The sequence below is a fragment of the Amblyomma mixtum genome, chromosome 1 (assembly GCF_055824585.1).
Source record: "Amblyomma mixtum isolate Tamu chromosome 1, ASM5582458v1, whole genome shotgun sequence".
Lineage (NCBI taxonomy): Eukaryota > Metazoa > Arthropoda > Arachnida > Ixodida > Ixodidae > Amblyomma > Amblyomma mixtum.
In genome coordinates, this window is record NC_143012.1 from 299896283 (window position 1) to 300472998 (window position 576716).

Sequence of the window (576716 nt, forward strand, 5' to 3'; positions counted from 1 at the left end):
TGCTTCTTTCCCGCCGCACTCCGTGTAGTCGTAATCAGGAGAGCGCATCACTTTCTTCTTATCGAACTAGTCTTTTAAGAACTGCACGCGCGAACAAGTGGGACAAAGCCATCGACACAGATCTCATGGTGTCTAATAATTTATTCATGCTTTAAGGTGATGTTAGACGTTTTAATGCTCGGCCTCATAAAAGAGCGAATACGGCAAAATGAAGTCGCAGCCGTCTGCGTTGTGAAGAGCTCAATGTTAATAAGACCGGTTTGCCTTGAGTTCATGGACAAAGAAATAGACTCCCTGCTGCAGGTGTACACATGCAGTGGTGATAATATATGCTCTCTTAAAGCAACCTTACCATGTGCTCTTACTGTGATGTCCGGGAACTTGGGAAGCAGCTAATTTCTGGAATGCTATGTTGGTCCTATTTTAAAGAAATCTTGCTTCGGATTACAGTAAGCTAACGATTTTTTGCATGGGTCCAAAATAGAAACGTCATAAAACTGAAGTTAAATGGTGTTTTTTCCTTTGACTTTTGGCACAACAAAACAATGTTTCTTACTAACGAAGACAAAAATAATTGATCTAGTAGTAAAGAAGGTGTCTATTGACGGAGTATACTTGGTGAACGACAAAAAGTCGGCCCGACAACCGTCGTGGTTGGCTCTCAATCCTCTTTATTTTATTTTTTCTTAGTTTTTATGACACCTCTATTAAAAGGGCAGACACGCCAAAATTTTCGTACTGTATTTTTTTGTTATAATGATTCTTATGACGGTGAACATCAACCATTACGTGAAATCCGCCTATGCTCATTACCTGACTTATAACTGAAATTACTCGTCCATGCTCTTTCGATTTTGGTTTCACCAATCTAAACACGGTTTCGGCATCACTAATGAGGACCAAGTCACGTGAGGCACAAAAAAACGGCCCTATAATAGCTCTTTGTTAACTTACTGTCACTTCGGCTTCCGAAGCAGTTTAGCGTATGAGTGTAAATGAATTAAAGCGACAAAGTAGCGGTTATATTTCATTTTTTTTTATGCCTCACGGGATCTCATAACCACTTTTGACGTCGCAACCATAGTCTGGCAACTGAAGTCGAAAGAAACTACGAAGGAAGGAAAAATTCAATCACAAATTATTTGGTGAGTGCTGGCGAATTACACGTCACGATCCAAATTTACTGATATCTTTCGCATCTTTCCGCAGCAAATACGCACTCCAGAAAATTTGGTGCCTCCACTTCTTTAAGCTAACGGCATTTCCTAGTTGCTTTCTCATGTTGTTGAAAGAGAAGCACGGAATAAAATGCACGTGAAATAGAATCACTCCCTGCATTTGTGCGTTGCATTGTGTTCCTGTATTCGAGTTGCTGTTGCGTTTGTTGATTTATTTTCTTCTTTAGTATTGACATCACTTCGCAAGTTGTTCTAAATGATTGCGCCGTTGAAGAGAGAGAGATAGTGAAACAGAAGTGATGATGATCCACACAGAAGGGCAGACAGGTCGCTACGAGCCACAGTTATCTGACCTGCAACTGCGCATCGCATGAAGGGAAAGAGGAAAAGAAAGAAGACAGTCATATTAAAATTTTCTTCGACCCTATGCACCATACCACAGACCAATTTCGTGCAACCACACAGGTTATGTTTTTTGATGGGCTACGTTGTTGTAAATCTATTATGATTTGTTTCCATTCAACATGCAGCAGGTGAAACTTCATTCGAGGGCACCTGCGAAAGCATGGAAAAAGCACTGCTAATTGAGCATGCTGATGGACGCGCAGGATTGGGTTAGCAGCCTTGTATTTTCCTCCTGGAAATAAATTCAGGCTCAGTCGTCCTAAGAAAATTAAATTTAGAATTGCAGGCGTCTGTCAACATTCAGTGCCGCAAAAAAGAAGTGGCGCAAGAATATCATGGATTGGATACGACTATAGGACGATGAAGAATCAAAGAATTTTAGATTGTACAACTAATACATGTTTATGTACCGCACTCGTCCGCATTAGTCTATACTTTATTTCGAGCACTGATTCAATAAAAATAAATTCAATGTACCTTTCAGATTTTACTGTAAATTTTTGCTGATCTCGAAACCATACACGAATAAATGACTAATTCCTGTTCAATATTCCTAATATTATTTTTTTTTACTTTGTTTAAGCGTCGGTTCATTGCAGAATGCTCGCAAGAAGCCCGGCAGCCGGACTTTTCTAAAAACGAAACATTTTACCTTTTTTTATCTACAGCAAAGTGTAAACCCTAATGTGAATTTAAAGGGATTAATACATAATTCCTGCATGCTGTTTGCAGCCAGTCGGGTACTCTTATTCCACCAGATTAAGTGCGAAAAGCGAACGACAACGTTAATTTGCAGCCACTTTGCGGTTGCGTAATACTAGCGCACCAAGCTTGCAAGAAACTCTGAACAAACACAGAATTTACTCTCGGCGCTTTCCCAATCACCCTTAATCACCGTTCAGATGAAGATAAAGCTCCAACTTCTAAGTCTTCGGTAACGCAAATTGCCGGCTACTTCCCTGCGTTTTTAAAATAACAGTCTTGCGCAGTCGCTTCAAAAAATCGCCGTGGTTCTTCTAAAAAGCGCACGCATGCACGCACACACTTATAAGGATGAAATTTTTTCCCACGTGCGTTGCTCTTGACCGAACCGCCTTATCTCCAAGAGCACGCTATTTGATTGAGAAATGTACGCACTCAAGGCTGGCGATTTGAAAAAAAAAAAAAAAAGCAGAGCAAGTACCGCGTAGGTGCGGCGAGCCGAGAATTTCGTGGATTCGAAAATATGAGGCAATACATGAACACCCTTTTCCACATCCGTAATTTTAAACTTACAAGCCCTTTAAGCTGCCTCCGCAAGGGCTGGTGAATAAAGGACGCAGTTGCTAGGTCATCACTGTTAACGTGGGCAGGGACTGCACCATGGAAAGGGCGAGAAGTCCGACTGAGAGCAGTGAAGTGCGCTTTGCTGCCGTGTACTTCTTTTACACCACTCACTGTTCCTTCTCTCTGTGAACACACTGCTATTCTTGCCACCCCTTTTAAACTTGACCCGCCTTTGTTACTCATCTTGCCCTGTCTCCCCGTGTAGTTCCTCATGTTAGCAGGTTACCAGCAAGCCGCTTTCGGCTCGGCGCACCAATCTTCATATTCAGTACACGCCATTGCAAAAAAATCTTGACATGGTGGCATACATGCAGTAAATAACTAACACCTGAGGATTCATTACGGCATGTCTAATGCCGCAGGAGCGCCTGAGCGGGGCAACAGGCTAAAGGCAGTCAGAGCCACGACAAGCGCGCTCGTCTCCACGCTCCGACAGAGTCAGCAAATTTTATCTGGCCAGAACTTTGTCACGTCTCCGAGACGTTTTTCTTTCTTTTTTTTTTTGCCGCTAAAGAAGGATGAACAATATGGGGTCAGTACGAAGGCAACGCACGTGCTGACATCGAGTATACGTCTCGTAGCAAGCCCCTAGAATTTTGACCGAGCCGAGAAGAATGTTGAAATGCAGTTTATTTGCCTCGGCATGCTACCTAACTTCAGTTTCGGTATTTAACTTCAGTAACCCCCCCAACCTTTTACTCTTTATGCAACGTTACTGAAGGAACCGTTAAGGATTAACAGAAGGTGATGATGGTGATGTATTGAAAATAAGCACGAACGCGGGTTGACACACACGCCTTTCCCGTGTGACATAGGTTCCCGTCTTCCATTTTCTTGTCAAATATTGCAGCCTTGGAAACGAAAAGACTCTGGGATGTGAGACCCAGATGTATACAGCGTACATATGACATTCCCTGCCTTTAAGCTGTGCTACTTAGTCGCCTCCATGTCACCTTGACTGCCATTTTTCATGCGCTATAATACCACCACCTCGAACTTTCACTGCGGTTCAGTAATCTCAATTACAGAATGAAGTTTCAAAGCAAAAGGCACAACCCTGCATATCTCTTTTTTATGGCAATCCCGAATTAGGGGCCCTATAGACAAAGCCGCGCCACCAAATTGCGAAAGTCACAACGGCTGCTAAGGCTTTTCGGGTTACGTATACTCGAGACAATTCCTTTATGAGTTACCGGCTCGCAATATGCACTGCACGATAACGACGGTGCGAATGATTTTCGTGTCGAGAGCATGTTAGAGGCTTCATAAAACCTCTGGCAGTGCTTTTAAACACGGCTGTAACCGCCACACTTCAGTACTTCTCTGTCTTTCTTTCTTCTAATTCCCCTGTCGAAACGTATTCCTATGGCTGGGGCATAGCGAAGGGAAAGAATAATCATTTCTCTTTTATGCATTATTGTAGTTTTACTCGAGAATCGCGCTAATAGCTATGCTTCGCTACGCGGCTCAGTTTGATCTCGATAAAACGTACATTGCGCCACACCACGCGAAAAATGGCGGCCAGCCTTTTCATCACATCTTTTCAATTACGTGACATGCTCATGCTTGCCGGCACTGGCTCCAAATCGTAGACTGGTGCAGGACAGCCGTTGTATCGAGATTCTCATTCAACTATGTTTGCTTTTGGGCGTTTCCGTGAAGTATTCTTTGCGCACTAATCTGATAGACACTCTAAACCACGGTATTTTGCTTCAGTGTAGTCAGCCTAACTTTCATCAGCTAACCAGCTTTGTCCGTGCTCAGCCGTCTGATGACAGGAGCAAAATGTAGGCTGGCGGGTTCACACACGTTTGTTGCGCACCGCCGGCTGCTTTGCACCTGACGCCACAGTCGACGGCACAGCCATTGTTGTCAAAGGGGTGGCGCTGTATTTGGCGCCAACATACCTTTGGTAAGAGAAACTTGATTAAACAATTACCACCTTACGAAATATTTATCTTTAGTCGCTGGCGAAGCAAAAACTTCCGGAAGCCCGCTTGTCCTAACTTCATGCGTATCGCAACGCACTTTGAGAGTGAGTGAGTGAGTGAGTGAGTGAGTGAGTGAGTGAGTGAGTGAGTGAGTGAGTGAGTGAGTGAGTGAGTGAGTGAGTGAGTGAGTGAGTGAGTGAGTGAGTGAGTGAGTGAGTGAGTGAGTGAGTGAGTGAGTGAGTGAGTGAGTGAGTGAGTGAGTGAGTGAGTGAGTGAGTGAGTGAGTGAGTGAGTGAGTGAGTGAGTGAGTGAGTGAGTGAGTGAGTGAGTGAGTGAGTGAGTGAGTGAGTGAGTGAGTGAGTGAGTGAGTGAGTGAGTGAGTGAGTGAGTGAGTGAGTGAGTGAGTGAGTGAGTGAGTGAGTGAGTGAGTGAGTGAGTGAGTGAGTGAGTGAGTGAGTGAGTGAGTGAGTGAGTGAGTGAGTGAGTGAGTGAGTGAGTGAGTGAGTGAGTGAGTGAGTGAGTGAGTGAGTGAGTGAGTGAGTGAGTGAGTGAGTGAGTGAGTGAGTGAGTGAGTGAGTGAGTGAGTGAGTGAGTGAGTGAGTGAGTGAGTGAGTGAGTGAGTGAGTGAGTGAGTGAGTGAGTGAGTGAGTGAGTGAGTGAGTGAGTGAGTGAGTGAGTGAGTGAGTGAGTGAGTGAGTGAGTGAGTGAGTGAGTGAGTGAGTGAGTGAGTGAGTGAGTGAGTGAGTGAGTGAGTGCACATAGGCGCACACACGCGCACCTATGTGGCGTTAGGAAAAATAAGATGGAAGAAACATGCGTATAAATTCAGGTTTTCCTTCAATGTGCGGAACAAAAGCTCTGCGCGTCCGAACAAGTTGATAAGAGCACTCCTGTACCGTTTTGTGCTACTCTTTCTTTCCGTTCAGATGACTGCACAACACAATGATATTTTGAATACTTGTCTGGTGTTAACTAGATGAAAGCATGGCTGGAAGCTCAATTCCTCTGCAAAGTTAATACCTTACACAGAAGGAAATGACGCATGCGAGAGCTCTCCTCGAACTATTCAAAAACAAGACAACGCTTGCCTTTCTTTCAACAGCAGTGCCGCACGGACATGGGCACCTTCTAACCAGGTTGTCACACAAAGTAGCAGAGAGAGCTACGTGGTGCGCCTTCAACACGCGAGGGATGCATTTCAGATGCGCCGATGCTTATTAGATTCCACTGACACTCCCTCGGAAAGAAATACTCCGTGCCTCTCCATGAATGCTCTCGAAGCTCCCGTTTCCTCCTGTGCATTGCGCAGTGTGCTTACTGTGCCTTTGTTGTCCTCTCCCCCCCCCCCTCTTCACTTGTTCGGAAGGGCGCCCCTCATTAGGTTTTCGATTCTGATCACGTCCTCTCCATCGATCATCCCCGGTTTCCTCAGTGACGCGCACCGTGCGTGACTGCTCATTCGCCGAAGACTGAGTGGCACGTGCTTGTCTGGAGCGGTCCCCACGACCGCGGTGTGGAACCGCTGCTTGTTCTCTGGAAGAAGCTCGTAAGCATAGGTTCTCTTCATTTGCATCTTAGTAACCAACCCTGTCAAGCCCCACGGTTCACGTGCAAACCGTATGCGCGTGATTATAGACGTCAGTATATTATACTGGCCAAAGGCTCGGCTACAGACCTCTACATATCCACTCCATCAGTTCAGAGCGAGGAAGCCTTCTGGCTAGGGCTACATTGTTGTAGGCATTGCTGTAGGCTTTAACAGGGAGAGAGAGAGACTTTAATGAATACAGGAGAGGTCTGCCTGGTTGTTAGCCTAGCATGCTACTCCAGGCCAAGAGTTGCCTATGTAAACTTATAGCTCTAAAAGGACTGTAATCATACCTCGTCATTCTCATATTGACTCATCAGAGCACGTCTAGAAGTTATGAGACTCTTCATAAGGTAATACCGCAAACGTCAGCTTAAACGGATCTTCTAACCTTCATGTCCCTCTAGCTGTTCATGTATCTTGCTCATTTACCGGGGTGCGTGGTTCGGTCGGACACCATAGCAGCAATGCCCGCTAAAGCTGTGATGGCCGACGTGGCAGTGAATAGAAAATTTTATTGTGCGTGCCCATAAATTTGCATGGACCTGGCGTATGTGAGGTTGTTATTCATTTTGGTCAGTGGAGGAAAGTACGTGAGGAAAATTGGCCAGCTACACATTTTACATTTTCTGCATTAAGAACCCACATCCGGTTTGAGCATAGTGTAATGACGGTCTATATACTCATGGTTGAAAAACAGCGCACAAAAGACTAGAGACAAGAGTAAAGGCGACGACAGGACAAGCGCTGACAGCGCACAAAAGACTAGAGACAAGAGTAAAGGCGACGACAGGACAAGCGCTGACAGCGCACAAAAGACTAGAGACAAGAGTAAAGGCGACGACAGGACAAGCGCTGTCAGCGCTTGTCCTGTCGTCGCCTTTACTTTTGTCTGTAGTCTTTTGTGCGCTGTTTTTCAACCATGAACCTATACCAACTCGCCCAACTTAACGTTCTACTAGGTCTATATACTACTGTAAATTTGCTTTTCAAGAGTAACAGTTTGAGCCAACAGTGTGTTGTGTCATCCTGTTTAAAACTACATCCATACCTGGATGGGAAGGAGAAAGGGGATGGAAAAATATTCTCACCTTCTCGAGCTGCGAGCCATTGAGGTTAGACGAGTATGTTCATGAAGTTTTTAAACATGAAGTGCTTGCGTGTAAACATTTCTCCTGTTTCGCCGCGACGAAAATGCCTGCAACCATAGAGGAGGGCCTCAGCATTTCTAGGACACCAACTCGATGCTTTGGCACGCAAAAAAAGAAAGAAAAATGAAGCAATGTGCACATTACCTGTCAGCAAGAAAAGAGAAAGAGAACAATCGATATTCTTATTGCGGTTTGCACAACGTATTACAGTGTGGTGTACGCATTTTGTCCGCTACAATTATTAAGCGCGAGGAGCTTTTATTTCCTACCATAAGAGCTTCAACGACATCATATTCTAACATGTCGTGATGCTGTCGCATTTGCCTCTACCTGAGGTCTTGCCTTGTATACGATCATTCTTTTGCAATTTTACGGTAAAAGAGAGCGGCCGCCTGTGACATCAAGGCTGATATCCAGCGAGCCGCGTCCTTCGCTTGCTCTGGTATCGAAGGCTGACCAATGGAAAAGAAGCGAAATGATGAGAGGGGAAGAAAAAAACGGTTAGAAACGGCGCCTAGTTTTGCAACAGCGGGTTCTACATACAACCTTTCATTAAATATGCGCATTATACTAGCTTGTCAGTCCTTTAAAAAACTGGCGCTTTAATCGCACAGTGACTGTATTACAGCACAAATAATTAAAGCAAAACACCATCCACACCCCATTTCTGATGTTCACGATAGTTAGCAGTTGTGTCAAAACTTCCATTTATTTCGTGCGCCAGAGCTCCGTCTGTTGGTGAGCTCAACGTTGGGACACTCTTTTCAAAGAAAGAGCTCCGTAAGCAAAATATATATTTAATTCGCTCAGAAAAAAAAAAAATAACACACTTGCACACTCTACAGAGTTTCTTCGTCGCAAGCGGACGTATTCTTAGCAGCGTCTCTGCGACAATCTCACCGCTAGAATTCATCCTACGGTTGAGCCTCACAGCTCGACCTCTCGGTTTCAAGACCGACGTCAAGCACAGAGTATAGATGAATCATGAGCATATCAGCGTTCGCATTGTACGCGTTCAAACCAGTTACTAGAGCCAAAGTGCATGCTTCTTGCAGGACGACAGAGGTAGTGCTTGCACTTCACAGTGTGACTGGCAGTAGCAAGGTACCCGTGACCACGGTATGTTTCTGGTCGAGTAGGCTGGCAATCATCCTCAGGCAGCGCTGGCGGGCGAAGACCATTACAAGAAATGGATACAACTGCACTAATGGTAAACATGCAGCATGTCGGTAAACATGCGAGACCCTAGCATAATACACTCCTGTTTCGGCTCTCTTTCTAACTGCTTGGTTGTTATTATTCTTCCCTGCTGAAGAACTGGCTTTATTTTTTTCCTGCATCACCTCCAGTCGGCACAGTCCTCTTGTCTATAATGATCATCTGAAATATCTTCTGCACACGCGAAAGGGCGCAATCACGAATCATTACATCGCATGACGGTATCGCATTTCCGGAGTATGCAGCATTATTTTACTGCTCTTAGCAGAACCTCCTTGTTTTCCCCCAGCATTTGAATATTATGAACTGTTTTTTGGCCGTCTCAAGATGGCATAGGAGCTGAAGCGGAAGAGAACAATACCTCGCCATTGCGGACTGGCCCGTTCGTCGTGATTGCGGCGGAGGTATCTGCGGGGGAGATGAAACGGAGATACGCTCAGTTAAACTTGTTCTCTCATCTCAGAAACTGCCGTACTCTATCTTTTTCCCTCCGTCCGGTTGTTTCGTAGATCATGAGCTCCGTGTTTGCGCCGTAAACCTCAGCAAAGATCTAGTTTCGTTTTTCGCGCATAACATAATTCAGGCGCAATGAATCTAGTTTCATCACTGTAGTGGCTAGGCGTACGGTTCGTTTGTTTCGTATGCCTCTATTGGATCTATAAATGAGCGGCCATTGCGCCTTGCTGAAATCCTCCATAGGAAACTACATATGGCGTAACGGTACTCGTTTCCAGACTAGTTGGTTCAGAGCGGACAGCAAATAAACTGCCGCAAAGGTAGCAGGACGCTGAAAGGAAGCCCACATGTCAAAAATGACCACATATTTGGTTTGGATGTTTTTCTTCTTTCGTCGTAGTGCCCTTAGCTGCGTTTATTTCACTGTATTTAAAAAGAGGAGCAAATAAACTCTCGCAGCTAATATTACCTACAGCGTGGATTTCTGTAGTGCGCGCGGCCGGCGAGCACAGAGAAATGAAGCCTAAAAAATCATCCATGACACATTGTAGAAGAAGGGAGCGCCATAAAACTAGAAAACAGATGGCATTCAGCACACACGCCTTCCTTCAGTGGTTTCTCCCACACTTGTTGTCTGACATTGGACATATGTATTACGCCCGGCCTGTATTGAAGCGCAGTGCTGGCGGACGTTACCGGGTAACGTCAGGCTATCATCTCGGTTCTGAAAATTTGTTCGTGCCAGCACTCGCGGTGAAGAACTAATGCTGCTGAAGCTGCGATATTTTTCCGTCGCAGCATGAAGTAAGAGCACAGCTTCTCTCCACTTAATTTTTGTTTTAGTGACAAACGTTAAAGGCAAGAGCAACGGCGTGTTATGCGAACCTTTCAACACAGGCCTGAGACCGTGCCTCAGATAAAGCACACAGTAAGCTGTTCCAGCTCCACTCCTTCCATCCGCTTCACTCCTTCCCTCAAAGCTCGGTTCAGGTGTCCACCCAGTATCAGTCAGGTGCTACGCCTTTCTTCATAACTTTCCCCTCCTCAAGTTGGTGCACTGGGCTGCGAAAGCCGGCGTAAGGTGGAGAGACGTTAGCGGAGCGCCCGGAAACAAACAGTCCAGGGCTCGAGAGAAGCAAGGGTCAAAGTTAGCAGTACCGGCGGGATGGGAATTAGGTGGGCAGAGCCGTCGGTCGCCCCCTGTGTGTGGCTCCCGGAGATAACACCGAGGGGAAACAGGGTGTGAAAGAGAAGCCAAAAGAAAACGTGAGAGATCAGCTTCCTATTAAGTCCCTAGGAAGAGGGGGAAAGAGCTAATGAAAGGAAAGGGGTGCGGGGAAGATGCGGTGCGAAAGAGAGATAAGAGAAGTCTAAGATAAGGAAAGGGCCATGAAGTGTACGTGGGGCCATGAAGGGAAACAAGCAGAGGAAGCGGGACCAGCGACAGAACCCGGAAGAGAGGCAATAGAAAGAAGTGCGGCGGTGGCACTAATGATTGCGCCGGCAAAAACCCCAAGGTAAACGGGTTGAGCGTCGCAACGGGTCGACTGGATTGAGGTCCGCACCGCCCGACACGCTCCAAAGAAAGCAGCCTTCGTTGGTTGCCGGTGCCTTCGGTTCCTTCAATCTGCAATGCAGTGTCCGGATGGCATCGGTGCGCGTCAAGACGCACAAAGACATCGGCTAGAACTTGGAGCCAAAGCAGCCTCGCTCAGAAACTCTCCCCTTCCCGCCGCTGGACCTTAGTTGGACCCCGTCAGGAGTAACAGAAGCACTGAAAGCAGCAGACAAAAAGACAAGCCCTGCCTTTTCGTCTCGTCGCCATCGTTGCCCGGTTTTGTCGTGATTATAGCTGCCAGATTTTTTTTTTATGTTGCGACAGTCGTCATGAACTTGATGCAAGTTGACCCTGTGCTGCTTTGGCAAAATGGTCATTTCAATAAAGGCGCCTGTAAAATGAGAGTTAATGGTTGCCTTTCCGACAAAATAAGGTAGACGGATTTCTGTGGCCGCAAAAAGGAGAAGGCTTATGTCTCGATGTTCTCAACCCTTGGCGTCACACTGTATAGAAAGAGGAGGCAGGTTGAGCAGCAGTCGCACGCCGCCAAGTGTGTGTACCAGTCATGCTGCCTTCCTGTAAACATTCCCTCATATCATGGGGAAAGCGAGGAATTAGAGAAATTTCTGTATAACTAGTCACACACGCACCGATATTGAAAAAGCCTAATAAGTATAGAGTCCCTCCCCCCAGGAGTGTGGTAAAGTTCACATAAAAGGGTCCGGTTTCTTTCATAACCTAAACAGCTCGTAAACAAGCCAGCAACAGCTCAGACCTCGTATCCCAACTCCGATTTTATTTTCATACTGTTTATTAACATTACGTCACAACAACTGTTATATCCCAGTGACACCTCTTTCCAACCTCCAACCAAGCCGCCAGGATTGCTGTGTAGTCGATAAGGCTCACGCTTTCTTGCAGCGGATTGCGAAAATAAAATTAGTCTTACAAAGTGGAATTCATCTACGGAATACAAAAAGGACCGGCAATGACCGAAGATATGGACCACGAATGTAAAATAGCTAGAACAAAAATACGGTGGAGTGCATTTGGCAGACACACGCAGGTCGTGAAAGTAGCTTACCAATACTCCTCCGGAAGAAAATATGCAATATTTGTGTCTTTCCAGTACTCATCCTATGAACGTGAAACTTGAAAGCTAAAGAAAAGGTTTTAAAAAAAATTGAGGACGGCACACTGAGCTACGAAAAAGAAAATGATAGATGCAACGTTAAGACATGGGAAGGGAGCAGAGTGAGTCAGAGAGCAAACGCGAGTTTATGACATCCTAACTGAAATCAAAAAGAGGAAATAAACAGAGCAGGGCATATACCGCGAAGAGGAGACAAATGATGGTCTCTTACGGTAACAGAATGGATTCCAAGAAAAGGCAAATGTGGCAGGGAGCTGCAGAGAAGTCACGTGAGCGGACGTGATTAGGAAGTTTGCGGGGATAAGGTGGCCCCAGCTAGGACAGGACTGGATTAATTGGAGGTCACTGTGCGAAGCCTTTGTTCTGCAGTGGACGTAGTTAGGATGTTGATGATGTTGACGAAGCTTAGCCAAGGCACGAGTAAGATCTACTGAAGTCGCTTCGAATTTCTAAATTCTTTTTGGCGCCATGGAACAACACTACGGGGAATACAAGAGCGCACAGGGACACGGGGAAAAGGGAAAGCAAGGCTAACAAACTAAAATGTTCTCGGAATGGCTGAGCAGACTATGGCAGCGCATCACAATTTGGCGCAAACCCAGAGATATAAACCGAGCGGAAGAGGAGACAGGTGTTGCAGTGAAAGCGCTGCCCTCCGAATGAAACCGCTGCCAGACGTAATGATCTCAACACAATAAAACGCAGTCGGTCATCCTGTGGCTGTGGCACATCGTCTAAGAATTAGGCGAACGCTTAACTTCGAGTTAGTAGCTTGCTGCAACGCCACACAGCGACTCGAGTGTTGAAGGCGGCGAGGAGTAAGGAATTCATTGGCAGCTCCCGCTTGGATGTGGAGAAAGCTTTCGCTCGAAATCCTGAGAGGCTAGATGTCTGCAGTTTCAGGAAAGAAGAAGCAATAAGAGGAAGTACACATCCAGACCGCACCAGTCAATTTGCGGTTTTCGCAGGATCGTCCATAGCAGCGCCTATGTCGATTTGCCTGTTATGTCCGAAATTGTTGCCCGAAATGTTTTCACTTTAGAGCGCCAGACCTCGTTCGAGGTGTCTCATGTGCACAATATTCGCGAAGAGCCGTTGAGTGATCTGTGTGAAAATGTATTTCAACACCTGCCAGGGCAGGGATGCCTTTTGTTGGCTGTCGTTTGTGACATGGCAAAGGGTTTACGTTATTAGATTTTCCTCAATGTATGCGTGTATTTGTCTTTCTTTTCCACGTGAAAGCCATTCATAATAGATTATCAGCAAAAAGTGGATATATTTAACGTGTGGTCCGCTAAAACTAAGGGCTTGGTGCTTTTTATCGACTGTCTTTAGTACTCAATTTTTAAATCAAATTCACCAAAAAGAAAAACCTGAACTGCAATATCATGCCCCTCGCCTAACAGGACTCTTGTATGAACTGGCTTTATTTTTTTGCTTCCAATTTCATCCCTTCTTCTTTGGCGTTCTAGAAGACAACGGCACCATCCAGAAGATTCTGTCTGGGCCTTTGGGGGGCTGTTAACACCGTCAATATAAATTACGGCCCCTTCGCGATCTAGTTCTGCAAGTAATTAATCATGCTTGTGATAACCGCCTCCTTTCCGCCTACGGCGATTCTTTTTATATTCATTTTTATTATCGTTTCGGCGCTTCCCTCGTTACCATCGCAACCGCAAGCTCCTTTTTCAGCGAATCAGGCCTGTGACCCATTTTTCGCCTACAAATGGTTTCTTTGCGACACTACCACTTTTTCGGTCGTTAGACAACAGGCCACCAAAGAGAACATTAACATGAGAGCTTCGTAACAATTTTTCGCATTGCTTTCACTGTCGGCATGTGCAGCTTTCTTTTTTTGCTCATAATTTTGTTGTCCTCTCTCTGTTTGCTCCAGTGACACCCAAGAGCGCTCTAGCTGTGACAAAGTATTACATTAATCTCGATCCCGGAAGCCTGCGGAGCAAGCTGATGGCCGGTGGTGTTTCCGCACCCTAAGACGGACTGTAGATTCAAGGCAGCGGTGTTGGTGTTTTTCTTTTCTTACACTACTCTGCAACTATTGGGCATAAATTTTCACCGATTAGGACCAACTGTACATGATAATAAAAAAGTAGAACATCCATGAATCACAGGCAGAATACAAAAAAAAACTAGCGCGTGATCCTGCCTTAAACAATGTAATCAGTAACTTTAAGAGCATTTGGTTTGTTTTTTCTTCCCTAAATTTCAAAGTTTCCTGAAAGAGAGAACACGTACTCTACTTCCCTTAAAAAAAGAAAAGAAGAACCAAAATCATGTTTGCTCCGGCCAAGCTACTGCAGGCTAGTTCCAGTCCGACATAAATATCGTGGCCGCAAAGGCAGAAAACATATTTTCTCTCTGTAGAAGGTTAGCGGCTGCGACGCTCCACTGCTAACCACTTGGTGCGGTCTTGTATGAAGCTCTCATTCCGATAGAAGCAGTACAAAAATGATTGCTTACTGAGATTTGGATGCCTGACACCTCGGGGTCGAAACTTTATAATCAAAATGACAGAAAACTGTCGCTCACAGGACTTCACAATTTCTGGCACTCCTAGCTTTCCACAGCTTGATATTTTTGAAGTCTTCCTGCAGTAAACCTGCACATGAAGACAGTTTAGGTGCACTTCCCACTAACAGCTCCTGTTCTTGGTGCTTAAATCTACTCATGGAATGTTTCACAGTCGTTGTAAACTTTGCTTATAGCCAGCGCTATATTTCTGCCGCTTTTGTTCATAGGAAAGCAATCATACATGGACTAACATCGTCAAGAATGCATCCCTAGCTGATAAAAACTTCACGACAAGCTTAAAGGTTTCCTTTTAGTGCGCTCACACAAAGTTCCTCAATAGCAAATAAGCCGTCTTTCCTGGAGATGAAGCATCAGAACACAAAAAAAAACTATAAAAGAACGCACTACGGCCGCGAGTGGGTTGCGAACCCGGAACGGCGCGAACAGATACCTCTTTCTTGGCAACTGCGTTAGACCGCTGCACAAGCGCCTTTTTTTTTTCTTTACTGACCACTGCGCCATCACCGCCTTTTTTTTTTTTATGCCCTGTTCATGGTTAAAAAAAAAAACATATTACAGCAGCAGCAGAGCAGAACAGTAATAGCAGTACAATACTATTCAAAATGGCAGCAGCAGTTGAGACTGCGCTGCGATTTAAAAGCGTTTCAAGTTTACCAGATCACTCAGCACTGGCATCTGTTCAGGTTGCTCGCTCTGAGCATTGCACAGTTCTTTTTGGTAAGCCACACTTTCGAGGCATCATCGCCGCGATGCGAGTCGGGCGCGGTACCTGTCGCCGCAGCCGAACAGCCCGCGTGCTAAATAGAAAGTCTCTCGCGCTGCGCTTTGCACGTAGCCGCCTCCATCAACTTCCATCCGTGCGCAATGCATCCAAAACCGAAACCGAAGTGAAAAACGAAGTGCTTGCGCACAGAATTCGCATTTAGACAAAGTGCATCGCTGGCGAATACGTCGTCTTATCCGGGAGTTAATTAACGGAAGAGCCTCCCGCCACAGTTGACAGGTGAGAAAATATAAAGAGGGAAGTGTCCCATTTCATCTTGTAGGGGATAGGTGGAAAATACAAAAGACTCGTATATAACGAAAAACTCGGATATAACGAAACACTAGGATATAACGAAAGTATTTGGCGTGCTTCGCATTGCTGCTTAAGCAGACTCGAATGGGCGTGTGCTTTCACATTTCCTCTGCATCAGTAAAATCGATTGCCCTAAATTTAACTCCCGATTTAACCCCGGCAGCACAATCATCGAGATTAACGAAGATGCACAGACTTCTGCAAAGTGACTGTGCTAGCGTACCTGCGTCGCATTTTGGCTAACGAAATAAATCGCTGGTTAATTTTTGTCTTCTTACACAAGACGAAAATATTTACTTGCATCCTTATGTGAAAATGAGAACTGTCGCTTCCGTTCTTTAACGACCACGGTAATGTATTTTCTTCTTCTCTGCACCTCTCACACAAACGGCTCTGTCTTTTACAAAAACGCCGTCGCTTCGCTGCGAGCACCGGCGACTAAAACATAATTAGCTTTCAATTGCTGCTGTATGAATCCCGCCTTAGCAGCCTTCCAAGGATGGTTACCGACACGGCAACTTAATTACGACTCCGAGGCTCGAAGTCAGCGTGTGCTTCAATAGTACACTTACTTTTGCGCTCTGCCCCTTAGTTTTGCCTGTTCCATTTTTTTTTTCTTCTTCATTAAAATGCAAGCTCAGAGGTTGGCACTCTTTGTCAAAGCCGGCGGCTAATACACTTTGAGTAATAAATGTTCAGCACAATGAAACCTTGGTAACAACTCCGGAGTCTTTCTGCTCAGTTTTCATGGTCTTTAACTTTGCCTTTACTGAGTTAAAAGCAGACAAGAACTTCCAACCTTCGACAGAGCGCAGCACAAGGTTCCCGCTTCTAGAAATGGCTTTTTCCGTTTCAATACATGAGCTTTCAAGATAAACTTAGAGCGCGGGCGCAGCGCGGCTGAAACGAGACCGGCGCCACGTCCGCAGCTCTCAGCCCGTCTAAGTGACGTGTGCAAAACGAAAAAGAAGCTCTAATAAAGAAAGAAAAAGTAGAACAATGGACACGATGTGAAGTCGGCACTTCGCTTTTTGAGTTTGCAGGTCAGCGATGCGAAGATAAAAGCCCGTTGTGTCGTGAAACCCGAAATTGGCGGCCATGCCCGAGAAATAAAAGCTGTCCGACTAGAGCCAACGAAATCCTTTTTTCTCGTGCTGGTCTTTCGTCGCGTTCTGCGGCCGTGCTGTTCGCGTTTCCTTCTAATTTTTTACTTCCCTATATCGCTCCACTTTTTTGGGCCCCAGTTTTTTGTGGTCAGAAATGAACTTTTGTCACTATAGCTACCTGCGAGAGTGCGCAATTTATTGTGTCGAAACCCCCCCCCCCCCCCCCCCCCTCCCCTCCTCTTCATAAATACAACTGCGTGTCGGGCAGTGAAATGCAACAGAACCAGTGAGTTCCTTGTAAAACAGCAGCGAAGTCGGACAGAATGACCCTCCTCTTTCGCAAGAGGGTGGACCAAACATGTAGAGCCCCGCTCCTACGCAACGTCAAAACTAACACTGACGTCTGCAAGAAGAGATATATTCGAGAATAAATATAAAGAACGGTGTCTCCACGGTCGGTCTTTCTCAGTATATAACATTAGCTTTCAAGAATAAAGTAATTAAAAACTAAAGCACATTGATTGAATATACGATCGTTTACAAAAGAACGTTGCTTCAGGTGTAAAAGAAAGTTTTATCTGGGCCCTGTATATCAAACTGTAAAATAAGACGGTAATTTCAAGAATGTGTAAACTTAAACATATGGACTTTACCCCGCCGCCGCTGTTGGAAGGCTGTGCGCCATTGACGTTAAAATAGCGTGTTCAACACTTGGCACCAGACAGCGCACTTTTATGAAGGGGAGGCGCAAAAACCCTCGTACAGTGAAAGTTTCCTGCGCATTTAAAGCACAAGAACTGGGCAAAATGAATCCGGACCCCTTCACTTCGTCGTTTCCGCGTGGCCGCTCCTTTAGTTTTCAGACGTAGAAACCTAACAGTGGCGCTATAATTTCAAAAATCTGTCTTCGCGGGTAACTGCTGTAATTAGGCTTAAACAAGCCAATCTCGTAATTCCAGTGCATCGCAGTGGCACTGCTGTTTTTAGTGCGAAAGCACAATTCTAAGGGATAAACGCCGAGCAAGATCTTGGAATGTTTGCGGATTTTCGATGTTTGTGGGTTTGCGCCAAGTGAAAGCAGCAAATAAAATTAAATCAACTAAACATCTGAGGCTGTAATTTGAACCCACGACTACGCAAACAGATCTTCTTCGCTAGCCACTGCACGAGAGCACTGTGCTATAGCCGCAGCCGATCACGCCTCGTGTTAAACTGCGACACATAGTCGAGCAGTGCATTGCACATCGTCGTCTACATCGATTTCCACCTGCGACGCGAAGACAGAAAATTCTCCGTCGTCGCCATCGCTATCGTTGATGCAATTCTGTTTTCGAATGCTTACAAAATTTAGGCACAAATTCTCTGTTTGTTTTTTTCTTCTCTGTATCTCTAGTTTTATCCAGTACTACTTTAATTAACCAACTCATTTCCGTTCGTCTAAGCTGCTATGCGCTCCTCTTCTTAGCCGATCCCCCTGTGTGGGGAATGCGCAATTCTAAGAGGCGAACAAAAACAACTTTTTTCCTGCGGTTCGTGATTTCCAGCCTCCTGATCCACAAATTTTTATTCTCACTAACGAATATTAAATTTAATCCAACTAGTATCACGATCTTGACTCGGACAAAGAAGGACGTCAGGAACCAACAAAATAAGCTGCCGTCTTTAGCTCACAAACTGCCGCAGTACTCTGTTGTAAATCGTATCTGCGCCCGTGCCATGGTTAACTCTTCAAAGGAAACCTAGCAGCGCAGCCTCATTCATATCAGAACTAAAGCAACCGAGTTTACGTGCACTTCCAGTAATAGTCGACATAGCAGAAAAGAGCCGCATCTTTCGGAGCAATGCCTCCATTCGTATCGGGGAGGGCATTGATATTTGTTCCGCAGCTTTCAAGCAAGTTATAAAGAAGGCAATAGGGCTTCAAGCTCGGGATGCCCTGTTCAACCTACTTCACTTTCGTGTGCATAAACACGATTTGACGGCGAGTCGTTCCCCTTTGCAGTCACTGTCGGCGAAGATAAAACGGCTGGCATGCACTTCAACTCAGTCACAGAAGGCCTTTTTTTATGTAACTAATATGGAGAATCAGGATTGGAAACATGCCTCAAAGCTGCGCCCAACTTATATGTCTATCTCAGTAACTTAGGTAAATAAAAAATTGTTATACGATTAAAATATGGAAGGCGCATTGTTTGTTTTAATATGAAGATCGTAAAATCTGAAGAGTCTCAGAGAGAGAATACAGCTGAGGAACTAAATGGAGGTGAATGGCGACCGAATGTATGTTCTATACTTTCAGCAGAGGAACTCCTTCCTATTTTCGTCTATCATGTATGTCACTAGAAAACACTGCTTCCATTCAGTGTTTAAACTACGCTGCCTTCTCAAAAAACTTCAACGGCAGTGCCCGAATGAAAAGCTGGCGGACCATGCTTTCCTGGTGACCCTTCAAGTATCTCTCTAATGTTTACTACGCAGCCACGGCTATAGCGGCTAAAGGTTAATTTCTTTCACTTAATAATTATTGCTTGATATATCCTGTGATAATTAGCTGGGGCTCGCTGATACTGTTATTTTTCTGAACATTTTGTTTTTAATTTTTCTTTCTTGAAGTCCCTGATTGTGTTCTCTCGCGTGACGAGAAAAAATGAAGAGAGTACCACGCTTTGTGCACAAGTGGCCACTCTATCTACCCATTACTTCGCTTATCCTTGTGAAAGTAGAGAGAGCGTTAAAGTATTATACGGCGCACTTTAGGCAGCCTGATGGGCAGAGAAGTTTGACGATCAATCAGCATCAGTCTGCCCCGTCTGTCGTTGTAATGCTCCTTTAACGAAGGACTAGGCTGAGAACTTCAGCTCACTGTTTTAGGAGCGATTTTTTTTTGTCATTTCCTTCTACTTTCTTCTTCACGTCTCATATCAAGCTTCAAACTACAGTAAGTTTTGAGCACGCGAACTCTTCTTGTTAAGTTCACCAACCAAGCCTTCACTTCTGCTTCACAACCATCTGAGAACTCATGCCAGAACGCTGTCTCGTCGACATATATATAGTAGATCGAGGCATAATAAATGAATAAGAAAATAGGCCTCTCCCGCCCCAATACTGTATCGCGGGTTGTCTCGTCGACAGTAAATTTTTCCCAAATGCCTAGAAAAATACTCAGAGGCTTCTTGAAGGCTGCATGAACACCGCAGATCCTAAGGAATCTGTAGCATCGTTCATGGCTACGTTGCAATGTAGTAACGGAATATCCTCCGAATGCTGAAAGCAGGTCCACCACACAATAGGTCCTTCATTTGGAGTTGGCGTGGAGCCCAGTTAAAGAAAGAACCCGATCACCACAGCTCGTATCTCAGAAGTCAGCGATTATTGGCAGATTATCTAATGCCATGCCACCACCGCTTGGTTCCTTTTGCGAAGGCTAACGACATAATGATGAGTTTTCTGTGTCCACCACTGCGAACTGCTAACTAGTACGTTCCCATGGCACAAGTAGAGTGTCAAATGTCTCGCTTTTGTGTCCTGTACGATTCCAAAAAGCAAAAACTTGCCGTTTTGCATATTTGACTGATATTTTTATTTTTTTGTAACAGTACGGCTGTCAACTGCGTGAAGTCAGAAGCCTCGTAAGGCATGAGCGTCGTTTAGCTTCTGTCCCTGCATCAGGCTCTACGTATTCTCCGCTCATGAAACAAAATAAGATAAATAAATACTTCCGGTTGAGCAATGTTTCAAAATTTCAGGGATATAGAAGAAAACACAAAAATTTACAATGCATGTTGGGAATGTAAAGATTAGGCGATGTATTCGGGAGAGAAAAAGATAGTCACTTTTATTAAACAGGGCAGGTCAAGGGCTCTGTATGCTGCAGTTTGACGCTAGCGCAGACAAGTCGTAATTTAGTCACAACGGTCACAAAATTAATCGCTACGAGGTGTCCTCATGAAAATTCACGCAAATACGATGGTATCTCATTTAACATCAGCAACCATCAGATACTTTTCGACTGGTGTTGCAGAGGGCGACTTGATCCTCTTACTGCATTGCTTAGTTCATAAAATTCTAGTTTACAAAAATGCAAACCTCCGTTCCTAGCCCTCGAATTTTTCTTTATTTCTTTTTCTTAGCGTTCCTCTTCTTTTTTCTATCAGCGCTGATACAACCTGAGACGAATTTCGTAACAATGCTTCCTTTCTCAAATCATTTTATTGCCTTTCTATTATTGACGGTACCCATTTCTAACACACTTGCCTGCAACAGAACCAGCAATGCTGGTCGCTGGTTCTGGTATAAAACGCAGAACTGACCAATGAATTCCGAAAAGTACGATCCCAGACCTCATTTCCAAAATCTTTGTAAGTCTAGCTTCCTCGCATCAACACTCTTATTGCTGCAAAGCACTCTTCACAGTGAACATGCTAGTGTTTGAAACTACCAAGTTCTGCGTTCGGTGAGTTTTAGAATTGAGGAAAGATTGCGCTTATGCTTATTGTTTGTAATTTCATTCTTCGTTTTTGCTGTGTTGGGCATTCTGTGTGCGTTAAACTCACTCAGCTCAAACACGCTCCACTCTAATCGAATCACTGGCCCCGCCGCGGTGGCTTAGTGGTTACGGCGCTCGGCTGCTGGCCCGAAAGACGCGGGTTCGATCCCGGCCATGGCGGCCGAATTTCGATGGAGGCGAAATTCTAGAGGACCGTGTACTGCGCGATGTCAATGCATGTTAAAGAACCCCAGTTTGTCGAAATTTCCGGAGCCCTTCATTACGGCGTCCCTCATAGCCTGAGTCGCTTTGGGACGTTAAACCCCAACACACCATAACCAATCTAATCGAATCCTAGTCACGGAAGAAGCGTCACGGTGTTCTCAAAGGCGGCTAGTCAAGTATTTCGTATCGACATATTCTCATGACGCACAGTCAACCGCTTCGCACCAGTAACTACCGCTAGCAGGCAGACTGCTTGCGTCTACATATCGCTTCAGCCCTCCTCTTTCCGCCTTACCAAAGTACAAAGTTCCAAACCCTAGGGACATTGGATACATTCTGCCAACGCACTTCGAGGAGTAAACAGCGACTTACAGTGCGAAAGCCACCCTGACTCGGCTAATTGTTACCAAACGAAACCGTCGATTAGGCTTGGCATCTAGGACAGGACGTCTGATTTAGAATCGGGAGGAAGAGGTCACCGACCCAACGACAGATAGTCTGCGGTTTCGCCATCGATTCTGCCTCTTCCATCTTCATTCGCGCGTCTGAAGTTCTTCGGCTCAGGCTTAACTTTTTGAGAGGCCGTAGCAAAGTCGTGTTCTTGGAGACGTGACAGTCTTTTAGAGCAAAGTGAGTTGAGGAAAGAGTGTTTTCTAGATGTAGACAGCACTGCCTGCGAATAAATCTAGTAATAAAGATTCGGCGCCGTTAATGAGGAGCATTCAGAATGCCTGCTTCTTTCATTTCTCATTTTGCCTGAAGTGTAAAGTATTGAAAGATATTACCGCCATATTTTAATTTACAAGCGCTCTAAATTTTCTACATTCTGAATTCTTTTCAATACGAAGAGGCTCTTTGCTTTATATCCACACTGAACAGCTCATATGCTTTCTGCTTTTCACCTCTACCTAAACCTTGCAAGCATCAGATCAAATCTTTATTCACAGATCCCGGAGGCTCAGGCCTGTGGATGAAAGGGCTATGGAATGAGATTCAAACTTTCTTAAGCCCCAAAATCTTCGCGAACAGCAGCGTCAGGGTGCAGGGGATTACGCTTTGTGTGCACTGTTTTTCCACTGGATTGCTTGCAGGCCACATTGAAGAACTAAATTGAAGTAATGATTTTTTTTATTGAAGTACTGAATGAGAGTATCAGATCCTAAGCCTATTATTATTTACTCACATGATGAGCGCTTCCTGTCTTGTGCTGTCGAAATGTCCATTTTTTTTTATCTCGCTTAATAAACACATCTCATTCTTACCGCACGCAGTATAGTGTTCATGATAGTGAATGTTAGCAAGCGCCCTTTTTGAACCCCAAAACAATTATGCTATACTGCGCAATACTATACAGGGGCATCTGTACAATGTCTAGACTACTAAATGTCACATTAGAGGACAAACGGCTATTAATAACGTTCCGCAAGGAATCAGGCACCCATTAGAAACCACGTCTGGTCGCAAGGGCCTTTCTTTTTGCTCTCCTATAATAAACATCGCAGAAACAGCAACTTGCAGTGGTTGGGCTTCTCGATGGAAGATGTGGGTTGGGGACTCTATAGTGACGTCTAGTTCGGCTCTTTTTACGCATACTCATGGGCGCTGCGCGCTTTGCGCGTGCGGATTTAGGAGAAAAAAATTCTGACTATTCTCTCAAAGCAAAAAACTGTGCTCGAGGGAGCGTTCTTTTTTAATTTCAGCCGTGTCGGATAAAGCAAAACTTTTGGTCCGTTTTTAGTGCTTAATTTTTTTTCTAATATTTTATCTCGCTTAGTGAACCCCCTCCCCTCACGCCTCCAATTTGTAAGATAACTTGGTTAAAAAAAGTGTCTTCATCACGCAAGTAACACGATAAATATGACAATTTCAATAGAGTGATGTATGTCCGGACGCTTCGTATCCTATGCTTCCCTGACAGACCGCCGTACTGGATGTACGGCTTATCATTTTGGAGCTTTTACTGTGTGTATCCACGCACATAAGGATAGCAAAGCACCGAAGGCAGCCTCTGCCCCACACCTCCGCGTTGCTCACACTTTTTTCGCATTTTATCATCCACTGTTTTTCCAGTCTCTCACACCATTTCAAGCTTCCCGGTCACGTAGCATTTCATCCCAAGACCGTTGTCTCACGGGAACCTCGCGAGGAGAGAGAAGGGGGGGGGGGGGGGGGGGGGGGGGGGCATAGCAGCGGCAGAAATAAAAGGAGAGAAACGCCGACGCTGAGGTCAGAGACAAAGACGGATATCAGGCCCGCGGTGAAGACGGAAGTGGTGGGCACGGCGTCAAGCTGGCAACGGCGTTGAGCTCCAAGAGCCGCAAGAGACCTCGTCTTAAATTAAGTTTGATGCGAAGAAGCGGCGACGGGATGAAAAGGTTCGCACAAAACACGAAAACAATGTGACGCTCGCGCTAATCACGTTTAAACTTTGAACCTTCTACTCGGAAATTCGCTTCGTTGCTACAGGCCTCACAACGCGGCAAACTTTTAAAGCTGCACCGCAAGTTCTTTGTTTTTATGCCAAGCGTGTCTGCGTGGTGTGTGCTTGTGTTTGTTGTGCGTGTGTTAATCTCCGTCTACGCGTGTGCCCTTTTTGTCCTTGTTTCCACGGCATATTTAGGTTGCGAAAATGTCAACGTCGTCTTCAAGGTGGGGAACACAGTCTTCTTGGTGCGTTCTTTCTTTCCCTGTTATTCTAAAATGGCCATTACCTCTTATACCCGAAAGAATAACGTTCATATTGCGCTGAAAAAGTTTCAGAACCTAGCCTAGGATTCTTTTTTTTTTTTTTTTGTCTGTTTAGCAAACACTGCCGACAGCACGTTGCTAAGCAAACGGCTTAAAACGAGTTTGGAAGGAAATCAACGTTACTTTCGTTCCTGCTTAATTTCTTTGTTATTTGCTATGACACGTACAAGAAATCCTGGTGCCGCCGAAGCCCATTTCTGTTGTTTTTTTTTTTTATTTTTTCTTTTTTTTTTACAACTCAGCCAGGAATACTTCGTCCGCTTCTTGCGATATAACCACACGCCATTATTTTTTTTTAGAACGACGGCTGTTGCTGCATCTGGGAGGACAAATTTTGAGCTTAAATAGTCCTTTGTTCTGTATCTCGAAGGCTTTAATTTGACTGATATTCCCACTACGACATTTAATAAATTCCCAGGTTTGCATAGTGCAAACAACTTATTTCAAGCGTATTAGGAAAGCGCTTCATGGGGCCCTGGAAGACCAGATTGTGTGCACAGATATGAAAGCTGAAATAAAATGTCGCATATAAAGCAATGAACGGTGCACATCATTATCAACGTCACCTTGACTACGCCCACTGCAGGACAAAAGCCTGATAGTAATATATAGTTGTCTTATTAATAACTATCTTTTTTTTGTGACACGCCTTCCTAATTATTCCCGCGTAGAGCCGCCGCAAGAAGTGAACGGACTGTTATTACGGTTTAAATCTATTAAGAAACTGAGATCTCCCTGGCTTCCCATCGCCCCCTGGGAAGAGGGCTCAGTGACAGGATTACTGAACCTCATCCCCCTTCCCCTCCCACCGCACGCACGCACGCACACACGCGCACACACACTGGTTCCTAATGGATAAATTGAAATGCGCATTAATCGCAACACTAAGAACGATAATAATAATTAATAAGAACACGCTCCCAGTCTCATATTCTCCATGTGGCCCTCACCGACCTGAATATCGTGCTGCCGGCGTGCACGTAAGCACATACTTCTTTCGTTACGACAAGCGACAACGGCAACACGGTACTGCTTATCTCAGGGAAGGTTCACAACGCAGTTATCGCGCAAGAGTGCTATGCGCGACGTGTTTCAACATGGGTATGCCATATAAGTTCTCTAACATCCATTTTCGTTAAAGGTCACCACAACGTTGCGGTCACTGAAGTGTCTAACATCTACAGATGCATATATAGAGACTGTAGTGTGCCAACTGTGACAGGTTCCGCTACCGCCATGCGCCGACACTGCGCTGCGCCTGACGACGACGAAGTTATGCGCCGACACTACGCTGCGCCTGACGACGACGAAGTTGCCCCGCTCTCTTGGTGCTGGCTACGCCCGTCTACGCTGCCAGATCCTGCACGGCGGTTCGGTCTCTTGAGGACGCCTAATAAACGCACCCCTACAATTGGTGGAGGTGCTGAGTTCGTCCCCTACCAACCTGGAACTCCGGAGCCGTACGCTGCCGCCTGTGTCAACCATGCCAGATGAGACTGCCCCAACACCGGCGGCCAGTTCAACCACCGTCATCTGTTCTGGCACCATCCGGCAGCGTGACCCTGCCCTCTTCAGTGGCACTGCCGACCAAGATGTTGACGACTGGTTGTCATCGTATGAGCGAGTGAGCAGCTATAACAAGTGGGATGACACTATCAAGCTGAGTAACGTCATCTTTTACCTCACGGACGTGGCGAACCTCTGGTTTCGAAACCATGAGGCGGACCTACCCACTTGGCCCGTATTTAAGAAGAGCTTTGCGGAAGTGTTCGGCCGCCCTGCGGTGCGCAAGCTCCGTGCCGAACAGCGCTTACGGGACCGCGCTCAACACACCGACGAGACCTTCACAAGTTACATTGAGGACATCGTTGACCTCTGCAAACGTGTCAACGCCGCCATGCCAGAAGCGGACAAGATCCACCATATCCTCAAAGGCATCGCTGACGACGCATTTCAGATGCTCCTCGCGAAAAATCCCACCACCGTCAGTGAGGTCATTAAGCTTTGCCAGAGCTACGACGAGCTCCGCAAGCAGCGCGCTTCTACACGGCGTGCCGGTGTCTGCGACGAAGCCCTCTCCACTCTGGCCCTGGGCGGTACTACTCCTGAGGACTCCCCTCTTCTCAACCAAATCAAAGCCTTCGTTCGTGAAGAGGTCGCTCGCCAGCTGTCCCTCATATCCCATTTTCAAGACCCCGCCCGCCAAGTTCCTGACTCGACCCCGTCTTTGGCTCCTACCATTCGCCGTATCGTGCAAGACCAAGTCGCTGATCTGCTACCGTCCAGCCCTGTGCCCGCGCCTGTGACAGCACCCCTGACGTACGCCCAAGCGGTGGCCAGGCCACGACATACGCCGGCAACCGATTCCTACCAGGCCGCCCCTTCTTTCCGTCCTCCGCCGCCGTCTGAGCCCCCGTCTCAAGCTCCGTTTTCAAGGGTTCGCCCACATCCTACCAATCCCTGGCGTACTGCGGACAACCGACCCATCTGTTACGCCTGTGGTCGGCCCGGCCATGTCGCGCGGCTTTGCCGCCAGCGCCTTCCGCCTTCTCGACCTGACCTGCGCTCCTACCCATACGATGCCGAACTATCCTCGCCGCGAGGGCCACCTGGTCCCCCCTTTGTTTCCCCTGATCGCCAAATTTACACCACTCGCCGATCGCCTTCCCCTCGACGCCGTTCCCCTTCTCCGATGCTGCGACGTTCTAGCTCCGCGCTTGAGGGAAACTAACAGCCGCAGTTCCGGGGGCAAGAACTGCGCTTGTTTCGAACTCCTCAAGTCCTCCGTGTCGTCCCGCTAATGTAATCGTAGTGTTCGTGGAAGGTGCCAAGGTTCTCGCCCTCGTCGACACGGGCGCTGCAGTATCTGTCATAAGTGAAGCTCTCTGCCGCTGACTCCGCAAAGTGACTACCCCAATTTCTGACTTTTCGCTTCGCACCGCCTCATCACAGCGCATTCATCCTTCAGCCGCATGTACGGCCCGTGTCCTCATTCAAGATGTTTTGTACACCATCGAGTTTATTGTGCTCTCTCACTGCTCACACGACATCATCCTGGGATGTGACTTCCTTTCGACTCATCGTGCCGTTATTGACTGCGCTCGAGCTGAAATCGCCTTTTCTCCGCTGTGTGACGCTCCCTTTTGCGACGTACCTACGCAGTCTGCCAAACTTGTGGTCGCGACTGATACCGACATTCCTCCGTTTTCTGCTGCCCTCGTGCCGCTCTCCTGTGTCGGCGTCCCTCATTCAACTGTTTTCTTCACGCCTTCCGAAACCGCTTCCCGCCATCCCTGCCTCCTGCTTCCCTTTGCTGTTCTGACGATCGACCATGGACAAAGTGCAATTTACGTCTCGAACCCATCTTCGTGCCCGTCAGCAGTGCTCCGAGGTGAATGCCTCGGGCGTATTGAAGAACTTGATTCCTGCCTTACCTACCCTATTCTCGATACCACCGCTTCCTTCGATGTCGATGTGCTCAGCTCTTGTGATGTTCAGAATGATCCACCGCCCTCCGACGTCTTCCACCGTGCCATTGACGCCGACCTTCCACCCGCGCTACGTGATCAACTCGTCGCCCTCCTCCAGCGCTTCAGTTCTTCTTTCGATCTTCCTCAGACTGCCTTGGGCCGTACGTCTGTCGTTGCGCACACCATCGACACCGGTACACACGCCCCTCTTCGCCAGCGCCCCTATCGTGTCTCGGCTTCTGAGCGCCGCGTCATTTCTGATCACGTGGACGACATGCTCCGTCGGGGTGTCATACAGCCCTCCCACAGTCCGGGGGCGTCTCCTGTTGTGTTGGTAAAAAAGAAAGATGGTTCCATCAGGTTCTGTGTTGATTACCGCCGGCTCAACAACATCACACGCAAGGACGTCTATCCCCTGCCACGAATCGATGACGCCCTGGACTGCTTGCAGGGAGCTGAGTATTTCTCCTCGCTGGATTTGAGGTCAGGCTACTGGCAGGTGCCCATGGCTGACGCTGATCGCTCAAAAACTGCCTTCATAACACCTGACGGCTTATATGAGTTCAACGTCATGCCGTTTGGCCTTTGCAACGCCCCGGCAACTTTCGAACGCCTGATGGACACTATCCTTAGTGGACTCAAGTGGGAGAGTTGTCTTTGCTATCTCGATGACATCGTCGTCTTTTCTGCGGACTTTTCTTCTCATCTCATCCGCCTCGAGCGCGTTCTGACTTGTCTTACTGACGCTGGGCTCCAGATGAATTTGAAAAAGTGCCGCTTTGCTGCCCGACAACTCACCATTTTAGGACATGTAGTCTCTAAAGACGGCATTCTTCCGGACCCCGCCAAACTTCGTGCAGTTGCCGAATTTCCGAAGCCCACCTCACTGAAGCAGCTCCGTAGCTTCGTTGGCCTTTGCTCTTACTTCCGTCGCTTCATCTTGAATTTCGCCACGATCATCGCTCCTCCGACCCAGCTACTCGCAGGCAGCTCCAACCTCTCCGCTTGGACGCCTGCTTGCGACGACGCCTTCGACACCTTGCGCCGCCTTTTGGTTTCGCCTCCCATCCTGCGCCACTTTGACCCGACTGCGCCTACTGAGATCCACACTGACGCCAGCGGTATTGGACTGGGTGCCGTTCTCACTCAACGCAAACCTGGCTTCCGTGAATATGTGGTCGCCTACGCCAGTCGAACCTTGAGCAAAGCGGAGGTCAACTATTCTGTTACCGAACGAGAATGTTTGGCCATCATTTGGGCTATTGGAAAATTTCGTCCCTATGTCTACGGTCGCCCGTTCTGTATAGTCACCGACCACCATGCCCTGTGCTGGCTCGCCTCTCTCAAAGACCCGTCAGGCCGCCTAGCTCGCTGGGCTCTGCGATTGCAGGAGTATGACATTCATGTCATTTACCGCTCTGGCATCAAGCATAATGACGCGGACGCTCTTTCCCGCTCGCCGCTACCTAGTGCTTCATCGCCTGCTCCTGTGTCTGCTTACGACTTGTCCTCGCTTGCCACTGCCGACATGTCCACCGAGCAGCGGAAAGACCCTTGAATCGCCACTCTTATTAACTTCCTTTCGAGTCCTACGACTGATAATTCGTCCCGTTCCCTCTTACGTCAAGCCCGTCACTTTTCTATTCGGGACGGTCTCCTCTATCGTCGCAATTACCTGTTCGACGGACGCAAATGGCTCCTAGTGATCCCCCGCCATCTACGCACCGACATTTGCGCCGCTTTCCATGCGGACCCCCAGTGTGCACATGGCGGCGTGTTGAAAACCTATACGCGTCTGCGTCTCCGATTCTACTGGCGTGGCATGTACCGCTTTGTTCGCCACTTTGTGCGATCTTGCCCATCCTGTCAACGGCGTAAATGTCCGCCTCACACCTCGCCTGCTCCACTGCAGCCGTTACCCTGTCCTGCCCGCCCGTTTGACCGCGTTGGCATAGACCTCTACGGCCCCCTCCCTCCCACTCCCGCTGGTCACCGCTGGATTATCGTGGCCGTGGATCATCTCACACGTTATGCTGAAACGTCTCCATTACCTTCTGCCTCCGCCCGCGACGTGGCTTCCTTTCTTCTAAAGAACCTGATTCTTCGCCATGGTGCTCCTCAAGAACTGCTCAGCGACCGTGGACGCGTATTCCTGTCTGACGCTCTTGAGGCCCTCCTCAAGGAATGCCGCATTATCCATCGAACCGCTTCGTCTTACCACCCTCAGACCAACGGCCTGACCGAGCGTTTCAACCGAACCCTCAGTGACATGCTGTCCATGTACGTCGACGCCAACCACTCCAACTGGGACCAAGTTCTTCCCTTCGTCACCTACGCATATAACACTGCGACACAAACCACCACTGGATTCTCTCCCTTCTTTCTTCTGTACGGCCGAGAGCCCCCCTGCACGATGGATACTCTTCTTCGCTACCAACCCGACATTTCCGAGTCCACGCCACTGTCCGACGCTGCCAGGTACGCCGAAGAATGCCGCCAGCTTGCTCGCTCGTTTACCACGCAGACCCAGTGGCAGCAAAAACATGACCGCGACACTTCCGCGGCCTCTACCTCCTACCCTGCCGACTCCGTTGTGTGGCTCTGGGTGCCTCCCACAACTCCCGGCCTTTCGCGGAAACTGCTGCATCGGTGTCATGGTCCCTACCGGGTTCTCAAGCAAACATCTCCGGTCAATTATATTGTTGAGCCTGTTGCACCCGCTGCGGACTTGCGTCGCCGTGGCCGCGAAACCGTCCACGTCGACCGACTGAAGCCGTACTACGACCCCTCTGTTCTTCCTTCCCCTTAAGACGCCAGGATGGCTCCTTTTCACCGGGGGGAAACTGTAGTGTGCCAACTGTGACAGGTTCCGCTACCGCCATGCGCCGACACTGCGCTGCGCCTGACGACGACGAAGTTATGCGCCGACACTACGCTGCGCCTGACGACGACGAAGTTGCCCCGCTCTCTTGGTGCTGGCTACGCCCGTCTACGCTGCCAGATCCTGCACGGCGGTTCGGTCTCTTGAGGACGCCTAATAAACGCACCCCTACAAGACTTTATTTTACCAGATATTTGAGTACTTTTGCAGGTCATGAAGTCATGAATCAAGCCGCAGCATGGCGACTGGTGTCGTCTAAGGGCACCGAGGAGGCGGCATGAAAGGCGTCCGCTTGCAGTTGCCGCGTACTTTTGCCGTTCCTTCTGCGTGCTGCGACTGGAAAATTCTGTTTGAGTTTTCCGAAGGATGCCGTACACTTTGTGTGTATCTTATTGTCATTGCGTCTAGAGGAGAGCGCAGAAAAATGTGAAGTTTTTGTGTGCAGTGACACCGAACGACGGAAAAGAGGAAGGTAAGGAAGGTTAGGCTTAAATTCTTGTTTTACAACTTGTATATGTCCGAAAAAAATAGTCCGGTTCACTGAAAATAATAGCAAGTTATTGAAAGGTACACACGGCTTTGGTTTCTAGCTTACCCATCTGCTGCCGACACCCGTACAAGGCGAAAGTCAGTTGCTTTAAGCAGGTACTGAATAGCAATAATTAATAGTACTTGATACTATTAGTACTCAATAGTACTTAATACTTAGTACTTAATAGTACTTAATACTTAAATAGCAAGTACTTAATAGGTAGTCACTTATACGGTCGTATGAATGACTACCTATATGTCCAAACAAGCAACGTAAGCCCTTGCATAAAAGCTCAGGCGTTTAAAATCACTTGCAGGCATTCCTTTCAAAGGCCCGTGCAATACCGCAAGTACCATTGCCGACGCGATGGGAAGAACGCAATGTGTAGCCACAGAGCGTAGGGTTACACTGGACTGATCACAGAGATTCTAGCTAGCATATTCCTTCAAAAATGCCCGTGTTTAAACACGTAAAGTGTGACATGCCCGTTGACAAGTGGTCACCACGGCACTTTCCTGAAAATATTTTGCCAGACGTTTTCGCACTCACTGAGCGCTAGGTACCCATATCGGCAAGATGGAAGAGATTTTCACCCCCGGCTTTTTCACAGCTACTTCAGTTTTGCACTATTTTACCACAACTCTTTCAGTCTCATTCTGCAAAGGGCGCGCACGTGAAAGAGCCGTGAAGAAGCTGGCCGATGCATATCCATCATCATCAACAACCTGACTGCGCCCACTGCAGGGCAAAGGCCTCTCCCATGTCTCTTCAATTAACCCTGTCCTTTGCCAGCTGCAGCTACTGTATCCCCGTAAAATTCTTGATCTCATCCAGCCACCTAACTTTCGGGCGCACTCTGCAGCGCTTGCCTTCTCTTGGAATCCACTCCGTTACCCTTAAGAACCAGCGGTTATCTTACCCTCGCACATGCCCTGCCCAAGCCCATTTCTTCCTCTTGATTTCGACAAGGATGTCATTAATCCGTGTTTTTTTCCCTCCCCCACTCTGCCCGCTATCCGAAGGTGACCTTTGCAGCTTTGAGTTGAACTCGAGTGTATAATATTCAGCTGAACAAATCATGACAACGCTCTAATGAAAGCCGCAAGGAACATTTTTTCACGCCGTCACTGACTACACCACCAAAATAGCCATTTTTCTGTTGCTTGAAGTTTCTCACCAAATTTTAATTTTGTCACTAGTTATTGCTGAAATATTTGTTCCATGTAAATTATTTGCATGTAATATCACTCTAAAATGCCATAAACAGCCGCATGTATATGCGAGCATGTTCCTCGGCTGCTACGTGTGCCGTAAAGCGCCAAACGGTCCTTGGACAGTGAGTAGAACCCCTAGCGGAAGTTTCGTCCCCCTATCAAAGCTCTGTCCGAGCTTCATGACGAGTAGAAGTACTGAAGGACTCAGCCTGTACTAAACTTCGGCACAGGTGCCCTAAAGTAGCTTTCACGGTGCTGCCGTCATTGGTAGAAACGAAGATGAAAATAGCGAAGCTAAATGACACAGAAGTTTTGATGGCTTTGCCACACTATTTTTATTCTGCAGAAAAACCCGCTTTACAAGACAACTTCTGACATTGGGCTTTACAAACCAACTTCAAACACTGGAAAAGCGTATTGAATGATGAGAAAAATAAAAAGGAGAGTACATAAGGGGGGCGGGGGGTAAAAAGCTATACGGGCAAAGATAGCCTTCATAGAATTTTCTGCTCGTTGAGAGGAAAAAACTTTGCGTACGATGTTGTCTGCAGTAAGTTTTGTGGACCTACAGCACTCCAGTATTCTTAACGTAATGCACCCTCTTTCAGTAATTTCCTGTTCGATTCATTCAGCATTCTTGCATTAATATTACATTCAGAGCAATTATTTACAATAAATCACAGTAATTGGAGGTATTGTGCTTTTGAACAGTTCTCTGTAAGCAGAAAGAGGACGCCCTCCACAAATATGCGTCCGCTTATAGAGAAGTGTCGATTCGCACGGTCTCATGAAAGCGGCATTTTAGTTTATTTCTCACAGCGCCTTTGTGCAAATAGGGGGGGGGGAGGAGCGGCGGGGGGGGGGGGGGGGGGGCAAGTATAACAGATTCAACTCTGAACAAGTTACAGATACATTGCATATGAAGAAAAAAAAGAAGAAAAAGCATCAACAGGCGTGACAGGAAAACAAGAACGCAAGCACTCAAGTCAATAAAAAAAAAGATGCAGAAGGTCATACCGAATTACACCAACGTAATATTTTGCAGAGCAAGAACACAAGTAGATTAATACACATTTGACGAAAAAACTGCAAGTCACAGCAATCTGCACATCGATTACCATCGAGAACAGCCGAACACAGCAAGCAATGTCAAACAGGTTTCATCATATTTGAAAAAGAATAAGTCGCGTTGCTGGATGAAATCCGCACAACAATGGCAGGCAAGCGATTCGATGCCGAATAGTTTTTGGAAAAAACGCACCTTTGTATGGTACTGTTTTCCATTTGTACTGCTGAATTTTATGTTCGTGGTCCCGTTATGTAATCACGGGGAAAGAGATAGGTGTTGCGGGAAGTACTATAAAGTGAATAATATAATACCGTTAAGTGAATAATATAATATCGTTAAGTGAATAATATATTGCATGAAGTACACTTCAGCGAAACGTGTTTCTGCAATGCCCCGGAGCTTCCGATTTCAATTTTTTTTTTCTTGGCCTGGGTTGAACTAAACCACCTTTCTCGTACTGATCTGCCAAGTACATATCAGGCTGCTTATGTCACTACTTTTCTCCAGTTTTATTTTGTCTTTTAAAGTAGAAGTAGGAGGGTCATATATGGAAAACGTACTCTATTATTGAGCTGACATGCGATTTGTGTGACATTCTAATGTTTTGAGGAATCTCACGTGTTAAGTTTTAGGAAGCTGAGACGCTGACAAGCTTTAGTGGCAATAAAAGCAGGGGGACGACTCCAACTTAAAGAAGGAACGAAAAATACACCCAGGTACACGCATTCTATGGCATGTCATATAAACATGTTGTCTGTTTTGTACAGACACTTCCTTGGAATTTTTTTTAGAAAACCTCATTCATATCGTCTTGTTAAGGTGTAGGTTCATGCCCGGTTTTTTTCCTCCAGTCACGTATTTTTCAAGGTCACTGTGAGTTGCAGAGCAAACCGTCTCTGAACTTTTTTCTGCGCAGTATACAGTCATTGGAAAATATTCTTATATCCACGACTAGGTATCAACATTATTATCATTGATATAAATTAAGAAGATTGGGGCCCCAACACCTACCGCTGGTGAAGTGATGTAATAACAAAGCTTCCGTAAAGCATTGGCTAAGCAGTCTGGTCCAGAAGCTTTCCTTGGATCTCGTTCTTTAAGGAGATTTCCCATGCCATTTTGGTCAATCACAATGTCGCTGTTAAAGCTCGTGTAGCAGCACCCCACCGCTGCCACCAGTTATCATAAGTCGGGTAGCGTGACCATTTGTTGCGTCTCCCTGGGGGCTCGTCCGGGATGAGGGAAGTCTGAAGCTTCGAAGGTTAGGGATACGAAAACAAGCAGGTTTAATGGCACTAATTAAGACACTTATTTACATACTGTACAAAAGAGCAAAGAGTCAAAAATTCAAGAGTTCATGACGCCGAGCGACTGGATGAGCCTCTTACCGAAGGCCCAGAGCGTTCGTTCTCACTTGCGGCGCTGGTTATTACCCTAAGGCTCCGCCCCTTCACCAGGTAGCAATTCAACACGACGCACAGATCAGCACAACACAACACGGAGGCACCTGGTGCAGAGTCCACGCGTGGGAACTGGCGAGGAGGAAACGTAAGCCTGCACCTCTTTCGCACTGCGGTGCTACATTGCTGCAAGCAGCACGTGTCCATCGAACACAGGTGTGGCGAAGACATGCTGGCGCCACGGCCGCATCTGCGCCGGCTTCCTCCGATTCGTTCCGGTTCCTCTCAGACGTGGTGAATCCCTTCTTCCCCTGTCTTCTATCCATCGTCGGTCGCTTCTTGCGGGGACCAAAGGGAAGGTCGTTCACGCCGAGCCGAGTGTGGGAAGAGCTTCATCGGCCACTTCCCAGCCAGTCATCCTTTTCGGTGAGGTCATCGTGGGGTCAAACGACCTTTCGAAATTTCCGCTGTTGAATCCGCCACCGCGATCATCGTGGGTCTCAAGCTGAGTCGTGACATCGTCCAAAGGCGGCGCATTATGCCTAGGCAGACTATGCTCCTCAAAGCTGTCCACTGGCTCAGAATAGACGGAGCTAAAATACGAGTTCAAGAGCTCGGCTTTTTCTGCAGCGTCATTAATAATTGAGCATCGTAGACGCTTTGATCAACTAATGCACAACGCTCACGCTTTCCGAACTGTACTCCGCCTCGACGCCGCCATGTTTAGGGTCACACTCCAAGATGGAATTTCATGGTGCGGCTGCTTTCTTCAGTCGCACGCTTTGCGCCTCGTTTCGGGTCAGAGCGTCGGCGATTGCCGGTGACTGGAAAACATCGGGGGGCGACAATTTGCCCCGCGATATAAAAGCGCGTGTCCGGATCAGCTTACTGGTCCCACGAGACGCACATCGCGATGCCGAGGACGTTGCCTTGACTCGTGTTCGGTCACTTCGCCCCGAATGACACGAAGCGACAACTGCGACTGGCGCCGTCTCTAGCGCCGGGGAGAAGCGTGTAATTGCGATATCGAAATGGTTTCTGCTTGAGGGCGTCGCTTAGCGCACGGAGAGAACTGTCGTGGGACTTCTTAGCTGTCACGTTTTCTTCCCGGTGTTGTTGATCACTTTTTGTGCGATCTTCTTGCCTTCGACGCAGTCTGCTCCAAGAGGGTACTATATTACAATCCGCCTTGTTCCAATAGTCAATTTATTTTTATTTTCCCTTTTTTATCGAGAGCAATGCCGATTGAGATGTCGTCGCTCCCTTATCTCTTACACCACGCTCGGCTCGGAAGATCGGCGAAGGTCTTAGCGAGATGATTGAAGCGATGCCATAGTGTACCCTTGATCTCGGACTGTAATAACTGCGGCATCTTTTCTTCCCATTCAGTAACTCCGTTCATGTGCTTTTCTCTGTGTGTAAATGCTTCCTGCAGGGGATGATTATAATGATGGTGATGTGGAGGTGGTTTTGATGACAATACGTTCAGCGAGCAAGGTTGGCTGTATTGAGGGTAGCGTTTATCCACATGGCATTTATCTCCCTATACCACTTGCGTATAACAGGCTTCTGAGCACAAGACATAGAGCAGGAATGGGCAAGAAAAGAGGAATAAAATGAAATTTCCCAGCCCGCACCACAGGACTGAGTACAAGGCATAAGTAGTGTGGGCAGATGATGAAATAAGAAAAATCATATTACCCAGCCCACACCGCCTAAATATTTGAACAAGTGAGAGTTGCGAGTCAAAAGAAATAATTGCTAGCATTTTTCGTCCATGTTCAAAACGAAGTAAGGGCAACAGTTGCTGCACTCATGCCAACTTTCCGACAATGTTTTTTGTTGTTTTATGCCCATCTAAGGACGGAATAGAACTGTTTTTTGAAAGGCCGGAATACTGTGTCCTCTTGCCTTCATAAGCCATGCTCCAGCCTGTCATTTTTAGGGGCTGCTTTGGAAAAAAATTAGAAAGAACTGTGATCGCGGAACGTCTCCTAAGTCTGTTCTTGTTATCAGACTCTTTCGCACTTACAGAACTACGAACTTTCGACAAGTGTACGGCACTGTCCTTGCGAACCCTTTAAGTTCTGTAGCGCTGAAGTGACCACCGAGAGACCTACTATACCACCCGGAGCCAACTTCTGGAATAAATACAAAGAATAAAAGAAAGGCATGGAAGTTAGCCACGCACAATTCCCGTTTGGCTATATTACAGTGGCAAGAAGAATAGATGGAATCACAGAAAGCACAGAGAAACGTAAATTCGACTCTATCGTCTTCTTGAGACGTGACCATGCTCATGAGTCCTTCATGACTAATAGAAGCACGCACACAGTACGTCACAGTTTGTCTACAGGAGGCTGCTAAAGTCTGCTGCCTTTAATCCTTCGAATAGTGGTTTTGTTAGCATCTGTGTTGGTGAAACTTTGCGGTCATTGTGTTAAAATTTTAGCCTCAGTGTTGACTCCTGAGTCTAATCGGCGTACTGCTGCCTCAAGTGACACTTTGTAGATGTCGAAGCCGGACGAGAGATATAGTAAAGTGTTTAACTCTTTTTCTGGCACCTGCGGCGGTCACACTCTGGAGAGTCAGCCACCGCAATCAAAGAGCAAGCGTTCATGGAGACCACTACCAACCACAAGTGGAAAACGGTGTTGCGCTTCTCAGTTCGAAGCAAGAAAAACCGGGTGGAAGCAGTTTTTTTTTAATACTGGTGCTGTCTTGGGCTGTTTACTATAAAAGGTACACATCTGCAGTGACAAGGCTTGTAAAGCAGATAGTGTGCTTTTGACTGCGTTAACATTTCGCTGCTAACTACTATCAGTGCGAGGTTTATCGTAGTTGAAGACCGGAGGAAAGCCCACAGCCCCTAGCTACACGTCGAAACAAAGATAAATTCTAATAATATACTCCATCAGTCTGCGCAAGGATTGCGAGTGGCTGCACTCCAGCGCCAGAAATTCGACGGTTCACGAGAAAACGCGAGACCGGGCGTTATCTCGCTCGCTGGGACGGCGCGCTGCTCGACAACGACCGTCTTCCACGCGTGAACATCGCATTGTCCCCCTCGAAAACTAAACCCGAACCACTCCCCATACTCCTCCTGGGAAAGCGGCTCGAAACGACAAAGAGGACAACCGAGGCTGGTGCTACGAAGCGCCGGACAAATAGGCCCGCTGGACTGAAAGACGAGATGATGACGTTTACACGAGGGCGTCCGAGCAAGAAAGAGAGAGAGAAAGAAAACTTTCAAGCCTAAGAAAAAAACGTACTTGTGTATAAAAACTGTATATATAGGGAAACAAGATAGATTAAAGTAAAAGGGAGGCGGGAGGAAATGGGTCCGCAGATAGGAAAACAGCGCGTGGGTGCTGCAGTGAAGCCGACTTGGATCAGGGAAGAAAGGAAGAGGAGCTATAGGGATAGTGGAGCGGCTGAGGTTCCCCTGCGTGTGTTAGGGATTAGCCGCGTGATGTCATCGCATCACGGCTGTGGGCCAAGGCTGTGCGCGCGGCACGATAGTGTAAGGGGGGTGGGTCCACTGTGTTTACAGAGATCCTCGGGAGAAAAAAAGCCCCCACCCTGCCCGAGTGTGCGCGTGCGTCGCAGGTGGCGGGGACCTGCTGGGCGAGGATTATCTCGCCCTCTCGGGCAAACACTAAGCCCGCCAGCGCGCGGACTCACCATGAGGACGATGAGCGAAGCGAAAAGAATAAAATATACAAATAGCCCCAACGCAGCGCTCACAGCTCGCATGAGAGTGTTCTGGTTAAGATTAAGGCAAATAACGGTCCCTCACCGCCGAGATTTGTCTCTTCCTTTCGCGGCGTATCGTGAAAGAAGAAAGAAGCAGAGTGAAAAGGTAGAAAAGCGAAGAAAAAGTTTCCATAAAATGCGATCTAGCTGAGACTTTTCTCTTTACTTCCTGGAGGACCCCGAGACATAGTGTGGGCACACATTGCTTCCGCTCTCGCGACTGCAAATGAGTAACGGCGCATGGGGGGCTTCCTGATGGCGTTGCTTGTGTTTTCGTTATTCTTCGCATTCTTAGGTTGCTTTTCTTTTTTTTTAGCTAACCTTCTCCAACGCTCTCGTGCGCTTCAGTGCTCGTGGAGTTCGTGCTCTGCAGTCCTTTTTCCTTTTTTTTCTTTCTAGCAGCAAGGGGGCTCCTACAAAAGTTTCACCCCTCTATCGTGTCTCCTGTACGTGATCCCTTATATGAAACGCTCGAGTGGTCTTTTTCTTCTGATCATGACCCTCTCGTGGAGGTATAACTGCCAATGGATCCAATAAGCTCCCGTTTAACGTATCCTTGAGCGAGCTGGAGGCAGTTGTATGGCTTGTGTTGCTTAACCTTTCCTTATACCGGAAGTCGCCCTGCCGGAGATAGATTAACGGTGCTGTATACAGCCCAATGCCAAGGTTAACACAAGGCTTCACATAACCCAAAGGAAGCTCCTTCTAGTTTTCTCACATTTAGCCTTACAAAAACCTTGCGCTGATGTCTTCACAAATTATGCGTTCACAAATGAACAGCATTGGGAAACCACATGCGGTGCGGCATGAATCAATGCCTGGGAGCTTGGATAGCAGATACCGAGCTTCAAGCATCCCTTCGTTGTAATTCATTTATTTTGCTTTCCAACGTGCAGTAAGAATATAAGCGAAGAAGCATAAAATTTCACGGCTCTTTTCCACAGCGCTATTTTTTTTTTTAATGAATGCATTATGCATAACCCCAACCAGAAACCCGTGGCAGCTTATGTTACAGAAGCCAGAGGTTGCCACCATTAAAATTGTTGCCATCACGATGTTATTTTTTGAGTATCTTGAATTGTTTTTCAGCCTGTCTTCTTCAACAGCTTTGATTCGCTTAAGGCCTCGAGATTTGTCTAATAATATCAACGAACCTGGCGAGCTTTTGTTTGCCGAGTAAGAAAACTACGGTTTCCACGTTGTGCATGATTGCTTCTAAACCTATATTATATATATTTATTTTTGCCATTCGTGAACATCACACTTCATAGCAAGAAAACTATGTTTGCTTCATACCAGCTACTTTGATTTTGCCAATTATTGAGTCCTCTGAAGCACTAGTGCGTTCGTGTTCGGGAGAGCAGGTACATCACGTTCTGAAGAACAGCAAAGGGAAAAAATAAAGGGAGAAACCAATAGCAAGCAAAAAGGTTTTCAGTTTTCGCTCGCTTTCTCTCGCTCTACCGTCCCCTATGCTTGAGATTTTCTTTTTTGTTGCTTGTTTCACTGACAAATTGGTGGAGACAAGGAACCGAGGCCAACACCCATTAAATCTCCCGCTCTTTGTTCACAGCATGTTTCCCTTAATCTGAGAAAATCCGAGGGAAAACCAGTGGATTCAGTAACCATGCATCGCTCCCGCGTCTTACGTCCGCAGCGGCTGGGGAAGAACAACCCTTGCAAAAAAACACACATTCAGACAATGCGTCGATATGCACATATGAGCACGTGGTGGCAAACACGGCTTTACCATAACACTTCGGACGCGACGTGTAGACACGTGAACTTACAATGCGCCGAGGTTCGAGGGGTCCGCGGTAGAATTGCCACCGTCCACTCCTCCCCAGGCCGACGACACGATCTACACGTGCTTCCCAGATATTTTTGCTATGACCACCGCACCAAATTACGAAAAGAAGAGACTGGGAGAGTGCCGGGGGGAATTCGAGGGAAAGCGGGAGATGTGGGGAGCGTTCGCCTAACCGCATCCTCCACGCCCTCTTCCCGGTGACAAAGCAAAGATGCAAGAAACGGATCGAAGGCAAGCTGGCTAGTATTGCAGCTCAGGCACGTGCCACGAGCTAACACTCCCCCCCGCCTCACCGTGTCCTTCCGTCCTAGGCCGCCCGGGGTTCCCCACGCCCCCAACCGCGCAGCAACAAATAAGGATTTATGCGCCTGCATAGCGGCTAGCCGTAGGGCCCAGAGGACGCGGACCCTTTTCCGAGCTCCTCGCCCGCCAGCCCACTTTTCATGCGTTCAGATTTCTCTCTTTTTTCCTCTTGGACTTCGTCGGAGACGCCAACCGCCTCTCGTGCAAGAACGATCTCCTTATCTCTCCTCTCTTCCTATCTGTACACGAAGCAACGCACTGCCAGCTTCGAGCTGAAATGAAAGCAACGAAACACCGTCAGCGCGAAACTCGGTCCCAGCGCCATGAAGAGAGCAGGAAGGCTGGCTCCTGCCCTCTTCCTCTTCCCTTCCCGAAGCGTCGGTGCCCACGGCGCCATCCGTCACACTAGTGCCGGATTATCCGTTTACGGAGAGGAATTGGGTCGCCTTCGCTTCGGCGGCAGCCGGCTAGAAATCAGAGCCGTGTGTGCGTGCGTGCGTTCTCCTCGTCCCCCGAGCGTGGACGAGGCAGACTTGCGATTCGGGGCCGAATGTGACTGGCGCGTGTTGTTGCCCCTTTGAGTCGGGTGAGCGCTTCTGATTCGGAGGAGCGGCGGCGCAAATTGGATCATTACAGAGGGCTGGGCGGCCGCCTATGGAGCGGAGAACGGGCCCCGGCGTGTAATGCGTCTCGCCACGCGCCTCCTGAGCCGTCCTTGGGGAGCGCGGTAACAACACGAACCCGTTTTAGGCGCGTAGCAAACAGCGTTGACCAAAGTGTTTGTTTGGGAGAGTCCAGGACAAGAACAGCGCGACGCATAAGACGGCAAAAAAATAAAAAGCGGGCGGGAGTACAAAAAAAACTACTTAAAAACTTAGCAAACTATGGCAGCTTTCCTTCGCACATGAGTATGGCGAGTTACAAAGAGAAAGTTTATCCAAAAAAAAAAATACCGATAAGTTCGGGGGCCCGGCATGGTGGCAGATTACAGAAATAAACGATAACATCTTCGGCGGACGTCTGCCTGTTGTGTTTTGAAATAGAAGTTGAGAAATACTGACACCAACCACTAATTTATTGTCAACTTAACGTTGATCACGCTTTGCAGTACATCCCCTGATTTACTTAGTAAGACAATGTCATCAGTGAATCGCAGATTACTTAGGTATTCTCTATTAACTTTTATATCCAACTGTTCCCCATCCAGGCCTCAGAATACCTCCTGTAAACAGCCGGTGAGTAGTACTGTCGAGATCGTGTCTCCCTGCCTGACACTCTTCCTTATTGGAATTTTATTGATTACTCTAGGTGAACTGTGGCGGCAGTGCAGCGGTTATAAATATATTCCCGTATTTTTATATAACGCTCATCCACACCCCGATTCTGTCATGACTGCATGACTGCGATCGTTTCGGCTGAGTGAAACGCTTTATCGTAATCTACGAAGATTATGTATAGGGGCTGGTAATATTCTGCGCATTTCTCTATCACCTGATTGATAGTACGAATATCGTCTATTGTCGAGAATCCTTTACGAATGTCTACCTGATCATTTGGCTGATTGAAGTCTAAGGTTGTCCTGACTCTATTAGCGATTAACTTAGTAAATGCCGTGTAGGCAATGGACCGTAAGCTAACCGATCTGTAATTTTTAAGGTCCTTGCCTACCCCTTTCTTATTGATTAAGATAATGTTACCAAGCCTCCGGTACTTCCGAGGTCATAAGGCATGGCATATACAGGGTGAATAGTTTTTCTAGCACAATCGCCCCACCATATTTCATCACATCTGCAGTCACCTGATCCTAACCAGCTGCTTTCCCCCCATTGCATCGCTCCTAAGGCTTTCTTTACTTCCTCTCTCGTCCTTCTACCTTTCTTTCATTAACGCCCTGATTACATTTACTACTGTCTCAATTTGTGTACCACTCTTCGATTGCTTTAACTGTCTTATCCATGTTGCTGATCGCACTGGCCTCTTTGTCTCTTAACGCATACATCTGAGTTTTCCTCATGCCAAATTCCCCCTAATTTATGAGGAACAAACTCCATGAAACAGACTATCCGGAAGTAGTGCGCATTTAAAGACAAACATCACGACACATCCTTGAAACGCACCTTGTAGCGCAACTATATTATGGCTCCATATTCATAAAGGCGCGACGGGATGTTGGCAAAACTCGCGGTGAACATCGCACCCAACACGTGTTTTCTCTCTTTTCGAGCTGCTCTCCGCTTTCAGCGAGTTGCTGAATGAATACAAAAATTGCTAGCGCTAAAATATAGCTTTAAGGGACGTATTGTCTGGCAGCAGGATGAAAATGCATATCCAGACAGTGCTATGTATCAGTGTCTCATACAACAATAGAACGTCACAGAACGCAATCTGGAAAGACTGCATTTTCGAATAACTCCGAAAATTCACGCGGAAAGCGGTGTTTTCATGCATGAGGGCATGTTTTCCGGCCCTCGGTGCAGGAAGGATGGCTCACGTACGTCCCTCGCTGTGACATTTTAATTAGTTATGACAGACGCGCTGTATATCTTGTCTAGGCTTCTTCCGTTAGTCGACGACGGGAATCAATAGAGATGAAAAGATGAAAGCAAATATATAAAGCCAAACCTGTGAGCCTTTTATCCTTCTCTATCTCGCCGTTAGAACCCGAATTATCCGAATACCGCGTGCAGAAGCTGACCTATTTAATGCTTTCTTCTGCAGCAAATATGACCGAAACTCTGTGCGAATCAGTAACTGCAAGCAATTTTTCTCTTGCAGCTAGCCAGAAGACACAGGTTCTTGCGCTGTTTTTTTTTTTTTTTGGCATAAGATTTCGAGTGCCGAGTCAACGAGATGAGTGGTCTGCTCCTTTCATTTCCGCGTATAAAAATGCAATCGAAACGATTTCACTGATACCGACTGGTAGCGTATTTACTTACGCAACTCTACGAGCGTCTATAAGCCATGTTTTTGTTTCGTTTACACACTTTCACTACGCTCATTCGCGTGAACACCGTATAAAGTTGCGCGATATACAGGGTGCAACACTTAAGACTTTAAACAATTTTAAAAATAAGATTTTTTTAATAAGGGGAGCGCTTTTCTCGACATAGCATCGTCAGTGGTGCAGTCCATCAGAATGCAGATAAGACGTGCTAACTAGCAGGCTGGCTAACTAATATTGAATAACTAACTTTTTACCTATTACTGTCAGGCTCCAAATTATTGAGAGGCGTGTAGCTCACTGTAAGTAATATCGATACCAGTTTCTAGAATTTCGAAACGCGGCTACCCTTGGCGCTGTGGCCCAACAAATTTTGGCTATTTCTGAGAGTTACGTGCGCTCGAGGAGTGGCTTTACCTGCAGGCTGTTGCCACTTTGTTGGGCCACAGCGCCGAGGGTAACTGCGTTTTCTAAATTCCAAAAACTGATATGAATATTACTTTCGTTGGGCTACACACCTTTCAGTAATTAAGGAGCCTAACAGTAACAGTATGCATTACACCGCTTACAATGCTATGGCGATAAAAGCGTTCTTTTAACTCAAAAATATAAAAATTGTGTAAAGTCTTAGATGAAGCAAACTGTATATCTTCTCCCCTCCTATCGCACCACGTTGATGTCTCCGGTTTACGGGTGTATGGTTGCTCGAGTCAATTGGATCCGCTGGGGCTCCTTGCTTACGTGGTAAGATTATGGAACATTTTCAGCATCTAATCAATCAATTCCCTTCTTGAACACTTATTTGCTAAGACAGATCTCTTCGGCAAGTAAAGTTGAGCTTTCTCGAACATGGCTGGATGCCACACGAGTTAGAATTTTTTTAAGCAACCTCGGCGTAAAAAAATACACTTTTGCCTGTTATTTAAATTTTTCTATTCGCTCTACGCCCACTCATACAGCTGCAGTTTCCTCATCTGTGCAGTTATTTGTAGCGCTACATTAATTATACCTCCCCCCCGCCCCCCCTTTGTATTGATCGAAGGATTCGCTAAATACTACGCCGAAGTGAAGATAATTTTTCCCCGGGAGCTGGCAGCGGCCAGCCCTAAAGAAGTCATCAATCACCGACGTGACGCCCACATATAAAGTCGATACACCACTCACGTCATTCCTTAGTGCCGTACAGCTTTTTCGAAGAAGCAAACATTGAATCCACGAACATGGCGAATTACTATTATTACACGTCAATCTTCCCAAAAAGTAGCTAGATATGCATTTCGGTCTCAAATAATGTTTATGCTGAAGCTGAACCTTGTGCAGTCTTTAAAAACAGATAGGCTAGCAAGTTATATAAACACTAGAACCTTTCCTTCCGTTATGGCTCCTTTACTTTATCTGGCATCATAATGAGCTGACAATTAGGACTGCTTGGAGTTGAAGTGCATTATTGACGTCTCATCACAGCTGTCCACAACATGTGTTACAGAAGGAAGTAGAGCGAAGGAGTGTGGGTGGGGAGAAGGGTAGAGAGACTTTCGAAACGTATCTTCGCATATTTAAACCACCACGGGGCGCCATGGTCGGTAGTTACTGCCTTCCGCTTCTTCCTGCAAGATGGCTGCTCGCGAACGATTATGTGGCATTTAAAAAAGAAATTAAGAAAGTTGTCAAAGTTTCGATTTCCAGCAAAACTCTTTCGAGGCCGGCAGGCAACAGCCGTGACTCACGGAGGTGGAGGGAGGAAAAGCAGCGCGGCTGAGTGTACAGGAAGAGGAGAAGGTGAGGAAAATCGATTTGTTTGCCTGCTCTGTTGCAAGAAAGGGGAAGATTTGGCCAAGTAGGAAGCTCTGAAGAAAAAAGATCGATGTCGACTCCACGTCGGTTTGAAGGCCCAGTCCCCAGCGCACTTTAGAACAGGCTCGAGGTTAAATTTTTCAGTACCATCTCACGCAGTACATACGAGGAAGTAAAAAGTATCTCCTTCTTTCATCTAGAAATCAAGCTACGCTTTAACTGTTTTTATTATTCTCTTTTTTTTTTCTGCGCTCTGCAATGCTGCCGATATTTGAAGTGTTGTCGAGCACTGCTCGTACCCAGTAATTCTGGACAAAGGCATTTTTGAACGGAAAAGAGTTTATGAATGAATTTTTTATATATTGTAAAATTTCACTATAACAATCAATATATCCGCAAATCTCACGTCGGCAGGCTTGCATTTTGTCGCTGTTAACGTCCTTGCTACCGTCAAAAGCATTCCCCATTGGTTTTCTATGGCAGTCTTAACTGCTCGATGCAAGCGATGGAAAAATTTTAATAGAATGATTCGGCTACACATCGGAAGAATGGACCATTGCCTTCAATATTTGCATAACAGTACCTTACAATTTTCAAATTATCAAAATTTTTGTTCGAGAATGTTGGCATGCCTGTGTGCGGCATATTCGTTTCTTTGGGAGCTCTTCTTTTAATCTCTCTTTCTTTCTCTGTCCCTCTCTTTCTCTTTCTCTCTCTATGTCACTCTAAGCGTGCTTCTCGTTTCTATCCTACTGTCGGTAGGCGATCGTGAGCTCATCTGGCCTGTTTTCACCAGGCAACGTTCGCACTTCAAGCTACGAATTATTTTTTTATTGCTAGGAATCTTGACAACAGCTGCCGTTTACGAGAATTTATTCAAACTGGAAATAACGGTTGCGTGTACAAGCTGCTGTCCGCCAGTAGAGCTTGAGATTATATCTCAATCGCTTACTGTTCCATACTCAGCTAAAGGCCCGCATACCGTACAGAGAGCACGTTTTAAGGCTTTACGCCAATTTAACCATACGTGCATACTGTGTTTATTTTTATTTTTTGCTGCATGCGTGCACATGGTGCCTTTTGGTGTAAGCGAAAGTAGTACTACTTCGCGCAATCACCACGCGGAGCGTAGTGATTCTCGAAACGCCGAGCAGACCCAAAATAAAATGTCGCGACACTGCGTTTCTTTGTCAGTAGGCTTCATTGGAGCGAAGACATGCCGTCTTATTTTAGCTGGCTCTTCACTCTGGCTCCCTCTCGGCATTTTCGCCGCTGTTGATTATTTATTTTTTTAACCTCGCTCAGGCGCCGTTGTATGGCGTTGAACAAAAAGACATGGCATGAAAACCCGGATCTGAAGTCCAATCACATTCGCAAGGCGAAAGCTTTCAATCATTGCGCTATAGAAATTCGTTGCTCCGAGAAGCTCCGCGGAATCTGTGGGCATTCTTCTAGTTCATTTGTTAGAACTCGGTCCCAAAGTAGGGCTTTGTAGCCCCCCACAGAAAAGAATGCGGTTTCCGTTAAACTCAGTTTCGCATAATTAAACCTGTTGGATGTTTCCCGCGTTGTCATACAGTTGTTCTCAGTTTCAAGGAAATAAACAAACGGAGGTGCATTAAAGGCCATCGCCCCGTCTTAAGAAAGACCTGAGAAATAAAACTGGGGGTCACTAGATGTCTTCTTTTTTCACCATCCTCTTGCAATGAAACGCTCCTCGTCCCTCTAAAGCTCTACACAGACGCAGCTCAAAAGCCGGATCCCGTCAACTTAAGAATCAGCCGCGAAAATACTGCCTTTTATACAGCTCACAAAGTCGTAGAGAAAACGGAATGACGGTCCAATGGTTTCCTTCTCGCTCCAGTGATTTTCAATTATGTTCCTCGGTCGACGCTTGCTGGAAAGAAAGCCAGGACGCATTTATAGCAGCTTTAAAGGTCACTGGCTTTTGTGTTTCCACAATGTAGAAAAGAGCGTAACATTGAACAAACGAAAGAGAACCGACTACACCCGAGTGGACAGTATGTATTGTTGCCGGCCGTTCTTCATCCTATTGTTTCGCGCTGCTTTCAAGCTGCTGCTATTATTGGCAAATCTTCACTGTTCCCAGCATTCCGTTTTCTTTTACGGGGCGACCTGACTAAGGGCATGGCACGGTATTCGAAAACATGTGCGACTTTAAACACACGCACAACGCACTCGGATAGGCTGGATTGTTATCACGGTATGAATCTCTTACTATATGTCATGTGCAATTCAGTCTGATAAATAAATGTGGGAAGGTCGGAGTGTGCACTAAATAAAGATAAAATAGCTCAAAATCTTTAAGCTTGATGAAAGCTGATCTTCATTTTTATAGTAAACAATGAAACGCTAAGCCGCTACAGTGTATAGCGCGTCAACAGAAAAGAAAGCTCGGAGACTTCTTTATTCGTTTTCGTGAAGCTTCCGCCCACAAAACGTCATGAATAGCGGCGCGGCAACTTTCGATTTCGGGCTTATAATTGGATGGATGTTTGTGATTGGGGGATGTTTATGACTGGTTCACCTATCCGCTAGTTAAGTATGAAAGCAGCTTCATAACGACTAATAAAATCACATCAGACTGAAAACATTTTTACAAGAGTTTGTTTCTCTGATTTTTATGCTAAAACAAAGGTAGTTGCAATTTTTTTTTTTTAGTTGACCGAACGCGTTAAACCGGCTGAAAGCTATGTTCGCCTTTTATTCTGCAACATCACATCAGTGCTACTTAGGAACGAAAATATTTTTCGTGATAGTAACAGCCTCACATGCTATAACACTTCGGTCGGAAACCGCGGCAAAGCCAATTTTTTTGGTATGTTGAATCAGTCACATTTCATGTTATGGCTTATATCTGCGTGTCATGTTGCACTCTATCTTAACTACAAATACAAAGCGGTCCAATACAGACTATGTACTGCTAACTGGATGCATCGCCGAAGGTTACAAAACAACGCTTAAGTAAGAGTGAACTCTGAGCTGTTGTTTTGGCGGCGTATCCTAGCTAAACCTGGCGAACCATTCTAACAGCTTTTCAAATTATTTGGTAGAAATATCCCCCAACATAGTGAAGTTCACGGTGCTGTACATTGTTTGCCGCATCCGGTTCACGTTAGTGGAATGCCCATTACGTTCTTTCTCTTGTGCCCTCCGCACAACTGCAGAGAAGGGGGTGAGTCACACTCGCTACCCAGCGGGATAAGGGAGCGCCGGATAGCGGAGGAATACGGGAAAGGTTAAACTCCCTCCAGGGACGGATTCATTAGGTCGCATCCTGTTGTGCACGTGCTTGCGGCGAGGCGAGGCAGATCCGCGTCACAGACCGTGGCTTTTGTCCCATGTCTGCAGCGCGTGCGTTGACACAGTGCGTGGCGCAGGATGAAATAGCAAGGCGCTCAATGATAGTTAATAATTTTTGTTCCCCTATTCACGCAGATCAGAGGCATGATCAGTCCGTGCAGGTGCATTTCCTGGTGAAAAAAAAAAGTTGAAACAATCAGTAAGCTCAAAATTTATATCAGTCCGCAGATTTAAAAAGAAACTGAATGCAAACTTAGAATATTTTCAACTTCCCACACCAAGAAGCAATATGTATTGTTATGTGAACATTGACAGCGCTATAAACACACGCAGACGAAGAAGCGAATGAGACAGTAGACAAGACAGCAATGTTTTAGTAATGCGGTAGCACTAGACTTCACAAGGTCACGTGAACGTGTGACGTCATCACAATCTGCCCACTATGGCAGGCGAAAATTTAATTAATTCAATTCAGTTCAATTCGACTGCCGCCTGCCCACCCTGGCACTTCACATCACGCGAGTTTGCGTCGTGCATTAGCAACAGAAGTCGCTGATTGGTCGTGAGGGCGATGAGGCCACAAGGTCACGTGACCACGGCGCTGGTCTCGCAACTGGGCAAAGGGCGAGACAAGCAGGTTGGAAACAGTTAGGTGGAAGGTGCAAACGGCGCAGAACAGGCGTGTGAATAGGGACTGTATGGAGATCCACTCCGTGCATGATTATGTGCGTGCCATTAAAGACGTGATGACATTGACCACATTGCGTATATGGCAAAAGTACTGACACAGTCACGAAAACAAGTAGCAGCAACAATGCTTCTATGCTGCCGCATTCCACTCTTAATGTCATTTAAGCATCCTCGCAATTTCCTCTTCGTCTGCGTGCGTTTGTAGCGTTCTGAACGTTCAGATGGACTGCCCACTAGCGCGAATCAACATATTGCTATTTTTTGTTATTTCCCTTTTCATTTGCTTCGGTCCAGTCATTAGAATTAATGCGGTATGTGGTATGCGGCGCTTAACGTCCAGAAGCGACGCACGGGCTGCAAGGGACGCCGTAGTTAAATTAATTAAAAACAAACTCGTCTCTGCGTATTCCTTTTTCATATAGGCATCACCAAGAGCATCGTTTAAATTTCACCTTTCTTAACGCGAGTGGTTTAGGCGGTTGATTATAACATTCCGCGCAACACGTCTCCTACGATTAGTCTGATTAGTCTACTGTGTACCGGTGCCACGCTTCATGCTACATGATTTGGTCCTATTAGGTTGTTCTAACTGCATTGTTTTCCTGCGTTCGTCTCGTCGGGAGCTTCATCAAGCAGCATCTTACCTTTCTCTCCGTCATTCATGCTACATCCTTTCTCCTCCTCCCTTTCCTAGAGCAGGCGAGCGTTGTGCCTCTTCTAGTGTTAGTTGCCAGCATCTTCGTCTTTCCAATTCCTGTGTCTGTTTTATACTGTCATCTCAGACAATAACAATAGCAGTTGTAATCCCCTTTAAAAATGATTGCAGGCCACCATGGCACCTGAGCAAGTCGGATGCCTGACAATCGACGCAACGCAGGTAGAGAGGGGCGTCAGTTAGCAAAAGATGGATGAAGCCTCGGCGCCTCCGCATCGATTTCCTCCGCATGCGATATTCATGGGGGCACTTTGCCGCTCAGACGTTCGCGGATGGCGCCCGATCATTGCAGCTTCCTTGTCGCGTCGCCAGCTGAGGGCTCATTCATGTGTGGGCGTGGCCAAGACGTTACAGGTGCGCGCTGAAGCAATTCCGGTGAACAGCGTTGCGAACGTTGCACGGAATGCGTGAGGTGGCTTCTTTTGCAGCGTCCTCGCGCAAGAGTAGAACACGTTGAAGCATGGAAAGAAAGCTTACAGCTAACAAAGAGTGCAGAATATAAGTCGTGTGAAAAAAAAAAATTTTTAATGCAAACGCTTGCCTACCTTTATCATTCGTGCGCGCCAAGTTTTAGTCAACAATTTTAAATTTTAAACAGTTACTGATATGTCACACAGCACAATTTTAAGAGAGAGAAAACAACAGATTTTTAAAAACGCACACAAAGAATCAATTTAGAATCTGACGGGCCCAGATAGGGGGGGGGGGGGGGAGGAGACAGTAGATGGTAAGGCGGGGAGATATAGTAGGCATAAAATATGTGCAATGTATTTGACATGCCTATATGAAACGCAAGAGGCGCCCGTGTGCTCTGTTGTTGTTGTTGTGACTGAGAGAAGGATGAAAAGGAAATTGCACGGGCCTGCTACTGGCTCGAGCCAAGCCACCACCGCTGCCACGTGCAGATAGAGGAGAGTTAAAAGATCAGAGAAAGGAGAGAGAGGAAAGGAAAGACGCGCGTCGCAGCAACAACTGCGTCCGCCGGTGCGGACGCTGCTCAAAAAACAGATAAACGGCCGAAGCCGCGCTCGCCGAAGCGAGAACAGCTACACTTGTAATGTCAGTACACGTTAAATATCCCCACGTGGTCGAGATTATTCCGGAAACCTCCACTATGGCACCTTTTTCTCTCTTTCTTCTTTCACTTCTACCTTCCTCCCTTCCCTTACGGCGCGATTCAGGTGCCCGCCGATATATATGAGACAGATACTGTGCCATTTCCTTTCCTCAAAAACCAATTTACCAATTTATTTAAAATGGAATGAAAATAGTTTTAAAGAAACGATGCTCTCTCACATCTCGTGGACACCCGAACCACGCCGTAATGGAAGGAAAATGAAAAGAAAATTGGTTTTAAGGAAAGGAAACGACGCTTGTATTTCTCTCTCTCTCTCTTTCTCTCTCTCTCATATATCGTTTTATACCCGAACCGCGCCGTGAGGGCCTTAAGGAAAATGAAATGAAATGAAAATTGGTTTTAAGGAAACGAAATGCCTGCCTCTCATCTCTTGGTGTACACCCGAAAGGAATGGACACCACAGTAAGGCAGCACCGTATTCACTAGACGCGCCTTTGTTCATTCCTGAAGCCGCGTGCTTCCTACGGTTACTACGCATGTGCGAGGACGGCAGTATAATGCGCTTGCCAGAGAACAGGCGTGCGGGAGGTGGAGCGAGCGCGGCTTCGGCCGCTTATCTGGTTTTTCAGCCAGCGTCCACTTCGGCGGACGCGGTTGTTGCTGCGACGCGCGTATTTTCTCTTCTTTTTCTCTTTCCTCTGATCTTTTAACTCTCCTCTATCTGCACGTGGCAATGGTGGTGGCTCTGCTCGAGCCAGTAGGCAGGCCCGTGCAATTTATCTTTCATCTTTCTCTCAGTCGCAACAACAACAACAGTAGGCGTGCGCATTCACCATGGAAGGAGCAGAGAGTGAGGCTGCTGCTAGACGACGCAGAAAAGCTGGGAGTTCGACCGCGCCGATTTCCGTCTCCTCCACCGCCTCCGTACAGGCAGTGTGTGGACGGCCGAACGCCTTCACCGCTATCGTGGTGCTCCCAGTGCATTGTGTGCGAACTGCGACAGCCACGACGTCAAACCAAGTGTAACTTATGCTTTTCGCTTGTATATCCAAGCTTAACCAGAGCTAAGCCATTTCCTAGTTTTTTACATTTCGCCTCCATCGAAACGCGGCCGCCACAGTCTGGTTCGAACCCGGGTACTATGGCTCAGTAGACGAGCGCCTTGACCATACCGCGGCGGGCAGGTACTTTTGTAGCTATTAAGGCGAAAGCCTGTAATGCCTCATACTGTCGTTAGTAGACGCGCCGGTAGCCGTGTCGACATACGCGTCGGCAGATTTGTCCGCCTTTCGGCGTCACTGCTTAAAAAGAAACTGCGCCGAGGGTGAGAATCGAACCAGGGCCTTTGGCATTTGAAGCGGAGACGCTACCACTCCGCCACGAAGGCTCGAGGTTCGAGCATGAATAAAGGCGCATCTAGTGAATGCATGGGTTTCATAAATAAAATAAAAGAAATAAAGTCAAGAAAAGGTAATATAAAAATAAGAAAATAAACAAAAATAAAAACAAGATAAAAATAATATGAAAATAAAAATAAAAACAATAAAATTAAGAACAGGAGCAAAAATACAAAATATGAAAGAAAATATGAAAAATAAAAATCAATAGAAAGAAACAGTGCGCCAGGAAACGCTTTCGCCTTGCAGCACTTTATAGAGCCAAAGTGCCCCCTGAATCTTTTGTAGTGGCTATTGAGCTCCTAGTAGGCATATAATTGTAACCGTATAAGACATCAATTTATTTATTTGCCTTGTTCACTGTGATCCGAGGGACGCCATAATGAAGGATTCGGGCCTGATTTCAACCACTCGATATTGTTAAAAATGCTCTATAATTTGAAACAATGGGTGTTTTGGCCAGTCTAAGTTCTGGACACCGTTGTCTTGTCTGAAACTATGAACTAGAGATGTCTTGATTAAATTAATTTCGTTCACTCATTCGTGCTCCACAGCATAATGCCACAGCCACTGAAGCCCCATGACAAGCCGCTCAGCGATAAGAACCGGTTTTGGAGTCGACAGGGGTGTTAAAAGTGTGCTAGACAAGGGCACAATATTGACCGTTATGATCGGGCATTAGCAATGTGTGGCGTTGCTTTACATTCTCCTACTTAGTAACAATTTTTGCTTGATCAGAACGAAGTACTAATTAACAATTAGCGGTGTAGTTCATACTACGTCTAGGTTACCCCACTGCAAGAATACGGGCGTACTGCACGGTGTTCTGATGTCGTGCATGCACAAAAAGAGCAAAACGTTGAGGCAGCGTATGAGTATCGAGCGTTAGCAATATCGCACGAATACTGAGTCATTAGCCATCTTCGCTATGTCCGGTACAAATTTTTCGTTATGTCCGGATATCTACTTTTTGATGCCAACGCATACACCGCAATAAGACAGATCGTTTGACACCACTTCGAATGGACGTATGAAGTTTCAAAAAGTCACGGTTTGGGGAACCAATGGTCATCGGCACGAATCCATATGCTGCGCTACACTTTGATTCGACAAGTAATGTTATGCTCCGTCACGAGCGAAATCGTTTGATACCGCTCCGAACATTCTTCACCAATTAGGTGGTCACAGTCTGTGTACCAATGCTACCACCCACTGGTCCCACTTGGAAGTCCTTGTTTTTCATACTAACGCGACCTTAAGAAACGGGGAGCAGCAACGCTCAAAATCAAGGTAAAGGTTTAAGCTCGGCATGTGTATGTAAATAGGGTTTTTTTTTTTCTAAACAATGTTCTCTTGAAATCCTTCACGAACTTGTTTCGCTACGTAACTTATACGCGCCCAGCGATCAGGTGGCGTGTACATAGACCACAGCTCTTTGGCGCCCGTTTCTCCGTCGCCGTTGTGCGTTCTAACTAGCACCGGACACCTTAGTCGCGCTTTAAGTTGCAAAAGCTCTGGAGCGGGAGCTTGGAAAGCAAAGGCGCATAACTGCCCTCTTGGATCAGTGGACACCTTAATAGTGCTTTAGAGGGGTGGAGACACCAAATTTTGAAGCTATAAAAAGCCTGCTACGGGATTCCTATGTATGCAAGGGCACTCAAGCCAGGTATTGGACACAACAAACGTTTAACAAATATTTTAATTCAATTCCAAACATTTCCTAAATGCTCACTCTCACGATCTAGACCCATCGCTAGCGCCATCAACGCTGACGTCACAAGGAGATAGAAAAATATACTGCACTAGAGTATTCTAGTACACTATATAGAAAAATTAAAGTTTTAGTGACGTCATACCAAAATACAGTGACGTACGATGAGTGGGGCACAGCCGCGTGAGCGCAGTCGACGCACCAGCGAGCCGCATTTGCTGCTAACCGCCACTTGCTCGGTTAGTTTTTGTCAACGTATTGCCGAACTATGCTTAAAGGCGGGGACACGTGCGAAAAGTGAGCGCGATCAACGGCTCGCCGTTGCGAACAGCGTCGCAACGTCCGATTGCAGCTCGTCGCCTGCGTACGGCCTGCTAGATGTCAACGGCGGGCCGCTCGCGGCAAACGCAACGACGGGAAGCGGCAGCCAATTCGAGCGCGGAGAGCGGCAGCGTCAGGATGACATAAGGCGTACGGCGTACTCCTTGGAGCCGGGCGGCTTGCGCCAGTCTTCGTGCCGACCGCCGGCACCTGAAGAACGCGATAGTATTGTTTGTTCACGTTCATAGCAAACCCTGGGATATATGAATATCAAAAATGCGTCGTTTCTGACGATCGTTGGCGAATACCTAGTTCCTGGTAGAAGTGATGACTGTGATGCAAGCAAATTTCGTCCCATAGCCGGTTTTATGCTGCTGCTACCTGGTGCGGTTCGCCTGCCGTCTGCTAGCTCCGTTGCTGAAAACGTCGTGGAAATCGAACATATCTTTTATTATGGGTCGAGTTCACAGTTGCCGAGCGGAGTGCGTTTCTGAGCGCTGGCCAGTCCCGAAGCGCCCTCGGCTGCGGAGTCGATGCGAAACCAGCTAGGCCAAGCGCGCAGGTCGTCGTCCGGCGTTGCCGCAGGCAGTGTCGTTGCCGAAAGATCCACTTTTAGCGCAGTCGTGCTGTCGTATCTCGAATCTAGGAAGCATCCTTTCTGGTAGCATGGCTGCTTTGTATTTTTTTGTGCGGACGTGAAGTACGCCGAGCCTGCCGGCCGGTCGGCCAGCCTGGATCCCGTCTGCCGACGCCATAAAAGCGAGCTAAAGAGTGTTCTTGACGTAAATGATAAACCATGGGACAAGAAATGTGAAAAAAGTGTCATTTTTGAGAATCGCTGACCAATACTGAGCTGCTGGTAGAGGTAACAACTGTGATATAAGCAAATTTCTTACCACAACCGCCTCGCAGCTGCCGCTGGCCCGACGTTCGGGTCCGGCTCTCCTGGCGCCCGCTAGCTCCGCTGCCGAAGGCGTCGAAGAGATTGACCATACTATTATTTTATTGTGAGATGATGCTGTTGACACTAATGCAATTTCCGCCACCTGGGTTCTTTAACGTGCACTGACATCGCACAGTACACGGGCCTCGAATTTCTCCTCCAAAGAAATTCAACCGCCGCGGCCGGGATCGAACCCGCTGCTGACCCGAAAAACGCGGGTTCGATCCCGGCCGCGGCGGTTGAATTTCTTTGGAGAAATTCGAGGCCCGTGTACTGTGCGATGTCAGTGCACGTTAAAGAACCCCAGGTGGTCGAAATTTCCGGAGCCCTCGACTACGGCGTCTCTCATAGCCTTAGTCGCTTTGGCGCGTTAAACCCCATAACCTAACCTAACCTATTTGTAAGTTGTTGTTGCGACTGAGAGAAGAATGAAAAGGAAAGTGCACGGGCTTGCCAACTGGCTCCAGCCGAGCCACCACCGATGCCACGTGCAGATAGAGGAGAGTTAAAATATCAGAGGAAAGAGAAAAAAGGAAACAAGACGTGCGTCGCAGCAACAACCGCGTCCGCCGAAGCGGACGCTGGCTGAACATACAGATAAGCGGCCGTAGCCGCGCTTCGTCACCCTGCTATTTGTAAAAAGTAGGCCTTTTATTATAGCCAAGGTACGTGGGGTGATGAGAGAGAGAGAGATGCGGGCTGCAGACATTGACAACGCTGTGCCAGAAACGCGGCGCTGAAGCCATAGGCGGTCGGCGTTCCTTGGTGTTGGCGTTGACAACGTTTTACACTCCGATCATTTCAAGGAAAGGAAGTGCGCATAACTGGCTCCCTGGGTCAGCGGTCACCTGAATCGCGCTTATAGATACATGGGGTGATGAGAGAGAGATGTGGGCTGCATGTGTCAGTGCTGACAACGGTGAGCGAACTCTCGCTATGAACCATTAACTGCCACCTGCCAGGGTGGCAGGGTGCCGTGGCTGTGACAGCCTCGCGGAATACTGGCATGGACCTCGTCTTTGAGAACCAGGTATTGGTGCAGCAAGTCGAGCATATATCCATTTCTCCAACCACAAAGCTTCTTTCATCACAATCAAGAACTGTTAGTGGAGTGTTTCTTGAAGAAGGAAAATGCATGAAAAATAAGTTGTCTGTAATTGTACATACATGCCTTGCTTGAATTCTTTGTCTCAATCAATCGAAAAGCTGAAACAGCTGATGAGCTGCGCTCAAATTTCTCATTAGAGGTGGCGTAATCGTCGGCAATTTTTTATTACATTTACTTTCCAACTGCGTCATCCGTTCCAGGTAATGTCTGTCTGGCAGATGCAAGGAACGGACACTAGCGTTCGCGGAAGCGTATTAAGGCGAAAGCCTTTAAGCGCTCATACTTGCGGCCATGGCTCTGTCCGTCCGTCCGTTACATTTGAAGTGAAAGTCGTAACTAGTCATTACCAGTCTCAAGTCATGACTAACTAGTCATTAACCTGTCATGACTAGTTAGTCATTAATGGTCAGTCATGATTAGTTAGTCATTAATCAGTCATGAGTGATTAGTCTTCACTAGTCATGACTGGTTAGTCATTAATCAGTCATGACTAGTTAGTCATTGACCAAGCATGTCTAGTTACTCATCAACTAATACGTCATGACTAACTAGTCATTAACCACTCATAAACTAATTAGACATGACTAGTTAGTCGTTAATCAATCATTAATAGCTAGTCATTAACTAATCATGAGTAGTTAGTCATTAACCAATCATGACTAGTTAGTCATTGGTCATGACTAGCCATGACAAGCTAATCCAAGTCACCCCATAGCCGCCTCATGTGTGCCTACGGCCGTGCAGCCAAAGTTGAGTGGAAAGGCTTTCGCTTCGCGCACTTTAGGTCGTGAAAGTGACCCCTGAATTTTTTACAGACATTTTATGCATGCAGGGAGCCAACCAGACATACAAAAATTATCACACTGCTAGAAAGAAACGCGGACGCTACAAGTACGTGGTAGCTCGACAAGACCGCGCGCGAGTGTGGCTACGAACTTGTCCTCGAACGCAACAGTGAATCCATGACAAAGAAACACACTCCGCGCAGTCCAAAAGCTTAAAAAGCTGAAACGTTTTCAAGAAGTCTCTCTTCGACCATGTGGTAAGGATATTATACATCCCTAAGCGGATAAAATTTATCTCTCGTGCAGTGCCCTTTATATAAACATCCGCTTTCCTCCTTGTGTCCTTGTGGTTCATGCAAATGACAGGTTGTTTGAACATCAATTTTCATTGTGAGGCAACTGTGGAATATTGGATGATACTATTATGGGAATATTGAAGGTAGTCGCCCATTCTTCCGATGCGTAGTGAAATCTTTCTTTTAAAGTTCGTCCATCGCTCGCGTCGAGTAAATACAGCTATGAAGAAGGAATAGAGAACATTTTTTTTACCACTGAAAACACGTTATTACCTAAAAAAATGCAAGCCTGCCGAGGGCAGATCTGCGGATATATTGAGTCTTATAGTGAAATCTTAGACGATATATGAAAATATTGCGTTCATAAGCAACCTTCCGTTGAAAAATGCGTCTGTCTAGAATTTCTTAGCATGGTGCGAACTTAGAGCCAGTTTTTAGTATGACGATTGTTCTTATTGTAGCACTTATTGCAAGCTAACTAGTGCTAAGCAAGTGCCCTTTTGCATGAGCTTCGGTGAACTGCATTGTAGATGGTACCGCCGCGGTGGCTCAGTGGCTATGGTGCTCGGCTGCTGTCCTGAAAGACGTGGGTTCGATCCCGGCCATGGCGGTTGAATTGCTTTGGAGGAGAAATTCGAGGCCCGTGTACTGTGCGATGTCAGACCACGTTAAAGAACCCCAGGGGGTCGAAATTTCCGGAGCCCTCCACTGCGGCGTCTCATAGCCTTAGTCGCTTTGGGACGTTAAACCCCATAAACTAAACTAACTAAGCTAGCATTGTAGATGATAGTGACCTATTGAAGGTACCTATTGCAGCAGAACATGGCTGCTGCGACGCGCCTATTCTTTCCTTTCTTTCGGCATTCATTTCTTTCGGCTTCCTTCTGTCTGCACACGTCAGTCATTTTCTCTCGGCATCAGCGGATTCTTCTGACCTTCTCAATGGACTGACGGACGGAAGGTCAGAAATCTGTGAACAAATAGAGTTGAAAATGTAACCGTTAAATCTATTAAAACATCAAGCACGCATTGTGGCATCATTGTTAGATAGTATATCTACAAACAAGCACAAAAAAAAAGTCTCGTGTAAAAAAAAAACACGATATTAACTGCAGATCTCCCGTCGGCAGGCTTGCATTTTTTTTCTATTAACGTTGTTTCTATTGTCAAATACGCTCCCTATTGATTTTCTACAGCAGTACTAACTGATTGATGCGAGAGGTGGAAAAAACTTAAAAGTAAGGCTTTGCTACGCATCGGAACAATGAACCATTACCTTCAATGTCTACCTTACAATATTCCAGTACATTACAATACCTTACAATATTCCAGTACCTTACACAACAGTACTTTACAATATTCCAATATTCAATATTTATTTCCCAAGCCCGCCGCGGTGGCTCAGTGCTTACGGCGCTTGGCTGCTGGCTCGAAAGACGCTGGTTCGATCCCGGCCGCGGCGGCTGAATTTCGATGGAGGCGAAATTCTAGTGGTCCGTGTGCTTTGCGATGTCAGTGCACGTTAAAAAACCTCAGGTGGTCGAAATTTACGGAGCCCTTGACTACGGCGTCCCTCATAGCTTGAGTCGCTTTGGGCCGTTAAACCCCAACAAATCAAATCAAATCAAATGGTAGACATGTCCAAGCGGAGATATTGTTGAGTTGTTTCAAATTATAACGCACAAATTCGTGCATTGAAAATTATTTAGAGCTGCACCTCCTTAACTGAAAGCAATGGAGGCAATTTTTTTAATTTACGTCGCTTTCCCTGCATGCTGCCTGGGTTGTGTTTAAGAGCTTAATTTTGCACTTTAAGGCCAAAAAAATATGCCGATGCGTTAGCTTCAAATCTAAAAAAGTAACGAGTTATAGGCGCGACCCCCTTCTTGCTTCTAACGGTGCCTTGGTACTGCAACCCACCATGTACAGTGTTTTTCATTTTTGATAGTTTACGCTCGGCGAAAGTTAATGAAGATGCTCACGGGCAGAATAGAGCGCCTGCGGCACACTCGGCGTCCTTGAGGAATGAAAAAACAAGCAACGCTGATGAAGGATAACGCCGCTTTTATCGAAAAGTAGGTCAAGGTCGATCAGTTGTCAATTTGGCTATCCCAAGGGACACATCTCTCATTCATGACGAGTGACGGAGTGCCCTCTCACGAAGTGGCTGCGTGTTCTACGAGTCCTTGAGGGCATCCTTAGAGCGGGTTCTGTTTGAAGCCTGAAAGTCCTGGCGCACGGTACCAAAAGCTATGTTGGTAATCATTTCATTCGCCTGCTATAGTTTAATGCAGGCAAGGTAGACGCATCATCAGCGAAATCCATGTACATATATTTGCTCCGCCTGGTGACGACAGCGTTTTTGTGGCCGCTTTGAACGGAACCAGTTCACACTTAGATGGGCAGAAAGTTGGACAAGTTGGTTATAATGAAGGGTTGAAAAACGGTGTAAAAGGACAAACGGACAAAGAAAGAACACAAGAACAAGCGCTAACTTCCAGCTGAAACTTTATTCGGGACTGGAACGCATATAAATACAAAACAAACCTAACGAAATTTCTGATCACAAAGCTGTTGTACTGACATTGATAAATGCAAACTTTGATCGCCGAAATACTGTCGGTTTCTTTCCTAATTTTTCTCGTGCACATGATGAATCTATTCTTGATATGCTCGACTTTCATTATGACCGCTTTATGAATTTTAATGGAAATGTGAATGACTTATGGCTATTTTTCAAAAGTGTTGTCTTTCAGTGTATTGAACGCTTCGTTCCAAAAATTGCAAAAAAGTCCCCAAAATGTAACCCTTGGATAACACGAGAGACATTACGCTCACAACGAAAGCTAAAAAGAAAGAAAAAAAGGTTAAAAGCAGGAAACTATTCCCAAACGATCATTGATGAACAAACAGAAAAGCTAAAACAGCTGATTGCCCATGACAAGGAAAAGTACTTTTCTACTCAGCTACCTACCTTCATTAAAACATGCCCTGAGAAATTCTGGAGGCAGATAACTCCAGCTTCACGATCTCATGATACTTTCAAAGTAAATGGAATATGTGAGCGTGATGATGCTTTGGTGTCCACGGCTTTCAATGACTACTTCAAATCGGTGTTTACGCAGGATGACAGCTCTCTTCCCTGCTATTCCGTGAATTTGCCTTCAATTCCTGATGTTGTGATTTCCGAGGCAGGTGTTCTCAATTTATTATTGAAGCTTGATGTAAAAAAATCTCCCGGACCAGATGACATTCCCAACGCATTCCTGAAGCGTTATGCAGAATGGTGTGCCAAGTACTTATGCATCTTATTTAACAAATCACTAAATGAAGGATCATTACCGGATGACTGGAGAACGGCAAGAATCAAACCAATTCACAAAACTGGAGACAAAGCATCTATTCAGAATTACCGTCCGATATCGTTAACATCTACAGCATGCAAGGTCTTGGAACACATCATTCATAAACATATAGCAGATTTTCTTGAACAAAACAATTTTCTAACTAATGCACAGCATGGCTTCAGACGAGGATTTTCCCCTGCCACTCAGCTAGTACAAACTATACATGATTTTGCGCAGGCAATAAATGAAGGAAAGCAGACTGACGCTATATTTATGGACTTTAAAAAAGCATTTGATAAAGTTTCGCATAACAAGCTTCTTCACAAATTAGGTAATGTACTAAAAAATGACAAATTACTTGCATGGATTACAGCCTACTTAAGAAATCGTCGTCAGTTTGTAGTAGTAAATAATTCCCCTTCCCCTCCAGTTCCTGTTGATTCCGGCGTTCCCCAAGGATCTGTTCTTGGGCCACTCCTCTTCTTGATTTTTATTAATGACATTGTCGATAACATCTCAGTTTCTGTTGATTGTATGCTGACGATTGTGTGTTATATGAAAAGATTACTACTACTGAGGACCAAGTACGGTTAAATAACGATTTCACTAAGATAATAACATGGTGTGACCAATGGCAAATGTGCGTTAATTATGATAAAACAGTGTTCATGCGTATAACCCAGAAAAAGAAGCCTCTTTTGTTTAACTATACTGCTAAAAACAAAGTTCTCTCTGAAGTGAATACTTACAAATACCTAGGTCTGCGGATCTGCAATAACCTCTCATGGACAGAGCACGTTGACAACGTTACAGCTAATGCCCTACGCAAACTATTTTTCCTCCGACGTGCTCTGAAGCTCGGCCCCCCCAGTGTACGTTCACTTTCGTATAACACTATTATTCGCCCTATGTTAGAATATGTCGTCATAATCTGGGATCCTTTCACTAAATCTAACATTGCTAAATTAGACAGAGTCCGAAAGAAAGCAGCACGGTTTATTTACAATTCATATAACCGCACATCTATCACTGCACTTCTTAATCAAAGTGGTTTGCTTCCAGTCTCTCACAGAAATCGCATCTGTCGTCTAAAATTTTTATTTCAGTTAATCAAAGGTCAGTACAATATTGACACATCCAATATTATATCGTTCTCCTCAGGGTACAACACAAGACAACGCCATGATTTTACAGTAACACCATTAAACGCACGAATTAACACCTTTAAGTACTCCTTTTTCCCCAGAACGATTACAGACTGGAATAATCTAACTAATGATGCAGTAACCCAAACTTCACTAAAAAGGTTTGAAAGCCACCTTTAACTTTTTTATAATGTCGTACCGCTACATTTCTTTGTTTCGTTTTTACTTTTTGAAATTGTTTCTTGATCTTAAATTGTTGATCAATTGTTCTTGATTGTTTTGCTTGTTCCTGAGGTCGTTTTTGTTGTTTCCAGAATTTATGTATTGTGTGCCCACCCTGCGAAGGTCTTGTAAAAGATCGCAGTATCAATAAATAAATAAATAAAAAAATCCCGAAACAGTAGTCGTCACGCGTATTAACCATCACTCAACAGTTGTCAGAAAAAGACCTGAAGCACTGAAACAAATTATTGTTGAAACCCGAGTGAGGCGGCTAAAAATTAAAATTCTCTGTCCGTCAACCCTACCAAAATTTCACTGATTCAATTCGCCCTATTCATGCGAACGTGGAAGGCTTCCATCGGTTATCAGACTAGCTGGCCTCGATGCCCGAAAGCAGTCGTAGCTGTGGCAGACAACAGTGTGCACATCATCTTTTTCTTTTAACGTTGCAAACGCACTTGCGGCAATGCTTCGGCAGGTCATTAAGCAAGCCTCCACCTAGCACTCTCTTGTGCTCATATAACCTCTCATTAATTTATCTCCCAGTTTGGTCGGTGTAGAAAGCATCACATGACAACGGCCAACCTGTACAACTTGGCGACGGCCCCGTTCATTTCTGGTGGTGTCGGGTTAGTGTGCAAGTTTCAATTGTCCTATGGCGCCTCATACGTCGCCAGACTGAGCGATGTATTAATGAGAGATTAGGGCAGCACTAAAGGCTGCTGGGCGAGGGCTTGCTTAATAGCCTACCAAACCCCTGCGGCAAGTGCGGTTGCAAGGATAAGAAGAAAAATATCGTATGCATACCGTTGTTTGCCACAGCGATGATTCTTTTAGGGAGGGCATCGTGATCAGCTAAGGTTGAGAGGTTGAGGTTGTTGCAGGATACTGGTGGGGTCAGCCTTGCGGATTCTGCCGGAAATTGCTCCACCATAGCGACACTTATATGCTAAATAAGGTCGCTATAGTGGAGCAGCAAGTCCGTGAACTGATGGAAGCCTCCCACATACGCAAGAAAAGGTCAAATTGTATCAAACTTCGGTAGGGTTGACAGATAGGAGATTTGCATTTTCAGCCTCACTCGAGTTTCAACGCTAGTTTGTTTTAGTGTTTCAGATCTTTTCCAACTCCCGATGAGTGACAATTCATTCGTGTGACGTTTGCTGCTTTTGGTTTTTTTGGGGGGCTTTGTTTCCTATTTATACGTGTTCTTGCCTATAAAAAAATTTCACCTACAAATTTATACAGGTTCTTGCCTAGAAAAAAGTTTCAGCTGCAAGTTAGAGCTTGTCTTTGTGTTTTTTTTTTTGTTCGTTTCTCTTTTGACACGCTTTTTCAACCCTGGAAGAAACTGAGATGCTTCTGCCGATTGTTGATACTGGTGAGCGTTGAGGGAATTGAAGTGAAAGTATAAGCACCGCGTCGCTGAGAATTCCGTGAAATTAAGAATATTTCGCTATCTTATTAAACTTCCTTCAGTGAAGATTCTTATAGAGCGGCAGTTATGAATTTTTCGCAAAGCAGAACCTCTTTTCAAACTTTTTAGCAGGCTAGTAACATGAAAGGAAGCCGTTCCAGTTTTTATAAGAGAATGCCAGTACGCAGCAGACTGTTGTACAACTCAGACGGATCATTGGGTTACTATGAGCGCCGATGGAGGCTGATATTCATATTTTTCTTGGCTGTGCCGCTGACTCTTGGGATAGGCTGCCAGGACAGTGCGGGCATACAGTGCTGAGCCTGAAAAAAGGTCGCGTTCTACAAGCCACGCAAGTGCGCATATTTAACTAGACGAAGCATCCAAAATAGCACGTGCTGTCCTCTCAAAGCAGGAGCAGGCACACTCGAACCAATGCATAACGGATGGACGTGAAGTTTCCCACTCACTCCTTTTCAATTTGTCTAGCGGTAACTGAAGATAAAACAAGTGGTTTTTTTTTTTCTCGTTCCTTGCGCAATCGGCGAGGTCCCCTCGAGGGGGCCCCCTTGTCTCAGCGAAGCGCAGATCCTGCACGCATATCCACTTGCTCGCTGTTTGCATAAGTATACGCTCATGCATGCATACGCGGGACAGGCAGAAGAGCGGGCGGTCTTTCCTGCGCTCACCCCGGGAATATGCAGCGGATCTCGGCGAGTGACAGACTCGTAACCCTAGAGGACTCAAGTAAAACATGTTTTCCAAGTGTCTTCCTTGTCGGTGCGAGTGAGATTTGTTATTTACTGAGCGCATCAGTGTAGCATTTATATTCTTCTGTGCGATCATCCATATCGGGGACACGTCATCCTCTCTCTGTATGCAGTGCACTCGTGTCTTTTGGGGCGAGTTTGTTTTCTTCGCTTACTTTATCCTCTACTCCAAATGGATCAATCAGATTTCTGAGTAATGCCACGAGATTTTATTTCGATCCAAGAGAATACGAATGTATTGGCTGGGCCGCAGCATAACTAGAAGCTGGGCTTTCTACCACGCCGTGAATGGGCGCAACGATGCATTCCTTTGGTTCCCAAGAATGTGTCTCCATGTCGGGCTCCAAAATAATTTAGACCATCAGGGGTGCATCTCGACGCTCTAGTTTTTTTTTTTTTTTTTCATTTCACCTTTATAGAAACACCATTGCCATGGCCGGATATAGACCGCCCCAACGCATCTCATGTGGCGTTCAGCCACTGCCTTGCTTCTCAAACAAAATGTTCTGTCTTTGCGGAGGCTTGCTAATTAGTGCTGAGAATGACATCTCCTCCTTTTTCCCACTGCCCTTTTTAATCTCGTCTCTAAAAATGCGGCTGCCATTGCAGAGTATGGAATGCACGAACACATTAGTGTGATGTCATAACGCCATAATCAGTTTTAAGGAGTATCGTCATAATGACAGCATCATTGTTTTGAGGTTAGCTTCGTCATCATCATTACCGTTGTTGTTACGACGTCGTGTTTGTTACATCATCCTGGGCGTTTACAACACGAGAGACACCAAATTTTTAGTGATGGGTTCTGGCTTTGGCATGCTGCTTAAGAGATAAGTAAACATTTTCTCTGACGAGAAACTCGACTGCAGTGCTTAGAAAATACTTTATCCTCGAATATCTTCTCTCATGTCGTTTCTGTTCTGAAAGTCGGAAAGCGGTTCTCACGTCACAAGTAGGTACAGCATCATGCGAGGCATGCTAAAACTCCGATATATTAACTGCTTGTTATCTCACTGTCGTTCCGGGTTCTAGAGGCAGCTAGCCTAAGAGCTGTAGAGATTTAGAACGAAAACGCAGCGATCATGGTGCAGCACTTTTATTCCTCATGTGATGATATCATATATCAAATTCGCATACTGAGACGTATACTCTGTATCCACGGTTGACATTTGTTGTTATTGCCTTTTACCCTGGATATAGCTGCGGCAGCAGCCGATCGAAGACGCTTTCTAGCTACTGCACGTCTCCTGGTGGGAAATGCCTGTTTCGCGGGCTTGGAAAACTAGGATAGACGGCGAAAACTTACAGAACGTAGGCTGGGGACGTAGTTCGTGCAGGTAAACTTCAAGCACGTATTGTCCTTTCTCATTCCCGTTCGGAAACTATGGTCCCGTGACCAGGTATCAAAGAGGAAACAGAGTACAAAACCATCAGCTTTTACCTCAATGCCAGAGGGAGCGTACGAAACGCGAGGCTCAAGAAATCAGGCTGTCAGGAAGGAGGCGACAGCCGCAGACGCATAGGAAAAAGAGGTTTGAACTTGAAGCCGACGAGCGAAGACTGGTGAAGGGAGACAGAGAATAGAGGACAGAGTGGTGGACGGTGGCCGAAGCGTGCAAGTATTTGGCCAGAGCGCAAAGTGAAAGTGCGCAAAAAGCAAAGCTCTCCGACCATGAAAAAAATGAATGGGGGAGGTAGGGGAGGGTAGGGGGTGCGAAATTGAAGTGAATGTCCGGGAAAAACCGTGCACAAGCCGGAAAGGAGAGGGTAAGAAGGACAAAGGAAATAAGGGAAGGAAAGGGGAAGACGAAATGCAGCCAAGCAAGGGCTCCCATTCCGCCGGCGCAAACGAAATCCTATCCGGCCTCCCTCCATCACGGTGCTTCCTTTCTTCCACTGAAAAGAGGGCAGCCCTGCTTACATCCACAATGTAACGGATTGGCCCAGGGGGTGAAGGCGTCGAGGAGTGGAGAGGGCGAATGAATTGAGTGCGCCGTGAGGAGATAAAAGGAGCGCGCGGGAGGAAATGCGAAAGACGAGAAGACAAAGCTCGCGACGAGCCGAGCCGGGATGGAAGTGAAAGCGCACGCGAAAGGCGTCGGAAAAGTCGGGCTGCAGCCGAGAAGCAGGAAGAAGAAGCCGGCAGGCAGGCGAGCGCGGTGGAGAATGATAGGATGGGGCGGGGACATCTGGGGGTTTCTCTGCGAGACGAAATAGAGGAGACAGCGGCAGGGAAGTGAAAGGTTTTCGCAAGAGCGGTGAGCTGTTGCGGAAAAGACGACGAGACGCGGTCGTCCGCCGGGGAGCGGGTCTGTCGCGTGCCGTTTCTGTTTGCATGTGGGGGCTTTGAAAACACTCGCAGCTCTGGTATGCATTTCGTTTGGCGAGCGATGCCGAGCACTCCCGATGGCTTCTTGAAGGCGGAGGCTGCAGTCTTAAGAAGTTACTTGTTTCGAAATTTGCCTAACGCTGCCATTATTCAGCTTCGTCGTACTCTGTCACAATGTTTAAAAGCGAGTGCGAAAGAACAAAACTACGACAGAAAAGTACTCTTGTTGAAGTTTGTTCAGGTGAATAGGAATAACAAATCTAAGGCATGGTCCTTCTTCTTCTTCTTCTTTTTCTTCTTCTTCTTCTTCTTCTTCTTCTTCTTCTTCTTCTTCTTCTTCTTCTTCTTCTTCTTCTTCTTCTTCTCCTTCTTCTTCTTCTTCTTCTTCTTCTTCTCCTTCTTCTACTTCTTTATTATCACATTGGATACACAAAACATTTGCAAAAACTTCTGGGCGAATAGCCGAAGCTAGTATAGGCCCAATGTACACATTTGTTATAGCAGCAACGGAAGATACGAACATGAAACTTGGTTATAAATGATCAGTGAACAAAGTAATAGCGAGCAACACTCAACAGGTCCGGTCCTGTGCAGAAGGTTCTGTCAGCCATTAGAGGTTTGAACTGTAGCAATGACTATCTGCCAGCTGTTCAGCATCGGGAACGTCTCTTGCAGATATTACATTTACCACTTTGACACAAAGCAAAGGAGCCGAGAATTTGTTCCTTGCTTACCATATATTCTACGCTGTGTTGAGCATGATTTTTACTTATGCGCAATTTTTAAACCATGAATTTGTCTCCTGAAGAAATTCTTAGTGCCTGCTTTTATTTTTCGATTCAAAAGAAGTGGTTACTATCGGTAGCCTAACATATTTGCTAAAATTTTATGTAGGCGCAGCGCGCAGTGAAGGGGTGTGCGGTAGAGAGAACCACACCGGTGTGCAGTGTGGTGTAATGGAGTGCACTAGAGTGTAGTCCAGAGGCATGGAGTTGAGTTTTGAGCATGTGAAGCACTACCCTGGGGTAAATAGTGGCCGGGATGTCCAGTTTCATCTCGACTAAATGACTTTAGGTGATAAGCCTTCAGAGTTTTGCAAAGGTGCTGCAAACAGAAGAAGAAATGACCGGCCATAGAATGTAGCAGCAGAGTAAGGGTAGGATCGAGCTATCACCCTTCCCCACTTCTACTTCGTGCGCCGCTGATCAAATAAAAGGGCCGGCGAGGTCAAGAAGCGCCGACCTCTCAGGCGCTTCTAAAGCAAAGCGCCGTAAGCGGCGCCGGTTTCGCAACCATTATTTGATCGCCAGCGCTGCTGACAGCTTGAAGGCCGCCAAGCAACGGATGACTTACGCTGAAGCTTGCCGCTTGCGCATCTGCCAGCGAGGCGCCGCCGTCGAGAAAAAAAAAAAACAGAGAAAAAGCATTTATCTTACTTTGAGCCTGGCATGTGAGCTCTCGGTCATCTATTTTTTTGCTTGGTGCCAAGAAAATGACACATTTGGCTACGCGCGCGGTGTGGAGCGCACAAAACTCATTTCCTGTTTGTTGGCTCGCAGCATACAAGGGCGCCAAGCTCGAAAGACTAGCGCGGCTACCTGAAAACCTGCGTGGTGTCGGCAATTTCCGAAGGAGCACGCCAACACGCGCAGGCACCGTGAAAGAAGAAAGGAGTGACAGCCGCATGGTGTTCCTCCGCAGAAGCTTTGCTACACTCTGGCTGAACAAAATCATGCAGCGTTGTTAGAACCAGATGTTGTGTAGTGATCATAATATCAGCCGGATTAACGAAGTTCTCCCAGGTGACCACGCTTAGTGAGTGGTCACCGTTATGGCTGTCGTAATCGCGTCGCGACTGGTCTGCGGCAGCGGTCCGGAGAATGACGATACGTCCTCGAGCGTATTTGCTAGTACGGCGAATGTGGCTTTGGTAGTGCTGCACGGATTTAGTGAGAGAGGGTGTTGGAGAAGGAAGGAAGGCGTACGCACCGCAGATAGCGCCGCCTGGTTTCCAGCGGTCATTCGCGCGGCATGCGACCCCGGTTGCGACACGAAGCCGCAAGAGTGCGGCCGAGGGGAGAAAGAATTACGCGCTTGCGCGCACAGACACGCATGAGCGGCAGACGCGCACTTTCGCATACACGCACGCACAGTGCACACAGAAAGAAATAAAAAGAACAAAAAAAGATCCTGGAAGAGGTTGGTGGCCGAAAATGCGAGCGAGTTTCCAGGCCTTGAGTGCACAAGGTGTCGAACAGAAAGAATGCCGCAGTGGGGACGCCAGGGGACACGTTGCGAAGGCGCGGGTGAATAACGGTGTGGAAATGTTGCGGATCGCGCAAAAACTGATCGTGCGTGTTGTGTGAAAAGCAAGTGTCTCTTTGTGACGCATTATTCAGTGTTTTTTTAGTTTCCGTGTGGAGCCGCTACCCGTGCAAGCGTGTAGACGAAGACGAAGTGGATAGCCTGAACATGCAAGGTGCCATGTCTTGAATAGGATCAAGAAGAAAAAGAAGAACATTCAAGACCTGCATGGTTGCCAGACACAGCTCCCTTCTCCGTCAGCTGAGCGCTCTTCTGCCTTTGCGCAGCCTTCAATAAATGCGTAGGCTTCCTAAGGCCGGGTCGATGTTTCGCGGTAAAGGATTCTTGATATTACTTGTGATAGTGGTTGTAGGTTGGTCAAAATCTCCACGCATCGTTGCGGCGTGATGCTGTACTGCGCATTAAGACTACATTATCAAAATTTGGACCGCGCAGTTTTTTACCCTATTTCAAGCGTTGTTCAATGGATATAGTTTAGTACGGCAAAACTCTGCACAATTTTACAGGTGCTGCCACCGGTGGGGCTTGTGAGACTCTTCCCGAGCAACCTCTCGCTACCAATCGTTAATTTACCTCCCACCTGTCATGGCGGTCAGTTTGCTCACAACCCGGTGGACAAGTTGTGATGACGCCACGAGGTCACGTGACCTAGGTATCCCGCCTAGATTGCTTCTGCGGGGATTTTTCGCAGACTACGCCGACGCCGGACTTTCTGCACAACGGGAGCCTTAACACTATCGCATTATTATTAACCGGCTAGCTGAGGGGAACGAAGTAGAATTTTTTCAAGAAATTTATAACTTCAGAAACATCAAAATGTCGCATTTTGCCCCACAGGCTGGGGCAAAACGTGACAGTGTATGGTGGCAAAAAGGCGCCCTTTCCTAATTAAGATGTTTTGTTGTTTTGCGGTCATTGCACACAAACTGGCTCCATGGGCAGGAACGAAATCTTTCTAAGCCTATCGCCATGATAAACACCGGATCCTGACAGAACCTAGAACTTCATTTCTTTGACCCGGCACAGAATAGGCTCTTCTACAGCCAGGCTTTCCGGGCAGCCTGTCTGCGCAATTCTTTTTTTTTTTCAATTCCTGCCTTCTTCTCAGCCTTTAAGTGCGCAAGCCCCCCCCCCCCCCCCCCCCTTCCCCTCCCAATTTCGCCAATGCTTGCCTGAAGCTGCTTGACTCTAGCAGGTGACCCGGGTGACAACCATCCTACCGGGTTGTGCCCACTTTTTCGGAAGTTTGATCTTTGTCTAAATCCTGCTTGGCCTGAAAAACCGAGCCTCGAACCTAAACTGTAACCGAGGAGCTAAGGCAGCTAATTTGCATTTTGCCTAACCAGGTTGAATCGCCCGTTATTTTATTTCTATTCTGGAGTCCCGGTTTGTTTCCTCTTCCGCCTCCTTACTCTCGAATCAACCTCAGATTTGGTTCAACTCGTAACATGTGAACACGAGCTTTTGGACGTCATTGTGCAGGGTTTGATCCAATCTCAGTATTCTATGCTAGGAGTCATCCTTGCTACCAAGAAAAAGTGCTGCATTTATGGTGTCACGAAAGTTTTTTCAGTTTCTTCCCCTCATTATTTCACGTAGACCAAAACGCTTGGTGCCAGCGGCGCACTTTAATGCTGTCCAGATCTTTCTTTCTGTTTTATGGTTTCATGTGCCATTAGGCAATAACTGCTTTCCTTTTGAATGTTCAGACGATCCCAGATAGAGATAAAACTAAAGCAGGGCTTTGTAGCCAGCCATGAAACTATTAACCTTACTTTAGGCCCTGCAGAACAGCACAACGACGCGTTTTGCTGAAGTGTATCTTGCTGCTAAAATAATTCCCTTGCAAAAACATGAGGCGCAAACGTGGTTAAACTTTGCATTAGATAAGATGAACAACCAAATGTAATATATAAATGACTATTTTGAGCCAAGACTCTTGGTTTGTTGCACTGCACAGTATTGAACAATAAGCCATTCAGAACCGATAGAACGTTTTCAACAACTTTCTATTTCACCAAGGTAATTTTTTTTTCACTAATTAGAAGAGGCCAACTCATAAGCTTTGAGTTGAGTCTTAGCACTGTTTTTTTTTGTTCTTTTTCCTTGACATCATTGTTTGAAATGGCTTCACGAAATTAATCATCCTTGATGCTTGATATGAACTGCGAGACAAATAGTAGAGCTGCCTTAATTATTCTGATAACTCCAGAACTGGTTGGTTTTTGTTTTTAAACATATTCAATGGTCAAATTTCGTTTTCATCGCCATTCTAGTCTCCGCGTTGCGGTCCTTTTTTAGGGCTGACTGTTCGTCGTTCGTTGAGATCTTTGGAATCTCTATGCAGACATCAAATGATATTTCAACGAAAAGCTTTTATAAAGCTGATTAGTGGATATAGTCCTGCTCGCGAAGACCGAGTAATTGATGGGACTCTGGATGACTCTCTCTTCGTCCTCTGCACAGCCTGCTGCTCTTCAGTTTCCTCTCGTTTACATAGCTTTCTAGCCAAACGAGTGTAAGAAATTATTATTCTCTATTAATTTACATTCTGCCCCGTTTTCGAGCAAATATCAGGCACGAATGGTTTCAGAATTCGCTGTGTCATGTCGGGCTTTGATCAAACTGACATTTGAGAAAAAACATCTGCTTTTTTCCCTGTTTAAACTAAAAAAAACACGTTGAGGAAAAAACAAACAAACGTGCAATCGATGACATCTCCCTTTTATTGTTTATCTGGACAAAACCGCGACATATACTAATAAGTGCACCGTCTCAGTGAGTCCGTCTCGGTATAATTTGTTAGCTTAAGGTACCCGCATACCTCTCCGTTCATACTTGATACGCTGCTTTTCTTAACAGCATAGCTAATGCTGAAAATTCCTTTTTTATTTACCGCCAGTTTCGCGCTTGTTAAAAAATCCCACAGTACAGTACAGTGACGACGAATCAACGTCACATGTCAACATTGAAGTTAACTATAAAAGCGGTTGCCAAGAAAACTAAAACTGCCTCAATTTCATCCAGCCTAGTCAGCTATTTCGGATCAGTTCAAATGACTATGCGGCTACACTACAGGAATATAATCCACATTTTCTACAAAATGCCGACTGATTGAGGAAGCATCGACGTCACACGTGTTATCGCAGACTCGTGCTCCCCGTGCACTCTTAAGATGTTAAGCTAGTAATTTGTTGCTTAGCTCTCAGCCCCATTGTCGACATACATGGTCTGTTCTGAAAGTAGTAGGACTCATTTTTTTAAACAAAATTTATTCAAGAGAATAGTACAAACGATTACAATTTTTCAAGGTAGCACCCTTCCGCACCTACACGCTGCTGCTAACGAGTTTTACAGTTTTCGTACGCCTCCAGGAACGCCTGGACCGGAATGCTGTTTAACTCCCTCGTCACGGCCTGTTGAACCACCTCTACCGATCCGTGATGCTTTCCCTCGAGCGTCGATTTTATTCTCGGGAATAGAAAAAAGTCTGGCAGGGCCAAATCGAGGCTGTAGGGGGGCTGAGGCAGCGTTGCCGCCTTGTGCTGGACAAAAAATCGGGGTCCTCATTCAGATGACGAAGAAGATCCTACCGGTTGGCCTTTTCCTCCTCTGACAACACTCCCGGCACCAACTTCGCGCACGCTTTCCTCATGGATAAGTTTTCTGTCATAATCCCAAAAACTTAAGTTTGAGGAATGCTCAAGTCATCAGCAATCATTCTGATACTCATTCTACGATCACTGTTAAGTAAATGTTTCCCTCGCTACACATTTTCGTTGGTCTTGCTGGTCGAAGGGCGTCTGAAGCGCTCGTCTTCCTCCACTCTTTCCTTACCTTCTCGGAAAAGCTTGTGCCTATCAAAAACACCTGATCTACCCATGGAAGCGCCACCGTAGGCCTCCTTAATCATGTTGTGAGTCTCTTTGCCCGTTTTACCAAGATTTACTCAAAATTTGATCGCGTATCGCTGATCCAGTAAACGCTCGACGATTCTGCGTGACGAGACGTTTCGACAGGGGTTCACAGTAAAAGCGACCTGCTCTCTTTGACGGCCGAGAGCCGACTGCCGATTTTCCCCAGCATTCCCAATATCCCCCTTCAACGATCCTGCACGCGCAGACCACCTCTCGTCCGCCCGTTCGCCCAGGAAAAAACCAGTCCTACTACTTTCAGAACAGACCATGTATATAGAAAAAGCAAACGATCTCTGTCATCCTCCTTTAATGTTTTCCTCTTTTTCTCTCTCTCTCTCTCAATGGACACTGGCCAAACAGAAACAATGTATGTCCCATACTTTCAGGCTGTCGGCGCGACATAATAATTGGCCACCAGTACAAAGCGGTCCCATGCAAAATGGCAGGTTCTTTCAGGTTATGAATTTCAGTTTACCAATATCCCTCAAGAGAAAAGTCTATAGGGCATGTATGTTATCGATGCTCACCTGGGCGGCAGAAACGTGGAGGCTAACGCCGAGGTTTCAACTTTTTTTTCAAGAACCGTACAAGTGTCCAAATATGAAATTAATAGCTGCCGATTGTCAATTGCATCCATTTCGCCCCTTAGACATTTCACGGCCGTTAAAGTTTTGAATGCGCTGAGTTAGCGCCTTAGCTCCCTGGCGATGAGTGAACATGACTACACCTCATTTCTCTATGTGCCTGAGGCAGCGGAGTACCAACGGCGCATCAGATCTGCACAGAGAGTGAAAGGTGATTTAAAGTGCCGGCTGTATTTTGCAGTCGTTTACAAAACCCACGCATTTCGCTGCAGTGGGTTCGTGCGCATTCTCTTTCGTTGAATTAAATTCTCACGCTTGCGATAGGGAACCTTTTCTTAACAAAAAATTAGCATAGCAGGCGATTCATAGGTATGCTGGTTTACAAAGGTGGATTGGCATCTAAAGCATCTGCCAAATGTTCATTACCAACATTTTGTTTTATAATCCTTCTTAGAATAATTATTGCCCGCTATCATGACTTTTTTCAGTTGATTTCATCAGCCACAATGATAGCGCGGACATAAAAATGGCTGAGGCTTAACTTGGTTAAGCCTGGAGAATGCGAAGCATCATCGTGTCGCGTAATTTGGAGGCGCACAACCACAGCGACGGCGCGAGGTGGGCCCCGTTTCTCCACTGTCGTGACGTCATCGTGTCACGTGGGGTGACGTCATGTATCACGTGATTTGGAGGCGCACAACCACAGCGACGGCGCGAGGTGGGCCCCCGTTTCTCCACTGTTGTGACGTCATCATGTCACGTGGTGTGACGTCATGTATCACGTGACTTGGAGGCGCACAACCACAGCGACGGCGCGAGGTGGGCCCCCGTTTCTCAACTGTCGTGACGTCATCGTGTCACGTGGTGTGACGTCATGTATCACGTGATTTGGAGGCGCACAACCACAGCCACGGCGCGAGGTGGGCCCCCGTTTCTCTACTGTCGTGACGTCATCGTGTCACGTGGTGTGACGTCATGTATCACGTGATTTGGAGGCGCATAACCACGGTGAAGGGCTGAAGTGGTAGCTAAAGTAGTATGCTTCGCATAAAAAATAGCGCTGTAAGCAAATCAAGCAGAGCAGAGTTTTGCTAGGAGGCTGCTCGTGTTTCACTTGCAGTATAGGGCCAACAGCGGTCCGTAGACCAAACGGTTGGCATTGACAAAAAGGATGCCGCTGTGGCGACCTGCTTTTTATCATCTAGGTCACAGCCGCTTGACTCGGCATGGTGGTGCGGTCTCTTCTCTCCTCCTTTCCAGGTCCCGCATCCCTATAATCCTAAAGCGCTGCTCGGGTGCCCACCTAGAGGGCGGCAGTTACCTATCTTATCCTTTCCTCATAACCCTATCCCCTCCTCCGTGCTGAGGAGTAGTGCGAGTGAGCGGGAAACGCGGCGGCGCCCGCTGCGGTGGCTCAGTGGTTAAGGCGCTCGTCTACTGAGCCGGAGTACCCGGGTTCGAACCCGACCGCGGCAGCCATGTTTCGGTGGAGGCTAAACGCAAAAGGCTTCTGTGTGTTGTGCCATGTCAGTGCACATTACATATCCCCGGGTGGCCGAAATTATTCCATTTCCATCCACCACGGCACATATTTATCTCCTTTCACTCCCACCTTGTTCGCTTCCCTCACGGCGTGATTGAGGTGTGCACTAAGAAGTGAGACAGTTACTGCGCCATTTCCATCCCTGAAAGGAAAAAAACACCACTAACGTGGCACTAAGCATCGCAAAGCGCCGCCAATCATCGCTCTCGCACGAGCTATCTGCCGGCGCGAAAATGGTGGGAACAGATTTATGCGCATTCATTCGCCATGCGGCGCTGACGAGTACAGATCGGGGGGAGTTCCCGACAGCGCAGAACGCTTGCTTTTTCCCTCCCAAACACTGCGCTCTCTGGCACGTATATATTTCCGGAAACGCGGAAACCGTTTCCTTTTTTCTTTAGGATTTCAGGAAAGCGCACCAGTGTTCATGTCCTGCAAACTGCGCTCTGTGTAAAGCAGGCTGCTCGAGCGAACACGAAATGTAATTTCCGCAGTGGCAGGAGAAAAAAGAATAAGCGCTTGCTCAAGGAGGTCATGAGGAAAGAAAGAGGTAAAAACCGCTTGCTTTGAGAAAACAAGCAAAAAGAAAGCATAGAAGCATGCATTCGCGGACAGGTTCTAGCAGCCATGTACACAACAGAAATAGCGAAACCAGCCCTCCCCTCCCACCCCCTTCCTTCCACCCCAACTTATCTCGTGTCTACGACGTCTGGAGAGGAGTTTCTATTTACACATTCGTTCGCGCCAGATTGGTGGAATTTTAATTCCTTTTCCCCGACGTCGCAGTCGACGACGGTTCGTGGCGAATGCACACGGCGCTTCTCTTTGGTTGACTCTTGTGACAGCCGAGCGCATTTAGGTTGAGCTTGTGCGTGTGCGTTCACGGGTATTCGTTCCAAGCATCTTGTTCTTTTTTTCGTTCTTTTCATAGTTCCGTATTCGCCCGCAAGGGAGCTGCGGCACTTCAGCTGTGTTTGCCGTCATGCAAATGTGCGGCGACGGAAGAGAGCGTGTAGTGCACTCACGTGAATTCGCAACGTTCTTTGATTTGCTCACTTCGCTGCGAGTCCCGCATTCGTGCTGAAGGATAGAGTGAAAGCGAAAGTAGAGAAGAAAAACGGAAGACTGGCTTCGTGACGGCTTGATTACCAGTTTCCTTTCCCGCTGATGCGGTGTAACACTGCGCAGATGAATGTGTAGGAAAATACCGCAGGCACAGTGCAAGAAAGAAAGTAAAAAAGGATAGACATAGAGGTAGACAGGAAAGTAAATGAAAACGTAACGTTGTTCGTTGTATGTCGAGCTTTCGCAATAGAATTGTAGCCTTAGCACAATGAAAACGGAGTGGTTAAAGAAGCGAAACACTTTTTTTACCCTTTCTTGAAAGTGTGCATGGTCAAACAACGGCGCTGCTTCTTCTCCACTGACAGCCTGACAACTCAGAACGTTATGATTGAAGACAAAGAAAAATAAAATGTAGGTAAATATCTTTTCTTTAGATTGCAGAACAGAAAGAAAGCGTGTAAGAAGGGTTGGATGATGACCACGACATAAGAGATATATATAAAAAAAAAAACTTGAGAAGCTGCCTCGTCCATTACGACTTTGTATGGCAACTTTTTGAGCAAAAAAAAAGTGGTAGGGTTCTAACGTGGCTAAACCGAGTAGACGTGCGAATGCATGTGTTTACCTAGGTTGGCTCACTGCTGGGTTCGTCAGGACGTGTACGACAATTTTCGACTTTGGTTAAGCTCTGATCGAAGTTAAGCTGTTCTGATCTGTTTGTGCCGCAGATGGAAGTTAATGAAGATGACGCTGTGCAATGAAAAGCGCGAGAGTCTGTTGTAGATTAACACGAGGCGTGATCGCGTGCGGCGATATCATAGTGCTCTTAAGCAGTGGCCAGCGAAGCTGATGTGTTCGCGCCGCCGCGGGTTCGAAACCCGGTCACGGCAATATTTATTTTATTTCTGCATGGGCTGTTGCTATGCTAGGTTTTTCCAAGGTCACCTTCAAGGTCAAGCTTCACACAAACTCACACAAACACAAACTCGGTGAGCCGGTTAAGCCAAGTAGGGCTTTGTAGTAAAAGAAAAAGAAACACAACTTTGGCAAGACTGCACAACAGGCTCTTCGATAAAATTAATAGATGCCGCGACATTCGGCTGGGCAAATAAGTCACGTAATGCGAAGGACATAGGAACCAAAAAAAAAGCTAAAAATTAGCTGAGTAGAAAAGATCTGAGGGCTTCAGTAGCGTAGCTAAAAGCATTACCTCAATTTTAGGAACGGCGGGGAGAAAACACGCTCTTACTTTAAAACATGCACGCACTGACACTTCACCTTAATGTTGAACTCTTGTTCTACATAGTAATAGTTTACTTCACTTCACTTCACTTCACTTTATTCACCTTAAAGACCCCCTTCAGGGGGTATTACATAAGGGGTGGGCTAATATATTCAACAATAATAAATACATGTCATTGCACTATGATACAAGTGGTTACAGCGGATAAGAATGAAGATGGGCACGTGATGGCGGCAACATCGGCGGGGAGGGCATTCCAGTCCACAATGGTGCGGGGAAAAAAGGAACCTGAAAAAGTTGCAGTGCGCGATAGAGGCCGGGCGATCTGAAACGGGTGTGCAGTGCGGTGAGATATGCGGGTCGGATGAGAAATGTAAGGTGTTTGATTCAGAGTGCTATGGAAAAATTTGTGGAGCAAACACATGCAGGCGACGCGACGGCGAGTTTCAAGGCTTTCGAGACCGGAATTATTCTTTAGAGATGAAACGCTGATTGTATATGAATATGCAGAATGAACGAAGCGAATGGCGCGGTTTTGAATAGATTCGAGGGCATTTGTTAGGTATATTTGGTGTGGATTCCAGATGGGACTGGCGTACTCGAGTTTAGGTCTAATAAGGGTTTTGTAAGCTAGAAGTTTCACGTGTTGTGGTGCATGACGAAGATGACGTTTTAGGAATCCTAGAGATCTGTTAGCAGATGATATGATTGTAGTAATGTGTGTTCGCCAAGAAAGATCGCTACAGAGTGTTACACCGAGGTACTTGAACGATTGGACGCTTTCTATAGATGAGTTGGCAGCTGTATAGGGGAAAATAAGGGGGTTGCGTTGACGGTGAAATGAGACGAGTTTGCATTTTTTAGCGTTTAGTGTCATTAGCCAGAGGTCACACCATTCATGGACGCGGTTGAGGTCATTTTGAAGAACCACTTGATCAGAAATGTTAGTAACGGTACGATAAATTACACAGTCGTCGGCGAATATGCGGATGTTACACGATACTTGTGGCGCCAGATCGTTAATATATATTAAGAATAAAAGCGGGCCGAGCACAGATCCCTGCGGAACGCCGGATGTTATAGGGAGAGTGCTTGAGTTGTGATTGTTAATAGAAACAAACTGAGAACGGTTAGCTAGGAATTCTTTAATCCAGTCTAGAATATTAGGGTGCAAATTTAAAGAGGATAGTTTAAGTAATAGGCGTTGGTGTGGTACCTTGTCAAAAGCCTTCGCGAAATCTAAAAATAATGCATCGGTCTGTAGGTTACGGTCAAGATTAGCATGCAGATCGAAAGTGAAGATTGCCAATTGGGTCTCGCAGGAGAGTCCCCTACGAAACCCGTGCTGAGCTGGATGAAAAAAGTTGTTAGAATCGAGGAAGTTTATGACATGGGAATAGATGACATGTTCCATGTCATCTATTCCCATTTGTTATTCATTGCGCTCACCTCGAAAGGCCCCGTTGTCAAAGGTAAGTGACTATATAATATTCACTAACTGTTATTTATTACTTACTTGGAGAGGTCCCCGGCGTCTAGGGTAAGTGACTACATCGCATTCACTCTACAAGACAGTACTTCAATGATGTCAAGATTCTGAGACGTCTTTCTTTTATCTTCTTTTACTCACAGCTATATGAAAAAGTATGTGTCGGCGCCTCAACAAGACACTGACAGGTATGTGGCACAAGCACTGAAAAAATAAAAATGTCGTATACATCTCGGCACAAATTCTTTCAGCAAGTAAATCTTTCATGGCAAATTTGTGCTCGGCAGGTATTAAATTTCTGCGATATACCCAGTTTGACGCTACGTTTTATTGCTTCTGTCATATTTTTTATTACACTCAAAATTTTACAGGCGTAGCATGCTAATTGCATCACCACGCTGTCTCTTTGGTGCAGTCATTACGAATCTCAATTACTTGATCCTCACGCGCGACACTGTCTGAAAAAAAAAAAGCTTTATTATAACGTTACTAGCACATCACTGAAAGAAATTTGAACGTCCTCTTTAGATAAATGTACGCGAATAAGGAGCCCTGTGTGTTCTCAAGCAACGCCTAAGTCTTACTGGCATCTTTATTCGCACCTGGTCATTTACTTTCCATTTCTTTTATTTAACCACTTTTTTTCCTGTCATATTTCTACCTGAAACTGTGCCAGAGCGCGCTTATGACAAACTGAAACCCATGTTCAAAACAGTCGATACACACTCGTGCTGCTCGCTTACGTCGTAGAAACGCAAAACCACATCCAACATTTTCAGGAAAAAATTTTGAAAATTGGAAAAGATGCTGTCATGGAAATGTTGGAGATAATGGTCCATTCTTCTGACAGGTAGCAAAACTTTTCTTTTAAACTTTTTCCATCGATCGCACCGAACATTTAAGACTGCCATAAAAACCGACGTGGAACGCTTTTGACGATAGAAAAAACGCTTATAGGAAAAATAAGGGCAAGACTGCCATCTGGTTATCTGCGGATATATTGATTGTTATAGCGCAATGCTACATTATATGAAAAAAAATGCGTTAATAAACGGTTTCCCACTCAAAAATGCTTTTCTCCAGAATTGTAGGGTATCCTGAGCACGTTTCTCGCAGCAGTCTGCCGTAAATTGCATGAAGTGACCTAATAAAACCTTAAGGTTCTCCCATGCGAACCTAAACAAATAAAATAGTTAATTTAATTCAAAAGACCGTATTCAGCACTCCATAAAGTGAAACGCTATTCCCAAATGCGACGCTTTATATCCCCTTAAAGATCTTTGTTTGCTTTCTTAACCACGACTATGCAATACTGATAACCTCATGCCGCGAATACTTGAGAGAAAGTAAGCTGCCGAGGGACTCATGTTCCTTGCCTCCGTGCGAATAAATTTTGCATCGTTTTGCTCCGCCAAGCCTCGTCTTCTCCCGCATGGCAACTCGCGGGTCTTTTCATGAGAGATTAGCTGCGCTGCTTCGTAACATGACCACCAGGGGACGAGGGGCTTACGGGTGCTTAACGATGAGGAAGTTTCAAGAGAAAGTTTCCGGATAAATTTTGCAGGGGATTCTGTGGAATTTGTGACAGCGTATGACGAGCAGGTGCGGCACATTACAGCACTGGGATCACGTTCTTTTTTCACTGAGACTGTCGTTTCTGCCATACCGTAAGAGCTGTAGCTTTTTTTATTTTCTCTGTTGCTAGGCGCGTACGGCTTGACGACAGCGTCGACCAAAGTGGAACTAAGATCTTTGCATACAGTCTCTCACAGTCACGCTTAAGAGAGCCCTTAAAAACACCATCAGCTAATAAGGCAAGGAAAACCGCGCACCGCTGAGCAAGGTGTCGAATCTTCGAACTGAATCGATCTCTGAACCCAGCTGTCGCAGTGCCGACTCAGTGCAATATTTTTTTGTCTGTAATATTATCCATCGCAGCCTGAAAGTGCTGCATGCATTTTCTGCATTCTCTTCAGGACCTATGCTGGCACAGTTTCTCAGCAAGAGTTTTTCGAGCTCTGCTACAACAAGGATAACGAAAATAAACGCGCTGTTTACTTTGACGAGAACGAATGAATTTGTGGTCATTTCAGGCTTTGTTTATACTTCCAACTTTGGCATAGGCAACCAGTGACGCAGAAGCGCGATGGAAAATGAAGGAAGCGGAATGCGCCCAGATGTTCTGAAAACGTGCCGCCTCTGGTATTAAAATTAGGTAAACTGAACATCAAGCCGTTGACTTTTGTTGAAAGAGAAGCTTTGCATACGACGTAGTCATAATTATGATATAGAACGAGTACAAGGCTCGAAACCCCTGGAAGAATCGTTTTTACTCAAGTCGTTTTCTTTCTTCGTCGCACTGCATCGAGTTTCAGCAACCCCAGGTGACAGTTAGGCTTTGAAGGCTGCCTTTAATCACGGAAAGGCAAAATGATTAGGGGATGTCTGCCGGCTTCCAGCTTTCTAGATGTCTGCCCAAGTTCTCAACTCATTATACCTCGTCCATTTTCGGCTCGATTTTCTTCTGAGCCGAGCGGCACTAACTCAGAAACACCGTTTTTGCAAGTTTCTGTTAGGCGCATCGTGGTTGGGTGCCACTAACCCACAACTCTTACTATCATAGCCTTCTGGGAAATGAGGCAATCTTCTTTCTTTTTTTGTGTGTGTTTCTAAATGACATTTCTCTCAAACTGTTCCACGCTCACGCCATCATCTGTCAGTGTGCTCTCACTTAGCGATGCATGCGAAGCGCGTTTGGCATGCGAAAAACCAACGCTTCGCCGTATACATATCTGGCGGACACCGCACGTCTTCTAGCATGCTGTCATTTACGCAACGCCATGCGCTGTATAAATGGTCTAAGATATGCTGGAAGGCAAGGGGTTCAGCAGAAAAAAGAAGAGGGGGGGGGGGGAGCACAGACGTAGCCGCGCATCGTGGCAGAAGTGACGTTCCTTCGTAAAGAAGAGAACGGGGAAAGATTCTGTGGTGGTCACGTCTTGTTCGTACTGCTCCACTTAGCGCGTCCTTTCAAGAAGCGCAATTCTTACGTAACTGCTGCCACTGTGCTCGGCCTTTTCACTGATGTGAAGAACAGCAGTGAGTTCAAAAGAGCCTAAACTATCCGTCACGCCGAGCAGGGTATGTGAGCTAAGGAGAATCGCCTCGAGCAAACATATTTCTTCGGCAAGGAAACTGGCACAGAGAAGGGAACCCGAAGGAAAAGCAGCGTATGCGGACCCTAAGTTATCGCGTATGGTGAATGACGTCGGATGATGGACCGCCTTGTCGGCCGTTTTCGTTTCGTTCGTTCAGGAGTTAGGTTAAGTTTTAACTCTGGCGGTTAGCGTGTAGGGAACGGTTTGTAAGGCTCGATGGCAAAACGGCTTGTTTCTAAAGTAACTTGCCAAAAGAAAGAAAATGTATGAAGATATGTTGACTGCCATCATCTAAAGACAGTTGCCCTCGTATATGTTTCATCCTTTTTCTATGCTCTTGTAATACGAGCACTAAACTCACTGCTGCTTTCCATCTCGCAAGCCATCATCTGAAAAATTTCAATATCTGCCTCCAACCGCTATGAACAGTTAACCAAAACAAGCTACCAAACTGGCGTGCAGTCACGCAAATCAATTCTCGCAGCTCCTTTAATGTCGCGTAGGTGCCAACGGTTATTGCGTGTTACATGGCTACTTTTGATCACCAGTGCATTGGTCCTTCTATGCAAGACATCCCAAAGGAAAATGAACTAATTGTTCAACCCACGCAGTGTGAAAGGACAAGAAAACGCGTGAACTGATAAGCGCATGCGGCGCGTCTACCAGTAATTTCCTGTCACACCATAATTTGACCATTTATCAAAGGCAGCCACGCAGCTCTCCTCCCTACGCATACGCGTGATACATTACCAGTATCGTGCTCCTGACCGATCGCCGGCTAACGCCCCACGAGTAAACGCTTTCCGCAGTGGGAAGTCGGGCATAGCGGCCGCTTGCTCCCGCCTCTCGACGCACCGCTGACCTTCCATTTGTGGCGCGCAGTCGAGCGCGAACGCTGCGCACCGGTGAGCGACGATCCCGGTGGAGACGCAGGGACCGCGAGCCGAAGACGAACACACCGTCGGCACGGGGCTCGTGTGACTCGTGCCGTTCTAAGCGCGCGAGGAGACTGGGGCGGTACTTACCCCGTCGGTAACGTGCCGATACGGCTCTCAAGAAGACGAAGGACCAAGCACACGCCCGAAATGTTACACAGGCCAACCGTCGATGAGGATATCCGCCACCTACTGTTGACATGGGCACAGACAGAAGTCTCGAGAAGAAAAATGTTAAAGGAATTTGGATTTACGGCCACAAAGGAGGAAGACCTCTCCATATGGCTGACGGACAATAATACGCGCTTCTTTAAGGTCTTCCATGAGAAAAGCCTTTACAAGTGTCTCTATAGTCTAAATGCAACCACAACATATGGCATATGGGAAGTCCTCGTATGAATTTAAAAAATTTGAGGGACATCTAATTACCTAATGTGTTGACAATGCAATGCTATTAGAGGCTAGTGACGCATTTATCGCAAGAGACGCCCATTGTGGTCCAATGACTTCATTTCCATCAGCCAATGTGAATCATTCTCTCTGGTGACCTCACTTCCTTCCGGCCAGCGGAAGTTATTCGGTCTGGAGACGACACTTTTTTCCAGCCAATGGGCTGATTTCTTGGCCGACGGCAAATTTTTTCGCTACGGTGCTTTTAACAGTGTCGCATTAAAACTCCATGATTTCTTGACAGCCGCTGACCCCAGAGCACCTGGGTATGTAGCCATTGGCGTCCCGGCCTGCGTTGCGGATTATAGACAACGCCATGACACCCCGGCGCATAACTAGAAGCCGAAGTTGTCTCTGTTCTTAGATCCCAAAAAGACGCTGCGGAGCTTCAATCCTATCTGCGGGGTCCACCTTTGCGTCTCAAAACAAGCGCGCGAATTTGTCTACTATCGGCAGCCTTGCTAAAGCTGATCGAAAAGCTACCCGCCGTCTTTTACGGCCAGGATTCGTTTGCGTCTTAGCTAGCTGGACGGCGATTTCAAGTTCGTCGAGCACATACAGCACTGTAAGACTTATCCGTCCTGTTACGTTCTCTGGGGAAAAGGGTACTCGTTTTCGTCATCAATGTGTTGAAAGCATAATAAACTGGAATAGCTGCCTCCTGATCAGTCATGCCAGTGAAAATTCTGAACTAGCTACTGAGCATTCAAGGAGCGCCTTGTAAACTTTATGCTGCACGACTAAATATCTCAACGACCTTGGTATTCAAGTCCGTCATGGGGACAAATTCAGCGACATCAGGACCATTTTGAAGATTTCTCAAGGCACGGCAATCCTGTTGTCGAAGCTGACCAGTGTGATGAAGGTCAAATGTCCGCGGCTCGTGGCTGGTGATTTCAAGGGGTGTGAACATCGACACGGGAACAAATTGTTTAAAGGATTCACCGGGAAGGGTATTGCGATGAATATGTGCACAGCTGTGGCGCTAACGCAAACAAAGAACAGAACCAACATCGACCTGTTTTTGGTTAGCAGCTTACAATATGCGCTTACAATAGAGTTTACAATATGCGGAGACAGCTAAATATTCTGCATAAACGAAGACCCGTACGAACTGATGTGTGCCTCGTAGTTCGTAGTTCCAGTGGAAACATGGAACCTGGAGTAGTGCGAAAGCGGGAACCACCATGGTTATCATTTGCATGAAAGGTGAAGGTTTCCGAAAATTTTTAAGAACTTTATATCACACCATTCTTGTTGTGTTCGATCCCGGCCGCGGTGGCTGAATTTCGATGGAGGCGAAATTCTAGAGGCCCGAGTGCTGTGCAATGTCAGTGCACGTTAAAGAACCCAAGGTGGTCGAAATTTCCGGAGCTCTTCACTACGGCGTCCCTCTGTCGCTTTGGGATGTTAAACCCAAATAAACCAAACCAAACTATTCTTGTTGTTTTCATTTATTGCTGCAACGAATAACGATGCGTTATTCCAGCCAAGAAACCAGTCCTAAAACTTCGTAAATTCAGACCAGCCGCACCGTCAATTTTAATGTTCCTATTTCCGCGTTCCCATCTATTGCCTACTTCGCGCCTGTTGTATTCGGTCGAAAGTTCCTCAGCTGTGCCATTCGCCGACATTAGCGCAGGTTTAAATAACAGAGCCAAGTGTTAGCAGCGAAGCGTTTGCTTAACGTGCTCCCATACTCATCGGTTTTCGTTCCTATTTATTCCCAGAAAAGTCCCAGGCGGGCCGCATTCGAGGTCACACTAGGAGACACTAGATTTGAACATGTGAGGTAATGGTCCGGAACTCAGTGCACCGCGGTCGTCAAAACAGCCGCCGCAGAGCAAAGTTCGAGTTCTCTCGCTACAGAAATAAAAATGACGTTCCGGGATATGGTTTACCGAAGAAGGCCGAGAAATTCTGCTGGTTTCGCATGGCACATACGCACGTGTAGGCAGGCCTGTGCAGAGATTACACTGCCGCTGACTAAAGCCGTTCTGCGCAAGGTCATGTCTTCAGCGCAGTTAATGGTCCGTGCACTTTGCAACCGAAGCGGCGACACGGCGACCCTAATGAGGAAAGCGATCTCAGGAGCGGTCGTTCTTTGAGGGAAGGTATTTATGGCAGAGTACGACTTCCAATAATAATGGTTAAACGGCACAATTCAGTACTAATACGTCAGGTCAGTCGAAAAATAAGTAAGTACGTAATGTTTAGAGATTGCACAGTTTGCTGCATGCGTCTCTAACATTTCAGCAAAGAACAAGACTTGATTCTTGCATGAAGAAGAGCCACTATGACTATTCTTGTACCATGCAGCCAACCTCGCATCCATTTATGCCTTTATTTTCAACTACTGGAGCCGATCGTTGAAGCGTTACACATCTACCCAAAGGAAATGTCACCGCCTAAACATCTGCTCTTCCATTGGCCAGCAACGCAGAAAAGCATTCAGCACAGTGGAGTGAGACTAAGGGCTGCCCGCTGTCCCAGTATGGGTTACAAGGTACAGTGATAAGAGATTGGTTCGAGGATCTGCGGTCAACGAAAAGTGCTTATGGCCGTGCCGATCTTTTCTAAACCCCTTGGCACATCTTTCTTTTTATTGCGTCAGTGTGCCTGCTAGTATAAAGTATTATATAGAAATCCTGATACACACATTGGACCCTCGAAGGAAGTCCAGTAAACTTGGTGCTTCTGGTTGAGCTTACCCAGATGAAAATACTGGAAATTTTCGGTCGTCACAACCAATTTTTAGTAATGTATTCGACCATCAACTTGTAGTAACAACTGAAATCTTTGCAGCAACAACAGAAGTTTGTGTAGTTACTACAGAAAAGTACTCCAGAACTACACACTACACAGAGATGTGCTACAGTATAAGCTGCAGTAGTATAAAGAAAAATACTACAAAACAACAGGAAATTATGTTGCAACAAAGCGAGAAAATATTTTGTCGTGTTTTTGGCAGCGTTCTGTCATTTATTTCGACTGGGATACACACAATATAGATTCTTTACAGGCGTATTTTTGTTTCTATCATCAAAATAATTGTATTCTTCAAAACTGTATTACCCCTTATGGAGCAAAAGGCCTCAGAAGAAGAGTTTTTCAAGCAAAATACCACAGAGACTTTTTAAACCATAGACAAATTTTAGGAGCAACGCGAGGTGTCATAGCAGATACCTCCTTGAGCATGGCCGTATGCACGGATACAGTATAGTGCGATGCAGCTTTCTCAGTGTTTTTTTTCTCATCCTTCTTCCTCGATTCTTCTTTTCCCTACTAACCAACCTCCCGAAGTCCTGAACTGTTGGGAAGCTGTGGCGTATAACTTATAAGCTTACATAAAGGCGCCCGCTGAGACAAGCCAGAGAAATGGCAGCAGTTTTGCAGCTCATTTAGCATTGCTTGCAAATCACTCACGTGTGCAGTGGCGTACTGAATACAAGAAAATGCCTAAAGAAAAAAAGACTTTTTTGGGGGTGTCATTCCACTTTGGGATAAGTTCTCTTGACACTGATGACCTTATAACCAAGAGGGGAAAATAGATTGTACACGTTAGGGAAAAACGTACTTGCGCGCATGTTTAATTATCAAGTGCACCAGCAATTAGTGCACCTTTCAGGATTCGAAAAACATGTATTTCTATTTCAATATCCTGTATTTGTACATAGTGTATATTGCCGCACTACCCTTACCCTTTCTTACTATCGCTCCCTCTTTTTTTTTTCCCCTCCCTGCCCTCTCCCTGTCCTTTTATTCCCGTTAGCCGCAGCTCAGGTGCTTCAGGTTTCGATGGCAGAAGCCGCGGCTAGCAACATCTGTTCCTTCCAAATTTAATTTTATTTTTATTTTTCGTAATAATCTCTGGTCACTAACAAAATAACAACCACAACACTAAAAATACTTAACCCAAAGCTCGGATGTCACACCACTTATGTCATATCTTGCCTCTTCACTTAAGAAGGTAAGTAAAGATAGTTACTTAGGTCGGTGAAAGTACCAACGCGTCAAGGGCACGTACACGTTCCTACATATTTTGAGCGCTTAATTTTTGTGCCTATACCACATAACCAGATTCCAACGATATTGCTCCCTCTAACCAAGCCAATCGTTATACCTGCGCACCTAATGATGTGTAGTTGGTGTGCGAAGCGTAAACATATGCTCCCGAAAAACAAAATAAGATCTTACTCCAGCTTCCGCGCATACGAGAATCTGCTTTTCACAACGTCTTCGAAAGGCTTTACAAGAGTAATTTTGCCCCTAGAGACGCAAGCCCACCCCCGTGGGAGCGTTACACGGCTTACGGTAGAGCGGCGTTGACTTTCACCGCGACGCACAAATTGGTCAGCATAAAATGAGGTCATGCATGACATCCTTGCAAAGCTCCAAATCAACGGGTCACGCTGAGTGACCCGAACGCAGTGACATCACAAGTGACAACATAGTGACGTCATGCGCACTAAAGCGGAGAAGAACCCGCCAGAAACAGCTGTCTCTGAATGTCGCGTTACACAGGGTTAACCGTCATTGTGCGTTTTAATTTCGTAAAAATATACTTAGCAAATACTGAGTCAGATTTGAGCACTTACAATGGAGAATGAAGAGAAAAACCCAAGAGAACCAAGCTAATGGAGTGTCCTTTTGGAAGAAAGCTCCCAAACCGAAATGCAAGTTTGCCAGAGCTTGAAATGCGATTTTGCCGAGGTCGCTTTCGAGGGACCTTTAATAGCACCTTTCCTGCGGGGTGTCGACTCGCGAAGGCGCTTGAGACCCATTTTAAACATGGCTCTGACGACTGCTGTCTACACATAACCTTAGGTGGCCGACGCCGGTGCGCTTTACAACAAGAGCCGCCGTTATAGTAGTAGCCTCATTTTTATTTCACTTCGAAGTATGGGCGCACGACGAGCGTGGTCCGAATATAGCTTGATGTACGACTCCGGTGTGTTTTACCGCAACAGCCATCGTTCTGGTAGCCGCGTCTCTTCTTCGCAAACGAAAGCGTACACGTGCTTCCCGCGAGGCAGCAAGCCCGAGGCTGTACGGTGCGAGAGACCCCTACATACGAGCCGGAGGGGCACAAGACAAGGAGACGGCTGGCTTCTGTTAAGCGACCGCAAGCAAGCCTCACGAGTGAGGGAGCGACGACGATGACCTCCTCCGAGCCGAGCCAGCTGGAGGAGTAGTGGAGGGGCACAATGCGGCCACGTTGTGTGGCCTGTTCTCGCGAGAAGACGCGCGGCGGATCCTATATTTAGCCGGGTGTCACGGAGGACGGATGCACAACGAGGAAGGTGCGGAGAAATATATATGTGTCCGTGTGCCGCGCGCGAGAGCCGATAACGACGCCTCCTGTGTTTTGAGCCGCGCCCTGCGTGGAGGGTTTTATGCCCGGCTTCGCGAGAACGGCAGTCGCTGCTTCCGAGCCACGGGGGCGAACCGGAGAAAGAGCAAAGGGAGGGTCTTTAGCTTTCTGGACTGCCTAAGGTGGAAGCATAGGGACGAGTTCCTTCTCTTTTCTCTCACTCCCTATCTTTTTTCTCATATGCGAGAACATGTTTTATGTTATTTAGCGAACAAAGTAATTTGTACTTTGACAGACGTACTGCGTTTGTTGAACCGTGTAGGCCTGATCAGCCATCTGATTCAGCGATCAAATTTTGAATTACGCTTATCCAAGGGTGTCATGTCCAGCTATGTGGCACAGACCGAAATCTTTTTAAAAGGAATGGGACGGCTGGATTGTTTCCGGCTCTATATAACTAAGGGCAGGCAAGGAGGAAACCTTGGAGCGTGTATCCACGTTTCGTACAACGTATAGATTGGGTGGGACCGGTAAACGTTACCACCCATCTGTGTGAACTCGGGCTTACGTCTCGTTCCCTGAAGTTGGTCCCCTTTTTGACACCAGCCAATGCTTAGAAAAGCTCGCATCGGCCTGCTTCCAGTTACAAGCAGTGCTTTACTTTCAGTTTATATAGTTCTCCCTTGCCTGTGCGCTTGTTTTACATCGCAACTATCATTCACTCAAATTTCTTGCGCTGCGTTTATGGCCGTATGAGTTGGACGACTTAGCGAGTGTTTGCGTCAGTACAGCCGACAAGCTTATTAATAAGCAATTAGTCAGAAGCATAGCTGAAGAAAACAGCATGCGTATAAAGGTTCACCAACAGCACCTAGACATAGAGTCTGCACTGAAACGCTGATAACTAGTTAATGAGTTCGAACACATCGACGTCCAGAGGAGCTTATAATTATTTTTTAGAACAAGGACAAAGGAAACAGGGCAGAACGCACATTGCGAAACAGTAGCCATCGTTATAGTCGCAAGCTTTTGAGTTCATTGCAGAAGCACTCATTAGTTCAAAAATCGTGTACTTTCATTTACTCTATCCTGGCCTGAAGAAGAACAGTTCTGCTGCATGTTTTGCGCAGTGTTCGGGGCTGGGACGCCGTCGACGGGGGGCGCTTTAATGTTCCTTTGTTCAGCGAAGTAATAGAATTTCCTTTTGGCATTTCTGCCTGCCTCCAGCATATTATGTGAGCTTATACAATGACTTTTGAGAAATGGCAATAATCGCGTGGTTCGCCTTGGCGCCATCATAAAAGAGCTAACCATTGTCGCATATCGTATTGCTGATCGATATTTACGTTATCCATACGTTATTAGAAAGAACGCTTGAGTCTTCAATAGTCAAGGGATCGGGCTGCCAAATAACGCGGCGTGTACCGCGTGCTTGTTTTCGCTAATACGCGCCGTGAAGGACGTGGCGGCAGTCTGCGTTCTCTATCGACAAGGGTTGGTACAACGTCAACTCGGTGATTAAGAATTCAAATCAAATCCACTCCCTTCTGTAACGCCCCACTGGGGCCCTGAAGGTATTGTAATAAATAAATAAATAAATAACAAGCCAGCACCAGAATCATCCTCATGGCAGAAAAGAAGGAGAGAAGACTGGTGAGTGAGAGAGCTTCGTTGCTGTACCCATACCCTTCCTTTGTGAACCATTCGAACGTCGTAAGTGAAGAGCGAAACCAAGATAAGCACACTTGTACTAGTATCGTCCTGGCTGACTGCCATCAAGAAACCAAGGAGGCGCTGGAAACACATGCTGTTCCCTCGCTGTCGCAACGACCTAGGCGCAGATTCTCTATACACTGGAGTACAAGCCTGTAATATTAAGGACGATCATTTCATGTTCCTTTTAAGTTTACTGAAATCTCGCTGCCCTATTGCATACGATATCACCGCCTGATCGTGAGACGAAGTCAACGAAGCCACGACCGATGTATGCAAGGTCACCCGTGGCCCCGCAAACTTCGTTCTCCTTCCCCAGAGACCTGCCTCTTTGCCTCGTCGTCCCAAGTATCAACTCCGCTCAAGCAACGCGAGTCGGGTCCTTACACTCACCACGCAGTCTTCCGCAACGCGATCCGTCGGGACGCGCGCACTGACAAAGCGTTGCCGCGCGTGCGGCCGGGTCAGCCAACGTGCGGGAGGCTGAACGTGTCAGCTCCATAACGCATCGCCAGTTGGCGCCGCCGGCACGCAGGCAGAGCCGTAGCACAGAAAACGAAGTAGAAAGAACCAACGCGGAACAAAGGCCCTACAGCAAAGAGAAGAAGGCCTCCGCCTCGGGTCGAGAAGAGCATAATTTACGATCGTGCACCGGGCTGGGCCTCGCCGGGTCGTAAATTGCAGCGCATCGATCGATCGGACGATTCTGTCGAGCAGCGCGCGCGCGCGTGTGTATGCAGAAAGGATCGCGCCGCCAGCGTGCGATGCAGCAGTGCAGCAAGCAGAGCGAGATGCAGCAAGCAGCGATATCGGCATTGCAGCGACTGCCGGGACGCTGCGGAAGCAGTGGTTGTTATGGGAGCCCGGCGGTGTTCCCTGATACTACGCCGGCCTATGTCACGCCACCTTACGCGTCGAGAAAGTGTGAGGGTAGTGATTGAAGCCCCTGCTTCTAAGCTACATCATCCAGAGAGCGCTGGCACAAGTTGTAGCCGAGGGTTTATAGGTTTAAAGTTCGGTATACACGCGCGTGCCCCTGCCACATTAAACTTGATTACATCGCGGACGAGGTTACTAATTAGGCACGCTTATACGTCAACCAAGCTGCTTCCGTCCTTTGATAAGGTTGTTTAACTTGACGTCCAGAGTAGGTATATTGTCTACGAGTGTTTTCATATCCTGCCTCGACAGACGCACGCCTGCCGAGGCAGTCCGAAGCAACCGTGATCTCGCGGCCCGTGCCATCAATTTAAAACTTATTACTAACTCCTCCTGGCACGCAGAACAGGGCCACACGGCACTTATTACGCCGTCAGTCAAACACGGCCTGGCATCCCGTCATGAAAATGCTGTCATGCGAGGCGGGTTTAAAGGCCAGGGCACTCTATCACGCTGTCAAGTTTATTTGTTGCAGGCTTGTGTCTAAAACACAGCCGGCAGCATTCAAATTAACTTCCGGCTTTGTCGGCGAGCGCCAGCACGCGAAGATATTGGTTTCACCGCTGGTGGTCGCGCCTCCTCTCGGCCGACGCGATCGCCGCGGCGGTAATTGTGCCGAGGCCGCAGCTGCGTGAGTGAATGTGACTGCGTGACACGAAAGCGAAATTGCAGGGCGCAGCGGGCGATGAAGACAAGTCGCACAGACGGCGCGAAAGGAGGATACGAAGACGCGTGGCACGGCTAAAGAACAGCTTAGCACGAAAAGGGGCAAGCCCTCTCACTGCTTGGGGGTGAACACAGGGATTCACAGCCTTCAGGCTCTGAAGACAGGAATTCGTGTGAAGCTAGCGAAAACGAAGACCGGAGAAGGTCCTTGCTGTATTTCGTCCCTCAAAGGGCAAATCTGAATACAAAAAGCCACCTATGAAAGCCGCTGCTGGACACGCTGCGTATAACCATGTAGTTGATAGACTTTTTTAACAAACCGGAGACGAATTAGCGTATATGTACACAGGTTTACCGGACGCCCACCGCGCACTCGCAGTGACATGGGCGGGGTCAGGCGGAGCTACTGCGCGAGCATAGTAAACATCTGGTAAACTGATATACGTCTACTCTAATACGTCTCCGGTATGCTGAAAAAGTGTAATGTCGCGCATTACTCGCATTTAGGACGTACACAAACCGCTTTACTAACAGGAAGTACATCAGATAAGATCCAACTTTTTCCTGTGACCTGAAAAACAAAAGTAATTCGTTTTGTCCACAAGACTGACAGAAAGGCATAAATGCCCAACAGAGCATCATGAAACTGTCCCGAATGCAAGACATTCCAGAAATAAAACAAAAAGTGGCAATAGTGATAAGCACATTCCAGTGCGGACTGCCAACAACAACTAGCGAAAAAAGCAAAGGGTACAAAATAGCTGTACAGTCATGCCTCCTCTCCCTTCGTTCTCCCTGGAATGTGGTGGATTAAAAGCAAATGGCAGACCCCAATTCTTCAGCTTCATTGACTTACCTCAAGCCCTTTTTGGTTTTCTTCTTTTGTACTATCTGGCACAAAAGTGGAATACTCTACCTGGTGGGAGTCGGAACAACGCAAAAATGCGGCATTTTGGAGAGCTAAAGCACGAAACATTGAAAAGAGCCGAGCGACATGCCTGCTGATAATAAAGGTCATGCATTGGCTGTCTCGATCCCAGATGCCGCCTGTAGATGGCATTGCAACGCAGTTTTTCGTTGTTCCGGCTCCCGCCGCTTGGAGTATACCACTTTTGTCCCCCGATAGTACATCTGTGGCTTCATTAAAATTTCTTCGAATTCAAATGTTTCCTTCCAATTTCATTACTTTCCACAAAACATGGGCACTAAAAAACGTTCCTTGGCTGAGGAATACCTCTACTCGAAGAGTTCCGACCTCTAGCCGCCGTTAGTGACACCAAACGTAAATTATCTTTGTGCAGGTGCTTTTTGCGCCGCTGATTCGGGACCTGACTTTGTGGACAAAAGTTGAAAGAAAAAATTACTAACATTTACGCTAACAGCTTAACCCCGGTTATTCAAGCGAAAGGCCCCACAGATTCTTTCCAAGGTGTAGTGGTCAACGGGGATGCTGTATTACCATTACAAGGTGCTGTCACACAGGGCGTCCAACGAAGGTTTAAAATCACACTTGCGGACGGCGCCAGTAATGTAGGCGTTCTTTGCGATCACTCGGCGCCTGTTGTTGAAGTTAAGCGCGTGGTCCAGTTCACACTTCGCGGCAGGGATTTCAACCCGCTGTCCTCGTCAAGTTCAACGTTCACGACCGACCCGCTCATCCCATACTGACCGCCTCCGCGAACAAGTCTACGAAGCTGCATAACCGGAAGGGGGTGGAGCGGCAGCAAGTGTGGCGGTTTCGGCAGTCATAACATGGTGTCAGAGTGATCGAAAATCACGCAAATAGGCCAGTGCGTTTCTATAACCCTTCGCCTAACACTTCAAGCCAGGGGACACCGTGCGCCAAACATGGGAGGACTGGAAAGACGCCTACACCTGCAAACTGGCACATGAATACACCACAAAGCTATCCACCAAGACCCCCCTCGCAAGGCCCTACTTCCCCATGTTAACCGCCATCGCTAAAACCGGCGTCCCCGCCACACAGTAACAGTCCTTCGTAAGTGGCGTCTTCGCGATGATAGTTAACGTTCACTAAAAAAAAAAAAACGCAAGAACTGCTGAGCCCAGTTCAACGACGTTTTACACACTTCACGAAATATGCACGTCTCACAAATGTGCTATATATGATATGAGTGAAAACAGCGCGAAAGAAGAAGCCCTAAGGCGAAACGAAGAAGGGACAGGAAAGAGCGCTCTTTCCTGTCCCTTCTTCGTTTCGCCTTCGGGCTTCTTTCGCGCTGTTTTCACTCTTATCACAATCAACCAACTAGCCCAGCAAAAAGTTCTGCTTGTGCTATATATGCATGTACTTTCTCAATTAGACGGGAAACTTGAGACCCTAACATGCGTCATTTTTTGTCATTTTTGATCTCTCTTAGAGCACCGGTTCTAAATAACTATCCACTGGAACCAAAAACCGCTCTGAAGGCACCGAGATTAATTTCATTTAAATGGCGCACAACCACACCCTGCAAGGAGGCAAGTCGAAGAGTATTGTTTTATGCACAACACTTTTTGCTCACTCCTCTCGTACCAGCAATTATTGCTGCTAACAGCCCCTACCTTTCAAACGTACATTTACCTTTCTAAGTTTTAGTTCAGTGAACTAAAACTTGCTTTCTATCATATACTGTAGGACTGCAGCAACCGAGCAACATTGTGAATTACGGCCAGTGGCCGCGCAAGCGTAGGACCACCGCTTGCGAACAACAACGACGCCGCCGCGGTGGCTCAGCGGTTATGGTGCTCGGCTGCTGACCCGAAAGACGCGGGTTCGATCCCGGCCGCGGCGGCTAGAATTTCTTTGGAGGAGAAATTCTAGAGGCCCGTGTACTGTGCGATGTCAGTGCACGTTAAAGAACCCCAGGTGGTCGAAATATCCGGAGCCCTCCACTACGGCGTCTCTCATAGCCTTAGTCGCTTTGGGACGTTAAACCCCATAAACCAAACCAAACCAAGCTTTTCTTCCGGTTGCGCCATCTCTCGGTAGTCTCTTGACCTAACTAGGATCCACCTCTATCGCCACCTATATCTGATCGCAACTGGGCTGGCCCGTGTCGTCAGTATCTCCCACAAACCAGAGCAGACCCCGCGCGACAAAGCGCGTGCCGCCGACGATCCAGTCTGGCCATGACATAACAGTCCCCTGCGGGGGTTTCGTTCCCTTCATTACCTGCTCCACCTTCCTCAGCTTCTGGGGCTCACCTTAAAAAGCAACCGCTCTTTCCGCGAGCCGCCATTCCAACGACCCACCATAAAAATGAATTCCATCCCATCCGAAACCCTCCTTAGACTCGATCTGGCGTACTTCACGGTTAAAGTATACCGGTGCAAAATTTCATTTTCTATGTAAGCCTTCGAATTTCCCTATGAACTGCATTCGCATTTCTTTCCATTGGCCGTAAGAGGTTGATCTGAGGTCATTCACTCCCTTCACAATTTTCTGCACAACGCCTTCTGCTCCTCAGTACGTTATTCAGCCCTCCGGCTACCATCACTAAGTTCCTGTTCTGCTTCATCCCGTCGACAGCTGTTTCGCCTTTTCATCGGAACCGTCATCTACAGGGCCGGATACGTGCACACCTGCACACTCCTGTACTGCTTTACTCACTGAATAATGGCCGCTTTTCACCTTTTCATGTTTAAGTCACCAGCACGATTATAACGTTCGCTTCGCTAATCTGATCTACTTCGATTACTGTCTGTACGCTTTCCTACACCTTCTCTGGCCGTGCTGACGCCTCCGCGTAGCTTCCACATTCTTTCTCCTAAGCTTTTACTTTCTGGGCCTTGTGTGTGGGTGACATTTCTTTCTGGCTCACACCCACCTGCTCTGCATTCTGCGTTTCAGTGGTGACACTGACCAGTTCACTTTGAATGGCCACAGTTCATAGGTGACACTGGCCAGTTGACGCCACAAAAGTGAATAAGCAGGGCGAGCACGAAGAACCAATTACATAGAATTAACGCTCAAATACGAAGGGAGGTGTTTCCGGAATAATTATACAACGCTAAAGTGTCTTCGAACCCGCGCTAAAGACGCGGGTTCGATCCCGGCCGCGGCGGCTAGAATTTCTTTGGAGGAGAAATTCTAGAGGCCCGTGTACTGTGCGATGTCAGTGCACGTTAAAGAACCCCAGGTGGTCGAAATTTCCGGAGCCCTCCACTACGGCGTCTCTCATAGCCTTAGTCGCTTTGGGACGTTAAACCCCATAAACTAACTAAACTAAAGTGTCTCTCTCTCTCTCTCTCTCTCTCTCTCTCTCTCTCTCTCTCTCTCTCTCTCTCTCTAATGTCTGGCAAAATGCATGCAGCACTGGAAAGCTCCGGCTGTCGTCCGCCAGCGAGAATTCTTAGTCGCAAATCGGGTCGCAGGAAAGAACGGTTCGCGATTGGTGACCCAGTGATCATGCATTGACCAATCACGGTAGATGCTGTTGCTGTTTACTTTGGCAGTCATTCGCATGTACAGTCATGAGCCGCTTAAGCGTCGAAGCTTATGAATGGACAGCGTGAATCCAGCCGACAGGCAGCACTAATCACATGTAAAATAAAAATATTGCGTTTGGATAATACTCTTGAGCTTAGAAGAGCTGTAACAGCATACAGGATGTCAATATGCAAGAAGGTATTGTTGGCTCAAGCAACAAAAAAAAATAATAACCAAATGGTATATAGCCTATACAGCTGTTTCAGGGAGGCCGTTGCCATGAGTTTAAACGGGTAGTGTATCAGTAAGCTTAATCATACCCAACAATACTGGACAAAAGCATTTTTGAATTGGAAACCTTTTATAAAATGCAAGATTTGACGATAAAAATACTCGACGGCAGTCCTGTATTTTGTTTTTCTATTAACGTTAGCGCTGTTCTTCAAAAGCGTTCCCCGTTGGTTTTCTATGGCAGTCTTAACTGTTCGATGCAATCGATGGAAACACTTTAAAATAAAGATCTAGCTACATATCAGAAAAATGGACCATTACCTTCAATATTTCCATAACATGTCTTACAATCTTCCAATTTTCAAAATTTTTGGCTGAGAATATTGGTCATGTGTAATTACCAGTGTCGAAAGCCACATGTCCAACGTAGTGTGCAATGCCAAAATGAGAAGTATTGTTTGCTTGAACAACAAGAATAAACTGTTCAACTGGAAGGTACAGTCGACGACACAATGGCCAAGACGCCGATCAGTGTCGAAGAGTTCTTGCTTTGGGCCCGCTCAGTGAATTCGGCCCTTGTTGGATGACGGTGGCTGCAGCTTCTGAAGTGCTGCACGGTACTGTTGACTGACTGAGCTTTGCCCCCGCTCATGCCGGCTGCGCATCGCGTGCCGCTGATGGGGCCGCGACGTCGGTGGCAGCGAGCCTTCGCTCGTGCGCGCATGGCGCGTGGCGGCCGGCGGCGGCGGCGACAGCGCTTCTCCGCAGTCGCTGACGTCCGGAGCGCGGCAGTCACGCCAGCGATGCGTGGCGTCGACCCTAATGAAAGCCGCCCGCAGGGTCGGGGAACCCGCAGCGGGACCCAGGCGTGGCGGGCACCGCCGCTTGGCGCGGGCGACACCCACCCATTTGTTCGCACGCCCGCGCTTCTAACGGCGCCGCCGCCAAAGCCGCAGCGGCGGTCATGCGCCCCCCGCCAGAAGAGGCGCTGAACTGAGAGCAGGACGAGCCAGCCGCTCGCGTTCGGAAGCGCTTTCCTTTCGCTCTGTTCAAGCTGCGATGCCCAACGTCTTTTTTTTTCTTTTCCGTTTCCGGGACATTCCTCGAGGGTTTACCATGCCAACTGCGAGATGGTACAGGCGGAGCTCGCTTTTCCTGTACGGTTTGCTTTCTGCTCCTTTTTTTTTTTGCTTTTTGTCTCTATGTTTTTTTTTTTTCTGAACCAACCGCTTGTTAATTCTGTTGGGAGATTAGTCCTGGTCCTCCAGAGCGACTTTTCAGTTCATCATTTCATCCTCTACAGGATGCTACATAGGCCAGGTTTTTCGGTAGGAGCAGATCGTGCCGTCTCATTTGATCGTTCATCTACGGTGAGGAACTGTGATTCGGGTACTGAACACAGCTTGCGTAAGGGACTTAAATTGCGCCAAGCGTACCGCAAATCGCATTCGGCCTCCTCCATTTCGCGCGAAGAAAAATGAAACTTGTTGGCCGTTCCCTCAATGTAGCACGACCTTCAGCATCAACGTAACTTAAATGAGTGATCTGGCCAATGGAAATGAGTCAAGTGAGCCACCACGGTGGTTGAGTGGTTATGGTGCTCGGCTGCTGACCCGAAAGACGCGGGTTCGATCCCGGCCACGGCGGTCGAATTTCGATGGAGGCGAAATTCTAGCGGCCCGTGTACCGTGCGATGTCAGTGCACGTTAAAGAACCCCAGGTGGTCGAAATTTCCGGAGCCCTTCACTACGGCATCCCTCATAGCGTGAGTGGCTTTGGGACGTTAAACCCCAATAAACCAAGTGAGTCAAGTGACACTTCAAATTGAGTCAAATGACAGTTCATGCAAAAGACGAACATGGGTAGTGCGTGGCTACAAAACAGCTAACGCTGCAAAAAGAAGGAAGAAAATTGGTGCAAGCGGCGATCGGAGTGGTCGAGATGCTCGGACGTCTCGCCAGGACGGCTGCACGCAGGCCAGGCCTACAGCAGCGTGGCGGTGGGATATCACAGCCGGACCGTTGCGGGGGAGGCGTAGGTTCCGAAGCTGCAGGGGAAGAGCGAAGCGACGTCGCTTAGCTCTTCCCCCAGCCTCAGAATCTATTACAGCCTCGCGGCACCACCAGCACAGAGGAGGTGGTCGTTGCGGAACCCCCTTCAATATGAATGGCCCTTGGCTGGGGATCCGCCGTGAGCGCATCGCGTGCGGAGAGCGCGGTTTTCGCGTTCCGTGGGGCGTGAGTGCCGCGATAAGCGGACATTTGCGGGTCTGCACGCGACACCGCCGAGGGTCGCCGGGGCGTTGGTGTAACGGGGAGGAAGAAAAAGTATAAATAAAGAACTGGGGAGAGAAAGTTAGGGGGAATATTGATGGATGAGTGACTTATGCGGGCTCCCCTGAGCTAGGCAAGACTTATCGCCCGTCGAGACTTTTTGACGACTGTATAGCTTCGCTCCCGAGGATGGCGGTTGCCACCATGGTGGTCGTATCGAGCGGCCGCAGTGGCGTCATTGCAGTAGGTTATATTTAGGCGTTGGACATTTTGGTTTAAATAGAAAGAAGCCGATAACGGTACGTCGAATTCAGATTTTGAAATTTTGTTTTAAGCGAAAGGTCAGTGTATCCTTGACGCGTACGCCACAGATAGCTGGCTATTGAGTCGGAGTTGCACTCAGTCAAAGAAGAAAATTACGTAGTATAGTAGCCCGGGTTCAGATGTGCGCTTTGAGCCGTTTCTCCGCTAACTTAGACGCCTCTGTAAACCGTGAGGCTCTGCCTCCTCGCCGTCTGTTAGTGCGCGCTTTGTTCACTGTCATCACCGGCCTAGGATAGTTATTTGGTGACGCAGGTTTTACCATGGAATGTAAGGGTTATGGTTTATGGTGTTTTAACGTCCCAAAGCAGTCTATGAGGGACGCCGTAGTGAAGGGCTCCGGAAATTTCGACCTCTTGGGGTTCTTTAACGTGCACTGACATCGCACAGTACACGGGCCTCTAGGATTTCGCCTCTATATAGAAATGCGACTGCTGCGACCCGGATATACTTCGCCTCTTTCGGGTCAGCAGCCAAGGGACATAACCACTGAGCCACCCCGGCGGAGGGAATGTAAGGATACTGACACGAAATAATGAATAAAATCACAAAAAATGGTAGTTTCACTGCCACGATGGTTTCATCACTGCCTCCAGCATGCAGACGACGATAACGATAACATGGCAAATGATGACAACCCAGTTTCAAAAATGAACTTCCACTTGCGTTTTTCCGAGGTGTGGGAGGCGGCTCTATCCAGCCCAAACTTCGGGGACTAGGAGCAACTACTCGAGAGAGCACGGGAAGAAGTGACAGCCGATAGAGACCTAGTCTAGAAACACCACCACCCTCTCCCAGACACACTCTCCCAGACAGTCAAACATTTTCACTACCACCACCACTTCATTTTTTTGTTTTGCCTGATGGAATGGAAGATATATCTGGGGTAGCTGGTACGGTGACATAATGAATAAACAAGCGCTAAATACAAATACGAAGAGCAAAGAGGACGAGCGCTTACTCGCAACTAACGTTGATTGAGGAAAACAGAATATAACCAAGCCAAGCAAAACCAAAACCACACAATCATCAAAAACCAAAAAACCATGTCATGACAGCCCCTACAAATGCCCTGTTCAAGAAATCTAACCTCATTATCTGTTAAAGCAATAGAAGAGGGTCACTGACACATACTTCTCCTAATCTCATGACATGACTGGCCTCAATGATTTCCCGGTTGATCTTTGCCGATCAACTGGGATCAACGTTACTATTTGCGATTGGCGATCGCACTTTCTTCGGCAAGGAGAGCTATGAGTGCGGCTAATTCTGCGTTAAGTTCTGGGAAACGGACTGCCAGGGCTGACAGAAAGACCAAGGTAGACCAAGAATGAGTGAATTTTTACCACACGGGAATACCACTGTATATCACCGAAAAAAAAGACGGAAAAAGAAAAGTAATAGTAATAATTATTATTATACTAATTGTTTATTTCCATCAGTGATGGGGAGAGTGCAGGTTAAAGTCGCTTGAGAAAGAAGCGACTTGTCTGAAGCCCACAGCCTTGTTTACAAACCAGGCAGCTAAGGTAGAAAATGTTTCTTTGTAGACAATAATATCCGGCGAAAATGCCGAAATGTGCGTTCTGAAATAAAGTCCAAAAAATATTGACAAGACGATCACGAAACTTGATGCGAGGAAACTTCAATCGTAGTATGATATGTCCTCGCTGATTACTTTTATGGTTTTACTGAACGTTGGGAAAAGGGATTTAAGGACGACACCCTGGCGCGAAAAGGGCAAATCGACTCTGGAGAGGAGATGTGGAGGAACTCGTGGAACTCCGAGAGAGATTTCGCTTAGGCGAGAGTTTGCCGAACGATCCACGTGTATTAACGTGTACATAGTCTTCCGAAAATCTCTCCAGTCTGTTCCGCAAACGCTTCCGGATCAAAGAACTATCTGGAGACATCAAGATTAACACCTTCGATCTTCGATCACCAATCTCGATCGCTCCACCAGCACGAATTGCAGAATTAACTCTTGTGCTTTACTTGGCCGCATAACGATGGCTTGTTCACAGGTTTTGTCGAAGACTTGGGTTCTGACCTCACCGGCGCGTTCAGCTGCTGGATGAGTTTCAAAGGCAAGACTGTCTCGAACACAGTAGACTTTTCGTAACTGACCCAACCACAATAGACCTTTCCACTGCGTTCGCCTTATACTTTCCGCCTTTAGCGCTGCCGACCTGATTAGATAAGCATCCCCGCTCCTTAAAAGCTGCCAGACACACTGTAGAGGACATCAGCGTAGCAACCGCTAAGCAAAAAGGCACCTGAATTGCCAACTCAGACTGAGAGGTTTCGCTTATATTTTTTTTTTTTTGTCTGTCTCAGCAACCAAAACCTCATGTGTGAGGCCTAGGTATTAAGAGGGGATCGAAATTTAGACCTCGGCTCGATAACACGAACGAAGATAACAAACAACCGAAGGTCAACTTGGACATGTCCCAGGCAGTGAATTTAGAAACATCGCGTGATTCTCAGCGTGCCAGTGCATAAGAGAAGCAAAGGAGTTAGTCTACCACTACGGAGCGTATATTGCGACTTTCTTCTTCGATCCATTCTTTTGCCTCCTTGCCATTGATTGCTCAGCTCGGTGTTCGAAAGTGCAGCCGGTAACTGGCACTGCTTATTCAGCAGTCAGCAGTAGAATCGCAAGGCAAAACAAACAATAATAAAATAGGAAAGCTGTGAATCGGGGAAGGAATCGTTTCTTCGACTACTTGTGTTACACTTCATCTGTTTGTTTACTTATTTATTCAATAACAGTGGCCTGTACCGAGGTGTCGAACGACCGGTTGATCGTCGTGCACATCGAGGGTTTGTTTAAGGCATTGTTTAAGTAATTGTTCGGTCAGTGCTCGAAGTATACGCAAGATCGGAGTTCTGCAGGGAGTCGGCAGAAAGATTAGAATTTTGTTAAATACGAGCAGATTTAATCTTCTTGGTGCATTGTTAAGATGCAGTGTGAACTGGTTTAGCATGGGTATAAGGTGGTGTATTTTAACGGCCTACATGAACAAAGGTTTTAAGCATCGCAAGGTAAAATTTGTGAACACGACACTATCTTCTTTTACGGTGCGATTCAAGGGATTGGATATTAATTAAGGTAAGAAGATTAAATCAATTAGTGCCACTCGCGCGAAATGTGTAATCACCATGAATAAACTTTGCTGTGCACACAGCTAGGAATCGGGGGCAACATGCAAAAATGTTGCATTCATAACAGTCCCAAACTCTGTTTCCATATTGCTACGGTCAAACGCTAAATAGTTTAACAGGTACATAGCTGAAGGGATATTTCGTAAGACATACAGTGATTAGCGGTTATGCAATTCCCGAACGAGATAGGAGTAAAAAAAAATAATTTATGTTAACCAGCAAAATTAATAGGTTAACAGTGACGCCTTGCATTGCGGTACTACACAATGCCATACACAACCGGAAAGAATGTCTCCTGGGAGGAACACGAAGTTAGTTGATAGTTCATTCTCCACATCACATTTCCCTTCGAAAATTCTCCGAACCATCCTGATCCGTTTGTGTTAAAGCTCCTACTCTTGCTGGACCCTGATTCGGCTGTCTCCCCCTGTGGTATTCAGACCGATCCGCGAAGCTACGAGCCGAGCAAACTTAGGCCAAAAGCTCGCGGTTAGAGTTCTCGGAACGACCTGAGTGCTGCTACATCACAGAAAGAGAGAGCCCGGCCGACGACAGCGCCACCAGCGGTAGGCGCGAAGCGTGTGTCGTAGCTTACTCGTTGCTTGCTTCTCACAGGAGCCGACTTCACGCCCCATGACGAAAAGCACACAAGCGTGGTCTTTCCGGAAATCCTTGCTCGACATTCGGTGAACGCGGCCGTTAGTTCTGTACCCTCCTCCCCCTCTACACACACCCATCCTCCTCCAATCCCTTCCTTCCTTCACCAGCGCTTCTAAACAGCAAGTTCTGACCGTGCACCGAGAGTCGGCTTCGCCGTCGCGCCAAGAAAGGGGGCTCTCTCAGCTCCGGGAGGAAGGGAAGCGAGTCGGAGAGCAGTGAGTCGTTGAGGAGAGGAGGATGAGTGCCTAATGTTATTTCTCGTTTACGCGCCGCTAATTCCGCCTTTGAGGGCGAGGGAAAAATGGAGCGTGAAAGTAAGAGAGAAGGAGCAAAGGGATTGCGGCTAGCAGGCGGCCGCTCGCAGAAGCAGCTCCGGGACCCTCGATTTCAAGAGCGTGCCGAGTGAAGAAGAGGCGAGGAGGAAAGGGAAAGGGAAACGTGCTTCGCGCTTCGCTTCGGCCCCGGCGGCGAGCACGCGAAAGCCGCTTTCTCGGCCTCGGTTTCGGAAGCCGCTTACGAGACGAGCAAAGATCCCGTTACGGCCGAGGCGGCACGAACGTGAAATTGGGAGGAGAAGCGGTCAGACGAATAAAAAGCGCTCGACACGGGGAGCGAGTAAACAAATACAGCAAGCATCAGAAAGTAATACAAAGAGTGCACGAGGAGGCCGTGGTCCGAGTAAAATACACGCACGTCCGAAAGCACTTCAGAAAATGAACGAAACAGAAATGCGGCTCTGAAAAAAAGAAACGGATAGGAAAAACCTCGCCCTGGTGATCCGGCGTATCCCGGAAGTGAAGATGAGCCCCAGAAGAATTCCGTGTTAGCGGCAAGCAGATAACGAGAGGTCAAACAGTGAGTGAGGTCAAGAGCTAGTTAAGAGAACAAGTTCCCGCACTATCTCGCACGCGGTAACCATGCAGCTCTCCGGAAGCTGCGCGCCATCTGAAATGTTAGCTGATCGAAGGCGGCATACTCGGTTCTATTCACATGCAAGATTCTTGAATGGCTTTGAAGCAACCAATATAAAGCGCCGTGCAGTTATCGCTCTAACCGGCTAGTACCGTATACAGCCCCAGTTTAGCTGACGTCACATTTGGATTGCACCAGAGCGCTTTGCTCATACCTGATTTGAACCCCCCCCCCCCCCCCCTTCCCACGGTGTCCACGTATCGAAATTTGGGACTCAGATTAGACAAAATCTGGGCTGTTAGTTGCTAGTTGACATTGATGCGGAAACGCGGCACTAAAGCATAGGCCGCCGGCGTAGTAGTAACGGTTAATTTGAAAATAAAACAATGATAAAAGGAAGCAAAAACTTTTCCTTCTTTTTCTTATTATATTATTATTTTGCAATAAACCACAAGTACTACGCCACCGGCCTGGTGACGCGTTTCTTCAGCAATTTTGTCCACGCCAGCGCGTATTGCTCTAGTGCCGTGTTTCTGCCACAACGCTGTCCCTGCCGACGCATGCAGCGCACATCTTTCTGTCACTTCCGCCACATAGCTCGAAGCGCGAATATTCGTTTGATAGTAGTATTATTTGATTTATTTGATTTATTTCTTTAAGTCGGCACAAACCCACAAACATCGCAAGTTCTTACGCGGGGTCTACCCGTCGGAATAGTGCTTTCGCAAGGAAAAAAGGTATGTTCACAGAAGAAAATCAAGTTGCAGTTATGAGCGACACAGACTCACGACGAAAGAGAGTGGACCGTAGAATAATGCGCAGTCTCTCAATTTTATCAGTGAACACAGACGTCCTTCCCGAGCATATATTCATGTTCTCACACAAGAACATGCGGCAAGAATAAGTGGGACGGTAACACGCGCACTAGACATAGCGACTCAGTGGCCATCTTTCCAAGACACTGAGGCAAAATATCAGTCTGCACCAATTAAGAACTGAAACTGCCAAGTTATCATTGTTTAATAAAGATAATAGCAGCCACGCCAAACCAAAAGCGTAATGGTATTATCCTCTCGTCTTCTGTGCAGTCGGACGACAAAATATTCATTAATGACGCCGTAGCCAGTGTGCCGAGGTCGGCTCGCTAAGTCCTTCTAGATCTCTTTCATTTAAAAGTTCATTAGGTCAGTCGCAGAGCCCTCATTCCAGTCATGTACCCTCTGCTCTTATTTTCCTCCCAAGAATGAAACGAACGAAGATGGCGTCCCTTCGTGCCTCGGATTGGCGCCGTTCCCCACGAGACAATCGGTCTGTTATTCCGCTCGCGCCCCTTTCGTTTCCGTTCTCCTGGGACGTATCGGCGCTGATCGATGGCGGCCTTTGTTGAGCGACGCGCTGAAGGCTTCACAGAAAAAGCACGCCTTCGGAATCTTTTCGGAGAGCCATTCACCCGCGCCAAAGCGCTCGTCTGTCTGCTCGGTCACAAAGTGGCAGTCAGTATCATTAAATAACTGCTTTTACTTCACTGTTAGTTTTTGCATTGCAAACTTGCAGTTTTCGTTCGCGCGTCACTTCCAACAACTGTCCTGTTTCTAGTCATCTTTCCTTAGCCTTCTAGGCTCTGTCGACTTCATCTTGCCGTGAAGTTATGAGGCATTATCGTACTTGTCGGAGCAAGGCGGCTACACTGATGAGTTGTTATGCTCGAAATTTTATATATTGGAGGACTTGCCATATACATTTACGCTCACAGGCCATCATCAGGAATTGATGCGCAGCATAAAGAGCTCAGTCCTCTTCGTCTAAGCGATCACTGACAAGCGACGCATTTAAACACTGCCCTTAGGGAGTACGTGGGCTCTGTGAATTGTAGCAATTTTGAAAATGTTGAAAAGACTATGTGAGCGCTACTCGCGCAGGTGTTCAAATCCATGTCATTTGTAAAACATCAACTGGATCCATCTATGTAAGCTGCCGAATTCTTTATGCTCCTGGCGTCCACTGAAGCTACCTACATGATTCATTATTCCTCGAAGCTCGAGGCTGGGCTTGAGCACAGCTCGAAATTCCTCAAAGCGGATTTTGATATGCGCATGTTCCGTTCGGGCGGCCCCAAGCAAATAAGTTGAAACACACCCTGTTATTGCGTATGTAATCCCATGATCGCGCCGTAATTTAGAATATGCTTGCGTACACGAAGAACTTTTTCTGGTAAACCATTAGTTCAGCCTGCAAATGTGTTTGCGGATGTAAAGGACATCTATCTGCCTCTGCTCCCCTCCTACTTTTTTCTATTGCAGTACGCAAAAGAATTACAGGCCTTGTACACCACATTTTCGCAATAACACTTGGGCGTCCGCTCTCCATGGACTACAATACCAACGTGGATAGCAGTTCAGCACCAGAGTGGAGAGCAGTCCAAGTACAGTGGTGAGCAGCCTTGTCTAGAGCGCTTGAGCAGTGCGCACTTGGTAACAAAAACCGAAATTAGAGAGCAGCCCCTCATTACAGGGCAAAGTTTTCGTGCCTGCTTTGTTTACGAGGCTATCTGGCGCTACTTCCGTGCAAGCGTTGCAGCTGGACCCTAGAGGCTGCCACAAAATCTGGATTTGTTTGCAAGGAAGTGCACCGCCCGAGCGCTCTAGACAAGGCTGCTCACCACTGTACACCCTGGAAAACAGCGCCAGAAGCAGGAAGCAGCAAACAGCGATATAAATTAGTGCTTGGAGTTAAACAAGAAATACAAATAATATTGCCCGGCCCGCACTGGTTCAAGCACAACGGGCTAGCAAACAGCAACAGCGGCAACAAACAGCAGCACTCAGCAGCAAACAATAAAAACAGTAGTAAACAGGAGCAGCAGCAACAAACAGCCGCAGTAGCAAACGGTATTTAGCAGACAGCGATAAAACAGCATCAGGCAGCAGCAGTAGGAACAGCAACAAATAGCAGCACACACTGACGCCAGCAGGCAGCTGTATCGCAGCACCAACGAACAGCAGCGGGAATAAGCAGCTGCAGTAAACATCAGCAGGAAGCAGTTGCAGTACCAAACACCAGCATCAGCGTTCAGCAGCAGCAGTAGGAGGCAGCCGTTGCAGCAGCACCAAAAACGGCAACAGCACACCAGACAGCAGTAGGAAGCAGTAGCGGCACCAGCAGACAGCATCGAACAACCGCAATAGCAGCGCCAGCAGATGGCGATAAACAACAGCAGGTATCAGAAGCAAATAGCAGCTCCAGTCGTCAGCAGCAAACAACAGCAGCAATAACTAGGGACTAGCAAACAGCAGCAATAGCAAGTATCAGCCGGCAGAAAAAATTAGGATCGCCTGCATACAGTAGCAACAGCAGTAATAATGGTAGCAGCAGCTGTAGTGGTAATAGTAGCAGCAGCAACGGTAGTAGTAGTAGTAGCAGCAGCGGCTATAATATCAGCAGTGATATGGGCTATAGTGCTATTCGTGGTACTATAGTACTAAGGTATTAGTAGCAATTGTAGCAGCATTGTTAGCAGCAATACCAGCCGCCTACGATGCACATGCATAAACGCACTTCAGATCATTCGTCATGATGGCATAAACTTTGTTTGTCTCGGACAAAAAAAAAAGATCCAAATACAGATTCACAGGGCTGGTCGCATGACTGCGTACATAAAGTCAATTTCCAATTGGCTGTTGCGTTGTTGTGAGCGGCTAATAGGGCACTGCCATTGGCCAATAACAACTGCCAACGCTATGAGAGCCCAATAATAATAGCTGGCTACAAAGGCGCCGCCGAATCACGACACGCACACAAGAGAATTTCTGTTCACTTCTCCCCCAGGGAAGCAGTCAGCATTGCCTTATCTTCAGCTCCACATTCCCACCAAATGCGGCGTCAAGGGGACGCGCCCCTGCAGCGCGTGATTCAGCGTTTCCTGGCCCCGCGATGCCTTTCCCGCCCGCTTGGCAAAGGCCGCCGGGGTCGCAGAGTGACGTAGTGACTCAGTGACCGCTGTATCGACCTACGGAGCGACTTATCGATCGGTCGATAATAAATTACGCGCACCCACTTGCGAGAGAAACACAGAAGAGGCGAGCGAAGTAGAAGAGCCAGACCACCAGCTCACGACGACCCGTGGCGCAGTGTCGCGCGAGGCTTCACATCTAATCAGAGCAGGCGGGGCAGATAAAGCGAGAAGGAAGGAGAGGGTTGAGGAGGACACGGCCAACGCGCCCACTTTCTTTTCCCCTCTTTGTTTTGCTACGCTTCTTGTTCTCCCCCTTGTTGCTCTTCTTGGCTTTTCTTTTTTTTGTCCCGAGAAGCCGAGCTAAGCGAAAATGGGCCAACTTGACCCGCCACGGGAACGAGGCCGCCGAGAGAACCTTCGTTTTTCGCCTTCGTTAGCCTCGAAGCCCTCGTCGAACACCAACGGTCCGTAATCTTGAACCGGCGTGCCATCTCAGCAATGCCCAGCAAGTCGTAAAAACGAGTAGGGACGGCAGCAGCGCGGTAGCGGGACGCGGCAGCAGCAAAAGTCCCCGAGCTTCGCTCGAGCGCGAATTCCGCGGTGGCCCTAAGCCGCCGATCCCGCGCAACACACGCACACTCACAAAAAAAAGGCGAGTTTGGTTTGCAAGAAGCTATAAGCTTCAGAAGCGTGCGAAAGGGCGAGGGTGTCAGGAAGTAAAGAAAGAATAAATGAACAGACCCCCTGCATCCCGCCTGCGCACCGTTCTCCCCGTCGGCTTCCCTCATCCCATCTTTTCCCTCCCGATTCCCAGTCTGGCTTCCCTAGCGGACTCGCCTTTTCCTTCGATTACGCTCGACGGCATCAGAGAACAAAGGGAACTGCACGCGCGGCGAAAGGGAGTTTCTTGCTTCTCCTTGTATGCAGTTATTTTTCTCCGCCTTTTCCTCCTGGCTTCGTTATGGTGTAGCTTGGCTTCTTTTATATCGGCCGCTTTATTCCTTTCCCTATCGAATGGCGATCGCGAGACACTTGCCTCCTTATCTTCCTTCGCCCGGTTTGTGCTTTCTTTTTGGCTGGGCGCCGCCCCCTCTTCATCGCCAATAAACAGCGCACTCCTAGTGGGAGCGAAGGTTCACCCGGGAGATCCCATATTTCGCGAATCAGCGAATTTTCATTCGCTTCAACGGAGCCGTTGTGCATTGATGATTCACTGCTTCCCCAGCGACGCTTGTGTCGTTTGACGGGGACTCCTCGCCTGTTCTTCCTTTTCTTGATCCTTATATCCTCCCTTTTTTCTATTTTTCTCCCCCTCTGTCACTTTCGCTTCGGTCGTTTTTCCTTACGTACGACTTACTCCAAGCAAAATTGCCTCTGCTTTGTCTTCTCGGGCGAAACTTCGTATGTGTGACTACTATTGGAGACTGCGCTCCTAGACGCAGACAGTTGCATTCGTCCGGCACCAAATGATTTATATTAAAACTGCATTTGCATTTTTTTTTCACTTTTTATACTATTTTGCAGTAGAGATCTTTAACAGCTTGAACTCCTCCTTTAGCTCTAGCCTTCAGCGCTGGTGCTCTCTGAAGAACTTCGATCCTGAAGCTAAATGTCATTTTTGTGTTGGCGTCCCAAGGCCTCAGTTATATGCAGTAGACGTATGAAAGCTATGCGGTATATTAAACAAGTTTAATATTCTTGCTAAATCATGACCGGCTCGGAGCGCCGGGTTTATTGTCTTCCGTAAACATATATCGCTGCGTACGACACTCCGAAACAAAATTCGCTCTTAGCAACACAAAATTTTCACAGGTTCACACGTCAGTTTTATTCATAAATCTACTCACACATCACGACCCACATGCAAGGTTTACAATAAAATGATAGCAAATGCACTGGTGATGTATCATTGCTGTTTTTATTCGCGTTCCGAAAATGCGCTATGAACAGTCATATTCTCGTTCTGTAAAATAGACTGCATCACTTCCTCCATGATTAAATTTTCAGCATTGATATATACGACAACTGGAAATGTACTGGGAGAGGGTTGTCGCCCCTGGACTAAGGCACGTCAATTGTAAATCATTAGGAAAGGCCTTGGTACAGCAGCGTGGGTAACCTGGCTGGAAAAGATGATGTCACAAGATCGCTAATCTTAGCTGTCGTATAACGACCCCTACAGCCCGGACCGAACTGTTTACTGATGAAATCACCGTATGCATCTTCTGTGCTACGGGATTTACTTTGGCGTCCTTGAGCAGCACGAAGACGTCCTACTGTTATCAGCTGAGCGGCACAACTGACAAGGCCCAGTTTTTTTATTAGATTCCACTACACCAACTTTCATAGCGTGCAAGCAGTTTTTGAGAAAACACTGCTAACATAACCGTCAGGTCGTTCCGCGCAATGTACGAGGATTAAAATAAGCAGCTGCTTGTCGAAAGAATGCAGCTCAAATCAGGGACTGTATTCTGTACGACTGATTTTCCAATTTATTCCTTTTGCTCCTTTATCACTGGCAGCTGCCGCGTGTAACGTTATTATTGATAGCTAGCCACCAATGTCAAGCTCTGCTATCAAAGGCAGGGCGACCCAAAGGTAATGAGCCAGAAGATTTGGTTTGGTTTATTGGGGTTTAACGTCCCAAAGCAACTCAGGCTATGAGGGACACCGTTGTGAAGGGCTCTGGAAATTTCGACCACCTGGGGATCTTTAACGCGCATTGACATCGCACAGTACACGGGCCTCTAGAATTTCGCCTTCATCGAAATTCAGCCGCCGCGGCCGGGATCGAACCCGCGTATTTCGGGTCAGCAGCCGAGTGGCGTAACCACTGAGCCACCGCGGCGGGGCTGAGCCAGAAGAGATTGGAAAGGGAAAAGAATTCTTATCGAATACAGCCCCAGGAGCGGCCTTGGGGACCACTCTTGGAGGGAGCAGTTAAGGGAAGGGACTCTCATGTGCGCATGCATTACTTGAACTTCATTCGGCCCTGATTGAAACCCTGACATAGGGCTCACCCAGTGCGAACAGAAGTATTAAAATTTGACAAAATTCCCGCTGTGGTTAGCTAAGATTTTTAAAAAATAATCTATTCAGAAATTTTTAGAGTGTCAAAAAATGAACCCAAATTACCTCATTACTATCTTAGGCATTTTACTGCGACAGCAGCAGTAGTGCCCTCTACATACAAAATCATGGTGTCGGCGTGTGACAGCAATGTAGTGAAGCCTCCACCTTCAAGAGGCGCCCCCCACCACCCATCCTGACCCTCCGAACGGCCTGCGCCGACCAGAACCCATGAGAGGAGCCGCCACCCACCTTTGCCCTGCACCCACCCTAACCATCCAGAAGGCCCTCACCCACCAGAAGTCCATGACAGGAGCCCACCAGCCACCTCCGCTCTCCAGAAACATCTACCCATCAGAAGCTCATAAGAGGAGCTAAGCACTCATCCACGCACTTTACCCCACCCTCCAGAAACCCGTAAGAGGAGCCCACCACCTACCCACATATACCCACCTCCGCACTACATCCACCCTCCAGAAGCCCGTCAGAGGAGCCCATCACTCACCCACACACCCACCTCTAACCCTTGTCCATATTCTCCCTCCGGAAGGCATTCACCCACCTCTACCACACACCAGTGAGAGGCGAGAGGGAAAATCTGCATCGGCTGAGGTGGAGAGGCGAGCGCAGCAATGCCCCCAAGCCAGCGGCGAGCGCGCACAGGATGAAAAAGCGGCACCGAAAGCAAGCACGCATCTTCGGCTGGTCCAACGCGGCGCGCCAATGCGAAATGTGTATAATAATGCAACAAATGTAGAAGCATAAAAATCATTAGAGAGCCATAAAGCCAGCCAGAGCAGAGCGAAGTGTAAATGCAGCAAATGTAAAGCATAAAATCTTTAGCAAGCCATAAAAGCCAAATCAATTGTCGCGACCTTCAGCCAATTGGATGAGGAAGAAGTTGGGGTGTGTGAATATAAAGAAGTTTCAAATACAACGTTGAATGTATTCGTATTCGATTATTCGAACTAATCAAATAGTGTACGTTCAGAATTACTCCAAACGAATCGAATTTCGTCCCCAGTTTTCGCGTACTTTTTGACTAATTAGCGCGAAGTTCGAATAAAGCCTGCAGGTATTTTCATTCCGCGACAGGGACAGGAACCATGCAGGGACCATACATGCCGCGTACCATACTGCCGCGATCGGCATGCCCGGGTTGGAGGGTTCAGCGCTGCGGTGCGGTCGATTCGCATGACGGTGTTCATGATCCTAATACGTGGCCTCTGAGATTGGACGACGAGGCAAGGCCGAGGCACGTTGAGCAAACCCGGTATTCTTGCCTGTCCTCGGAGTCCATGGCTCATACGTAGCTCTCACCCGTGTCATGCACTGAGATGGTGCGCTCGTTTATTATCTTCCGTTATCAACAGCAAAATGCAGTTTTTCTGTGAATATAACATGACCGCAATAAAGATAATGCACTGAATTTGTGTTGCGGCTCCCCAAATGAAAATCAGTGTTGCGTCTTTTAACAGATATAGCAATAACAGCGAAAGCAGCCCTTAGCTCCTTCTCACGATTGCTCTTTAATATTCACACAAGTAGAGAATATTCGTCAGAGTATTCGATTCGTATTCGATTCCGGTTTCACCTACACTAGTCACATTCAATTCGTTTTGGAAAAAAGTGCTATTCGCCCACCCCTGGGAAAAAAGGAAGAACATAAAATAGAAGAGAATCATGGGATGTCAGTGCACGTTAAAGATCCCCAGGTGGCCGAAGTTATTCCGAAGACCTCCAATACGGCACCTCTTTCTCTCTTTATTCTTTCACTCCCACCTTCCTCCCTCCCCTAATGGCGCGGTTCAGCTGTCCACCGAGATATGTGAGACAGATACTGCGCCATTTCCTTTGCTCAAAAACCAATTTACCAATTTACCAACCATCCTAAAAGCGCATTCTACTTGCGAAGGTCGTCGCGTCTCACCATCTGAGTGTTTGTCAATTCTTTATTTCGGTGAGCCCAATACAATTATCTAAACGCTGCGTTCCTGAGTTCAATAACGCGGGTTCGATCCCTGACATCGGCAACCCATTCTGGACGTGTTCTAAGAGCCCTCGCATACAAGTGATTTCTGTACATATCACAGGGCACCTGCAGGTGCAGGTGCACTTGCAGGTGGTCTAAATCAATCGCGTTCCCACCACTGCATAGGCGGCGAATCTAACAGCTCTCAACGTCGTTTCAGCAAGCAGCCAACTGCGGCTGTTACCTCCACGCTTCTTTCTGCTTCGACTAGCGGCTCCATAATTTCATTTCGCCGCACCCCGGTCTGCTGCAACACGAAATTAAACTTGTTAATCTGCCTTCGATGGCCATTTATATCACCACCTGCCAGAAGCTGCATAATACTCGCCGCCGCTAGCAACCGGCTTCCACGGGGGCCACATATATTAAAGCCCCGCCCCCGTTACCTCAAGATTGCGTATCGATCCGAAACTATAACATCTTTCGTTTATTCCTTGCACGCAGGAAACGTGTAAAGGGTGGGGGAGGGTAGTTGGAGGGCAGAGGAGTGGAGGGAATTAAGTATAAAGTCCATAGCGAACAAAATTTAAGCAAGCGTTACCGTACCAAGTGTTCAGCTCGCAAGAAGGAAATGTGTATAGTTTCGGAAGTCTACGACAGCCTGGCGAGTCGTTAAAACGAGACGAGCCGGGTTTTTTTTTTTATAATTGCGTTCTTTTTACTTTGCCCATTCCTCGATGCCACATAATTCCCCACGAAAGGAAAGGCCGTGCAGATAACCTTAGCACTGCTAATAGGCCCAACGTTTAAGTTTATGTCATTCCCCTTGTCGCGGCCTTTGGAAGTACTTGTCCCCACTTTTCATTGCCTTTGTTCCTGGCTCTTAATTTTTTTTTTTTTGCCTTTTCCGTGCGTTTCCGCGCTTTACGGGCACAGCGCGGGCGCGACGGCGCGGTGTTCGATCGATTCTTCTCGCGAGAGGTCGGAGGTCAGCGCCATCCTCCGCACTCTGTTCTTTTCCCTCTGACTGCCAGAATCGACAGGAACAAAAGCCAGAAGCAGGAGATAAGAAGGACGAAAAAAAAAGACGCCTAAGAGGACAGAAGCCCGGGCTCAGTGCGGCTGCTGACCACCCCTCCTAAATTATGCAGATTAGTTCTTTTAGGTGCAAGATTAATTATTGCGAATCGCAGGGAGCTCGCGTTTCCCCTCGCCTGCTGCTCCTTCCCTTATAGAACACACTCTCTCTGCCCTTTCCCGGAGCAGGCGTCGGAGGAGTCCGTTTCGCGGCGGTCGCTGGAATTTGTTGCCGGTGGCCCGGCGCGACCTTGTTAAGACTGCGCGATCCTCCGCCGTCTGGATCCCCGGTATCGCTTTTCGATCTCTCTTGTTTGCTCCTAAACGAGTTTCGGTGCTTGTACCGCGGTGGCGCTCGCTCTCTCTGCTAGCCCGCGCTGCAGCGGCGAGCGGTCGTGAGCGAAGAATTGTCCGCGGCGTGCCCGATTAGTCCGCTTCCCGTTCTGGTGAAATTGAGTCTGCCTTTCCCTTTCTGAATGTTGGGCCTCAATGTTGGCTCGCGTGCATAGACAAACCGAAGAGAGAGATGATTACTTCTGAGCTCTGTCTTTCGAAATTCGGGCTTGTGTAGGCAGCGCGATGGGAATTAAAAAAAAAAAAAGGAGTCTTCTCATTACGCCGGTAGTTGCGAAACGTCTGTACGTTGCCCACAGAACACCTGGTGGCTCTTCAGTTTTCTTTTTCTTTTTGTTCAATCTACGCGGTAGATCATCGAAAACAAAACCTAAGTGACGTGTTCCGAGAAAAATATACTCGCCGAATGCGGGTCATAAATCTGAAGCGAGTTGTTCTGCATTCCATTTTGCTGGTTGAGAGCTGGATGCGGCTGTTCTGTGTTACGTTCGACCTTCTTTAGCTGATCATTCGTTGTGCGCTCGACATTCCTCGGTTTTCAGGACTGCGAAGTTCCACGCTTCCATTTCCCCTTCTCATGTTCCCCCTCCCAAACGCGGTCAATTTTTTCTGTGCATTCCCTTTTTTCACTTTTCACTCTCTCCGTCTACCTCTCTTTCTCTCTCTGCGCTAATGTGTTTAGATTAGTTTTTTTTTTTTTGTCTCTGTTTAATACGCCCGCCGCAGCGACTGAGTGGGCACATATTGAGATTTAGCAGAGCGCTGAAGAACCGCCAGCGGTCTAAATTAATTCACAGCCCTTCGCTACTGCGTTCCTTATGACTCGCAGAGCTGCCTTGGTAACAAAATTCATGAATAAAACAATTATTTGCCATAGCAAACATAGAACATCCATGTATGCAAGCGACACCGCCAAACAGACACGCATGTAATTTCTGCACATTACATTTTCACCCAAACATTATCTGTGAACAGGATCGAAACTTCCTCACATCAAGGTCGCTATATACATGGTATGGCGGCGGTGCGTGGTGTTTACGCGTCTATGAGACACACGCGGGCAGTGAGAGTCGTCGTGGTGTGGAGCTCCTAATTAATTTCGACCACATCCCAGAGCATAAGGACGTTTTCGCATTCTGCCTTCATTAAAATCCGACCGCCGTGGTTAAGCTTCGATCTCACAAACATCGGTTCAGCAGTCGAAGGGCTTAACCGCCGAGCCATCGCGGCATATTAAGGTGGGATTAAGGGATTGAATTTCATGCCGAGCTGAAAGATTTTAATTGGAAGTTAGTTGAACAACCTTTACCCTGCCCCCTTACCGCCTCAATTTCGTATTGTAAGCTTCCAAATAAGCAAAAAAGAAAGTATAACTGATGAATGAATTAAATTAACTCGAGTTTAAAGTCAACTAAAATAAGAAAAGAATCACTCCACCAACGTTGGACTTTACGACCCCCCCCCCCCCCCCCCCTCGCTTTCCCCCCGAGAAGAGTTAGTGTTAGCTGAGGCAGGTCTGTAAAAACAAGGCGGGCAGCATGAATTACAAGAAAAACTAGACTTTTCGATATACTAGTTTGTGCGGGACATAAGCGAGTATACAAGGACTTGTGTGGAAGACAAATCAAGTTCTCTTGGACATCAATTCCAGATGCGTTACAAAACCTTGCCCTTTAGAGCTTGTCCTGAGCTCGCACCGCGAAGTTAGGATAGCTACACAGGACCAATGGGACACTTTTTTCACAATAAATAGCAGAAAAGTACAAACGTCCTGAAGGGGATCGGCGGTCGTATTAATTGTTACGGTGGAGTATTACGACACGCGAAACAATATCGTTTAAATAAACAACTTCTCGTGGTAAAATGCGCTTGACCAAAATGTCTGGGCATGTGTATACCGAAGAACACATAACCGAAGCTCCGTTAGGTTAAAGAAGTGGATTCCAAGGGAGAGAAAACGTACCCTTGGAGGCAGAAAATAAAGCGCGAAGATTCTTTTACCCTCGCACACAGAGCGGTCGCGCTCATAGATAGATAACTCGTAACATCCCGTTTGTATCGGGGCAGTGATAATTGTCACCGAGCTATTCATTTCTAGCGAGGTGAATTCCTTCGTACTGAATGCCACTTTTATCATTTATCTGTCTAAACTGCTCTTACCCTTCTCCGCCATTCCTCGAATAGCCTCAACTTGCTTCTACGTTTACAAAGTTGAGCATCCTCTGGCCGTTCCTCAGCGCCAGTGCATCATTGACGTCCGAGGTGGCCTCGTTCACTGAGGGCTGGAGGGTCTTACACTTGATAAGAACATGCTGTATCGTTTCTCCTGCATGTAGCCACACCAAATGTCATCCGCAATGTCAAATGTTTCAAGGCGAAAGCGTTTAATGGCTCATTCTGTCGTCCGCTAAAAAAGCGTGTCACACGCGTTTAACTCGGGAACTAAAAAAGATAGAAGAAAACCAACGATTGCTTCATATAGAGGAGGAAAAAGTGAACCCAGCAGCTATGTTTGATTACTGTAGATGAATTAATTAATTATAGGCAAAAATGTCGAAATTGCGTCGAAATAGCGCGGACGTCGATATAGCCACGGGAACGGTGTGACGTCACAGCTACCGGAAGCCGTCACGGCATAGTATCCTCGGCTTTCGCCTCTCAACACTTTAGTTGCCAAAGTGTCCACGCAATTTTTTGCTGGAGGCCCTTCATCCTCAAGCACCCTGCGATAGCCTCGAGAAGTAAAGCGCCTCGTATGAAATTGTCGGAAAATTTTTTCCTTTTAGTTAAATTTTAGCAGTCCTTAGGAGTTCCAACATCGGATTCTACAGCGTTTTGTTTTGCCATTGAGTATATTCTGTGGTTCGTACTTTTTGTTGCACGGCTATCTTACTACGTTTTTTCTTCACTTTGACATTCGCATTTGCTTGAAAGCCACCGAATTCTTCTTCTCCATATAGTGTCGATTCTGCAGCGGTATAAGTACTCGAAAAATTTCGCCACCCATCTTTTCTCGTTCATTTCCCTCAACCGTTCTTCAAAGAAAACACTACATTTTCGCTTCACGCGCTTCGAATATTGGCCATCGCATATGACCTTTGACTGCTTCATTAGTCGTGTTCCCAAGTACACCCAAGGCAAACCTGCCGACTTTCCTCTGCTTTATTCCAAGTACAAAATTTCTGACAAATCCTAAACACGCAACAGCATTTGCGAATGTCCCACACGGTACCATCGCCCCTCTCGAGTTTCCTCTCACCACTTCGTATTTGTGATATCCCCACAGTGCCTATGCTTCGTGACAGCTGCGCTACTTATAGCTTTGTTTATTATTTGCTCCCTCTGGTCTCGCACGTAGTCTCTCCCATCATCTATTCACGTACCAGGAGAGCTGTACGTCTTAAATGTCGATAGTACCAAACTTTGTAACGTAGTAGTGCCAGGCTCATCGTTATCAAACATAACTCCCACTTTTTCTGCGCTAAATCTCATTCCTAGTACCTCCGCCTCCAGTCCGCTAATGTCCGTCGAATCATGGAAGGTCTTATCGCTTACCTTTGCTCTCGACGCAAAGCGACAACAGATGGCGCCAGCTGTTGACGCCATGCGCCACCTGTCGGGGTGGGTGGCGTCAGTGGAATGCATGCTTGCTTAGACGTGCTTTTCAATTATGCGATTAATGCGCTCCTCCAAACCTCGCATGGGCGTGTATGCTATGGAACTCCAGTGACAGTGTACCAGAAATGACCGCAGTTAAATGACGCGCATCTTTCTTCCTTGCCGTGATATTCGAGGTTTGTCGCCTAGGCAGGATACGAAGCGAAGAGCTCCATTTCCAAGCAGATCTCTGTTATGATGTGCCCTTTCCGGCTCCCTTTTACGTGCATCGCTGTCGATTATAAACTCATCCCTGAGTTTTGTCACCGGTTATCAGTTTTATGCACCACAGTATATATTTGTTGATTTGACTCGTCGATATAGCGATGTGCAAGATGTTGCATGGTAGGCGAGCTGCGTACTGCGGGTTTTTCGGGCGAAACGCGTGTTTTCAATCCCCAGTATTTCCTCTTCGTCATCCACGTGTTATGCATGCTATTGCTCGCAAGAAACATACTTCGTATATGAGAACTTGAGCTCAAGATTTAACAATCAAAAACTGCGGTCTTCGTATACTCCTGAGAGCAGTCGTGTGGCAAAGGGCCGACCGTAGTACCTTTCTGCTGTCGGCATCTGCCACAACCGAAACAAAATATACGCAATTTGGTTGCATTCTGTGGCGCTGGCCGAAACGGCAACGCAAGGCTGTCACATACATCGAGAGAGAATTGAGTCTGGGACGAAGGAATACAAGCCAGGGACGAGCGCTGCATGTCCTTGTACGTCTTCATTCGTCCCTGTCTCAGTTCGCTCCGTTACTCAAGTCGAAATAAACACTTGTTTTCTGGCGCAGAAATCCTCCAAGCTGGATTTCCATGCTGTTACTTATGCAATATTGGATGAAACGTGCGGATGCCCCGTCTGGCATTTTTTAGCTGCACTTTTCTGGAGCATATGGGCGGCTTAAAGCAATTATGTCTGTTCAGTATCCTAAAAGATGCATCATGCTTCTGTTCACATACAGATGCAATAGTTTGGCATGCGTTCGACTGGCTAAGCATAAAAATAAAGGGCCGGAATAAAAAGTGTCTTAAATAAACCACAGCAAAAACTGCTCTTCTGTAAGCTGTAGAATTAAGCTGAGCTCTCAGCAATAATTTCTTGATGTGCGGGACGTCAGCGCGCAGGTGACAACACCAGCTCTATTTGCGGGACTTATTTTTGTCTGGCAGGAAGAGTACAAGAGCAAACCTATTCCTTGCAATTAAAAAAAAAAATAGAGAGAAGTTTTTCGCTATAATAGAGCACCGAGAGGCTAAAGATGGCGCTAATGCGTGCCGAACACCGGGATAATTACCATGAATGTCAAATCAAAGGTCATCATCGATGCATCGATTTCATCTCTCTAATAATTTGCTTCAATACAAAAACTTGCTTCAATATACCCCTGCTTTGGAAATATGAAAAATGTTTGCCGCGGCTATCGTGCACGCCTAGTCGTGGAGCTACCGCAGCCCCGCAGTCCACGAAGAAAAGGCTGCACCGCAGCTGTCGGCGGATGGTGCGGGACAGCGCTAATTGGCTGTCAGCGTGAGAGGTCTTTGTCCTGCCTCGGAAGTAACCGGGCGAATGATAATGATGATGACAATGAAGGTAGAAATGCGCCGCCTATGAGAAGCCGATCCTTCCGTTCCATAGATTTTCGGTCATTCTTACATTACTTCCGCGAACTGGAGCGATATTCTCTATGTACAAGGCCGGGCTCCTGGAAAGTGCGATCCCGCCCATGCGTGACTCAGCCGGCGAAGGCTTTCTGCGTGAGCCAGCGGCCGGGCACGCCACCGAACATTGCGGACGGCCGCGTAGGCAGGTGTCTTTTCGTCGGAACCGTTGAGCAACAGGCGCTTTGAGAAGCGCCGTCGCAGCGGACAGCTATACGCGGCCGCCACGCCCAGTTCGAGGAGTGAGGGGGGGGGGGGGCACGGAACGATGCCGAGCACGCAGATGAGAAGCCTCGACGTGGCCGTTCACCTTTCGGGTGTGCGCGGACAAGGCCAGAGTCTTGTGCGCGACCGGCGATCAGCGTCCGTCGACGCGACGGCGATGGAGTGGTGGACAAGGGGGGCTGTTGGCCGAGGAAGAAGCCGGCCGCTCCGCCAACTCGATGACAAAGCGGCGGTCATCTCTTCGTTATCTTTTTTTTTTTCTCGAGGGTACGTGTTCTCGCCGGTGCGATGCAATCGCACCGCGGGCGTTGTCGCTTCGCCGATGAGCGAGCAGCCGGTCGGCATGATGGAGAGCGACGCGACATGGCTGCGCGGTACGTGGTTGGCGTCGGCTGCCGCTCCGTGGGGATTGAATACGGCGCGCATGCTTTGTCTTGTCAGTAATAACGTATATATCGTAGCACTGAATGAGACAGCGCGCTGTACGGCCTGTTTTTCCCTGGGTTGTCTTGACAGAGATCAGAATAACCAAACTAGAACTTCGTCAATAACTGCGTCAAAAAGACAATACACATGTGATCGTGAGGGATTGAAAGTTTTATGGGGAAAGGAAAGGAACAGTAACGGTCTCACGGTCGGTGGAACCTCAACTGCACAATGAGGAGAGGGTTGAAGGCGGGAGTGAAAGAAGGCAGAGAGAAGCGTACACTGTAGATGAGGGCTACGCATTATAATTTATACCACGTAGGGTTCTAAAATATGTACTGACATCGCGCAGCGCACAGCCGTTCTTGCGTCACACCTTTGACGAAATGCGGCCGCTGCCACTCACGGATGTGTGTGGTGTTCATAATATTTGGTGAGTGCAGTCAGACTCCGGAGCTTTTTTTGGAAGGGGGGGGGGGGGGGGGGGGCGCAGGACTTCGAGCTTGTTTTGTTATTTATTTGTTCCATTTTTATTTTTTATTTATTCAATTTGATTTTTAAACTTTTTATACTTATATACGAATGGCCACATTTATTACAGTGTATTCATGAGACGTTATTGGCCGTTTTATAAAAGTTTGCGCACTACTCGTGAAGGGAAATCAGTCAAATATTTCCGCTGCAACAGGGTTGGCTTAGTTATTCCAACAAAATGCTTTATGACTGGCTACGAAGACAACTAGCTGAGCCTCACTGTGCTTTACAAAAATAGTGTCCTACAATTTAAGCGTTTGTTTGGACTTCGATGTCAGTTCGAGAGGTTGGAAAAAGGATGGGGGGGGGGGGGGGAATTGCCACCTTTGCACCCCCTTGTTCCGGGGTCCCTGTGTACAGTAGTCTCCTTCTTTTCTGGCGGACTTTTTGATATTGACTGTGCTTGCAGACATAAAGTTAATGTAGGCAAACGAAGAACCAAGACGTCCTTGAGTCCTGTGATTTTGACCTCTACTAAAGCGATGACCACTCCAGAGGTGCAGTAGAGTCATATGAGCGCAAATGGCGCGGTGTCGTTGAACTGCCTTTGTCAAAAGTCATTTATCTGACGCTGATTTTGGGAGCTCGCTGCTTGTTAAGTGAACTTGCAGTTGGAATTTTAAATGGCCGATCGCGATCGCTGCATAAAGCCGAGAGCAACGCTTGTCTTGAACATACTAAAGCTGTTCATGCAAGAACAGCGGAACGTTGCAATAGTTGAGGCTTCTCTGGATCTTAGTAACGAATTGAACAACGTTTTGCCAAGTATTAATTATTTTCTAGCATGTGGTCTGAGGTTGAAGTGTCGCCGTCACTGGAGCTTTAAGACCTACATTGAAGTCACATTTCGGTTGGTGTTGCTACAATACAGAATGCAATTCTGAAAGCTATGTAGCCCTCGAGGTAACTTCATCCTTGTTATCATGCTTTGCGCCATCCAGCTTAGGTCTTCTAGAGGCGTCGCAGGGGCAATCGAAATTCGCAGTTCTGCTACCGGCTGATGGTTCGAAAGTACACTTTTGAAAGTGGATGACGCACACATGGTAGAGAAACCAGGCGGTTGTTGGTAGACATGGCGCTGTGCGTATAGATAGCCCATACTCAACACTTCGGGACAAAAGCGTTTTTGAGCGGGAGACCGTTTATGAATGCATTTTTTTAATATAATGTAAGATTTCACTACAGCAATCAATATATCTGCAGATCACACGACGGCAGTCTTGTATTTTTTTTTATTAACATTTTTGCTATCGTCAAAAGCGTTCCGCCCCGCCACGGTGGCTCAGCGGTTATGGTGCTCGTCTGCTGACCCGAAAGACACAGGTTCGATCCCGGCCGCAGCGGCTGAATTTCGATGAAGGCGAAATTCTAGAAGCCCGTGTACTGTGCGATGTCAGTGCACGTTAAAGAACCCCAGGTGGTCGAAATCTCCGGCGCCCTTCACTACGGCGTCCCTCATAGCCTAAGTTGCTTCGGGACGTTAAACCCCAATAAACCAAACCAAAAGCGTTCCACATTGGTTTTCTAAGGCAGACTTCACTGTTGGATGCGATCGATGGAAACACTTTCAAAGAAAGATTTTGCTACATATCAGAAGAATGAATTATTACCTTCAATATTTCCATAACAGTATCTTACAATTTTCCCATTTTCAAAATGTTTGTCCGCGAGCGTTGGACGTGCGCGTCCTGGAGACTTGTCCCCAACAGTGCATAACAGTTTTTGTTAAGTTCACCAATTAAGCTAGGCAGTCCAAGTCTTCGCCGAAGCCTTTGGCGTACAGTCCAAGGTCCAGTCTCCACGATGTCGTTCCAGGTCCATCAAGGTGCGTGAAACTACGATTACGCACTATGCAGCAATTTCTGCCGCTGTATTTTCCGGAAGTCGACGAGCTCTCAAGGTCACGGATTCGTGTGGCTGATCTGTTGTCATTAAGCAAGTAGGCCTCAGCCACGGCGTCAAACGAGGCGCCTCGGTCCTCTTGCAAGGCGTGTTGGCCTTCTTTGTCGCCGTGCTATTGGCTTACATTTGTTCGCGGCCACAGCCTTTTCGATATTCCAAGAAAAACCTAGCACCTCATCGGTAGCCGCATATCTCCTATCTTCAGACATCTTGGGAACTCTGTCATCCAACTAGATTATCAAGGGTTCGCAGAGTTTGCAGTCGTGAAAAGCTTCGCCGGCGCACCTGTCCCAAGTTCCTTTTGCCTCGAGATCTCCTGGGAAGGAGAGAAAGAGCGAAGCAAAAGCAAATCAAACTGAGTAAGCGGTTATTACACCTAAAGGACTGCGAAAAGCATGGCTTGCCTTGAAGCCGGAAGGTTAAGCTGTCTCTTCCACGGCCGTAAAGCGTTATGCGATGGCTTTAAATGTGGAACGGCATTGATATTCCGTTGATCAAGTAGATGTGCGCGGCATCCCATGACGCGCGCTACAGCCACGGACGAATAACGCTCGACGACTGAGCGCGCTGACCCGCTGACAGCCTGCCGCCGTTTGCACTCACCAACATGATGGCGCTGCAGTGCAGGACGCGATAGTCCGCCTGTCGTTCAATGCGCCAGATGGCGCTGAATTTTGAATATTTGCTCCCTACTGCGAAGGAGCATCTCGCTCGCCGTTTCCAGATTCCGTTCCGCCCGACTAAAATAAACTAACATCACCTTCGCGCTATCGAATAATCCTGTGCTTTTACGTCACACTATACTGTTTCACATTTGACCGACCCTTTGCCGCGCGCAAGGAGGACGTCCACTCCATGCGCGCACGTAGCTCCTACAGCGAGCAGCTTCTCCCCTGTGCTCGCGAATGGAACGATCCCCAGCCGGCGACGGCGGCGCCACTGCGGGCCGGCAGCTCCGCGCTCCTCCACGCTAGTCGCAACTCGGAGTCCGTTTGGGCAGCATGGCCGCTCGTCGCGCCGCCGCAGCTGTGTGAACAGGCGCGACGCTCCGCCCCCCCACCCACCCTCGCCGCTTTTGGAGAACAGCGGCCGTCAAGGTGGACGACGGCGATTGTCGCCCGCGTTGTGGTGCGCGTCGTGTTGTCGTTTCGTCCGCGACCCTTTTGACGTCGTCCGGCTGTGTCACATTGATCTCGGACCGACGTCGTCTCCCGCTTTTCCGTGCCGTCTCACGAGACGTCCGTCAATGGACCCCCTTTCCTCCTATTGCGCGGGGACATTCAGAAAGCACCCTTGTCACTCACTGGAGTAGTAAAGAAGAGACTGTGTTGTACTGACCGGTTCATCGTTCTAGTTTTGTCTACTGCAGCTGCTTCCGCAAACGTCACCTTTTTTTTCTTTCCTCGCTGTCGCGATTAAGTGGTGTAGCTGTGTTTTGTCCCTGACGTCGTCGGTGTGTTGTGATTTCGTGTGCTACTGATCGTGCAAACGCGCGACTGAGTCGCTGCCGCGCGTCCTTCGTGTTGAACCTGACACTGGCGGGAGTGCCGCGTCCTCGTGATCTGTTCGAGAGGTGGAGCGTGCGATTGCTGCTTCCGCGCACTGGATTTACCGCGGCCTGTTTCGTGTTGCGACCGGCTTTTGTCGGTCCCGCCGCTCTCACGCTCCCGTGAACGCCAGTTGTTACGACCGCCCGCGGCACCGTTTGCGGCCGTGCACTGACTTGCGCTGGATTGAGTTACGTGTGTGGCTGTAGCTGCCTACCGGTGGACTACTCCTTTTAGCGCAAGGACCCGACATGACTCCTGCGTTTCTGCTGCCGTCGTTATCAGAGACACCGCAGTAGGTGAGATATCTTTCGAGGAGCTTTTTGGTATGCTTGTGTTGCCGGCTAGCGAAATTGTACATTGTTTTTTCATCGTTTCTTCGTGTGGAAACTCTTCGCCTCCATTAATTTACGCAGCTAACGTTTGAAGTGTGTTTGGCGAAACTCGTGTAAGGAAGAAGGGTACAAAAAGCGCTTGTTGGCAAAGTGCAGAACCGGATGCATGTGATTTCGTTGCCTTTCTGGAAGACCTAGTTCTGTTGGCCTGATGTGCTGCGATTTAACTTAGCATGTTCTTGTACTGCGTGATCAAGAGGCGGAGTGCATTAGCAATTTATGAGCATACATGGATTTAAGCCAGCATGTGACATCTCCGTTTTTAAACAAAATTCTGTGAAAAGTTCACATCCGCGCGGGTTCAAATACGGATGCGGACACGCACAGCGCTGCGTCAGTTCAAATCAACATACCGGTCAAGCGGTAAGCTGCCGTACAACTGATTTCTCGGCGATCCTTCAAGTCGCGCAAGCTATAGTAACTTCTGTTGCCTTCTCACTGCTAGGTCGTCATGCGTTAGTCCATGGCATAAGCTGTACACTTCGCGACTGCAAAGAACCTGGTTTTGTTTAGACTAGTGATGGAGACTTAGTAACTAGACCTCTAATTGGGTGAACTTTTATGTTGTTTGGATCTAACCGGCGAAGTTCATCACCTACAAGTTTCTAACTGGGAAAAGCTCATGTCGCCGGAGATGTTTTTTTTTTTTTTGTCAGTAACGCTAAGAAAGCTATGTTCTGTAACTTCGTCTCAAGAACCGCCTTAACCAATTTCAAGACGTATCCAGCTGTCGAGAAGTAAATTACCGCCGCGTACGCAGCCTTGCTAGCAGTGAGCATCAAAAACGCCTGTTTTTCTCTCTGATTTAGTAAGTCTCTAGCGCTGAAAAGCGTTGATCGTTTTTCTCGTCGAAGCCTCTGGTTTTTTAAAGTTTTCTTTTTTTTTTGTCAGCTGCACGAAAGGAAAACTGTATGTGGAAATACTGCAGTGACGAGCGTGGAGTAGGCAAATAGGGAGAGTTACTGTTGATTTAATTTAGGGGTGCAAACCGATTATGGGCGGAACATGGTGTGCGCAGGAAAGTTGACTGGTCGACTATTAGAATTACTGAGGGCATGTCCAGGGAACGCAAGCATAGTCCAGATTCAGTGAGGTGACTGTGCGGGCTAGTTGGTGTTTAGAAAAGTTATTTGGAAGTCAGCGCTTCTCATTTTTTGCTATGTTGCGCTGCAATTCTTTATAGCACAGAGAGGAAAGAGCTTAGTTGGCGTGATGAGGTTACGGAGTTGGCTTGGATACGGTGGCTGAATGGCATACGACGGGGGTAACTGGAGATCACTGTCCCGCTGTCGATTTAACATGGCCGATGGTCATGATGGTGAGTGGCGGCTATGTATGGGCTGTATACGTTCTTGAACATGTTCCTGCTCATTAGGTAACCCGTCTGTTCTTGACTTCGGCAACGTTTGCCGCTCTTTCCGTTCTTCTCACTCCTGATACGTTCGCTTTTTTTTTTGCCCCACTGCTAAAGTCTAAGGGTTCGCATCGTCATGTTTACAGTGATTTACCATTCGGTTCCCCGCGTTTTATAGGCCTGGCACTGCATAACCTGAGGTCGCTATGCGGCGACGTCAAAAGTGACATTTCAGAAGGCAAGGCTCATGAATGACGTGTAACGGTCGCATATGCGCGTTGGTTTGCCACATAATTAAGATGCGCTAAGCTCTGACCTTCGTTCACACTGGCGTCTTGTTTCTCGCATGCCATTTACTCAGTTTTATTGCTGAACTTGTCACCGCTGTCCAGCTCGTGCGTACTTCCAAGCGAATGGAGCGGTTTTATTTAAAGCAGGTCGCCATGTATGTTGCAGGAGTGTTGTATCCAGTGTCCGGGTCGTCAGAGAGCCGACGCTGTGCAAAAGCGCGCAATGGAAAGCTCTTTAGCAAAAATCGCCGGTGTGGATATTAGGGTGGAATCGCTACTCCCCATTGCTCAGAGCCATATATTGTCCTCATCTGTAGTTATTAACGGCTACAGTATTGAAGGGGACAGTGTTGGCTGTGTATTATGTGCACGCGTGTATAACCTCTTCAGAGCGTAATAAGGCTTCATTTCACGAGCTACTGGGCGCATAGTGACCATTTGCGTGTTGACTTGCTTTAGTGGTCGCTTTGCTACTCTTACCGCCCTAGCTTGCACCTTGCGGTATCCTAGCGTTCACGTATAGTGGGATTGATGTAACGTGCCAAGGGGCATAATTTCTCGTCGAGCTCTGTTTCCAACTTATTGCCTGTTTCTCCATGCTTCTGAGCAGCATTCTGTACACCGTTTCGAGTTTCTGTTGGTGCTCTGAAAATTCTGTCATTATTCCTGTATGGTCGTTTGAGCTTACGAAAGAACTGCTGCGCTTCTCAAGTTTGCTTTGCGACAGCGTGTGAATGTGTGGGAGTTGGGAAATGGGCTACAAGTGCTAAAAATGAGAGCCTGATATGCTCACCCAATGCAGGTACTAGTTGGATGAATTGCTGATTCTCCTTTCGATATATCGCACCATCCCAAGGGATGGAGGCGTAGATAAAGAAGCAGGCAGGTCCAGTGGTTGTTTGGTCGGCTTTTCCTTCAATGTATCCGTCCTTTACATTAGCACAGTGTTTCAGAGGGAGAGCAATATCTTCTGGGAATATGTATTGGGAGAGACTTTCCTGGTGACTCAGAACACGCGAGAGCAGCAGGTTCTCTTCGGTGTCTCCCGCTGACCTTGGGGGCTTTATGCCCACCCCTTACACGCACTCGCTCAGAAACTACGATTGGTAAAGATTGTGTACTATTTGTGGAAGCTAGCGCTCTTGCGGGTGGGATTCGTTAAACTGGTAAGCAAAATATCCATATATCATAATTTTTGCTTCCTTTCCTTAATGTGTTCTGTTAACTGGGACGTCTCTCCCGTTCGAACATTCTCAGCGCTCAAACAAATAGTCCAGACATGCCCCTTTTCTGTGCCTACTTCCTCTCCCCCCCCCCCCTCCCCCTCCTTGCACAGGGTGGTCAGACATAGTCAGACGGACAGAACGCCTTCGTCTCCCTCGCAATTTATTAGCGTCTCGGGTCTCCGGCCTTGGTTCTCGCAATGCCCAAATCCCTGACTCGGCCAGACGGAGGGGCGGCCGGGTGCATGCGTTGAAAGTTGTTGCGAGAGGTGGCGCGGCGGCGACGCCGGGCGTAGAGCTCGCCGCGCGCGCGCTCCCGTAATTAATTCTCCGCATCCTGCCATTAATTCGCTCCATATCCCCCGGAGACCAACTCTCCCGGCTCCGCTCCGTCTGATCGCTAAACACTCCCCGGCGCGCCCGGCCACCCGTTCGTGCGTGCGTGCGAGTACACCGTGTTGCGTGCGCGCTCCCTTCCCTTATTGAGTGCGACGTTTCGCAGCGGCGACTCCGTAGAGCTGTAGACGGACCGGCCCATTCCACGCGCGCTCTCTCGAACGACGTTGCCGTCGCAGATTAGGTTCGAGACGTTGTTGCACGCCCTCCCCTCTTCCTCTACTTTCTCTCTCTCGCGACGACGGCTCGTTCGTGCGCCTGCGTTTTCTGGACAGAGCGTGATGCTTGCTGCTCCCGGGTTTCGTGCGCTGTTTGCTCTTGCGTGCCTGCGAACGCCAAGGCGCGTTTAACTCGCGTGATCTGGAAGGGCGTTCCGGTGGCGCTTAAGTGTTTTTGTGTGCGCCCATTGTTCGGGGTTCGTAAGGGAGTGAGCTCGATATTCTTTTGGGTTCTTGCGGACTACGGGTAATGTAGGCCGGACTTAGGCATACGGGCCGACATTTTCGTCTGATTTACATCCATATCACAGCGTTCGCGTATGCGCTGTGAGCATGCAGCGAATATGAAGGCAGGTTGCAAGGTGCATAATTCAGGTTTGCGGGTGTTTCGTTCGTGGAAAACTAGTGGAGTTTGGAAGAGTATGCGTGAGTGAACATTTCATGGGTGCTCCCAAAAGAGGATTTACGAAAGACTCTCACAAGTTGTGACTAATATGACTAAAACCTATATTTTCAAAGCTGAAATGAGGGTACAAGACGCGGTACCTTCCACAGCGCTGCGAAGCCGGATGTTTCGGTTCGGTCTTATGCGGGTAGCCCTGCTCAAGCAACCCGGGCGGGGTCGCTAATCTGCTGCAGCAGCCAGAGGGAATATCCACACTTAGATGCACTAGTCGGCTACCGCACAATGCTTCCCTCTGTGTGCGGTACTTTATGTTCGCGAATTTTTTGTTTTTCAAATGTTGACCATCGAAGCAAAGCTGGGGCGGCCACCAAAATGGAACCTCCTCACGCGACCGCTTTGCTCAAAGCCTGTTTACGTTGCCAGTCATGGACTTTAGACAGCTGCGTGTACTCGCATATGTGCTGTACCTAGGAGACCTACTTCTCTTGGGGGTCCTGTATTTCGTTTGAACGGAATTTGTAGTTTATACCTTCATTTTTTTTTCTTTTTTACGCGTGCAGCACGCCGGTAAACTATATGCTTACCCCTTTCGTGCCACCAGTTCTTTAGCTAGCCAGCGTTGAAATTACCTGCAGTCAGTTGTATTTAACTGGGCGGCAGGGGGCCTTTTTTTTAGCTGCACTGCCTCAAGAGAAGACGGCGTTAGTTTATACAGGCGTCGGTAACCCGCTGACACTTACGGGTGTCCTGTCATAAATAGGAAATCGTGTCATAATCAGGAAACGTCACCTTTCCCGGCTTGTCTGACAGCCTTTTAGACGGCCATTTTTACTCAAAAACGGCTCAAAATGCAGCCTAAGATGAAGCACACACCCCGCAGAGCCGGTGAACGATTTGCGTGCTGTTAATTCATGAGTGAAAGAAGACGAGGAGTCGTGTTGCTCTCTAACGCGTTCAAAAACGTTGCTATAATGAACTCTGACAATAGACCTTTTTTTTTTAACATGATCGTTATTACAAAGAAATAATGTTCAATGTATGCAAATTACTTACAAAGTTCTAATGAAGCGGCAGCAAAGACAAAAAAATGAGCGGTCTTAATTGTGCTCTCATAAAAATTGTGCTGATTGCCACCGGCTGGCGTTGCTGGCGTGTCAAGTTTGACAGCTTGACAGATTGGTTAGAGAAATGTAAAGAAAAAAAAAACACCGAGCATGAAGGGTCCTGCCACTGTCCCGTTCCAGAAGGGACGCTCCTAACATCCATCTATCCATGCTGTATGGTGCCCGTGTGCAGCGCTCCTGTAGTAAGGGAAAGCCTCATCGAGGATCCCTAGGAAGTTGTAAGGCTCAGCACGCAAGCACATCACAACGTGAAGACGGCTTGGGCAGGCTCCGACGTTGCTCAAGTTACTGCTGCATTGAGGTCCTCCTCTTGCGTGAGAAGACAAATAGAATGTAGACAGAGGAAAAGTAGTGCGGCGAGCCGCGTTGATGTGCGGTTGGTTGCCGTTAACGCTATGGAACAGAGCTAAAAAAAAAAAAAAAAGACGAAATTGCGTCAAGGAAAGAGAAGATAGAGCTGCCGGAAATCTCGTGAAACTTGTTTCGTGCGATTATGTGCAGCTCGAGGTCTTAAGTTCAAGTACTCCACAGGCTTAAACACCGCTTCTTTTAAACTAAAGCGCCTTATTCTCATATTCTGTCCGCCTGGAAAGACGCTTAAAGTTTGAAGCATCAGTGCTCCCGAGCCTAAAAGTCGAAATTGCGCGCGCCGTGTAGTGTTAGTCGCGGGAAGTTCCAGGGCGACAACAGTTCGTTCGTGCTGCCGATGTGCACCTATAACGCCTTTCAGGCTCGGCTCACGCGTGGGCGCAAACGCAAAAACACGTACTCTGCTGCTGCGTCGCCCGAAGCGCATCGCCTCACAGCATCTGCGAAGCTTAGGAAAGTGTTCGCTTACACATGCGCGCCGTCTATATTCCCGGCTTATAAGCTTTCAGTTGCGCGAGAGAGGAACGACTGCAAACAGGGCTCTGCTCGAACGCATTCTGCCGCGTTGATCAAAAAAAAGCTGAGCCGAAGCTCCTTCTCAATACTGGGACGAGTTTTTCTCGCGATTCTTTTGTGTTTGTTTTCTTGTTTAAGTGAGCATCTTCGGGGTTTTCGCAGCACTTTTTGGGTAATGGAAAACGCGAGTTCGACGTGTCTATTCGGTGTGCGCTCAAGTTCGCTGTCACAGCCAAATCAGCTTTGAAGGCGCCGCGGAATCATGTGGTGGGGTTGTAATAAAATGCATCTGCGTCACTTATATCGCGCCACTTTGCTAAATGTTACTGGGCGAGTTTTTCAAAATTCTCTCTTTCTTTTATTTTCCAGCTGGAACATCTCACTGCGAGTGCAAACGTCGGTACGTATAGTTAGCGTAGCTACTTCGAACCGCACCGCCCACGACGCGCATTCTCGCGTTGGCTGGTAATAATTCGACTTGGCAGAATGCCGCATGTATGTTTCCATATAGACCTCCCGCCTGTCGGGTTCATCGGGTGGTAGTTAGGGTAACCATACCAAAGAAAAAAAAGTCGCAGGTGAAAACGAATTCGTAAACAAGTTGCCGTTCACTATTCCGACATGTCCGAAACAAGCCGGAAGCGCATATGTAACCAACGTTACCAGACGTGACCTGTGCTTCCGTGCTAACCTAGTGCCCCCCCCCCCCCCCCCCCCCCCCCCGCTGCCTCTATGTTTCGTTAACGACTCTACAACTCGTATTCCCTGCGGTTGTGACGTAGGCGCCACACCATACTCAGGCCGGATTCGCGCCGCTGCTCAGCGAGTTTCTAATAACGGCAACGCAGTACCGACCAGCCTGCCGAGTTACGAGTTAGTTCATCAAGAACTCGTTAAGGAAGGCCAGGCTTCTTCAAAGACTGCATCGTCGTCTCTTGGGTGCTTTCGCCAGCTCCCGTTTTAAAGCTTAGTTGCTCCCACTCGAGCCGCTTTTCATCTCTTTACTCAGGGCAGGGCCTTAGGGCATACGGATAAATCGTATATTCATTAAAACACAAAGCTGCGGCGCGCGCGCTACAGCGCAATCTCAGCACCTGGCCATACGCAGGTGCATACGCAGACTGCTTCGAGGAAAATAGCGCCATTTCTTTGAGGTGTGCTGCTGCTTTACTGCTTTTATTCTTTTATCTTTTCAAATGAGTCCTCGCCGCAGGTATCGGTCATTTTATTCCAGCTGCTCTCTGTGGAACGCGGAGGGCGTTTTGATATTCCGCGCCCATAGCGCGCACCTACGCATGCGGACGGCAGCTGTATTAAATAGGCGTGTACAGAATCTTGTATTATTCTCTGGCGTGGAAACAAGCGCGCACTGCTTGTAATGTCCGAAAAAGCTGCCAAGTTGCGAAAATGACAGGTGGCCTCTCCGGTCTCCGTGATCATGCGGACGCACATACGTAAGCTTAGCGCGTCTTTGAGCTGTGGAAGATTGAGAAAGCCACTGAGCGGCTTTGACAAATAATGTTCGAGCTCTCAGCCTGGGCGCCCGTGCTGCGTCGGACCGATTCAACAGACTCCGTGTGCCCGTAGAAGTTGCGCCGCGCTTTCAGCGTCCATCGGTCTTAAACATGATTGATGTCATTTCTTGCGCTCTGCTGCTGACAACCACGCACTGTTGAGCAATCTGAAGAGTCCATCGAAAGAGTTTTTTATTTTCATTCCTTTTTCTTTGGAATCGAGGTTGCTGGTCTTAGCGCTTTCTTTTTATTTGGCCGGCTTCCGTGTTCTGCACAGGGAGCAAGTCCGTAATGGACCTGGCTTGAGGTACCACCTTCTGATGTCACCTCTCATCTTCACTCTTTCCCTATTTCTGTGTTTGCCCCTTCGTTGTGCGTGGTAACAAGCCAGGGATGTGCTGCTCGGCTGGCCTCTCGGCCCTTTTTGACATGAAAAAATTCTCTCTTTCACCATTTATTTTAGGGTTAATACCCATACCCACGGATGGTACTCAAAAGCACTGTGCGTAACTTTCTTATTTGTTTGTTTTCTTTGATCCCTTAATATTCTTTCAGGCTCCCTCGTTTAGAAATATTCTTCGCATAAGCATCGCGTCGTCCAGGTAACCTTTCACCCTCGCGAATCCCGTCGACTCCGGTGGGCTGTTTCGCTATCGTTGCGCCTAGAAGAAGCCAGTGGCGGGCGCGCCTGCAAGCGTTTACGTCAGGGCCACCGCCCATGTCGAGTCAGCGCTGTCTACGGCCGCCGCTCCGGTCCCCGCGGCGTCGGCGTCTGGTCCGGCGTCCGGTCGGCCGCCGCCGCAGATCAACTACCCTCCGCTCCAACGGCCGCCGGTTTCTTCTTCTTTGGCGCTTGCTCTATGAAGTCTCCCCCCGCCCCACGTTCTCCGTGCCGACGGCAAGGTCAAGAGTGCATAACCAGTTCTAGCTCTCCGCTGGGCGCTTACCTCTTCGTCCCCTGCCCGTATCGCCTTGTTGTTCTTCTATGGCCGCCTTATACACCCCAACCCCGTTTACCCTTCCCTCCTCCTGGTCGAGAACGGTGCAGCGTCGCGGTTGCTGCGAGGCGTTCGCTCGGGCGCAGCAGAAAGTAGTGCCGAGTTTCCACGTCGCTTCTGCCGCGCGTAGCGTGTTTCTCACTCGTTCATTGTGACGAAAACGTTTTTTTTTTTGGTCGTGTATTTGGTTTGGTTTGATTTGCTTTTATCCAGGCGGTATATTCAGGCTAGAGACGCAAATGGCGCACAATTGTGTTCGTACCGGAGACTCAAAAAGTTTGCTGTGGCTTGATGGTCTGCGGTTATATGATGTACCAAGGAAAAAGATAAAGCGACGGTGAACAGCCTGTTACTAAACAGGCAAGCGGTCAATACATAATAAAACAGGTTATACAAGCAATCAATGTGCGACCTGTGCATACGTGGTGACAGTGCTGATTTCGGTGGTAGCTCCAGCTTCCTCAGCGGTGCACGTTTTTAACGAAACAGAGAGTTCCATCTCCTACGCGGCTGCAGCAGCAGCCTGGAGGCGGCGGAGGTAACCGCCAAGTTACGAGGCCGCGATCGGCACCCTCTCAGACTCCGTTCCCCTTCGCTACAACTTGTTGCTTTCTTACGGGAGCGAATTTGCGCTTCAGACGGGAGCCGCCGCGGCTGTTTCGCCGGCGGCGGGGTCGGCTCGTGTCTGCCTCGCGCGGCAACGTATTGTTCACGAGAAGACCCCGCCCCTCATTGCGCGGAACGTTGTCGTCGGCGCTCCTTGGCGGCCTGCGCGCAGTCACGGGTGGCGGTGAAAGGGTAAAGCGCTGTCGCGCCGCTCGGCGCCAGGTGTCGCCCGTTCGCATTCCTCTACTTGCCTCGACTGCGCACGCTGGGTGGTATTAGATGGGGAACACTCGGGGAAGGGGCGGCTGGGGCAGGATTACAACACGCGCAATACATTTTGATATAGGTATGCATTATGCGTCCACGTTTTCGCTTTGTCGTGTCGGCGCCTCTTTGTCACAATTCCGTGTCCGTTGGTTTGCGGGGGATGCCTCGCCTGCATTACTGCAAAGCTAGCGAATTCCGTATTTTGTAGCGTGCCGTTTCGCTTTCGTTTATCTTGGTCGCCTTTCGGCGGGTTTCGCCCGCCGTGTCCTACGGCACCGGGAAGCCATGACCGACGTCTCCGGAAAGCCCTCGACTAACGGCAGAGGGCCGAAAAAAGGAAAGGAGACGTTGCAAGATACGGCGCTGGGTAGCAATAAATTGCGCCCGTGCATTCATTTGTAAGTATAAGCTGTATACTTCGCTACCTGAAGCTTACAGTGCTTACATGGCCGCGTAGATGGGATATAGTTTGCCTTTATTATCCACGTGGGCTCCACAAGTCGCATACAAGCCCTCCGCCTCCCTTCGCTCGGTGTATTTAGTAACAGAGTTCGGTATGCACGCACAGCCACACAGTACGGCGAAGCACGAATCCACAATTTCGTGCAGTATGTAGTCTAGTCCGGCGTTAGCGTGGACGTGAATGCAACTTCTTCAAACTTTATTCGCCGACGAAATAAGGTTGGTTTGGTTGTGCATTTGAATATTTGTTGATTATGCGAGGAGAGGTGGTTCGTAGGGTATTTCGACCCTAAAGGACAGCCGAGAACAAATTGAGATTGGCCTGCATCGGTGGATAACCGCGTTGTAGTTGCAGAGTGAACGCCTTCGTCGAAAACGGAGCTTTTATCAGGTAGGAAAGGGGGAAAAAATCAAATACATGTGTCACCACCACCGGCCGTTTCCGCAAGCAGAATGGGGAGTGTCAACGCAGTTTCTTTTCCGCGCGGGCCTCTGTGGGTAGCTGCGCAGCCATTCACTTCCGAGCGGCGATCACGGAGTCCTTGCCAGTATTGACGTTAAGACTTACAACAGAAGACGGCACGACAGACGTAGACAAAAGGGGCACAGAAAACTGCAGGACCGGCGCCTACTCGGACTTCAGTGTTTCAGTCCGAGTAGTCGCCGGTCCTGTCGTTTTGTCGTTCTCTGTGCATCTTTTGTCGTCGTCTGTCGCGCCGTCTTCTGTTGCAAATCTCATGTACCAACTAGCCCATACAAGAGTTCTATTTAACGTCAAGTCTTTGAATCGAGTGGTGGGAAAATTTTGAAATCCGATTTTGTCGGCAATAAATGCGTTTTTTTTGGCTGCCATGCAAAAATTAACATAGCCACAAAGAGGCAAGAATCGATGTTTAAAAAAGCTCTAGAACTCAAGTCCTGTGTGCGTTACGTGCGCCGATATCTCAGGGAACGTTTTTTTTTCCTTGTTTGTTTTGCATTTAACCTCCCTTAAAATGCAACCGGGTCGAAGCCGCGAAGCCATGCTCGTAAGCGGCACTCAGCCACCGGGGTAGCTCTGAATGAACCTACTGTGAACTGAGAAGAGACTATCCACAGCGACCACGAGGAAACACGTTAGGAATGGCGCACCTACTCCCTCTGCATGTCGCCTTAAGAATAGCAGCGGTGTCTCTACCAGACGCCGAGGAGAGAATGGATGAAAGGGGGTCGCCCTCTTCTTTTCCGACTCTGTATACGCTAACAGTCCTGGCTGACGCCTCCTGTGGCCGAATGTGTAACACAAACAAAGACACCAATGGCGCCCCTAATTTAACTGAGATTAATGACTCCGGCTGCCCTGCTCTGGAATAAGTGCCTCTCAGTGCTTTGGACTTAATTACCGCGATAAATAGCTGCGCCTCGAGCAAGCTGAGACACCTTTCTTCTGGCTTCTCTGCTTGCAAGCTTTCATTGTCTTCCGTTTCTTTCTTCTTCTAACGCGACAGCGTGAATGCTCCCGTTGTGCAAAAAATCAGGCGTCGTCGGCTTTGTGAGCTAAGAATAGGGTGGTCCAGTCGGCCACCCACCAGAGAAGCCACTTAGTTGGGTCACCTAAGTCACGTGACCTTGTGGCGTCTTCACAACCTCCCCACCGGGTTGTGAGCAAACTGATTACTGTGGTAGGCGGCAGTTAAATGAATGGTTATCGCGAGAGGTTGCTCGGGAAGAGCAACCTTCTGGGTCGCACAAGGCCCACCGCTGGCAGCACCTGCCGTCGCATGGCAGTGGCATATTCCTTACCATTGCGCAAGGAGTGGCGTGAGGACTCCCGTGGACCTGTGATTGTGAAGTTGAGAATGATCAATTCCTCATACATGGGCATTAACTCATTGGCGCTACCCACAGGGGCCTTAAAGTTGTACATAGAGTGTTTTTTAATGGAATAATAATTATGTTCTTTTAAATTATTCATGCTTAAGGCTGTTGCGGGCTGTTTTTGAAACAAGGGAGTTGAAATACAGGTTGTTGTGACGTGTTAGTATTTGAATTTATATTCATGATCAGTGCAGGACGAGGAGTAATAGGACCGGTCACAACATCACTACCAACAAAATGATCAACAACGAGTTTTCGTCTGAAGGACACATCTACAGTCCTGCGATAACCGCGGCCTCGTTATTTCCGCACACAACCTTGTCCATGCTTTCCACCTGGCTGTTACCGTGAAATACGTGCTCATATCCATTTACGAGCATTTATTCTAGTATCCGCGATGGCATTCGGTGAGTCATTCCTGGATGACTTATTACTGGTGTGGGAAAGCAAACAATCAAATAATAGTGCATTCAAGCATTTGACGAACCAGAGCGGGAGCGGAGCAAACTCGTGGCGTTGGCGCGTAAGAAGGAACACAGAGGCAATGAGACACGGGCTAAGTAAGTATTAAATTATTTGGGCAGCAAATTATTGATAAATTTTTCTCCGGTAAGCTGAACTGTAGTTTGAAGTTGTTCCCTCAGAACTCGGGAGAAAATCCGTATAAATTGGCTTTGTTAATGGTGGTAATGATTCCAGGAATAGCCTACTGAGTAATGCGCTACGGTTGGAGAGCGGAGCAAAGGTCGTAGTATCCGGCGCTTCCGGCGCAAGACATCTCAGCTTGTATACAGTTAAATGAACAAACAAACAAACAAACAAATGAACGAACAAACAAACAAACGAACAAAGAAACGAACAAACAAACAAGCGAACAAATAAAAGAACAAAGAAACGAGCAAACAGGAGGCCTGGGCATATCCGGGAGCGTATTCCGGAGCTGTGTCGCACACGCTCACGTGACAGCCCCGACGGACAGCAACGACACAAAGTTGGTTAGGTCTGCTGCCGGTCTCAACGGCCAACCAATCAGTGCCAGGTCGACAAAAGGGGGCGATCTTCGCCATCGCTAACCAATGCGCATTCTCCGGCGTCACGCTTGCTCTTTATCCGCGAGGGTAACGCGTCAGCCGCGGCGTGCACGCGTGCTCCAGCCGAGCCCTCGCAAAGCAGGCTGACGCACGGCCGACGCCAACGAAGGATTAGCGTCAAATAGCACCGACGCGAGCTCCCCGCTGTGACTGCTCCGTACGTATACCGTGCCTGTAAAAGCGTGCAGCATGGTGGACGCAGCAGGAGGCGCAACCTTGTCGGCAGCTTAAAGCTCAAAAGTAGTCTTACCTTTTAGTACAGTCGATTTTCGGCAATTCGTACTCTAAGAGGATCGATAACGTGTTCGAAATCAGGGGAGCTCTTTTAATGCACGCGGCGTTGAAGGGACCAGGGCGCCACTTCGAATAAACCGGATGTTCGAATTAAGCGAGCTCGTATTAACGAAACACCATTTATACTCAACGTTTTCACGATCGACTAGCGGCCTTGGTGTACAGTGGTCGGTTACCGTGGGTGGCAGCGGCTGATAGCGGGTAAAAGCAGCTTCGTGAGTCCATCGCTCCGTTAGTTGACGCCGGCTTTTCTAGCTTCCGCAGTGCTGCACCGTTCTAGCAGAAGAGACTGAGCAGTGGACGTTCTGGCCGCCGCCTTCTCGATCTGGCCTGGCTGCTGTCTGCGGCTGACTTGAGCGCGCAGTGTTTCGCCGCCGCGCGCGAGCTGTCACAACAACGAGGCCTCGTGTTGTGGCGCCGCCGCTCGCTGGCGTCTTGCCGTGTGCTTCCGCGTGACTACGCCACCTCCCGTCACTTCCTTAATCGACTTCCTGGATTACCGAGACGGCATCTGGAGAACAGAGAGAGGGTGCCCCGCCTTGAATCGCCCCTCCCTCCCCCCCATTCCCCCTTGCTCTCTTCGCGTCTTGCGTTTTGCTTCTCTGGTCTCTGGCGAGCAGCTCTGAAGAGCGGCATCTTCCTGCCACGCGCACGCGCCCGAGTGGCGGCGGGCTGCTGGCGATCTCGAATGCGACTCCGTGGACCGATGAAATAAAAAGAAGGTGGTTGCCTTCGGGACGCAAGGGCCAAACTTAGCACGAGGAGCAAGAGGATAGGCCACTGGAGACGGGGAGGTTGAGAGTAGGGTGAAGGAATGATGCAGGATTGCATTTGTGATTTGGAAAGGCAACGAGCATACGATATATACTCTCACGCTGACCCGGCCGGCGGTGTCGGATAGTAATATACGTTGCTACACCAGATGTAGACAGAAGTTGGCCAGATGGTTCTTAATAATCACAAAGTGAACAAGGGAGGGAAAACCTCAGGGTGCTTGCCAACGATGGCTTGTCTTCGTCTGGGCCCAGACGGATGCAATTTCGTACGGCTAATCAGCTGCTAAGGCGTTTCGCTGTTAAAGGGACCATCAACTGACGAAAACGTTTTATGAGATTATGATAAAAATGAAAAGACCTTCTCTCATATTCTAAGAAACAAGCTCTGTAATATCGAAGAAACGGATATTTATGGTTTTGTTTCTGCACTTAAAATGCCATAAAATGCGCTGATGCGACAACTTGCGGTGAAACCCTAACGTTACCGATGTATCCAACCACGTGAGCGCATCTCGGTAAAATTACTCATGTAGTGTTACGTGTAGGTAATGTTTTTTTTTTTCTTTCAGAAATGTTCATCATATTTTATTACAGTTTACGCTTTCTCGAGTGCGCTCTTTGGCGAAAGGCAACACTCCTTTCGTGTCGCCTGTGAAGTGTTTTGAGATGTTGAAACTTGATGGCGCCACATTATTTAGTATTTCCTGTTGAAGCACTAACTACGGTTTACCGGAACTGTCGCCGACGAGGCGTACGTGACTGTGCCGTAACATCTTTTAGTGTGGAAACTCAAATTGACGCCACGTTATAGTAAAGCTGTCTAATTACTCTCTGTATGCTGAAAATATATTAGTTTTGCTTCCAAACCTTTAGTCGGCGTGCAATCGCTATCGTATTCGCATATCATGTTACAGGAATACATAAAGACGGGCGTATCCACTGTTTGAAAAGTTTCCGGTAAATATGTGCAGCGTTTCTAGCGAAACAATTACATAATCGTGCGCCTTGTTCACTAAGTTTATTGCGCCGAAAAAATCTGGGTCCTTGAAGTTCAGTTAGGATTTATGAGGTCTCCCTTGAAGAGGGCAGTTGAAGCAGGGGGGGGGGGGGGGGGGGGGGGTCAGTGTACTTTTTTAACCGTGGACTTCTTGTACTTGTTTATTCAAAACAAAATGGGTGTATCAGCGTGGTTTTCATATGGAAAATTTCTTTTCTTCGGTAACGGGAGGTGGAAGGGGGGGGGGGGGGGGGGGGGTTAAGCACTGGCACCAGTTGGATACCCAACCGCGGCGGGAGCTTTCCGCAGTACAGTTCCGATACATACAGCTGGATGTACTTATTGACGTAGTACATGGTTATTAGTATAATACAAGCTTATTTAAGCCACTCCTGTCGATAGCCAACAGACACGATTGGGCTGGTTATTCATGCAAGTAGCACAAAACATGCGACAACGGAGAAGGACGACCATGTTGTTCTCATCTGTCTTTCCTGGTTATCTCGTTTCGCGCTGTGAAATGAGCGCACTGCTTAAGTATCGTTTCAGCCAAGGGTCTTCTTCTCCATAATTCAGAATCCCGCTTTGCCAGATAATCTTCCATTGTTCGTGCCATCCTGCTTGCGCAAGCTAAGACTCAGCGGAAGCCTCCGATTTCCTTGCCGCACGTATAGTAGCATACAACAACATCGCGCCGTCTTCTCCCAATGCCGAGTCCGTGAAGGGCTCTCCGCAGTTGTACCACATCCGTGTCCGGAAGGCGGGACGGGAGCTTATGCGGGTAGCAAGCACTCGAGCGGCTGTGCGGAGCGAGATTGGGTGGTCTATACCGATTCAGCCTTTTCTGTCCTTCCTCGTCTATATACTTTATCCCACTGCTATTCTTGTTTTCTCGGTCCTGGCCGTAGTTGTTGGCGTACTATTTCGGGACGCTTGCTCGATTACAGCTATATTAATCGGTGATAAACGGAAATTCCGCGCTGCATGCTGTATGCGCGCTGATTGCGCTGCAATGAGGATGTGGTGAGCGGGGTGAGTTCGGTCAAATCGTTCTCTGGGGTGAGGAGGGGGAGAGGGCAAATATTTATTTTGTTTTTATGTTCACGTGCGAAATGTTTCGACATGACGTTAAATGATAAAGAAAAAAAAGGCCGACCGAGTTTGTTCGAATTCGACTGGCGCTCTCTGTGTGCATACAGGGATATTTACTTGATGGGGGAAAAAAAAAATAGATAGGCGTTTATCGCGTGATTACTGGTCCCCTTGAATGCTGGTGCCTTCGGTGCATTTGTTTTCTGCTCTGTATATTCTTTATCATATGATTTCGACACATGATAAAATTCGACATATGATAGATAACCGGCGGGACAGCAGAAGCTGGTCACTGGGCCAAGGGGGAACAGCCCTCTAGCAAGGCTCTATAGTCGGATACAACTCAAGAACGAAGCGGCTTTTCCCCTTCGAAGGACCCCTCACTTACAAATTTTTTTAGACAGTCTATAGACTTCTGTCTCTAACGTCTATGCACTCTCTGAACACAAATCCTAGAGAACAGTCTATAAGTCAATACAGATGCAATAGATAGTCTGGTTTGGTTTGGTTTGGTTTATGTGGTTTAACGTCCCAAAGCGACTAAGGCTATGAGAGACGCCGTAGTGGAGGGCCCCGGAAATTTCGACCACCTGGGGTTCTTTAACGTGCACTGACATCGCACAGTACACGGGCCTCTAGAATTTCTCCTCCAAAGAAATTCAACCGCCGCAGCCGGGATCGAATCCGCATCTTTCGGGTCAGCAGCCGAGCACCATAACCACTGAGCCACCGCGGCGGTCCAATAGATAGTCTATAGACAATCTATAGATTCATGGCCACACACTTTCTTTTTATTTGATAAATCAAAGGCCCCTGGTATAGGGCGTTACATTAGACTTTTATCTATAGACAGTATACAGGCTGTTTCACCTAAGACTTTCTGCAATTTTTAAAAATAAGCAATTTGAATTAGATGCGCGTTTTTTCTGGCATAGCATTTTCAGTGGTGTAGTACATCATAATGCAGCTAAGACGTGCTAACTAGCAGGCTTGTTAACCAATATTTAATAGTTAACTTTTGAACTATTACCGTTGGACTCCTTAATTATTGAGAGGCATGTAGCCCACCGTAAGTAATGTCTATATCCATTTTTAGAATTTCGAGAACGGGATTATCCTCGGCGCTGTGGCCCAACAAATTTTGGCTATTTCTACGAGTTAGGTTCACTGGAGAGGTTGCTTTGCCTGCAAGCTTCTCAAACCGCATGTATTTTGGCGCGATGTAGGCGAAATTTGTTGGGCCACAACGCCAAGGATAATCGCGTTCTCGAAATTCTAAAAACGGATATGGACATTACTTACGGCAGGCTGCATGCCTCTCAATAATTAAGGAGCCCAACGGTAATAGTTTAAAAGTTAGCTATTAAATATTGGTTAACAAGCCTGCTAGTTAGCACGTCTTAGTTGAATTATGATGTACTACACCACTGACAATGCTATGCCAGAAAAAGCGCGCATCTAATTCAAATAGCTTATTTTTAAAAATTGCAGAAAGTCTTAGGTGAAACACCCTGTATAGGCTATAAATAGACAGAAATAAACATCTGTACGAAGGCAATAGTCTATTGACTGTCTATAGTTCATTTTTAAAGGATCCCCTTCCATCCAATGGCGTCGGCCGATTCTCATGAGCCTGCTGGTGTGACAGTGCAGGGAGGAAAATATCCCCGTTCATCTACCACTCCCTGCTTTGTCACACTAGCAGGGTCATGAGGATCGGCCGACGCCGTTGGCTGAAGGGGGGTCCTTTGGCGGGAAAGAGCCACTTCGTTCTTGAGTTGTATCCCACTACAGTGAGGCTGGGGATGGAGGTCAGAGGATGCTTGCGCATTCCCAAGGGATTTGGTTGCGTTCGGTGGTGACTGACATGTTCAACGCCTTTCAGTCACGTTTTGTGCAGAGTCCGCCATCACATTGCGCCGCCTTCGCGAACTGTGCATAATGTAATAAAGCTCGTTGTTGGGCTAGTTGATGCATGCCTTAGGTCGGAAACAGCGCACAAAAAACGAGTACGGGATGAAGGTGGCTAGAAATCTGTGGCCCAACTGCTTACCCGACGTGGTGGCTGAGTGGCCCTAACGTTCTGCGGGGCAGCCGCATTGGAAAGGAGGCGAAATGTAGAAGCTCGCGTGTACTGACACTTTTGTACATTTTAAATGATTAGAAATTGTGGAAGTTCATTGTCAGACCTCTCCGGTGTACCTTATAGCAGTAGATGCAGTCTTGACATGTAAAATTAATTTTGTAATACATTTCCCGTTATAGGGTGCTGATTTATCGATCGGCATGCAAGTGTTGCCTGTTCGAATAGCCGATCCGCATGTATATAAGAAATGCGTTATGTAGCCAGGGGGTGGATTTAATGAACAAGGTATGCAAACGACCGCTATGATCCGTCTCTGTAATAGCTATTGCGACCGTCGCAAAAATGGCAGCTTTGAAATGTTTTTTTTTTTGTTCATTAGCCATCCTGAAGCTCCACTCCTTGCCACCACATAATGTCTGCATTCCATCTGAAGCTTACAAGCGCAGACGCAAAATGGGCACCTTTGGCGTGTTATCTATATTGAAAAAAAAAAAAAAAAAACTCGTAATTTACACAAAGTATCCATCGCCAACTGTACGTAATAAGGGAGCAATCACTCACTGACATCCACCCACGCGTAGCCATAATGCTACAGAGGAAATCTATACCGCTTCCACAGAAACTTCGTTGTTACAGAAAAATTCGTCCTAGTCCGGGGCTCGAACCCGGCACCACCGCTTCACCAGAGCAGTCGCTTAACCAGCTGAGCTACCCGGACATTATTTCTCATAACGGTATTTATTACACGCGTTTATATGCAGGAAAGAGCTATGCACATTATTAAGCTGGACGGCTAGCATATGGCACGGCGAGAGCGAATTGATCAACTCGAAATAAGAACAGGGTTGGTCGAACCAACCAACAGTACGACCTTGGCGCTCCAGATATAAAGAGGCACATTAAAAAATACGAGACCCCAACGAAATACGCGTTCATCATTTTATGAGTATATATGATGGTACGATCACGCCAGCGGCCCTGTAGCTGTCCATCGCTGGCGCATCAGTGACGATGAAGAAAATCACACCAGCTGAGTATGGAAGTGTGGTATGGGTAGCCGAAATATTTCCTCCAATGACCAGCGCGAAATTACTGTTTATAGAATCCTGCGCCAACCTGTCAGTTCTCGTTCATAACCAAAAAAAAAAAAAAAACGCGCACAACTAAACATAAGCGGATCCTAAAGGCAGGAAGTGGGGGACTTTAATAACACCTTTTCCCACTCGCCCTAGATACTCGTTTCCTGGCTTCATGTGTGCACCCGCGGCGACATTTCCAATTCGAATTCGACCCTCCTCCAATATACTTATACAAAGCGCGGAAAAAAGAGCATTCAAGAGACGTCGACGGATCATTCGACAGGTCTCAGAGCAAGCACAGAAAAAGTAACGGGATGGAGCGAGAGACGCTGCCCAGTCGAAGCGCTTTCAAAAAAGTCCGCATTGTCTTTCAATTTACATCCAACGGGACTCGTCAAGTGGTGCGCCGACGGGGGCCGGAGATGAAGGGACACCAGAGTTATATATGCGCAAACAGAGACGAAGACAGCGGCGCTGGCGCAGCCGCCGGGTGGGTGTTTCTATCTCTCTCTCTGTGTGTGTGTATATATATATATATATATATATATATATATATATATATATATATATATATATATATATATATATATATATATATATATATATATATATATATATATATATACAGCCAGCCACAGCCAGGTGGGCTGATGAAATTAAGAAGTTTATATAGCTCAGAGGTAGAGCACCAGACGCGTAATTCGGAGGTCGTGGGTTCGGTTCCCACCGGCGGCGTGTGGTTGTTTTTTCTGCTTTTCTAATAATTATCTTTAAGCGATAACATATTCAGTAATATTCTCAATTGATCAACACCACAAAATAAATAAATATAAAATAAAATCCCCTGTGTTCCTTTGGTTTCTGTGGCTGTTGGCTTCTCTTAAAATGAATATTATAACGAGCCCCTCATTCCCCTTCACTTGTCTGCTATATATATATATATATATATATATATATATATATATATATATATATAGAGAGAGAGAGATAGAGAGAGAGAAAGACGTGTGTGTGTCGAGAGGGCCACCGGCGTATGCTAAGTGCACCGCCGCTTGAAGGCGCTCCGCGCCGTCTCCGCGTCACCACGCGTTCGACGCGCGCTGGAGGAGACAGGGGAGTAGTGAGCAGGGGAGGGGGGGGGGGGGGGGGGGGGGGTTGACCGCCGCAACTCGTTCATAACGGCGCGGTTTATGCAAATGAGCGCGTCTCTTTGAGGAGCGGAGGACACGCCGCTCTCTGACCGCGCTAGTGCAGCCAGTCTCGGCGCTTTGCCGAAATGCGCTCTCTCTCAGCGCCTGGTCGCCCTGGCAGGCTGCGGACCCCCGAAGCGCCTTCCTCGGAACGAGGCTTACGTGCACTCCGCGCTTTCGTCGGGCAGTGTCTCTGCATGAGCTCCTAGTTGGAGGGAGCAGGGCTATTAGGTAGCAAGTAAGCCGAGGCTGTTTTTGCCCTCTTTGTTTCGTTTTACGTTTACTTTTCTCCCCTGAGTCGTGTATGCGAGAGGGATGTCCACGGCTTCCTTCAGAAGTGGACATGGCCTGACTATGTAATGGGCAAAGCTGGACGACCAGAGTTTATGCAGTTGTCAGAATGCATGCCAGGGGATGGAAAACGTATGCGATGGCGGGCGACAGCCAGGTGGGCTGATGAAATTAAGAAGTTTGGCGGAACAGCGTGACCGCGCCTGTCGCGAGACCGGAGAAACGGGCAGCCTTTGTCCTGACTTTGCTCGACTGAGCGACGACGATGATGATTGCAGGGGTGCGATGTCTTTCCATCTTTCACTTTTCTTGTTATGATTGAGTGCGGGAAGGAGTGAGCAAGAAAGAATACTTTCCTCGGGACAACGTGCGCTACATACTATGCGGAATTTCCCATTAAGACATGTAGCGGTGGGCGGTGTGGAAGCACGCAGTCGTTTCAGCACGAAGATTTTTTTTTTGTTTTATTTTGTAAGCCTCATTCAGGCCTCGCTTATCTATATACTGACAGAACATGCATGTTACGACTGCAAAACAAAGTAGTAGGAAAGGGAAGTGGTAGTCAGCGGCCGTTTACTATCGCTACCTTTAACCGAGAAAAAAAAAAAAAAAAGGACTCTTAGAGATGCTTGATAGTGTTTAACGACGTTTCGAAGGTCCCTGTAGTTTTTTTTTTTTTTTATGCTGCTACTACGAAGGTCAATATTTTCTGAGGAACACTTTTTGTCCATGCTGTTCAGCAAAGCATACTGACCTTATCGCTCTTGATGCGTGTGGGACGAAATCAAGAATGAAAAAAAGAAGGTTCACAACACAGATGAATTTTACGGAGAGCACGGAAATTATTACTTATCACATTAAAAAAAAGAAAGCGGGTAAGCGTATCCGTTGGTGGTGAAAGTGCCAAGAGAGGGAACATCATTCCTGCTTCCCAGCGGGAGAGGGTAAGCGCCGGACGCTGGACAAAAGATGTCCCGGAAACGAACACAGAAGTTTGTCTTTGAATAGTTCTCACGTGAGCAGAAAATAAGCACTGCCTTTCCTCCGAGGTTCAATGCCCCCGCAGTTGTTTTGCTTTCGCTGCACAGATGTCAAAAAACGAAATTCCGCTGCTTGTGTTTTGTTTTTTTTCGTCCCTTCTTAAGCCTACTTTTTTTTTTATTAGCGGAGGCGGAGCAGGACACTTTTGTTGTGGTATATGTTTAATTTCTTTTGGTTCAGACAGAAATGTTTTCATTACAGTCGATTTCATCGTTGGTCTCTTATTTATAGGCCCCTGTTCTCTGCGTGAATCTGTATATCTGCTCCGTGCTTCCGTGCACCCGCATGCTTCCGTAAAATCGAACACCTGCGATATAGAAAACCTGGGTGTGACGTTTGTGACTATCAGTCCTTTTTGGAGTTGCATTAGACATGGGACTTTTCGTTGGCTGTTCATAGATTTTCAGAAATCATTTGGGCTTGTTAATCACCGATTACATTTTTAAAGCTTAGCAAACTGAACACTGACCCTAATATTCTTTCATGGATGGAGAGTTTTTTACGAAACAAACTCATTCGTTAATGCGCTTATTTTCACCATGTTCCCTTATCTCAGGCGTTCCTAATATATATTAACGATCTACCAATCTTCGTTAACTGCACAATCAGGCTTTTCGCAGATGTATGCGTTAGTTACCGAGTAATCACTTCTATTTCAGACCCATCCGCACTTCAGTGTGACTTAAATATGGTATCTAGTTAATATAACACCTGACTTAGAAAGACTAAATACTAACAAATATACTGTTATGCGTGTTTCACACCGGTCTGCGAGTGAAAATCTTAGTCCATACCATATCTCAGGTTGTGCACTTGAACGAGTAACAACATATAAGTATTTAGGAGTGCATATATTAACAGCTATAATGACAGTGCATATAATTTCCCCATCTTCATTAAAGCTACTACTCTAAAAAACCTTAGTGCGATCGAAATTAGCATAAGCGTGCTCTTTATGGGACCCGGGCTTTGAAACTCTTATTAATGATTTAGAAGCGCTACAGAATCGTAGCGCGTGTTTTATATTGTCTAACACCCCCGCACTGCCAGCGTAACGGCAATTAAAAGTGCCCTGAACTTTCCTAGCCTTTCCTTACTTAGAAAAGTCGCGCGAATGCTAAATTTTCACGGGATTTATTTTCCACAATCAGCTCCTAAAACGGGATCTTATTTCTGAGCCGTCATTAATATCACCTCTGCTCAGATCATCGCTTTAAGGTACGCATTCTGTACTCATTTATATATTAACTCATTTATTTCGAAGAGGGCCAGTGATTGGAACCACCTGTCGCCTCTGCTGCCGGCACCTTTGACAGGTGTTTTTTTTTATGCGAAGCATACTACTTTAGCTACCACTTCAGCCCTTCACCGTGGTTATGCGCCTCCAAATCACGTGATATATGACGTCACACCACGTGACACGATGACGTCACGACAGTAGAGAAACGGGGGCCCACCTCGCGCCGTCGCTGTGGTTGTGCGCCTCCAAATCACGTGATACATGACGTCACACCACGTGACACGATGACGTCACGACAGTGCAGAAACGGGGGCCCACCTGGCGCCGTCGCTGTGGTTGTGCGCCTCCAAATCACGTGATACATAACGTCACACCACGTGACACGATGACGTCACGACAGTGGAGAAACGGGGGCCCACCTCGCGCCGTCGCTGTGGTTGTGAGCCTCCAAATCACGTGATACATGACGTCACACCACGTGACACGATGACGTCACGACAGTGGAGAAACGGGGGTCCACCTCGCGCCGTCGCTGTGGTTGTGCGCCTCCAAATTACGCGACACGATGATGCTTCGCATTCTCCAGGCTTAACCAAGTTAAGCCTCAGCCATTTTTTAGTTGCGCTGAAAACTGTATTCGAAAAATTTGCCTTGCTGCGTCATCAGATGATTCAGATATTGAATTTTATATCGATTTATGCTTTTCCGTTGCACTATTACGTTTTATATTCTTGTTTTTTTTTTGCTAGAATATTACTTTACACATTTTATTCCACTCCCTTCTGTAACTCCCCTGAGGTCTTGAACATATATTCTTATAATAATAATAACTAAGGCGTTACCCAGGTGCTATTATCTGCATTCCTCAAGTTCTAGCATCAGTGGGTATAGAAGCGGTTATTTTTCTCGCGCGGCCTTACGTAACCTCCACGTCGCCTGTTTCTCCCCGAATGGTACAGAAGAAAAATGTAAAAAAAAATATGCAACTCCTGTTGATGATACTTTTTCCCTGTAGAAGACGATATACAAAAGCAGCTTTCTACCCTGCCGTCGAATCGATAAGGTATAAATCATATAATCGATAAGAGGGCTGGGATAACACGCATAGAATCGGCCCGTGTAAAAACCTTGCGGCTTCTGCAAGTTAATATTCGGGTTAGCACACCGTCGCACTGCATCAGCATATTTAAGCCATTATGCAGTTTTTTTTTGCTTCTTTTTCTTGGTAACGGGTAGCTTGCTGTAATCCTGGTGAACAAATATATGCCGTGAAATTCTCAATTTTGTACTTCGAGACCAGGCCAATCGTATACCCCGAGACTCCGAGTAGCAGGGGCGGCAGAAAGTTAGGTGGGAGGATGAGATCAGGAAGCTTTGCGGGAATACGGTGGCCGCAACTGGCAAAGGACAGGGTCAGTTGGAGAGATATGGAGCAGGCCTTTGTCCTGTTGTGGGCGTGGTCAGGCTGATGATGATGATGATTGTTCTCCGAGGCGAGGTTTTTTTTTGGCAATGGAGCCTGTGGGGATTGAGCTTCTTGGGCTACCCGAGTGTGCGCCCGCTTCCGCCGTTTCGTTCGTTAGAGAGACCCCCCGTGGGGTGTCCGCGAGCGGAATGCGGCAGCCGCGCTGCTTGTCCTCCCTTGCAAGGGAAGCTCTTCCGAGAACCGCAGTAAATCACCCTCCCTTCCGTTCTTCCCGCTTCGAACTCGCGTCCCCATTGGGTCACTCCGAGTGACAGTTGGGCGGCGTTGTTTCGGCGAGAGGTCTCGAGCGGGAGATGAGCGGAGAGATCGCCACCGACTCGGGCAGCAGAAAGGTGCGTAGAGTTTGGCTCCCGGGTGCCTCGGCCTTTGCCGGGGGCCCAAGAACGCGGGTGCTTTAACGTGCGCATCTAGTATGTATGCTTGAGTCCAGGCCCGAACCTCCGGAGTCGTGTAGCCCGCCTGTGCGGCGCCGACGCGCTCCGGATTCGGGAGGGCCTGATTTGGCTGGTTCTCCGTCATCGCCGGCCATTGCTGGTGACGACGCGCGATGGGCCATCGATGTGCGACTTGCGTCGTCAAGATGTGCTCCGCGTATACCCCATCCTTCCTCGTGTTGCGCTGCGCGTGATTTACCCCTTTGGCTGACCGCGCGGCATGCGATCGCCCTTAGCTGTGCTGTCACGCGCGTATGTAGTCCTTGCTTTGCGCGCGCGGCTCCGCGGGCCCGCTTGCGGGTGCTACGGCGAGGCTATGGCTTGCACCGAGGTCTGGGGATTAGTGCAGTGTTATGTAATGCAGCTTTCTGTGTAATAAACACTTGTGCTCTCAAATAACTGCGCCTTCCTTCCTTCGGAGCGAGAGCGCAGGCGCGCACCAAACACTGGCAGTGCCCTGAGCTTGCTCCGGCCCGAACCCGCGATATGTGGGCTAAGTGCTACCTAATTAGCACACCGTCACACTCGGGTGATGACGATCCCACAAGCCAAGGCTAGAGAGCTAGAACACGCTCTTCTCTTCTACGCGGTGGAATATAGTCGCCGGTTCTGGTTCTGTTTCGTCTTCACACGTTGCCTATCAGTAACACTCAATTCAATACAATTCAATTCATTTATTTTCAACTGGAGGTTGATGGCCCCCAGGCGTAAAAGCTGTTCTACGACAGCTTGAAAGGTGCCTGGGGGCCCATACAAGGCAGCAGTGGTTACAAACTAAATTACAGTGTAAGTACACATCTTCAAACAATCATTCGAACAACTATACAGTACAATTATTAACAAAACAATCGTTGTCAATGAGAATTTCAGGTGATCGGCGTTCGGCCTCAATTCTTCCTGAACATCAGAAAACATAGCGGAATTGACATACAATACAAAGTTAGCATGATTATATTACACAGGTTGTTTAGTGGGTTACAAAATACTGTCGCAGTTGTTTTTTACTGTAGGTCTCGAAATATACATCCTTCTTTTCATAATCGTTCAGAAGAAATGGAAGCAGGTACTGTAGGGACTGACAGAGATAATCGGTACGGCGGTGTGGTACAAACCATCTGTCACAACTGCGAGTACGACCATCGCTTTTTTGTTTACGTAAACTTGCGGTGTTCTTTAAAAACGTTTGAAGGGCATTATTTGCGTAAAAGAAAGTGGGCAGTAAGCGAAATTCTAGATAATGTTTTGCTTTTATTATTTTATACCTCACACACAATTCTTCTGTCGGATGGTGGTACGATACATTAGCAATATTACGAAGAGTTTTTTTCTGTAGAAGGAAAATTGCGTTAATGTTAGTAATCGTTGTTGTTCCCCAAACAAGCGAGCAATAGTTTAAATGTGACGTGAATAATGCGTGGTAAATGTGAACCTTTATTTTTTCCGGGAGATAATGACGGCATCTGGCAAGCGCTCCCGCAGTCGATGATAGTGATTTGCGCAAGAAATGTGTGGTGTGTCCATTTCATATCAGACGTGAATGTCACTCCTAAAATACTCGTTATTTAAGGCATAATTTCTGCCAAAACTGCCCAGTTTTTGGGTACGTCCGGTTACATGAAGCTTCCACAGATGGCGTCAGCTGCACCATCAATGTACCGAAGCAACCGTGCGGCGAGTAGCAAGATGAAACGAATCAGTCGAGTAGATTTGTCAAAGAAATTTTATTACAGCATACCATTAGCGCTGCCATCGGGCCCTAGGTGTGCACGTCAGCCACAATCGCGTGCAGTCGGTTTCGTGTAGGCTGAAAATTGCGAGGACGCTTTGGCAATTCAAGTGTTGAGAGGCGAAAGCCGAGGACACTATGCCGTGACGACTTCCTGTGGATGTGACGTCACACCGTTAATTTGGGGATCTTAAGTGTTAATTACGCCTGATTATACATTTGCCATCTAATTTGACACAAATCCGACGTTTTTCCGAACACTCTGTGACAATTTTCACTATGCCGTGACGACTTCCGGTGGATGTGACGTCACACCGTTCCCGTGGCTATATCGACTTCCAGCGCTATTTCGACGCAGTTTCGACATTTTTTCTTATAACTAATTAACTAATTATTCGACAGTCATTAAACCTGGCTTCTAGGTTCAATTTTTCCTCCTCTATCGGTAGCAACAATTACTTTTCTTCTATCTATTTTAGGTCCCGTTTTAAACGCGTGTGACACGCTTTGCTAACGGACGACAGTATGAGCCAATAAAGGGTTTCGCCTTAATACCATCTTCCACTAACATCGCCTGTGCGCTAAGCATGCGCGAAACTAGCGGCCGAAGGTAGAGGTACAGGGTAACGCTAAGCTCAAACGTTGTATTACCCAGGCCAAGTGCACTTCATCTCTACTGCTTTAAGTAATAGCACTAGGGGATAGTTGAGATTGATTTCACTGTGAGCTTTGTGTCATTTTCGGTACCAAAAGGCACCTTTCTTTGTGCGCCGAGAAGAATCGCAGCTGGTTGAGCAATGACCAGTGGTTGCTAACCAGAGTACAAAGGATTGCCTCGTCAGCTGACACCGGGGGATGCGGTTGCCGCGATTGTTGTTGGCTTGCCCCTCCTGCCCGGCCGCCCGGTCAGAAGCACGTGCGCATTCCGCAGCGGGGAACAGAAAACTTCACTTCAGCGCCCTCATTCTCGTCTAGCATCAAACGACACCCGATACTCTCTCTGGAAGACGGTCGGTGCCAGGCGTGCTTCGGTCGACTGCCGGGGCCACTTTTATATATCGCCGCGCATCGCGTTACGGGCACGAGGGGCGAGTGCTTTTGTTGTGTCTGACGTCGACTGGCGCGGGCGATTCCGAGTAGTCGCATCCTTTCTCAGATTGCATCACCTGGCGTTTGGGTGACCGTGCTGGCGTCTTCTTATGGCATTCTGCTGTGCGTAAATTGAGATTGACGGAAGACGTATGGACGGGCGTACAAAAAGCCCTTCTGGCTTGGAGAGGTTCGGTGGCATATTGCGAAAAGTTGCGAAAGCTCTTACCTATATGCAATGCGCCGGCTACGTTTGATGGATTTCAGTGGCCTTCCCCTCCAATTGCGTCACCTAATTCGTCCGCTGTCCGAGGAACCGCCTCAAAGGGGCCCACGCTATATAGCTAAGCACAAAATGCTTTCGGGGTACTCACTCATGGGTATATAGTCTGAATACAGTTCATCTGGCAACCCTTTTCTTCTCGACAGCAACAGTGTGTTACATAGTTTTGTCGCTGTAGCTAAACTGATGCTTTACGAATGGCATTGTAGTGGTCGCTTCTCCATCTCGGTTTATTTTATTTTATTGTTTTGCTTTATTTCGCGCTTGAGCGCTGCACTTTTTACTGGTTTATCTACCTTTCTATCTTTCCACGGGAACCCGGCGTGCAAATGGGAGCCCCAGGGACGGAAGTGAAGGGGAAGACGCCTCCTCCTCACCACAATCCCTTGGCTTCCTCTCCTTGTTCTCTGCAGCCCTCTTGGGGAGAGAGAGAGAACCGCGGCTCTAGAGAGGAGCGTACAGGTTTCAAGCACCCGGCCTCCTGCAGCTCGGGGCTAAGGCTCCAAGCAATGCTCCCTTAGGAGTAGCAGAATACCAACCTCACCCCCCCCCCCCCACCCCCCCCCTCCCCCACCCCCCCGCCTTCATAATCCCAAGAAGAAGCTTGCGAGTTGCCCGCCGCCCTCGCTCGGGGCTCCGGTGTAGCGCGCCACTCGAGATGCGGACGACGACGCCAGAGGAGGCCGCCGCGGCGATTCCTCCCCCACTTGGCCCCACTTGAGGAGCGGACACCGAGCACTTTAGGCTCGCAACCCCTTCAGTCAGTCCGCGCGACCTCGTGGACGGCTTCGCTCTCTCCACCCTCAGCACTGCATCCCGTCTGCCGGCAGTTAGCCGCAGAGCGATGTTCGAGCTGCGCAACGTCTTGTGGCGTATGCGCTTCCAGTTAATTTGGAACAGCTAGCTGATCGAGGCCCCAACATGCCAGTGAGGAAGTCCGTCGTGACCAGACGAGCCATTCGACCCCGCACAAGGGGTCCGACCTGGGAAGTTATGTCATTTTTGGTTGCAGTAATATTTCTGTTCAAGGTAGCTTAGAGTGCTGTATGTTCGAAGTTATCCGTGCGATTATTTTGCTTCTTCGGTGTGTAGATTTATAGTTCATCGCACTGAGGACGCACTAAGGGGGCATTTTCTTTCTATCCGTTCGAAAACGTGGCAAGTTTCAACGGCGAATTTCTTCTTTTAAGGTTCAAAATTCTTGTTTCGGGGTTGAATTCAAGGCCCTGCATTTGATTCACTCGCGAGCTTTAGCACGAAATTAGAGAATTTCATGTGGTCTGTCGTTTGGAGCGTAAAATTAGCGCAGTCAGATTTGGCTGTTGTACTCAAGAAACTTGCATTACGCGCCTGGCTTTTTAACAGCATCTCACAGGCGCATTATTGCAGGAAGCGTAACATGCGCTGTACAGCAGTCGCCCGTGCCCGCTTGGATACGCGCCGCCCGTGCTGCACTCAACTCCGCTCGGGATGGCGAGATGAGGTGGTAGGCGCCGTGTCTGCCTGGAGAGGCGAACTCGATTATTCCCTTTCCCCTCCTCGCCGGCAAAACTTTTCTTCAATGTCGGTTCCGTTTGCCTCGAAGACTATTTGGCCCGTGAAGAAGCCACGGCCAGCGTACCGGTGGCGCCTCTTGACCGTCGCCTCCGTCTTACTCCTCTTGCTTTCCTTTTTGCACTGCAGACACACACAGTGCAAATACTTCGGGCTAGGCCTCGGGTCTTTTTTCTCTGCGTCAACTTCGCTTCTCTCTCTCTCTTTATTGCTCTCTTTTTTTTTCTTTTTTCAGCGTGACGCGGGACGGCTTGTATAGAGCAGGGACGCCAGACAGCCAGCCACCGGCGCGTCGGCTAAAGTACGTCGCGGGCACCGGGTCCGAATCGGCTCGCGTCCCGGGGTCTCGCCGATTTGCCTGAGGACCGGGGTGCTTCTTGCGCGGGCGTGTTTCCACAGATTGGCGGCCCTTTGCGCATTTGCTCCGGTTATTTGCTCGCCACGTTGCAGCAGCTGGCGTTGCGCGCTCGGATCCCATGGAGCGCTTTCCGTTGCCTCCTTCCTTTTTTTATCCTCCGTTATTTATTTTTCGCCACTGGCCCACGTTTCTGTTTGCTTTTTTTTTTTTCTGTGTTTCTTTCCTTCGCTCTTGACCTCCCCGTTGTGAGCTTAGTAGTCCTGTTTCCTTGTTTGTTGTTGGCGCTTAGAGACGGGGAATAGGCTCCTTCTGGCTCCGTCGCATCCGCTGCGGCTGTTGTTGAAGGCTGGACGAGAGGCTGAACCAGAAAACGGCCTCGCGCTCACAACAGAATGCAAATAGGAAAGAAAACAGCTCGGCGGTTTACACGCGTCCACCGTGGAACGAGCCGGGGGGGAATCGAAGAGAAAAAGCGAGCGAAACACAAAACTGGCACCGCTCGAACGGCGCCGACCGGCTAGCATCTTTCTTTTTCTTCCATCTCTTTGGCTCAGCTGTAGTTCGTGGCGACTGCCCGCTTCTGCCGAGCACACATCGGCCGTGTCCGATTGCTCTGCGCTCCTCTCTTCTTTGGCTTCGGAAAGCCTGGGTAAGAGAGAGAGAGAGGGGGGGGGTTGTGTTTCTGGGGTTGAATGCATCGCAGACCTCGTGCGCGCAGCTGTGCTTACGGGTGTTTGTCGGACTGATTTATATTACGCGCATTTTTCTCCCCTTGCCTTGCGAAAAGATTGCATCTATGTCGTTGTTTCTATTCCACTCAGATTACTTTCGTTGTCTTCCTTTCTCTCACGCTTGGCGCACGCGTAAAATAAGCCTCATTCGTTTGTTTATATCTTTTCTTTCTTTGACCCGCGAACTGGCTGCCTGGGCCTTCTTCATCTGCCGTTTTTGTTTTTTACTGTCCACAGCAGTTTCCTCGAAAGTTTAGGGCGCGTGCAGTAAGAGGTCGCGTGGGATGTGAGAGGTAATGATAAACTTACGCGCCGTTTGCTTTTGACAGCCGGGCGCAGGGAAAAAAAGATAATTGGGGCGAAGGACGATTAATGCAAGTCGTAAAAAGAGCTTTTGCGCGGCTTGTTCTTGTTGCGTATCTTGCGCGGTGTGCTATGCGCGAGTGAAAATGAAATACTTCCGACGGCAAGTTCAGAGCACGAAAATAACGTCAAAGCGAGGTTCTATAAAGCAGTAAATAGAAGGAGCTAGGAAAAGCACCGTTAATAAAAAAAAAAAGTCAGGAAATACCATACATCATATACGACCTCTATGGAGGAGCTATTTTCTAAATTTACCGCTTTCAATACAGCGCCGACTCGTTTCCGCGCACATATCGTGCGCCGACGGCTGTTTGGTTTCAGCGTTTTTATATTTTTGGCATCTCAGTCTTTCTCCGTTAGAGCAGCTTTGTCGGGTTACTTCCGGCTTACGCAACGTTTTTCACGCGTCCCTGCGCAGTTCTTGCGGTGCCTGTGTAGTTGATGTCACCAGATAACGATGCCTGTGCGACGTCGTCACTTACTGTATAGTAGTATATCGGCGGATTGGCTTTCGGAGGCAGAGGGGGGGGGGGGGGGGGATGAAGCGAGATTAATACCTCGCTAAGCGGCTTCGGCTCGCTTGAGGGCCTGTTCTGTGTTAGCGAAATGCGTTCTCTGCGAAGTTTCGCGCATCGAACGCGGTCTGTTTCGCGTTGAGGCGATTACGCGAGCGCCTCTGGTATACGACTGCGCGCGCAGTTTGTCGCCGGCGCTCCCTGAGTTTCCCGCGACGCGCCGAGCTGGCCTTGGTATTTCGCGAGAAAGCCGCCGGCTAGCGTGAAAGCTATGCCCGGGGACGATTGTACCTCGTCTCTCTAAAACCATGCACTGACGCGGAAGTTGCATCAGGTCTTCTGAGGCTGGTCGCTACAGCGGAGCAGCAGGGAATGTCGTTCCGCGTTCGTACACTTTATGGATTTCGAAAGCTGGGCATTTCTTTGTTAACGTGGCTTAGGCTTTTGGGTCGCCGCGGCTTTGACTTTGGAGAGCTCGCGACTTAGGTTCGACAAACCACTTTGTCGTACCACGCTGAGAAACTGCGTGTAGTCATTGATTTTCAAAACCCCACGAGCTTGTCTGTTGAAAACGCGGGAGTATACAATTTGTCGCGTCCCCCGTGGCAGCGGCACGAACTGCTCGGGTCAATTCAAAATTTGTGTGCCATCGCCGTAGCTGATGGTGGAGCTCATAGGTGGCGCTCCTACCTGATTTCAGAGGATTGGGGGATAAGGTGGATAAGCGACTCAGGCTATGATGGAGGCCGTAGTGAAGGGCTTCGCAAGTTTCGACCACCTGGGGTTCTTTAACGTGCACTGACATCACACAGTGCACGGGCCTCTAAAATTTCGCCTCCACCGAAATTCGACCGCCGCGGCCGGGATCGACCCCTCGCCTTCTGTGTCAGAATTGGTGGATGACGTAAAGGGAGTAGTTTAGAAAGGGGAACAAAATTGGCAATCAATCTGAAGATACTCAGCACGCTAGGAATTAACGGTTAGGTCACACTTGTCACCACACCGCTACCAAGGGGAGGCTTATCATTATCTACCTATATATAGGTTCCGAAAACCACTGCCTCGTATAGCTGATATGATTAAATAAATATGTGTTCGGAAGGAACGTAGTTCGTAGGATATGTAAAGTACCTATTGTGACTGGCTCATGCAAGCTTCGGCCGCGCTGCAGAGATTTAAGGAAACGAAACGCCCGCCCTGAGCCGCCGCTCGCACGAATCTAAGCGGTTTAACGTCGAAGCTGGATTAAGAGACGCGCAGGTGCGCGGTGGTCAACGTCCGTTTGGTGGTGGTGCTATCCTGCGCCGTTCCCGCACTATGAGAAAAGCCAGGCGCTGACGTTGTGAAGGGCAGAGTTAGCTTATACAACGCGCGCGCCGCGGAGACGTCGGCGAAACCATTAGGGAAATAAGGTCTCCGTTTCTTTGCCAGCTGCTACCATCATGGAGAAGGCCCGTCGATTGTGGCGGCTTAAGCGGGGTGGGCGTTGGACAGTGTGTTAAGTGCGCAGGCGATATAATGCGAGCCGAGTTTCGTCACAACGGAATTACCCGAAAAAAAAAAAAAGATTCATGCACACAGTGGGAATACGGAAGAGAAAAATCTCTTCCGAATGAAGTGCTTCACTTATGCATCTTTGTCTCGCATGTCATTACACTAACCTGAACACAGCACCCCCCCCCCCCCCCCTCCCACCCACCGACTCCCAGCCTTCCCTCCAAGATGGCGTTGTTGCAAGGTCGCAGGAAAGCAGTCCTGTTTTTCTTACACTGGTTTCGGGGAAAGGAATTAGAGCTATGCTGGATCTACGGTACACGGTCGGACAGCGCCCCACAGGTTTGTTGTTTCATCAGTGGCCGCTGCACGGAAGGGGTGAAAAGGGAAGAGATAGGAAGAAATGCAGCTACATACCATGCTCGAGCTAGGGTGAGGGAGGTCGGGGGAGGGGGTCGTGAAGAGGTGCATCTGAAGTCCCTCAAAGCCCCAGGAGCTTTAGATTTAGCCTGTCCAGCCCGTTCATGCTTGGGAACGCGTTGTCGCGACTCACCATGTTTTTTCTCATTCCACACGTTACTTCCGTAGAAACCCATATAAGGAATCAAAAGCGCGTGAGAGCGGCAGAAACGTGTACTGACACGAAAAAAGTGAGGTAGAGAAAACAAACGTGGCGTGAAATTCTTAGAACTCGCAGCCATGTTCTATGCCGCAGGAACAGCAACGGTATCGCCCGACGTAACTGACCACATTGCATTGGGATGAAATTATTCAACATAGAGAAAAATGTACAACGTTAAATAGAAAGCCATTATCAGATGTCGCGCGTATCGTGGTAGGAATTAATGATGATGACACCGATGACGGCGGTAAAAGTGAATACTGGACATAGCGGGCTGTTTGAGCGAAGGAGAGGCCAAAAAAAAAAAGAAGGATGGAGGAATGGAACACTACCAGTCTGTGAGCCTCACGGGAGGCGATGCACCCATACGAAGACGCTGCCAGCTATGGCCAACGCCTTAGGTCAAGAGGCCTTGCGCTCAAAGCACAAGTCCATCTCTGACGCCTCCATCGTGCGGCAGGAATCCGTTGATGTCGCGGATGAAATGCCACAGTGACGCAATAGCTGTTCAATTCCCTCAGGGCTCGGAGAGTAACAGCGTGCCACAGCCCATGGCACCGCGCACTGCAGAGCCTGAAGAGTTCTAGAAGCCAGCGCAAGGGTGGGACGACTGCCTGTCGCGATGCGGGAGCCGAGGAAGCGAGGAGTGCGCGGCCAGCGAGAGTGAATGCGACGCCCAGCGAAACGGGAGCCGTCGGCGGCGGCCGCGCTTTCTTGGCGCGCAGTCCCGAGTGGCGGCTATGATTGGACGAAAGTGGCGGCTCATCGGGGCCGACGCGCTGAGCGGAAGAGACGGCCGGAATTATTGCCCGCGTCCTTCCTCCCAGGCGTAACTTGACGCCCGGCAGTCTGGGCTACTGCAGCGGTGCTACTATGGGCATACGCTGCAATCGGAAAGCTCGTTGTTGTCGTCGGCCTGAAGTCTCTGCTGTAAGCCTACGTTCGGTGTTGCAGTGGTATTTCTGGCTGCGTTGAATTGACTAGGGCCTAGCGAAGAAGGCACGTGTGGTGAAACTTCAGATTAAAGGTTTTCTAGTTGCTACTGTTGTATTAACCCAGTCGTTATAATCCGCGCACTAAACCACGAAGGGCGAGATGTACAGGGCCGTCCAATGAGCGAGCGCGTGATTCCACCCTTGAGGGTCACTGTGTGCGACTGTGACGCTCACATTAGCAAAGCGGCGCAAGAGAAGGTGTTAGCTGGACGTGGTGTTTCGCCTCATCTGCCACTTCGCTTCGATGCGTGGCCGTGTCGGACGCAGTGACCCTGGCGTGTACGCACTAAGAGTGGACGACTTTGTATACAAGCGCACTGGGTGAAGTACCAGCGCTCGGTGTTCCTTCCTGCGCTTCGTGTTTTGGTGGAATGAGTGGCAATAGACAGTTCTATAGCTCATTTGGACTGTATACAGCTGACGCTTCCGCAAGGCGCAAGCTTGAGGCGTGCACAACGCGCATACGCGGTTAGAGGAACACTTTAGCTTATTTGAACCGCGCTGCTGCCGCGGTTCGTGCGTTGCAAACTCCTTCTGCACAGCCATGCAGTATACTCGACAGGAGCAAGAGTGGTACCGGTGTACGGTCGTCATCATCATCAGCCTGACTACGCCCACTGCAGGGCAAAGGCCTCTCCCATGTCTCTCCAATTAACCCTGTCCTTCACCAGGTGCGGCCACCGTATTCCCGCAAATTTCTTAATCTCATCCGCCCACCTAACTGTCTGCCGTCCCCTGCTAAGCTTGCTTTCTCTTGGAATTCACTCCGTTACCCTTAAGGACTACCGGTTATATCGCCTTCGCATTACATGCCCTGCCCAAGCCCATTTATTCCTCTTGATTTCGACTTGGGTGTCATTAACCCGCGTTTGCTCCCTCACCCACTCTGCCTTCTTCCGGAGCGCATGGAGCGCAAGAGACCGGAAGAGAAATGCGCTCCAGCCAATCTTATTCTTGTAGTTATTTCATTTGTAGATTTGGATCTGCGATCACTACATGCCCTTAGTAGACGTATTTACTTACGTATTAATGTCATCCCTGGCACTCTACGCAATCCTGTGCGCGAGAGGCACGGCCGATCGCTTGCTATTCCGCGGTATTCCGGCCTTGTTGACGGTCCCGCTAATGCTGGCTGTACCGCTTTCGTCAAATCGGCTTCACCTAACGACAGTTGGGCCCTACCTACTCTATCCGAGTGAGCGTTGGTTAGCGCCCGAAAAGACAACCGCTTCTCCAAGCCCGACAACACTTGAAGTTGATACGCGCAGATAGAATAGGGCAGAGCCCATCGCAGTTATATCTGCTGCTAACGCCGCCTTCAACTCAGTTGCATGCAGTAAAGCTCTGCGTAGTTTGAAAAGCTTTCCCGGGTTGCTCAACAAGCCTTCTGGAGATTATGAATTAACAAAGAACTGCATCGCCCTCTCTGGCCGGACGTCTGTAAAACCTCCGGCGATCCAAAACTATTTACGCTTTAAAACTGTGGTCCTACCCTGAGTTAGAAGGGATCAGGAACTCTTGCTTACCAACCGTGACACGATTTCTTAGTCTCATTGCGGCCGTCACGAAAGTGAACACGCAGTTTATGCTCTGGCGCAACAGAGTTGGTCGCCACCGCTCGCATATTACCCCCCGTCGCATCCCGAAAGCGGCGGCTTCCTCTTTCGGTGAGCTGACACACGTCACGGCAAAAAAAAAAAAAAAAAAAAGTACGCGGGTCCGCGCCTCGGAAATGCGGGTGTTGCCGCCCGTTGCGACGCACATCACAAGAAACACCGCAGCATTTCCTCAAAGGTTGTGCGGCTCGGCCCCGGCGTCTGTCCTGCCCAAAACGAGGAATTGAGAAGAGGAAACTCTTCTTTTCAGTCACACCGGCGCCTTTTTTCTCCGGTCTCTGTTTTCTCCGCGTCGGTGCATATAGAGTAGGTTCTTTTCTTGGTCCGGCTCCGAGCCAGTCGTCGCTTTGCTTCTTGGATTCTTCTTTCTGTCGGTTTTCATGGCGCAGATCCGTTCTTCAAAATGTGAAACGGTGCCGTGTGGCAGAGACAAGCGAGGTCATTTTATCGTCAAGACTACAAGCGAGTCAAAAGGCCGAGCCCCCGATTGGATACAAAATGTCCGTGGGCGGCTGGCGTTTGGCGCATGACTCAAAAAAGAGAACGGAGCTTTGTGTGTGTGTGTGTGTGTGTGTGTGTGTGTGTGTGTGTGTGTGTGTGTGTGTGTGTGTGTGTGTGTGTGTGTGTGTGTGTGTGTGTGTGTGTGTGTGTGTGTGTGTGTGTGTGTGTGTGTGTGTGTGTGTGTGTGTGTGTGTGTGTGTGTGTGTGTGTGTGTGTGTGTGTGTGTGTGTGTGTGTGTGTGTGTGTGTGTGTGTGTGTGTGTGTGTGTGTGTGTGTGTGTGTGTGTGTGTGTGTGTGTGATTTTGTGGGTTTAACGTCCCAAAGCGACTAAGGCTATGAGAGACGCCGTAGTGAGGGGCTCCGGAAATTTCGACCACCTGGGGTTCTTTAACGTGCACTGACATCGCACAGTACACGGGCCTCTAGAATTTCTCCTCCAAAGAAATTCTAGCCGCCGCGGCCGGGATCGAACCCGCGTCTTTTGGGTCAGCAGCCGAGCACCATAGCCACTGAGCCACCGCGGCGGCTGTGTGTGTGTGTGTGTGTGTGTGTGTGTGTGTGTGTGTGCGTGTGCGTGCTTGCGTGCGTGCGCGCGTGTAGAGAGAGAGAGAGAGAGAGAGAGAGGTACATACAGACAGACAGAGAGACAATAATTCAGTGACAGCGGAAACGACACCAAGGAAGTTTTTGGACCGTTATGCTGTCTTAGCACTTCAGTGCGTTAAAAAAAAAAGAAACTATTTAGCATTTAAGTTTGCAATTCTTTTTTCTATTTCGTACGCATCTTTGAGCGGGAATCCGTTTACGAACGCAATTTTTTCATATGATGTAAAATTTCACTATAACAATCAATACATCCGCAGATCACCCAAAGGCAGTCGTGTATTTTTTTTTTTTTTGCTATTAACGTCTTTGCTATCGTCAAAAGCGTTCCCCATTGGTTTTCTATGGCAGTCTCAACTGTTCGATGCCATCAATGGAAACACTTTAAAGGAAAGATTTTGCTACGTATCCGAAGAATGGACCATTACCTTCAATATTTCCATAACAGCGTCTTACAATTTTCCAGTGTTCAAAATATCTATCCAAGAACGTTGGACATGCCACAGTTAGCCGATTTTGATTTGCTCAGGCATCCCGCCAGGTGCAAGTGCTTTACAATCCACGTCGTAGTTGTGCGTTCATGTTTCTTTTATCCTTTGCTTTTGTGTGCTTATACAACCACTGATCTGATGGTGGGTTGGCGAACGGAGATTGGTGAAGGAGAAAGTAGGAAGTTTGCCTCAGTATAAACTCTTTTCCGGGAATGGGTGAACAAGAAACACTTCGCCACTAATCCTGTAGCGGAACTTTGTTTAATCGCAGCCTTTCGAGAAGCAGCATCGTCGATGGTTTCGTAACAGTGCGGAATTGTGCGCTCCTTTCCCACTACACTTCCTACTGCCGCGCCTGTCGGACCAAGCCTTTAGGATCTCATCAGGGTGGCAACAGGGCGGCAAAGTTTCTTTTCGTAAGTTCAGGCGTAGAGCAGTTACGTAACGCTGAACTGGCAACACTGTCGGCAGCTGTCCCAGACCCGACGCTCAACGCAAGCTGGTCACGTAGTCGACGAGTGCGTTCCATGGAGTTTTAGCTTTTCTTTCCCTCTTATTCGTCGTCTTTCTTCGCAAGCCTGCTGCACCTACCTCGTTAGCTCCTCCTGTTCAACGCGTGGGTGGTGTCGATGCTGACGGCTTTGTCGCTCAACTCGCGTACAGTTAATTTTTGCCACCTCAGGCGCGACTTTCGAGGAGTGTTGCGCAATCTACGCTCCCCACCGCCGCCGCAGGCGCCGTCCATTCTTATAACGCTTTCGGTATAACCGCAAGGAGAAAGCGCGCGAAGTAAAAAGTTCGCGCCGTAATAAATGCGTGAGAGCGACCGCTAATGGCTCTTCCATGTCCGCGCACCGCGGGGATGCCTTTACCCCGCAGTGGGTGTCAAAATAAAGGCGCCGTATAGTTACGAAACGCGTTAATATAATGACTCGCCGTTCATCACTGAGCGCAGCGGAGACGCGCTTTTAAGGAAAATAAATAAATAAAACAAACTCAACTTCCAGAAGAAGGACGACTCCAAAGCGAGCAGCGGGGAAGATGGAAGCAGGGGGTGTCTCCTCCCCCCAGCCACATATGGCCCTGCCTCAGGTGCACACACGTCCAAAGCAGGAGCGAGGGAAAGGCGCACGCTCGGCAATTAACTCTCGTCGCCTTCTTCCTTGTTTTGCGTGTCCTTATGTGTACGTTACTTCGGAGGCTGCGGTCTGCCGCGTTTATCCGACGAAGTCACGACGGAGGCGCCGGGCGACAAAGTAATTAATACGCCATGAGCGGCGCTTCTTCGCGCCTCGAGGTCGATAAAAGCAGCTGCTCCCGAGATTCTCCCGCCTGCGCCCAGGGAGGTCGATCTTTGGCACCTGAGGTTTCCGACCCCTGAAACATTCACGCAGTGCTTCCATCTTTTTCTTTTTTTTTTGCTTTGCGTGTCTTGCGCTGCCCGCGCGCCGCAGGGTCTCTCATTTGGCTTCTCCGACTCTCTGTCTTTCTTTTGTTTTGTTTTTTCATTTGGTTTCTTCTGTCTCGTCGCGGTCATGGTCCCATGGGTACGAGCCAGCTTCTCAGAGGCTGTTCAACTTGCCTTTGAACTTGTACTTGGGGTCATCTTGTTCCAGCGATGCTGGTCCTGGTTCTCGGAACGTATACGTGCTTGTGTTCTCAATGTGCTCTCCTGCGCCGTTGATGTTTCCCAGCCGATGTAGCACCAGTAATCAAACATCACGCATTCGAACTAGGCTTAACGGACCGGTTTTTCGAAGTGCTCCTTGTAGATATGTCGAAGGAAGCCTTTTTAGTGAACGGCACTGGATTTTTGTCTTTCACCTCCGTCGCACGTTATTCCATTCGCATGAGAGCTTAAGTTACATACGTGTAAATAGATAAGCCAGCGCCTCGGTCTCGCCTAACTGCCCTGGATATCTAGAAGTATATATTTTGTTCGAACAGCAGAGGACGCTGTGAATGCAAACTCCTTCTGGTGACTTGTGACCTTCTGGTGACCTTAAACCGTGACATCACTGCACCACAATCCGCACTGCAAGGCTCTGCTGGTCGAATAAAAAGTGTGCTGTGTTTGTACGTTGAATATTTAACATCTGAATTACATACTCATTTATCGCTTACATGTAGGTCGGAACTGCAGTTCTACACTTGTTTTCTTCCGTGGTCATTGTCTGTCGTCATTACCGCATGTCTTCTGTGGAACAATAGCTTGCTGTCCCCATCTAATTTTGCACTATAAGAAGTTGCGGTAGCGTGGTGAGCAGCTGAGCTAGAAAGTGCAAAAGAGTACATTTTGTAAGAATGCAGGCTGGCTAAGCTTGTTTCAGCCAGGCTAAACTCCCTGAGCAAGAGAAACATTACGTCACGTGAAGCTCATCTTTGTGAATAACCCGACGACAAGAATTTTAGCGCGTCTTTAAGAAGCGGATAGCACCCCTTATTAGGAGCCAGCAGCGATAAGCCGTTACGCTAATTGGCTCATTTAAATCTTGTGCTATAACAGACAAAGCAGAAATAATGCTGTATACTTTAATACAAGCTTGCAAACATGCCGCCATGTAGTATAGAAGCTTTAAAACCATATATTTTTAGACATGCAGCCATTATGCCACATTCCAGACCAGCTGCCGCTGACAGAGTATGGTGGAAGGAGCGCTGCTACATTCATACGGGGAAAATTGAATGCTTCATTGTGACGTTCACTGTCTTTGAGATGTTTCTGAAATCGCTGTTAACCCCAAGAAAATACCTTGGAGCGAACCGAATCCACTTTGAAAGGCGCATGGAAAAGAATGTGAACGGGTAAAGCTCAGTCGAAATGAAGTTACCGTGGATGAAGGGAGATTGTGCCGAGAGAAACAAAAAAAGTCTAAAGAATTACGAACACGTTAAAATCTCATTAGGACCTGGAGACGTTTGCTTCGTCTGACGACAGGAGTCGCGTCGGGCAAAAAAAAAATAAAGAGGAGGAGGAAGTTCTTGCGCCGAAGCGCGGTTCTCTAATCCTCTCATCGACAACGCGCTATACGGGCCGAGCAATCAGCGACGGCCTCACCAAGACGTCTCCTCGAAGAAGCGCCTCTAATTACGAAAAGCAACCGCGCACGTGAAATGCTAAAACCATTCGTTCCGGGGTCTCTCTCGGCGGCGGCGCCCGGGGCAACGTTCTCTGCGCGCGTCCAGCCAGTAATGGCCGCCCTTACTTGGCCGCTCGCTTTCCCACCAGGCCCCGGCCGGCCGTCCGTCCATCGCCATTCCGGTGCCGCGCTGACAAACGCGCTCGTTAATTCCGGATCCCGTTCGCCCGCTCCGCACAGCAGCGCCTCCCACGAAAGAAGAGCGCGCGTGCGTGTGCGTGTTATGTTAATACGCGGCGACGTGGCGCTCGCTTCTACTTTTCTGGGCCGCTTTGCTGTCGCGTCCATCTCTTCTTTCCTTTCTCCGCGCTTTCTTTCTCCGCCTTTCTTTATTTTTCTTGTTTCTCTCTTCTTGTCATCGCTGTTTTCGCGACTTATATACTCGCTCGTACTAGCTGGCGAGCGAGGAAGAACACGTTACGCCCGCACTGGAAACGAGTTAACGGAAATGATCCGCTTCCATTCCCGAGGCACCGTTCGCAATTTCGTTTTTTCCTGGCATCCCTTTCGCTCACTTCTCGTTCTCCCGTACAGCGTTACGCTAGTCGCTGTCGTTCTTTTGTTTCTTTCTGTGTCCTCCATTCATTTCTCGCTGCCGTCTCGAAGTTCGGTCCGCGAACTAATGCACCGAGTTCGTTGTCTCTTCTCTCGCTCATGCAAGTGCGTACGCGCGCGCGCCTGGCTGCCGTGTTTATTGCCGCTAGGCGAGGCCCTCGTCTGTCCTGCATATACCGTCTCCTGTTCCCTGTCCCGTAGAATTCCTCTTATTTTTGTCCTGCTTTTACGGCGCTGTCATTCCCGAAACATGATCAATTCCGAACATGGAGCAGGAAAGAGAAAGAACAAGGATGTAAAGAAAAACGGAGGAAAAAAAGCGGCCGGGGGAGTCTAAACGACCTTAAGGAATGAAGAAACTAGGACGGCGATGGATGTAGATGCATAGAAAAAAAAAAATGAAATGATAGCTGGGGTATGGTCTTTCGATTCCTTTCCTTCCCTTATTATTTTTTTTTCTGAGGCGCTTCTGTTGACTCGTTCCCAGACAAAGCCATTAATCAAGCCTTCCTCTTCCTTCTCGAAGCGTTGGAGCGCGCGACTTTCTTATGCTCGTGGGAGGGGGTGGGAGGGGGCTGCCTTTACCGTAGCCGAAGCTTCGACTTGGCGCGGTTCGGCTTGCCCGCCGAGCGAGCGTGTCTGCTCCTTCCGTTATGAAACTCGGCAACCGAGAAGCAGTCATTATTACCCGGCGGCGTGCGCGTGCGTGTGTTCGGTGTGTTCCGTTTCCTGTTCATCGGCGCCCGGAGAGAGAAGACGACGACGCCTTCTTTCGCCGAAGACGACGCCGCAGAACCGCGCATTCGGGAAATGAGGGAGGCGGGGGAGAAATGGGGGGATTCGGGGACGCGGCCGCCTCTGCTGCTAGGCTAAAGAGTTGCTGTTGCTGCTTCTGCCGTCATCCCCTCCGGCTACGCGGCAACCACAGCGCATCTTGTGCGGCGCGTGCTATGTTCTGCGGGGACGTTGCGTGTAGTAGAGAGTGCGCATCGATCCGTGCTTTATCTTGTTCTTGCCCACCTCTTCCCCACCGCTTTCCGACCACTCTCTTTCTTCCTCCGCGTTCTCCTCTCCCGCTGTCTTTATCTATAGCCCCCGCGCCTTGCTCGGCCTGGTAACCCAGTTCCCGCGCCTTACCGGCCGATCACGCCTCCATCGAACCGCTCGGCCTGTCCGTTTCGCTTCGAGAACGAACCTTCCGTGCTGTGTTGCGCCACGCCTCGACCATCGTGTCTTGCCTCGTTCGTGTGCGTTTTCGTGCTAGGCGAGATTAGGTGGCGGTGGCGCAACCGCCCCTCTTGTGCTCTCGCCTCCCTACACGACCACATTATTCGGCATTGTTTTGCTTCTTGTGGGTGTTTCCTTTTTTTCCCAGGTGCGTTCGTTTCGCTGTTAATGCTCTTCGCTAACCTACGTGCGCGCCTAGGTGTGCGCTCAAGCGGGCCAACATTAACGCTGCGGGTGGCTGATAACGCCAGTGCACTTGCTAATCGTATCGAGAATCGAGCGCATACCACAGAACCTTTGGCGCAGTATAATGCATGGCCCACTCGTAGTGTAGAAATACGAGCTGGATCCGTGAAGCCCAGCATAAGCAGTTGGTGTTAGTTACGAAATGAAATCGGCGTCAACGCCTTTCATTCCATCAGAGAACAAGCGCATTGAACGTTCGGAGTTTGTGAATACTCTGAACGCTTTTTTTTTTCTAATTTAGACGCAAGGTTTCCGATCGGGTAGACGAAATTATTTACTCGGCCGAGAGGTCATTGCCCTCGTTCTAGCCTCCATCTGCCGGGACGAAATAATTGCATCTTGCGTTCACAATCCGCCCGAACGATCGCTGCAGTGCTGCTGTCGATCGCCCCGTCAGCCTTTGATCCCACGCTGGTAGCGAAGGATCGCCGAGGGACCCGGGGGAGAACGAGGGGGAGGGGGGGCAGGGAGTAGATCGACGCGCTTTCAAGGAATGCGGAGCGGTTTTTCAACTCGCCAGCAGTAGTAGCGGTAGTACTAGCATCTGCGAAAAAAGGCGCGTTCAACTCGTTGTCCCGCTCTTCCTCGTATCTGGTGATTGGATTAGGCCCTGCGCTGGGCACTCGGTCAGTCGCCAAGCGTTGCTCGCCACTCCGATGAGCTCAGATACGTTTTTGCGAAAGGTTGAGGGGAGGGGTGGAGGGGAAGAGGGCGAGACGACCACCTAATCTCCGCGCTCCTTCGGCGCGCTCGATAATCGCATCAACCCAGGCCGGTCTCTCCTAACTGTTTGCCCATTACCGCTCGGGCGAGGCCATTGCTAACTGTGCACGGCCAGGCAGGCAGGCTGTCGGTTCTGCGGCAATCCTCGGCGAGCGACACTTTAGTTATAGGGCAGCCCGTACCGCGGGAGCAGCTTTGATGATGGAATCTGGCTCAAACAATCAATGCGGCCTCGAAAGAGATAAAAATGTACTACTGCGGTCAAGTTATGCTCGTATTGTTAGTGCCAAAAAAAGAAAAATGGCCCTGATTTAGCGGATATGGTTTCTCGTTTTGCAAGGTACGGCGCGCTGTGCGAGGGGCCCTTGATTCATATACATGATGAATTCGGGAACGATGTATCATGTTCCCAGCTGTACGAGAAAAGAAGGAGTGAGCTGGTCCGCTTTGCAAGCACCAATATGCGAGCTCTGGGCATTTAGGTGTCAGAGAAGATGAATGCCTTTTGCCCTATGCTACGGTGGCATCTTAAGCGTTATGTCCGTGGAGGTCTGCTCTGTGAGCCCTCGGACTTTTTTGAAAGCATCACGTGACGAACCAGAGCTGCCATTTGGAGCTGTCGCACGATCGGTTTAGGGTCCTCTGAGGACAACTCCGTCCGATGTTTGTTTTAGAGTAGGATAAAACTCAAGAACGAAGCGGCAGATGGCCCTCGGAAGAGTAGTAGTAGTTGTTTTTTTTTTTCCCCTTGATCCAGTGGCCTCGGCGGATTGTCGTGGCGTCGCTGGTAATCCGGTTAATGTTGAAGGTTGGAGTTTATTTTGACAACGATACAGTTGTCAAGGAGGTTGACAAAAAGGCAACAGCATGCCTGACTAGGTGTCAACCTCCTGCAACGTGTGACACATCATACTCAGCATGACAAGAAGGAAAGTTTCAATACAAAGAATACAATGTGGAATACATATTCGCTACATAAAGGACGTACATTTCAAGTTAGCGTAAATATATGAACTGCAGACAAAACTTTTAAATACAAGCACTTGGGACATTACAAGATGTTTTAATGCAGAGACAATACATACTTGTGAAAACTCTTTTTGAATGCACCTACAGACTTGCTTTCATTTATGATAGATATAATTATGGGATGGTGATTTAAACTCTCTCATGTATGGAGGATGCCCTTGTACCTGCCAGCTCCCTGCGATGTCAAGCTAGCATGTTCAAGGGGAGCTGGAGGACTCTCTTTGTGGGCCATTGCCCGCTTCGTTCGTGAGTAGTTTATGCTTGTTCGGCGTCAGAAAACTTTTTTTTTTCAAGAAAATTTTATTTCATGATGTAACTGTTTTTTTTTCCCCTCGTTACTCGACTCAAACTCGTGACGTCAATACCGAAGAAAGACTCCGTGATCGTTGTTTGGAAGTGATGGCAGTGTATCTTATCCTAGGGGATCCTGGCCGAAAGAAGTCTTGACGTCATTTCAATTTGGTTGTGAAAACTGCCGATAGCGGAGATAGGTTTGCTCATACTCTGGCCTTTTCTAGATTATAAATTTCCCGCTTCAGTAAAAGGAGCATCTCTGTGTACTATAGAGTGCGGTAATGCATCGAACCAAGCCGACTTCAACTGTGTCTCCTTTTAAGCACGAGCTTGCCTCCTTGTTGTAGCACATGCGTGCCCATATAAGTTCTGACGATTCATTGCGCAATTCTTTAGAAAGGAGCTCCGTAAAATAAGCGAACGTGGAATTACGCTCTAGTCTCGCTGGCTTCCTTGCCTTCAGGTCCTTGTCACGGCTTTTGGGGTTTATCGAAGTGTTTTTTCTTTCTTTTCACGTCGGCCGTCTCTATAGTGGAGTAGCAGTCCACAACTAGCAAGAGTTGCGTGTTTGGGTACCGTGTACGGGAACCGCTGCCGCAACCTGACAGGAATATGGAACGCAGCTCTCACGCCCAGAGCATCCACGTCAGATGCCTCGCACGCAGCGCACACACTGTTTCGAAACTTGGCGGCCTCTTGTCTGGCTGCCGCAAACACGCCGTTCGCGCTTATAATGGATGCGTTTCCTCATGCCAGCGTTTACTATAGAGGCTGGGCCCACCGTCACTTTACTCTCTTTCTGAAATATTTATACGTGTACATTGCACACCGTCTTTCTCAGGGCGTGCCAGGAAGTTCTGGATTGAGTAATACTAAAAACTAGGCAGGTTATGCGAGAACAGCGGCTGTTTTGGTGGTGTCGCCGTCGGGGCTTTGCCTAACCACGCCCGAACACAAAAACGTCAGCGCCCTCCGTCGGCATCTTCACGCGCAACCGCGAACACGAGGGTTGGCCGCGTATATGCATGTAAAAATAGCCGCGGAAAAATAGCGCCGCTGCCGTGGAACAGCCGAGCATTAGAGCGCTCTCTTTCGCGTTTTCATTCTCGCGTTATTTCCAACACGACCGTGCGGGCTCCGAGCTTCGAGATATTAATGGCGTTGAAGGATGAGTTATGAGCATGAATATTCGTGGCCGTTGCCATAGCTATGGGGCCGGGCTGGGGTTGGGTCTAGTTTGTGTTCCGCCTGGTTAGAAACAGCAAAAGAGAGAAGAATGCGATGGGAGTGCAAAGACGGAGGGGTGCTCTCCGATCTCTGCGCGTGATTAAGAGTGAATGAGGGAGCGTTGTCTGGGTCGTTTTGTAATCTGTGGTTTGCTGCAAACGGCGTCCCCCCCCCACCCCCCCCCCCCCCACCCCCCACCCTTTTTTTTTTCATTTCCTCTTATGACGAGCATTTTATTTCATTCCTATATTCTTCTCTTGGATGTTTTTTTTTTAGACGAATTTCGAAACTCGCCGCCTGATTATAAGCTCGTAGTTAGCGGGGCTTCTTGCTGCACTGCGGCTTCCTGGGACTTCCAAACATGGAGCGTACGGGACGTGATGAAGCATGCACTGCTCCAGTTGAAGTTCTTCGACGAGGCTTAAAAACGTTCCATGCAGACACGCTCACAATGACATCGCGCCGTTGTGTAATGGCCCTGCACTTAATTAACCTGAGAGGTCATTGTTCTGGTAAATTGCGATAACTTCTCGACACCTTTCTGCCTTTGGTTTTGCAGAAGGTTCTTGATATTGATTGATTTTCATACGTGCCACTTCAATAAACACGTGGAAGGCCTTCCTTGCGTTTATTGAGGCAACCGAGACAATCAGAGTTCGATAAAATACTGTTGCTCAATGAAAAGATAGAAGTGGACTTCACCAAAGCCGAGTTTTGAGTAGCACATCGAACCACATGCTGACCACTTGCGCGCCGTCTGCATAAACTAGATGATCGCACCCTCGCGGTGAAAATGCCTTCAAGACTGTTCCTTGTGATCAAAGAAGTAATGCTCTCCGTTTTAGGGCAAAGTGAACTAATCAATATCGTTCACACGTATAGGTAAAACGAGTGTTGAGAATTGAGAGACCCCCTGAAATATGTTAGAGTGGTTACGCCGCATATAAATATTGCGCTGACGACGCGAGTTGACGGATGACCGACTTATCAGGTTCTTGCTCTGTGTTGCTGCTGGCACAGGCTGTAAATGGCTTTTAGCCTTTTGGTGTGATGCGAGTGGAAATTTGCATGCAAACATTTTCACCCGTCTGCATAGTTTAGGAATTCCGTTTTTTTTGTTATCTCGATTTATTTTACAGATCGCCGTGGGGCGAGGTGTGCAGAAATTGAATCGGGCACCTTTTGAGTGCGTACTTCGACGGAGTCCCACTTCGCGCTCGGTTAACTCCAGCTTGGATTAGGAAGAAACACTACGAAGCAGACACCAGCCTTGTCCTTTTCTTCCTCCTCTCTCAGTAAGGAGCAGCCCAAGCGTTCAAGTGAGCAAGCGCTTCCAGCCTTTAAAAGCCACCGTTACACCAGTGAAGCGTCCCGCGAGGCCGTTCGAAGCGTCGTCAAGCCAGGAAGCAAGAGTCGACGGCACGCCCTTCGCCTACGCGACCTCTTGACCCTCGGTTAAAAGAGGGCCGAGTGAGGCACATCCGCCGCCACAACGCTAGTTCGAGCCGGGATGAAGAAGATATAGAAAGAAGAGAGGAGAATAGGGCCGCCTTCATTGTCTGCCCGGCTCGTTCATTATCGCCCCAGCGCCGCTATTCGGACCGCGGGCAGGCCCGGGAGGAGACAGCGGGGGGCTCTCCTCGCCGCCTTGCCCGTGTGCCTCGCGCGCCTCGGAGCCGCCGGCGGTGGTGGGCGCAACGAACAACGAACTAACGGAACCGGCCCGGGGAGAACAGAGGGGGGGGGGGGGGGGGAGGGCACGAGCAGCCCCGGGAGGAAACCGAGTCAATCCATCAGGCAAACAAAACACTTACGCAAACAATGCCTCTTTGTCGGAGGCCCTCTTTTCTCCCCTCCTCTCTTCTTCGAACGTCGTCGTCGCGAGCGCTGCGGGAAAGGGGTCGTCGTTTCGGAGCGTGCGCTGTGTGTGTGTGTGTGTGTGTGCGTGCGTGCGTGCGCGCGCGCGCGCGCGTGTGTGTGTGTGTGTGTGTGTGTGTGTGTGTGTGTGTGTGTGTGTGTGTGTGTGTGTGTGTGTGTGTGTGTGTGTGTGTGTGTGTGTGTGTGTGTTGGGGGGAGGAGGTAGCCGATGCGGCGAGGGTTAAGCGCCGACGACGAATTAATGACGGCGAGCACTGCGAATGCCCTCTGGGGGGATGGGAGGCGAGAGCGCCCGTGCGCCTCGCGCTACGTGTAGTACGTACGTGTCCTCGCTTCGTCTTTCTGCCGTGATTCAAATTAGGAGCCACCGTATCGGCTTCTCCTCGCTCGATGCCTCGTCGCTCCCATATGCGTCTGTGTGCTTCACTAAAAGCTATGAACGTATGGTTTCTTTTTCTCAGCCGTCGCACAACTTTTCTTTCGCTCCTCCTTTACCGTTATCTCTTCGCTCTCGGTCACTTCTCTCCTTCATTTTTTTTATATATAAATTGGTTTCGAGCCATGCACTAGTTGCAGCTGTTGCTGCTTCTTCAACGCCGGCTAGATGGAAGTCCCCGTTCAATCGCCTCGTGCACCGCGTCCCCCCATAGCGTGCGCGCTGTGTTTTGCTCTAAGCGACGCGCTCTTATCCTTGCGTAAGCCCCGCCGGCGCCACCCTTTGTAATGAGTTGCGGTCTGTCCGACGTTCCGCATGCGAATCCGGCTGATGCGAAAGCGCCCGCCCGTCGGGGCCGGCTTATCAGTTGACAAGCCCGCGTTCGATTCGGCCCGCGTGGGATTCTCCGGCCCGATTCGACGCCACAGCGGGGCTTTCGCGTGCACGCGTAATGCTTCGCGCTGCTGCGATGGGTGCCTGCAGCCGTTGGCTCGGCTGTTTTTGGAAGTTTTAATAGCGCAAAGCGAGGGGGGGGGGGGGGGGGGGGGGGAGGAGCGTTCTGTTGTTGGACGTGACGCGGTTGGCTAAGTCGATGCTGTTTAATGCGCACCCAACGAAACTTCTGTCGCGCTGGCGATGGGTAAGGCGATTATTTGGCTGGATGGAAATGACGGTCGATGGGCGACTGCGCTCGACGTACCCTTTGTTCTGCTAATCTTGGGCGTGTGACGCTGAAGAGTCATCGTTCATGCCTCGTTCCGTATGCTGCACGCTAACAGCTTCACTTGTTCTTTGGCCACACAAACCATAATGGAAACCGAATGCCGCCGTATATTCCTGGCAAAGTGTATTCGCATGATCATAAGTGCAGGTGTATATACCGTGGTGGTAACTGGCTAACGTTCCGTCTCAGCTTTTGACTGTTTCGATGGTTTGTAGTTTTGCTATGGAATCTCCGCTATGGCCAGCACAGCTGTTGTGCATTGAGGTGTTGTCGGATAAAATGAATAGAACGCCTTTATTTTTGATCACCTTCTGGTCCCGTCCGTTCGCCTCATCAGCCGAGCCAATAATTCATGAAGCTGAAGGGCGCGAGGGGCGAGGGACATGCTCTAGTGCGTCGACGATTAAGATAAACTACTTCATAGTATATTATACTAGCTTGCGTCGCTCCTTGTTTTGCTCTTAGGAGTGTTACAAAAGACTACCAAGTGCGCGGTTTTATATCAACGGGAAAGTAAGCTGAAACTCTTTAGCTATGCTTTTCTTATCTTGCTGTGTTTCGAGCGTTCTCATATCCTTCAGGTACGGAGCACACGATGTTTTTTAGTGTGGTGTTGCAGTGGCTTTGCTTTGGCAGCACCAGGTTTTAAGAGGAGAGCGCTTGAGCGTGATTGAAACAATTTTCGTGAAGCATAGCGAGCTCACAAATACTGCGCGCGTCCAAAATTCATTTGCACTCTCTTCTGCCGTGATTACTACCTCTTAGAGCCACTCAAGCTATATGTTCTCCACACCATCGCTGTAGACGGGCATCGTACCCAACGCTGCACATTTCTGAGTTACGCAATCAAGTGAGGGGGGGAGGGGGAGGGAGCTCAGAAGCACGCGCGCTTTTCGTGAGAGGCAGCTCTTCGCCGACGTTCGGCAATCTCCTTCCACCGCTATTTTGCTCCAGCCACGAATGATACTCCCTCATACCGTCTAGTTTCTGCAGCGATGGAGGACCTAGCGGAACAGGCTTCCAGCGAACAGCTCGGAATCCCTGCGCGAGTAACTGGAAAGAAAAAAAAAAGAAAAAGAAACGGGAGAGGCGAACGCCGCAGCGAAACTTTCATCTCGGGGCATCCATGACGTGAAAGGAGTGACGGCGCTCTGGGAGGCCCGACACCGGGGAGGAAAGGGCGCCTCAACAAGAGACCCCACGCATTTTTCTTTTTTTTTATTTTTAGCTTAGTTTTGTTTTCCCCTTTTGCGGAAAAAAGAAGAAGACGCATCCCGGCGCGCTCGCAGCAGCCATCCGTCACGCACGCGGCCGCCGCTCTAGCTGCCGCACACGCTCGCGTACACTTCCCGCGCCAAGCCGGTGCAGCGCGCGCACGCGCGGAAAACATCGTGCGTGCGTGGTCTTGAATCTTCTCTTCTTGCGCGTGCCTCTTGTGTGCAGTATAGTGTGCAGCTTCCGCCAGCGGCCACCATCGTTCGCAGCTAGGTTTAACCCTCCCGCACTGCCTCCTCCCAATAACGCGACTTGCTCCGCCGACTTCGACGTGCGTCTCATCGCGGACGTCGTCTTCGTCGCTGCACCAGAGAACGGGAGAGCCGTCGCAGACGCAGCAGAGCGTTAAGCGTTCTCGCTCAACCCCTCCTCCCCCCGCACCCATCTCCAGCGCAGTAGTACTTCCAAGTGCCTCCTGCCGTCTTCGTTGGCTGCCTCGGTTTCTTGCCCTCCCCCGTTCTTCGTACTTCCCCCCGCTACCTTCCTCCATTCGCCTCCGCGCTGCCGTGCTCTCGCTCGGCCGATCAGCTAGCTCGCTGCGCAGACAGGCCTAACGGCGGTGCGCGCGAACGGAGGGGGAGGCGGCGCTGGATGACGGATGTTTTTCCCGTTGGGCCCTGACGTTTATGAAATGCGAATCCTGACGTATTGGCCCCAATATCGCGCGCTTATGGATCCGACGAGTTGGCGCGGGGCGGCGGGGGCGCGGCTGCAGTCGCTATGCTTTCACTTCTCTCTCTCTCTCTTCCTCGCCTCCCCTTCTCTCTCACTTTGCACTTCTCCCGGCTTGCCCCTGCTTTCCCCTCCCCCTTCCTCCCCTCTTTATCTCCATCTCTACGGTTCTTGTCTGCCTTTCTCTTTCCCTATTTTTATTCATTTCCCTCCCATTTGTGTACGTCTCACAAGCTGTCCTCCCCTTTCTTCTTCATCCTCCAGCTCAGCGTTCGTCCCTTTCGTCGTCTTCCGCTTTACGGCTTTCCACCGTTGGCGAGTGCAGTCCCGTTTCGAAAGCCTCCGCGCCCTGAAAGCTGGCAATAAAATGACTGAGTTCATCTGACAATTTCGAAAGGGGGGAAATTTTATAGACGCGCTATACTTGTATTTATGAACGGATAGATATGGATTTCGTCGGCTCCGTCCCCCCCCCCCCCCCCCCCTCCTCCTCCCCCTCTTCCCAGCCAGCAGCCCGTGCCCGCTTCCGGCGTACACAGGCGCTCGTTTCCTGCGGACCGGGCGCTGTAGTAGCTGTCCGAATGTCGTTGTTCTCAGCGTGGCCATATATTTATTACGGGCGCTTTTCTAACCTCGAGCCGCCTTATTAGGCCGGTTGCTCTTTCGCGATGGATCGCCTGCAGTTTGTCTTCGTTTCCGAGGGGGAATTGTTCTTTCTGTTTTTTCCGTGGAGTTATAGCTGTCCACGCCGACGTGTAGAATTTTTAGCTTGGTCGAAAAGTTTGCCGTTTAATCTCCGCCAGCGAGGTCCCGTGGACTTTGCGCTATTACGTAAGGGTTTTATCGGCTTGACGTCCATGAGCTATGTGGCTGGCGACCTCTGTCCGCCCCCTTGTGTTTCTAGCAATGAAAAATGGTTTTTAGTGCATCTTATGTAAGTTTATATCCATTCTAACAGTTAAGTTGCTTTTGGAAGCTTGATTTTTTGAAGGGCCTCCCGATATCCGGGCTGAAATTGATAACCCAATCTTCTCTAGAGGGAAGAAAAAAAGAAAGAAAAGCGCGCAAACCGCGAACTTTTCTCGGTTTGACCCCACGAAAACGACGCCATTTACCTATGTGTTATGTCTATATGAGATGATACAGATAGCAAACCGTACATTTTGTGATGCAGCTCTCGATAGTTTTTCTTTGCGAGCTTAGGCATTCTAGCAGAAAACCAGTCTGGATTCGCCAGCCTATTCAACCACAGGGCACTGCCACTGGAAGTAATGGTCGGCTGCAGCGCAAGGAAGATGGTGCTATATTCATTTGCGGAAGTCCTACAGCCGGTATTGCCTCTACTTTCGGTTTCTGTGTCGCACCACGCGTTCGTAGGATGCTTACGTCACGAGACGAAAATATACACAGAAGTAAAAAAAAAAGAACAAACGACAGTGGGAGAAAGAAGGCGAACGGTGATCTGCAATGTCACACACGGCTCGCCTAAACAAACGGCCGTAGCTGGAGGCAGAGGAAAAAAGAGGGATGAGGCTGGGAGAGAGGGTTTGGTTGCCGAGTGCGGAATCTCTGCACTATCGCGCGCTACTGTTAATTAACGCGTAGATGAGAGTCCTCGTTAGAGAGCTGTTTATAACGGCCCCGAGGCCTGCGGCGTGCTGCGGCCCTGCCGACACCCTCTCCGCTCACCCTCGGGCTGCCGACGGCCGCTGGCTGGCTCTCCGGGCACGTTCGCCGCACAAACGGAGGGGAAGGCCGCCGATTCGTGTGCGCGGGCAAGCAACGAAGGGAGCGTGGCGAGAGGAGAAGAGGTCGAGGATTCGATTGGCGGATGAGCTCCTTGTTCCAGTTTTATTTGATTGAAACGCAGTCGTACCTCGTTATAACGAAACGGTTTCTAACGAAATAATGGATGTGACGAACGAAGACGATTCCCCTTTGAACCTCGTCAACACGGGCTATAACGAAACTACGGCTATAACGAAGTAATCTCCGGGTCCCTTAAACTTCGCTGTAACGAGGTTCGGCTGTAATACTTTCGGAATTTAGCCTTCGGTTCCAGCGACTCCACGCCATTCCTGTCGTCGCGGTTTTGAGTTGGTGAAACCGACGACAGGAACAGAAGGTGAAGAATCGGTGTATTATATACATTGGTTTTTCTTGGACCGTTGAAAAACGAAGTTCGAAGCAATATAAAACAGATGGTGCCCATCCTCCAGTTCAATTCACTTCGCTTGAACTGAGAGTGCGATTGTATTGGCTGTTGTCCTGTTCTGCTTGGTTTCTTCTCATTTTCTTCCTGAATTAAGCACCTTAGTTTCGATCCTTGTATGTGGCCATTCAGGGATGTGCACGGTAGCCAAGCCCAAACCTTGTACGATATCTTGGGAGCGGTCGTTTCGCTTCTCTCTTAGCGACCGCGTTTGTGTAGCTTGACAGCAGTTATCAGTGAAATCGCTCGCGAATTTCGCTCGCCTGCACATTAATCCATAGCGAACTGCTCTCAGGCGTTATCTTGGGGGAGGGACTCTACATATTTTGTGGTGGTAAGACTGTAAACCTTCCAATATATTTTTAATATTATTCTGTCTGCCGTTTATTACAATCAAGCTATTTGGGTTAATTGTGAATGGGCACTTTGTTGAATAAATGGAGGTTGGATTACCAAGCATACCATCATGAAAGGATGCACTTCGGTACCGTTATCTGCGGTGTACCAGTCAGGATGAAAAAAAAAAAAAAATCAGGATGCGAGTCAGGATAAAAATACAAAAATCAAGAACGCAGCAAGCCTATGGGCTCGAGCTCATGCACGCGATGGGCGAGGAGAAAGTTGAGGGGTACACTCGCTGAGAACATTCAGTCGAATATTAGTGTGATACGTTTACTGCTAGACTGCGTTGTTCTCTCACAGCGCTGCTACCGGCTAGGACATCTACGGAGTAGCTGGCGCTTACACAGTTTGCACCATATGAATGGTTTTCCACTTACCTTTTATATGTTTTTATTTTCTGAGCTCCCCGTTGCTCGCTTCTTCTCTCGAAGGGCTCCAAGAATTTCGCAAAGCTTGCGTTCGCGCTTACGTCTTTCTTGCCCACTTCCATTCTCTTCTCATGCAGCGCGCGAAACATTTGATGTGCCGCTCACTTTGGAGAACACTGTTTTGCTAAGTTTACTTTGCTAAGTTGTGTGTGCATGAAAATCCATCTCTGAACCATATGTCAGCGATGGGCGGTTGTGTGTGTGCAAGGCATGACCTGCATGTTCTATGCATTAAAATCTCCTGCGAGAGGCGAGTGTCAGCCCGAGTGTGCGTTGCGTGGACATTTGATATTTTGATATTTGATATTTGATATTTATTTACCACCACAATATACATGGTGACAGGGTGCCCATAGTAAAAGCGGCCTCTTGGACCGCTTGACTTGGCCATGGACACCCAGCTGCGAACTTTGGCAACAAAACCGTGGCACACTTTGAAACTAAATACAATATTGCAAAAAAGTCGCGACAGGTACTTCCCACAAGAAAAACAAAATGACAAACAAAGCAATGAAGAGTGCAATACAGTAAATTCGGTTCACAGATTCAATGCAGTATCTGTAAATAAAAAAATATTCTAAAGGCTTTCTGTGTGAGGTGGTTTTTAGGTCAATGTCATTGACACAAAGAGCATTTAGTAGACGCGGTAATATGTTTTCAAGTGTTTGACAGCCATATGTTGTTCTGTATGTTTTAATGTGCAACTGATCGACGTTTCTTGTGTTGTGTACTTTATAGCTTACTACAATGTTGGAGAGTTCATGAAGGAAGGACGTGTGATTAATAATTTCGCGCTTCAGTGCGTGGCTGAGGCGAAAGGTGTACAATTTAGTTGTACAACGACATCTCATTGTAATTTGACATCAGCACATCCCATTTGCACCCTCCCTCTTCCTTTCCTTCCCCTTTCCGCATGTGAAGTGGCAGGTCGGTTTAGTGCTTCTCTCGGCCGACCTCTCCACCTTTGTTCTCATTAAACTTTACTAGGCAGTTTTAGTGTAGCGTAAGCAGCTATAAGAAAGGAATAGCGTGTGCTCAGTGCGCATGCTCTATACGCTAACCGAGCCCAAGCTTTTGCGTACTTTAGGCTAGCGTACGCTAAAATTTGAGTTTAGCGTGCCTGGCCCTTACGTACGCTGGATTAGAATTGATAAGATGGCGGCGTACCCGTCTCGCCATCTCGGTGTTTGCTATTTAACCTCTGTTGTCAATCCGCTTAGGGCAGTTCCAGCTAAACACACAGCTAAACTGAACCAGCTACCGGTCCGGAACGAATTGGCTAGTCCTGGCTTACGTGTAAAAAAAAAAGAAAAGGAGAAAATATTTTATTTCGACACCAGATGTCGTTACTGTGGTTTGCTTTCCTATTTGCGTACGTCTAACTAAAAGCGCCGGTGTGACACACAGCGTAAGGTCCCGGCAGAGTGCTTGCGTATAAAGTATGTAAGCACTTGTATGCTATACTCGTAGTACTAAAACTGCGTACTACAGTTTTAGCGTAGCCGGACAGCCGTACGGCAAATGCAGTAGGGAGTTTTAGCTCTATCGTACGGTAAACATGGCAACTATACGGAAACTGCTACCGTACGGCAAATGTAGCTAGGCAAACCTGGCAACGGTAGCAACGGCAACGCGTTACTAGACAGTTTTAGCGTAGCCAGACCGTACCGTACGGCAGCTGTACGGAAACTGCTACCGTACGGTAAATGTAGCTAGGCAAGCCTGGCAACGGTAGCAACGGCAACGCGTTGCCGTGTTTACCGAACGGCTGGCCTGGCTACGCTAAAACTGTCTAGTAACGCGTTGCCGTTGCTACCGTTGCCAGGCTTGCCTAGCTACATTTGCCGTACGGTAGCAGTTTACATACAGTTGCCGTACGGTAGCAGTTTCAGTATAGTTGCCGTGTTTACCGTACGGTGGGGCTAAAACTCTCTCTTCTCTCTGGCGCGCGCACCGGAACAGCCGGACGTCGGCTCTGTTTAGCGCGACTCCTCTCCCGCTCATGCGTCTTCTCGCGGCTCTCGGTCAGCGGCGCGGGCACCCGCGCCGTTATTCGCCGCTGGTCGCGGTTGCTTCGTTCGCGAGAACGCTGTTTGCGTTTTGTGCCCGCGTGCGACGAGAGCGCCAGCGCTCTGTTTACGCGACCCCGGCGGCCGCTTCGGCCCGTCGACTCCGCTCTGTCGACGTCGTCGTCCTCTAGCTGCAGCCCATTGCGGGGAGGGCGGCCGCTTCTACTGTCCCACCGCCGCGTCTGCGCCAGTTTTGTTTTACTAGCATCTCATTGTTCGTGTCCGTAAAACCGTGCAGCATTGGGCAAGCTGTGCAGATGTCTTCGACCAGTTTTATTCATAGCTCTCTTAGCTGCTGCATTGGAAACAACGCTGCGCGATTGGCTGGCTCCCGCGCTCTGACCAATCACGGGTTGCAGGTCGTATGAAAAGCTAGGCCCGGTCCAACTTCGAATCATTCCTACGTGCAAAGAACTTCGCGAATCCGGCGTTCGGTTGCCTCATTTGCTACTTGTTCATCCGCGATCTGTACAAATCTTTCTCCGTGTCTGCAGACGATTCCTGCAGAGACAACACTCAGCGACTGCTTGTAGACTTTCGGGCATTTTGTGAGCGTAACAGTGGACCTAGCCTCAACGGCATCGCTCGGATTTTGTGAAGCCGGCTTTCATATGCCGCCTAGAGACGATTAGTATTGACTCTACAGTCCCTGTCTGTACGGTCAGTAATAACCGTTATACAAATACGACATACAAGTAATGCATATACAGTACTCACAGTCGTTAGGTAAAGGTTGCGTTAGGCCCAGCGTCGACCGCGCTGCACGTTTTTTTTTTCTTGGGGGGGGCGGGGGGGGGGGGGGGCAGTTTGTTGTGGTAGCCGTGCAGACAGCCTCCTCGCTGGCGAGCTCGAACCTTTCCGGCATTTATTTTATTTTTTTTTTTGCCTTCGCTGCATCTTCTGTCCGTTCGGGGACTCCTGTGCACGTCGCAAGCGCAGACGGGGTCGTTCCGCGTCGCTCCGTTGCGCTCGTAGCGACTACTACGTTGCTCGCCTGTGCGCCTCTCCCATGAATGTAAATCTTTTGGCGCATTCCAGGCAGTGCTAGCAGTGCGCCCCTGTGCGGTTTCTGTTTCCTTACTGTTGTTGGTCGCAGAAATGTCGAGCTAAAGCAAAACAGCGCTGCGCTTATTTCTTTCTTGCCTCTTTTGTTGAAGCACTCTGAGGATTCCCCCTCCCTTGTTCTCTTTGCGTTGTCAAGAAACACATCTACCTGCCCTCCCCGTAGCATGAACTATGGTCCGTTGGGCTGGCAGATTGGATTCGAATGGATTGAAAACGTAGCAGCGAACTGTATATAGAGAGTGGGGGAGATGAAATAGGGAAAATCTGGGGGAACAGGGGCTAGCGCAGGCCGCGACTAAATTGCGGTGAACACGAGAGGATGTCGTCTTGCTGGGTTCGTATCTTGGTTGATGATGACGATGTGGCATAGTTACCATTCCCGCGCGATCCCCTCTCACAGAATGTGGTAGGGGGCTATCGTATACTGAGCCACGTTCGAGTGCGAACAACCAGTCTGTCTTCCAGGCTTGCTCGATTTGCGCGAATGCGTCTAGTTATCCCAGCCGCGAGGAAACCAGTGGCGCAAACTTCTCTACTTTTGAAGACACCCGTCGACCGGCGAGAGTAGTACCGTTACTCTCGTGTAGTTTGCGCAACCCAAGTGCACCGCGGTAAAGTGTAGGGCGCAGAGGCCTCACCTGACCGCCTTCTGCCCTGCCGAACGATGTGGAGCAGCAGCACTCGGCTGTTTGGGGCCCCTCCTCGTTGTTCGCTTCCTTCGTTCTTCTCAATCACCCTTTATGAGCCCACTCAATTTGGCCCGACCTGCGTGCAGGGGTCGGCAGCAGCGCCTGAGTGCTGGGCTCCTCTTTGTGCGGGCCATTCCTCGGGTAGACCTTCCATCATTCCCCCTGCATCCTCTCCTCTTCTGTCTCTCTCTCCCTCAGCGTCTCGTCGGCAGGAGCGGGTTGTTTGTGCGTGGCGGCGACGGCCACTGGCCTCCTGCGCATTGATTCGCGGCCGAGATGATTGGCTTTCGAAATCGACCGAATCGGGGCAGCAGCTCTGCTGCGAAGCGCTGAAGAGGGGAGGTCGTCGTTCCCCGAGCGCCCGAGCGCGCGCCCCGCGTGTGTGGTTCTTCGGCGTTCCTTAACCGCTCGTTTCCCCGGTGATTGGGACTTTCTCTACTCGAGCCGTTCGTTCCCGATTTCCTCTGCGCTTCGACGTCGATCGCGGCCGCTTGGGATAACGAGATGCCCGAGCGACAGAAGAGGAAAGGCGAGGGCACCGACGACCTCGCTTGTATGCGTACCAGGGTGGAGGGGTTGAGCGAGATGAGGAGGATTGGTAGTAGTACGCTGGTAGGGAAAGGCTTGTGTGAGAAACAGGGCTTTGTTTGCCGTGTCGCCTTATGGATTAGTAGCGCGAAAAGCTTGGAGTTGTTTACGCGCGCCTATGATGGTAATGATCACGATCGCGAAGGCGACGACGCAAACATCGTTCAGGTTTGGTTTGGTTTATGGGGTTTAACGTCCCAAAGCGACTAAGGCTATGAGAGACGCCGTAGTGGAGGGCTCCGGAAATTTCGACCACCTGGGGTTCTTTAACGTGCACTGACATCGCACAGTACACGGGCCTCTAGAATTTCTCCTCCAAAGAAATTCCAGCCGCCGCGGCCGGGATCGAACCCACGTCTTTTGGGTCAGCAGCCGAGCACCATAACCACTGAGCCACCGCGGCGGCCAAACATCGTTCAGTCCAATCGAAGCAATCAATCTTTATTGTCGGTTCACCTGGGAGGTTTGAGTGCTTTGGCCCCGTACACGCACAAAAAAAGAAACAGCACAGAAAATTGTGGCAAAAAGGCGATGAGAACAACACTATGTTCAATAATAATAAAATAATAATCAAGTAAAATGAAGAAGAAGAAGAAAAACGCCGCGACTGATTGCTCGTACCCGCAGCGCAGAAAAAAACCGTGATAGCCTGGAAGTTGGTTGACCGTGTTCTCAGACATCGGAAGAGGTCTCTTGCTCAAAAAAGGCTCGCCAAACTCGTGGGATTGAGCAGCAGAGTCGGCGTGTGGCCGTTTCTTCATTGGGTTTTCGGTCCACTCGTGCTCGAGCGTAGCAATCATTGGTTTTTATTTTCCATATTCATTTTCTGTAGTGCTCATATGACGAGCATGTTCAGTTTTCTCTTAAAACGTTGCAGCCGAGAGTTGAGTTGCCCGAGGCATTCATCGTTGCCCCTTGCCTTGTGTGGCGTGCATTGTCTTCCGAAAATGAAAAGACCAATGCTGAAAGACTTTCTGGGCTTTTTCGGTCGTTCCCTGTATTGGCAATATACAGATCCATATACACGTGCCGCAGAAATAGGCATGCCCGCTGCATGGTCTCGCACGCGCACAGAACAGCATAGCATACTGGGATGGTGACACGCTCTGTTCGCGTTGTTCCCGAGCGAGCACGCCTATAGTTTCGCATTCCGCGTCGTTCCGCTGCGCATGATCATCAACACGTTCCACACGTCCGCGGCAGGGACTTCGGCTGTTCCCAAATCCTCGAGGCCCGGCTTGCCTTCCCTCGCGGTGCAACGGCGAGTGACGGCGGCAAAGACGTGAGCCCGTCTCGCGGACCCGGGATTCGGAGGCGGCGATGCTATAGCGAGACACTGTCGCCACCGCAGCTCAGCCTCTCTTTTCCCCTTCCTTCGGAGCCTTTCTCGCAGTCCGTGCGCGCGACGCCGTGCGAAAACAGGGGCGCCGGAAAGCCTTTTTGGCCGCGCTCTTAGACGCGCCTGGGGAGCGCTCAAGGCCAACCTGGTCGACGTGACTCGCACGGCCGAGCGGCGGATCGGCGAGACCAGCGCCTTCATTCTTTTTCCTTCGCTGCGGGCTTCGCCGTCGCCGGGCACCCGCTGCGTCGGCTATCGCTGAGAAACGTCGCTGTCTTACTACTGCCCCCTGTTTTCTCTTTGCGGGTTCTGGGTGGCTCTGTCTTCGCGTAAGCTCCGCGGGCGTCCGTTTTATGGAGAGAAGTGGCGTCTCCCGTATTCCGAGTCGCCGCGGTCGATATTGCTGTCGTCCCTGTCGCGTCCTGTTCATTATATCATCTCTCTCTTCTTTCCTTATTTTTTTATTTTTTGCTGCTCCCGCTCCTTCCGCGGTACAAACGCATCGAACACTTGCAGGTAGACAAACGAACGTGCTGCGAGTGTGCGGATGTTGTGGTTTGTACTAATTAACTTGATGTTGTGAATGAAATACAGTGTTAAGTAAACAGCGCTGTTGTGTGCTGCTGCAAGTACAATGGCAGTGTTGTGCTAGGTCACGAAGGCACTGAGCTCCATGTGGTATCGGCATTTTTTTTTTTTTTGCGTATCCGCATTGGTTCTTAGTGGGAATTTCCGTATTCCCATTAGGGCTCTTTGTATTGCTCTCATTCTGCTGGAGTTTTTTTTCCTTTCCCTGCTGCATACTGAATGCATTGTTTTGAGCCACACAGCAATATCAAGTCTTCTGCAACTGCGTTAAGCAAGTCAATATTCCATGACTTATCGAGTGAAGCGGCTTGTGATTAATCACTTCATCTTCTGAATAAGATATAATAATAAAACAAAATTAACTATATTGCGCTGCTGTTCTGCATGATTGTCTGTTCTTTGTGCTCTCAGCAATGAAATATTTTGAAGTGGACAATGAGAGTCTGAAGAGTAATATAACCCCTGCCGTATTTCGTGCGCAAATATTGGCACTTATCGTATTCCGAGTCGCCTGCTGGTAGTGGTTCTACAGGTTTTGCTGTACCTTCCTTTTCTGTTTTCTGATCGGACACGTGGCTTCTAAATTGCCAAGAATATCAGTAAAATGCACGTACAGCCATACTGTATCTTAGTCTGGCGGGCGACCTGGTTAGCGTTAATGATTTAATTAGCGCTCTGTATTGCCAAAAAACAAAAGAACAATGCTGAGCACATTGTCTGCTGCTGCCCGCTTTACTAATATGTGCTCCTTTGCTCTACGTCCTTGCCTTTTGTGCTCTAGCATTGACGTCCCCTTACATTCATTAGGGTGGGCTGTAAAATGAATAAGCAAAATAGTGCCCAGCCATGTCCCCTTACAGTCATCGCCGGTCAGAATCATCAAAGCTATGCCGGGAGGTCCTGTCCGGTGTCATTTAATCACTGGTCTCTGCAGAGGCAGTGCCATTTTGCATTTTCGTCGTGTCCTTTGAGGCGGACTTCCGTACGAGAAGAAAGCTGTATTGATTGTGCGGCCACTTTAATATGCTCGGCGCTGGGAAGACACAGCGGACAACGAAAAGGGCCGAGGCAGAATAACTGTCCAGAGATTAATTTTGACGATACCACCGAGAATTATGCACTGAACGTAGCTAATAAAATTTTCTACTGTTTGCTTCACCGGTTCTCTATTGCCGCTTTCACTTCGTCTGCATTCGGACAAGGAGAGGAGTGGTTTTATATTGGCTACAGTAACGTCAATTTATGGGAAAGCTTTGCTCTCTGGCAAACTCAAAACGTAGGCCACTTTGAGGGCGCGAATGCGGGATTATTTTGGCGGGCGCTTGCTCTTGGTCTCGCGTGTGCTTATTTGAGTGAATTAGTCTTTTTCATGTCCTTTTATTTTTTTATTGTATTTGTTTATATATATTTTCTTTAGTGTCTACCTCTTAAGGGTGCGCTCTAAAGATATGTAGTAGGGATTGGCAACCCTTCAGTAACCCTTCGTGTTCTCGCCTGTTCATAAAAAGCAACGCATAAGCGTTTTTGGCTTTTTCTGTTCGTTACGGATGGCATTCCGTTCTTCTATTCACCGTAGTAAAACTTAAGCATTGTTTTCTTATGCCTACCTTCTCATACCGGCTTCCCGCTGGAATCTGTAAAAGAAAACCATTGCAGTTTCCCACATCGCTCGTTCTTAACGCTTCACTAGCAGTTATTCTCGTTAAGGTGTACGCAGTAATGCGCGCCATATCTGCACCACTCAACACCCTGCATGATTAGGTGAAGCAATATAGCTGGCGGGAGAGATAATGTCAGATAACGAGAAAAAAAAAACAGAAGAAAGGGAGAGTGGGCAGCGGGGTAGGATGTTTGCTAGCATAGATGTCCTCCTATTTGTTTGTAGAGTACTTCAGTGTCTAGTAAAAGAAACATTGAAGTTTAAACACAAGTTTCGAACATTTGAAAGCTGTGCCGAAGTCTACACCGGCGTCTAAGAATAAGAGTGGCTAACGTTTATGGCATTGTTTTTAGCCTCGCTACTTTAGTATCAGCCTCCGCGGCAGCCCAGCGATATTATATGTACGGATCACTTCGCAGGCCGAGCACGTGCCACAGCTTGGCTCTTCGCCACCTGTTTCACCGCAGCCACCTGTCGCATCCCCGCTAGCGACGCGTCTGTTTCCGGTCCACGCCCATCGTCTGTGCTACAGGGACGCCGTCCGGTAAGCCACAGTTCCCTCGTGTGTTAGTTTCTATCGTCACTTGTCGAGGTCCTTCTCTTCTTCATTTCAAAGAAAGACCTCGTCGTAGTTTTCTTGTTTCGAAAGATTGGAACTTTTAACCTTGTCGACGACGTTCCTATGGATGTAGGCGCAGTCCTTTCGAAGAGCTGTAGGGGACACCTGCGGGACACCGGCGCGTCAAGAAGACTATAGAAAGTGCGGCGTGTTTTGACTAGGCACCTCGACTATACGGCCGCTCCTCGTGTCAAGGCTTCTTGTCATCGCCGTTGAGCCAGTGCTCGCTTTGTCTTATGTTCTGCCATTCTTCCGCTGACAGGCTTTGTTCCCTGATCAAGACGTATGGTGGCGGCCGTCGCCGCAGCCGCGCGCAGTAACGTCGAGGTTCGCTCCGTCTCCCCGTCAGCCGGGGTGATTGTCTGGCTCGCCGTCAGTCACTGGCTTGCCGGCCGAGTACACTGCGTTCTCCTTCGCGGCCGGTTACTCCGCTGGCACGGTTCCTTACAGGTCCGTTGCCGTCTAGTTAGCGGTCGGCAGAAGCGCGATGTTTCACGTTTAGCCTCGACGGTAACGCTGATTGAGAGGCTTCTGTCGAGCGTATACGTAAGCCGTCGTGCGCCAAGAACACCGGAGGGTGAGAAAGCCGGTGCGGACTTTTTTTTTTTTCCTTTTGCTTTATTGAGAGAGTCCGCGCCTTCGTTTCTTAACTTCTTAGCGGTTATTTACCAGTGATACTTTAGTTGTACGGGCGAAGTCTCTCTTCTTGGACGTCACTCTGCTGCTTACCTGCCTGTAGGAGCAGAATTAAAGATGGAGTAACGTAGTTAGTTAAGTATTTATAAACTGCCAAATAGCCAACGAGAAATTAGCGATTGAGTTTCGAATTATGACACCAGATTACAACTTATTAATGGAATAAAAAGAAATAAATTCCACTGGGTGAGCATACGCAGGACAGGCTAAGCACAAACGCTAAGCGGTCAGCGGCACTCTAATTAAATTCGGTTATTACTTTGGTCCGTGTTGAAAGTTTCATTTGCACGCAAAATCAGTAAGTATGGCAGAATATGTTTTTTTAGGAAGTGTACTCAAATCAGACTTTCAGCGATAACACCAACGGTGTATTCCTTTCCGCAGAGGGTCAGCTTTTTAAGAGCTTAGTTTTAATAAAAACCTGAAAGAGTCCTGGCTTGAACGGGGACATTATTGCCTACCTTGGCGGTAATAGGATCGCACTCGACAGTCGTTGTTTCTTGGTTCACTTTTACAGACATCGAAATAACTTTAGCCGGTTACTGATCCACATAGTTTATCCTCTCGCCTAATTATATATTTGCTTAATGTTCGTCGCGTAACTACGGGTCACAGCGCGGCATTTCAACTGTAAGCGTGAATTACCCTGTTAGGAAGTATAAAGGGAGGAAATAGTCCTCTAGCGCACTCCGTATGGCAGGGTATGCTGCCCAACTCCCGGGCTAGATTTCGATCACTGAATATAGGAATGCTTACTCTTGGCACCGGAAGCATATTCCCACCTCAAGCGTCGTAACTTAATTCAGTTAGCAGTGAAAGGAAACTCTGAACGCGGGACCGGAGGCCTTTAGGTTAAAATTGAGGGAGATTGAAACCTGGGTTAAAATGTTGTTGCTGCAAAAACTTCACATGTGGTTTCAATAAAGAATCTGCTTCCGATGCCAACCGAATTCCGTATTTTTACTGATGGAAGTCTACCGCAGGGCATGGGTAGCATGCCCTGCTCCCATTAGAGTAATTCGTGTTTACAGTGTGAGTTTACCGCTGTACATGTTGCTTGAGAACACAGGAAAATTTTAGACACTAAACGTAGTTTACAGCTCGCCGGTAGTCTGGGCGCACGAATTTAGACGAATCTATCGCGCCGCCTTTGTCTCTTCGTAAGCAGAAATTTCATCCCGCCCATAAAAAAAAATAAAGGAAGAAGCTGGGAATTCCCATTTGACTGTGGCCCATTAGCAATGCCGACAAGCTTCGTATAGCTTGGTTAGGACCAGTTTTGCAAGTTTTTATTGAGAATATGTTTATTCTGTATCAGTTCAAAGTGGCGAAGAGCCTTAATGTAACCCAACCCGCACACTCCAATCATCTCTCTATTGATTAATGTTATTCACTGATATCAGTCGGTATATGTTGCTACCTTAAAGTAGAACTGAAGTAGACATACTCATTGACATACATACATAATCATTTACATACTCACATCTAATGTCAAAAACACACTTCACTTAACGAACTATCGAAGCACTTCGTATCCTCCAGAGAGAAAGTGCACGAACAAAGGCACCGAGGAAAACCCACGGCAGTGCTCTGAATTACTGCATATCGTCGCGCACCACCTCGGCGAGCGTTTTTATCTCTACGCATCCAGTCCACTCGGCATCCTATACCTGCTCAGCGAAAAACTAAAGATCAGCGGAAGGTGAAAAAAAAAAAACATACACACAGAGTTGCCAGACCGGCCGGCTTCCCTCATCGTCAGCTCATTCTACAAGCGAGCGTGGGCGTCAGAGTACGCCGCTCGCTTAATCGCGGATACACGCCGCTGCCGCGCTCTCATCTTCGTCCGGCGCGCGTTTTCGCGCTTATTCTCTCATCTACACGCTCTCCCTCTTCTTCCTTCTTCTTTTCCAATTGCTCGCACGTGTCTGCGTGGCGCTGTTCGCGGAGCGTGCTGGCCAAGCGTGATTCAAGCCGGCGAAAACGCCGCGGCTGCTTTGCATAATGCGCCTGCGGGGAATTGCCGCCCACAAGCCGCGAAAAATGCTCGGACTCTCTCGCCGCCGCCGCCCAGCTCTGTGCGTGCCTCGTCCGGACAGTTCCGCGCACTGCAGTGGAAAGCTGCGGCCCTGCTCGACCAGCGAGGAGCGCTTAACGATACTCTCAAGAGCGCCCTCGCCGTCGCGTCGCGACGTGCTCTCGCTTGCTGCTACACCTTGGCGAGTCGATGCAAGAGGCTATAATCTGCTTCGAAATGCGTCTCTTGAAACGCAAAGAGCGCTGTAAATAACGGGGAAACTGCTTATTACGCGAGGATTTCTCGGATAAATTCGCGTTTAAGGCGTTGTACGCCTCCGCGTCGCAGTAATGGTGGTTTCCGATACTGCGGGATTTAAGTTTCCCAAATCATTCAGCGATGGCGCCCCTCCTCCCATGGTTGCATTCGAGCGGACGACAAACGCTCCTTCTATGATCCTGACTTATAAGGCTCGCTGTCGCTGCTTTTGGTCACTTCAGGCCCATCTAAATATATATAAAGATTCAATGCGTCCCAAAGCAGCCTGGGGCCGTATTCTATAAGCTGTCCCGCGGCTTTAAACCCCCTGTGGAAGGCGACCAGGCCTTTGGGTAGTTGGTGACCGGGCCTCACCATTGGCTGTATATGGCAGCCAGTGGAAGCCAATGGTCAGGTCCTTTCTCCTGCTCGTGACACTGTGATGCATCTCACCATTCGCTGCGTGTCGCAGCCAGTAGGGTGGTTCGGTCTCCAATGGTCGGCACGCTTCCCACAGATGTTTGAAAGCCACGGGTATATGTGAGTGACCCATGCCAGAGTACCAAGTTAACGCGACATAGACAACGGAAATGGACAGCTTATAGAATACGGCCCCTGATGTCACCTTTACGAGGTCCGCATATCGGTTGTCCGAGGCAATCTATCCGGCTCCGCCGTACACCTTCGACACATCGTTTGACTCAAGTTATGGGAATGTTGTGTACGAACCTTTCTTACGAACTCACTGAAGCGTGTTTTAGTATAGTGTGCTTCTGCAATACCGTATCAGTACGGAAAGTAGTACACTATAGGCCACGCAAACATGCAGCCGGCTTAGTCACAATATGTCACCTCTTGGCAACAGTGACAGCGCTGCGGTGAACTATCGAGGTGAAGTACATCGACCTGTCCTGCCTTGCTTCTTTTGCTCCTGCAATTCTTTTACTTCCACACCGGTCGAGGGGCATCGCCGGGCCGAGACCGGCGACGAAGCGTGGGCGTAATGGCTGGCGGCGTGGGACTGCTTAACTACTTTCGTGTCTCAGTGAAAACCGTGCAGTACTCTGGACGCTATAGTCAGTGGCTTCTACTCAAACGTCGACTTCGCAAAGACTTTTCGCACTTTAGAAACGATCGCGATAGTTCGGCGCCATGACAGCAGCACCGTTGACTAACGCGATTGGCTAATCACGTACGATTTCGCTAGCTTGTTGCCTTGTGCGTGTACAAACGAAGAGGTTTTCTCGGTTCGGCCCGTGATTGGCAGAGAGTGACCCGCAACTTCATCAGTGCTGCACGCTTTCTGATGAGACAAAGACCGGGCCTTCCTGAAAACAGCAGGACAGTGGCTCGCTTGGGGACACGCGGGGAGGGGGTGGACTGTGCAAAAGTAAACGTAAAGAAAACAGGACAGCGAGTGTAGGCGGCGGGGGCAAGCCTCGCTACAAGAATAGTGACAGCAAAAACGAGTTTGCAAAGAAGTTCCTTAGTCTTCACACCGGTTGGCACAGCCACTGTTCAGGCGGGGAAGCGCGATAACAATCGGTGGCCTTCTTTTTTTTATTATTTTCGAGTGGCTAGTTAATTTTACGGCGGCGCCAGTCGCGTGACCTAGATGTTCGTCGAAGCGTTGCTTGAAGGAATAGCGGAGAGCTGTCGGAGGTGGTATCTTGATCTCAACAGGCGTTTTGCTGGTGGTTAGCGAAGCTCCGCTACCTGCACGGCCTCCTCCTGTCTGCATCTGTTCCTTTATAGTCCTGTTTTCCTTCTCTTTTTACTTAGCAGCAGTCGCGTCAGTATTATTAGGAGAGCGGCGCTGCTTGGATTGACACGGACATAGTTAGTGAAGACAGATGGTTAAGCGCAATCTACCAACTGAAGTCTGTTGCAGTAAGTGCGTCTAGACTAGGTAACGCCAGCGCTCCTATGCGGCGGTGCCTTTTATCAGCCTTCGCGAATTCTTTGCCGGCACTTCTTGCCTCCAGCAGCCGACCGAAAGTTTTCGCCGCAGTGGCCTGCTGCCAACGACGCTGTATAGGAATAAACGGACAACAGCTTGAGATGCCACCAGCGGGGAACGCATACTCCATAGCGTGTACACGCTCTAGTGCGTCCCTTTTCTCCTTTGCGATGCCTCCGGCAGTTCAGGCGGAAGTGCACCTCTGGCTGCAAGATATTATTTCCGGGAATATGTCTGGAGAAGCAAGCACCGTAGCCGACGTTCGGGACGGCACTGCCGCAGAGCGGCTACGGGGGTGGGGGACGCTATCGCTTTCTCAGTGAACCAGCCACCGCTTCTTTTTTTTTTTATTATTTCCTTTCGTTTTCGATCATTCCCTCTCATTCCTCTTTATTATTTCATTCATTTGTTCCTTTCTTGGTTGCATGTGCGTGGCTTTACTCTCCTCACCAGCAGCGGTAAGGACGTGTAGCAGCGCGGAGTAGAGCGTACCGCCTGGACAAAGAAGAAAAAGAAGAAATAAAGAAGAGAGAGAAAGAGAGACCGCTCTCGGCGCATCTTTTCCCGCGTGCCGCTCGCTTATTGAGCTGTCAGCGCGGTCGCTTTAAATGGCCCTCGCTTGGCGATGATTGCCTTGTGCCCGGCTTGCCGCCGAGAATCGGGTTTCGGATGGAGCGGATCTGTCTGGCTGTCTGGTAGCAAGAGGCGGTGGGCGCCACTCTCGGCTTTATACGTGTGAGCCTTCCTCGCTACCCATGTGTTTCTTGTGTTTCTTCGGCGTCTATTACGTGCTGTTTTTCTTACTTAGCGAGGATTTTGCTTCTCCGGGAGCGAGAGAGAGAGAGGTAGAGGAGGACGAGAGCAGTATAGTAGGGTGCGGTGTTGCCGTGGGTCTGCTTCTGCTTCGAGCGCCTCCTCTGCTGACGCAGCCCAGAGAGCCAAAGCTGACGCGTGGTGGCTCCTGGGAGAAGGCGCGCTAATCTGGCTTCTCGCATTGCCGTCCTTCTCCCCTTCTCCCTTGCTTATAAGCCTGCGGCCGACGTCAGTGAGAGCGGGGAAGCTCGTGCGGGTGCCCTGGCCAGGCGCTAAAGTGATGAGGACGGCGGGCCTAGCTGACACCGCTCAGCGGCGCTCGCTGACGGAGCCCCCGTGTCTTCCTCGCCTCGCCTTCCTCTCGGTTATACCGGCAGGCTGCGACTGCTGTTACACCAAGACCGGGTTCAAGCGCGCCTGCTTCTGCGTTTTTTTTTTTTTTCGTTTTCTTGCCTCTTTTCACCGCGAAGCTCCTTGCTACTGCGTTCGTGATGCCTCAACGTTGTTGTCACAAAAGTCATCTGCGGCCTTGCCGGCTGGCTCAAGTGGAGAAACGCGGTGACGTCTCAACGACGTGACGCTGCTAGCCGCCGATATGAATATTTTTCGTCCTACGGAGACGCAGTTTTTTCGACTGCGGGCAGCGACTGGTATTCGAATGGCAGTTTGGGCTCTCCAACGACAGTCCTCTGCTTACGAATCCTGTTTATAACCGCCAGCATCATACGACACGGCCACGCCTGCGGAGGGAGTATGTGTGCACCGATTTAACTGCGCACATATGTTCATCCACACACGCAGAATAAGTGCTAGCATTCAAAATCCTTCCATCTCTTTGTGATGTAATAGTACGAGCGTTGGAATTTTGGGTTGTTTTGCTGGAAGGTTTAGCATTAGCAGCTAGTGATCTTATAGCTAGTCGTATGCATCTATGGCAGCTGATGTGAGAAAATATATTTTGGAAAACGGCGGTTGGTAATACTGCGATCATTTGGTAGTCAAGCTAGTACAGATGAAGACCTTTACTGTCAGTATATGATACGTTTCGGACATTGCAAGAATAAACTCATTCCATTCTTTGTTTCCCTCATTTTTCCCCAAGGATGAACCTCCGTAGCAACAAAGATAACAAAAATAATGTTGGAGGAAACTCCCACCGAAATTTTGAGAGCGAGTTCAAGCCAATCAAAAATAAATCAAAAGTGGCCAGTAGAGCCCTAACAGTGAGCCAAAAGAGAGAGTGGCATACGTTCATATACAGTTGACTGCGGTCGGCCATCGGGGCTGAGCCTGCGTTTACACCGGCGTGCAAGAGGACGCTCGACGTCATCCCAGCATCTCAAGCGTGGCGAAGCGCGTCCGCTAAGATAAGCCCGAGCAGGAAAGCAGCGACAGCCTTGTACACGTTATCCCTGACTTGTCTTAAGTTGCACCTAGATGAAGACGACTGCCTGCACGGATGACGGGGTGCCGGGCGCTGCCGCTTATGAATGGAGCTATGAGGTCTGTAACCTCGCCATATGAGCTGTGGCGTCTCCAGCGCAGCTGTCATGTCTTTGGATACCGTATGAACTAAAAAAAAAGGGAGACAGAGATGAGAAATGCGCTTGGAAAATGAGCGCGGGCCATGAGGCATAAACGAGGAAAGGTGGCTTCATTGCATTCGCTTGACTCCTGCGTGGGCGCCGGATGCTTGGAGCAGCTTAGTGGTAGTTACTAGGGGCGCTCACTCGAAACTACAGGCCTGCTGACTAGACTAATATCTTCAGTGGAAACTTACCTATAACGCTTAGGGAAGCACACAGACAAAAAAAGGAAGGCTGAGTATAGGGCGCATATCTTGCGCACTCTTACTCTTCCTGTGTGTTGTTCTTTTTCTCTGCGTGTGCAAGCATCGGCAGTCATTTCAAGTAGTTGTTATTCAGCTGGACCAACTTTCCTTCCTGAAACGATTGTCTGTCATGAATCGCGTGCAAGGCGACCGTTAAGTTACTTTTTCCCAAACGACGTACGTTGTAGCAATGATTAGTGCGCATCGATTCATCGATCGATGCGGAACAGGCTTCCTAAGTCGCCGTTTTGTTCGTATACATCGACTCTCTGCTGGCGCGGACCTTCGTCCTATTTGCATCATTGAGCTACGCACGCTCGCTTGCTGCTGCCGCTCCTGTGACCCCGTGCTGCAATTCAGCTCCTCCTACTAAATGGTGGTCGTGTCACAGTGCGGGATGGAGACATTCTCTTGATGGGCTGCTGTAAAGCCTGCCATTATACGACTTACTTATGGGGGGCGCGTCGCTGCTGATAACCTGAAATTTTGGATAAATACATGCTGGCGCATGCAATTACATTGATTTCATATCGATCCAAGCGATGCTTTCGCGGAAAGTATATTCGTTTCATAAATGGACATTCCGAATGAGCGCAAACTGCGCTATCTGCGTTGTGTACACGAGACAGTTCCCTCAGAAGATCCGTGAAGCAAATTCCACTTGGGGGGTCGCTAGCAGCTAGCGCCGCTAATGTTTTTATGAAACGTCAGCTTAGTGGACCATCGGTTACCATGTTTAGGTTAGTGAATTCTGTCAACCGACACGAACACGTATAGGCTTTCCTTGAAGGGAGAATTATAGAACTTGTTGCAGGGAATTCCGTCCGTGAAGCCTTCTTCTGATCGCCGATGCGTGCGCGGGTTGTTTACCTTTAGTAAAACTAGTGAGGGCCATCGCTGTCGCCTGTTCGCCCTGAGCGAGCGCGCAGCATTTGGAAGCGTTTTACCTCTGCGTCGACCTTAATGGTAATCAAGGTATTGATTGATTGTAAAACATTTTATTCGCCGGAAAGAGCTTGGCAAGAGGTCGCGTTAAGTGGTCGAGAGTACATAGCCCTCGACGACTTTGTCAGCCCACTCCACCGCCAAAACTTGCGTTCTGGGGTCAGAGCTAGCCAGCACGGTCTCCCACTGCTCGAGAGAAGGAGCTGTAACTAGACCACCCGGAGGTGGCTCTATTTTGCAGTCCCGCAGGATGTGATCGTGGGTAGCACGTTGGCCACAGTGTTTGCACTTTGGGCTGTAAAGATCTGGATAAATGTGCGCGAGGAGTGATGGGGTGCGTATCGATCTCGTCTGTAGACGACGCCACGTAACCTCTTTTTCTTTAGTAAGTCTTTTGTCTGGAGGGGGGAAAATTCTCCTCTCTAGTTTAAAATGGTATTATCACCAGAACTATGCTTGTAGGGAAGCAGAGACTATGCATCTCACTCGTATACTTGCCGAGTAAGTAGTCATTGACTCATGGTAATGAAGTTTTCCCCTTTGATATGATTGTACGATTAAGTGCAGTCTTTCTCAAAAGTGTCCGGCCTGAAGGAGTCGCTTCGCTGTTGACCAGTGAGATGCTCGCGGCACATCTGAAGCTCCATATATTTGGCGCTGGAGGGGTCCTTATAAGTGCCCTTCCATCCCTACAAAAAAAGTCCGCCCCATCCTCAGCCCTCTTTTTTTTTTGTGCCTCCTTAAGCGTTACAGGTGAGTTTCCACTCATGATATTAGCCTAGACTTTTGTCTATAAAACCTATGTATTTCCTATAGACAAGTCCTATAAACTAGTCTATAGGCAAAACAAACGCTATGGAAAGCTATAGACAGTCTATAGACAATCTATAGATTTATGGCCATACACTTTTAGTAGCATTCTGTCTATAGACTATGAATAGACAAAAGGGAATATCTGTAGGAAGGCAATGGAGTCTATAAGAAGTCTGTAGACAGTCTATAGACCCTTTTTATTAGGGCACATCGGTCGACAGCGGACCTTTGGGCTAAAGAAAATGTTTCCGTTAAAGGTCGATTAACTGCGCTAAAGACGGATCACTCGTCATTAGACACCCGCATCTTTAGCCTTCCGCCATCAGGAGAAAAGCCCACTGGCAAACACTCGCTCGGACACCGCGCCCGCGTGGCTTGCGACGATGCATATGATGCCGCTCCGGCTTCAGAGTTTATGAGCATGGGTGGAGTTGTGTGCATGGGGTCTTCAAATATGCATTGATGGCTCGCTTGCCTGCAGTCCGCGTGTAGAGGGTTCTGGGAGCAGCCTTGTTTACGATGACCTTCCGCGTTCTGGCGCAGCTATGCGGCCACGACGCTTTCGTGGAGCCCACTATATGCGCTGTCATCACTCGCGCGGACGTTTCGTCCAGCCTCAACGTTAATAAATTTTGCCCGAGCCGCCCGCCCAGACAGCGTGCAGTGTGTACGGGCCTGCATGGCGTATATGCTGCCTCGCGTCCGCCGGGCTGTTTGTTCAGAGGGCTTTTGTCAATGCGCTATATGCCAGAGCTTTCGGATTTAGGCCCAAGGTCGGCGCCGTCGCGTGTTCCGTTATCGTCAAGGAGCACGTATAGCACGGAACTCGGCCAAGCCCATAAAAACGCTTTTCCGGTAAATGCAAATAAAAGAGCCCCTCCGTATAGGCTTGCGGTATTCTTTGGAAGGTTGATGTATGCTAGCAGCTGAAGCGAACTGTGCGGCCAGATTACTCTTAATTGGCTTATCGAGTCGATTAAGATCAGTTATGCGTACTCCAGCATTCTCTCCAGCGTGTAACTTCCGCCTTGCGGTCTGGATTATTTCCTCGCGATTCGCTTGAAGTGTCTAATCCAGGGGCACTTAATTTAAGCATGAAGCTATCCTGGCGTTGAAGGGAGGTTGACGGTTTCTTCGTACTGTGCCGCTTAAAAAAAATTATGAAGTCTTTTCGTTGTGTAGGAGCTTCTAACTGCGCTAATGCAACGAAGAGGCATGCGGGACCGCACTGCGACGACAGCAAAAAAAAAAAAGAGAGAGAAATAGGGAGAGGAACCCGTTCATTCAGTGCAGGCGCGCTGTTCACACCCGCGTTGCTGCTGGTTCGCCAAGATCAGAGAGCGAGTGATGAAATTTGCGGCTGGTTCCTAATTTCTTTCAGGTTATTTTACCGCGCATGAGGTGAACGGGTTCTTCTTTCCCGAAAGAGCAAGTCTTTCAACGACCCTGCGTGTGCGTGGCTTTCTGACGAGGAGCGATACTCAGCCGTTAGTTCTCAGCTGTGTAAAAATTGAGCACGCATGCTTCCTCCCTGACATTTAGGAGCGGCGAGAATTGCACCCTCTGCATATAGTGGCGACTACGTTTTTACTTACAAAAATAAACGGAAGAACAGAAATCCCAAGACGTGTCTTCTAGCTTTGAAAATGCTCTAAAACTCGTTGCTTAGAGCTTACACATTTACATTTCCGGAATGAATTCAACAGCGTGTATGACGCTTTTTCTTGTCGTATAGTTTCACCCGCACGTTTCGACAGGCTTAGTTAGTTGGATTATGTCGCGCGCGTACGTTTGGGATTGAGGGAGCCGGCTGAAGACGTTGGAACCGCAGCCTTTTCTGGACAGTTGCGGTTCTGGACCAGGAGGAGCTTTCTTCCGTCTTCGCCGAGGAAGAAAAAAACAAGTAAAGAAAAAGAGGAGGAAAGAATCATTCCTCTTTCACTCGAACAGCACGTATCGTGCATTCCCGCCGCGAGGGTGCCGGTGCTAAACAAATTAACGCCTCTGGTGCGGAAGCAGGTTCGCGAGCACACACAAGCGCGCTCGCTCTCTCAACCCGTGAGGGGTGAAAGCCGCCATAGTTTCGCAACGGCTGCAACCAATGGGATGTGACTGCGACGCCAGCGTCTTTCGCGAAAGCAGCAGAAACAACAGCGGCAAGAGGAGCAGCAGAGCACGTCTTTCCTCGTTTTTCCTTTCTATCCCGTCGTCCGTGCTATGTGGGGCAAAGCCCGTGGCGCCTAGGGAGAGAGACTCCCTACCGTCCCTGCCGCCGTTCCCTCCTCCGGGACTCCCTGTTCTCGTGGCGGGAGCAAGCTAGCGCGCGCTCTTGCCAGCCAGCCAGGCTTTTCCGTTGCCCTCCGGCACACTTCGTCGCCATCTATTATTCACGGAACAGGACGGGTTTCACGGGGCCTGTCCTCTTTGCCCGTCTCACCGCAAGACACCGTAGAGAACTCATTAAACTAACAGCGCGGCTCCCCCCTTTTCCCTTCTCATATCCCCTCGCTTTCCTTTTCTTCCTCTTTGTCCCCCGCCGCCGACTAACTCCGCGTAATCAAATCAGATGAGTGCTTTCCGACCTATCGCGCACTGCTTGATTTTGCGTCGCTTGATGTTTATATATTTTGCATGCGTTTTCCCTCTTCCTCCCCTTTTTAGTGTTAACCCCGCATCCTTGCTTGCCACTGCGTTCAGGCGGACGAAAGGCCGTGGTTTTGCGCGGGCAGTTTAAACGTTGTGTCTTTTTATCCTTATTTTTAATCGCTATGGCGGTGACGGTCATGTCCTTGCTTTCTAATGTTTGGTAACTGTCGCCCACTTTGTTATCGACACTGCATGCTGTCGATCCCTGTTACGACAGCGTCGCTCTGTTTGCATATGCACCTTTCCTGGCATTGGTGGCACCGTTTCTACTTTTCTTTTTTTCTTTTTTTGCTTGCGGCACGCTATGCCCAACTTGTGACCAGGCGCAGTTTTCTTTTTGTATTCTCGTCCCCGGCTGCTTGACATCTGGGTGCCTGTTCTGCATGCACCTTGAGTCTGGCGTCATAAGAGGCGTTGCCGGGCATGCAAGAGGGGATGACCTTTCAGGTATGCATTTTCATGCAAATCACTATTGTACAGGGCTCTGCACAACTGACTTCTATGTCGGCATAGAAGGCCCCGTAATTCCGGACAAATAAGTACACCTTTCTGCGTGCAGTCCAAATCTGCCCCGCCATGCGTCCGTCCCCATCCCCATTCCGTGTCGACCCTGCACTCTCAATCTTCCGAGAGAAGCAGGGGCTTCGTGTCAGCTACGCCATTTCTTTCTCTCGTTTATTCCTTTTTCCTTTTTTTCCTTTTTCACCCTTGGATCCTCCATCTGCTAAATGCGTTGCGGCGACAGCATCCGCACTGCGCTCCCCTACCGCCCTCTCTCGCCCTTTAAGGCAAGCGGCCTGCCCTCCTTAAAAGCGAAACCGGGACCCGCCCCTCTGCTCACGAGGCTGGTGATACACAGGCAGCTCAGCCACACCGCCGTTTGAGCCGTGGGCTTTATGGCGACCGCGCGGGGGAATTATGAAAGCCGCGGCCGCCGGCAGGGTTCGGAATGGATGGCAGACACGCACGCTCCGAGAGTGCGGCGAGCAGGCCGCAGAAAGAACAACTACTCAGAGGTAGACACGACGAAGCGAAAACGGCCGGGCATCACGAACCCCCCGCTGCTTCGGGCTCGGACATGCACCGGGTCGCACCTGGGAAACCGAACATGATGTACATAGAAAAAGGAAACCCGGGGGAGGGAAGACGAGAAAACTATATATCTCGGACCTCCCACGCTCCCTTCCCTCCTCTGTGGCGGTGACGCATTTCTCGCTACCGGAAACATTGTTCACATTTTGGGAGTCCCCTCCCGCGAGCCCTTCCCGCACCCACCCGCGGTGCTTACTTTGTGGCCTGTGCGCGCTTGTTGTGAGCGCTTGTTCCCTCGCTTGTCCCGTTGGGTTTAGTGCCCGCCGGATACTTTGTCGGCTGGTGCGAGCACAACACCCCCCCCCCCCTTCCCGCCCCCTCCTTCTCTGTCGGAGCTCGTTGCCTGTTCAGGTAGGCCCTGCAATATTGGCGGGGAGTTGCCGGTCATTTTGTGCGACCGCTTTTCCTTCTGTGTCGCACAGGGATTCTCTTTTGCTATCTCTTGCTTCCTCCCTTCTCGCTTCTCCTTTCTTCCTTATAGCTCCTCAGTTTCCCGCTTTCCCGACCATGGCCGTGTGTGCGTATATATATATATATATATATATATATATATATATATATATATATATATATATATATATATATATATATATATATATATATATATATATATATATACACGCGTTGGCGGGGGAATGGGGAACCTGTCTCCTCTCATGCACGATGGGGCGCTTTCAAAATTCCTAGTTTCGCTTCCCTCGCTCGCAAGTCTTTCTGCTCTTCTGTTTTCTGTTTGTTCGTAGCTTGCACCCCTATCTTTATTCCCTGATACGTCACGTTCCGGGGCTGCCTCGCGTTTGATTCAGTCATCTCTTTCGAGTGCATCGAGGCCTCCATTCCATTCGGGTCCTGTCGAACTGGTCGCTCGCTCTCAGCTTTTAACAGTGGCCGCAAAAGGGGGAGCGAGCTGGGGGCGAGTGGGGCCAAGTTCGCGCGGGGAGCGGAAAGCTGGCCGCCATGCGAATGTCTATTTTCTTTTTCTTTTTTGATTCTTCCATCTTGCTACCGCCGCTGCATTGACCTGTCACTAGAAGCAACGCGCCGAGGCCCCGTATTCTGCTGCGGCTCGCCGGATTTGACTGACAGCGCGAACGAAAAAAAAAAAAAATTAAACAAGGCTTCTTTCTTTTTTTTTTAATTTTTTGGGGGCGGCTTCTTCCGGATTCCAGAATGGAATTTCTGTTTTGAACTCCCTCTCCAGGCTTTTCATTAAAGATTGCTGCTTTTTTTTTTTGTTTTCTGAAGCGGACCGGTGAAGTTGGACAGGTGTTGGCGGAGCTGGCAGTTCCGTCCAGCGCTGTCGGCTGTCCATTCGGTGGTTCTTGTTTGTTTGTTTTTTTCGCGGTTTTTATAATGTCCGAGCGGCTTCCACGCTTAGCCGTCGAATTTTATATTTTTAAACACCGAGCTTTTCCTTTCCGGGCTCCTCTTCTGAGGCAGTGTTCGGAGCGGAGCTACTTTTCGACCACCTGGCTTTTCTCACCGGACAGCGTTGAAACCTTTAATTAAAAAAATAACAAAGGAGATAAATAAATACAAAACCTGGCTTCAAGTTCTCCGTCTACGCTCTCTTTGACGCGCTGCTGTCGACGTCTCTCATTTTCTTTCGTCTGTATTTCGTTCTTTTTCTTCCCGAGCCGCCTTTTACTGCAGAGCCCGCCACTCTGTACTGTAGAGCCCTTGTACCCGTGCTGACCACAAACCATAACGACGGTTTGCGCGCCATTTCACTGGTTAGCATTTAGTTTAGTACCTTTGTGTGCTAAATGCTAAATCGCCTCATCTACCTGTCTCACTCTTGTACCCTTTTACGTATTTTGGGGAAGAATAACATCATTAAACGAGCTGTTAGCAACCGTGCAGGTTTGCTGAAAAATCTGACCTTGTAAAGTAATCGAATGATAAGCGTTTATTTTTGTGGCTACGAAATAAGAAAGAGATAGGAATCTACACAGCGCTCTAGTGCGTGACCAATTAAAGGAATATATACACACCTAATTTTGGTTGCGCGTTTTCTTATTCGTAATGGTGCGGGAGGGATTAGTATTTATTTATTTATTTATTTATTTATTTATTTATTTATTTATTTATTATACCCTCAGGGTACAAATGTAGATTATAGAGGGGAGGGGCGGATGCAGAGGCATGCACATTGTACACAAAAAAGTTATTAGTAAAAAATATACACAATCTCTATCTTATTTATCTCTTATCTCTTTGTCTTATCTCTGTCTGTATTTATATATCAGCACATGGTATTGTCTTATGACCAAGATATAATTTATAATCGAATTTCTTGTCTCATGGTGCATCGGTTTCGGTTTCAACAGCCGTGTGATAGCTGTGACGTCACTGTTCAGTACAAGTTGTGTGAGGCATGAAAAAAAATGCTCTACAATCTCTGCTTCTTTGGTCGTTTTGATTCCGGTTTTTGATGCAGACTGCACCGCTGCGGTGAATTAAAACGACAAAACAACAATTATATCGCAGTGTTTTCACGCTTCACGTGACCAGTACTGAAAGTTAGTGTCACAGCCATCGTTCGGTTAAAACCTAAACCGAAATAGCATGAGAGGAGAAATTTAATTATAAATTATTTCATGGTCGCAGACGAATACCACGTGGTGGTTAATCCATGCATAATAATGTCTTGGAATTATTACAAAAAGAAAACACGCGACCAAACATTTTTGTTTTATACTGCTGTACAGAACCGAGCATTCACCGCGCGACACTCTGCGCACTAGCGGCTCTATGCATTAATTTGGTTGCTTCAGCACAACCGCCTTGCCGCTCCGGTGACTGCCTGCTTCCTCCAGGCGCGTGTACGTTGTTTCACTGAAACTGTTCGTTAATGGAATTTTTTTGTTGTTGTTGAAAGGTCGCTTTTTTCGGCATAGCATTGTGTCCAGTTGCGGACATCTGAGAACAACTAAGCCTCGTTAACTAGCATCTTGGGTAGCTAAACTTTTATAGTTGATTATTTAACGGTTACTGTTAGGAACTTCATCAAATTGGAGATTTGTAACTCGCCATTATGAATAGCCAGGTGAGCAAAATGGGCTACTGCGCACAAAAAGACACGGACAAGAAGGTAACAAGAAGGCTTGTTGCGTTACCTTCTTGTCCGTGTCTTTTTGTGCGCAGTAGCCCCTTTTATTTACCATGATTGACCGACTAGCCCAACAACGTACGCTCTTAAACTAGCCAGATGAAGTTTTAGATTTTAGAAAATTTTGTTCTCTCTTTCTTCGCAGCCACGATGAATTATGTTTCGATTTGATGCTACGGGAGAGTCGGAATTTGATGTGGTGCAGCAGATACGCGGAAAACGTTGGCGCCTTCATTCGAACCCTGTACAGTTGTAGGCTTCGATTGCTCGGATATGGACACTAAGCGCTGCGCCACCTGTCGCCGTTCCTAAGCAATCGTTTTGGCAACCTCACGACGGTAGAGCTATAGATAGTCAGGAGGCCAGGCAAAGGCAGAGCCCCGGGTGCAGCATCTGCGTCAGCGCTGTCGCACTTACCACGCCTGAACGACACCACTTGTAATAATGGATTATATTCTTTTTTTTTCTGTATTTATTGCCCCAGGCCACAAAACGAGAATGCTTGTATGACGGCGGTTGCTGCTCTTTATTGCTGCTCTTGCAGGAGACGCGCCCGATTGGAGTTCCCGATTACTGTGCGTTAGCTTCAGGCGTTAGCTTCACCCTTCGGATTCTTTTGTTACTTCGTTTAGTTGCATTTCTGCGCCTTACTGTAATTTTTGTTTCTCTTGCTTTGGCTTGTTTGCTGTTATTTCACTTAGGTGCAGTTCTGCATTTTTGCTATATTTTTGTTTTTCTTGTTCTTGCTCGCTTTCGTTGTATTTTGTATCTTTCTCTTCACTTTTTTCCATGTTCAAGAAATATACATCATGTTAATTCGCCTCCCCTTATGTAATGCCCTCGGGCTCTCAAGGCGAAAATAAACGGAATGAACTGAAAAAGAAGTAAACAGCTTCCTTTCGGCGTGGGATTTCTCTAGAACGGCGCGCACTCTTTCTTTACATACTCTCGACACCGTAGTCCGGGTTCTTTTTATATTTTTTTCTCTTCCACCAATGCCGGCCACGGCTCCTTCTACGTGCTCGCTGGCCGGGAAAAGAGATCGCTTCGAGTGGGGGCGTTCGCGAGGCTTCCTCCCCTCGTGGGGATCGGCGGGCTTCCCTTCGTTCTCCCGACGGCTCGGGGCCGCCGAAGCGGCTGCCATTTCATTCCCGAGCCGGGATCTCCTTTTGTGCCCACTCGAACCGAACGTATACACCAAGCGCGCGCGAAGAAAAAAGAAGCAAGAAATGAGCTGCCGGTCCTATAGACGGGACTGCTGCCGAGAAGAGACGGCGGTAGAAAAGCGGACCACGGGAGAAAGAGAAGCCCTATATCGGCTTCAAATGAAAGGCCGCGGGGGACAGCGAGGTTGGGTGACCGGTGGGCCTCGGCACCGGTCGAGAGCGGACGCGCCGCGGATGCCACGAGTTCGCGCGCGCCACCCAAAACACGTCTTTGCTTCGGGACCTGGGCTCGGGTCTTCTGTCGTCGCGTGCGTGTGTAGCCCAAGCATTGATTGCACGTGGGGGCGGTTTCTTTTTCTTCTGTATTCTCTTTTTTCTTTTTCTGCGCAGTCTCCATCAGCCGCTTTCTTCATTGCACGTTGGTTCGTTGTGCCCCCTTGAACCTTCGCTTTGCCGTCCTCTTGACATTGAATGAAGAAGGTCTCTTCAGGCAGTCTGAACGTGTGGCGCTTGTGGTGGCGTTAAAATAGCGTCTCGCATCTTTCATTTACGTTCCCCTCCTGACCGGAGTTGTACGCTTTGAGTAAAATAAACGTAAAAATCTCTATAGGCGTAAAATGACATTAATCTCTATTGTGTGCATACGCACCCGTCCAGTCTCCGCGCAGCTCATTTCCAAATGTCTTCGCGTGTGACTCAAGCAATACTCACCTATTTTGCCTGTGCGTCATCCACTTAAAACAGCCTACAGGTCTCGGCTAGGTGGAGTGTGTACCGAAGCTACAGCGTACCTCGACACAAACGGCGCCCAGTAAGTATACCCTCTAAGTTTTAACACGATAGCGTTAAAGGCCCTGTTACCGAGAACATCCGGCGTTGTCGGCGTTGCGAGCGAAAAATCACGAGCACGCCTGTGGCAGGTGGTGCCCAGAGAGCAACCTAGGAGGCAGGTACAGCCACCTATAGGTCACGTGACCTTGCGGCGTCATCACAGCCTGCCCACCGGACTGTGAGCAAACTGTCCACTGTGGCAGGTGGAATTGAAATTAATGACTGACTACTCGGGAACAGCAACCTGGGTCACTCAAGGCGCTGGGAGCACCAGCCATCGCACATCGCTTAACCGCTCCCCCTCCGCGCCAGGAGGAATATGAGGACTCCCAGGGATCTATGAATGTAAAGCAGAGAACGGCCTTCTGCATATATGGGCATTAACCCATTGCGCTAAATCGTCATACCCTTAAGGCGGAGCTGAAGTGTACCCCCACCCCCTTTTTTTTTTTTTTTTTTTCGCGCAGTGCTCTGTTAATTCGCATCTCGAATAACATCCCCTTCAGGTGTGGTGTCTCCAATCAGGCAGCGCTGATTTCACGTTGATGGCTGCTTTGAAAGGGCAGCCGTCAGGGACGACCGGGTGTCCTTCTGGCTGACTAATAGCAGCTATGTTAACAACGCGCAACGTTTAGTGCACGCGCCCATGTGACTATCTGCGAGAATTACCCGTTGTATCCAACGTTACTAGACAAGCTAGTAAAGTAACGCTGGGTTGTACCCAAGTGAGAACTTTCTCTACGCGCTAAAGGGATGTGGAACCGGTGCTCACGAATCGCACCTCAATGACCGTTTACAAGTTCGCAGTTGCCCTCAGTAAACCAGCTGCCTTGCATTCATGCTTTCGCAGTAAGTGACGTGGGATGATAGCAGCTGGAACAGCGCGCAGCGTGTCGGTAACGCGGAGGCGGCCGCAAAAAGACGACTCCGCACCAGCTGCCATTTCCGCGGATGGCGGCGTTCGCTGCGGATGAGGCCACGCAGTCTTGCGCACGAGTCGAAAAGCTGCGCCTCGGACGCGTTCACTTTGCTGACACCGCAGCCTGGCACCGTTCATTCAGTGCGCCGGCACGGGGTGAACGGCCCCTCGGCGAATTGCATGCGGGCTCTTCCCTTGGTGGGGCTTCAACCCGTAGCCCACTGGGCCGCGGCGCACCTGCGGCCTGGCTGACTCAGCTGCCCGTCTGTGTTTGCGAGCTGGCTTCTATATGGATGCGCTATGGGTTTAGCACTTGTATGTGGGACCGTCACGAGCGGCACCGCGCAGCTGGTGAGCATGAAACCCGTTTCTCTGCCGTTCGCTCGACCTGGTACTAAAAGAAATAAGAAAGGAACAATTCAGAAATAAGAAAGAAAAGGAAAGAAGCGAACGATTGGAACCGTACTTCACCTCACAAGTCGTTGCAGCACTGTGAAAGATAGAGCTCTCTCGTCCAGTCATGGCCAAGGAAGACAACAAATATTCCCTCGAATATTTGAGCACTGTTACAACTATTCTTTAAACAACCATTGCAGTAATAAAAAAGGTAGTTCAGGATGGTGTTTTGAAAGTGTAAGGAGTGTTTCATTGACTGATTAAATTAGGAGAGAAAATCCGCACGAACACAGCACTGCGAAAGTCTGCTGAGAAGTGGTGAGCCGCCATTCGTATACTCCGTCTCATACGTTCCTCTCAGCACTATGAAAGGTTGAGACGTCCTCACCCAATCACGAGAGCGCGTTAAACATCTTCCTCCGCACGTCGTCGTCTGCGTGTCGTCTGATCGCGGCATAATGATATATCGTTAGAAATGACTACAAGTCAATGCTGTCTACGCACCATAATCGTATGTACGCTTAGGTACGCTAAACACGAGCAGTTTGCAGGATATCACGCCATTTGTCACATACCCACTTCTAGTTCAGCGTATGCAAAACGGAGACGCAACAGTAAGGTCAGCCTAGTGGCGCCATCTGGTTGTTCGAACAGGAATTATTTTCGGCAACAAACCGACGCTTCTTTTTAGGTCTGGAAGCGGTGGAATCGTCACTAAATTTAAAAAAAAAGCAAATTTATTGCTCTTTCGTTTTGCAACAGGCGAGATGAGACGAAGTGAAATCCCGGTGCCCCATTTATTATAGCCAGTGAACGAACTGAAAACGACAGTAACAACAACGAATCCAGTCCGAAGTAACCGATCCTGCTTCAAAAGGCGCCGCCATTTTGGAAATGATATTAGCGTAGGCAAGAGCCAATCACGCTCAACTGGGATACGCAACGCGAGCGCACGGTAAGGCTCAACTGAAATAGCGTTTAACACTTGTACAGTAAGCACGCTGTTTTCTTAGCGTACGCTATCCAATGCCCATTTCACACTGGCACTACATTCTGCATCGTCAGAACTTCGCCTTCGCACACATCGCAGCTTTGGTAGCTCTGAAAGGACCTACTGATATGCAGTATAAATACAAGGTCTTCTGGGTAGGCCGAGTCTCCTGCGCGCAGCACCTGGCCACTGGTGCTCTTTCCTTCCCAGTGGTGGAGCCACCAGTCGTGGGTGAGGGTTACTGAGGGATACGTTTTTCAGCGTACGGCGTTCTGATTGGCTCAGACCGCCGCAGCCTTCACAGCGCTGTAAACAACTAGTAAGATGAAGAACGCAAAAAAAATCAAGTTTGTGAAGAACGTTAACCACATACTTTGTTGATCGCCACGCTACGAATGCTACTTATTACGATGGAAAGATAGGCTGCGCGTTTTCCATGGCATGAACCAACTTGCCCAGTAATGTATCCAGCTGAACTACATTTCTTATATGAGTATGTCTGAAATGTATTGTGGAAGGAATAGCCGCGCTATATCTGTCCTTGTGAGTGGCTCTGAAGAATAGAATGCAGCAGCCAAAACTGTGAGGTTGCTGTCACTGGTTCCCCCCAAGCTATGACTATGGTCTCTCTGACATTTCATCATCATCCCAACCACGCGCACTGCAAGATAAGGGTCTCCCCCAATGTCTCTCAATTATTACTGTCCTAATTGCTGTGCTCATATAGTAGTTGGGGGTTAAATGCTACAGCAGGGTGGCCAAAACCTGCTCTAGTCATAGGGTGTGTTGTCGGCTGTGGTCGCCGGGATCAGACCTCACCCTAGGTCTATAGTATCTTTCAGTCATCGCTCTCAAACGCAAAATAAAAAAAAAATAGATGGAGCAGAGGAGAGAGTTAAGTGCACCTGGCTATTCGCACAGCTAATACTGCGCACTTATGCGCGAGTCGACGAAAAATGGAAGGAAAAGTCAAGTCTACAAAGTAGCTTTCCTATTCTTTGGCATTCCACGTGCGTGACCGCGCTAGCTCCGAGTGCAGGGGATGGGGCTAGGGGTAGAGCGGAGGAGTAATCGCGTGACGCGTGGCGATCAGCGTGCCCTCTAATGGCAAGAGAGAGCAAAACAAGTGGGCTCCGCAGTGGAGAAACATCAGGGACATTACGGAGAGGGAGGCACTGGCCGAAAAAGAAGGGACGCTTTCGAAATGTAACCGCTTCGGCGGAGCGGTCATTCAGGCTCGGCCCGATGAGCAGATGAAGCTCAAATTGACCTCAACATCGTGTACTATACCTCTCCCCGCTTCCAGACGTCGGTCGAGTCGACCTTGCGCCGCGCCTGAGAAGAAAAAAATAAAGAAAAGACGGCGCAAAGGAAAGAGAAAGCTCGAGAGACGATGGAAGTCGTGGACAAGTGAGTGAAAGTGCACCCGCATTCCTTTTCTTCTGCCACTCTCTCTTTCACTCTCTCCTTGATGGATGGAGCGACCGGCGAAGCAACGGAAAAAAGAGGGGAGGGTGAGCCCGCATAGGCGGCCATTTCTTCTTCTTCGACCGACGGCGAAGGAATGAGTCCGAGTGGATGGTCCCTTCGAAGGGCCCATATTGTGTCCGTGTAGCGTGGGAAATAGCTGCTCGCAGCAGCAGCAGCAGGGAGTTCGGATCTAAAGGAAATAAATAGAAGACGGAAAACAAAGAGTAAAGAAAAAAACAGCGCAAAAGTAGACGACAGCTTCTCAATACGGCACAGGCAGCGGGGCCGAGACCAACGGGAGCCAGGAGGACACGAGGTTTTGGGGAGTAGGGAAGGACGGGGGACGATAGAAGAGGGCTTCGAGAATTTCTCGTTCCGCATTCCTCACGATTCAGTAAAGATGTACGCTCCTCTCGGCCGAGACAAGACCCCGAAGATCCTTCGCGCGATGGGGAGAGTGGGGAAGGAGGCTGGGGATGTGAGAGAAGCATCGGTGGAAAGGCATTTCGGCTGGATTTCGACTCGGCTTCTCGTTCTTTCTTTTTATGCGCTCCATCCTGTCCTTCCTATTTCTTTTTCCACCCCCCGCTGTCTGGCGAGCTGAACCGTGGTTTGGACTACACGCCCACTTCTCAGACGCCCTCCCCGCTACCACAGCGCCCCCTGCCCGCACACAAGGTCCCGATTCATCGCTGGCTTCAACCTCCCCCTCGTAAAGCCCCATACTTTCTGAAGGAGGCCGCCGCTTTGACCGGCGACTGGGTCGCAAAGAAAAGCCTCGGCTGCATCACGCTCGGGGTGGGTGGGGTTGCGACCCGATGTCGTCGTTTGCGGATGTCACCGCAAGCGGGCCCGTTTCGCTCGCTACGAAGGAATGCCGCCCGTTGCTCTGATCTCGGCAGCTTTGCGAGCTCAAATCTCCTCCCGCGGACGCACGCGACGAGCGGCGGAAGAGGCAGTTGTCTGGAAGCAATCGGCCGTTCGATCTCTCCTCGTCGACGCCGCTGCCGTCGTCGCTGTGTGTCCGCGCTGCCTCGTATTTATTTGTCCGCCCTGTTCACCCGTCGCCTCGTAGGAACGACGTCGACGATGTTGTTTCTGTCTTCCGCGACGCGTCGCGTGTCCTTCATCTCTTCTTTCCGTTTTCCCTAGAATCTTTATTCCTTCTTTCTATTTTCCCTAGAAGTAGTATCCGAGGGCGGCTCGCCGGAAACGTCTTCAGCCGAGCCTTTTTTCGTCGCTGCTGCTCCTTTAGGATGATGGCTTTAGAAGGCCTTTTTTTTTTGTTTTCCCCTAGTTTGTGTTACGTCCCCCCCCCCCCCCCCCCCCTGTTCTTCTCCCGAAGGCATAACAGAAATCCAGCTCGTGCGTAAACAGCTTTACTGAGCCGGCGCTTGTGGCGCTGACGTCGTTGCGTCCATGTGTGCGTGCTATGCGCTTCAGGGAGGAAAAAAGTTGGTTCGTCCGCCTGGCGCAGCGTGTTGGTGGCATTTTTACGGCAAGTAACGGCGCCGCGCTCACGCGGGATCGTGCCGTTGAGCTTTCTCGTCTCTCAAGAACGCGGCGCGCAAGATGAGCAGCGCGCTGTTCGATCAGAATAATCGACGCGTGAGAGTCAGCTGCGCGTGACGCGATTCCGGGCGATCCAGGGTGCGTTAGCGTTGCTGATGCGTGCGCATTCATGCGCATGTTCATCAGAAGAAAACTCTAACGCCGCTGGGGACGCCGCTGAAACTTGATTGCTGTGTTTTTTCTTTTTCGTATCAAGTGACCTGAATGCGATGATGGAATTACATTTGCTCGATTGTTTTCGCATTTTTTTTTTCGGATGTTCTAATTAGCTTGGATGACTGGAGAGTGTAATAATAATAATGATTATAACCTTCTGTTACGAAATAGCTTCAGTCTCCTCACCCGGTTTTTTGTACTAATACACGTGTGCACAGCACTGTCGCCGTGTTAGCCCCACGACAGTTTTTATTGAAAAACTGCTTATCTGCAAGTCCTTCGAAGCCTACTTGACTGCGTACGTTATGACGAGAGCCCGTGTTAGCTGCGTCTGGGCTCTGCTCTACTATACTCCATGTTAGCTGGTGTATGGTACTGAGCTATCTAAATTTGGTCTAAACAAAATATATACGGTCGAACCTCGTTATAACGAAACGGTTTATAACGAAATAATGGATGTAACGATAGAATGACGATTCCCCTTGGAAGATCGGTCAAGCACGGGCTATAACGAAGCTATGGCTACAACGAAGTAATCGCCGGGCCGCTTCAACTTTGTTATAACGAGGTTCAACTGATTTCAACATGCGCGCCCGAGTACATGCACTACGTGCGTACTTAGGTAAGTGCACAAAAAAGCATGCATTGAGGCACATATGCATGAATGTATATACGCGTACGTCGGTACGAACATGCCCACGAATATAGTACAGCATACATACGGACGCGCATGCCGACTGCGTAGGGCTGAATGCGAACACGTGTGCCGTCTTAGGAGTGTCAGCGTGAAGCTAGCATGAATGCCAGCGGAGCTATTCATGTCATTAGGCGTTCGCCAGTACCAGCACGGTGGATTACTGCATCTCATATGAGTACACTTAGATAGTTAGGGTTTTCGAATTTCTGTTCCGTGGCCGCTGCAACCGAGAGTACTGAAATAACGCGATCAGGTGACGGCTCCTGTTGATCACGTATGCGTTCATCGCGTGATAGGCTGCAGGTACGTTGCTCAGGGGCGTTTCACACTGGTGTTTCACTATTTCACTTTGCTGAAAATAATATGAAGAAGAAAAGCCATGTAAAAGGTTTCTGGCACCGAGCCCATCCTGAGTAAAGTACGAGGGCCTCATACAGCGTGAATATAAACTGAAGGGTGGCGGGGGATGGCACGGGGGGCAGGTTCGCGCAGTGCTCCTTTTCGTTTCTTAACTTTTTCCTTCGAGGCAATAGATCTCCATATTTCTTGTCGGCTACGCACAGAAAAGGAGACACACGGCGAACTTTTCATCCAATTTGTACTGGGAAGCATAGAAAGAAGAGAACACAGATTTTCTTTTTTTTTTTCGGGTTCAGAAAAATGAAAAGAAATGGCTTCGACGCGTTACCGTCATGTCTCTCGGTTCTCCTTTCGAGAGCGGAAGTCTCAGTTTTCCTTATTTTTCTGATGGCTTCTGGGGATGACGCACAGTATCTTTTTGCCCACGGCTATACCTGCCATATTTTTGCCGCCATTTCCTTCCGTTATCATTCTTCGATTTCTCTTTTCTTTTTCTGCTTCGCTGCTTTACCGCTGTGCTTCCTGGCTGGCGGGGCGCCCCAGCCTTTCCTTCCAGTGCGGGAGCCATTTATCAAAATGCCCACCCCCTCTTCACATCCCCTTCCAGCAGGCGACGGCGAAGGAGCGGGCCGACGCCGTTACCGGAAGTAGACGGCGCTCCAATCGCGGACGTGATGCGAACTTCCGGGCGCGCTTCCTCTCTCTCCCGGGCTCCTCCTTATAGCCGGGCCGTTCATCGCGGGCCACAAAACAGCTCCCCGTTGGCCAATTAAGCCGGATGACCTTACGACGTCGCCTCGTCTTGCTGCTGCGTCCCCTGGTGTCGTTTTTGCTTCACTTCTTCAGCCGCCTGCTGCTTATTTTCACAAAGCCGTAATGGCCCCATCGCCCACTAGAGTCTTCTTCTTCTTTTCTTCCACAAGCATCCGTCTCTTTGATGCGTTTAGGTTTTAAAGCAAGACTTTCGAAAGAAGAAAAAGAAATCTGAGAAAATTATAAATTTCTTGCGCACGTGTGCCCGTCGTCTAGGTTTCCCTCGCGAATCGACCAACACGGCGTTGCCCGAGGCCCCCCCCTACGCACATAACGCCGCTGGTTTCCCCTAGGCGCATGAACGTTAAGCGGAAATGATGACTCAAGACGACACCCCCACCTCGAAGCGCCAGGAGAGTGGTGCAAGGTCTGCTCCCTCTTCTTCAAAACGGATAAATTGCGCTTCATAACGTATCGTCATGAGAGATACGGGAAGGGGCGCAGTGATACTCCTTTATAGCTGTGTAGCTCATGAAGCCGCACTTTTCCGGACCCCCCCCCTTCCTCCTCCTCTCCTCACCATGCGGGCCTTCTCTTTAATTTTCTCTTAGAGATATATCACAGCGCAAAAATCCCCCTCCCACCACCACCACCGGCGCGCTTTTGCTTTCTAAACGGCTAAAGCCTCACTGCTGGAGCTACGTCCGTATCGTGTTTCTGCGCGGATGGCATGGTTATGGTTATTTATTGTTATTATTATGCGTCGGATAATGGTGGCCGTCAAGTCGTTTTACGGACGACTCGCTCTTAGCGCATTTTTTTTCCCGGCAGGCGTGTTTGTGCGTGCGCTTTTGTGCGCCTCCGGGCGATGTGTTTCCGCTACGAGCGTTTGTCACTGCCTTCCACGCACCGCGTCTTCCCCGCTATACGGGTTTCTTATGCGGTGCAGTGTCATTTACAGGCAGACTCCGTTTTGCAGGTGCCGGTTTCTCTCTCTCTTCCAAGGTGCCAGTTCCTAGTTGGTAGAAGGCTGACGAACATATTATAATGTTTCACGATGGCAAATCTTTTCGTCTTCAGGAAGTTAGCCACCTTGAAACTTGAGTGCTCTTTGAACTGCCGACGACTGCTGCTTGTAGGCGCCTGCATTTAAACTGGCCTCTCCTGGGCAGGGGTTCGTTCTTGAAACTCATCCTGGGTGAGAGCGCTTTCGTCAGCGGGTGTCTTACTGGCGCTGACCACTCATGGGCTCGTGATAGCGAGAGGGAAATGGCTAGGCGTCGAATAATCACAAGCTGGTCTCAAGCTCGAAGAGCTGTGCGAATTCGGCGCGACGTTTTCGAAACTGTTCGTATGTGCTCGAAAGTTCATATTTTCTCTTGATTATCTGAGGTTTTAAACTGCAGTTGATTATCTGAAGGCTTACTAAATTCAAGATTGTAAATGTAGTTTCTGGGGGCTTGTAAAACGTTGCCTCTTACAAAGAACGCGATCAAATAGTACTCTCCACGAAATAAGCGTTAAAATGATTAATAGTAAGTCGTCAATGAAGGCAGACTAGTCATGTCCATCCGGATGTCCCATCAAGATGTGTCCCGGTAGCTCGTATAGTAGCACTTACGCGTGGATCTTACGAGAACATAGGTGACTCGCGGTCGCTGGTGGAGAAATGAGTTTTAATCTCCTTTTCAAATTCAACGTTGCAGAGCATGTTCAATTTCATTGGATTCAATTTTTATTGCCGAAGTGATTCCGGTCGGGCCTCTTGGGGACAACCCAATCGCTCGGCTCTGAAGGGCCCACACATTTGTCTGTGCCCACGCACGAATTCTGCCGCAAAGCTCACAACGTGCTTGAATCTCGGCATACATGAGAGTATCATCAAGTAAGAGACTCTTAGGGTGTGGAGCCGGCTCGCGGTAGTTTCCAATAGTATTAAATTGACTAGAGATTGCGCTAACGCACAAGGCAGACCGAGGAGACGAGGTTGACGGGACTTGCGCAAACTTTGCACCGGTCCAAAGTTTGCGCAAATTTTGTACCAGTCCATCAACTTCGTCTCCTGTGTCTGTCTTGTGTGTATTAGCGCAATTTGTAGTAAATTTAAAACCATGAACCAACTCGCCCAGCGAGAAGTACTTCTAAGATTCCAATCGTATGGTTCTACTGCAGCCTCTTTTGAGAAGACTTTAATCGAAAATTTCTTAGGGGATAAATAGAAGCGCTGTCCCTGTTTACCCTCGAATAAAGATAAAATTCCTCATTCAAAGACGGCTGGATGTTCAGCGCAAGCCCGTCATCGTTTGGCGAACCAGGATCGCCACGAGGGAAGTTTTTCACATCGGTTCCTTTTCATCCGCAAATGGTTCTTCGGAGCGCGTCTCTGCGGCGCATTCAGCGTATGCGTACGAGTGGAACTTCTTGACTTGTAAAAGGGACGGCTACGATAAGAGACGTGAACGATTTCCAGTTTACTTTTAATCCTTCGCGGCAATCCGTCGTTAAAAACCGATTACCGAAGCCCCAGTTTTCGTTTCTCGCAGTAAACTTACTTCTATTCTTGTCTCTTTTTCATATCTTCCTTCTTACTCTAGCGCTTCCGTGCTCGACGTCAGAAAAGCCAAATGAGCCCGCGCCTCTAGTAGCCATCGCAGGCGAATTGCTTTGAATGCGTATCGCTTATATATGTAAAAAAAAAAAAAAAGTAAGTTATCACAACTGACTGTGGGCGTAAAAGCAACGCACCGGAATCTCTTGAAGTGCCGTTCGAATCTTCGTTTGTCCTCCAGACGTCTTACAGAACCGACGTGAAAACAAGGAAAACAGCCAAAATGTAGAAGAGAGAAAGGGCGAAAAGAAATAAATAGAGTGAAAAAAAAGACAAGCCTGCCCATTAACGGCGTTTTCAGACAGAGGTTAACCAGAACGAGCCGGCTTGAACCGCGCTAACGTCCTACCTCGTCCAATTTCCTCTCCGCCAAAAAAGCCGCCTTAGAATCTCGTGAAGTGAATGTTTGCCCTAGTGCTCTGGCTCGATTTTTGTCCGAGAAGTAGGTGTATTTCTTTTTTTTTTCTTAATGACGATAAGAAAACATCCCCGTCCCCGAATAAGCTGGGATAGTATAACAGCGACTTCGTAACGTGTCTTGTTATGAACCGATCTGCGCCGTATCTGCCGCTGCCCCTGGTGCCCGTGTGTTTCTTCCGTCCGGTCGAGTTAGGAAAGTGCTGCGTTCAGCTCCGCCCCCGTTAGGGGCGTCCAAGGGCGTTGCTTACTCTGCAAGTATACAGAGTGGTGCTTTCCGGACTGCAACCTGCGCGCACTTCCTGGCATCGGCACCCACGCTACGCCAGTAATTACGCTAATGATGTCTCTACCCCTGCTTCTTCTTTTCGCGAACTTTGCCAGTAATGGCTTTACTTTGGTTGTTTGTTGTAGTATGTGCATTCATTCGCTGTTCATTCGTTTCTATTTCAGTCCCTGTTGTGGTTGTTGTTGCTTTTGCGCTCGTGACCTTTGCTCGGCCGTTCGAAAGAACGCCGCGGAATGCTTTTGCATCTGAAATTGGTGAGCGTACTGTGAACTTAATATTGCAATGATTAGCGTACTGTGAACAACACCCACTCATTAACTGGATTCAACGCAACCGACATCGAACGTAACGTTGGTTAATGTTGTGTTATGGGTTGGCTGGCGGCTGCGCTCTAAGAGGCTGGCCAATCACGACGAGTTTTTGAACGGACTAAACCAGCTCTATTGAGTCCAACTTCGGATTGGTTGATGTCACCTTATCAGCAGCTAGCGCCATTTTAAACTCGTAATTTTTGAGTAAAGTGGACAATGCCGAGAGATTCTGCGCGAACATGGCAGTTATCATGACCGTTTCTTCCTCATAGCGGCAATATTTGGTCTATAAAAGGCTTCCCGCGCTCACACCTACCATTTCTGACGGCCATAGAGAATCAGTGGGAGTTGTGTTCCCTACAATACCATAATTTCCATCTCTCTGCCGGCACATAGAACGAACTTCCCAGACAAGGTAACAGGTAAAATATAAAGGTTTAATACATGATTAAAGGTGAGACAAGAAGGAAAGTAGGTAGACAAGGTTACAAGGTTGAAGAAAAAAGCCCCCATTTTTCCATGCCGAACAGCGGCTTAAATATGGTCTCCTGTCCCCAGGTCCCTAGTTGGGGAATTTAGTTAATCAAGCATGCGTCCAATCACTGTGAACTGGGTCACGTGTCCATTTGTAGTGGTCCGCCCACAAGGACGTCCCCCAGTTCACCCTCGCCACTTCCTCGAAGATGCTGTCCGGCCGATCCCTCGCAGCAACAATGACAAGCCGTTAAGGTCGAGCCATTCGTCAGCCGAGACACAAGTCTGACACCTGCACTTCACAGCGAGCCGCGGGGACGGAGGGCCGGCGTCGCACTTGCGCCGAAAGGTTCCAGGAAGACCGGAAGCCGTTACCGAAGCGCGAGCACGCCAGCAACCGCGCTGGCCACAAACAACACAGAACAGCCGCCGACACACCATGCCGTTGCGTTTCGTTTGGGTTCGGCACCGCTAATGGGAGTTGAGCCGTTCCCGTGCAGCGGATGTCCCCCCATAAACCACCAGGGGGTCCCCTTGTTGACGCCGCTCCCTGCTTTCGGGGTGCCGGGGCAGCCACGCCGACGCCTCTCCGAAGTCCTGTCTATTGACAGTTTCCAGATGTCTGGAGATTCTTTGTAGACCGGCGTTACGCGTCTTTAACACATATGGCACCAAGGGGCCGTCCCGATGCTTCGGCGCTTTAGCGGAAGGAGTCGAGCGTAACAGTGGGGTTTACCGAACATTCGTAATTGCCCATGGATATCGCTTTCAGAAGGAGGATGATGATTGCTATTAGCACAATGAAGAATGCATGCTCTGGACGTCCGAGGCACTCATAGCTTTTAGATCGGTAGGCTGTTTTGTTCAAGGCTTGACTATGTGATTGGCTGAATTCGTATCCTTTTTGTTTTTCTTTCCCCCGATCTAAGTCCGCTCGTATATTTACCGATCCCAACGAGCTGTCGTCTCTGGGAAGAGGGAAATAGAAGCAAAAGTACGCGGACCATGCTCCTAATGAATTGCGTTCCGAGCTCCGAAATGGCGAACGCCATTATATACACGCACTACCGCCGCCGGCTACGAATGGTAGAGCGCTGCAGCCACTCACTCGTCACGCAAAAAGAAATATGACTGTCGCCGCTTCACGCGTCAGTGGCGGTCGCGTGCCGCACCGTGACTCTGGACACTTAACGTTGGGCGCAGGAGCGACGCAGGCCACGGCAAACACACGCAGGGAGAGCAAACAACGCTGGGACTGTCGCCACGCGGTTCGGCCCCCCGCCGCTCGGAGCGCTGGCGCGCGCTTTACCGCCCAGGCCGACCAGCGCCGCCGTCCTCCGTGTTGTTCCGCGCGACGACGCGACCGGCGCGAGGACAAACAGGCTCGCCGTTTCCGGGAACGCTGCCCTTTATATTTGTGCAGGAGGCCGCGGCGCCTGTACAGGGCCTCACGTTAAATCGGTGCACCGCTGTACAAGCTAAGAGCCGCTCACAGCAACTCGAGGCTCGGGGGTTTGTCACGTTGCTATTGGCAGGAAACAAGAGTTGACGACAGTCCAGGGACCGTGCGTTCCAGCTACCAATCCCGCTAACCGTCAAGTACGGCAGTCGTGCCATAGGTCAATCTCGTACGTTTACTTTACGGGCGAACAGCTGTGTCTATTCGGCCGGCCCGCGATGTCGTGACACCAGCGTTGTAGCTTCGGCATTGCTGCACGGTACTGCTTCGACGTGGGCGCATTTTGCTCGCACCAGGGCTTGTCGCCGCCGCCATTACGGGGCCTGTCTCTTCCTCTTCACTGGCGGTCGTGGATGGACGGCGCTCTTCGCTGCCAGGAGGCGCCGTGTGGATGAGGAGGAAGAGCCCCGCTGACCGTCGCCCAGTGTGGTTAATGGCGAAGGTCCCCGCCGAAAGAAGTGCGCTCGGAAGGGTAGTAGTTGGGCAGGCACGACGACGTTCGCCTCTCCGTGCTGCTAGTGGCTGTTTGTTCGCCTCACCTTAGTTAGTTGGTCCCGTAGTTTTAGCGCGCCTGGTCCTCGCCTCGCCTGAACGGTCCTAGAATCCCGCCAGTTCCCTCTGTAGATAGCCGTGTAAGGCGCGTGGCTCGCAGCTTTTTGAGGAGGCGACGAGTGTGGCTGCTTGGTGTCCCGTTCTGGACGGATTGGGCTGGGTAATGCTGGTGACCATGACGATCAAACGAATGCTGAACTTCTGCGGTAGTTCAGCGCAAAGACCGGCATAATCTTCTAGCTCACCATTTTCACGATAACTGGAGTGAGCTAGCTTAAACCGTTAGCATTACCACCGCCACCCGGTGCCGTATACAACTATTACGCACACTCGTCGCAGCAGAGAGGAACAGGCGAGGGCACCTGGTTAGACCTGTAACGACGAAATGATAGCGTTATGTGTTGGTGTTCTGAAGCTCTAAGCACCTCTGAAATATGTGTTATATTGATGAAACAATCAAATGTCGTTGAATGGGTGCCTCCTTATACCGCATTGCTGCTAGAAAACCCTTAAAGGCGTTTTCAACTGGGGCTGGCGTCATTTTCAAGCTCAGTGCTTCGATGGTTCGCAGCATTTCGAATGCCACGTCTTCGTGGCTGTAGCTGCTAGCTGTGAGAAGGTAAATGGGCTACTAAATCGCGCGAGGGATGAGCCTGCGTTCGTCGGAAGCTGCTGGTGACAGTCGGAGGCCTGCATACGTCCCCTAGCGCTCTGCTCACGATGGTGACATGAACTTTCAACTAAACCATCAAAGAGAATTCGAAGGTCGTTCCGGTCATGTCGTTTTGTCAGCCACCGGACGAGCTACTCTGAAACGGATGATGATGATGATTATGATGGAGTTTAATGGCACAAAGGCAGCTTTGGCCAGGGCGCGCCATGGCCCGCGGTATTTGTGTCTACTCAAGTGGTGATCACAGACCCATTTCCCAAGCATTTCAGTAAAGATAAGCCTAGCAACATGCCGGCGGAAAGCTTGTGCCCATTGACACCGGTGGGCATCCGACGACACTCGAGATCGAATTACGCGTGCTCTGGATGAGAGGCGGATGCTCAAAGCACATCGCTGCGGCGTACTCTGGAACTGAGTTACGTAACACCCCAAAACGGGCCTTTAACGAAATAAAGTGATCCGTGACGGGGTGAGTTAACAGGTGATCCCCACAGTGAAACTTCCTTCAATTGGCCGTAGCCTTGAGCTCAGCTTTATGAAGTCGCGCATCGTGGATACACTTAAAAAGTCAGTCGTTCGAATCCAAACAGGTAAACTTCTACGGAGTGTTCCAAGTATTCACCCTTTAAAATATTTTCTACGTTTAACTGAATGAAAGCGGGAAGAGACTCCTGCGCCATTAATGCAAACGCCATCTGCCTTTTGCGTCCATCAGTGCTGCACCGACAGTCGTAGTCCGCCTGATTTTCTCTTCTTAACAACCACGGTTAGACCTGCCCCCATTTCAGCAGGCTTTATGCTCGTCGGCAATTAAAGCGCGCAGAAAATGTAGTCTGTATAGTAGAGTTAAGGGTTGAAAAATGACTGCCTGGCTGTTCGCTACTCGCAACGCGGGCAGGTGTCTCACTCTTCGTTTTTCTTGAAGTCTAGCGACTTCACCGAGTTCACAAAGGAACGGTACAGCTTTAAAGCCGTCCTCTGCTGAACGCTGTGCAGTACAAGAACAAAAAAATTAGGAGAAAAGAAAAAGGAAGAAAAAGGATTGATTACCGCAAACTTCAAAAATAATTGAAACCACTCGCGACCTCGAAACGCTCGCTCACAAGCTTTTAATCTGTCAAAGCGGCGCGGTTTCAAAATAAGAGTCCCTTTTATGTGTTTGGAGCAAGCTTATCTCCGTATGTTTTTTCCACGTTCTTTTCAAGAAAAAAAAAAAACGGTGCCTAACGCTGTTTGGGTAACGCTTCTTTCTTAACTTGAAAATGGTGTTCGTTGACGATGTGAGAAGCCCGCATAACGTACAACACGTGTTCAAGTTACAGCCTCGTCAAGAACGGTATGCAGAAAAGCGCGGAAGCAAGAAGGAAATTAAAAGAGCGCGAAGCTTTGCGTTTGAGAGCTGCGAGCGGCGTCTCGATCTTATTGCTTGCGGACGCGGAGGCTTCGTGTTTGCAGTAATAACACAGAGAGGGAGGTGCCGCCCAGGCCCTCATCAGCGCAGCGCCAGTCAGTTTATGGAAGAGCGGCGACGGCGCCAACTTCGCTCTTGAAGTTTGGTACGCGAACGCACGAACGTGCTCCCGGCCAGTATAGTATTTACAGGAACACTTCCAGCTTCGACCATCAATCAACTTTCGTTCGGCAAGGAGAACGAAAGAAAAAAAACATATAAAGCAGGATGAACGGCGAGAGAGCGACTAACGCGCCTGGCGTTTCCGTTCGTCGCTTTGTGCGGTTTTTTTCTTTCATTTTTTTTTTTACTGTTCCACGCCGATGAGACGCGACGGCGACGAGAGAGCTGCCGCGATGGTGTTGTTTTTGTCGTTTATTTCGCTTGTTCGGTTCTGTTTCTGCTCTCGAAATTCAAGGTACCCCCTCCCCTCCCTTCGCGGCGCGAACTTGGGCCGTCGATGTTTGTTTCTTTATTCCATCCGGCGAGTGGCGTGTTTATCCTCGCCCGTATCGAGTAGGGAGAAACCTCTAGGGATGCAGCGGGGTTTCGGCTGCTGCTGCTGCTGCTGCTGCTGTAGCCGTCGCTCTGCATGACGCTGCGCACTAGTTCGTCTGTATTGACGGCGTGGTTTTGTGAACGCGTTGAAATGCCTCGCGTACTCGAGGGCTAGGAGGTGCTTGTGCCCGGCTAATTTCTTGTGAACAACAGCGTTTGCTTCTTATAGGCCTCCCATCGCTTTTTTTTCTTTTCTCTCTCTCTGTTGTTTACCATTGCTTCGGCTCATTTCACTCTCTCTCTCTCATTCTCTCTAATCTTCCGGGAACTTGAGCCCTTCGTTTCCGCTGCTGACATTGCTTTTTGTCCTCTTTTGTTTTTGTTTCGTTCTCTCCTTTTCGTTGCTCGTTCTCTTTCGCTCTTCCAATGCCCGCGGTCGTGCTTAACGGTAATTGTCTAATTATTTCCCTCTGTGCTTCTATAGCTGCCGACAGTCGCGTGATTCGGGAGTGTTAAGTAGCTTTGTTGCCTTTCCCGGGATCCCTCCGTTAATGTACGCGACAAGAAGAGGAAAATGAAATGCCGTTCGCAAACTATCCATCAACAACTGAAACGTTGTGCCCTGTCGGCTGGAATAATTTGCACTTCTAACAAGGTCGAGACAGGAATTGGCAGTTAAGCAAAGTTTGATAGGTGCTCTCTAACGGCGATTCCCACGCGGAACTCGTTAGCCGTGTTGTTTTAGAAGCAGCTCTCTCTCTGGTCGTACAAGAAAGTCAAGGACCGCGCTATTGCAATCGAACAGCTGTTCAGACTGGTTAAGAGTATACCATACACCGCGCATGATGGACGGCAAGGAAGTGTACTGTACATTCGTTAAACATGAGCGTGCACGCCACACCAAGGGTGGTCTCTCTCTGAACTGCGAAAACTTCCTTGCAGTTACTCACAGTCATCAATTACGGCATAAACTAGTAGGGACACCTAATTTTGGTGGCACATTTTCTTCTATATAATTAAGCGGAAGACTTTACTATGCATGAATAACCACGTATAATTCGCCTACGACCGCTAAATAATTTATGATGAACGTGTGCTGATAGGTCACGTGAGGCATAAAAAAAAAAATTACCGACGATTACGTTACTTCCTAATGCGAAATTTGAGCGCAGCAAATGACGCGTCCATTGGCTGTCTGCGTGTGTTACTGATGTGTGGTTAACATTTTAAGCTTCGCCTGTAAGAGTGGAACGCGACAGCGTGTTGCAACGCTGCCAGGGAGTCCACAGAATGCCATCGCCAATTCGGCTGTACGCCTTGCTGGACGGTAAATTTATTTTTTGAGGAAAGGAAATGTATCTCTCTCGCATATCTGGGTGGACACCTGCACCTCGCCGTAAGGGAAAGGGGGAAGATGGGAGTGAACGAAGACGCCGTATTAGCTAGACGCGCCTTTGTTCATTCCAAACCATTCAGCTGGCATTACGGAGTGGCTAGCGTGCTCGTATCGCACTCCGGAGACCCTGGTTCGATTCCCCAACTCGACCAATTTCGTTCTCGGTTTTATTGATTTATGCGGTCTAACTAGAAAGGTTAATTAGGCTATTTCATATTTATATTATTATATTTCTATCCATCGTGTTCTGTCATTAACCTGTCAATTGTTGGAACTGTGTAGGATGTTCGACACAACGTATATGAAACGAGCAACGTCTTACTGAGTGGGGAAGTGCGTGGTGGTGGAGGGAACGCGGCTTCGTACTTATCTGTTTTTTTTCTGCAGCGTCTCCTTCCGCGGACGCTGTTGTCGCTGCGGCGCGCGTCTTTCTTTTCTTTTCTTCTGACCTCTTCATTCTCCTCTATATTAATTAGGCTAATTGATTAATTAAGCAATTAACTAAACTCAGTCCAACTTAGTTCCAGCATCACTATACGATCCCTTTGATTGGTTGCATGGTTACTAGCCAAAGTACAATTGGCCCCATTTGAAATTCGCGCACTGTGACGTCACAAGCATTTCGACCAATTGAAAAGCGTGACATTGGGGGCGGAGCTGGTTACGAGGCCGACGACGCGAAACCCAGGAACGGACGCCAAAGAGCTGCGCTCTAAAAACTGCAATGCAATTGTCATTCGTTGTGATTCCGGCTCTTGAGGCAGGCTTGTGGTAAATTAAAATGACGGAGCAGCGATTATATGGCAGTTTTTTTCGTGTCTAATGTGACTGACGGCATGTCAGACGGCAGTTTTTCATGTCATCGGATTAATTCACTATAGTGCTAAAGCCAGCCTTCCTCAAGCGCCGGAGTGATGAATGTAGAAGCAGCGATTATATTGCAGTTTTTTCATGCCTCACGTAACCTATAACCAGGCGTTGACGTCACAGTCCTGGTTCGGCTGTTGGAACCGAAACCGGTACGGCACGAGAAAGAATTTCGATTATAAATTATTTAGTCGTCGTAAGAGAGCACCACGTGGTAATCCATGTATGACAATGCCTTACGCATTACAAAGAAAAAAAAAACATGCGCTCAAAAGCCAGGTTTCTATACTCCTTTACTATCAAAGAAACCGTAAATCCCATCGCTTTTTTGTCCTGCAGGCGAAGTAATCGGATTAAAAATTGCTAGCTGGAGTTTAAAATGCGATTACTGCGATTAAGCGCAGTAATCGCATTTACTACACATCAACAAAATTACCTCATTCGTCGCACCTAAGCGCAGTTAAATGTAGGTTTGCGCTCAGTTTCTTTCTTTGTTTCTGGTTTTTTTTTTTTGTTTGGCTCGCATCCCATGGACTTTATTCCCCGCGGCGCACATGGTCGTCCTTATAAAATTGTGAATTATTATTTTTGTGTTTTCAGACAGTTTGCTTCTTGCTTGTCATATGCATTAGTAAGTTCCGACCAGCCGTGAACTTGTCTGTTATAGTTGCATGGGCTGAAATATCAGGCCAAGGTTTTGTGTGTGTGTGTGTGTGTGTGTGTGTATATATATATATATATATATATATATATATATATATATATATATATATATATATAAACGTAATTCGTAATTCGTAATTCGTAAACTGTGTCTTTTGCCTGTACCCCATCACTCTGACGAAGGCCAGACCCTGGTCGAAACGTTAGAATAAAGTTGTTGTTTTTCGACCGTGTGTCAACCGAATTACGTTTATGTTCTACCGGATCCATCCGATCTTCACCCCCTTCTTATATATATATATATATATATATATATATATATATATATATATATATATATATATATATATATATATATAATAAGGGAGTAATAACTCATTGTCATCCACCCGAACGCAGCCATACGGCTACAAAGGAAAGCTATACAGCTTTCTCAGAAACTTCGTAGTTAAAGAAAAATTCGTCCTGGTCCGGGGTTCGAACCCGGGACCACCGCTTCACCGGAGCAGTCGCTCTACCAATTGAGCTAACCGGGACGGCAAGCTTATAGTAGGGCGAGAGCGAATTGATCAATAACTCGAAGTGGGAACAGTGTTGGTCAAATGTTTAGGGGAATCCCCCAAGGTGGAGTAGATTTGTAAGGGGATTCCCCTAAACATTTGACCAACACTGTTCCCACTTCGAGTTATTGATCAATTCGCTCTCGCCCTACCATGAGCTTGCCGTCCCGGTTAGCTCAATTGGTAGAGCGACTGCTCCGGTGAAGCGGTGGTCCCGGGTTCGAACCCCGGACCAGGACGAATTTTTCTTTAACTACGAAGTTTCTGAGAAAGCTGTATAGCTTTCCTTTGTAGCCGTATGGCTGCGTTCGGGTGGATGACAATGAGTAATTACTCCCTTATTACAAATCTACTCCACCTTGGGGGATTCCCCTAAACATTTGACCAATATATATATATATATATATATATATATATATATATATATATATGGTGTAATGTGGTTATGCGTTTTGGTGGGGCTTCTTGGGTGTATCTTTCGTGTTGTTTTTATTGTCTGAAGTCGAAACGGATGCGCGATATTATAGTCTGGTGTGTAAAGGAAGGCAAGAAAAGCGCTGTTTTCGCCTTTTAGTTTATTTTAAATAGTTTAAACACAGTTCATCTGCGTCTGATAGGGGCAGAATCTGCGCCCTGCCGCCAAAATCCGCTTCCCTTAGGCACGCATTGACTTCGGTTTAATTGTCAGCAGATACTATACTCCCAGCGTTTAACTTTCTTACAGCGCAGTTATCGCCTGCGAATGGATTACTGAATAAAAAAGGTAAATGCTTTTTACAGCGGCATGGGCCATTCCAAGTAGAAAGCGAAATATATGTTCTCAATTCTCGACAAACTCCATCCAACATCATCTCCTCTCAGTACACTCTTCGCACGAATAGGCCTATATGGGATCAAAAAGGAAATAAGCTGGCCTTTAGCGCAATCCCTATTAGTGGCAGGGTTGGCCGCCCAAATCTCGGCGTAGATTTCGAGCACTGAATATACAGACGCTAACTATCGGCAACGGTGGCATAGTAGCTCTGCAAATCGTAGTAACTTGATCCAGCTAGCAATGGAAGCAGACTTTTAAACGCTGCACTGTAGGTCTTAGGGTAACCAATAAAGCAGGTTGAAATCTCGGTTAAAATGTTGGTAACTGGTAAAACTTCGCATGTTTTAAAAAGGATCTGTTTCCGTTGTCAACCGTAACCATTCCGTATTTTTAGTGATCGATATTTAATCCTTAACTTGGGTAGTATAAACCCTGCCTTCTGAAAGAAGGCGGCTAGAGGACGGCTCACTCCCTCTTTGCTCTTATATAGGCTTGTTTGAGTTTAGAGTGCAGTACAGAGAAATAAACAAAATACGAAGGAGGATCCACATAGGTCGAGTTCACGACCTTCAATAGGAGTCGCTTTTTTACTTTGCTTCGTACGCGTACACTTCCGTCCTTCTTCCCTGGCTTCCAAGCACGAAACGCGCGATCCGAGTACCGGCAAATGATTTTCTTTGCACGGCGCTCTCTCCAAGAGCGCGCGCGCATGTACGCAAAGCTGGAGTCATCAGGAGCGCAGTTTACCCGACGCTTGCGCTGATCCTCAAGACCCCCCTTCTCCCCCTTCGCGAAAGCTGTGCCGCGGGAGAGCATCGATGCGGCAGAATGCTTCGCGGTATGTAAAAGCAAACGACGACTCGTTTGTTTCACTCTTTCCCTTCTTCTCACCCGCTGAATAAGAGAGAGAGAGTGCAACGCGAGTCCTAGATGGTCGAGTTGCAGCACACGCTCAGAGCGAGAGCGCAGAATACAAGAACCAGTGGCGCGGGAGCTCAGGTTAGGCGCAAATTCAGTCTGGGCTTGAAAGAGAGGGGGGGGGGGGGGGAGTGTTGGTGGGGCGCATGGGGAGCGGGGGTAGCGCTTAATGATCCATTTTATGAACCTTTGGCAGCGGCGCTTCGGCTGGGACCGTTAGGCGGCGCTTTTATCGTTCCAGACGCTCAACTGCTTTCTCTCTCTTTTTTTTTTTTTTTTTTACGCAACACAGCGGCCGCGCAGAGCCGCGTTTGTTGGTGCGGAGGAACGAAACGTATTTAATAAAGTCTCTAATAGGCGCCGTCCACGCGAAGACAGCGAAAGCCTGGAGAGCGCGGCGCGCAAGATCGTGTACAGAGACGAGCAGTCGGTTGGTTGCGGCGGTCACCCCGCCTTGCCCCCTGATGGCATCTAATGACAACCCTCCCGCGGAGCCGACGGCGTGGTAGCAGTGGCCGACGGTCGCGAATGCCTTGTCCAACGATCCGCGGTGGCAGGCGCGAGCCGTTGTGTCGCCGACGAGCCAGGCGTCTCCGCTGCGGTCGACCCCGCAGCCGGAGGCGAGTGCGGTCGTTAGGGTGGTTGCCGCTGTTGAGGGGATTTGGAGAGGGCCGGGCGATTCTACGGTTGCACAACAGCGAGCGGATACGTCTATGGCCCTGGCATTCCGGACATTCCTGGGCAGAGTTTGGTTCGAGCAGCTGCTTCTCTTTGGTGCAACAACAACGGCAGAAATGAAATTTTCGAATGTTTTCTCTAAACAAGGGTGAATTTGAACCGGTGGAAGCGTTTGAACTAAGATCGCTCAGATCACTTCGGTGTTACAGAGATGTCGGTTTACTTTTTTAATGCGATAGCGCTTAGGTGGTCGTCATGTAGTTTCCAGTTTCTCCTAACGAAATTCCCTGATTGGTCGATACAGGTCACGTGACCTTGTGAGGTCATCACAACTTTTGTCCAGCGTGGCAGGTGGACCCCTAAAATTTGGAAGTTGGCCCACACCAAAAATTCCCAAGGACCCCCGAAATTTGGGAAGTATAGGCACACCTCAGAAGACTGATTAAGGTGTATTAGTGCGGATCAGCGAGCGGTTATGTTGGAATAATGGGTCGGATTAGCATAATTCCAGATCTGGAAGGTGGTGACTGATGCATACTATGTGAGGGCAGTGGAACCTGTTCCAACCGGAATTTTGGCGAGAAAATAGCAGGAACATTAGGCAGTAATTTTTGGACACCATAGCAGTTAGTAACCTAAAGGCTAAAGTACTTGATGCAGGGCTTGTTGGTTCATGCTACAAAATTTTAACGGCGCAACACACACACACACACACACACACACACACACACACACACACACACACACACACACACACACACACACACACACACACACACACACACACACACACACACACACACACACACACACACACACACACACACACACACACACACACACACACACACACACACACACACACACACACACACACACACACACACACACGCACGCACGCACGCACGCACGCACGCACGCACACACACACACACACACACACACAGTGTGTGTCTTTTGTGTGTGTGTCATTCTGTGTGTGTCTTTTGCGCCGTTGAAATTTTGTAACCTAAAGGCTGTTGCATTTTCTTCGTTAAGAATGTGGTTAAGAAGATCTCCAAGTTTTTTATTATTATTATTTCCTCAGCATGCCTTTTGGCATAAAGCAGTAATTAACAGATAAGGATACACGGCGGCTTCCCAAAGCATGTCCAGCAAGGTTCGGTTGTGTGGGTCCCAAGACACAATCACCTACATCTAGCGGTCGGGGTTGTCCGCTTTACGTGTGAGGATTCTCGCCTTATGATAGCTTGTCTCTGCAGTCTTTCTGAATAGAGAGTGCAATGGCCATTACTATTTCACGCTTTTTAAGGAACGTCTTTCGTTTTCCCATTTGTGAGACCTTGAAGATCGATGTTCATAAAACAGTTCCTTTGGCAGAAACTGTGCCACACCAACAAAACAGTCGTCCTACAACGCCCGACTCGAGTTTTTTTTTTTTAATTTTACGTTTTACTGCCGCGCTTCTGCGTGCTTTGCTCTCTCAGGCAGGCAGCCTTCCCAATAAATTTGCGAATCCTCCGAATTTCTCCACACAAGGCTCCGTTCTTTCTTCTACTGTCACTCATTTACATGTATTGTATTATCGTTAGTACCAATAATAGGCTCAAAAAGTAGGTAGCTGAGGTATTTCCCATTGATTGGGTGTTGAGCTGCGAGGAGCTGTACGATTCCTGAATCAACTGCTCAAAACGTAGTCCTCAGCTGAGAGAGGTTGGTGAAAACTGAAGAACTTTTTTTCTGTCTATGTATATCGAGTGTTTTTTCTTTATTTTAGTCAGTACACATTTCCTTTTTAAAAAAACCCTGAAAAATACGTTAATGTGGTTTCTGCATAAGGATTGTACGACAAGGTGGCCATTATGTACTCGAATATGTGAAGTAAGATACAGTTATTTGACTACAATCAACCCTTCAATGTTCTGTATTTTTGGTTTTAGGTCGCCGTATTATATTAAGAAATCGCAATTCGTCAACATCGTTGGTGAAGCCATTATTATAATTTGTGAATCGGCAATGTGATCTCAGTTATCGAACGTGAAATATTTTTCTCTATCGAAATCTCGTTAAGTTGGTTCTCCTGTCTTATACTTTGATAAAATGGCATCGCTGCGTGTGGTATCCTTATGGAAATTAGGTCACCATGTTTTGCGTCAAAAAAAAAAATACAGCATATAATGCTTCTGTATTGGATGCATTGAATATTCGGGCTATGCCTTTTTATCAGCGTGTAACGCGAGAAAGCCAGCCTGGAGGAGCTTTCAAATGGGTTTTTTAACATTGATATCTCCACGGTGTCAATTAAGAAACCTAAAACCTGTCCTCGCATTTGATGCTGACAGCTTACAATTTCGCAATGTATTTTTTCGCCCTAAATAAAAAAATTGCAAGCTTGACTGGTTAATTTTAGTCAACTATCATCTTTTAATTCCTCTATATCTCGTACATAATGCCCGCCTTAGTGTGCAAGCCACCACCTGCATAGACCGCATCGACGTATCTTTCATGGTCTGTGAAATAAATAGTTGCATAGACTGTGAAAGATTAAGAACACCTGGTATAAAACAAAACAGTGGTGCTGAAGTACTTAGAGGCAAGGACAGAGGGTACGCTAAACGCCTCTTGAGCTCCGAGGCGCTGTGGAATCAAGGTTAGGTACGAAGTGAAGTCGTGTTTTCGTGACATTCTGATAATATTGGATGTCCTTAACGTAAGTGCTATGTGTAAATCAATCAATCAATCAATCAATCAATCAATCAATCAATCAATCAATCAATCAATCAATCAATTAAGCAGTCAATCTGGAAAGCAGTGAAGCAGTCGCGTAGTAACGTAATTCGTGAACCAATAAAAGGAGCAGTCAAGTAATCAGCCGATGGAACCATATCAAGCAGTCAATCGGTGAACTGATCACGTAAGCAAGCGATTCTGTGATCTAGTCGATAAACCACTGAACAATAGGACATACGACCCGTCAATCCCATCATTCTTTATTACGGTGTTCTGAATTGGTTCGTTTCCTTACACGGTCTTCTTTCTACTGCAGAACGTGACATGGGGGACTGAATGGACTGTCGCTTGGCCAGCAATCCCTGCGTTTCTGTCGTTCCTGACAAACTGGTAAGCACGAGGCACGACTAGCATTAAGGACGTGGCCAAGATTGGTATTGCAGCATTCTGGAGGCGCAGATGTGTCTAACTTTTGTTAATCCCGCGAATAGACTCGGTCGACACGTTCCAGGGGCGGAGAGAGAAAAAAAAGAAAAAGCGAAAGAGCCGAAGGGTCGCTCGGCCCGCATGCAGTCGGCTACCGTGCTTGTGGGGAGCGGGTCATTGGGGAAAGGACGATTGAAAGGGCAGCGCGGGCAGTTCTCACGACCATAACAGTTGCAGTGTGTTACCAGATGGTCACCCAAACTGCCTGTAGACCCTTCCCATCATTAGTTAAGTTGCTTTTGCGCCAATTGCACATTGCCCTAATAGTGGCGTCACCGCTTGACATGGGCAAGTAGTCATCTCAAGGGGCCACTTTGACACCTGCCGATTGGTTAAAGAGAAAAAAAAAAAAACACGAACTACGGCTATGAATTTTGTTCTAAAGCTTTGCTGGCTTCCAGAATTAGACATACGGGGCACAACACTGAGGCGAACTATGGTAGGTATGGGCGGAGTATAAAAGAAAAAGACGATACAGGACTGGACGAAGCGCAATTATCAACTGAAATTTTAATATGCAAAATGGGGCATGTTAAGGAAAAGGGAAACCATCAAGGAGCATGCTTAAGATCATTATCTTGAGTAAACGGCATGAGCTGCCTTCTAAAAAAACTCATCTCCGTGGCCCATAGCAGTATTGAAGGCATGCTGACGCAACCTTCGCTATAATTAGCTATGAGGAAAGCCTCAATGCCCTCTCTGCTGGTTCTGTCTGGGCGCGTGGCTAGCGTGTTTTTTCCAGACGTGGTTTTCTTTTTTTGAAAGGATCGCAAACTTTGCACTGATCTGCAAGGGTGCCTGGGCCGCTAATGCTGCCCAGGTTTCTCGGGTGCTCCTGCAATCTGATGTTCAAACAGCGGCCAGTCTGGCCAACATAGCTGGCACCACACGCGAGAGGAATGCTATAGATAACATCCGTTGGGCAGCACACAACCGGTTCCTTATATTGTTGGACACGCGAACTGCGTCTGCCCTGCTCCTCGATCCTGTTTACCTGCTTGTTCAACGATTTCACTTTTTTTTTTTTTGAGCAGAGAATACCAGTTTTACGTTGTACCAACATTTCTACTACAGCTCTAAAAATGAAACTCCAACTAGCCTCACTTGTCGCATTGTTAACTGAGGTGTTCTCATGCATCTCCGGGTTCTTAGCAGATTTGGTTAAGTCCCGAGATCGCTTCTCATAAAGGTCTGGCGTTCAAAGCACTCACAAGGGCTTTATAAATCTGAGCAGAAACAGTGGCAGCACATGTGCACTGTGGTCCTTAGCATACGCGATAGCCGCACATTAGAGTGAATCATTTAGCCATTTACTGATATTGATGTGCAGCGCAGAGGCTTCTCCCAACAACTGAAGGGTCACACCGTCCGCGTGCGAGACAAAAGTTCCGATTACGAAACAAAGTACAGTCGAACCTGGTTAATTCGAGCTCGAAGTGGTAAACGAAAATCTATTCGAATTATCCGGAGCCTCGCCTTAATGTGTTCAAAGCTCTCAATTCGAATTAACCGGAAGTTTGAATTAAGCGACTTCGAATTTACGAGACTTCACTCTACGTGTTTCAAAGCAGTGCTGCCGCGCTCGCCACTGCTTCGCTCCTCTCTGGCGCTTATCGTCCATGGGAGCGACGGGCCCTCTAAATCGCGGCTCTCCTCACGCGATAAACGCTGTCCTTACTCCGCGAGCGTTACTTTCTCCCACGGCCCTTTTCTTTGTCAGCGGCCTAAAGAAACTCTCTTGAAAGTTTCCCTAGCCTTTTTCCCGCCGGGGCTTTAACAGCAGAGACGTGTTTACGGCGCCTATTAAGAGAGGATCGGCTAAGGGGTCGGCGGCCCGTATAAAACGGCACCGCCCTTTCTTTTTGCCTCGGCTCCATGCCTTTTTTTTTTTTGGCCACGTACGATGGACTGAAGGTTTATGAGGAACTGACCCGGCTTCGAGCAGCGACGGCGGCCGTACGGAGAACAAAGGCGAACACTAAACGGCCACACCCGAAGCTCGCCGCCGCTGTGCTGAAAGGGGCGCTCGTCCCCCCCCCCCCCCCCCCCCCCCCCCCTCTCTTGAGTTACAGGCCGCTCTCCCGGGCGGCCAGCCGTGGCGCACATTTTAGCGCTACGGACACAGTGGTTGTATCGTCGTTGCTGCTTCGTCTCCACCCCTGCTTCTATTTTTTGTGCTTTCGCTAGTTTTCCTTTCTTTTTTTCGCTCTCGCTGGACACGCCGTGGCTACCGCAGCTGCCGCACCGAGACGGGAGAAGAGGTTAAGCAAGAAAGCGGCAACAGCGGCAGAATTCCTGTCTTGTGTTTCGGGCCCTTTGTACTTGTATAGGCCCTTTTCCTCTTTCCGGTTCGTCCCAACTTGTCATTTGTAGGTTCTTTTTGTCCCCCCCCCCCCCCCCCCCCCCAACCCCCGCCTTTTTTTTCAGCGCCTTCATACCGTCCCACTCGGCACAGTTTAGTAGTGTGCTCAGAGTTAGCGCTGCCGCTACTTCGCTGTACTCATAACCCCCTCATTGCCGTTTCTTTCAAAACATTTTTTTTTTCTGCTGGCCAGTGCGTTTCCGTGTTTTCGCTACAGCTGCTTCAGGAGACTTATGCGTTCCTCTAAATTTCACTCCCCTGAGCGCTCTACAACGCTGCCGTGGAGAATTTCGCACGAAGAACTCCACGGTTCTGTTCTGCACAGACGTGTGCAAGAGTGAGTTTTTTTTAGCTGAGTCCTAATTCTCCGCTTTGTATAGCGCTTTTCCACTGTCGTCGTCTGCATTGTTCTCTCGTTATTATTCTTCAGTACAGAAGGGACGGTGTTCTACGCTCTCTTGTTTAAAACGTCGGTCTCGTACTATAAACTCTTCTTCGTTCTTCTGGCTTCTCTCACACGACTTAAGTACACGTAAAGTCCCTTCCTTACGCCTGCCTGCTCTGGCTGGCACTTCGTGCGTGCGCGCCGACCAACACTGCGCTGCGAACTCTCTCTCGCCGTCTTTTTGGTCAATGCCAGCCTCGCTAATGTTTCGTCGTTTCTTCGCTTGTTTTGGCCTTACGTAATTTTTTCCCAGAAAAATAAAGAAAGCTTTCACGTATACTAGCGCGGCCTCGTCCGTCCTCCTCTGTAAATGGGCGTGCTTGTGTGTGCTCAAATATGGCGTCAGCAGCAGGGACGCACAAAGGTGCCATACCAGTACAGCCTGGAATTTTGCTGCAGCCGCCACCGCTGCAGCGCTTACAGGAGAGACACGCGCAATACAGCGGGCAAAATAAAAAAAAAAAAGCGCAAGAAAGGATACTGAGCGTGGGTGCAGGGAAAGGAGAGGAGGAAAGGGTCGACCCGAGGACGTCTCTCTGGGCCCGCGGCGTAAATCTTCCGAAGGAGACGCGTTGCTGGCCCCGGCGACTGGCGCCGCTCTGGTGCGCGCGGGATGAAGAAGGGCAGCGAGGGAGGGTGGGACGTCGGAAGGATGCTTTATGTGTGTTATTCGCCGCAATTTAACGTTATGTGCTCCAAAAGAACGTAAAGGAATGCTGCGCCGCTGCTCGACAGCGCGTCGGCGCTCTGAGGGAAAAACGCCGTCGGCGGCGTTGGGGGGCGAAGAAGAAAAAGAAGACTTGGATGAGGATGGGCGATGGGGGAAGAAAGGGGAGGGCTAGGGGGGGTAGGGGAGGGGAGTTAGGCTGTGTTTGTGTGCTTACTTGGGCGCGGGAGACCACGCGTATGATTTAGGGAGCTACAAGGAACTGCTCTTATGGGAAACGGCTTTTGCTGCGCACGGCTAGGGCACACGTATACATACAAATCGATACAAAGTACAGGCGCACAAACGTATACACGGCAGTGCGGCGGCCCGCTGCTCGGCGAGCCGTCGTGGAAGGAGGAGCAGCTTTCTTTTTCGCCTCCTTAGTGCGGGGGATGGAATTTTGTAGACGGAGCGTTAGGAGTAGAGGTGACACGAAGCGAAGGGTGAGGAAATGCAGGACAGTTTGGGTGGGGGATGGAGGAGAGAGCTGGGGGCATAAATACTGGTATGACACGAGAAACCCTGCGAGCTAGGGTACACTGTACACTCCCTTGACGTCGTGATGTTTGTCCCCAGTGTGTATAGGTTTGGTTTTCTGGAGGGATGAGGGAGGGAGGGAGAGAGAGAAAGTGTGTGTGTGTGTGTGTGTGTGTGTGTGTGTGTGCGTGTGTGCGTGCGTGCGTGCGTGCGTGCGTGCGTGCGTGCGTGCGTGTGCGCCAGGAGAGTGTCTCGAGTTTTGAGCGCTCTTCGTTCGGTCTTACTGCGAGCCCGTTTTTTTTTTGTCTCTCTCTCTCTCTCTCTCTCTATTTCCTGGAGCCACTTGGTTAGGTCTCGGTGCTACCAAGCCGTGCTTCTACTACCGCGTGCGCTTCCAAAAGGGGCAAGAAGAAAGCTCGAGGCCCGTTGCGACGTCGGCGAGAAATATCGCCGCTCTCTGCCGTGCAGGCGGAGGCCCCTCACAAACGGCACCCCTGAGATGTGCTCGTGCTTCGGGGCGTTATATGAGCGCTTAGATTAACGGGGCCCCAGCCGTTAACTTTGGCATGAAGTCTAAACGGCTTCCCGCGCGCGCACTTCAAGTTTCTCCTCCTTATTCTCCGGAGATGTAGTTGTAGTACTGCGACGGAAATAAAAAGCGCAGTGTGACGCCAGTGCGCGGGTAAGTTCTTCGCGTTAAAGAAACTCGGCTTCATTTCGTTGCTCATATCTTCCGGTTTTCCTTCTCTTTTCTTTTATTTAGCGAGGAGCGCTCGAGGTGGTCTTTTTTGTTTTTGTTTTTCTTTTTAGTTCAGTGTATGTAGCTCCCCGCCGTTCGTTTTGTCGGCCGAAGAGGCGGGGAAGCAGGGACGGGGTGGGAGAGAGGATCTCGATTAAATTGCTCGCTCTCGGGCTCGTCATGCTCGTTTCTTCCTGAAGGGCGCAGGGACAAACAGCCTGAGGCCACGCTGTGATCGCCGTGCTACCTGCCTCCGCCGACGCCGCTCCAACTCTTCGTGAATTAACAATGCATATGAAGCGATTTGGCGAAATGGCATTAGGACGGCACGCCGCCGAAGGAAAGTGGAAAGAAGAAGCGTAACGCGGAGGAATTGGCTAGAGAGGTCACAACAGCAAAATTGGTGAGGGGGCCGCTATCTAAAGCTAAAGCTAAAGAAAACAAAAGAAAATTATATTGTACCTGTTTGTTTTTGGTGTGTTCAGTTTACTCTTCGTGTTCGGAATACTCTTCGGGATGAGTATGCTCCGAAAAAAAAAAAAAAAAGCTAGAAGCTAGCCTCAAACGCTACCGAGTAATGACGTTACCGTTATGAAGTTAGTGCCCACACAAGAGGACGAATAATGAGCCCATTTCCGATGGTTCATTAATCTCTATTGCATGCGCAGTGCGCTCAATTAAAGCCGTACTCCGTGCTCTTTTCATTTTGCTTCTCCATCGGCAACGCTGAAGTCATATCTTATTCCGGTTATTTCTCCAGACTCGATCGGCTTCCGCTGCTTGTGTCCTGGGGTTAGAAGCAAGTTTTAAGAGTGGCTGCAGGGATAAATGTTCGTAGTTTGGTCTTAAACCATCGTAAATCTAATGCTTCTTTTTTTTTATTTAGTGAACGCAATTATCCGACCGCCTATTAGAAGGCTTAGTTCAGTCTCGCACGTGAAGCATGTACATTCCAAGCGAGTCGAGCCGACCTCTGATAACAAACTGGTGGGTTATAAATGATTGAACTATAATAATTCGGCCTGCAGTTAGTTCGCGGAACGGCTTTATTTTCGTTGTTGATTGAGCTTCAGTCGATGTGAGTATTTGTACTGCTAGAAGTCACTCAAACGTCTAAGGAAACACTCGTTGCTCGGAACGGCTTGTTTTGTTTGTTTGTTTTTCCCTGCAGTGTATTCTGCAGATCTCCGTTCTTCCCTGGGATTATATAATATTGCAGTGGTCATCCCGCCGGCGTTCAGCTCTACTGTACGCTTCCGTCCATTTACTGTGTTGTCATTCACTTCAATCAAGAATTCGAACAGCTCATGAAAACCAGAGGGTGGCTCTTTTGGTTAAATTATTCAAAACGAATGGAATCGATTGTTGGCCATTGACACTGGAACACCTGTATTAACGAGCAGAAAGTTTAGTGGTAAGTGAGGAAGAATGGAGGATGATGGGTGGTCGGGCGAAAGCTGTACATACAGATACTAAACGATTATGTCCCGCATGTCAGTCGTGTGTGCGTCAAGCCTCTGCAGCCAGCCATTTACTTGAAAAGCTAATCAGTTTTACAGACAATCGTCGCATATCAATGAAGTTGACTGCCATGGTGGAAGCGAAATTTGCGCGCTTCGAGAATATTTTCACGCTAACACTCAGCTCGTTCTCCTATCAGGCAGCGCTCGTGCTAGCATCCTTTTTCCGACACTGGTATCCTTATATTTCGCCGCTTTGTACGCATTCCTACAGGATGCGCCTATACTGGATGGTCGTGCCACTTTTTCTTGGAGCCCCGTTACTTACATTTTTAGGTTGATGTTTAGTTTTATGGTGTTTAACACCCTAAAGCTACTTAGGTGAGGGACGCGTAGTGAAGGGCTCCGGGAATTTCGACCACCGCAATGACCTCCCACAGTACACGGGCCTGTAGCATTTGGCCTTCATCGAAATGCGACCGCCGCGACTGAGATCGAACCCGTGTCCTTCGCGTCAGCCGCCGAGCACCGTAACCACTGATCCACCGCGGCGGCTTTTACTTACATTTTTGTAGCGACAGCTACATTACGTCAGGTTTTCTCCTCTTCGCCGTCGCCGCACTTTGAGCCGTGGCCGCACTGTGACGTCACACCGCGGCCTTCGATTCTCCAGCCACTCGGCTTGTCGCGGTCGCCGCGCGGCCACCGCTCGGAGAGCGCCGTTGGGCGCTCTCCGATCCCTCAATAACGTTTTACCAGTTGGTTCTCTCCTTTCTTAGCCTAGTGGGAAGCCACTAAGTTCAATAACAACATGTCTTACTACAAGCGAAGCCTAAGCGCAGCCGGGGGTCTGTAGCTATCGCTACTCGACTAGGTTTAACTAAAGCTAAACCACAGCCAATTTTTCTTCCTCTACTTTGGACCTCTTCCGTGCACTTCGAACCCATCTTATATTCGTATACGATTGTCGCATGCCGAGAACTCTTTTGGAACCGAGTTTCGGCGATTAGAAAACAACTTTTGTCGACAAAAGATTAACAGAAAAGGAGGGAAAAAAACATCGGTGCCATTTACAGCTAAGAATTTAGTTCCGCTTGGCGCTCCTAGCGACCTCGCGCGGCAACTCGCGCTTCACTGAGGCCGTTGGCCCGCGGCCGCCTCGGAACTCTTGTCTCACTAAGCTTGGGCAGTGCGGTCGTCTTGCGCGAAGCGACTTTTTTTCTTTTCTTTTCCGCGTCTAAATACTTCCGTGTTGCTTTCTTTTTCTTTTGCGTTATCGCCACTCTGTACGCGTCACGCCGACTGCTCCGCAATCGCCCTCAGGGAATGGCGGCCTGTGCGAGCAAGAGTGAAAGCGGAAATCAGAAAGGGTAACAACGCAAGCTGTGGGCGAGAAAATACGGAATGAAGGAAGGGAAAAAAAAATAAAGAACGAAAGAAAGAGTAAACATTAGCGGTGCGCGGCAATCGCGGCGAAGGTAACGAAAGGGGTCACGGATGGCCGAGCGAGGGGCGGAGCGAAAAGCAAATGGGGGTCGGGCCGCCCGTGATATTAGTTGGGCCAGCGCGGCGCGAACGGGAAGGTTCGCGCAGTGGTAGGCCACTGGGAGAAAGCGTTGACTACGCAGGGGGAATAGGTTTCAGATTCTGGAAGCATCTCGTGGTCCTGTAGCTTCGAGAAGCAAAATTGAGAAAGAAAGGCAGTGCGGTTGCTGCATCGCATTCCGATCACACTGCTGCGAAATAGGCGTCAGCGCAATTCTGTTTGTTTGTTTGTTTGTTTGTTTTTCTTGCTAACTGTTGCGATGGGATGAAGCGGGGATGCGCGGTAGTTTCCTGGCTCCGGAAATGGACTTCTCGATTCCTGACCGGACTCGTATGGAATGTGAGCGTGATGCGCGGATTACTGCCTCCATCGGAGAGCCGATATGCTTTCGCGGAAAGAAATCTCGCGTAGATATTCGGACTGAACAATAGTATTCAGCGCACACGCAGCTCAACAGTATTAGGTGCACGATGTGTATTAGTAAAATTGCGCATCTAAGTGCGATATAGACATGTGTTGTAGCCGCGAGGCTGGCTCTGTACAGTGTTGTCGTGTATAGTAATCGGACAGTGCTTCTTGTTGATGGCATCGGCGATTCGGCAACGCCTGATTTTCTTATTCTTTTTTTTTCTTTTTTTTTGTTTACAAAGCTGTCCTTTTTTATTCGGACACGATACGGCTGTTTGGAAACGTATGGAGCCCACACCTGACTCGGTGAAAAAAGGAAAGGCATGCTAAATTTAAGGGTCAGGGCTTTTCTTAAAGCAGAAATGAAGGGCGAGCAAAAAAAAAATAAAAAGAGCAGACTTTACCTCAAGAGCCTTCTGCTGGGCTGACGAAATTTGTGGCGGGTACAACTTTAACGGCGAGGTTTACGCGACTGACGTCACTGTTCGCACCGTACGGTATATTATAAATGGGAGTTTTTCTATTACTTATGATGCTTATGCTGACTGCTATTACCGTAACCTACCCCTGCCCCTTGAGAGTACGTCTTCGTAGTACCGCCTGTGCAGCATTACCACAGACGGCGCACTCTACAGAACGCCGATCGGTGCACGCAAAACTGGTGCACAGAATTTAGCGGACAGAAAACGCGTTCGCGCAGCCGTTAACGCCGTAGCTGCCTTAGAAAGCAAGAGCATAACAATACCCGTGAGGTTCGCTTTCGCTGCATGGCGGCCGTGTACAGCGGGAAAGGCCTCTGGTGCGAAAACGGTGGAGGCGCGAGAGGCGGGCGAGGTGTTGCGGTGTCGTATTGTTTGGGATTTGCCTTTTTTAGCTGTCGGAGGGAGAGAGAGAGAGAGGGGGCCTCTCCGGACAAGGAGATAAGGAATCGGGGCGCGCTGGCGATGGTGGCGTCCTCCGCTGCTGCTTTTGATGGCGGCAGCGGGAGTTCTTGGCGAGACCCGCTTGCTGCTGCCGGGCGAGACTGTTAGCGCTGAAAGGACGGCCCCCGGAGGTAGGCAGGGCGGCGGAAAATTTACGATCTGTTGGCGGGCCTGGCGAAGCGCGCTCACTGCCTGTCTTTACTCTTGTTCTCCTGAGTGTGGTGGCTGCTTGTTGTTGTCCTCCTCTCTTTCCTCAATCCTTATTTTTTTATTTCTTCCAGCTCCGGTTACCGCTTCTCGCCCTGTTTGTCCTTTCGTATATCTTTTCGCCCAGTTCCCGTTGTTTGCGCGAACCGGGCAGCAGGCGCCTTCTTCGGCACGCCAGCGTTTTCGTTGGCTAGCTGTCCGCCTCGCGGTGTCTATATAATACGTAAACCAGACAGGACGGTCTGTGTCTCACCGCTCTTGGATGAGGAGACAGGCGTCCATGCGCAGCTTCTTTTTTTTTTCCTTTTCGCGCCTTCTTGTGTTTTCGTTTACCTTTCGTTCCGAGAAGTGAGTAATGTTGCTTGCTTACCTCGGAGCTTATGCTTCTCCCTTTGCTGACGTCGTGCACACCAGTATCTTGCTGACGAAGGCGTACATGGTATAATACAGGAAAGCGAGCGGGGAGAGCGTAAGCAATACGATTGGACACACTGCGGTCTGTGTGGACAAACACCGTCCCGGTATTGTGCGCTTGGAAGATGGTTCTTATCTTCCTTGCTATGAAGGAGCGGCACCGTAAACAGGGTTGTGCATGTTTCTCTGCGCGTCTGTTTGCAAATGTCACTTAGTTCACTCTTCACTTCGGATGCCGTGCATAAATTCTGGCGAGTTAGTGTCGTGTTTCGTTCGTGGATCTGGGAGTTCCCTTATGTTTCTGCTGCGTGTTTAGACACCTAATATGACCATGTATTTGAGAGACAGACGTTTTCAAAGTACGAATATTATTACTGGAAATTTATCTGCAACCGTTTAGCGTAAACCTCTTTCACGGTTAACATAACGAAAAAAAAAAGTGTGGTTTGGGTTTTTCTTGCCAACTTCAGCTTTTTGGTACGGAAACGTCTCAAATGCGGCGTTGTGGCGCCAAAACAGCTTCGTCGCTTTGACGGTAATGTATGTACTCCCTTTCTTGAACATTTCTTTGTGTGTAGGAAGCCTCTGGTTTTGTTTAATCGAATTCCGCCGGTCGTATATTACGCAACATTTTCGTTTCTCTAGCTTTGCGACGCAGGGGACGTTGAATTCCCGAAAAGGAAATAGGCTCAAAAAGAGCCCCTGATCCGAACGGTGTCCTCTTTCCTAAAGATAATCTGCTAGGCGCGTGACAAAATAGATGTAGAAAACGCAGAATTGGTGCCCACGTCGAGCTTCTGCCAACGACCTCGCCAGAAAAGAAGAGGATTTATAGCCGTGTCGTTACCCTTCGTTCGCATTTCTTCTGAATTCAAGGTGCGCCTCTGAGCAGTGCCGCTGTCGATTTCTTTACTTTTTTATTCTCCCTATTTTTGGCGAAATTTCTCACGAACTCGCGAGGACCACGTGGGGACTTCGACCGAATTCGGCAGATCACCTTATCCGCTCAAATCTCTCCTTCATCCTCTTGTGTTCTGTGTATTGCGAAACATCGTCCCTGAACCTGACGAGTTTTTGCGTTTGTTTTTCTTAATCAGTCTTTGTGGTGTTCTTTTTTTCTTCAAATAATCTTTCGAATCGCACCGAAGTCACAATGAACTTTCTTTGTCGAACGGTGGTCGATTCAGTACTCTCCTCTTCGTCCCTTCCTCTCTTTCGTCTTCCTCCCTTTCACCTTTCTTGGGTTCGCATTGCGACCGTTTCTATGGTGACGAGGTGGCAGCCTCTACTTCAGACAGAAATAAATACACGCCCACAGGCGGTATAAAGAAGATACGTACAACACAGCGTTGATACGTCAGGGTCCGTATCGGTCTCTATTCCTCTATGTTTATATCTTGGTGTTTCTCTTGTAAAACTTCAAGAAAGGTTGCCACGGGTTCTCGGACTGGCGTCGTATCGGGCTCGGGTAACTCGTTTTGAAGTAGGGGGTCGACCCACTCGACTAAGTGCATGCTCTGCTAGCTCCGTCGAGACGAGGAACTTGGTGTGCGGCCGCATTTCGGCGGAAGTGAGATGAAAACACGCCCGTGTGCTGTGAGCTTTCGGTGCACGTTAAGAAACCCTATATACGTGGCCGGTATTAATCCGGAACCCTCCAGTACGGCGCTTTTTTCTTCCTTACCACTTCTTCCTCCAACCCTTCTTATGCGGCACGGTTCGGGTCCTGCGCCGTTTGTGTGACAGTTATTGCGCCTTTCCTTTCTTCGTGAACAATTACTTTTTATTGACGGGACGCGAGAAGCGAAACAGGAAACCGTGCTGCAGTCGCGCCGTGGCTCCCTCGTTACCAGTACCAGGTAACGCGATCTAGGAGGCCCCGTTTGCGAGCTGTCACTTCCCTTTTCGGCGCTGGGTGGCGCCGATATCACGGTTCCCGCGATTCCTTCGATTTTTTTTTTTCGTTGTTGCGAGTTCATGATGAACTTCCATCCGTGGAGCCCCGATAACCTTACTTGCCCCGGCGAATGACTCAACCCGCCGAATCAACTCAATGAAATCCTGCAGATAATACTGCGCAACATCTGGGACGTGAGGAGGGGGGCTCTCAAATTGGCAAGAAAAATGACTCGAGCTCTTTCTCTGGCCGGCGCCCGTCGTCTTTTGCGCAAACCTCGACGTTGTTTGCCCGGAACATCGATCGGCGAGCAGTGTTGCCATTTGTCCAGCCCTGTGGCCGAGGCGCGCACCCCTCCGAGCATAGGCAAGACGAGGATGGGTGTCAGAGGACAGCTGTCAGCAGGACGATGCGACAACACAACTTTTCAAAAAAAAAAAAAAAAACAGAGAGACCGTGCTAGTTTGTCTCGTCTAGGAGGGAGGTGTGTTAGACGCAACTTTATCGTGTTTTTCTTCCCTGGCGTTTCTGCAGCAACCGTCGCTCCATCCGTCCGCACTAGCTTGCCTGTCTGTGTTTGTTGGAGGAAAGTAAACGCGCCTTGTGAGCACGTCACGTAAACGATGAACGCGCAACGACTGGGACGCCTCCTGGGCTGAGGGCGTCGTAAAGTAAACACGGCTCAGAAGAAGGCTCAAGCCCCCTCAACTTTTTCGCGTGGATGCCGTGGCATCTACGTTTGAATCCCAATAACGCATGCTGCGCCGTGAAAACGCCAGTGTCTAGACGGTTCTTCGAGGTGAGAGGTTGCTGTTTAATAATAATTATTATCACAGTAATGGTAATAATCACGAAGTACCAAAATGTAAAAAAGTAAGTACAGATGCACTGCACAGGCTAGCCGCTGGCAGCAGAATCTGCCTGTGGTAATGTTCACTCGGGCTGGTGTCCCAAAAGTCTTAGCGAAACATTTGAAGCAATTAAAATTAAGTCGTCTGAGTTACAGTCCGCCAGCTGCAGAAAGACAGGCTGCTGGCATCTAGCGCATAATATTAGCCGATACATAACCTTATCTTAGATTCGAGCGATGAACACCCTTCGTTATGATTGCCGTATCGTACGTAAGATCAGGTTTATCGCGTATTTAGTGCAAGCAATAACCTACAGTAGTAAACAGTTATAAAGAATAATTTTTGCGACTGCCAAGTCGTACATGCCGATTGGATCAGCTCTGCATGCAACCAGCGGTCGTCGCGTGTTTGTACCACGCTCTGCAACTAACCTGGCGGTTCGGCAGGTTCCGTCGAGTGTCCCTATATGCGAGTACTACCCCGCCCTACTTCGCTCAGCGCCCAGCATAACACCCGCACTCCTGTACTGCACATTCACGCCGAATCTAAGCACAACTGCGCGGCCGGTTGAATTCTTCTCGAGTCGGCTTCGACTAACCGAAGCCCCACTTAAAGCGCTTCTATACTGAGTCTCGGCAGCGGCGGAAACACGTCGATCTTACAAGGCGGCCTGGCACCCCTCCTCCCCCCACGCCCACTGTGGCGCTAACTCATTTGGCTCGGAGAAAGTTTCCTCGGCGCCCCACACCGGCGCCGCATCTGTGCGCCGGGCGGCTCTGTGACGCCCGTCTGTTGTGCCCCACGGCGGCTCCTCCTCTCTCACGCTACGGCCTCCGAGGAAGGCGGTGGAGATTAGCGCGACCTGTGCGAGTGGCCCCGTGTCATCCGGGTAGGATGAGGTACACAGAGCCCTCTCTCCTTCTCTGCTTAAGGGCAGGTGAACGAGAAGGTGGGGAAGAGTAGGAGGAAGGATGCCGGAGAAGCCGCTTGCGTGCTTGGGTCCGCCGAGTGATCTCTCTGCCGGTCGCGGGGACCTTAATGAGCAAGGCGTAATTACAAGGTTAACGCCTGCATCCACGAGGCGCGCGCGCGCGCGGCTTTTCCCCGCTCTATGATTAGTTTCTCCTCCGGGGTCTCCTCTCTGCTCGGTGCGGCCGTCATCAGCCGCGGCTCACCCACCGCTCTTCCTTGCTTCGCGAGCTGCTTCTGCCTAGTTAGCGCTCGACCCAATCCGCGCGAGTCATCGCGACTCCTCTTCTCCTTCCACTGTCACTGGCAGCCACCGTCGTTGGATGCTGCGGCCTCTCCTCGCATGTCTGCCACTCTCTCTCTCTATCTCGCTGAAGGGGATAAAGAATTCATTAGGCAAACTTATGATCGTCACGGCCGCATCTGCGCGCGACGGGGCTCCCGAGAACAGTGTTCGTCACTCGTTGTGGCCGGCTTTCGAGCGCTGCTGCGGCCCCTTTTTCAAAGACCGGAACTTCGTTCTCTTCCTGCGATGCCTGCAAAAAGGTCTTCCTCCTGGGTAAGCTGCGCCGCCGTCGTACGATATCGTGAACGGAAACTTCCGCGTTCGATTTCTTCCCAGGGACAGCGGTGCGCTGAGCTGTGTAAGGGAGGACAAAGTGCTCGCGACAATAGACACCTTTAGCATACCGTGTACCGTGTTGCCGCTATCGTTACCGGAATACCGGGAGCCCGCCCACCGCCGGTGAGTATACCCGCTGATTGGTCCTGATGCTGCGGGCGCGAGCACAGCTGCCGGGTACGTGGCGCCATCTGGCGACGTCAAGGAGATTTGCGCATGTTCATTGGCTGAGCGCGGGCTCCCGGTACTCCGGTACCGGTAACGGCAACACGGTACACGGTATGCGCCAGATGGCGCCACGTACCCGGCAGCTGCGGTGCGCGTCTGCAGCATCGGGACCAATCAGCGCGTGCTCAGCGACGGTGGGCGGACTCCCTGCACTTCGGTAACGGTAACACGGTATGCTAAAGGTGTCTTTTCGTACTTTGAAGCGAATGATATCGGCTTGCGTGGTTTCGTATGCACGCGAAACTAGTGTGTATTTTAGAGCAGCAAACTTTTATTATGAAACTTCGTTTGTTGAATGATTCTTCATTTTCTTGGGAAGTGACACATGTTGAGCAAAAATTCCTTACATCAAGCTGGTTGCGGGACTGAAGCCACGCGTAGGTTATTCTGAAAACAATTTGACGGTACGTAAAAGCGATGATCGCGTATACGTATGCGTAAGAGCGTACCATGTCTGCCACAGTGTATACAAATCAGTGGTGTGGACGCCACATTCGGTATTTGAGGTCTGACTCCTGAATTATATGATCTTCACCTTTGACCTTTTGACTGCCGTGCCGTATGCATGTGCGGCAGCTAGCCCTAACGGGCAGGCAGTCCCGTATAGTTAGACGTACAAATACTGCTTTACCGAAGAGAGAAAGTACCAATTATTCTCTTGTTGAGCGCTGCGCACGATTTACGATCTGGTGCTCGCCTAGTCATTGTTGAGCGCTGCGCATGATTTACGATCTGGTACTCGCCTAGTCACTTCGGTTCCTCCATGGTTGTCGTCTGCTCTTGAGGAGGTGCACAGGAGCTGAGGCGCTTCGCTTGATTTAATGTCGGCACTCCCGTGATGTTAGCGCCGTCCACTTTGGCGACTCAGTTTACTTCGAGCAAATGCTACAAGCTACGCACGTCGTTTCGTTGTGTCCGTGCGTGCCGCCTACTCAGGTGGCAACGATAGTGATGGTTCTTCCGACTCGGAATGCTTACCAGGACGACCAGAGGACGACAGCTCGTCTTTATCGAGGAACTATACGCAGGGGTTTCCGACTCTGAATCCGAGACACCCGCAACATCACGCAATCGGGCGCAACCTGACGATGTTCAGTGGGAATTAAAATCCCTCCGTCTTTTCTTTCTTTCGGTTTGTACCGAATTTAGTCATTCTTATAATTATGAAACATCAATAAAGTTCATCGCCATGATGGGAGGGGGGGGGGGGGGGGCATTTTTTCTGTTAAAAAAATTGGACCGAAGGTTAATTTCAGTGTTTTTTTTTATGACTGACTAGTGCAGCCCTGTCCCAAGTACAGACATGTCACTAGAACCCTTTTGTGCCCTAAAAGCCAGAGTGTCTGAGTGACTTCTCAGCCAGTGGTGCTCCAGCTGCTCCATTTGCTCCATTTTGATACATTTACATTTTGCTGCACTAGTCTGCTCCAAAAGTGGCAAATTGATCAATATTGCGCCTTAGCTGCTCCAAAAAGAAGACACGATCGCGGGAAAGCAACTATATTTAGAGCCATTCAGGATTTCGGTTGACAACCTACTAAAACGTTTTCGCAGTTGGCAACCTAGGGCATTGGTGGGCTGCCTTGTGGTAGAATTTAGCAGCCAGTTTTTATGGAGGAAGGAAAGAACTCAGGAGAGGCTGTTACTTCACATTTTTTGAAGCCGGCTCCCGTAGGGAAAAAAACTGAGCAGGGAACGTCCGGTGAAGCCTAGTCATAAAGACCATCGCCGCCCCCACTGAAGCGCGTGTGTTTCAGACCTTCATGTAGTAAAGGTGTTGCGGGAGTTGACCTTGATGGAACGAACTGGCTATGCCCTCTCTCTGTTAGTGCTGAGCCACTCAAAATTTGTTAGAACCACGCGAAAGTTCCGTGATGATAAAGCACGGAACTGACATGAGAGGAACGCCGATCACATCGAGCCGCTGCAGTGACGCAACGTGCCGTGCTAAAGCGCCGTTGGCGCATCTCCGGCTCTTTCTCTTTCGGAACGTCATACCACGTGGAGTTACAACTGTTCATGCTCAAAAGCAGTGAAAAATGGTAGGGCATAGCAAAAAAGAAAAGACACGAGCAGTGCGCGGCCATCACTGCCGCATGGTTGCTCGCGTGATTCCGGTGCCGATAACTTTGGCGTGTCAGGAGCGGGGATGGCGGAGATCGCCGGCGACGCAAGGTGAGGAGTCCGTTTCCTGGGGCTACAGCGAGGGAGCAGCGGGGAAGAACCTCCGTGGTTGGTCTACGGCAGCGGCACGGCCGCACGCGTTCCTCTCTAGCTCAGTCGCAGTGCCCCCGCCTTGCGCGGGTCGCGGCGGAGGTGGCGGCAGCTGCTGCTGCAGTCGTACTATCAGCGTGATCGCAAAACGTTTCTCCACGTTTATGACTTTCAAGTAAAACTGCTTTGTGTAAATGTTTTCAAGGTGATTGCACCTACTCTTATTATTTCAGTTCCCGTTCTGCAGTGTCCTTTTGACTCACTTCGCGAAACCTACATGTAACGGAAACCTGGATGTGAAGAAAAATCTCAGAGTTTTTAAAAATTTTGTTATGACCACGTTTAACTGTAGAGCCAACATGAAAAAAGAATGATTCTAGTAAACGTGTTCTCTGGACTTTTAGTCAAGCACGCTTGGTTGAACTTGCTTGCAAGGCAGTGTTAGCAATAATAAAATATTTTCTCTGTTTTTGTGATTGTTTTCGTCCTACCTACGCATGGCTGAACGTTATCTCGTTAGGAACAAACTCTTTGTGGCTCCTTTATTCCGTTCATGCTGTTCCCATGTTGCTCCAGGGTTATCGTTCTGATACAAATGTGCTCCAGAATGGATATTTTTCTGCTCCAAAAATTGCTCCAGAACTTGAAATGGCTGGAGCACCACTGCTCAGCGTACAGCTATCGTTGTGATTTCTCCGTGCATGGGTCAGGCAGCAAACCAGGGCATTTCTGTCTTCTTTTTATCGGTCTTATAAGCAGCCAGGAAGTGCGCCCGAGCCAATCTAAACTACCCGCATGACCAGCCTCGTGTTTCCGACTCATAATCCCCGTACCTCAAGTAAGGCACACAACACTCGTGGGAAGCTACCCGCGGAAATCACTCTATACCTCGCATTTAACTTCAATATGACACAGTCCCGCCGATAACCAGAGCGGAATGCATTGTCGACCCTGAGTGTGGTGGCAAAAGATACGCCTTAGGATAGCGAGCAAAAAAAAATCTGTCTCCGTCGTACGATGCAGAGAAGCCGATACTCGGCGAATCCCAGAGCGGTGCTGCTGCTGCCCTTTGGCTACCGGGCCAAACGCCTCTCGCGTCGGCGGCTCGTCCCTTCTCCTTCGGCTTCGAGCTCCTCCTCTGTTTGGATCCTTCCCCCTGGGAAATTAACAGTCCAAGAGCCGCCCTATTACAACACCGTCCCGAAGCGTCCGGTGTCGTTGCTTTTTTTGAAGCCTCTTCTTTGCTTCTTTGTTCAGCGTTTCCTGTCGTGCTCCCAGCTCTTGCCTTTTACCTTCCGTGCTCCGCGGTACGCGACGCCACATCCCACGCCGTTGGACCGCCGCTTTGTGTTTGTTTGTTTGTTTGTTTGTTGCGGACTAGAAAGGCTGGACTCTGAAATTCGCGTTCTGTCTAGTTTTCAGGTTCTCGCGCTTTCTCTCGATTATTTTCATATTTTTGTTGGGCACGCATTTATGAAATACCGAGAAACGCCTGGTTGTTCCGCGCCGTTCGGCGAAATGCTTTCCGCGAAATCCGGATCCCTTGTCTGTTTATGATCTGGCTGATTCCCGAGGCGGTGTTTTCAGCGCAACGCTGGTAAAGAGTACGGGTGTCGTTGCTTATAGCGTGCAATTCCTTTTTTTTTCCCCCTATTTCCTTGCTCTGCGCTATTGACTTTCTTCCATTTTTTCCTCCGTGCTTCTCTTAGTTTTATTTGCCCTTGTTATCCTCTTTTCTGCGGCTGCTCTCTTCCTATAGTTTCCGTTTCTTTCATTTTTATTTTACTCCCGGAATGCCTCGGGACCGGAGCGTTCGCTCGAGCACGGCACCCCTTCTCGACAACGCCGTCGTCGCCGCTGCTAATGCTGTCTGCCATGCAACTCGTCCCTAGGCGTGCGTTGTTTGCGCGATCCCAGAGGGAGCGCGCGCGATTCTTTTTTTTTTACCATTTTTCTTTCTTGCCTTCCTGCGAAGCTGCCAAACGCGCGAGATTCTCCGCGCTGGATTCCCTGCCATGTTTTTTCTTTCCCATCAAATACTTCCCCTTTTCTACCTTTTCTTTCTCTTTTCTCCGACGCTTTTATTTTTCCCTCGACGTGTTTGCTGATCCGGCTGCTCTGGGTGCTGATGTGTGGAATGACGCCTACTCTATATACACGTCGCCGCCGCTTCTCTCTTCTTGACTGAATTGTGCGCACGCGACGATCAGCCAAACGTTGGCGCTGTCGTCCCTCGAGATTGTCGGCGTCGATTGAAACTTGGCGCGAAGTGGCGTTCCCTTCTCCTTTTTCTTCTCAGCTTTGATTCTCTCCTTTTTTTTTTTTCTACCGCTTAATGCAAGCCTCTGCCTCGACGAGCTGCATACATATATCATTACGGTGCGATCAAAAGCGCGTGCGCGCTCCCAGATTTAACTTGTCGAGTGGTTTTCTTCCACGCCACTGTTTCCCTCTCTGTCCTCGTTGACGCCGAAGCAATAAGGCCGAGTCGCGCGCGGACCAGCGTATCACGTTTTATTGCGTCCTCCGCCGTTCTCGTTGTCGTTTCGAGCGTGAAGCGCGGGAGATGCGCGCGGAGTTTGCTTGCTACGCGTGGCAGTCTTTCTCTTTTGCAGCGTCGCTGCAAAGCAACAACAACAGGAGCGGCTGCGCTGAGGAGGATCTGTTAAGGAACCCTGTCACGGAACTTACTTCCGCCTTCGTGAGATTCGGGGCGAACGGAAGATGCACCCGAGAAACGTTATTGTTTACAACTTTTTGCTCGTTTGACGTTATCCTGGAAGGCATTTGCTGTCGGTTACATTCGTTCGCGAGCGTCGACGGGAGGAAGAAACGAGCCGCATAATGTAAGGATCCATGAGATGCGCATTATTCTCTTCTTTCTTTCTTTATTATTTATCTTTTATCTCTCCACATAGCTGGCATATCCAGTTTGCCATTCCTCTCGAATGGCACGACCTTTGGAAGATTGGCGCTGCGCGTTGCCAAAGCTGAGCTGTATTTTTAGCATGGTGCTGGTTTTGATGTCGTAGGTCATGGTGTAGGCGTTGTCACGGAGGGAGAGTAGCGTGCGTCAGGATAACAGGAGATCTCCAACTGCAACCGAAACGAAGTTTGCAGTGTGCTGCTGCCATCTCGTGGGGAATACGGGAACTAAGGGTGAAGCTCCGCTGAAGTCGACGCGTGCCACTGAAAAGTTTGGTGTAAACGTCGGTGCCACGATGCGCTTATTCCACATAGCGCAGCAGTTTCGAGTGTCTTTAGGTAAAAAAAAAAAGTTTATGACGAATGCAGTGCCCCGATCACAGATATTGGCCAAGAAGTATTCTTACTTTCTACAGGCATTCGATTTGCGCTTTATAATATTTTCGTAGTCATCAGCTCCCCACGCTATCACTGTCACTTAATGAACATTTTAATTTCGGCGCAATTCAGTTCCTTGAAAATTGGTTGCCGCAAGTTTGCTTCACGTAAAACGAAAGTGTTGGCTCCGGACGAACCCTTCCGTTCTTCCGCGGTCTAAGTCTATTAGTAGTGATAAGTCAGTGCGCGGTGCGTATACAGGCAAGTTGCTTCTCCAACTCCGGTCAAATGTTATTACTTCCTTGTGAACGTGATTCTTGCTTCCCGCTGCTAGATAAACCCGACTTCTCCTAATCTTCCAAAAATGTCAGCCTTGCAAAAGGGGTTCCTTTCATAGAGCTGTTACTCGTGAGCGAATCTTGTTTACTTAAGATGAGAAGACCCCGCTGTCACGTCTCATAAGTTTCCCTGCCAACAAATCCGGGACGGACACGTCCTCTCCACCCCCTTCTTCCTGCTGTTCCAAAAATGCACGCCTCGAAGTGCGAAGTTTCAACATCAGATTCCGGAACCGTTGTCGCGCCCTCGGGTTCATTCGCGTGCCTCAGAGGAAACTATGAGACGTTGATCAAAATCTGTCTCGCGTTTTGGAGCTTTTCTCTGCCGAGTAGGCCGTTCCTTGGTGGCGCCGCAAAACGGGTGATTGCAGCGGCGGATATGGCAGAGGGCCACGACCCTTCTCTGCAACCTCCTCCTCCTCGCCTACCCCGTTTCCCGCAGTCCGCCTACTCCTTCGAGCTGAGCGCACACCACTCGCGAGGGAAGCGATTTGGGCCGAGGTTTCTTGATGACAGTGCCAGCCGCGTCCGAGAGATGACGTCCGCATCTGGCACGACGGCGGCGGGTCGATCGCTTGAGGCCAAGTGCGGAGGGGGGGGAGGGGGGGGGGGGGGGGGGGCGAACACTTTCTTTGGACGAGTGGCCGTCCTGGCGTAGTGCTCTCGGTCGAATAGCGGCCTCGACCCGCGCGCTGGACACCCCAGCGCCGACGATAGAACTACTCGGGAGATCGAAATTCCAATTAGGTTCGCGTCCTGCTCATACAAGCGCGAGCGCCCCCTGCTGAAGCGGATTGAATCTTCCGCTGATCGCTGCCTTCGGGAAAAACCGAGAGTAAGATTGAAAGCACTCGGTACGGGCTTGCTGTCTAAAGTCTTATTAACCGAGAATTTTGCGCGAATTTGTAGCTTATATTCTCATTTCGCTTGTGACTCGTTAATACTAACGAGCAAACGTTTTCCGTGTTCCAGTGCGGCTCGCCGTGAGTTAGTTTCCGGGCTGGGAATCAGTCGGTACATGTTTAGTAACATGTTTAGTAGTAAGGGGGGGGGGGGGGGGGTAATGTCGCCGCTATTTAGCGTCTGTGCATCGTTTTGCAATAATATAAACATCACATCCCTTCAGTGGTTCACGCTCCTTTCGGATACATAAACCGTCAGAGCTGAAACGGACGCCGCCGGTGCTAGGTCTTCACCACACTATATATGAATTAAGCGGAGCGCGGTTCCAGCGGCTTTACGCGTTTCTTTCTTTGATAAATTCCGGGCACTTTGTGTAATTTATTGAGTTCTCACGGAAGTATAATTGTTTTTGCGTGCGCCTAGTAAATCGCAGTCTGAGCATAGTTGTTTGTGATTGATCAAATTATCTGGTTGTACATCCCAGGGCAAAGTGGAACCAAACTGAGGCGCGACTTGGTCCGCCAGTAACAATAAGGCATTGTGCATGCTGCTTTTCGTTAAATTTCTCTGAGCTGTAATCAGTGCGAATGAGACGAAAGGTGGTGGCAGTAAGACATACAGGTCATTTAGTTAGGAGAGCGCTTTCTCGTATAATTTCTTACCTTTTAAGTTGTTGTTTAAAACGAGGCTTTCTTGGCACAGAAAAGACCAATAGTAATGCCACCTCACAGTACCAAAAATATTCAGGGAGCACTTTGACTGTCTAGAGTGCGTAGAGGCGAAAGCGTTTTCCGCACCACTTTGCTTATGTGACACTGGTGACGTCACCACTGGATGACGCCACACATAATTGATGACGAAGTAATGGCAAATTACTAATTAATGACTAATTAATGTTCAATCACTGCGCACTAATTGACTGCTAATTAATGGCGCTTAAGCTTCGCCTTTATAAGTGGAACGCGACAGCGTGTTGTAGCGCTGCCAGGGAGTCTACGGAACACCACCATCCGTTCGGCGCGATGCCTTGCCCTTTGAACGCAGCGCTTTTTGAGGAAAGGAAATGGCGCAGTAATTCTCTGTCATCTCGGTGGACACCTTAACCACACCGTAAAGGAAGGGAGGAAGTGGCAATGAAAGAAGAAAGAGGTGCGGTAATGAAGAAACTGATAATTGTATTTGAGGAAAGGAAATTACGCAGTAACTGTCTCACATATCTGGGTGGACACCCGTCAAAACGCGGACACATCTGTCGACACGGCTGCCGACACGGACGCAGACACGGTTGTTGTTGTTGCGACTGAGAGAAGGAAAGTGCACGGGCCTGCGAACTGTCTCCAGCTGAGCCACCACCGCTGCCACGTGCAGATAGAGGAAAGTTAAAAGATCAGAGGCAAGAGAAAAAGGAAAGAAAAGACGCGCGTCGCAGCAACAACCGCGTCCGCCGAAGCGGACGCTGGCAGACACGGCTGCCGACACGAATTGCTAACGACAGCATGAGGCATTAAAGGCTTTCGCCTTTATAAGCCATCGTTATTTTCCTACAGCAGTATATTTCTGTGCTTTGCCATGCGACTACTCAGAAACATTCAAAGCAGTTTAACATGTTGATGTTATTTGTTTGTTTACTTAAGTTGCAAAACGAGCTTAGTTCTGTGTCAAGAATTCGTATCTCGCTATCAGAGAACAAGTGGTAGGGTTTTAACGTAGTTAAATGGAGCAGACATGCTAAAACAAGGGACCTTAAGGGTGCCAAGGTCACCCTCAAGGTCACCCTCCCACTGACTGCTACAGCTTGCGTGACGCTCCTCCGAGCTTACCCGAGTTCCTCCGAGGCTTCACACAAGATTTTTGGTTGTAACTGTGTTAAGTGGTGCTTTCGCACTAAAAAGTGTATACCGTCTGTCTGGTTTTTGCTTGGACCTTCCCATTTTTTCCCTCCTCTACTTATTCGCCTTATGCATGTCCACTTGAGGGCAATCCACCGCGAGCCAGCATTCGTTGTCATTTCACAGCGCGGAAGCTTCGGCGACTGCGCCTGTCACGTGCGCAGTTCAAGTCGGGGTTCCGTTTTGAAGGCCGTGACAGGAGGTGCAATTGATAAGCGACGCACTGAAGGAACCGGTCACCTCCCTCCCTTCCCTCCAACCCCCCCTCTCTTCTTCCGTCCTGCGCCTCACGTATTGATCCGCAAGTCGGCCGCTGTCCCCGCCTCTTCCGTCGTCAACTGGGCTCGCGATGGCCTCTTTATTGTTTTGCCTTTGTGCCTGTGATCCCTCATCTTGCTATCCCTTCCTGCCTTTTTTTCTTCCGTGCCGAAAGCTCTCCGGGACACAGTATGGCGTATGGAGACAGGGGGAGACGAGCTTAATAAGAGAGCCCTCTTTATGGCCAGAGCAATAAATGAGAATCTCACACAAGCTCGTAATTAGGTCATAATTGGCTTCCCTTTCCGCGGCTCCTTTGTCCTCTTCCTTCCCCCCACCTTCACGTCTTTCTTCTCCCCCCTGTTTTTCCTTCGCCTTCTTTTTGACAAGGGTGCGCAGCAACGTCGCTTTATTCCGTTTTTATTTATTTTTTTATCTCCCGCCAAACTCTGACGACTGGGCGATGAAAGCGGGGACACACAATGCCCTTGTCTCCTTCTCATCCTTGGCACGTTCGAGCCCTCTCCACCTCTCGCTCCATCTTTCTTTTCTTCCCTTCTTTTGCTCAGCCTTTTCCCCTGTATCTCCTTTTTCTTTCATGTTTGTTAACCCTTCTCTCGTTTCGCGCTCGACTGACTCGACTCATTCAATACCTCGTCTCCTTTCACGTCCTAAGGTGAGCTTGCTGCTTCCTCTTCTGCGTGATGAAACTAGGGGCAATATAAGAGTCTTTCTTTCTTTCACTCTTCTTTTCTTTTATGTGCTTCGCCCCCGCACCCTCGTGCTTCTCCCCGCGGCGGCTCCCTTTCATTCTGCGATTACAATAACAATACAGCGGCCTGCGCTGGCTCTCTGATCAGGCCACAGCAGCCGAAAGCCCAGGAAGTGCCTTTCAACTGATTGGTCCCATTCCAATGCCACTGAAGTGGGGTGGTATATCGCGCCTCTGGCGGCGGCCTCTGGATTCATTTCTCCTTCGCTGCACGAGGCTTCGCCTTTCCCTTGTCGTAGCTCCCCGCAGATTCCTTCGCTGCTAAGCATTGTGTGGCCGCGTTTATTATTATTTCTGTTAATTTTTTAGAGAGTCTTCGTTGCGGAATTAGCAATGAATAGTGCAATTGTGGGAACGTTTAAGTGCGTACATTTTAAGCACCAAAAAAATAAGGGGAACTTACGGCATGGTAAAGCAGTTCACAACGCAGATTCATATCGTGCAGCCAAAACCTGCACTCATAGTCATGAACCGTGACATTCCCCAGGTGCAGCCAGAAACGTATTACCCCAGTTTAGAGGAGTCTGATTTCTTTCATTGCTTTAAGCGGAGACAAATCTTATTAGAATTGGACCGCACTAGCTATGAGGTGAAAGTAAACAAATATTTTGCCTGCTTGTAGTGAGTACGTTGCAGTACATTGTAATGTTTCATGCAAATGTAACACAGTGCAGTGAAATGCATTGCATTGCATTCATTTTTTCAGGATGAGGTTTTTACGGGAACATCGAACATCATTGGTGATGCGGCGCATCAATATTTCTTTTTTTATTTTCGTAGCTTATATTCTTCACCATGATGCGCATCATCTAGTTTACTCTGTAGTCAAAAGTTGTCTCGCTTAGATATAAGGTGCGTGATTATTCGAAATTTTGACTCCTCGTCGGTAATGTTTTTATTCGGCTCGTAATCAATTCGAGAATGTTCGAATATTAGGCAGCGATCGACTACCGCCGACTTCAATCAATGCAATTGGCCATGGCAAAACCACAATATTTCGGTGGATTATCCAAAATTCGAGTTTTAAGTGCCGGGAAAACAGTATAAAGGCATCCTCTTCGCTTTCTTCTCCGTCGTATGTGGCGTGTATCGGTCAATTAAGCAAATGGGTTTCCCACAATCAGGCTTGAAAACAAGATGGCTGACCACCCCCATTCGACCTCTGCCATCTCGTTTTGGTCAGCTCTTATATGTGTGGATATGGGAAATCTTACTAGTGAAATTTCGCGTGGTGCGTTCTGTTTTTTGAAGCAGTATCGCTGTTTCGACGTCAGTGTGCACGCATTCTTTGTGCTTTCGTCCGCGTTTTTCCAGCACACCGTGTAGTCACCACTAGAGGCTTGCTGTTTGTACAACAGAACCTGCTCACAGAACACCATCCGATTTTCGAATTCTCGCAGTGTTTTTTTTTTTTTGCTTTTTCTCAGAGGACAGTGGGATAGAGGAGGAGAAGGAAACATTTGATTAATCGGCTTTGGGATATTTCTTTTCTTCGGCTTTCTTAAAATCTGAATTCACGAGGTTTGGCAGCCCACATTGTATCTTTAGTGCCTAGTCATATTGTCACGTAGCAGTTGGTACAGGTAGCGCCGCGTCTAGTGGCAGAGGAACGCCAACACCGAGAAGACACGAACGCACACCGCGACGGCCAGGATGGAACGTCCAGTTTCGTCTTCTTCAGCAGCGAACCGCGTGGCGCACGAGCTGCGTGCCGAACAGCCGCCGAGCGGCTATTGTTGCAGACGCGGCAATACGTTAGTTAATAGATTTAATTTTTTCATTCATTGCGCCGCCACATTATTAGTTGCATATTGTTATGCTTTTTAATCATTTAAGCAGTGCACAATTGTGTGCACATCGTCCTTTTTTTCTTTTTGGCAGGTGTCAAATCACTCTAGATTTGGTTAATTTCAGTTTCAAAAACCATACACTATATTAAGAAAAAAAAAACAGCGACAACAACGTTTGCTTATTTGTATTTTTCTGAAATTTATATTCTTACTGAATAGATATTCTGTATTCGAAGCCACTTTTTTTCATATACATATTCGATTTGTGCTCTACAATTTTAAATATTCGCACACCCTTTCTTGAACGCTTTTGCAGACTTGGCTAGGCGTGTGAAATTATTTCCTTGAATTTCGAATAAAATATCGCTTGTCAGTTGCCGCATGTCTTGTCCATTCTTCACGCGTCTTCCAGCGTTACGCGCCTGCCTTAATTAGTAAATATCCGTAAATTACGAGAACTGTTCAGATTGTATAGATGTGGAGATGATATCTGCATCTTACTGGGTGGTTTGTGCACTTTCGCAATTTTAATGCTTGCTTGAGCTTACAGGCTTATGTCGCCCTTTCTTGCGTTTGAGCTTTTAGCCGAGTGTTTTGTGCGCTTTTCTTTTCTTGTGATGTTGTGCGCCACATGCTAAGATTAATAAGGGAGGGAAACACGAAAAAAAAAAAAGTTGTTTTCATGTAGTCGTATATAAGGCGCTGCGTTTGGACACTTAATGTCGGAGGATCAATTCCAGGCTCGAAATAAAGCGGTCCACAATTTCCTCCGCTTTATTACCGGAAGGACGGACCGCCCTTGAGTTAAGCCCAACCTCGATGGACACTTCCCAGGCGTACACGCGAAGCGCCTGCGCGCCCAGCACGCGCCGCGACGGGCGTCGAAAAGTGGCATTCACCTCCATGCTCCTGGTGCTGGCTCGCTCCCCCTCCCGAGCCGACTGAAAGAATGTCAAGTCGTGAACAAAAGATGGTTGGGGGCGCTGAAAGGACGAATTAAACCGCGAAGAAAAGTTCGGGGAACACGAAGCTATGAAGAAAAGAGTCCTCGAGAGCCCCGCGGTCCTCCGATTGTTGTCAACCGGACCCCGCTTCCGACGCGCGCGCTAGCGCCCGTGCGCAGGCGCCGATATCTGACATGCACAGATATCTGCGCCCCGCTCGCGCCTGCTTGCGCGTCGCGCCTCGCGCATGCGCAGACAGGCTCCAGCGTACGCCCGTGCGCGTAGGCGCTCCGCCCGTAAGCCTCGGAAGTGTCCATCGAGGTGGGGCTTTAGGCTTAGTCATGGTGTGCGTCTGGGGAGGTTTCTTCCCGTATAAAGTAATATAAACAGTTCACGCATCAAGGAAACTTCGCTTCCGCTTACTTAATTACGAACGGCTCTTCGGCAAACAAGTTTAAAAGCAGAGCCTCTCACTCCCACAGGGGAAGCGACGTAGTCAACACAGCCGCGCGAGCCCGTTTGCTTCTCTTTAAATTGGGCCGCTTAAGCAAACATGGGTGGAGCTCGTGTACACGATCGAGGTCGACAAACACAGCGTCGTTATACTTGCCTCGTACGACGTGGAAATGTGCGCGAAATATGCCGTTAGGCGCGACACACTGTACGCATTTGCTAGTACGCTTTGGTTGCAATGAGATGTGACCGAGGCAGCGCAAACCCGCAGCCAATAGAGCGCGCGCAAGAGAGTTTGCACATTGACAAGCTTTCCCGGAATAAAAAAAAGATCGTTTATGGCGTCTCGCTGCCTGGCTGGCCCGCAGTGCTGGTATATAGCGTGCAACGCTTGCTTCGTTGTCGGCTATGGCGGGTCTCTTAAGAGAGCCCTTATTTACAAAGCAACCCGCGAGCAAATATTCGGCACACAGTCGGTCTTCAAAGCCTGTCGCCAACACATCGTCTAAGAAACACATCGCAGTCCCTTCCTGTCCCGAGCGGGGTGGTGTGGGAGGATTCGCTGAACGTGATTTCTCGTTACTTCTCGTTTGAAACGAGAGCTGAGTACATTGGTATTATTTTTTTTTTTTTTTACGTGCGGCAGGGCGCCAGCTTGACGAGAACGGGCAGTATAGAAAAATGCGGACGAGAGCTTACTCACATCGACTATATGTTATTTTTTTTAAGGGAGTGATTATGTGCACGTCCCATGCGTCACAGTAATAAAGCCGGAAGTGTAGGGAATCAAGTCTCCAAGGAGAAACGCGTCCTTCCTTCCTGATAGCGATATACTTACTCCTGAGTGTTACGTACTCTGCTCCGTGTGATATTCAACGAGACACCCCGCTAGTCACAAAAGGGCCTCTTTTATTCAAACATGGCGAACTTCTGTTTCCTTTAAGACCCAGCTATCCATCCTTCTGAGACGCACAGGCTCAAGCAGGTCTTGCAGAAATTATGGTTTGGGATGTGAACTAACATACCCCACATCCGATTCAAACAGCATTACCGTAGTCGCGTGTGCATGAGCGCGACAGAAATCGACTCCAGTCCACTTTTTGTGGGAAAGTGCAAAGACGTCGAGGAAGAGAGTAGAGGAGGAGTCATGCCATTCCTTCTCAAAACCTGCTCCTTCTCTCATAAAATCGGCTAAGGGCACTATCTGTCGCATTTATATAAACCCGGTTTATGCTGCTGGTGCCATAAATGTCGTCACTACTTGTATAGGTGTGGCGAAAAGTTGACTTGTTTTTGCGCTCGTATAGCTAGAGTGCGGTGTGTGACTGGATGCCATAACCAACGGTGTCGTATAAGGAGTTATCCGGAATTTAAAGCCTCATTTAGCGTTTTATCCTCTGAATTGAAAGAATACAAACAATGTTTATGAGTTGTCAAGAAGTTTACCGCAGTAGCGAGTAGGTACCGGAACCGTAATATGCCCCGAAAATTTTGTATTTGGTGTTTTGAGGCTGTAAAGAAGTTATGTCCTTGTGAATTCAAGAGCGCGTGGGAAAATAATTCCACATAACACTCAAGCGTGAGAAAATAATTTCGAGTGCCTGCATCGAGGCTCTTGCAAAATAGAAACAATATAAGCTTGCTTTCGGTGCCTAAAAGGTATAGAGAAGAATTTCAAGTGCTTTAACGAGACAACAACCGCCCTTGAAAAGGTGGAAATACCCGGGAGCTGACTGTAGTTTTGCAAGAGGCGTCTTTCCGATCTTTCTCGTGACCTAATTTTATGGCTTTGTCTGGTTTTTCTGTTAATTTGAGCGCTGCAGGCAAAAGGTGAGAGGGTTCGAACAATGGGCTTAGGACAAAACCCTATCTTTTGCCCATGAGGCTACTCAGTCGAGGCGTAGCGTCGATCAGTTTTAGGTGTAACGCACTGAAGAGAAGTAAAGAAATAATACCCAAAGAATGAAACCCTGTAATCGATTATGGAAACGGAAGCCACGGTCTTTGGAAGGAAGGAGGAGGAGGAGGAGGGAGAGGCCCACTCGCTCACTCATTCACCCTCGCCGCAACGCATCCGGAGGCGCATAAGCAAAGCGCCGCGTGCCTGCGGTTCACCGAGAACAGGACCTCGCCGCCGTGACACAACAGAGCCCGGTCGGCCGTTGGTCGGAGGAAGGGACCCCTTTGGTCGCGTGACGGATGGTCTCCGGGCCCATTATGGCCGCCGCCGCCGCCGGCACTGGAAGCAGAAAGAAAGCGGGGCCCAAAGCGTTAGGATATTATTCCGCGACGTGACTGATGAAGATGCATGCCCGAGTTGACCAGTGGTCGGCGCATGCGCGCGCTGGACACCACGGGCGGATCTCCTCTCCTCCCACTCCTGACGCCATTCTCTTACCCCACTCGGCTTTCCCCCCGCCCCCTTCTCTCTCTCTTTCAGAAAGCGTCTTAGTCGTCGCGCCGAGGCTTCGGTCGTTGTGCCGTCGTCGTCACGTCGTGCTCTGGACGTGCGCCGTCCGTGCCTGCAATGGGAGAAGACGACGCCCTTCGTCTCGCACCTCTCCTTTCCTGCCCCCATCGGGCTCCTTGCGGCTCATTGTGTCGCAGGGGCCTTTGTTCGGCGCCGAGGCGAATTCGTAGCCGCGGTGGTGGCCCGGCGCAGAAACCCTTTATGAAGGAACGCGCACGGCCTCGCGCCATGGCCCTCGGTGGCCGCTTCTGTCGGCGACTTTGCGGGGGTGCCTTTGGTAACGGGCACCATGTCCATCTTGATACAAGTGAAAGAGAGCGAAAGAGAGGAAAAGGGGAGGAGGAGTGAGAGGCAGCAGCATCGTAACTAGGCGTCTCCTGCGATCAGCGTGCCATCTATCAGCCGCTTTTGTCCGGCGCCCTCTCAATTCGATGCGGTCCTTTTGAAGCGAGATCACGGTTTTTGATATACCTGTTGGCCCGGCGAGCTTCATTTATCGGGCATCTGTCTGCGTTTGCCGGCGTTGTGGTTTAGACTTCGGCTGCCCAGCCGTCTTTTGTCCCTGTGTGGCCCTTCTGTCATCTGCCTAGATAAAACGGCTAGTCGCTTCCCTTGTATTTCCTTTCACTGAAGTGCTCAGCCAAAAGCGACAGCGGCTGCGTATGGCTAATAGGCGTGATACGTCAAGAAACAAAGGTCTGTACGCTGAGATTACGGCGTGGGTTAACGATGGCGAACATTGTTTGCGTTGACTTCCGTCATTTAACTAGCTATCACTCGCGGTAGGCCGCTTTGAGACTAAGCGCTCAACGAAACTTCTTTTTTTTTTTCTGTTCCATTCACGCAGCAAGAAAGCATTTTTGTTTCTCGTTCGAATGCTTCCTTTTCATTTTTTATTTTTTTTTTCGAGGAACCCTTGTCTCGGTCGTCTTCGGACAGTGCGTGTGCCTTTAGTGGACACATAATATTGTTACGTGGCAGGAGGCGTTCACAGCCCGCAGAACACTGGTGCACTCACACTGAACAGAACACAAGCACAGGGCGCACCGGACGTCAAGACACAGGCCACTGCACAGGATTCGGAGCCCGAGCACGCGCCAAGCGCCCTCTCACTTCGTCTGCCTCATCGTCTCTGAGTCGACCCGTAGCATGACCCCCGGGCGTGAAAGCACCGTCGCGGTGCGGCTCAGCGAGTGTCAGAAGAGGGAAGGTGGTAGGGCTTAAGGCGCGACACGTGCACAATATCGGAGGGTGGAGTACGGGAATTGCACTCGGGGAAGGCAGGCTCAATCTCGTATGTGACGGCTGTGACTTGGCGCAGCACGCGATACGGGCCCACATATCGAGAAAGAAGCTTTTCCGAGAGCCCTACACGGCGAGAAGGCACCCAGAGCAATACAAGGGACCCAGGCAAGAAGGCACTGTCCAGGTGGCGGCGGTTATAGTGCTGTTGCTGATAAGCTTGGGAGGCTTGCAAGTGGGAACGGGCGACTTGGCGAGCATGGTCAGCATGGGCAATGGCTTCACGGGCGTATTCAGAATGTGCGGGAGGAGACGTTCGATACAATGTATCAAGCGGCAGTTGAGGCTCACGGTCGTACAAGAGGTAAAACGGAGAGTATCCGGCAGTGTCGTGGCGGGAGGAGTTATATGCAAATGTAACGTATGGGAGTGCGACGTCCCAGTCTCGGTGATCAGAGGAGACGTACATGGCGAGCATGTCGGTGAGCGTCCGATTGAGTCGCTCAGTGAGGCCATTAGTTTGGGGGTGGTAAGCGGTCGTCAACTTGTGCTTAGTTGAGCACGCGCGAAGAATGTCGTTTACCACTGCGGAAAGGAAGGTGCGGCCACGGTCAGTGAGCAGTTGGTGGGGTGCTCCATGATGAAGAATGACGTCCTGAAGAAGAAAGTCGGCGACATCAGCGGCAGTACTCGTGGGGAGCGCACGCGTTATCGCGTACCGGGTGGCATAATCTGTGGCGACTGCAACCCATCTGTTCCCAGAAGTGGGCTCAGGAAATGGGCCGAGAAGGTCCAAGCCGACACGGTAGAACGGCTCCGGAGGGATGTCAATGGGCTGAAGAAAGCCAGCGGGAGCAGACGCAGGGCGCTTGCGACGCTGACACTCATCGCAAGCACCAACGTAACGGCGCACTGAGCGGTAGAGGCCAGGCCAGAAGAACCGACGGCGGATGCGGTCGTACGTGCGAGTAACGCCTAGATGCCCAGCAGTCGGGAGGTCATGAAGTTCGTGGAGAACGACTGTTCGTAAGTGCTTCGGGACGACGAGGAGAAGGTCAGGACCAGTTGGTTGAAGATTCCGGCGGTATAAAATACCATCAACGAGAGCAAAGCGGTTCAGTGAAGGGTCGGTTGGGGCGGACGTTAGGCGATCGATGATGGAGAGAAGCTCCGCATCCCGACGCTGTTCTTCGCCGATAGTTGTAAACGGAGTTACAGAGAACAGGTCAATGGTGCTTGCGCTCGTCACAGTATTAGAGTGGGCAACAGGGTAACGAGAGAGACAGTCGGCATCTTTGTGCAACCGGCCAGACTTGTAGATCACAGTGTAGTCATATTCTTGGAGTCGTAGCGCCCAACGACCGAGGCGACCGATAGGATCCTTCAGAGAAGAAAGCCAGCACAGTGCGTGATGATCTGTCACAACTGTGAATGGCCTGCCATATAGGTAGGGACGAAATTTACCAACAGCCATGGGCGTCCGGAGGGGGGGGGGGGGCAAGGGGGGGCGGCTGCACCCCCCTGGAAAATCACTCACTCGAACCGTGAGTGATGGCCGCACGCCAAGGGCGGTGGTGCGCTCAGCCAAAAGGGTAAAAGCAGCCCCGCTTCCACGCTTTGGGGCACATCTGCGATATGCCGCGTCCGGGCGCGCGCCGTCCCGCCGTTTTCAAACCACGCCATCGTTAGCTCTACAAAAGGGCGACCTGTTGCAGACATGCAGCGGCACCGGCGAGCATGTATTTCGAGCCGTCTTGAGATGGGTGTCTGTTTCTTTCATCTCTAGAGAGATAGCGACACGGAGGCAAACAGTGCACAGGGCATGTTGTTTTCGCCTTCGGATACGTTCGTACGCCGGCCACCGATGAATTCTTCAGGAGGGAAGGACAAATCTGCCGTGTCCACCCCCGCTTTGTGGGGCTGCTCAGGGGCAAGCGGGCGATGAGTTGGCGCCGCCGCCGCTCACTGTCTCCTCCGATACACGGGAGAGCGCATTTCGGTAGAAGCGCCGCTTTCAGAATCTTCGGCAAAGGGGATTAGCTGCTTTTGTTCACGGCGACGCAGTCTCCAGAGGCGCCCCCACACCAGCGTTCCTTGCGTTTTCTCCGAAAACCAGCGCCTTTGGTGAACGCAGCCCGATGGCGCCTGCCTGGCTCGCCTGTCACCTCTGGCTGGGCCTCAAATCCCAACAGCGCTCATGTACTGTGCGATGTCAGTGCATTGTAAAGAGATCCAGGTGGTGGACATTATCCGGAACTCTGTACTACTCCGTCCCTCATAGCCTGAGTCGTTTTGGGGCTCTGAACCCCATAAAAACACACAAAAAAAATTTCCGACCGGAGTGGCGAGTGTCCCTTCCCCTCGGAAGTCGCGCAGCGTTCCTTTCACCCCCAAAGTGCGCATTCGGGGATATTCCCTTGCACGTGTGCGCGCCTCTGTGTTTGTGCTTCGGTGCCTTTAGTGGCCGGTTGTCAACGAAGCTTGTGAGAACAACCACGACAGCGGACGAGAAAACGACGAGAGGCGAGCAGTGTGTGTGCGGTTGCTCGACTGTGCGGATGCGCGAGCAAGATGGAGCGAGGTGTATACGAGCGTGCATTTATCTTTTAAATATTTCGTTGTATATATAGTCGTCTTTTGTTTTCAACGTACGCGTTCAACCGTTTTTCCAATCAATGTGTATGATGAGTGTGCACCGAGAGCGTGTAATGAAGCACGGAAATGAATTTATCACCCGTGTAATTACGCAATTCGCCCAGAAAAATCCGAGGCGCCTACAGTTGCTGTTCAAGGAAGACTTACGAGTGACTGTAGTGGCGTGTTTGTGAACATATTGTGCTGTGTGCTGGTCATCAATCCGGGTGAGTCGAGAACCCGTATGCAGCAAGACTGAGCACTCTTCTCCACGAAGTGACAGTATCTTTTTGCATTTTTAGTAACTTTAATTGTTTCTTCGTTGATAAACTCCAATATCTCTCTCCTAGCCACGCTTTAATTTGCTGTTTGTAATTTTTCTTTTATGTGTCTATTTCCCTTCTTTTTTTATTTATATATAAATAAATGAATTTACTCCGCAAATAGTGCCTTTTTGCTACGAACATACCCCCCCTCTGGCGCCAAGAACCAATGGAGCCCCCCCCCCCCCCTGCAAAAAATTCTGCGGACGCCCTTGCCAACAGCCCAGACGAGGGCCAAGCACTCTCTTTCGGTAATGGAGTAGTTCTTCTCGGAAGGGGATAGGAGACGGCTAGCATAGGCAATTACACGATGTGTGCCGCATTGACGCTGGGAAAGGATTGCACCGATGCCATGGCCACTAGCATCAGTACGGACTTCCGTAGGAGCGGACACGTCGAAATGTGCCAAGACCGGTGCAGTGGTAAGCTTTCTTATAAGGTGGGCAAATGCTTGGTCTTGGGAGGACCCCCAGGAAAAACTAACATCCTTTTTAAGAAGATCGATGAGCGGCTGGGCAATGTCGGCAAAATCTTGAATGAATCTACGAAAGTAAGAACAAAGGCCCAAAAAAACTTCGGACGTCATTGCTCGAACGGGGTACTGGGAAGTCTTTTACTGCTCGGATCTTGTCTGGATCGGGACGAACCCCCGTAGCATCGACGACATGGCCTAATATATTGAGCTGGCGACGCGCGAAACGGCATTTTGAAGAGTTGAGCTGCAGCCCGGCATGGCGAAAGAGGGAAAGTACTTGTGAAAGGTGGCCCATGTGGGACGAAAACGAGGGCGAAAACACAATTACATCGTCTAAATAGCACAGGCAAGTGGACCACTTAAATCCTTGCAGCAAGGAGTCCATCATGCGCTCGAAAGTGGCTGGGGCGTTACATAAGCCGAAAGGCATAACCTTAAACTGATATAAGCCATCAGGAGTAACAAACGCAGTCTTCTCCCGGTCCTGGTCATCCACAGCAATTTGCCAATAGCCAGATCGGAGGTCTATGGAGGAGAAGAATTTGGCTCCGTAGAGGCAGTCTAAGGCATCGTCGATTCGAGGAAGCGGATAGACATCTTTTTTAGTGATCTTATTCAAGTGACGGTAATCCACACAAAAGCGCCACGAGCCATCTTTCTTCTTGACCAAGACGACGGGCGAAGCCCAAGGACTGTGAGAGGGCTCAATGATGTTCTTCTCCAGCATTTTTGTCACTTCCGCCTGGATTACCTGTCGTTCGGCATGGGAAACCCGGTATGGTCGGCGGCGGATAGGAGGAGCATCGCCGGTGTCGATGCGGTGCGTAACGGTAAGAGCTTGGCCGAGGGCGCTGTTATGGAGGTCGAAGATGTCGGAATAGGACTCGAGAAGCGCACGCAGCTGAGAAGATTGGGCAGGGAGCAAATCGGAAGGCATCATTGCCGTGATCGCGTCAGTCGAAGTGGGATCGTGAGCAGGGTCTGCAGGAGCTGATGCATGGGCAGTGTCCAATGGGGCAACTTGGCAGGAGCCAATAGGTGCGAACGTTGCCACGCATATGCCAGGTGGAAGGACTTGGGCTGAATAGCTGAAATTGACTAACGGAAGTGGCACACTGTTTCCCCTGATTGTAGCGACAGTATGGGGCAGTGCTACGTTGCGGTGCAGCAAGACATCTGAAATAGGGGCGACTAAGTAGTCACCATCGGCGACTGATGAGGTAGGACGTAGGGTAACGAATAAGGCGGCTAGGGAGGGAAGAACGACGTGGTCGGGAGCTGGTGAGATCGTTGGCCGAATCTGATTGGTCATGAGGTGGTCGGGGCGGAAAACGGCGGGGAATATCTGAACGGTTGTCGTAGGAGAGCTCGGTGCGAGGAGTCGGAAACCATCTATTGCGGCAGTGCCGGGAAATGTGGCCGACACAGGAACAATTGAAACATATGGGGCGATCATCAGGCGTGCGCCACTCTGCTGGATTTCGGTAGCGACGAAAGTTCGGAGCCCTGGGACGGTAAGCATTCCTGGTTGGAGGCCGGACGCTAGAGTTCCCGATGGAACAGATGGCAGGTGAGAGATTCAAATTTGCGAGTTCCTCACGTACGACGGCTTGAATAAGGGACACATCGGGCAAGGGGTGACTGGGGATGGTAGGTTGGAGGGCCGCAGGTGCACAGGCCTCCATTTCGCGGCGAACGATCCGGGTGACTGTGTCGTTGATGTTGTGAGGCGAAGTGGGAGGTGGGCTAGTTGGCGGCTGCTGCAAAACACACGAAGATGTGGCGGCCGTATGGGGAAGTCTTTGAAATTGTGGAAATATGCGCCGGCTCTTTACTTGCTCGAAGAGACGGCACTCCTTAATAAGGGCATCCACGGTATCACTGCCTTTGCAGAGAAGTAAATGAAAAGCGTCGTCCGCGATCCCCTTTAGGATGTGGCCCACCTTTTTCGATTCCGACATGGAGTTGTCAACCTGGTGACATAAGGCAAGGACGTCTTGAATATACGTGATGTAACTTTCACAGGTGGACTGAGCACGCGAGTCAAGATGTTTTTGGGCTGCGAGCTTCGAAGCATCTGGAGGTCCGAAGAGAGCGCGAAGCTTTTCTTTAAAGGTGTCCCAACTCGTTAATTCGTCCTCATGGGTTTCGTACCATTGCCTCGCTGTACCAGACAAATAGAAAATGACGTTGGCCAGCATGACGGTGGGGTCCCACCTGTTATGGGCGCTGACGCGTTCATACATCAAGATCCATCTGTCGACGTTTTCAGTTGAGGCACCGGCGAAGATGTCGGGGTCACGGGGATGAGCCATGACCATGAATGTAGTGGCAGTGGGACTTGGCGAGTCGCCGGGCTGCGTCATTGTAGCGGTCCCGGTGTAGCGACCGCTGCGAAGCTCCGTGATGGAATAGGCCAGAACGAGAGGAAGGGGAAAGTCCTCACCTCCACCAAGATGTTACGTGGCAGGAGGCGTTCACAGCCCGCAGAACACTGGTGCACTCACACTGAACAGAACACAAGCACAGGGCGCACCGGACGTCAAGACACAGGCCACTGCACAGGATTCGGAGCCCGAGCACGCGCCAAGCGCCCTCTCACTTCGTCTGCCTCATCGTCTCTGAGTCGACCCGTAGCAATATTATCTCACGATAAAAGAAAAAGCAATGAAACGGTGAAAAGGAGGGAGTGTGGGATGCTCGGGGATCCCAAGACGGAAGCTACAGCATGCCCTAAAAGTTTAACAGAATGCGCGAGGACCCAACATAGTCGCTTTGCAATTAATGCTCTTACGCTACACAGGGTTCTTCGGCAGGCGCGGGTCCATGGCCTTGAGTACTTGAGTTATGCAAGTGCACGGCTCTCGATCTCTCTGGGGCGACGAATATAAGTGGAAGACGCCAGATGGCGCGCGGCAACGTAGTTGATGACATGTTCAAATGCGGGGTGGGAACGCAAGAGGCAAACGGAAGAATATGGCGTGATGGAACGCTGTCTCAACTGACAGCTTATAGTGTGATCAGTGTATCACCCGACGAACTTACACATTGTCTTTGCTGTGGTTATCGTTCAGCCCGGCGCCGACAGCTTGCATCATGGAAGCAGGAAGGTGGTGATTTGTAAGGACCAGTTTGCATCTTGTGAGATGAAAACATAGCAGGTACTTTGTGGCAAGAGAAGCAAATAGAAAGGCGTAGAGCACATCTTGAAAGTCAAGCTACAGCCCTACTACTCGTTCATAAGCTGTGTTTGCCTTTAACCCTTGAATGCCCAGTGTCGAGAAATCGTGACACACTGTTTGTAAGCCGTATGCTCATTACTACGTCGAGCTGGCTTGCAAATTTTGATGTCAAGGTATCATCAGTAGCCAGTGCTTTCTGAGCGGAATGTTTGACGTCACTGTGAGGAAGTTGTGTGAAGAAAAAGCGGACGAGAATATGCGACCTCCAGCCAGCGTTCAGCGCTAATCTTTTCTCGTTTTGTGACTTTCGCGGGAAGAATAGAATTATATTTATTGGATAGAAAACTGCCATCGGCTTGGTCTTCATTTCTGACTAGCTGAACTGAATTAACCAAATGCCCGTTGTTTCGGATTCGCCACCTACCCATTTCTCAAATCGGAGCGGAGCGAACAAGTTTTTGATATTGGCTTTTTGAATCTGGGTACATTCGCTAGCACAATGTAGATGTAATAAGTTTTTTTTTTTCTTTGGTTCCTTCAAAATTCTGGAATTAAAGTGAATAGAACGTTTGAAGCGAGAGAGGTTAAGACCGAGCCACGGACCATGCAGGGTGTTCAACCTTAATAGCGTTCTGTATACAGTCGTGAACAACATGAGCTTCAACAAGGTTTGAGCATTCAGTCATTGATTACTTCACAAAATTATATGTGAACAAGCACAGTTTTTTTTCGCTTTCTCGCTAGTTTTCTTCTTGTCGTACATTATCCAAAAGTCGTTCTCAAATTTAGTAAAGAAATAACCAGAAAATTCGCTATTTAGGGCATAAAACTCATTCCCCCTCACATCGCACGCGACTGCACACTGCATAACTTTTGTTTAGAGTACTTCGTTTGCTCGTATCATCGAAGCATGCCTTCAGTGCTTCCGAGTGCGTCGCATACTCAAACACGTGAATTTCATTGCTTGTAACCGTTGTATCATTTCACCGAAGAACAGCGGCAACGAAGGAAAGAAAATACAAATGGAAAAAAAAAGAAAAACGAAACGTTCCCAGAGTTTTTTTTTTTTTGAGCCCGGCTGAGCAGGGAATGGCTGGCTGGATAGCTTTACGGCGCACTGCGCTGGAATCGATTCGATGCGGACGAATTGTGTAGCGCGCTTTTGAGCACTGGCGCAGCGAATGAGCAGAGAAAGAAATGCCGCGCCCTTCTTTTTCGCGAACTTCTACTTCCGCCCTTCGCGTCCGAATCGTCGTCGAACGCGGCGTCCATTCTACAAGGTAAACCGACCGTCAGGGAATCGGTCACCGTGAACTGGAAGAGAAAGGAAGGCGGCCCTATAAGTGAGGCATTAGCTTTCCGGGCAGAAAGATTTGAAACCCTGTATTTGAAGCTTCTTGACGGCTTCGTGGTTACAATGCCCAGTGCGCCGTTCTGAGTTATTTTTCTGCTGAGTTTAGTTGCATTAGTGGCTTTCTGGTAGCATCTGAATCTTTCGTTTGGGGTGAGTTTGTCGTTTCTTTGTTACGTTTCCGCAGTACTAACACTCCCCGTGCTTTCTGTGTAATGTCTTGTCTGATGAGACGTCTCATTGTTGGCTATCGATTTATTAGAAATAATTGCCTAAATACGCCTCCGTTTTAAGCATGCTGCTTTCGACATTGAAAAGTGAGTGGTTTACATCCAGATTTTGGATTGATTTGATTTATTTGATTTGATTTATGGGGTTTAACGTCCCAAAGCGACTAAGGCTATGAGAGACGCCGTAGTGGAGGGCTCCGGAAATTTCGACCACCTGGGGTTCTTTAACGTGCACTGACATCGCACAGTACACGGGCCTCTAGAATTTCTCCTCCAAAGAAATTCTAGCCGCCGCGGCCGGGATCGAACCCGCGTCTTTTGGGCCAGCAGCCGAGCACCATAACCGCTCAGCCACCGCGGCGGCAGATTTTGGATTGATTAATGTAGAACGAGACGCGCGATGCACCAAAACAAGTCATGGAAAGATAGCGATTCTCCAGTTAAACCTGACAAGAGTATGAATGAAACTGTAAATTCATCTTCTAAGCATCGCAAGATTTTAGAACGTAACTAGCTTGTTCCATATAGCTGAAAGCTTTAAACCTTTGACAGGGTAATAATATGCTTTTACGAAAACTGTTCAACTTTTCATTGTGCTGTTGCCTTCGGTGGAGAATCGTTACGCATCTCTCTGCGTGCGACGATATTCAGCGTTATGCACTGCTGCACTTCCCTGCCTTTTTTTTAAATCTAAACATTCCTGGCACTCATTACCCCAAAATCGTTGTCGCAATCACATAAGCTCCTGGGCCGACCAGGCTTCCTCGACTGCACTCACTCTTCGCGTAACTCTGTGCGCTAACAACTGTGTCATCTAGTGGTCATTACTGGTTGTGCAAGAGCAGAACACTATGCGATAAAAAATTAGCTGTGGCTTAGCTAAGGTTAAGCCTGGATATCTCGAAGAGAAAAGCTCTCGCTGCTTTTCAGCCAACTCCCAAGCTACCAGATCTGATCTGGATCGGTGTTTCTGCGCCGTCCGACTGTTGCTTCTTCTTCTCCTTCCATGGCGAGTGTCTGCGCCTGTTCTATGGGCAAGCGCACCTTTTATAACTCTCCTTTCAAATGCGCACTGCGCACGGCTGCGGCGAAAAGTCAAACGCTGAACAGAGGGTCTTTCTCTTTGACTAAAAATGCCCTACATGAGGCACACACCCTACCCACGGTTTCACTCAACTGAACAGATGATAAGCTCAGTGTCTGCCGCATGGCATCACTTACCGGCTTAAGATCCCGCAAATGCCATAGTCTTTCACAAACGTCACACACGTAACCGAACGGATTGTTCACAAAGTCTGCCGTGAAGACCTTGGTCGCACTGGCACTTCTGCCTGTTTCTGCACCATCCGGCTGTTGCTTCTTCTTCTTCTGCATGCGCAGAAGTGTCAGATCTGTAGTGTGGCTCACGCGAAGCGCGGTGTTGACTAGCCTAGTGAAGCTTTTCGCTTCAATATACAAATGCCTGCGTACTTGGTGTGTGAGAGCGCGTGCGTGCGAGAGAGGGGGTGCATACAAGGGCGTTTCTTTACCTACATTCCACCATTACGCGCTTGATTCTTTTTTTTTTTTTGCTAAGGTGCAGACATATAGCAGGCTCGTGTTTAAGTAATATTTACTTCCCCGGTTTCTAAACAACAACCCAAGCAGCACAGGCAATCGGCTCGACATTGGGATTGGATGGTTTTACTCTGGTCCTTCGTCGCATCGAAACTACGACGCATCAAACCTGCGTCGCATCAAACTTGCGTCGCTTTGAACCTGCGTCACAAATAGTGCGCACCTGGTCCATCGGTACAAGCGTAAGTGAAACCCGCACTCACAGGTTAAAGACGACATTCGCGACGCCCACTGCAACAGCAGCGAACGGGACAGGGAAGATTTTAGCGAATGCGATTTCTCCTCCCCTTCCTCTTCCATCCCCGAAGCTATACGGCGCTGGCCGAATCGGCTCCGGCGCCCGGTGCGCCAACAACGGATTCGCAATAAGGCTTTCGACGGGTGCCACCCCCGCGGGCGAGCCCCTCGCCGTTCATCACGTGACCCGGGGCCAAAAAGCGCGAAGAAAAACTCGTCTTCGTCCTCCGAGACGTGAGCACGCGCTGCGCAGTGTCCGAGAGACTGAACGGCTTTCCAATTTAGAGCGACGGTGGGGAATCTGCAGCGCTCAGCGCGGGGGGCGACATTCTTCTTCCTTCTTTTCTTTCTTCTGAAGTACACCGCTCTGGAAGGTCTTCCACCCCTTTCTTTCTTTTTATGCTCCTCATTCGTTTCTACTTTCTTTTTGCTTCTCTCTTCCTTCGCTTTCTTGCCCTTCACTCTAAGCGGTTAAATGTGTACCTAAAGCACCTTGCGCTTTCGCGCGGCGCGAGAACGACGTAGCGAGCACCGTTAGCTGCCGCGCTATGCGTTTATATACGCCGGTTCCTTGCCGCGCTGATTTTGTTTTGTATTTCCGTATTTTCTTTTACTGGTGACATCGTCGCGACTGTGGTGAAGCTGCAAGAAATGTAGCCCCGGGCGTGGACCACTAAATTGCGTGTCGCGCTTCCGCCAAACTTTTCCCGGGCAGGGCAGAGAGAAATGGCGTCTTGTCGCGCACGGCGCCGCCTTGGTATGGCTGGCGGAGGAGGAAGTCCTCCTCGCGTGTGTTCCGCGGCAGCAGAAACTCGCTTTGAATTTTGCCCAGGGAGCGCTACTCTTTTCCTTCTTTTTTAAAAATTATTTCTCGTCTTTTAAGAACTTTTCACTGTAGCGTTAAGAGGAATGTAGACGAGAAAAAAAAAAGGAAAGATTTCACGATAGCTGGCGGAAGCGACGGCGCTCGCGAGAGCGCACATACACTGACTCTCTAGAAAAAAAAAAGGAAAACCGGCGGAAATTCTTTGGGAAGTAAATCTAGAAATAAAAAGTAAAGGCGCTGGGCTGCTGGACGGGCCTGTAAGTGAGATTCCACAAGACCGATGGGCCGAGTGTCAATTGAAAATTCGCTTTCTGGGAGTTTTCTTGCCCGCGGCACTTTCGGCCATGAGCGTTCCTGGGAAACAGTAAGCGACTCTCGAGCAAGGAAAGAAATACAGGGAAGACCGATTTGGACTAAAGAAGGCAGGGGCGATGGGGGCAGCCGAGGAAGAATTTCCAAGCGCAAGCGACGCAGGTATAGCGGGGACTTGGTAACGGTACGCCCTTTTATTCACGTCTACTTTGCGTACTTGGCGGGCGTTGCCGTATGTGCAAAACGTGTTCCCGTGGCCAAGCTATCTTCCCCTTTAGTGCGTAGTCGCGGCTATGGTGGTAATTCTATTTAATTTACGCTTCACAACCCAAGGTTGAACTGTGCGCTGTCAAAGACGCCTGAGGTTAATCTCCGTATTAACGCCCTGTGGGACTTGGACGAGTGAGGCTCGTCATAAGCCGCAGTCATTTCTAGCCCATGGTGAGTCCATCTTGGCATGTGTTTTCTGGCGCTCAGTGTCATGTTTAAAGTGGTTAGGGCTCTTCTCCCCCCCCCCCCTTTTTTTTTGTTTTCCGACAGATGGCAGCACGGCACCTAAATGATCAATTTGGTACCATTTTCGAAGAAAGGCTGTCACCGTTAGGGGTTAGTTGCTGTTTATCTCATTAAGACCTCTCAGCTTTACGTTGTTATAAATTTCGACGAAAACCTTCATTCCTTACAATGGTCTGGGACTAGGCGGGGCCTTGTCAGTCTCGGCCTACTGCCGAGCCACTTTGGAAGCATTTCTACACACGAGAAGCTTTCTGTATTTGCTAAAGCCAGCTGTGGCTTCCATAAAGCTGACAGCCTTTAGTGAGACAAAGTCATCGTAATCACCAGCCTGGCTACGGCCACTGAAGGACTAATGGCCTTTTCGTCGAACTCTAATGGCTCAGAGCCAGTATCCGAGCAAATCTCCTAATATTAGACAGGTGGTTCAGCACAACTTGCACATGGGCTAGACTGTTCGTAGCGTCAAGAGCGAGTGTTGCGCGTTGGCAAGACAGACACAAATAAGAACAACGACATGGGAGAAGCGCTTATTCCGTGTGGTTCTTCTCATTTGTGTATGTCTTGAGAATGCACTATATTACTTGGAAGACTCTAATATTGTATCGAGACGTGACTCTCTGCCGCCTCGATCTGCGTTTTTCATACCTTGCAATATCCATTGTTACACCAACGGGCCATCAGCCATCTGCTGTCTACGCCACGTGTCTGACTCAAGCACACGGTTGCTTCTTTATTTTGCTCCGGAATAATAGGTCTAGCGTTTTCTCGGTGCTCTTCACGCTAGCATAATGTATGCTATCTCTCGTTTGTGAAATATTTCCACATTATTTACCATAACATATCATCTTGTGTATCGACATACACCGCAGGATTTCCTTCTTTTTCTGCGTATGTGTGTGAGAAATATAGTAAAGTCATTGTCGGGGATACCCGTTGAAGAATTGTGCGCAGTTCGATCCCAGGTTATATGGCGAGCAGGCCATCGGATAATCCGCAATAAAAAAAGGCAAACTTTTGAATCACTGCAGTCCTTGCGCAACACTGCCCTGTTTTTCGGAGCCTACTTGTGTTGTTTTCTATAGGCGCTTAACTGCGGATATACTCGCCTCCAGTATATGCTGCGGGCAGCGCATACCATTAAGTGCGCAGAATCAGGTTCAAAAATGCCGTATCAAGTGTTAACGCTACCGGATCCCGTTTATTTCAACGCTACTTCTGCCATTCTCATGAAAAACGTCGGTGTCGCAGCTTAAGACCACGAAGAAAAAAAAAGCGAGCTACGAACTCACTCCGAGTGGAACTGGTGCAGCTCTGGAACTTGCATCAACCAATCACAGGTCGGATTATCCAACCTCTTCGCAACGCGCAGAAAATGATGCGACTGGCCGGATTAGGACCTGCTTGTCAATCACGGTAACCCACCAAACCGGGTTGGTGAGGAATGTCTTCTTATATTTCTCTTTATTCCCCATGCGTTCAGAGCTTGATTTTCGCGCCTTCTTCCACAACGTGGCGCCATCTTTGTTTGAAATGACGTGGGAAGGAACGAAAGAAAGAAAGAGAACGGGAGAGAAAGATAATGCCGAAAAAGGCGGCGTTGCGTACAGACCCACCTCTTCGCAATCGCGCGTGTCTCATGTTTTCTCGAGAAACGCGATGCCTCCTGTCAAATCCATCTCGGCTCCGTTGTCTTCCAGAAGCCGCTACCGCCGCCCTCTGACGGCGAAAACAAGCTCTATTTTTTTTTTTTTTTTTTTTTGCTACAGGCCCCGCCGGGTCAGATTCGAGCTTCGTCCCCGAAATTCGCAGGGCTTCGTGCGCAACCTTCAGCCTAACCCTCAACTCGTCTCCTTTTAGCTGGCTTCCGAGTATTTCTTTGTTGCAGCGCACGCGTGTCGCTTCGTCGGAGCGAAGCCTAATGCACCCTTTGCCGCGAAGGGAGTAAAAAAAGGATAGAAATCAGCAAAGCGAAGGCTCGTCCTGCGCCTTGAGTGGCGCGAAGGATTTGAATTTGAAAAAGCGGGCGAGCGTATTTTACAACAAAACAGTGTTCAAACCTTTGTTTTGGTGTTTGCGCAAAGGAGTCTTGCGGTGGTTTCTTTCTGCTGAAAGGGGGTTCGCGTACTAGTGACCTCAGCTATACAGTTCGCCAAACAGCTGAGCGGACGGCAGCAAAATCACAGTCAGTCTACACAGCCAGAGAGCTGGAGCCGCGCGCGCCGGCACACTTCGTCGTCAACTTCTTCGTCTGCCATCGAGGCAACCTGAGGCGCATTCATAATAGTTCAGGCGCGTTACTTGTAATTCACTACAATGGCCCCGGGATGGAAGAGGAGCCATCCTGGCGACCTATGGTGCTGGCAAGAGGAGCGGGTCGTAATAAGTCTTGAGGCGACTGACATGGACAAGCTCACGGCCGCGACGACGCAAGTCCGAAGAGGGTGTAAGCGGCTCTACAATATAATTAACAGGGGACGTTGATTCGACGACGCGGTAAGGGCCATGATGTTCTCTGCGAAATTTCGAAGACTGTCCTGGTGTAGTGGAGGGGACCCAAAGCCAAACTAATGAACCTGGAGAGAAAGCGTGCGTGGTTTGAGGCGTCCGGAGTGTACGGCAAAACCGTGTCCATTGTGGAGGACGGCTCACGGCCATACAACAGGTAGAAAGGGGAAAATCCGGTGGTTGACTGGGTGGCGGTATTGTATGCGTACGTCACAAAAGGCAGCACAGAGTCCCAGTTAGACTGATCTAACGAGACGTACATGGTGAGCATATCGCCGAGAGTGCGATTAAAGCGCTCAGTCAGCCCGTTAGTTTGAGGGTGGTAGGCAGTGGTGGTCCGATGAATGATGCGACACTCTCTGAGGAGGGCTTCCACCACGTCCGAAAGAAAGACACGGCCTCGATCACTGAGCAACTCGCGCGGCGCACCATGGCGGAGAACAAAATTGTGCAGCAGGAAGTGGGCAACGTCACGAGCAGTGGCAGCGGGTAGTGCGGCGGTCTCTGCATATCGGGTTAGGTGGTCGACGCCAACAATTATCCAGCGGTTCCCAGATAACGTGTAGGGCAGCGGGCCGTAGAGGTCGACGCCAACACGATCGAATGGGCGAGCCGGGCACGGCAATGGCTGCAAGGGGCCGCTCGTACGTGGCGCGGGAGACTTGCGTCGCTGACAGGCGATGCAGGAGCGGACGTATTGGCGAATGTACCCGTACATGCCCCGCCAATAATAACGCTGAGATATTCTTTGAAACGTCTTCAACACACCGGCGTGGGCACATTGTGGGTCAGCGTGAAACGAGGCACAGATCTCAGAACGTAAATGGCGAGGTATCGCGAGGAGCCACCGTCGACCATCTTGCGTGTAGTTACGGCGGTAGAGCAGGCCATCACGGAACGCAAAATGTGGTGCCTGGCGGCGTAGAGTGCGCGAAGGCACAGCAGTGTGAGCGTTGGTCACGACGTCGATGATCGACGCAAGCCACGGGTCTTTGCGCTGTTCCGCAAGCATATCAGAGGCGGTAAGAGGCGAGAGGACGGGTTCAGGCACGGATGAGCATGCAGCGGCGGTGGGCAGAGGAGATCGAGATAGAGCGTCGGCGTCCATGTGCCTACGGCCAGAGCGATATACAACGCGGATGTCGAACTCCTGAAGGCGGAGAGCCCACCTGGCGAGGCGGCCGGCCGGGTCTTTAAGAGACGACAACCAGCAAAGCGCGTGATGGTCCGTGACGACATCAAACTGGCGGCCGTACAGATAGGGTCGAAATTTCATGAGTGCCCAGACGATCGCTAAACATTCCTTCTCCGTAACGGAATAGTTGCATTCAGCCTTGCTGAGCACCCGACTCGCATACGCCACGACGTATTCCTCATAACCATCTTTCCGCTGAGTCAGGACAGCTCCGAGGCCGACGCCACTTGCGTCAGTATGCACCTCGGTAGGGGCTCTCGGATCGTAGTGGCGAAGTATGGGCGGCGAGGTAAGAAGACGGCGCAGTGTGGTGAACGCGTCTTCGCATTCAGGGGACCAAGCGGACAGGTGGTTGTCTGTTCCAAGCAGTTTCGTGAGTGGCGCAATGATCGACGCAAAATTGCGGACGAAGCGCCGAAAATAGGAGCACAGACCGATAAAGCTCCGAAGCTGCTTCATTGTTGTCGGCTTGGGAAACTCCGCAACAGCGCGAAGTTTGGCCGGGTCGGGGAGAACGCCTTCCTTAGATACAATGTGACCCAAGATGGTTAGCTGCCGGGCGCCGAAGTGGCACTTCTTCAGATTAAGCTGTAGGCCGGCGTCGGTGAGGCAAGTCAGAACCTGCTGCAGGCGCGTGAGGTGAGTGGAAAAATCTACCGAAAAGACAACGATATCGTCCAAGTAACAGAGGCACGTATGCCACTTCAGCTTCCGTAAGACGTTATCCATCATTCTTTCGAATGTAGCTGGCGCGTTGCACAGGCCGAATGGCATAACGGTGAACTCGTAAAGGCCGTCGGGGGTAACGAATGCGGTCTTCTCACGGTCAGCGGCAGCCATCGGGACCTGCCAGTAGCCCGAACGCAAGTCAAGAGAGGAGAAGTATTCGGCGCCTTGGAGACAGTCAAGAGCGTCATCGATGCGGGGAAGCGGATAATTGTCTTTGTGGGTAATTTTGTTCAGTCGCCGGTAATCGACACAAAATCTGATAGAACCGTCTTTCTTCTTGACCAGCACCACCGGAGAAGACCAAGGGCTGTGAGAGGGACGGATGACGCCACGGTGCAGCATGTCTTCAACGTGCTCACTTATCACTTGACGCTCAGCCGCAGACACGCGATAGGGGCGCTGCCGAAAAGGCGGGTGGGAGCCGGTCTCAATGCGATGAGCCACGGTTGATGTACGGCCTAAAGGCTGATGGGCTGCATCGAAAGCGAAGCGGAAAGTGTGGAGAAGGGCTGAAAGCTGCTGACGGTAGATGGACGGAAGAGTATCGTCGATGGCGGCGCGGAAAAGTTCGTCAGGCTCAGGTTCAGTAGCGAGCTCGGAATGCATGGCGTTTAGAGAGGGACCGCTGGCTGCCTCGTGGACATTAAGGGCAGAGAGAAGGCAGACAGGTTGAATGCAGCCAGGGGACTCACCAGGTAGCAGGGTAAGGGCACACGGGGATGGATTGTAGAGCAGCATCTTCGTGACACCCCGCCGAACATCGAGGACAGCAGAAGGTAGCGGCAGGTTCTTCCGGCGTACAAAGGAAGCAGATGGCATAAATAAAACGGTGTCATCCGACGCGGCACGGCACGACAGGGAAACAAGGGCAGATGCTCCCGGCGCTACTTCAACATCTTCAGCGATAGTGACCTTGAGTGGCAAGGGGGCAGAGGTTTCAGTAGTAAGCTCGTCAAACAAAGGGGAAAATTCAACTTCAGCGCGGGCGCAATCGATGACGGCGTTGTTGTGTGACAGAAAGTCCCACCCGAGAATTATGTCATGTGAGCATGAGGACAGCACCAACAATTCGACTGAATACAATATATCTTCAATGATGACTCGCGCTGTGCACGAGGCGAGAGGGGCAATGCACTGTTCACTAGCGGTGCGGAGCGAGAGACCCGTAAATGGCGTCGTGACTTTGCGCAAGCGGCGGCAGAGTTTTTCGTGAATCACTGATACTGAGGCACCCGTGTCGATAAGCGCATGTACCGGCAGTCCGTCGACGATGACCTGAAGAACGTTGCGTGGGGAAAACGGAGGCCTTGAGCTTTTCGAACAGCGCGCAGTTCTTGCCTCCGGAACTGCGGATCTTAGTTTCCCTCTTCAGCGGAGGGAGGGCGACGGCGCATTGGTGACAGTGAGCGACGGCGCGGTGATGGAGAACGTCGGGTCTCGTAAGCACGACGGTCGGGGGCGTACGCGTCTAGCGGCGAGGATGGAGAAGCCGAATAAAACATCTGGGATGGATGCACAGGGGTTGAGATGGTCGGCGATGCCACCATGCGACGGCGACAGTGGCGGGCGACATGTCCCGCGTACCCACAGGAGTAACAGATGGGTCGGTTATCCGATGTGCGCCAAGGGTTGTAAAGCCGCTGCGGAGACGGCGAAGAAACCGGGGCTGGTCGTAGAGACGGGGCGGGGCGCAGGACGGGCTGACGAGGTGGAACAGTCAGGGGCACGGAGCGCGCCGCTGCTTCTGCGTAGGTCATCCGGGCGGGTATAGGAGATGGTTGGGGATACTGAGCCTCGGCGTAGGTTAAGGGAGCAACCGAAGGGACTGGATGTGCAGTAGGAATAGCCTCGGCAACTTCATGGCGGATGACCTCCTGCAATGGCGCCACCAGAGGAGTCGCAGCGTCGTGACTGGAGGGCATCAACGAGAGCTGACGCGCGACTTCCTCCCGAACAAACTGCTTTATCTGCGGTGACAGTTGCGCCGGGTCGGTGTCAGATGTGAGGGAAGCAAGCGATTCCTGCTGCGAGAGCGGAGAACGGGTGAGGATGCGTCGCTTCCGAAGTTCGTCAAAGTTCTGGCAATGAGTAATGACTCGGCGACTGTGGTGGGATTGCGTGCCAGAAGCATCTGGAACGCATCGTCGTCGATTCCTTTCAAAATGTTCTCAATCTTGGCGCGCTCAGACATAGAGGCATCAACTCGTGTGCACAGGTTCACAACGTCCTCTATGTAGCTGGTGAAATTTTCACCAGGCAGCTGCGCCCGACTCCGCAGGCGTTGTTCCGCGCGCAGCTTGCGCACCGCAGGCCTGCCAAATACATCAGAAAAATTGGACTTGAAAGCTGACCACGGGGGGATGTCGGATTCGTGGTTTCTGAACCATAGGTTCGCAACGTCCGAAAGGTAGAAGATGACGTTGTTAAGTTTGAGTGCATCGTCCCACTTGTTATGGGTGCTCACCCGTTCGTACGATGCCAGCCAATCCTCGACGTCATCGTCGCCGGTGCCACTGAAGAAAGCGGGATCACGCTGCCGCAGCGCTCCAGCGCACAGAACGGTCGGGGTGGGTGGTGCAGGACTGGGCACGGAGTCCTTAGGCATTGTGAGCGGCGGGAGAAGACGGCTGCGAAGGTCCAGGGCGTCAGACGACCGCAACCTCCACCAAATGAAAGGGGGTTCGCGTACTAGTGACCTCAGCTATACAGTTCGCCAAACAGCTGAGCGGACGGCAGCAAAATCACAGTCAGTCTACACAGCCAGAGAGCTGGAGCCGCGCGCGCCGGCACACTTCGTCGTCAACTTCTTCGTCTGCCATCGAGGCAACCTGAGGCGCATTCATAATAGTTCAGGCGCGTTACTTGTAATTCACTACACTGCGTTCATGGCTTTCAGCCGTAAATAGTCATGGCTGCTCAAAATCCTTTTCAGTCATGGAGCTTTCATGTACATAAAAAGAGAAAACGGCACGCCTTCGATTTGGTTTCATTTGGTTTTTTGACTATGCGTTCTCGCTTGTTGCAGAGTTCGTGGCGTTTAAACACAAGCGGCTAATGCTCGCAGTGTTTTAGGCCGTGTGCTTGTGAACGCGTGCTTGATATGCTGGTTGACTCAACTGTTCGATACATGCGTTGGCATTCAAATGCTAACCTTAGTTTATTACTATTAATCTACCGCCTCTTACAGTCGCAATTTTTTCCACCGAAAATATTTCATCTTATTTTTCCGCCAAAAAATGGCTGAGGCTTAGCTAAGGTTAAGCCTAGTCAGATGCGAAGCATATTGATGGCTAGGCTTGGTAATACATGGCTTTCCTTGGTTGACGTTCATCCAGCTCTTCATCGGTCTCCGTGGAACGCTGAAGCTTTCGCTTCTCGTTCAAATCAGCCCTGCTTCTAGGCGGCATCCCAACACCTGGCCGCCTCGTAAGTGCCCGGAGAGCGAGGCAAGCTGAGCTTTATACCGCTGCTGTAGCGTCACGTGGTCAGCTGCAGCGCCTCTGATGTGGAGCCTCCACCGCCGCGGCCGACCGCGCGAGCCGGCAGCCCATCTCTCCTCTGCTGTGACGTCATGTTGTCACGTGGTCAGCCGCCGCACCTCTGATGTGGAGCCTCCACCGCCGCGGCCGACCGCGCGAGCCGGCAGTCCATCTCTCCTCTGCTGTGACGTCATGTTGTCACGTGGTCAGCCGCCGCGCCTCTGATGTGGAGCCTCCACCGCCGCGCCGGACCGCGCGAGCCGGCAGCCCATCTCTCCTCTGCTGTGACGTCATGTTGTCACGTAGTGTCACGTGGTCACGCTAAAGGTCAATGGTAGCTCCACCGCCGCGCTCGACAGGCTGTAGTATAGCTCTAGTAATATTCTTCGCATAAAAGCAGCCCGAGGTGAAAAAAGCGAAGATTAGCAACGCCGTATTTGTAGCCGCCTGAAAGCGCGCTTCTTCGTAGTACTACCTCTACGGTGGCGAAGGCCACTTCTCAGTGAAGCATTTGATCGTGCGCGGTTCAGCTATGTTTTCAGCTTGTAGAAAAGCGATATTGCATACACAAAGATAACAGTCGCAGTCCTCCGTGCAGATACCCCCGCCTTCTTGGCTTAAAGCAGGGAGGAAACTTCGAAATTAATTTTCTATGGGAAGGGTAAGCAAAGCAATGTCTTCTCAGGTAGTTCCACCGTGCAAGTGTCCGCGGACTGAAGAATCGGTATGCATATGTTACGCCTCCCGAGAATTTCCTTCCACAAAAGGTTTTTTTTCCAAGCGCTGAATTTGTTCTACCCGAACCTGAGTCGTGATTTTGTGTCTTAAGGTGTTTTGCGTTCAATATGGGATGCTCACACCGTTCTTTACACAAAGGCGGGGCTTGAGTTCGCGAGTATAAAGCGTGGAAAGCTGAAATGGCAATTTCATTTTGTCTTCTTGAAGCCATGCACCTGCGAAGCTCTCGAATGGTTACATAAGATGCGCTTTGTCATGCAAATAAAGGTCTTAAGCTCTAAAATGTGTAGTGCGAACTTTTTTATTGATTACCAGTTCCTTCGGCACCGTCAATGACAGGTCGTCCAGCGCCTTGGAGGAGTCAAGAGTCTCAGACGCAATAGTCAAGGGTGATACACGGACAAGATCACTTTTTGTAGTGCTAAAAACGCAGGAAAAGGAGTTTCATGCAGTGAGCCCGTGTGTTAAGCTTTGAAACCTTTATTTCGCCGCAGACGGGGACTCTAACTATGCCTTAGCTATTTGTCTTGTGATAAGCAATGGAGCTAAGTTGAACCTCGTTATAACGAAGTTTAAGGAGCCCGGTGATTACTTCATTAGAGCCGTAGCTTCGTTATAGCCCGTGTTTACCGAGCTTCCGAGGGGAATCATCATTTCTTCTTTGTATCTAATATTTCGTTATAAACCGTTTCTTTATAGCTAGGTTCGGCTGTAGTAGATATGTCGAGGAAGTCTTCGTGCGTCCTGCATTTCTTTACGAACGTGCTTCGCGTAGTTCGATTTCTTATACCTATTCGCTCACTGACACGTTCATTCGCATTCGGACTGACTCTGAGGCTTTCGAAAGCGCCCCTACAAGGTCGGCAAGCTGGCTGTCTAGCTGCCCCACTTTATCTGACGTGCCAGGAGGCTCTGGTTAAAGGGGTGCAGGAACGGAATTTTGAACGCGAACAAACGATATGATTTGCTTCGGGGGCGTAAGAAAATGCCTTTTAGGAAGTTTCAGGCGCATGCGTTGAGTGGAATATATCTTAATATGACTTTGAATGTTGTCCGAGCAACCGCTTGGCATTTCCACTCGAATCGGATGACGTCAAGGTGCACTTGCCCACTTGACGTCACGAAACCCAGTGGTTGTTCGCCGGAGCAAGCAGTACTTGGCGGCTACGCCGACGTCATCAGGGATGGGTAGTCTAGATTGACCGATCGGCCGGGACGTCAGGGTGAACTCCACAGCTGGCGCCGACGTACGCTGGAAGCACCAAATCATCCGTAATTAATTATTCACGCTGAGCACTGGCGGCATTTGTGTCGTACCCCTAAAGCTTTAAAGACGTTATTTTTCTTTCTCCGCCTTTAGTACTCACCCTTACACTTGTTCCCTCTAGCATCTGAGTGAGTGGGAGTGAGCGTGGCGGCCCACGCTTCGAAGCCGTCGGCTGGAACAACCACAAAGACGGGGAAAGCAAGAATGGAAGGCAGGCGAAGGAGTCTCAACTCCGAAGCTCCCCCACCAAGTCAGCACCGTCGGCGCTTCTGCCAGAAGAAAGGAACGGGCGCAGCAGGCTTGGAAACGCATCAAAGTTTGGTCTCTCGGGAGAAAGGCCGTGTCAGCTCGGCGAAGGGATTGGCCGCAGGATGGATGCCCTCTCCAATTCCGTCGCCTCCGCCGCCGAGGCAATGGAGACCGCCTGCGCGGAGTGAGATCAGGATCACCTCCGATAGACGCGTACAACAAATCCCGGGGTCAGCCTCTGTCCGCGCGTTGTTCGGCTTTGAAGGATAAGGAAAGGAAAAGAGAGAGGGAAGACAGTAAACTTTAACCTCATCCAGAGTTGCCAACAGTCTAGTGCTCCCTTTAAAACCAAAGACAGAAGGAAAAGATGTAGAAGTGCATGTGAGAAAGGGAAAGAGAAGAAGAAAAGGACGGCAAGGAAGGCGAACTGGAGAGGACTACCGTACTGGCATAATACATTGCTACGAGAGCAGCTCAGAGGAGCGTGGCAGAATGCTGCCACAAAAGCGGATCGCATCGGTGGCCCGTGTGTGTGTGTGTGTGTGTGAGGGGGGGGGGGGGGGGGGGTGTCGCTATATACAAGGACCAAGTTTCCAGCCCACGTCATTTATGTGTGTTTCGTCCCGGAAACACTGCCGCTGCTCCCAACGCTAGCGTCCCGCCGCTCCATCACTGCGCGGCACAAATTTCGCCGGAAAAAAATAAAAAGGGATTTAGAAAGATCGGAAAAGTTTCCTTTGTTTCTCCAAGACTTGAGCTCGGAAAACCGTAGCAGGAGAAACTTTGGCGACATGTTTCCTTTTCCTTAGCTTCTTGAAGCTGGCTGTAGTATCGTGAAGTTCTTTTTTTATTGTTATTATTATTTTGCTGCCGTTCTCCCTCGCTTGTCGTGTTTACTCGCACGTGGAGGATGATGTTGTATGCTTCTTGTTGTCTCCAGATGCTTCCTTTGCTTTTCATTCTCCTCTGTCTTTTCATTTTCTCCTCTCTCTTTCTCTCTAGCGTCTTTTATTTGTAAGACGGCACAAGACTAGTAATCCATCGATTTTCCATGCTCGGCTGACTCGTTAGAGTTGCGTGTCCGCTTCGCTTATTAAAAGAGAAAAAAAAAAAAGATTATGAACGATCTCAGCGAAAGAATTCGCGTATTCGCAAAGACCATTCGCCGGTTTTCTTCCGACGTGCGATTTTCTTTAACGTTAACGCGGCGCGAAATTTTTCCATCGGCGCTACTTCGCCACGGCAATGAACGTGTAGCAAGAATAGTACAGAACCGCGGAGTGCTAAGAGGAGCAACAAGAGGCGCGTTAGGAGAGAATATTCATGGAATGCGACTCTAGGTTTCGGTAGCCCGCTTCTGCGCCTTCCTTCTCGCTTTACATACAGTCGCTGAATTTGCTTTTTTTCCCTTTCCTCGTAAATATGTAATGGAGAACATTCAGAGAATGCGTGTCTTGAAGTGGAATAGGCCTTTGTTTTAAAGGTAGACTGTTTTCTGCGAGGCGTTAGAGCTCAAATGTGCAACGCTTGAGTGGCGTTAGGCGCGTAATGCTCCATAAAGATAAACTCGACGGGCGCTATTCTGCCGAAACACTGAGAAGACAGTAAAGGAGCGATGGCAGGCTGTGCTGTCAGTTTTCGAGGCAGTATATTTGCAAGTCTGAGTGTCGCAGAATTTGGTTAGACTGCTCTGCCCGTATCCCCGAGCTTCTTGTTTCTTTAAGAAATGGCATAGCGCTCGCTAAATGTCTACGCCCTTCGCTGTCTTTCTCAAGATGAGATGACCATTTTGACTCAGCAAGCACAATTAACACATTTATTTGGTCGAGCTTTGTCACATTATGCTACATATTATTATTTTTGTAAGTATGGAGAAGGGGCTTGTTTTTCGAATGGGGGCGTGAGTCGAATTCGCTTTGCTAATAATTACGTATGCCTTCGTATGTGAGGTCGGTATGGGATTGGCGGCCCGTTGTCTAATCTGTCTGGCCTGTCGGGCCAATCACAGAACGCGCATTAGGTATCGTTAAGTTGGATATTTTCGTTTCGCTAGCGCCTGTGTGCCACGTAGTAGGAAGCCGATCTCTTCTACGCATAGGCATGACCAGCTTTGCGAATATAGGTTTTGATTCTGTCATGAAATCTTTTCTCTTCTTAACTCTATGGTATTCACTGCGTGCAACTTGTTATATATACTTTTTGCTTACGAGTTTGTGCTGCGTTAGTTAAAATTTTCAGCCGCCGCGGTGGCTCAGCGGTTATGGTGCTCGGCTGCTGACCCGAAAGACGCGGGTTCGATCCCGGCCGCGGCGGCTGGAATTTCTTTGGAGGAGAAATTCTAGAGGCCCGTGTACAGTGCGATGTCAGTGCACGTTAAAGAACCCCAGGTGGTCGAAATTTCCGGAGCCCTCCACTACGGCGTCTCTCATAGCCTTAGTCGCTTTGGGACGTTAAACCCCATAAACCAAACCTAAACCAGTTAAAATTTTCTTTCAAATTTAGTCCAATCGCAAGCACAGTAACCTGTCTCTTAAATTACGATGAGTTGTTTCTGCAATCCTTCAAGTTTTAAATTCGAAATAGGCTCGATTTCTTGAGAGAGCAAAGCAAAACGTGTTGTGTTCATGATAGGTCTTGAAAAATGGGGGGCGTATTCAGTTGGCGATAAACTCGCTCGTTTAGCGAGGGCTTTTCCGGCTCTGGTGAGGTTTTGTTTATCCGTGCTGTGGAAATAAACAAACATGGTAAAGGTCAGCACAACGGCGAACTTCCGTAGACTGCAACGCGTGAGCATCGCGGTGCCATTTCGAGGCCGATCAAGCAAAAAAAGAAACATACTCTCTTTCTTTCCGATTTCTAGTTTGTTTTGAATCACTTCTCACGAACGGGTTTCCTTTATGGCCGCCGGGGTTCGCTGAATGCCTCAGCCAGCAGGCGTCAGCGCTCGCCGGTGTTGGGCGCAGTCGTAAAGATGCGATGAGATTGCTTCCCTGCTTTGCTTTACGACCCCGAGCCCCGCACTTCAATATAGCGCTCTGCTGGGCCCCGGCAGCAGTTTCCTTAGAAGCACCTCGCCGCAGTTGCAGTCGCCAGTTTACGTTGACGCGACCGGGCCGCTCCTCCGACGCGGCTCCTCGCGGGTCTCGCAGTGGAGGCGCTGTTGTGTTGCGGTGTGTCGACCGCCCGTCGCGTTGTCGCACCCCTGCGGATTAGGCCTCGCCGTAAACATGAGTTCGGAGAAGTGATATATTGTTTTGCTGTTTCTTTTCTTGTGTTTTTTTTTTATCCTTCCGGTGTGACCAGTCGCCTGTAACGATGATCACCGGGGCCGTTAAGATAATAGAGCTCCCTCTCAGCGCGACTTGCAGTCAGAAATTGCAGTCTTTAAGACCGTGGTAACCGAAAGAGGGAAAGTAGCCCTGTGGTTAAGGAATGCGACGTGACTGGGCTGTCGATTTAATGTTGCTGTTGGCTATTGCTATCTTTATTTAGTTGTTTTCTTGTTTTTTGTTGTATTAGACTCTTGCGCTCTTGCGAACACGTTGACGCCGTTGCTGCCTACTTGCGGCACACGCGTTCGATTTCTCTAGTAAATATGGTGGGTTTAGAAACTCCGCTGTATAACTCGCAAAATTGATTCCGGTCCGAAATGTAGCCGGTCGTTTGCCTTCTCCCACACCAATAGAGTGACGAATGATTTAACTAGGGATCTAAATACAATTTTAGTATTTCCTTTCCAATAACAGTAGACATGAATAGATCGTAATGGCACCAAAGTGTTCTGCCCGATTTCATGCGATCACGTGTAATGCGTTAAGCAGATTAGCTCTCTACTCTTCTAGCACGCTTTATTAATTCCTTGCTAAGCAAGACTTGCTTATCTCGGTAGTCATAGTGGCCTTACAGATTGCGTGACTCGTAATGGTCGTGCTTCCACATTAACTTCGTAGCTTTTTGCCGAGTTGCGCATATTAGTATGCAAGCTGTCACGATTCAACTTGCGGTCGTTTGACCCCACGATGACCCCACCAAAAAAAAAGAAGAAGACAGTTGCTTGTGGAGTTCTTTCCACGCTCGGCTCGGTGCGAGCGACCGTCCCTTTGGTCCCCGCAAGAAGCGACCGTCGATGGACAGACACCGGGGAAGAAGGGATTAACCACGTATGAGAGGAGCCGGAACGATTCAGAGGAAGTCAGCGCAGCTGCGGCCGCGGCGCCATCATGCCACACCTGTGTTCGATAGACACGTGCTGTTCGCAGTTATGTTGCACCGCAGTGCGAAAGAGCCGCAGACGCGTTTCCTCCTGGCCAAATTCCCACGTGTGGACTCTGCAACAGGTGCCTCCGTTTGCTGTGTTGTGTTGCGCCGACCTGTGCGTCGTGTTGAAATGCCACCTGGTGAAGGGGTGGAGCCTTAGGGTATATAACCAGCGCTCTAAGTGAGAACGAACGCTGTGGGCCTTGGGTAACAGGCTCATCCAGTTGCTCGACGTCATGAACTCTTAATTTTTGATTCTTTGCTCTTCTTTTCAAATCTTCATTATGTAAATAACTGTCCTAAAAAAAAAAGTGCCATTAAACCTGCTTGTTTTCGTATCCCCAACCGTCGAAGCTTCAGACCGTTTCCTCATCCCGGACGAGCCCCAGGGAGACGCAACAACTGGTCACGCTGCCCGACCTATAACAACTGGTGGCAGCGGTGGGGTGCTGCTACCCGACATTTGACAAAGCCTACCGATATTTTTCAGTCTCCTCGCTAAATCAGTCGGAATGCTGATTTGCCTATTTGTTCTTTCTTATCGCGCCTACGTTGGTTTGTTTGCTTGTCTGGTTCGGTATTTCTTTTTCTTTCCGATTGTTTGTCAGCAATATTTGACCGCATGAATGAATTTCTTACGGCATTAATGTATCCTAAGCAGCGTAAGGCTTTTAAAACGCTTCCAAGAACATTCTGGTATTCAATTACCTGGAAAAAAAAAAAATAAGTCGTTTTAAAACGTGACCCCTAACTGGCTATCTCGGCATGACCCTCTTGACCCAAACGATCCCGCGCAGGACCTCCATTGCACCGTTCAATGCTGAGCGAAAATAAGATCAAAGGTTACGGGAAAGAGTTAATAGCGCATATCCATTTAAATCCGCGCATGCGCGGAGCAGGACCGGGCTCCGCACGGGGAAGTGAATAAACAGAACGCTGAAAAAAAAAAGAACGAAAGCAGGAGAGCGTGTGAAAGAAAAAGAAAATAACGAAAACGGGCTAGCCGGGGCAGGATGCGTTTATGGCGTCGTTTACGAGAAGGGCTTTGAGAGTTTTACGAGTTCTGGAGAATGTATCGCGCCTTTCGCTGCCGCCGCGCTAACATGCATAGCGGAGGAGCAAGAGGAGAAAGGAATGCCTGGAAGAGGCTGAGTGGAGAGAGGGGAAGATCAGGGGGAAGTAGAAACAAAAACTTTTTTTTTAAGTCGAGCTTTGGATAAAGAAAGCGATATACAGAAGGAAAGAAAAGGGTTGCTCTGCTGAAAGGCGGGACGCAGTGCGCGACAATGAAAATGTTTTGTTTGCGCAGCGTCCCCGTGCATCCATCACGCTGAATTCTTTCTTCGCTGCGAGGTGCGCGCGCAGCAGTGTACGCGCGCTCTCTGTGTTTCGAGAAAAAGAAGGGAGAAAGAAAATCAAGCGTGAAAAAAAGCTCGGATACAAAGAAGTTGGCGTACGACGAAGGCACGGATATTGTTAGCGAGTGGCCCGGATGTTTTCCCTGCTGCGAGAGAGCAGTGGAGCCTTTGTTTCGCCTTCTCGGGCCTGGACTTCTAAATGTTTGTGCGTTTTTTTCTCATTGTTTTTCTTTTTAATCCCTCGCCCGCTTTATCAGCTTATACCGGTCTCTCGCGGAGTCGACTTTTCGCTCCCAGTGTCCGCGCGTTCATCACGCAACAACCAAGTTTCTTTAGGGCGCGACTTTGGGAAGTGAATTGCCGTCCGTCTTTCATCCTGCTTTCTGTTTCCTTCTTTCTATCGCTGCGCGGGTCGTCGTTGCCTCATTCTTCGCGCCGTTTTTCTCCCGATTATTCTTTAGCGGCATCAGAGAGCGCGTTAAACTGCTCTCGAAGCAGGCAAACAGAAACTTGAAGCAAGGGCAACTCAGCCTGTCCTCCGGCTATAACTCAAAGGCTGGCCGAGGAGTGAAAAGGCATCAAGGAGAAAGCTAAGAAAGCAAAACAAGCAAAGGGAAGAAAGCATTGACTTCTACTCCGGCACTGATACAGAACACCTTCTTTACTTTGTTTCTTTTTTCTCCCCGGAGTGAAGTGTCGGAGCACTCCTTTCTTCGATGCCATTATAAAATGAATCGCGGTGTTCTGGACACCCTTGAGCGGCTAGCACACATACACATACACAGTGTGAAGTACACCGGGCGCACCTAACACGAATTAATGGCTTCTCTTTTCATTGTTCGAAGAACGCGTGCGCGCGGCCCCCAGAGCTGCAGCTCAAACTAATGGCTTCCTCCCCTGGCTGGCTAAGCCTAGTTCTTTGTTTCTAGAAGGCGTCGTTTAATGGAAAGAGAAGAAACAAAGGAAGATGAAATGTGCGCATTGAGCCAGGGGCGCGCGGCGCTGCGGTATGTGAGGCATGTTGTACGCCCCACGTGAGTGAAACAAAAGGATTATCGGAGTGAACAGCCTGCCAGTTAAGTGCGTACTTGTGCTGGTAGTTACTTCGCAGTTATCCTTAAACATTGGCGTCAGACTCGCAAGGAAGGCGTAAACGCGTTCTTTGATGTGATCGGGGTGATCATGGCTGCGCTCCTGGCATGCTATCTGCATTCCACATCGTGCTTGAAAGTGGGGGCAGTAAAGTAAAGGGGAAATTTTACTTCGAAAATGGAAGGAAAAATGGGATTAGTGTTTCGTGGAATGGCTAATGGTAACTAGAATAGCTGTACTTCGATAGCCTTGCCTCTCGTATATTTGAAAAAAGCCAAGAGCCAACGAACGAGGGAAAACATAGGGGAGTGCTTTTTTTTTTAATTTGTGGTGTTGAAATTATGGGGCATTCACACTGGAATCATTTTCACCTTAAATATGAGTGATTATAAAGTAGAAGAACAAACAACTACTTAATATTTCACCGGAATTATGTCCTCCTTATGTCGGGCGTATTGTTAATAACGCTCATTTAAACGTACGTGTGCTGGAAGCTCTGGGTATTTCACTTAAAGCTTCTGTAAAACAAAAAGTTAGTCAGACACTTGGTTGGTCCACTCAATGCGTCTTGAGTTACCATTCACGCAGTTCGGACGGCGAACTGCTGTATGATGCAAAAAAAAAAACGAAAAAACGAACGAAAATTACCTAGTTTCTTATTTTTGCTTTCCTTCTTGACCTTCTAAGCCGGTTGGCCGCTTTACGAAGTCGGAGCTTCTCTCAAAGGAGCTACAGGCTTAGCGAACCCGACAATGGCGCCCTCACCGCTTACGTACGAGATTCCCGTTGCTATATCCTGGCCTCTCGCTAAAACCTCACAGCATTGGCGAAGCTGCAACTGACATCAGCCAATCAGGAGAGGGCTCGCGTGCCACGCGAGTCGTCATGCTGCAGTGTGTGCATGCGAGCATTCGCCGTCTGCTCCCGGCTAGGAAAAGCAGACGACTCTGCGGATGTTTGACAGGAGACCATATTGTTATGACGAGCTTGGAAGTTAATAATTACGGCGCAGAAGCGACGTAAAACTTGGCACTGGTCGCTACCACAATGGTGCGCGGTTTTAGTGAAGTTGAGCACAGTTACGATCACGGCTGCAGTAGCGCCCATTAAGGAGGGCCACGCCGCGTCGCAGGCCTGTCGTGCGACAAAGCCGCTGTTGCGCTTTCCCTCCTCCAGGGTGCGCCCGCGTCTCATTGCGCACCGGAGCAGTGATAACACAAAGGGTTTTGCATACCGGAGATGCTGCGGGTGGTCGTGAGAACACGCTGCGTAACGAAGGGGCTCTGGTCTAATTTAGAGCACCTGGAGTTGTTTAACGCTCGCCTGAATCCCGTCGCCGCATTCTTTGAAGCGGCGCGATTACAAACGCACGCACTTGCGCGCGTATTCCAAACGAGTCGAGAGCCTTTCGCCTCGTCGTTAGTTATAACTTAAGGCGCGCAAAGCCCGCGCGTCGTCGTCTTGTAGCAGCGCAGCCGCTTTGGTGCGCACGTTTTTCCCGGCTGGTCTCTCTCTAAGCGGCCTTCAGCAAATCCACCAGCTTGCGTCGTCTGGCTGAAGGTTTGCACATACCTGCCGGTGGCTGTGGCGTTACGCTTCTGTGCGTAAGTGCGGAAAGGTAGCTTCCACTGTGGGATACTTCATAACATAAGAGACGTAACACGCACGCACGCACGCACGCAAAGCACGTACGCACGCATGCACGCACGCACGCGCTGTGCTGGAAAAACGCGGACGAAAGCACAAAGAAATGCGTGCATATTCACGTCGAAACAGCGATACTGCTTCTAAAAACAGAACGCACCACGCGAAATTTCACACGTGAGCTTTCCCACATACACACATATAAGGGTTGACTAAAACGAGATGATGGCAGAGGTCGAATGGAGGAGCACCATGGGTGCAGGTATTAGCTATGAAACACAAGGAAGGATTAAACACACACACACACACTCTTACATTCCATCTCTTTCTTTTACACACAGACTCTCTCTCTCTCCGGTGGTCTCTGGAATGTCCCAAAGGCATTTTAAGTGTTCTTAAGTATTCTGAGGATATAAGAAAGTGTGGTCCGAAGCGTCCGTTGAGAGCCGATGTAATATATCGAGGCTGTCTTCTTTTTCCTTCTTCAGGGCCAATTTGGACATCGGAGGTGTTCTAGGGTTGGGCATGCGAATGCTTCGTATTCAAAAATGCCGCTGCCGTTCTCGGCCATCGACCCCGTAGCCGCCGCCTGGCCGATTCGCAGATCGCCTTCGGGGCGTCGATACCAAAAACCCTCCGCTGACCGCCGCGGTCCGATGCCTCGCAGGGTCGTTGCGCGCAGCGCCGCTTACTTCTCCGAAGCCTTGCGCGGGGGTTGCCGACTGCGCTCGTGCCTTATTCAAATGGCGCCACCGCTGGAGGAGCTTCCGGCCGCGCCGAGGGACGCTTTTTCTTACTCGTCCGAGGCTGCGGACCAAGGACGTTCACCGCCCTCGGGCGAGTGCTGGCGGTGTGTGCCTGCCTTCGCCCTTTGTGCGCATATACTATACAGTATACATCACTGCCGACCGCAACACAGCGGCGGATGCGCGGGCAATGGGGTGGGGAGTTGGGGATGGACGCACTTCGGGAAATTGGTTCACCGGGTGTCTTTCCCACACGGCATTCCCCCTCCTCTTCCACCGCAGTTTGCCAAGGGCTCCTTTTCCCTTCTGTGTTTTTTTCCCTTGTCGCCCGTTTTCTTTTTCTTTCTTTCTTTCTTTCTTTCTTTCTTTCTTTCTTTCTTTCTTTCTTTCTTTCTTTCTTTCTTTCTTTCTTTCTTTCTTTCTTTCTTTCTTTCTTTCTTTCTTTCTTTCTCTCTTTCTTTTCTGCTGAGCATGCACAGAGTGAGCCAGCATGTGGTCGCCCCCTTTTGTCGCGTCTCCCTGTTTTGTTTTTTTCACTGCTTCTCGTTTTCCCCTTTGTTGTTTCAGTTATTCCAACGTTCTCCTCCTGTTCAGTGCCCCCATACTGAACAAGCCAGGCCTCTCTCCCTGTCTGTGACGCTTCTAGAATACACGACACCCCCACGAAGCCCCGTTGTGGTGCTTAGCGGTACGCGTTATTGCCACTTGCACTTTCTTCTCGCGCGGTTCGTGACGGCGGCGTTCTCTTCCTAAATGCCCAGGTGACTCGCACGCTCGCCCCGCTTGCGTATGGAATGGCGGGTGCAATGTACAATGATTTTTTTACTGGTCTGACTAGAAAAGCGTGACACCTCTGCCGACAACCTTTTGTCGACATCGATGAGGCATTAAAGGGCCACTGACCAGGGTCCGGACATTTTTGAAAAACAAGCCCACTGCATAGATGAGGCATCGAAGATAACCTCTGCAAAATACTAGAGCCATGCGCGCCCCGAAAAGCTGCGAAAATTCAAATCAAAGCCCGTTCGTTCTTTCCTTCCTTCAAAAACGGGCCCGGCCCACTACTCTGCACCCCGCTGACGTCAAGGGGGGCTACTTTCGCTAAAGGCACTCCATTGGTGCATCGTTCTGACTGACGGGAGAAGGTTGGGCGTAGCCTTGGCGTCGCGTCGTCTGCACAACGCTTTCCGCAGCGCCTTCTGTTCTGGCTCATGCCTACAAACCCGCATGAAGGAACAAAAAAAAAAAAACTGCGGAGGGAGCGTGCGGCGACAGCCTTGAACCCTAGCCATAAAAAGTAAAAAAACAGTAAAACTGAGGGAGTTGGCTCGCCCCCCCCCCCCCCCCCCCCCCCCCGCCGTGATCCCGTCACGAGACGCTCTGCGTGCGCGCTCCCTTCTCAGTTTCTTTTCTTCTATGCGAGCCCCCCAAAACAAGGTTTTAATTAGTAGTGCAGCAGAGCCTTTCCCTCGCTCGCCCACTTTACCGCTCCGCACACATACCGCTTATCTTTCGTGCATCTTGCGTACGCCTTGACTCCAATGAATGACATATGCTTTGGAGCGGAGAAAAGACACAAACACACAGAACACAAACACGCATGGAGAAAAGCAAACGGGCGGTTGCCGGGTCCGCGCTTCGCCGTGTGTTTCGAACACAACCGACTTCCGCCCCTCCGCTCGTGAAACGGTGGGGAGGCCTAAAAGAAAATGAAAAGGTGGCTCGTTAACTGGGAATGACAAACAGATGTATGAAAGGATGCGCTCGCTAACAAGTCTAGGTGGTCGAGCCGATCGCGCCTCTCGATCGTTCAGTGTGCGGAGAAAATGCAAAAACCAAGAAAAGAATTCTATTGAAGGCGGGGCCATGACGTCGCCCTGTGACGCACTCCACAGACACCACGCCTCCGGCTTACACCGGAGAACGAAGGGGTGATTTTGCCTTGCCGAGCCTACTCGACGAGGAGCGGGAGAGAAGAATTTCGAGGAGGGAATGGAAGGAGAGGAGGCTCGCTCAAAGTGAGGTAGAGAGTGTCTGCTGGCCGCGGGTGGGCAGGGGGCTTAAAGGCTTTCGCCTTAATAAATGCGCACAGTGGGAAGCGAAGGCTCATGTTTCCTTCAAGACGGGCTCACTGATCAATTATACTTGCGGTGCCACCACTGCTATGCCACGACAAGTCGGAGTGCAACTTGCGCAGCTGACAGGACTCATGCTTTACGGTTACTAAAGGGAGCTCATGTGTCACCTTCAGCCCTCTTCACGTAGACAATTGTATTCTGTCTGAATTTCAATAAATTTCAAATTTCAAATTCAGCTTAACCAAAGTTAAAAATTAATGTAAGATTTGCTCGGACTGGGCTTGCCGTGCGTAGAACGGGTAGCCGCTGGTCTGGTAACATATTTGACACCAAAGAATAACGTAGTCGGTGGTGTCATACATGTATAATGTGAAAAATTACGAGAATAATGCAGTTTATGGGATAGAATGGCGACTGCTGTGCTACACAGGGGTGTCTGCAGATTGGTGGGACAGGCTTTTGTCCTCTGCACATATATTGATATCTAATGATAATGGTCGTCCCCCCCCCCCCCCCCCTCTCCGCCTCCAAAGGTGTCACAAGTGTGCTAGGACTCACGTTTTGCAAGTCACTAGGTGGGAAATCCTTGTCAACCGTTCTTTGATGTGTGTAGTGTACTCCATTTTATTTCTTTTTTTTTCTCTTTTATTTTAAGCGTTCTGATTGCAAACATGCTTCTCAATTGGTGAGCCAGTGAATATGTATTTAACTCGGCAATTTTTTGGTTTGTATTTTACAGAAGCACTGCTTTCAACCACAGAGACGTAGCAGCTCATCACGGCAGTTTTCATCTCTACCTCCAGACGTCTAAGCTACTGTCCTGAGAAGGTAAGGACATTTCATCATTTCATCGTGTTCCTATCAGCTTAGTTTAGTTTCGCCGTTCTTGAGTTCATTTGACTAAGAGTATTCATAAATCATATTTTCCTTGCCAGTTTTCCACTCCGGTGGTTTTTCGTTATGAACAGGCGTCTGAATTTTTTCGTGTTGCGGAAATAACGGGGTCGTAATCAACTGCGTATATTAGAGACCAAGATTATTCGCGGAAAAGAAAGAGGGAAGCTTCCGTTAGTCCGGACAATGCGGCAATGCTATTCCGGTTTTAATACATCTTTATTTATTTTGCCCTTCGCCACTGCCTCCAGCGACGTCATGTCGTAGCCATCCTCGGCGTCGCGGGTGGTACGTGTCGAATAGAATCGAATTGAAAGCATCGTCCAACCTCCGGGCAGTTTTTCTTCCTTAATCCTGGCGGGCCTTCAGAAATTTGATTTGGGCAGCCATGCATGTTCCAAGTACAAGCCGGGAAGCGGGAGACGAAATGCACTGTTCGGTGAAGACAAAGGAATGAATTAACGATACATGAACACAGTCTACGCAGTTCGCAGGGTTCTCATTCTTGCGTTTCGCACGGCTTTTTGCGAAGCAGCAAACCGCCTGCTAAAATTTCAAAGACAACCTCTTTCGGACCAAACGGGTCCTTTCGCATCTGTCGATTAACTAAGTTCAGCGTTGATACATTGCGAAGTTTCTCTCTGAAAGCCCGTTCTCCAGAACCCTTCGAACACTCACGCGATTGAGCCGTCAGCGCGCTATCCGGAGAGCGTATCGGTCAGCGACACCAAGGACATCGCCGATGATTGCGCCTTTTGAAAGACGCGGCATTCACTCTCCGCACTAAGCACGTGCTGAACGCAAGCACGCATGCTCTATACGGCCCGATTGTTCGCGCCGGGTCGTGAACGGAGGCCGCTGTAGTCAGCGCGACGTGAGGCGACTTTCGTGCCTTCGGTCAGAAGCGGTGGACACTTTTGATCGATAAAATGCACTTTTTGGAGTCTTCACACACACACGGGCGTGCGTGCATGCATGCATACCGAGACGACCGAAAGGAAAACAGGCAGGCGACCAGGAGCACGGGGTATACATTCCAAACACACCATGCCCCCTTCCCCTCCGTCCTTTCTCTCTCTCTACGACGGAAGCGGTGCACAGGGTTAAGGCAGCGAACAGAAGCGCCCCAAAACGCCGCGGGAAGGGGACTTTTTCGCCAGAAGAGTTTGGCGGCCTCCGCCGATCCTACAGGGGGCCCCGATCGCGAGCGCGCGAATTGCATGCCGGGGGTTCGTAGGCGGCACGTGCTCCGAATGCCCGGCGAGGTTTAGGCCCAGCGTCGTCGCCGCCGTAGCCGTCGTTCCTCCGTATATAAGGTCGCCGGGGCTTTTTTCGAAGCGGCCGAGCGAGCGACGAAAGCGGCGCAACGCTGTTGACGAGCGCCGTGGTCCAACTCCGCCTCCTTTTCCACTCCTCCGTCGCCGCTCGTATATAGGCAATGGGAAGCTGGAACGGCTGCGACCGTGCTCTGAATATTGGCCGCGCTTTGTGTTCGCCCCGGCAGACGAGGCAAGCAGCCAGCGGGCTGTGCTGTAGCTTGTTTGACCGGCCGCTTCCGGCGCTGCTGTGGCTCGTGGTGGTGGGCGAGGTTGTTGCGGCGCCTGCCGGAACTGTCTCGCCCTGCTACTTTGCTTGTCGGCAATGAACGCGGAATTATGAACGCGCCGATGAATACCGATAGTCGGGTACGTTCACCGTGCGCCCGGTCACTGCCTTTTTTTTTTTTTTCGTGGAGGAAGAAATGAGGAAAGGGAGCGGCGTGAAGGCAGGCAACAGCTACCCCCCGCATCTCGTTGCGGCTCTTCTTTCAGCGTTGGTCGTTAGAGGCTGTTCACCTGAGCTTTTTTCGGCGAAACAGGCGGAGAAGACGACGCCGAGTTCGGGTTTCACATCTAAACCCACTCACTATATAGTGTTCGCTCAGTAATTGCAGAAGGTAGAATTTCTGGGTTTTATCAAAGACGCGAGCTCAGGTTTCTAAAGGTCTCGAGCCCACGCTCGCGCTGCCTTCTTGAAATGTTACAGTTAAGAATTCAAGGGAACAAAGGTTACACATCGTTTAAAATTATGGGGCAATATCTATACGGCTGGAGTTTCTGACGAGCTCTCCTCTTGCCTCTGCCACGGAGCTATTTCTTAGAAACCCTTGGCTGTATTCTGTTCTCTATAGTCAGCAAACGTTGGATTTTGACCTTCTTTCTCGTCTTGTATTACTTCTCTCTTTCGTTGAAAACAGAACTCAATCCTTGCTTCAGAGCGAAATGTTCAATTAAAAGTGGACTCTTTCCTGTGGTAGGGCAAAATTCCTGCCCCGTTTTTTAGTCTCTTCTCTTAAAAAGCGGCGTCATTCCCTATAATCTACATCATGCTGGAGAAAGAAAGGTACACGGGTCTGAAGTCGGTTTCAGACGGATGAAACGGAGAAAAATGGCATCGTATGAAGGAAAATTTATGAGTGCTACGCAAGAATTCACTTTTACCTTGCCCTTGCACCTGCTAGCGACCTTGCACCTGCTAACGTGCTAGCAGGTGTAAGGTCGTTATGAAACGTCGTCATGAAACCACATGAAGGCTCAGCCTGATTTAAGATGCCTCATTTCGTTTCCTCCAACTGCAGTGATTCAAATTCTGTTTCAAGTTTAACTTGGTCCGGCTGAAATTTAAGGCAGAAAGCTGGGCTAGTTGGTGTTTGGATTGGGAAGACATAGTAGTAAAAATCTTTGAAAATCTTTTCTACTCAATTCCCGAAAAAGATATTTTAATCACAGTGAAGGAGAGCATAGAAACTAAAGGCACTGTAGGCTTTCAAAATGACGTAGGAGTCTCTCTGGAAAATTTTTTATCGCTTTTAGAATTTTATCTTTCTGGTATCTTTGCTAATTTTGAGGGCGGGAAATTTGTTCAGCGCGAGGGGTCTCCATAGGCTCGTGCATCGCCCCGGTGCTTAGTGAACTGTTTTTAGCGAGTTTGGACAAACGCATTGAAGCGCGCCTCAATGACAACAAGATTTTACGAATTTTTAGATATTCAGATGATGTTCTCGAGAATAAAGTCAGTTGATGTCTAGCGCCTGTGTTGTCTTTGTCTACCCTGTCGTCCTTGTTTTTTAGCGCCCCTACTATGTCCTCTCAATCCGGCTGGAATATTTCTATATTGCGTGCGAGATAAACCCTTTGAGTAGAGTAGTTTAATAAAGGTAGCTATTAAAGATCTGTTGCACGTCCAATACTGTGCTCTTTGTTGGAGCTTTCTCTGGGTTCTCATGCACCACGCGCAGAGACGCTTAGCGACACGCACACCTGCACCCGCGAATTCCTTAAAGTCCCAAACAAGACCACCAAGTTGAGACACAAAGCGCACGCTCGCACGCGGGTCGTAGTCCCCTCCTCGTTGTTTTACAGTCTCCTTTGTGATCGACCGCGTTTCAGTGATCGACGAGCGCAGAAAGCTCTATTAACTCCCCTTTCAGCCCTCGCCGCGCCGTGTCTCCTCCCATTCGAGATGCTTGCCCGTGTTTACACGTAAATGAAGCTACTCAGGAAAAGGAGGTATTGCGCCGCCCATCTCAGGGTCGCGACATGCGCAGGCAGGATATCGAGGACGTAAAGCGCCTGCCTTTGTTCTCGAGCTGAACCCCAGCCGTGTACGTTCTAGCTGAAGTCACCGTAGGCGCGTAAATTTAGGAACTAGGGGATCGATATAACGCGCGCTCGATGAGAAGGAAAACGGGCTTTACGCGTCACCGCTCCAGTGACGTTGTGTGTGAGCTAAGTGTAAGGCTGCTAGTTTGGTTTATACGCTTTAACGTCCCAAAACGACTGATTCCATGAGGGACGCCGTAGTGGAAAGCTCCGGATAATTTCGACCACCTGGTGTTCTGTAACGTGCACTGACATCGCACAGCACACGGGTCTCTAGCAATTTCGCCTCCATTGAAATTCCACCGTTTCGGCCGGGATCGAACCCGCGTCTTTCGGGCCAGCAGCCGAGCGCAATACCCACTCTGCCACCGCGGCGGCCGTACTGAATGGTTATACATGCTGTAATTTTTTTTTAACTTTTGGCGAAATTCGTTTGCCTCGCATTGTTATAAAAGAAGGACGTTGCACAACGTCAGCACTATCACTGGCTTGAGATGCTGCGCCGACATACAAGGAAGTTGGAACTGCAACCATTATCTTAGCCGCCTTTCAACAGCGAAGAAAAAACGTACAACAGCAGTGATTACTGTTGACAATGTATTAATAAAGCTATTGTGCAAATGATTGGAACTTAAAGTAGAACAACACTTCCTTCGGTTACCACTGAGTTACCGCGGTGTCTTTATGTAAGGCTGCATTCACGCAGTTCATCCGTAACTGTCGTGACTTGTCCAAAGAAGGGACTTCATCGTACGCGTCGACTAATATAAAGCCGCACCAAAGGTAGGAAGTTTGTACGTTTTCTGAAGGTGCGACAGCGATGCCTTTGGCCTGAACATCAGCCTAGCCCTGCTCATGACTCTTCACAGACGTCACGACAAGAACCATGCGAATTTTTCTGCTAGGTGAAAACAGAAGTTCGATATAATGTGTCAGTCGATCCTAGTTCATAAATTTCGCATTGCTTCTAATCTGTTATGCTCTTTCTCGCTAAAACCGAGAAATTCAGGAAGCTGGGCCTTTCGTCCGCTTACCTGGGTCTTAATTCATAAAGCTGTTTGCAGAGTGGAACGTTCAGTGATCGGCCGCATTGCGTATACTGCATGATGAGGTAATGTAACCTGCCGGTAAATCACTTATCAACCGCTTTACCTCCAAACAGCGCCCTGGAATGGAGAAGGCAATTCTAGCTGCACGCCACATCGCTGCTGCACGTACAAAGTGCGGGCATTATAGTCGCCAACGAATGAACCGTCTTTACCGCGACCGCTGAGTGTCTTGGGAACATTCCAAGCCGTGGTGAAGCGAATTGCTTCTGGAGGCGCTTAACAATGTGGAAGCTGCGTGAGTACTGTCGAAGCTTTTGTTCGAAAGCTTTCTTGCCCTGATAACCCTTCCTAGTCGCAACACACACCTCAAATACACTCGATGACGCGAGCTCGGAGTGTCTCATTTCGTGCGGGGCTGGCAGGTGCATACGGAGCTTTGTTTCATGCCTGCATTGTAAGAAGCCGACGTCAATAGCTCTCTGCAAGCGCTGTGCAAAGTGCATTCTCAAGCAGCGCGACTGCAACTATCTCCCTTTGTCGCTGTTTATCGCCGAACTTTGCACAACTGCGTCACAATCACCCTCGTGCGAAGAACGTCGAGTGCCGCTCCGTTCCGGAACCAGCTGTTGTTTGGCCTTTTTCCCCGAGGTGATTGAGCTTGCCATTCAGGATGCGCCGAGAGGGTGAACGCACACAAAAGGCTTGTGCCTGCACTTCGCAATACAGTGGCTGTTGCCGGTTAGCTGACGTGTCCTGTTGCCTGGCATCATTGATTTTAAGTAAGTGCCTACTGCGCGTGCAAGTTATTAAAAAAAAATTCGAAAGCGAAGTATCACCGCTGTCTTCGCAAGACCCAAGTACTTCCCAATAACAACACTTGGTTCACGAGGGGGTGAAGCGGAAATACGCGAACGAAACGACCGGAAGTGGTGTACCCAAACTGCGCGTTTTCGCCCTGTTACTGATGACGTCAGCAATCGCCGACGTCATCAGTGTATGGCTGTTCCTGCCTGGCCTCAACAGCGCTACCACCACAACTAGAGCTGCCTGCCGATTTAAGAACTGTTACGCTCTGCGATAGATACTTTGGTGCTGGCTGTTCGCTTGGAAGAGGCTTGGTTTATGGGGGTCTTAAGTCCCAAAGCGTCTCAGGCTATGAGGGACGCCGTAGTGAAGGGCTCCGGAAATTTAGATCACATGGGGTTCTTTAACGTGCACTGAAATCGCACAGTACACGGGCCTCTAGAATTTCGCCTCCATCGAAATTCGACCGGGATCGATCGAACCTGAGTCTTTCGGGTCAGTAGCCGGGCGCCGTAACCACTGAGCCACCGCGGTGGCTAAACTCGAAAGAGGATCAATGCAGATTTCTGTACCCGTTCATGTCTTCATGCTATATTTTAATTAGTCTACCATTAACACGGCCGAATACTGAATGTATCTTCAACGCGAATGGTTCTACATTTCCTTCGGTTGTGGAGGTAAGGAGCTGCTATGATGGAAGGAGGGGGAGAGGGGTGGATTGCCGTAACTCAGCTCGCATGTCTGCCATTTCTCAAATCCAAACTCGCCTGTGCGAAAAGAGCTGCTCAAAGGCTACGACGACGGCGGCTCGAACGGGCATCCTGATATCTGCCATTCTCCTTATCCGCCTTATAGCGCCGCGTGAGTCAGCTTGGAAGTTCCTATCCGCAGTTTCTCACCGAGGTGGAAGTTTCCAAGAAAAACAGAAGCGCGTGGGAAAAAAAAAAAAATAAAGGCGCAGAAGTGGGCAGCATGAATGCGGTAACCGGCGCTATTTCGTCCGCCATGCAAATGTACCACTGCACAGTTGTAAATATTGAAGGAGGAGGAGAAGGAGGTAGAAGAGGAAAGTCAGGGAGGTTAACCGAAAAATAATCGGTTTGCTACCCTACACAGGGGTAAGGGGTGAGGGGATAAAAAAAATGAAAGAGAAAACAGAGTAGCAGAAAATTAGTCACTACGAAAAGTCAGCGTTCGTTAAAGTCACAGCCTATCATGCAGGCCAGAAGTTCGCAAGAAGCGGAACAGTGCCTTGGAGGCCTTCACCGCCGACGATCGCCGCGGCCAGTGGCCGAGAATCTTCATTTCCGTCAGTGGGCGTGGATCTGGACGCTCCAGCGCACGGCTGAGAGACTGCCTTTCGGCGCTGTAGGCAGGGCAGTCACAGAGAATGTGGGATATAGTCTCGTCATACCCACAGATGGCACATGCAGGGCTATCAGCCATACCGATACATTAAAGAGGGTAGATACGGTCCCAGGGTGCTAAGCTCGTCAGCATGTTGATTTGCACAGAGCACTGGAGGCCCTTTAGCGCAGAATTTCACGGCCAGACAAAACGAACAACACCAACAACGAAAATCCTTCACCCAGAGCCGTTTCCATTCATCGGTAACAAACTCGCCTCTGCGAAAAGAGCTGCTACGACGGCGGCGGCTCGAACGGGCATCCTGATCTGCCATTCTCCTTATCCGCCTTATAGCGCCGCGTGAGTCAGCTTGGAAGTTCCTATCCGCAGTTTCTCGCCGAGGTGCCAGTTTCCAAGAAAAACAGAAGCGCGTGGGGAAAAAAAAAAAAAAAAAGACGCAGAAGTGGGCAGCATGCAAAGAGGAGGTGGCCGGAGGAAGCGGCCTCTCGCGGTAATCCGATCTCCGCGGCGCTCTCCTTTCACTGGCGCGAGCGACGGCGCTCCTATCTATCGCCGGCCTGGGCCGGGACGATAAGGGCCGATGAATGCGCCCCCGCCGCTGCCCTGGCCCTACCGAGGACTGACGGGCCTTGGTCCGGCTGCTTGCCAATTGTTGTGTGTGTGTTCGGCCGCCATGAGTCAGTGTGTATCGCGGACGCGTTCCTGCGAAGATGTGTCACGAGTTTAAGCCGCCCGCCGCCGCCCTGTGGTCTTCTTGCCTTCTTCATCCACCCCCTCGACCGGCTCCGCGCGCAACTTCGCTTCATCTTTCCTGACTCCCACCTCGCAGCGCCTTGACGGCTCTTTCGGCGCCGCTCATTTGAAACGACGGAATCGCGAGGCCTGAGCGCGGACGGCGGACACGATCGAGCTTAACGGCTGCCCGCAATCGGCACGCCCTTATCGGCCTTCCTGCTGTATCGGCCGTTGTCGAGCCTGACGCGGTCTCACAGCCCCCCTTTTTTTCCTTGTTCTTATCCTTCTCTCGACGTTTGTGTCTCCCTCGGAAACTCTGCGCAAACAGCTACACCCGTCGGGTTCGCGAGAGCCGTCTTTCGCTTGTCTTGCGCTCTCAGCAACGTTGGTGCCCGCGGTCCGCCGAGCAAAAGAATGTGTGGCAGCGCCGTCGGTTGATTGCGTTTGTGTGCCTATCCCCTTCTCTGGGCCGTTCATCTTACCGTACCATACTGGTGTAGTGACTGAAGACGCCCTCGAGTCCTATCGTCCCTGTGCCTGAGTGGATAACACTTCTTCCAGGTAAGCGACTACAGGTTCGCCGATCAGCCACTGGCCGTACCTAGTTCCCTTCTGTTGGTAACTGAACCATTTTAAGTATACGTGCCATTCCCTGCTTCAGACGTCTTACAGGAGAGGTTTATTTATTCGGGAATTAGGCGCGCTTTTTTAGATACTTGTCTATGTTGACCATTTGATAAACACCTTCAGTCGTAATTGGGCGGTAGGCACCCTCTCATCTGATTGAAAAGAGCAATTGAGGTGCTTCATGGCAGCAACATGAAAAGCAGTTGCCTTAATGTACGGTTAAGGAGATTTTCGCTGAGGTTTTATTTAGATAATCGCATTTTTTCTGCCCTTTATAAATGTCGTCGAATAAAACTGAATACGCGTGAGATAAGAAACGCATTACTCATTACAAATGCAAACGTGGTGAGCAAGAGATGAGAAATGCAAGCACCCTCTACCAGCGACAGCGCAAGACAGTAGAGATAGCAGATAGTGCCTGGCGCTTTCTTCGTTTCGTCACTTATCGTGGAGGCGACGAAAACATGACGAAGTTGTGTTATTTTTTCAACCACCAGTGGTCCACGGGATAGCCTGAGCCAAATTATTTGGCGCTCATGACACTTGTGCATTCAGCTTGAAACAGTTGTCCGCGTTTGTACCAGGTTATCTGTAGACTAGAAAACTCTGAAAGCTGGAAGCACGGAGAAAAAAGAAGGGGGTTAAAATGCCTACTGCTAACTCATTCCTGTGAGCTTACCATATGTTCTTATTACGGTCTTATTTTAGTTCACTGCGGCCGTTGCAACCAGTCCGCAATACTGGATAAAATTGTGTCGACATTACTATCGCGGCAATTCGGCTTAAATTTCGTGGTTGCATTTTTACTAGAAAACACTCACTCAAGGTATTGCAGAGAAAGCAGCGATTAGTTTCATTAGTTAAAAGTAACGAGGTTCGTTCGCTTTGATCAGTTCCTCCTTTTTCTGTCACTCCAGCTCGCCCTGTCTACGGCTGAAGCTTCATCGCTTATCGTGCCATCTGTGACAAAATATTCCCACTGATATCATGCGTGGACGCCTATATGTCAATGCCCCTTCACACTGTTGGTAAAGATTGTTCAAAGTAATCCTCTTCGCTTCGCAGCACAGTAACGAGGTTGTTAGATCCCAGTTACATGCATACAATAAGGGGTGGGATATACAAAGCTCTTTTCGCCTTCATGCGTCAACAGTCGGTGCATGACTGGCTGTCCCCTTAGCTACCGTCCCGCTAACGGTCGTCATTGGCTGGCGCACTGACCACTCGCGGTGCATATGGTCTCCTTCATCGCCATCGGAGGTGGGCGAGGCGATCGCCGGCGCTGAAGGCCTATCAGGCGTTGTTTCGTTTTCTGCCGCGCTTGCGCGATTGGCTGTACAACTCTGACGTACTACGGCAAGTCATTTCTATACTGCGTTTTTAACTGAGCTCTCCTTCCCCTGCATATCCCCCTAATTCCTCTTCCCAGTGCAGGATAGCAAACTCCTCCCCGCCTTTCCACCCCATCCTCTCTCGTAACTCTTTCTCCTCCTTTTGCTGACGAACGTTGTTAGTGGCATACGAGAATGGGACATGAATATGAAGGGGAGATTTTTTTTTTTGTTGTTGTTCCAAGTAATGGCGCAGAGTGAAGTCACTGATTTCACTTTAGGTTCGCCATATACCGAGGTACGGTAATCAACAAAGGGAGTTCCTGCTATGCAGGGAATGCCGCTGTGTGGTAACGTCATCGGCGCGTCCCATTACAGTAACGCCTCTGCAGCCAGCCGCGCCACTTCAAACGGCGCGCTATAGGATTCGCGTGAACGCCGCAGCCAAATGCCGTGCGGCGAAGTTTTAAATGGGCTCCCTGAGCGCGCTTCCGCCGAGAAATTTAAATATTGCTTCGTGGAACAGCGAGGAAGAAAAAAAAAACAATTATGGCCTCAAGCGGGACATTAAAAGGGAAGTTAGAAATGCGGTCGCGAAGCACTGCGCAGGGAAGGAAACAAAGTTGCTTACTCGGTCATTCCAGCGATGTGCTAAGTTTTTTTCTACTCACTCTCTGAACACAAATCCGGCGCGTCATTTCGGAATCTCAGTCAATCGCGTGTCCTGGCCAGACAGAGGCATGACTTTGTCGAACCAAGTAATAACGGAGTTGTGCACGCCGGGAACAGAAGCAAGAAAGTGGGAATAAAGGGAAAGAGGGTTTGGTGGAGAAGAGTTTACGTCGGAAAGAGAATTCGAGTTGTGCATAAATGAGACGAAAAACGCTGTTGTCGGTTCCGAGAGGGAGCGAGTAACTGCATGAATAAAGGGGCGGACGTCCCAGAAGAACTTCATTTCTTTCCCGACCGCGGCGTCTCCATCGCATTCCTCTTCCCGCTGGCTTCTTCGGTCGTTCGTTCAAGAGGCTCGCGGCGAAAATTATGGCTGGGGCCCGTTATTCCGCCTGCGCATTTCAACTGAGAGTTTCAGCGGGGGCTTTTAGCGTAGGTTCAAAGGAGCGACAGCGGCGACGGCTTCATGGAATTACCTCTTCGCGAATTCGCGCCGCCCCGTTCGTCTCTCGCCCGACAGTAGCTATTCTTTTGTTTTTGCTCTGCGCAGTTGAATTCTCTCGAGCAGCGCATATGTACGCCTTTTTGGAGTTTTCTCAGCCTTTTGCTTACTCCACTGTCGTCCGTATTTATTTATCTTTTTTTTTAGACGCGGAAGTCCCGAGTGTCCCTAAATGTTTGAATCCCGAGCGGAATTCCATTACGTCAAGCAGCTGGCTCTCTCTGTACGGTCAGAAGGCGGCTTTTGACAGCCGTTGTATTTTTGCGCGCGCTGAACTGAGTTGGACGGGGAGGCGTCGGTTTCGAATCCAGTTCAATAGCGACCCCGCTTGCTCATTGGAACTTGTAGCCGCGAAGGAGGCTCCTTGGCTGGCTTCGTCCTTTTTTTGTTTGTTTTTCTTTCGTGGGCCTTGGACTTCAAACACTCACCTCTATTGGACGAGCTTTCTAAGCGGCAACCTTCCATGGAAGTTTCCGTATAACTAAATTTTTCTTCCTATAGAACGAGACACGTACGTTAATGTGCGCGTAAAAAAAGAATATAGCTTTCTGAACTTCATTAACAATGTTCCTCACTGACCCTGATTCCTTTTTTTTATTTTTACGTTTCGTTTGCACGGCGCCGTGTAACCGGGAAAAAAAAAAGGTTATTGATGTCTGACCCTTTGATGACGGCCCGTACCGTGGCGGGTATGTCGTCGCGATTGCTATGAGCGATGCAAATTGACGAGGACGGAACAGCAAACGAAACCCGGCCATCCGTCTTCTTGTGCCCCCATCGAGGACAGGTTCTGGTCATGGTTTGACTAGCACGAGTGAACGTAACGAGTTCGTGGCTAATGAATTCTCTTTTCGAGCCGCACGCGGTGTGTCGTGCGTCTATAGAGACTGTGCCGACGGGGACGTTCAATTCGACAGTTGAAGGTAAACAGTGTTCGATTCCGGTATGCTAATCAGAGAAGACCCAATGAAAGGCACGCGCAGGTGACGACGTAGGGCCGACTTATTAAAGGGCTATCTTTTATGATACCGTGTGGCTGAAGTTGCGAAGCTCTCGCGTACCACCACTCTGTCTCAAAGACACTGCGCAACAATGTTAGAGCTAAAACCGCTCGGGGCCAGGATTCGCAAATGTGTTTTGCGAGTATACAAAACGTTTCGTGATTAGCCGTAGTAATAATAGGATGTATTATGTCATGTCGTTTCTTATCGAAAAACTAGCCAGTTGAGGGGGCGCCGGTCTATCGTAAACAGCTCTCATTTGCGAAGAGCTTTGTTGACGAGCCCTGCGATTCGCTTAAGCCAGGTTTCGCGTCGGCGCCACTGCATGATTGTATTGGGGCAGGTTGTAGAGCTGCATGTCGGGCTGTGCAGCGTGAATTACGTCACCTCGCCTAACGATGTCTAGCTGAAAACCGCCGCGGTTTTTGTTTCGCAAATGAGCGGAACAGCACTCCGGGTTCTGTTCGTCCCATCCGGTGCAAATGAAGGGTTTTGTCGATTCCTCAAGACGCGTTCGCAAGACTTCTCGTAAGTGATTAGAGCATATAATTGGGCGAGTCGGTTAATATGCGTTGTGGAAAAAAGTGCGTGAAGACGACGACAGGACGAAGAACCACGCGGACGAGCGCTAACTCTCAACTGAAAAGTTATTCCTGAAAGTACAGGCGTTAATAGAAAGCCATGAAAAGACTGAACAAAGAAAAGAACAGCGAAGCAGCAGTCGTCACCAGAAAATGTTTCCCAACCAGCAGCACCAAAAAAAAAAAAAAAAGGGAACGTAAGCAACACAGCTCAGTTATTTCGCTGATAACCCAATTTCGACGCTAAAAACTCGAATTCTATGTAGGTCAACGCCACCGAAGGTAGACTGATAACGATTCTCTGGCATATTCGCATGTGGAAGGCTCCCGTCACTTCACTGACTAATTGATTTCGGTGTCTGAAAAGAATCGTCACATTTGCAAACAAAGCTGTGCATTTTTTTACTTTTTCTTTGTGTCGTTGATCCCGCAAGTGCGGCAGTGCTTCGGCAGATTATTGAGTCCCCGTCTAGAAATCTGCTGTGTTCCCATTAACATCTCGTTTATACACTGGCCGGTTTTTCCGATGTACAGGTGCGGGCGAAAGTAAACGGAGCACGCAACTGTCTTCGAATATTTTTCACGCGTCACCTAATTGAAATTTCGAGCAGTGATACGCGCATGCTGGTAGAGGAGGTTGGTGGGCTTTCTTGTAGACAAACAACGCTTCTTCATTACCAATGGAGAAAGCGTGATTGTACTTCGAACGCAATAGCGTGCTCCGTTTGCTTATGGCCGCGCCTGTACGTAGCACCACATGAAAACGGCAACTTGTAGACTACCCCGACGCTGCACCCGTTTCTTTTTCTGTTCCTTTTCCCGCCATCATCCTGCTGCCTCCGCACCTTAGAACATATTTCGACCAATTATAAGGGAGCACAAAGGACTACTGGGACGTTTTATCACCTTGCAACATTTTTAAGCACATGCGACATTCTATGTACATACAGCACCGTTGCAAACCTTCGCCGTTCCCTAGCCAAGTTGCTTGGCCTGGACCCAGCCTTGACTCACCTAACCAACTTGCCGCAAGCCCGTACGATCGTCTGGCTGCGGTATCCACTGCCACTAAGTCTGTCTACCTGCGCACGTACACTCCCTTGCAAGGCGTGAAGACAGGATTTCGTAATCGAAGCTTTGATGCACGAAATGGAAATACCCTTCTTATTGACCTTGGAGTGACCAGAGGAGTAGTCAAGTAATGGTTTTTTTAGACCTGGGATGGTACGTCCAACAAAAGCAACGGGAGCAGACCGATAACAATAACTCTAGAAAGAGAAGGGCTCTGTCTTTGAGGACGTCTACAGTAAAATTAATACCCTCTTTGTTTTCCTTAAACACCTTACAGACGTCTGTTACACTGTGGTTGAGGTTAGATCCAAAATAAAACACGAGGTAGTCGTCCACACTACAAATTTCCAGGTCGAGCCCTCCCCCTGAGTTGTGTTCTATACATCTACCTTCATCTTCTACATCAACCTTACGTTCTATCCTATGACCGTTGAACCGAGATAAGAAAACAATTTCTAGAAAGGACCCGACCGAAACACCACCCCTAGTGCCCGCTTCGATGACTGCGATGCCACCGACTTCAGAAGACTTAGCAGTCATCAAATCGGCATGCTGAAAGACTGTACAGCGGGGCAGAGCTTAGACATTACAGTGTATGAAATGTAGCAGGAGGGCTTTTTTTTTTGTTGTTGGTGTTACGACAAAGTGCTGAACGTCCAATAAAGCTTCCCATGCTTCAAATTGTTGCCCGCTCTGTTTTGGCTTCTGTTCTGTGTAAAGGGTCCACCGGGAGGTAAGCAAAAAATGAAAGAAAAAATGATGTTTGATTTGCATAGTTATGCCAAATGCGAATTACATGCGCTAGCAGTTCGATTTTCACTTCGGTTTCGCTGTTCAGATCCAGTGTTCACGGATGGTTGTTGTTCGGATAGGTACAATGGTTTAGTGTCCACATATGCTGAATTGGTCATTCTCTATATTCATAGATCCCTGGGAGTCTTCCTACCACTCCTGACGCAGTGGCGCAGCTGTCAAGCGATGCGCCACTGCTTTTTTATGGCAGGTGCGGTCATCTGTGGGACTAGGGTAGCTGGGGTTGAGTGGAGATTCAAGTTGCTCTTCCCAAGCAGCCTCTCACGAATAATTTAGCTGCAGCCCGATGCAGTTCTGGCTTCAGCAGACAGGCAGACTGACAGACAAAAACACAACGGCTAAATGCGGGCAATGGCCACTATAAGTATTTGCGCAAAAAAAAAAAAAATGTGAACTGAGCTCCACCATCGGCCTGCCCATGCTCTTGTATTTCTTGATCTTTTTCTTCTGATAGTTGGCGTATTGATTTCGGTCTCTCTTGCCTCGTGTTTGGTAAATGCGCTCGTTTGTAATCTTCTTTGTTCGCTATGTTTGGTCTGTCTTTTTTCTTTCGATATCTTGCTGTGCGCTGAAAACGATAAAGCTTTAGACAAGTTTCCACTCAAGGCATTGTGAAATGAGCAACTGGGCTTGAAGCTTCTCATCGTAGCACCGCATAGCCCTAAACACAGACCTATACGTTTCCTTGTGCCGCATATTTTCTTGTTTTAGCTGTAATGACCGAATCACTTAGCTCAGAGGCCCGCTTCCAAGCGTCTCTTCAAAATGCAGAGGTAACTGGAAGCTGTTGTCAGGCCTTAAGTTCATATCCTCCTCCTTAAGCAAGTAATTTATGAGCGCACTTTATAAAACGACTTTACTGCGCTCATTTTCCTAGGCCTACAATCTAAAATGAAAGGAGGCAGCGGGCATTTTGGATCATAGTTTTTTGCTGTCTTTTCTGGAGAGGTCATACACGTGCCTTTTAGATTCGCAATGCACGCGTTTGCTTTAAATACAGATGAATGGCGGCAAAAATTTACTTGCTTTTTTTCCATGCTCGAAATAGGTCATGATTGCCAAATATGCGCTCCAGAAAAACGAGCAATGATTGAGGGAACTGCCATTTTTTTTTTCTTTCTCTCTCTGTTTATAGCTCTTGTCTCGCGGTGAAACGGAGTCTCAAGGGAGTTAGGCAGGAAAGAAGCTCCGCAAACGGTCCCACGACTTGATCCGGGCATATAGACGTGTTTGTATTACACCAATTATCTCATCCTCCTTCACCTCAGAGGAACAAAGAAAGGGAGAGGGGGGGGGGATATACTTTATCACTTTGTGCCTGTAAGCGTGAAGAAAGCCTCGCTGTTTTCACATCCAACAGCTCAAAGCGTGAATGACGAAGCGAACAAGCAGCACTTCAATTGTAACTCGCAACCTTAGCAGTGACGTGTCCGGGGCAAATTCGCTGGACAGCAAAATTGTGATATCTCTCGCAAAATGCGCTTTGCCAGTACAAGTACCGTATATTACAGCGCCCCGTAGCCCACCTACTTCCGCAGAGAGGCTACAGATAGCAGAGGATTCGCAGTCTTCACAATATAAAAGCGGCGCGTGTGTATGTGGCGTACTGTTGTGTTGATACGCTGCTGCTGTATCAGTGATGTATACAGTATACGATAAATGATAACGAAGAAAATGAAACAAGCGACAATGTGATTAGTAATCGGCGGCTGCGACTGGAAGCGATCGTTGACTTAAGGATCTTGCATTCGATGTTGTGTCGGTTGCAGCTGCTTCCGGTGCAGATAATGGCAGCGTTGGTTACATTCTTCGTTACGCCTATTGCAAGGCGCTCTCAGATAGCTGGGCCTTGTTTAATGAATTTAGCCGTGAGTGCTTCATGGACATACCACCAGCTTCGCAGTTAAATTTTTATTTCTCTCTGCATTGTACATACACCTATCATTGTATACGTACTATCGAGGCGAAATGAAATGCTAACGGCGCAATCCAAGCACGAAATCTAAAACCGCAAAATATAATATGTAGGACAAAAAACGCTATAACCTTTACTTATCACTTTCGAGGAGTGCTCATCCCGCTTCCAAAGGGAAGATGAGCCTCGCTATTATTTAATATGTCTCTGCCATGGTCTCCTTTGGCAATACCCTTTAATTTGATACCAGTGATGCAACTGACTTCTCATTCTGGGTAAATCCCACAGCAGGTGACTTATAACGCCTGGGACATGTCAGAGGAAAGAACAAGGTGTTTTTTTTTTTACTAATTCTTCTTGCGAACTGTTCACATGCGAGATAAGAACGTGCTTTATGAGCCTCAATTTATCAAATTTCGAATCGATCAAGTTGTCTGGTCGTCTCTTAAAACACGCGAGTGGGTGCACAAAACTGGTATTGAGTGGAAATTAATGTCGAGTGTCCCGTTACTCACCTTTTAAAAATCTGAGCCGCTCGATTCTCAGTGCAAGGGCAAAATCCGTCGCTCTATCAGCACAAAAGGACAAATGGACGCTCAGCGGCGCTCGTGAGAGCGAGATAACGGCGCGCCTGGCAACCGGCCTTCCAGCGACCGCTAAGGAATCTGTCGCCCGTGGAATCCTATCGTTTCACAAACAAGTCCCGAACGGCGATCGCGTCAGGCAGAAACAAAAGAGCTCCATACACTTGAAAACGGCGCATTTCTTTCGAATGCATAGTGTGTTAGGTGTCCCACCGACGAACTTTTTGCACCGGTTCTGTCAGTCATCCCCCGCGCAGCGTTCAGACCTGGTCAGCTTCAAAAATTATCCGCGAAGTCGTTGCCGCTGTTAGTGACAACGCAATAAGGAGTGTCAAGGTTTGCGCGCATCGCGCGCTGTAGTCCATCTGCTGTCGCGCTTTATGCAGTTCGTCTCTGAAATTGAAACTCACCGAACGCGCTATATGGCCGTTGAGCCGCAAAATAAAGGACCTATTCATTATTTCAACAGGCTTTTCCCTCGACGAGCGACCGAAGCGAACGATGACGCACACGTCGTTCCGAATGCAATCGCTAACGGAAGCGCGCGACTACGCGCAGCCACCCGTCATCCAGACTCGACGCAGCGCCTCTGCTTGGCGGCCTACTGCGTTTCGCGCCTGTCTTTTAGTAACACAATGGCCAGTGGTGGCGCTGTTCGCAGGCCACGGTACAGCCACCATATCCGCGGCTCGCGAGATAATGGATCACCGCGGCCGGGGGAAGAGCGTAGGGATGCGGGATATAAGGCGTGTGAAGTGGGAGGGAGGGCTCCCAGCCTGACTTCCGCGGGAGGCGTGCATTTGCACGCCCTGCTGGCCGAAGTTTTTCGCGCGTTGTTCGAGGATGAGACTCTATGAAGCGACGCCCTGGGCAGCGATAACGCCCGGTGAACGCTGCCTGCCCATCTCGAAAGCCTGCTAGAACAGCGGAGGCTGATCTCGTTTCCGCCGAAGAATGCCTGCCAGTCGGGTGGACGGAGGCGAGGGGAGATGCGTACGGCATTCGGGGACGGCAGTTGCGTACAGCAGCGTTCGCAAGACAATGCAAATGGTGCCTTTCGTGGCTGTTCTCCTGCTGTAGTTCGCTGAAGCCGTCGCCACACTTCGCGGCTTCGGCTTACGGCGTCGTATTGTGCTAGTTGGTGCTCATTGCGGGATGGCTTCCCTGTGTAGAAGGTAAAATGGCCGTGTTCACGAGCGTACAAGGATGAAAGATGTACTGAAATGAGCTGCCGTCGTGATGGCGTGTGGCTGGTCGGCCACCGGAGAAGTTGCTTGCGTTGGACCGAACCCGTTAGCGTATTGCAGTGTGGGGGCACCTTTTAATTGCCTAGTATATAAGGCAAAATGGGGGCGGCAGCCGTATTTCATTGTAATTCAGGCCGTCGTCCACACTGCTCGTGTGTTAACAGTCGTACGCTCTGTGTAGCCAAAATATTGAAGCGGCATAAAGCTAAAGGTGTACTTTGAACTATCCCCTGTCGTCTGAACTTGTGTGCGTTCCTATGACTCCTCGTCAAGGCCACTACGGCTCGCGTAAGGAACGAAACTGTTTTCAGGTGTATGAATTGTTGACACTCTGTAAATTTCGGCTTGCTCCTTTTCGCAGTAGCGAACTTGCTGAACGGTGAAACCCGCGCGGTCATCGGCGCAGTCTATGCCGCGCTGTCCTCGCCGAGAGCCGCTGTCACCGGTGCATCGCTGTCGCCAGAAGAAGTTGTCGTGTAGCAAGCCTCCATCCACTGCATCAGCGTTTCTGACAAAGCTGCGTTTCTGGGGTGCTTGCGCAACCAAACAAGACACGAGGTGTGACAGCGATGTTGCTTGGAGTTTTGCATCTATCGCTATATCGGGCTAACGTTGTATTTCTGAAAACTTGCGCAAATACAGGTACCTACTATTGGTGCGAGCTCTTAGAGAGGGTTGAACGACAGCCGACCTTTCTGAAGCCGTGTTTCCAGCGGTTTCCCTTGCAAATGCGCCGTAGTTGCCCAAACGCAAATAAAATTGTTCCCATCGTATAGCACGGTCACAATTCCTTCGCTTACAAGTGGAGCAAACTCTCACATAAACGCGAGTCTGAAGCCTTCGAACGGAGAAGCACTGGCTTCGAAGCGCCTAGCGCAATACTGCGTTATAAGATGTGTGCTCTTTACGGACCTCTTAGAATCCCCGAGGCTGGTTTTGAGCTCGTGAGTCTTTTGCCTTCGAGTATCATCAGGTTCTGCAAGGTCGCGGCGCAGACCCGATCCGGCTGGACGGCCTCGTGTCTTGCGCCGACTCTGCAGAACACTTTTAAAGCAGCCGAAGAAAAGCACAAGGGGGTAATAACCGTCCTTTCGAGAGAGCCAGCCAACCGGCAACGGCCGCGTCCGACGCATACTGCGCGCAACTCCCGGGCCGGGCATCATCGCCGACAGCTCGCAACGGCGCAGCAGCGCCCAGTGTGTCCCGGCGCACAGGGCGACGACAGGCGCGCTTATCTTATCGGGGCACACCCGTCTCGGCTCCCGAGAGCCCGCGCGCGCGCCCGCACCGGACCGGAGGAAAATATTCGACAGCAGGGCCCCTTATCGAAGCGAACCACCACCTCCTCCTCCGCACTCCCTACCTCTCCGTCCGTGCTGCTAGAGTCGGCCTGCTGGCTATACCTCCTCGGTCCCGCGCTCCGCTGTTTTTGCACTGCTGAGTTGCTTCTTTGGGACTACTGTTACTCCTGCAGGACGCTGTGCCTTCTTTCTGGCCCCAGCGATCTCTCTTCTTGACCGTGCTCCCTCCAGTGTCGGCGTGCGTTTGGTGCGGGCGTTATTATTTTCGTTCCTCGGGTTTGGTTCGTTTTCTTTCTGTCGCTCCGTTCTCTCCAGGTCGCCGCTCAAAGTTCGAGAGCGCCGCGTGGCCTGGGACGCCTTATCTGCTCGTCCGCACGTTGTTCGTTTTATTTTCTTTCACAATTACACTCTCGGTGCGCGATGAGTGGCTCGAATAGGACAGCGTGGCGTCGCATTTGGCCCTCGCGGTGCACATGGAGCAAACATTCCATTTCTCTTTCTCAGAGCGCAGTGAAAGCGACCTTACTTCGCCTCAGCGTACTGTTCAGTAGGGCGCATTGTTCACTCCACCAGAGGTAGTACGTTCTTTTTTTTTTTCGACCAAGGCTACTTTACCGATATTACCTCTTTCGTTTCGCTCGGAACAGAACTTGTAGACATTTCTTTTTTTTTTTTTTCGCACAAGCCTTCGTAATTGAGATGGAAGCAAGAACACCACAGGGTCCCTGACTTGAGTTAGGAGGGGTTACGAGTTACATCGCTGACGTGTGAGAATTCAATGAATTCGTTCGAGTCTTGAAAAATTATGTTTTATTAGCTTTTTTATATGGAGCTAATTCGTAGAGTTGTCGTTTCTCTTGCTTGTTTTTTTTTTTTTTTGGTTTTGCCGTTTAACTGTGGTTACGCCAAATCTGCATTGTTCTTCGTTTAGGTCTCAACTGAAAATCCTTCTTTTCACGGAAATTGTGCCCATTTACGATGTCACCGGCATCTGACCCCTTCCTCGCAACCCACTTCCGTAGCTTTTCCGTTTTGTTTTCTCTTTTTTTTTTCAAATTCCAGCACTGTGTTTTAATACCATTCTCATATGCTAAGTGGAATCAGCACTATTCGTTCTACGCGTACTGTCACAGTTGTATGGAACAACGCTACGTGTGCTGTTACGAGTGCAGATTTCTTCTACTGCCGTATAGCCTACTTCAAAGGGACACTGAGGCGAACCTCACCTAATTATCATTCCCAGTAAAAATTCGTTTTCTGGCTCTTTCTGCTTGTGTCAACGTTTGTCTGCGCGAAAATACGCATTTATGGCTGAGAAAATTGAGTTTAAGAATTCCAAAACTCTATTCAAACTCGCCACGTCCACCGGCCGCCTCCATTTTGAAGTCAGTAACGGCGTTGCACAGCCTCTGAGATCCGCGCGAAGTATTCGGTGTCGACGCACGTAGTTAAGTTGCGAAATCGGCTGGTGATGGCGACACCTGTATATCGCTGTTTGGTCTTTGCTAGCATGTCAAAGTTCCTTTTTCGGTGAAGGAGGTCTCTTTGTCTCTAGAATACCGTGATCCATCGATACAGGCCGACTTCATTTTGCCCTTACTGGCCCTTTCACTTTCTTCTCCAAAACTTTGTTTATGGCGGTTTAACGTCCCAAAGCGACTCAGGACATGTAGTGAAGGGCTTCGGAAATTTCGAACACCTGGGGTTCTTTAACGTGCTCTGACATCGCACAGTGCACGAGCCTCTGGAATTTCGCGTCCATCGAAATTCTAAGACCATTCTTCATAGGATCATTTCTCCAAAAGTATTGGGCTATATCGGTTCTGTTATTATCATTTTAAATGCTACTAATTTTGAAGGACTCGCTTTGCTTCGCTGATTCTTGTCTCGATGCGAAGAGTGTTGTCCAGTCAGTGCTCGATAAGGCACTACTTAGGTATAGTTGTCATGTCACGCGGTGAAATGTTACCGCATGCCAAGGGCTGTTATTTGCGTCTCACTCTTTGAACTTTTCAGTCAGTTTATTTTATGGACCCATGTCAGCGGCTTACGTTAGTGTAAGCCCATGCGAACGAGGTGTTGACGCTTCAATTCGTCTCTTTGTGCCTGTGCGTTCAGACGAGTGTTTCCATGACGTGCGCCATCTTGACCTGAAAGGAACTTCGGCAGTAGCTATAGTAACATCTTGCACTCATCGTTTCAACGCGGTCTGTCGCACTTAGCGAAGGACGGGCGATGACTGGGACCCATTCTGATAGGCGTCAAGTGCCGCGATACGTGAAACCGGAGCAGTAAAACGCACGACAGACCTCGAAGGAAGTAAGCGCTCTTCTAATATGCGTAGCGAAAGAGAGAGAGATCAGAAAATTAAAAGGCATACAAAAGCTAAATCCGTGGTGTTGCTCCAATCGGGCAATACTGCCTGCTGTATTCAGCGGCCCAATCTTATCGGAATGTCCGGAGAGCCGATGAAGAAGTGTGACAGGCAAAGTCAGTGTGTGGTGCGCGAGGGAGGGGAGGATGCTGTTACTCCCCAACTCTTGATAAGAGGCGCTCCGGAATTCAGCGATGGCGTCAATCGCTCAGGAATGCTGAGGTGGCGGATGCATGCGTCGCGGAGATTCGATCGACATCGGTGTCTGTATAAGTTGCGTCCCTGAACCAGTCAGGCATGTGCGGGCGTTTCGCAAGCGTCTTCGTGCAGGCAGGATTGCCGCCCCGTCAGCAGAGAGCATCCCCCCCTCCCTCCCCTTTCATCCCTTGACTGCTGCATTTTTATACGTTGTGATGTGCTTTTATTTATTTATTTTAATGCCAAAGCCGCGCATTGGCATTAGGTGCCTTCCGCATCTACCGTCTTGTTGCGCAGTTGCCCCAACTTCTCTGAGACCTGAGGCCCGAGGTCCCATGCCTGTGGTCTGTCACCGCTTGCGCAGCCGCACCCAGTATATAGGCTGCTAGCGGGCAACCGAAGTGGTTGCCTCACTGACACGGTAACCGTGTATTGGCGCAGGCCTCCACTGATCGCGAACTGTGCTCTGTTTACGAACGATGCCAGGCCCTGTACGAAATTGGTTTTATATTTATTGAATAATAGCGCGCTGATCCACATATTACAGCTGCAAACACCTGGAGGAAGCATATAGGCGACATCTGCAACGATCGCAAACACAGTTTTCTTATTTTTTTTTCAGCCTTTTTAAGTATTCCCACCATAGCAAATGATGTTTAGTTTAACCTAAGGAGCTGAACGGTGCAGTTGGTACGTCTGAAATTTTGTCCTTGGCCTCTGAACAAGAAACCTGTTGTCGTTGTTGACTGCCCTTCGGGAGTTTTCACTGCAACCCAAGTGCGAGAAAATCACGTTGTAATCCCGCAGAAAACCGCAACTCTTGGACACGGTGCGGTGCGCGGAACGGCTTGTTTTGCGTCAGCATGTGGTGTCGTAGCGGCAGGAACGTCAGTTGTCACAGCGCTGCTGTTTCGCAACTGAGGGCTTTCACAATCGGCTAGAAATAATAAAAATTGTGGCTCTCTGTGTCGCCACAAGATGAGTAAGGAACAGTGTTGCTTTAACCTTTTTTTCTTTTCATTACTCTAATTAAATTATATCCGTCTAGCGGATTGCCGTACACTGGCTGGTCGTCACAATTTTATCTCTTTGCTGTTTGTATTGTTTTTATTAATAGGGGGAAAACAAGAAAAAAAAGGCATAAGAAGAGCAGCGATGTGGGGCTCGATCGGCTGCCGCGTCTGCGAACTTGTGAAATGCTCAGGGATTACGGCCAGATTCGCGCGGTGCTTCTGAAGCGGCCAACGAACTGAATCCTTTCGTAACTTTCTCTAGAGCCTTCAGGAGGAAACGAAAAACGAAAAAAATCAGATACGCAGGATCTCTTAGTTTCGCCACCAACGTGATAAGCGTGCTCAGAGCCGTCTCGGATTTTGAGCGCTGTTTTTCACTCTCTCAGCTCAAGCGACAAAAAAAAAAAAAAGCTAGGACCGAGACAACTTCGAGGAAAGCTGTTGCGTTAGCGCTACGTCGGTCTCAAACCCAGTGCGCGGTTGAGCAAGGACACTTAAAGTCTAACTTCGTTTGCCGCGATTAAATGTCTGCGGCGATTTCACTTGTTTCGCGCTCAGTTATTTCGGTCTCGCAATGCATTTCTGCTGTTGTTTCGCTAGAACGTGCGTTCTCCTATCCGGTGCCCTCTAGGGGACGGAAGCTTCTGCGGCTCGCCTTAAAAACACGGGATTGATCATGCGGAGGCTCTGAGCTAACAGCGCGGTGCCCCTTCTACCTTCCTGTAAAATTCATGGCTCGACGGCGCAAGCGCCTGTTTGTAGAGCACTAACTTTACCGCAACGTAAACACTCCGTTCCGAGGTTGCTATGCGCTGCTCGCCCCAGCGCGATGCTTTAGAACGACGACCGCTCAGTGCCGGTCTTGAAAGCTGTCTCGCGCAAAGACCCCGCTGAGTGGTTTTGTCTTGCTCATGGCGCCTACGGGGATCGTAAGTGCGCATTTTCGTAGTTTCGACACGAGGTAAAAATGCTTTTTACCCGTATTGTGAGTCAACACGACGAGTATATCGGTTCGGGAAGCCGCAGTCGCGCATTTGTAAACAACCGTATAGATTTCACTGTTGTGTTGGGTGAAAGAGATTGAAACGGAGGATGGGTGGTTTTGGAAGCAAATCAGTAACAAGTGATTCTCTCTTTTTGATACATGTGCGATAGATGTCTAGTTCGCAGTTTGTCGTTTACACAGTTATCATACACAGAAAACCTCGACAAGTGAATTTTTTCAACGGGAAGTTGTTTATGGAGGCAATTTTTTCCGCATATCGTGAGATTGCACCCTAACAATCAATATATCTGCATATCCCTCCTCGGGACGCTTGCAGTTTTAAGCTGTTTATTGTCAAAACTACACCCCATTCGTTTTCTATGGTAGTCTTAACTACTCCGTGCGAGCGAGGGACAAACTTTAAAAGCAAACTTTTGCTATGCTTCGGAATTTAGACCATTTTCACAAGCATGTTCATAGCACAATCTTAAAATATTCCACACTTTCCCCACAATTAAAAGTGATGTCGAAAAAAAGTTGGACTTTTGTTGGGTCCGTTGGCGCGCAAGCCGCCTGATTAGGAGAATCCCCCAAGGCGATGTACGGTATTTGCCAAAAGTAACCAATCTAGACTGTTGGCTTCTCATTCGTATATTGAAGCTATTGTGCCAGCTCTCAAGCTCTAAATCTCTATGTGGTAAGGAGGACCCTTGGCCTCACCTTGCAAGAGCTTTTTAATCTTTAGGGAAGCCGTAAGGACTCTACTATTCGAATGAGAATCAAACCATGCAGTCTGGTTACTTTTGGCAAAGGCTGTAGATTTGAAATAAAGGACCAATTACCCATCAGCGTCCAGCTGAACGTAGCCACACGCTTATCGAGGAAAGCGTTGAGAAACAAGAGTAACGCCCAAGGCCCCCGTGCTGGTATCCGAAACATCAGTGTTCTCAGCAGCTGGTAGGTCACACCAACCCCCAGTAGACGTGATTTCGTCATACCCTCGACTTCAAAGGAAAGCTATAGAGCTATCTCTTGAAACTCTGCGGTTGAAGAAGAATCCGCCCCGGCCTGCAGCAAACGACGCCAGATTTCTAAATGAGATTAGATGTAATAATTGCCCCGCAACTAAACTATTCATTAAAGACCCGTTACGTAATGAAAGCATCATCCGGATTGCTGTGTACGAGTTAAACACGCACGATACAGTTCGGTAAGGCTTGCTGCCGTAAGAGTTGGTTGTGCACGTTTAGAAGAGCCGAGCTCAGTTCGGTGCGAAGATGAGAACGCAAGGCATTAATGGGAAGATTTTGGTACGCGCGGAATAAATAGAGAGCGGGAGGGGTTGACGGCGATGTTGTAGCCGGCATAGTACGACGTTCTATGGCCGCACTTTCATACGAGAAATAACCGCTTTGTCATTTTATCTTGCACCGACCAATGATTATTCCGTAAGTATATATTTGGCAAGCATACTTTTTGCTGTTCTGTGAGAGTCTTCCTCTGGGCTTGTGATGAACATCGAACATTTTCTAATTTAACGCATAAATAGCAACAGAATTCGTTATTGTGTTTAACCTGTCTGTACCCTTTAGTACTGGAACCTCATAAAAATGGTGATAGATAGGATATAGGCTTCTTATAGACTCTATTGCCTCCCTGTGGATATTTCTGTTTGTCTGTTCATAGTCTATGGACTGTCTAGAAACAAAATTCTATTAAAATTGTATGACCGTAAATCTATAGATTATCTATAGACTGTCTATAGCATTTGTTTTGCCTATAGACTACTATCTACGGTTTGTCTATAGAGAGTCTATGGACTTTATAGGTAGAAGTCTATGGACAGTCTATAGACCACCTAAAAAATCTTTGTAAGGGGTGCTACATGTTCATGCTGTATATTGCTCCTCCTACGCCTAGGGTAATGATATGAACCAAGTTCCTTTTTTCTTTTAATTTGAGCACTTACGCGGTGTCGCCACTCGCAGTAGAAAGAGAGAGAGGGATAATTTGTTGGCGGGATAAGCAAAGACCAAGGCGCCCCAGCCTGCGCTTTCTATAGCCTGCTGTTTTGCTACACGGTAGCCGGGAAGGCGAAGGCGAAAAGAAAGATAAAGAGGTGACGATGGGCGCAGAAAGTAGGGTGTCGGGCCGTCCGGATGTCGCAGTAAAACGAGCCGAGGCCTAACGGCGGCTCTTCCGGAGTGTTGACCTCCCCGTTTGTGAAAGTTTGCCCTCACGGACACTTCAAAACGAGGTTACGCTTATTGGTTTTCCGCGCCTGCCTGGTCCAAACTCGGGGCTCGCACCGTACGAAAAAAAAAAAAAAAAGAAGAGTGCGAGAAGAAGAGAAAACTGAGCTCGACACGATCCGCCATATACCGGACGGAAGTTTCTTTTTGAGCCACCGGCCGGTGGGGGCATGCGGGCAACCGCGCAGCAGCTGGGCCCGCGCAAGACAAGCTGGCCGCTGCCTGAGCACCAGAACTGAGGGCAAGAAAAAAAATGATAAAACAAATCAAGCAAAGCGAGCGGGCCAAGAGAGGGCAGTACGAGGAAGACGACGACGACGACCCGCATTTAATTCACGTCTTTTCTCCTCGAACGTCGATTCTCGGACTTCTTGCTTTTCGCGCGTTCTAACACAAGGCACAAAACATACAAGGAGAAGATGGAGCGCTGCGTAATTTCGCGTGACTGGCTTCTCCTCTCCATCCTCCCCTGCACCGCCCCCGCTCGCCTCTGCCCCTGGTGCTTCTTCTCAGCCCTGTCCGAGGCGGCTGCTGCGGCGTTTGACTTTTTCTGCTGCAGGCTCTTCTGTGTGGAGGAGACCTGCCTCGTCCGAAATAAGGCTTTAGAAAGAAGCCTCTCGGCCCGTGTCTCTGTATCTCTCTTTTTTTGCTTGCTTTCTTCTCCTCACGTTCTTTCTGTCTCCCTGCCGGCGCCCGGCGAACGCAAGTCAGGCGGACAGATCCACTGGACCGGGCGTTCGCCTCTTGTCCTTCGGCTCGCCTTCCCCCCACCCTCCTCTTCCCTGCTGCTCCTCATCCTCCGTTTCTTCGCCTTCCTCCTCTCCCTCATCTTCTCCCGGTGCCTCGCAGTAGCTCCCTTCTACGTGGCACAGCCTCCCTCACTGCATCCCGTGCGCCGCATACACTCCTCTCGCGTAAGCCGCAGAAGTACGAGGGGTAGCTTCGGGAGGAAGAAGATGCGTTCGGGGAGAAAGGTGGCGCAAGGAAACGAACGAAAGAAAGCGTTGGGACAGGGAAAGAGAGGGGACGAAAGGGTTGGGGAAGGTGAGAGGGAGGAGGGTGGTACGGCACTCCTGCTTCTTTCTTCCCGCAGTTCCAAAAGTAGGAGAGAAGAAGAAAAAAGGATGGGATGAAAGGCGAGCGAGGGAAAGTAGAGCATCGGGAGAAGAGGGCAAGCAAGGGAGCCGCAAACGAGCGATGGTGAAAGGAAAGAAGAGCGGCCCGGATCGGGGCGCCCAGCAGACCGAGAAGCAGTTGCCATGACAACGGTTCCTGCGGCACGGCCTGCCGCTCGTCCCCGCTGCTGCTGCTGCTGCTGCGGCTCCGCCCTGTTTCCTTTCTCTCATTTTTTTCTCCCCTTCTTTCTTTTCCTTTCTTCCGTCGCGTGTCGATCTTCACTCAGTGCTTCTCTCATTTTTTCTTGTTCCTTCAGAGCTCGTTTTCTTGTCGTTGTTGTCAGAAAATAGATAAAAAGTGGCTGGACTTTTTTGTTCTGTTACTTTCTATGTCACTCTCTTCCGCTCCCACTCTTTGGCACATTCTTTTTTTATTTTGCCCCCTCTCTTTGTATCTAGGAATTTGTCCTTCGCCTGTACCTTACAGTCACCTGTTTTGTTGCCTTGTGGCTGTCTGTTTGCTATAATTTATTCTCCTCCTTGATTTCTCGTGAGCGGTCCCTTTCCGCCTATTCAATTATTTCATATGCATTGGTTAGTGGACTGTCTTCCGTACTCCGTCGAAACCGCTTTAATATTTGCACCCAGGGATTGAAGAAGAAGTAGAGGAAGGGTGGTCTGGAAAACCCGAAAAAAAAAAATAAATGAATGCACCCCGCGAAAAGAAGAAAAAAAAAATGAAGGATCGAACAACGTCCGTGCGCACCAATTCTCGCCGAACAGAGCGGTAGAGAGGAAGCGAAAAGGCGCGCGATACGCAGAAACGTAAACCTGCGCAGGACTTGAGTTTTCGGGAGAAACGGGCAGAAGAACCCTCGCGAGGGAGGCAATGATATGCGCGCGCACAAAATCCCCGAAATTTTGTTCCCTCCAAATTTATTTCCTAAAGAGCTAACCCATCGGCAGCCTCTCTTCATCGTTCTGTGTGGGGTGTCTCTATTCTGTTTTGTTTTTCTTCTCGTTTTCCTTTATCGCTCGCTTCATTTTAGTATTGAACGCGCTTTCCTTTCGGGATCCTCAGTATGAAAAGAGGTTGCGCATTTTGTTGGTCTTATTGTGTCGCGCAGGTGGAAATTGTGTATCGCCCGCCTCTTTAGACCGCGTTTGCATATACACGAATCGTGAGCGTACTGCAGAGCCGCGGGTTGGTTTCTTTTCTTTTTTTGTATTTAAGCGAGTAAGAAAAGCAATGTTAAGGAGGCGAACTGAAAACAGATTTTGCGCGAGAACATGGCGAAGGGAAAGCGGGGATGTGGTTGTCACTGCTGAGCAAAACCGCTTTTGTGAGTGAATTCTTGCTCCGTTCTCTCTTTTGCGCGCTTGCGTGCGAGCATATAATTCCCGGCTGTGTATACGGCGAGGCTGATACGAAATTCTGAGAAATGGTTATTTACGAAATCATTCCCCGAACACAAATTTCTCGGGCGTCTGTGTTTTCTCCTGAGGCGGTCTCGTTTACAGGAGGTGGTTTTTGAAGCTTTTAGATGTACCTTTAATATTTCCGGGAACGAGAATTGTGAAGCCGCAGACTATGTTTGCGCACCAGTTGTGTTGGTTTTTTTACACTTCGATAATGGCAAGGGCGCGAGTACTTTCATGGGGGTCAAGTGTGCTTTCGGTGTCTGAAATTTCCCCGCCTACTGTAGCTGCGAGGAGGCGTCATTCCGCAAGTCTTTGTGTGTACTTGTTCCCATCTCCTTCAAGCTGGAAATGCGCTGTTATTTTTTTAATGAGCGCTGTTTATTGCTTTGCTATTCCGTGCTTGATTTTGCAGTATCCTTTGACAGAGGGCGTTGCCGTCGCGGCCGACAAGAATCAGCGCAAGTTTGCTTTCCTGTAGTCCTTTTCAATGCCCAAACATTAACATAGCGTATTATTATAGTATTTATATTTTCTTGTACAGATATTCTGTACCCATTCCTGCTGTATAGATATATCTCGTGTATTTTTAAGTAATGAAAATTAAGTCACTTTATTTTGAACGTCAAACATGTGTGACGTAGCCATGCGTCTCATTTCGTGCAACCAGAGAGCCTTACAAATGGCGAGAGTCGCTTCTCTTAGCCCACCTCGTAAATATATATATATATATATATATATATATACGTGGCGCCTTTTTGCTGCATTAACACTGCGTATTCTGGCATGCTGCTACATACACTATTTCACTCTTGACGGTATCAACAGACGTTAAGAGGTTGCCAGATGAGACGTAATATCGTCTTATAAATCTCTGTGCTTGTTCTCGAATAAGCACACGCGACATCTTTGAGGCGGAAGCGAAACCTGTAACGTAACCGCGATTTTTTTTAATCGTTGTTGAAATTCGACTGCCTGTATATGCGCTGCTATGTTGTTCAATTCGTTTATATGGCTGATCGTCCAATTCTGCACTGATGAGTGGGGAAAGATGAGAGCTCTCAACCTCTCGTAGTTAGTTTGGTGGCCACTCCGGTCACTCTCTCCTATCGCGTCGATAACGTCAGAGCGATCAACCTCGCTTGTCAGGGACAGTTAATCCAATCAACCATCGCGCAGCCGCACATCGAAGAGGATCGTCAGCTAGCGCACCCTATCTACCACCGTTCAGCGCTTCCTGTCCGAGCAGGGTCGGTACTAGGACATGCCAGCGACGTGGCGGCTCGGGTAAATAGAAACCACCCCTATCAACTGACGAGGACGGGTGCGGTCAACCGCGCACCCTCCTAGTGAGTGGCGCGCTGTAACACGTCCGCCCGGGGCTTGCGCGCGGTGTTTTTCCCGCGGATTTCCGATTCCCGCGCGTTCTTCTCTCCCTCTCTCCTTCCGAGCGCGCGCAAACATTGTGCTGCGACACGAAGTGGATGTACTACATCATCTTTCGTGGCCGAGCACGGGCGTTAATTAAAACTCGAGTATCGATCTACGGGACGTGGACGAGCGCTGGCGACAGGCGGACCCTATATGTATACGGCGTGCGGCCGCGCGAACGCTGATCGAAAGCAACGTGTGGCCCCGCCCGTCGGCTCAAGCGCTGCTCTCCATGCACCCCTTTTCCCACTAGTTCCTTCCCTATCCGGTTTTGAGGCGCGGGTTCGAAGTGGTGCTTCTGAAGAGCTTCCGCGAATGGAGTTATTACGAGACTTTCTTTAAAGGAGTATAAACGGCGCATTTTTGTATGGGTTGTTTCTTCTTTCAAATGATGCGTTGAACGTCGGTAAACATGGATCACCCTGTGGTTTTCGCCTAGGAGCGCTCAATAATTTAAAATTTCAATTTATTCTTGATGCTTTTATGGTTTCGTTTTCATAGATGAACGATGGCTGTGAGGTGTAGTTGGTGATAGATCACGTCAGGCGTGGAAAGGAAAAGGGGCAATATAACTGCTGATATGTCTTTCATTGTCATTCCAGCTCTTGGAGAAGGCTGGCTTAAATGTTGTAGTGAATGAAAACTACGTATCAGTGACTATATTTTAGTTTTTTTTTTTTCGGGGCTGGCATCACCTAAACACCAACTGTAGCCGAAAAATGCATCAAGAAGATATTAAATTATACGTTATTTAGTGGTCGTAGTCGAATAAAGTGGTGAGCCACGTATTTTAATAGCTAACACATCATTTCAATAAATATCGCTTTAAAAAAAACATGGAACTAAAATTAGCGTTTATGGTCCTTTAATGTTGTTCTTGGAGACCTTTTTTATGGGTGAGCTGATTAAACGCTTCCTTTTTTTTTGTTTTTCGGTGGTGGCTGTGCGTGTCCCATTTTCAACATTTTCAATGGAGCCAACAGTGCGTCGTCTCTCGTAAAATTCGTCCATTGGCTGGAGGGAAGTGGACTTCCTGCAAAAGCGTCAACAGCTGGTTGTGCTATCGCGTTGCCAATACATAATAAAATTAGATGTCCCTGTGAATTTTTTTTAAACAGTTCTCGTTAGAATTGGGCTCGTTTGCTGTGTAGTAGTCCTGTTACCGCTTGCCTGACCTGGCACTTCAATTAGATTCACGCGCTATACACTGAGCTGAAAGTTACTATGTTGGTGGTGCGGATCTTCGATTGCTGCTACCTGTATATCGTTGGCAGTCTTTAACACTTGCTCTAACGGGGTGCGAGCAATGCGCTGGAGTACAACGTGGAGGATGAGACACACCGTACTGCATAAGCGCCGGGTTAAATTCAACCACCTGAGGTTCTCGAGAGCACTCCGAAGGCAATAGGCGCGGGTGCTTTTTACCATTTCGTTCCTCCATCGAAATCTTACCGCCGCGTGTCCAGGGGGCGTTCAACCTACAGCCAGATACTTCTAGCCAGCCTCACAGACTCAAAACTAACGTGGTGGTTCAGTGAAGAGTTTTAGCATGGCGTTACTGTGTATCGCTACTGTGTGCCTCTACCGCCATCCTCCAGTAGTCCATGCGATGGTAGCGATGCACTACGTTAATGGCTGACGGCAACGCTATGCTATGGAGATTTAGCAGAGCGGAGACATATTAGTGTAGACGTATACCGGATTACCGGACGGTCTCTGCGCACGCGCAGTGGGAGTGGCGGGGGTAGTTATAGGCAACTACGCACGCGCGGCCGACGTGCGATGATCCGGTATAGGTCTACGCTAATACGTCCCCGCTCTGCTAAATCTCTACTAACTAGAGGTACCTAACGTCTCCATGTCGTTGCGACCGCTTTTCGAGCCAGAACGCTTTGGCTGTAGAAGTCGAGGGCCAGAAGTGCTGGAGATAGGGCAAGGTACACTGTAAACCGAAAGGAGTATAGAGGGAGTAAAATTGTCCTCCATGGCTCTCCCTCTTATGCGCTGGAGGACAATTTTACTCCCTTTCTACTCTCATATAGGTGTATTCGTGTTTAGAGTGTGTGTGGGGTTTACCATCCCGAAATTGCAGAAAGCACATTGGCGTTCTTGAATGTCGCCTCCATCGAAGTGCGGCCACCGTGGCTGGAATTCGATCCCGACCGCGACATTGAGCTCCACGACCGAAAGCCGTAGCTACTGAGCCATCGTCCCGCCTAGAAGTGCTGAGAGACGCCCGTAGAAGCCCATCGAGTCTTCGAGAGCATAGCTATAGGCTGGCTCCTTGTTTTCTGTGGCCTGTGACCCGGGCTGAACGGTCGTGGCGCGCCTGACAGCGACCGCGTCGGAGGTCGGCGCCGATTGAAAGGGAAACGGAATGCCGAAAGCCCCCGGAAACAAAGAGTATCGAACGGCTGACACAAAAGGCGAAGGGAAATAGGCAGGCCCCGGGTGCGGAACTTAAACAAGACCGCACGCCCTGCCGGAGCTGCTTAGAATTTCAAATGAGCGCCTCTCTTTTCTGTTTTTTTTTTGTTCTTCTGCGTTCTCTGCCGCTGCGCGCTCGCTGTCTTTCTCGTGTAAGTTGGAAAAGTAAACGTCCGCGAAAGCGAGGCCGAAAGGAGAAACGGGGGGGATGATGGTAAAAGTATGAGTCTTCGAAATATCTCTCTATCCCCCATCTTTTAAAAGTCCTCCAGGCTTTGTTCTTTCTTCGTCTACTTGTCTCACGTCTTAATGGCGTTCCGTTGAGGCCACTGCTGTGAGTGTTTGCGTGCTTTACACTCGGATATGGCTGGAAAGCATACACAGCTGCAAAAGCTACATGGCCTGTCTCGCTGCAGAACTTATTGCCGTGTTCTGGAAGCCGGAGCTGTGGTGAGCTAGTCGGGGTTCCGTATTTTCAAAACTGATTCCATCTATAGAAGCGCTTTTTGACCAGCTCAAACCCGTCATCCCATCGAGCATGATGGGGGAAAGCGCGCTATAGAGCCAAGGCACCGGTCAATCGGGGGCAGCTGTAACGCGCGAACAGTTTTGAGAGTTCCGGAGCTGACTCGTGGACGTTAGGTGCGGCTTCTGCAACGCTGGCAGGTTTTAACGGCATAGATGTTGTTCTAAGCTGTGCTCGGCGTTCTTTGAGTGGGAAAGCGCACGCTGCAACGCCGCCGGCTGGCCGGATGCTGGACAGCGTCGTATTGAAGTGTAAGCGGATGTATGTCAGGAACCGAGTCTTGCTCGCAAAGCCTTGGACAGACGGCGCCATTCATGGCTATTTTCATGTCGCCTGCTGCATAGAAAGAGGCGAGATAGCACTGCTTATTTTGAACAACGGCCGACTTAAGCAACATGGTGGCTGTTGTGCTTTTATGTGTGTCTGTTTTTTTTTTTTCTTTCTTCGGGCTCATCTCGTTTTTGTGTCAGCCATGTTGGAAACTAAGAACCCACACGGGAGCGGTAGCGAGGGGCTAGCAAAGCGGGAAATATTCTTCGTATTTGAGTTTAATTACATTTAAAGGTAAGACGTCAAATGTGACCGCACCCGTGACCTCTGCACGTCGTGTGCAATGCTGGGCCATTTGATCTTCGGCAGCTTTAGTCCTCGCTCTTACGTGTGGCTATCTCTGATTCGTCTATCCTCTTTTCGACACTCATCTCTCCCGTTTGTTCTCGGGATTTGGGACGAATTAGTTTTGGTCGGTACACATTTCTACGTCCGTTTAATCCCCGGAGAGGCCGTGCTGAATGGTTTAGTTTATGGGGGTCTAACGTCCCAAAGCGACTCAGGCTATGAGGGACGCCGTAGGAAAGGGATCCCGAAATTTCGACCGCTTGGGGTTCTTTGACGTGCACTGAAATCGCACAGTACACGGGCCTCTAGAATTTCGCCTCCATCGAAATTAGACCGCCGCGGCCGGGACCGAACCTGCGTCTTTCGGGTCACCAGCCGAGTGCCATAACCATTCAGCCACTGCGGCGGCCTATTTACAATGTATTAGTAAAGATATTGTACAAATTATTTTTATTTAAAAGTAGAAAAATACTCTCTTCGGTAGGTACGCATTGCAAAAAGTTGAGTGTGGTTCAGGGAAATGAACAGCCAGCGCATTGATGTCGCAGGTATTGAGACTCCAGCATACCGAGGTGAATGTTAGGAAGCCTAATTGGCTTAGGATGGACGGATGTTGAAATCAAACCTTTTTTGGCGTGTAATTTTTACACATAATAAAACGAAGATAGCACTGCGGATTCTCCCAAGTCTTTTCATTGCCGCCGCACCCAACAGATCTCCTGAATGTTTTCCCTTTCCGAAAGTAGGTAAATGATGTCGTCACGCTCGTCCACTGCTGCTTCTTTCACTGGAAAGGGCAGGTTGCGTTAGCGGAGTGGTGAGGAAAAAAAAAACGCGAAACGATTCCGCGTAAGAGACGTCGAAACAGAGTGGAAATGGAGCTGCGATTCGGTGTCATCATCTCGAATACGCCGTTTTCATTTCATCGTTCCCTGCATTCTTTTCCGGTGTGTGCAACGCTCGAAAACTTCGCCGCAACAAGGGGAGCTACTTTTAAAAGTTGCATTGCATTCCGGTACACTCTCAAAACGTGTCCCCGTTTGCGATGGTTGCGCTCTGGTTTTGAAATTTCGACCTTGGCCCCGTACGAAGATGGGATGGCTTCATTTTCCTGGTCGTTTCCGCATTGTAGCCTTTTGCCCTTCATCGTCTTTCACCGAATGCGTTTTCTTTCGTGCGTTCTCCCCCCCCCCCCCCCCTCTCTTCTTCTCTCTTAATATCGCGCACAGTGCACTCGACCTTGCTGCGTGCTAGTCGCCATTACGGTGTTGTCCCGCGCAGGTTTTGCCCTCTCAAGAATCACGCTCCCAGCCGTCCCGCAATTTCCAAGCCGCGGCCTCTTATTTGCATCGTGTCTTTTTTTCTCTCTCTGTGTGCCTCTCGTGTACACCCCTTCGCAGGGGCAAGTGCAACGCATTTTCTTGCGACGAGCTCCACTTATGAAACTTTTTTATTTTTTTGTCGCTTTCTTGGTCCCTGGCCACTCTTGCGGCATCCGGGTATAGGAGGGAGCAGCCCGTACACGGTTGGCGGGAAAAATAAAACGCGGCACATCTGCAGCGACAGTAAGGTGAGCGTTCTCTGAGCGACCCAGAAGAACGCTTTCCTGGAACGATGCCAGATGTTGCGCGCTTCTCCATTGGTTCGGCCTCCTTCCGCAGGGCGGCGCCGCGTCTAGCTACTCGTTCCTTCTGAAGGGCGTCCTTTGAAATGAGCACAGGAGGCGAGTACTGCGTTGCTTTTTTTTTTCTTGCTTGGCTTAGATTTCGGACTGTCCCGCAATTTCACCGCTCTTTCCCTGCGTACCACGTTATTTGTTCTGCGGACGTTTTGTTGCGGCCTTGCTTTGAGCCCTGTATTGCGCCAGACTGAAAAAAAAAAAGAATCTATGTAAATGCATGGAAGCTGCGGGTAAGATAGACGGTGGCGTACCCGTTCTTTTAATATGACGCCTCTCGAGCGAGCGAGTTCGGTAAACAACGAATAGAGTGCAGTTACCGAGAACCACTCGCTGGAGAGCAGCATATAGTGAATCCCACGCCATGCACGACATAGAGAGCACACCACGCCCACCTCCTATTTATTCAACGTCGGACGGGGCAGTATTCAGAAGATAACACGACATTCAAGAGATAACAAACGCGGAGGGACCTAGAAAATGTCAAGGGGTACACGCTGGCTGCTTTTCTGAGGGAGGCATTTGCGGAAGAAAGAATTTCAGAGGCGTGGGCTCACGGCGAGCGTTCCACTTAAGTTCAACTTGGATTGTGCGAAGGCGAAACTAAGGCACCGTTATCGATTATCTTCTCGCGCTAGGAGGATTGACCTTGTCTATTTTGAAGGGTGCGTGAGTGTCCCATATCGAAAAGATGGCGAGCGTCCCAGTGAGAGGCCATTGTTGCTTTCCGATGATAGCGTTATCGCTAAGCACTCGATTAAGACAGGCAGAACTGTGGAGTGGCACGAAAGCGGCTGCCGCTTGCGCATGTCCGTGTCTCACTCGGCCGTCTCATGGAAACGGGTCGCAGTGGACAGATCCCAACGTGGTATGTCCACAGCAGGCGAGCCAAGCCGCGTAGTATTTTAATTTCGCGAGTTTACTGATCTCCCAGCCCCCTTTCCTTCCCGCCAATTCCCCCTCTCTTTGCCTCTCATCGCTCGATATGACAGGTGATGTTTTTAGAAAAAAGCATACTTCTCAGGGTTCAGCTGTTGGGTGTTTCTTTTTCGTGTCTCGTGTCACGGAAAATTCCCTTAGTTCTGAGCCACTTGGCATGCATTCAATGCTCACCTGAGGAAGCACACATTCTTCATTGGTTCCGCGTGCGAGTTGTGGCTGTATATACAGCAGTGTGTTTGGTTTGATCCCCGCACATGGCGCCAATCCTTTCTTTTCTCTCTTTGAAGCATGCCTCACTTGCCTTGGTACTGGGCTTCTGTAAAGAGCACACACTTTACCGCAAATGCCTAATATATGAGCGCACATGAATCGTTCGCTTTTCGCAGCATGTCCATTCAGTCAGCAGAGAGGAAAACATGTCCGATGTGAAGCGTAGAATGCTCGAAGGCTAATCTCGAACGGTCGTAAAGCCCTTAACAGCGCTGGGCTGCATAGGCACGCGGGCTCTCTGCTATCCGGCATTTCAGCACGTATCGATATCCTCTAGCATAGCTCGGTTGTCGGGTGGCACACCTATGGCGAATGTAACTGCAGTTTATCTAAAGCGCTGTGGGCCTACTATCGATCTAAAAGCAGAGAAGAAGTTCAAGCCTGACGGCTATGAAACCATGCAGGCAGGTTACTTACAAAAACTTGGCGTAGGGCTTTGACTTTTAGCACATACTCCGGAGTTCGTACTTTACATATTGCCTTTAGTTAAGCTTCTCTCGAAAGTTGTCACTTTGCGACTGCTGGAGTCAGACCTACAGAGTCCTTTGGAGTCGTTCGTCTTTGGGAGTGTCCTGAAAACAGCGAACAACCCGAGTTCAGAAAGCGTAGTGAAAAAGATACGTAGAGATCCAGCGAAGATGTTACAAAGCGCTCGGAGGCACAAATTTTTAAAGTCCGCTCGAAAGAGAAAAGGACGAAGGGGGAAGCAGCGGAGCGAGGGGAAGTGGGAAGCATTGTGTCCATAACCCTTTGTTGTTGCGCGCGGTAAGGAAACGAGAAGTCGTAAAAGCAATGAATCTCTTTGCGGTGCATCGCCTTTTGTGCCGTACCTGTGCCGCGGTCTCTCCAGTTATCCGCGGCAGTTTGGGCTAGGACTACTCTTCTCGTCTTTTTTTCTTTCCTATCCACAGTTCCTTTGTCGTCCTTTTCTTTTCCTACTTTCCCTTTCTTTCCCCCAACCAAAAGATATAGATACTCGCTGGGGCTTCTGGTTTCGTCCGCCAGCTAGTCTTTGTTTTGGGACCCCGCGAGCCTTTACGGCGGTTCGCGCCGTTCGCCTTTGAACAAAAGGGGAGGGGGAAAGGAGGGAAAGCCTCTTCCCTATTTTATTGCTATCCTTTCTCTCCCCTCCCTCACGGCGTCCCGCGTTCTTTCATTCGCCGAGACAAAGCGGACTCTTCGCGCAAAACGTTGATTTTTGGGTTCGCGAGACAAAGGCAGCGAGGGGGAAGGGGGAGCCACGCGCGCGCGCCGGCACAATGAAGTCACTGTGGTGGCAACGAACCTGGGCGCCAGAATCCCCGGCTACCGCCGCAGAGACACGAGCCGTCTTGGGACTTTCGGGAGCCTCGTTCCTCATCTGACATGTGCTTCCGCTTGCCGCGCCTTTCTTCGCGCTATCCCGCGCGTTTCTTTGCTCCCCGCTCTCGCAGTGTTCTTTGATTCGGCGCACCTTTTCTTCCTGCCTCGGCTCTCCGTCGAGGCGTACACTGTTGCGGTCCGCCCACCTTTTGGCACCGCACACCCCTTTGTTCGTACCCGGTTCTCGCGCCTATATATATCCGCTGCGCGTATTCGTCGCGCGTATTCGTTCATTTAGCAAATTAGAGCTGACGTTCAGCTAATATCCGGGACATCTCGGTATTTACATGTCCCGAGATATGAAAGGAAGTAGCGGTTAAAGGCAGTCGGATTCCTATTACCGCTCACCCTTTCTCTGTGTTCGAGCAACGCTATAGTTTCGTTTTCACCAATGTATAGAAGGTATACTGGCGGCAAGCTATAGACCGGCACCGACTTGTGCAGTAAGCAGTATGCGCTGGCGCTGTTGTCGCAGGGTGAGGGTAGTAGCTAGGGGTGCGGCGGAACTGAGAAGTTTGAGTTACAAAATAAACGAGTTGATGATATCCTAGCGGAAACTAATGGAAATTTATACGCTTGGATCGGGAATGAATGTGATGACCAGATGAGAGCTGATCTGTTAAGGTTACAGTCCTAGTGCGCTCGGGAGATGAAAAAAAGAAGCCAGAACGGACACGAATGGCTAAAAAGACGAAGTTATTAAGAAGCTTTATTGAAACAATCGGAAGTATACATGCACACAGATTTTAAAAAATCCTCTGGTAGCTCGTGCTCAAGCATGATTAACCGAAAGTACTTACAGTAATCAATCTAAGAACGTTTACAACAAAGGTAAACCACAAGTATTTATCTAGGCTCGCCGCCGAGGGCTGATTGACTTATGATTCTTTTTATTTATTACAAGTTAAGCTCCTTGAGATTAGTCACGTTCGTTTGTATCCAATTCCGCACCTTGATTTATTTTTCTTACAGGCGTCATTATGGTACTCCTTTTCTGAAGTGTATTAAACTGGCTGTTTTCAAAAAGTAAGTTGTCAGTTGCTAGTCAGCTCGTGGCGCCGCCTCGCCTCTTTTTTCTGGACACGGTTCTCCTGACGTAGGAATGAATACCTGCAGGGCTCAGTTTCAGCTGGCAGAAAGTATTTTTCTCCGTCTTTCTCTGTCTGTATCGTTATCTGCTGGCGCTGTTTTTATGCTAGCGTCTCGTAACATTTTCCCCACGTTCTTTTATTTTTCTCCTGCGAGTGCAAAAGGATCAGCTGACCTTCCTTGGACGAATTCTTTCGTCTTCCGATTGGATTAAGCCTATTGTGTTTATGCGGTGCAGGCTGGGGCCTTTTACGTTACATTTTTTTTTTTCGGGGAGCCCCTAACTAATGAATGTTTTTACCTGAATATGGGGACTTCTACGTCTGTCCCGAGGGCTATATCGCATCCGTTTTAATTCACTCTTTCCTCTTCTTTACGTCCATTCGCGTTTTGTTTTTGATTCACATAGATTAGCTAGAACCTGTGTTTTGCGCCGTTTGCAGTGCCGGACGCAGAGAAAGCGCTCCGTGGTTAATAAACTATTTTGTTTATTTTTTCTTAGAGCGAATGGAGGTGCGGGTTAGCTTGCATAAATAAATGATTTGGTTCGTCAACGCCCTTAACCAGTGTTGCCTAGCCGCTTCGCTAAGCACACAGCTCTCTAATGCATTGTTTTTGTAAGCGCACAGGCGTCTGCGGTAAAAGTTCCAGCTGCTGTGTTTCTTCTCCCCCGTTTGCCCGTGCATGCAGGGCGCTTGATAAGTAGCTCGCCGACAGGCACTTCTCTGAACAGGGGAATTATTTAACGCGAAGATGCTTCATTAATTGCCCCGCGCAGTGCTGCGGCGCCAACGACGCTGGTGGCTTTCAGGATAACCTCCTACGTGCCTCCTCTTCCGCCCACCCAACCCCTGCAGCGCCCTCGTTAGGCTCTGCACGCCCCGCTGTCGCTGTTTAAGATTCAGGGAGAAGGAATTAATTACAACCTAGTGCGTGATAAATACCAGGAATCGCGCTGCGTCCAGTCTCCGGGAAATCTGCACGTCGTGCGCGTATACTTTCGTTTCGCGCGTTCGGCGAATTTTCTTTGAAGTAGTTTAATTTGAAAGATCCCGGTGCGCCTGCGCCCTAAAGTGGCTCGTTTCTGTTGCGAACGGAAGTGAAAGACAAAGAGCATTCCGTTGTGGAGGTGGGGTCCGCTTTATTGCGTCTCCCGGGGCAACACCCTGGTCGGTCCCCTCTGAGGCAGGAAGTATGGAAGTACTCCCAATTAATTTAGACCTCGAGGAGTTTTTTTCTTTTTTTTAACACCGCATTGCAATTTCCATACGCGACGAGTGTCGCATTTTATCCGCTCTCGCTCGAAGGCTTTTGTCGGGGAATGGGTATTTGAACTCGCTAATTCGCACCCGGCCGCTGCACGCTATGGATGATTTACAGAGAGGAGTTTGCTCTATCCACGACAGGTGGCGCCACTAGGACGGCCGCCATTCCTGGCCGTCGGAGCCGCCGTCAACAGCATCTATGCGCAGCTTGCATGCGAAAATCAAGTGACGCTTAAACAACCCGGCTTAGTGTGCATTGTGAGCTGCAGGAAATCACATGCACTTTATTTTCACTTGCTGTGCCCTCCCCTCTCTATTATTTTTTTTATATTCTCAGGGCCTCGGCAATGTAGCAAGCTTATAACCCCGAAAGTCACCAGACTTTACGGGCGAATTTGTAACAAAAAAAAAACACAGCTCGGTTGGCGAGATCCCTTAGAGACGCGCTATATAGAAGCTGGAATGAACGAACGTGACGTGAATGCTGTATGAGCCCCATTGCAGTTTTTACAAAGCACGCTTGCGCTGTGCTCGAGTGTCTTGTACGGGGTTAATAAAGCTGGCAACACGGCAGGACAGGTAATTCTAGGTGTCTCCGTCAGGGTGTGTCTTATTTACTACGTTTTGCAAGTTCAGAGCATTCTGCTTACTCATATTTGTAGCCTGGTTGTAAAAGGTTCAACTTAAACTGAGGACAACGCAGCGAGCTGTTGAAAGGAAAATGATAGGTGTATTTTTACAGAACAGGAAGCGGGCACAGTGCTTCAGAGAATAAACGCGGGTTAATGACATCCTAATTGAGATTAAGAAGAAGGAATGGGCTTGGGCAGGGCATTTAATGCGAAGGCAAGATAACCGGTGGCCTTTATGGGTAACGGAGTGAATACCAAGAGAAGGCAAGCGTAGCAAGGGGCGGCTGAAAGTTTGATGGGCGGATGAAGTTTGCGAGGATACGGTGGTCGCAACTAGCTCAGGACAGGGTTAATTGTAGAGGTATGGGAGAGACATTTGTAGTGCAATGGACGTAGTCTGTCTGGTGACGATGATGAGGATGATGGTCTGTAGCCGATGTAATTTCCGACACTGGGAAGATGCCGAAAACCAGCTGAAGTTTTCCATACTCCATGTCTGGTTGGTTGTAGTTCAGGGAGCACGATATCAGTTGTGGGCTGTAGGGCTATGACTTGAATACTCCTCTGTGCGATGCATTATATCAAGTGATAGTATATCCATTTGGTATATTAAAACCCCCATTTCCAATAGAAAATTTTCAGTATTTGCGGAAAGCTACTTTCGTGTTTCCCTTCATATATAATGCGTCCGAAAGAAAGTGCCCCGAGTTTATTCACTCATCTGACAAGTAGAGCTGGACTAGAGAGAATGTAACATATTCCCTAACCGGAACTGTACAGACAGCAAGCCCACAACGCTGATTGCAGTGCTAGGCACGAGCTACTGTGCACCACTTAGAAGCTCAGCTTGCCAGATACGCTGATCAGAGGGTACATGGCGGTGTGTTCTTATGTTACACAGTCTCATCTTCGTTATCGGTACATGCATGCAAACATCTTCCCTTGGGAATGTTGGCTGCTGGGGGGGACTACAGAAGAGAAAGAGGGTATCGAGCCACTTTCATCAGTGCGAGGTAGGCTAACCAATACAGAGGGATGCATCGCGTTACACTCTTGCAGCTAAGTCTCCAAGACGGCCATCTCTTACCAGACCCCATAAGGCAAACACGGGAGGCCGGAGCTTGTACTTGTATATGGGACACAGCAAAGAAACGTGGCAAGACCAGCTCGCTCAGTTTGCAAGGACGAACTCGCCTCAGCGTGCTAAGGCTCGTTTTCGAGGCCCACGAGATTGATTGCGTAATCAGTTATGTCGGGAATAACGAAGTTATGGCTCCAAGCCCCCCGCGGCTCTCCGGCGCCTTCTCCTTTCTGGGAATCAGGTTTTCTGTTTTCATCTCTCTCTCTCTCTCTCTCTCTCTCTCTCTCTCTCTCTCTCTCTCGTTTTCGCCTCAAGCGAAAGAGCCGAAGAAGAAAAAAGGGGAGGAGGAATTGCGCGCGCATATTTGCATTGCCCGGTACGAGCAAGGAGGTCGTCAGTTTCTCGGAGCGGTTTTGCACGATTCCCCGGCCCCGGAGGCGTTCGTTCGCCGCCGGTGGCTCGCTCTTCTCGGAGCGTAATTTGGGGCTCGCTTCATGCCCGGCTTCTTCGGGATATTGCTGGGACGAAGCGTTTCGTTTTCGTCAGTCTAGGGGGCGGAGAAAGGAGCGGGGAGGCGGTGGTGCGATCGATTTCGTCATTTAAATATGCAAACGCTGAGGCGTCTAAAATGTTACGGGGCAAATTCATTCCTTGCAAGTTTTCCTGTTGGCCCCTCCTCTCTCTTTACCCGGCCCCATCTTGCAGCTCGCAAAATTCGAGCTTTTGGCGTGCTTTTCTCCTTTTATTTTTTTTTTCCTTTTTCGATGGAATGAGGTCACACGGGTAGCTCTTCTCAGATTTGCTTATCCACGTGTGCCCTTCGGGGCGTGTGGCCATTTTGTGCGCATGCTGAAGGCTACGTCTTTATTTTATCAGACAGCTTTAAATTTTACGCTCATAACCGACTGATCGTGTTGGTCCTTGCTTGGAGGCGACAAACGCAGATCGATAAATATCCACTTTCATTTCTGTATGTGTAATCAGTGGGACGCTATGTGTAGGAATTCACTTTAGTTGTCTTACTCTCGTGTTCTTCTCCCACTAGTGTGGATCGCCACTTCATGTCCTCAATATTGACAAAATATTCGTTTTGCTGTTTTTCAGTCTTACGTCTAACGACTAGAATCTCTTCATAAACTCATGGGGCGTTTCATTCCTGAATGCAGTTTGCGTCGGATGATAGTGCAGTATTGAAAGAAAAGAGTAAGCCTGGTCATTTTATTCATCTTATTTAGCTCAAAAGACAGGTTGTCTGCGCTAATTAAGATGAATGTGATGTCAGAACACCAACTATCCCAACAGTTAACTCTTTTAAAGTGTATTGGTCATTCTAGAACACACCCGCTTGCTGAAATTCCACACATCTTAGTCTTTAATAGATTGCGATAAGCGATTAGCCGATGCTGGCTAGCCCGGAACGATATATATAGGGTGTTTCACCTAAGACTCTGCCGCCGCGGTGGCTTAGCGGTTATGGTGCTCGGCTGCTGACCCGAAAGACGCGGGTTCGATCCCGGCCGCGGCGGCTGGAATTTCTTTGGAGGAGAAATTCTAGAGGCCCGTGTACTGTGCGATGTCAGTGCACGTTAAAGAACCCCAGGTGGTCGAAATTTCCGGAGCCCTCCACTACGGCGTCTCTCATAGCCTTAGTCGCTTTGGGACGTTAAACCCCATAAACCAAACCAAACCAAACCTAAGACTCTACACAGTTTTTTTTTAAACCGACTTTTGGAATTAGAAGTGCGCTTTTTTTCGCCATAGCATTGCCAGCGGTGAAGTGCATATAATACAGCTAAGGCGTGCTAACTAGCAGCATGTTTGACTAATACTGAATGGTTAACTTTTTCACTGTTAATGTTAGGCTCCTTATTTATTGAGAGGCGTGTAACCCACAGTAAGCAACATCCATATCAGTTTTTTTAAATTTCGAAAACGTGGTTACCTTCGGCGCTGTGGCCCCACAAATTTCGGCTATTTCGACGAGTTATGAGCACTGGAGAGGTTGCTTTGCCTGCAAGCTTCTCAAAAGCGCATGTATTCTGGCTCGATGTAGGCAGAATTTGTTGGGCCACAGCGTCTAAGGTAATCGCGTTTTAGAAATTCTAGAAACTGGTATGAATATTACTTACGGTTGGCTACACGCCTCACAATAATTAAGGAGGTTAGTTAAAAAGTTAACTATTCAATATTAGTAAATCAGCCTGCTAGTTAGCATGCCTTAGCTGTATTCTGATGTACTTCACCGCTGACAATGCTGTGCGGAAAAAAGCGCTATTGTAATTCAAAAAGCCTATTTTTAAAAATTGTGTAACGTCTTAGGTGGAGCACCCTGTGTATTTAGGCGCAGTCACTTGGCGGTGATCTCCTGCATGTATACGAATCACCTCGCTCGCGTCTACGCCGTTCCTGTCTAGAGGCGCCGCTGTGCCTTTGACGGGGGAGAACTAAGCTTTGACGAACAAGCATCGGCGTCTGGGCGAGAGCAGCCCCGAAAGCAGCTACAGCAGCGCCAGGCGAGAACGTCATTTCTGGGCTGCTCTTCGTGATATTTTCTCGCAGGGCCGCCGATTGACCGGTGTTTCATTTGTTGTCGCTGAGATATGGCCGAACGGAGGAGAAAGCAAGACGTTCTCAGGCGGATTGTGCGAGATGAGGAGGAGAATCTTGCGTGGTGTTTGCTGTGGAAAGGAGTGAGTGGGAGAGAGAGAGAGAGAGAGAGAGAGCGGAGAAGAGAACGGGAGTGGGTGAGGGCGAGACAGAAGAGCCGCGTGTGATGCTGGGTCGCTGGCGAGGCGCCACTGTTGATTGAGAACATCGTCCATCTCTGCGAGATCGAAAACGTGCGACGTTCGCGACGCGCAGAGTGGTTGCTCAGGAGAGGGAGGACGGTATATGGAGGCTGCTTCGCACTTTGTGTCACCTCTCTCCCTCACTCTCTGGCCCTTTCCCTCTCCCGTCGTTCTTTTGTGCTCGAGGCCCAGGGGATGGGAGAGGAGGGCTTGTCACGGGATGGACGGCTCGGCGGAAGTGTTCTCTGGCGACGACGGGCCCGCCAGAGCGGAAGGCGACAGACAGCCCGGCAGCAGCAGCAGCGGTGGTTCCACGTGTCGTTGACAATCGATTGGTCAATAGACAGGGTGCGGTTGTTGATCGCTGAACCGTGGAGAGTGCTTCTCACGCCTCTCCTGGATCACGGCGAGGAGCGCGCAGGCTCTGATTGCTGTCGTGGTGCCGCACGCGCGGAAGCAATGCTCGCTTCACAAGCGTCGCTTGGTGGGCCGCGCTGTCAACTCCCTCGAATGCTTTGCTTGTGTTTTATTCATTTGCTGGCTTCGTTTCGAAATGTAATTTATTTCGAGTGTCAAGGTACAGACTAAGTGGCTGACTGCCTGGTGCGATCCGTCCTCACGATGGTAGCAGAGTTTGATTTCGGACTGGTTGACTCCTGATTAAAGACGGATTAATTCACAGCGCAGCACAGCACACTGCGCTTCCCCCGTCTACGCTGATGTGTTGTGTGTTGCACTTTGAATTAATTCGTCGCTACTGACAATGGTGACCGGGAATTACGAAATTATAAGGGCCACTTAGCTCATAATTTAGCAGCACAAAAAGATAATTAACCGTTTCTTTTGGCGCTTACGAGCTCGAGACTGACCGAATTCAGCCAAATTTACTGCCTGCCCACGCTAAGCCACCAGCACCGAAATCTACGCGTAAACCAAACACGAGGAAGAACGCAAGAATTTTAAGAAAAAATTTCAATTCAAATTGAATTACATGACTCTGTGTGGGCATTGGCAAACGCAACAACGGCTAGTTGTTGGGAAAGCCACAAATGTTTTCACTACTCATAAACTGAAGTGTGTACGAGTTTTTTTTCCTTGAGAGCGTGAGTGACCATGCTTTGGCGGAATCTTTCTGGTAAACTGGAGAAGAGAGAGAAGAAAATAAGAGCGTGGAGAGAAAACGAAAGAAGGGGCCCGGAGGGAAGTGGGGAGAGGTAGCTTGTTAGACATCGCGGCCCTTATATAGGAGAGGCAGTCCGCGCATTATTGGTCCGCCGCACAACAGGGCCGGGCCGACTGCCGCAAACGATTCCCTTTCGGCGCGCGCGTTCCGCCGCCATCTTTGTGGCCATCCCGGCAAACTTTGCCGGCCGCATCCCGTTCTCTCGCCGTCGTGTCTCCCTCCGTGGCACCCTTTTTTTCCCGCGGTATTGTGTCGCGGGCCGGCGCCTCATTGGGCGCGTGTTGTTCGGGGCCTCCATCGACGTCCCTCGGAGATGATTGCCGGCGGCCAAACGGCGCAGGCGTCGCCCCGCGGACGTGTCTCCCGTACGCCCCGCAGACTATGGCGCTGCATGCCTTGACCCTATACGCTGCTTTCTTCTTTTTTCTCTCTCTCTTTTTCTCCCTTCGTCCGAGTAATTCCATTCAGAGTGGCTCCCGCTAGAACCGCACGGACCGATCCATTAGCGAGAGTGAAAAAGCAGCGAACAATTTGTTGCTGTGCTAAGACGACGTCTGTGCTTTCTCTCTGTTGTCGACGCCTCGTTTGTGCACAAGAAAAAAAAAATACGACTGTCTCTTTATCATTTATGAGGGTCATTCTGCGGTGGACATAAATATACTAAATGGAAATATTTTGCGTATGTCTAAGGACGCATCTGCGTATTCGAACGGGGTCTCCCGTAGAAACCCGTGCGTTCAATCCAGTCTTTATTCTTCTGCTGGCTTACTCTACTTCCCATTTCCCCATTGATACTTGGCTAGCATTCTACTATATCGACGCTTAACCGCTCACCATGGCAGTGCTTTGATGTTGTAAACTATAAGGTTTTACATCCCAAGGCGACACGTAGGCTATGAGGGACATCGTATTAGAGGGCTCCGGTATAAAAGTAGTATATTATGAGGTTTTACGTCCCGATCCGATACATGGGCCATGACTAAGAGGGACTCCGTACTGGAGGGCTCCGGATAAATTTAGACCATCTGGAGTTCTTTACCGTGCGCTAACATCGCACAGCACACGGATGTTTTTGTGTTTCGCCTTCATCGAAATATGGCCGCCGTGGAAGGGATCGAATTCGCGACCTTGGAAGAAATGCTAATTTTAGAAACAAAGACGAACTCTAGAGTGGTATAAAAAAAACAAAAGAACTCGGTAGCTAATGGAATGCAGGCGAAGCGTCGCCCCCCCCCCCCCCCCTTTTTTTTTTTTGTTCCGGGGAGTGATTGCTGAACAACTTGCGCGAAGCCTGACCCTTTATATGTCATTGCATTGTATACACCGCGACTTATTTAGCGGAAAAAGTAGGCTACGGCGCAGTGAAGTGGTGCTGCGTGGCTGGATGGGCAGCACACCCAGGGCAGGGCCGCTAGGGGAGCGCAGCGAAAATAGGGACCACTTCAAAGCACCCTCCAGGCACGGAAGTTTGCCCGGTGGTGAATTCACCAGGGGAGGCACCTTTTGTTGCCCGAAGGGTGCTGATGCACTCTCCGGTGGGTGCACATCCGGGCACCTGCCAAATTCTACGGACCTCGGCTGCACGGCTGTCCCTGCACTGCCCTTGCACTGTCCTTGCACTGTGCTTGCACTGCCCTTGCACTGCCTTTCCATTTCATTCGCACTGTCCTTGTGCTCGGTGTGGGCAGGGCACTTTTTTCTTATTTCTTTTTTAAGCCCAAACTAATATCTGTCCTTGTGCTGTGCCTCACGATGAGTTATTGCAGGAGGCTGTGGCTAACGAAGATTTATAACCTAGCTGTAAATAATTACGACATGCATTGTCGGTTATTAGCTTGCCGTTTTTCATTGAGTTCTGAATAGTGTAGGGTGAAGCGCTGATTTTTTTTTATTTTGCTTTTGTTTTTTCTTGTCCGAAAGTATCAAGTAGGTTTCCTCATTTCTCCTTTGCTACTTCATTAATGGATGTCTTCTAGTGATTCTTTCTATCACATTCTTTGTGAGAAAATATTTCCACCTCCCTGCGTACACAGAATATCCACCGGCTCAGACATCCAATTTAATCTCGGCGGAACAAATTTCTCTTACCAACTAGTTTTGTTATTCACGTATGTAATCCCTCGATGAACGCAGTGTTATTCATGCAGACATCAAACGGCAGACATGCTTTCAATGCCGAGGGCGAAAACAGCGCATGTTTGTTCGTTTTCCTCCTCTGTCTGAGGTTCTTGCGCTGTTTGCTCGAAGAATACTGAAAGAAGCGTGCTTTCTTCTCCCCGAATGTCGTCCGATGAGACCGCAAAGTCCTCACATGTGCGTGCCGATACGATAGTGGTGCGTGTGCTATTTGTTTACCTTGAATCTTCAATTAAACATGCAAAAGGCAGCTCTCGTTCCAAGCACTCTGTGAGCGGCTTATTTTTTTCCACTCGTGGGATTATAAAGTGGCGCACCAAAACCACACGCCCACGTCGATGTGCGGCACGTGCCTGACCTGGACCCGCGTCGCTGTTTTGCGGCATTAATAAATGAGGAGCATCTTTATCTGCGAACGAAGAAGACAGGTTGGCGCAAGATGGTTCGAATTACAGTCGTGCCTCGTTAATGTGGACACTTTGGTTCCCGAGCAAAACGGTTCATAAAGTGACTCGTCCGTAATAACGAATCGCGAAGAAAAAAAATCTAGAAAGAAAACATGCTATGATTAGGGTCCGCTTTTGTGCTTAGTGGTGGTAAGTGAAGATTAAATTAGAAGCAATTTTTGGGAGCTCTAAGCCGATTATCCTGGTTGCCATTATGCTTGAAATGTGGTGCAGCTTCATGCACCTAGTGATCTGTGTGTGATCGGCTTTATACCAATGGGCATTGAACGTCCCGTTGACGTCCTGGTGACGTTCAGGGTGTCTTCAGGACGTCCAAAGGACGTTTAATGCCCATTGGGATATATATGGCGTATCATGACTAGATGATGCCTACCTTCTGATGAAACTGTTCACTTCTCACGACCCAGTTGGTTGACAGTTGTTGGAGAGGTACGTAGCACAAACTGCGAAGAGACTTTTCTTCTCAGCCATTCATGCAATATGGAGAATAATAAGAGGCGCCGAATCGGCAGCGTTGCACTGTAACTCATAAAATGTGAAATGAAAAGGGCACCAATTAGTAAACTCAAATTTTCCACTGCATTACTGTGGTGTTCTGGACTGAAAATGTAGAAATCGCAACATTTGTTAGGGGCAGTAGAGATTTTTTTTTTCTTAATTCATCGCTGTCCACATTAACGCGACAGAAATACAAGGGCTCCAATGGGCTCTGTGTATTTTCCATGTGTCCATTGTCCGGACAGCGAGTTTCAATATTAGCGATGCGTAAATGCATTGGAAAAGTTTGCTCCCCAGAAATATTATCCATAATTCGAGTCGTCCATATTAACGTAAGCCTTATTAACGAGGCGCGACCGTAATTCATTTCTCCTCTTCTTCACTGTTATAAAAGAGCGAATGAGAAAGACGGGGCTCACAAAATATTGTCACCTTTATATATCTTCCACTCGAGGCATTTAGGCATGTGCGTGTCGGGACCCCGTGTCACTTAACCCTCGATCCTATTCGCAATACCGATATCGCGTCGGGGCCGACGCTGCAAGCGCCATGCGCGGCGCATCGCTAGAACCACTCGGTAAATTAACTTGGCGATTTCGGATCTGCCTTTCTTGACGTCGCGCCCGCCGCATTTTTTTTTCCGTCTTTGTTTTTTGCTACAGGCGCATCGGCCTTCAACGTCCCCCCGCGTTCTTCGGCGTCTGTTTGGTTTTCATTACTTTATTTATTTATTATTCCTCTCTCTGCTGTCCCTTGTTTTCTTCTTACGCCGGCGACCGCGTTTGTTGTTAGCTTTGCAAACGCACGTCCGCACGGGTGCGCCCGGTCTCCGTGCTTGGTCATGGCGACGCGGTCCCTGATGACTGATTTGCATAGCAAATCGAACTGGCAGCTACACGTCGAAATACATTTTGCCCGACAAGGCGGCGGAACGTGGGGAAGCCTCAGCCTCTCAATGCTAATACGGCGTCGCGGCTGCCGAACTCTCTAGAAAAAAAAAAAAAGGAAATAAAAAAGTAACTGTCATGGCCATCTCCGCACGCCCCTTTCCGTTCTCACACCCTCTTCTTCTAGCTCCGTGGTGCTTCCTTCTCGGAATGACGGCAAAGAGAGAAATGAAAAGAAGCGGCCAGCCTTCATTCGACCCCATTCCACGCCTTGGCACTACCCGGGACGTGTCGGCTAGCCCGCCGTCTTTGTTGCTTCACCGGTCGTGGTTCTGTTTTTACGGGTTGCTCCTTCCTCCCCGCAGTTTCTTATTGCGCCCTCCTTCTTAACGCCTGTCGTGTCTCTATGCATCGGTTTATGGTCCGTCCCGCTCATCCCTTGCTTTCCTTCTTTCTTCCGGCAGCCCTCGTTCGCGTCGCATGCATTTCGCTGCTCGGGCAGGCGAGGAGGGATCCTCCGGCGCGAGCACCTCCGCACCCGAAGCGCCGTTTTTGCCAATTATGCAAAGTGTGACAGAGCGCATCGCGCGCGCGTCTCGCAAATGGTGTTTCGGGCGTCGTTGCGGCCGCGCTCATTTGCTGTTCGCGTCTGTCCGCGGCGTGGCGTTCTCTCTTAAGTGTTTTCTTTTTCACCTCCCCTCTTCTTTTTTTTCGAGCTTTCTTGCATTACCACCGTGGCTCTTGTGCCCGACTCTCACTTTTGTGTTCTCATTGACGCGAAAAAAAAAACTGTTTCTTCTGGCGCTACTGCGGCGCTGTTCTCGGACTCGTCTTTCTCGCCCCGACGTAAGGAAAGAGGCCCAGGTAACGGGTCAATGCAATGCGGGTTGAAAGTCGTGAAAATAGGTCCTAATTCTTCCTTGTTGTGTGTATAGCAAGACGAGATCGAATTCGAAGACTGAATGGGAATGCGATCAGTGTGAAAGGGATATGGAAGTACACGGACGACAGTCATAGGGAGCTGATCGACCGAATGGTGGACTCTCGACTGATATTGTTTAAAAATTAGAAGGGCGTTACAACCGATACTGCTGACGCAGATTACTCGCTTCGCCTCGTATGATCGCTTGTGCATTTTTTTTTGTCGTTTTTACGGTTCTTTCTCCCTTTTGTTTTATTCTCTGCCATACCGCTGGCCTGACTTAGCGACATACAGTATAGTCATCTTTATCAGGTTAGCTTGTGTCCCTCTGTATGAATGTCTCACTCAGTTCTCTATTGGCATCTGACTACCGTTGCAGCCTGCTACTATTTCACTAATGGCCTGCCATGTCTTTGGGCCATTTCGTCGCTAGCGTGTTTTTAGTGTGCTGTCGCGTGCTTGTGTTCTCCCCGCGGTGTTTTTCTTTCTTTTTTTTTTTTAGAGTGTGTGATCTATTCCCCCGCAACCACCGTTCCTGGCATGGAACATCCACATCCTTGGGGCTGTTTTTTTTTACTCACGGATGCTTTTTATTTTGCTTAAAGTGGACAAACTATAGTCTAGTTGGCCAAAGCTTGCTGCACTTACTATCGGTCTCAATTCTTCTTGATAAACGGTGCTAACTGAAAGTTCTTGGGAAGCGCTATGATAATCGTTTTTCGGAAGACGACAGTCTGCAAGGATGCGTGCGACATCCGAACGAAACAATCGAAGCGTCTGAGCTAAACTTTTTAGTATGTCGTTACGTGCAAAACTCACGCACTGCGAATGAAAGAAAAAAATAAACATAGAAATCTGTGACAATTTAACACAGGTAGCACTCCTGAAATTGATGATAAGTAGACAAGCCGGCAGTTTAAAAACAATTCAACTGCGCACAGATTACGTGCAGAATTCTATCCGGTTTTTCTTTTTTCTCGAAGTAATTTGATGGATGGCCTGCTAACACAGGGTACTTTCTCTTTTTGAATTCCGAAAGCATAAGAGGATTCTGGCGCATTTCTTTATTGCGATCGCGTACATTCTATTATTTTTTTGTATGCCCTGACTTGATGGAGAGCTTTGCCGCAGGCGCAGACACAGCAGTGGGCTTCCAATTGCGGCCCGTACTCAACTTCAGCGAGCTATTGTGTTCCCTTAGCTGGCAGCCATCGATGGAAAAGGCAGTTTCTAGCAGCCTACACTCTTTCTCTCTCCCTCTCCGGAAACGGAGCTTTCAGAAATTTCACTCTTAAACGAGTTTTCTTTGGTCGAAAAGCCGAAGCACGAGTTAAATATTTCCTTTTAGCTCTGTTATGGCTGTTCCAGCTTTCTAAATCTTTACCTAAAAGAAAGAATAGAGTGAAAAGAAATGGACGGAAAGATGATTGTTGTTATGACTTAGTGTTCCTCAACTTTCAAGACTGCAAATAAAATCGGGAAACTCAACCATCACTTGCATTTAGGGCAAAATATTCAGCCTTGCTTGCTAAGCTTCCGTGATCGTACTGTTTTTTTTTTTGCTCATTTATCTTCCTGTGTCGGTATTGGCAAACAGATATATTGCGTCTTGCAGTTACAAAAAAATCCACGAAGAGCCTTCTGCTTTTCGAAAACTTCGCGTTCGTCGTTTCTAACGTATAATCTTTTCCCCCGAAAGGGATCCAGGACACGCGTCATTTCACCTCTTTGCTTTCGGAACGCTATTATAAACAAAACGTTCATTTGATCCCAACGCTGAGGCGCGTTCTCGTAGAACGGCGCTTTAATCTTTTCTCTGTTTCGAGTATCCAAGTTTCACTTGCGGAATAATGAATCAGCCGAGCGTGCGGTGCGAGCATACGCGCGTCGGAATTTCCGAGGGAGAAAAAGGAAGAGAGAAACCTCCTACGTAGCCCTCGTAACGGCGGGGATTTATGATTTTATTCTGTCTTCGGAAAGGGCGCCGGAGTTTGGTTAATGACGCGCGCGCGCGCGCGCATACTCTTTGCGCATGCGTTTCGTGCCTTCCTGGATCCTCGTTCACGGAAATACTAGGGTTCAGCATCGTGTATTGCTATTGCCTTTTTACCTGGTGCTCGCTGGTGCTATTTTCCACACCGTGTGTATCGTGTCCTCGTTTCAGAAATATTTAAAAAAATTGTTCGTATTTGCGCGAATTCTGTGCATGGAAAAGTTCTTGTACTTTCCTTCCTAACTGTTTATCGAAGGGATCATGCACTGCGGAGCTTCTATGACTATTCATTTTCTTCGATCGTATTTAAGTCCTACCGTCTGCCGCACTAGTGGCACATCCCGGGAATATTGGTTGGGTCGACATCGCTTGTGCCGCTGCTATTTGATATAATTGGAATTCTTATGTTATCATGATCCAGAGCGTCTGTTCCAAATCTCTAGTCGTTTCTCCACATATGGTAATCAAGCGGTTCATCCTTTGCTGTCTGGACAGCAAATCAGGCACTGTTTCAGAAATCGCAGGTTGTGTTAGTTTCCCTTTGATATAGGGAACTGAATACAACATTTCCTTTTCAGGAGGACACAGGGGCGCAATAAAAGACACGGACATAGAAGTAGACAGGGACGAGCGCTTACTATCAACAGGCTTTATTCGACGTAGACCGTTAATATACCTTCGCTTTACCCAAGTGCCACTGTGCGAATCACAAGCACGTGGGTACCAGATAACACCAAAAGAAATCCAAAGGTAGGCGATTACAGAAATCTATCTAAGAAAACCATTTCAGTTCGGCGAAGTATCACAGATGAATCACTCACGCAGTTATCTCCTTTTTTTCTGATGTAATAGGCTTCCACCAGTTCCCGTTCAATCTGATCGCGGCTTCTCAACAATACTCTACTAGATTTCTGTAATCGCCTACCTTTGTATTTCTTTTGGTGTTATCTGGTACCCACGTGCTTGTGATTCGCACAGTGGCGTTTGGGTAAAGCGAAGGTATATTAACGGTCTACGTCGAATAAAGCCTGTTGATAGTCTACTTCTATGTCCGTGTATTTCATTGCGCCCCTGTGTCCTCCTGAAAAGTTATGAACCAACACGCCCAAATACGAGTACTTCTGAATACAACAGTTACTGTACTCAACTCGAGAAATGCAGTTCTTTGGTTTTAAACCGTTGCCGCTGATACTTCCGAATCCAGAACGTAGTGGAAGGAAGATATTTGTGAGGTCGAGTGGTGGAAACGCAGATCTGCGTGCCAGGTGGCGGCACCTCGTGGTGCAGGAATGAAAGAGCTCCGAATGTGTCACCACGGCGCCGCAAGGTGACAGGCCGGCGCAACTCACGTGCTCGACGAGATGGCCAGAACACGTAGAGAAGGTTGTGCTAAACGTATCCGTCATATCCGCCACCATCATGGATGGTGCCGTCGTGGTTGCCTGCAGAAATCCGGCCAGCACAATTTATTATTTATATAGAATGCTCGCTGATAAACAAATACGAAATAAAAGAGTTCGCGTTTCAACCAGCGTTGAAATTTGCATATACGAGTAGAAAATATTCTTCCCTTTTTTGGCGCCTTCACTTTAAAAACGGCACATTGGTGACACCATGTCAGTTAAGTTTTATGGGAATCACCGCCTAGAAGGTAGAGGCCTGAATTACGTGATATTAGAAGTAAACTCCGCTTGCCTTCACTTAACGGTACCGGCTGTCTGTCAAGAGGCGTAGCATAATAGCGGCCGCAGTAGTTTACAAGGGAGGGAGTAAACTTAATTGAGAAGAAATGTGGACAGTAACGTGACCCTATCCTGCTACTACACACGGGGCAGAGGGCAAGGGAAGGAAAGGGAGAGGTAGCGTGAAAATGGTTGGTGACAACGTCACGACACAATGAGATGTATGGGATGGCCCGGACAATGGAGGTGTCCACGCACACACTGATTGCATACCCGACTTGCACACCCGTAGCACACCCGGTCCATTTCCTGCACATGCATGGACGCACATCACTTACACATGCTTCAAATATGGCCTTTCATGCACGTGCGTCTTAGTACACTCGCGTATACGTATGCAGCTTTCGCAGTCTTAATGATGAAAATAACAATGCATGGTGTTGTGCCCGCCGCTTTCGGTCTGGAGACAGCAATTCCAAATGGTCAGCGACGGAAATTACAGTAGGCTTGCACTGACGTGTCTTTGCGAGCGAACGGCTAGTGACCTTCTGCTTCAGATGAAAAGAGTGCATATTCCACAGTATGAATCATGCTTTGTCCTTCTTGGAGAGCGTACTAAATTGGATTTGGTTTCTGATCTTCGTTTCTCTGTTCTTTTTTTTTTTTGTTTTCTCTTCATGCGCAGGTTGTCCCCGTCTTGGGCGAAGCGCGCCGGCGGGAAGCTGAGCAGAGGACCCCGCATGCCGCGCCAGGCCTGCGGCGGCGATTGGATGACACACGATCCGGAAGCGCGCACAGTTCCTACTCTCGGAGGTGAGACACTTCGCCTGAAGCCTGTCATGACGGAGACACCCGCGGGTGACGCGATGTCCGTCATCTTCAGAGGGGGTGCTTTCCCTTGCTTTTCTCTCTATCTCTCTCTGGAGAAAGAGAGACAAAGATGGTCGAGGCGACCTGCAGTGATTGAAATATTTCTTCTTGAGATGCGCGGAGAGCAGCTATAGGGTAATGTGCTCACTTGAGTGCAAGAAATCATCAAACAGCGAGTATTGCCTAGGCGCTGTGAATGGTATGATCATCAGACAGAAAGCAGCAAAAAAATTAAAAAATTCATTTGCTAGGTTGTTATTAAAAAAAAGCAATAGTCTAAATGTCAGTCAAGGAATGTAAATGAAAAAAACCTAAATTATATAAAGGAACACTTGAGAGCAAACAATGGCGTTTCGAGGTCACTGTGAGCAATAAAGGATCCTGATTCGAAAGCGTACGCTGTATAGTACTGTACTGTGCCAGTGAGGATGAGGAGACAGTTGTCATTTTATCAGCAGTAGATTTTATCTTTTTATGCTGGCATGTCGCTGCGTGTCATATAGGCTGGGAAAACGAGAGATGGAGAGAACAAAATGAAAAGCAGACACTAATAAATTAGAATGAAAGGAGGATTTCCTACTTTTTCTTCTGTGTCGCCAGAAAGAAAAAAAGCTTGAAAACGATGAATTTCATTTTGAAAACGTACGGCGTAGGCCACGAAAGGGCGTGCGCGGCATATTTGGTTCGCAATCCGTTAACCCTGACAAATTGCATCCTCTGCGGCTTAGGTGAGCATGAAGCCTTCGACGTGGACCGGAGTGTTTCTTAAAGCATTTTTTTAACCTCTTGCACGCGAGCTGTGCGTCGCAGAGGGCGCGTTTCTGTGACAGGCATAAGCTCTCCCTGTCGCGGCGGCAGCCTCGCCGCCCGCGAGCATAACGCTCGGCCGGGCTGCCACGAAATCTTCCTTTGAAACCTTTAGCCAATGGCGTCTCAGGATCCGATGCATCCATGTCAAACACAGTCTTCTCTCGAGCTGCAGCTCCTATAGACGCTGCCCAACGTTCACGGCGGCTCCGAAGGATCGCCGCTGCAGTCTCAGGCGTGCACTACATCACGACGTGCAGGCCCGTAGTGTATGTTCTCGTCGGGTTACCAGGATCGCTTTTGTGAACGTCGTTATATTTTTTCTCTCTCGTCTTCCTCGCTCAATAGAAAAATTTCCTTCACGGCGGCTCCGAAGGATCGCCGCTGCAGTCTCAGGCGTGCACTACATCACGACGTGCAGGCCCGTAGTGTATGTTCTCGTCGGGTTACCAGGATCGCTTTTGTGAACGTCGTTATATTTTTTCTCTCTCGTCTTCCTCGCTCAATAGAAAAATTTCCTCGGTTTTTTCGTTGCGTGGATGTTTAAAAGCTGAGCGACATGCTCGTCTCCTATAGGTGGCGTTTGTTCTGGCTGTCTGGCTGAATATATCTATATATATATATATATATATATATATATATATATATATATATATATATATATATATATATGAAAGAAGCCAACAGCCACAGAAACCAAGGGGCACAGGGGATTTTTTTTTATTAATTTATTTATTTTGTGGTGTTGATCAATTTAGAATATTACTGAACATGTTATCGCTTAAAGATAATTGATTAGAAAAGCAGAAGAAAAAACAACCACTGCCGCCGGTGGGATCCGCCGGTGGGAGCCGCCGGCGGCAGTGGTTGTTTTTTCTTCTGCTTTTCTAATCAATTATCTTTAAGCGATAACATGTTCAGTAATATTCTAAATTGATCAACACCACAAAATAAATAAATTAATAAAAAAAAATCCCCTGTGCCCCTTGGTTTCTGTGGCTGTTGGCTTCTTTCATATTTATAACGAGCCCCTCATCCCCCTTCCTATATATATATATATATATATATATATATATATATATATATATATATATATATATTCTAATGAATATGTGTCTTCTTATCTTGTCGGCTGATGCTGCCTGCCTATCCTCAGGATAATGAAATGAGCTAGAAACAACAGGGTTGAATGACAATTCGATTCCGCCCTATCAAATTCTATCACTTTAAATGTCTGCGACGTACTCAGTTTTCGAAGTTCCCGACTCTCTTGTAGAGCAGGCAGATAGTGCAGCAGCAGAACACGCTACTCTTTTCGATGCACAACTAGACTAGGTCGCGGTGAAATTATTATTGATCAACAATTCGCGGCACTTCGTAACAAGCTGCCGCAAACACTTGCTTCAGTAGCGATGACGAAAAGGGGCGATAGCGATGTCGTGGGAAGCCTGCACTGAACTCCCGAGTAGCCTGTGTTCCTTCGGCGAGCATTCAAGTACAGCGCACGTGGTGTACGCATAGGATAACTGCTAACGCTTAAAAAGACAGCGGACAGATAAACGGATGACCCGTAAGCGACTGAATATCAAGGGGAGGAATACGTAGCAGGTTGCGGAATAGTCAGGTGGAGAAATTAGATTAGGCAGTTAGTTTTCTGGGACATGGTGGATAGAAATACAGTCGAACCTCGTTATAGTGAAACGGTTTATAACGAAATTTCGGATGTAACGAATGAATGACAACTCTCCTTGGAAGCTCGGTTAACACGGGCTGTCACGAAGCTACGGCTATAACGAAGTCATCGCCGGGCTCGTTCAACTTCGTTATAACAAATTTCAACTGTGTTTGGACAGCATTTGATGAGGCCTATGTTCTTTATTGCGCGTTTTCCGACCAGTGGTGATGATGACGATGTATAAAACCTGCCTGCCAGCGTATCGCTGCTTGCATCCGAACTGGCAAACTTATGAGTAAGAGTTGTTCGCACGCACTATCCACGTTGAAAGCCATCAGACTTTTGTTTGTTGTTGGAAGGTGGCACAAATCGCTGCGCCACCCTGTGCCGAGCGAAGCCAGAAGAAGGGAGCGACTTCTGTCATGGCAGCGGCGAGCTGCTCGGTCTAAGTTAAGAGTTTGCGGGTTTCAAAAGCTCCTCGTTGCAGACTTGCACAGTGTAGTGCGCTGGCTCACTGCCCGGCCGTCGCGCTTGTCGTCTCTTGTGGAGACGTCGCGCCCCTACTCCTGAGAAGCTCGCCCTGCAGCCGCCAGCGAACGGTGCGCGTGGCGCCGCCTTTGCTGCGCACCGATGTCACCCGCACAGCGAGCGAGGCGGGCGGGAAGACAGATTGCACGAGCGCGAAATGAAGCGCGGCGCGAGCGGCCCGAAAGTTTGGCGCCTGAGAAAAATGGCGCAGACCAGGAAGCCGTTTGATCGAGCAACAGAAAATCACCGCTGTAAGCGCCGGCAGGGCAGAGGCAGTGCGGGAAAGAAAGAGAGGAAAGCGCCTGAAACGAGAGAAAGAGAGAGAGGCGTGAGAAGGAGGAGCGAGCGCGCGAAACACCTCGAGGCGATAGACTGCCGGCGAACAAGGGAATGTTTCGTCGTCGGTGCCGGAGCTGGCAGCGATTGCTTGTCAACCCGGGAGTCAACTGCTTGCGCATAGCCGGCGGCGGGGAGAGGAGGAGATATGGGGGAGAGGGAAGGACGGATTGAGAAGAAGAGGAGCGCTCTGAAACCGCGAAAAATAGCCACGCGTCTATGCATGCGTGGCGCGAAAACGAAGAAAGAAAATAAAACGGGGAACTCAGTCTTGCTTCTGCTGCTGCTGCGTATCCGGAAGGAAGAAACTTCGACGGCGGCATCGGAACGAGTTGTGTGTGTCGCGCGCGGCGCCGTTCGCCGTGCTGAGCGATTTCTTTTTACCCTCGACCGGGTACTAAACTGGCTCGGCTTATTCATCTGAAGCAATGCTCGTCCCCGAAAGAAGAAAAAAAAAATACAAGAAATCTTTCATCCCGCCCGCGGGCGCACGCGATATTTTTCTGGACCCGCGTTGTTTCCTCACTTTCCTCCTCGTTCATTCCGGCTCCTCTTCCTCTCCTTCTTCCTTAGTGACTCTGGAGCGCTTTCTCTTTTTTTTCTTTCTTTATTTCTTTCTTCCCTCAATCTCGATGCCTTGCTTTTACGATTGAGTGCGCCGGCACGTCCCGCTGCCTGCCGCCCAATGGAGAGAGAGACTGCAGAACGCAAAGATCCAGCTAGGGAGAGAAATTGAAAGCTTATAAGATTTGTTGCGCGGAAGCGCGCGACACGATATATAAATGTATGTACACATAGGCGCGCGCGCGTACTGCGGTGGTGTAGTTCATGCAGCGCGGGACGTTTCTCCTTTTTTTTTTTTCTTGCGCTTTTCTGGGACAAAGTGTGAGCTGGGGAAGCGACTGAAAGCGTCGCGGAGATATAGCGCCGCAGCACATTAAAGAAAGCGCGCCGGCTCGCGGGCTGAACACGAACCGTTAGGAGGGAAGCTCGCGCCAGTTTGTTCTTTAGCGCCCTGATTTCTGCCGTTCTTGAGTTGTTGTTTGTTTTTTTGTTCTTCATTTTACCAGAGCTTCTTCACAGTTCGCCCTGTCTGTCTTACTTGAGCGCTTGCTTGGAAGGCCCGTTTAGTTATTTGCCGCTTCTGTTGTTCGGCTCCGGCGTTCTTCGTCTTGCTGTAGCGGCACGCCATCAGCACCCTGGAGCTCGCGGTGCGTAGCGTGCTGCGCTGTGCACCTCGCTCGCAGATATCGCCGCTGTTGTGCGGGAGTCCGTGTTGTGTTAGCAGCGTCCTCACCACGGTATGCGCGTACGCGTGTCCCGAAAGTTCAGAACATTTTTATTGTTCTTTCCCAGCCCCCTGTTCCTTCTTTTTGAGCCCGCGTCGACGGAGCACGAAGTTACGCATCGCCGTGTTTAGTTCTCCCTCTGCCACGAAAAGTAACGAAGGAAACAAAAAGAACAGACTTGTGAGCAACGATAGCTGAGCTTCAGCGTCCTACTTTCTCTTTTCGAGGAAGTTCACGATTTATGTCTTGCGCCGTCGGCCCACCGCGAAGCGTTGTGTGCGTGTATATATATTCACAGGCCACACTGCTTCTGCTATTGTACGGCGCTGTATATATATATATATATATATATATATATATATATATATATATATATATATATATATATGCATGCTCGTGGGGCAAAGAACTGCAGCGCCGTACAACAGCAGAAGCAGTGCGCCCTGTGCATCGTTTTCACGTGCCATTCAGATTTTTACGGCCTCGTTTCCGACGGTCCATTATTTCATCCGCCAGTATCGCTTAGTAGATCCCAATGCTTTTCGCGCTTGCTCTCTCCTCTCTTTGGCCCGTCATGCCAGATTTTTTTTCTCCCTGTTTTCGTTTATTTCTGCGCTATCTGCATAACGCGGCATTTCACATAACGGCTGTTATTTAAGCGCCGCCGTCCTGCCACGAATTCGCCGTGAGAAATGTTAGATATCTCTCCCCTTTCGCATTCAATCTCGTCAGCTGCACTGCGGCGGCGGGCCGCTAATGCTGCGTTTTCTTGAAATGCGTCTTTTCTACCCCCCCCCCCCCCCCCTTCGCTCTCGAGTCCCAAGCTTCTTATATTTTGCACATCCTTACTGCGCGTGCGCGCCCGCGCTCTCCATGTCAGGGGTGAGCTCTCTGAAACTTGATTTTTCGTGCAGTCCGTTCTGTTGCTCGTATGCGCCTTCCGAGCACCGTCAGCAAGAAAAGAACGCCGTTCTTGCGTGTGCCGCATTTCTGTTTTTTATTTTTTTTCGCCGAGGTTTTGCTGAGTTTTGAAAACTGAATCTTTAACTGCCATTAGACGGTACAGTTTTCCGGATTTCGGTATGTTGTGTGCATGGACGGGGTCGCTAAGGAGCTTTAGTTTAAAGGAGGAGAATACTCGGCGCCGGTGAATAAGCTCGTTGTTAGCGGCGCTAACGACCATGGAAACGCGGAACCATAATACATTCTCTACTATACTAATGGCTCGGTTTGCAACTATTCTCTGAGAGGGTTTCTGCCGTACATATTTCCGCATAATGCGTTTCGGGCTGCCGGGCCTTGAGACGGTGGCCGAAGTTCCGGAACAGCAGTCGATAATGAAGGATCAGAGTTGCTGGCTGAACGCAGTAACGCTCTTGGTACTGCGCCCAGTGCTGAACCATAATCGTGCCACATGCCAGGTGTACGTAACGCTTTATTTCGACCGCTTATCTGGCTTAGCTCCGCCTCGCGAGGATTAGGTGCGCAGCATTTACGTTTCAGCGTTAAATGATTTGTTCTCACGATGACTGCTTTAGCACTACATATTAATCCCTTAACACGCAGCAGTCTATAATCTAATGCCAGTTCACGCGAAAATTTGAAATCATCATTTATGTCTACACCGCGCTTTCAGCTCGGCGCATTTTTAATGCGATAGCCTTAGAAGCCGTATTAGGGAAAGAAGATGTGTAGTCGGAAGCTAAATTCGCTGATTGGCTGGATGGAAGTGACGTCACCAGAGCGGAGCATCGCCATTGGATAGGAAGAACTGACGTCACCGGACCGGCAGTGATGTCACTTCCGGTAAGGCATCAACAACTTCTAATGCTGTTGCAATGCCAGCACATAATGTAATTAGGTGTCGTGGTGAATGTTTTGTTGTTATTGTTGTATTTATTTTCACTACAAACGCTCACTTCATGTTTTATTCACTGCGTTATGATTCCTGCGCGATGACTCCGACAGTATAAATGAGTGGGTGTTTCCGCCACTTTCAGAATAATTTTGCCCAGATGCATCCTTGTTTTTCAGTTCATCAAAATGGGTCAGATATTCAGTGCATCATTGTATACTGCCGTTTTACCGGTGTCATTGCGACTGAGCACATAGTTTCGTCGCGATTAGTGTTCGGTTCGCATGGACGAAGAGTGACTCTTACTATCATATATTTATGGTAAAAGTTGGCCGTCAGTGAGTAACCCGTCATAACTATTTTTGAGGTCCTATGAATCACTAATTAGTTTGTCATGTTTTCACGAACCAGATAATTTTTTGTTACTTTCAGCTGAATGTGGTTTGTTATTTAACCATTATCTTTCTGATCATTTCCTGAGCTTTTTTTTATTTGGTTTAATTTTTGCATACAGCCCCGCACTCAAGCTTTCTTTTTAATACGTTGTTAAAGTAGAAGGTGTATTAAATCCTGGTAGGACTGTGCGACTACGAACATCCAGAATTTTCGAAGAATTAATCGACTATCGAAATAAATGTTTTGTAATGAGGTCAGAAAATTGTTACTGCGCTTCATGTGAGCCTTTAAATACAATACTGGCAGAAAGTCTTTCTCTTCTTTCCTTCAGCAAAGAACAGGTGTGAACGCAACAGCATATGTTATTCAGACAGGTAAATATGCATTTCATTTTATAGCCGCACTTGTGGAAGCCATTGGAGTGTCTGAGATACATGCTTTTTGAAGCGCTGACACTCTTGCTAAGGAGGAGGGGGTGGAGGTGGTGACGAGGAGGCGCGGCTACGGCCGCTTATCCATTTTTCTCAGCCAGCGTCCGCTTCGGCGGACGCGGTTGTTGCGACGCGCGTCTTTTCTATTCTGTCACTCTTTCCTCTTATCTTTTCCTCGATCCTCTCTCCTCTATCTGCACGTGGCAGCGGTGGTGGCTCGGCTTGAGCCAGTTGGCAGGTCCGTGCAATTTCCTTTTCGTCCTTCTCTCAGTCGCAAAAACGACAACAACTTGCTAATGGTGTCCTTGATTGGAGAGCTCGCAGATCGAGGCGAGCTCTCAAACTGAGTCGAAGTAGGCGCCGTCAAGCTGAATATGCAAGACGCTGTCAGAGCGTCACATAACAAAAACAAAACCTGAAAGCTATTGGTTCGGCACCGACCAGTAGCAACATTTGGTGCATTTTATTTATTCTGCATCATATCTTTCCATCAAAACACATTCATATTCCATCCTTAGAGCACTCGCAGACAAGAAGCTGTTTCAGCGGCACCGCATCATGACTTCCGAGCTTGGTCAACCTGGTCCTAACGCGATCACTTCCCTAGCTGACATTGCCACTGTAAGCCACTAAAACATAGCGCTTTTGCCGTGGGCACGGATATTTGCTGGACTGCGGGCGCTTATGAACAACCACGCAGGATTTGCAAGGGCACAAAAATGGAGGCGCAAAGATGTATCGTCAAAAATGCAGGCGCAGTGACACCGCAGAAGGCGCCTCGTGCTAAGGTTTTTCCATATTTGCAAACGCCACTGGTGCACAATAGCCGGCAGTAGCGCTGTGATCGTCGCTGCTGCACTCGAAACGCGAATACGCCTGTATTGGAGTAAAAAGGAAGTGAGCTGTCCTCTGGCGCACTCCCATTTATAAAAGCGAGTAAGCTGTAATATAGCGCACTCCCTTCCGCTACTATTAAAAAGTATTTGATGACATCGCAAAACTTTCTGAACGAACTAAAATCTGTGCTAATACAGCAGCCGGTTCACCGTTAAAAAAGCATTAGATAAGCGCTAGATTTCTGCTATTATTCGATTTGGAGCCATTATTATTTGGCATCCGTCCTACTCGCTATAAAAAATTTGTGTTCGCAGCCGCAGAACCAAATTTTTTTGCCTGTAAAGTCGGCTTTTTCTTTGATAGCCTTTTGATGCGGTGAATACAGCTTTAGGTGGGGAAAAAAAGCATGAGTGTTTTGTTACTACTAGGTTAAATGGGCCCAAGTACACACCACACAACATGACAGTGGTGCCGCTGAGGGAAATTCGTTTTAAAGTAATCACTTGGTCCGATCACAAATATCTGTCGTCCAGGATCACTGGTGCGTCGCGGTTCACATAGATAATTCAGAGCAACGCTGAGAGGCACCGTCAGCTTTCATGTCTTCAACTGCGAACATGTCAGCGAGTTTAATATCCTCCTCTATTTCAGTTCCGTTCGCTTCTTGGCACCTCATGCCTTTTTTTTTTTGCCTGAGTTTATTTTCCTTCAAATTTTTTGCACCGTTTGCCGACTGAGTGCTTCGACCACTGTAGTCCGGTCGATACTTGTCCGCAGCCGTCGACCACCTGCCGTGCAGGCTTTATTGGTTGTCAGCCCAGCCCGAAAGGGTAAAGCCAAAAAGAAGCCGAAGCACACCAACGGCCGCGACGTGCGTGGTCAGACCGGCCTGGAAGCTTGGGAGGCTCGGTGGCGATGACGTCATCCGGGATGGCTCTCCGCGTTCCATTTCCAGAGTGAGTGCCACTTAATTCGGTCTCCCCGTTTCCACCCCCTTTTCTCTTTCTCTCTCTCTCACTCCCCCTCTTTCCGGCACGACAAGCACCTGTGAAAGGGCGGAGAGGCGCTCGAACGGAAAGTGACGGCGGAGTACTCTCACAGAGCGAAGCGGCTCGGTACTCACGTGCCGACCCTGCACTCAACGGGGGCGCAACAGTTCGCGCGCTGAGCATCGGTGTCCTTCGTTCGCTCTTTTCTCTGTTTTCCTTTTTGCTTTCCTTTTTGCCAGTAGATCTGTAACTATTTCATTTCTGCGTGGGTCACCTCGCGAAAGAGTAGCTGTATACTCTTGCCACATGAAAAGTGCGCAGCATTGGAAAAGCTAGAGCTGGTGTTGGCCAGTGAGATGCTGCATGCACGGATATGACTTTAAGAGCGTCCAGTGGTTACACTGTGTTTAGGCGGTCTCTTGCTTAAGATGTCATTATTGGTGGGCGTGGCACCGCTGCCCAATGCTGGCTCTTGCAGCTCCTGCCGATGTGTAGTCGACGTCGCAGCCGGCTCCCTCAACGCTGCGCCGTATTCGAGTGACGCGGTGCGGAGAAGCTGGTCGCATGTGTGAGACCGCGGCTCTTCCGGCGACCGCAGTGGCCGCGCTCTCCACGAGTGGGAGCAGCGAAATTCCTATTTGCGCGGGGCCAACAGATACGGGGCTCTCCGCATCTTCCGTTTCTTCTTTCGCTCTTGCCCGTCGGCTGTACGTTGCTTTGGCGTTCACTTTGCGTCCTCTTTCGAGGGATTTGGCGGAGGCCTTTCTTCTGTTGTCGCTCTTTTTTGCACTGGCCTACTTTCGTTGGGAATTCTTTGCGGTCTTTATTTACCAGACAAACCAATAGAGGCGAGCTTCCATGTAGAGGCTGCAACTAAGCCGTAGTCGAGCCGCTGGAAAAATAAGCTTCGCTAGAGGAATCAGACCAGACAGCCACTTGAGAAATGGAATGTCTTACTTTCGGTCGTATTTAATGCCACAGCTTCCTTTTTTCAAGCATTGAACTCTTTTTTATTCCTTTAAGTGCATGTCTCTGTTTTTGTTTACTGGTTCTGCTGGGTGAAATCGGTTTATTTTTATTCGGGTGCTAAGCTTTCTTAAAACGGGACGCGGCCTTTGTATAAAATCGAGCCGAGCAGCTGTGTCTGCCTTGGGCTCTCTTTGGCTTGCAGTTCGCATTTTTTGTTTGGTCTGCCTGCTTAAGTTGTCGTTAAAAGAATTCGCGGTGGCACTAACATTAGTTCTTATTCTGCTCCGGCCGATTTTCCCTGGTTCGAATGCTGGCCCCGCTTAATTAACAATTTCCGCCTTTGTTTTCTCTTCTTTTCTTTTCTGAACGCTGTAGACGCATTTGACCCCAATCCTCTTTTCACGTTCGGTGAAAGGCGCTTACTGTTTTCTGCGTTGAACTTCTTTTATGTCTCGTCAATTGTTCATGCCCCCTAGTTCCTTTATACTCCTAGGAGTTACTTTGGCATGACATTTTTTTTTTATTTTTGCATTTCTTCCCGCACATAACTTGTGCTGACTCTTGAGTTTACCCAATGCACAGCACTCGTTACAGCGCACCGAACGATGTCAGCAGTGAAGGCGTCGACGTTATGCCAGGCACGCTGAATTAAGCAGGGCTAACAGTGGTGTTTGCTTAGTTGGCGCCGCGCTCTCTCTCTCTCTCTCTCTCGCTTTATCTTTTTTTTTTCTTTTTCGAGCTCGCACTCTACTCTACTCGCCGCTTTGATTCCTCGCTTCACGCTCCGGAGCTCAAAGTCCGGAGCTGAAAGCTTGGTTTTTAAGCTCCAGTAAATAAACATAACGAAATACGGTAGGCCACGCAGAATAGGGAAAAAAGAAAGAAAACTGCTTAGCGAACGCATCCGGCCGTTAATGGAAATTAGCGCTCGCCCCGTCTGGCGTTTACTAATGAGCTGAAGTTAAAAGTGACCTCGTTTAATTCTTACCTTTCGCTCCTCCTCCATGTTCTCGTCGCTTTGGCTGCTCGGGATTTCGGGGCAGTCTTTTTTTTTCTTTTTTTGATATTAGTTTCACAAGAAACACTTTCGCTGGTTGTCAAGAGTGCCCTGGCTTGTATGCATATTGTTTTTTTTCTCTCTCTCTCGGAGGCTTAAGCATTTGATCAGGGTAACAAATTAGTGAAATAAAGATCCCCCTCCCCCTTCTTCCTCCGCTGGCTCGGTCCCTAGCCTGGGGAAGTTGCGCCACATTTTGCTCTACATAAGTTGCGAGAGGCAACGCCTAACCGTGAATTGCGCAGTTCGGCCCGGTGAGGCGAATGCGTTTTTTTTTTTTAAGTATATACAGAATGCGTGTTTAAAAGTTCCCCTCCTTTTTGCCAAAGGTCGGTGACAGGTTGCAAGAAAAATAGCTGAGCCAATTAAATTGAGGCAGGCACAACAACGAGGGTAGCGAACTGGCAACTGCGATATATATATATTTTTTTGCGACGTTGCAGTAAACGGCGCCGATGCTGCTACTGCTAATGTTTCCTGCCGGTAACGAAAATTCAAAGTTAGTTCCGCTACCTCGTACTCGCGAAAAAGTTGTGCTTGTTCGTGCAGCAGGAAACTAGATTTTGTGAGCAAGGAAGTTGACATATTTAACGGGGATTATCCGCGTCCACACTCTTGCCGTCGAGTGCAAGCTCACACTTGTGACATGGTGTGATCCTTGCCTCTTTTTTCTATTCTTTTCTTTATCTTCATGTTCCGCCCGGTAATGAGAAGAATGTATTAACGGAACAGCTTCTTTTGCAACAGTATCACTTGTGTTTTACGGTCGCCACGTCTGTTTCCGGATTATTGGCTGTGAAAAATAACTAACCCGCTACTTTGCTCCAAAGCGAGAGAATTTCCTCCTGCCGTAAAAAGTTGGATTGGCAAAACAGGGCATGATTGGTGTGCTCTATGTGGTAAATCGCGTCTCTGCTGAGCGGTCCAGATCTAAACCTCGTTGTGAGGGTTTGGCCTTTGCTGAACGAACCGTCTCCTAGAAGAGCCGTCAGTAGCGCCTCGGAATGTGTCAGAGTTCGTGTTCCAGCTGACTGCAAGGAAGAGGTTGGCGGTTTTCTTGTTGCTTCAGAAGCACTGTGGTTGCCTACGACCCGTGACGAACTCTTTTGTTGCGGAAGCAACACCACGCTAGGTGTGAGCGATTTCGCAGAGCCCTGGAGAGCCCCAACTGCGCATGCGCGAGGAGCGAGTGACGTCAGAGCAGCGCGGTGCCGCCACCGACAACTCCGCTTCGCGGTTGACTCATAGGTGCCGTCGCCGCTGCGATTGCCGCGCCGTTGCTTCCGCAATTTTACTCGGTATGGCCATTGGTCAAACCACAGCCAATTTTTTGAGGCAAAGGCGTGCGATAACCGTGCCAGCTTGCGAGAGCTCGGCTCTATATGTATTGGCTGACTACAGCTATTAGCATGTCAGCGTTCTTCTAAATAATGCATATTTACCATTCAGAAGCGTGAAAGCATGGTCCATGTAGTTTAGGCGGTCTCAAAAGAGGTATACGCGCTATGACGGTGAAACCAATGTGTCTGTGGTGCAACGCCAAAATAATTCTTATCACATAGTACGGTCCAAAAAAGTGCCTAAGAGGGATCCTTCAAGACCTTAGAGCTGTCAAAAGCTGTCATAGTACTCGAAGAATGGGCCCTCCGTGCCATATATCTTGCCAGAGTTTCGGCACTTCCCTTTCTCAATACCACTGCATTGCATTAGAGCTTGCATCTGGCCTGCAATAAAATCAGCGTAGTTAGGCAGCTCATTTCCCTCGGCTGCGAAACTGTTTTCGGGCGTCGGCTGCGCGAACCGAAGTGGTGATGAGGACGTGCAAGAGTGAAATTCTCTCTCTCTCTCTTTTTTTTTATTTGAATCCTTTTTTATGCTAAACTATCTTCTAAGTTTAACGCTAGTCGTGCAGATTTGTCATCCTGCTCGTACGCCACCACTACTCTAGCCTTCTCTTGCTTGTCTCTGTCATTACGTGTTAATTCTACTTTTATTATCCCCAGAACCCAAAACTACAGGAAGACTCATCACTTCAACTTTAATATATTGATGTATAGGTTTACAGTCTTTTGAGAACTCGTTTAATGTTTTCTATGCGCCCGCATTATACACAATTATCACCTCCTTTTTCATACTCGGTTCTGTATTCCCTAGTTCTAAGACAACCTCATGTATCCTCATATAAAAGGGCACTACCTCTTGTATTATCATTTCCTTCCCTATTTTGTTTTTTCAAGCTCTGTATTCACGCAATCATTCTTTTGTTTTCACTTTTTATTTCCAGTCAGCCGTCTCGCTTTCGCGAACTTTTTTTTTACAGCGACAGCTGTTATACGCCCGTTCCTTTGCTTCGCGTCGTAGTAGTCTGTCGTCCGTCGTGGTCGGAGTAACCGGTGGGTGCGTTGCCCTGGGCACCACTCGCGGGCTGGTTACGATGCAAGGAGGAAGGAATCACGTGAGCTGTAAAATGCGTAACCGGTGAGTGGTTACCACAGGAACCGTCCGGATAGTGGTTATCGTGGAAAGAGGAGGGTATCGGGAGAGCGGAGGAAACCCCAACCGGATGATGGTTACCCTGGAATGAGGGTAGGGTGAAAACGCAGTTACCCTGGAAGGATGAGGAGGGTTACCATGGAAGGAGGGTACGGCGAGAGTGTAGGAAGGTGTACCACGATAACTCCGGCACGTGGTTAGCGGAAGGGTATGGAGCGAGTGATGGATTGTAGCACTGTCCATCTGCGGCAGCTGCTGCGAAACGCGCCACCCAAGAACTGGATCATCGGAGGCGCTGCGCTTCTAGACTGGCGGTCTGGAGAGTAGACCTATAGACGAAAAACGACTGCGTGTGCAAAACTAAAAAGAGCGCCCTTGAACTACACATATGTGAGGTCCGTCTCGTATTCTACACCACAACATATCGTTAAGTACAAATACTTTATTAGCTGTCGCTTAATCCAGCAGTAAACGCCTTGTCATTTTTTTTTCGATGTTCGTGATATCTTCCTTTTCCCATGCCTTTTTTTTTTTTTTGCGTAGCATGTCATAAGCTTTCTAATAATTTTCCTCCACCGTGTGTCAGCGTTTTTGCTGTATAAATACCTGTAGACTTTGGCTGCCCACCTCTTCTCATAATTTTTTCTTTTTCTTACTTTCTCCTCATACAGTATTTTGCTCTATGCTTTCCGCGCCTCAAAGGACGAGCAACCCATATCCCTCTGCAGAGCTTGGGTTGTTGTCTTTTCATGGGCCCGCGGAGCTCATATGCCCGCATCTGTTTTGTTCATCTCTAGTCTTTGTTGCGCATTGCATTTCAAGCACAGTATCACATTCGCAAATATCAACCCCGGAGCTATTACACTCTTTCACATTTCTCGCATTATTTCATATCTTTTTTATCCTGACAGGGATCTATGCTTCATTATGGCCGCTCTCTTCTTTCCTTTCGTCTTGAGATGTTCTTAATGGGTCACTCAATATTCTCCTTCGTCATCAATCCATATCCGCAGATAGTTGTACCTCTCTAGGCGCGGTATTTCACGTCCAATATGCGGATTCGATCCCGGCCGCAGCGGTCCTATTTCGATGAAGGCGAAATTGTAGAGGCCCGTGTTCTGTGCAATTTCAGTGCACGTTAAAGAATCCCCGGTGGTCGAAATTTCCGGAGCCCTTCACTACGGCGTCTCTCATAGCCCGAGTCGCTTTGGGACGTTAAACCACATAGACCAAACCAAACCATCACATCCCTGATTTGATACTGTCCTAGTCTCGCTATTGTTAAATGCATAACGCCCCATTTTACAACACTGAATTCGATTACAATGTTCGATTACATTATAAAGTTGATACCTCTAATTATTTTTCTTACTCCTCAGGTTATAACACGAGACAAAGGCATGCACTAACAATCACCTCTTTGAACGCGCGAAATAACTGCTTTAAATATTCTTTTTTTCCGAGGACAATTACTGATTGGAATAAACTTAATAGCGAGACTGTTAATCAAAATTCTTTACTTCTGTTTGAAAAGTGCCTGTAAATGTTGTGAATTTGTGTGTGTTTATATGCTTGTATTTTGTTTTGTCCCACCCTGCTATGATCTGTACAAGATCGCAGTATCTATAAATAAATAAATAAATAAATAAATAAAATGTTTGCGCCTTCTTTCTAACAGATACATGAGAGGAGTTGTAGCTCGCTTTGGCTATATGCAAAAAGTACCACATCATCCGCGTGCGCTGAATCACGAAGGCATTGGACTATATTTAGTCCTTCTCTACTATACGGTGACTTAAACCTAGCTGTACTTTCCTCTAGCGTGCGTTTCATTCTTGCGATATAAATCATGATAAACGGTCGCGATAACGGGCACCCCTGTCGTAGACCATTTTGTATGTTCGCCTCCTCCACATTGTCTAGCCCTTCCCATTGTTTCTGAACACTGATATCTTTGTATACTGCCCTTATTAGCTCTATTACGCTGGAATCTAGCCCCGCTTCATTGAGAAAGTCCCACAATAATTCCCCACTTACATTGTCGTTCGCACCTTTTATGTGAAGAAAAGCCAACCGTAGCGGATTGCTTTGCGTCGTAGCTATTTGAATACGCTGCGTTACTACGAACAGATTGTCCTCCAAACATCTGTCCTGCCTAATACCACCTTGCAGTTCTCTCAGTATTTCATTTTCGTGTGTTTATATTTGTAGTTTTGTTTTTCTTTTTATACCTTGCATCGCAAGCCTATATACGAGGTGTTTCAGGAAAGACTAAGTAATTTTCAAAAATAGGTTTTTTGAGGTAAAAATACGCCTTTTTTAGCCTAGCATTACCAGTGTTGGCGGACACCGGAACACCGGTGAATCGTTTTAAGCAGTAAGCTAGTTAAATAACTTTAATAATTAACTTTTTAACTATTCGAGTTAGGCGTCTAGTTGCAGTCAGATATTTGTAGCCGATCGTTAGTAATAGCCATATCAGTTTTTAGAATTTAGAAAACGTGATTGCCTTTGGCGCCGTGGCTCGACAAAATTTGGCTTTTATTATTAGTTACGGTTCTAGAAAGCACATGTGTTTTGGTACGATGAAGAAAAAATTTGTTGGGCCACGGCGCCAAGGATAATCGCGTTTTCGAAATTCTAAAAACTGATATGGCTATTACTAACGACCGGCTACAAATCTCTGACTGCAACTAGGTGCCTAACTCTGCTAGTTAAAAAGTTAATTATTAAAAATTAGTTAACCAGCTTACTACCTAAGACGATTCAGCGGTTTTTCTTTTTTTCTGATGTCCACCAACACTGGTAATACTATGCTACAAAAGCCATATTTTTACCCCAGAATGCTTATTTTTGAAAATTACCTAGTCTTCCCTGAAACACCTGGTACATAACCGAAGTAATCGCGATCAGTCTCTATGAGTCAGTCCTCGCTTCCTTAACACTGTATAATAACCTTAATCTGCTTTTCGGCCAATATTCACGTACCTCCTTACTCTGAAAGACTTGCTCTATAGCTCTGAACAATATGGCGCCAGCTCAGTAATTTCATCGCATCCGGTTGCTGCATTCGTAAGAATCTTTACCAGTGCTTTATTCCAGTCCAGGGTCCCCAAGCTTAATTTTTCGTCTGCCATCTTCAGCGTTGCAGTAAGGGTTGGCGTAGACACCGCCCATCCATTTACTTTAAATTTCGTGCGAGTTAGCGCATCGATTTAGTGCGCTTGTATGCCTTCGGTCTTCTTTCCTGAGCGATTAATATGATTCCAAAATTTCTTGGGGCCACCCCTATTCTTTTTTGTGACCTCCGTCACCCAACTGTCGCTCTCCGCTTTAATTTTCGCGTCTGCTAGCTAGTGGGTAAAGAAAAACTCCGCTTCGTGGACTGCCAGCGCCGCCTCTCGAGCGAAGCGTCAACTCCTCCTCGAGAGCGCCATGATCGCTATTGATCGGCCTGCTTAGGTGGCTGGTCGAGGTGCGCCTCCTTGATTCTTTAACACCGGCCGTCTTTATCCTTTCTCTTTCTTTTTCACAGCGTGTAGCAATTCCCGTTATTCTTATTTGTACACATGTGCATTTTTTTTAAGCTGTGCTTTCATTTTCCTTTCCTGTTACTTTTTCATTAAGTGCTCTCGGGTGTCCATTTCTCAGTCATATTCGAAGCCCTCGCCGAAAATTTCTTCAATCAGACCTCAAAACCCGTATTCCAGCACCCCCCCCCCCCCCCCACACACACACACACACACACACACTTTTTTGCAGCGACTTAACAACTCCGTCAGAAAGCGAGAATTTCGGCTCCTAAAGTTTCCTGAAACTCCGTGAAAATTGGTTCTATTTAGTTTGGTTTAAGGTTTACCGTCTCAGAGCCACTCAGGCTCAGGAGGGACGCCGCATCGCAGGGCTGCGGATAATTTCAAACACCTGGGGTTCTTCAACGTTTAATGTGCGCTGATGTCGCATAGTACACGAGCCTCTAAAAATTTCGCCTCCATCGAAATGTGATCGCCGCGGCCGGGATTGAACCCGCGTCTTTTGGGTCAGCAGCCGAGCACTACAACCGCTGAGCCACCGCGGCGGCTTTCGTAAAAATCCCGTTTTCGCCAAATTTTACTCATGAGATTCCCTGAAAATTGGAAAATTCCCCGAATGGAGCATCACTACCTTTTCTATGTTCTGACTTTCCCATCTTTTTGCAAGTTCTTAGCAGTAATAATGTTATTACTGCTTGACTGCAGCGAATTAACTCCTTGCTGCCAGTTATCTGTCGTTTTCCGTGTTATTCTAATCTTTGACGTTAATGCAGACAACACTGATTATCAAGTTAATGAGCAGTAAGTGCACCTAGTTTTTTTCTTCATTTTTACCAAACACCGCATGAGTCCCTGAGGCGATGTGCGAGTCTTGGGCGCGTCCTGTGCGCTCATCAGGGGTGATAATCCGTCATCCTCATTAGAAGCCTGTACTTCGCTTCGAGCCGGCATATCAGGCTCGTTCTGATAACTTTTGCTTTAATGAACCAGGGTATACTTTTATGAATTGTAGTGAATGCAGCCAAACCCAGTTCTTTCATTTCCGCCGCGATAATCGTTATCTGATCAGGAACGTGGCGATTTAGCCAGGCGGGAAGGTGCCTATTGGATTCCGGGTCGGTTTCTCTGTACAATAATGAAGTAGTGGTGTGTAAACATGGAAGCAATCGCGTACGTTCTGCTGCGAGTATCGCTCATCATCTCGACATTCTTCTCTAACTGCTTATATGTGCATTGCTGCGTGAACATCGCCGCGCGATACACACGTTCACACAAGGCGGTGAGTTTACCAGCTACGCCTATTTGCCGCTATTTCTCTTTTTATAAGCCTTGCACATCCCTACCACGTGACCTTACCCTTTGATCGTAGGAGACTTTTACTTCAAGGATTGGAGCAAATACCGGGTGCTAATGCTCTTAATTGAGTTAGTTGGTTCATGCATTCCGACATGCTAACTAGCGCTAAAAATACACGGAGATAGAAAGAAGCAACAGAACACAGGGTAGACTTGCAACTGATAATCATCACTTGACGCGACTGCAGCAGATAGGTGGCACCAGCTGAGCGAGTGTATAAATATTCCCGTTCCGTAATAAAATATGAATTGCAAGTCTAGCGTGTGTCCTGTTGCTTCTTCCTATGTCCGTATATTTTAGAGCTAGTTACCATGTCGGAATATAGTATATTAACATCTGCTTCCAAGTTTCCTGAAACCTACTAGGCCACATCAAAACTGACTCATTTTTCTCTAGTTCTACAGCAGCCTTTTCAAGCGGCCAAGACGACTTGCTGTGTTATTCTTAAAAAGAAGCTTCATTCAGTGAATCTGGCGATCGATATAAACTTGCAGGTGCAGTTCGAAGAAATGACACGCTTTCATTTTCGTAAGATCTTCCCATCTTCCCTCTCGGTGTTGCCAAAGCAATAGCAGCGGAGGCTTCTCCCACTTCTCCTTTGTCCGTAGCAAGTTCAACGCCCCAGGTGATGTTCCCCGCTCTATCATTTGTCTTTTGCGTCTGACTGCCCCCATGTGAGTCCCGCAGCACACGTAGTGTTCCGACGACGGCTTGTGTGTCGTCACCGGACATTTTGCTCGAACCCGCTTATGTAGCGCGTACAGATCATTAATCCCAGGAAAGATAACGCTACAATGTGAAAAAAAAAAAGAGAGACTCCAATTTATCCGCGAAACACGAGCTCGAGAGAGATTAAGCATGCGAGTAGGCTCGAAAAAAAAAAGAAAAACTGAAACAATCTTCCGGGCAACGACAACGATGGCGCACGGCTGTATTCTGTTGCACCGTAATCTCTCAGTGCTTGGTTTCGTGCTCCGCTTAGAATTTAAGATGTCTTCTGATACCCTCCTAATTGTCTCATGCCTTTTTGGTTTATTTCGTTCTCGTTGAGAAAGGCAGGCTCATCTGGTCATATATACGCATTAATACATTCGGGCAGTCGCGGGTGTACCATCGTGGGCAAAAGTAAGAGACGCCACTTCAAGTTCTGACCCTTACCACTCTGCGTGGGGGCGCCACGTGACGACAAAACACTAACTTCTGGTGTCGAGACCACCAGCGTAGTGGCCGGTCTCGGCACTTGAAGTGATATGTCAGGTGGCGCCCCCAACGCAGTGCGGCACGAATCAGAACTTGGAGGGGGATCTCTTACTTTTGCCCACGATAGTGCAAGTGTCAGCCTCTTCCATCTCTTGTTACCTCTGTGCTGGTTTATTAACATCTTCCCACTTACCCGTGGTGTGAATCTCCTTTGCGTCACCTCCATTGGTTGTGCGCTGATTGCGTTATTGCTGACTTTTACGGTTCTAGATTACGTCATCAGTTTTCTTTCCCTGGCTATGTGGAAACGCACAGAGGGTTACCACACATGTTAGTCCAGGAACTATGATTTTATATTGGACGTTTCGTTTTTCTGTCTTTTTTTTTTACGTTTCCATATTACAAAACGCGGGCCACAACTGTGGACGACCTGTTTCGCGACATTCGCATTAAAAAAATCCCCAAACGCCTGACGCCGTACACAGACCTCGTGTATACATGTGCGCCTTTTGAGGGCGACTGTTAGCTTAACGCGGCGTTAAGAATCAAACCACCTGCTGGCAAGTTCTTTGTCACTGTGTAAAAGTTTCAATATTCAGTTATGACAGTGTTCCAACCTGCCCTCAAGAACCGCTACTCAGTAACTGTCTATCACTGGTGAGAAAGGCAAGCCAGACGTCTGGCTTTTCAATAAATTTTTATCGCGCGGTGGACTGCCTAGCCCTATGTCGCCACCGCGGTATCAACGTTCTCAACTTTCCTATAAACGCGGAGGAGGATTTCGCAAGAGAACTTACGCCACGCCGCTGCTTGGAGGTCATTAAATTTCAGGCGTCTTTCCCGTTGAAATCCCATTACACCAAGCGCCAAGCCCTCAAACCACCTCCACAGCGTTAGTGTGAGGCTGTGAAAAAAAAAGATTCAGAAAGGCATGCAGTCAGAACTGGAAGTTCGCTTAGCAAATTTCGTATTCTGTTCCGCTTCTTTCTTTTTTCATTCCTAAGACTCTGACTCGACAGTGGTCCGCGAAGCAAAGCGCGAACGCCCAGAAGCTTACCGCGAGCGAAATCCGACGAAAATGGAAAACAGAGGAGGAATGAATTGTGCCCGAGGACAAGAACTTTGTGCGCCGGCCGAGCCGGCGTGGCGATCGCGAGGAGGTGCGTTTTACCGTATTTACTGTCAAAGACAGAAAGAAAAAAAATAGACAGAGAAAAATGGTTCCGTGGGATCCCTTCGCAAGGAAGCGCTCGGCTCCGTTTCAAGTTTCTCGCGGGCCTCTGGGCAGAAGCAGCAGCCACCGTCGCTCCTCTGTCCCGGTTCTCTCTGGCGCACAAGAAGGTGATTCACTCGCGAATTCTTTCTACGGGTTGTGTTTGCTTGCTGAGGGAAGAATAAGTAATGGCGTCCGTCCGTCTTTGTTGCGCGAGCCCATGCAGCCTGTAGCACGCAAGACATCAGTACCAGCGGCTTTGGAAAGGGCTCGCTCTGTCTCAACCCTCCCTCCCTTCGCGAGTTACGCGGAAAGCGGAAACACACCCGTGTCGTGGTAACGGCAGTCCTCTGGACAGTTCACGGTAGACGGAGCGCACACGCGTACGCATTAAGAAATACCTCGCCCGTGCGTACGCGCGAAATCTCACTAGCGCACACCTTCTGGCTCCGGCGTTGGGGAGGCTGAAGGGGCTTTCTTTATGTTCTGTATATACCTCCACGCGCACACACTCACACCTTTTCTTCACTGCAAGTCGCTGCCGGCTCCCTGCACTGACGGAAGAATACCGAAACACGGAGGTGCACACAGTCGCCAGCGTGAAAGTGTCCGTGTGTACGCCCAGAGGGCGCACGTAATCATCATAAAAACGAGCCCACGCTCTCTTCTCCTCATATTTCTCCCCCTCCTCCTCCTCTTTCTTCTTCTTGAGACCCGCGTTCCTTTTTACGCCCGACGCGGCGGAGAAGGGCTCGCGTGCCTCGCTAATGCGTTCCTCGGCAGGGGTCCGTGGGCGCGCAAAAATTTTTCACCTCGACAGGAGCGCGCGCTCTCTTTCGCTACACGGGGTCGTCGTCGTCGTCGCCGTCGCCGCCATTGTTACGCCAGACGAAGCGACGCGACCACGGGCCGCGCGGAATGTGTATTTATTATCCGCGGCAGCGACGGGTGAACCCCAGTTTTTCCTCGTTTTCCACGCGGTTCCCGCTGGTCCTTCCTCGCTTCCTTCCTTCCTTCCTCGGCGCCGTGCATTTCACGCGCTATGTCCGCAGGTCTGTTCCCTTTTCCACCCCTGAGTTCCGCCTTCTCTCTTTCATTTTTTTTTAATACTTTCATGTCGCTGCACTTGGTCCCACTAAAACAACGCAGCGTCGCGAAAAGCTGGCCGTGGGCTGGATTCTCGAATCTTTCATCGCGTATAAGAACGGTTCGTGTGATTAGCCGGCAACGTGGCTACCGTGTACCGCTGCCCGTCGGCCACCGGTCAGTGCGCTTCTCTCGGCCAATCGGGAAGCGTCCCTACGTGCGCGGATTAAGCGGCTGCGGCTCATGATTGGCTGCGTTCATTGTCAGCTTGCACAGCGCTGCACGCGTTTAATGAGACAAAAGCGGAGTTGTCCTTACAGCCCGACCTTTTATTCCTCTTTTTCATCTCTGTATGTTGTCTGGTATTCCGCGTTGTCTGTTTCTCGCCACTGCACTCGGCGCTCGCTTCTGTCTTACGAAAGACACTGGAATGCGGAAACAGTCGAGTCTGGCGCTGAAGTGCGTCCCAGCAAGAGAATAGCTCGTCGCCCAAGGGTCAAACGCGGCGAGGCACTTTTTTTCGCGCGCCGTGCATTTCACGGTTGACGTGCATACGCGAGATTGTATGTGGTGTGCGCAGAGTTCGCACTTGACGAGTTGTGCCCGGGGACGCGTCATTCATCAGCGCGGACGCGGCCGCTGGCTCGCACGTGTCTGAACCGCATTGTTGCACTATTTTCAGCTCTGCCAGCCTTTGTTCTTCGCAACTGTTTTTTTTTTTTTTGGAGACATGTTTCCGCTGTTCAGCTGTGCAGGATGTGTCTTTGCCACCACTGCAGTAAATTGATGACACGACTTCCGGGGCGATCCTGCTAAGAACGAGGTCGCGGGTTCGGACCCCGGCATCGGCACCCGCGTTTACATATGGAATGGAATACAATAACCTGCACCCTGTGTTTCGCCCGCTCTCCATCGGATGCACTGGTCGTTTACATTCTCCGCCCAAAAATACTTGCTCTTGACAACCTGCCTCTGTGCACTGCATGCCTGCGATGCTGTCGCATTCGTATCAATAAAGCTACCAACATTAAACTTGAAACACGTGACGACAGAGTCATGTGACGTAGTGTAACATATGCGGGACATGCGCTGCGTTGCGTGCCAGTTCACTACACTGCTTATCAGCGATGCGCACACCCGCTTCAGCTGCAGCGGCGCGGCAGGCACTTTAGCGCCCATCTTATATGGCCGCATAGCTTAATGCCGAACACTCTGCGTTCAGTCTGTAGTGACTCGAGGGCAGAAAGACACTCTTTTATTTCTTTTTTTCAAACTCTCGAACTAATGAACGTAGTGACCAGTGTCTTGATTCATACTGCGCAGCAATGTGCGTACTTTCCATTTAGTGGCCGGGGGAAGTTTCAAGACAAGTTCCAGTCTTCAAAATTCGCTTGCTAGCTTGTGCCGGTTGCCGATAAGCTTTTAGTCGATGAATGGCCATTCGTACTGTAGAGTTTCTCAAGTAACTTTATCTATCAGAAATTCCTTCTCTTAAAGTGCACCTAAAATTAGCAGAAGTTGTCATATCTGATTTGGGATGTTGCCGACGGCACGCTCCAGCAGTGCAAGAAATTTATGTGAGTTCGGCGTTTTCCGATACACAAATAACTGTAAAAGTGCAGAATTACTGTGCATTCTGCTAGCGCATGCGGTAAGGCTTGCAAATATTTTCTCAAATCTTTTAACTTGTTACATAATTAAGTTGTGCCTAATTACATACAGAATTGAGAGCTGACGCCATTCACATTATAATATGCTACTTACACCGTTTGCGTTTGAGATGGTTCAGTGCGCTCATAATTACTACAAGCACAATTCAGCTTCACTTCGACTGAGCCTGGTGTTTCCTTACCTTCCTTGGTCTGCACACATCTCCGTTGACTTCGGTGCGTTGCGGGAAAACGCGCTTGCCGTGCAAGCTGCTCGGCTGCCTAGTGAGAAAGCGGGCTAGAACCTGTCTTCCCGCGCAGCTGTAACTATGAGCTGCATATTAGTTCTACGGCAAATCACTGCATTGCGCTTTGTGGAAAGCAGGGCGGCACCCGGAAAAAACGGTGCCGTGTCGATTGGAATTTTGTTTTGCTTTCCATTTTTGTTATGCATTGCTATAGGGTGCCTTCCGGTAATGCAGTAGTGCAGTAATTTACAGATAACGTTTTTTTTTTTTTTTGCTTTTACCTGCACGCCACTTATACCTCCAGAAGGCAGCAGTGCGAAATTCTCGCAGTTATCTTCTCATCTTGCCACATACTTTCGCATCGAACGAAATCCTGCAAAGTGTCCTTGATCCTCGATAGCAGGGAAATCTCCAACGATGGAAAACAGCGAATAACAAATCAAGGATCTCGAGGCAGCGGTCGAAATAAAAAAAAAATAGCAGAAAAACGAAACGCGAATAGATCAGCGTCGCGGCCAAACTTTTCAAGGCTGCAGGGCGGATTGGCCAAAAAGGAGGATCACGCCAAGTTTTCACCGAGCCCGGGCGTAGAGCACGGGAAGAGTGAAACAGGACGGCATTGAGCGTCGTCGCAGGGGGCCCCAGGCGGGGTTTTGCAGCCACGTGCCCGGAGTCTGGAGTGGCGAACCGCAACGTCCGCAGAACGAACCTCGCCGCGCAGGCACACCAAAGAGCACTCGATTGCGCTCCCCTTCCTGAGCCGGCTTTTTGCTTCGACTGCATAGGGGAAGGGGGGCAAGAGCTTGCGCAAGGACTTTAAGAGTTTGTGTGCTGAGACGGCGCCGTGTGGAAGGCACTGTGGAAGGGGAGAGGGCGGTGTGAGGAGCGCGCTTTAGTGGCTTTCCTGCGTTTAGGGCCACCGCAGACTCTCGTCGCGAACTGCGCTGGGGCCGCACGCCGCGCGTGGCGCTGATTTCGCCACTCGCTGTATCACCCGCAGTCTCGAGGCTGTGAAAAGAACCGCAGGAGACTCTGAGGGTGGCTGGAGAAGGAAGTAAGGGAGGGAGGGTGTGGTAGACGTCGTTTGCGCGGGCGGACGGAAGGACGGAAGGCCTTGGCTTGCGAAAGCGGCGGACATGCCTTGAAACCGCGCCGCCGCCGGCCCGGTCCCACTCGCTCTCATTTCAATGTCAAATGAGCGAGCGAGCCGCGAATCGCGACGTCTCCAGACGCCGCCGCCGCCACGGCACTTTTCGGGTCAAAAGCTCGGGGTTGCTGCTCGCTCGGATTTGCGGGCCGTTGCAGAAAGAGGGGCGGTATCCCACTCGTCGCTCATCGGGACTCGGCGACGGGCGCCGACTCCGCAGCGGTGGGTTTTTTTTTTTTTCTTCGCACGTTAAATGCGCCGACATTGGAGCAAAGTGGGCGTAAATAGTAATGGAAACCCTGCGCGCTGTCTTCTGTTTGTATTATTTTATTTTTTCCTTAACTGAGCGTGTCTCGAGGGCTCCCCGAGCATTGCTCCACTGCTCAGTGCGTTTCGTCTGCAGCCGTCGCGGGGAGAGTGTCATGAATAGCTGATGGCTTGTGGCGACACCACCGCCCGCTTGGGCCATAAGACAAATGCGCCTGCTGTTTAGACCAGAGTGGCTCTTACAAGTTGCCAGTTTAGGCGATGTTGTTTTGCTTCGTATATTAGTGTAAAAGGCCGTTATAGTGAAACATGGATTGCGGTAGCCGGTAGAGATTCTGTCTCCATGGAGGAAATCGATAAAACTTATAGGCGCCTGTTTCAAACTCTGCTTTCACCGGCTTTGATGTACCAAGTCTGCTCAGACCGAATCACTTCTTTATATCGCAGTTCTGTCAATATACTGAAACCCCCAGGAGTGATAAATTTGTATAACTAAATGCGAGGCTGCCTCTAACCCTTACTTGCGCAGTCTTTGAGAGTTATGTCATTGACGCTGGCGTCTGCGTTTGCCGGCTTTTATTTATTTTATTTTTTATATACAGGAATAACCTGTATTGAACATTGCCACGCTGGTGAAGTAGAGGTGCACATGTCTCGCTGAGTTAGCGCACATGACTGGGTGTAAAGTATTCGGTTCTGTCGTACCGCAAATAAGCATTGCTTTGTCTGTTGAAGCCAGTCTGACACGCAGTGATTGCGTGTAGTCGCCGTGGACCTAATAGTGTCTTTTGCAGCTAAATCCACCACATACAGCCACAATCGGAATGCTGTTTAGTGAAGCCTCGAGGTGGTAATGCACCTGATTCGTTCGCCCACTACAAAGCGCCTCTTGACTTCTCCCCATCCTCCGTGTCTCTGTTTCGTCAGGGAAGCTTATGCAGTGCATCACTGAAAGTGAAACGTCGTTATTCCTCTGTCCCCTGGTACGAAGCCACATTCACGGCTTATAGTGGTAACGAAAGAAATAAAAGGCAGCACATCGCCTCATAATTAGCTGCACACTGCGTGCGTTGGCTGCATCGGGTGTGCACAGTGCTTTACAACACAGTAGGTACGCAGAGGTGGCTCCAGGGGAACCTCTTGAGAGAAATAAATGCTGCTGTCAGTCAACGATTTCGCAGGCCCAAAGGCAATCAAGTTCAACGTCCCCGGCAATAGTATTAGTCTAGCGAATGAAATTCCTCATTGTTCAGAGAGCCTCGCATTTTTTTTTTTTGTTATTTGGGTAAAGGTTGCGTTTAAGAACCTGCACGTTACAAAATCCAATATAGGATTCTTCTATCTCTCTGTGTATTTCTTTCTGCCTTTTGTTCTTCTAGCGGGAGAGCAATTTTGGAGGCAAAGGGTCAAGTATAGGATGGGAGTAGGGCAATCACGCGCGGAGAAAGTGACCAGTGTCTTTCTGTGTCTCCAGTCATCAAACCTGATGCAGCCTTTCTCTTTATTGTCATTTATTTTTTTCTTCGCTCGTCATTCAAGCAGCACGTGCAATTGCGCAATGTGTGCACTCTTGCCCAAGCCAAGCCAAGCGTTGCGCGCCTATTGCGATTCTTTTTTCTGTGTACGCGTTTCACTTCGCCACGTGCCAGACGGCGCCCTCTTGTGTCAACACACGTGGCATCGCATACTTCGCAGCACATGCACACGCCCAAGTGGCGGCGCTCTATACGCTCGGTCGTTAGGCGCAGTCGCATTCCCCGCATGAGCAGGCAGCGGTGGACACCGGCGCTTTACGCTCATAACCGCTAGCCTCCCGGGCTTTATATACGTGCAGGTCTACCCTTGCTGTTGCGCGCAGTGCCGCCGAGGCTGCGCTGAGCGAAATGAAGTTCGGCCGCTCCGCACGAGACAACGCATAGCTGCGCATTTGGGCGACCTTGTAAAAGCGCAACATTCGGCGCGTGATGTCGCGGATATGTCGCGCTGATCATTCTTCGCCGAGATTTTAGAGGGGCGTGTGAATTCATTCGACTGCAAATGCCAGAAGCCCCACAGAAGAACATCGCGGAGTGACACGTCGCTTCGCTATTCTCCGTTTCGCCCGACTGCACTGGGCGCGCGAAATTCGTCGGCCATGCATGGAACTGTGTCGAAACTAAGTACGGATACACTCGCCCTCCGCCTCTTCTTTGATGAGAGAAAATGTCAACCGCGGCGTTACATAGTTGGCGGCGCCGCCTGATAGCGGTTGAGTGCTGGCCTAACCGTCATTTGCGACCCGGCTGCGATTTGTTACGCATTAGCCGGTCCGGGGGAGCTGTCTCGCCCTCCTCTCGATCCATCGAGCGCTTCTTTTTTCCCGCTTCCGCGCAAACAGAGGCAGCCACCCCCCACCCTCATCCCCATCCTCGTCGCTCCCCTTCCCACCTCCATTTAAAGCGCGAGGCCGGTTCTTTCGCGTTCATTAGTCGAGAGCTGCGCATCATTAGACCGCGCTGCCGGCCTGACTGCGGCACCGCCGCCCGACGACGACGGCGACGACCCGGTGTTCACGCTTCACTCAACAGATGGCGCCGTGTTATGGAAAGGGAGGAGACGGCGCCGGCCATTTTGGGGTACCAGCGATTCTTTCGGGCCCCCTCTCCTCTCTCCCCTCGTTCATTCTCTCCGTCTCCCTTTCTTTTCGGGATTTTCGGGAGCAACGCGGCGCGAACTTGCGCAGCAACTAACCCCGGCCCTCCCGGCGTGTCCCCTGGCCCGGCAGGAGGAAAGAAGAGGATGGCCGAGCGGCAGGCCAGGGCGACGCCGGGAGAACAGGGCGGAGCGGGGGAGAGGACACGCTTTTGCGGCAAAGCACGCGCTTAATCTCCCGGCTAATTACGTTATTTATTGTAATTAGCGACAGAGGGAAAAGTTGCGGGCCAAAAAAGTTTCGTACTCGGGTATACAGGGTCGAAAGGGCGAGTAGGGGAAGGTTGGAGAGGGGATTGAGAAAGAGAAGGCAGCCGCGGCGGCATTTGCAGGCTGGCGCGCGTATGTAGTGCAGCGGGGAAGAAAGCGCAGTGGGGAAGAGCACACGGTGTGTCACGGCGAGGACTACACAGCGACCAGAGCCCAGCAGAGAACGCTTTTTACCCCCGGCCTCTCTTGCCCTACCCCCTTCCTCTTCGTGGCGCGCGCGGTGTTTTGAAGCGGAAGGGGACGCGGCGGCAAGCCTTTCTCGCCCACTTTCCGGCGCCGCTTTTTTGCTGCCGTGGCCACCATGCGCGACGGCTCGTCGAGAACCACGGGCACCACTCGCGCAGGGAGGGACGCGACTGCGAGCTCGAGTTTCCGCTCCTGGCGAGCCGAAAGCTCTTTTGCTGCCGCTGCGTCCGCGTGCTTGCTTGCCCGTGCGGCGTGCGTGTGTATGCGCACGGCTTGCGCGCCAGTCCCCACAGAGCACGAGCGAGCCGGGCTGGGACTCCTTTTTATCCCTCCAGTGCGGGGGCGGCGAAAGGGCGCAGAACTCCCCGCACGCGGTTCCGCACTAATTATGTCGCTCAGCTGGCGCCGGACGCCCGGTGAACGCCACGGCGCTCCCGCAGCCGTTTCATTTGTTAGTTCCCTTCTATTTTATCTTTCCTTCTCAAGCACCGTCGTTCACTGGGACTCACTCCCTTCTACTTCTGCCTCTCTGGTTTTGCATCGACGACATCTGACGTTGCTGCTTTCGTTTCCGTCGGCTTCATTTGGGATTACGCCGAAGTGTCAGCCGCCGCAACCTTTTGCTCTCTCTCTGTCTCTCTTCCCTTTGTCCCCCTCTCTCTCTGTTCCGGTTCGTACTAAGTGCGCGCTTCACTGTTCACACTCGCCAGTCGAGATTTGCGCTTATAAGGCAGTCAGGCGAAATGCGCACTCGCCGAGTGCGCGTTTGTTGAACGTTGTGTTCACTGTATGCTATTTCTCGTTCTTTTCCCGTCTCTTTCCTGTGCCTATCTGACGTTCGTGCCCTTCTGCTTGTTTTTGTTTTCCCTTTTGCCGATAGCACAAACGCGTCTGTTTCGCGCGCGCTTCCATTCGCGCGCTTTTTGGCTGGCGCGCAGCAGGCGGCAGCAGCGGCGCAAAACGGCTTCCTTATTTTAAAAGGGCGCGCGTGGCGCCGACGTCCCTATTCGGGAGGCAAAATGTCGCGCGCGCCGAGAGACGGACGCTGTTTTGCTTCGAGGCCGCACGCATACACACACCCGCGACTTCGTTTTTTTGTTGCTTTTTATACGCCGCCCTCTTTCTTGTTTTTCTTTTATTTCGATTTTCAACCCCCAAGTCGTTTACAGAGCTCACGAAGCGGCCTCCTTTTGGCAGCTTAAAAGGCCAGAAGTAGGCGACGGCGTCATATTCGATTTCGAACGGAAGATATTAGAAAAGGAGTGCTGCCCCCTTTCGTCATACCAAACATGTTTTTTTTTTTTTCTTTTTACTCCACTGGCTGGTTCTTTGTTGCTTTCCCTCTCAGTACGCGTGACGATTTGTCGCGGCCGCTTTCCTTTTTTTTTGGTCCCTTATTTTTCATTTCGAGAAAAAGTTATGGTACGACGCCTCTGGCGTCGCCCGCGGACGTTCCCACAATGCAGCGCTTCTTTTAGAAAAACTTTGCTGATGAAGAATCGGTCTAGAGAGCTTTGCGGCGAACGCCTTGTTCACGGGCGTATTATCGGCCGTTATTCGCCACTGAACACTCGCCACCCTCGGGAATCAGCAGTAAAGAGGACTGCCAAGCTTTCCATTTGTTGTCGCTCTTTTTCTTAATAAAATGACTAGGGGTGTGCGAATATCAAATTCTTCGAATACGAATCGAATACGAATACTTGGCTCCGAATATCGAATCGAATATCGAATAATCAAGGACAGACGCATTTAACCACTACAAAACATTTATTTGAGCACCCAAGAACATCGCAGTTCAACTATCGATGATTAAATGAGCACAAAAGGTGTGTGTGGCTGCACAAAAAGTATCAGTCTCGAACATTATTCTTAGAAGAGTGGAAATATCAGAGAAGATGGCTGGTACACAGCATTGATTAAGGCTAGCTTGCCATCAGCACGAACGCGCGTTCCTGGGATGAACATAAAAGGTTGTCGTGAAGGAAAACCCGCTGTTCCTCATGGTCATGCAGAAGTAGTTCCCTTCTAGCTGAAACGACTCCTCCAGCCACAGAAAATGCCCTCTCAATTGGCACTGAACTGGCACGTATTGCGAGGTACTTCGTGCACCGCTCTGACTATACCAGCTTCGCAGGTATAGCCACAAAGAAGCTCACCAGCGCAGTCAGCTACGGCATGGCCCTTGGAGGAAGGAATGCGCATTGCTCTGGGCGCCGCCTTGTTGTTATGTCTCTGTCAATAGGGCTTGCGGACCGAAATGAACGCCGGTGCTCACGATGAATATTCGGCTAGATACGAATATTCGCGTCGGGTCGAATATTCGAGACAACACGAATACTTGGATTTCGAATCGAATACGAATACTAAAAATATAATATTCGAATTATATTCGAAAATTTCGAATATTCGCACACCCCTAAAAATGACACATCCGGCCGCAGATGCAGCAGCTCTTAGGCGACGCCATTTCAGGTGGACGACAGCTGTGGGTGTCCGTCGTCCCTGCGGGGCTACGTAGCACTGAAACCTGTCAAAATGTGCACTTCTTTCGTAAGTGAATCGGCAGTGAAGAAAGAAAGAAAGAAAGAAAGAAAGAAAGAAAGAAAGGAAGGAAGGAAGGAAGAAAGAAAGAAGAAATGAAGAAAGAAAGATAGAAAGAAAGGAAGGAAGAAAGAAAGAAGAAATGAAGAAAGAAAGAAAGAAAGAAAGAAAGAAAGAAAGAAAGAAAGAAAGAAAGAAAGAAAGAAAGAAAGAAAGAAAGAAAGAAAGAAAGAAAGAAAGAACAGCAACATGACACTGTCCCCTGTCGATTTAAAGATCGAGTAGCCATCCTCCTTTCGTTGCTTCTTTTTTTCCTTTTCGTTCTTGTTTTTTTCTTCGAAGGGTCCATTCCGAAGTGAGCAATGTCAAGCGGTCAGAAGAAGAAAAATCAAACTGTTGCGGAACGCAGGAGCGGACGTCATTTTTTTTTCCCTTCTCCGCAAGCGCGTTTTCGTCCTCTCCCTTCACACCGGTACCCGCGCGTGTCCACGCCTCCTCGAGTGAGTGCGTTTCGCGCGTGACGGGACTATGGGGGCCGTTATTGTTTCGCCCTGGGGAGAAGCCCAATGCGGTGGCGACGTGACGCCGCCGCCTACCCCTGTCGACGGTGGGGGTCGGGGTAGAGGGGGGGGAATAAGCGACCGACCGAAGGCGGCCGCTACATCGACGACGTCCGCCGTCGCGCGTCGTCTTTCATCATCCCGCAAAGACGGCAGCATCCAGAGACGTGAGAAATCTTGTGGGACCGCACTGACCACGCATTCGCCCTTTACGGTGACCTTTTTCTTTCTTTGCTGTCACGCACCCCTTTCTGCCCTCCCCCTTTTTACTCCTTCGCCGAAAACCGCCTGCCGCCAACTTGCTTCTGTCCGCTTGTTTTCATAGCTTTTGCCGGAAAGATACTAAGACAAGCGCAGAGCGGCGACGGTATGTGCAGTGTATATACAGATGGGAGAAACACAATTGGCCTGTCACTCGGCTCCATCGGTTTACGGCCGAACGCGGCGACGTGCACATTGTTCTCGAGGCGCCTCTTCCCTCTCCGCGCAACGTCTGGAGCTCCCTCCACGTGCCCCCTCCTGTGCTCCCGCGGGAGACTTTTCCTGCCTTTCATCGCGCGGTGATGCTGCAGAGCAGTCAATTTTGTTTATTTTTCTTCTTTTGGAAGTGCGAGCGCCAGCCCCTCTCAGAGTGATGTACCGCGGCTGAGTGCCTTACGTGTGGGAGCCCGAGGTTCAGAGTATATTCAGCATGTTTACCAGCGAAAGGACGAAAGGATTAAGGAAAGACTCGAAACGCTCCTCTTATTTCTTGTGTTCAGAGAGAGAGAAGTGTGTGTGCGTGAGGGGGGGGGGGGGGGGGTTGAAGAGGGGGAAACGGAGAGGAGAGAAAACAGTTAATTTTGGGAAGGGTGGCAAGGTGGGCCGTACGCACGTCTCTAGCCTGCTACTGAAAAAAATAGCACGAAAACACCTACCTGTCGGGAATCCATCTACTGATTCTTAGAGTGACCCGCCACGGTGGCGCAGAGGTTATAGCGTTCGGCTGCTGACCCAGAGTTCCCGGGTTTGAACCTAGCCGCGGCGGCCGCATTTCGATGGAGACGAAACGCAAAATATGCCTGTGTGCTGTGCGATGTCAGTGCACGTTAAAGATCCCCAGGTGGCCGAAATTATTCCGGAACCCTCCACTACGGCACCTCTTTCGCCCCTTTTACTTTCGCTCCCTCCTTTACCCTTCCCTTACGGCGCGATTCAGCTGTCCACCGATATGTGAGACAAATACCGCGCTACTAGATTTCCTCGAAAAACAATATTCATTTTTGTTTGTTTGAATGCGAACTAAACGTGTTCTTTCACCACTAAATCTTGTATTGCCACCTGTGGAGCGGATGAGCTAGTGGCGTTCATCATCGTGAGAGTAATGTTGGGGATTTTATTACCTGGCGAGGACGGCTACATTTCGATCTGCACCAAATGCCGGAACACCTGTTATGTTCATATTCCTCCGCGCGTTGAAGTGGTCTAAACTGATGTGTACCAGCAGCGCTCATCACGGGCGTGTCTGCGGCCAAGAAATTCACTGCCAGCATAGCAGAGTGCAAGGGGGGAAAAAAATCGCTGAAGCGATTCTCTGTATTAATTTACTTTTACGTCATAAGCTTATGACCTAGCTATACAGAATTTGTGAGTGAGAATTCCGAATGAAATGAACTGATGTATATCTGTCGGTGCAAGCAATGTACCGATGCTAAACGGTGACATGCTGAAACTGCGCTGGCGGTACTCTTGGTATTCACATATGAACTCAGCGCCCGAAAGTTTGTGGCATTAACCTGCTTGCTTACGTCGTCACCGCAGAAGCAACGTCCCGGGCGAAGTCACTTCTGTAGCAATCACGGCGCGGAAACGCAAAACGCTCCCGCGGTAAACATTGTTCCCCAACTTTTCCCGGCCTCCTAATAGTTCGCCGTTCGACTGCTGCGGCGTGACGGAGCCCCGAAAATTCGCGCAGGAAATGGGAAAACACAAGGCCGCGCTCGGAGCCGGAGCCATATAGGCCTCATTACGCTTTCGCCGGAGCGCCTCGTGCTGAACACGTAGTATGGCGAGAGAAATATGCCGCTCGCTTATTAGGTTGCCGAGAAGCCCCAGCGCGGTTGCTTGCTCAACACGCAGATGGCGCGGTCATCGGCCCCTTTCTCTCGGCCGTAGCTCCGAGCGGTGGTGCGCACGTGAGCTGCCAGCCAATCAAAACGAATGTTTGGCGCAGCCCGCGGTTGCCTAGCCGTGACACAAGCGCCGAAAACGCCGGGTGTCTTGAGCAATGCTTCAGTAACGAGCCAATCAGGTTCGATACTTAGAATGTGCTTGAAGTACAATTCTTCTCGTTCCACTTCCTTCAGCTAAAAAAGACTTCCCTGCTCTGTGTATTGCCAGTTATACGCGATGCACTGCACTCATTTTCTAGCGTGCCCGCGCAGAGGCGATCCCATTTCCGGTGAAAGTGTTTCAGTGTTGAGCAAGACCTGGCAGCAGCCTCATTTACGAGGGCTCTCGTGAGCGGTAATGAGTTGCGGACAAACTGCGGTGCTCTCGCAACAAGTCAGCCTCAAGGGAGAGAGCTTGTGCGCTTTCCTCCTTGCGCGATTTCCCGTTGAGAGTCAGCTGGCGTGGTTAGTATACTTGTATGTGAAACCCCCGGGATCGAATTCATGAAATGCTGTGCTCGGTTGAAACAAGACCGAGAGGAAAAAGGCAGGGCAGGTACAACTGTGCCGTTGTCACTTCGCCCCATGAGAGGATGAAATGGCAGAATTTTTGTTTTGCACTAAATGCAAAATTTTTTTTTTTTGGGGGGGGGGGGGGGGGCAGGGGGGGGGGGGAGGTCTACGCCATTTACGTGTTTTTCGCTGTGAAGGCCGCGCAGTAGCGCGAACGCCTGATTTTATTGAATCGAGCGTCGATACAAAAGCCTCACTTTTAATGAGGGCAGAAAGACTTGTGAGGAGGCGCGCTGAATAACAATGAAAACCAATATCAGTTATTACAAAATAGTCACAACATCATTGTGAACGTCTGCCGCGCACAGCACATATCCGCCGCCCCATCCGAAGCTGCGATGCGCTGCCCAAATCTCCCGTTCTGGAATTCTCGTTTAATACAGTACATCGATTACGGGTATAGGGGAATAGCGGGGGGCCAGTGCGCAGACCTCAGGGCAATAACGTTCCTCCATTCGGTTACTGTCCTGCGCCTGCGCACTGGCCCCTCGCTATTCACCTATGCCCCTAGCCGACAGAATGACACTATCCTATATCGCAATTTGTTTGGTAACCACACTGGGCCATTTAAGATAGCGAACGGTTGTTCACTTGTTTTCAGCCTAAATTTTCACGCTTAGCAGTACGTGAGGCTGAAAAATGCGCTTGATTATTGTTCTATTTCATTTGTATTTTTCTTCTTACAGGTAAAATGAAGTCCATGGTAGAGAGAGGGTGTGGTAGATGGTCCTTGGCGATCACAAAATGAACAAGGGAGGGGAAAACCTCAGGTTGCTTGAGCCAACGTTTCGACAAGAGGACTTGTCTTCGTCTGGGCCAAGTAAAATGAAGGTTATTTGGTGCGTCCTTCTGTCGACAACTTCTGCCTGAAAAAGTTTCGGAGACGGACGTCTTATCCGTAACCTGAACGTATTTATGGCGCACCATGGACCGATGCCCCGCCGTGGAGCCATCTAAAGTGCCCCGCCGTGGAGCCGACGTAATGGCGGGTCGGGCTTCGGCCAAGACAAAGCGGCCTGCGAAATGTCGGAGGTCGTTGTCTCGGGAGTTCGAAGCTTCGAGTAGAGGGGATGAACGCATTCGTATTAACTTTTTTTTTGTCGTATATCCTCGTTTCGTACTTGCTGCGTGACTCCATTTTGCTAAATTTAGAGCGCATGTCCGACCAAGAACCAAACGACCAAAACTAAGTAAAAAAAAAAGCTGGGCCGCGCAACAGCAATGACCGGCGGCGAAGTGCGGCCAAGTCATAAGCCCGCCGCCAGCTTTACGTGTTCCAAAGAATTAATTTCCACACGGGACTAGCCGCGAGCGCGCACGCCAGTCGTGGAGAGCAGGCCCCAAATCGAATTCGCCTTTCCGAAAAGCTCAAAAGCGCGCCGCTGCGCTAGGCTTAAGCCCAAGTGAGGAACGAAATAAAGTGAGGGAATACAAACCGCGGTAGGGAAGAAGCAAAGAAACGCTGGAGGGGAGGGGGGAGATATAAAATGGTGGCAAAAGGAAGTTTATACATAGGGAAAAGAGGAAAAGACACCCCTGCAAGGAAACTGGGAAGAGGAAGGGGAAAAAGGGCAGCATGCAGTGGACAAAGCGGGACGGCGATATGCGCGCTCGCGCGCCGAAGGAAGAAAAATCGCCGCCGCCCGTATCCAGTGACAAATGGACGGAGCCGATAGTGCCGCTGGGGCGAAGGGAGAGGGATGTGGAGAGGGAGAGAATAGAGGTCAGGGGGAGAAGGGAAGAAGCCGTTCGTGAAAGAAGGTGGAGGGGGTGCCGTTATCGGGCACCTTCCCGAAATAAACTGTCGCCCGAGCAGGGAAGAAAAGGGGAAAGGGCATTGGGAGCCCCGGGAAAGGAAAGGGGGAAAAGGGATCCACTGAAAGCCCCGACTTGAAACGAGACTATGGTGGCGGCGGTGAGGGAGGGGAATCGAGAGGTTACAGAGGGAGAGAGGAGGCGGAGACATTGCCTGACAGAAAGAAAACGGGCAGCGCGGGCGAACTAGAATACAAGCATTCTCTCCAGGTTTCAGTGTAGCCGTCGCGGCGGCACCCAGAGAAGAGAAAACTTTCTCTCGGGTCGCAGCTGGAGCTTCGCCTTCCCAGTCTGACCGGCAGGAACGGCGAAATGAAAGCCGAGGTGTGCGTGCCGGGGAAGAAAGGTGGAGGAGGAAGAGGAGGGGAAGTGAGGGACGGGACAAGATGTGCCAATAACAACGAGCAGCCGAGACTCGAAATCAGAGCGGCCGCTCGTAGTGAAACAAGTTGATGGGAGAAAAAGGGGGGGATGGGGGGAGGGGGGGGAGGCATTTTTTTTTTGTTACGTCGCTCTTACCAATCGGCGTCATTCTCTTTCTCTTTGCGGCAGTCTCGCTTCTCGGATGTGTGGAGAACAAGTTGGAAGAAGATTTGAGCGAACACACACGCACACGCCTCTGGCGGCTTCGCCGATTGCGCTTTCGTTTATCGCTCGCGGAGCCCCGAGATTAGGGGCCGATACGAGGAGCAGCGGGCCGCTCGATGGCGGCGTGAATGTTGAATGCCGGGGAGCGCGCACTTTAGCCCCGGGCTTTTGGGGGGGAGCCCAAACGAAGCCCCGGCCGCGCGTGTGTAGCCGAGCTTGTTTTTGCCCTGCTCGTACAGCCGCTACTCGTGGGTGGGTGGGGGGCGGGCCGCAGCCAGCGGTCACATTGATTTTGCCATCAGTGAACGAGCCGCCGAGGGGATCGCTGACGAGACGAGTGCTCTTTACAACCAGGCCGCGCGCGGATCTGCCTTTTGCCCCTCGATCGCGCATTCCTTCGCAGGAGGAGGCAAGACGCTGGCGTGGCTTTCATCGTGCTTATTCGCACCGCGTCGTCCCTAAAAGCGCGTGGCGCCTGCCCTGTTTTCGCTCCCTCCGGACAGTCTTCACGCCTTATGTCCGATGCGTCGGGCAAAGGCGGCTGGTTATGAGCTGTTGTCGTTAGCCATGTCTCTTTAATCATTTTTTTCCTTAGTCTCCTTGGAAGTCTACGATCAATGTGTTTGTATATGCCCCCATTCCAGACGCAGTGTGTACTGTGATCATCTGCAAAGGTCAGATTGTTCCATGAGCGACTGCGGCATTTGTACAACAACGGCAGTGCTCCGTCAAGTCAGCTCATTTCATGCTTTTTGAGCACATCGTCTCAATGCGAAACTTCGACTGTATCAGAACAGCCTTCTTTCGTATCTTCCACCGCACACCAGATATACCGACCCCTTCCCAGAACTGCTTAGAGTGACAGATCTCTTGCCGCGACGGAGAAAAATCTTTGCTGCGACTTTGGCGCGCTTATCAAACGCAATTCGAAGTGCTACGTGTTCGCCGATGCACTGTGCAGGCCTCTTTTGTGCGGCTGTTCACGCACGTCAGGGGTCCCAACAAGCAAAAAATCGTGCTCCCAGCCACTCACTGACACCAAGACTGAGGACAGTGCACGGATGGGTATAATTAGTTTGCCGCATACTTCCTTCAGGATTTCAACGCCGTTAGGTTTTAATGCGTTTGCATCAGAACCCCATTAGCAGAAAAAAAGTGTATGGCGTTGGCGTCCGGCGTGTGAATCTTCTGAGGAGAGGAGGCAAAGTGGAGAGGGAAGTAGACAGACGGAGAGTCCGCGGGAGAAAACGGGTGGCGAGAAGGAAACCGCGGTCGCCTAGAGTTGAGGGGTGGAGAGAGTGGTGAGTGGGGCATAGATGCCACATGGTGATTGGTGGACTGTATCACGCTTCCCACAATAATCAGGGGGGAACACTGATGCCAACGCATACTCTACTGGACCTGAAGCGGGCAGAGTGGGTGAGGGAACAAACGCGGGTTAATGACATTCTAGTCGGAATCAAGAGGAAGAAATGGGCTTGGGCAGGGCATATAGTGCGAAGGCAAGATAACCGCTGGTCCTTAACGGTAACGGAGTGGATTCCAAGGCAAGCGTAGCAGAGGTCGGCATAAAGTTAGGTGGACGGATGAGATAAAGAAGTTCGAGGGGATAGTGTGGGTGCAGCTGGCAAAGGACAGGGTTAATTGGGGAGGCATGCGAGAGGCCTTTGCACTGCAGTGGACGCAGTCAGGCTGATGATGATCACACTGCCGCATGAATCGCATTAATAGTCCGCGACTTTTTTTTCGTTTTTGTTTTATTGGCCGCGATGGCACCATGACCGCGCATGGCCGTGTCTCATAGACATCACTAAACTTTCCTTCTCTCTCTTTCCCTACTTCTGTTCGCGTCACTGTGTAGGATAGCAATCGGGCATTATGCCAGGTTAAGTTTCTGCTCTGCCTTTCTTCTGTCTCCCGCGAAACACAGTTTACTCTTGCCAGATCCTCGGGCGTTGCATTTTCGTTTGCTTTAAGTCATTATATTAGACTGAAGCTTGTCCTGTTGAATAGGACTTACACAGCGAAATCGAGTGTATGCACGGTCGGCGTTATATTTATGCTATCTTGGGCGTACATGTAATACGAGTTCTTGGTTGTTGCATTTTCCTGCAGGATGGTAGCCATCTTGGCTCGCTTTGAAAACGCGCCTTCGACGTCGTTCGCATACGTTGTACGCGGGGTGCTTCGATGTGCGCTCCCTGTCCCGCATCGCTGAGCGTGATTTGAGGGGTTTAAAGGCAGGTTCACATGCAAGCGACTGAGAGATTGAGCGGCGCGACACAGCGAAAATTTCCACCTTGTTGGAACCTCACTGCTCATCGCAGCGACGACTCAGAACAGGTTTTTCCGCCGCGGCGGCAGGATTCGCTAGCATTTTCGCTTGCATGTGAAACAGGCTTAACGTCCCGAAGCGACTCAGTTTAGTTCATGTGTGGTCTCTAACGTGCTCTGACATCGCACGGAACACGGGCGTCTTCGCATTTCTCCGCCATCGAAACGCGGCTGCCGCCCCTGCCGGGGTTCGTTCCTGCCAACGTTTATCTATAAACGTTGGTTCCTGCAACCTGGCAATCGGTAGTCGTTCGCCAAACCACTCAGCCACCGCGGCGGGTGCTCAGGCATACGTAATGCTGACCGGAAGCATCATATCAATTTCTGTGCTTTGCAGAAAGAGTGCCGCCTTTCAGAGTAGACTGTTTGTATACTTTGTATACAAACACTTTGTATACTGCGCTTGGTAACAACATGTTCATTTTATTTTTTTTAAGGAACACTTTTTTGAAACGGTACCTTTTCAATGCAGATATTAAAAGGAGCAGATTTTAAAATCTGCCGCCACATTTTCTGGCAAAGTGACTTTACGAAATGCACTGCGCAAACAGGATTACAAGAGTCGCCCGTAAATGCGCCCCTGTCCCCTTCATTTGTGTAAGGCTTTTACGCCATTAATATACCGGCACCAAAATGCTGTTAGGCGTGCTCGTGACTGTAACGACGTTGTGGCTTCCGGGGGCTGCCTCAAGCCTAATCTTTCTTTTGTCTGTCTCTGTCTTACGCAGACCATCCGGGCGATGATCGGCGGTTATGACGACGACCGCCGGAGGAGCGGCGGCCCGCTGACCGCCGGCGCGCGTCGCTGAGGGCGCACGGCCGCGCCGCCGCCGCAGCCATGCCGGCCGCCGGGCTGCGGTTGCTGTGGCTCGTCGTGGCGCTCAGCCAGCTGCCGCGCTCGCTGTGCTTCACGTGCAGCGACGGCTGCAAGTGCATCTGGCGCGGCGGCAAGATGTACGGCGAGTGCCCGCTCCTGGAACTCTCCGCGCTCCCGTCGGGCATGGACGAGAATCTGCAAGTGCTCAACCTGACCCACAACCTGATCCAGGCGCTGCCCAAGCACGCCTTCGTCAACGCGGGCCTCATCAACGTCCAGAGGCTGTACCTGTCCCGCTGCGAGCTGAGTCACATCGACGACTTGGCGCTATTCAAAGTCACCAACCTTATCGAGCTGGACCTGTCGGACAACAAGCTGTCCGCCGTGCCGACGGCGGCACTCAGCAGCACGCGGAAGCTGAAGACTCTCAACCTGAACCGCAACCCCATCACGGCTTTGGCCGACAAGGCCTTCGCGGAACTGACCGACTTGACCCACCTGGAAATGACCGAGTGTCAGCTCGAGTCCGTGGCTGCCGACGCGTTTGAGGGAGTGTCCAATCTGAAGGTCCTCAAACTGGACCACAACCTTTTAGAGACTCTGCCAGGCAGAGCCATGGCGCCATTCTTGTCGCTGCACGAGATCGCCCTGGACGGCAACCGGTGGCGCTGCGACTGCGAACTCCGTGCGTTCCGAATGTGGCTAGAGAGGAACAACATTTCCTTCTATTTGGCCACGTGCCATAAGCCGCTGCGGTTGAGCGCCAAACCGTGGAGGAGCCTGTCCAGCGAGGACATGGCGTGTCCCCCGGTGTTCCTGAACGCGAGCAGCAGCACGCCGGGTGAGATGGTGGTGCATGAGAACAGCAACGTCACTCTCCAGTGCCGCGTCCGCGCCGACCCGCCGGCCGAGATCTCGTGGCTGTGGAAGGACAAGCCGCTCTCCAACCAGAGCGAGCCGGCCCAGGCGTTCGTCCTCACCCAGGACGCCGGCGACCGCGAGCGCCTCTCCGAGCTCACGCTCCGCTTCGTGCAGGAGCCGTTGGCCGGGCCGTACACTTGTTCCGCGCAGAACGCCGCGGGCCGCGTCGTGCGCAACTTCACGCTGGAGGTGACCAAGCGCCCGACCGAAGTGCGCGCTTCCGCCGGCGGGGGTGGCACCCCGGCCGAAGTCGAGATGACGGAGCAGGCGCGCGAGTCGACCGAGCTGCAGCAGCACTCGTACGCCGAGAACCCCGTGCTGGGGATGGTCATCGGCATCCTGGTGGGCGCCCTCGCCGTGCTCGTGGTGTTCGGTCTTACGCTGTGGCTGTGCCGGCGCCGCGGCCGCCGCCGAGGGGCGCCGTTGTGCTCGCGTAAGAAGCGCACCGAGGCCAACAGCAACCACAAGGCGCTGCACAACGACAAGCAGCAGCAGCAGTCACAGCCGGCCACGGGCGACGCGGCCGACGTTAAGCTTCTCGTCAACCCGATCCAGAAGCCGCCGCGCCTGCTCATGACCAACAGCTACCAGGGTCTGCCGTCGGAGCTGGAGCCTCTGGACCCGGGCCTTTGCGTCGAGTCGTCCTCGGGCGTCTGGGTGGTCAAGGAGCACGACTACTCGACGGACGAGTCCGTGCTCTCCTCCATTCCTTCCCGTGCAGGCACCATCGATCGGCGCTCGCTGGCGCGCAGCCCCATTCCGGTGCCGATGCCCGTGGTGCCGCCGCCCTCGGACGACCTGCACGCGCGGCTACACGGCGAGCTGACGGACACGCTCCGACGCACCAAGGGCGACCGGCGACCCCTGGTCGAGCGGGCCGACGCCCAGAGTCCGCTCGAACCGTACGCGGGTCTCGAGACGCTTCGCGTGCGAGACCTGGAGCACCGCGGACCGGACCTCATCGACCAGATCGGCGCCGCCCAGCCGCCGTCGCCGCGCTGGACTCCGTACGAGCACCCGTCGGCCTACTATCGCGCTGCGGCCGGCACGCCCCAAAGCTGCTACCCGCCCAGCATTCCCGAGGCGCCGGCGGACGGCACCGAGGTCTAGTCAGAGCGCGCCGACGACGCAGCCTCTTCTCACGGCCACGATGGACTCGTTGCGCGCTAAACGGCGTCGGGCACGCTAAGGTGCACTGCTGTCCAGCGGCTAACACCCTTTTGTTAGACCTGTACTGCTGTCCCGAGCGAGGTTGCCAGATTTTTTTTTGGCACTGGAGCTTCGAATTTCTGTGCCATGCTCCTTGTTTCCACTGCCTCGTCGACACTGCTCCACATTCATGCACTGAATGTGTGCGAGACAGCTGGAATGAGGAGCAGCACTTGACAATACCTCAGGAAACGTACCTAGCCACAGTAAAGGAGAGGCATGTGGCTGCGTCTTCAGTTTTGCACACCTGTGCAGCTAGTTATGGCAACGCATAAAACTATGTGCCATTCGCTTAGACTTTTCAAAGCACTAACAAACTGAACGAACCAAAAGTAGCCCCTTCATGCCTTTCATGCAACATGGTTTCTTCAGAGCTTGAAATAAATGCAGCAATATCAATTTCTACAGCACACACCTACTATTTGCCAACAAAGGGAAAAAATTAGCATTTTGAGAAAGTTGAGACAGACTATTTTGCTTTTTTTAAGACCTAGAGGCTAGTAGTCATAGTTTCCTTGTTACTTTGTTTTCCCTTGTTTGCCTGTCTTGTTCATGCAAGATATTGCGGCAAAGCTGGTGACCAACATATTCAAAGATTCCATTACTTAGTCGTTACAGCAAAACAACTCCATTAGAGACAATTAAGTGTTAAGGGTGTTAGCAGCGAGACACCTGTGCACCTTCATAGGTGCGGCAAGGATCAGTGTGTGAAGCCATGGAAGGTGATGTGATGCGGCATTTGCCACTTAACTTTTCGCGGTGAAGGGTGCAGAATGAACATTTTCCTTCCGCGCTTGTTCCTTGATTGTAGTTGACATTTGTTCGTGCGTGTTTCTTTTTTTTTTGTTTCAGATGTAACTCCCTAAAGTGCACCAGTGCCGTTTTTGTTCCCACCATGCAGCCCATCTCACACACACATACGCAGCATCGCATATTGTGTTTGCACGGAGCCGATGCCACCACTGAGGACGTGGGCACATCGCCAGTTGCGACCGTCCCTCACCACTGTTCTCATTTTACACGTGCGCGAATTGTGCCATGTGAGGTGGATCGCTAGTTTAGCCTCATTTACCTTTGCAGTGGTTGACTAGTTGCAGAGTTTAAACACCGTGGCAGTTCAATCAAGAGGAATGAGTCATATTCAGGAGTAACTTGAGATGCAGAATTCACACATTTTTCTACAGCGACTGAATGTTGAAGTCGCTTCTCATAAGGCATTTGCATCTTTTGCCTGTGGGTAAAAGTCTGGTTCGTGCTGAGATGGAATTATGACATGGTTCAACTGTGCTTCATTGAGTTACCACACAAGAACATCCTCGCAGCATTGTTATCTTGTGGGACCATTTTCTCATCACAAATAATACTGCTGTAAAAGCAGAATGTTCATTAGCAGCTCCAAGCCAAGTTGCCAAGCTGCATCAGTTCTGAATTTAGTTTTCTTGGGGTTTAGCATCCCAAAGCGACTCAGGCTATGAGAGACGCCTTAGTGGAGGGCGCCAGAAAATTTTGACCACGTGGGTTTAACGTGCACCAACATCGCACAGTACATGGCCTCTAGCACTTCACCTCCAGCGAAATGTGACCTCTGCTGCCGGGATCGAATCAGCACTCATCGGGTCAGCAGCCAACCACCATAACCACTGAGCCACCTAGGTGGCTGCATCCATACTGAAGTTCCTTTCTTTCTTAAGGTATATCCTTAGGATGTGAAACTTATTCTGCTTTTTCAGGTTAAAGAAAACTAAAGACAAGTTTCATCAAGCAAAAAATAAAAATCTTGTATAATTTTCTTTCTGTAGCAAAAAGCCATATTGGTGCATGTCTCGCAGTGGCCAGGCCCACATCACTTTTTCCGCTTACTAATGCGGACTTGCCTGTGGGGTGACAAACTTTCTTAACAGTCTTTCCGAACCTATGCAGCACGCATTGGGTAATCAAACATGTGTTTGCTATTTCTCAGCCAGTTCTGTGTAATGAAAGTTTCTCATGGAAGTATTAAACTGCAGCAGTACTTGCTTGATAGATGTAACAATATCAGTAAACTAGCATGTACAGACGGATTTAACTTCCAGTGAACTCACTATAAGAAAAGTGGGGACTGCAGCGAGATTATAATTTGTTGGTTTCGCATCCAACTCATGAATTCATAGATTACCATGAGGCCACCACAGTTTTCTAATGAGCAGCACTGGTAATACGTCGGAGTAGTACTAAAGGCGGAACCCTAGGTTTAGTTTGATTTATGGGGTTTCAGCCTCCTAAAGCGACTCAGGCTGAGGAACGCCGTAGTAAAGGGCTCTGAAAATTTTGACCAACTGGGGTCCATTAATGTGAACGACATCGCACAGTACAAGAGCCTCCAGAATTTCGCCTCCATCGAAATGCGACCGCCGTGGCCGAGATCAAACCCACGTCTTTAGAGTTTGAAGCTAGGTGTCATAACCACTGACCCACTGCAGCGGCCAAAGATGAAACCTTAGTTATTCACGGTATTGCTGAAGAAACAAAGAACTTAGTGTGGCACATTAGTTTAAAATTTTGATTTCTAATTCACCCTTCGAAGAAGGATGAAAATATTGGGTTTTGTGCTTAATGCTCCTACATGCAAGATTTAGAAGTACTTTTATCAAGTCAGTTTTCAGCCAGATGTTTAAAGCTTACAAAAAAAGTAAAAGCAACAGGCTAGCATGTTGGGTGGATGCATTCCTTTCTTCTATTCGTTAAATCAAATTTCCAAATTCCTTAACGTTGCATGGAACCAGCTAGACGAAACAGTGTCTTTATGTGCTTAATCATACATAACATAGTGTGTACTAAGCATAGCTGCGCCTCAGCATCCGACTTCGACATGCAGCATAGTGCTACATTATTTAAGAGGAACTACTTTCAACACGGAACATGTTCACCATGGATTTTTTCCACAGCTGCTTACTGAGTAAGTGTCAGTATTTCACTAGAGCTTGGAATCTGCTACACAAAACCCATTCAGGAATTCCTGCGATCTCCTGAATATGGTTGCATGTGATGAAACCATATTCAGGCCAGCAGACCACACTGTCATACTTGGCCTCCAACAGAGATCAAATCAGAGTAGCATTCAATGAGCAAGGTGAACAGTAACTGTAAATCGCAGTTTTGTTTTCTGATTCCTAAGGGATACCCTGAAAAATTAATTTCACAGATTGGCAAAGTGATGGCAGTAAATTTACATTTCTCCAGCTCCCTTCTAGTAACTTGCACAAAAAGTTCATGTACACTAGCTTCATCCAAAGCGGGTTTTAAAATAAATTTATAATGACTTACTATCCTTCCAAGTAGTTTTTTATCGTACCAGTAGATTTTATTTTAAAACACTCTCTTCATAAAAAAAAAAAGAAATCAAATCTTGGGTGTAGGTAACAGTTTTGAAGAACAGTGAGCAACCATGTCATAAGTCCACATGCACTATGAATGAACCTGAACTCTGATTGTTACACTCCGCTGTTGCTTTATTATGCCAGTGAAACCACCTGTACACTATAGATTCCCTATTCCAAAGGATCTGTGCATCTATACAGCCGACCGCTGCAAGCTGGATGGGCCAAGTTGCACTCGGAATGACCAGCCTGTCCTTTCTGGTCACTTCCACACACGCAAAGTCTCTCCAACACACAGGGAAGTCAGTGCAATGAGGTTCTACCGTTGTGCAGTGCGCAGTGCTCTTTGGTGACCCCACAAGTGAAAACAGTTCTCCGTTGTTCTTTTCCTGCAAGACAACAAGATGTGCCTTACAAGCGTGAAGTTTTTTGCAGGCAGAGATGAGGGACACTCGTCGGAAGGAGTGCTGCTGCCACTGCAGGGACAGTTTGATGCGAGGGACCCTTGTGAAAAGGCACTGCAAGAAGCTCAACCAACGTGTATAAATATGTGAACCATGTCATTACGTGTGTGCGCATGTGTGTGTAAATATTCTGCATTGAACAATGGACTAAAATAAAGAAAGACAGTGTTCCAGGATGCAGCAGTGTGTTTCTTGCGTCCGCGCAGTCATGTTTCATGACAACATGCCAAGTTCATCATCAAATTTACCATCTCGAGATGAAGCTGTCTATGCAACTCAGTAGCTCAGCATAATGGCTGTCAATGCAAGTATTAAAAATGTACTGAGGCAGCAGGCTATAAAGCCAAAAATCAAGTGTTTGCAAAAATCATACATTTATTACAAAGTACATCCAGAGACACAGGCACTGTCACGTTGTATGAACATAATTTTTGTGAAAAATGTCAACTGTAGTCTCGTGGCATGATCGGAGGTCATGGTCAAAGAAACCAAGGCTGAATTTGTTGGGTGTTGGGCGAAAGTAGTCCAGGCCCCTTCCAATCTTGATGATCCAGCCAGTATCTAACCTGTTTGAGGACAAAACATCCGCATAGCCTGACCAACTGGTGGGCATGTTACATTGGTCAACTATCCTTAATAATGACTGCAACCAAAAACACTGCGAAAATTAGTACTCCTCAAAGAATTCTCAGCAGTAAATGCAAATGCTTCATCTCAAATTAAAATCTCGTGGAACAGTATTGATGAAGCATAGCTTGATGTGCCAGTTGGTGCATGATTACGGAAAAAAAAAAACCGGCAGAAAAGAACGCGTTCACAAGAGGAACGAGCAGACAGGACGGCGCTAGAAAGAACTGAATTTTACACGGTCAAAACTGAAACTGAAAATCATGGAACAGATTTTAGACTTCACGAAATGTTGAGTGGGGCAAAGTGGTAAAGGTTGATACCGGCAGAACAGCATAAAAATAACGTATAAAAAAAATGCAGCACACAGGACAAGCACTGACTGAGAACTGAGGCTTTATTCGCAAAACCTAGCGATTATGATGGAAGACACACAGGCATGACACGTATCATACAGAGTAAAAACCAAACGTGAGCAACACTAAAAAAAATGCCAAGAAACGAAAGCCCCTTATTAGACAGACAACTAGAAGGTTTATTGATGTGGTTTTATTGCTCCTTTATGATATGAAAAGCTTCACCTACTTCCCGCATGGTCTGATCCTTGTTGGCACAACACTGCAGTGCACTTTCTTTGTCTTCATCATTACCTCCCAACCCTAACAGTGAGCCACGAGATAAGACAGCCGGTTGTCAATTGTTAGTGTTTCTGTGCTACTGCGAGGTAATGAAGATGAAAAAGTGCACTGCACTGTTGCACCACACAAAGGACTAACACTCACAAGGATCAGACCATGTGGGAATTGGTTGAAGGAACAACCAAACCACATCAGTAAACCTTCTATATTTGTCTCCCTGACAAGGAGCTCGTGCTACTTGGCTTTTTTTGAGCGTCAAGCACATTGTGTTCAATTTTTGTTTTTTAGTTTGTATCATCACATGTCATGCCTCTGTATCTTCCTTCATAAATGATAGGTTTTGCGAATAAAGCCTTACTTGTGAGCCAACGCTTATCATGTATCTTTTTTCTTTTGGTCTGTAATATTTTTGCACTGTTTTACCACTACAGATTTTAGATGCAGTGTGACCAAACATGCAAATGTAGCAGGTGTTCCGTTTTCAAGCAAGGTGCAATATTGCAACAAAGGCTGAAGTGAAAGCATGCACTGACCATGTAGAAGTATAGTTAGCCTGGTCTAGCTGAGGATGTGACACACTTTAAGGAGAAAATACCACGAAATGCATGGTACACACACAAAAAAAGTACCACTGCAAGTTGTTCTACAATGAATTTTTTTACCTATGGCATTTCACTTCCTGGTAATCTATGTAGCATTAGCAGAAAAAGTTTACAGGACATGAGTGTGCAGAAAAAAACTTCGGAGGAATCGCATAAGCCAGCTGCCTGGAATGTGTCAAGGTACCATGCTATATCCACTGGTAACAGCACCATGTCACTGAGGCTGCAAGGCAGGGCTATCACAATTTTTTTTTTTTCCGAGAACACTCATCCTGTAAACATTTCCTGCCAGTAGTATTCTCTGCTAAGACTAGTGAGTAGCGCTACTTAACTGCCATGATTTCTCGGAAATAAAGAAACCATGTGCAAATAGTGATTTTAACATTTAGGTGGATAATTTTTGCTTGTATAGCTAAATATTTGAAGTCAACATTTTGCAGTTACCAGTTTTATGAAAAACTAATAGAATGATGTTGATAAAACCGGAAATAAAAAAAGGATTGGCTAGTGATGACAGCGCCTCACAACTTGCGAGTCAGGATAGGGTAGGAATTTTATAGAAAAATGAAACATTGTGTATTTTCCTCTTATACCTCTCTCTGCCTGTCGGGCACTCTCGATCCTCATGCAAGCTTGAAGCGCCAATGCTACATGGTATGTTTAAATATCTGTTGAGAAGTTGCTCTCCGGTGTGCATGGTGAAGGCAAATGTGCAATCAATTTACACTGACTGCCAAAACAGTCAAGTCCGGCCTGTTAGAATAGTTCGGAACCACATATTGTAATTACATTTGCAGTGTGCTCATTGCTTTTCTTGCGAGTAGTTTCTGCTGTACCAGTGACAATGAGTCTCGAAAGGAAACCAGATTTCTCTTCATCACTGTCATAGCAGCAACAGTCATACAGGAAGATGAAGCGACAGAAGATACAGCAATAAGCAGCATGCCTGCGGTTTCTACCTTCATTTACATCAGCAGTGGATCATGACGATGGGCTCTTGTGTTTGTAAAGTTAGGTTTCATCTTGCCTTTCAATTAAAATACACAGTGTACATTGCAGCATTATTTCTTCCACTTCTTTTTCACTGGATCACATTGTGAAGGTGAGTGGACCGCTCATTTTTGATGGCACTTGTGAATCACTCTTGAGAGAACCGCGATAAAGCAGAGCAGGGTTGGGCTCAACTGTTAGCGAATATGACAATCTGGTATCACCGGCCTGCACTAAGTTCATCAAGCAATTACTCATCGAGCATTCAAGGTGCCCGTGAGACTAGAATGTTATTTTATGAGTGAACTTGGTACTTGTCCAGTGCACAGGTTTGTTAAAAGCCTTCCTGCTTTCCCTTTGAGAAACCTGTGAAATCACAGATGATGCTTGTGTTGTGACCACTGCAATTCTCAAAAACACCAATAAACCTCTGCCAGTAAAGAAAAAACGGAATCGGTTAAAACTAAAAAATGTTTTTTGGATATATGTTCATGCTACGCCTAAGACCCACTTTTGACGAAAAACTTTCCATTTCCTTTCCTTTCAAAGCACAGAAATAAGCTAGCAGGCACTCAAACAAGCAGTCCAAGATGGGAGAGATGCTCGAGGCTCTGCAGCGTCGGCCACCGAAACGCATCCACCAGCGTCTTCAATGCTGTAGAAATATTTGGCGCAGAAGCTCCGTTCTCGTCGTATCTCCAGCGCATCCCCAATGTTCTAGAAGTTATACTGGCCATACCAATCCCTTCACTCTCAGAGTCCTCCTCACCCAGTGGGCTCTTCACCTCAGCCGCTCTCACACTAAGAGCTCATTCTCAGGGCAAGGAGGCAACCCAGTAGGCACACACAAGAGACTCTGTTCCTGTCCATGTGGCGACAACACTTGGCCCCGCAGTGCAAGCTTTTGCTCCTACAAATCAGAATATCATCAAGATATGGAGAAAACGGTAAATTCCAAGAGATTATGCAAAGGAATACCCCGATTTTGACAATGCTTGGATTCGTCATGTGTCTTCTGCATGTCGCATCACTGACAGCATAAAAGATGGAAAAGAGGATGTTACATTCCAGCTCACAGGCTGTCTGCAGCATTGTGAAGGCTGCGGCAATCGGAGCCTATCGGAACACCATGCGCTGCATTACGTGTTCCTCCATGCACCTCACCCCGCAGCTGGTGGCTCCATCTCCAGTAAGGAAAGAGCACCATGTCCAGATGCAGCGCTCAACTCAGGCATGACCTACAGTGCTCAGGAGACGAGTCGGCCAACGTCATGCTTACGAATGGCAGCGTACCACTTCGCAGCAAGCCTCCACACTGCTGTGTTCGTGTGGACTTTCTCTGCTAGTTTACCCAGTTAATGAAATGCACACTATATTTTTAAAATGCCGTCCCAACCTACAGTTTCAATTACTGCAAGGATTATTTAAAATATAGTCACAACACTGCTCAAATATCCAAAGAACTACTTGTTGTCTTCCTTGGCTCTGAATGGACGAGAGAGCCCCACCTTTCACATTGCTGCAAACAATATCCAGTTCAAGAAGCCTTGTCACAATGGATGCAAGTGTGTTCGTTTAACAGCTACCTTTTCTATCTTGAGTTTGCAAGAACAAGTTTCGCACAATGTTTTTGACAATAGTTTCGTTCTACTCTGCAAGAATAAATAACTTACGAAAATTATTTTAGGCAGAGGTTCGTAAGCGCCATGCCAGAACTCGAATGAAGAATGCATCGAACGTGTCTCACAAAGGAAAGATAATGCCAAAGACGTCGTGCATATCGATTCTGCAAAGCTCTCCTCAAGGCCAGCATCCCCTTCAAGAAGACTGATAGGCCCCTTGGAGAGCTGTTCCGTTGCTTCTGCCCCACAGCCTGCATGATGCCGCCTGCTGCCATGATGTACCACAAGTACTTATCCAACGCATATGTTGAAGACCTGTGTACACTTCGGGAAACATGCAATGGTCATCCCCTTTCTTTGCCTGTCGAGGCACCCAAGCTGCGCGGCTGTCCAACGGTTGACATACTGGTAACCTTCTTTGACTCTGAGGCTCTCCAAAGGAAGACCTTTAAATGACAGACCTTCAATTGCTTCCGCAGTGTAATGCTGTTGCTGATGGTATGCTTGTACAAGTTGTCCTGGGAAAGTTCAACGGCTTTTGAGATGTCTGCGTCCTATGCTCAGACTTGGCGTCATATATGCAAAAGCTGCACGCAGACCTTCGGCTGTCACAAAATGATGACTATGGAGCGCTGCACTTCAAAGTCCCTTGCCACCTCCTGGACATTGCACTCACTGAAGGAATGAAACTGGGTGATTTTCCAATTTTCAAGACTTCGCCATGCGTTTTCCAATTCAGATGAAGAGCTGCCGAAAACTATGTGTAAGTAACATACTGTGCCATTCCTCATGCCTTGCTTGAACAAAAGTGCCTCTCCACAGTTATCCCTTCGAGGTTATGTTTTTTTTTGGAAGTTCTCGCCAACATACTGCAGTATTGGTGCCCAAATGTGCCTTTTTCTTAAAGCAGTGACACCGTCAGACAAAAGAGCAATAAACTCAAAAGCACTTGTCTCAACTTCCGAGTCTTCGCAAGAACGTCTCGTCAAAATGACATTTGTGTACGAGGCAGCTGGCTCGTTACTCAAGGTTATCAAAACGCTTGAGTCAGAGAAGACCTTTGTGTACAAGGTGTGTCCTATCCTTGGCATGAAACTGGTCACCTTGCTAGAAAAGTGGAGCCAGGCACCAGCAGGAAGTTATGGAAGCGTGGTCAGCCCAATCAACACAGTGGAAAATGACCTGAAGATCAAACGCGTGGTATACTACAAGGTGCTCAAAGACAAGCTCTTGTAACGTAGAAAAGAGCAAGAACCAAAACACAGGTATCGCCGCCACAGGCCAAACTCGCAAGTACAAGCGTGATGACGTCATAGGACAAAACAGTGTTGCTAGAACCAATGGTTCTAGCAACACTAGGACACGAGAAGCCACGAATCACTGAGGTGCAGCCAATGCATGCGCAAATCTCCTTGACGTCGCCAGATGGCGCAACGTACCCGGCAGCTATGCGCGCGCCTGCAGCATCAGGACCAATCAGCGCCTGCTCACCGGCGGTAGGCGGGCTCCCAGTATTCCGCTAAAGGTAATAAGGTACACGATATGCTAAAGGTGTCTATTTGCGAGAACTTCATTGACGACTTCGAGAATGGGATCAATCGTAATGTAACGCTGGCAAAACGCCGGTGCAAACGTAAACGAAGCGACGGTAGCGACGGCCGCAATAGCCGATAGATGCCTTCAACGTGCGGCCGGCAGTAGCTTTCTTTTCGGCTGCTGCTAGGCCACACTGCTGGCTGCCAGAAATCACGGAGTCTGCGTTACGTCATGTGCACGTCATGTTTCACGTCACTTAGTCCTGTGTCGTCATAAGAGAATCCCAAGTTTGAATCAGAGCGACGGGAAAAACTTTTTCAACTTCGAATCCAAATTTCTTAGAAATAAATGCACCTTTCGCTGCCGGCCAAGTGGAAACAAAGCCATGAAATGCCAAACTATCGGATTTTGCTTTAAAAAAAATATTAATAGAGCTCTCCTCACTGTCCCTGTAACATGGGCACGGCATATTGTATCCTTGGCTGCTTTCATGACTTGAAGAGTCGCCGCCATTGACCGCTTCTTTTGCAATTAGACAGCACTAGGTACCCGTTACCGCTTTTGATGCTTTACATGCTGCTACGTTCAGCCGCTTATCCTTTTCACGTTAGGCAGCTGCTTAGCATGCCTTGATGCTTTCCCTGCATAACACTTGACCCCTCTTCTTCGGTCCTACCAACGCGTTAGGCCGCCTTCTCACCTTTTTGTGTGATTATATAAAGCAGCCCTTGGTTACATAGACAAGCATTTCTATAGCTTGACTCATCCAGCTCCATTGCACAACCACAACAGCAGTATTGCTGCCCCTAAGCAAATGGAAGTGAAGAACTATCAGGTGAAAGATGACAAAGAAAACGATTCAAAGCACGCAGCATGAGAGGCTACCAAGTAGAGCATGTGGTGCAAGAGTCTGCCGCTATAGGCTAGAGGTATAATGTATTGGAAAATGAAGTTACTTTGTGCCGGCACTGGCTTCAAATGCCGCTCAGGGTATGATATGGAGCATTTTTTGGCTAGATGCTATTCAGATGGAAAATTTAGGAACTGTTTGGAAAGGTTTAGATTTACGTTCAAGTTCATATCCGACCTCAGATTCAGAGCAGTTTCCGGACAATGTTAGCAAATTTGCCGGGAATGGAAGCTAAAAGCATTTCAAGCTTAATATATGCAAAAAGCGATTTATGCGGTGCCTGCAAGTAAATTAATGAACACACACCAAGGCCGCCAACCAAATAAAAAAAAAACTAATGCTGAAAATTCACAATACCGTATCTCTCGGTCATGCAGGGTATCAGAATACTCAGTAGTCAAGGTGATGCCATGGTCTGCAAGGCTTGCCTTGACTTGTGACAATCTCTCAAGCTGAGACTGCTGGTCACGCTGAAAAGAGAGTTTGGAGAAGCACAATCACTCACACAAGAAAAAGACAAAAAACTGTAGCTAAAAAGGAACTCTAGCAATGTCGACGATGAACCACCTAGATGCTGTTCACGCTGTATATCACAAAGAATAGCGAACCTGAGCTGCAGGTTTTTTTAGGCTAGGCCGAAGTTTTACACACACCAATGCTACAAGGAACCAGAAAACGGTTGGTTGGTTTATGGGGTTTAACGTCCCAAAGCGACTCAGGCTATGAGGGTCGCCGCAGTGAAGGGCTCCGGAAATTTCGACCACCCGTGGTTTTTTAACGTGCACTGACATCGCACAGTACACGGGCCTCTAGAATTTCTCCTCCAAAGAAATTCCACCTTTTTGCTCCTACATGGTGTCCATGACCAAGACATCACATGATTACCAGCAATAATCTTACTAGCAATTAATAGCAATGGTTACTAGCAATAATGGTTAATGCAATAACCACATCGTCACAATTAAATTACCTTTAAAATGCATTGTTATTATAATTAACGCTAATTCAATCAATCTTGATATGTCGCAATTAAATTGCTTTTAAAATTCGTTGTTGTTATAGTTAATGCTATTTGTTTGAAACAATCAATCTTGATCCCATCATTAAATCTCACCTGGTCTAGCCCAGTGGTCAGCTTGATCCGCTTCAAACACGGGCACTTTTTCTTCACTAGCTCACACAGACGAACAAAGTTCTGAACCTACCTACAGAAAAGGAACGTGTTATAGGTTTCTTTGCTCGCACAAGGTTTTCAGTTCGGAAAGAAGGTGCACACTTGCCTGGTGAACTGAACGCACGTAAGCGTCGTCAACCTCGACAGACGTCACCATGTTATCCAGTAAGTGACCGAACGTCTGCTCGTAGCTGTGTCCAACAGAGCCGCTTTCTATGTGAATTTGTTCATGGTACGTGCCAGCTGCAAGAAAACGGAACAATGAAAACGCACAAAAACATGCAATCATTACGACAAAGCCCAATCTACTTCAGCGAGACATACCTGCTTTCTCCTTCAAAACTTGCTCCTTAATTTTTTCTGCTCTGTCCATGTACGTCTTCGCCCGATTTCGAAGGTGATCTCGCTTGATATTGTCAGAAGTTTCTGTATTGAAGACAAGCAGTTTGATGACGTGACTGCTCTGCTGTGAGCCGTACTAACAGCCATTACCTACCTTTAATAGCGTCCATAAGCAGCTGTATTCCTTCCTGGTAGCATACCAACGCTGATGTATAACGTGCTGCCTGGTCATGTTCAACGGCTCTTGTTAAAACGCCTACCGCAGCTCTTTCCAGACCCGCGCGACCGGGCGCCGCCATGATGCCTGCCTGGTGACTTGGGGAAGCCTTGCGGTAGATGTGTTCGCGACTCCACGGGACTGCACAAACGTTCAAATAAACTAGAACAAACTCTAAAGAGGCTGACATTATTGAATAAAAAATTTATCATTCTGTAAAACTTTTAAAGTTGTTATTATTTAATGTCCATTTGCAGGTGCTGTCTGTAGCTTGAGCCACCGCATAATTCGCAACATGGGTCCGCAACATTGGTGCTGCGAAGAATGAATCTGAATGAATGGTGGGCAAGTACGAAACAAAATTTCGCGAGCGGCAACGAGTTGCCGTGACTTTCATAGGGACCACGTCCGCGTACTGTTGACAAAGCTGATATACGTTTTCTTGCGCTAACGTAGGTCTTATCTGGCTGCAAGAGCGAAGAAACGAGCGTCACAGTGTGTTTCGTTGAAGTCTAGCAGTTCGTGACTCTAGCAATGGGATTCTACGCAGCGTTTCTGCTGACATTGTATATCTTGTTTGATGTGAACTACTTCGTACAGTACATTGTTCTGATGACAACTGGCTTCCTGAGATGGAGACATTTGAAGCGACCCCTCTTAGAGCCTGATGTCACGACAGGTAAACTATTCTTTGTTTACTTTATGAGGAAGCTCGCGGCTATAAACTACTCCACGGCCAGGATCATTTGCACTTAGTCTGTTGATTTTTAATTAAATGATTTTCGCTCTTTCTTATTTAACATAGCCTGCTGTGCCCTTTCTCTGTAATATCACATTGTATTGAAACTGCTACGTTTTCTTACGTTGTGATTTAGCTTCATGCTCTTCTTTTGCAGGCAGGTGCTCGCTCAGCGACCTCGATCACATGATGCATATGAACAATGCGAAATATCTTCGAGCCTTTGAGTTTGGCCGAGCTGCATTTGGTCTGAAGAATAGATTGTGGCACAAAGCAAAGAAATTAAAGGCACATTTGCTCATCAGTGCACAAGTTGTACGCTACCGGCGACCAGTTACTGTGTTCCAGGCTTTCGAGATACGCTCCAAGGCAAGTTGATCCTGTGTTTTGCTTCATCGTGTGAAACATAATATAACTACAAAACATGCAGCAACGTGCCATAAATTTGGCATGTGTTTTAAATGTGCCCATGCATATGTGCTTTCAGTTTGCAGTATTGTGCAGGGCACCCAGGTAAAGTGTTGTGCATATGGCAGTCCACTTTTAAGCATCTCAGATATTAGCTGTCTCATTTGTTGTATAGCTCTAGTGAAATGCTTGAGTGATTATATTCTAGTGTTGGTTTTCATTCAAACGTCTGCTGAAAGAAATCTAGAGCCATATTAACATTTATAGTCAAATAAAGTTTCTATTCAGTAATCAGCAATATTTAAGGGGAGATGCAGGTCTTGAAATGGTAAGAAAATGCTAAATTTTTTTATTTTTCAATAATGGCATATTCTTGTTCAGTGTACTCCAAAGTACCTACCTACAAAGTTTCAAGATCTTATTCGGCCTCAGACTACCGAAAAAAGATATGTTTGACGTTTCAGAAGCGTTGAAATATTGACCTCAGAGCAAAATGGGGCAGAACCCTGGGCTTCCCACAAATGTGCCCCCGATGGCCGCAGTCGGGCACTCTCCTCAGCATCTCAGTATTATGCACTGCTGTGAAATGTTCCGGGAGCATCTGCATTTTGCCGTTTTCTGAGGCCTCTAAAGTGACCTCCAAATGGCTGGAACGTGCATGCTTTGGCCAGCATGACTAGCCTTACGGAAGTTTTCGTTATGTTTTTTGTAGGGCAATTTCAATTAATCTTATTCCATTAAATTCAGAAGGAACTAAGCTATTTGGCTATGCAGTTTTTTTATGGCTGAGACGAACATATCAAATTTTGTGAACAATAATATCACCTAATTACATTTCATAATTATGGTGCTTCGACGTAACTAACATTTTTATATTGTGGTGTACCTCAATAATGATATATATATAGAAAAACTCTACATGGTAGTTCTTTGGCTGCAGCTCCATTTCAGTCGGAAGCAGAAAAATATTGGAGAAAGTGCTTTAAAGGGGCCACGACAGGGTTGTTCTTCATATGGCAGTTCTGTACATCAGCAATTAATACAAGAGCCTCTAATTCAATTTGCAAAATTTGGATGCCCAGGGCGCGCTGTATATCCGAAAAAATGCGATTGAAGTTGAGACCAGGAAACTCCTCCCACCGGCAGCGACCGCCATATTGGATACTCTCATAACGTCACAAGGGCATACACGGAGCAATGTCGTCTGCTATCGTTGATGCAATGCTGGCAGCGGTCTCTTGTCCCTTGTGCTTTCGCGGGCGATTGCAGTAGCAGCCGTCCCTCATATACGAGTGACTTGCCGCAAAAGCAATAACAGTAACGTAGCTTTTTGGTAGGGTCCGGTCACACTAGGCCGATGCGACGCCGATCGACGGTCGGTGGGCTGGTTGGTACGCAGATGTTGTCCCTGACGCACCCGCTTGTCACGCTGGAACCGACGATGACACCAGCACTACCAACGACCGCATATTGTTGTAGTGCAAAGAGTGAGCTTCGGTGAACTTTTGCCAGATTCTTAAATTTCGATGGACGCCGGACTGCCAGCCCCTTTTGTGACAAGGCCTAGCTAGTCCACAGGAATAGTGGGTGCGATTTCGGCGATTGTGGAGAGTGAATTCACAGCTCTTAGCGCATGCAAATGGCTGTCGAGCATAGTTTTGACTACAGCGACCTCAAAGCGACGACTGCCTACATCGCAGGACAGGCGTGCATTAAGGGAGAGCATGAGAGCATGTGTTAAAGGCTGGCAGCAGTCGTCGGCGTCAACTGTGGACAACAAATTTGGCTGTTTTCATTAATGCAAGTGGTGTCTAAACGCATTTTTAGGTAAAGCGATTTAAAATCAAGTATTGGTGATATCGGAGGAAGCAGATACAATGAGCAAGAAGCGCCGCACGTATGCGAAGCGTTTCCCAAGCAAGCAATAGCAGCATCGGCTCTTATTGCATTGTTATCATAGTGTGTAAATGAGTCAAACTACTATTTCTGAGCAAGAGTAGATAATATTTAAGATATCGAGAGCCCACCTTGCGGCATGCCAATCAAACGAACAGTGTTGTTCGTGCACAACTATGTAAACAACCTGAGCGGAGGGCTGCAGTAATCGTATTCGTCGCATTCCTGGGGGACTTTGCGTACGCACAGTAAATGCTATATGATGCACTATTATCTTGAAGCACTCATTTAAGCGGCGGCGACTATGCGTCGGTACAGGCAATGAAACATTCGAGTCACGTTGGCTTCTGCCAGCGGCTTGGTTCTGCAAAAGGGTTCTATGAGCCGAAAGGAATGTATGTTCTACTTACACACGCACACATGCAGCGAGGAAGCCGTCGCATTTGACATTTTCCTCTGCTCCTTTCATGCCGCAGACTTACTCTAGTGTCACCTTGTGATAATTTGAGTTTAATTATCGACCCTACGAATAGCGTGCAAGAACAACCAGCGACAGAATGCGATGGCCTTCACAGCGCACATCAGCGAAGGCTTGCACGGTACGTGCCGTCTTCCACATACGGGAGCACTTCACTGCTTCTAAGTGCAAATAATAAAGCAGGGGTGCACCGATTTCTGTTTCTTCAATAATCAGAAAACAGGCACCATAAGCAAGTCCGCTTTCCCAAAGATCACTTAACGCGTGTACTAAGCTGTAGTCTTCTCAGAAGAAAACACGGAAAATGCATTTTATTTCACTAAGCTAAAAAAAAAATGTTTCATGCAACCGCTGTCCACGGTGTGCAAGCAAGCAACGCAGCCAACAGAACACAGCAGACGACGTGGGGAGGGTGTGCCCTTGTGACGTCAGTGATCAGAGGTTGCCAGACCAGCAAGCAGCTCGCAAAAGAAACAAAAAAAAATTTGTTTTAAAATTATCTATCGCACAGAATGAACTGAAACTTTGGGGAATCATAGCTTAACATGTTGGGAATTATATGCAATAAGCAGGGTATACGCAAAAATAGGTTATTATGCCCCTTTTAATGACCCATAAGAAACTACCTAATTAGGCTTGTTATTTTTCCATAATATGGGAACTTATTGAGGTATACTGACACTAGGAGAAAGAAACACATATACACACCTAACTTCATAGGTAATAAAAATTTTCATTTTAAGATCAGTGTCTCTCCTTAAGTAGCGTAGTATACATGGTGGGGATAGTTTAAGTAACTAAATTTGTGTAAAGATTGGTTTGGTTTATTAGGGTTCAACATCCCACAGCGACTCAGGCTATGAGGGACGCCGTAGTGAAGGGCTGCGGAAATTTCGGCCACCTGGGGTTCTTTAACATGCAATGATATTGCACAGTAGGTACTAAGGATCATCTCTGCTTGAAAAGTAAACAACATGCTCTGCATTGCCCCCAGTAATCTGAGACAGATGCACCACTTCTCGACATCATTACTATGCTACCATGCTCTTTAGTTCAAACTTTCTGTGTAGCATTTTCTAGGGGCTTCCAAATGTTGCATAAATGAAGAATCTACATATGTAGTATGTATATGCATTGTAAATACACTGAGTAGTAACCGTGGCATTTGTTTTCCTAATCCCGAAACATGGCACACAATGTGTTATTGAATGACATATCTGATTATTTGTACTCTTGAAAGCTACACACACTATAAATTATACAAAGCCATTCTGGGTGGCCTTCCATATGGCTCACATGCTTCTTTCGGATGTACAGCGCAACACGTCGTAATAAAGTAGATGCTTCTTCAATAAGCAATGCTCTGGCGTTAGTTAAAACAAAATCAAACAGCTAGGACACCAAAGCACAGCGGAAACTATGAGGTGTAAAGGAAGTACAGTCTGTTACACTGGCCGCTGCGGTGGCTTATTGGTTATGGTACTCGGCTGCTGACCAGAAAGACGCAGGTTCGATCCCAGCCACGGTGGTCGAAATTCGATGGAGGCGAAATTCTAGAGGTCCGTGTACTGTGCTATGTCAGTGCACGTTAAAGAACCCCAGGTGGTCTAAATTTCCAGAGCCCTTCACTGCGGCGTCCCTGAGTCGCTTTAGGACGTTAAACCCCTATAAACCAAACTAGTTTGTTACTCCAGCATTTTTTACAGGAATAGTGGTATTGGATATTTTCTCCGGAACAAAAACTGTGGCTGTTGCCGTCTATCACTGTCACTTCTTTGTTTTGGAATGCCAAAAAGTTGCTTTTTTTTATTGCATTTTTATACCTTCTTCGAGGTTGTTTCAACGTTCAGACTAGTGTCCTTTTTACAATACATTTTGAAAGGCTGACCTAAGGAATTTTAAAGTTCTCATGTCACCTAAACTTCACTGATAGTTACTTTGCTGAAGGTTAGCTCCAAGAATATGATAATGTAGTGAGGAAAAGTGGGACATCATTAAAAGCATGAATATGCTGAGAAACATGGCTCTTGCATTAGTTCTTGTATTTATATTGCATATCGAGTGCAGACAATTGTTGGTAAGCTTGGGGCATACCGAGAGGTTTGCTGTTCAGACTCAAGTTTTTTGTTGCAGTAAATTTACAACAGTCACTGAAGTTATTAAAATAGAGGCAGGTGTTCAAAATAGCCACGGTAGATTATTATATAAACTTCCACTCATGATCACTGTAGAGGATGGAAGAATGAAAGGATTGCTGTGCAGGTATAGAATGTAAATTTCTGTGCAGGCGTTTATAACTGCTTATCTCTTTTACTTAGTCTCAGTATTTTCTATTTTTTCATGCTTTTTACAAATTATATTTTCTATTTTTATTGATACTAATGCTTACAATTACATTGCTTTTGCAGCGAAATCTTTGCTTAGGCTATTTGGAAATGTGCATTGGGTCAGGGTTTTTTGCAACTGTATCTACGAATATCATGAACTTTGCGCCCCGTTTTTTTTGTGTGTCTTTTACTTTAGATTGTGTACTGGGAAGGTCGAGACATCTACATTGAGCAGGAGTTGATCACGGTCAAAGACAATTTTGTTCGTGCAACATGTGTGGTAAAAATGACACTTGTGAATGGAACATTGGATGACTTGCTAGCATCTCTAAATGTTGATCCATCGTCCAAGCCCACGCCGATGCCTGCTGAAATCCAACACTTCATGGACTACAATCAAGCAAGCAGTGTGAAGCTTAATGCTGAAAGGGATAGGTCACTCAACTTCAAGAGCTCAGAGTAAACGACCCCCTTGCAAACCTAGAGATTTTCACACATGGCCCCTTACGTTAATTTTGGGGCACTTGGATTACGCACAAAGTAATATAAGCTGTGTCCCTGTTTGTTATTAAAATTGAGCATGGTCTCACAGTCATTGCTTCTGTTTGAAGGGTATTTTTTAAATGCTATAATGACTTCTTTATTATAGTCTTCATATGACCGGCTCGTATTAAGAAACTACCGCCCTATATCATTACTTTCGTCTTGCTGCAAGATGATGGAGCATGTTATCGCCACCCGCATTAACGAATTTTTAGAGTGTAATTCGGTGCTAACAAATCACCAACACGGTTTCCGGAAAGGTTACTCTACCGTGATGCAGCTAGTATCCGTAGTTCATTCCTTTGCCTCAGTATTAGATATTAATGGTCAGATTGATGCAATCTTTCTAGATTTTAGCAAGGCGTTTGACATAGTCCCCCACAGCAGCCTAATATTAAAACTACATTCCATTCGCCTCCCGCGTATTCTTATTTCTTGGATAAGTGATTATTTGAATAACCGAAAACAATACGTTGCTCTTGGTGAACAACAATCCGGCTCTCTTCCTGTCACATCTGGTGTGCCCCAAGGAAGCGACCTGGGGCCTTTACTGTTTTTACTGTACATTAATGATATTGTCAATGAAGTTTTGCCCGGTGTTCAGATTAGACTATATGCTGATGACTGTGTGTTATTTCACGAAATCTCCAGTGTTCGTCATCAAATAGACCTGAATAATAGCCTCACTAATATAGTGAACTGGTACAGTCGTTGGGGAATGGCTTTAAAGGGCAACTCCGGCGATTTTTCGATGAGCATCGATTGAAATGAAATTTTAAGCCTGTATTCTTTATGATAGTCTGATGCCTCATGTAAAATTTCGCATCTGAAACTGGCGTAGTTTTTCCGCAAGCGAATTTTGAAAGCAAGCGCTCCTCGACGTGAGCGGCACCCACTGATCGAGCAACTTCTACAGGCCACCCTGTTCTGTGACGTCACTGGCGGGGCGGCGTGTCAAGCTGGCCGGGCGCGCGCTGGCGCTGGCAGTGCAGGGGAAAACTGAAAATTGGTTTTGAGGAAAGTAAATGACGCAGTAATGGACACCCGAACCGCGACGTAAGGAAGGAGTGAAAGAAGAAAGGAAGAAAGAGCTCGGTAGTGGAGCTCTCCGGAATTATTTCGACCACTGTGCAATTTCGCGCCATCTCAACGTGCCTGATGTGATGTGTACGCCAGAGTGATGGGTCACGGCAACTTCTGTTGTGCTGTGGGGTGCACAAATTCTTGATCTGTGACAACGGGCGTGATCTAGCGTAGGTTTCCTAGCGATAAGAACCTTCGCGACAAGTTGATGAGAGCTGTCCGCCGTGTAAACTGGTCTCCGAGGAAGCATTCCCGCTTGTGCTCAGAACATTTCGCGCCAGATTGCTATGAAGACAGCGTGTACTTCAAAGAGAGCTTTGGACTCGCTAAGGCTTCGTTCAACTGGCGCTTGAAGGCATATTCTGTGCCAACGTTATTCTAGTACAACCGTCTATAGCAGCGGCCAGCTCAACGAAGCGTGGCCGTCAAGAAGAAGCGGTATGTTGGATTTTAGAACTATAGCTGGCGTGAACTCACTTCCAATAGCTCGCCGTCGAGACAAAGCTTCGCAAAGAGAGGGCTATTGGTGATGCATGCCCCTGTAAAGACGTTGTGCACCGCGGCAAAGTTCCGGCAGCAGATTCTTTCATCAGGCTGGGTCGGCCGGCGCTGGCCACACGAACAGCTGTCGGCGGGAGCATCTCATTAACTTTAGTTCTGACGACTCTGTCACAAATGCATGCACGAGAAATGACTCAAGTAATCACTTCTCCGAGTTCAGACCGCCTCCGTGCTGCAGGTGACGCGGCCTGTGGTGTGACTCGGCTGGCTCGGGCGGCGGTGGATCATACCTGAAAAGCGACTCGTCCAGTCCAAAATCGTCGAATGAGTCGTCTTCTAAAGACTCGCTGGTCTCGGAAAAGCTGTCCTCCGCGCTTTCAGTCATGTCGACAGCGCGGCTCAGGGTAGTTGTGATATCTTCGGGGACTTCACAGCGCGGCGAACCCGCTCGTGACGTCACAGTCAACACCACACGAAGGCACCTCCCCGGTTTCGGTTTTGCGGTTTCGGTTTCGAGTTTTGCGATTTTTGCTGTTTAAAAATTATTTTACGGTTGCTTTTGAAAACCTTCTATAGTACACATTACAGGAGGTTCTTAGGAAACCAAAACAGCCATTAACTTAAAATGGCTGAAAAATCGCCGGAGTTGCCCTTTAAATCCGGAGAAGACTGTTTCTCTCTGCATTACTCGTAAAAGAAATCCGATAAAACATGCATATATTCTTGGTTCATCCCCGCTTAAGGAAGTCACTTCGGTGAAGTACTTGGGTGTGACAATCACTCATGATCTGTCATGGAACGCCCACATTAACAACATCTGTTCATCTGCGTTCAGAAAACTATGTTTCCTGAGACATAAACTTCGGAATTCCCCTCCCAATGTAAAGCTTCTTAGTTATCTATCTTTGATCAGGCCAAAACTCGAATACGCGTGTGTAGTCTGGGATCCGCATACGGCATCCAACATAAAGAAGATTGAAAAAATACAAAGGAAGGCAGTTAGGTTTGTGTTCTCTAAATTTTCCAAATCTGATTCACCCTCCGAAATAATGCAATTTCATGGTATTCCCCGCCTTGAGTGTCGTCGACAAGCTACTCGTTTAGATTTTCTTTCCCTCTTGCTCAACCGTAAGTTGGGACTTGACCCGTCATTATATCTTTTCCTTCAGCCCGCAAGAAGCACACGCCACTATCACACCAGCCTGTTAACACCATATTTCGCACGCACAAATCTGTTCAAATTTTCTTTTTTTCCGCGCACAATAGCGGACTGGAACTCTCTGCCCCACACAGACCAACACTGACAGATATGACATCAGCCATGCTTTGTAATTGTATGCATGTTTCTTTTTCTTTTCTTTTTTTTCGCCATGTGACTTTTTGTTGCCATGTGATTTTTCTGATTTACTCAGTCTGTACAGTGCCCGTCCTGCTTGGACCTAACCATGGACTGCAGTATGTACATAAATAAAAAAAATAAAAATAAAAAATATCGCACAAAGTATTGTTGATCATCTATTGTACATTCATACTTCATTTTCAAGAGCTCTAATAAACTCACAAGATCTCAAGAGCTCTAATGAGCTGGAAGGGATATAACAGCTGCCACTAATGATTGCTTTGTAGTTAGGAGTGTAGGCTGGTGTGACCTTTATTACATAGGAAATTTTGTTTATTCCAATCAGGCCCCACGCCTGGTTAAACACCCTCCTTTTCCACTGTTCCTCTCACTTTTCCCTATAAGCGATAGTTACCTCGTAGTCGTATATCGGCTTCGAATTTATCACAATTTATTTAACTTCTTGAGAGAAATAGCCTTTGATGTTTATCTGAGTCTATGCACTTGTATTCGTATGTGCTCTATCCACTGGAAATTGTCTCGCTCTCATTAACGGGTCACTTGGATAGCCTTGGTCTCTCGCTTGCGCCCCCTTCCTTTTTTGCCTGTTCATTTTCTTTTTTCTAGCTGCCGGCGAACGTATGGACACACCAGTGGAACCCTGTGGAGAGGGTTACGGTCTCGTTTGATCTCCCGTGTGGATTTACGGCCGAGTCCCCTACCTTTGATGGCGGCCGCTCTTGCTCGCCACCGTAACGAGGCTCGCATTGTGCCAGTGTTACAGCAACCGCCGAGCGAATTGTGGCGGCAACGCGTCTATTCACCGCCTCGTGTAGCCTTGTGAGCGCGCAGAAAACGTACACTTAATCGTTTTGCGTTGCGCTGGCATACTTGCGTAGGCTTCGTGGATCGTGGAACTCCTTGGCTAATTGTGCCACTTCAGACGAAGTGATGGAACACGCCAGCGGACGAAAGGTTCTGCGAAGGTTTTTTTTATTATTTTTATTCGCTGCTAAATTTTATCATTTTCTATGCAGCTTGGATGAAGAGTAGGCCTGCAAGAAGAAATGACTCGATTGGTCGATTTATTCGTCGATTGACGGTTAGTTCCTGAGCTCCAACCACTCCTGCCCCGCCCTCCCCCCATCCCTCCCCCCTTCTCGCGCGTTTAGCCATCCCTAGAGGGTTAGTGCAGACCAGTTCTGACGTCACATCGAAGCGCTTAAGACCATTGCCGGCGTAGTTGCCCACGCTATCGCCGACTAGCCCTTTTCCATAATATTTTTAAAGAGGGTTTTTGCGGCATAGTAACAGCAGTGTTGGCGGACGTCAAAAAAGAGGCAATTCATGTTAACAGTAAATAATTAACAAAATTTTAATACTTAACTTTTTAACTGTTACCGATGGGCACCTCTTTGCAATTAAGAGATTTGTAGCCGGCCCTTAGTAATAGTCATTTCAGTTTTTAGAATTTCGAAAACGCTTTTACCCTCGCCGCTGTGGCTCAACTAATTTGTGCCATTTTTCGCGCCATTCGAAAACCGCGCGCTTAGGGGTGGGCTCAAAGCGACGTGATCAGTTGCTACACTCCGTGGTCCATGCACCACGCGACAATCTCTGCCCTGCTGTGCTCCTCGCCAGTTCGCTGCTTCAGCGCGAGCGGGACAGAGAATGCCACGTTATACGTGCGTCACGGAGTGTCGAGATTTGATTCACGTCGTTTCGCGCCTTCCCGCAAGCGCGCGGTTTTCGAATGGCGCGAAAAATGGCCCAAATTAGTTGAGCCACAGCGGCGAGGGTAGTCGCGTTTTCGGAATTCAGAAAACTGAAATGGCTATTACTAAGGGCTGGCTACAAATCTCTAATTGCAGTCAGGTGCCTATAGGTAACAATTAAAAAGTTAACTATTAAAATTTCGTTAACCGCTTTACTGTTAACATGAATTGCCTGTTTTTTGGCGTCCGCCAACACTGGTATTCCTATGCCGCAAAAAGCTTCTCTTTACCTAAAAAAGCTATTTTGCGGCATAGTAATACCAGTGTTAGTGGCTACTGATCCGGAGTTCCCGGGTTCGAACCTGACCGCAGCTGCCGAGTTTCGGTTGAGGCGATACGCAAAACGTGCGAGCGTGCTGTGCGTTTTCATTGCAGGCTAAAGATCCCCAGGTGGTCTTCTTCCAGAGACCTCCACTACGGCACCTCTTTCTTTCACTCCCTTCTATATCCTTTCCTTTACGGCGCTGTTCGGGTGTCCACCGAGATATGTGAGACAATTACTGCGCTATTTTATTTTCTCAGAAATCAATTTTTCAGTTGTTCACCTCAGAAACACTATATTGAAAATTTCGGTCTCTCTAAACGAAAAACATCCAGTACATCGCTAATTTTGCGATATACGCAAGACACGTAAATGACGTCAATTTTTTTTTTTACATATACAGGGGTTTCACCTAGGACTGCGCAATTTTTAAAAATGGGCTCTTTAAGTTAGAAGGCCGCTTTTTTCGGCATAGCATTGCCAGTGGTGTAGCACATCGGAATACGGCTAAGACATGCTAACTAACAGGTTGTTAGACTAATATTGAATAGATAACTTTTTAACTATTATTTTAGGCTCCTTAATTATTGAAAGGCGTGTAGCCCTCCGTAATTGATATCCATATAAGTTTTTAGAATTTCGAAAACGCGGTTACCCTCGGCGCTGTGGCCCAACAAATTCTGGCTATTTCCGCCAGTTACGTGCACTGTAAAGGTTGCTTTGCCTGGAAGCTTGGCGAAAGCGCGTGTATTTTGGCGCGATGTAGGCAGAATTTGTTGGGCTACAGCGCCGAGAGTAACCGCGTTTTCGAAATTCTAAAAACTGGTATGGATATTAACTACGGTGGGCTACACGCCTCTCAATAATTAAAGAGCCTAACAGTAATAGTTAAAAATATTATTCAGTATTAGTTAACCAGCCTGCTGGCTTATATTTAGCACGTCAGCTGTGTTCTGACGTACTACACCGCTGACAATGATATACCGAAAACGGCGCTCTCATAACTGAAATGCTCATTTTTAAAAATTGTATAAGGAGGTCAAACACCCTGCATATCCTTCTTCCGAGTCTTCTGTACGCCAGAAGGTCTACTTCCACTATGTCGACAGCAACACTCGGCAGACATACTTGACTGCTTACCTGTGAGAATGCTTAAGCATAGAAATGTTCTGAGTCATGCTACGTTGCAGAATGACTGAGTAATGACTACGAGCCATGACTGTACACACATTGTACAAACTCAATACACCTCAAAATCACATTACTTGTAAAGTGCTGAGTCATGCTACATTGCAGAATGATTGAGTCGTGGCTGACTCAGCGAAACCTGCCGCCGCGACGGAAAGACCTGTTTTGAGTCGTCGCTGCGACGAGCGGCGAGGTGTCAACAAGTTGGAAATTTTCGCAGCGACGCGCCGCTCAATCGCTCAGTCGCTTGCTTGTGAACCGGCCTTTACGCATAATGTTTATACAACTGTATACAACTTGCATTATGTTACTGGTCAAATGCTGAGTCATGCTACGTTGCAGAACGATTGAGTTATGCTACGCATACTTCATCGACACCTCACCTTACGTTACTTGTTTGTTTAATTTGTTTATGGGGTTAAACGTCCCAAAGCGACTCAGGCTTATGGGGGACACCGTAGTGAAGGTCTCCGGAAATGTCGACCACCTGCGTTACTTTGTAGAGTGCTGAGTCATGCCACGTTTCAGAATGATTATGAGTCATCGCTATGACAAGGGTACTTCGTACAAACTGCGTTCACCTTACATTACGTTACTTATAAAGTGGTGAGTCACGATATGTTGCGGAATGACTATGAATACAAGCAATGACTTTCATAGGTCATAGTGCGTTAAGTTTCATCATTCATGCTATCGCTTACATGTGTTGTGGCATCGTACACCAGCGTTCCGACATCCTCTGAATTTCGTGCCTTAGACGGCGGAGGCCGGCTTTTGTGCTAATACGACTTATAATAATTTCGCATTGATAACTGGTGTCGACACATTCGTTGCACTTTTGCGTGGGATTACTGCAGCCCTCTTATGAGCGTTACTCCAATGAAGCTCCCAAAAGTGTCGCATTCAAATTACGAAGAAACTGGCATCCTTTGGCGTTTCCTGTGCTGAAGTGAGCGGGGAGTCGCGCAAGACAATTGCGATACGCGTGACGCAACGAGAGCTGCGGCACAGAGCGGGCAGTGCCGGCGTATTCGCTAAGCGGCACTCCTTAGAATTGCATTTATCGGACTCCCGGTTTGGTTTGGTTTATGGGGTTTAACGTCCCAAAGCGACTAAGGCTATGAGAGACGCCGTAGTGGAGGGCTCCGGAAATTTCGACCACCAGGGGTTCTTTAACGTGCACTGACATCGCACAGTACACAGTACTGACATCGCACAGTACTGACATCGCACAGTACTGACATCGCACAGTGGTGGTCACCTTTTCCACCAAGATAAGGTGACCCGGGAGCTGATGGAAGCGTTCTTTATCCGAAAAAACGGCAAACGGTGCGTGAGTGATCCTTCAGTGGCCTTGTCAGATTTGGAATTTAGGTACTTAAATAACCGGGTGCACACGCGCGATGCTCCTGTTTAGATCATCTTGCACGCCTTGCACGTAATCTGTTATGACGTACGCAGTCGTGGGTGGTTATTGTATATATTTGTTCTGTTCTTTCTAATAAACCTTAGTTGCGAGTCAGCGCTTGTAGTGTCTCCCCTTTTTTCTGTGTTTGCTGTCTTAGTTTGCGCTGTTTTTTTTCACCATCAAAGCTCGAACCTGGTCCGCCTAGCTCGGCGTGAGGCCCAGCCCGTGCCCGTCCCCGCAGCACCGAAAGAGGTAAATTGCTTACTGTGTGCAGGTATATACTCCCCGTATACAAGTAAAGAAGCGGCTGGCAATAACGCTTGAAAAAATTGTTTGGCAAACACAAAAAGAAAAGGTAAGGTTGTTTTGCCCGCTCAGCTTTTTGAATAGAAATCTCGTCTGTGAGTGTAGCTCCGAAGTTCCGAGACCCAAATGAAAAGCGTTGCATACGCGCTCAACTACTTTGTGTTACCTAGCTGACATCCTTCTGAGAACTGCGAGGATGCTATTCACATAAGGAGATTTGATGAGAACTAAATCAAGTCGCGAAATCTTTAATATTTCGTGGCCTAATTAAATATTTTGCTATAAATGTTCACAATACTTGACATTCTTTTTAGGTGCTATCAGTTTCCTCCAGATCATTGTTGTTACTGCCAATTAAGCGTACTTCTTCTTTTCCATGGCATAGATAGTAGCCCTCGTGAGTCCACGCGTCATAGAATGCACGAAAGAAAAATCGCGAAAAGACTCGCAGATATGCTAAATAAAACGCCGTTCTGGAATAAATTACATTTGCTCACCGATTTTTGATAAGACAAGCCGGCGAGTGCAGTAAACTCCCAAAAAACATTTGCATGCCCCCCCCCCCCGCCTCCTCTGTCCTTTTTTTTCTCTCTCTCTCTCTCATTCATTTCTGCGAGACCACTGGTTACGCAGACACTGCGCTGACAGCCTGCACTTGGCAGGATCGCTTTGTTACCATAGCGCTTCCAAATCAGCGCGCTGGCGGCCGCACACAGTCCGGTGCTTGTTCGGAGTCGGGACGGGCATAAAACGTTGCGTATAAAGGTCCCGTTTCAAGAATCGGGCCAATTGGGCTTTTTTTCAGTGCTCTACAACGTTTCACTTACCTTCCGTGACTGAAAGCTTGTCTTCTAATCTCTAAATCACTGAAATTTATTAGTTCGAGACCTTAAGGTTCCTTACGGGTACCATGGACTCCAAGAGAAGGCAAGCGTAGGAGGGGGCGGCAGAAAGTCAGGTGGGCGTATGAAATTAAGAAGCTTGCAGGGGCACGGTGGCCGCAACTCTCAAAGGACAGGGTTAATTGGATAGATATGGGAGGAGCCTTTTCCCTGCAGTGGCCGTAGTCAGGCTGATGATGTTGATTATATTGCTCATGAGGAAGAAAATCCGGCGTCGTTGTCCACGTGAAAGCCTACGTGACCTCATGACGTCATCGTTAGCGCCTGCATCATCAGGGAGGAAAGCAAAATAAAATTTGTTTAAAATTTCTCTCGAATTGGATTCCGAACCTAGGCCGGCACGAATTGATCAGCTTCGTTGGCCACTCAGATCACTGCGCCATCACCTCATTTTTTTTTTTTTTCAATATGGTATCTGTTACAGCGATGCAATGTTTTATGTACATCAGCTATGTACAAATATTGCGAAAACAGTGACAAATCAACACGATGCATAACACGACACATCTAAGCAACCAAGCACGAGAAAAGAGGCAATGCAGAACACATAATTAAAACATCAAATTAAGACACACCGAAGGTACAAAGCACTAGAAGAAAGGCAATGATTGGTTCGGTTTATTGTGGTTTAACGTCCCAAAGCGACACAGGCTATGAGGGACGCCGTAGTGAAGGGCTTCGGAAATTTCGCTCACCTGGGGTTATTTGACGTGCACTGACATCGCACAGTATACGGGCCTCTAGAATTTCGCCTCCATCGAAATTCGGCCGCCGCGGCCGGGATCGAACCCGCGTGTTTCGGGCCAGCAGCCGAGCGCCGTAACCACTCAGCCACCGCGGCGGGCTGCAGGCAGTGAAGAACACACCAGCCACTCCGGTTCGGTATACAATCATTCCACTGAAGTGTCTTTTGCAGAAACAATTAACAGAATCACAATGTCTGTTCATCTTGCGCGTTTTCCAGATGGCGTGTAATTCAACCAGAAAGAAGGTGTCTAAGCGTTCATCAACAAATAGCAGGGCAGTGAGATATCGTACAGAATGCGATGTCAAATTATTTTTTTAGATCGCAGCTTTACGCGCCTGTTAGTGCATTCCGCGTCGTCGTAGGCGTAACACGCCACCTGATAGGTGGCTTGGCAGGTAATAGCAGAGTGAAACGCCACCTGCCACGGCGAGAGCGGAGGAGGAGTGGTGGTGGTGGTGGTGAAAACTTTTATTTTGTGAAATAGAGTTTGGGAGCCACAGAGTGGCCCCGCTACATGGTCGGCGTCCCTAGTCCGGGACACCGCATGACGAGGCCCCGTCTCTCGCCCGTTTCACCAGAGCCCTTTGGGACTCAAGCGAGGAGCAGTTGAGGAGGGCAGTCTCTCATGCCTCTCTGGAAGGGGTAGGGGAAGGGGGGAGGTGGGGATTTTGAGTACATGCCCACACCATGTGGAAGATATCACAGGTCTCCCCACAGTGTGGGCATCGCCCATCCGTGTTAGGATCGTAATGTTTTATGATTGCAGGACAGAGTAGAGTACCTGTCTGCAGGCGCCTTAAATTTCGCTCCTCCGTCTTACTCAGCCCTTTTGCAGGGGCCGGGAAAAGGCGGTGGTTGTCGCTATAATGTGTTAATATTTCCCTGAATCGCAGCAGCGGCTGGTTAGTCTCCGAGTGTCGTCCGCGGCAAGGGTGTCACTGTGGAGCATAACAGCATACTCCATGTAATACGGCCGAAACGCCGACAGTTATCACACCGGGGAGTACGGCAGTGACGGCGTATATGCCCAGCTTTGTTGCTATGGGGATTCGAGGGTGACCTTCCTGGGACAAAAACCAGGCACTGTAGAGCACAAACTATCAGGAGGTGAGTCATGTAGTAGACAGTGACGCCATCAGCAAGAGGCAAGGCAGTGTCTCTATTGAAAGTACGCATCCCCTCCGTTTCCGAAACTCCTGTGTTCCACAGTGATGGAAGTGACCTTTCCCCAAGCCTTCCACTACAATGTGAAATCTAGGTATTGTGGGAGCCAAAGAAGCTTGAGCCTGATATTCTTCGGTTCTGGGTGAATGAGCAGACAGCGACGATATTTCACCTGCAACTCTCCGGAGCTCACAAGCTTAGCTTTGGCTAACGCTGTCTTGCAAGTTACATCCTCACGTGGGACCTCTGGGACTGTACGTTGGAACTGATTTCACTTAGGTCGACGACACCACTTAAGGAATCTTTAAAGCCACGATAGGGACAGCCAGCAAGGTCACATGCAGAAAAACGCGGCTTAAACCCAGCTTACCAGCATGCAGACCGGGCAGAACAATACGGTAAGTATTACTGGCGGCAAGCGCCGCAACAGTACCTCGGCCTGGGGCCGATTTATCCATTTCAGAGGATATCAAATACGCGACCGTTTGGAACATCATCTTCGTCCTGCTCCACTGCATCTTTAGGACTGCCCCGCAGACCCACCGCCCAAAGAACTCCAGAAGCTTGTAGGCTCGCAAAAGTGGGAGACCCTGCTGGCCAGCTTTAATCCGGAAGTACATGTCCGGGTCACAGCTCTAGCCCAAGCGGTCGCATTCAGCACTGATTGAGGGCCATCTGGTGGGGTCGACAGAACCCACCTCCACTTCCAGTACCGATACTAAAGTTTTATGATTGACTGACTGCGCTATCACCGTAGCACAACACACCGCGTGCTAAACTTCCAATCGCGCGCTGGGTTTGTGTATCGTGGTCTTCATCAATTCCATACGGGCGGCGTGAACCGCTGGCCATTGCGTTAGAGTAGTACGCCATCGCCTCAGCTTACATGCTTACACATCGTTTGCATGCTTTCGCATTCGCAGCACGTAATTTGAAGTGCCCTGTATAATTTTTAAACTATCTTGAAATAACACAAATGACACCGAACATTAGAATAATGTTAAAAAGCTGTTGTGTAAGTTGAAGAGGTGTTAAGCGTTTCATTGGAACGTTGCGCTAATGTTAAAGATTAAATAAAACTAGATGTTAAATCATAAACATCAGTTTAGAGCTCAAGCTAAGCATTAATGCTAATTATCATCAGCATAACTTCAACTCAATTGAATTTTAATTTTTCTCATTTCTAAGATACAGAATTTGCAAACACATTTTTGGTCCTGTAGCCGGGGGCCAGTTGAGGTCCAAACTAAGAATATATACTGACAATTTCAAAAAGGCAGAACTTGAGCAGAAATGTGTTAATATCCTACTACGATCAGTAGACAACACTAAAATCAAAACAGTCGTAAATAACACTAGTACACAACTCTCGGCAAGAACACAAATGTAACAGTGAGACACATAACAAGAACATTCGTACGCAGAGCATAATTATAAACTTTTTTACTACTTGAAAATAAGTAGTAGGAGTAAACACAGAGATAAAGTTAAAATGTTACGGTACATAAATCTTTTCTGTCAGGTGATTTTTACATGCACAAGCTCAATTGAGTGACTCGGAGAAACGAGTAGCGTGTTCCAGATTTTTACCTCCGCAAACTGTACGAAACTTTTCCAACTGCATAACAAAGGCATCTCCCATATCTCATCCGCCCACCTGGTTATGCTAATCCTGGGCTCACTGCTATTATAATGCTCAAATCACAGCTATAAAATGTACGGCAGTAAGGTTAAAAGCTGGAATAGTTAAATTGGATTCGGGATGGAAGTGGCGCGGAGGACGAATTCACAAGATTGAGTACGACAGAAGAAGTAAGCGGTTGTGTCGTGTTTTAAGGCGGAAGCCTTTAATGCCTCCTCGTTGTAAGCAGGAGTTGTCGACAGAAATGTCACGCTTTTCAATTGGTCGAAACGGTCGTGACGTCACAGTGCGCGAATTTCAAACGAGGCCAATTGTACTTTGGCTAGTAATCATGCAACCAATTAAAGGGCTCTTATAGTGATGCTCCAAGTGAGTGGGAATGAGTTTAATTAATTCATTAATCACCCAATTAGCCTAATAAACCTTTCTAATCAGACCAGATAAATAAATAAAACCGAGTAGGATATTGGTCGAGTTCGGTAATCGAACCCCGGTCTCCGGAATGCGAGACGAGCGTGCTAACCACTCCGCCATGCCACCTCGATGGTTTGGAATGAACATAGGCGCGTCTAGTGAATACGATGTCTTCGTTCACTCCCATCTTCCTCCCTTCCCGTTACGGCGATGTTCGGGTGTCCACCGAGCTATGCGAAACAGATACATTTCCTTTCCTCAAAAACCAATTTACCGACGAGCAAGGAGTAGAGCCGAACGGGCGATGGTGTTCTGGGGACTGGGGAACGCCGACTGCGCTCGGAGCGAGCGGACACATCTTATATGCGGTCCGCGATTTTCCGACGATTTCATCAGTTTCCGACTATTTACAGCCACCAATTTTTCACAGGACGGCCCGCCACCCATCCGGCGTCACCTGTGGGACTTTTAACCACTTTCAGGCGAGTGCCTTCAACTTTACGGCCGATTTGCGGCCACGCCCGACCGCGGGAGCTAGGCCTAACGGCTCAGCACGCCTAGTGTGTGCTCTGCTCCCAGCTGCGGCGGCGACGCCCGCTTCGCCTCGACGGCGCTTCCCTGCATTTCAACATGCAGTACACAGTCACCGGCACGGATGTTACCGCCGCGGAGCTGGCCGATGGCACTTGGACGGCGCTCGAAATGCAACGCCGCTACAGACGCCCGCCACCACCGGCAACGCCGCCGGCCACCACCCAAACGCCCGCAGCCACCACTGTCCTGTCAGACCAAGGACCCCACGGCCGTCCACCTCCGCCGACTAAACGACGACCACTTCCTCGCCTGCCTTCAGAGGACTACAAAATCGTCTTCCGACCTCAAGGTACCGTCGACCTCAACGCAGTCGGCCCGGCCAAATTGGCGATGGCCATCTACAACGCCGCCAAGATCGACGGCCGCCTTGCAATAACCGCCGACCAAGTCCGCGTCCATCCTACAAACAACACTGTCACCATCAGCACACCGGACAAAGAACGGGCGTTCCTGTATGTTAAAATACAAAGTTTAACCATTGACTGCTGCAGTTTAACCAGCTGCTGCTGCTGCTGCCATTTGCTGACATTTGTTGACATTTGCTATGCTTTTTGCATTACTGAGATTCCTTTTGCGAGTACTTCTGTACACTTCAAGCAATGTCTGATTCCTGTAGCACGTGTGATGTGATCATCTCTGAGGATGAGCCATTTGTGGAATGTTCCAAATGCGAGAGCAACTATCACTTTGGAAAATGTGCTGGTCTTACTGAAAAGACCTTCAAATCGAAGTATGAGGCCACAAAGAAAGCGTGGCAGTGCCCATCATGCAGAAGTGCAGGAAGTAGCAATACATGTAGTAAAGAGAGTAGTGGCTCTGAAACAGATATCAAACTTGCGCTCTTCTCAATTAACCAAAAGTTAGAGCGGCTGATGCCCCTGGCAGAAAAAATTGAAAGCATGGAGGAGTCTCGTAGCTTCATATCTTCGAAGTTTGATGAATTTGAGCAAAAGGTCGGCCATCAAGAGGCTGATATCATGGACCTAAAGAAGAGGATATCGGAGCTTGAGAAAAAGGATGACTTAAATCAGGCAGCACAAGCTCAGTTTGAAAAGGAGATACACGATCTTGAATTCCGAAGCAGGCAGCTGAACTTGGAACTGCATGGCATACAAGAAGTGCAGGATGAGGATCTAACAGTCATATTGAATAACGTGGCTGATAAACTTCGAGTGCCTCGCTTGATGGAATCGGAGATAGCAACTGTTCATCGACTTCCCGCTAAACGTGATAAGACGCCAGGCATCATTGTGCGTTTTGCGAAGCAAGCTACAAGAGAAAACTGGTTGAAGAATAAGAAGAACTTAAAAGATAGCGACCCGCCCATTTTCATGCAAGAAAATTTAACACGCCGAAATAGAGAACTGCTTCAGGCAACTAAAGTCTGTGCCAAAGAAAAAGGCTATAAGTTCACTTGGTATGTCAATGGAAAGGTTTTCGTTAGGCGAAGTGAGGGAATGAGTGCCATTCATGTGAAGGGAAAGAGCGATTTGGATCGGCTATAGCACTCAGCATGGTATCTTTCGAGTTTCTTCTTGAAACATAATCGAAATGCAGCAGATGTATTATCTGCCGAGTGACTTGAACCGCACTGCTTCGTGTGTTGCGCTGACAACGCTTAACGCTATTCACCTGAACGCACGCTCTGTAAAAAACAAGATATTGTGTTTAGAGGAGTTCTTTGGCGAATTTTCATTTCCTTTTTCTTTGATCATGCTCAGTGAGACTTGGAGCACAGATGATTCCGACGTTTTCAGGATGACCAATTACAAAACTTATTACTTGAACCGCTCCGGCCTCCGGGGGGGGGGGGGGGGGGGGGGGGTGGAGTGGCTTTACTGGTGTCAGATGACATTGAATGCGACAAGTTGGACTCGTACAGTCTTATTACTGAAGATTTTGAAGTGCTATCAGCCTGTACTGGCAGGTTCGTGTTTTCGGTTTGCTATCGTCCACCGAAGGGAAATAGGGTTAGGTTTTTGGAATTTTACGACTGTTTTCTTTCATTTATAACAGATAACAAATACACTCTAATAGCTGGAGGTGATTTTAATATCGATATGTTGAAGGATAACTCCTCTACTAGAGACTTTAACGCAGTCTTGGCCTCGAACGGATTTATTAATCTTATTAACGATCCAACAAGGGTAACACAAGAAAGTGAGTCACTTCTTGATCTGCTGATTACGAACACTTCCCAACCGATAGTTGAGTCGGGCGTAATATCATGTGCGATCAGTGACCACCTTCCAGTGTTTGCATGCATAAATAAGACTAGACTGGTAAAGTACCGACAGGAGAAAGCGAAGTACCAAAGTATAACCAATGCTACCCTCAATTCATTTCACAGTTCACTAGAACAAGTTGAGTGGGATAGTATTGACGTTACCAGTGACGCAAATGAGGCTTACGATGAGTTCCTCCGAGTATTTAAACAGCTCTACCATTCCTCTTTCCCGCTAAAAGTGCGTGCAATAAAGCGTAAAACTCGCAAACCTTGGATATCTTCTGAGTTGCGCCAAGAAATTAAAACGAAAGACAAACTGTACAAAATCTTTTTAAACACACGTTCAACAGATGACCTAAGCATTTTTAAGAAATACAGAAATAGATTAACAAAAAAGCTACGTCTCGCTCGTGCGGAATACTTCGCGACATTTCTTGAAATTAAAAATGGTCGCCACGATCTGTTGTGGTCAAGGTTGAATTTCTTACTGAGGCGTGAGCAACCACAGGCTGCCCCGCGGGCTTTAAAGCTTAATAACAAAGATGTATCCGGCAGAGAGTTGGCAGATGCCTTCAACAACTTTTTTGCCACCCTTGCCCATAACACCCCGTCAAGTGATTTCAACACCTATTTTAGCTCTTACAATAGGGACACAATATTTCTGAACCTAGTTACGACAGAGGAGGTTATATCAGTCGTACAAAGCCTAAATAACAGCCATAGCTGTGACATTGACGGCATTCAAGTGAGGCCTGTCAAGCATGTTATAAGAGTTATTGCCCCTGTTCTTGCAGATATATTTAACTTATGCTTTACTACCGGCACATTTCCTAAAAAAATGCAAATAGCCAAAGTAACGGTTTTGTATAAGAAAGGAGACCGCAATGATTTAGGAAATTATAGACCAGTATCGATACTCCCAATATTCTCGAAAGCTTTTGAAAAAGTTCTCTATACACGGTTGTCTGATTTTATTGATAAACATGACCTTTTGTCACCTAATCAATTTGGGTTTTGTAAAAATAAATCTGCCGAGTTAGCACTACTCGAACAAAAGGAATATATACTAACACAGTTTGAAAATAAGGCCTTTGTTATTGGTGTCTTCGTGGACTTCTCGAAGGCATTCGATTTAGTAAACCACAGTGTACGCCTGAAAAACTTGGAGCGTTGTGGTATTCGTGGACTGGCTCAAATGATCCTGAAATCATATCTTTCGCATAGAAAACAGGCTGTAAGCATAGACAATGTGACATCTGAACTAAAACTTGTTACTTCTGGCGTTCCCCAGGGTAGTATATTGGGACCATTACTTTTTAATATGTACCTAAATGATATCTCCAACATTAACTCCGCCGCAAAATTTATTATCTACGCTGACGACACTAGCATCTTTTTTACTGGAAATGATCTTGATCTCCTTGTTCGGGAATGCAATGACACCTTGAGTGAATTACTAAAGTGGTCCGAATCCAGATACATGCGTATAAATGAGAAGAAAACAAAAGCTGTCATATTTCGTCCTAAAACAAAGTACTTCCTTCCCCCATCGAGATTAAACTAAACTCGCGACGTATAGACATAGTTGAACAATTTAAATGCCTTGGAGTAGTTTTTTCTTCCAGCATGTCTTGGGAACACCACACGGACCATATTGTCACGAAACTGGCTCAAATAACCGGAGTCATAAGTCGGCTCAGATACGTCATTCCAAGAACAGTAAAGTTACTCCTCTACAATTCACTTTTCTACTCCTGTTTAAACTACTGCCATCTAGTGTGGGGCACAGCTACGGTTAGCTGTCTTCAGCGTATCTACATTTTTCAGAAAAAGTTCCTTCGTCATGTTTACAATGTCCCCTGGGACTCGCCAAGCAAAGATCTCTTTCTACAAAGTGGTGTGCTAAAAATACACAACTTGTATAAATATCGCTTGAGTGTCCGGTTTAAACTCGAAACACGTAGAAATGTAAACCACATACGTAAACTTGCTGAACTACATACCCGAGATGCAAGCTACACAACAAGGCGTGCGGAGACATGGATAGTCCCGACCCCACGGTTAAACTCGGGTAGAGAACGTCTGCAGTTCACTCTTCCGTCCCTGCTAAACGCGTATATATATAATAATTTTGACCTTTTCAGTTCGTCAAACAGGTCTTTGCGTGCTTTGTATGCTAGCATGTAGAATTTTTGTTTTGTGTTTTTTTTCTTCTTTCTCTTTTTTTTTTCTCCTTTGCTGCCATTACCTGTGTCTACCCAATGTGAATATTGTGTCAATATTGTATAATGTTCTTTCGTTTTCTCTTGTATTGTATACCTGTTATCACGCTTTGCAACTGCCTTTTGTATTAAAAGCCTTGCTGTCAAGCTGCTGCCAAGCGAAAGGGGGCTGCGGCTTAGTCAAGCTGTTTCTCAGCTTTTTCTGCGCCTCCGCTGTCTGTATGTTTACAAGGCAGAAATAAAGAATTTGAATTTGAATTTGACTCCAACGCCATCCTGGTAGCCACGTATGCTCCAGCCCCCGATGACTCCGTGCGAAGAATAATCTACAGAGCCTACAGTCACGAGACCGACGCTGAGATCCTCGCTGAGCTCCAAGCTCGAAACCCCGAACTCCCCATAGTCGCTGCACGCCGCATGGGCCGCACACGACATTTCGTGGTGACTATCGCTAATGCCAAGCTACCCCGCTACGTGAGGTACCTCGGCTTCACTTTTGAGGTGTTCCCCTACAAAAGCCGGCCGGAGGCATGCTTCAACTGCCGGAAGCTAGGGCACAGGGCGGATGTGTGCCCCCACCCACGAAAACCAACCTGCCGACGCTGCGGCACAGCACATGACGCTCCTCCAGCTGGCCAACCGCCCACGTGCCAAGCCTCATGTATCGTCTGCAAAGGTGGCCACCCGACAGGCAGCAGAAGCTGCAAATACCGGTTCACGTCCTCCACTCGGCCCAAGTCTTCCCCATCGGTCACTGACGCCGATACCGGCTCCAACTCGACAAACCCCGGACGCCAGTCCCGGTCCCGAGACCGCAACCGCGGCGACCACAACCTACTGCGGGACGACTCCTTCCCCCCGCTCGGCAGCGACAGCCCTTCCAGCCGCACTCGCAGCCGTTCCACATCCGCCTCACGCAGCTCTCGGGCCAGCTCTCAAGGCCGGCCGGAGACCAAAGCAGTCAAACAAGTTGGATGGAAGAGTTCCTGCACAAGTCACCGCTTCTCCACCAGATTCACAGGTAAGGGAGCTGGCAGACATGGTCAAGGAACTACAGCTACAATTGGCCAAAGCAAATGCCAAAATTCTTAGCCTAGAATCAGCACAGGCAAACCCCAAATTGCAACCGCAGCAGGTGGCTCAGGCTCCCACATCCGACCCCGTAGGTGATCCACGCATGGACACTGAACAGTCTAAACGCAACAAGCGCAAAGCACCTCCCCCCTCCTCACAAGCAGACATAGATGCCAAATTCGAGGCAGCTGATACGCGAATGACCCAATTCGAGGGCGCCCTCCTTCGACTAGCCCCCACCATTGACCGTCTAGTAGAAAGCTGCGCCACAATGGCAGCCAACATCCAAACCCTTCATGCCAGGCTCGATACTCTCACGAATCCCCAGATATCCGCAACCCCTTTGAAGACGACAACCCCTCCTAACTACCCAGCACCCATTATTGTCGCCACATCGGAGAGCGCAACCGCGCGCTCACGTGCAGGCGGCATTCTTAAATCACCCGTCGCGCTATCACAGCGCCCCGAACCCTACGGGAAACGCGATGGCTAGCTCCCCCTTCACAGTTTGGCAATGGAACTGCAGGGGCTTCAAGGCGAAGCGGCGAGCCTTGGAGCACACCCTGCAGGCCCAGCCGCACACCCTCCACATCATCGCACTTCAGGAAACCTACATGGACACGAAACTTACCAGCTACGCCGCATATAACCAACAAACAACACCAGACCAACGGCCCAACACCGCCATCCTGGTCCACCGAAATTTAGCAGCTAATCATATAGACCTTAGTTACCCCGAGGTTCCGCACACTTTCGTACAGGTCCTACCGAACAGCCGCTCACAAGCCCCACTCCACATCCTCAACGTCTACAGTCCCCCTAGCGACAAAAGTACACGAGTGGCAACCCTCGTTCGTAAGGCCTGCGCGGCTGCACAAACAGGGATGCTACTCATCTTAGGTGACTTCAACGCGCCGCATACCGAGTGGGGCTACCCCCGCAAAGCATGCGGTCGTAAGGGAGCCAAAGTGTGGGAGACAGCCCAAACACTGGGCCTGACACTACTCCTAGACCCCGACAGGCCTACTCGCATTGGAAACAGTGTCACACAGGACAGCTGCCCCGATCTCACTTTCGCCCGCAATATCCCAGACGCACGCTGGGAAAACCTCGGCATGAACATAGGTAGCGACCACTATGTTCTCAGCACAACCTTCACGGCTACACACAGCAAAGCCCCCAACCGAACAATCAGGCACACTAACTGGGACGCCTTCCGATACGTGCGCGCCAAACGCACTTCGGCCCCCATAGACGACCTGAACACATAGACAAACTCGCTGCTCGAAGACACCGCCAATGCCACCTCCACGACTACCCAGGACGAGGATGGCCCCTCACCCGACGCCAAACTCATACACATGTGGGAGGCCCAGCGCAGTCTTAGCGCTCGCTGGCTGCGCCAAAAACACAATCGATCCCTCAAGCTCCGTCTCGTTCGCCTCGAGCGAGAGATCGAAGCTTACTCCATCAAACTGAGTCAGGAGCAATGGCATCAAACCTGCGGCCGTCTTAACGGCCAGTTAGGATGCAAAAACTCGTGGTTCTTGCTCAGACATCTACTGGACCCAACTCACACCAAATCCACATCTCACAAGAACCTCACCCGTGTCATACACGCTTTTCAGGGCACAAATGAGGAACTCCTCGCTACCCTGAAAGACAAATACATCAATACTTCCACTGAAATTCCCATCCCTTCAGGGTACATGGGTGCTCAGAACACCAACATGGACGCCGACATCACGGCAGGAGAAGTCCGCGCCGCCCTCAACCAGATTAAAACCACCGCAGCCGCTGGCGACGACCACATAACCAACAAGATGCTTCGTAACCTCGAAGATCAGTCCGTCGAGACACTCACGGACCTCTTCAACCAACACTGGCATGAGGGTCGCCTTCCAGACACTTGGAAGCATGCCAAAGTGATTTTCATACCTAAGCCAGGCAAACGACTCGAGCTGGGCAACCTTAGGCCCATCTCGCTCACGTCCTGCCTGGGAAAGGTCATGGAACACGTCATACTCAATAGACTACACACTCACGTAGACCAAGAGGACCTTTTTCCCCCCCACTATGATCGGTTTCAGGACCGGCCTCTCCACTCAAGACATTATATGGCAAATCCAACACGACATCCTCGATCCGAGACCCATCCGAGCTACACGAACTATCCTAAGCCTAGATGTCAGCAAGACTTTCGACAACGTGTCACATGCTTCCATCCTGGCAAACCTCTCACAAATGAATGTAGGCACTCGCACTTACAACTACATCGCCGACTTTCTTCATAACCGTACAGCAGAACTTCACATTGCAGACCTCCACAGCGAGAAGATCACACTAGGCACCCGAGGAACACCACAAGGAGCAGTCCTATCTCCGTTCCTTTTCAACACTACAATGAGAGGCCTCCCTCCGATCCTGGAAGAGATACCTCACATTAAACACTCAATATATGCCGATGACATTACCCTGTGGACCAACTCTGGCTCTGACGGGGAAATCCAAAACTCCCTCCAAACAACAATCGATAAAGTACACTCCTTTGTACAGGCGAACGGGCTCACATGCTCCTCCACGAAGTCAGAATTACTAGTCATCAGGGACAGACGAGTTCGCTTGCCAGTCCCCGACCCGCAAGAACCTATTGTGCTTGAAGTCGACACACATCCCATACCGCCGGTCCGCACCATCCGCGTTCTGGGTATGTTAATACAGAACAACACGCAAAACTCGGAGGCCATTCAGCGCCTCCGCACCACAGCCAATCAGATCAACGGCCTTATCCGCCGCATCAGCACCCGCCGCAGAGGTATGAAGGAGGATGACCTCTGTCGGCTCACGCAAGCTTTCCTCATTAGCAGGATAGTCTACTCCTACCCCTACTATCACCTCCACCGGAAGGACGAGGAAGCTGTGAACAGCATTATACGTTCAGCGTACAAAGCGGCACTGGGGCTACCTCAGTACGCCAACACACAGCACCTCCTCCAACTCGGCATCTACAACACGCTCACAGAACTCATAGAGGCACACAAGACCGCCCAAATCCACCACCTCTCCCGCACTAAACACGGGCGGCTCATACTTGACCGTCTCAACATCAACCCCATAGGCGACGTCCACCCCACGACGCCCATTCCGATAGGGGTCTATAGCCGCCTAGTTATAAAACCAATCCCCAAAAACATGCTACCTGGCCGCCATGATACGCGCCGTCAGCTGAAAGCCCAAGTACTAGATGCCACATACCTTGCCGACGAACACGCAATATACGTAGATGCTGCACGGCAAAGTGCAAACACATACGTGGCTTGTGCAACCACGCCACAATCTACTCTCGTCACCGCCGCCACAGTAGTAGCTCACTCTCCGACAGCGGCAGAAGAAACCGCCATCGCGCTGGCCATCGCTGACCCACGTACGCGCACAGTCCTAAGCGACTCCAAAAGAGCGATACAAAATTACTCGGCAGGTTTTATCTGCCACCCCGCCGCACGCATCCTTCGCGGCTGCACTCTCGACCATAAGATCAACGTGGTCTGGGTACCCGCCCACGCGGGAAACTCTGGAAACGAAGGGGTCGACCGACTAGCTTGAGGACTAACCAACCGGGCGGCCGGCCCCGCGGATCCAGACGCTCTTGCCGAGGCTCCCCAGACCTTTGCCGAAATTACCAACCTCTACAGAGAGATGAGACGCCAGTTCCCGCCTCCACACCCCGACTTGAATCGAGCGCAAGCCAGCTTGCTCCGCAGGTTGCAGACGCACTCCATCCTTAGCCATTCTAGACTTTCACTCATCACAGACGGGGAATATGACCCCGTCTGCCAAAATTGTTACCAGGGAGAAATCGCCACCCAGGCACACATCCTCTGGGGTTGCGCGGGAAATCCGCCCCCTCGAACCTTACTGCCAGCTCCCTCCGAAGAAGGATGGAACCAACTCCTCAAAAGGCCAGACAAGAGCATCCAACTGGCACTCATTTCGTGGGCCCAGGAAGTCGCCCCCACCTGGGGGCCACACCAAGCCCACCTGCCCTAAATCCCTCCAATCTATGGCAATAAAGTTGTTTCTCTCTCTCTTCTGGGGACTCCCTGGCAGCGTTGCAATACGCTGTCGCATTTCACTCTTAGAGGCGAAGCTCAACATCTTAACAACACATCAGTGGTACAAGCAGCAACACCACTTTTAAGGCTTTAAGGCGCACTTTAGGTGAACAAAGTGCCCCCCTGAATTTTCTTTTTGTACTTATTGTTGCTTCCCTGTCCAGTCCTCTACTTCGGTCATGAACCATTACAAAACAACATAACAAATATATCTCAAGCATTGTGTCCTGGATGTGTTCCCACTGTCTGAAGAGTACTTTTATTCTTCAACTGGCAGAACTTCGTCATAAATCTCTTAGATGGCGCCAGCCACAGATTGCATGTACAGCCCCACACTTCAGGAAACTATTTTCTTATTTCTTAATCACGACAATCTCTGATTGGGCATCCTTCCTCTCTGACTACATAAGCTTGATGCCAGAGTATCCGTTCGAAGGTAAGTGCTTATTAGCTGTATTAAAGTGCTTATGTGTCATCCTCATAACTCCATCCATGGAAATAGTTGAATAAAGTGTATTCTCACTGTTGGCGGATCTGACTTTGCAAGTATACTTTACCATTTTCGCGAAAGTTGCATTGTTTAAATGTTAACTGAGCTTGGAGAAATGATATTTCAACGTTTATTTGTAAGCTTTAGAGACGCTAGAAAAAAAATACATTAAGAACAATGTATTAACGTCTCACACACACACAAAAAAGAAATAACGTTGTTGCAACGGTTTGGTGCCACGTGGCAACAAATATAATTCTACTTGCGCTAGGCGACAGCTCCTTTCGTTGCAACTAGACTGCGGTGTTACTTTCTAATCCTTAGCTCAGCTCATGCGGTAGACTCCGCACATACCCGCTCTATACATGCGCCTGTATATAATTCCGCCCGGCCGCTAAAACCACTAAGCTATAAGTCTCGCCTTCACATATGCAGCCCGCGCCAGCTTTCTTCCATCTCTTTACGCAGGTATTTCCATTAAGTCGGTAACCAGGCCCAGCGTGACTTCAGTCACGAAAGGTGTGCCGGCAAACTAACGTCGCTAAATAACGGCAGCAGCCCCCCCCCCCCCCCCCCCCCCCCCCCGCTCCTTTCCCCTCCATACCAGGCAGCTCGGTGCCTGGAATAAACTTGTGCTCGTAAACCTTTCCTCAGCTATACTAGCGCTGTTGAGCCTTGTTTTTCCGAGCCCACGCATGGAAAGGTTCGTTTATGAGAAGCGCGGCTGCAAGCTGTAAAGATAAACAAGATGTTTTGTTCGCAATCGTTACCGTCAAAAACATCCAGCACGAACTTAAACTGCAAATAAGCCAGGCTTGAAGCAAGTGTTGCGGGGACCAGAGTAGTTATTGCTCTTCTCGCGATGGGAAGCCATTAATTAGGCCTCTGAGTTTGTTTTTATTTTATTTTTTGTTTTGCTTACTGCATGTCGAAAGCAAGAATGTTTTCTGCTTCCCGCGTTAGGAGCCGTCCAGTATTTTTGGATACAAGATAAAGTGTATTTTAGGAGAAGAGATTGTTTTTTTCTTTTCGTAAAGAAAAAGAGCCAGTTTTGAAAGGTGAAATGTTCCAGCTGAAAAAATCTGTGTTTTGGCAGCGCTTTTAACATTAACGAGAATCTGCATAAGGCACAAATGTTTCAGATTTGAGCTGGGAGCATCGAGTTTTGGAATGAATTCAGAACGATCGAGCCCTGCCGCGGAGGCTCACCAGTTAGGTAGCTCGGCTGCTGAGCCGGGGGTCCCGGGTTCGAACCCAGCCACTGCGGTCGCGTTTCGATGGAGCGAAACGCTAAGCGCCCGTGTACTGTGCGATGTCAGCGCACGTTAAAGAACCCCAGGCGGGAGAATTATCCGGAGCCCTCCACTGCGGCGTCCTTCATAGCCTGAGTCGCTTCGGGACGTTAAACTCCATGAACCAATCCATAAATCAAGTTAATTCAGATCGAGCGAATTCATTCTGAAATATTCACCCTTCTTTCCTGATGGAACAGTCGGGCGTCCACCACGTCAGTGATGAGACAGACAAATGTTCAATGCATTCCGGTCCCATTCGAATTGTCCTGCACGGCTTTGCGCGGTTTTGCAGCAACTCATGCGCAGTGGCGTGCCTTCATCTTTACCTGAGCAAATGTGTTGGACAATGAGAGCGCTCAGGCAGCAACTCAGATAACGGTTGTGTATAGCAATGAATTTTTTAAGACATATTTTTCCGACGTCCATGAAGTATAGTCATGTGTTATTTACGTACGTTAAGAAAAAAAGATAACTTTCCTTGCTTTTTTCTTTCTTTTATGGAAAAAGTTCGCGGAGACCTCAAATGTCACGTTGGCGACAACAAAAGGAGGCAAAACTAAAAATGATGCTACCGTGACCTGTTTATTACTCAGAGGTGGAAGTTAAAGCAGTCTTCGCCTCCAGCCTCATTCAAACTATAAAGCTATCACTAGGTATCACATGATAAAAGAGAACAAATGTGGGCCGATCTCGCTTTCTACGCGCTAATCAGCCATTCTTCCACATTTTCTCTTTATATCCTCTCCCGTGCCATTTGTTTCTATTTTGTGCGCTGGCAGGTACGTGCAATTTAGGCGCGTGTGTGCGCTCGTGCGGCTAAAGCATACCCTTCAGTTAGATGCGCCCGTATGTGCGCGTGCGTGTGTCGATAGACAGCCTTCGGCTAGATGACTGCCTGATTAGCCACGACCACTGCACGAAGTTGCGCTCGCATACACATCGCGCGACACGCGCGCGGATGCGACCATGTCGACGCGCAGGACAAGGTGACATGTTTCCCCGGATCCCCCAGTCAGCGAGGCTGCGCAGAACGCGGACTGCGATTATTGGGAAGTTGTTGACATTCAGTCAAGCCTGCCCGGCACACACGTCACCACCACGCTTCGGCTGAACGCATGTTTTATCCGCCCGCGGGGGGCCCTACGTTTCGGGGGGGCGCTTTAGTCCTCGCTCCAGCTCTTCCCCTCCCCGCCTCCTCTGTCGTTCTCATTGCCGCTTCCGCCTCTCTAGCGCGTCGACGTCGCTGATTGCGTTACTTGTGCGCTGCCGCCTCCCCCCTTTCCCGGACGCGAACCCCGTATCGGCGGCGAAGGTTGAACCTGCGGCGCGCGCGGGCTCTCCGGAACATCGCGAGCTGTCCGCCTACACGATTCCTGCCGCACTTACTGCCCGGTGTCCGCTGAAGAGGAGGGTGCCGAGGGTGCTGAACATTGCGGCCGCCAGTCTGGATGAAGACTAGTTTTGAAATGATAGAGGGCACCCGTGCACTACCTTCCTCATCGTCAGCAGACGACTTGGACTCGCAGAACGTCTCGTCGGATTGTAATAGCGTGTACTTTTGGTGAAGTGCCTCGCTTGTTGATTTAGGTAAGTCGGCTGCTTTCATGGTTATGTGGGACGATAAGCCGGGACAATGCGAGCATGAATTCGGGCACCCAGTGCGTGCACAAACGTGTTGTCAACGCTGAAGGGGGACCACACGCTTTGACTACGCGGTTATGTGGTGTTTTGCTGCTCATCTCGAAGTCGCGGTTGCGATGTCCGGTCATTGTGGTTACATAGATGGACATAAAACGCGAAATCGTCCGTAAATTGAGATTTCAGTGCATGCTAATGAACTTCATGCGGTAGGAATCAATTCTCAGTGCTTCACTACGACGGCCCGGTACCCTGAGTTTAGCTATAGCAGGCGCCAATAATTCGTTATCACTCATCACATAAACTTTTCATCGGGGCTGGATGGCGCGGTACTTGGTTTGACGAATACCGGAGGAAAGTAGGAAACGTATGCGCTATTCAGATGCTAATCGCTACTGACGCTTCGCTGTCTGGAAGATTACGCTCCCATTGAATGCTTGAACTGGGTGAGTTACGGGACGAGCTCAACTATTTCCGCGTTCATGCGTGTGTGCTCTCTTCCTCAAATACAACAGCCTTTCGTTTCAAATGTCATCAGCCACCGCGGTGGCGCAGCGGCTATGGTGCTAGGCTGTTGATCCGAAAGTCGCATTTGGATGGAGGCGAGATGCTAGAGGCCCGTGTATTGTGCGATGTCAGTGCATGTTAAAGAACCCCAGGTAGTCCAAATTATCCGGAGCCCTCCAATATGGCGTCCCTCATGGCCTGAGTCGCATTAGGTCGTTAAACCCCCATAAAATCAAAACTGATCACATCACAGGCAAAAGCTCTGTTCAGCTTATTATGCCCGTGAACGATAAGGGGTGCAATCTTCTTTTGACCTTTTTCTCCTCGCTTTCTGTGGGCGAGTAATCTAGGCAGTAAAACTGTACACCAACTAGCCCACATAGCTACCTTGTTACAGTAAAACTTGCGCATGTCCAGCGCCAGCCTTGAGTGTTTTGCGTACTCCTTATCTTTCGGGCTGGAAAGCAAGTGGCAAGAGTTGCATGCGCTTCTGCTGCAAATAGTACACACGTTTACTTTTTCTGTTGCGTTTATTTTTTGTTTTTGTTCGGTTTTGTTCTGTTTTGTTCATTCTTTCTGCGTTTCAAGGTCGTCGCTACATATAGCGAAGAAATTCATAAAGTATTTTTTAAATTGTAAATCGTAATTCGCGAAGTAATTTCATGATAAATCATACCGTTTCTACTTGTGCGAGTTAATGTGTTGTAACTAAATTGTCACTGAACACCATGCATGAAGCTTACCAGCTAATGAGTCCGGAGCCCGTCTTCATGGATCTAATAGAACCAGAGAACGGACAACTTCCGTGTCAGACTTCTTTTCAACCCTCAGTTCGACAAGGCACTTGGTGTGTGTCTGTAGGTTTTGAAACCAGATAAAAATCACTCTTCCAAGTCATATCAGCAGTGATTGGTCGCCTGTAAGTAGAGAAAGTAATAAATCTCCTTCAAGGGTAACTATATTTGGAAAACATTACTTTCTATAACTCATGAACAATGTGCTATCATACTTTGCACAAAGCAAGCATCATTTGTTGTGCCTATAGGAAACCGCTTTCAAGGAAAGATAGATGCCATCGCATCACGCGTTTGAAAGTATCGACCTTTGCGAACGCTATCAGGTGCCGTCATCACGAGGTCACATAATCCAATCCCGTCCATGGCGGCCGTATATCGGAGGGAACAAGATGCAAAAACCCGCTTGTTTTGTGCGACGTCCGTGCATATTAAAGAACCCCTGGCAATCGAAATTTATCCGGAGCCCTCCACTACGGCGTCTCTAAGTATCGCGGGACGTTAAACTTATTATACCGCAGTTTATCGATTTCTTTTTTTTTTATGCGAAGCATATTACTAGAGCTACACTACAGCCCGTCGAGCGCGGCGGTGGAGCTCCCATTGACCTTTAGCGTAACCACGTGACAACATGACGTCACAGCAGAGGAGAGATGGGCTGCCGGCTCGCGCGGTCGGCCGCGGCGGTGGAGGCTCCACATCAGAGGCGCGGCGGCTGACCACGTGACAACATGACGTCACAGCAGAGGAGAGATGGGCTGCCGGCTTGCCCGAGCTCTCTATCACCGGGCGGCCGCAGAGCAGCCCTCCCGCATAGACATGAAAGATAGCCTAATTTCATACCATGAGATCACGGAACATTATAAGCTGAGCAGGAGGGTCTATCCGCCGCCCGACCGTTCCCTCGCAAAAGAGGAGGCAATTGCGTGGAGAAGATTGCAAGGGGGGAATCATATAAGCCCCTTCTGGGTATACATAACAATCTCCAAAGAGGAGAAAGACCAATATTGCATAACGTTCGGGGAGAGGGGCACTCTCGACCATGTCATATGGGAATGTGCTGGAAGCCCGGGCGCCGAGCAAAAGATAGAAGATAGAGAAGCCTGGGAGACCTTGCTGCGGAGCGAGGACCCCGCTAAGCAGCAACAAGCCATCCGCCTGGCGGCTGAGGCCGTGAATAGACAATGTGTCTTCACCAGACCTTAGTTTGCGAGGCTCCTAAGTAGGGCTCCCTTAGGCCTGCGTGCCGGGGGGTCCAAAAAGGAGTCTCATTTCGGTGGAAATAAACGTTTTGATGATGATGATGATGGGCTGCCGGCTCGCGCGGTCGGCCGCGGCGGTGGAGGCTCCACATCAGAGGCGCTGCAGCTGACCACGTGACGCTACAGCAGCGGCATAAAGCTGAGCTTGCCTCAGCTTTCCAATGTACTTTCCATGGGTGCCAATAATGCTGTTGTAGCCGGTGCTGGGGCAGCGGTTGTACACTCTGCATTTAATTCACCGATGATCCCGTATATAGCTGCCACGGCAATCCTTGCTACACTTCTAGTGGTTGTATTAAAATGACCAAGTATTCAACCAAGGAAAGCCATGTATTACCAAGCCTAGCCATCAATATGCTTCGCATCTGACTAGGCTTAACCTTAGCTAAGCCTCAGCCATTTTTTTTTCATCCTGAGCAGTAGTCATGCATTATACACAGGCCGCAAGAAATACCATTTCGGTACTATTTTTTCGTCAGTGCGTATTCCGCCGCGGTGGCTCAATTGTTATGGTGCTCGGCTGCTGGCCCGAAAGACGCGGATTCGATCTCGGCCGCGGCGGTCGCATTTTGATGGAGGCGAAATGCTAGGGACCCGTGCACTGTGCTACATCAGTGCACGTTATAGAACTCCAGGTGGTCTAAGTTATCCGGAGCCCTCCACTACGGCGTCTCTCATAGGTTGAGTCGCTTTGCGACGTTACATAAAAGCCAAACAAGCCAATACGTATGATGTCACCAGTTTCCAGACAAGTTGCTATAATTGCGACCATGGTGGATACCGATAGCCTTGTAATTCGATTGGGCTAATCCAGCTCCTCTTTAAACCGGTTCATCGATATAGCCAGGTTTGCTTCTGGGTCACTATACCTATCCCATGAAATGGCGACATCTCTTGGCAGGAGAAGAAATTTTGCTCCACAGTACGCCTTAAAAATGGGACACTGTTAAAGCCACTATAGCCTGGAAACTTGGGGTGCCTTGGGTACTCCTTTTGAGGCATTAACTGCTTTTTTCCGCATAGGATGCCTCTGGCAAGAGTTAACCGCATTCCCGCTAAACAATAGAGAGATTTAGTATAACGGAGACATATTAGCATAGACGTATACCGTATAACCTGGACACGTATACCGTATACCGTGCGTTACTGGACGCCACCTGCACGCTCGCAGTAGCAGGGGTGGGGCCACGTCTCGGCTATGCTAAATCTCTATTAACTCACTACATCGTGAAAGGAAGCGTAAGAGAATAAAACGCTCCACCACCGACGTAGCAGTACTCCCAAAAAGGTGCCTAGGAAAAGAAACAATGAGTCAGACTGTCGAACTGCGCACGCAAGCCAACCCCTCAGCGCAACTGTCAACCTGTTTACAGACGTCTATATGAGCACAATTTCTTTAATGTCCCGAGTAAAGTCTCAGCTCTTCGCGGGCTTCCCGCTGGTGAATGTCGGCAGTGATTTGTTCCTATCGCAGGCGTATATAACAGTGGACAAAAGCCCAGTGGGAAAAACATCAAAATAAGCGGTTCCAGCCACCGAAAACAAAATTAGATTGCAAGCTCACTGCGCACTTTAGGTCTTGGAGAACGAAGATTTACAATGCTCTGCCGTTCGTAAGGCATTGCAAGACACGTTCCCGGTCGCAACGGTAGGAGGTATAGTTGTATGAATAAAGAAGAACCGCTATCGGTGCCGCGTGCGAATAAGAGTCGAAAGAAAGAAAAGTGACGGGAACAGAAATAGGCAATATACTCGCTTCGCAGCTACCGAGTGCACCGAAGCGACGATGGCAGTAAAAACAACAGCAATACGCCGCTGTAGTGACGGGCGCTGTACGAATGGTTATGTCGCGTTATGCACACCACAATAACAGACATAGCGTTCATTGCGCACGTCTGCGCCGATGCTTTAGGGTCTACAGACTTTAAGCAGAAGGGCACAGTTTCGCCTATTTTGTCGGTTCTTCGTACACCGCTCTACACTCTTTTAACGAGAGGTACCTGAGCGTGTATCGTTGCAAGGAATGGAATGGTGAGAACGCACAGATGACTGCTTATATACATCACAAAGCGAAGAACAGCAGTTACTCAGCCCAATAGCTTGTGTGAACACAGGTAAATATATACAAGGAACTGCTCGCATTATAATAGCGCTTGCCTGTATAGGGCTGCTCTCTCTTTGCACAGCTCAATAGGGTTAGTTAAGAGCCAGACAACTCAGCGATTGACGCATAATTTCTCGAGAGGCCTTTGGGGGCAAATCACCGCTCGCGTGCGTGCGTGCGTGCGTGCGTGCGTGCGTGCGTGCGTGCGTGCGTGCGTGCGTGCGTGCGTGCGCGCGTGTGTGCGTGCGTGTGTGGGTGTGTCACCGCCTCTCGCCCTTTATGTGCAGCCACACACACAGACCGTGTTGGTATAACGTTCGGATCCGTTTCATGAGACGCGCATCAACTTCCCGTGTCGAAAGCCCAGTTATATCGGTCGCCTTTTTCACGCTGGGCGGATAGCGGAGGTTCGTCAGTGATGTAGCCACCGCAGTTAACGTCACTGCGCCTTTGCAAACCCTGTCCAGCTCGGCGGATATGTAGTGACGACTGCATTGCCCTATAGTGGCCCATTGGCGCTTGACAACACGCTGGCGGTAATTTGCAGAGCGATTCACTTGTCCTGCATATAAAAGACACTGTTCTTATATGGGTTTCCCGACTAGCTGCTTGCTTACTCCGCCTATAAGCTCTTTAAAGACGTGCAGATTTTGGCCGATTCGATGTCGGCGTCTTTAATGTCCTGTCGCCATGCGCCGCCAGTCTCCCTTTCCAGATGTCACGGCACGCCGCAGACGGCCATTCAATATGGAAAACTCAATACTCTCAGGCCCCGTGTAGAGATATAAAGACTGGTATAATGTACGACCGTACGTTTGGCCGTTGTATAACTCGCACAGAACCGTTTTGTTGGCGTGAAGTCGGTTCCAATGGGACGTCGCCGACTAACACAGTATACCGCTGTCCGCTTTCTTTTGTCCTCCTTCTTTGGAAAGGCCGGGTGTTACCTCCAGTCCACTAAAGAAAGTTTAATGCGGATTGAATGGGTCATGGTATGGCCATCTTCAAAGTAAAGCGTTATAAGCCTTAGTTTATACTGTATTCGCGCCGATGGTGTGCAGATGTTCGCTCGTCACGACTGTTGATGCGTTGGAGACAAAGGATCGCGGCGGGGCTTCAATAAAAGTCACCGCCATGAAGACACAACAGCTGTGTCCTCGCCCGCTATGCCATCGATGTATGAATGCTCATCGTTTAAAGACAGCAGCAGCAACGTCTGAATGATTGCAGCGCTTGGTGGGGGATGAATGCTGGCTGTCGAAAACGACCTGGCAGAAGAGAGTAGTGTTCAGGTCTCTACGCTAGATATAGCTCGTAAATTTTGCGTGCTAAAACAGCTATGTCTGAGGGACCCGGCAGGCGTCTCTCTGGTCGTGTCGTTCGCTAAAGGCAGCCGTATTGACGCTGCGGAAGCATCGCCTGCGTGTTCGTTCAAGGAAATGCATTTACCTTAGGTGAGCTCATGGAACGTTGCATGAAGTATTGTGCTACAAATTGGTCTACTCGTATTGGCAGTTTGTCATCCCGTTTCAATCTATAAGCGCCGAAGGCAGCGTAATGGCGTATGAGAACTTATAATTCTAGCTCAGGCAGAGCAGGACGATAATCTTAAAATTAATATGCAAAAAACCAAAGTATGCTCAATAGCCTCGCAAGAGAACAACAGTTCACAATGGGCAGCGAGGTGCTGGAAGTGGTAAGGGAATACGTCTGCTTAAGGCAGGTAATGGCCGCTAATCCTGATCACGAGAGGCAAATAACTAGAAGTATAAGAATTGGGTGGAGCGCATATGGCAGGTTCTTTTAGATTATGAAAGGCAGTTTACCGAAATCCCTCAAGAGGAAAGTGCACCACAGGTGTATCTTACTCACCTACTGGACAGAAACGTGGAGGCTAAGGAAGAGGGTTCAGCTGCTTAGGTTAAGGACAACTCTGCGAGCTATGGAAAGGAAAATGATAGGTGTAACGTTAAAAGACAGGGAAGAGGGCATAATGGGTGAGGAATCATAGACTGGTTTATGATATCCTAGTTAAAATCAAGCGGAAGAAATGACCTTGGGCAGGGCATGTAATGCGAAGGCAATACAACCGCTGGTACTGAAAGGTAACGGAGTGGATTCCAAGAGAAGGCAAGCGTAGCAGGGGGCGGCAGAAAGTTTGGTGGGAGGATAAGATCCAGAAGTTTGCGAGGATAGGGGGGCCGCAACTGGCACAGGACAGGGTTAATTGGAGAGATATGCGAAAGGCGCTTGTCCTGCAGTGAGCGTAGTCAGGCTGATGATGATATTATGTAATTGCGAATTTATATTTTTCTACTTCTGCTAAGGATACAGTCAAAATTTTCGCCAAAAATACAGCATGCCCACGACGCGTATATTTAAAAGAACGCGCATTAGCACTTATCTCAACTGCAGAGTTCATACCTCGAGTGATGTGGTGAGCGGGTGCAGTGTCATTTCTGCATTCTGTGAGTAGACTCATTTCGGCTGACGTTGGGCTTCTTTTGAATCTTTCTGTGGTTTTAACAACCGTCGCTCAAAAATTTAGCGCATATATGCCACTAACTGACTAGCAAAAAAAAATGTTTAAAGGGACTGTTTAAATAGACACTGAGGTCGACTTCATCTCACTTTCGTTCCTAATACATGGTACTTTCTAGCTATGTTTGATTCTATGGTACTTTCTAGATATGTTGGTGTTTGTGCAGCAGTAAAAGACGCATTTGTTGCTGTGAAATTGCATTAATTTTTTTTTTCTTCTGCTACTCGATCCAAACAAGTCTCCGTGATCCCCGTTTAAAAAGGGGTGACGGTATAGCCTAGCCTCTGGGATCCATGCAAGGAAAACGCTTTTGACGCACCACAGTTAGCTTGCGAAATGGACCGGAGGATGGCGACACCTCTATTTATTCATTTTTTTATAAAGCTCAGTTTTCAGTGAACACGGAGTCTTTCTCGTTAGAACGCGGTAATCCAGCGATGCAGGCCAACCTCAGTTTATCCTAAGTGAACCTTTAGAGTAAAGCTAGATCTCGTCAAAATGAATATTACTATACGATGCGTCAACCGCTCCATGAGCAAGTAGGAATCAAGGACTGAGTACGTAATCTCTTGTTAGACGACTCTGTGAGGAAATTACAACAAAAAAATGTTCATACCGCGAGTCTGTGATAAGGGTAATTATTGTGACATCCGGCTGGATATGAGCTCGACCTGGACGTCACTCTCCCGATTTCCGGAAGTCTATCGACGAGCGGACGAGAAGAGATTCTGGGCGGCCCGGCCGGGCTCGTTGCGCACTCCCAGCTACACCGGATGCACCGACCCTCTAGGGGGTGTAGTGCACGGCGGTTCTGTCACCGGTAACGAGAGACGCAAATCTTAACAGGCCACGCAATCGACTTGTCAGCGACTCTGAAAAAAGGAGGGTCAAAGGGGGGGGGGGGGGGGGGGGGGGCAGCCCCCTTTGCTTCCCAAACCCCGGGGAAAGTTGTGGGGGGGGGGGGGGGGGGGGGGGGGGGGGGGTGAAGAGCATGGAATCAGTTTTCCTCAGCTCCTTACATCGCGCGCTCAGGTCGAAATTTTTGACGGAAGTTAAAAGGCTACAAGGCTCGACACATATCCGTAGTCTCATATTCGAGCTTGCTAATGAACTCCGATGTGAAATTGTGCGCGTTGGTTTTAAATTTAATTAAATTTTACTGTCTTCCTCTTCAGCTGGCCTCTTTACATTTGGTGAGCGGAATGCCATGACGGTAAGAAATAAGTCGGCAATATTTGTATTTTGGCTTCCTTTGAATAATGAAAAGAAGGCGACGATTTGCTCATTTGTGTTGTTTGGTTGGTTTATGCGGTTTTAACGTCCCAAAGCAACTCATACTATGAGAGACGCCGTAGTGAAGGGCTACTGACATCGCACAGTTGTGTTTATCCCACTCTCCCCTGTAGATAAAGTTGCAGAGAGCTGGGCGGGCAGATTACATTCAACCACGTACAGGATAAAAATTTTACCAAACTGCTCGCAGTTTGGTTATTCTCCCTCTCGTATATGCTAGACAAGTGCGCTCATGTAAAACACGTCGCGGTCTGTCTTTTTCATCGCCACCTTTCCGCCCCAGCCGGCGCTTGGAAATTCTTGCCGTCCTTTATGTCTGCGTGGATGCACGTAGATGCCTGCAAATGGATGCCAGGCGCCTACTTTGCATCAGCACAACCGGCAATGGCGGCAGCAGGCCTTCGTGTAAAACAACACCAGCCGCGTAAATCAAGTTCCCCAAACTCGCCCCCGCGCACAAAAAAAAAATATGAACAAAAAGTAGACCAGCTTTCGCCGGGACGCTTGTCGGCCGGCGTTTACCCGCGCGCATAATTCCGTATAGCGGCAGTTGTGCATGCGCCGAGTCTTTCACGGAAGGCGGCGCATTTGCTCAATCCTTAGACGCATGCAACACCTGTTTCGGAAGCGGGTAGACTGTCCGATTGACGAGAGGGCACTAGTTGTTACTCTTGTTTTCTTTTCTCCTCCCCTTTGCTGCTGCGTGTGCGCCTTTGTTTTGTGACGCCGCTTCAATGCTCGTACACCGGGACGTTTTCGGCACCTGAATGGAGCCTCCGTCGATTGCGGCGGCAGCGGAGTTGAAGCCGTCGTGGATACTTGTTGATTAATGAGCCTGATGGTTCCTGCGTTTTCTCGTTGGCATCTACAACCTGGAGGTGATTTTCCCAGTATTTAGCCTTGGAAGTATTGGTACCCATGCAGAAAACTTTGATGGAACTCTTAAGCTCCGCCTTATCGAGTATAGACACCTAACTTTTTGGTGCGTCTTTTCTCTTTTGAGATGATGCGTAAGGCATTATTATACATGAATTAGCAGGTGATATTCTCCTACGACCGCTAAGTAATTCATGAATGAATTTCTTTCTAGTGCTGTTTCGGTTTTGGTTTCAACAGCAAACGATGGCTGTGACGTCAGAGTGTGGTTACAGGTCATGTGAGCCATGAAAAAACTGCGATATAATCGCTGCTGAATGACAACGACAGTGACAAGTCGGAATGACAAGTCGGAATGACAAGTCGGAATGACAAGTCGGAATGACAAGTCGGAATGACAAGTCGGAATGACAAGTCGGAATGACAAGTCGGAATGGCAAGTCGGAATGACAAGTCGGAATGACAACGAATATAATCGTGTAAGCTTAAGTGCTGCTCATAGTCGGACCGGAAAGCCGTGCTCAAAGATGCAGATATGACCAAGGCAGTCGTGTGCATAGAAACAACTGTGAAAGTTCTATACGGCAACCCTTCCCTCACGTGAACACGATTTTAAAAAATTTTGGATGTCTCGGCGGTACAGATCTCATACTGTCTGTTTCATTGTGTTCATGCCGTGGTTGGCCCATGCAACATCGAAATATCGCTTTTACTTGGTGCTTTTTCTCTGAGGTATGAATCTTAATTAATCATCAGCGCCATTGGTTTTTGAGAAGGCTAAACAAAATTCACTTTGCGCCTCCTTATTTTTTTTACATGTTCTGAAGTGTTCCAGGCTTTTTTTTTTCCCCATAGATACTATAGTGGGATAGAACTCAATGAAGGAGGTTCTCCAGCCAATGGCGTCGACCAATTTTCATGACGCCGCTGTTAATTCGCTTCAGCCGTCGTTTATCCCCTTTCATCTGCAACCCCTGTGATCTCATGCTGGCAGGTCCAAAAGTATTAACCACGGCGTCATGAGAAACAGTCGACGCCAATGGCTGGGGGGGGGGGGGGGGGGGGGGGCCTCCAACGAGGGGCATTAGCCGCTTCGTCCTTCAGTTGTATCCATCTATAGTCGTTCGTTTTGTATACACTTGTTAGCTTCATCACGCTCGCTCTTGTCATGTTTGTTTTGTTTCCGTGACGCAGAGATGCCTCACCGAAGGGATGCTCACACAAATCGCGGTGGCGGCGACTTCGAGCAGCGAATTTCCTGACCCAGCCCTGGCGGGATGTACTGGAAGCTGCGCCGGAGCCTCATCTTGACCGTCTTCAGCGCAACCTTAGTCGCTCTACTGTTCACCTGGACGTCCATCAGGAGCCACATCCTGCACGACGATGTCTGGAAGGAGAGCACTCTCCAGCGCCCGGCCTTGCGCAACATTCTATCGACCTACACTAACGTCTTCACGCTTCCGCCATTCACGCTCGACTCGCAATCCCTGTACCGGATCTACAACAACGCCATAGTGGGTAACAAGCGGCCGCCCTCCAGCAAGGCGACCGTGTGCTTGTCTACCATCGCCTCGCTGGACCATCTGCACTGGCTTCGCGAGCTCTCCGATCACTGGACCGGTCCGGTCTCGGTGGCCGTGTTCTTCAGGGAGGACTTCGACCTGCAGCTCGTGGTAACCTATGTGCACGTGCTTAGGGTGTGTTTCAAGGCCATCAGGGACAACTTTAGCTTCCACTTCGTGTCGCCCCTGGACAGAAACAACAGCGGCGCTAAGGACGCGTTCGCCTGGGAGGACAGCGACGAGCCGCTCTTCTGTGACAGCCACCGGGCGCTGCTGCGCGCCTTACTGACGATGCAGCGCAGGCGTGGATGGCCACGCACACAATTTCCACAGAACCACCTGAGGAACGTTGCCCGCGACGGGTGTGTGTCCAGCCCGTACTTCTACGCGACGGATGTGGATGTGATGCCTCAGTACGGGCTGTACGAACGACTATCCGCGTTCCTGACACGGGAACCGCCCTGTGCTAAGTGCCTCTACGTGGTGCCCGCCTTCGAAGGCACCGAGTTTGTGGTCCATCCGAGGACAAAGAGCGCGTTGCTCAGCAGGTGAGCGAAACAGGAGCACCTCGTGGGCGCAGCATCATGCAGGGAAAGAGAGTCCATCATGGGCTAACTTGGTGACTGAAAAATGAATACTTAACTTGTTATATCGCTCTTCAAGTTGTAGCAGCGCTAACTGTGCATCAGCATAAGTTAAGTTAGTGCAAAAAGCAAATGATTTCTAGGGCGATGCGTTTCAAGACGTTGTACGCGCTAAGGTGTGTCCGTATGTCGCTTGTCTTCAGATTCCAGTTCTACTATCCGATCTGTACAATGCACTCCCTACCGGTACCATTCTGGAAATTCTGCCCATTGTTCACACCATCATCTCTCACTTGAACACCCCCCCTCCAGATGGCATGCACACACGCGAACTTCATAGGTGCCCATTCACTCCCTTCAAAACCACACACTCAATGAAGACCTCTACAGAGACCTCTGAAGCGTTCCATACGCTCTGCCCATACCACAGTCACTTTAAGGCGGGTCCCTTGGCACGATGATACCTCAGGCAACTTTCCCACCGGCTCACTTGTGACTCTCTCATATAAGCTTACATACGACTCCCTGTAATCCCCTGCGATCCTCTGCGATCCCCTGTTTGTAAAGTAACCTGCTACGAAGTTTATTTTATCAAGGCACACTACAGTGCTCCGCAAATGCTTTCGGATATTCCCCAAACTCCTCTCAGACAGCTGCCGTCAGACTCGCATCCTCCGCAAACTCTGCACTAACACCGTTCTCACTCCAGCACGCCTGCTCCTTTTCTGTCTGCGGCGTGGCCTCTCCAGGCAGTACTGTTCCTCGTCCTATGCTTGTCTTGAGCACTGTGCCTTTCAGTGGTCAGCAGCCCTTCAGACTTCATTGTTCCCCTCCCTCTCACCAGGAGCGCTTAACCACTACCGTACACTCTATACACGAATACGCCTATATGGGAGTAAAAAAGGAGGTAATCTGTCCTCTAGCGAACTCCCTTTTACCTGTTTAGAGTGTTCCATCTTAGGGTTCTAGTTACTCTATACCATCTGGGCGACTAACGCGCCCTCGTACTTCATGCCCAGGTTCTTCTGAATGCTTAATCTGCCGCTCGTAAATAAAGCGATTTTCTTTTTCTCAGCAACCTTTCCGATTTCAATAATTCGCTGTCATCCTGATGAAGTGGTAAGTAGATTACTCGTCGACAGTGTTCGCACAATAGTATTAACGGCATCAAGAAAGCGCGAGGTGTTAAAAATACTTTTTTTTTGTTAACGCAATATGAGCTGTAAAATATAAGACGCTTGTAACAGGTTAGCAGAAAGGTGTTCCGAAATCTTTTTTTTTCCCTGTCATCTTTCTCGTACAGCGTTACGGCCAACGCCAGGTATAGAGGTTGACCGAGTCGCGGAAATATGTGAACTTTTCATCACATGCGTTATACTACGATATATTATGGCCTCTTCGTGAAATTTCCATGTGTAGTAATTTCTATTTAGCTAACCTACGCATTAATAAAAATATCAGTTTGACGCTGCCATATTTTGCGTTGGCACAGTATGAGCTGGGATGTTAATGTGTTTTTCTTTCTTTTTCTCTAAACAAACATCCCCATGATTGCAGAACAGGTCAAAAGAAAGAGTTCCGAGTGTATCACGCGGTGGCCTTCAGCAAAAATCAGCGGGCAACGAATTTCAACAAGTGGAAGAAAGTCCCGAGCAAGGACGAAATGTACGCGGCGTACGAAGCTGTCTTCGAATTCGGCTACGAGTGCTTCTACGTCGGTCCACACGACGTTCCCAAGTTTCGCGAGATATTCATCGGTTACGGATTCACAAGAAACGTTCAGGTACTGGTGGCTTAATTTTCTTTGACAAGAGCTAGTGTATGCTGCGAAACCCCGAGCAAAAGAGCTCGTTTGCTTTCTAGTGATCACATTTCGCGATGCCAACTGAGGGTGAAGAACTGTAGGCAGCATTTGAGCTTCGCCTTAAGGGTATTTATTTTATTTATTTATTTAAATACCCTGAAGGCCCAAGTGGGCATTACATAGGGGGGGAGGGCATGAAAACAACACAATACAGATTCTTGGCACACAGTAGTTAACAAATACAAAGAATAACTATATACAAATTGCAAGTACACATCACTGCAGTCGCTGAAAGATACATAGGTTGAGCGTATAAGACAATGCTTCGACAATACTGAAAATATCACTGTGAATTTTGTAGGCCAAGGTGCGATGAAAGTTTTGTTTGTAAATGTGATAACTCAGTTTCAGAAACTATGTCAGCCGGTAACGAGTTCCACTCTGCCATAGATAATAGTAAGGGTGATGTTTGATATTTCAGTGTTCGTGCGAAGATGGGTTGCACTTTGTGGGAATGATCAGACCGGGATGAAACATGATGGGCAGGGGCGATGCGATCAGCTGTGAACGGGGAGCCATCGTAGTACAAGGAATGAAAAAACGATAAACGAGAGAACTTGCGTCGAGTGATAAGGTCGGGAATACTGATAGTTTGCTTCAATAATGACACACTTTCATACGGTGAGTATGAAGAAAGGATGAACCTGACAGCTTTATTTTGCACAGACTCAAGACGGTTAATTAATGAAACGCTACTTGGACTCCATATTAAAGATGCGTATTCTAAAGCTGACCTTATGAGTGTAGTATACGCGCGAAGCTTTGTCTCGGGGTTGGCAAGATATAGACGACGTTTGATGAGTCCCAGTTTCTTAAATGCTTTGTTTGTGATGTGATTTATGTGGGTGTTCCAGCTTAAATCAGCACTGAGATAAACACCTAGGTACTTAAAACAATCCGTTCTTTCAACTGTATTCCCATTAATTGTGTAGACATTAGAAGGTATATTAGTGCGCGTGGAAAAGGTCATCAACTTTGTTTTTTTATATTAATTTCCATCTGCCATAGCTGGCACCATTCATTTAGGCGCACTAAGTCGGTCTGTAGAATAACTGCATCAAGGGGGGTGACTATCCTTCTATAGATCACGCAGTCGTCAGCGAACAGTCGCACGTTAGATGATATGTTAGATGCTATGTCATTAATGTAAATTAAAAATAGTAATGGCCCTAAAACGGATCCCTGTGGGACTCCCGATATGACTCGTGAACTGCTCGATGAATACTCTTTAATTTTGACGCTTTGGGAGCGATTACTTAGGAATTCTCCGATCCAACGGATGATATCGCGATGCAGTTGTAGGCATGGGCGTCCGGAAGGGGGGGCAAGGGGGGGCGGCTGCACCCCCCTGGAAAATCACTCACTCGAACCGTGAGTGATGGCCGCACGCCAGGGGCGGTGGTGCGCTCAGCCAAAAGGGTAAAAGCAGCCCCGCTTCGACACTTGGTCACATCTGCGAAATGCCGCGTCCGGGCGCGCGTCGTTCCGCCGTTTTCAAACCACGCCACCGCCAGCTCTGCTGAAGGACGACCTGTTGCAGACATGCAGCGGCACCGGCGAGCATGTGCTTCGAGCCGTCTTGAGATGGGTGTCTGTTTCTTTGATCTCTAGAGAGATAGCGACACGGAGGCAGACAGTGCACAGGGCACAGGTCGCTCGCTATAATCGTGATACGTTCGTACGCCGGCCACCGATGAATTCTTGAGGGGGGAAGGACAAATCAGCCGTGTCCACCCCCGCTTTGTCGGGCTGCTCAGGGGCAAGCGGGCGACGAGTTGGCGCCGCCGCCGCGCGCTGTCTCCTCCGATCCACGGGAGAGCTCGGTGCGGTAGAAGCGCCGCTTTCAGAACCTTCGGCAAAGGGGATTAGCTGCTTTTGTTCACGGCGACGCAGTCTCCAGAGGCGCCCCCACACCAGCGTTCCTTGCGTCTTCTCCGAAAACCAGCGCCTTTGGTCAACGCAGCCCGATGGCGCCTGCCTGGCTCGCCTGTCACCTCTGGCTGGGCCTCAAATCACAACAGCGCCCATGTACTGTGCGTGTCAGTGCATGGTAAAGAGACCCAGGTGGTCGACATTATCCGAAACTCTGTACTACTCCGTCCCTCATAGCCTGAGTCGTTTTGGGGCTCTGAACCCCATAAAAGCACAAAAACAAATTTTCCGGCCGAATTAGTTGCGGGTGTCCCTTCCCCTCGGAAGTCGCGCGGCGTTCCTTACACCCCAAAAGTGCGCATTCGTGGATATTGTGGCAAGTAAGCCCTTGCACGTGTGCGCGCCTCTGTGTTTGTGCTTCGGTGTTTTTAGTGGCGGGTTGTCAACGAAGGTGAGAACAACCAAGACAGCGGACGAGAAAACGACGAGCGGCGAGCAGTGTGTGTGCGGTTGCTCGACTGTGCGGATGCGCGAGCAAGATGGAGCGAGGTGTATGAAGCTGCGAGCGTGCATTTATCTTGTAAATAAGTTTTCGTTGTATATATAGTCATCTTTTGTTTTCAACGTACTCGTTCAACCATTTTTCCAATCAATATATATGATGACTGTGCACTGAGAGCGTGTAATGAAGCACAGAAATGAATTTATCACCCGTGTAACTACGCAATTCGCCCAGAAAAATCCGAGGCGCCTACAGTTGCTGTTCAAGGAAGACTGACTGAGTGACTGTAGTTGCATGTTTGTGAACATATTGCGCTGTGTGCTGGTCATCAATTCGGGTGAGTCGAGAACCCGTATGCAGTAAGACTGAGCACTTCGAGTATTGATAGTATCTTTTTGCATTTTTATTAATTTTAATTGTTTCTTTGTTGATAAACTGCAATGTATCTCTACAATCCGCGCTTTAATTTGCTGCTTGTAATTTTCTTTCATGTGTGTATTTTACTTATTTTTTATTTATATATAAATAAATAAATTTACTCCGCAAATAGTGCCTTTTCGCTACGAATATACCCCCCCCCCCCCCCCCTCCGGCGCCAACAACCAATGGGCCCCCCCCCCTGCAAAAAATTCTGCGGACGCCCTTGGTTGTAGGTTGTTAATTTTCTTCATTAGTCTTATGTGGGGAACGTGATCGAAAGCTTTTGAAAAATCTATAAATATGGCATCAGTATATATTAATTCGTGTACCGATTCATGAAGATCTGTTAAGAGCTCAAATAGCTGTGTTTGACAGGACTTTTTTTGCCTAAAGCCATGCTGGTTAGCAATAAGCAAGTTATTAGCGTTTAGGTGGGTCATTATGTTTGAAAAGAGGATATGTTCAAGCAACTTGCAACAAATAGATGTTAGTGATATGGGGCGATAATTTTCCGGTGACGTGCTATCACCGGATTTAAAAACTGGGCTGACGTTTGCGGTTTTCCAGTCATCGGGAATGCATCCTGTATCTAAAGACTGCTGAAATATTAAAGTTAGTAAGGCAGCCGACACGTGCGCGGTAAGTTTAAGAAGTTTGGTATTGATACCGTATGGACCAGGGCTACAATTAAGTGGAAGTCGCTCAATAGCTCGGGCAACACCAGCTACGCTAATGATGATTGGTTCTGATGGATGAAGCAGTAACGGTTGTTGAGGTTCACGGTAATTAAAAGGCACTGATTCGGTTGTAAAGGTATCTGTAAAATGCTTGTTGAATAGGTCAGGCATTGCCTCTGGAGGTGCCACACGTCCGTCCGCATCTTTCAATACTGGTATCTCATGGCTGCCCTTAGGGTTTATCACTTGCCAGAATTTTGCAGGGTTGGTTCTTAACAAGTCGGCTAAAGTGTGGTTAAAAAATTTGTTTTTAGCCTTCTTTATGGCGATTTCGGTCGTAGCAGATACGTCTTTGTACTGTTGCCAGGCGCTGTCAGAGTTAACTTCCTTAGCTCTGCGGTACACTCTTTTCTTTTTGTTTAGACACTTCTTAACATCTTTTGTGAACCAGGGGGAGTCAGTTCTTGTTTTGACGTGTATTTTTGGGATGCAGGCATGCTCGATTTCCTTCAACTTATCGCGAAATAACAACCAATTTTCGTTTGCCGTGCGAGTTACAAAGGCGGTTTGAAAAGTATGCGCGAAGTCTCTTAGCATGCGGTTCATTTTTTCATGATCGCATTTCGGGTAGTTTAGGATGCATTTGGTCGTAATATGCTTGGCAGGAACGTACATGGGTACTAAACTGTGGACGAATCTGTGATCGCTTATCTCTTCGAGTACGTAGGTGCGGGAATGAGTAGGAAGGTTAGTAAATAACAGATCTAGAACGTGATCACCTCGGGTGGGCTCCTGTACCAGCTGAGTTAAATGAAACGCTGTCATTGTATCAAGCAGGCGGGAACATTCATGGCGATTCGATCCGGAAGTGACAGATGACGTTTTCCAGTTAATAGCGGAATAATTGAAGTCGCCTCCTAACAGTACAATGCTTTGGGGGTATGTAGCGAAAATGTATTCTAGTGCATCGTGCAGGTGATCGACAAAATCGGGAAGACTGTTTGGAGGCCGGTAGCATGCACCTATGACATATGTAACACCTTTGAGCCGAACCATGACCCACAGCAGCTCAAGACACGTTTCAAAGGCGACAGGACATGGCTGATAATCGCTCCGTATGGCGATCATTACGCCTCCTCTCCTACCCTCTTTCCTGTCTTTTCGAAAAACAGTTAGGTCCACAGGAAGTGATAGTTCGCTGTTGGAAACGTCGGGCGTTAGCCATGTCTCGGTGCCAAGAATGATGTCTGGAGAGCACGTAAAAATTATGCCTTTCACGGTGTCAAGTTTGGGAACAATGCTGCGGAAGTTTGCAAGAAGCACAGAAATTTCTCGAAGCTTGCCGGATGACCACTTGCTTTGAGTTTCCGGTCATTTAGGACTGCGCGCTTCTTGTTCGAATACCTTCACAACTTGTTCCAAAGCGGGGTCATATTTGTAGGTTGCACCACGTAACTGCAGCTTATTAAACCGAATAGTGAATCGCTCATTTTCCTCCCGAATACTTTTTGCATAATCCCTCAGTTTTTTTCGTTGTAGTTGGATTTTGGGTGAAAAATCTTCTTCCAACCACATTTTGGGCACGACATCTTTTAGGTTGAATGCATTCCGTAGGACTTCTTCCTTTACCTTGAAATTTAGGAACTTGATGATGATTGGACGCTTGTAATCATCGCGACGCCGGCCGATGCGGTGGGCTCGTTCAATGTCGTTTGCATCCAGTTTAACTTTAAGGTGGGTGGAAATGAATTCCAGTATTTTGCTTTCGGTATTTTCATACTCTTCGCCTTCTGTTTCAGGCATGCCCTTTACCAACAGGTTGTTTCGCCTCATTCTATTGTTAAGATCGTCAACTACATTTCCAAGGTCATTGCTTGTGCTTGCAACCACAGATTTGACTTCAGTAATCGCCCCATGAACAGAACAGACATTTTCCTTAATGCCGGACACGCCACCCATATTCTGCTCAATGACATCAATCCGTGATTTAATGTCAACAACATCGCGCTTGATTTCTTCCAACGTGGCTGTCGTAGCCTTGAAATTTTGGTCGTTTTCAGCAATGAAGTCTTTCAGCAAGTTAAGAACGTCCTCTACCTTTCCAGGTCCAGGATTGGCCTCAATGTCTCCAGCAGAAAGGAGGAGCAGCGCTAAGCATACAGATGCTAGTACATAAGAAGGTCGTGGTAAAAGAGCTTGAAGTAGCGCGGAAGCGGTATTTGTTTGGACGGTTAATGTACTGCAGCGATGTGAAGATGGTAGAAAGGTGCCAATGCGAGCGCGGTACGTGTTCACATCAATGCCCATTTTGCAAGGTGCGTTTACAAGTTGCAAACATCCAACAGACCAGAAGGGGATCAGCGGCCACAATGTACTAACAAATATAGCTACAAAGAAAAAGACAGAACCCTACCTACAACAAAGCAGGAGCAACTTAACACGTGCCACCAGTGGCCGCAGATCCCAAGGGTCCGGGGGCTGTCCGTTCCTTTTATGTATCCAGGTGGCGCGGTCAGCGGTGATGACGTCACGGAGACGACGGCAGCGCCGCTGTCACCACCAAGGGCTTGCTTGCAGGTCGATAAGGCGCAGATTGCTGAACTGATGTGCTGCTGACTGGCAGCGGCAAAAGCGACGACGTACTCGGCAGGATCTGGATACCTACAACAAAGCAGGAGCAACTTAACACGTGCCACCAGTGGCCGCAGATCCCCTAGATGACGGGATAGCGTTAATGGGTTAATTAATGCCCATGTATGCGGAATGGGTCATCTCTTCTCGACATTCACAGATCCCTGGTAGTCCTCATATACCCCTCCTGGCGCAGTGCTGCAGCGGTTAAGCGATGCGCCACTGCCCTGCGATGGCAGGTGCTGCCACCGGTGTGGGATTGTGTGACCCAGGTCGTTCTTTCCGAGCAACCTCTCCATACCAATAATTAATTTAAGTGTCACCGGCCACAGTGGACAGTTTGCTCACAATCTGGTGGGTGAGTTGTGATGACGCCACAAGGTCACGTGACCTAGGCGGACCACCTAGGTTGCTTCTTCGGGGCTTTTTCGCCCAACGTTGACGACGTCGCCGGATATTCTGCAGAAAGAATGCCTTAAAGGGAAGCTGAACCGGTTTTCTGACAGTTCTAGATTATTTAAGATTTCGAATCTACGTAGATTCTGGAGAAAGCATGCAAAGTATCTTTGCACTAGCGTCTAAAATGGTGACGTAATCGTAGGTTAAAACCGCGATGATGTTCAAGCTTCTCCTCACTGCGTTCGGGAAGTGCGGAGAAACTCGTAGTGACTTCATTATCGCCGAAACTTCAGATGTCCGCTGCTTTCGCCCGCATACTGTTGTATTTCGACCGATGCCCTCAAACAATGCTTTGTGAGCTTCACCTTCGATGGCGTTGGTTTTCTTTCATGAAACATCTGTTTCTTCGGTGGAAACGTGGTGCCGTCGTACATGACGTCATTATCGGGGCCTCTACCCGTCGCTGTGCACTGCGGAGAAGCCTCAACGCCGACGCCTCTTTATTCGGCGATTACGCCGCCATTGCAAATGCTAGGGCAAAACGATTTCGCAGGCATTAGCTGCATGTTTCGAACAATCGGCCCTTTTAAACTCATCGAATTCTAAAACCTCTTCTAAAATTCTAAAACCTCTTCATGGCAGGAGCATAGTCCACGAGGTCCGCCGAGGCTATATAACCCCAGGCCTTCCACAGCGCGCGGTAGTCTGGTGTTACAGCATTCGCATTTTGTGAGGAGGTTATTGGTTCAGTCCAGTGCCGCGTGGAATTGGTTGATTTTCCTTTTCATGCCAGCGTCCCTGACCGCGTGCTCAGTCTTCTAAAGGGTGAAGCACCTGGATAAGGGTTCACCCCGATGCCGTATCCTAATATTGTTTGTGGTTTATTTCAATTCCACCTATGATCATGTGATTTAGTCCTCTTGGGGGGCCCGAATCTAACTGCAGCATGCAGATGGCTGATTCTCATTGACTAGGAGGTGCTTCGTTCTCATTGGTCAGGAGGGGATTACGGGGGCCAAAGTTGTGACGTCATTGAGTTTTCGGGTGCGGCTGGCGCGCAGGGCGCCGTAAACTCTGGAAAACCTTACTGATGTATATTTCCCTTCAGAATTTCCGGCGTATCCTGCAAACGATAGCAGGGTCTGCTTGCACGAAGTAAATAGGACAGGTTGGTTCCCAGTCTAGCCATATTCGCAGCCGTATTCGGTGGCAACGTAGCGACCGGATTGGGAGCAACCCGCCCATCGTAGCAGGTGATAATTAAATTAATAATCCATCGATAGCGGCAACGTAACCTTGTGACGTCATCATACCTTCTAAACGGGTTGTGAGGGACCTACTTTTTCGATAGCAACCTAGATAGCATTAGTTACGTCAGGAGCAACTCGGGGCCGTCCGGTGTCACTAAGTTCGCTTTTGTCGGGATAGGTATGAGGTGCTTGAGCTCAACAAATAATGTAAGAAAAATCGCAATCAAATCAGAAAAAAAATTGTTTGACGTAGTTAAACTGAGTAGACGTGCGAAAACATGTGTAGCATGTAGAAAGCATGTAAACGTGCGAAAGCATGAAACGCGAACAAAACTTAAATGCGGACACAAAAACAAAGCACATTAGCTGCTAGAGAGGAAATAGAAACGAGATTAATTAACACTTATAAAGGACTATCCTCGCGTATTCTAAGTGAAATCAGCTTGCTCGCTTGTCACGGCTAAGATTGTCATTTTGATGTTAGTGTTTCAACTGCCTTGTTCGCGTTTCATTTGACGCTGATGGTACATCGGCCGAATCATCAAACCAAGGCGTTTTCTTAGATTAGAAACAGGTCTGTCTACGCTGAACGATGACCAAGATTCAACTTGTGCATTTCTTGGCTAGTATACGATGCACACTGTCGGCATTCCGACTGCTCTTCGCCCGTTGGTCGCCACAGCACGTCCGCACTACACCCCTACAGCATTTTGTTTCGCGGCAGTGTCGGGCAGTGTCGACAGGTGGCGCATTAGTTATCATTAGTGTTCCTATACATGCTCCTGCATGCTCCTGCATATACAGGAACACTAGCAGTAGTTGCCTATAAAACCCCTCAATAAACTAAAAGTAACGACATCTCGTCCCTCCTCCTCCTATGCCGGCGCTCCTTCTCTCGGCTCCTCCCGGGCGTCGACGGTGGCGGCACCTAGGCCGGGCACAGCTATAACAAAAAAGGTGTCCACCGAGAAGTGAGACAGTTACTGCGCCTTTCATTTCATCAAAACCAATTTTCTTTTTTTTTTCTTCTACCCGATAGTTTTGAAGCGATGAACGCATCGGAGGTTTTCTGCGGAGTTGCCAGCATCATGAACATGTAGTGACGCTTTAAGACAGAATTTCTTGTGGCTTCTTATTCACCGCACTAGGTAACTGAAGTTCGTTTAGAATCTCCTCAGATCTCTTGGTATCCTTCAGTGTAACTGGGGGTTGGCTAAGACTTAAACTTATTTTGAGAAATGTTTCATGTTGGTTGGTTGGTTTATGGGGTTTAACGTCCCAAAGCGACTAAGGCTATGAGAGACGCCGTAGTGGAGGGCTCCGGAAATTTCGACCACCTGGGGTTCTTTAACGTGCACTGACGTTGTCGCCATGTCCTGCAAAAGTTTGAAACACTTGGACTGAGACGCTTGTTTCACGTGAAGTACGTGAACAAGTTGTGGCGGCTTTGGCGATGTACGAATTCTCGGCGTGGACGGACGGATTTAATAGCCAAGTTCGAAGGCAACCTTTGAGACATAGTTTAAACGTGGACGCCGGCAGTAAGTTATGACAGCATTTTTCGCCTCAAACACCTCTCAGCATGGCAGAGTTCCTCGACGATTGAGTCTGGTAGAGCCCTGCCAACGTGCACTGCCTGCCGCGAAGCTCACCAAGGATCCAGTAATTGACAACGCCTCCTTCGCCGCATGAATTCATAAGCTACCGGAGAACACATTTGCGTCGTGTTATTTATAACCGCTCCACTGCACCCCGCGTCGCTTCGCCTTGTCGCCGGGAGTCCATTTGATTTTGTTCCTTAGCGAGCAACGGTTTCTGGCGATATACATATTTCATGCATGCCGGTTTCGCGTGTCGTGAACCGACGTTTCGCTCTCCCCCAGCGCGTATCTATTATTTCTTCCACGCGCGGTCTGCGCCCGCGACGGAGGTACAGCTGAACGCCGCGCTTTGGACGGTGCCGTTTCTGGGAGCGACGGGTGCCGCACGTGTCACCACCGCGGACCATTGTAAAGTATAATTAGGTCCCCAGAAACGTGAATATTTAGCTGGGGCCCAGGTTTACCAAAACTCGTCCTTTAGAACAGCACCTGAGTGTGAGGACTCTGTGAGATTGCAGGTCTTATTTTCAACAAACACCAAAGTACAAACAATAAACGAGGCGGCTTTTAAAGGAAAGGAAACCAATTACAATATGAGCGAGAAGAAAGGAAAGGAACAAGAGAACAACGCAACAATACACGGGAAAAACACACGGGGGAACAGAACAAAGTGCTTATGATAAATGCAGGAAAAAGAGTCAAAGAGGAAAGTTCACACTACTTGTCTTGTTCGAGCAACGAGCGGGGAGGACTGGCTGGGTGTCGGGCAGTCAAGGAGTCTCTTGGCGTTCCAACGTCGATGAAACGCTACCGCAGCGTCAGCGTTCGTGGGCTCCCGGCACGGTTTCCAGGTCTGGTATCCCGGAAAAGGTCACGTAGGCGCCAGAGGCGGCCTGTGTGGAGCAGCTGACGGATGGACGGAGAAGAGTGGCGCCTGGGCCTGGTGGTTGAGGCTCTCGACGATGGATGTCCAGGTCTGGTGGCCCGGACGTCTGCGGCTAAGGCCCAAGCCCGGAACTCGGGGAGCCAGCAGAACTCGTCCACGTCCGTCGCCCACCGCGCTCTTCTCTTCTCTGCCACGTAATCCTCTTCGACCTGCCCCGCGTTCCCCTCCGCACGCGCTCCTCGTGCTTTGTCTTCTTCTCACGAACGCCGTTCGGTGGCGCTATCTCCTTACAGAAGGCCCCCTCTTCGGAAGTTTTTTCCAAGGGAAAGAACTCAACTTCAGGAGAGCGACACCAGACGCGTTCGACGATCGCAACACAGAACACCGCACCACAGCGCGCACACTACACACCACACACAATACGACGGTCATCAATGTTCGAAGCGTTCACAGACCTTCGCACACACAGCACAGAGAGCACATGGAAAGTCAACGTAAAGCGTCCATAGAGGGCGAAGAAACACGGAAAGCATAAAAAGTAGATAGCCGACACTCAAAAACAAACATGAACAAACAAAAACAATTCCAACAATAGGTGTGGGCTACATTCTTCCGTATTCCATTGTTCCCATCAAACCACATCACCGTCGCGAGAACTTTTCCGGCTAATACTTCCGTTTTCCTTTGTGAAACCGTTTTCTCCAAACCGACCTCGGTTTCCACCATGATTTTACATGTTCCCGTCCTATGATGTTACTCACTCTGTTCTCCCTTGCCTTCGACACAGTCTGCTGACACATGTCACACGATCTGACATAACTCTTAATGTCAGCCTGTACACCGGGCCAGTAAAACTCAGTGAGCACCCTAGCTATTGTTTGCCGTATTCCATGATGGCCGGATAATGCACTCTTATGTGCCAACTTAAGAACTTGCGTGCGTAAGCCCTTCGGTACCACCGCTTGCTCAACGACTTGTCCGGGACACACTTGGTACGACCGGAAAAGAACCCCGTCATCTGTATCAAAAGAGTGGGCGGTCTGTCCCTTACCACGAAATATTTGCCCCAACTTCCTGCGACACACCTCTAAGCTCGGGTCTTCTTCCTGTTTGAGGCGAAACTCCGGCCGTGACAAGTGGAGTGTGTTCAGAGTGGGGCTTTTACTACTCTCTGAAACCTTTGCTGTCACCATAAGGGAAGGAACAACGACCGCACCCGTCATGGCAAGGGAAACTGCCTGATCAGTGAGAACTGGCGGGTCAACCGGGAATGGAGGTTTAGCGCCAGGGACATTGCCTATTATGATGTCGTACAGGGGTGTAGATAAACAGCGCGCGATGGCCTTACCCGAGAAATATGGAGAAGAAATCACCACCTCCGCTTCCGGAACTTCTACACGGGTCCCATTGGCCAAGAATAATGTAGCCTTTTTCCCTGTTAGTGCCGCTGGCGGTACAAGAGACTCACGCACAACAATACCGGTGCTGCCCGTATCCCGTAATACCGAACCATGCTGGCCGAACACCTCACCGTGCGCCACGGGCATAGCAGTTTCCACCGGGTTGGAAGGACAGACCATCTCCCCCAACTGGCCCTCTACGCGCGTTACCACTGCAGTGCTATCGGGATGTGAATATCGAGGTGTCATGCAACAGGCGGACTCCTCACGGTCTCCTGGCCTCTTAGCTTTGCATGACTGGGCATCATGTCCTACCTCGCGGCACCAGGTGCAATACGATTGCTTCGGCTTCGTCCGACAATCCGCCGCCTTGTGCCCAGTCTTCTCGCAAAGAAAACACCGCAGGCGAGATTGCGAACCTGAAACCTCGTCCTTGGCTTTATTCATCGTATGCTCCCCCTGTTCTTTGAAGAACAACAAGTTATTTTGCCGCTGTGCTTCAAGAAAATGATCGGCAGCCTCCGCCAGCTTGGCAACTGTCTTGCCCTCCCGCTCACGTAAGAAAAGGGCTAAACGAGAATGACAGTTGTTCAGAAATTGTTCGCTCACGACCATCTCGCGAACCACCTCAAAAGTGCGGCCTGCTCCCCGCATCTCGACCCAACGATCAAAGAAGCTAAACAACCTGGCAGCATATTGCGAGGCCGTTTCTCCATCCTGTGGCTTGCTCTGGCGAAACTTCTCTCGGTATCCTTCCGCGGTGAACCTAAACCTCTGAAGCAAGGCAAGCTTCGCTTTGTCATAATCCACGGAATCCTCAGGCGAGAGCCGACCGAAGACCCTAAGTGCTTCGCCACCAAGGCACAAGCTCAACGCCGTTGCCCACTTTTCTTTTGGCCAACTCTGCCCGGTGGCCACATGCTCAAACCTCTTTAAGTAGGCATCGAGGTCATCTCGCGCTTCATTGAACTGTGGTATGAGGCTGTGCGGGTTAATGGAGCTAGCCGGTGTGACGCTACGCTCTCCACGGTCACTCGGAGGATTTGCGCCACCCTCCTTGAGCCTTATTTGTAGCTGCAAGTTCTGCGCCTCTAACTCCAAACGTTCCTTCGCAGCTTCACGCCCCGTCTCCAAATTCCGTGCCTCTAACTCCAAATTCCGTGCCTCTAACTCCAGTTTCTGCTTCGCAGCCTCACGCTCCGCCTCTAAATTCCGTGCCTCTAATTCCAATTTCTGCTTAGCAGCTTCACGCTCCGCGGCTCTCTCTTCCCGTGCCTTACGAAGCTCGTCCTCCACCCACGCTCGTAACTCCGCGCCGCACAAGCCCATGCGCTCGCCCAAAGCAACCAAATCTGAAGCGCTCATATTGTTCCTAAATTAACACAACAGGCAAATAAATAAAAACCGACCTCGTCCTGTCGTGGACGCCAAATTTGTGAGGACTCTGTGAGATTGCAGGTCTTATTTTCAACAAACACCAAAGTACAAACAATAAACGAGGCGGCTTTTAAAGGAAAGGAAACCAATTACAATATGAGCGAGAAGAAAGGAAAGGAACAAGAGAACAACGCAACAATACACGGGAAAAACACACGGGGGAACAGAACAAAGTGCTTATGATAAATGCAGGAAAAAGAGTCAAAGAGGAAAGTTCACACTACTTGTCTTGTTCGAGCAACGAGCGGGGAGGACTGGCTGGGTGTCGGGCAGTCAAGGAGTCTCTTGTCGTTCCAACGTCGATGAAACGCTACCGCAGCGTCAGCGTTCGTGGGCTCCCGGCACGGTTTCCAGGTCTGGTATCCCGGAAAAGGTCACGTAGGCGCCAGAGGCGGCCTGTGTGGAGCAGCTGACGGATGGACGGAGAAGAGTGGCGCCTGGGCCTGGTGGTTGAGGCTCTCGACGATGGATGTCCAGGTCTGGTGGCCCGGACGTCTGCGGCTAAGGCCCAAGCCCGGAACTCGGGGAGCCAGCAGAACTCGTCCACGTCCGTCGCCCACCGCGCTCTTCTCTTCTCTGCCACGTAATCCTCTTCGACCTGCCCCGCGTTCCCCTCCGCACGCGCTCCTCGTGCTTTGTCTTCTTCTCACGAACGCCGTTCGGTGGCGCTATCTCCTTACACTGAGTTTGTTTGAAATATTCAGCTTTAATTTGGTGGGACGCAAGAGAAAAATTGAGCCCAGCGCTGTTGTGTTGATGTGCTTGTCTCTTGCGCGAAAGAAATACTTATTACAAATCTGGCGGTCGCGAGAGCTGCTGCAGGTTACTTTGTGTTAAGAAGACACTACATTAACACCTCTTTTTGGGCTAGTTGGTGCATACTTGAATTAGAGAAAAAAGAGCGCCAAACCATGCACACCACAAGAAAGGAACGAGGACGAGACACAAGCGCTTGTGTCTCATCCTCGTTCCTTTCTCGTGGTACGCATGGTTTGGCGCTATTTTTTCTCTAATTCAAGTTAAGAAGACAGGCAGTAATATTGTTGAGCATTTATTTATTGCCGCTCCGTTGTGTCTGTATTACATTTGCTTTTTGGTGCATACATTTGTTCTGTAATAAATGTGGACGTCAAAAAATTTTTTAATGAAGTGAAAATTATCTGGGAAGAAACGACTGGGCACTAGATTCTTGCGTATGATGGTAATGTTACAGTACACAGGGTGTTTCACCTAAGACTATTAACAAGGTTTAAAAGCAGGATTTTAAAGTTAGAAGAGCTGTCTCTTCAGCATAGCAACGTCAGTGGTTGTGTGTATCAGAATACAGCTAAGACGTGTTAAAGAGCAGCTTGGTTAGTTAATATTTTAACTTTTTAATTTTAGCTATCATTCCTAGGCCACTCGTTTGAGAGGTTTGTAGGCCATTTCAACTAATATTCATATCAGTTTCTAGATTTTCTAAAATGTCTGTTATCGCCTCTGCATCGCAAATAATTTGGGGGGCGCACACTGACGAAAGCGAAACTACTCGGCCAGAAAGAACGTTAGCCTTGTATGCGAGAGCGCGTCACATAGCGGCGCGCCTGTCACTTGATCTTAGCAGCTTCGACGAGAAGTTCATTTTCGAAAGCCTAAAAGCTGATATGTATATCGCTTACCGTATGCCACAAGCCTCTCAATAAATGATGAGCCTAAGTGAGATAGTCAGAAAGCTAACTATTAAGTATCAGTTAACCTGACTGTTATACTAAACACAGCTGTATTGTGCTGCACACCACCGCTGACTGTCATTTCGATGAAAGCGCTCTTCCAACATAAGAAGGCTATTTTTAAAAATTACTAACAGTGTTAGGCGAAACGCCCTGTATAGTGGAAGCGTCTCTCTCCGATCCCTTGCGTTTCTTTTCCTAGAGGAATTGTGCCTCATGTTTTTCACTTCGGACTGCAACTGAGTGTCTTCACACCTAGCAATGTAGCAATGTACGAAAATTAATCAAGAACTCGTGCAGATGAATATTATAATTTGTAATGCCGATTTACCCTTGTCCATACCTCGCATGCAACCAGGGCGACCAACTTTTTCTCTTCTGTGCCAATGTATATTTATTCATTTCCCATAGGCATTCTTTATCCTTACTACACAGCAACTTCAGAACGGTTCTGGCAGCCGCGCATTCTACGTCTGCTAACCGCCACTTCTTGTGTGCAGGCATTTTCGATACGGCCCCCTATTCCCAACGGGCGCACCGGCAGTTGGAAATCAACGCAGCCAGAGCTCAATCAGGCTGACCGGCTATCATTCCACGTGGCTGACCGTCTGACAACGCCCCACTGTGACGTCATCATCGTCGACCATATAAGCCAGCTGCAAACTGCAATCGACACTTCAGAACGGTTCTGGCAGCCGCGCATTCTACGTCTGCTAACCGCCACTTCTTGTGTGCAGGCATTTTCGATACGGCCCCCTATTCCCAACGGGCGCACCGGCAGTTGGAAATCAACGCAGCCAGAGCTCAATCAGGCTGACCGGCTATCATTCCACGTGGCTGACCGTCTGACAACGCCCCACTGTGACGTCATCATCGTCGACCATATAAGCCAGCTGCAAACTGCAATCGACACTTCAGAACGGTTCTGGCAGCCGCGCATTCTACGTCTGCTAACCGCCACTTCTTGTGTGCAGGCATTTTCGATACGGCCCCCTATTCCCAACGGGCGCACCGGCAGTTGGAAATCAACGCAGCCAGAGCTCAATCAGGCTGACTGGCTATCATTCCACGTGGCTGACCGTCTGACAACGCCCCACTGTGACGTCATCATCGTCGACCATATAAGCCAGCTGCAAACTGCAATCGACACTTCAGAACGGTTCTGGCAGCCGCGCATTCTACGTCTGCTAACCGCCACTTCTTGTGTGCAGGTGAGTTAACCAATTCACCACTCTGCATTACATCGTAGACCTTGCGGCTGCTGAACCGTTCTGAAGCTGTGATGTTCTTGTGGTATTGATCATACACGTGTATTGATTCATTGGAGCACATCTTTGGAGTCGTGATGGCTGGTGAAAATGGTGACGCCATTTCCAGCTTCGCTGCCACCCTGAGTGAGAAGGCACCTGGTAGCATCAAAGAGGTCGCAAAGGTTCTTGTAGAAATGACTTCAAAATTTGTGGAAGCCCTATCTGAGCTCAGAAATGAAGTCAGAAACATTGACGCATCCACTAAGTCAATCAAAACTGAAATCACATCGGTTTGTTCCTCAATGGACTTCATTAACGAAACCTTTGAGGAGTTACGGTCCGAAATGAGGTCCTTACGAGAGGGGTTGACAGAAGTGAAAACTCAGAGCAAAGAATTCCAAAAGGAAAACCTGAAGCTAAACAAGGAGATGAAGGACTTAAAGCTAGAGTTGGTGGAACTGAAACAGTTTAGCAGGAAAAACAATATTGAAATAAAAGGTGTTCCAGTAACTTCGAATGAAAACCTTGGTGAGGTGATTGGGAAAGTTGCCAAATCACTTAAAGTAGATTTTTCAGAGAGCGATGTTGAAGTTTGCCACCGGGTTCCAACGAAGGCCAAGGGACCTGACAACATCATAGTGCGGTTTCTTTCACGAGCTACCCGAGATAAGGTCTTGCAAGCAGCCAAAAAACACAGGCTGAACACATCCCACCTGGGCTTTGAGGAAGAAGACCCAGTATTCATCAATGAACATCTGTGTGCTGAGAAAAAGATACTTCTTGGAAAGGCCATCAAGGCAAAACGAGAGAATGAGTGGCGCTTTGCATGGGTTTCTGAAGGCAAAATACTGTTACGGAAAACAGAAACTTCCCGGGTCATTCATGTGACTTGCGAAGAAGACCTCGACAAAGTATTTTAGCTGTATCTTTTCCTATTCCCTAACAAACCAGTTCCCTCATGACATCGCTAACGGATGGCAGCAAAACTATTTCCGTCTTTCACAGTAACATTCGAAGTATCCGAAAAAACATAGATCTACTTATCACCTTTCTATCATTACAAAAAAAAACATTTCACCTAATCGCAACAACAGAAACGTGGCTGAAAAAAGGAGAGAGTGTAGTCGTTCCAGGTTACACGATGACATCTCATCCTCGTCTGTCTTCCACTCGCGGCGGTGGCGTTGCGTTTTTTGTAAAAGCAGGTCAACATTTCTCTGTCTTGCATGATGTCACATGTAGCACTTCTTTTATTGAAGCCCTCTTTATTCATTTAGAACCCTCGCTCATAGTTGGTGTCGTTTATCGGCCTCCTAATTCTTGCCAAGCTTCTTTTCTTGATAAATTTGAAGCAATTTTATCCTTCCTGACACGAAAGCCAAACAAACGCATTCTTATTGTGGGAGATATAAACATTGATATGAACAATGCAAATCACAGCGATTACGCATATTTACTCAAGTCTTTTTCCTTTCAAAATATTATCAAGACACCTACTCGTGTTACGAGCACATCAGCAACGTTAATTGATCATGCACTCGTTAATTTCACCACAGGTATTACTGCTGATGTTTTCGATGACCCCTTGTCTGACCACCTTCCCATATTTGTCGACATAGATAATTTGCCAAAAGCAGAAACCTATTTTTCTCACCGCCTTAACAAGATAAACTACGAACTATTGCGTGACAATCTTTTATCAGTAAATTTTGATGAGATTTATCACGAGAATGTTGACACCGAATTTTCAAACTTTATTACTATTCTTACAGGTGCGATATCAAACAGTACTGAAAAGATCAAAGGTCGCTCTCGCAGCATACCAATTTGTCCCTGGATGAATAAGCCCATTCTTGAAGTTTTAAAGAAAAAGGACTACTGGTGCAAGAAATGGAAGCATAAAAAAGAGAACGACTTTTACCTGCGTCAATTTAAGGAGATGCGTAACAAGTCGGTAACGATGATGAGAGCTCGTAAAAGAGAATTTTACAGAGAACGCATAGAGAGGGCAAATGGAAACTCAAAAATACTTTGGCACATTTTCAAAGACATTGTGGGTAGCAAACAGGCTCCGCATATACTCCCTGAAACAGTAGACAGGAGGACAGCGGAACACTTCAACTCAACTTTCGCCTCTATGGGCCCACTCCTAGCGCAGAACCTACAGGACTTAAATGTAATAGACCTTGAGTCTAAGATTCCAAATAGTTTTGTTTTGTTCCGAATTGAACTAGAAGAAATACAGTCTGTTGTTTTAACGATGCCGACGAATAAAGCGACAGGTTTAGACGGCATAAGCAATAGGGCTGTGATAGAAAATTTTGACATCCTTGGTCCCGTCTTGTGCTCGCTTTTTAACCATTCTGTTAATGCTTGCAAGTATCCGTCTGTATTGAAAACAGCGAAGGTAGTACCAGTATATAAGGACGGTGACCGGAACGACGCAAATTGCTACAGGCCAATATCTCTTCTTAGCACAATTAATAACATCTTTGAAAAAATTCTTGCAAACAGATTCAACAAGTTTTTAGATAAATACGGTATCCTCACTACACAACAACATGGTTTCAGGTCACACCATTCAACTTCCACAGCAGTTCTGTCACTTACCCAGAAAATTAACACGGCTTTGCACAATGGCATGTTAGTTGGAGTAATATTTTTGGATTTAAAAAAGGCATTCGACACAGTTGATCATTCTATACTGATAACAAAACTAAAACACTACGGCTTTCGTCATAATATTTCCGACCTACTCACTAGTTATATCACTGACCGTGAACAAGTTGTGGTAATGAATTCCTTTACATCCTCACCGCACAAGCTTTACACTGGAGTACCGCAAGGATCCGTACTTGGTCCATTATTGTTTTCCTTATACGTTAATGACTTACCTTCATTTATCGGCTGTTCAAAACTTCTGATGTATGCTGATGATACATGTTTAATTATAACGGCAGATACAATGAAAGAGCTAGAGGAAAAAGCGAATCAAGAAGTCCATAAAATAGCGAAATGGTTCTCAGCTAACAAGCTATCAATAAACACGAAAAAAACTAAATACCTGATATTCCATTCAAGAAGAAAACTAATCGCCCCAACTGATGTCAGAATCCTTGTAAATAATGCACTAATAGAACACACATTTTCATTTAAATATCTTGGTGTCACATTTGACAGCCACTTACACTGGCAACACCAAATTGAGGCAGTCTGCGGGAAGTTGGCATCTGGATGTCATGCTCTTCATCAGGTTAAGGAATTATTTGACATCTCTACATTACGAATGCTTTATTTTGCCTTCATCGAAAGCCATCTATCATACTGTGTCGAAGCATGGGGTGGAACTTACCATACGTATTTAAATCCTATTATCCGTCTTCAAAAACGTGCATTAAGAATAATAAACAAGTCCAACCGTTATGAGCACAGCAAACCGTTATTCCGCAAGTCAATGATCCTTCCATTTGATTCATTGTACCGATTAAAAATCTCTGTATGTATTCACAACATAGTAAGACACAACCACCCTTTTCATGCATCAATACTACATCTCCCGCTTCGGTCCACTAGAAACCTCTCTTTCGGCAATTTCAACCTCCCTACCATCCGCAATGTATATGGTGAGCGTTTAGTGGAGTCTGCTGGGGTAAAAATTTGGAACGCGATACCCATTTCTCTTAAAAACTCACACAATTTTGCTGGTATGTTTAAAAAACACTTAATTGAAATAATTGATTTAACCTGAAATTCTTTTTTCGTCACAGTTTTCTGTTATTATGTACTTTGTATGTAACACGATAGTTTTTACTAACATTTGATGTCCGAAAGTTCTTTTTGCATGTCATGTCTTCAAAGCTATTTTCTTTCTTTTGCCGCGCCGAATGTTATCTACCAGTGTTATTTAGACTGCTTTGCTTTTAATCTTGTACAACGCTTACGCTTTTCTGTATATGTCCGCCGTTTTTGAATTTGCTTTTACGTGTTTCGTGTACTTGGACCCGAACTAGCCGCTGGCTATGGGTCCAAAAAGTGTTTGTATTTCCTGTAAAAGAAATTCGAAAATAAATTGAAATTGAAATTGAACTTGTAGACTTCCAAGAAACAGGCGAAAAATAGGCTGAGAACATCTTTATAGAGTTATATCCTGCTTCCGTGACCACTTTTTTTGTATATTTCAAGTAAATTGTGTCCAAGATAGTTTATCTCATTTTATTCTTACCTGCTGTACATTTTAGACACGTTTTACAAATACACTTTTGATTATAAACTGTACATTTTTGGTATTTTTGCATATGCACTGTTATTTTGGGCTATTTTTTCACAATTATTTGTACTCTGTATCTTAAATATTGCTGTTAATTGCCACGTTATTGTTTCTGCTTTGCTGTAGTAACTAGAGTGAGTAGTACCGCCATCTGCCAAGTGATAGGGTCCCTCGGCTTCGTCAAGCTGTTACAACAGCTTTTAGCCGTGGGGCCTTTCCAGGATGTTTTCTGGGCAAATAAAGGAAATGAAATGAAATTACCGTGCACTAAGCTGAGAAATGAAACAAATGCCCTCGCAGGCCCTGGAGGCTCACCTGGCCGGCTTCCGGTTTCTGGTGCTGAGCGACGCGTTTACCATCCACCGGGGCATGCGCAACACCACAGTCAACGAGAGCTTCCGCAACGCGGAGAAATCGCGCAACTACCGCATCTTCCTCGGCTTCCGCAAGACCCTGGAGCACCGCTACGGCAAGGGGCGAGAGTTCACGTGACGCCGCCGACGCCGCTGGGGGGCGCGCGCGTGCCTGGTCTTGTGGTCGCTGTCCTCAACTAGAGCAATAAATTTTTCGGTGAAGATCACATGTTTCCACTTTTTGACGCCTAATCTTGCGCACATTTTGTTGACATACGTAAGGCCTACATGCCACTTCATGTTTTCCTCGGTTGTTCCTTAGCGGTCTATTAAAATTTTGGATTTGATGTCCGAAGTGAAAGCAGAAAACGATCGCTGAAAGTAGACAGGGCAACTGAGCTAGAGAAAATGCCTCGGATAGGGATGGTCAACTCAATAATAAGTTCAATTTTGTCAAGAGAGGCTTTGACAAGATTAGATCCACGTGTCAATCACCTTCACCCGGTTTAGTTACGCGTTGTCGCATTGTTTTCCTGCGCAGTCTTAGCGATGTTTGTGCAAACGAGTCATCATAATAAAGTGCAGCACAAACTCCTCTTTTCAATTATCTCAATAACTTGTATGTTGCTGAGCCATCTTCATGTCAATACCATGTGCACCGACAGCTAGTCACCGTATTTTCTCGAGTTCATTCAATCGCTGTGCGCAGGTACCCTGGAAGACGTGAGTTTTTCAGGTACCATGTCCATGAGTCCACGCCGACCATTTCACCTTGTTTTCTAGCAGGAAGGCCCAAAACGTCAGAATATTTAATATGTGCTCGTCACACATACAGTGCCGCCAAGCTTTGCTCCAGCGGTGGGACTCTGGTATCTTTCTTAATGTACGATCTGAGCCCCAAGTCGGCCCTGCTGTTTTGCTGTCGCTACCTCTCAGGCAGCCTAATCTACCTTTCTTGGTCAAAAGGTGCCGCGAACCCACGCGTGAGTACGTTTGCATCGATGGCTATATGTGACGCCAAGCAGCTGCGTCGGAGTTGTCAGCCTTACAAAAACACCTGTAACATGCCAACGTGGACAGCCGGAGAACATATATTCTGTCGCGGCGCTCTTCGAATAGTCTCGATACTTGAGGCCCTTCACAAAAAATGTCCGTGCTCGGCGACTCTATCTCTGAAAGCCGCATCCGATTCTACACTTATCCTTTCTTTCAGACCCTTAAGGAAATAATGCTGCAGTATCTATAGCACCCAACATATATGAACGCAGCAAGCTCTCACAGCAAGCCTTTCTTTCGTCTTGGCTGGGTGACATGCGCGGAGTGACACTATATGAGCGACACTCTTCTCATTGTTTCCCCGCGTGTTTTGTTAGCGGTTTTCCGTGCAATGCGTTTGTTTTTTAGCGTCTGTCCCAGGTGCTAGGGGTGTCTTCTGCGATTGTAAATGTGGCGGTTGCTTTTTCTTATCCGCTTGGTTGGTATGCGTACTGTTATATCTTTTTTTAAATTTTTCGTTGGTATGATCGTGCGAACATGCACAAAATAAGGACGGAGTAAGGTTTAACTAAAAGAAATGAGCTGCATTCAGCTATCTCCGTGCGTTCCTTCGTCACGCCCCACCTGCGCTTGCTATGTCAAGTTTCTTTACGCACCTCTGTTCACAAGCTCCAAAGCACAACTGATACTCTCGATGTGTCCACCGTTGGCCTTGCAGCCATAACTGGAGCAATCCGAGCGGCCACCCACGAACAGCGGTCAACTGCGCATCTCATGTGTTCACCAGCGGTAAGATTCCGCGATTTGTGACACGCCTGATTGATCTGCTCACGCATCTAGTTGTAAAAACAAATTCACAGTGACACCATATTTCTTTCTGTGTTGGCAATGCGATAGCTGTTAATGCCTTTACGGGAAGTGACGTGAGTTCACTTAGCCAATGGGAATGCTCCCGTCTGGTGACATCTCTTCTCTTCAGCCAATAGAAATGCTGCGGTCTGATGCCGTCACTCCCCTCTAGGCAGGCGGAATGGTCCAGGCTAGTGACGTCACTTCTCTCCACCCATTGGACGAATTTTATGGCCAACGACGCTTTTTGGCCCCATGGCTTGTAACGCCATCGCATTAAAAATGTCGGCGGCGCTGAGCGAATAGCGGCATTGTAATGCGTGTACAAGCGATGGAAAGCGGGTTTCAGCTAAGACTGCTACCTACCTACTATATTGATGAGGCACATAAGGCGTCAGTATGACTGCTAGCTAGGCGGTAAGGGTGTAAAGAGGTAATTTTAGTTTATGTTTTCTATTTTGTAATGATGCTTAAGACCTTAGAATGCGTGGATCACCACGTGGCATTTGCCTGTGACCGCTAATAGTTTGCAGTTGAATTTCTTCTCTCATGCTGTTTGCTTCATCAAGCGAACGATGACAGTGACGTCAAATTTGGCTTTCCGTCACGTGAAAAACTTCGATATAATTGCTCATTCGTAATTTTAACTCACTGGAACGCTTAGCAAAGACTGCCAGAATCACTCATGCTTGTGCACGAAATGTCAAGGAGTTCGAACCATGCACTCAGCTCGCTCTACTAAGAAACCTTTGCTCACCCTTATCTACCATATCAAAATGGCGTCCTCATACGCTTAAGTGCCAAACAGCTTATCAACAAACTTTCTAAGGTATTTTTGTGGCTATTAGTTTATTTGTGCAGGAGGATTAATTAGGTTTAATGCGATGATCTGTTAGTTGAAAGTCTTGATTCCTGCTTGAACTAGTAAAAAATTGTAAAAAAATCGCAGGAACCGCTAATTACACTGTGTTGGCAATGCGATAGAATTAGAAGCTCTTGATGCCTTTATCGGAAGTGACGTCGTTTTCTGTCTGGGGACGAGGCTTCAGCCAGTTGTTGAAACCTGGTTTCAGCCAGGTTTCAACCTGATGACATCCCTCTGCTCCAGCCAATGGTCGAATTTTATGACCAACAACAATTTTTTTTTCCCCGATGAGGCTTCTATGTTATCGCATTGAAAAAGTCTTCTTGTGCGGATGCAACAAACGCATTTATAGAAGATTAACAGGAATGCCGTGTACACGTCAAGAAAAGATCTGTAATTGCCGAATAAAAATACCTGTTATAAATGTTCTGTGTAGCTTTAGATATTTAAGATCAGTTTGCTCCTTGTAGACATTTACGAGACGTACTGTACTCAGGAGGCAGCGAGATCCCGGGCAGCAAGGCGGCACACGACGCGGCAAGCGAGATTCCACCGCGACGACATCGCAGATCTTTCGCAGCACTCATCTTCCACACAGAGTTGCCGCTTGGAAATGCGAAGATCACCCGACCATCCAGATATCGATTAATCCGGCCCTGCACTCCCACGTAAACTGCCGCCGACGAGCCAAGTGTTTCCTGGCCAAGATGGCACTGGCCTGACTCTCCACATCCTGTCGCTGTAGCCAACGTGCAGCTGTAAGTAGATCATATCCCGGCCAAACATGGCACCACACATCCAGCGATTGACCTCACCCACCCATCATACGGAACAAAGTCCGTCCGTCTGAGCGTTGCCTGCTACGGAAATGAGTCTCCCTAATCAACCTGTGGCTGCCGCGGTGGCTCAGTGGTTATGGTGCTCGGCTGTTAACCCTAAGGACGCGGGTTCGATCCCGGCTGCAGTGGTCTCATATCGATTGAGGCGAAACGCTACAAACCTGGGCTACTGTCGGATGTCAGTGCACGTTAAACAGCCCGAGGTGGTCAAAATTATCCGGAGCCCTCCACTACGGCGTCCCTCATCACAACTTCCCTCATAGCCTGAGTCACTTTGGACGTTAAGCCCCATAAAGCCAAACCAATAATCAACCCGCACTCTGAGAAACAGGACTCGGCGAGCGAGTTCAGAGACTGGGCCCCCCTGTTTCCAGTTGTGTAGCGAAGCGGTGAGGCTTCACTCGCTTCCAGAAAAACAACCGTGTGGCTCCGCACCTTCCTGGGGTCAGGTGACGATCTGGCCAGTATGCCTACTCCCTACATCGCGAACGTCATAGATATTCACTGTTTTATTTTGCCGAAACAAGGTGTCTTGTATCCAATGCTATTTCCATCAATCGACTATCCGCATCGCTAGATACGTGTAACTTGGATTCTTAAAAATAAAACAATAATAAATACATTCAAATAATAAAGTAGTAATAAATAATAGTCATAATAATAAGTTAGTAATAAAAAAATCTCAATAAGTTTGGTGCAAAATGACCGTATTTAATTTTCTAGTGGTTGCCAGACCACTAGGTCATGATCAGAAAAGAACTCGATGAGCATGAAGAACTGGCAAGGAATCGATGAGACATCGAAGAAGGCCGGCGTGTGTGCATTCCGCAGCAAGGACCTGAAGCAACAAGAAAACTTCGCATGCCCTCCGGTGGCCTGGCTTTTTAGCTCACAGCCCACACCGCTCACCATATCAATCTCCACGATGAAGTGTCGCTGAAGTGAGACGACCGTAGCTGTCGGCAATTGAAAGTGTATGCCTTTTGCTTCGGTGTGTCAGTGTGTGTGCATGGGGATGGAGGAGTGCAGACCTTGATCGCGGTGTACAGCCCTAGAAGGTTCGTAAAAAGAGCGTGAAATTGTGACCGATATATTCTAAACTACATACAGGTGAGTCGGGCCTCTTTGGGGTGGAGTGACTCCGAGCGTTAAAGAATTCCGGCACCCCTTGGGATCATACGCAGGACGAAATCGAAGTTCCGCCAAGGTATCACGAAAAATGAAAAAAAGGTGACTTTTAGTATAAAATTAACGCAGCTTTGCCCACGAAAACAACTTCAGCGCAACAGAAGACAAAATGAACAGCAAGAGAGACGAAAAGCACGATCTGTCTTTCTGGTTCTGCTACGTTAGTTTTTTTTTCATAAACTAAGCACCAACAAGCCACGCTGCGGTATTATTGACGGTTGCTTCGCGCCAACAGGGCAGTGGTAGCGTTCCAGGAAGTATTTCGTTCCGCCCTCTTTACTCTCTGCAAGTGAGCTGTGGAGGGCATTCCCTGTGGCCCCACATCCCTAACTTGAGTAGGACCACGAGGAATCAGGGATTGAGATTAGTGGGGTACTGCGTAAAAACAGCAAGTACGAGAGGAAAAATTTTGAACAGTTTATTAGAAGACATGAAAAACCGGGGTATTAAAGCACAGCTAATCTTCGTCACTGACTCTGTCGAACAACTTTTCCGACTCCGAAGAAAACATATGAGGTCCAAACACTCATCGGTAAATGCGCCGCGATCCTTGGGCATGGATGGCGATCCCATTCCCACTGGGGTTTGATGGAGCGCTCCTTATTCGCTGCCGTCCAGGCAAGCGGTAATGCCGCAGCCCTTGAAGGATTCTTTATCACATCTTCCGGTACTGCCGCCCATGCTCTTGACACGAAGTTCAGGACATCTTGCCGCGTCGGCTTCCGGCGGATCCCTTTGCTGTTTGCTTTGGAAACTGCTTGACCTTGAGCTCGGGAACAGTATCTAGTTCACTATAAGCTCGGGCGCATCGTCTGAACGATGTCACTGCCGCGTTTACAGCCCTCCCCAACCTCCGCGATAAGCGTAGCAAAGACTCCGAACAATGGGCGCTTGAAGTGTCGTTACCGTACTTTTGAACTGGTCCCGGATACGGGACATAATCGTACGTCCGCTTGCTGCTTTTTTTTTTTTTTTTTGGGGGGGGGGGGGGGAGAGATTTAATTTTTCGAAAAAAAAGGTGGGTGAGCGCTTATTTGATCATGGGCGGATGTTCGGTATATTATGGTAGATGACTAAGCCATCCCGAAGGAAACACAGTTGTGAATTAATTTCGGGCTTTATTATTATTGTCTTTTTTTGGAGGAGGAGGTAAACTTTATTAAAGAAGAGGTTTTAGGCGCGGTTTGGGGTGAAGTTCCCCTCCCCGAGGTGGGCTCCTCTTCTAGACCGGACGCCAGGTGGCCGACCGACGATGTCGTTCGGCGACCTCTTCGGCTCGCTCTGTGACTCGAGGTTGAACCTCCGGTTCGAAGCTCAGCAGCGCGGCCTCCCACTGAGATTGGGTAGAAAGCTGCAGACTCTGCGATGGCTTGTCTTGATTACATGAGTATAAGATGTGCGGTGTGTCTGCCTTTTGGTGGCCACAGAGAGAACAGACGTGGCTTTACTGCTCCGGGAACCATATGGAGTACATGTACGGATTAAAGAAAGTGTCTGTTTGGAGCTGCCGCCAACTGACTTGTGTTTTACCCAGAGATTTATGTGGTTCTAGGAAGATTTGTCTTTCTTTCGTGAAGTGGGTACAGTAGAACCCCGCTGTTACGTTCCTCACTGCTGCGTTTTCCCGGCTGTTACGTCGTTTTCTTCGGGTCCCGGCATAGCTTCCATAGGATCCAATGTATTGGGAACCCCGCTGTTACGTCGTAGCCGAGGGAACGATCCCGCATGATACGTCGCAACCGGGCTCCCCGAACCCGCCCGGGCAATGCGCGCCAACCGCCATTTTGATTTTTGACTAGTCTTGGCCAGGCTTGGCTACGGAACTGGCTACAAGAAGCCGCATTCGAGTTGGAGAGGCCGCCACTAGATGGCTATCTGCCTCGCGAACGCCGAATGCCGCGATCTTTATCTTGGGTAGTGGTGACGAGGAGGCGCGCGGCTGCGGTCGCTTATCTGTTTTTCTCAGCCAGCGTCCGCTTCGGCGGATGCAGTTGTTGCGGCGCGCGTCTTTTCTTTTCTTTTTTTCTTTCCTCTTATCTTTCACCTCTCCTCTATCTGCAAGTGACAGCGGTGGTGGCTCGGCTGGAGCCAGTAGGCAGGCCCGTGCAATTTCCTTTTCATCCTTCTCTCAGTCGCAACAACATCTTTATCGTGCTTTGATGGCGTGATAGCGTCGCGTAAGCGGAAGGCGCTTCCCCTTGAGGAAAAGCTGGACGTACTAAACGCAGTCGACAGGCAGCCAGGGCGGCCTACGCGGAGCAGCGCGGCGAGCAGCCTACGAACATTTCAGTGCTTGACGCTGTGCACAACGTCGCTTCAGCGTGGACTGCAGTGAGCGCGTGAACTGCACAGCACTGCTGCGTGCGGTGTGGCCGCACCGCAAAACGACGCTGACAGCAATGTGGCCTCTGCTATTGAGAAACGCGTTGTTCTTTCCAGCGAGCGAAAAAAACTGCAATCCACCGTTCTCGATTTTTTAAAGTCCAATTTGCGGAAATAAATTGTTTCAAGACAAAGCTGCACTGTTTTCATTAATTTTCGGTGCTTTCCTCACTGTTGCGTTTTCCCGGCTGTTACGTTTTTTTTTCCCGGTCCGGTGAAAAACGTATGAACGGGGTTCTACTGTAGTACTCTCTCTAGGTTGTCACCCGCTCCTTGGCCGACCTGAGCTCGGGGTAGTGCACCTCCCGGTTAACCACGAATCCTCGGGCAAATTGGTGCGCCGCCGCGTTTCCAGGATGGTCCGAATGGGCGGGGACCCAGATCAATGTCACTTGGCGGGTACTGGAGATTTTTTGTAAGATTTTGATGGCTGCTGAGTGGGCCCTCCCTTTTGCGAAATTTCGAATTGCTGTTTTGGAGCCACTTATGATGTATTTGGCAGTGGTGGAGGTAATGGCTAAAACTATGGCAGCTTCTTCGGCCTCCTCAGGAAATTTTGTTTTATCGATTGTCGCCGATGCAAGGGGAGAACCTCGATGATCGACAACTGCCAGAGAAAAGGCGTCTCTGTCCGCATGTTCTGCCACGTCCACGTGCGCCGTGTCTTTCTGGACTGAAAATCTTTCGTGAAGTTTTTGTGCCCTAGCCTTTCTTCTGTCCGCATCGTAGTGCGGATGCATGTTTTTGGGCAGAGGAGGTACTGTTAAGTGTTCGTGCACGTGTCTTGGAAATGGCAAGGTGTGTGTACGGATTCCTTCATATTGTATTCTTGCTTTCTTTAGTATGAAACGTCCCGTTTCAGTGCCTGATAGTCATTCATATTCAAGGGCGTCCCCAGAACTTTTTCCAGGGGGGTGCACCCGATGGCCGGTTATGAGGGAGGCGGCAGCTGTGTAGTTGTTTTCTACTAGTGCACAAATAATATCCGTAATTCCAAGGGGGGGCAACCGCCCCCCCTTGCCCCCCCTTCCGGACGCCCATGTTCATATTGTGCGGTTAGGTGTGCTGCTATCATTTCAGCTAAGGTGTTATGAATTCCTAACTGTAGTAGCTTTTCATTTGGAGTATGACGAGGGAGGTTGAGCGCAATTTTGTAGGACTGTCTAATTAGAGAATCTAGGTCGTCTCTTTCTCTCACTGTGAGGGTGTTGTGGCGTACAATGTCGTATTTAAAGTTCCCGCGTAACAAAGCAACACTGGCACTTGTAGAGTCACTGGAAAAAATTTCAGAGTACCGCATTTCTTTTCCCCGCGCCGCCGACGCGTTCATTGGCCCAACCGTACCCCGTGATCTTGGGGTGCCATATACCTTCCAAGCGCCGGTCGGGCCAGCTGAGAAGAGCGCAGGTTCCCGACGTTTCTCGTGTTGCAACTGTCGCTCTCGTGTTTGATACTGAAGAAGTCATGCCTGGCTGCTGCGCCTTCGGATGCAGGAACCGAACCGAGTCCGGAAAGACTTTTTTCTCGATTCCGACCGGGAAAAATGACCGAGAGCGTCGTTCTGCGTGTTTGCACAGAATCGGCCGGGAGAACTTCAAGCCTTCAAAAAACACACGCTTGTGCAAGATAAGTGCGCCTTGCTTGTGCTTTTTGGTGCTGTTTCAGAAGGTATGTAAGCGCAGTGCACGCGGTGTTAGCGATAGGATATGCTAAGAAAATAGGAGTTCACGGCAAAACCGTCGCGCATGTCGCGTAGGGATCGTTCGCGGCTTGCCCGCTTGACGCGGGTACACGTGTACGCGCTTGTTATTCAACACACGCGGCTCTTCCGACTATTCCGTGCTTGTGGCACGCGCACATTTGTCGCGCGAGAATTCCGCGTCCTAACGCGCACCAAGCACTCGCACGATCTTTCCGCGCCTCGAGTCATTCGACCCATGGCACTTGTTTTTCGCTTACCGTGACGATCGCAGTCAATAAAAGCATGGTCGGGCATGTCTTACGTCCACATAACGGCCGCTTTCTGTGCAGTTGTGTTGGCACTAGTAGAAAAATATAAATGGGTCAAATGTTAGCAATCCTTGAAGCTGCGTGTTTGCGGCCACTTGCGTGTTTACATCCCAAATGAGCTATGTTAAGTGTCACTGCGTAAACTTAGAAACCTTTATAACGTATTCTTTTTATTCGCCTCTTTATTTGGGTGTTTCAGCTTATTATTACAGCTATCTTCCATGTTTTTCTTGTTCCACATGTTTGAAACAGGGCCTCACTCGAAAAAGCCCTGGGAGCCTCCTTGGGCAGCCCAGCATTCGGGTGACCAGCATCACTCTTCTAACTGTACAACAAACATTTGCAGGACCACTTTTGTGCTGAAGACTTCTAGAAGCTTAGAGTGGATGGGAAGAAGAAGCTAATGTCAAGTAGCTTCGTCCTGCTTGAACGAGACGGCGGTCCCATGGCGGTCCACGATGCTCACTGACCAAAAGCACGAGCTTGTCTCTTTGCTGCTCGGAGCGGCGAAATGTTTCCTTCGCAGCTTGCTCCGCGGAAAGGGAAAAAAGGCGTGCACAAGCTCCCGATAGCAGCGCTAAGATGCTGCTCACAATCACAGCACAGTTCCTGCAGTAAACGCAACCGCAGAGCAGAACAATCGCCGGCTGCATTACTTACAATATTTTACAATATTTTTTCTCTTCTGAGTAACCATTGTCTCCGAGCACGAAGTATTTGCGCTTCAGTGAACATTCAACCCGATATGTCACCGAATATCAAGCTCTTCCAACACGGCGACCTTCCTGCGACGCAGTCGGCTTGGAAGGTAAATGCATGGGTAAATGGCAGTGGCCGCTCAGTGTTGCCAGTCAAATTCCGACCTTTGCGGTACTCTGAAATTTTTTCCAGTGACTCTAGGCACTTGGGATTAGTAGCGCCATCTATGGAACTTCTTTTAACATTTGAACACAAATGAAGGATCAATACAAAACACGTACAAACGGGATCAGTACACCCGCATGAGACGGAACATGCCTAAAAATGTCTGCAAAAATTTTATATCCAGAGAAGGTTCAGAAGCAGATACGGTGAACGTCAAGGCATCGACGAGCAAAATCAAAGTTCACTGGCAACCCATTAGATGGCGTCGTTACCCCTTACTACCCCTACCACCACAGGCACTCGATGAAAGGAATGTGTGCGCTTTTGTCCAGCTAGTCGTGGCACAATGCTGCTGAGACATCTGTCTAGCACTGTATCGCATGTGATTAAGCACGTGTTGTGGTCGTATGTCAGCACCAGTACAGCAGCACTTGTGTAGTCGTGTTTCGTCCCGGTGTAAAGTGACAAGGTGTAGTAGTTGCTGTGTTGGTGTGCGACGGTGCTTGTCCTGCGTGGCGACACGGTATCGCTAGTAGGACTGAACAGCGCAAGAATACGGTGCTGTCTTGTTTTAGTATCACCGGCCTCGTTATTGGAACAAATGGTAATCCATTTACAACTTGCAGCTTAGGTGTGCAAAGGATTGCCGTGTTTTGTAAGTCGTCTATCGTTCGTGACGTATCACCAACCCACTGCTAGCATGGACGCAGTGCATCTGTCACCTGAAAGGAAAAGCAAACGACGTTCCCAAAGTGAATCTTCAGAACCCGAGTGCAAGCGTGCTCGCTTTACTGGCGAAAAGCGTCGCAAAAAGGCGAAAAGGAAGCATGAAACCGACGTGGTGAGTTCTGAAATCGGCTTGCTCCCTAAAAAGCGGAAGGGAGATTTCCAAGTAAGTGACTCCGTTGAGAGAAAAAGGAAAGCGAAACGAGAAGCGAGTACGGAATACTCCGGCTGTGACGATGCGAAGCCATGCAGGCCCACAAAAAGCAACAAAAATGTAGTAAAGAAATCTGGACGCGAAGCAGGCGACGACGCGGACGAGGCCAAGTTCATGGAAGAGCTCAGGACCGGTGTTACGTCGATCCTGATGGGTTTACACCCAACTGAAACGAGTACGAAGTCACCGCGTGTCACTGAAATATGCCCACCGCGGCAGAGCGACAGTGGGGACGTGGAAAGCGAAAAACGAAAAAAGAAGCGAAAAAAGAAGAAACGAAAGCCGCTAGAAAGAGAAGACGCTGCTACTCAGAAAGGTGCCTCAAGCAAGACTTCTCAAGATTTTACTAAAGGATCATCATCGTCGTCAAAGAGGGAACGTAGAAGAAAGAAGGGAAAGGAGACAGGAAAAGTAGATGAAAAAAGCAATTTTACTTTGTCAGCAGAGGAAGAGACATGTAAATCATTTAGTAACTTCACTTTACAAGATAACAGTGAACAGCCATCATTAAAACCTTCAAGCTCAAACATTCCTAGTGGCACATTTGAGGAATCATCACTGAAAGCGGAAACACTTGCTAAGCAGCATGTTGCCGACTCTCTGGTGAAAAAAATGGCCAATCAACGAAGACGTCCATTGACTCTTGCTTCATCTTCTGATGTTCGGGAGAGAGCACTTGCCAGAATACGAGCAGCACAGTTTCGCATGCTTAATGAAGAGCTATACACAACTGCAAGTGATGAAGCAGTTCAGTCATTTGAGAGTGACCCTAAGTCGTTCCAGGTTTACCATGAAGGATTCGAACAGCAAGTAGCCAAGTGGCCTGTGAACCCTGTCGATATCATCATAGACAGCTTGCGTAGTATGTAAGTTGCTTTCTTTTTGCTTCTTGTTGTGCATTTCAAGCAAATGAAAATTGGGAATGACAGGTGTGCATCATGTAGCGGGATATTTGGCTGTTCAGGTCATGCTGGCGAGCCCTCCTGTAGCATGCAATACAGGGAAAACAGCTTTTCTTTGAACATTGTGGATGTATCCAAACAAGTCTATACTGTAAGGCTTCTTGCTGTCATTTGTTTCAGCTAGCAGTTTGGTGCTTGCGCTGTGGCGACCTCAGGTACAGTTATTAGTTGAGCCTAGAAAGCGTGGTAAAATTCATTTTGTGGAAGATTTGTGTCATTTAAGTTTTTATTTCTCATAATTTATTAACACACAAGAGCAACTTCAAGCATAGTGCATGTTCAGTATCCACTCCTTGAAAGGAAATATCTGAAAGCAGTGTTATAGTGTTGTGGGCCTTATCAATTGCCTGCATTTTCATCAATAGATTCAGCGACATGCTAACATCAGTAGCATTCATTTACTGAATGCATTTATGTGTATGCTGTTTTGTGTTTTTGTTAGACGCAATTTCTGTACTAAACATTGTGTCACATATCAGTTGGCTTTAACAGTAGTGACATGGTGCATAAGAAACACGGGCTTAATGTCAGTCATTGCAGTGGCATCAAGAGCAAAAAAAAAAAAGGAGCATTGTTTATCACCATTAATGTAACTGCAGCATTGAAATTTGTATTGGAAGTAGTCTGGAATCCTGAACAGCTTTACATGTCTAGCTATAATGAGCACCTGTATTGTTTTAGCTGTATTCATTGAATATGTCATGTTCCTAGTGCAAAACCTTAGTGCTTTTGTAGTGCTTGTGTGTGTGTGCTTGATGAAAAGCAATCAAGGAACAAAGGAGCAAGGTAAGATAGAAAAATAATCAATAGATGTCGGATATTGGTACTGGTACGGGAACCTTGGCTCAAGTTGCTGTAGTGCTAAGCTGTGCGAAAGTCATGTTAACATGTGGTGGACCATGTATCATCTAGCTCACTTTGCCTTGTTGTCTACTTAATTGCTTGCCTAGCTGTCACACTCAAATGAAAGTAGCAGAAGAGTTGCCAATGGCAACCTTGCAAAATACTGCTGGTAGTTTATGCTACTTCCCGCGGCACAGGGACACTACAGATTTCACCCGATTTAAGGAAATGCCATTGTGTCTAGCTTTCACATGTGACATTTTGTATTATTGCAAATAACGGCAGATAAGGCAGCACGCAACAGTACATAATTTATGGTGCAGTCTGTAGTGGCCCTTTACTTGCACTCATTTTCTAAACATGGGAGTCAGTATCAAATTAAACACTTAGGATATCTGACAAACCGTGACGGTTCTTTGTTGTTCATTCATGCTGTCCTGATGGAAGAAGAGAGAAAAAAAAGAATAGAGCCCTGCTGGAAAGCTGTAATGTAAAAAGCTTGGCAATGGCACAATTCCTTTGAGACAGACAGTTGGACAAGTTGCTTTGTATGGCTAGGTTCTTGCATTTTAGTTTCTTACCTCTGTTTCCAGGCCCAAGTCGACTGTTATTGCTGACCTAGGCTGTGGTGAAGCAAAGATAGCACGAGAGCTCACAAAGAACAAGGTTCATTCTTTCGACCTCATTGCCCTGAATGAGCATGTCACAGTCTGTGACATGAGCAAGGTGAGTTGACTGTTGCTTTCTGAAAACCATTCTTATCAGAAAGTTTAGCCAACTTAGCATGTCAGTTTGAAAGGCTTCTCATGTGCTGAAGGCACAATTCTCTAAAACTACTTAGTTAGCTTTACAGTGTTTTTATTGGCATCCTGATTTCTTCTATTCGAGCTGAAAGAAAGATTTGAGACAAGATTTCATTGATTGGTTTTGCATATTTATTTTTGATGTCTGGTGTCATATAAACGTAAGGTTTCTTTCATTGACTAAGAACCTACTTATGCGAGCAAGTATTTTAGCCATGTTGATCTGGCTTACTAGTTGCAGAACTCAAAACAAACCTTAGAACGTAAGAAAGCATCGGATTCCTTCTTCAACTCAGCTTTGTTTTGTTGGGTCTGGGCTTTGTTTTCGTTTGTCATATACAGTTAAGGTTTCCCCATAGGGGGCATTACGTAAGGAGTGGGTTTTTGTACAAAGAAAAGCATCTCGTGACATACTTTTGTTTTAAGATGTACATATTTAAAAATGTGTGCACCTTTTTAACATCATGCTGGTGATAGCAGTTTTCTGCCGGTTCTCTAGATCACTCGTAATGCAGAGGTAGGTGACTGTTCTCTTTATTCTTTGCATTTTACAGGTCCCTCTTCCCAATCAAGCTGTTGACGTTGCTGTGTTCTGTTTGTCACTGATGGGAACCAACCTGAATATGTTTGTTCTGGAAGCAAATCGCATTTTGAAGAAGGGGTACGTAGTGATGGGCCAACTTGATCATGGCTGCTTCTTCACTGCAGGCTGCAAGGCCCTAGCATAAGAGAAATGCAGTTACAGCCAAACAAGAGGAATGCCAGCATAGAATTATGAACAAATAGTATGAAAATGCACCAAGTGTGTGCACTAGGAAAAAAAATATGGCAGTGGTGTATGATGTGGCGAACCATGAGCATTCACAACCGGCAAAAATCTTTGACAGTGAGTTTATATGCTTTTATAACCATGGGTTGTTTGCAAAAAAAAATTAATGATTAAATGAGTTATTCATAACAAAATATGGCTTGAAGAGTGGCTAACAGAGTGATGATGGGTGTATTCGGTTCATAATAAGAATGGGCATGCTGTGCAGAGTGTCAGAATAACAAAGGAAAACATTTCATTTGGAAAAAAAATATGGCTGGCAGTTTATTGCTAAACAGGAAATATTATGCAAAAGCATGGTTTTTTGTAGGTGGACACCACCTCCACATACCTCAAAGCACAGTTGAGGTGTCCACTGACCCAGGAAGCCAATTATGCACCTTTACTTTCCTCAAAATCAACAGAAAGTTTTTGGTTCTGAGAGAAGGAAAGATGCATAACTGCTTAAGTACGAAGGTGGATGCCACCTCCTACTCACAGCATGACTGAGGTGTCCACTGACCCAGTGAGCCACTTACACTTGCTACTCACATATACAAACACACACCGCTTAAACCCTGGGAGTGCGGCTAGAAGTGCTTTCACACTAAAACCTGTACTAGCAGTTAGCCATGGGATTAAATTTCAATGCATTACGGCTGTGATTGAAAACCATATGGCTGTATTTTGAAAAAGTTAAGTGTACAGCTTACCTTTGATTCTTTTCAAGTGATTTAAGGCAAGTATTTTTGTGATTAGTGAGTGGTTAGTGATTTACTTTAGTAGATTTAGTGTTAGTATATGGATAGTGAATACGAAATGGTACTTGCATATTACAGCCTAAACCTGGTAGACATTTATTATAATGAATATTTCAATTTAACTGGCATATTTTTTAGTTCATTTAGCAGCATGCTAAGCATAAAGCAGATCAAGAACCGTTGGAAATACAGGTATTCAAGCTTAATCAGCCTGTTATTTTTGTGCCAAGATAATTATTTTATTTGGCTTTAAGTTAAGGCTATTTTGACTGTGTAGTCGCTACTTGTACATGCACCAAACACGTGGAATGGTGCTTTCCTTGGGTCACTACATCGGTCAAAATAGCTACTACTGGGGCTAGTTGGAAATACATTATTCCGTATTTTGATAGCGCTCACCAATACCTTCAAGAACTACATCGGTGTTTCTAAAGTCAAACCAGCTTAGCCGCACAGCATCCATCTACCAAGAAAGCTCTGCTGTCATTTCTTGGCCCAACAGGCTACTACTACAAATTCATGGGAAACTATGGCACGATAGCTAAGCCCCTTGTAGATCTCACTGAGAAAGGCCAAAGTAGCATCATTGCTTGAGGTTCATTGCAAGAGGAACCTTCAACACTTTCAAGAGCAAGCTTGGGGCAACCATCATCCTACAAGTGCCGTACATTTCTCACTCTATTGTATGCCTCAAAGATACCTGAAACACTAGCCTAGGTGAGGTTCTACTGCAAAAAGTAAGTGGTGATATACTGCATCCTATTGCATGTCCCAGTCACAGCTCACTGCCACAAGAAGCACACCACTTCATCATCGAGTGGCTGTTTCAGGTGCTTGTCTAGGCTGTAATTTATCTCCTCGTTCAGGAGTCTCATCATTCAGTGAGGCCATCAACTGCTCCAGTACTTATGGTCAACTTGACATGTTGTGTTACAAGAATACCTTTTCATTGTTGAGAGAAGCCAACAGCCACAGAAACCAAGGGGCACAGGGGATTTTTTTTTTGTTTATTTATTTTGTGGAGTTGATCAATTTATAATATTGCTGAATATGTTATCGCTTAAAGCTAATTGATTAAAAAAGCAGAAAAAAAAACAACCACATGCCGCCGGTAAGATCCGAACCCACGACCTCCGAATTACGCGTCCGGTGCTCTACCGCTGCGCTACGGCAACAGCTGTCAAATCTTCTGCTTTCAGGGGTATTTATGTTTATGAATAACCTGAACTTGGGAGTGTTCACCAGCGCCACTCACGTTCTTAAGCGGCGGACGTAGCACGTCCTGAGATACCGCTGATGTGACATCGAACGGCGAGGGTGGAAGCTGTGTGAGAACCCTGTTATGCTACCTAAGAGGGTTCTCACACAGCTTCCACCCTCGCCGTTTGATGACGTTCTACGTCACATGAGCGGTATCTCAGGACGTGCTACGTCCGCCGCTTAAGAACGTGGGTGGCGCTGGTGAACACTCTCAAGGTTAGGTTACTTGTAAACATAAACACCCCCGAAAGCAGAAGATTTGACAGCCGTCGCCGTAGCTCAGCGGTAGAGCACCGGACGCGCAATTTGGAGGTCGTGGGTTCGGATCCTACTGGCGGCATGTGGTTGTTTTTTCTTCTGCTTTTTTAATCAATTAGCTTTAAGCGATAACATATTCAGTAATATTATAAATTGATCAACACCACAAAATAAATAAATGAATTAAAAATCCCCTGTGCCCCTTGGTTTCTGTGGCTGTTGGCTTCTCTCATATTTATAACGAGCCCCTCATTCCCCTTTCCTTGTCTGCTTATTTTCATTGTTGAGTACATCAAAGGGATTGACAATGTAGGTACTGACTACTCGAGTCACATGTGAACTTGTTTCCTGCATGTGTGGCATGCTCTTAGAAGTTGCCTTGCATCTGACCCGGCCATGCATTGAAGCAAAGTGGCGTATGTGCAGAGGCACCTGAAAGTGGTGCTTCTTGTCATCTACCACTTTGCTTTGATATGCGTCCCGGACAGACGCACTGGTGTCTCGAAGAGCATGGCCCTACACTCATGTTTTCATGCTGAGAGTGGATCACCTGTTACAATGTTTTATTTTTTTTGTGCAATTTTGCTCTTGTTTTTTATATTCTGTTTCTTTATTACGCTGATGTGTGCATTTCGTCTATTTGTCGGGCTTTGTCAATGCATATGTGTCTAATAACTGTCTTCAGGATATTGCTGTATACAAGCAATTCTTGTGTGATGTGCCCTTCCTTGCCCTCAACCAACTACCAGAATAGTTCTTGCATACCAGTCTTAAAGAGGAGGGTAGTGTGATGGTGTGGATTTGTGGCAGCGTTTGTGCAAAAAGAGGAGTATGCAGTGGAAGAGAAAAGAAACACAAAAATATATTCGTGGTGCATGGCGTTTTTTTTTTGCGTGTGTGTGTGCTTGTTGTTCGACGAGCTTGAGTCAAATCCAGCTGGAAAAGGTCTGGGGACAGACCACCAAGTCCCTGCCTCAAAGAACCTATGTGCCATTGATGCCACAGTGCTGCAGCCATCAGACGATGCTGAGCTAAACGTGATTTCTCTGAGTGGCCAGCACCACCTGAGGACGGAAATGGTAGGGATCCTGCGCCCTTTACCATCACACAGACAAAAGGGTTTGTATGCGCAAAAGTATTTGAGATTGTGGATAAAAGCGTCAGGTCAATATTGTGTGTGCTGCTAGTCCATGCCTGTGAGCAGTTGCGCGTTTTACATATTCTGACCTGTCGAAGAAGTGCGGTCATCATCATCATCATCATCAACCTGACTACGCCCACTGCAGGGCAAAGGCCTCTCCCATGTCTCTCCAATTAACCCTGTCCTTCGCCACTTGCGGCCACCGTATTCCCGCAAATTTCTTAATCTCATCCGCCCACCTAACTTTCGGCCACCCCCTGCTACGCTTTCCTTCTTTTGGAATCTTCTCCATTACCCTTAAGGATGATGATGATGATGATGGATTATTTACTTTATACAAGTGGATGTGTGACACTGGTGCAAGCTTTGGAGGTGTTCCAGTGTTTTTCCCCATCATTGCTAGTTTGGTCCTATCTCATTTATGACCAGTGTAGCTTAGTTGTCATATTCTTTTTGCTTTTGTTTTTCAGTGGTATATTAAAGATTGCTGAAGTGAAGAGTAGGTTCTTATCAACTCAAGGCTTTGCAAAGACAATGAAGAAATTTGGCTTTGAGCCTGAGCACGTGGTAAGTTTGCTATGCAGTCTCGCTTCAGCATAGTAGTTTGTGGCACCACAACTCAGGTGAAGCAAAGGTGTTGTTCTTGTTAAGTCAAATCATATAAGATCAAGTTTATTTCTCCTACGTTAGAGATGTAGACCCAAGTATATTTTTTCTACATTAGATATGTAGACCTCTGTATTGTGCATGATTTTGTACCATGGAATAAGCAAAGGTTTGAAACAAACACAAACAGTCACTCTGTATAGTCTCTTAATGAGTCACTTTCATCTCTTCTGTTACTTAAAGTAATGGTACCAACGTGCGCTGTCAAGAAAAGTGTTTTATTTCAGAAGCCAGTGCGTAACTTTGGACAGTACAGCCTTTATGTGTGTGGCTTGCTACATTGCCTGGCTAACGCATAACAGCAGTTCTTTGTTGACACATTAGCGTGTACAATGTTAACACTCTTGTTTATATTAACAAACCTGGTGACGGTGGTGTTATTGAAATAAATCTCACCTTTTCAGGACTAGCTCAGTCCATTCTTCAGGGGCAACTAAATGCAGCATGGAGCTGGCAGCAGACCTCGCTTTCCAGTGGTTACATGACGAAAACCATTCTTGTAGGCAGAGGGCATAGAGCCCAGGCAGCTGTTGACACTGCCTTTTGTGTTCTGGATGTGCCACGATTCTAGATGGAGCTTCCTAGTCCCTTGCCGTTGGCGACAGAGTGAACAAGCAGCACAGCAGAGTAAACGGATTAAGCTCTACGCCCAGCACGCTGATCCACTTGAAGGCGATTCTGTGGCGAAAACGTCCGTGGTGCTTGGCTAAGGCACTCTGTGTGGTGTCCATTCTCCAGACGTTGTTTTTGTGTTGTTGAAGTCTCGTCCAAATTCGTGTCGCCGATGTACAAGGCAGGACATGCCGCTCAGGGGATCTTGTAGGCCACGCCTCGCTACTGCTTTTTGGGGACGTAGGTTTTGGGCTGCAGGAGGAAGCAGTGGAGCGCTGATACGTGTTTTTGAGAAACAGATAGTTTGCTTTCCTAGGATGCGTGCAAGTGCTTCGCTGATGCCCCTCATGTATGCCACGATGCAAGAATTTTTCTTCGCTTGATTAGTAACTATTTTTTATGTCCTCTATTCCTGATGATGGGACATGCGCTTTGGGCGTAGCCATTCTTCTGAAGATCGGTGAACATGGCAGCTTCTCCCTTCCTTTTCTCACTTTCTGTAGAGCGAATGGTCTTTGCTCTTGACAGAAGAGTTGAGATAACAGAAATCTTGTGGTTCACTGGATGGTAAGAGTGGAAGTACAGGTAGCGGCTGGTATTTGTCGGTTTCTGGTGAACAAAAAATTTTAGGTCTGCTCTTATTTTTACCAGCATGTCAAGGAACGACAAGGCGTTGGTAAAGTTATTCTTTGTACAGGCTTTTCCTAGAGCCAGAGTCTCCATCTGCGTCGAGGGACTGTTTTCCTGCATCGACAAGAGGCACAGAAATGTTGGTGAAAAAGCAAGACCACTTTGAAGGACACCTTGCACTCATCCATGTTTGCTTGTACATGGCAAAGGTGTTCGATGAAATAACAGGAATTCCAGCCATTGGTGTCGATATTGCCTGTCAGTGGGGAGAGGATTCAGTGGAGACAGTTCGAGAGCGCCCGAAGCGGCAAGGTGAAGTCGATGATGGCTCAGAGAGAGGCTAAGCTTGTGGATATTCGGAAGTCCATAAATAGCCAACGCTGAGCCATTCCTGTAGGCTAAGCATAAATATTTGCTCATTGATTCCGAATGCTGTTTGAAGATTTCTGCCAGAAGTCTGTTCATTTTAGTCTGAAGTTGAGAAGTTGGATCCTTTTTCAGTTTTTTTCTAACCCGGGTCATCAAGGGGTGTTTTCACCTTGTGTTTGTAATCCTCTTGGTTGGTATTGTCCACAGTAACACCTTTGGCCCCTTTTTTTTCTTTCCTCGGCTATGTTATAGCCACGTTTGCTCTGTGCCCTGGCTGTGATTCACGTATTGGTTGACCACCCACGCTTGGAGGGTGCGATTCTGAAAAAAGAACGTGCCGGTCTGTATGCGAGTAAACATGGTTTGTGGTCTACACGGAGCAGCTGTTAATATTGTTACATGACTATATACTTCCTTGGAGCTTCTAGTACTGTCCATGATGTTTTTTGACGACAAATTTAAAAGTTGTTCTTCATGCTGTTTGTTAATTTATATTTATTGACGGCTGGCTTAGATGGAACAAGTTTAAAACCTGAATAATTCTTTTATTACCTGAGTAAGGTTATCCTTTACATACAGCCACAACAGAGCAGGATTGTAATGTTTGTGTTATATTGTCTTGCCTGCTTTTTAATTTTGCATACCTTTGTTTGACAGGATGAATCCAACAAGATGTTTGTGCTGTTTGACTTTAAGAAGGTCCGAAACACCACTCAGCACCCGCATCTCCCAACACTCAAACTGATGCCTTGTCTCTACAAGAAACGGTAATTTGTTGCTAATCAAAAAGGTCATGTTCATCAAGGCCATGTGAAAAAACAATCCTTTCATGCCTTAGGCTGCCAGCCCTTGTACCAAGCTGTTGAGCCTATGCATGAAGCCATTTTAGGATGAAGCCAAGTGATGATTAAAGGGGGAACACCACATATTTATGGTCTTGTTTATTCTCTTCAACCTGAATGAGTAACATGCTTGGAATGCCATACAGCCTTCACATCAAAACACACTGTGTTTGGGAGTAACAAAATAGTGTATCAACAAGGCATGAGCAATAAAACTTCAGTGTGCACTGCACTCAAAAGTGTTGCACTGCTTAATGTACAAAGCCTTTAGTGCACTTGAAAACCATTTTCTGTATGTAAAACAAGACACACTCACGCCACTGAACATTGTAAAAAATATATAATTTTTTTTCTACCTTTCAAAATCGAAAGACATGACAGTTTTATTTAAACAGCGTGATTTCATCCCTAGGTACTATTCACTCATGTGATACAAATGCACAAGTTTCGATACTTTTGTAGCAGTTGGGCAAGGTAGTTTTTGTCACCACAAGGTCGTACCCTGACAACCTTCAGAGTGTGCTTTGACTACTAATTCTGTGGTTTATCAAATGGGCATGGCCTTCAGAGCTGCAAGCACATACGCAAGTTCTATTTCTCATTCCAGTTACAGCACTTGAAGATTCCATTCGTTACAGCCATTTCTCAATTTTGTAGTCCTGTTTTTTTTGTCTGTACACTTTACTTGAAAATGGATGTACTATACTTGTAATGCCTTTATGCCTGAGGTTTATGCCTTTGAAGAAGCAAAGGCATAACCTCAGCATAACCCTATCTGGCTTTATCATATTCACAAAGCTGAATTTGGTGTGTTAGACTCATAAATGCTGTTGGTGAAAAAAATGCATCCTTGGGAATTATAGTAATCAATTCTCATCAGTTTTCTTTTGATTGCAAACAGTATTTATGTCAAAACTTTGAGGTTTCAGATTTATGTGGCATTGCTGTTCCCAATGCCAGCTCCAGGTGTGCTTTTTTTCTGCCGCTGCATCATTCCGATTCAACCGGTGTTTTATGTGCATTCCTACTGTTGGTTTCCTTGGCATGTCCTTGACTCAACTTGAAAAACCTTAATTTTGTTTGGACATTTTTGCGTAAGCCAGCACTTATCACTGGCCAAAGTGTCTTATGCTTTTTGGGGGCTTTCTGGCATTTATGTAATCTGTAGCCGATCATAGCAGTTAGGCTACAGTTAGGATGGTACTCCAAGTATATTGCATGAATTGATAAGATCGGAGTGGTAACAGGAGTTAGTATCAGCCTTGTTGGATGACAGTTCAGCCTTGATCTTTGTCCACTTGCTTTTAACTCTGCCTACTGCACCTGCCTACACTACTGCACAACCATGTGTCAGCACTAAGTCCGCTGTTTGTCCTTCTCACTAAAATAAGGTTCAACATATTCTTTTGGAGTAGTTATCAAATATGGCTTGCCACATGCCCATATCACTTGAATGCCTTCAGATTTATGTGCTCTCAGCTTTGTACAGTGCATACAGGATTGCAAAGTAGTGCAACCCGGTGCCGTTGTCACTCACATTGATAGAAGATAAGTGCACTTTTGATGTGTATATGCTAACGAGCCAGTAGTTTTAAACTTGCAAGGCTACCAGCTGTAGGAATAATAAGGGAGTAATTACTCATTGACGTCCACCCGAGCGCAGCCACACGGCTACAAAGGAAAGCTATACAGCTTTCTCAGAAACTTTTTTTTCTTTTTTTTTCTTTATCTACGAAGTTTCTGTGAAAGCTGTATAGCTTTCCTTTGTAGCCGTATGGCTGCGCTCGGGTGGACGTCAATGAGTAATTACTCCCTTATTACAAATCTACTCCACCTTGGGGGATTCCCCTAAACATTTGGTCAAAAGCTGTAGGAATCTTGATGCCTTGGAGAAGAAAAGAAGATAATTTGTGGTCGAATCTGGGAAAGTTCTTATAGTTTTTAGATTGGTCAAAGTATTCTAAAAAAAAAAATGTGAAAGGAGAGCCACTTTTTGTGTATATATTTATAATAGAAGACCTAGGTGAATGAAGTGCTTAGCACTGGTAAACTTGTGCAGATACGGAATATGGTGCCAAATTACACTTTTGGTTTTGGGCTTGCTTTTGACCTTGAAATTCATGAAGTGGGGTACAGTCCCAAAGCTGATAGTGTCTGGGAAATGCGGTGCTAATGGTGAAAGGAGTCTTATCTGTAGTGAAAATTTATCGTGGTTCATGTGCTGTTTGTCTTGTATTTACAGCAAACAAACTGCACAAAAAGATTTTGCTTTGTTTTATCACAGCTTATGTCGACCACAAGGTTTGTGCAATAAAATTCTTCTGAATTTCCCCATGCATTTTTTTGTTCTACAGCTTCATAAGGAACCCAATCAACGACTACACCTTTATCTTGCTGTCGCTATCCGTCAACTACTTGCCACTATACTTACTGTCTCTATTATACCCTTGTACAGTGGAGCTGTGATCTTAAAGAAATGCAGCAGTTGAATGAATAGATCCTGCTAACTCTGGAACAGTTTAAGCTAGATCAGGATCATGTTCAGAGTTAATACATTTTTTTCATTTCCTATTTTAATGCAGTTATAGATAGTAAGATTTAGCAAGTTAGTTTGATTGGAATATTAGCCCATCAGCTGGCGTAACATTGCAAGTGGCAAATGTATTCTGGATGCAGTCATGTTTGGCCTCCTATTTAAAAACAGTTTACACGTGTACAGTCGCCAAGATCAGTGCGTAAAACTTTTTCTGGATCCTCAATGTTCGAGATTTGTATTTGAATGCTCTGTGTTGCGGAAAAACTTCTTTGCACTAATCATTAGATCCTCAATCCTGGCAAGCGCTTGAGTGCTCTGATGTATAATGAGAAATGTTCAGTGAGTTTACGTGTCACGTGCATGATTTAAGTAGCAAATGTTGTTATGTGCCTATATGAAGCATGCATTCTAAATTTGTTACAAGGATTGAGGGCTGTCAAGCTGCTCTTGCTCTTATATTTATTAGCTACCTGATTGTTTTACTTTGTTTATCCCTCCGTAATAATTTTTTATGAGCTGTGCAGTTCATAACGCTCTTCAAGACACGGCACTGGTGGCAGCCTGAATGCTTAGACTGTTCTCACTGCCAAGATTGTCACCTTTGAAACGTAACATTATATTAGTGCTGGTGCATGTGTAACCGCCTCGGTACTGTATCTTAGGAGTTTGTTCTTAGCAGCTCTTAAAAAAATAATGGCCTCGAGAAGGCATCCAGAAAATTTCTTTTTAGATGAATAGCTTCACTCTCCTGCTTTCTGTCGCAGTGCTGTGGACATAAAGTCGGCAGAGCGCAGGAGCCTATGTCAAATGTGAAAACGCACTTTACAAGCTTCCATACATGTGTGCCAATCTTGTGCATGCACACCCAGCCTTGGAAATGCCTCAAGTGTTGCACAATGCACACAAAAATGCCAGATATACACTGCTTACAGTGGTGTTTCTAACAATGCACATTGTACTGTGCAGTGTTGGCATTTGTACTATTTACAAGAATTACATGATGAACACATTATATCAACACTTCGGGCCTAGCAGCCAAAGTCTACACTGTGGCTAAAAGAAGTACATTAGCACAGGTGGCAGCTGGATTTAGAGAACCTGGTATGCTGTCTTGCACTCAGAAATAGCAGGACAGCATCTCTTTGTGTTGCCCTTGTGGAAGTGTGGCAGCTGCAGCCAGGACAGCACCCACATCCTCAGGCTGGAGTGCATGAACCACTGCATTCTATTTCAGAAGGCTTACAGAACACAACGCCTCAGTTCAGTTCGCAGATATGTGCAATGGCTCAAGAAGGGTTCCCTGCACGTGCCCGTGCACCTTGATCCTAGCATGATGCTTGGAGTTATTAAAATAACACTGAAGACAAATTCGAGTAGACATAAAGTGATAGATGACCTCATTCTAATGGCAAATACGCTACTTTCGCTGGAAATGGAGCCTTTATAGGCTAAAAATAGCCAAAATTGACACGTAGATAATTACCGCCAAACGCCGTTTTTTGCAAGCAAACTGCTATGACATGAAGTACTACTTTTGCTTATGGAATAGGAGGCTAGATCACACCACTGTCCATGCGAACCTTTAATCGTGGATTAAATTTTTCTCTTGACATTATCGTCAGTGTCGTGGGTTTGAATTGATCAGAGGAAAAAAAAATAGGAGTGTGCGAATGTTCTATATCTTCGAACAGTGAATCGAATATCCCAGTATTCAGTTCAGTGAACGAATCAAATAGGGCATATACAAATTGATTTGAGACAAATCGAATCCGTTCTTAAGCTTTTGAATGGTTTCCAAATAATTGGTTGGAAGTTCAAATAGGGCATGCTGGAGTTTCTTTTGACAACATTTTAAAAAACAGAGCCCACTCCAACTCCTCACAGCATGCTGCTGTGATCTGTCTATGCAGAGAGGAGGGTTCAGCACTGCGGTGCAGTCCATTCGTTTGGTTTTAGTTTGGTTTTATTGGGGCTTAACGTCCCAAAGCGACTACGGCTATGAGGGACGCCGTAGTGAAGGGCTCTGGAAATTTCGACCACCTGGGGATCTTTAACATGCACTGACATTGCACAGTACACGGGCCTCTGGAATTTCGCCTTTATTGAAATTCAGCCGCCGCGGCCGGGATCGAACCTGCGTCTTTCGGGCCAGCAGCCGAGCGTCGTAACCACTGAGCCACCGCGGCGGGTACAGTCCATTCGTGTGGTGGCCTTCATAATGTTCTTACATATGGCCTTTAAGATAGGGCAATGCAACAGGGTTCAGCCATGTTTAGCAAACTGGTTCAGTATGAACGATCATGGAGGCCATTGCTCAAACTCTCGTCTCTCTGATCAACTAGGATCTGGTTTTAGTTAATGCGCTGTTATCGTCAGTAGCAAAAGGCAATTTTCATGTGCTTGTCAAAAGACGGTCATCAAGTTAATAAACTGAGATCATATTTGCATGTCTCCTCCATGGGCATCAGTGTTGTGTCTTGACAGCTACAGCTTTACTTCCATGACTTATAGCGTTGCCGCTAGTGCTTCGTTGCTATGCATGAATGTTCATTTTGTATGAATATTTGCACAATTAGTGAACAATCGCACAAATATTCAGTTCGTATTGAACTCTGTTTTTAACTGCATTATTCATATTCAATATGGTAGTAAAGCTAGCCCACTCATAATCGATTTGGTTTCGAAAAGCACTATTCGCACACTCCTAGAAAAAGTACTGCATCTGCAACTTTAAATTTCTCAGCAATAATATGTCTTTCGCTGCCAGTCGAATTTCGGCAGAGCAACAAATGGCCGAACAACCGAATATTACTTAGGAACGATATTGGATGGGGTTGTCGTTAGTGTTCCTTTAAGGACATTGGCCTTCTAAAGCTGGAGTTCTTAAAATTTTCAGCCTCAGTGTACTTTGCCAGCTTTCAAAAAGGGTTGAGGAAATCAAGACGTCTTTGTCTTCACTGATCACTGTCGGATGCATGTGCAGAAAACAGTACACAGCTGCATGGCCTATATTTTGTGTTCAGATGTTTATATACAGTCATTAATGGCTGACCATACAAGTGAAATCGTCTTGTGGGGAAGGTTCCACCTTTAAGTTGGCAAAGGAAAAGTGGGCTTGGCTGCTTAATGAATGTTGATCATGATTCATGATTTGGCTTTAGTGGTGCAAGAGGTGGCTTGGCAAAGAGTGCCATGGTTCACATGCTCAAGGAATGTGTACAGACCATTAAAGGAGCCCAAGTGTTCAGGGAACCATATTCAAGCATTTTTCTAAAGTATTGTAATATAAATGCACGGTGTTTGTTGCACTTGGCCCGTGGGTTTTCTTTTCTTTCTTTACAACATATGCCTCACTCAAATGGTTTCTGGTGTAAAAAAAATTTCTTTCTTGTTTGCTTTATTTTGCGTCTATAGCCTCCTTGAATTCTAGCTCAGCAGTAAAACCACTGTTAAGTCGGAGCAGTGAGTGACTGTTGTGTAGTCCTACTTTTAGCTCAGTGAAAGGTTTACTCGATCAGAAATAATCAAGCTAACATATCTGTGCAGCTTAGAGCCTTGACAGCTTAATACAGTTGATGCATTAAGGTGCTGCATATGTGATTATTATATTTGCTTGCAGCCTATGGACGGAACTGATGTCTGACACCCTCTCATGTGAGCTGCTGAACACTAAACAGACTTGTCTACATTGCTTATCGTGAAATGAAGGGCACCAGGGGTGGATTTAAAGGGAAGCAAACGGGCGGGGATGAGGAGATACTACCACCTCCTAAGCTAGAAATTTTGTATCAGGAATCACTGCCCTCTACAGAAAATTTCCTTTACAAAAATAGTTCAGGGTAAGCACTGTGCAAATAGGATTCCTCCTGGCACCCCTACTTTTCCCTCCAGAAGTCGACCATAAATCCGCTCTTTAAGACACATTATCCCTTCAGATTCCTGTGTTCTCGTGGTCTGATCTTCAGAGGGATATCACTGATTTTATAGTGTCTCAGATAATGAGGGATCAAAAAATAACTTGTGGTAGCTTCACGAGTGCCATTTTGCTTGTAGTATACTAAGGCAACAATTGGTTGTTTGCAGAAAGACGACGGTGCTAGTGGCACTCATTTAAAGTGACTTCTTTTAGCGTATTTGGAGGAACAAAATCTTGTCTTTTTTTCAGTTTTGTACTGCGGCATGTTGAGAACTTGGGAGTAGTTAATGATTGAGGTATAGACAAGCCATTCTTGTTCTCAAGAAAGGTCTTTGGAGTAAAGTGGTTGGGAAAGCATAGTACTAAATGTGGTAACATGCTCTTGCAAGGATGATGTAATTAAAATGCTTCTTATTTTTGTACGTGCAGAAAAATCCAACCTATCTAGGTTTTGTCACAGTGTATAAGGTTCATACGCGAACTACTTTTGATCAAACTGACTTTTACTCATCATTTGTGCAAGTTGTTTAGTTGTTTAGGTGACTGACTTTCTTTGCACCATGACTGCACAAATACTTAGTAGGTCGCTCTTAAAGCATCTAAGAGACGACACAGTATTTTATAAAGAGTAGAAACACTAGGCGAGAGCTTATTCTATCTGTTGTCTTCACCTTGTCCAACTGTCCACTGTCCTGGCTTCTGTTAAGATTGCACAGTCTGAATCGAAATTGGGCAAGCTATATTGGTGTCATCTTCTACTATCATTTAAAAATAGACTGCAGTGAAGCACTTTTATCCACTAAGGTCAGTTCCGAAGGCATCACCTTCACGTCACTTCTGACTGCACAGATTTGCCGACCAAGTCCGTCACTTAAACATTAAAGGGGCCCTGCACTGGAAATCAAGCATGCAGTTTTTAATCTTTTTTTTTTAATTGTGTTAGACATAGCGATGCCTCAACACTCACTGTGATTGCAGAAATTGTAATATTATGTTTAGTGTGCAAAAACGTCACTGGCTGCTACTTTGGGGATTGGCGAGCACCTAGCTTCTATAGCATTCCTTATGCTAGGTAAACAAATCTGAAAAAACTTCTCGTGTTTTGAAACTTATGCATAACAATCAAGTTTGAAAAAGAAAGCAGCGCAGCAGATGTGTTGTTCGGTGAGATGATTCATATCAAATGCAGGTAGATCGGTTTTGCAAATGAGACTTCTCTCTTGTGAATGTCTCGTTTGTGCAAGCAGTCTCCCTGTACGTTAAAAAAGGAAAGCTAAAGAAAAGCAAAGGAATGGAAATAATGCAACGTAATGGGTGCCATTTACCACTTCATATCAAGCTTATTAGACATGAAAAGGAGAATGTAGGGGGGGGGGGGATAATATGATGGCTTCTGACAAGAGAATATGAGTGCAGATCCTGGAGCCTGGCTGCGCTCATGCCTGATCACCTGTACGTCGCAGCAGGTGGGCTTCCCTGGGCAAGCTGGCCATTGCATGCAAGCTTCCAATTTGTGTATGGAGCGCCCTGTTCTGATAGGAAGCCGCCGGTTCATTTTCATTTTCTGGGTTTTAGCTTTTGTTCGCACAAGCTAATTTGTTATTTTTGAGTCGGCCTCGGGAGTGAGTGAGGGTCCCTTTGGAAGGTAAAGAAGTATCGCAACGCCCCTTTTAAGAAGGTCGCTCAACTGCTTGCGAATCTACTTTCTGCTCCTCCTCCATCTTCCAGAAGAATCCGGACTAGCTCAACCTTTGGCCCCAGTGAACAGTGTGCATCCAGATACACTGCTGGCTCGGTAAAAAGCCGGCCGCGCCGGAGACATACCACGCCGCGGCGCTGAGGGGCTTTGGTTTGGTACTGGCGCCGCCAGCACTTTGTACTGTTCACGCGTCCATAAGTATGACCGTGCTTCGGCGGCGCCTCTTGATCCCGGAGGCGGACCTTTGGAGCGAGGCCGTGGCGAAGGGTATCCACGCCACAGTTCGGAACGAAGTGCTGTCGCAGCAGCTCCCGGTGGGCGCGATCGGTACCGCTGCCCGATCCTCGTGTCATTCCTCGCGGGTCAGTGACAGCTTGCGCCGCAACGCCTGCGAGCCTCCGGCCGGGCCTTCGCCGGCGCTGGCCACCCCCGCCGCTGCCGTGGTGGCTGCACTGCCCGTCTGGGACGCCGTGGCTCCCGAGCCGCCCAGGAGCCTGTCCTGTAGCGCGGCCACCTTGGACATCATGTGCGACAGTAGTTGCCGCTCCTGCGTACACGTAAGGATTGTGAGTGCGCGGGTTGATGCTTTAGCTAAGTGTAGGGCCCCGTCATCCGGCAGCGGTTCGCGCGGCACGCGCTCTTTACGAATATATGTTAAAAATCTCCTGTTCAGCGCACCACGGCGCCCTCGCCTCTGACCTTCATAACCCGCATGTATAACCCGGTGGAAGGTTGCGAGGTTGAAAACCAATGAAAGATTGCAATCACTCACTCGACGAACACTGCCTCTTTGCAGATGTTTTTGCACTTAGCTGTGCGGCTGCGGTGCAAAAGTATTCACTATTGACCTCTTAAGCTAGAAAATGCCGGTGGGTGATGAAGCCTACGAAGTTAGTCACGTGATGCGGGAAATGGCGGGAAATTAAACAAGACAATGTTTGGCGATGGCTATGCTAGTTTGGAGTGGGATCATTGATGGCAACGATAAAGGCATTTAGGTTGAAGGTCTTTATGGTAAAAGCCTTTAGGGTGAAGGCATTCACGGCAAATGCCTTCCTGGTAAAGGCCGTTCGCTCAAAATGCCTTTAGTGCAAAGGCCTTTAAGTCAAGGGATGCTTTCGCATTGACAGCACATAAGGACCTTAAATGCTCACCTTATATATATATATATATATATATATATATATATATATATATATATATATATATAGGTTGCGAAAGCGTGAAGTACTAGACTGCTTATAAGAATATATAGCGAAGTATACGCTTCGTTAAAGGAAACATATTTATTAAACTCGACGTTTCGATCGGAAGACCGATCTTCTTCAGGACTCCTGAAGAAGGTCGGTCTTCCGATCGAAACGTCGAGTTTAATAAATATGTTTCCTTTAACGAAGCGTATACTTCGCTATATATATATATATACATTGCGAGTGGTGGCTTCTGCTACAAGAATTTACCCAGGTCCTCTTAGCCTGTTGTATCTGGCGCTGCGTTGCTGCACTCACCTTCATTTTGGCGTTTTTCACTGCTGCTGGTGTGTCTGGAATGGCGAGGGTGAGGATGAACTTCACGCCGAACACGAGGTGCTGCGTAGATGAAACAATAATCACACAGTTGCTCACGAACAGATACCTCACAAGCACGTTTCGCCTTTTGCTAAAGCTTCACCTTATTTTAGATTAGAAACTAGTGCTGTGCACCATGTGCTGTCCTTAGGGGTGAAAGTGGCGTTATTGGTCTGGAATTCACTCTAGGGGCCAACTTTCAACTACGACTTGCTCATCTGCGGATCATTGGAGGCCTAATGAACTTTAATTGAATTACAGCAGTAAAAATTGTCATGGCGATGGCAACGCGATGCATCGCCATGACCAGGCACCAATTTCGAACTTAAAAGTTTTGAGAAAAACCATATAGCCTTGTTTGGAGCGGTATTACATCTGTCAGTTGTTGCTCCAAAGATATACAGAGAGGTTTTCCAAACTATAATCGTTGCTTCATAATGCATGTCAGATCGTACAGTTCTGAGCAGAAGCCGCTGCTCGAGGTGCGCTTTAGGGAAAGACAGGAGACACGGGACTACTCCATTCATTGTTTTTCTCACTAAAAATAGATTCCATGGCTTTCTCTGGGTGTATTGATGTTTGCCGCACAGCAAAGGACGCGTTTGTTGCCGAGAAAGTCGCATTTTTTTCCCGCTACTAATTTCAAACTGGTGACGTCTGCACCGAAAAAGAACTCCGTGATCACAGTTTTAAAGTGAATATAACGGAGTAGCCTGGCCTTTGCGATACGCGAGAGAAAAACTGTCGACGTAAACCGAAGTTTACCTGCGAAATTGACCAGCGATGACAGCGCCTGTATTTAAATTTTTGGCTTTTCCTAACTTGCGCAAGCAACGTTTGCGGTAAAAGTAGCTTCCTCCTTGTCAGAATGCGGCAATCAAGCGATACTTGGCAAATTCAGTCTGTTCTCATTGTCCACTTAATGACACGGGAAACCGGAAATTTAAGGTGCTAATTAGTGCTGACAGTTGCTTCCGATAGTTAAAAATCGGCGAGGGCGAAGCTAAGGAGCACAATGTTGGGAGCGAATCTTTTATTTGCAAGTTTTAATTGAAATGTTTTCATCATCACCATCTTTATTACACTTACTTCGAATGCGATGACGAAGATGAAGCGCCTGTAGTCGCTCTTGAGGTTCCTTCCGAACGTGGAGGTGAACGCTATGAGGAACGCGTTGCTGACCACGCCGCAAACATTGATGAAGCCGAACAGGTGAAACCACATGCCTGCAAAGACGTGATTCACTGTGTGAACACTATAGCTGCGAGCTGGCTACACAGCGGCTTCATGACGCCGCCCCAAACGCCAGGGCGTTTTGTTTATTTGGATATTACGGCAGTAGCTATTGCATGCAGAAGAGAATATTTGTATGTGCTCTCTCCAGTACGAATCATGTGATCGTTTCTCGCCTTTCTGTGAGAACATTTTCTTTTCATTTTTTTGTTAACTCACTCCCAGCATCCCGCATGTGCCCCGGCGTTCGAATTTGTACGCCTGATATACTGGACATCTTTCTTAAGGGTACTTCGTCAACGCGCTGTTTAGGTGAGAGAGTTTTGAAGTGGTCATGCGAAACATTTACAGTTTGATCGAATCTGAAAATGCATATCGCTCAGTTCCCAATAGGCATCAACACTTCGTTGGACGTCCTGGGGACGTTTGGGACGTCATGCGGACGTCCAGTGCAGTTTCAGTGCCCATTGGGTTCGTACGTGCCCTGGACTACTGGTGCAGCACTGCGCATACATAGGCATTAAGGTAATTCTTGAGCCTAGAAATTGGCCAGCGTGTCTTATGCTTTGTTGCTTTTACTGCGGTAGAAGAGCATGTCAGTTGGAAAACAAGTTCGAGCTTAGGTGCTTATAGGCAGTTTCAGCTGTCCCTTACACCTTGACGACAAAATTTTTTCATAAATATGTTTTCTGGTAGTGAACTTTAAAATTCTAATACTTCAAAACGTTTCGGCAGGAAATATTTTTTTTTCTTGTGTCCTCCACCAGCTGCGAGCAGCTTGTAGTACATGCTAACCAGTGAGTCAAGAACTGGCGTTTTAATTCTGTCTCCCGTCATTCAAATCCCGAAATCCACCGCATCGTCAGTAGTGTGACGTAGCTCTTTTACGCGCACCTGAATCGGGAAAAGAACATTCGTCTTTGCAAGCACTTGATCAACAGCATGCATCTCTCCTAAGTGCCCAAGAAGGCGGGGAAGCTCGCGAAACCTCTGTCTATAGGTCGTGCTTCTAAATTCGGTTATTGCTTCTGGGGACCGCGCCAGCAAACAGGTATATTCTCTTTCGCTATCGCACGCTCGGGTCGATATGAGTTGTCCAGAGACCCACCGCTCTTGTCTTTGCTGTATGAGAGCCTTCTCATCGAGAAAACGGAAAGTCCGCTGCTGAGATTATACCGGCGTTTGTTCTTGTTATTGGTCAGAGGCATCTCTCCTCCTTTTCGACCGCACGGGCAGCGGACAACGCTTTTCTATGCTAGAGGGCCACGTCCTTGCCAGTTCTCTGCTTCGAACGATTCGGCCGGGTCTGTTGTTGCGATGTCTATAACGATGGGCTCAGTTCGGATTGTGTAGTGTACAAGGATGATTTAGGTACCGTATTTTTCCTCCTGTACATTTCGTTTAAAAAATGCACTTAATTTTAAAAATGCCTTTCCTTTATTGCCTTGCATGCTGGACAACGTACAGCTCTTCATTTTTTATTTTTTTGCAATATAACGGCAGCGTCGTCCAGACGGTCGTTCAGTGCTCCATGCAGAACCTCAGTGGAGAAACGGACGAGAGTACACCCTCTGATCGTCTGCTCAAAAGCCACCAGTCTGATTGCGTCGCAGGAAGACGAGCAGCGGAGGTTGTTTCGAGCAGTTTCGAGTCAGCGGAGCAGACGACCATGTAGCCACTGTAAGACGACGCTGCAACTGGCAAGAACTCTGTGCGTGTGCGTGCACCATCGTCCGTTTCTCCAGGTCCTTCGTAAGACGCGAACGACCGTCTGACCGACGAGATTACTAAAAAAAAAAATCTGGAGAGCTGTGCTGTTGAAAGAGAAAGAATGAATGGAAATATAAAATAGAGGTATCCTCCTGCGCCGGTTCGTTGTTTTTGGAACGTCTTTGTCCTTCCAAACACGAACTCGCGTTGTTAAAGACTTCCTTATTGCTCTCTTTCAAGGTACTCAAAGGAAGCGGCGATTTTCGACCTCAGAATTTGATAGGGACTTAATCCCTCTTTTGTGAGCGTTCCTTGCGCACTGAAGGCATTCTGTGCACTGTCACAATGAAGTGGGAGTCCTGCTGCGACCATCAAACCAATGTACGTGCGCCCGCCGCCTGCGTATTTGCCCGCGCACCGGTCGTCGTGCGAGCCCAAGGTATGAGCGCGGTCTGGCTAGGCAAACAATGACTTTCCGTGGGGAGACGCGTCAAATCGATACCTTTCTTATCGGTGGTGCCGCCGGCTTTGTCTCGGTGGCGCTCCAAAAGTCGTTACGGCGCGCAGCCGGGATCTAGACGGGCACGCGAGCCATTCGAAATGCCGTTTCTATGGCAACAGATTAAGCCACGTCCTCATGCATCTACCTAAGTAACAAGGAAGCCTATTCTTGCAACCATATTTATTGCTTTTCTTGTTATTGTCTTGGCGCAATGCGAAATATATTGGCCGGAAGGGCGTAGATGCGTTAAGTATTGCAATCCACCTCCACGCAGCTGGCTGTCTCCTGGCGCAATCCAAACCAAATACGGCTCGAGGCGTCTTTATATATATATATATATATATACATATATATATATTTTTTTCTGCTATGTGCTTTGTGTTTCTCACTTACCTGTTCTGTGCCCACCCCTATAAAAGGGGAAGCATTAGCAAAGTAAAATCACTCTTGAAGAAAATCAGTCTTCCGATCGAAACGTCGAGTCGGATAAATATGTTTTCTTTAACGAAGCGTATACTTCGCTACATACTCCTGTAAGCAGTCAAGTACTTCATGCTCTCGCAACGTGTATATATATATATATATATATATATATATATATATATATATATATATATATATATATAAACGTAATTCGGTTGACACACGGTAGAAAAACAACAACTTTATTCTAACGTTTCGACCAGGGTCTGGCCTTCGTCAGAGTGAACTTCACTCTGACGAAGGCCAGACCCTGGTCGAAACGTTAGAATAAAGTTGTTGTTTTTCTACCGTGTGTCAACCGAATTACGTTTATGTTCTACCGGATCCATCCGATCTTCACCCCCTTCTTATATATATATATATATGAGCCGCCGCGGTGGCTCAGTGGTTATGTTGCTCGGCTGCTGGCCCGAAAGGCGCGGGTTCGATCCCGGCCGCGGTGGTCAAATTTCGATGGAGGCGAAATTCTAGAGGCTCGTGTACTGTGCGATGTTAGTGCACGTTAAAGAACCCCAGGTGGTAGAAATTTCCGGAGCCCTGAGTTGCTTTGGGACGTTAAACCCCATAAACCATATATATATATATATATATATATATATATATATATATATATATATATATGCGTCGCTGAAATTAACACCTTTGATGACGGACTAAGAAGGTTCACAGTGTCCTCGATGTGGCGTTCTATGGTTGCAGGAGCTTATGAACGATCCTAAACACACGCCGTTGCGCCTCGCGGTATTTTGAGAGCTGTGAGCACATATAAATTTTCATGAACAGTATTCTGAGCATATAGTTTTCTTTCACAATCGGCAATGAATGCAACACGCAAACAGCAAAAGGATCCTACAGTTGCGTGCTCGGTTAAAATTAGCGCTGCTGAATGCTAGATGAAGAACAAGAAAATAGTGTTTGTAAGCACTACGGAATCCACCAAGAGGGTGGCCTAGAAGAACGTAATTTTGCGAATCCGCGATTTAAAGCCGCAAGATCATCGCTGGGAAACTTGTGAATTAAAAATGCATTTTTTTCTCGCCACTCTGGTTAAAACTCATGACCCTGGCCACGACGTCGTGTGTCGTGGGTTTGCTTTGTTTCATTTGCCATGTTTAATTTTTCTTTTTGTCTTTCTTGCGGCATAAAATTTGCTCGCGAGGACAACTCCATCTAATTATTTTTCTGAGTACAAGATGATTATCTGGCTCTCTGTGGTTTTGATGACGTTTGTCCGGCAGCCAAAGACGCATTTATCAGTGAGAAAATCGTATTTAAAAAGCTTCCCGCAAGCCGATTCAAATTCGTGACGTCCTTACCGAAAAACACGGGTTGCCACCGTTTTGAAGTGACTGGAGGTGTAGCATAACTCCTGGGGTACGCTTCCTAAAATCTGCGTCAACGCATGAAGTTTAGCTGCGAAATCGGGCGGTTGGTGGCGACACCTCGCCCAACAGCTTGCTTTATCGGACACCTGTATTTCGTTTTTACTTTTTAAAAACCTTTTATAGCTTATCACTGGGTAGAGTGGTCTCTTCCTGATTAGAACGTTGTACCTTATCAATACAGGCCGGCTTCTTTTTTTCCTCAATGTCCCTCTAACATTCAGAAGCGTAATTCTTCCTTTCCTCTTTTATGCAACAAAAACCTTCCCTGACGTTACCGCAGTTCAGTTATGGTAACGGGCGGTGGTGGCGGTTTCTCACTCTTTTATAGCTTTTAAGTTAGTACTGAGCAAAAGTAAGCTCTTTGTTATTAGCAAGTGGCGATCCACACCGACCTGGACTATATTTAGTTTGCCTTCAGAGTCGCTTTAAACCGCCCAGGTGTTGCTGAGTTCAAGGCAGCACTAGTGATCACCACGCATGACAACCCACTCACCGATGTCGTCATCCCTGAAGGGCACCGGCCTTCGGTTGAGCCAGAGAAGCCTGTTGCCGTCGATGCGGAGGTCGAACATGTTGTACAGCAGCGCCAGGAGCGGCGCCAACGGGAACGAAGCCGCGAACAGCTGTCATAATAACATGGACAACAGATGCGTGTCAGTCTTGAATGTAGGCCTGCTTTCTTGAGATACATGCATGGTAATGTGAAGGCACCTTTTTCGTTGCGTTTTGATTACTACCGCTGCGACGCAGTTTGGATAAGAACGGATATCTAGCTGGAGCTAGCTCTCTTACGCCGAGCTTTTAATGACTACAACAACAACAAAAAAGAAACCATCATGACAACAGCTAACAAAAAAAAGCATAAGATACAAAGAGCGGAAAACGTATCCAGAAGTCTTCTCGGATTTAAGTTACTTTTGAAGTTGGTCAGTCCCCTGTACCAGCCAGTCGCGATAACCTACTATAACGAAAAATAACCAGTGGTAACAACAACGCCACCAAATCAGGACCGAGCTTTTATACGAGAAGCTTTGAGAATAGTTCCAGCGTATGAATAAAATAAAAAATGGAGGGAACACTTAAGCTCCGCCTTGACGGTATGACGAGGTAGCGTTAATTAGTTAATGCCCATATATGCGGAAATGGTAATTCTCTACTTTACATTCATGGATTCCCTGGGAGTCCTCATACAAATCCTGGCGCAGTGGTGCAGCGGTTAAGCAATATGCGATGGCAGGTGCTGCCACGGGTGGGTCTCGTGGGACCCAAGTTGCTGCTCCCGAGCAACCTCTGGCGACCAACCATTAATCTGACTGCCACCTGCCAGTGTGGTTAGTTTTCCAATCCGGGGGGCAGGTTGCCACGACCCCACAAGGTCACGTGAACTAGGTTGCTTCACCGGGGGTGGCTGCCTGGACCACTCTGCCCCATCCTATTTATCGCTCACAATGCCGGCGCCAGATTATCTGCTTAAAGTGGTCTTTAACGCTATCACGTTAACAATATATATATATATATATATATATATATATATATATATATATATATATATATATATATATATATATATATATATGTACACGAACCGAGGGAACGTGGCGTCAGGCGGACGGCTTTTCTCGAGCAAACATTGCTTGAAGCCGTTCTTTTCGCTCATCCGTCGTCTGCCTCGGGCTAAGTCAGACAGGCGCATGATCAGTCATACCTTGCATACGAATAGTACATTGCAATTCAATTCAATTTTTTATTTCTTCCAGAAATAATGCATCCTGGAAAGGTTCAAGGCCTAAAAGCTGTCTCGAAAGCTTGACTAGGCCTATGGCCCCTTGTAAAAGGCAGTCGTCGTGGTTATACATTGATTGGTATTGCTCATATTAACTGACATCTAGTATGCTAAGGCTGACTCTGACCCAAGAAAACAACGGTACAGGCACTGACGTTTATTCGCCAAAACCGTCGCATTTTTATCAAGCACCCCAGGTTTTGGGCGAATAAACCTCAGACGAAACTTGGCGCCTGTACCGTTGTTTTCTTGGGCCTTCCTAGTCCCTGTTCCTTTTGTGCTGTCTTCAGAATCAACCTTAGCTATGAAGCAACTAGCCCAAACTAAAGTACAGCCGGCCAAATCTTTAGCTGGTGTGCATGACTGCTGCGTTTTCCGTGCTCCTGCAGCTTATGACGGAGCAAACTTGCGAAAATAAATATCAAATCTAAGCACAGGCTCACTAAGCCCGTGCGTAATATTGAGCTTTTGCAAGTTTGCTTCGTCACAAAGCGCAGGAGCACAGAAAAAGCAGCCGTCGCGCACGCCAGCTAAAGATTTGGCCGGCTGTACTTCTTATCAAGTATGCGAACAACAGTAAATTATACTGTAGCACTAGTACATAAAGATTATTAAATAAACAACATCTGCTCCAGATTTGAGCAGACACTGCTCTGGGTTGTGCATTCCCCCGTGAGCGTGGTCACGCCTAAGGCCACTTCATCAGCATTTTTTATTAGCATAGTTCCTAGCAATGTTTCTTTTCCTTGACGAGGTTGCCACAATAGCTTCCGCGCAGCAGTATATTTTCCCTTGTTTCGCGCCAAGCCCATGTGATTCTTCTCTGTTGGAGTGGGTAATCAAAGCCGAGTTCCTTGCTTTCTCTCTTTTTTATTTCTTTCTTAGCGTTGATCGCCATTGATCGTCCGAGTCAAGTGCGCGCGCAGCGTAGTCGCCGGTTATTCGCTGGCTGACCGGCCCCCCTTCTTCGCTGAACTTTACTCGAACAGCGAGAGAAATCGTCTCCGGCGTCCCCCTTTGTTGCGCCCCGTAAGCCGGCACGCAAGCCACGGTGGTCGCACGGCGCGAAGGGGCGTCTCCCCGTACGGAGGCCACCGGGCGGTCGAAGCGAGCGCGTCGGTTGCTGTCGCCATGACGATCCATGGCCTCCCATTGATTGGTCGCTGCCGGAAAGCGCTTCTTTCACTCGAGTACGCTGAACAGCATGTTGCGCGAAGCGAGCGCCGCTAATGCCAACACACGCGAATTACGGTTGCCCCCCCCCCCCCTCTCCCCTAATCCTCATTCGCACCAATCACTCTTTCCAATCGAACTAAATCTGTCCTTCTCGTGCCGGTGGCAAAGATATGGCTACAGGTACATACTGGTCAAGGTCTCATGCGCATTAGCAGCACCGACGGCGAACAACTTTGCCGCTCCCCTTTCCCTGCCTAATGACCAAACGAAGCGCATGTGCGAGCTAAAAATAAATTATGCTTTTTAAAGGGTTGCCCTCATGATTCTCCGGTTTCCTGCTGTTTTTGCTTGTGCAAATGTATGCATTTTCGTTGTAATCGATGACCTTGGTTCATTGTGACGCCACTCATTGCCCTTCGTAGGTATAATCGTACAGTCGTCCCTACTATTAGCTTGAAAGCGGAAGACACGATACTCGCCTTCTTATGCAAGGGCCAAGAGATAAAGGCTGTCAAAAAAAAAAAATAACACCTGTGGCTTAGGGAGGAAGGGACACGCTGGTGTCAAAGCGCCTGACTCAAACTCCGATCGCGGGAGGTACGACAAAGCGCCTGCACCGTGTTTGTGCGTTGAGACCGGCGCGTTAAGCTGAAGACGAGCATTGCCACAAGTACGCTTGAGACCTCAAGATAGTCACCTAATCTGAACATCTGTGTTCTGCTGTATTTGAAGTAGTTGAAGGAGAGAAAAAGCAAGGAATGGACCCGCCGTTTTCTCCCCGTCCTCACCACTGGAACCCTCACAAGCCTTACGGCTATGCACCATGTCTAGTTAGTGGAAAGCAATAATAATAAAATAAGAGGACTACAGATGAATCTATAAGCACCTAAATCACTAAAGAGAGGGCGCCAGCCCGTACGTGAGTCTGTTTAACGCACGCATGTCAAACTATATATGTCCAGTTATAACTGAGATTAAAGGGAAACTGCATAGATTTTAGAAATCAACGAGCTTAAGAGTGTCGAATGTGTGAAACTTGGAGGTAAAGCGTGCGAAGTCTTTTTGGGCTAGCACTTGAAATAGTGAAGTAATCACCGATTGAAATCCGGACGCCTTTTAAGCTTCTCCGCAGCGCACAATGCCAAGTGGGGGGCGCATGATGACGTCATCTAAGGTATCGGTACATTTCCAACGCACAAACGCCTGCTTTGAAGGAAAAAAACCAACGCCACCGAAGGCGAACCCTGCCGAGAGTTGTTTGGCAGCCTCTAACGAGTGCGGGCAGGGTGTAGCTGACGACAGCGGTAATTTGAAATCATACCTTCCATGACGTCACGCTCAGTTTTCCTGCATTCCTCCGCTGCATTGAGGAGAAGCGTAAATTTCAATCGTCGATTACGTCACTATTTTAAATGCTAGTGCAAAAACACTTGGCATGCTTTACCTACAGGCTACATAGATTTAAATCCTTGAATATCGCGAAATTCTCAAAAAAGTGCTGCAGCTGCCCTTTAAGAGAAAAAGTAAGGAAGACGGAGAGATGACGAGGAGTAGAGATAAAGCGTGTGCACAAATGGATGCATGTCCCTTGTGGTTACGGAGTTCAAGTGTTGGGGCAGCAGTCGAATGACTTCGTGCTCCCTCGAGCGGTGATCAGGCCCATCGAGCAGCGAGAGTGCCCTCACCATGAGGTAGCCGTACTGGATGATCTTCTCGGCGAATTCGTCCCTGCGGAACTCCGGGTCGTCCTGCTTGTAGAGCTCGCGCAGCAGGAAGTGCTGGTCGGAGACCTTCTCGTCCGCCACCCTGTACATGATGCCCCACTTGCGGAGCACCTTCTTCATCAGCCTGCGGAGACGGCAGATGATGCCGACCGTCACGGCTTGAGCGGTGTCCGGAACGTTGTGCAGAACTCGGTACGAATCGCTGGTACAGACGACCCGTTTCGTTCTGTCTCACTTTGTGTTAATTACCATATGCAGAATGAAAACAAAACGTCCCGTTAAATTCATCATCATCAGCCTGACTACGCCCACTGCAGGGCAAGGGCTTCTTCCATGTCTCTCCAACTAACCCTGTCCTTCACCAGTTGCGGCCACCGTATCCCCGCAAACTTCTTAATCTCACCCACCCACCTAACTTTTTGCCGCCCACTGCTACGCTTGCCTTCTCTTGGAATCCACTCCGTACTTTTAAGGACCAGCGGTTATCTTGCCGTCGCATTGGATGCCCTGCCCAAGCCCATTTTTTCCTCGTGATTTCGACCAAGATGTCATCCACCCGCGTTTGTTCCCTCGCCCACTCTGCCCGTTTCCGGTCTTTTAACGTTACACCTATCATTTTTCTTTCCATAGCTCGCCGCGTTGTCTTTAACTTAAGCTGAACCCTTTTCGTTAGCCTCCACCTTTCTGCCCCATAGGTGAGTACCGGTAAGATACAGCTGCTGTATTCCCTTGTGGTTTTCCTGGTCACATAATTTTTTAGCATGTTGGATGCGATTGCCTTGACGGACATCGCATCCACCCAGTAGTGCGCATGATGTCCCGAAAATCTGTGGAATGTTGAGCAGTCAGTTACAGTGCTTTGTAAAAAGGTCGGCCCTTCAGCAAATCGCTAATATAGCTTGTGGTGGAGTTACGACTGCATTGAGTGCTGTTGTTAATATTGTACGTTGTGTCGGTAAAAAACCTATACAACTTCAGTGAGTGGTATCGGCATCTAAGGCACAACTTCTCAGCATTACAGGCTAGCATTGGTAATCACTGTGTCCAAGTGACAGACGTCTACCGTTTAGCGGGCGTGCGGAAAGGAAATAAAGCTTTGTTTGTGGACTATACTATCAGCATCGCATAGTGTTCAGGTGTGCAAGTTACATTATTCATCTTATGGGGAACAGCGCAACAAAGGCGGGACACACACACAGAAGACATTATTAGTAGAATGTGTGGTCTACAAGTGACCTCTGTAACTTCCCTTAGTGCCAGATTCCTGAACACACTTACGTGTGACCGGAATTTCATGTACTCTTCTATGCTCATGGATATAGAATGTGTGCTGGTGCTCCTTAAATCTTGCAGGACTGAGAGTGTAACGGCAATGACTTAGCTGAAGGCGTATAGTATTTAAATAGACGCACAGGAGCTGCTGCGCTAGGCAAAGACAAGAAGAGATCACTGCGAGACACCCTATTCACGAAAGTGACAGTGAGAGGCCTGGTCATCGATACTGAAAAGGTCACGTTAAGAAATCGTGAGAAATGTTTAGGTTTCGTTGGAATGAAAGCCAAGTCCTTAGTCGAAACATCGGCGTCACACTGGAACTGTAAGCCTGTTTTTGTTCTTTTCTATTCTGCCAACTCCCCCCCCCCCCCCCCCCCCCCCTTTTTTTTTACCGTTCCAGAAAGCGAACGCGTTTGCGCATCCGACTTGTGTCGATGATGTGCAGTGGTGTGGACGTGGCCCGGAGAGAAGCGCGGTGCATCGCGCGCTAATGCTTACGGCCAGATGACGTCGTAGCAGAACTTGGGAAAGGGCTTGACGATCATGAGGATGAGCAGTTGCAGGGAGAGCAGGGACATGCACGTGTCCCGACCCGGGTGGCCGCACCGGTCCCTGAACTGATCGCCCAGACCGAACAGCCCGGACCGACCCTGCGCGAGGAGTGGGAAGAAGAAGAGAAAGATGTCTGACGTGCGGCTTGTCAGCTCACCTATCAGTTGCCGCCTGTGTCTTGACCAATCCCCGCAGTCGGTACGCGCCATTATTTAGAGGACAACAACAACAACAACGGCTCCGTCACAAACGTACATCGAAAGGGGCAAGGGAAAGCCGTCTAGCGAGAGTCGTAAAGGCTGCGTCCAAAACAGGAACTCAGCCGCAGACGCCTTTCCTGGCTTTCAGAGACAAGTGTACTCAAGAGCTTGGCGGCAGCATGCGTGAGTGCTATGACTTTGTTCGCGGAGTCTACACTTTCTCTTGTCATTTGTAATTATTCGGGAATAGTTGTGACCAAATAATAAGGTACGGCGAGAAGGGCGACTATTATGTGCCGTTAACTCCACTGTGATGAAACTTGCGTAGCGTCGTACTGCAGCCTGAGCGGTCCGACACCTATACTTGCTTCCTTTCTTGCCTTTCGCTTTGTCGACGAAGGCAAGAAATGAAAAGACTGAGAGCATGAAAAGGATGCACTGTTTTTCAGCTACTCGACCTGATCCCCAGAACACCTCAAACTACGTGTTTATGTTACTGGGAGGTTGCGACTGTGCGCACTACAAGATTCTGAAACGCAGATATATATGAAGTGGAGAAAAAAAGCTGGAACGTCAAAACATTTTCATTTTGTGCCACTTGGCCTTAAGCTGTAATTAAGCTACCTGTAATGATGTGTATCTTCACTTCATTGAACACACTGTTTTATTCGCTATGGTCATCATGAACATGTTACATTGAACGGTACGCATGCGGTACAGGTATACAGCTTATGCGCATACCAACCAAATTGTGTGTGCACATGTCCTCAAATTGGTTACTTATTCTGTTCTCTTATATCAATCATCGCGTTGTCAAACTCATCAAGAGTCGATTTTGTTTAGTGTGCAACTATGTTCAGACGACAGTACGCTACTGTTCCAACGAGCGCCGATTCATACATTTCAACTGCAGCTGAACCTCGTTGTAACGAAGTTGAAGGTGCCCGGCGATTACTTCGTTATAGCCGTAGCTTCGTTATAGCCGGTCGTGTTGACCGAGCTTCCAAGGACCGAGCTTCCAATAATGTGGACTTATCTAGAACAAAGTACATAACGCAGTACAGTACAGTACAAGAAGGACTATGCGATCGCTGAGGGCGTCACTGTGATGGGACGCTTCCCAATGGCTTACCTCCCTGAAGAAGGCAGTGTAGAAAAGTGATGCGTACGTGTTGGTGAATTGGAAGGCGAAAAGCTTGATTACTAATGCGTCATTGTACATACTTCTTGTTCTGTGGTTTTCTGAAAAAAAAAAAAAGACTTGCTGTAGTTCATCCCGTGAAAGAGCTACTTTCGCTCACTTTGTAGAGAACTGCGAAAAACCTCCATTCTTTAGTTGCTGAGTGCTCCGGTTAGAATATTTTTGTCGTTCATTGAATCTTGCTGTGCTCCTGTTGCTCATTATGGAAGGTTAAAGCACGCACTGAACATATATAGTCTGTTCTCTTAAACAACAAAATTACCGTGTTCTCTGGTTTTTTTTTTTAACCGTAATTTCTAGCATGAAAATACAGCTCGCCACTCGCGTTCAACCTCTCAGGACAAATAGGTCAAGTGCTCAATAATGCATTTGATGACTCGCGCTATGTATGGAGAATGTATACTTACCCCAGTCTGTCAGCTTGACTGCTGCATATGAATAGATCTAGACAGAGAAAAAAAAATGTGACCAAAAATATTCTTTGAAAACAACCGTACAGTCAGTTCTCACACTGAAGGCAAGGTTGTGACTATGAAGAGTACCCTTAATAACGTATGGGAAGAATACTCTGTACGTCTATGCGTTTCATATTCTATAATAGTTAGCCTATACTAACCTATATAGTCACAACAACGTTCTCATCCTTCACGCTAACAATTAAGTTAAGAATAAAAACTGCTAGCTTTTCGGAATTCGAGTGACGTCATTGCGTGCGGTGAACGTATCTGCCTGTGGCCGTCGTACCTTTCCCAGAACCATGATGGATATGGTGTTGAGCACCGGGGCGACGACGGAGCCGTGTACAACTTCGCAGGTTGTCTCCGAGTTGCAGTAGGCATTGTACATGTACACTTGATACAGGGTAACGGCGAGCACGCTGATGAGTACTACGATAGACTGAAAGAGAAAGGAAGAAAGTAAAAAGTAACAACTTGATAATAGGTAATCTCTTGGGCTTTCATTTGTACTTGCGTAATTATAGCGTTAGTACCATCAACTTTTCTATTCTTTTTTAACTGCATATCTTATTTGGAATTGAGGTTAATTTAGAGAAACGAAATTAGGAGCGCGAAAAGAAATAAGAAAGGATAGAGTCAGAAACAGCACCAGATAATGCTGTATAGGTTCTCGTCGTGAAGGAAGCTAACAAAAAATTGTCTAATTAGATAAAAAAAATAAGAAAACAGGACGGATTTCACTGTTAAAATGGTTTCGCAAAGAGTTTCTGCCTTATGAAGCTGCGCACGCGATTAAAAAAAAAAGTGATATATGCGCAAGCCTAGTTTCTGTTTGTCATTAAAGCCCGATTTTTTTTTTTGACAAGCCTACCTAGGGACCTAGCTAGGCATTTTATTTGTCACATGCTCTCTCCAGATACGTCTAAATATTTTGTAGCTAGCTCAGCGATCAATAACATTTTTTAATCCCCCTAAGACGCCATGCGCTCGTGAACTGCGACGTTTTTACGTCCTACTAGCTGAAAAATCTTATCAACCAGCTGCACGCGACCATAAACATCAAGCAGGCGTCGCATTTTATAACAAATCTTTTCCTTTTTGTTCCTATTTGCCACTAGTCAACCCTAGAAAAATAGCCAGTGCTAAAGAACCAATGGCAGGCACCCATGCTAACTATAAGCCTTGACATCAATGACAGCAGCGACCAATGCTGTGAGGCCAGATGAAAGAATCTGAAAAAAAAAAACGATCATAAACTACAGCCCCTCATTATTTTCTATGGTCAGTGCCGTTAAACATTCATGCCAAAAGCTTTGTGTTTTACCAGCGAGAGCTGTTTTATGGAGCCCTACCCGTGTGGCAAAGTAGAAGCCTGGGCGAGCCGGTGGGTACTCATTTCAAAGCAGCGCAGACAAGACAAGGACGAAGGAAAGGAGTTGCACGCTTCTTTCCGTCGTCCTTGTCTTGTCTGCGCTGTTCTAGAATGACTTCCCGTGTGGTTCCACGCATAGCCCGCGACGAGCCGGAGCGCATCTGGTATGACGTCATCGCCAAGCGCCAAGGAGCTGCATATGTGAGAGCAAGGGTCAACCGTAGATGGCGCGACGCGCAGCTTGACGTCACGGTGCGCAAAACGAAGAGGCCCGGACTCGCCGCCGCCGCACATCTTAATCACATTCTTGAAGTGAATGCTCAAAGCCGCTGAGCTTAGCTATGACATTTTTTTCTTCTGCGCATTGAACGAATCTGCGCACTCGATACCGTTTACTGATGCTTAAGTACGAAAAGTTATGTGTTTATATATCTCGAAGAGGTGACCGGTGGAACGATGCCACCAGGACAGCACACATTCGATGTCCTGGTAGCGCTGTCCATGATGTTGGGACACCGGTCTGCCCGTTTTTCCTGCACCACTGTGTAGGCGCTCGGTGTCGCCGACGTACCATCATGACGAAGAATCCCACCGAGCAGCAGTACTTGGCGATGCGGTGCGACATGGGGTAGTGCCAACTGAGCTCGCCCGTGATGGGGTCCCGCACGGCCACGGTGCCGTAGAATTGCGGCATCTCAGGCTCCTCGACCGAGAAGTGGTCCACGTTCCAGCGGTGCGCCAGGGAAGCCTGACGCCGCTTCCAGATCTCCAGGAACACCGTGCCTGCGGTATCACCCGGCGATCTTAGGTTACTGGTAACTTCCTGCGCTTCTTGAAAAAAACACACTTAAAGGGAAGCTGAAGAGATTTTCGAATTCATTAAGATGCTCACGTATGGATGTGGGAACCTTAAAGGCCCCCTGCCCACCCGCGGCCAGCAGACACTCTCTACCTCACTTTGAGCGAGCCTCCTCTCCTTCCATTCCCTCCTCGAAATTTTTCTTTCCCGCTCCTCGTCGAGTAGGCTCGGCAAGGCAAAATCACCCCTTCCTTCTCCGGTGTAAGCCGGAAGCGTGGTGTCTGTGGAGTGCGTCACAGGGCGACGTCATGGCCCCGCCTTCAATAGAATTCTTTTCTTGGTTTTTGCATTTTCTCCGCACACTGAACGATCGAGAGGCGCGATCGGCTCGACCACCTAGACTTGTTAGCGAGCGCATCCTTTCATACATCTGTTTGTCATTCCCAGTTAACGAGCCACCTTTTCATTTTCTTTTAGGCCTCCCCACCGTTTCACGAGCGGAGGGGCGGAAGTCGGTTGTGTTCGAAACACACGGCGAAGCGCGGACCCGGCAACCGCCCGTTTGCTTTTCTCCATGCGTGTTTGTGTTCTGTGTGTTTGTGTCTTTTCTCCGCTCCAAAGCATATGTCATTCATTGGAGTCAAGGCGTACGCAAGATGCACGGAAGATAAGCGGTATGTGTGCGGAGCGGTCAAGTGGGCGAGCGAGGGAAAGGCTCTGCTGCACTACTAATTAAAACCTTGTTTTGGGGGGCTCGCATAGAAGAAAAGAAACTGAGAAGGGAGCGCGCACGCAGAGCGTCTCGTGACGGGATCACGGAGGGGGGGGGGGGGGGGGGGGGGCGAGCCAACTCCCTCAGTTTTACTGTTTTTTTACTTTTTATGGCTAGGGTTCAAGGCTGTCGCCGCACGCTCCCTCCGCAGTTTTTTTTTTTTGTTCCTTCATGCGGGTTTGTAGGCATGAGCCAGAACAGAAGGCGCTGCGGAAAGCGTTGTGCAGACGACGCGACGCCAAGGCTACGCCCAACCTTCTCCCGTCAGTCAGAACGATGCACCAATGGAGTGCCTTTAGCGAAAGTAGCCCCCCTTGACGTCAGCGGGGTGCAGAGTAGTGGGCCGGGCCCGTTTTTGAAGGAAGGAAAGAACGAACGGGCTTTGATTTGAATTTTCGCAGCTTTTCGGGGCGCGCATGGCTCTAGTATTTTGCAGAGGTTATCTTCGATGCCTCATCTATGCAGTGGGCTTGTTTTTCAAAAATGTCCGGACCCTGGTCAGTGGCCCTTTAAAAATCATGCGGGTGAAATTTTTTTGCAGATTAATCACTTAGGAGCGACGTAATCGCCGTTTAAAATTGCGCGGTAGCTCCGCCCCCCGCTGTCCGCCGAGCGCTGCTGATGACACTGACGATGCGAGCCGAAACCGGAAACCGTGGGGTGGTGACGTAAACGTTGGTGTTCCGTCGCCTTGCAGCCTCCGCGACCGTGCTTGTTTCTGCGTGCGTGCCATCATAAGCTGCTTCGAGCTGCCGTGTGTTTCTTTATTTGTGCGTTTTTATGTTTGTGGTGACGTACAGAAACGTGTGCAGCATCGAGTGAAGCGGTCAACCATCATGCCGGCGTTCTGCGCAGCCTTCGGCTGCACTAACACCAGCGGCCGCGATGTGGTCTTTCATTATTTCCCGCAAAATAAGAAGCTTTCCGCGAGGTGGGTCGCTGCTGTGAAGCGAAGGGATTTCAAGCCCTCAAAGACTACAGTGCTATGCTCTGACCACTTTCGTGATGAAGACTATAACCAGAGCCTGTCGATAATGCGTTCATTGGGCCTTTCAACAAAGTCAGCTCGACTGAAACCCGGCGCAATACAGTCTGTCTTCGCGCACAGGAGCTCGTCACCGCCATCGAGGCCAGCTTTCGCGAAAAGGAGAAAGCTCGAGGTAAGAATTTGTGTATTAACTCTATGAGAATTTGAATGCGCGAACCGGTGTTCTGTGTAGTGTATGGCGCGTTATTTCGTGGATGCAATACTTTCGGTAGTAGTGAAATGAACGGCGCTGGAACGAGAACGTCAGGACGGCAGCAAACTGCAGCTTACAAAATAAGTGCTTAGCTTTTATGCTTGCAGGCATGCATCATGCCTCTCGTACAGCATTACTCATATCAGAGCTCGGCCCTAAATTTTTTGGCTGAATAAAAATCTTAAACTGCTACTAATACTGCAAGAGCTGGAGCGACGCGAAGTGCGCCTCACAACCGGAGACTGCGCACCGCGCGTGAGCCGAGAACTTCGTTCGGTATGCGAGCATGTGAAAAGACGTTATATGCAGCCTCTTTACTCAATTATGTTGGAGCTCACGTATTCTAGGATTCATGCGTAGCCCTCATTGGCGAGAACATAGGGAGTAATACGCGGCACATTTTTCTTCGTGCTCGGAGCGCCGAGAAAACTCTTTGCAGATGTTTCTGGTATACGGGCGCGCGGCGTTTCGTTTTCAATTTGGTTTCGCCTGGGGCCTGGCTGATAGCCGCCTCGTCAGCGCCCAATGTGCGCAGTCATGGCGCTTGCAGTCCGGCCCCAAAGCGTACACTTTTTTTTTTTTAGCGGTATACGTCGGACGCGCCCGCTGGCGCTGTGTTAGCGCGTGAAGTTGACTGCCAGGGTGTAAGTTTTTAAAGAGATATTTTTTGCTTGGCTATAGTATTTGCAGGAGGTGCTTCAAATCTGCAAATACAACATAATATGAAAATGAAAATTTAATTAAGATATGCAGTTTAGTGAGCTAATCGAAGCCTTCTGCCTATTACTGGTGTCTTCCATATCCCCCAATATAGCCTCAGGGATAAAATTAATACAAGGTTAGTTACCCATTTTTAAAAATAAATTTTGGACCTTCTAAAGAAACACCTGGTATATAATAAATGACCTCACTTTGCACGGAGCTCGCCAATCAACAAAATGGTTTATGAAATAAACCAGAAGATTTTACTCATACTGAAGCACACTTTTGTTCTGTTTGCAACAATAACATCATATGGCTTATGCCTTTCAGGTTCTTGCCGAACTGCTGCAAGATCAAGACTGCACACCAGACGATAGTGCAAATCAAGAGTGCATGAAAAATGACATCACACCTGGAGGCTGCACAGAAGACAGTCAAGAATGCACACCAAACAGCAATACAAATCAGGACTGTGCAACAAGTCGAATGCCATTGGCAGATGCTGCTGAGGACCCTGCACTGAACTTTTGTAAAAGTGCTGACAAGTCTGTTCAAGTTCTAATGCAGCCAATACCAGTAAAGTGTTCTGCCAGGAATACATTTATAATAACACATGTAGTCGTAAAAAATTGCCGAGTGCGGCATGGCTTCATACATTAATAATAATATATAATTGTGCGCCACGTGTGCTACAGCCAGCCTTGCGATTCGGCCTGCTCGGTTGCAGCCCGAGGCCATCGAGTTAGTGAAAAAATCACTTGTCGCTTGATCTGAGAACAGCACGATAAAGGCGGCCGTAAGCGGATGGAGATATTCGTACAAGGGCTTGCAGTATGAAGCAACTCGCCTAAACAAGGATTTTGATTTACTGCCAGATACCATCTTGGCACGCAGAACGGAAGGCGCACGTTTGTCACCTCGACGAGTTCTGCCGCAAAGCGCCGCGAACTTCTGTTTTACGCGTGTGTTATGAACCGAGCCAGCACGCAGCGACCGTGAAGCGATTCCAGCATAAAATTTGCGTGCAAAAAGAGCCTGATAACTTCTTGCGCATGTCAGTGGTCTGCGTGGATTACAAGCAGATTTTCGGCAGCACCGACAAGCGGCAAGACAACAGTGCCGACGATCGCATCCCGCTTACATTGCATTAGGAAAATTTCGTGGAGCAGTGCTATACAACATTTGCTCGCTTCAAAATTAATTTATTGTATCTCTGAATGAAGTTTGCCTACAAAAGTATGCTTACGAAAGGACATTTAAAACACGTGGAGATGCTGACACTTCGGTTTCGTTCAAGCCAAAAGCACCGCTTGCGCCAGCATCGTTGCTTCCTTGGAGCGGTTTGCTCTTTGCGATTGGTTCTTACATGTAAGGGATGACGCCAAGATCCTCCTGGTAATCTTCGATGTGTTCCATTGTGATATAAGCATCAAACCAACAGCCCGAACCACCGCGCGACGCGCTTCATGTACTACAGCGGCGGCGACCGAGCCGGGCTCACCGAGCCAACGCCAGTGTTCACGTCACGAGGCGCCCAACCAATCACAGGCGGCAACGAGGCGCGCGAGCTGGCCCGAGGCTGCTGCTGCACTTTTCGCCAAAATAAAATAGGTTTGCGCTTTCCTCTGCCTAATTTCGGTGAGAAATTCGAATTCCGAGGGTGGAAAACTGTTAAGTGCATCTCTTCACTCAATTTTTTTGGGAAACCTTTCAGCATCCCTTTAAGGATCGCATTGTTGTGGGGCTCTCGCTTCACTTTAGTTTGTCTTGGGAACCCAAAATACTGTGGCAAGGCTTTAGGTTCCAAACTGTGTAGCTTATATCTGCGCGTGGACGTCCGCAGTATGCGGGGAACTGGTTTTCGACCATGTTTTATACATTTGAAGCCTCGGAAACTTTTCACACTATGTAGGACGTCCATGAAAAAAAAAAGTGGCTTATATCTTCATAGCCTCAACTGCTTATCGGAAGCACTACTCCGTGCATGAACCAAACGTCATTGAAGTCATTCATGCTAAGCAAGAAAAAAAAAACTGACTTCGAATAAACCGGCTGAATGCATCTGGCGGGATACCATGTCCATGACCTCTTATTTTTCTCTGCCCTGTATCATGTTCTCTAATACAGATCACGTCCGAAACTGATATCGTACGAAACTGCGTACAGACCTTGTTTTGGGCTGACATTGCTCGCGAACGATGGAAGGCCACTCGGCCGCGCACATCCGTTTTATGGACACCGCCCGGGCAACAAGCAGACCCGTGCGACCGCTTTGGGAACTGCGTCCTTGAAAGCAATGTCAGAGTAGCCGCATGATGTCCTTTCGTCCTATGGCTTCGGCGCCAAGCAGCTTTCGCGGCGCTCTCGACATGGCTTCATTCCGCAAAAGTATCGATCGCAAACAATTGGAACCGAGGTCTATCGTCCGCCGTTCACAGTCTTCACCCTTTGGTCTCGAGTTACCGTGAGAGCTGTACTAGCGGTTTCTTCTGCACTGTAAACAATGGCGCTCTCTTATGTCCTGCTCGCCATTGAAAACGCTACCCGGAGGAGTTGAAAGTGGGTATTGTCGAGCATATATCCTGTTCGCTTACGGGATCCAGACTGGCCTGACAGCTGCGGACCTTGGTGTGGGTGCCTTCTTATTGGGTTGGCACATTATGTTTTTTTTAAATTTTATTACGTGTCCATTCATTTAAAGCTTTTTTTTACTGTTTTTTCACCATGTTGCGTTATCTACTGTTCGAACTTCAGATAATGTGTCTTGTTCAGTAAAGTTATCAAGAAATTCCATTCCTCAGCCACATTCGGCTTGACAGTAGACGCTGTAAGCAATGTGGCGTACACCGGCCGTCACAAATGTATGGAATCCGACTTTACCAAAGAAATTTAGTTTATTTACGTCGAGGACGCATAGCCTGAGATTTTACGAAACACTGCAATCTGCACCCTCCGAATTAAGGTCCATATTTTTACTTCAGGCTGAATGCAAGAACAGCTACGAAATTAAGTGTTTGAATGTTTTTAGTGTTTTAAGTTGATTAATGCACGCAGACGTGCTTTGGTAGAGTTAGAACAGTGGCCATGCAAACCGCACGAATATCGCTTCTGCAAACATTTTCGTCAAGCAAAGTGGATTGAATATAATCTGGTTTTCCTTGGCTTTTGTTTTTGCTTCTGAAACATTGTTTCACTTTTTTTTCCCTTCCATAAATGCATGAAAATGGGGGTAAGGGGTTGTTCTGTAAACTGAATTTGGAGCTTAAATTTACTTCATGAAACCGAAGTCGTAGATGCAATAAATCGAATGGCTGACTAGTGGGGAACCATAGTTTATTCGTAAAATCGGGTTTCAACTGTAAACTCAACCCGAATTAGTCGTAAAACCATTGGGGTCTGATGATTCTGGCTGTTTATAAAATCCTCAGAACAAGTAGTCCGTTTGAAAAGCAAACCACTTTTACTGAAGACTATCGCACATATTGGCGCTGTCAGGTCGACAGCTCGCATGTTCAGCAGCGCAAATTCACGGTCTCCCAGCATTTGCGTGCAAACATATGCCAAAACGATTTCTCACGGGTGCCCTCAGAGGGCGCCACAATAGAAATCGATCTTTCTCGCCAAATGAAGGGTCCGCACGCTAGAGCAAGACCAACACGTAGAGATTTGGAGGGAAAAAAAATGAGATTTGCTGTGGAAGTTTTTAACGTCGCCATACATTGCCTTCTCTCGCGAACTCGCACTGCATACGCAGCGCGCACAGCCTTAATTTCTCACTTGCATGAACTGCGTGCCGTGTATGCGTAAGAAACTCCGCCGTACCATGCACTTTTGTAATGACACCCCTTGTCACGTGACCTCGAGGACACGGCGGTGGTCCGCGCCTCATTCAAAGGTTCGTCTGCGTAAGTACAAAACCACAGTCGAGCTCACCGACCTGCAGTCGATTTCCAACAGCAAACAGCTTCCCAAGCCAAACATAAGTGTGGGTCGATGTACAGTAATATCCTCTTTCAACTTGTTCATCTTAACAGCATTTGGTGATTCGAACGCAGCTGTTACCGGCCCCACACCCTCGCTGTGAGGCTTCATTTCTTTTCTTTTTTTTTGGCGCGATTTGTGTAATTACATGCCGGCTAGCACGTCTGGTAGATACCCGGCCTGCCGAGCGGAGTTGTTTGCGACAGGTTCAGAACAGAAGCGTTGCAAGAAGTGACCTTCTCTGGCACTTTCTGGGCGTTGTTTGGCACTCAGCGAGCCCAGTGGGAACCGGTCGATGCACGACATCGGTAATGGCCTCGGCACCCAGCGGAACTGGGCGCAGATGGGGAAAACAATAAAGCCTCGGGGGGAGAGGTACTCACCCCAGAGGCAGACCGTGAAAGCGAAGAAGGGTGTGAGGAAGGTGTCCCCAGCGGCCTTGATGACATCCACGGTGTAGACGACTGCGTTCACGTCTCTGAGTGGGAAACGAAAGATTGAGCGCCAGCGCGTTAACCCCAGGTACTTGCACTTTACGCGATGTTACCACGCGTCTGCGACACGACTCGTCACTTAGTAGTCTGCGGACGTTGCACTGGTGAACTGCACTAATGCACGCAGAGAATTTGAATGTTCGCGCCAACAGCAGTGTGCCCGCAAGGCTACCAGCTGGGGTTGTTGACTTTGTTACTTTCTGCGTTTAATTCTCAGTGTGTGCAATTTGCTTTCGAAGCTGGCTGCCAGCTTTTTTTTTTTTTCGTTTAATTCTCTCATAATGGGTAATTGGCACTGGAATGGCTACAAAAACAGTTTTTTTTTAGTGCTATGCAGTATAGTCCTGAAATTATGCCAAATTTCATGAGGCTAGTAACGTGGACAATTTGCGCCTTCCAGACGACTTTTTTATTCAGTGATAGGCCAGAAGATTGTGGTGAGAAATAATTATAGAAAAAAAAAACATGTAATAGCCTTGCTTATTTTTCGAGTGATTTTTCGGGTTGGATGTTTTAAGAAAAGCAAATTAGGAGGAAGCAGTAATTGCGGACTCACGTGTAATTTACAGCGTTGGTGTCGTTCTTAAGCAGGTCCTTGTCGCTGGTCACTCTGCGGACAAAACAAAAGACAACATATATGCAAATAGGTTTCAATACATAGTGTATTGATGTATACATAGTGTATATAAACATGGTATAAACATAGTATGTATATTTCACCAATCTTAACTGCATATAGCGGTAACAAAGCTTACTGTGCTGTCAGATACTTTCTTGTGAGACCGGCGAGAAAAGTAAGGCTTTCATTTGACTCCGTGTGGGCAGTGAAAAGAAGGTTCGATGGGTGGTAAACTGCGCATTTCGCTCCTACATTGGGCATTGTTTATTATCTATAAAGAACTCCACTCACTCACATTCACTCACTCACTCACTCACTCACTCACTCACTCACTCACTCACTCACTCACTCACTCACTCACTCACTCACTCACTCACTCACTCACTCACTCACTCACTCACTCACTCACTCACTCACTCACTCACTCACTCACTCACTCACTCACTCACTCACTCACTCACTCACTCACTCACTCACTCACTCACTCACTCACTCACTCACTCACTCACTCACTCACTCACTCAGCCGCCGCGGTGGCTCAGTGGCTATGGTGCTCGGCTGCTGTCCCGAAAGACGCGGGTTCGATCCCGGCCGCGGCGGTTGAATTTCTTTGGAGGAGAAATTCGAGGCCCGTGTACTGTGCGATGTCAGTGCACGTTAAAGAACCCCAGGTGGTCGAAATTTCCGGAGCCCTCCACTACGGCGTCTCTCATAGCCTTAGTCGCTTTGGGACGTTAAACCCCATAAACTAAACTAAACTAAACTACTCACTCACTCACTCACTCACTCACTCACTCACTCACTCACTCACTCACTCACTCACTCACTCACTCACTCACTCACTCACTCACTCACTCACTCACTCACTCACTCACTCACTCACTCACTCACTCACTCACTCACTCACTCACTCACTCACTCACAGGCACGCACGCACGCACATGCACGCACACACCATGTCTTCGTCACCGAAAGAGTAATGTACTGTTAACGCAATAAAAATATTATTTGAAACTGAAGTTCTGTGGACTTCAAATATCCATCTTTGTGGACAATGCCAGCACAAGAAATGCGCAATACATGAGCCAGCAGTTCACGCAAAGACGCATGCATACTCGTCTCTTTCGCATGCGTGAGCTCGCTTCTCAGCGTCGCTGCAGCGCGGCTCACTTCTCGATGACGCCGAAGAAGAAGACACCTAGGCCGATGACGGCGGGCACCACCAGGGACGCGATGAAGGTGCCCACCCAGGCGAAGTAGAAGGATATCTTCTCGCCGAAGTAGTCGCGGATGCAGTCCAGCGGCTGTCCGCCCACCAGCTTGCGCCACTGTCGGTCCAGCGTGGCCCGCGTGTCTTCGGCCGTGGAGGCCGCGGCAGCCGGGGCCATGGGCGAGAAGCGCTCGTCGTCCAGCACGTGCACCGAGTCGGACACCTTGAGCGCCGAGAGGGGCTGCGGCCGCGGGACGGGGACCTCGCCAGGCACGTACACGGGTTCCAGCGCCGACCGGTCGTGCACTACGAACGCGTCCAGGTAGACGCTCTTCATGAGTAGATAAGAGAGCCCTGAGGTAGAGAGAGGGAAGCGACAACGGGGAACGAACTCAATTTGGCCGCCCACCGAAACGCTTGGCGCGATGGTATGTGCATGTTTAACCAACGCAGATAGCTTTCTACTCTCGGCCTCAACCTACAATCTGTCCTGTACACTTTTGCCCTCTGTCCTGCCTTTAACACTGGTACAGTGCTTGGTAGGTCGAATTACCAACTTGACTACCGCACTAATGTTTTGCGTGATAATCTGTGAGAGCTCATAAAAAGTGCATAGATCTCGTCTAGACGGCGTTAAATGTTATTGCCTGTGGGGATAACACAATGAGATATTGGTGAGGTTATGTGCAAGCACTGCTTCATTCTTAGCCATGCTAGCTTCTTCCCCAGTGCAGAGTAGCGGGCCAGATAATGATCCGTCAGGCTGACCTCTTTGCCTTTCAGTCTAATGCTCTTTTTCTCTCTTTAAACGAGCTACGCAGCGAATACAGAAATTCATGAATTGACATGATGGACGGTGAAAAAATCAACGCCACGTATCACACTAGTGAAGGCGGTACTGCGCGTCCTCTCAGTTACCCTATTTTCGCGCGAGATTGCCGCACTAGTGTGCAGAGTGCTATCAGCCCAGCCGGTGGCTCCATCTGGCTAGAACGCGGGTAAAAAGCAATTACCTTTCTTTTTGTGGAACTCCGCAGGATTTGTAGTTTCGTTTTTGGCAATGTCGATGTTTGTAAGCACGTGATGCGTCTGAAAAGAAACCGCTGCTCATGAGCTAGGAAGCCGGAAACGGTCTATCACTTGATCGGCAAGCTTGCTTTTCTGTATAGCTTTTTAGTATTGCAACTAAACCAACCTTGTCTGGTGACGAGCTTGCCTGCATTCAGCAAGGCAGAAATTTGGGCGAGTTGGTAAGTATTCATGATTCTGTTCACAGCGCAACAAGAACGGGAAAGACGAAAGAGTAATACAAACAAGCGCTGCATTGTTTTGACAAGCTTGCTTTTTTGTCGAGCATTATAGTACCGCAACAAAACCAATCCTTTCAGGTGACCTGAATGGCCACTGACGACAAAGCACTTAATACTTTTTTGTTCTTGTTGATTAAAGTTTTGCGGATATGTTCACGTCGGCTTAGGTTTTCCCTGCATTGCTATAATTAATGAGCGTCCTATCAGTGGGCTTGTAGTCCAGCGTACTGAATGTATGTTTTGTTGGGAAAGTAACACTCCGACAGCCAAAGCGAGACCTCGGGTGGCCGCCGTCGCGCCGTAGCGACGCTGACTTTGAGCCGCCACCGCGCCTAACAGATGGCGCGCCGTCGCCCAGCTACGCGACAGCGCGCGCTCGCTTCGACCTCTTGCCGTCGCCTAGCAGACCGATAGAGGGTGCTAGCTCCTCCCTCGCGTTGTGTTGCTTTCGCATTTCTGTAGGTCAACTACAGTTAAACCACAACCAATTTTTGAAGCGAAAAGCTTCACTAGGCTCGTCAACACCGGGTCTGGCGTGCGCCGTGATAAATTTTAGCCACAGCTGCGCACGCGCGAAACCGAGCGACGTCACGCGGAGCGCAGGTGGCCGCTGCTGCCGCAGCCGTCGACGCCGCCGCGCGCTGACTCCGTCGTCTGAGCGTCGGCGCTTCTCCTCCTCGCCACCGTTCTACCCTTCGCCGCTGCCGCGCGGTCGCCGCCGCCGTCCCAAGAGGAGAAGGTTATTTCGCAAGGCGTTGCGAGAACGCGTGAGCGGCGGCGGCGGCCATAGAAGAGGCGGCCATCCTCGCCACCGTTTGACCTTTCGCCGCAGCCTTGAGCAGTGCACATTTGAAAGGAGGGGTATTAAGGCGCGCTTGCCCATAGAACAGGCGCAGACACTCGCCATGGAAGGAGAAGAAGAAGCAACAGTCGGACGGCGCAGAAACACCGATCCAGAAGTGGTAGCTTGGGAGTTGGCTGAAAAGCAGGGAGAGCTTTTCGCTTATCCAGGCTTAACCTTAGCAAACCACAGCCAATTTTTTCTTCTTGTTTTAATTTGCTGCTGCGGATGCAGATGCAGCGCTGTATTGTGTGTGTGTGTGTGTGTGTGTGTGTGTGTGTGTGTGTGTGTGTGTGTGTGTGTGTGTGTGTGTGTGTGTGTGTGTGTGTGTGTGTGTGTGTGTGTGTGTGTGTGTGTGCGTGCGCGCGCGCGCGCGCGCATACTGTCCTTATACAGATCGATGTACGCACGAATGGAATGCAAGGCCAGGTTAAGAATACCGTTTTTAACTGCATGTAGCAGCTGTTGCCTGAAAAACAAATATTTAAGGCCCACAACTTTTTGTGAGAGTACTTTTCTCTTACTAAATTTTCAATTTTCTCTTTTTCCTCCGCAAGCCTCTCGCTTCCTCTCTGTGAACGAACAGACTTAAAAGCACATGTACATTGTCCGAACACAGCGTCATCTGCCGCACATCACAAGTCAAACGGTAAAGTAGTAGCAGTACAATGCTTTTCACGTACACCGTAGCTAAAGCAAAAATAAGATGCATGCCAAAACAATATATTGAGCATTTGCCTCCAGTGTTAACGACTTCGGTTACTGCCATTTTTGCGTGCAAACAATGCAGATATTCTCTCAGTCACGTACAATGAATGCAAAAATATTGTTTTGGTTTCTCCTTCATGTGAAGCTGAGAGTTTTGAAGAAAGTGAGCGTTTACATTCACTTCCGTGAAGCACATTCTATCGAAATTTTCCTTGGGCCAATACTTTATTTTGAGAAAGAGACTCGGGTATTTTAAGAAACTCCGCATTGATCGGACAAAAACGTAAAAAAGTTACGGCTATATGGTGGGCCCACGTCCGCACAGTTGCAGTTGAGCAGCGTATTGAACGGTTTGTAATAAGCAGGTGAACACTTTCGCTCCCAGCTCAGAACAATTTCATTTTATTTGTCATGAAAAGTTCGTATGCCGCCAAATACTCTTCTTTTTTATAGATATTTCTAAAAAAAAAGCAGAACTTTTGCGTCCTCAGGAAATGTGGCTCGACCCTCCTGTTTCTTCGTAATTTCTCTTTTCTTTTTGTTTAATATTGCTCCTCTCGACTAGAACCAGTAAAATTCCCTATTTAAAGCGATGTTCTTTCGGCTTGAATGTTACTTAACCATCTGTTACTCCAACTCTGGCACCGCTGACAGTAGAGGCATGAATATAGTTTTATAACCCTCCTATAACCAGACGGCGCCTTCGAATGAGACGAACTTTTTCTTCTTCTTTAGTGCGCTATTCTTCAAAAATTCCAGCTCCAAATTTTTTTCGTTAACTTCCACCAAAGGGCAAACTTTTTATCAATGGAAAATTTTTACCCTTTTCCGAGAAACGTTTACTGTAATGAGGGAAGTACGGTCGCATGCAGTGGATGAAACCATATCGCTGTTATTGCCGAGTACTGGGAGGAAAAGTATTAAAAACATTGGTATCTAAAGATTCAGGCAGTAAAATTCACGCCTCGTTCACTCTCTCGGATTTACTGTGTGCCGCCTATTAACAAAGTGTGGTTTGCCAGCAACAAAATCTGTGGAAGGTTTTTTTCCTCTCTTATATGTCTCCAACTGATGGCAATCTCCTGTTAACAAAGCCAAAAAGAAAAAAAGGAAAAAGCTATTTATGGCAGCAGTCACCAGAGTTCTTGCGCGGGCCGTCAGTGACATCAAGCACAACTGAATTTGTTGCCCCTTCACTCAGCACAATGTTGTATATACTTCACAATGCCCTAATATGCACTGCATTTTTCCCGTTGAACCGATTAGGCGAAGAAGGGGGTCGATTAGCGCGCATCGATTAATTGATTACGATACTTTATGTGCGCGCGCGAACGGGAGAGAAAGGCGCGAGAAGAAGGGGTTAGTGATCGACGACAGACAGTGTTTTTGTGCGCACTTTTTCGTGACGTTTCTTAAAGCGCGTTGTTTGTTACTTGAACACGGAACCGCGGAGGCGAAACAACGACGCGGTACCAGCTCCTTCATTCATCACAGAGCCCGTGAAAGGGACTATCGATCGGACTGTTTTTTCAGGAGTAATCTCTAAGAAAAAATACAAAAATAGGAAGTGGCACTGCCAAGTTCAGGCGCTATTTTTAGAACCCGAATGTCAGCGGCACAACGCGTGGACGACAATAAGGGGTCGGTATACGGGAAGGAGGGGAAGATATGCGCGTCCTAGATGCTGCAAGGTTCGGTCTATATACAGAAACAACTGCCACTGTTCGCCACGAGAGATATATATGGAAGGCCAGTGTTACCATATTTGGCAAGACGCTGTTTGCACGTCATGCAATCTTGGCGGTGACGTCACGAAATATATGCCCAATGCCAGCGAATCGCTCTTCGGCGCGTTCACTTTATACAGCGCGTTCTTTATTTCCCACGTGGCACGCGAGGCGGGTCGGTCGATTCGGCCTAACGTCGATGGCATGTGTCGAAAGCATTTAGGCGTCTTCTTGTGTGTTGTTCATTTGGGTGATGTTGCCCGACTGCATGGCATAAACACCTTCTGCGCTTTTCCCCTTTGCTGCCTGAAGCGGTGTGCATCTGGGGTCATCGTCAGCAGGCTTCGATTCAGCGAGGTTAGCGTTCCGGGCTGTGTTTACGCGCGGAAATTTATGATACAACGGTGAGCCATGAAGGCCTGCTGCTTGTGTACGTAAAAAAAAATCACGGTACAAATTATGCTCGTCGCTTAGTCGATACCGGCTTAAAACATTCAGACACAGAAGTGAGTGATCAAAAGCGAATGAGAATGAAACTCAGTGATTGAATGATTGAAACTCAGTAATTAGACAAAAATTTCCTACTTTTGGCCTTTGCCTACTGCCGTTTGGAAAAGCCAGCAGTTTACTCGAAAAAAAAAACTAAAAAATTTTGGTCCTTCGAGTTATCGCCAAACTCGTGAAGATTCCATTTCATTAAATTTTACTTCTAAATTTCCTTAAAAGGGGAAAAATTCCCCGCATGAAACAGTACTGATGAAACTGACGGTTACTTATTAACAGTAGTAAAGGTCACGTGTGGTTATGGTGTGCGGCTGTTCCTAGGGTGCTAAACACCGAAAGCTGGTATTAGGAGTTGGTCCTAAAGATTTGAGTCTATACAAGTTGCCGTATGCATTCGATATGAGCTAAGGACGCAGCCACAGTTAGTTGTGGTGGTGGTGAAAAACTTTATTATGGGCGGAAAACTTGTAGTTCAAATTTCAGAGGTGGGCTGGCTCCTGGTCGTGGGTGGTGGCTGGCAGCCCGTGTTTGTTTGTTTGTTTGTTTGTCTGTCTGTTTTGCTTCCTACTTGGTGACTCGGCTGATCTGCGCACTTTGTTTTACGTTCTGGTATTTTTTTTTTTTTTGCGTTAATGCAGTATTTTATAGCGTTAATTTTAGTCACATCTCTTAACACTTTCTGATTGCGATGTTTTGTGCGGCTTATAAAAGGATGTTAAATTGCAACTGAATTGAAAATGACTCACTAAAAGGCACCGCAGGGCTGATCGGAAGTAGGTCGATTGGTCCTTTCCGCCAAAAAACCACTCTTTGCATCTGCACTGGAACGGTGCGCTGATTGTGCGGGCTGCAAGAAGAAAATGGTGCGCAGGTTTTTTTGACAATATTACCAGCACTGCGATGCGGACTGCATCTCATCGAACCGTGGAGTGAACAAAGCTAGGTAGTCTCAGCGTCAGTTTGGTTGAAAAGTCCAGACGTATTTTGACAGATGCTCACATAACTGAGAGCGAAGTTTACGGCTTTAAAGTGATGTTTATGGCTTTTTATTCATTTTTTTTTACTGGCAACGTGACATAAACAATGTAAAAGACAACTACAAGATGAGACTCAGCGTTTACACAACTTAAGTCTGCATCGTAAAAATTTAAATTCGTGCACTTTTGCAATGCATTATGGCGGTAAGCGGCAGACACGTCGCAGTAACTCACAATTCACGCCCATGTCGAACATTGCAGCTACTTTCTCGTGTATCCACTGCTGCTCTTCGTCGTCCTCGTTGTCTTCTATCAGCAACTGCGTCAAGAAAGAAAACGTAATTTGGCCTCTTAGTCTTTCTTTTTCTGCGACAGTAACGGTGAAAAACACCGCAAACGTGGTGACTGCCATTCAGAAATCGGCAATTTCTTGCATAGTCACGCAGATGATGAGATCAGCGGATAGCTAAACGCACATCTACTCAAAGCCGTCTACTGTGCGCGAAATGCATTACTTGGGGCCGCCGCGGTGGCTTAGTGGGTACGGTGCGCAACTGCTGACCTGAAAGACGCAGGTTCGACCCAGGCCGCGGCGGTTGCATTTCGATAGAGGCAAAATACGAGAGACACGTGTACTGTGCGATGTCATCATCACCATCATCATGATCAACAGTCTGACTACCCTCACTGCAGGGCATAGGCCTCTCCCATTCATATCCAATTAACCCTGCCCTTTGCCAGCTACGGCCACCGCATCCCCGCAAGCTTCTTAATCTCATCCACCCACCTAACTCTCTGCCGGCCGCTGCTACGCTTGCCGTCTCCTGGAATTCACTCCGTTAAGGACCAGCGGTTATCTTGCCTTCACATTGCATGCCCTGCCCAAGCCCATTTCTTCCTCGTGATTTCGACTAGGATGTCATTAATTCGCATTTGTTCCCTCACCCATACTGCCCGCTTCTGGTCTCTTAACGTTACATCTGTCATTTTTCTTTCTATAGCTCGCTGCGTTGGCCATAACTTAAGCTGAACCCTTTTCGTTAGCCTTCACGTTTCTTCCCCGTAGATGCACAAGGACGTTAAAGAACCCCATGCGATTGAAATTATGCGGATCCCTCCACTACGACGTCCCGCATAGCGAGAGTCACTTTGGGATGTTAAACCTGTAAACTAAACCAAACCTCTAGGCGCTTTAGTACATGCAAACCTCTAAAGCAAGCACTAGACATAGATATACAACGCTAATCTCCAATTGAGCAACGTATTTCATGCGATTCCGTAATGTGTAAGAGTTTTTCATCGCGACACTCCGTGGCGCATGTGCGTGCCATGCGACAATGGAAAATTATAGCAGCGCGATCTGCTACCGTGCATGAGCCGCTTACGCGAGGCGCCACTGCGCTTGCGCAGAACGCCATGGGGGCGCCAGATGGCGCAACATTCCCGTCAGCTGCATGCCCGCCTGCCGCGTCCGCAAGGCAACTAAGCGAGCCCTGGATCTCCCGGTGGCTACCTCTAATGCCAAACTCAAGGCATTGGGGGTGCTAAACTCCTACCAGGAGCTGCGGGAGGCCCAACTCGTGATCCAATACACGCGGCTCTCGCAGACGGCTCCTGGGCGCCGCCTGCTAAACCGCTTACACATCCAACACGACTGCACTCCAGAGGAGGCGGAGCGTATCCCAGTACTGTGGCGCCATATGCTCTGGGTCTCCCCGCTCCCCCGTAACATGGACACCGACATGCACGTAAACAGGCGACAAGCGCGGGCTCGGGCTCTTGAGAGACAACACGGCTCCCGACCCGGTGTATATTATGTAGACGTAGCAGGCCCATCGCCCACGGGATTTTACACGGCCGCTGTCGTTCACCAGGAAATGCACGTTGATGGACTCCCTTTTCGAGCCCCGAATTCAATGCGAGCCGAGGAAGTAGCGATAGCGCTTGCTGCCGCCCACGCCAATTCGAGAATCATCATTACGGACTCCCGAAAAGCATGTGATCATTACTTGGCAGGGGAGATCTCCCCCTTAGCTGCTTGTATTCTAAGACGGACTGCCACTGATCCAACACCCAAAAGAATCATTTGCGCTCCTGGCCACCAGGGCTTACGAGGTAATGAGGCCGCTGACGCGGCTGCCCGAGCGCTTACTCACCGGGCTCCTCATCCCAGCTCTTCTGGCTCGGAGACTAACCAGCCGCTGCTGCGATTCAGGGAAATTATAACGTATTATAGCGACATCCACCGCCTTTTCCCGGCCCCTGCAAAGGGGCTGAGTAAGACGGAGGAGCGAACTTTAAGGCGCCTGCAGAGAGGTACTCTTCTCTGTCCTGCAATCTTAAAGCATTACGATCCTAACACGTATGGGCGATGCCCGCACTGTGGGGAGACCTGTGATATCTTCCACATGGTGTGGGCATGTACTCAAAATCCCCACCTCCCCCCTTCCCCTACCCCTTCCAGAGAGGCATGGGAGACTGCCCTCCTCAACTGCTCCTCGCTTGAGTCCCAAAGGGCTCTGGTGAAACGGGCGAGAGACGGGGCATTGTCATGCGGTGTCCCGGACTAGGGACGCCGACCATGTAGCGGGGCCACTCTGTGGCTCCCAAACTCTATTTCAGTAATTAAAAGTTTTCACCACCACCGTCGGGACCAATCAGTGCGTGCGTAGTGGTGCCCCGCGGACGGAAGGACGGACGGACGGACTGGACAAGTGTGGAGAGATTATTTTGGTTGATTTATGGGGTTTAACCTCCCAAAGCGACTGAGGCTATACGAGACGCCGTAGTGAAGGGCTCCGGAAATTTCGACCACCTGGGGTTCTTTAACGTGCACTGACATCGCACAGTACACGGGCCTCTTGAATTTCTCCTCCAAAGGAATTCAACCGCCGCGTCCGGGATCGAACCCGCGTCTTTCGGGTCAGCAGCCGAGCACCATAACCACTGAGCCACCGCGGCGGCTTGACAGATTATTTTGAAATTACAAATAATTACAAATCAGCACGTGGAAAACGCCGTGACGCATGTTTGTATGCGGTCGAGTGCCGACACCCTGATATCATGGCAAGCCAAAGCATGCGATTGCGCAGACGAAATTATCTTCTAATTGTGAAACTGTCTAGAGACATACATAAAAAAGATTAACAAACATGCGTCCAGCAACTGTGTCTACACTCTGCGTACGGTTTGCGTCTACATTCTGCATGCGGTTTGCGTGAAAACCGCGTCGTACCAGGCACGTGTTTAATTAATGTTTTCTGTATGTTATGAAGGCAACCTTTTTTTTTTGCTTTTCGGGAGGCGTTGGGGAAGGCTTTCAAGCCAGTTGCGTTTTTTTTTTTAAGTTATCGACCAAGCTACTCGTTGGCGTTTTCGACCTGACTGATCTTTCCTTTCACGCATTAATAAGACGTAGCTGCCTTTATATCGACTCCTCGTATTTACTCAGTTTTCCAGTCTCCCGGATGCTAAACAAAAAGAAAGGAGGGAGAGTCAGAAAGACAATTCCGATTTCATCAGCTGGATCCACACGCCGGGCAAGACTGGCACGGCACTGCGAATCTCGTTATTAAAGTAATGACACTCGCGTCCCGGCGGCAAACACATCTTTTCCCCTTCGCAGATAACGCCAGGCGAACGCGTGACGTCCAGGGAGGACCCGCTTCTCGGCGGTGTCTGTATGCAAATGCCACTGTAAGTGCGGGTGTGTGTATGGCGAGAGGGTTCGATAGTCCGTGCCGTCCGACGTACAGTGCGTGAAGGCGCTTTCTTGGGGCTTTTTGGCATAGCTGGCTCCGCAGCTGACGTGCACGCCGCGTAGGCTCATACAGATCGATCTAAACGGCACGTGCTTGCCTAAGCCTTGCTGCGCTTTCTGGCCTTGCGTTTTCGCCTTTCGTTTCGTCATTCTCGTATAATGCTTCTTGAATGCCACGGACCATCCGCGAGAGTTGAGGATCGTTGCTCATACGTGTGGCAGGTACGAAAAGAGAAATGGAGGCCCCTGCGTGTCTCTCTCGCTTTGTATTTTTTTTTTTTTGCACCAGAATAAGGGACAGGGGCTTTTTTGCCCGGCGTTGTTTCTCAACAGTTCGATCGATGTTTGGCTCTTCTTCGTACGCGGTCTTAACTCGCTCCCTGCTGCAAAGCGACAGGGAAGTAGTGTCACGAGAAGTTCCTTTCTTGGTCCGCGTTCCGTTGAACTATTAGAGCAGTATATAGGGCGAGCCAGCGAGAGTCTCCCCCTTGCGGACTTCATGGGGTAGACAACCCCCTTTATGTCTCCTCTCCTAGGTTATTTTGTTTCGGTCGTAGCTTAGTGGTTTTTCTTTTTCCATTTTTCTGTGCCCACATTTTTTGTTCCACCTTTGACTGAAAAGCGAGAGCGGTCGAATTTTCGCAACTTGGCTTATCGCTAAGACTCAAAAAACAAAAACAAGAAAAACTAGGCGTATCTTAACCTCGTGACTCGCTAGTTTCCAGGGAGATATCATTATAGGGTTATGCTTGAAACGGCACTGACGGGTAGCTTAATCTGTAAAAATTCAGGGGTGCGCTTTGTTGACCTAAAGTGCGGTGAGGCGAAAGCCTTAAAGGCGATGTTGCTGCTTATGTCAGTGATGTGTGGTTAAGATGTTAAGCTTCGCCTCTATGAGTGGAACGCGACAGTGTTCTGCAACGCTGCCAGGGAGTCCATAGAACGCCATCGCCCGTTCAGCTCTACGCCTTGCTCGTCGGTAAATTGGTTTTTGAGGAAAATAAATGTATCTGTCTCGCATATCTCGGTGGACACCTGAGACTCGTCGTAAGGGAAGGGAGGAAGATGGGAGTGAACAAAGACACCGCATTCACTAGACGTGCCTTTGTTCATTCCAAACCATCGAGCTGGCATGGCGGAGTGGTTAGCGTGCTTGTCTCGCAGTCCGGAGACCCTGGTTCGATTCCCCAACTCGACCAACTTCCTACTCGGTTGCTCTATTTGTCTGATCGGACTAGAAAGGTTATTTAAGGTAATTGGTTAATTTAGCAATTAACTAGACTCAGTCCTACTTACTTGGAGCATGACTATGCCATCCCTTGAATTGGTTGCATAGATACTAGGCAAAGTACAATTGGCTCAGTTTCAAATTCGCCCACTATGATGTCACGACCATTTTGACCAACTGAAAAGCATGACATTTCTGTCGACAATTCCTGCTTACAACGATGAGGCATTAAAGGCTTCCGCCTTAATAAAAATTTTATTTCAGAGTTAGAGGGCGAACGATCACACGCGTTCGTAAGCGCATATAATTTTGATGGTGTGCCGCAAAAGCAGCTAAATTTTAAGAAATGTTTTTGGGAACTGCGTCCAAGTCGAACAAGTGCTCTCAAAGAACGCTCCTCAAAGGAATGTGCGTTCCGGGCGCTTTTGTCTGGGGTAAACTCTTTCCCGCTGATCGGTACGGAGCTCTCGCCAGTCAATTCAGGGCAATACGGCTAAATTCATCTCTTCAGGCCGATAAGCGATTCACAGTATTGCATGGCGTGGTTCATTTATGTTCCCATATTTATCGACGAAAAATTCTGCGTTTTAAATATGTTTATCTCGATAAAAAAAATTACCGACGATTACGTTACTTCCTAATGCGAAATTTGAGCGCAGCAAATAAGCTGTTTCACCTTTTCGATAGATTGAGGCAAAGAAATCGAGCAACACATGTATGCGCTATCCCAGAATTTTTTTTTTTTTATTTTTCACACGTATTCGCAATTTCGGCTCGGGCGGTGCACATATACAGATCCGCCGCCACCGATCTGGCTCTCTGATTGCCACCGCACAGGGGTTGCATTGGAGGAGGAGCGAAGAAAGGAATTAAGTTCGAGCCGGCGCTTTGACAACCGGAGACTCGCAGGAAGAGGGGGGAGGGGGGCGGCGTGTACACCCAGCGGCAAACGATGGGGGCAGAAGCGCGCGCAGCAAGCGGACAACACGATAAAGGGAGGAGGGAAGAGATAGCAGCGACTGACTGGTGCCGCTGACGCCGATAGCGCTGGGGGGATGAAAGGGGGGCGGAGCTGATTACGAGGCCGACGCCGACGACGACGCGAAACCCAGGAACGGACGCCAAAGAGCTGCGCTCTAAAAGCTGACTAGCTACCGAAAAGCTGTCATGCTCACTAGTTTGTATAGCAACCAGGAGATACCAAGCCGAAGCATGATCAGTCTTTGCATGCAGTCAATGTTTCTTTAGGTCATTCCCTCTGTTAGTGCCCTCTCCACTGGAGCACTAATATCGACCTTGCGTGGCCGTCCGAGTCAAACATCAGTAAGCGCACGTTGTTTTGTCTACTTGACAGTAAAGGTGGCGTGCTAAAATGACGTGTAGGACAGCAACCTTTAGCTTTTTATAACTAATCTTGAAGCCACCACGTGACAGTCCTTTCTGGTATTCTCTTCATCACTGATATAGGTAATGAGATTTCATATCGACAAAGCGCATTCTGAGTATACCACATCGTGCCATGCCAATAAGCGCATGCCATATCATCTTATCTGGTCAAACAAAGTAACAGCAGCGTTAGATTGATACACAGCGGACCGAATCAGGGAAATATTGAAGCGAACGAAGACCAGGCGTGAGACCAGCTCGAGAACTATGCACACGGCAGCGCTGATTCCTCTGGAGAACAAATTAACGTATAGTATTTAATTAATCAAGGATGATAACGTGGTTTGCCAGGGATAGGGTGAGCGCAGCTGGCACAGGACAGGGTTAATTGGAGAAATATGGGAGTGGCCTTTGTTTCGCAGTGGGCGTAGTCAGGCTGATGATGATGATGATGATAATATAATGCAAACTCGTGCTCTTCAGCATATCTTCGCCACGGGGAGGTGCTTAAAAACATGCGAGTAACCCACGCAAGCTGAACGGCTTTCGATTGACTATCCAAGTGGGGAAATTCTCCCACCATAATCACTGCTGCAGTCGTCGTCGCCATCATCATCATCATATCAGCCGAGTGGGGTGCACTGCAGGGCAAAGGCCGTTGACGACATTCTTTAATCATTCGCATCATCATCAGGAGCAAGATAAATCTCTGGCCGTGAGCTCAGGTTAGCTCGTTTCACTCGTTGACGACTGTACGACATAAAAGGTGGGATGCGTGCGCGCTGTACAGGTGTCATCCCAGAATGAGACAGTCACGGCGCGTTTACTTTTCTCACAACATCCTCCTTGGCGTAGGCGCATACCCAACAGCATGAGTCTCTGAAACCGTGCAGAGCCGCCGCCTTGGCTCTCATATCTTGGGGCACGGTGATTCGCCGATTCGAAGTCGCCGGTTCGAAGTCGCCGGTCGGCCAGTCAGGGACCACTTTCTACTCGCTAACGTCGTTGCGAATTCAGCTACCTCTAAAACAACCCCAGCTCTACACATTCGACAACGCCGCATCGTTTCAGTGAGACACTGCGACAGGTCGATCGCTTCAAACAATAACCTAGATTCGTTGCCCGTGCGTCCATGCTGCAAGGACGCAGTCGCGAGTGATGACTCGAGCCTCGCTTTTGAGACCTTGCGATATAAATCTCCGCACTGAGTCTGCAGAGGTTGGTTATTTCTTAATGGCGAATTCACTGCGCAGAAACGTCAATGTCGTCGGATTCGAATCGGGCTGGCGTCTCCTATAGATTGGACCAGTACTGCAATCGCATTCTGCAACTCGGCTGTGTTGTCTCAGTGACGGATGCGATGTTTGTGATAAGTTTCCTTGATTTCTTTCCGCTTCGATTGTTCTTATAATATTAATCACTGGATGCTAAAGGCAGAAGATGAGAATGAAGTCTCAAACCTGCAATCTGCGCACATTGGAAACGCCGTGAAAGTGGGGTAAGTTAACTTTGTTTGCATTCGGTAGCGGCTTAGGAGAATGGAAGGACGCAATTTAAGCATCCTGTATCGAACAGCGTGAACGCATATAGACACAAGAGACGAGGAAACAGAAGAATACAGCGCTCGTCTCTCATGCTTGCCCGTGTTCGCGCTGCTCCATCTATTCGACACAGGATGCTTAACCAACTGCCTGCCAACACGTTCTAGCGCGATTTAAAGAAACTATTTGGCGATCAATGGATGAAACACTGTTGCTAGCAATACTGCTGCATAGGGCTTTTCTGTTACAGAAAAAAAATGGGGGGAGGGGGTTCTTGATACGCGGTAAACCAAACTTCAATATTTTATAATTTCGTTTACTTCAGAGCTATTTCACCACTCTGCTCAGTCAATTGTTTGTTCGGCGTACTAAGAAACCTTGTAATTCAGCATACGTACTGCCAAACTAATTCAAAATTTTCGCTCATTCCGACAGTGCGTTTGCTGTAACGAAGACACATTGCAGTTTCTTCCTACAAGGAACAGGCAACTGCCGACCCTTCAGTACGTTGTTCTGTAGAAATTGCTCCCGACGGACTTTGGCCTTTTTGTCTCCTCTTTTCTTCTCCCATTCCCCGCCTACAACCATTGGCTCGCTATAATGCGCTTGGAATCCCCAAGGATCGCCTTTAAACTGTGAAGATCCCCGCCTCCTTCAACTAAGCATTCCTTCGGTCGCACGCTTGATTCGAGACAACCTTCGGTTCACGGAAGCTCAACATGGGTCCCACACTTCGTCTATGTATACTGTGTATTCAAGTGCTGTATGCGTTGATGTCGCGGTTTGGAGCACATGTGGGTTGAGAGCACCGACGCCTCGGAGGTAGTGCATGAATGGCTTGGCCAAGATAGACGGCTCTCTCGGGCTAACCCACCCGAGTGAAAATGGCCTCGCACACGCTTTCTTCACTTTCTTTATTCACACTCTCACCTCTCCTCTTCGCCTTTCCCGGTGTTGGCCAATTGGCCGATGTTTTACATCGTTGATAATCACTGTGTTAACAGTGGGCTTTCTCGTTCACTGCAACCAAACACACGCATCGCTGTCCTGTCCTAAACTGCTTGCTCTTTTCGCAGCTCATTCTTACCAACCGTCAGAGGTCGCTTACAGGACACGTGACCTGCGCGATCCCCCATACACCCCTATCTTAAGGACATGCGGTCAGTCAGTCACAGCTTTCTTTCTACATCCACTATACGATAGTCTGTCCTGGAAGAGCCCTACCAAACGAAGAAATGCTGGAAAAGCGCATTTTTCACGGAGAAATTGTTCATGAACGCATTTTTATAGCGTGAGCTACATTGGCCATAGTCTCGCCGTTTCGCGTACTCCCTCCGTCGACCATACTGCGCATGCGCGAGGAGCGAGTGACGTTACTGCGCGCAGCTGGCGCGCCTGGCCGCTAGCGTTCGCCGTCGCCTCGCCGCGCGCGCTCGCCGCTGCTGCCGCCGGCGCAGAGCCATGTGACGTCCCTGCTCACGCTACGTATATCCTGGCATAGCAGAGCAAAGCCACTACCAACTTTTTTTTTTCGTATGTCGTAAGAATACACAACACTCAATATATCCGCCGTTCTCCCCTCGACAGGCTTGCTTTTTTTTTTTTGCTATTAACGTTTTTTCTGTCGTCAAAAACTCTTCCCATTGGTTCTCTGTGGCAGTCTCAACTGCTGGATGCGAGCGATGGACAAACTTTATGAGAAGGATTTTGCTATGAATTAGAAGAATCGACCATTACCTTCGATATATTCATAACATTACCTTACAATATACCACAGTTGCCTCACAGTTAAAACTGATGCCCAAGAATCCTGGACTTGTTGAAAGCTACTGGCACCCTCGACCAATCAAGAAGGCAAACACATCTTCGATCAGTTAATCCACGCTTTACCGTATTCCCATAGTTTATCGGCTGCGAGCGCGGAGAAAGCGTGACCAAATCGAATACACTGAAGTCAAATGAAATCAAGTCAAATAAAAGCAAACCAATCAATGCTTATTCCCAATAAAATGTACAGAAAGAAAAGTGCGTTGGTCATTCTAAGCACATAGCGCTTGTTTTAAACCAGGCAACTTGTGAAACACCTTTGAAGAGGGGTGTGATGCATGATAAATGATAAAACCATAAATTTCAAAGAAAATACGGATAAGGAATAAATACTAGGCTCCCTCTATGGAAGCGTTTTCAGCAGCGTTTTCAAGCAGCAAGCAAGCAGCAAGCAAGGAGCTCAAGAAGAAAAAATCTTAATTCCTTTCCTCGTCCCCCACTCAGTAGCCCTTTTGCCCGCCTTTCACGTTCATTCATCCATTTCCTACTGACTGGCTGACTGCAGGAGTGACGTAACACGGCGCTCCCTCCTGAGCGTGCCGCATAGCGGATGACCGGTGAACGAGGCATCCGCACTTCTCCTTTTGGAAAGGTGATGATCTGACAGGCATTGATAATATAGGAGCCGTTTTCTTATTGTTAGATAAGGCGGACGTTAGGCTTGAAAAGCGAAGCGGGTCGTGACTACTATGACCCTTATCGTGTGCTTTACTGTGCGTCACGCCAATCCTACCCCCCCCCCCCTCGCACCCCATAGCCGGTTACCACACCCGACTACTCCAAAAGTTTCAGCAAAATGCATTCACTACAGCGCTTAGCCGTGGCGCTAATGCGAGTGCAGCGGCATAAACCTGACATCCCACGCCGATATCAAAAGTTTGCTATAGTCGCATACAACTCGAGAACGAAGCGGCTTTTCCTCGTCAAATTACCCTCTTCCAGCCAATGGAGTCAATCGATTCTCATGACCTTGCTAGCGTGAAAATGCAGGAGTGGAAGATGAAAGGGGGTAGTTCCCTCCTTCCATGGCCGGGGGTAGTCCCCTCTCTGCATTGTGGCAGCGCTCCCTGCAATGTCACCTAGCAGGTTCATGAGAATCGGCCGACTCCATTGGATGGAAGGGGATTCTTTGAAGCGGAAAAGCCGCTTTGTTCTTGAGTTGTATCCGACTATAGACATTCCGACTTGCTCTACCCCCCCCCCCCTCCCATTTTCTTCCTCATTATCGCAAGAGTCAACTTTTCCATCCCGGTCAACTTTTCCATTCGGCCACGTTTGAGGTGTCCACCAAGTAGTGGGACAATTACTGCGCCATTTAATTGAAAAAAAAAAATATTTTTTTTCCCTACTCGTGGCGTAGCTTGAAGCGTTCAAATCTCGTAGATAAGCGTCACAAAAGCAATAATGTATAATACGAGGTTTGTTAGAAAACTATCTGACCTTTATTTTTTTTTGCGAACACCTGATGGATATGAAACAAGAGCGCTTGATTCAGCCGACCTTGAACCTTCGTGCGCATGCGCGAATTTTTTCCCGCCTGCCGACAGCGTCAGTCGCTGGGAGGCAGCGTTTGAGTGAGGTAGTGCGCAGTGCTCTCGTTGGTTTTTTATTGCAAGGAAAATGGCAGAGTGACTGGAACAGCGCTTCTCCATCAAATTTTGCCAGAAACTGAGCGACAGCCAAGTGGAAGTTAATTAATAGACTAGCGCATAAAACTAGGACAAAGACAGAGAAGGAGACAGGACGAGCGCTAATCTTGTCTCCTTCTCTGTCTTTGTCCTAGTTTTATGCGCTAGTCTTTTAATTAAACATGACACACCAACTAGCCCAGCTTACCGCCTTGAAAGCCAAGTGGAAACCACTCGGAAGATTCAGCACAAACAGTTACCCCGACTTCAAACACCATAATCACTGGTGACGTGTGTTGGTTGCACGGGTACGATCCGGAAACCGAATTCCAGTCGTCACAGTGGAAGCATTCCACGTCACCAAGACCAAAGAAGGCCCGCCAAGTGCGCAGCAACGTCAAAGTAATGCTGACTGCTTTCTTTGACTCCTACGGTGTGGTACACCACGAGTGCGCACCACAGGGTCAAACAATCACCAAAGAGTATTACAGGGGTGTCCTCCGTCACCTACGTGATGCTGTGCGGCGCAAGGAACCGAAGTTTTGGTCAACAGGAAATTGGCGCGTCCATCACGGCAATGCTCCTGCACATTACTCGCACTTGATTCAGGGTTGTTTGGCCTGCAGTTCAACAGGCTCCTTACACTCCTTATATGGCCCTCTGCGACTTCTGGCTGTTTTCCAAAATAGAGAGGCCATTGAAAGGAGTGCGATTTCAGACAAGAAAGTACATTATGGCTGCAGCGACAGCTGAGCTAAACTCAATTCCGAAAGAGGCCTTCTCGGAATGCTTTCAACAATGGCAGCGCCACTGCTAGAAGTGTGTGGAGTCCCAAGGAGACTACTTAGAGGTTCGTTAGGTTTCCAACGCTCCAGTTAAGCCATTTTTTTTTCTTCCGCCAAAGGTCGGATACTTTTCTAACAGACCTCGTATGAAGGTGATTGTTTAAGGCAATCAGTTGAATCCGAAAATGAACCGCAGAGGTGTTCTAAACATCCTTGGAAACTATCAGAACGAATGACTGAGCGTCATACTTTACACAAAGCAAGTCCAGGGATCCACAAGAGACAGCAAATTTCTAAGCAGTCATGAATTCGAGAGTGTTGAAGTCCCATTAAGAGAAAAGCCAGCGGCGCGTGTGTGTACTCGCAGGTAGCACATAAAATCAGAATGATTGCAAGAAAAATAAGGTGACGTCATCGAGCGGCAGTATGACGCAAGCCGAGCACCGCCACTTCAGACAATCGTATATATGTCGTTCGTCTATATATACTCGTCAGTAGTCGATATCTGTGTGGCGCCAGTTTTCCCGACATTCGTGCCAAAATTGTGACACAGCCGTTTGTCGAACAGCGTTCCGGGTGGTGTCATACGATTGCTCGTTCCATACAGCAAACATGTGCTAGTGAAGTTAGAGGCTAGCTTGCGTCAGGGATTCGAACCGACGACATGTGCACCTTCAATTCTATGCCTTTTTAGACTTTCGTATCAAAAATTGTTATGCAACCGTTCGTCACACTGTTCCGGGTGGTGCCATACGCGAGCTTTTTTGTATGTGTGTGGGTGGTCATACTTCAAAAAAAAAAAAAAAAACTCATCGCCTGGAATAAACTCACTTCGCAAACAGCAACCAAACCTATACGTCTTTCGTCTGCGACATGCTTTCACAATCCCACACGTAAGCAGTCTTAAGTGGACATTTTTCCTGTAGTTCGCAATAAAAACCGTATCCCACTGTCTTACGCAGGAACTGCAACCAAATAGTGCCACAAAGTGTGACAAAGAAAAGGGAGACTCACGCCTTCTAGCGGCAGGTCCAGGCGAATGTTCTCTGCCTCCTGGCAGAGCCTTTGGACAGGGCAGTACACCTTGAGAAAGACGTACTCGCCAATGTGTTCTTGGTCCATCTGCAGCCCTTCCGTGCGCATGGCGTTCTCGTACAGCTCGCGGTAGTGACGATGCAGCTCCCATTCGGCCTCCTGGTAGGTCCGACTCACGTCGTCGCACTCGTACACCAGCACGTAGTCCACCTCTTTGGCGCTGCGAGATACCCCGATTCAGTCTTGTTTGCACATTCGCTACTATATGTATATGCAGCTCCATTACATCACGCGTTAGTTACAGTCTGCTTGTCTTAACTTACAAAGTGATTTGTCACATCGTAACCTGTCCCTCGATAACGCTCACAAATCATCCAGGGAACACATGCAATCCGGTTAATTTGATCCAACACGCTGGTCGCACCACAGATTCTGGCAAATTACCGATCAATCTCATTTTCTATTTTTGCTCGTGTGTTATCAAGAACTGTTGCGTCAGATATGTCGATTCCTGCATACAAAAAAGCAATCAGAACACTTGAAGCCTAGTGAAATGGCAACAACTATAAAAAATTGTTAGCATTTCTTATTTTTATGGTTGTTCTCAGGTTTTGTATGCTCTTTTGTGTGCCCATTTTGTATCTTCAAGGACCATCTCTAATGTACTTTGTTCAAGTTGAGGACCATAACTCCTGCATCGAATTCTTGGGTCCCATCTTTATAAAGAATGCGATGTAAATCCATGGAATAACAGTAAACCATTTGTGGATTTGTTTCAGTGCGCTGTAGAGGTCCGTTTTACTAACGAAGGTATAAACTATTTAGCGTTAAAATTAATCTTAGCTCAGTCATAAGGCAGCAATCTAAATCTACTCGTACGTTGCTCTCTCAAGTATTCAATGGACACTGAGGATAAATTGAAGTTGTCCTAGATCGACTGAATACTATGGGAATACTTTCCAATGACCATAAGGCTACTTTAACAAAAAACTCAGCTCTTAAACGCTAACAAAAAGGCAGAAAGTGAAAGACATGCATATTTAGTATAGTCTCTTGTCATAGATGTGGTTGAACCTCGTTATAACGAAGTCTAAGGGGCATGTGATCTCTTTGTTGAAGTCATTGCTTCTTTAAAGCTGCAGGTGACCTTGGCCGCAACTGTCGCTTGCCAGCATGCAAACGTGCCACCATGTAGGTCGAGGACAACCCAGCTAGCGTTATGACGCCGATGTGTGTTGAGGAAGCCTAGAAAACGGCTTTGGAGGAATGATTTCGTTGATGACAGAATGATAACTGTATGTAATAATAACCTTGTTTTCTAGGCGCTGAAGCCTATACGGCCTGCTGTGAAGGTAGGCGCGCCGCAATCATTTTCTTCGTGAACGCTCATTTTGATTGGCTTCCCCACATAACATTTGTAGCACTTCACTGCATGACAGCGGTGTCTTGTAGAAAAGGGTATGCCAGACGGAGGGTTAACAGGAAGCAGTTTGGTGAGGGATCCGAAATGCTTCGAACAGAATGGACCTGAGCCTTTTAGTTACTCTTACACATCGGGCGGCGGCGTTAAGGACTGTTTTAACGCGATAGCGTTAAGGAGCCTGTGTCGCAAAAAAGCCGGCGTCGTCGTCGGCGTAGTTGATAGTGAGCGAAAATTCCATAAAATATCCGCAGAAAAGTAACCTAAGTGAGCCACCTAGTTGGCTCACCTAGGTGGGAGATGAACTACGTAGGTCACGTGTCACTGTGGCGTCATCACAACCTGTCCGCCGGATTGTGATGAAACTGTCCACTCTGGCAGGTAGAGTTCAGTTAATGATCGATTAGAGAGGTTGCTCGGGAAGAGCAACCTGGGTATCACAAGCCCTTCCCATGGCAGTACCTGTCATTTCAGGGCAATGACGCATCTCTTAACCGCTGCACCACTGCGCAAGAAGTGGTATGAGAACTCCCAGCGATCTGTGCGAGTAGAGAATGAATAATTCCGCATATATGCGCATTAACCAATTAACGCTTTCGCTAATATCTTTAAGGCGGAGCTTTAATGTCCCCTCCATTTTTTTTTTTTTCTATCAGGAATTGTACACAATGTGCTCAGAACGGCGTCGAAGTCGTTCGCTACTGACACTTTCTCGCCTCTGCAGCTATTTTGATTATGGTCGCGTTCTGGTCGCCGGAAATTGCCTCGCGCTCTCGTTTTCCACCGCTGTCACTAATCTTAGCCTTGCGAAACCCACGTCGATAGGGCAGGGAGCAAAAAACGCACTGCCAAATGGCCACACAATGCGACCACGTCACGAAAACGGAAATTGTGCTGCGCATGGCACCTGAGAAGCACAGTGCGCTTGCAGCGGGCCGTGTGTAGCGAGTACGTTTGAAAGCCGGGAACTCCGATGACCTTGACAACGGGGCGCAGCATAGCTCTGCTGGTCGGGTTTACTGTTCTGGGTGACATTGTTCACCGAGCCACGTACCCGACCGAGTTTCGACGATGATGAATACACAGGCGTGAAAATTTTGTCACGGAGAGAAATGGACAGTTCAAGGTTGGTTAGATCCTACTGTAGAATATTTTACTTCGTGAAAACGAGATATCAGATACATGGGCTTCTGTGGGAGCTTCCAAGTGGAATAATCATTTTCTTGTTACATCCATTATTTGATTATAAACGTTTCGTTATAGCGAGGTATGACTACATCGCTGTGACTTTGGGTGAGATTTTCTGCTGAACAGAACAGAACGCGAAGGATTACGCGCTCAAATATTCAGCTAACTTTTGCATCGCCGCTGCTGTAGTACTAGTCGGATACAACTCAAGAGCGAAGCGGCTTTTCTCCGTCAAGGGACTCTCCTTCCAGCCAACGGCGCCGGCCGATTTTAATGAACCTGCTAGCATAATAATGCAGGGAGCGGCCCGACCATGCAGAGAGGAGACTATCCCCGACTATGGAGAGAGGGGAACTATCCCTTTCCATATGCCACTCCCTGCATTGTCAAGCTATCGGGGGTCATGAGAATCGCCTTACACCATTGGTTGGAAGGGGTGCCTTCGACGAGGAAAAGCCCCTTCATTCTTGAGTTGTACCCGACTTTAGTGCACTTTTAGCGCACAAGGAAATGGAAAACAAAATCATACTCTGATGTGCAGATGTGAGCCATTTAAAGCAGAATTTAGATACCTGCTTTGGGACTGGATGGCAGTCGACAGCGCGACTAAGGAGGGGACCACATCAGCTGTCATGCTTGTTGATTTTCAGTTCGCGATGTGCGGCGTTTTCAGACGTTGTTAAAAGTTTTAAACCGACTGGCTGTTATGAAAATGTCTTTAGACAATCTATTGACTGTCCATAGACTTTTGTCACTGAAGTCTATAGACCTTCTTTTATAGGCTAGTATATAGGCAATACAAAGCCTACACACAGTTTGTAGACAATCTATAGATTTACAGCCATACACTTTTAGTCGACTTTTATCTATGAAGAATCGATAGACTATGAATAGACAAAATAAATTATCTATAAGGAAGCAATGTAGTCTATATTAAGTCTATAGAAATTCTATTGACCATGTTTATAAGGCGAACGTGACTTTTCTCATTGCTACATAAGTATTAAAGTTATAGGAATTTGGAATGCAATGGATACAATTGAAGATTGCTTCATTTACTCGGTTAGTGAAGAGCTGGGTCAGAGCAGCGCCGACAGCGATATCGATAAAGGACCTTAAGGTATATGCAACTAGGCGCCAGATATAGCACCAGACTGTGTACAGAATGAAGTATAGTCCCTACGGAACACCGTTGAAAAACTGGACTGCAAGATGCAGCTTTCGTGAAAGGTCGCACCTGCCAAAATCGCGAGAAAAAAAAATAGCGGACTTTATTAGAGTAAATGCGGTATTTAAGTGTATATTCTGACTATTTTTGAAGAAAACCCTGCATAAAGTGCTCCTGAACCCAGTGTGCGCGATAGTGCGGCGCTCCTGTGATCGCACCGTTCTTTACCGAAAGTAACCGGGCAAAGAAATTTGTTCCTTAGCCATGCAGTGGAGCAGTTGTGGTATGGAGAACCCTTGTCCTCACCTTTCGATACCTTTTAGTATTTAGCGGGGCAGTAAGCGCTCCATTATACGGTTGGGAAGCGAATCCCATTGCATGGTTACTTTTGGCAAATACTGCACTCCTGGCGCGGCAAGATGTGTAAAGCGCAACGCGTTTGTCCCCTTTGCTATACGTATCAGGAAAGCGTATGCACGAGCGGGCAGATGTACTGACGCTGGCTGCGTCTCAGACATCAACACTTGAGGTATCTCGCATATTTTAGCGACATAGACACTAACTGGCGTACAAGGGTACCTGCGTATGCATACATAGGTACCAATTCTTACGCCGTGATATGTACCAAAGATTTGAATCGAGCACTGTGCAGCGTTTCAAACCTACTCCTGCTTTGACATAGCTGAATTAAGCATGCACGTGATGTGAGCGTCCGACGGTATTGCTGATAAGGTGACACAAGAATACGCACGCCGGCGATGACTTAATTTCGTCCGGGACCAAAGTTAGTGCGCCACTTCCTGTATCATAAAGCATCTCTTGCTTTTGGTCTATACCTTGGGAACCGAGAAAAGGTTTCGACGTTTTAAAATCTTTACGAATACCTGGAAAAACCTCATAGTTCTTTCGGTTAGCCGCACGCCAGTTCTCGAATGCATTATTGATTATAGTTATCGCCACGACGGAAGTTTACTGCGCCTTGGCAGACTCTCGGGAAGACATGTTACCTAATGAATTATTCAGGTTTTTATACAATAGCAGCCTTCGCTTTCATCGGGTCCATGCGTTGAGCTTGCGGAAACACTGCGATTACAGCGAGAACGGGTTTAGGCTGACTTCTAGCTGCCACAGCATATTCAAGTATCTGTGAGTTAAACGAAGTGCATTATTAAAGATTTATAGCCATAGGGGACAAGTTTCAAGGTTGCCGTAGTAATGGTAACTGCACGCATTGCGCTGGCGCTCAACTCCAGTGTCTGACGTCATCCATAACCATGGCAGTATACGAAGTAACACTGTCTCAGTGAGCTCAGACTCCACAAAGTGTATGTAAATGACATGCACGTTGCTGTGAAATTTATGGTGTAGTATATCTAAATTGTCAAAGCCTGGGCTTCGTTTCTCTTTTTTTTTTTGGCTTTTTTTAGTCTACAAATGGTTGCTTTGGTTTATTGAGGTTTAACGTCCCAGAGCGACTCAGGCTATGAGAGACGCCGTAGTGAAGGGCTCCGGCAATTTCGACCACCTGGGGTTCTTTAACGTGCACTGACATCGCACAGTACACGGGCCTCTAGAATTTGTGTAACGCGTTGATAAAAGCAGGGGATACGACTATATTACGATGCTTAACTATGACAACAAGCCGCGCTACATTGTGTAGCGATAACGCAAGGTTTTTGTCTCTCACTGACCCAGTCACTACTGACCCAGTGTGGCGCCGAAGTGGAGATGCCAGCGTTTGAGACATAAAAATTAAATTCTGAAGAAAAGCCTGTCTGGCTTCTTAGTCTGTTAGTGTTAGCAGCTACTAATCTTCACAAGTGTAGCACTGGCACGGAAACTAAGACAATTCCGCCATTATAGCACTGAACGCAGACAGTGACTCTATTCAGATGAAGCCTGCAATGCATTTCTGCAGGATGGCACAAATCCAGGCTTTTCCTGAGTGCTGGTAGTTACTGCAATTTCAAAGACTTGCATTTCTGCATCCTGAGCTCCTTCGCGAGCAGTATAATGAGTTTTCAAAGTCACCGGCTCGCATTTCTTGCAGAGTTGGGCCAACATATTTTTGCCAAGCGCAATCACTTCCATTTTCTCCGAGACCACTAAGCACAGGTTGCGTTGAATCTCTGACTGCTACTTGGATTTTCAGTTTATTACATCACACTGATCTCTCACGCGTTAGTCAGCAGCGAATAGGCTGCATTTTGTCGCAAACGCAATGCCTTGTTTAGGAGTGTTTTGCCGGAATGTAGGCTGAGATCTTGATATGAAACTAATTTGGTTTTAACGTCAAATGGACGAACAGGCGTAGAATATTTACATCTACAGTTGTAACAGTTGATGGATACTTATGCACCAACTAAATCACTATAGGGCACGTTTCAGCCGGCAGATACAACCTCATCAAAGTGAAGCTTGCTTGTGTTATACGCAGTATAGGCTTCAGTGAACACGGCGATACAGTAATAGTCAATTGCACGGCAACCGTTTATCTACTACTACTTACGTACGAACTGAACCACACTTGCATGCGCTTAAAGCTTCATATTATGGCTGTAGCTCTCGTTACTTCACCGAGTGACATCAACGTGTGTGGTTGCCAGTAGGCAAAACTAAGCGTACTGTCGCTGCACTTGCTTACAGTGCATCAGTCGCCACCGCAGTGGAAACGTAACGGAAACCATCGGGAAGTATGAAAAAGACTACATCCGCAGCATCGACAAGCCTCCTAATTTTCAGGCCGGGAAGTCTAGCAAAGTTGCAGAATCATGCCAATCGTCTATTAAACCACAGTACTTCTTCCTCATATAGCAAGCGACATCACCGTAGCAACAAGACACAGAAAGGTTGCATTGTCGTTCACTAACGCCGTTCCCTTTAGTGCTCGTTGGTCGCCAAATGTCTTTCATGACACAGTAGGGCACTTTGGGGAGTGACAGCTGAAGTAAACGAACTGAGTCTCATCTGCCACCACTCCTTTACCGAAAGGACGCGGTCCGTCTTGCAACTGAAACCCGCGCCACTCGAGGTTGGGCTTTCCCTCCGCGCCGCAAATAGTACTCCGAAACGGCGCGCGTTACGGTAGGTTCACGGTTGCACGCTTCTACGCGCGGGAAGCACTTCCCGACCGCCCCTATCGACCCGAGCCGGGACCTCGCATAACGCAATGCAAATGTCACCTGTGGTTGAGGGCCACTTCGGCGTCGCGAAGCACGCTGGCCAGCGAGTTTTTGCGCTTGGCTGCGGCCGCGGCTGCCGGGGGCAGCGTGACCTTGGAGCGCGCCTCCAGTGCCCACTGCGAGGTCTCTTCCCAGCACGTGGCGCCGCCGGCAGGCATCGGTGCGGTGACGGCGCTGCGACGGAGGGCTTCCACCACCGGCGCCCGGCACGGCAGCAGCCGCCAGCTCTGAGCAGTGGCCGCAGGCCCGACTCGGGCCCAACATCGATCTGAGGCCGCTGGTCCGGCGGCGTGGCCGAAGGCGCAGGCTCGCTGCTTGCTGACGACGCCGCTAGGCGGACGCGCATAGTCGAACGCTGATGCGAGCTTGAATCGAAGCGCGTCTTTTTCACGTGCCGCCCCATTTGCAGACAAGACAGTGCGCGTATTCCCACGGTCTCTTTGTACTCCTGCTTTCTGGCAAAAGCTACGTCAATGCACAAATTTTTCGTGCGAGAATGCAAGGTTATATCTAAGACCTTTTTGAGGTAGAAAGGCGGTTTCTTCGACAGCTACTTTCGGACGCCACGAAACACGCATGGCGTGTAAGTAAGCTGGCTAACCTTCATGTGTTGTTAAACTGTTAACTATTGTAGTTAGTCTCCTAACTGTAATGAGATATTTTTATCCATCAATTAAAAGTAGCCATAGCTGTTTATAGATTTTGAAAAACGAGATTTCCCGCGTAGCTGCGCCGCTAGGAACTCTGGCGCGCCTGCGCGCTGAACAGTAACAGCGGGCTTCCGAATAGCGCATGCAGCCGCGCCTAACTTCGAGTCGTTTCTCCACTTTTCTGCGTTACCCCCATTGCGCATCGAAAAGCGGCTATACCCCATCTTTCAGGTCGTTTCAGCTCTGTGAAGGCTGCGGTGATCTGAACTGATCAGAACGGCGTACGCTGCAAAACGTGTTCCTCCATTCCCCTCACCTTCCGACTGGTGGCTCCATCCCTGGGAAAGAAAGAGCACCAGTGTCCAGCTAGTGCGTGCCGGGGATATGCCGGGGACTCGGGCGACTTGGCGGGCGCCATCTTTACGAATGGCGATGAACCACTTCGCAGCAGGCTACCACAGTGCTGTGTTCATGCGGTTTTTCTCTGCTAATTTAACCAGTGAATGAAACGCTCGCTATACTTTATGAATACCATCCCTAACTACCTTTTCAATTACTACAATAGTTGTTTGAGAAATAGTCACAACACCGCTCAAATATTTGAGGGACTTTTTGTTATCTTTCATGGCCCTGATTGGAGGAGAGAGCTCTACCTTTCCCAGTGTTGCTGCAAACAACTTCTGAGATTAAGTATAGTAGCATGGCTGCGCGGTTGTTGCTAACCCAGCTCTCAGCATGCCCTTAAATTTTGTACCGCTGCTGCTACCGCACAAGCAGTAAGGTGATCGAGGCAGTTAACTGGCATCGTCTGTCCGGTGCTGCTTATCACCTGGCAAGTTTTACTCCTCACTGAAACGCCATTAATTTTTCATTGATTAACCTTTCAATCATTTTTTGTGTACTCATATATTTTTCTAAGCAAACAGACTGTTTTTTCATGTCCTCATGTTGTAACTTATTTCTTCAATTTCACCACATAACTGCATGCAATAAGAAAGTAATTCATTCATTCATTCATTCATTCATTCATTCATTCATTCATTCATTCATTAATTCTCTTAGATGTCGCTGGGTGCGTCCTCGAACTCCATGCATTATCTCCTATGACACTGTTCAGCCTCATAATAAAAACTTTCGCCAAATTATTACCGATTATGCCTTTTGCGACACCCGCAGTTTGGCCCTCGATGAAGTTTAACTGAACCGCAGCCAAAGGCATTCGCCGCAACGCATAGAACAAAAAAAAATTCAGGGGGCACTTTGACTGTCTAAAGTGGGTAGAGGCGGAAGCGTTTTCCGCACCACCTTCGCTGTTTCTGTGGCACTGGTGGCGTCACATATAATTGAGTACTAATTACTAAGTGATGACAAATCACTACTTAATGGTTAATTACTGATTAATGCCTGAATACTAATTAACTGCTAATTAATGACGCTTAAGCTTCGTCTTTAGGAGTGGAACGCGACAGCGTGTTGTAGCGCTGCCAGGGAGTCCACGGAACGCCACCACCCGTTCGGCGCGATACCTTGCCCTTTGAACGCAACGCTTTTTGAGGAAAGGAAATGGCGCAGTAACTGTCTCACAAAATTCAGGGGGGCACTTTTTTGACCTAAAGTGTGGTCACTGATGTGTGGTTAAGATGTTAAGCTTCGCCCCTAAGAGTGGAACGCGACAGCGTCTTGCAACGCTGCCAAGGAGTCCATAGAACGCCATCGCCCATTCGGTTCTACGCCTCGCTCGTCGGTAAATTGGTTTTTGAGGAAAGGAAATGTATCTGTCTCTCATTTGTCGGTGGACACCTAAACCTCGCCGGAAGGGAATGGAGGAGGATGAGAGTGAGTGAAGACACCGTATTCACTAGACGCGCCTTTGTTCATTCCAAACCATCGAGCTGGCATGGCGGAGTGGATAGCATGCTCGTCTCTCACGCCGAAGACCGGGGTTCGATTCCTGAGCTCCACCAATTTCTTAATCGGTTTTATTTATTTATATGGCCTGACTAGTAAAGCTAGTTAGGCTAATTGGGTAATGAAGCAATTAACTAAGCTCAGTCCCACTTACTTGGAGCATCACTATAGACCTCCTCCATGTTTGCAAACAAGCGAGGTGGCGCTGCAGTCGCGAACGGGCTCGCGGTAGGCAAGAGGCCAGGGAGTGGCGTCGAGTTGAAGTGGTGCAGCGCCGGTTTTCAAGGCTTGTATGCGCGTTTTGAGTTTCCGAGAATCATAACAATGGTTGATGCTTTCAACTTAGTATTCCTCGAAGTACACGGCTCGAGTTGGCCATGTACGGCGTATTTCGACACGGTGTGTATTGTATTATGGCTAGAAAGCGCTGCAGTTGGTTTCTACCCCAGGCATTCAATAAAATGATAAGGTTTTGACACTGAACTAGCAAGAATGATTTTACCTCGGGACAGTGCTGAGGGAAGCACTGGCTTTTTTTCGGCAGAGCCGACGTGCGCTCACCGTCTGTTGACACACGTGTCGCACAGTGCGAAAAGTGGGGACAGCGTCGATCGTGTCCCGATCTCATCTGTCTCGCGTAGCCGCTCTTTTTAGCCGTCAGATCAGGCACCACCAGGCTGACTTCTCCCCTTCTTAAACTGGTCGATTTGATGAAAAGTTTGGATTCCTGAAATTATATTTCTTCCAGCCCTGGGTCTTCTGTTTGGTTACTAAAAATTATAGCAAAATATTCAGTAGAAATTCATAAAATTACGGTTTTTAGATCTATGGTCGTCAAAAATTGTGAGGTAATGGCGTTCTTGATGGTCCAGGCACGTCGCGAATCGTGCGGGTTTCCGACGACGGAGCACCACAATGGTAGCATCACTACGCAGAAGAGGGATCAAAGGTTTCGTTGATTTCAGTGCGGCATTTCTTCGACCAAAACGAAAGCGAAGAGGCCATAAACGAGGGAAAAAAACTTAAAGGTTTGTTCTGTGATCTACCACATTTTCTGATTGGCATCACTCACCCCTTCGTAAATTTGTAACGAATGGAAATAGAATGATTCTATTTGTCGCGAACGATTCCAGAGACATTGAGGAGTGGAATAAATCTCTCGACTTTTTTTTTGCTACAGGAGCAGTAGTATGGTAGTCATTTTTGATAAGAAAGGTACTGCGAATCTAAAAAAAAGAAGTAATACCGCCATCATAGAGAATAGGGCGTTGGCAACGTGCTGGCATAAGAAATTTCCGCATTTTCTACTTAATTATTCAAGACCCGTGGTGGCTTGACGAGGGTGTTAATTATAATTATTCAAGAACTTTACCAGGTATAGCTGAAAATAAAACGCATTGCTGAAATTAGCAGAGCAATTTCATATTTCCACCAAATTTGGTTACATATCTCAAGCATCAATAAAGAAAACACTTTTCATTGCCTCATCCGCTGTCAATCTCGCTACGTGCCTCTGTTGGTAGCCCGCCTGCGGTTGCTTCTTTCCAAACAGCCTTCGCGATCATGTACTACTTCATGAAGAAGCTTATGACACATGCGGGATGCAATGAAAGTACGCTGTTCGAAGCATGCCAACGCGACCGCGCATGATTGTCACAACTTACCAGACTTTTCTACTACAATCAAATAATTATGTCGTTCATGTTAAGAAATATTTTGAAGTATATATTAAATGCCCTAAAATGCGTCATTACACGTTCGTATAACATCTGCACACGTTAAAACCTGCTGTGCTATCAACAAAATAACGCACTCCCGGTGGAGAGTGACCCTGCCGGCACCCGTGCACACCAGCTCAGGGCGATAAATACGTTCGCAGCTACATACATGCTTCTTGTTTTCCTTGCGCAATTTTAAGCGTACCATGCGGTTGTTCAGGTGAATGAGCGCGGCAATTTCCGTGCTATGAAGTACGTTGACTGGCAGCGCCGGTCTACACCCAGACTTCGCGCTTTTACTACCTCGGCTCATTTCCTAATGCGGTATTTATATGAGTGAAACCTATTAAAGCTAATCTATTTTTCGTTTTATGATGCTACGCGGATCCAACAGCGACGCAGCTGGTCAGTACATGCTGCTTCTGCAGTGCGCAGCCACGATATGCAGCCGCCGGTAGCTGCGGCAGCTGAGGTAGGCACGGCCAGGCGGAACCTGTTTTGCCTACCACGCGAAAGTCGCTACTGACATCAGCGCCACCGCATCTCCGTGACGTCGCGGGGTGAAGGAGGTCTATACGATCCCTTCAATTGGTTGCATGGTTACTAGCCAAAGTACAATTGGCCCCGTTTGAAATTCGCGCACAGTGACGTCACGACCATTTCCACCAATTGAAAAGCGTGACATTTTCTGTCGACAACTGCTGCTTACAACGATGAGACATTAAAGGCTTCCGCCTTAAAAACCGCTTGTCAATAACTACCCCACCACGAAACCAAAATTATTTGGGAACCATCGCAATGACGAAGTTTTGGACTCCCGTGTAGTGAAGACACGTGTGTTTGGTCTCGAAAACCTACTTTTCGAGATTACTCTCGCAGTCGAGGTGATCACGCTTCCGGTGAAACCCATTGGACAATTTGCACGCGTTCTTTTGCACCTCAGGCCATCATTTTGTCACCTGCTAGGCTAGTCGGCTCGCTTTCTTTGTCGCCTAAAGACAGAGGAACACTTTCCACGGCCACTCGGTTTTCTTTTCGCCAGTAGCGTGCTACCTGCAACAGCGCCTGTGACTGCGATGGGATGATCGACCATGTAAATTGCCATTATCCTTTGTTACGTGTGCAAAAAGAAGACAACTGCTGGCTATCGCACCAGTCAAGCTCGACAATCGACCGAGGCGCGGTAACAACTAAAAGGAAGTTTTCGCAGTGAAAATAAAGAAAGCATTGGACCTGTTTTTCTTTACAGGCGCGCGCACGGATGACTACGAGAAACCTGTTGCGCATGTCAGCGAAGCCTTCCTTTTTTTTACCTTTTCTCTCTTTCTATCCTGCCTTAGTGCCCTGTTATCTATTCTCTGGTTGCGTTGCGTGCACGGAGAACTTGGTTGCCTTCCGTTTCATCATTATGCAAATATTGAGCGAACCGCGCACTTCTCGGAACTTTCATAATTGTCTGACAAAAGCTCAAGGTGGTGTAATTTTTTAAAAATTAAAGTATTATGGAGTCAACATCTAAAAATGGTTTGTCATGGTCTTTTGCGAGGCTATTCTTTTTCGACGCTACCTACAGCTCAATGTTGCTTTCTTTGTGACTCTGCAACTTCAGTGCACCCTGGGCAACCACCCCTGCAGTGAGGTTCCATTCAGTTAACAGGTTTACATATTAATCGTGGGAAAGCCGACGTCCGGTTCTGTCTGGGTGTCTTGTCTCGTCGCGTCGCGTCTTTGGGCACCCTACAGCCCTCCGGGGCGCTGGTACATAACCGTATATACAGCGAACCCGAAGCTTCTTTTGAGTGTGCAATACATATAGGTGATTTCTGTTTCAGAAGAATTCAGGGATATTCAAATCGCAATTAGGGTAAGTTTTCGTTCTGCTTAGCGAAGAGAGTGAAAAATATCTCTCAGACATGCTTTTGTATGACCGCTTAACAGCACTGTCTTTTTCCCCCCTTACGTAATGTCCCAGACAGGATATTTAAGGGTAAAATAAAGGATGATGATGATGAGAACAGTGGGCTTGGCCATACATGATTCGACATAGTCACTGGTACCGGTTTTATCATATATTTATTCAAGGTTTCTCGCGTTATCTGCTCGGACGAAAAAATATGAAATATTGTGTGTTCTCTGGAGTGCTGTTTAATTTATTTGTAAAAGACGTGTTACAATATGAACCAGTCGCGATGCTATTTACAGGATTGTCTGCATAAGCATAAAAATCAACTGCGGGCTCTTTAGGTTTTTACCCGAGCTATTTCACTTCCTTTAGGCCGGTATGGACTATTTAAGAAGTCTTTTTTAATGGAGAACTGGCAAACGAAAATAGCGCAGGAACAGAACAGGGACAAGTAAGGACACACACGAGCGCTCGTGTGGGTCCTTGCTTGTCCCTGTTCTGCCCCTGCGCTATTGTTGTTTGGCATGTGTTACCAACAAGCCCAAACTGCCACCTTAGGAGAAGTGGCGGGCGAAAAAGGAAAGTGAGACAGCAGGGGACACTTATGCTCCGCCTTATGGTTATGATGCTAAGCGCTAATGTGTTAATGCCCATATATGCGGAAATGGTCATTCTCTACTTAACATTCATACATCTCTGGGAGTCCTCGTACCACTCTTGGCGCAATGGTGCTACAGTTAAGGGATGTGTTACTGCCCTGCGATGGCAGGTGCTGCCACCGATGGGGCTCGCTCGCTCGCTCGCTCACTCACTCACTCACTCACTCACTCACTCACTCACTCACTCACTCACTCACTCACTCACTCACTCACTCACTCACTCACTCACTCACTCACTCACTCACTCACTCACTCACTCACTCACTCACCCACCCACCCACTCACTCACTCACTCACTCACTCACTCACTCACTCACTCACTCACTCACTCACTCACTCACTCACTCACTCACTCACTCGATGCCGGCACACAGCACAACGTAGAGGTTCAGCCACTTTGGTTTTGTACCGATACCAAGGGGGCCGATTTTCCAGATAAGGTGGCAAGGCGAGCGCCGTTCGATGGCAGGAAGAAAGATCACAGTGTCCTCCCGAAACCGAACATGGCTCCGTATCTCCTCAAGATCTCCAAGGGAACGTGTTTGCAGCTGGGTCGATGCATGAATTACCATGCTATGGCGGCGGCGCTGGTTTCGAGCACTGCAAAAAGACTTCTGGACACTTTCTACGCTACAAAGAGCGGAACACTTTGCATGGAGGGGAGATATCGTCCTCGCTAGAAGGTTACCTTTTCTCAGCCTACATGGCGGGATAAAACATGCTTAATCACAGAACACGCTTGTGCGTGTGCCTCGGGATTGTGATCCTGACCTTCGGTGAATCAATTTATAACCGATATATCTCTCATTGGTTTATTTTGAAGTCATTATACTGATATGTTTCTCCAGGCCTCGAATCGCAACTTGGTCATTTACTTTTCCCGTATGGCCTGAATCTGACGTCAAGCGTCAGATTCTAATGCACGACGTAGCGAATTACTATAGTCATCAGCATTTTGCAGTTGCTATAGCGTCCGATGTTTTCACGTTGAGCACACAGGACGCTTCGAAAGTACAGAAATTAACATTGAAGAGACCTCGAGGGGTAATTTTGTCGATATTTAGGAGCATGCCTACATTTTACTCAGGCAGCAAGAATAGTATTAAAGGACCGATAACGCATGAACGCTGAAAACACAGATATCGCAGACTTTTTTCATACCTTGTTTCGGGACAACATCTTTATCCGCCCTGCTCGCTTATCACGCAACAGCCATCCAAAAGCAGTTCATTCCGAGCGCGCCCATACTACATTTCAGAAATCATTTTTCCTATGAACAGCCCAGGACTGGAACGACCTTCCAGCACACATCGCCTTGTTAAGAGACCATCCTCAAATCAAGACAGCCATCGAAAATCTCCTGTAAAATCACGTGTATTGCCGTACTCCACGCCCACATCTCATGTAATGCCCCGTTAAGGGGTCTTCGAGGTATCAATAAATAAATTAATTAACAAGAAATTACATATGAACAGTATAAGGAGATGTCAGTAGTAGGTGTTGCACAAAGACGGCGATATCATTAACAATCAGATGAAATGGTATTCCTATTAACCATGGCGCTCCAGCCAGAAAGAGCAGAGCTGAGAAAATAGGAGTTGCAATTTTAACTCAGTATAAACTAAGAAAATATTTACAGCCCTCGCTGAAGGAAAAGTGCCAGGAAAGTGCAAAGAAACTGCAGATCCACTGAAGGAAGGCAGACATCTTCATGCACAGGACTTAGTAACCTTGCACGCACAATACCTCGGGACCTCGTGTTTATCAAAAACTTGAAAGACTGGCAACTTAATACTAATCCGCAAGAGAAAGAGGGTGCAGTAGACTTGAAAATGTACAGGCCTATTTGCTTACACTCACATGCCCAACAATTCTGGACAAAGGCTTTTTTGAGCGGGCAACAGTGTATAAACGCGATTCTTTCATCTAATGTAAGGTTTCAGTATAACAATCACTATATCTGCAGACCACCCGACGGCAGTCTTGATTTTTTTTTCTTGCTATTAGCGTTCTTATTATCGTCAAAAGCATTCCCTATTGGTTTCCTATGGCAGCCTTAATTGCTCGATGCGGTCGATGGAAACACGTTAAAAGAAAGACATTGTTACACGTCAAAAGACATTGTTACACATTAAAAGAAAGGCATTGTTACACACTTCAATGTTTCCATAACAGTATCTTACTATATTTTGCAATATTAAAATTTTTTTCCGAGATTGTTGCACAAATTGTCACAAGATGTGATAATTTCTTCCGGAATAGGAGCAACAACAGGCTTTAAAAGGAAATACAATAAGAGAATAGGCTGGTGCTTTATGCTCCCCAAAAAGGAACAGCTGAGAAATAAGCTTGATTTGTCGAATTCTCATATATAGCATTACGACACTACGGAAAACAATTTTATGCAACTGAAACATCGGCATCCATGCAGACATTGTCCTTCTAGGGCGTGGAGGAAGCCTGTATAAAGATGCTAAAAAAAATGTCTACACGGACCGCAAAGCGATTCCACCCTAACAGGTACACTGAGATAATACGTATGGGAGACGCAATTCGGGGCTGGCCAGTCAGTCCATTCGCCAATACACATGCGCAATTCGCATGCGACGTTCTTTACACCCGTTTCCAATGGTCGACTATTCTCTGACATGGCTTTAAACGTCGAGATGGAGACTGAGGATCATGGGAACAGCGTGCTCTAGCAGCACAAAGTACAACTGCTGACCACGATCGGGTCAGTTCGAGCCGTGTCTGGTCCTGAAGACACGAGTTTCTGCAGTGAAACTTCATTGGAATTCCGACTGCGAAATGACGAAACCATGTTTGTGTGGCGCAGCGTGGCTCCAACCAGTGAACACGAACCATAGTGACAACGGAGATTGGAAAACAGACTGCGACGTGTGGTTTTTACTGACGAGCATCGTGCCCTATATAGACCAGATTCTTTTACCCTCACACGCAGGCTGCTGGCGCGCCCCTACTCTCGACACCAGTCGCCATCTATCGGCGCGCGCGGCCCGATGGACTGCGGGTCGCGCCGGCGCCGCGCGTAGAATGCACGTTTACGTGTTCGCTTCTGTCGTTGTAGTGCTTCCTCATAGCGTATGAGGGTGTGTGCTGTGCGTCACTACTCACATTTTCCCTCTACCAGACAGTACTGCGGTTATCTTGCGCGCAGTTAGTCGTTAACGTGACATCTCCGAGTTTTTTTTTTTTTTCGTTCATTTGGATGTGAGTAAGTGCGGCGAGGCAGTGCGCGTCTGTCTCGTTGTTTGTGCCCACCATGATGATATTGATATTGATGATTAGCGCACGTGTCCTGTCTTCACCTTTTCTGTGTCTCGTTTTTCGCGCTACGTTTTTCAATGATGGTATTCTGCTGTCTCAGGAATCTAAGCGCTGGCACCGCAGTGGCGACGCTGCTCCACTGAGCCGCTGGTGCGGCGGCGCTGCTCAGGGAAATTCTGGAATAGTATTGCAAACAGCCAGGATTTTTCCTGTGGAGTAGTCGGCCAGGTAGCGTACGGACTGGAAACCGGCACTTCTAAGCAGATTTCTGCGCTGGCGTGTCGTTTGTTGCCGTCTTTTACGTGCGCTATCATCTATGATAATTTTAGGCACAGGAATGTGGATTTATTGATTTGATTCAGTGGTGTAGTAACTGGATAGGCGAGCTGCAGACTGAAGGTTGTCCCGACGAAGCGCGTTTTTTCGATCACCTCCTTGCGCTGAGCTTGCTCTAGTTCCCATTAAACACATTTCATGCACAGGATTGTAAGCACGACCGCTACCGATTTCAGTTGCTCTTTCCGCACGCATGTCATAGGGATCAGGGGGGTGGGTAAAGGGTTTACCGTATTGTCTTTCTGCTTTTGCTGTCGACCTTAATCATAGGAAAATATGCGCGATTTTAATACATTCATTCACACTTAGCCAAACGCCTGCGTAACGCTGTCACACGCGGCGAGAGCTACCGAATAAAATAAACGCGACTTCGGACCTCAGAATTCGTGAAAGCTGGATTCGCTGCTAATATTTATTCAAGCTTTGATAATTTGAGCAAAAGTACGTTTTTATGCACCAGGTTGCGTAAACCATGACAAATTTTGTTTTTTGTTGGCGCTGCGACTCAGTTAAGCTCACAGCCGTGATTTTTTGGTAAACTGGCGCACCACGCATGCGACAAGAAAGCCCTGTTTGTGGGTGGTACTTTATGGCCGAAGGATTAAGAGTGCATGTGAATTGGAACTGCATGCTAGCCGCACACCTAATACTTGATATTGAACAAAAAGTTTTTTTTTTTTTTTTGCAGTGGAGCACCAAGACGGTAGCGATATAAGCCCGAGCGCGTTCGAAGCGTCAGCACACTTCACATGAATGTCAAACTAAATCTCATTAAAACGCATCAATGTGCTCCCTTTTATGACGTGAATACTTCCTGCAACACAGCCACGCTGCGGAAGTATGCTCGACAATGTTTTTTTAGCGCCCGAAGCGCGGCTATATGCAGGCGCGGCCGCGGAGCTGCCGCAGCCCCGCAGTCCCCAAAGAAACGCCCGCACCGCGGCGCACCAGTCGGCGGAAAATGGCCGCGCCCAGGAGCGGCTCTGGATTCTGGTCTATACAGCAACATGCGCAGGCTTTCGCCCACCGTTCGCAGTTTTAGAACTACGGGGCTTTTGTGGTTTCTATTTGCACTTGTAAGATTTGGGGCAAATGGTCGAATGAGAGAAAAAGAAAAACTTTTATTTGGTGCAGATAAGTCTTCGCGCCAGGGACGCGTGTTCTGGAGAAGAAAATTTATAGATCTGTCTTGCCACGCAGTCGCAAGATATTTTTACCAGCGGATAGAGCACGCATGTCCACCCTACCTTGACACGCGTTTCGGGCGACTAGATTACGCGACTGCGCTGAAATAGTTTTGCACACACTCGCGTCCCGTAAACGTTTGCGGCCGATAGCATATCTTATCGAAGGACTTCCATGAATATTTCTAGAGGTATGAAACCTTATGCCGGTGTTAGCGCTTTCGCTTTCCCCACAGATGTGTCTCGAACGGAGCGCAGCGTTGGTCGACTGGTTTGAGCTTTTTCCTTGTATGCGGGAGGTGCGAGGTTCGATCCCCAGTGCCACCAAGTACCCACCGGTTATACAATGGGTACAAGGTTTCGTCTGACCTTGTGCTCAGCTGATATGGGGGTAAACTTTGAGGTATAGGTCTTCGAGCTCACCTTGAGTTGACGAAACACCTTGTGCCATTGCACTCTTTGGCCAAAGGTGTGTTTGCGCCAAAATTCACCATCATCATCATCATGTAGCGCGATAGAGAAAACAGGAGAGCATAGCCTTGGTGAGAGGAGTTCGCAGAAAGGGAGGGTACGGTGGGAAAAAAAAGTGAAAGTATGCTGGTACAACAAAGGCGTTGAAGGCCGGTGTGGAACGAGAAACAAGAACGCATTCCCTATGGTGGAAATGTTTAAATGGTTCAAGAGCGGTAGCTATACATTTGTAGCACCTCGCGCAGATCTCATGCGGAGCGTCAGTGAGTTCCCTGAGAGTGCGTATCTCTTCCTTCTTATTCCCGACACAGGCGAGCGCTGCGTCATTTTTGGCGGCAGTCGTCAGCATTCTCGTCTTCCCTCTCTTCTCATCTGTATGACCACAGCAATAGCAACGACGACTGCAACAACGTATAACCCAGCAGCTACATGAGGAACCGATGTGTTGCTGCTTAGAATTGAGATCCCGAGAAAGAAACCTTGCTCGCAACGAATTGTTGACATATGATTGCCGTATGGATGAAACAGCTTGTCGGTGGCGGGGTGCAGAAACTGAATAATATCGGGTACAGCGATTAGCGGCTAAGCGCTCACGTGTTATGCGGATTTAAAGGTGGGCTCATCGGGCCGGGACCGATAGCAGAGACACAGTAAGGCGAAGAAGGTAGGCGCAGGGAAAGGAGAATCTCTGTCCTATGAGCATTCAGTGCATTTCCGGTGTCGAGCAGGCAAGCGAACTTCATGCTTATGGCGTGGTCGCAATTTGGCAGCACCTTTTTACGCACTCCTTCTTGTATTTCATTCGACGTCTACGTAAAGTTGCTGCTGCAACTCGTCACTTCAGCTTTAAACACAGATTCTCTCACTGCTGCATTGGGTTACGTGTACAGTTCAAGCGAAGAAGCGCCAACAGTAACCAGACAGTATTGTGCGTTTTGTCTGCAAATATTCTGCTGGTTGTTCTTCTCGTTCGGCCGCATTGGTGTTCCGAGTATAGAAGCTCCGCCCCAAATGTAGGCCTGCCTAGTAAGCCTTTTTGGAAGATAAAATCTACACAGCGAAACGGCGAGCGGCCACGTCGCAGTTCCGCTCTAGATCGAAACTGACGCGCCTCGTAGCGCGCGCTCTGAAGGCAGCCTTCGGGCAGCTGTCGCGAGCGATGATGACGTCCGAGCGCTGGCCAAAATTATCCCGCGCAATAAGCAAGTCGCGGTGAATGTAGCGCTCCGATGACAGGGGGCGCTCGCTTGGCGTGCTTGTTCAATAACATGTCGCAGGACGCCAACCGCGTAAACTTTGATAAAATGAATTTTATTCCATGCCCTGCCACGCATGGTAATAAGGCCTCCCTATATTATAAAAAAATGCACCCCAGTAATCAAGCTCAGAGTTAATACCTGGCTCATGCTAAGTGCCTTTGACTCAATTTGGGTTCCCACTGGTTGGAGAAAAATATATTCCAGAGGAAACGTACCAGTGGGCCCTACTGCAACACACGCGAACTTAACCAGCTGTGTCCGCTTTTTTTTTTCAGGCTGTGTGCTTTTGTTACAACATGTACAACAATTCGTCTCAACAATTTTGTTTCAGGCACGTCATCCAAATATATAAAGAGCATATACCACAAGAATTCTCCGCACTAGAAGAAAAATATGACACCTATACTGAATTTTACACTGACGGCTCGAAAACATAAAGTCATGTTGGAAGTGCAGTAATTCAAGAAGAAAATGAAAAAAAAAAAACGAAAACATTATGACTACCAGAACGCGCATCGGTTTTTACTTTCGAGCGTTACGCCATCTTCGTAGCTGTAAAACAAATAGTAAGAGAGAACTTTAAAAATACCATTATTTACACAGATTCTCTGAGTATACTCAAAGCACTGCATTCTATAAATCCTGCTGAACCCATAATAGGAAACATCATACATAGCGTAGTTAAAACCACAAAACAAAAACATGACGTCAAATTCTACTGGATTGCTAGCCATGCTGGAATTGTGGGTAACGATAAAGCAGATGTATTCGCTGCACAAGCCTGGAATGGTCAAATAAAACAAGTGAACATACCGCACAGGGATTGTTTGAAATTAATTTACCGTAAACTCAGAAATAAGTGGCAGGCTGCTCGGGAAGAGCAGGTAAACAGCAAAGTGCATACTGCAAAGCCCATTTTAGTAGAATGGAAATCATGTAGACATCAAGAACGTTTTACCGAAGCTATTTTATGTTGGCTCCGCATTGGACACGCATCTTACACACAAATTCCTGGTGACAAAAGAAGACAAACCTCTCTGTGAAATGTGTTGTGCTAATCTCACAGTAAACCATGCTTTAATCTCATGTATAAAACTAGAACTAAGAAAGAAATATTTCACAACATTTTACAATTAATGCATCCCGTTATACCCCACGTTGCTTTTAGGTAATCGAGCACTGGTTCATTTTTCATCTATTTTAAAGTTTCTCAAAGAAGCCAGTGTTTTAAACTAACTCTAAGAATAAAAATCTGCACCTTTAACAAAACCTCTAACCTTGTGTTCCGCGCATCATAGCCTCAGTTGCTTTTGTGGCAATAAAATCAATATAACTAACTGGCTAACCAAATATATAAAGAGATTGTCACGTATTGTCACGCTAACAGGCTCATGAGAATCGACTGACATCTTTGGTTAGAAGAGGGTCCTCTGACGGGAAAAATCTGCTTCGTTCTTGAGTTGTATCCGAGTAGAGAGAGAGAGAGAAAGGAATTTTAATGAGGGAAAGGTATCCGAGTATATTTACGATGAGGTGACTGCGACTGTGACCATGATGAGCTTGCCAAATCGTTCCAAAAACTTTAAAGAGCAATGGTCGAAACGCCCTTGATGCGTAGATAAAACAAAAATAGGAAACGTTTTTGGCACCGACCGGGACTTTCGCACTGGTGTGCATTAAGCAAATTAACGAATCAAGGAAAGTTCATTCTCTGCACGGAAATCTCCTCTTTAGGGGTGTGCGAATATTCGAAATTTTCGAATATAATTCGAATATTATATCTTTAGTATTCGTATTCGATTCGAAATACAGGTATTCGTGGTGTTTCGAATACTCGACACGACGCGAATATTCGTATCTAGCGGAATATTCTATTGCGCGCACCAGCGTTCATTTCGATCCGCAAGTCCTATCGACAGAGACATAACAACATGGCGGCGCCCAGAGCAATGCGTAACGTTGGGCCATGCAGTAGCTGACTGCGCTGGTGAACTTCTTTGTGGCTATACCTGCGAAGCTGGTATAGTCAGAGCTGTGCACGAAATACCTCGCAATACGTGTCAGTTCAGTGCCAATTGAGAGGGCATTTTCTTTGGCTGGAGAAGTCGTTTCAGCTAGAAGGGAACTACTTCTGCCTCATCATGTGGAGCAGCCGGTTTTTCCTTCACAACCTTTTACGTTCATCCCAGCAACGCGCTTTTGTGCTTATGGGAAGCTAGCCTTGATCAATGCTGTGTACTAGCCATCTTCTCTGATATTTCCACTATTTCCACTCTTCTAAGAACAATGTTGGAGACTGATACTTTTTGTGCAGCCACACACACCTTTTGTGCTCATTTCATCACTGATAGTTGAACTGTGATGTTCTTGGGTGCTGAAATAAATGTTTTGTAGTGTTTAAATGCGTCTGTCCTTGATTATTCGATATTCGATTCGATATTCGGAACCAAGTATTCGTATTCGATTCGTATTCGAAAAATTTGATATTCGCACACCCCTACTTCTCTTCGTGACGACTGCAAGAATCACAAAGGAAAAACGCACATCAGAGATTTCTCAACAAGCCGCTTGTATTTATTAATGCCCCGGTATACGACTACGATTGTAGGCTATGGAAACGCCTATACGGCGGCAGCAGGATGCTCGTTCGGCGAGTGCGTCATTAGGGTAACAGGCAAACGCAGAACGGGTCCACCATACCTGTAAATCTTTGCGTTGTGTGTAAGGTTCAGATCCATTAGGCAGTGGTTAACTTGGTTAGGTTTATGCGCTGTAGTCTGTGATCCCAAGTCGTTCATGTTCGCTCATGCATATTCCTGACGTGCGGGTGCTGGAGTATTAAGCAAGATGGTCGCCAAGCCTTCCTGCGTCATAAAATCTCCTGCTGCTCGGGTTAGCGGAAAAGCTAGGTAAAGTGAATGCACACCGAAATGAAATCATCTTTATGCAAGGAAATATACACCGAGGGAAATGTATACCGCGGCCACGTAAGAATGAGGCAATGTTCACCTGTGTGTGTGCGTGTGTGTGTGCGTGCGTGCGTGTGTGTGTGTGTGTGTGTGTGTGTTGGGGGGGACGTCCGGCTGAGGTCTTCTCGCGCAGTATTATTGACAGGCTAAGACTGATTTCAGGCAAGTGACAAGGCCCTTTTCGTCTAAGGCCTAATATGGCCTGTTTCTTTATGGGTGCAACACATGTGCGCAAGACGTAGACGTTTGGCTGTTTGAGACTTACGGCTGTGCACCCTTACTCCTGAGTGACTAGTGGAAAGCAAATATAATAAAATAAGAGGAATACCGATGAATCTATAAACACGTAAATCACTCAAGCCAGCGATGACAAAAAAAAAAAATAAAACAGGGTGGAGGAGTATCGTTCGACAAGCATCGATATTTCTTGTTCGCACTTTGATACTCGCCAGCAATGAACATTTCCTAAATCCTAATGTTTTATTCGAAGACGGTCCAGTTCTAGGGCACATATAAGCCTAATTAATTACTACATGTGTTGACTGTGGAGTGGATTCAGCAATTTTACATGCTGGAAACAGTTCACTGGAGCGGTTTTGTCAACAGTAACCTAAAATCGACTAAATTTTACATCGCAGTACGCTCATGCTATTAGCGGAAGGCGCCGATGCTATGTCAATAAGGCGACCTCTGATAGTCGCTGGCTGAAGATGCGGCCGAGAGCACTCATCGGAGTCGCTTGTGGAAACAGCGAAAGTAAGCCTGCAAATGCCAATGCATCATTTACCAAAGCGGAGTGCAGCTTGCATCTTGTATGAAGCAAAGAACATGCAGTGGCTTTTCCTAAGCGGCTATGTAAACAGTCACGTTATCGTGTTGTCAGCCTCGCCGTCGCATTCTTGAGGAGAGTTTGCGCTCTCTAAGCTGATATTAATCATGAATGACTGCTTTTAAACATTTCTCCAGCTAAGGCACAAGCCATTTGAGAGGCAGGTCGTGAAAAACAGGCTTGAAGCAGACACCAACACCGCACCTACAACATATACGGAAGCCAGAGCAGGCGCGTCAGCCTAGCTGTGGGCGGTGCGCCATGCAAAGGCGATTGCTATTGGTCGATGCGACTGGTGAGCTGCAGCGTAATCTCGATGAATTCAGATTTCACGCAACACTGCCGCCACCGCCCATTTAGCGTTGCTTTGCTGAGCAAAGAACGCGCGTGCGAGGTTTTCTTACCGCGACTGATCTTCGCGAAACGCTCTCTGTCGGTAACTTGTATGTCCCTGTTAGGGGCGTGCGAAGACGCAGTTTTGGACGCATCCCATGCAATTTGCTCAAAACAGGATGTGGTTGTACACATCGATTTAAATATAGGCATTGTTTATCTTTCTTTCTCAAAAGGGTTACCGCGAAGCTATGATGATGACCCTCTTCACAAGGCTTGCTCAACAGCGTGGTGTTTCCTCAATTGCGGTGCAGCTGAGGCACGAACTGATATATTCGGCAACAGCTTCTGTCCAAAGACCATGCTCCGAGAGGCAATCTTTGGGAAGGGTTTCTCGTTCGCAGCTTTTTTAGCCGCGACTGCAGCTGTTGGACGATACATTAAGGGAAGGTACAGAGCATATGTCCCCCTGATGACAACCCATGCAAGGTATAGGCTTAGTGCTATCGGGCACAGCGGAGTCGTTCCTTGATCGCTCCTGCGATACTTGTCTGCGTTGATGGGATGCGCTTATTAATGCCATCTCATTTCCTCTGCAGTACTTTAGCAGCGCGCTGATGACCTGCGAGGGTTTGTGTGTCCATCATTGTTCGTTGACGAACCGGTCGCCATCCACGGAGGTAGTTTTCTTTTTCGAGTGTATGTGATGCCTATGTCGCTTCCCCAGAACAAAATGTTAGCACACCGCTATTGTGACACACTCGTTCGGGCGAAGTGACGTATGACCACTATATTTTCTTGAAGCATCTTTTGAGTTGCATCCAGGGGATCTTTCAACTAATAAATCGTCAATGAGCGGTGAATTTTAGTGGCATAAGACTTCAACTTTACGTGATTTTCAGCGTGCAGCCCTAGAAAGAGAAATTCAAGCTTCTGTCTTCGTGGCTGTCCAACACTAGCTTCAATAAAGTAGCTGCAACAAAGAAAAAAAGTTAGGCAGCGGTTCAACCCCACCAAACAGCGTTTCGAAAACTACATCAGCATGATCAAACATGGATTATCTTTGGTACATCTTTTATTGTCTCTTAATTCCCCCCACCACTCCACAGCCGCTTATTCGTCTTCATTGATTGGCTTGGTGGAGGTCAGGCCCATGCCAGACTAAGATCTTGAAGCCGTTACCACAGCCTGACGAAGGGAACGTGGATAGTTGCAAACGAAAGATTGTTAAGAGCAAACTCGATAGTTTCAAAGGTCAAAGGTAAAACGGAAAGGTAAACGTCAAGGTCAAAATTCAAGGGCAAAGTTTCAAGGTCAGAGATGGCCCACTAAGTGGACCACACATGGTTAGGTATATGCGCATAGCAACATTGCCCATGACTTATCTCAAGGTCGTTTTAAGGTCATTCGGAGGCTCACGGAGAAATGCGTCCCAGCTATAGTAGTGTAGTTTTCGCGACAAAAACAAAACACTTGAGGGACACTTAGGTCCGCCTTAATAGTTTTAGAGGGTCCTTACAATCGCTTGGCGGTCCACTGGCGCATCCTTTCGAAGACATCGACACGCTTGTTGTTACCACATACTGCTTTATTGCACATCATCGTCCATGCGAACCCGCTCCCAATATTTTTGTCCTCCACTCCCTGAATTCCCACTAGCACTCGCCACTGTCCTCAACGCGCACTTCACACTGCTGTTCCACGCCAATGTCACCGGTAAGAATGCCGTCAACGACAGTCTTCTGCTCATCAAGTGCCACCAGCAACGCCTTATGGTGCGTGAAGCGACAGGTGAAAATATTATTACGTAACAATATCCACTATCCACCATTGGTCATGCACCGCCTAGTACCGCTAATTTGTATCACTGCCCTAATTGCCCAACATGCCAGACCAGGTGGTGAGATACATTGGCAGTCAACACCTCCTTTTAACCCATTAGAATGAAGGTGCCTCGTTGGTCTGGTTAGTAAAAATAAAACCAGAGGGTCAGAGATTCAATTCTACAGCTTGGCAGCCCGATTTTCTTTTAAGCGTAAATAACTTAATTTGCTTAGTTACGCATGCTAATGATATTTGAGTCTTCTTATTGTCTCATATGACAAGTTATGCAGTGTTTCAACATGTGTGATGTCACGACCCCTTCGACCAGTCAGGATTTTCCTGTGCATAACAATGCAGATGCCGGATTTTATCGCTATGAAGAATTACTTGTGTTTCTTTTAGCATCTCAAGCATCTTGAGAGTCTCATCAGGAGCGTGGGATACAAGGTGCCCTTTGTGTGCCTCGAGGGAAAGCGATCTCCTGTCTACGTGCACCGGCTCTCGCAACTTTCACTGAATGTCTGCCAAGATAAAAAAAAATGCATTTTGTATGGACAGAGCGTTTTTCTGCAAGATTTCAAAACAAATCATGTCATTGGGCTTTCTTGAAAACAGAAACGTTGCTTTCTAAATTCTTGACAAGAAGCGAACATTCCCACGCTTTTTCCTCATTCTTCAACTTATAGTACTTGGGTCACTGTTTCTAATGAGCGTCCTTCATCTGGCAGCCTGAAAATAGACTTTATCGATGCGTATGCCAGTCTTTCTGCTTGCGGATCTTATTGTGGTGCTGTTAGCATTGCTGTCCTGTGATAGCACATCGGCGTTTGCCGCCCTATCACTTATCTTCTTAGCATCACTGCCAATAAAAAAGTAAAAAATTTATGAGCGCGCAAAAATAACAAACTAATTTTTCATTATGCGGAGTGGCACTTCTGCCTAGTTTTATTTCTGTTCTTTGTTTCCTTTTTTTGCGACACCAACTAGTACCAAGAAGCACATATTAAATAAGCCAACAGTCACTGAAGCGGAGGAAATCATAAGGGAATTGTTTTTTAATTGTGGAGTTTAATAATGAAAAATTAGCACTTTATTACTGAAAAGTAATTGGAAAGAAAGTAGAAGACAAAAAATCTATCTATTCTCTCCGTGGTTTCGATGGCTGTTTACTTCGTTAGTATGCATGTCATAACGAGCACCTCATTTCCTCCACCTAACCAGCTTAACTTAGCTAACTAGCTAGCATATGAAGGATCCCTAAAGCCACCTAGAGCAACTGTACAGGCTCTTTGCATGAGCTCTCATAGGGAACTCAAGAGCCACGCAGGGCGTCTCAATTCCAGAGCACTATACCAATGCCGTCCGCGCCATCGAGGCAGAGCCGCCACCGTTCACTGAGCGCCATCTGCTAGCGTTACCTGAAAAATATCCGTGTCGTGCGCGTTATTTAAAAAATGGAGCGCTCTGGAACAATAGCTCTTGCTTTTTAGTTGGTTTGATTTCATGGGGTTTAACGTCCCAGAGCGACTCGGGCTGTGAGGGACGCCGTTGTGGAGGGCTCCGGATATTTTCGGCCAACTGAGAATCTTTACCATGGTCTGACATCGCACAGTACACGGGCCTGTAGCATTTCGCCTCCATCGAAAATGCGACGCCGTGGCAGGGATCGAACCCGCGTCCTTTGAGTCAGAAGCCGAGCACCAAAACTACTGAGCCACCGCGGTGGCTCCAAAGTTTTTATTGTAGACCTTCATCTCAAGCAGGTTTTGCGGGCACGTATATTATCCTTTATTCACATTTTGTTAGCTTCTTCATTTCCCAGATTTATTTAAGTGATTTAATGCCGTCTTTGCTTACATTATGCTCTTTTCCCCTTTTCTGACTTTTGTCGTAACTATACTGTCTCGTAATGCCGTCGTCGTCCTGCGTTAATACGTGGTATAACTGTTATGCAGTTGGTGTTGGTAACCTTTTCCGATTGCTAGGGAAAAGTCGTGCTAGGGCTTCACCCGAAACTAGTGCACAACTCCAGTACGGTTAGACCGTGGCGATCAGCGAGCTGGCTGCAGGGGCTGCGGGTGCAACTGCATACGTCACATCACTCATGCGGCGAACAACCTCCCGAAAGTCCATGGCAGGGGTTTCCCCGCGAATTGAAATTAATTAAGGGGGGGGGGGGGGGGGGGAGCGCTTGTTCTAACTGTGCTCTTGCTGGTGTGCTGACTACTGTAAACTGAAAATAGCTATATTCTGCATTTTTGCGTGTGTTGAGATGCACACGTTGTGCGCTTTGCCTTTATGTCCACATGCCAGACTACTGCACAGCTGCCAAAGAGGGGGCCCGTGGCATTGTCAGGCTGTCAAACGGCAGCTTTTACTCCGGGCCCCCGCCATCATTTGTACTATCATTTCAAAGAATTGAAATAGTAATTTTTAATTTCTTTATTTCTGTAACTGATGTGCTGCATAGGGTTAGCAAACGTTACGAATTAAGGGGGTGCCTTCAGAAAAACAAGGGAGAGAAATCAATGATCCGTGGCGACGAACAAGCCTCCAAACCCACACGAAGTCGCCTGGCGCATAACAGAACTACAGTCTAATATATTCTCCGAGAAAAGAGTATTTATTACACTGTAAACTTCGCACGCACGTTCGTTTTGGTTAGGTCTGCGATGCTGTGCTTTTTAACCTTTCATTACTGCGCGTTCTCATCTCTTGGACTTTTATTGCGGTGATTTAGTATTAAAGTGCGAGTCAGCGGCCGCCTTGTGTTGTAGTTTTCTTTGCTCACCCTTTTACGCTTTCTTTTTTTTTTTTCATCACTGAGGTTTGAGGCGACGATTATATCCCGGAGGACGTTGACATGCTGAAATCAAGGCTACAAGCTGGAGATTTATATTGCGAATTCATCCCGAGAAATTCGAAGTGCTGGTGCAGTATTCACCCCGACGGAAAAGAAGAAAGTCATAGAGAAGTAGGAAAGACTGCGCGAGCATTTAGTGCTCGAAGAGGTCGCTTGAGGGATTGCTAAGTCAACCGGTTTGTGGAAGCTCTATAGCGCCTAGAATACTAGACAGGAATGATTCTGTGCTCACGTACGGTGACACTAAGACAGCATAGACCACTGTAGGGCACCTGCAATGCAGTATTGCTCACTTAATTTGGTGTCACAA

General features: G+C 48.3%; 6 protein-coding genes across 12 annotated transcripts; 4 read left to right on the top strand and 2 right to left on the bottom strand.

Moving 5' to 3' along the window:
* The first annotated feature begins 124078 nt into the window (after nt 1-124078).
* LOC149372185 (leucine-rich repeat, immunoglobulin-like domain and transmembrane domain-containing protein 2) lies at nt 124079-397219 on the top strand. 3 transcript variants are annotated; one of them, XM_089566581.1, is made up of 7 exons: nt 124079-124938; nt 131300-131330; nt 187558-187682; nt 230925-230998; nt 295707-295795; nt 351023-351150; nt 391005-397219. In XM_089566581.1, the coding sequence occupies exon 7, from the start codon at nt 391115-391117 to the stop codon at nt 393122-393124; it is 2010 nt and encodes a 669-aa protein (XP_089422707.1). In that variant the 5' UTR covers nt 124079-124938; nt 131300-131330; nt 187558-187682; nt 230925-230998; nt 295707-295795; nt 351023-351150; nt 391005-391114; the 3' UTR covers nt 393125-397219. The 3 variants fall into 3 exon arrangements, with proteins under 3 accessions (XP_089422707.1, XP_089422706.1, XP_089422705.1); XM_089566580.1 differs by lacking the exon at nt 131300-131330; XM_089566579.1 differs by lacking the exons at nt 124079-124938; nt 131300-131330; nt 187558-187682; nt 230925-230998; nt 295707-295795 and adding an exon at nt 303254-304019.
* A 174-nt stretch (nt 397220-397393) lies between these two features.
* LOC149372186 (MIT domain-containing protein 1-like) lies at nt 397394-405794 on the bottom strand. Its single transcript, XM_089566582.1, has 6 exons — nt 405639-405794; nt 405467-405568; nt 405249-405385; nt 405083-405169; nt 404326-404438; nt 397394-397609 (listed from the first exon to the last, which is right to left on the bottom strand). The coding sequence occupies exons 1-6, from the start codon at nt 405781-405783 to the stop codon at nt 397453-397455; spliced, it is 741 nt and encodes a 246-aa protein (XP_089422708.1). The 5' UTR covers nt 405784-405794; the 3' UTR covers nt 397394-397452.
* Nucleotides 405795-406038: 244 nt separating this feature from the next.
* LOC149372187 (protein THEM6-like) lies at nt 406039-412815 on the top strand. Its single transcript, XM_089585933.1, has 3 exons — nt 406039-406380; nt 406598-406809; nt 411746-412815. Exons 1-3 carry the CDS (start codon nt 406236-406238, stop codon nt 412010-412012), a joined length of 624 nt encoding a protein of 207 aa, XP_089442059.1. The 5' UTR covers nt 406039-406235; the 3' UTR covers nt 412013-412815.
* A 25231-nt stretch (nt 412816-438046) lies between these two features.
* LOC149372188 (beta-1,4-glucuronyltransferase 1-like) lies at nt 438047-472737 on the top strand. 2 transcript variants are annotated; one of them, XM_089566583.1, is made up of 4 exons: nt 438047-438425; nt 449049-449964; nt 451558-451783; nt 472466-472737. In XM_089566583.1, exons 2-4 carry the CDS (start codon nt 449132-449134, stop codon nt 472655-472657), a joined length of 1251 nt encoding a protein of 416 aa, XP_089422709.1. In that variant the 5' UTR covers nt 438047-438425; nt 449049-449131; the 3' UTR covers nt 472658-472737. The 2 variants fall into 2 exon arrangements, with proteins under 2 accessions (XP_089422709.1, XP_089422710.1); XM_089566584.1 differs by lacking the exon at nt 438047-438425 and adding an exon at nt 444460-444597.
* A 10058-nt stretch (nt 472738-482795) lies between these two features.
* On the top strand, nt 482796-516132 carry LOC149372189 (uncharacterized). 4 transcript variants are annotated; one of them, XM_089566588.1, is made up of 7 exons: nt 482796-484317; nt 485850-485982; nt 486614-486720; nt 490758-490854; nt 493222-493331; nt 499562-499596; nt 514797-514813. In XM_089566588.1, coding segments are annotated over exons 1-7 (1590 nt in total). In that variant the 5' UTR covers nt 482796-483211; the 3' UTR covers nt 514799-514813. The 4 variants fall into 4 exon arrangements, with proteins under 4 accessions (XP_089422714.1, XP_089422712.1, XP_089422713.1 ...); XM_089566586.1 differs by lacking the exon at nt 499562-499596 and having other exon boundaries at nt 514797-516132; XM_089566587.1 differs by lacking the exon at nt 514797-514813 and having other exon boundaries at nt 499562-500258.
* On the bottom strand, nt 495246-554462 carry LOC149372190 (anoctamin-7-like). Its single transcript, XM_089566585.1, has 18 exons — nt 554213-554462; nt 547234-547474; nt 534299-534383; nt 533834-533934; nt 529011-529086; nt 527958-528351; nt 526725-526778; nt 526058-526152; nt 518751-518962; nt 517094-517246; nt 516757-516793; nt 516281-516390; nt 514895-515046; nt 513083-513245; nt 508932-509061; nt 504215-504351; nt 503066-503146; nt 495246-502104 (listed from the first exon to the last, which is right to left on the bottom strand). Exons 1-18 carry the CDS (start codon nt 554368-554370, stop codon nt 501907-501909), a joined length of 2577 nt encoding a protein of 858 aa, XP_089422711.1. The 5' UTR covers nt 554371-554462; the 3' UTR covers nt 495246-501906.
* Nucleotides 554463-576716: the final 22254 nt, after the last annotated feature.

Coding starts and splice junctions, on each gene's coding strand:
- LOC149372185 (XM_089566581.1), top strand. CDS start 391,115: ATGCCGGCCGCCGGGCTGCGGTTGCTGTGGCTCGTCGTGGCGCTCAGC.
- LOC149372186 (XM_089566582.1), bottom strand. CDS start 405,783: ATGGCGGCGCCCGGTCGCGCGGGTCTGGAAAGAGCTGCGGTAGGCGTT. Junction 405,569..405,638: donor GCTTATGGACGCTATTAAAG/GTAGGTAATGGC, acceptor TCTTCAATACAG/AAACTTCTGACAATATCAAG. Junction 404,439..405,082: donor TGACCACTGGGCTAGACCAG/GTGAGATTTAAT, acceptor CTCTCTTTTCAG/CGTGACCAGCAGTCTCAGCT.
- LOC149372187 (XM_089585933.1), top strand. CDS start 406,236: ATGGGATTCTACGCAGCGTTTCTGCTGACATTGTATATCTTGTTTGAT. Junction 406,381..406,597: donor AGAGCCTGATGTCACGACAG/GTAAACTATTCT, acceptor CTTCTTTTGCAG/GCAGGTGCTCGCTCAGCGAC. Junction 406,810..411,745: donor CTTTCGAGATACGCTCCAAG/GCAAGTTGATCC, acceptor CTTTTACTTTAG/ATTGTGTACTGGGAAGGTCG.
- LOC149372188 (XM_089566583.1), top strand. CDS start 449,132: ATGTACTGGAAGCTGCGCCGGAGCCTCATCTTGACCGTCTTCAGCGCA. Junction 449,965..451,557: donor AAGAGCGCGTTGCTCAGCAG/GTGAGCGAAACA, acceptor CCATGATTGCAG/AACAGGTCAAAAGAAAGAGT. Junction 451,784..472,465: donor GATTCACAAGAAACGTTCAG/GTACTGGTGGCT, acceptor ATGCCCTCGCAG/GCCCTGGAGGCTCACCTGGC.
- LOC149372189 (XM_089566586.1), top strand. CDS start 483,212: ATGGACGCAGTGCATCTGTCACCTGAAAGGAAAAGCAAACGACGTTCC. Junction 485,983..486,613: donor CAGTCTGTGACATGAGCAAG/GTGAGTTGACTG, acceptor TGCATTTTACAG/GTCCCTCTTCCCAATCAAGC. Junction 486,721..490,757: donor AATCGCATTTTGAAGAAGGG/GTACGTAGTGAT, acceptor TTTGTTTTTCAG/TGGTATATTAAAGATTGCTG.
- LOC149372190 (XM_089566585.1), bottom strand. CDS start 554,370: ATGCCTGCCGGCGGCGCCACGTGCTGGGAAGAGACCTCGCAGTGGGCA. Junction 534,384..547,233: donor TGGACCTGCCGCTAGAAGGC/GTGAGTCTCCCT, acceptor TTCTTGACGCAG/TTGCTGATAGAAGACAACGA. Junction 529,087..533,833: donor CAGCCCTGCGGTGCCTTTTA/GTGAGTCATTTT, acceptor GTTTCTTTTCAG/ACGCATCACGTGCTTACAAA.